Below are 576,716 nucleotides of genomic sequence, written 5' to 3' on the forward strand. Positions count from 1 at the left end.
CAAATATGTATTTCTAAAATGTGTGAAGTTAATACAAATTAAACAATAAGAAACAATATCGTAACTGTGAGATCATGGGTATGTTAATTAGCTTGGTTTTAGTAATCACTGTATATCAAATCATCACGTTGTAAACCTTAAACATATACACTCATATTTGTCAATTTTACCTCAATAAAGCTGGAAAAAAAAAAAAGAATAAGCCACTTTAAAAAGTAAAAAGAAACAAAGAACAAGAAGTAACCACAGATGCTGAGGAAATTTAAACAACTTAGAAGAGTATTTGACAAAACTTAATTCAAATATATTTTAAAAGCTGGATTACGCAGATGCTTTTCTTGAAAATATAAATGAACAAAATAGGTCCCAAAGAGATTGGAGATTAAAGCAACACTGAATAGGGAAGTAATTGAGAAGGTAATCTGAGGCGCTCTGGACTCAAATGTTGTATTAGTAAATTCCTTCAAAATTTCAAGGAGCAGAAAATTCTAATGTATTTAAACTGATCTAAAACTTAGAGAAAAAAACTTCCAACACCATTTTCTGAAGCCAGCACAACACAAACGTAGACCTGACAGGCCTCTTTGGTAGGTTGTACTATCGTTCAAAGTATTGCTGCCCCTCCTGGGGGACAGGTTGCAGTTCTTCAGACCACAGGCATCTGCCTTTGCCTCTAGGACTTGAGGGCCTCCTGTGGTAGGATGACATATCCCCACCCTGTGGAAGTCAGGTGTAGTCATGCAACTTGCCTTGGCCTATAAAATAAGGGCAGAAGTGACATCGAGCCACTTATAAGCAGAAGCTTTCAAATCCAGTTCATGGTTCACCAGATCTCTTCTCTTGCCATGAAGACCAGCAACGTGGTAGATCATCTGGTTTATCTACCTCATCCCAGAGGGAAGACGACATGGAGAAGAGACACAGTAGATATGTGAGTAAGAATTAAACCTGTGATACTCTAAGCTACTGAGATTTGGGGATTGCTTGTTATCACAGCATAACCCAGCCTATCCTGATTGATACACTCCTCTCCCCCACAAAAGAACACGATAAATTCACTTATGAATATCTGTGTTAAAATCTTCAATTAACAAGAAAAATATCTCAGGCATACATTGTAGGAATAATATACTTCCAACTAAGACCTCTGAACAGGTAAGTATGATCCCCACTGAAGACTCGGAGACCTCTTACTTTAGGTGTGTGTGCTCCCAACTAAAAAGGTAACATGGTTTAGTTTGTAAAATATGTAAGTAGCTTTGTCCCCTTTCCTCCCATCTATTGTGTCAGTATCAAAAAGGAGTTAAGGATTTGAAGGCTTCATGGTAGCAAAAACACCCTTGAGTGGGAAAATATATCTCAGCTGAGATATGGATGAAGGGTATACTAAATCAAAGTTCCTAGGGCTCATGCCTTATACAATTTCAGGGTGCAATGCTCCCTATGAAGGCATAAGAAGTGGATATTACTCCCATTTTTCAAGAGGAGAAACTGAAGTAGTTAACAGGGAAGCTCCGATTTGGCCTCAAATCACCAAGTAAGTTCCTGATGCAGTTTACTTGCTGATGTTTTCTTATTTTGTTAAGAATAAATCTACCATTGCCCAAGTCAGTGAGTTTCTAGCAAAGATACTCTAATGTTTACTTCAGGCTTTTTCTTTTAAGTGTTAATGGATGTGATGATTTCTAAGTCATTAAAAGATGAGTACATCAAGCTCTTGCAAAGAACCCCAGGTAACTGGTTGACCTTGTAAATAAAATATTATCTCTGCTGCTGCTATAAGCAGGCCATGTGATCGATGATAAATTTTCTTAGAAAACAGGACATGGAGGTCATTTGATAGTCAGAAGAACACTCGTGTTCAGCTCAACCAATATAAACTGTTATGTTAATAGTCCAAATAGTAGCCTGGATTAGTTCATCTCTGGATTTCTTTCTTAGCAGTATAGGAGATAAGAATATGAATCTCCTGGATCCATCCTGGAAGGACAGTGGTGAGTGCAATATTTAAAATTTGAGTGGTGACTCACTTAAATAGTAATTGACAAAAGGTTGAATGAATAAGAGAAGTAAGCTGTGAGAAAACAGGGCCCATACCTGCCTTATGTATAGGGTTTGGCATACAGGAGGTGCTAAATAAATGTTTCCTGCTTGAAGGGTGAATTCTGAGAGGCAAATGTCAGACTTGAGATGGAGGTGAGCAGGGCTACCAGAGTGGGAGGTGGCTTGCTCCCTCAGGGCTAAACAAGGAAATGAGTTTTCTAGTTCTCTCTTGAGAACTAGATAAAAATGAAAGCTTCGAGGACAGAAGGCTTCAAAACCCTATGGTTTTTATTTTATTATTTTTTTGTTTTGAAATCATTTTAGACTTACAGAAAAGTTCTAGGAATAGTGCCGCTTCCCCCAACTTCTCCCAAAGTTAACAACAGTACAAGTATCAAAACCAGGAAATTAACATCGGTTCAATGCTACTAATGAAAATACGCCAATTCCTCCAGTTTTCTCCCTGATGTCCTTTTTCTGTCCTAGGATTCAGTTCAAGATCCTACCTTGCATTTAGCTGCTGTGTCTCCTTAATCTCCTCCAATCCGTGATGGTTCCTTAGTCTTTCCTTGTCTTTCATGGCCTTGAAACTTTTGATGAATCCTGGTCAGTTATTTTGTAGAATGCACCTCAGTTTGGGGTTGTCTGATGTTTTCTCATGATTAGAAACACATTACAAGTTTTGGGCAAGAATATCACAGAAGTGATATTGTGTCTTTCTCAGAGTGTCATGTCAGGTCTTCCTGATGTCCATATGTCTCATTACTGGTGACTTTAGCTTTGATACCTTAGTTAATTAAGGCATTTCAGGCCAGGTTTCTCCACCATTAAGTTATTATTTTTCCCTTTGTAATTGAGAAATATTTAGGAGAGATACTTTGAGATTATGAAAATATCCTGTTTTGGCTTAAGCTTTCACTAACTTCTCCCACTAATAGTGGTTTCGATTTGCATTTCCCTGATGATTAGTGATGTTGAGCACATTTTCATGTACCTGCTGGCCATTCGGATGATTCTTTGGAAAAATGTCTATTCAGGTTTTATTCGGATCCATTTTCAGTCAGATTATTCTTTTTTTTGCTGTTGAGTTGTATGAGTTCTTTATATGTTTTAGATAGTACCCCCTTATCAGACGGATGCTTTGTCAATATTTCTGGACAAGCTCTTTGTGAGGGGTCAGTAGGGGAAGGATCTGTAAAATTCCTTTCTAAAACTGGTTTATTACTAAATCCTACTTCCAAATGTTATCATATTTAGTCTTAGTTAATACGATTGCTGCCAAGAAATGCAAATGATTTAATTTCTGTACCCTATGAAGTTTTCATTCAAACGTGTAAGTTCTTAACCTGTGGACCACGAATGGGGCTTTGGTGGAGTCAAGAACCCCCTGAAAGGTAAATTCACGATTTGGTGAATGTGAATTATTTTAGGGTGAAAAATCTGAGCTCTTTTTCAAATTCTCAAATGTGTCTGTGACCTCATTCCCTCTACCCCCTAAAGCCGTATGCTTTAACCAACCTAGTGGACAAACATAGATCATTCTTTTGTACTTACTCAAACTTGATATGCTGGGTTTGGCGACATGTATAGAGGAGGACAGAATAAACTTTAATTCAAACTGATCATTTTGGTTGGAGGAAAACACATTCACACAATGGATGAAAGAGGATAAGCTTCCCTTTTATGTTGCCCGCCGCACAGATTTGGATCAGCGTTGTACCATGAGGTATGTTTGACTTATAGAGAAACAATTACATTTTGATGCCAACAAAAAAAGCAAATACATGTTTGGTGTGGTTAATGATACTTTTCCACTGAGGCTTTAATCTTGCGGTGTGATATTTGCTTATTACGGTTTATACAATTTGTCATGCAGTCAGTATCAAAGGCGAAAGTCAACCTGCAGCGTGTTAAAAGTTTTACAGAGCACCATTTCCATTCTTCCCTCAAACACTCCTCCCCTGTTTCTTAAGACAGCTCATAACGTGTGAAGGAAGAATGCAATGTTTTCTACTAAGGAATGTTTTAATGACGGTATTTTGTATTTGTCATCAAAGCTATCGTAAGGGTGCATTTTAACAGTGCTGAAATGACTGGCAAAACAAATATATCCTGAGCTATGCAAGTGTGATTGGGGCAGGGGAGCAGTGAGAGAGTGATGGCAAATGAGATTTGTTGATAATATGTTTAGTAATCTGGGGTATATCATGAGTGTCCTAGGGGGTCAATAGAAATTATTTATAAAATTGTTAATGGAAATCATAAAAGAATATTTTTTATCTATAAAGCCAAATACAAAGTTTTACAGAGAAGTTGTGAAAAGCACCTGCCATTCTTTGTTTCTTCTTACTTGGTTTATTGATCTCCTTGACCACCGGGTGGTTCCATTGACGGTTCCTGCTCATCTCCTAGTATTTCACAAGCTGCAACTAATTCCAAAGACCTCAAATTTTAAAAGAGAAAGACAAGAGAGTTTGTAGCTACAACCTTGAGGTTGCAGATGACTGTCAGATGTTTCAATTTGTCATGCGTCTACGTTTTGGAGCCTCAATCCAGAAGCCCTAAGGCCCCATTTCACCTGTTGCAGTAGGTCCCCCACCAACAAGTCTAGGCAGGGTGGGAAAGAGAGATTTAAGGATGATAAAGGGGACATTATCTTTTAGAAAAGTTGGAGTTTGAATGGGAGCTTATCTTTTGCATATTAAGCATGACTTTTGTGTCCGTGGCACCTCAGCTATAGAAAAAGAAGATACGTATATTGGGGCAGGGGTTTGAGGAATATAGGAAAAGATGCAAAGAATATATCTGTAGTGTCTAGAGATAACGTCTTAATAAGGGGCTGATAGAAGATGTTCCTTCTTGCCCCAGATTCCAGAGGAGAATTAATAAGCCCTTCTTGTAACATGAGGGGTGGAGGTATCACTGAAGCTGATGTTGTTTACTCAACAAATAGTTATATGTTGCTTCCACCAGATTTTGTACTAGGCGTCAGAGAATCAGAGATGATTGAAACATACACCTGACCCTAGTGAACTCTCAACTGAGGGAGATGGAAGCCAACACAAACTATCATGATGCCACGTAGTAAGTTTGGTGATCAAGAAATGCACAGAGCAAGAGGGAAGTGTGGATAAGGTACCTAACCCAGCTTGGTGTGGGGGGATGCTGGAGAACATTTTCTGGAAGGAGAGCCTGAGCTAAGGCTTAGGAAATCAGTAGAAAAACACTGAGATCCGCAATATTGTTTTTAGATGTTATGTGGCTGAGCAGACCAAAGAGATGGGAAGGCTGGGGCTGGTGGTGGAGCCAGATGGACCGGGGTAGAAGTGGTCAGCAAGGCGACTGGGGTTAGTTTGGCCATAAAGAAATATGTGACTCCTGAGGCTTCTGAAACTTGCTGCAAGAGGCCATGTAGAGTATCGGTTACTAGTATGGGCTGAGTTTAAGTCTGGTCTCTACCACTTAATAGTTTCTTCCTTGGTAATAGGAGACACCACCAGTATCTCAGAGTGTTGTTGTGAGGGTTAAATAAATTTGGATAAGTAAAGGACTCCGGTATGTGCTAAGCGTAAGTGGTAGCTGCCACTCTCAGGGTTCTGAGGCTGTGTTCCATAGTGCAATTCCTTATGGCACTGGTGAGTGAGACCAGTGGCCAATGAGAAAACGGCTTTTTAGGAAGCAATGCCAAGAGTAGTTCTTCAGAAGGGAAGCACAGGGAACATTGGTGTTTCCCAAGGGTAGAGTTGGAGAAGAACCTAATAGAATTACCTGGGGAGTATTTTCAAAGTACACATGCCCAGGATGCTCCCAGGATATGCTGACTCAGTACTTCCAGGGGCGGGGCCCAGGCATGAGTGATGGGGAAAAGTCTTCCAGGTGATATGTCTGCTCAGGCCCCTGGCCTAAAAAAGCATAGCTGGCTCTGCCTAACTGTGGGATAACGACCCGACAAGGGAATGCATTTAGAGTAGATGCATGCCAGGCACGCTCTGCCGCTGGGTAGTTTTCCTGAATACACAGAAGAAATCAGATCGTTTCCCTTTCCACCCTGCAATTTGATGCTCCCAAGTGCAAATGTCAAGAGACAGGGAGAGGCAAAAGATAAAAGAATAGGAGCGACAGAAGAGCTTTGCAACCCAAGGGATTAGGGTAGAGTGCCCTGTGCTTTAGAAATTTGACTTAGGTAAAACAAGGGAGAGTCTGGGGAGCTTTTGCAGAACCTTTGTGCTTCTTACATCACAACCATCCAGGGAAGATATTGATGTGGGTGGATTCCCAAAAGGAGGGGACACAGATGGGACTTTTCAGGCTTGAATGCATCTCCACATTCTGAAAGGGACTGTCCATGTGGGAGTTTGTTAGGAAACACGCCAGAACAAGCACATCGGACACAGTGCACCTAAAGGAAACTTCATTAATATAAAACATATTTATTAAACTATGAAGCATAAAAAAAGGAAAAGAAGCAACAATTGTTAGGCATCTAGAATCTCAGAATTTCAAATGTCCCACAAGGAGAATTCTACAGTGTCACTTACTGTCCCCGGGGAAGTTTAGTTCCTATGGCTTCCCTCCTGGCTCTGGGGTACTGCGATGGGCCAGTGACATTCACTCCACGGGAGCAGGCTGTACACTGCTGGCTTTAGAGCTTTCATAAACGTCTGTCAGTTGACCTTCTGTTTGCTCAAATGACTCTTATCAGGGCATCCGGTACTGTGTTAGACATTAGGGGCTCACAAAAAAGATAAGTAAGACATGCCCTGTCCTTAAAGACCTTTGAATCCAGAAGGGAAGACATAAACAATAATGAAGGCTACCATTTTACTGAGTTCTTGCTGAGTACTAGGCTCCAGTCCTCACTACAATCTGAAAAACATGTGTAAGATTCATGTTATAGTCTTCCCGTTAATGGTAACTGAAGCACATCTTTGAAACTTAAAGTAACTTGCTGGAGGAAAATCGTTAGCAAGGGGAAAGTCAGGTCTTTCTGATGCCAAAGCCCATGCTGCTCTTTCTACACTCAGTCACATCCCCTCTTAACTGGCACCATAAACAATCAATTAAAGCACAAGGTGATAACTGTTGTTATAGTAGTGTCTTCAACATACCATGGGCATATGGGTGAGAAGGGAGAAAGGCTGACTTCTGTCATCATATGCAGACCAGAAGTCTACCCTATATTGGTAGTATAAGGGGTACATGGATAAGTGTTACTAAATCTTTTTAGAAAATAGGAGAAGGTTCAAAGTTTCTGAATGGAGCAGGGCCGCACGTTTCTGTAAGTTCAGGTATATAACTACAAACGTATAAATTAGCTACTTAAAAATTTTTTAAAATGTAATTGTGGAAAAATATACCTAACATAATATTTACTATCTTAACCATTTTAGGTGTACAGTTCAGTAATATTAAGTATATTCACTTCATTGTGTAACTAATATATTAGCTACTTTAAAAAGTAGCTATTAGTGTGTTTCCCATTTATTTTTCAATTTTATTTCTTCTATGCTTTTAAAACTCCATTTAAGTTTATTCATTTTTCTACCTGTTTCTTTATGGATGATAGGTAATTTGCTAATTTCTTTCTCCCCTTTTCCAATGTAAATTCTTTTGTCTGCCTTGTTTTCAAAAACCTTTATCGTCTAACCTAGTCACTTGGCAGAGATGGTTAACAGTCCTTCTTTACTCCTAGAAATCTTGTATTAATAGGAACATCAATGTGCCCAGCTTAAAAAGCCTACATGTTTCCAGCCTCCTGTAATTGACAGGGGTAGCCAATGAGATGTAAGCAGAAATTGTTGGGTGCAGATTCCAGGAAACTCTTCCAAAGAGGTTGGCTGGACTGGGAGGTATGTCTCTTTTCCTTGCTCTTTCCTTCTTCCTGTTGTGTAGAGCATAGATATGATGGCTCATGCTACAGCGACCATCTTGCAATTATGAGGCTACCTTGAAGATTGGAAGCAGTGCTAAAGATGGTGAGGCAGGAAGGGAGGAGTCTGAGGCCCTGATGACGATGAAGCTATTGAAATAGCCCAGGACGTTGTATCTCCGGCCTCCTTTGACATGAGAGAAAATTAAACCTCTATCTTATTTAAGCCACCATTAAATAAGTGGCTTAAATAAGCAGCCAAACCCAATCCTAACTAACATGATCGCTCTAATCCCAACGGGCTACTCTCCTCACCTTTGCCTGAATTCTGCATGCTCATTGGGATCCATGTCTTTACTCTTACTGGCTGTTCGGCTTGTAATGTTCTCCTTTCTGCCTTTATGATCCTTCAAGTCTTACTTCCTTCATGAAGCATCTTTGGCTACTCCAGTCTTCATAGGTCTCTGCCCTCCAAGCTCCCAGACTTTGACATTCTACACAATTCGACAGGAGGCTATACCACTGAGCCCTGGTCACCGCTGGCCATCTGTATGAGTCTACGTCCCTAACTCTAACATAAGCTCCTGAAGCGCCTGGCAATGCCTTCGACTGCTTGTGTTCCTCATCTGGGCCTCTCTCTAACTAGGAATTTCATTTTCTTTTCCTCCTGACCCCTGATAATCTTCCTAGAGATACTGTAAAGGGAAAAACTTTTTTTTCCTTTCCATAATATTGTAAATAATTTACTTATTGCTTTTGATTTTTAGAAATTACAGAAGAAACATATAAACATTGTAAAAAAAAAAAGGCCACGATGTAGATGTAAATGCAAAGTTGAAGGACTATTCATCTAACCCCCCAATCCTGCTCGTCTCCCAAGAGATAACTCCTATTAACAGCTTCTTGAGTAACTCTTTAGACTAACTGCAATTTGCAAACATATATTGATCTTTAAACATTTTATTTATTTTATTTTTCAAATATAAAGGGGCTCCCCGTAATAATACGTTCTACAACTGGCTTTTCTCACTTAGTGCCAGAAGCTGGACATATTTCCATGTTAGTACATCTAGAACTGTATTATTATTTTTTAAACAACTACGTAAGTATAGGTGTTCTGTAATTTATGTAACCAAATAACCATGAACAATTAGGTTGTTTCCAATTTTTGCTCTTACAAAAATGTTGCACTAAGCACAATTGTGTAGGTATCTTCATGCCCTTGCATATATCTTTAGGATAAATTCTTAGAATAGACTTATGTTTCCCTGAATTCAGAGCTTAAAAAAATGTGTCTTTGTTACTTTCTTTCACTCTCCTTTCTTCTCCTGGACCTCTTTTTAGTGGTATGTTGAATATGTGAGCTTAATCCTTAAAAGTTTTACTTTTGATTTCATATTTTCTGTTCATTTGCCTTCTCTTTCTTTTTTTAAAAATTGAAGTATAGTTGATTTACAATGCTGTGTTAGTTTCAGGTGTACAGCAAAGTGATTCAGTTATATATATAATATATAATTTATATATTATATATTATATATATACTTTTTCAGATTCTTTTCCATTATAGGTTATTAGAAAATACTGAATATAGTTCCCTGTGCTATACAGTTGGTCCTTGTTGGTTGCCTGTTTTATATATAGTAGTGTGTATCTGTTAATCCCAAACTCCTAATTTATCCCCCCCCCTAATTCCCCTTTGGTAACCATAAGTTTGTTTTCTATGTCTGTGAGTCTGTTTCTGTTTTGTAAATAGATTCATTTGTATTATTTTTTAGATTCCATATATAACTGATATCATATAATATTTGTCTTTGACTTCACTTAGTATGATATTGTCTAGGTCCATCCATGTTGCTACAAATGGCATTATTTCATTCTTTTTTATTGCTAAGTACTATTCCATTGTATATATATATACCACATCTTCTTTATCTATTCATCTGTTGGTAGACACTTAGGTTGCTTCCATGTCTTGGCTATTCTAAATAGTGCTATGAACATTGGGGTGTATGTATCTTTTCAAATTAGAGTTTTTGTCTTTTCCAGATATATGCCCAGGCGTGGGATTGCCGAATCACATGGTAGTTCTATTTTTAGTTTTTTAAGGAACCTCCATACTGTTTTCCCTAGTGGCTGTACCAATTTACATTCCCACCAACAGTGTAGGAGGGTTCCCTTTTCTCCAGCATTTGCCTTTTCTTAAACTTTCTGGGATATTTTCTCAACTTTATCTTCAACCTTCTGTTGAATTTTTAAACTTTACTACCTTATATTTTTAATGTCTGAGTATGTTTTCTTGTCCTCTTATTGTCTCCTTTTCATAGCATCTTATTCTTGTTTGATAGATATATTATTTTCTTTTATACCTCTGGAGTATATTAATGAGAATTTATGGAAGTTCTCTTTTCTTCCCTTCACTATCTCTGTTTTATTTTTTTCCCTGGAGCTTAACTTTTAATTTCTATAGTTTAATTCTATAGCTGAATTTTGAACTCTTTGCCATATTGTGGATTTCCATATGGTAATATATTTGTCCATATTTGAGGTAATATCCAGGCTTTAGTGATTTTTAGAGCTCCCCATGATATTCCAGTGGTCTACAACAGCGGGAAGGCAAACTACAGCCTGTGGGGTAAATCTGGCCCACTGCCTATTTTTGTAAATACAAATTTCTGGAGCACAGACAAGCTCATTTGTTTACATATTGTGTATCACTATTTTTGTACTACCATGTCAGAGTTGAGTGGTTGTGACCGAGACTATACAGCCCACAAAGCCTAAAATATTTACTATTTGGCCCCTTACAGAAAAAAGTTTGCCGGCCCCTGGTCTAGAGGCAGGCAGAGGCCATCTTGTAAGCTCTGAGTTTGTTCACCACTTCTCTTGTGGCTTCTTCCCATGCTCATCTATGGCTGAAATTATTTTTCAAGATGAAAAACAATGAATTATTTGCACTATGAAATAATATGAGAGAGTGCTAATTTAAAGGCATTTTCTCTGATAGAAGAGAATTAACTTCCTTTTATGGCAGGGCTCTGGATAGGACACTTTATTATTGAAAAACGAGAGGAGTTAAAGACATGTTATTTTTGGACTCTCCATTTTTTCCCAGGTCTTTCCATTTTCCTTTGTACATTATGGATGATTCTTAAGTTTCTTCATCTGAGTTGGAGTCTCAGGGCCTCGGTAAGCTTACCTGCCCTACCTACCTCCTTAGAGTCCTGAAGAAAAAGTTCTGCCAAAATATCCAACTTCAGGGGTGAGTGGGAACGGGGTCTTTACAGAATCGAAAACAGCAACAACAAAACAACGACAACATCAACCACAAAACAGTTCTTGTGCACTGCACTTGGTATTGACTATCTTGGTCTTTTGAGTTGGATTCAGAAATTCCAGGATATGTAACTGAGGCTATTAAAATATTCTTAGATCCTTTAGTGGCAAGATTCCAAACTTAGCTCTTGGGTTATGTATTAGGAGCAATCAAATGGGTCTGAATGAAAAAGTTGAGTTAAAATATATTTATATAGGTTTTTTTGTGGGGGGGAAACTGATTCATACTAATTTTATTTATAGATTTTCCTGTCTTTTCCCTTCCTCTGCCTGCCCTTTGTAAATGGAAAAACAGGATCTCGATTCTCCTTAGTGAGTAATAGCTGCCCAAAGCTATACGTGCTTTTTGAGGCTTCCAAATGACATCATGTGCAGAACACTGAAGCTGCATTCTCACCCTCTGCCATGTCACCAGAAGTCTTAAACATAATTCCAGCCCATGTGACAGCTGCACACACACTATTTCCCACCTGTGTTATCTCCTCCCTAATTAAGATGGTGTTAGTATCTCAGTTATCAACTCTGTTTTTTCAGGGCTTTTATTATATAACTGTGAAGACTTGCTCCAGGCTGGGATTTAATATGTTCATGTGAATGTGTAGCAGGTGTTAGGGGATTGGAGAAATGCTAGAGAGTAGTTGTTCTGCCCCACACCCCATACCTGAGCACTCCAGCAGGGTTCTTGGAAACAAAATTGCTGATGATGGGAGATTATTTATAGACACATGCATTTGGGGCATTATCCAGCTGGACTGCCTTGTACAGTTATGCCTGGGAGATCAAAGAGGGCCCTTGGAGTTGGTTTAAAATTTAAGAAGTCATCTACAACTTGAGGACAGCTAGAGTCATTCCGCAAGGATAAAACCCAAACATACCAGTGGTGCAAATAAACAATCACTTTTTGGGATAAAGGCTTCTCTAGATCCTGGGATAAACTTTTGAAGTTCCTTGGGTGGATCATGAATAGTATATAATGCCCTTCACAAGTCAAAAAGGTCTAGCTTTCTTGAAAGGCAAGGGAATTTCAACAAAAAGTTGGTTTTCTAGAAAGTTTGGTTCGGAAGGTTTAGAAAGGAGCAGAGTGATGGATGATCTGGGTAGTTGTAGACCAGCTGACAAATGGGAACCAAAAAATGTGCCTGAGCTAGAGTCTGCATACTTCCCCAACTGGCCTTGCATTTCAGAGGGTCCAAGAAGGGTGGTCCCCTCTCTACTCAAACCCTTGAAACAGCACTGTCTGATGGAAATTTCTGTGATGATGGAAATGTTCTATCTCTGTTGTCCAATAGGTACATGTGGCTACTGAGCACTCAAAACGTGGCTAGTGCAATGAGGAACTGATTTTTAGATTTTATTTCATTTTAATTAGTTTAAGTAGTCTACTAGCTAATGGCTATAGTAGCGGACAGTAAAACAATCAGTAATTTTTGTTGAGGTTACTGTATTGAATAATAGTGATGAAGGTGATGTTGTTTAGCCATGTATGGCCACATTTAAATTTTTAGGAGCTGATTAGAATTGGTGTTTCTTATAAAATGGAATCTCATTATTATGTTTTCTTCTTTTCATAGAAAATCCCCTGATAAGTTCCTGAGATGGGGTCCTGGATCTGGAAGGCAAAAAAAACTGGTGCTGAAAGAAGGCCGATGTTACAGAGAAAGGGTCTCTAGATAGTGTGTCTCTATAGACTGGCTCTGGAGGTGGAAAAAGTCTCTAATGGTAGAATTTTAGAGCCTTAGGAACCAGCTGACGAGGGACAATGTTTTGTCAATGGAGCATCCCCAGTGTTCCTCAAATCACGCATGTAGGAAGTGATGAACTCTGTGTGGTTATAGGGGCAGCTCCACTCAAGGAACAATTTTTATCTTCCCCAATATCTTCCTGTTCCTGTAAATATCAGTATGTAAATATCAGCCACAATAGGCTTCATGTGCTTTTGGGACTAAATTAGACTGAGCACACAGTCACATTATGACTTTTGTGGGCCCTAGGCACTTTTGCCTTCATGGGTTGCTTCCTCCATAAAAAATAAAGTAAAATAAAATAATTACATCTTATGACTCCACTGTTATAAAGACAAATATATTAATATTATATGTTAAAACATTTTCTTTGACCTAAAAGTTCATCTTTTTTCTTCCATTATAAAAGAAATTAAAACATTTTGTTGGTTTCTAAAAGTATGGTGGGCTTTGGGCACTGAGCCTGCTGTGCCTGGTGGAGAAGTTGGCCCTATTTGAGAGGCTGTACCTTCCCTTTAGGGAAGTCCTCACACTTAAAACTGGCTGGAGGGACTTCCCTGGTGGTCCAGTGGCTAAGACTCTGTGCTCCCAATGCAGGGGGCCCGAGTTCAATCCCTGGTCAGGGAACTAGATCCCACATGCATGCCGCAACTAAGAGTTCGCATGCCGCAACTAAAGATCCCGCATGCCGCAACAACAACAACAAAAAGATCCCTCATTATCCCTCATGCTGCGAGGACGATCGGCATGCCGCAATCAAGACCCACTGCAGCCTAAATAAATAAATAAATGTTAAAAAAAAACATTAAAAAAAAACTGGCTGGAAATGGCCTATTCTTTTCTTAAAAGATTGCAAAATATATTTTTAGTTGGTGTACAATAAATATTAATTGATTAAAAATATTCAGAGATGTCAAAACTTCTAACAATACGAATATTTGTCTACTTTTTGTTCCTAATGTCCATTTTGGACTTATTATTTGGCTACTCAGAGTATGGTCCACAGACCAGCAGCAGCGGCATCACCTGGAGCTTGTCAGAAATGCAGAGTATCAGCTTCCATCTGATACTAAGTCAGAATTTGCATTTTGACAAGATCTCCAAGTGATTCACATAGACATAACACTGAAGCACCACTGGCCTGCAATTTAAACAGGATTGTTCATCATTAGTAGAAATGAAAGAGCTGATTCCCTTAGCCTCCTTTAATCGAGGGCTGGCTCTCATTCTTCTCCAGTGGCAATGAATTCAGTTCCTTTAGTACAGCTCTTCCCAACTTTGGCAGACCATTGGAATCATCTGGGGAGCTTAAAAAAAAAAAACTCAATGTGTGGGACCCATCCCCTAGAGATTCTGAAATAATTGGTCTGGGGTGGGATTGTGGGAATCAAGGTCTCATTTTTAAAGCTTCTAAGGTGATGTTAATGTGGAGCCAGAATGAGAACTGTGAGCCTTTCCCCACAAGATTTGCCCCCTGGTTTTGATCATTTTGGCCTCTTCTGTATTCCCTAACCTTCTCACTCTGAGCAACCAAGTGTATAGTCCAGAACTAGTTTCTTACCTTGGAGTCTGACATGCTCTATTAATTCTCAAAGATCTGAAGTGTTCTCCTAATATATACATACCCCGAAAAATTAATTGCCACCATTTCCTACATCCTTATTATGTGTCCCATAATCACCTTCAGTCATTTAATCTTCACCATGATAATAAATACTATTCTTATGCTCATTTTACAGCTGAGGAAATGGAGGCTTAGAAAGGCTGGCTCTTCCCAAGCTCATCCAATTTCTAGTTCCAAAATTTGTCCTTCCCCCACCCCAAAACTATTGTCCTCTACTGTCATGCTTTTATTTAGGAAACACTGATAATTTCCTAACTCATATGTCCGAACATTAGATTTACCATTATTCAGTCTTTGAGAATTACTGGCAAAGGAAATAGAATGAAGACCAGGAAAGAATTAAGTAGCTAACAGAATTTTGAGTGGTTTTAATCCATTAAAGAAAAGTTTGAAAATTGTGATATACATTTTCCAACCTGCATAACTGATATGATACTTCACTTGAAAAAAACAAATATTAAATACTCCAAAGTTACCCTGTGTTAGGACTGTGGAGATTACTGGGATAAAAAAACAGTCTTTGCCCTTGAAATGACAAGTGAAGAGGCTAAGGACCTGAATTAGTCTGACATATGACAGTGAAAAGAATCAGGTGCTAAATTGTGTGGTAAGGTCATTAAGCTTTGCCAAAGTTCAGAGGCTGGCAGAAACTGGACAGGATTTATGGAGTTCTGTCTGAAGTCTGTAAGGATGAATGGAGACTGAATAACTAGAAAAGACAAAGCTGAGCTGGGACACTGGCCTAATATTCACGGGGAAGTAAGAATTTTCCCAACTGAATTACCAGCCTGGTTTCTTGTTGGCTGAATGTCCCTTTTCTGGGGCTGGAGAATACGTAGTCTTTGAATTCTAAACAAATGCCATCTCAGCCAAGCTTAGCACTATCTCAGTGTCCTGAGTGACCTATATCTGGAGCAGCAAAATCAATCAGATGCAGAGGATTGATAGCTTCCTGCTGCATACATCCACGGGCTTCTTTTAAGGTTGCTAGAGTACACTTTGCTTAATATTTGAACCGAGAGAAGTTGAAAGCCAAGTACTTATTTAAATATTTAAATATTTAAATATTGATCAAGCTCAGTGCTTGAGAGAGGGCAAGAAAACTGCAGATAGCATGATTATATGTCCTCAGTTGCTGAGGGTTCCACAAGTACTAGTTTTGCTTGTTTGTTTCTTAATTTTAGTGGGGAAGGAGGTTTGGGGTAACTTCTTATAATAGTTGGTCCTCCTCCCACATTTTCTTATTTTTTTTCTATCTACATACCTGACAGAAGTAACGAAAAAAAGGAGGGGGGAGAAAGAAAGAAAAGAAAACGCACAGTACCAGTGATGTAAAAAGAAGCATAACAACAAAGGCCACAAATTCATCAATGTTTTTGCTCACCACGGATTGGAAACCATTTTTGTCAAGTGTGTTGTTCAGTTAATCTCCAGTACACATTTTAGGGTTGGAAATATTTTTTAGTTTTGAAAAATATAAAACTTTTTATTTTTTTTTGTCTTGAGTACTTTGAAGTCCTGGAAATGGGCAGGAACTTCTTTTTCTTTAAAAGGCAGTCCCTGAGGCCAGTCCTTGGGGTCCCAGCTCCGCGAAGCAGGAGCTGGGATTGCAGCATGGGGTCAGGCGAGCAATGCCAGGGTGGGGTCCCTTTATCAAGGCAGAAGCCCGGACCTTTGCCTTGGAACAGGGTGAAGGACACAAGGCAGGGTTTCCTTGCTCTCTTCTTCAGCCTTGCCTTCTTCCTCAGGCTGCTCTGTCGGCAAGGTGGGCTGGGCAAGGTGAGGACCAGGAGGGGAGGCCAAAATGGCTAAGGCCCAGGAGAGGTGTTGGTGACAGCTGGGGAGGGGTGTCCCGGTGGCCAGCTCTCTCGGGCTACTTCACTTGAAAAAAACAAATATGATATACTCCAAAAGTGCCCTGTGTTAGGACTGTGGAGATTACTGGTTCTGCAGGCGGCAGGTCTTCACAGGAAAACCAAAACAAAGACTCAAGGTAATTATTAGAAAAATCAAATCGGTACTTTTGCCTTTAAAGCTGCTATCATTATCTGAAGTCTCTTTTAGGAAGGCCTGGCTGATGGAGAGGCTTCTCTGCTTGGGGTTGCGATCAGTTCTAACCAGAAAAGTGCGTTGATGGTAAGGGGGTCCCTCTCATATTGCTGTTCATGGTAAGAAAGAGGGTTTTCATATTATGGTGACTTCTAATGGAGCCCCTTGCTGGCGTGAAGGCGCAGAGAATCGCAGCTCGCGAAGCTCTCGGCTTGAGGAACCTGAGCCTCGAGAAACAAGAGGGCGTCTACAGATGTTTAGGTAAGAAATGGGCCACGTTAAGTCACAACTGTGGTGGCTTTTGGCCGAGGACAGCCTGGGGCTGCCTCGGGCCAAGGCACATCTCCTTTCAGGAGCCGGCAGCCGACCCCTCGCTCTGGCGGCGCCCAGGCGAGGCCAGTGGGGTCCGGGGCGCGCGGGCGCCGCCACCAGGGCGCAACCTCGCGCTCCCCGGGCTCGGAGCCCCCGCCGGTCCCGGTGCTCGGGGCCGGGGGAGCGAGGCCGAGGCAAGCGGCCGCGGGCGTTGGGAGGGGGCCGGCGGAGCCCGCGCGGTCGGGCAGCTTCAGGTTTCCTCCTGGAGCCGGTGTCGGGCGCGGCGGCGGGCGGGCCCGGCCATGTGATGCCGGGGCCGGGAGGCGGGCAGGCGGAGATCCAGCGGCAGCCGGCAGGCGCGGAGCGAGGGGGGCGGCCCCCGCCGCGGGCACAGCCAGCGCGGCCCCGGAGCGCGGCCTCGGCTCCGCCCCCTCGCGCTGCCCGAGCCGCGCCGCCGCCGGGCGTGGGCCGCTTCGGGAGATCCTGCCCGGCTCCGGCGGCGCGTTCCGGGCGCCCTCGGGCAGGGCGCGGGGGCAGCGCCTCGCTCGGGCGTCGGAGGCTGCGGGACAGCACCTCCGGGTAAGTGCTCTCTGGGGGCTCCATCCCCGCGTCTCCCGGCCGCCCGGGGTGGAAAAGTTTGGCCGCCTCACCTGAGTTCGCCCTCGCGGAGCTACTTTCTCTAGGGTTCCGGAGGGCGCGAGGATCAGCGGAGGTGGAAAGGGGGTGCTGCAGCGGGCTCGGCGGCGCGGGGGATGGCCGCCGCCTCCCTGTCCTCGGGGATGGCAACAAGTGCAGAGGCGGCGCGGCCGGCGCGGCGGCTGCAGCTGCGGAGCGCTGGGTCGCCCGGACCGCGCGGCCCCTCTCGCCCCCGCCGGGCCCGCTCAGGGGACCGGGCATGGGCGGGTGGAAGCCCGGCCGCTGTCCTTCGGGCGCCGGGGAAATAAATGGTCTTCTTGCGGTGGAGAAGGCAGAGCCTCGAAAGCTGGGGTTTCCCTTCCCCATCAGTGTCTGGCTCCGGGGTGAGGGTGCTCGGCGGGGCCGGGTCGCCAGAGAGCAGCAGACCAAGCGGAAGCTCAGGACACAAGCGCTAACATTTCTTTCATGTGGAAACACATGTTGTGCTTTAAAAGGCATCTATAGTTATCTTGGTTAGGAGAGGCGGCCAGAATTCCGTTGGACTTCCTTAGGATTATTTCGTGGATCTGTTTTCCTCTTGGAAACCTGGGGTGTGCCTGGTGGTCCCCTAACCTTCCCGTGCTGGGAGTTTCCACAGGGGCATAATGACGGCCTGTTGGCTAGGGAGGCATCCTCGCCTATGCAGGGCTTTGTGGAAGCTGGGTGCTCAGGCAGCCTTGGAAACCCAACTCTCGTTTCCCAGACACCAATTAGATTTCCAGGAGAGAATCCATCTTCCTCCCTAGGAGCCCACAGCGCCCCCCCGCCCCCCATTGGTTGTAGCTGGCAGCAACATCTGTGTTTGCGCAGCTTCTCCCTTCTTGACCTCTGCCTGAGTCGAGACAAGTCCCCGCAGACCCAGAGTTAAAGAGGTTTACCACCAGACCCGCGCCAATTGGGTAAGAAATACGAAAACGTAAGATGTTTAGAAGGAACTGATCATTTGGGGTCCCATGGGGTCCCTGGTTTTCTAAAGCTTTGCCATCTTGTGTTCTAGGCCCTGAAGATGTCAGGGGAATTGAAGTCCTTTTTTCACAACAAAAAATCGAAGACCTGTTCTCTTGGGTTCTGTGGGTTGCTCTTTGCACATGATAATCCAAGCAGATTACCTGGGAAGCTTTTTAGTATAACTGTCTTGGGTTTTTATATACACATACTTAAAGCACATAGGTATTTGCCTTATCTTGATTAATAGCCAATCTGATTCCTTTGTAGTATTTGGAGCAAAAGAAATTACTACTGCAAAAACCTTTGGAGTTTTCTTATACAACATAGTATTTCAGTGTAATGTTCTGATGTGGACTTTCTGTGTGATTATTGTGCTCATTAACTTTGATCAAACAGGAATTTGGATAGCATCAGACCTCATATTTAGTGGTTAGAGAAACTGAGGCACAGAGCTAGCTATTGGGCGTTTGACTCAGGTGAATGTCCTGGCTAATGGGAGAATGGAGAACAGAGAATCAGTGTTTGTCCTCCTTTTGATTGTGTTTTCTTCCTTATCAAAACCACATAGCCTGGCCAACCAAGAACAGGTTATGTAACAGGTGTGTCGTTAGACTTTCCTTTGAAGCACTTCTCCTGTCCTCTAAGCAGTTCAGAAACACTTAAAGGTAAAGAGGAAATAGTAGTTGGTAACTAAGGCTCTATGAAATTTCATCAGGGGCCTCACTTGTGTTTCACACCTTTTTTTGTTTAATCATGTGAGTACTGCAGAAGAGTTTGGAATATTTTCTCATTGTGCTCTTATAAGAAACTACTGTTGTGGCTAAGACTTAAGTTGCACAGGAATTTCAGGTGAGCTGTGACACATGACCTCCTTTGGTAAATGAGAAAAGGATATGTGTTTTAAATAGGTATTAAAACAAATAAAGGAATATAATGTTACTTCTATATTAAGCATTCTGTACAAAATTGGTAACCACTGTATTGGTACTTAAGCTCTAACTTCAAGTTCTGCCAGAGTTTATGACCAAGTGTGACTCCCCAGAAAAAAGGTTTATGATATATTGGTTTGGCCAAAAAGTTCATTCGGGTTTTTCCATAACATCTTAGGAAAAACCTGAACAGACTTTTTGGCCAACCCAGTAAATGTCGGAAAACCCTTTACAATTGGCACATGGTTAGAATGGTACTGCAGAGAGTCCAAATTACTCTCAAACTCCCAGGCTGACTGTAATTTTATTATGCTTTAATTTACTGATCAGATATGACAGATCTGGTTTATGTAGGTTTTGTCTAATTGCATTTGTATTTATGTTGCTTTAGTGAAACAGAGAAGCTATAGGATAATTTTCCTGTGACCTTAAATTTGTTACGAAGAGATGGGTCAAGCTGGGCAACTCCCACTGAGAGTTCTAAATTAAAAACAGTGTTATACTTGAAGTGCACCAAATTCAGGGAATTTTGCCATGTTAGAGTTGTACTGTAAATATTATGCCACGCTGTAGGGCTTGAGTCCAGATCCCTCCCGTAGGCAAAGCTGGGCTTAGAGATATTTTTCTTACGAAGTGCAGGTCAGGTACTAGACCACAGAGCATTTTGCCCTGATTGGATGGTACTCTGCCATTTTTGTCCAGTCTCTATAATCCTTAGTTCTTTTGTAATTTTCCAGGTATTTAAAAGTTCTCAAAAAAAAAAAAAAAAAAAGTTCTCAAAACCTCAAAACAGTGTCGCTCTGCTATGTTGCCATTTTGATAGTCTCTATCATGCCCCTCTCTTTTTGTGAACATTTTCTTATATTTATTCAACAAATATTTGAGGGCCTACTATATGCCTGGCACTGCTCTCTAATTCTCTGGACTGTGGATTTCATGTCTAAGACAGTACTTTTCTGATTTTAGAATTTTTAGGATCTGTTGCATTTTGAGTGGGCCTTTCCACACTCAACACTAAGACATTTGGCTGATAAAATGGCAGGTAAGTTTTTCTGTGATAGTACATCTTCTTAACTTGACTGCAATTTTTCCCTTGAAATTTGCTCTTTGGCACAATTGAAATTTGCTTATTTCTACCATTATTGCTCCTGGACTTCTTCTCCTGGATAACCAAGGTAATGAGATTTGACATCATTTTTAGTATGAAGGAAAGTGAAAACATAATTGAATATTGGGCAATTGTTCCAGTGATCTTGGTTTTGAACACTTGTATAAAAAATGTATTTTAATTTTCAGAGGTGTGTTCTCTTATTTTAATCCTCAGTTTATTAATTTGAGGTTTGATTTCTGTAGAAAGTTGATGTAAAAAGAATGCCTCATAGCCACGAGTGAAGGCTCGCATAGATGGAGATGGGCAACGACACCTTCGCTTTACATAATAGCATGTGTACTCAGCACTCAGATAACATTCTGCCTATTTCAAGTGGCAGGCTTTGTTTGACTGGTGTGCACATGATCATTTTGCCTTTAAAAAATGCTTAAGATGTTAACATGCTTTCTGTATTTCCCTCAAATATACAGACATTCCCTTAATAGATAATCATGAAATATATTGCATATATTAATGAAATGTATGGTTTAGCTCTTAAATTCATTATCACACACTAGTGATCGTGCCCTTTTTAAGGCTTGCACCTCTTCTTCCATCATTTTATAAGTTAAAGCAATTATCTTTCGTAAACTATAACCAAGTGGTTAAGAGTGGGGACTCCGGAGCCAGCCTGTCTCATTAGACGGTCCTGGCCCTGTCCTGGCTGTACCACCTCTCTCTACCTCAGGTTTCCCATCTGTAAAATGGGGATAATCACTGTAACCTGCCCTCTAGGGTTGTTGGGAGAATTCACTGAGTTTATTTGCAGAGAGCCCTTCTGGTAGTGCCTGGTAGAGATTAAGTGCGAGAAAATGATGGTTATATTTATAACAAATAGAAAATAGACATTAAAAAAAAAAAGGAGCTTGAGCAGGTTTTCCAGGTTTCAGAAGGCAGTGAGATGTCTGTGTGATCTCAAGGGGAAGCGCCCTAGGCTGGAAATCCAAGGCAGGGATGGAGACTGTTGCCTGTGGCCTCTCATCTGTGTAACCTTGGGCAAGTATGACCCCTCTGTGGGTCTCAGCTTCCTCATCTGGTCAAACGGAAAGGGGTAGACTTGATGGTCTCTAAGGACCTCTGGTTCTAACATTCTATACTGTCCTGAAATTTGAAGGTGAGGAGGGCGTTTGTCAGTTCAGCCGTGGCTGTCTTGGGCAACACAGGACAGGAATGTACTGTCCACAGGGTCAGAACTGCGCCTGCAGCAGGCGGTCAGTAAACGTTTGAAGGGATTATGAAATAATACTATTAACTTACCTCACCTTGATCACCAGACAGTCATCAGGTTGGAATGACTGAGTTATCTTTCTGGACTTAGTCCAGAGAGATTTTAGACATGAATGTCTGGATCCCATGCATGTGGGTCATAGGCCATCCTGCTCCCTTTCTTCTGTGGAACCCCTTCTTGTGGAAGAGGGGTGGGGTAGATCTGGGAAGATGAAAGACAAGTGGACTGATTATTTCTGAATTTCATGATTAAAGTATTTCCACACCTGATACACAGGAGAACATCACCAATGGCCTTTGCAGGGGTGCTGTAAACTAGAAGGGCTTGGAGCAAAGGCCGTCTCATTAAGGACTTCTGACCATTTGTGAAGATTAAGAAGTTTTCGTTGGGCTGGATGGTTCAGGCGAAGTCTCTGGAGCAAATTTGTCTCTTCTCCCTAATGACCATTGTTTATTGTCTGTGCATGGTCCTTTTTCGACAGTTTTCCTCATTTTCTTGCTCCACCAGCCTCCTGGTTTGCTGTGTGGCCAGGTGTTAGTTTCAAAAAGTAGGGGGTGCCCAGTGATTAATGAGATTATGGGTTATTTGAGCCCCGAACCCAGGATTCTGAGCCTGGCTGTTCGTTGGGATCACCTGGGTTCATAATCACTCAGCTTGGGCCTGACATCTTTTTTTTTTTTTTTTTTTGATGTGGACCATTTTTAAAGTCTTTATTGAAATTTGTTACAATATTGCTTCTGTTTTATGTTTTGGTTTTTTGGCCAGGAGGCATGTGGGATTTTATCTCCCCAACCAGGGATTGAACCTGCGCCCCCTGCTTTGGAAGGCCAAGTCTTAGCCACTGGACCACCAGGGGAGTCCCCTGGCATCATTTTTTAAAAAGATGATACTAGCTATTTATAAAAGGGTTTGCTAGCCATTTACCTAACCTTTAGTGTTTCTGGCTTTCTGCATCTGAAAGAATCCAGGGAAGGGTAATTCTCCTGGTATCCCTTTTAAGCTATGGGCAAGTCACCTGTCTCCCACTGCCTCCTCTTGTGTCCCCCCACCCCTGCTCCCATTAGCCAGGACTGGTACCTGCCCGTGGAATGTGCCGTGTACTTCCTACCTTCTTTGACTTTGTTCCTTTGTTCCCTTTCCTTTCTAGCGAAAATCTGTTGCAATCCTCAAAGCAAGTTCAAACCACCATCTCTCTGAAACCCTTGACCAACTTCTCAACTTTCCAACTTGACTGTAGGCCCATTGATGGCAGGGACCCTGATTTAGGCTACTCCGTAGGGGGCTCCACAGAATATACCTATATTGGTTGGTTGGTTAGTAATTTTGCTAACTGTCATGTCAACAAGTCCTACTTTACAGCATCCCCATAGAGGCTAATGGTGATTGTTTTCCTGTGTATAAGGTGTGGATCGCATTGGAAAATATTGGGCTGCAGGGGAGGAAAGGAGAATGTTGCTCAATAAGTTAGATAGCTAGTCCTTCTCAGATATAAATGAGAGGCTACGCAGGCCTTTCTTAGGAAATTGTATGTTCTGTCTGGGGAAATGAATGAAATACTTGTTCAGAGTTAGAATCTTAGGACTGAAACAATCCTGAAAGGTTTTTCTCTAGTTTCTAGCAGGTGAACAATCCCCCTGTATAGCATACTTCCACATGGTTGACCATTTGAATACTGTCCTTGAATACTTTCAGTAATGGGGGACCAGTAACCACAGATACCCCAGTCTCTCTTTGTTTTCCCCCCCTCAACTTTAGATACACACAATTATTTGTCAAAGTGTGCAGTATGATTTGATATACATGTACATTGTGGAATGATTACCAAGGATAATTAACACATCCATCACCTCACATAGTTAACTTTTTTGTGATGAGAACACTTAAGATCTAATCTCAGCAGCTTTCTAGTATACAATACAGTATTTTTACCTATAGTCACCCATGCTGTATGTTAGATACTCAGAACTTTTCAAGAGGTACAGACTTTCAGTTATATCTCCCTGTTTCCTCATTCCCGCAGCCTCTTGAGTCACCATTCTATTCTGTTTTTATGAAATTGGCCTCTTTTTTTTTCATAAGATTCCACATATTGCTGATGTTGTATAGCATATAGAATTTGTCTCTTTTTTTTTCTTATAAATTTATTTATATTTTATTTATTTATTTTTGGTTGCATTGGGTCTTCATTGTTGCGTGCGGGCTTTCTCTAGTTGCTGCGAGCGGGGGCTACTCTTTGTTGTGGTGCATGGCTTCTCACTGCAGTGGCTTCTCGTTGCGGAGTGCGGGCTCTAGGTGCGTGGGCTTCAGATGATCTTCCTGGACCAGGGATCGAACCCATGTCCCCTGCACTGGCAGGCGGATTCTTAACCACCGCACCACCAGGGAAGTCCCTAGAATTTGTCTTTCTATGGTGGCTTATTTCACTTAGCTCTATGCCCTCCGTTTCATCCATGTTGTCACAAAAGGCAAGATTTCCTTTTCTAATGGCTGAATGATATTCCACTGTGTTACACATACTACATTTTCTTTATACATTCATCTTTACGGACACTTAGGTTATTTCCATGTCTTGGTTATTGTGTATAATGCTGCAATGAACACAGGAATGCAATCTTTTTGAGATAATGATTTCATCTCTTTAGGCTATGTACCCAGAATTGGGATTGCTGGATCATATGGTAGTTTATTTTTAATTTTGTGAGGAATTGCAATCCGGTTTTCCATAGTGGCTGCACCAATTTACATTCCAACCAACAGTGCACCAGTGTTCCCTTTTTTCTACATTTTCACCAGCATTTATCTCTTGTTTTTTGATAATAGCCATTGTAACAGGTGTGAGGTGATCTCATTGTGGTTTTGATTTGCATTTCCCTGATTGGTGATGTTGAGCATCATGTGCTTATTGGCTGTCTGTATGTTGTCTTTGTTAAAATGTCTGTGTAAGTCCTCTACCCATTTTAAAAATGAGATTTTTTTGTTTTCGCTATTGAGTTGTTTGAGTTCCTTACATATTTTGGATATTAACCCCTTATTAGATATATGGTTTATAGATATTTTCTCCCATTCTGTAGGTTGCCTTTTCATTTTGTTGATGGTTTCTTTTGCTGTGCAGAAGCTTTAGTTTGATGTAGTCCCACTTGTTGATTTTTTTGCATTTGTTGCTTGTTCTTTTGGTGTCATATCCAAAAATCATTGCTAAGGTGATGTTAAGGAGTTCCCCCTGCCTTATCTTCTTCTAGGAGTCTTATGATTTCAGGTCTTACAAGTCCTTAATCCATTCCAAGTTAATTTTTGTGAGTGGTGTAAGATACTGGTCCAATTTTATTCTTTCACATATGGATATCCAGTTTTCCCAACACCATTTATTGAAGAGGCTATCCTTTTGTCATTGAGTGTTTTTGGCACCCTTGTTAAATATTGACCATATATGCATGGGTTTATTCTGGGCTTTCAGTTCTGTTCCATTGGTCTCTATGTCTGTTTTTCAGCCAGTACCATATTGTTTTGACTGTTATATTGTAGCTTTGTAATATAGTCTGAAATCAGGAAGTATGATGCCTCCAATCTTGTTCTTAATATTGCTTTGGTTATTCAGGGACTTTTGTGGTTCCATACAGATTTTAGGACAATTTTTTTCTATTTTTCTGAAAAGTCATTGGAATTTTGATAGGGATTACTTTGAATCTGTAAATGGCTTTGGGTAGTATGGACATTTAAACAATATTAACTCCTCTGATTCATGAACACGGATATTTTTCCATTTGTTTGTCTTCAGTTTCTTCAGTGTCTTACAGTTTTTGGTGTATAGATCTTTCACTTCCTTGGTTAGACTTATTCCTAAGTATCTTACTGGTTTTGATGCTATTGTAAATGGCATTATTTTCTTTATTCTCCAGATAGTTAATTAGTGTACAGAAATGCAACAGATTTTTGTATGTTGATTCTGTATCCTGCAGCTTTACTGAATTCATTTATTAGGTCTAACAGTTTTTTTTGTGGAGTACTGAGAATTTTCTATACAAGATCATGTCATCTGAAAACAGACATTTTTACTTCTTTTCCTATTTGAATGCCTTTTAATTCTTCTTGCCTAATTGCTGTGGCTAGAACTTCCAGTACTATGTTGAATAGGAGTGGTAAGAGGGGACATCCTTGTCTTGTTCCTGATCTTAGAGGGAAAGCTTTCAACCTTTCACTGTTGAGTATAGTATTATCTGTGGGTTTGTCATATATGGTCTTTATTTTGTTGAGGTGTGTTCCTTCTATACCCAATTTGTTGAGTTCTTATTAAAGGATGTTGAATTTTTGTTAAATGCTTTTTCTGCATTTATTAACACATTTATTGATTTGTGTATGTTTCTTTTTTCATTCCTTTAAATGTTAATCACTAAAAACTTCCCTCTTAGAACTGCCTTTGCTACATCCCATAAGTTTTGGTATGTTGTGTTTCTATTCTTGTCTCAAGATTTTTGAATTACTCTTTTGATTTCTTTGACAAGTTGGTTTTTCAGAGTGTGTTTTAATTTCCACACATCTGTTTTTTTTCCTGGTGTTCCTTCTGTTATTGATTTCTAGTTTCATACCATTGTGGTTGAAAAAAGATATTTTATATGACTTTCATCTTCTTAAATTTGTTAAGATTAATTTTGTGACCCAACATATGATCTATCCTGGAGGATGTTCTGTGTGTGCTTGAGAAGAATGTGTTTTCTGCTGCTGTTGGATGGAATGTTTTGTATGTTTGTTAGGTACATTTGGCTTAAAGTATAGTTCAAGTCCATTATTTCCTTATTGATTTTCTGTCTGGATGATCTATCCATTGTTGAAAGTAGGTTATTGAAGTTCTCTACTCTTGCATTGCTGTCTATTTCTGCCTTCAGATTTGTTAATAATTGTTTAATATATTTAGGTGCTCCAATATTGGCATGCATATAATTACAATTGTTATATCCTCTTGATGAATTGACCTCATTATTATATAATGACCTTGTCTCTTCTTATAACTTTTCACTTAAAGTTTATTTTGTCTCATAAGTATAGCTACCCCTGTTCTTTTAGTTTCCATTTGTATGGAGTATCTTTTCCTATCCTTTCACTTTTAGCCTATGAGTGTCCTTAAAGTTTAAGTGAGTGTCTTGTAGGAAGTATATACTTGGGTCTTGTGTTTTTGTCCATTCAGCCACTCTTTGTCTTTTAATTTAAACCATTTACATTTAGAGTAATTTAGTTATTGATAGGTAAGGACATACTATTGACATTTTGTTAATTGCTTTCTGATTGTTTTGTAGTTCATTTGTTCTTCCCCTCTTGCTGTTGTCCTTTGTGAATTGTTGAGGTGGCCTACCAGGGTTCTACTACTGTCCTTTTCCTTGTGGGGTGAAATCCCTCCATGGGGATCCTTCTTGGCACCAAGCTGCTCTGGACTGAGGGATAGAGGGATGCAGGTAAAATGCTTCCTATGCTTCTCTCTGCTGTCATCCTCAGTTTTTGAGCTCCACAGGGTTTCTGCTGCTGCTTTGTTGTAGTGTAGAGCTTTCCCAGGGCTATTTTCATTGGTTTGTAGGTGGTCTATCTTTGGAAACCTTTAGGCTGTTAAAAAACCATTTCCCCTGTATTGAATTTTATAGTTCTGCTGCTTGGGGGCCATTATGAACAATTTATTACTTTTTTATTTTTTATTTTTTAAAAAATTCTTTATTTTTTATTTATTTATTTTTGGCTATGTTGGGTCTTCGTTTCTGTGCGAGGGCCTTCTCCAGTTGCGGCAAGCGGGGGCCACTCTTCATCGCGGTGCGTGGGCCTCTCACTATCGTGGCCTTTCTTGTTGCGGAGCACAGGCTCCAGGTGCGCAGACTCAGTAGTTGTGGCTCACGGGCCTAGTTGCTCCGCGGCATGTGGGATCTTCCCAGACCAGGGCTCGAACCCGTGTCCCCTGCATTGGCAGGCAGATTCTCAACCACTGCGCCACCAGGGAAGCCCCTGAACAATTTATTTTACATGACAGCCCCCTACATTTTTGAAAATTAATTACATACCCTACCTTTAAGCCTTATTTAAGTTGGTAAATCTCTTTCAGCTCTTATTAAGTGACATGATTTTGAATCCTCTCACTACCATGAATACTGAACATATACCGATTTGCTATATTTTTCTTAAAGTGTAGTACTTCCGGATGCTGACTGATGGTGCAGAGTATAGTAGAACCATTCCCACCCTTGCTGAGACCCGCCTCACCCCCCAGGGAAGCACTGAAACCTCATAGTTAAGATTACCAGTTACAGAGTAGAAAGTTGGGGAGACTCTCAGCTCTGCTACTTTCTACCTTGTGTTGGGCAAGCCATCTAAACTTTTAGTCTCAGTTTTTACCTATTTCTCTTATAGGGTTAAAAGGACACAATAAGATAGTCTATGTAAAATGCTTAGCACAGAACCTAGGACAGAATAATTTCTCAAACAATGGCTTTCCGACTATGGTCCTTCTAAACAAGGCCATTGACTCTTGATGTTCAGTCATCTCAAAATAACCAATTTGTTTTTACACTTGTTGCTGCTGAGCCCCATCTCCTCATTCATGGATGTGTGCAATTGGCTTCTTAGTCCTATAAATAAAACTTAATATTTATCTAAATTTTCCTGTATATGACCATCTGTTCTAGCCTTTCAAAGTCTTTTAGATTGTTTATCTATACATTTATCATTCACTACCCTCTTTTGCTCCAAGTTGTCCACAGATTTGATATGCATTTCTTTAATGTCTTAAGGAAATAATAAAATTATTGCCTAGGCTGAGGTCTAGGGCAGAACGATTTGATGTGCCTATACAAACTTCACTTCAGATTGATGTTTATCAGTTTCAGGTAGAGTTGTTCAGCGAATTACTCCTATTTGCACTAGCATCGGATTCTTAATCCTCCATTCTGTCATAAGGATATGTGCTTTGTCAACCAAATCTACTGTACCTCTACTATATAGAGTTACCAGTTTGGTAACCACATAATGGAATGGGGTTATTGTCCCGTGACTTATTCTTGGGGAACCCACACTGGCTCCAAGTAGTCACTGCTTCCTCTGAGGTACTCAGACATCAGCCCTTTAATCTGTTCTAGAATCTTGCTTACGATCAATATGAAGCTCCTTCTGTCTGTAGTTTAGAATTGGCTTTTTTGAAAATTGGCATGATATGTTCCTCTCTCCTATATTTGAATCCTGTCATTGTCCACAGTTCCTGACTGATTATGGTTGGAAAATCTCATTGGATTCTTTCCTATCTTGGCCTGTCCAGCAGCCTGCAACTTATTCAGAGCCTCTAGGTGCCCTCTTATGATCGACTTTCCCACTTACAGATGTTCTTTCTGTCCTTTTCAATTGGAAGGTTATCTCTCTCCAAGAGGAGACAAAATCTCAATAGCTGTAGAGGAGTTCTCCTTATCATTCATCTACACTACATCACCAGTCCTAAGCAGACCTATCTATCCCTTCCTTGATGTTCTGGCTTGAAAAATAAGTTGAAATAAAAATCTGATTATCCTTAGTTTTTTGGCAGCCTCATGTTATTTGGGGCTTTAGTATGTCTGACACAGTTCTTTAGAGCATGATATCCTCATTATTTGTTCTGGAAAAGAGGCAGGGGGGAGGATAAAAACAAAGCAATTCTTCTTATCATTTGAGTAGAAAAGAGCACAAACCTAGGAATCGGGAGCTACTTGAACATAATGATCTCTCCACATCTCCACAGAATCCGTATCCTCTCCAGATGGGAGGTCTTCAATTAGTTCTATGAATCATGATGATTTCTTTAAGTAGTGATTTCATTGATTGATGATAACGTTTGGAGGTGGATCTGGGTGGGATGGAGTGACAGAACACCCAGTATGTATCACTACATATATTTATGTATAAGAAACAGCTCATCTAACTCTTCAGCGTTGCCTTTTGTGAAATTGCTAGCTTTGCAACTTCCTTCAGAAGTTCTCAGGGATGAATTTCTGGAAGTTGCTTTTATACTGGTTATCACAGCCCTTAGAGACTTAGCCAGTCTCCTGCTGGCCACTCACCATTCTTGGTGGTCAGGGGCAATACACAAAACCTATTATTAATGCTTTATTAAGTTTTAAATTGATGGATTCTTAGGGGGAATAAAATAGAAGCATTTCTCTTCAATTGTTATGTTTCATGTTACACTAAGTTGTTATATAAAATGCTTATGTATTTTTTCTTCTCCTATTTAATAACCAGAAATGTTGATAGCTTGCTTATTGAATATAAAACATAGTGTCAAGAATCTTTAAAATCTTTAAAGTCAGCCATGGGAATTCGAATGGTTCCTTGTTCTTTACTTAGAAAGGTTGCACGGAACCCTACTACACTGTTGGTGGGAATGTAAGTTGGTGCAACCACTATGGAAAACAGTATGGAGGTTCCTCAGAAAACTAAAAATAGAATTACCATATGCTCCAGGAATCCCACTCCTGGGAATATACCCAGACAAAACTATAATTCAAAAAGATACATGCACCCCTATGTTCACAGCAGCACTGTTCACAATAGCCAAAACATGGAAACAACCTCACTGTCGATTGACAGATGAATGGATAAAGAAGATGTGGTACATATATACAATGGAATACTACTCAGCCATAAAAAAGAATGAATAATGCCATTTATAGCAACATGGATGCAACTGGAGATTATCATACAAAGTGAAGTAAGTCAGAAAGAGAAAGAGAAATACCATATGATACCACTTATATGTGAAATCTAAAATATGGCACAAATGAACCTATCTTCAAAACAGAAACAGACTCACGGACATAGAGAACAGACTTGTGGTTGCCAAGGGGAAGGGGGGAGGGAGAGGAATTGACTGGGAGTTTGGGGTTGGTAGATGCAAACTATTACATACAGACTGGATAAACAACAAGGTCCTAATGTACAGCACAGGGAACTACATTCAGTATCCTGTGATAAGCCGTAATGGAAAAGAATATAAAAAAGAGACTGTCTATATGTGTATAACTGAGTCACTTTGCAGTACAGCAGAGATTGACACAGCATTATAAATCAACTATACTTCAATAAAAAAAAATAATAAAAAAAAGAAAAAATAGTTTCCATGGGACAGGAATTATGAGGCAAAAGTCTCATATCCTTTAATTTTAAGTTGCTTCTTTTTTTTTTTGGCCATGCCGTGTGGCATGTGGGATGTTAGTTCCTCGACCAGGCATTGAACCCATGCCCCCTGCAGTGGAAGTGCAGAGTCTTATTAACTACTGGACTGCCAGGGAAGTCCCCCTAGTGAACTCATTTGAAACCTGAGGGGTTGGGCCAACCCCTTCTCCATGGTACATCCTAACTCTCGAGTTCTGTGTTTCTCTGGAGGTAAGGATGGTGTCTTGAGCCTCCCTTGGATTACTAGCCAATGTTTGGTTTTCAGAGCACTTTCAGACACTTGACTGGCAACATCTGAACTGTTCAGGAAGTTGGGTTTGAAGAAGCTACTTCAGGGTTGCATCTTTACAGGGAGAAATGATGGCTTATACCCTGAGATTTCCCTGTGATGGCAGCTCATGTTATTGTTGTCTGAATACTTCACGAGCAGTGAGGTGGACTCAGCCAGTAATAATCTAGTAATTATTTTTAATTGAATTCAAAGATGACTGAAAATAGGTATTAATTTCATTTTAGCAGATGGACTTTATGTCCCTAACTCCATTGAGGCTGGGTGGAGAATATGCACTGAAATTCATGGCATTTTTGATAAATGCCAATTTTTAGCTAAAATAACACTTATAATGGTTCTTTCTCTTTCTCCCCCCTCCTTCCCCACCTCGCTCCACTTTGTTTTAAACTTGTAACATCGAACAAGTGAAATCCTCCTTTTTTTTTTCAAAAGATATAGCAGATTTCTAAAACCTCTAGTATTTAATGTAGCTCCTGACTTGTAATATTAAAGAACATAAACTTGTGCTCATAAAAAGGTGGCATTTTAAGGCATGACACCTCAAGATAAAGATATCTTATTGTACTGGTGTTTGGGATTCTACTTGCTGGGTGTAGGGGCTCTAAACCTTTATCCAGGAGTTCTTTCCAAAGCTTTTCTACCTCAGGGGGTTTGAGAGTTCTGTTAGAGTTTTGAGCCCTCATTGAGTTGAGTTTGGCTAGTAATTACTAAGAGGCAGGCCTGTATGGGTGCTGAAGGCTTAGAGAGAAGAGGCTTAGAAGTAGCTTTTCAGGAAATCTCAGTGCTGCCAAATCAGAAGCCATGAAAGCACATGCGTATGTTGTGATGTGGAGGTGGTGAGGGCAGGGTGCTCTGAGCAGCCTGGCAGCCGTACCTGGTATAATGGGAATCAAAGTATTGCCTGGTCTTTATGTTACTGTTGTTGTTGTTGTTTGGTATAGTTTCCTAAGCATAATCTATATTGTAAATATGTATCAGCTTCAGTGATGTTATAAAAACAGAAGTGAATTTAAGAAATAGATATTTTAATGAAAATCTGTGTACTTAGTTCATAAATATAATTGGAGTATCAGGTGTCATAACTCAGTTAGAAACTCCTGCACTTGCCTTGAAACGCTTATTGAACTTAAATAATTGTTGCTAATTTAAAAAAAACCCTTTCAAATTTGGGCTTATGATAACTATCTGGTGGGGAGCAGGGGAGAAACTTGGATATTATCAAACAGTAATGTCTATTTTGTATTTCAATTTATTTTGGCAATAGTCTTGTAATGAGTTTACATTTTAAATTTGTATGGAAAAACCCAGCCATATATATATATATATATATATATATTTTTTTTTTTTTTTCTAACTACAGACACTTGAGAATGGAAGCAATTTTACAGAATCCTGAATGTTTGATCAAGGTTTTGGTGTCTGCTTAAGTTAAGCGCGAACTGATTCTAATGTTTCTGTTGTTGGCGGACAGCTCTCCAGTCCAGGACTAAAGACTCCATAACTTGAATTACGTCCACGGCCACCAGTTTGGCTAAAACTAAACTAGGGAAGGCAAACAGTAGTTCATTATCTTGCCTTAGTGGCATTAAAGAATACTGTTGTGAATACATTGAGTACATGCTTGTTTTTATTCTTGGGCACAGGATCATTTGAACAGCTTAGTACTTAAAAAATAAAATCCTTTGTTGCCACAATTGAATATCATTAAGTTTATGGAGCATTTAAAGTCGCATAGCGCTTAAAAGATACTAATCAAATGAATCACCACCTCATGTGTTGTTTTGACAGGAAATGTATCACGTCTCAATAATTTCCTTAAAATATTTTCCTGCCAGGTGCCTGTTTTCTTCTGTTAACTTATTCCCATAGAATTCCAAATATGTGGTTGATTTCCCTACTGATACTTTCATAGTTTCTTTTCCTTTTTTTCCTTCTTTAGAGTAGCTGCTGCACTTTTGTTTGTATTGAATTTAAGGCTTATTACAAGGAAGAGGGAACGAGTAGCTTTTTTGAAGACTGATGTCCAGCCAGGATGACTCTGTCTGGTGAGCAGATCTGCTTGTCTCCAGCGTGTAAAATTTAGCTAAGTAGGTGTTAAGACGTGTCTGTTGACAGACCTGGCCTAAGGCCAGACGTGCATGAAATATTGTTCAGTCATCTATGGAGAGATTAGAGGGAGTTTTTATTTTCTGTGTACATATGAAGTTGAACACAATTTTTTACAATGACCTTGAGTTACCTTGAAATAAAACAGGGAAATAAAATATTGGGCTCTGTTATAAGCAAGGTGCTATACAAAGCAATATGAGAGATGTGGAAAGTTTGCTGCAGCCCCTGATGAGAGGTGTGTCATACAGGCTCTCCTTACAGGGCAGCGTGTGCAGCGGCTCTAGGGGAGGTATGGGCTTAGTGCTCTGAGATGCTCAGTGCTGGGGCCTCTGGCAGGGAGGAAGAGCCAATGAAACACGCTTCCTTGACCTGTAGCATCTTCCGGTGGAAGTAGGTGCAGAAATCTCCTTTTTCTACATTAAGAAATTACATGGATGTTTGCAAAGAAGAATTTTTAAGTCAGTAACTTGTGCAGCTGTTGAACATTCATGTGTTTACCTTTGGATATTTGAGTCAGTATATTCCTGATTAGTAAAAATGTGTATGTATCAATAAAATCATAACTAAACTTACATGCATTCTGTCACATAATAAAAACACTTTTATAAATTGTATTTTTATCAGTGAGATACCAGACACAGCATTTTATTTTATAGTCTGCCTTATTTTTTGTGTGATTTTGTGATTTACTGCTTGCTTTCTTTGGTAGGATAAGTTTATGGTTTAAATCCTTTATTTTTCTTTCTTGGATACAGAATTATTGCATTTTTTTAAAATATCTTTATTGGAGTATAATTGCTTTACAATGTTGTGTTAGTTTATGCTTTATAACAAAGTGAATCAGCTATACATATACATATATCCCCATATCTCCTCCCTCTTGTGTCTCCCTCCCACCCTCCCTATCCCACCCCTCTAGGTGGTCACAAAGCACTGAGCTGATCTCCCTGTGCTATGTGGCTGCTTCCCACTAGCTATCTATTTTACATTTGGTAGTATATATAAGTCCATAAGAATTATTGCATTTTAAGTATAAGTATACAGTAGGTAACTTCTTTTAAGTAAAAAGACACTGGTTTCTTCCACCAGAAGTCTTCCCTTTCTTGTGATGTGGGATTACATGGGATAGTGAGTCTTAACGTCACTAGACATTAAAAGCAGGTAAGTTTATAGTGTATCCCATGTAACTTAGAAGACTGTGAGTAGATTTGGAGAAGGCATGCCTGTCGTGATTATCACTTATGCAATCACAGACAGACCTTATGACACGTTAGTATAAGTTTTTTTTTTTTTTTAAATTAATTTATTTATTTATATTTGGCTGTGTTGGGTCCTCCTTTCTGTGAGGGCCTTCTCCAGTTGCGGCAAGCGGGGGCCACTCTTCATCGCGGTGCGCGGACCTCTCACTATCGTGGCCTCTCTTGTTGTGGAGCACAGGCTCCAGACGCGCAGGCTCAGTAGTTGTGGCTCACGGGGCTAGTTGCTCCACAGCATGTGGGATCTTCCCAGACCAGGGCTCGAACCCGTGTCCCCTGCATTAGCAGGCAGATTCTCAACCACTGCGCCACCAGGGAAGCCCCTTTTTTTTAAAAAAATTAATTTATTTAATTAAAGATGAACTAATTAATTATAATAATAATTATAATTAATTAATAATAATTAGCTAAGCATGTGATTGTCATAGGCCATAGATAGAACCACTGTGTTTTTTGTCTTCGTACAGTTGGAGGAATGAAGCTTATGAGGTTTATCCAACCATCCATGCGGCCCCTGTAGCATTTGAGGGCCTTGTTACAGGGAGAATGGGGTGAGATTTTCATCAGCTATAGAAAGACCTCTTTGTGTCATTTGGTTTGGAGTTCCATAATGAAGATGATGATAACCATTTGTTAATAGCTTTCCCTTTGCTCAGCACTCTGCTTGGAGCCTTGTGCCTCTTATCTTTATCTCCTACAACAACCTCTTCTGTTTTACAGATAAGGAAACTAAGGAGATATGGGAGGTTAAACAACCTGCTCTAGGTCCAGCAGTTTGTTTATTGATCCTTCCTAGCCTGTGGGACTCCTTTCTCTCTTTACTTTCCCGTGGTGTCTCTCAGGAGGCTTAGAGGGGAAAGCCACCTCGTCCACATGTAAAAGAGACCAGGAGAGCTTATACTCTATTCAACTGATCCAAAAAAATGTTCACTCCCTCTCATTTTCAGATTTGTCTTCATAGTGAAACTAAGTATCTCATCTTTGCCATTTGTCACAATTCAGGTAAGACACTTGTCAGTGGTAGAGGATCTGATTTATATACCTTGTCATCTTAAATCTTTCCAGGATGAAAAACAGAAGTTAAAAATTGTTTTTCCATAGAATCTAATATGCTATCTGGTGGGTCAGTTATGACCTCTAAGTTCATGGCTGTTTCTTAGGGAGAAGGCTCCAGACTAGGCACAATATCCTAGACCCAGAGTTCTGACCTCTCAATACCTGTGGTTTGTTCCCAGAATTTTTATGCATTCCAGCAGCCTGTTGGCATTTTAAATGTGTTTCATTTTGAACTTGAAGTTGACTTCTGATTTCATCACTCCCAAGGATTTATCTGTTTGCTTTTGTTCAACTTGCTACCACTCTGCACTTGTTCCTTGTTGGCCTTGATTCTGTCCCCTTGGCCCTTTTCGGTTTCAGTGGCATCTCGAGGATGGGCAGTGGTCATCCCTGCCCCCCTCTGCTGCTGCCCGGCCAGGATGCTGACAATAAAGGAGTAGTTTTTCTGCAGAAATTGACTTTAGTCAGTCTGGTTTTGCTATCACCATGCGCTAGCAGTTATGAACAATATCTGTTAATGTTACTTCTTGCCCACAGAATCCTTCTGTTGGTCTAAGCTCTAAACAATTCCTGCAGTCACTGTGGCATTTTAATAATATCTATGAAAGCTTCAAATTAACACATTTAATGTGTTACAACCTAATAAACGTTGTATAAGTTATTATACAACTTAATAAACGTTGTATTCAACATGGAGTTGAACTTGGACAACTCCCAGTTATATACTTGGTCCCCAGCACATAGTATACAAGTTGGTTCTGAGAGTAAAATCAAAGATTTGGCATTGTTCAAGCTTGCTTTGGGTTCAGTTTGTGTATCCGATCTCTGTAGTACTATTTAACAGTACATTTAAACAGTCGATTTGAAATCAGCAATGATAGGAGAGGGATGGTAAAAAAACAAAACTGGGGTTACTTTAATTCTGTCACTCTGTGTGACCCCTTGGAGTTCTTTATTTACTTATTTATTTATTTATTTATTTATTTTTGGCTGTGTTGGGTCTTCGTTTCTGTGCGAGGGCTTTCTCTAGTTGCGGCGAGCGGGGGCCACTCTTCATTGCGGTGCACGGGCCTCTCACTATCGCGGCCTCTCCCGTTGCGGAGCACAGGCTCCAGATGCTCAGGCTCAGTAGTTGTGGCTCACGGGCCTAGTTGCTCCACGGCACGTGGGATCTTCCCAGACCAGGGCTCGAACCCGTGTCCCCTGCATTGGCAGGCAGATTCTCAACCACTGCGCCACCAGGGAAGCCCCCCTTTGGAGTTCTTGTGTTTAAAATGTAAAGCAGTGAAGCAGAGTGAGTGTTGAGTCTTAATGTTGTTTCATAAGTGAATATTTTATATTTGAAATATTTTATTTTATTGAATTTGAATATCTTCCAAGTTGAAATTTGTTTCGGAACTAAAAGACAAATGAAGAAAAGTTGTATGACTGGCACAGTTTAGTAGTTGTTTTCATTGTATCTTTGGAAGACATTTAAGCGTTTTATTGACATTTGCATTATTTTTTTTTTTTACTGGCATGATTATATATTTGTAGTTCAATAAGATGATTATTTTCAGTGCATTTCCTGCCATTATTATGCCTTAAAAAAAACTATTACTGAAAATTTTGTCATGTAGAGGAGGGAGATATATATATATATATATATTTTGCTGCACTGCGCAGCATGCGGGATCTTAGTTCCCCGACCAGGGATCAAACCCAGGCCCCCTGAAGTGGAAGCACGGAGTCCAAACCACTGGACTGCCAGGGAAGTCTCAAGGCGGGGGATATGAAATGACCTGCTTTAGGTATCAAATTCACTAGGAATGCCACTGCTAGGATCACCCTAAATGTTGCTCTTGTATCTTCCCATTATGCATTATCTGCTAAGTTAGTGGGAATCGAGGTTGTAGAGAAGCATTTAACTAGCAGACCCTGAGTTAACTTTTGTGGGATTCTTCCTGTGATCTCCACTGTGTGCCCTATGGTTCAGGCCTCTTTTCTCTAGATTACTATAACGGTTTCCTAATTATAATCCCTGTTTCCAGACTTCCTTTACCTGTCTGCATCCTCCTACCTCCCACTTCACACACCAGTCCTCCACTGCTCTCAGGGTGAAGTTGCTAAAGTACAAACCTGAGCATGTCAGTTTTCTGCTCGGAATCCTTCACTAGTGCCTCATAATTTTCACGACCCTTCGTGGTCTGGCTCCCGTATTCCTCTCTGGCCTTCCCTCCTGCCACACAGGTCTCAGGCAGCTCCCTGAACACACCTTGGTTTTCTGCCTTTGCATTTCTCCCTCTGCTCACCATTCCCTTTTCTCTGCACTCCTCTGCTCCCTGCAAAAACCTGGCCGCCTGCTGTTCTTCTTGGAGTCTGGGTCAGTTTCCCCTGTCCTGCGTGCTCTGTAAGGACCTGCATCTACTCTGTCAGAGCACTTACTGCTTGCTGCCTGTCGTCATCACTGGTGTACGTGTTGTCTTTAACTTCCCCTACTAGATCATAGGCTCCCTCCCGGCACCTAGCTCCGTGTCTGGTGCAAACTGGGTGCTCGCAATAAGTACTGCATGAGTGGATAGACCGACCGCCACAGAATCCAGCCAGCTGAGTTACAGTGTATGCGAAAGGGTCTGTGATCTGGCCAGCATTTTCTAGCTTTGAGTCCCCAATCTAGCTGGTCATTAGAACTACCTGGGGTCGAGGGCGGGGGAGCTTGAAATACAATTTCCTGGGCACTGAGACTGCTGGAATTAGAATCTCTGGCAGGTGGCACCTGGGAATCTGTATTAAACTCCACTGGTATCGATTAGTTTTTGCCTGGGAAACTTTTTATGAAAATCAAGATTAATTATTACTGTTGCTTTCTCTCTGTCCATTAGCTTGCCACTGCATCCAAGAAAGAACTTTTAGTAGTCTTGCAGAATTTCTTCTGTATAAGAAAATAAAATTTGCGTATCCTTCTACAGTTTATAGAGGGCTCCTGTTAACGTCTCACATAATCCTCAACAATTCTGGGAGGTAAGAAGGTGGGTCAGATTTTCATTGTAAAGATGAGGAAACTAGAGCTCAGGGATGTTAAGCAACTTGCTCAGGGTCATGTTTTTTTTTTAAAGATATTTATGTAACTAGGTTGTTAGGGTTCCCAATCACACTAGCGTTTTCAAAATTCAGAAGTGATGGGATTTCTTCTCAGGTTGTTTCCTAAAAAATAGGCAAAGTGAATACACAAGTTCTGCAAAAATAGCAGATCCTGTGGTCTAGAGTCTTGAAAAGAAACTACTCACTATGAAATTTTAATCTCATTTTGATTAATTTTAGTTTTATAAAACTTAAAATGGAATTGCAGTATCTTTATGTGTGATCCTTCCTTAGGAAACATGGTAATGAATTTGAGGAGATGAAGTATTCTAAGTCATTTGGGATATGCTTTTATTACTGATAAAATTTAATGTAGAGGTTAAGAGAGCCAATTTGGGCAAAAGTTTTGCTTTAAGTTTTTATAATAGTTTCTACTCCTTTTTGTTTGCCATTTTCCCCTAAAAAGTCTTGTGCACGTTTGTTTCTCTACTTTTTTTTCTGAGAAGAGCCTGGAGAGTCTCAGCAGTGTTTTACATTCCTGTGATTTTGATTAACTTTCACCTCCCTTTTCCCTTCCTCTCCTTCCTCCTGGTGTTTACCACCCCCTGTTGGGCCATTGATGTCTGTGGACACTGGGTGTCTACATAAGTACCCCCCTGACATCTGCATCTTGTTTCTGGTACCATATTTAAGCTCTAGGCAAGGGACAGCTGTTAATGACGTGCTTTGGCACAAATGGCGACATCTCCGTGTGTCTGAAACTGAGCCTGTCACCTCCTACTCCACCCCAAATGGCTCCTCCTCCTACCTTAGTTGTTGGTCCCCTCCTTTAGCCCAGAAGTCTGAGAGTCTGTTTTACTTCTCCCTCTTCTTTGCCCCCTAGGGTGACTGGACCTTTTGAACAGGCTTAATTCTGTCCCATGTTTTCCACACTGTTACTGCTGCAGGTCAGACCCTGATCACACCTTATCTGGGATAGTCCTTCACTTCCTGCCTTTGATTTGGCCTCCTGAACATCCCCTTTATGCACTGGCACCGGAATGATTGTTCCCTCCTTAGGTAGAATCTTCAGTAGTTCTCCATTCCTATGTGCAAAAGTTCCAGGTTGTCAACCTACCATTCACGGCTTTCAGGCATTTGACCAGCCTTTGCAGCCTCATCTTGAGTACTACCTCTCCCTCTTCCAGAGCTCCCTGTCTCCAAGCTTGTGCTCTTGTTTGAAAGCTCACTGGACACATCCCACTGACCCTTGCCTCTCTGCGTTGGCTCTGTCATCTCCTGTGCCCCAAACACCCTTCTTTTTGCACCTGGCCCTCATGACCAATATACCTCTCTCCTTTGCCTGGCTAACTAACGCTCTTGAAGATGTCTTTAAAGGTATGATCTCCTTTAGGAAGCCTTTTACACCCTCCTCTGTTAGCTAGAATATAGTTGAGGTGACTTTAGAGAGACTTAAACAAGGCAGGAATTTCTCTTACGTACATAAAAGTCTAACTGGAGAGTCGGGTGGCTCCCTCTGTGAGGTTATCCAAGGACCATGTTCCTTCTTTCATGTTGCTCCCCATCCATAGGGCGTTATCTTTATTGGCATGAGTGCAGTTGGCTCACGTCCACATACCTGCATCCAACCGGTAAGAAGCGGGAAAGAGGGTGTGGAGGCCCCACTCCTTCCTCTGAAGGGCCTGACTCAGACCCTGTATACAGGACTCCTGTTCACATCTTGCTAACCAAAACTTCATCGTATGCCCACGTTGAACTTCAGGGGAGGCTGGGTAATAGAGTCCTTAGCTCAGCACTGTCAAAGATAATGGGAGCTGCATATGTAACTTAAAATTTTCTAATAACCATATTGAAAAATAGAAAACAAGTGAAATTAACCCAGTATATTTAGCCCAATATATTTAAAATATCGTTTCAACATGTAGGATTAGCCACATTTCAAGTGTTTAATAGCCATGTGTGGTAGTGCCTACCATTTTGGGCCATGTAGCTTTAGCTGGTTGGCCATGTGCACAGCTGAAATCGAAGGATCCTACTACTAAAATGAAGGGGAGAATGGATATCCGGGGTCATCTGGCAGTCTGTCATATCTCTTCCAACCAGTTTCTGCTCTTCTAATTTGATCCTACTGCTTGGTATTACCTGTGCCACACTGGGCATATAATCTGTTTTAGTCTATCATTCTCATTGGATTGAGCATTTTAAGGGCAAAGGTTGAGTCATCTTTTCTCTAGATCTTAGTACAATATTTGGCACATTTTAATTACCCAATAAGTGTTAGTTAAGTGAACTAATAAAGTGATTGGGGATTTCATTAAATTTTTCAGTTGTCTTTATTATTATCCTCATTCTTACGGATATTCTTCTTCCTTGTGCATCAAAAGTTATATTGTCCTCAGGGAGGTGAATTTATCTTGATTTTATTGACAAATTTGCTGTGAACTCACATCCAGAGGTGCTTTAGTTTGACATCCACATGCTGATATAATGGCAGGTTCTCTGGTTCCATGAATAATGTTTTAGAAAATTATGTCCAGAAAACGCCTGTTTTCCCTGAAATAGTGAATCTTGCTTTGGTTGAGGGCGCCTCTGCACTGTTAACTGGATGGACCTGTTTGCAGGGAACCCCTTACATTGAGAGTTCCTTTTCAGTGCTTGGGGAAGTAGACCATTTCCAGGAAATACCATTAAAAATCTACTGCTGCTAGAATACAGAGGCAGAGGATGATATTTTACATGTGAAGCACAGTATTACCAGAAGTAAGGCAGTAAAACTTACCAGCGATTCCTAGAATTTTAAATGAAACATGAACGCAGCTTCTCATTAAATGACGTAGGGGACTGATTGTTCCCTAAACAAGTTCAATTCTAGATCTGACAGGCTGTTCTTCTCTTGCACAGGCCTGCCTTGCATCCCTCAGAGTCAGGTGGCTGTAGGAATGCCTTTCCTGGGCTAGCCCTCGATGTGAGGGCCCTTCTCCCTGGAGAACGGAGGGTAGGAGCAAGGGTAAATGCATAGGACTGCATCTTCCCCTCCCACTTCTCATCAACACCTCCCCTCGCCCCTCACCCCATCTTTCAATGCCCCCTGCAAACAGAAGCTTCTCCCCGTCTCAGGAGTGGCTCTTGCGTTGAATTTTGCAGGTTAGTCATCCTCTGGGGGAGAATCTCATTTCATTCAGGCTGTAGCATCCTTCAGGGAAGTAATATTTGTAGCAGTAATAATCACTGCCACCACGACCACGATAATGGCATCATAGTGTGTGCATGTGCCAGGCTGCTAAGGGCTTTATGTGTGTTACTCAGTTCTTACAACAATCGTATGAAATAGGCATTGTTAGGGTCCCCATTTTATAGATGAGGAAACAGAGGCTTAGACTAAGTGACTTGCCTGGGGTCACAGGCTAATAAGTTGCTAAACTGGATTGACACCCATATCTGAATCTAAATCTTGGGCTTTTAACCAGTATATGGTCCTGCCTCCGAAATATCACTTATGTAGCTTTTTTCCTATTTGGTATGTTCTTGGTGGTGGTGGGGCTGGAGAAGGAGAGGGGCCCAGAGGCGCCTGACCCAGAATTGAAGGGGGTTGAGGAGGGTTTGGATGAGGCTTTTTAGAACCAAGGATGATTTTGTTGGTAGAGCAAGGAAGAGCCAGAAATATCAGACTCTCACTATGAGTGTTGGGAGAGGTTTCATTGCCACCCAGTTTATGATTAAGGAGCTGTCGCTGTAAAGCAGTTCAGCCCTCTTGTTTTCTTGATCAGGAAACTGGAGCTCAGAGACTTGAAATTATCAATGCTTGCCCCTGGGGACGTGCTCCTAGTGAGTAAAATAAAGCCAGGGCAGCATACTTGAATCCACTGTTCTCAGTGAATTTAACATATGTTTTGTAACCAACTCTTATTTGTTATTTCTATTGGATGTTTCTATTTGTTACCAGTAGAAAAAGTACCTGGAAAATATCAGAAGAGAATGTGTGCTTGCTTGAGGAATAATAGCAGGGTAATGGAGAAACTGGGACAGAAATTCGTTTCTCAGGGGCACCATGTCTAACACAGTGGGTGGTGGCAGGGAAGGGGGCTGTGGGTCAGCCCCTTGCATCCCCCCTGCAGTAAAGGGAAGGGGACCCAGACTGTGGATGCTGGGCCTTGCTGCAGCCCTCAGACTGCAGCCCTGTTTCTCACGTAAGTTGGGAGAGTCCTGGCTTCCACGGCTCCATGAATGTGGGGCAGGGAGAAGGGTGTAATCCCACAACCAGGGTTATAGCAGGAGGAAGTATGTTTTTGGAATTCTAAATGCGAACTCTGATTGTCCTGCGGAAACATGGGTAAACATGATGCTTAGGACAATACTCACAGGTTAGGGACTTCCCTGATGGTGCAGTGGTTAAGAATCTGCCTGCCAATGCAGGAGACACGGGTTCGAGCCCTGGTCCGGGAAGATCCCATATGCCGCGGAGCAACTAAGCCCGTGTGCCACAACTACTGACCCTGCGCTCTAGAGCCCACAAGCCACAACTACTGAGCCCGCGAGCCACAACTACTGAAGCCTGCACGCCTAGAGCCCGTGCTCCGCAACGAGAGGCCACCGCAATGAGAAGCCTGCACACCACAACGAAGAGTAGCCCCCGCTCACCTGCACACGGCAACAAAGACCCAAGGCAGCCAAAAATAAATAAATAAATAAATAAATTTATGAAAAAAAAAATACTCACGGGTTAGTATTTGAGGTAAAAAGGCTCTTGTGGGCTGGTCTGGATATTTAACCCCCATGGCATGTAGCAGCTGCAAATAACCCATTTATAGGTGTTGGAATCTGGCCCATTCATAACCTGAGAGATGTGTCCTAATTGAAATTACCTGTATATGTAGGTTTCTCATCTATCCAAATGAAAAGCTTGTCTGTATACAGGTTACTTGATAATTAATGCATGGAGGAGTTATTAGACACTGAAACTCTACATCTCAGGGAGACCAAAATACTTTTGATAGACAAATGCTACAATTAGGTCTAATACATTTAGGAGAGTTATAGTGAGAGCATGAATGAGGTAAGATTTCCCAGGAACTCAGCCCTGGCCTGATCATACACGTGGGGCTTTGACAGTCTGCTGAGTTTGGTTGGGCCTGAGAGGGGGATGGAAAATGCTCTTGGTGTTATGGTCCAGGTAATGAGATCAGGATGAGATATACATGGCTCTAATTCTCAGCTCTACCTGTTTTTTTTAAGTTGGTGACTTTGGGCCCTCCGTCTGTTTTCTCATCCATGAAATAACCGTAACAACACTTTATGGACAATGGTGCAGAATAAATGATTAACATATGTTAAGAGGCAACTCCAGCTTTTCACTATAGTAAGAATGGAGGGAAAGCAGTTGTACTAGGAAGAGGGGGCTTGTCTTGAAGCCAAACACAGTTTTAGTTAGGTTGTGTTATTTGGGGGAAGCTGGTGGAGATCATGGGGGATGTGGAAGGTCTCACCCAGGCTGCCCTTGTCGTGGTCATTGTGTGAAGTGCTTGAGGTGGGGCCTGGTGGACAGTGAACCTGTGGTAGACCACAGCTTGTTTCACCGTAACGTAATTGGGATCACATAGTACGTACATGGGGCATTCTTTATTTTTTACTTTTGATATTATTAATGTGTTTGTTAAATACCCTTCAAAAATTATCATTTTCAGTGACTGCATAAAATTAGTATACTATTCTCAATGTGAGACTTTGCGATTATTTCCAACATTTTGCTCATAATGCATTAAGTACATCTTTGTCAGAATTCATGGCTCGATTCCTACAAGGGAAGAGGCAGTTTTGTTTTAACCGTGGTTGTAGATTGAAAGTCAGCATTAGAATCTGCAGCTTCCCTTGCTCCACTGGGCTGGAGTCTGTCATTGACCTGTTGGTGTCTGGAGCCTCTAAGACCTGGGAACTTGCCCTGCTCACCTTGGTTTCATTAACATCAGGCACAGAGTAGGTGCTTGTTAAGAGTTTGTGGAAGTGAACCAAGGATGAAAGTTTTGGTGCACAGAGAGGTGTGAGAACCTCCCGTCCATGTTCTCCTTCTATGTTGTTGTGCTATGTTGAACTTTTTAGGGAATGGGGAATGGGCATAAAAATGACATGCTCTCTTCCCTCAAGAAGCTTGTTACCTAGTTGAAGAGAACACTAGCAGAGAGGAGAAATTAGGGAATTTAGTAAAATATCAACTGAGAGTCTGGTAGGGAGTTCAGAACTAGGAGAGAATCCTTATTGCTGGAGTAACCAGCGGTGTAATGGAGCAGGTAGAATAAGTTGGGTGTTAGGATTTATCCACTTAGGTCAACAGAGAGGGAAAAGGAAGGGTGCTTTAGGTAGGAGTGCCAGCGCAGGGGCGGGAGTGAGTGTGGACCATGAGAGAGACAGCGTGCAAATCTGGGGGAGCAGGAGGAAAGAGTATTTGAGAGCCAGGTAAGGTGGGACCACGTTAAGGAGAGTTGGAAATCAAACAGAATTTGTAAGAGGCCTAACAAGCATAAAGAGTCTTTGTAGGTTCACGAGTGACATGAGGAAAGTGGTTGAACTGGAATTTCAAAGGTGGTGTCAGAAATATGTCTCAGAGAAGGTCATTTATAAGTACACAAATACTTGGTGATGATAGTTTATGTATCTGGAGTTCGTAAAAGCTTCTGTGACTCTCCCTTAATCCTTGCATGTCCAGGAGTGGGCAGTGATTATTGTCTCCATTTTACAGATATGGAAATGGAGCTCCCAAGTGGTTGGTTGACCTCTCCCAGTCACACAGTTGGAAACGGCAGTTATAGGAACCCACATCTCCTCACTCCTGGCCCACTGGTTTTCCAGGGATGCCTCAGGGAGTGAGGGACATGCCTTCCAGAAACTGAGGTCTTTGTTGGGGGAACTGTTCCTTGGGAAGAAAGGGACAGCGTCAGTGTGTGGCTGAGTGTGCCAGGTGCTTTAGGTACCTTCAGTTTCATCACCCTAACAGTCTCGTAGCTGTTGTCATCATTAGCTACGTTTTACAGTTAAGGAAATCAAGGCTTGAATTAAGTAACGTGCCCGAAGTCACACATCTAGTTAGAGACAGATTGAGAACCCTAATCCAGGTTATGTGTCTCTTTTCTGCCTTGGTTCTTTCCACAGCCTGACACTTGGACACACTGCAGTTGCTTCTGTTTCCTGCTTTTGCTCAGGAATGTGATGGGGTTGATTTTTTTTTGGGTGCTATATATACAAAACTAAATTATTTTGGAATGAGTTTAACTGAAGCAGGTGTCTTGGCTTAATATTATGTTGTATTTTGTGGAGGTGAGTGCATATATTAAGAGTAAATGTCAGGAATTTCAAAAAGCTAATTGGGAGAAACAGAGTTTTGCTCTCTTTCTGGCTTTTAGGGATTTATTCTTGTATTTCTTCTAAGCCACCCCTTAAGCTTCAGGATGGAGACTCAAATGGTAAAGTGCTGAGCAGAGCTCTGCCTGCATCTCTAGTCTCAGCTTTTGTCCCCTTGTCATCTTGCACACAGCTCTAAAGAAGAGACTTCAGACCCTACATAGATCGACATGTTCTCTGTGCTCAGTGTACAGGCTGGAATGTGTCTCCTCTCCAGCCCCACATCCTTCCCTTTAGTCTACTTCACTTGCCTTCATCCTTCAAGACTCAGCATGCCCAGCTCCTGGACTGGGTTTGTTGTTCCTGCCCTGTGTACCCCGGTCAGGCACCTCTGCTCTGTGTTTTCCAGGAAGATAGCACAGGGGTGGAAGTGTACATACAGTGTTTGGGTGGGGGAGATGGGGATACGTAGTAGGCCACCCTCATAGAATGGCCAGCCTGTAATGGGAAGTTGTAGGAAATAGGCTGGAGAGTGCCTTAGCCGTAGTTCTTGGGTAATAACGGAAACAGACTTTGATGCCTAACTATGACCCTAACTGCCCCTATGGCATTCCCTTGCATAAGCTCTCTACCACGTACCCACCCCTGGATGCAACGAATTCCCGTTGGCTTCTGTAAGGACAATGGGATCCTGTCAAAGCTGTGCACAGTGGAGGGCTCCCCAGAGGGGGGATGCAGGTGCTAACTGGAAGAAGGGAAGATGCCCGACAGCCAGAACACCACAAAGCCCCCTCTAGAGGAGAAAGGAAGTGTTGTCGGAGGCCCTGGGAGGGACGCTCACACACAGCGGCCTTGAATGGCAGGTGTGGAAGGGTGGCCTTTCCTCTCTCGGCAGTGGGGAGCCACCGAGAGGCTTAGAGTAGGTGACGGGGGCTGGACACCCAGAGCAATATTTGAAGAAGTGGAATCTTTTGGTTGCAGGCCTCACGGACTGGAGCGAGCTGGGGCCAAAAGTAGGGAAACCAGTTGGGAGATTAGAGTCCGTGTGCAGTAAACACGGAACTGGGAGTTTGGAATTTACCGTGAGTCATGAGCAGCTCAGGGATTAGACCGCGCTGACCTTGGGCGAGTCAGCCTTTCCCGCCTCAGGTGTCCACAGTGGGGGGATCCTGCCGGCCTGCTCGCGGAAACGTTGTCGGGATGAACTCATCAAGATCTTTGGTCTAGATCCAGGTGAATCATGGAGTCATTTGTAGCTTGTTGTTTCTGCCCTCTGCGTGTCGGATATTTTTCTAGCCACCACTTGCCCTTCTCTTTCTGAAATGAAAAGTTGAGGTGTGAGAAAACCTGATGGTCACAGTAATCTGAGCACATCATTGCTTGGTGGGGGAAAGGTTCCACCTCCAGGTCGTGCGTTCGTCTGGTTTTTGGCACAGTCTGAGCCAGGAATGAGACAACGTGAAAGGTTGTTTGAATACTGAAGTAAAAATCACAGCGGGCAGGGAAAACCGTCTACCTGGATTATCAGCAGAATCTATACAGTGGCCTCTTCACTTCAGTGGTAACCGTGACCACTTGAGTGGACTTGGACAGCGTCTAGAAAATAAGGGAAAACGCCTTCAACAAAGCTCTTTTCATGGACGGCTCTTACGCTGTGCTCGATCCTACGGCTCTTAGACAAAAGCCCATATTTTCTTCCTGGGTCTTGTCATGTTTCCAGCAACAACTCAGAATATGGCCTCACAGGTCAACACATTTAACCACCACGGGGAGCTTTACTAGAACTACAGCTTTTTGTTGGTTTGTAATGATTCTTAACCTGTTTAATATTTCATTTTTATCTTGTTGCTAGAAATCCTAACACTGGAGTTGAACTTCACAAAGAGCTTTCAGACATTATCTCATTTTGTCTCTTCAGGCTGGTGCAGGATAACTTCTGATATCTTAGTCTGATTTTCAGTGGGGTTTGTAAGAAAAGAGTTAAGATTGCTCTGCCTGAACCTCAAAAATTTACAAATAGAGTTTCATTGTCCTTTTATTTGAGTAGCTCATAGTGTTTTATACACATTAATTCATTAATGCTCACAAAAGCCCTGTGTGTAGGCAGTGGAAAATATTTTCCCTGCTGCAGTATTTACACATTGAGAAACCAAGTCAGGAGGCAGAGGCAGGGCGGGGCCTGTGGAGGGGAGCCAGGGCTGACTCGAGAGGCCCGGTTCTTAGTCTCGTCCTCTTCCTTGTCCATTCGAAAACCCGAATACATTTTCCTTTGGAAAATTATCGTGGTTTCCAAGGAAAATAACTCTGTAGACCACAGTCTATCTGGAGAACGGAACTGTAAGAGGGGAGTTTGGGGGAGATTTTATCATAAAATGGTGGATGTGGTTTCATTTGCTTGTATCGTTGGCACGTATTTTGGCTACAGCTGGAACCCAGACAGTCAACATGGTGGCGTGTTTTTGTGTCTAAAACCACTCTTTGGATGTACTCATCTCATTCCTTTGATGCCTTTCCAAGTGTTAGAAAAGGAAGATGCCATTTCCAGCTTAGGCTGTGCCACAGGTGGCAGAAAAGGCTTTCATGTTCCCTTTTTAGATTTCCACATCCTCAAGGACAGGGAACCGTCCCTACTCTTCCTCCTTTTAATCTCTTATCTTCCCACTAGTGCTTTGATGAGAATAAATCAGTAAAAGGACTTGGTGGGCAGAATAAACTGCAGACTGTGTATCTCAGTGCCTGTGTGACAGCTCTCCACATGTGGGCATCTCAAACTTATGCCCAAAACTGAATCCCTGGTTTCCTTTCCCAAACCTGCACCACCTATGCCACTCCCCATCTCCGTTAATGGCAATTCCATCCTTAGCTCAGTCTTCAAATTTTGGAGACACCCTCTTTCTCTCACATCCCACTTCCGATTTGCCAGGAAATCCAATTGGCTTTATCTTCAGAATGTGTCCAGAATCCAGTTACTGCTCTTGCTGCCCTTGCTACCACCCCGTTCTTGCCCACCATCGTCTCTTGCCTGGATTATTGCAGTGGCCTCCTAACAAGTCCCCCACTCTGCCCTTGGTCCCTTTGTCAACGTGCAACATAGTAGTTAGAATAATACTGTTAGTATATATGTCAGATCATGTCACTCCTTAGCTTGCAGCCCTTGAATGAATTCTTTCATACTTAGAGAAACCCAAGCCCACATGATGACATATAAGGTCTTATGTGATAAGGCCCTCCATTTTTCTCTGTCCCCTTTTTTTTTTTGAGTGCATGTGTGTGATTTTACTACAGAGTATTGTAAAATAAAAACACAAACGCGACTTCGTCACAGCCTCTTAAATATAGTTATAACGTTGTCCTTCCTAGAAAGCTCCAAACCTGTCTTTGGAGCTCTAGCCTGCTCAAGGTAGAGCTTTGGAAGGAGGCAGAAGACATAAGCAGTTTTTCTAACCCCCCCAGTGTGTACGGAAGGTTCAGAGGACACTGAGGACACAGGAGTCTGTAAATATTTAGTCGTGGGTAATGAAGTTAATCTAGGAAGGGGTGGAGCTCTGGCAGTAGCTGGTACAGGTCCGGCTCTCCCATCTCTTTGGGGAGGTGGTGGGGCTTTTGCTATTGGTTCAGCCAATCTGATGGTTGAGGCAGGTTTGGAAATTTTCTCAACACTTACGGTAGTTGGTACAACCCTTCTGGTGGGTTTCTTGGAAATTCTTAAAGGTGGAGCTGCTTTTGTCTTTTCCTGCTGCTACTGAGGGGTCCTATAGGCATTCTGGAAGTGACTATGTCAGTCTCTGCTGATTTTACAACTTTTCCAGAGCCAGGAGAAGTCATGCTTTTAAACTCTGAAACTCTTTCAGTAGATGGTATGTGTTTTTTTGAGGATGCTGTCAGTATTTCCTCTGGTTACTGAGTATCTTCCGAAAGATGCTGAAGATAGGCTGCTGTAAGTTGAACAGGTTTTCACGAATCATTCTTTAGTTGCAACAGAGCACCAGTTTATTAAAAAAAGATGTAACTCAGGAAGAACCATGTGGAAGAGATGCAGAGGGCAAGGTATGTGGAGCCTCCGCGCTCCCTCTGAGCGTGCCGCTCTCCCAGCACCTCCACGTGTTCAGCAGCCCAGAAGCTCCTGTCCTCCTTTTTCTGTTACTCTCCGTGTTACCCACTCGGACTCCTTGCTGTTCCTTGATCACGCTCGCACTGGTCAGTGTCCCCACCTTGCTTCACGACTTCCCACTCTCTCCTTCCTCTGCCTGAGACTCTTAGCCCAGACATCTGCATGGGTCTCTCCTACATCTCTTTTAAGTCTTTGTTCAAATGTTGTCATCTCAATGAGGTCTTTCCTGACCACTGTACTTAAAATTGCACCCCACTGCCCACCCCTGCCACTCTTTCCTCCTCCTTTGCTTCATTTTAAAAATAGCACATATCACTCTCAAATGTACTCTTAGAAAATTTTCTAGTTATTGTCTATAAATTGTACTGTCAGCTTGAGAAGGGCTGGGATTTTTGTTTCTCTTGTTGAATTATATCTCCTCAGCACATGGTATCCTGTTGCCCGGTAGTTGCTCGAATGCTGTTGAATGAATATGTTGTGTTTTCAAACACAATAGTCACTCTTAACCTCCACTCCTCGTCAAAGAATATATAATGATTGGACTTAGTCTCCTAATTTTTTGGTATGTATGGAACACAGCAAAGGATGCAAGAGAATAATTTAGCTGGGGATATAAGATAAACACATGAAACAATTGGCAACAAGTGCTGGGATATAAGTGTTAGATTGTAGAATAAATAAAAGATACAGGGGCAGTCATTGGGAACATGAGGGGAGGCAGGACCCTGGAGTTTACTGAGTACCTACTGAGTGTCAGTTCTACTCTAGGGGTTTTGTGTACTGGATTCCATTTGATCTTTACAACAGATATTGTGAGGCCAGTGAGGTAGTCCAAGGTCACAGAGTTAGTAGGTGTTTGATCCAAGATTCAAACCCTAGTGTCCCATGCTACAGAGTTAGAATATTCAGAAAGGGATTCATGGAAGTGTAAGGTGGTATAGAGTCTGGGCATGGGACCCATGGGGAGCAAATCTGGGTCAAGTGAGATTTATGTGGAGAAGTGGTGAGCGATGGGTTATGTGTGGGATGAACAACATTGCAGGATGCTCTGGAAGCCCAGTGGGGGAGTTTGTATTTGATTTGATAGGTACTAGAGGCTAAGATTTGTTCTTGACCAGAGGAGTAAAATAAGGGAAACAATGACTTTGAGTATTAAATTGATTTGAGTATTTAACCTGGTGTTAATATCCAAGATGGATTAGAAGTGGGGAGGGGGGAACATGCTTCTGGTGATCACTTAACAGACTCTTGGAATATTGCTGGGAGGTTGGGGGAGGTGATGGGAATGGGGTGCCAGTTTAGTAGAGAGAATGAAGAGGGGATGATGGGGGGAGACTCCAAGTAATTACTACATGGTACATGAGTGAGTGTGGAAGTGAAGGAGGAAGAGAAATAAACGTTCTAGGGTTATAAACCTGAGTGGCTTTTATTACCTTTAGCAAAATGGGCAGTGTAGTTAATGTGGACCAGTTTGGGCCTGATAATATTGAATAGTTCTTGAAGCAATGATATTAGGGAAATAATCAAAGAAACAGTTCTCCTCTTAGAGAAGAGAAAACATAGAGGATGGAGAAGGGTTGATGAGATAAGTAGTCATCAAAGATTGTGGGAAAAGGCATTAGCCTAGTTCTGTGAAGTTTCAGAGGTCAGTTTAGAACTAATGGGTGAAAATTAGGGGGAGGCAGATTTTGCCTTAAAATAAGGAACTGTAGTACCAACACTGGGAAAGTTGCCTATAGTAGCTGCTTTGATCTTCACAGCTCTGCAAAGTAGACGCTATCACCCCATTCTTACAGGTAAGGAAACAGGCCTTGGAGCACACTGCTTAAAAAGTGCAGAGCCAAGGTGTTTTGGTGTTTTATTTATTTTCCTTTTGTGATTGAATTTTTTTTTAATTTAAAAGATTAAAATTAAATATTTAAAATGTAAAACAAGTTATTAAATACAAATAAATTATTTTAAATATAAAAAAATTTACATTGTAAATTTAAATATTTTTATGTAAAAAAGACATGGTATCACCAGCAAAATAATAGAGATTTTTAAAAGACCTTTCCATCACTCCCAGCAATTTCTCATTGTAAGAGAACCAATATATAGTTTACATATTTTTCTACACTTTTCTCTGATCGTACAAAATGCAGTGTATATTATTCTCCATTATAAATCATTTTAATATCACACCTAGACATGATTCTGCAAAGTTCTTTTTAAAGATCTCTCTGTGTTCTGTACTTTCACTATGATGTATCTAGATAGAGATTTGTTGGAGCTCAATATATTTTCAGCATCTGAGAATTGTATCAATTAATAAGAATTCTCCAAAATTATCTCTTCACATATTCTGTTGTCCCTTTAATCTCAGTCTGGAACTCCTGTAAAAAGTATGTGGACCTTTTCATAATATATTTCATGTTTCTTAACACCTTTCATATCCTTCCCCTTCTCTAGCTTTTTACTATATTCTGGGTAATCTCTTAAATTTCAAATTCTAGTTTACTGATTACCTTTTCATTTTTCTTTCTTTGTTATTTAACCTGTCCAATGAAGTTTCAGACATTTTACCTTTTTATTTTCAGAAGTTTTATTTGGTTCTTTGTCAAGTCAGCCTGGTGTTTTAGGATAGTGTCCTGTTCCTTTCTCATGCTTTCAGTTATTTTTTTCAACATCTTATTTAAATATGCTTCAATTTTAGAATATTTGGTTAGTGTGTTTGAAGTTTGGAGGGTCTGATTTTGCTGTTTGTACTGTCTTTCTTGTGATGCATAGCTGCGTAGAGTGTTTAATGATTTGGAATTGTGGGCCTATGACAAATGAGACTCTAACTTTGGGAGTTTTGTAAATCTGAGTTAACTCCAAATGCAGCATTACCAGCCTGGGACTATTTTGTGTATGTTAATCTTTCAGTTGAAGATTTCCAGGGAACGCTTTCCCGCCCCCCCCCCCCCCTTCAAATGCTTAGGCCGAGACAAAGTTCCTTGCCTTTTCCTTTTACTAGTGGTCATACTTTTCTATTTGACTAAAGGTAGAGCCCTCTGGGTACTGCTTTATTCAGGAGATGGATCCATGACTTTGTCTCTTGCCCTCAAAGGCCATTTAAACTCGATCTTCTGGGCTGAGACCAGCCAAACTCTTCAGGGCAAAGATTCTCAGTAGGTCATCACTGTATTTCTCAGTGAGTCTCAATTTTGTGACTTTTGGAGAGCTCCCTTGTTTTCTTGGGAGAGTTCAAACTGCATTTGAAGTAATTCTTAAATAGTCTAACTAATGCTTTGAGCAATAGAGGTGTCAGGTTATTTAACCCATCATATTGGCAGAAAGAAAGTCTGTTTTCTTAAACACTTGAAGGAACAAGTCCTTGTCAACTCATCTTACAAATTTACCCAGCCCATTCCTGGTAGGATTGGTGCCTTTTCTCTGTTCTCTGCTAGCAACCAGTGCTTTTCTTTATTCTAATGTTAATTACATGGCATTGGCTGTTTTATTGTATGCTTCCTGCAATAGGCTAGGAGTTCCTGAGGGCAGACCCTGGACTTCTGTGGGTGCAAAGTCCCTCAGCTAATGGGAACAAATGGGACCCAGAACACATAAGGGGAGATGGATGAGGGAATTGGAGGCAGAGCCAGAAAGAAAGAGCTCTAATGGCCTAATATGTGACCAATTGATGAAAAGTATTGGTTTCAAAATAGGGAATGAAGTCTTTGTTCAGAGTGAGGTGGCATCTTAAGGATGGAGGAAAAAAGGAAAGAACCATAGTCGTTCTTTCTAAAAATGTAATGTAGTTAGAAAGGGGAAATGAATTGGTAGAGCATAACTTGGCATGAGCTCATTTCAGAGGTGGGTAATGGATGTGGTCTGGAATTGATGTTATAGACTGTCTATCAATAAATCACTCACTCACTGTAATTAAGTTTACTAGGTACATTCCACACCTGGGACATTTTGTATGGTATCTGTGAATGCTCATCTAAAATGAGGTTTCCCCACAAATATGTAATCTAAATTTATAGGCCACACACCTAGACAGATCTGTGTTGCGTGTGGGCGCATACACATGCACTGAGTCAGGGAATGGCATATTTTCTGTAATTTGGCTCATAGACCTGCTTGCTCCAAACTGTGTGCCTTGCTTTCCTTCTGTGTTCCTGTCTTTGAGTCAGTGTTTTTGAATGAAGGCATGATTTGTTGGTAGGAAGATCAAGACTTTATACCCATGACTATCCATTACCCTATTAACCTGGATTATATCACTCGATTAGTTAGCTCTCACCTACTAGAAGATAGGAATGCAAAGAACTAGGAGATGAAAGGTAAAAGTTTGTGTGTACCTGTATGTGTGTATGTTGCGAGTGGGGTTAACGATGAACTAAATTTAGTCACGTTGTTGAGAAGACCTAAGGTGATGAGAGGTATCTATTAAGTGTGACCATGTATTTGGCATTGCTATTATGAAATACCTTTATTTCTCGCAGTTCTGGAGGCTAGAAGTCCAAGATCAGGTGCCAGCGTGGTTGGGTGAGGCCCCTCTTCTGGGTCACAGACTTCTTGTTGTGTCCTCACATGGCAGGAGGGGCTGCGGAGCTCTGTGGAGTCATCTTTATAAGGGTACTAATTCCATTCATGGGGACTCCAACCTGATGACCTAAGAACCTCCCAAAGGCCCTGTCTCCTAATGCCATTATCCTGGGGGTGAGCTTTTCAACATTTGAATTTGTGGGGGGAGACACAAACACTCAGGCATGCACATACCACACCTGTGTATTCTGTTGGTGCAAATGTTAGTTTTTCAGATTGCATTTTTTTCCTAGAACAGGTAGAGAGTAGTTCAGTTCATGGCATGTGAAGATCTGCCTTGATGTAGCATTTACTGCTTCAGGTTCTGCAAAGTGTAGCATTTAGTTCCTAGTTCCTTTGTAATAGCACAGTTTTTAAGAATAATGAGCTCAGTGTTGCTTTAGGAAACACACTGTTATGCGAGAGCCATGGAAAACATGATCTGAAAAGGGACTTGAGTAAATAGTAAGAGGGAAAGGGCCCAAGTTCTACCTGCCTCACAGCAGGCATTGCAGTTTTTGGAGCACATCCAATCTTAAGAGCCACCCACTTGTCCAAGATCAGATTGATACAAAGACAGAGCCTTATTCTTTGGTCTCTCTTGGTGAGGACTGTCAACAAGGAACTTACATGCCATGAAACAGAACCATTCACTCCAATGGAAAATATGCAGATTTAGAAACTAAATTCTTTTTACTCTCTTTTTGAAAAATTGAAGTAAGATTAGTATTCTGTTTTCATTTTTAACTGAAAGTCAATATTAATATACAATTTATGAGTTGGGTAGTTAAATTATAATTTAAATGAAAATATTTAGGAATTTTAATGGTAGATCTGAAAAGAAATTATATGCTCATTTCCTGGGGGATCACATCAAGGGTAGTATTATGTAGTGAACTGGTATGACTTTCTCGAATACAGGAACTCTCCCATGAGGGATCCCCTTTCTGGAGGAGACCTGAGGTTGGCTAACCTCTCTTTTGAGGAAAAGGCACACCTAAGCCATCAGAAGCAAAATTAAAATCTGTTCAAATTTCAAAGAAGAACATGGCACAGTTCTTCAGGATGCAGGACTGTCCCCGTTATGTGACATTTAACATCCTTGGCCACTAGGCACCAGGTGCCAAGATCTGTTCTCCCCAGCACTTTCGGCATTCTCATTTCTTTCCCTTGTCCTGGTAAGCATGCACAGGTCCCCGCTAACAAAAAGACCGAAATAAAACAAAAGTCCCCTTCATTTTCCTCTCCATTGCCCTGAAAGTGATACCCAGTAACTTTCTAATTTCCAAAGACCGTGGCGCCTTCTGAGTCCTCATTCTCCTTGACCTCGCTGCAGTCCCTCGTGAGCTCTAAGCAATTATGTATTATTATCAAATTATTATTTAAGCTCTTGAATTGTTGCTGAACTGTTCATGTGGTTGGACTTGTCTCTCTATAAATGTTTTGAGGGCAGGATCTTATACTTCTCTGTGCCCTTAGTAATATTCAGGACAATGTATTTGGTGTTTATTTTGTTAGCTGAATATTTATTTCTAACTCATTGCACTGTTTTAATATTTATCCTGTAGGAAAGTTCTTTTCTGTTTTAATCTTGAATCCCAAATGCTGAATTTCACGTCTTTATTGTATAGGTGATAGAAATTTGTAGTTATTATTCTTAGCATATGTAGGTCACATTTGTTCGGATCACTGGAGCCCAGGGGTATATCTGGATCTCAGTCACAGTAACAATATAGTTTTTGACTTGGCTTTCACCAGTGAAAACATTTGAATACCAGTTCTCACAGTGTTCCTCCTTTCTGAGACACAGGTCAAGATCCCTCTTCCCAGAAGAGTCTTTTCTGACAACTTCAGCCACAAAGTTCTCTCATTTTCCTAAACTCTTAAAGCATTTACTGTTTAACATGATTTTCTCCACTCCTTACCTCCTGGTTACTGCTCCACTGCCCTCATTAGGCTGCTCCTTCCAACATGGCTGTGGCCAAGCAGGCCAGCAACCTCTCAAATAATGGCTTCAGTGGGTCCTTCTCAGTTCTTATCTTGCTTTGCATCATTTACCCACAGGGTTTGCTGCCTTGTTCATTTCTCTTGGCTTTTGTCACATTCTAAATTTCTAGCATAGCAATAGTTAGATAGTTGGGAGTGTGGGATCTGGAACGAGACTGCTTGGGTTTGAATCCTGGTTCTACCACTTAGTAGTTGTGTGCCTTTGGGCAACCTGCTTAACCTCTCTATGCCTCACTTTTCCCATCTGTAAAATGGGGACAGTAGCAGGAGGTACTCTATAGGGTTGTGAGGATTAGATGAACATTGTCTAGCACAATAAATAGTGCTCAGTAAATGTCAGCCCTGATTATTTCTCTATTTCTCAATGCCTTTTGTGAGCCCCTCTTCCTCTACCTTTCTCTTGGAGTTCTCCAAGGTTCTGTTCTAAGCCCTTTTTGAATTTGTGTGTATCCACTTCCTTGATCCATCCCATTTACTCCCAATGACTTTAACTACTGTTCTATATTATCAAACTCTTTCTCTCCAGCCCAGACCTCTTTCTTGAACTCCAGATCCCTGCTTTTGACCTGTTTTGGACACCAGTCCTCACATCTCAAACTCATTATGGCCAGTACTCATTTTTTTCCTCCGAGTCATTCATCTGCTTTTCCTTTCACTTTCCCCATCTTGGTCAATGGCATTGTCTATCTCATTTCCCAAACCAGGAACCAAGGAATCACCCTAGATTCCTCCTGATCCTTATGCCCTACATCTAGTTAAGCATCAAGGCCTTTCCATTTTGTTCTTTAATCTCTTAAATTTGCCCACCCTACTACATTGCTTTGAATCAGGCTCTCAATGTCTTTCACCTGAACAATAGCAGTGTTCTCTTACCTGGTTTCCCTGACTTTGGTCTCTCTCTCTCTTTCCAATCCATCTACCACCTGTGTCACAGTGATCTCTTTAAAACACAATTTGGATCACACCCCTCTCTTGCTTAAAGCCACTCACTGGCTTGAAGTTCATGTTACTTAGGATGACATAACATTTGGGGCTCAGAAAAAGTTTTCATCCTTCTCTCCCACCGCTACCCTACACATACTTTCAGTAGCCCTGGAGGTGCTACTGAATAACCTCTTCTTTTATGCTTCCATGTAGTTGTACCTATTTCTTCTGCTTGAAATGTCCTCCCATTTCATGGTCTACCTGGTGAACATCTATTATCTGTCTCAGTGATTTTCAGCAAGGCTCGCTGTTGGCATTTGGGGTGGGACAGTTCTTTGTGCAGGGCTGATCCAGTATTATAGGACACTCAGTACCCATGGTTCCTGTTGCTGAATGCCAGTAGCAGCTCCCTTCCCTCTTCTGCTCTTCTCCTACCCCACCAACCCAGTCAGGTAGGAAACCAGACATGCTCTGCCCTCATTTCCAAATGCCTTTCTGGGTAGGAATGCCCCTAGTTAAAAGCCGTAGTATGTATTCTTTAAGACTTAGCTTAAACCTCATTTCCTTGGGGAACCATGCCCGATACCTCACCTGCTGACTGATTTGAGTATTTCTGCTTCCCTGTGTTCACAGAATCCCACACATATTTTACCATTTACAATTACCATTGTTTTCCTTTTTCTCACTGGGCTGGCATTTCCTCTAGGACAGAATTCATCCTTGCATCCTCAGTGGCTAGGATATGATAGATACTCAATAAATATTTGTAGCGTAAGTGAATGTTTATGTTATCCTTGGTATTTAGTTGTCTGTCCTCTAGCTTATTTGCCTATTTCATATCGGTATGCCCTTTTCAAATAGACTGATAGACACTTGGAGACATTTATACTTTTTTTTAACTGAGTGCTAAGCATATAGGAAGTTCTGAGTAAATATGCCAAACTAAATGAAACATTTAGAGGCTAGCTATATTTCTAAGGTTAAACCTCATTTCTTTTCATTGTTAAGGTCATATTTCTAAACATTGAAGCATCATTCTAGAATTTCTCCAGGTTTTACACATTTGTCCACTAGTTTTATAGTCTAGAATTGGGTGCCCTAGTCTAGCTCTTCTGGTTTAAGAATGTCTTAATTTTTATGGGTGGTGGGCAGAGAGTACCTTTTTGTTCCTACAACGACTGTATAAAGCCTAGCTGGGAACAGGGGGGTGGAGGAGGGTGGCTCATAGCCACAGTTTGCTGCCTGAAATACAGATGGAAGCCATGGGGGAGGTGGTGACTGCCACCGCCGGTTAGATGTGTTAACTCCTCTGTAGAAATGCTTCTTCGTATCAGGAGAATTTTCCATGTACCTATTCCCCCAGCTACTCTCTCTGCCTCTACTTTCTTCTCTCTCCGGTCTGTTCAGCAGTCTTTGGGTCAGCCTCATGGCAGGGCAACCTTAGGTAGGTTATTGCCTCACTTCAAACACTTCTTTGGCCTCGCATTGCCTCTAGAAGGGATTTTCAAACAGAAGTATGTGATTTTTTTAATCTTGGATCTCACAACCTTAAATTCTCCACAACCTTAAATTGTGGAGCCCACGACTCCACAAAAGAGAACCAGTTTCTTGACTTAGCAGTTACTTTGTTTTTGCCCATAAATAGTATTTCCTACTTTGTTCACTCATGTTTCTTCTCTAACACAGTTCTGAATTTCTTTTGACATTTTAAAGTTTCAAATTTATTCCTAAGGATAAAGTCTTGCTGCCACACAAGATAATCAAAACATGTCATAAGCTGAGAAAGAAATTCTAAAACTATTTTAAGCAATGGCAATATTATTGGAAAATGTGGGCCGGGGGTGGGGGGATGGCCACCACCAGAGAGAAAATTGATTAGCATACATAAGTTTTAGCATGACTTTTCAAATTGACAATTTTATTGAGATAATTGTACAGTCACATTCAGATGTAAGAAACAGTATAGAGAAACTTTATATTCTCTACCCAGTGGTAACATTTTGTAAAACTGTTATAATAAGCTCAATTAATATTGACAGTGATACAATGTACCCATCTTATTCAGGTTTTCCAGTTTTACTTATATTCACTAGTACGTGTGATCTTAAATTTCTGTACCATTTTTGTCACGTGTGTAGGTTCATGCGTTCACCGCTACAGTCAAGATACTGAACAGTTCTGAAACCACTAGGATCCCTCATGTCGCCCTTTTATAGTCACGACTGCCTTCCCTCCTCACCTCTCCCAATACTGTTTCTCACCCCTGACAACCACTAATCTGTTGTCCATTAATTTTTCTCATTTAAAAAATATTATTATGTAAGTGGGATTATAGTCTGTAACCTTTTGGGACTGGCTCTCATCACTCAGCATAATTTCCTGAAGATTGATCCATGTTGAATAAATAGTTTGCTCCTTTTAATTGCTGAGTAGTATATCTTGCTGAGTTATGTATGTACATATGTAAGTGTGCACAAAGACGGCAGAGTTTAACCATTCACCTCCTGAAGACATCTGGGCTGATTCTAGTTTTTGGCTGTTATAAGTAAGGCTATGAACAATCGTGTCCAGGTTTTTGTGTGAACATAAACTTTTATTTCTCGGGGGGGAAAATACCCATTAGTGGAATTGCTGGTGGCAGTGTGTGTTTAGTTTTTAAGAGACTGCCCAGCTGTTCTCCAGAGTGACTATATTATTTTGCATTTTCACCAGCAATGTATAAGTGATTCAGTTTCTCCACATCCTTTCCAAGATTTGGTGATGCCACTATTTTTATCATCAATGATAGGGGCACTATTTTATATATTTTATATTTTATATATTTTAATATCCCTCCCATGACAACCTGCATAGTGTTGTGCACACAGTGACAGTGAGTTGACTTTGACATGATGGAGGAACTTTAGAGATCTGTTGCTGATGAGGACATTGATGCCCTGATAGGATGTAACTTGCCCAAGATACTTGAGTGATTGAGCTTTGCACTGACTATGAAGGATACACTAAACGGATTAATAGCATAAGTGAGATGGTATGCGTATGTTCAATTGACTTATAGAAAGCTTTTAAGGGCTTAATCACTTTGTGTGCAAATACATCCTGTGAAATACCAGCAAGTGTGACTGGTTTGGCAGAACATTGTGTTAGCAGCTAGCTCCCGCTCCTCTTTGTACTTTGCAAATGTCCTCTAATTTAGGCTGTACTATTTCAGACTGACTGGCTCCCCTTCTTCCTCCCCACCCCCAGTAGTTTGAATTAATGAGATCCCATTGAATGGTTATTGTGTTGCTTGCTTTCTAATCTTCAGACATCTCCCCACACTGAGTTCACCAAATAATTCTACTCTTTCACTTAAAGCTGCTTAGACCTGCATAACTCAGGTAGATAACTACAGTCTGAAGCAGGTCTGTAGACACCGTTGTGTATTAAACAGTAGGTTTATTTCTAAAATGCTTTCTTCTTGCCCATCCATTGTGCTGCCATTGAAGGTTTTTACTTAGACTTGGCCTTACCTCCCATTTAACTGTTCTTTCCTCCTCCTGTTAGTATAACAGTTGTGAAATACAATTAAAATTCTACACTCCTAGGTTCACAAAGGAGCTGTGAATCAACATTTCCCTCTAAGTGCAGAAGGTTTCAAACTGAGGTAGCAATTGAATTACCCCAATAGTAATTGCTCTCTGCCCTTTGAATTTTCAAACTGTAGGGGGAATGTTTGGTTCTATAAAGTCAAATAAAATTCTTTGGAGCTTGACAGTATTATACTGATGTGGTACAGTGCTCTTCAGAATTCCTGATGCCTGAGGATTCCTTGGGGCTGCCAGGATGAGGCTGAGCTGGATAGGCCTCTTTTAGACCATCTTCACCCCAATTACTCCTGAATCATTTTGATCAGTCTAATATGTAGAGGTTCTAAATGATTAAATAAAGATTCAAATGTTTTAAAAAATCCTTTGCGTATGTTTACTGTACAATGATAATAAAAATAGTTACAGCTAGCATTTATTGAGTGCTTATGATAGGCCGTTAAGTGTTTTCTCTTTTCTTCTCTGTCAAATCTCTTAATCTTCCCAACAATCTTAGGGGGTAGGTACTGTTACTAGTTCTACTTGACACATTGGAAACTGGCCCAGGGAGGTAAATAACAGACCCAAAGTCACACAGTTAGAACAGGGTATAACTGGTGTTCAAACGCAGCCTGTTCTTGAGTCTGTACTCCTAGCTGTGAGGCTTTTGCAGCCTTTTAGCCCAGCAAATTGCTGTCTTTCAGACCATAGTAATGTTACAGAAGGACTCTGCTGAGGCCAAGGAGGGCATGGGCTCTGGGCTCAGACAGGTTGGATCCACGTGCCTCGGCCATGTCTAGCCTCTTGGCCTCATCCTCAACCAAGTGGCACAACTTTGCTGAGCTTTTCTTTGCTCTTGTGAAGTGGAGACAGGGGTGCTGGAGGCCCTCCTCTCTGAAGAGAGCAAATATCAGGAAAGCCCTTTAAAGTGAAGCTTCTTAAAGTGGGGACCACAATTCAGAGGTAACAGGGGTGGAGAAAAAATTTGCCTGGGGTTCTAGTTTTTGAAAATGAAATTAAACTTATGAACATATTTTTAAAATTTAAAGTTTATTCCTTTGGCTGAAAGGCAGCAGAGCATCACGGCTAGAATTACAGGCTCTGGAGTGGCTGCTCGAATACCAGCCTAGCCTTGTTCAGTGGGATTTAATGCATGCTGAGTTTTTAACTCTGCTAACTCTTAGAATGAACATAAGGTGAATCACGTGTGTGTGAGAGATTAATTAGAGGAGGTTGTGACTTTTCTTCGGACATGACTGATAGCACAGTAGGACATCCATGTCATCACGTTTGATTTTCAGAGCATTATTATGGGGGTCATTTTTATTAGAAATACCGAAGAACGTCTCCCATTTTCTCCTAGGGTGGGGAGAAGGTGCTGTTATTCCTTTAATGTTGAAGTTACTATCTTTAAGCCTTTATCTCATTATGATTATTTCTTCTTACTTGTTAATGGATCTCTGTCACATTCTCATTGATAGTTTTGTATATGACTTGAAGCTCTCCAGTACTCAAATTCTTTTCTCAATTTTATTTAACCTTATTTCATGCTTAAAAAAGATTTCCAGTTTTATTTTGAGTTGATTTGTATTTAGCTATAATATCTGGTAACCGTACCAAGCCCTGAACAAACAACTACAAAAAAATTTTTTTTGATGTTCAAGGTAAAATGGCTAGAGAGTACATGCCACCATTGGGTGGGGTGAAGAATGAACAACGGAGGTTTTTGCTTGTAATTCTGTAAGTGGTCAGTTCATTTAAGTATTTTTGTTTAGGTAACTTGCTCCTCAGTTAACCTTGTAACTGGAGGGACTTGTAAATGAACATTTAGATAACTAGGACTTCCACATTTTTCTCAATGCTACCATGAGGATTCTCTGAGATGACGTTTGTGAAATACTCAACGCAGTGCCTGACACACCATTAGCCTTCAAAATGGAGTTATTTATAATACGGACAAATATTTGAGCATTATCTGTTAATAAGTTGTATGAGAGGCATACACGCCAATGACTTTTAGCGCGTTGAAAGACAAAATTAGTCATGGGTTTTATATTGAATCAGTCTTAGAATATTTCATTTAGATGCAAAAACATGAGAAACCCAGAACTTCAAAGAACTGATTTTTTTCTGTATTAGTTAAATGTTATGTTTTAAATTTAAAATATTCTTTTCACCTGTTGAAAATAGTCTAATATTTTTATTTAGTGTTAACTAGCAACCAGAGATATTGGAATAGTATGTATGCTTCATAAAATATCTAAAATATTGAATCTTTTATGTCTTGATGATCTTTTCATAAGATTTTTTTTCCCCTTTTGGGAGCAAACTTAGAAACTCTGTACTAAGACCCCAAATTATTCCATGGAGTCTGCCAGCAAGACTAGAAATGTATTGGCTCTTTACTTTCCCAATAAACATTTTCAAAAATACAGTACAATAAAAAAGGACTTGAGTCTCAATTTTTGAAATTGCAGGTGGAGAACTCAAGCTTTAGGAAGTGGAGTGTAGCGCATGCTACTTCACTTATATAGTGAAAAGCTACAGCATGTGAAGAACTTAGGCAACTGTGACTTGCTTAGCAAACACAAATTTTTTATCATTAAACTTGATGTAAAAGGAGGCATGGCCATATTTAGCCATGCAGCTCAGCAAGTGAGCACAGAACTTACTGCTCTTCGCTATAAAAGAGGAATTAATTACAGGAAAGTGAGAATATAGTTTTTAATATCTATTTTGGTTTGAAGTTTTATTTGAGGATATAATATATTGGCAGCAAACTATGTTCTCTACAATTTAAGTAGGAAATCCTGATATGGGTTTTAGAAGTGTTGGAACAGAGGTTGAGAACTGGGAGGACTTTAGTTTTTAGTTTATGTTTTCAAGGAGTGAAAAGTAGTTTCTCTGAAAAAAAATAACTGCTGCTCAGAATGGCTCTTAAATTTCTTTACTGGAAAGTGGTAAAAGGTAGAGTAGGCAGGAATAATAAAATATGAGTTGTTAAATATCAGGTGAAATACAAACAGTATGTTGTTTAGCCCTTGATGTTTTGCCTTTTGCCTGAGATGATTATAATTCAAATTTGAGGCAGGCATTTGATGGCGTGGGTGGAGAACCTGGATTCTTCACAAAGCTGTGTGAGGTTGGATTCTGCACTCCAGTTCAGGTCATGTGGGCCTTTTCACTGTATAAATACAGAACTCCAGAGGCTCTGGTGATCACCCCACACTCCACTGGTCGTGCCTTTGTCTGCTGAGCCTGGAGGAAAACTATTGGGAAAAGTAGCCTAATAAGTAGGGGAAAAGGCTTACTTTATACAGCAGAGCTTCAAAATGTTGACGTGTATATACCCTTAAGTATAATATGTTAACATGTATCCCTTAATGTATTTATTAATAAAACATATTACTGTAACAGTGTATATTCTAAAACATATCTGAAGCCTACAAAGCTATAAGGATTAAACATTATAGTAAGATTTTTTTTTTTTATTAATAGCTCTTTTTGCACTCACTAAAAACATTGATATGTGAGAGTCTAGTGAGAAAACAATTGTAAAAAACATGCCAGTGAGAGTAATATGATGAAAATGTGTCATTCCTTTGAAAACCTTTGCTTAATAATTTTAATGCTGTGTTCAGTTCAGCTTCAATGTCTGGTTCCAAGTACTGTTTACTTTGAAATTGATTTTGAAGTGTCATAGCTGAAAAAGATACCATATTATGATAAATAGATTCTAATTGAAGAAGTGAGTGCTGGCTGTACTTGTACATAAAGGGATTTATATTTTAACCCCATCCAACAATTGTACAAGAGTTTAAATGTGGCTAATAAATTCCCATCTTCCATGATGTCAATCATTCCTTCTGCAAATTAATCAGAAGTTGTTGCATTTAAAGAATATAAAACCCATGAAACATTTGGAAAGGTTAAAAAAAATAGATTAGAAAGCTTTTTCCAAAAATTTAAAGCATGCATGTATGAGGGCTTTTGTAGGTGGCAAACTTTAAATAATTTTTGCAACGAAATCACAAAATGGAAAGGTGCAAATACTTTTTCAAAATGTTTTTACAGTGGTATACACTGTCTGTAACCTGAGTTTCTTTTGAGATGCATTTTCTTTTTCACTTATTAAAATATCACCCCTTTCTTGAAGGCATAGGGTATTTATTTGAAAGCTATATTTATTTATTTATTTATTTATTTATGGCTGTGTTGGGTCTTCGTTTCTGTGCGGTCTTCTTTCTCTAGTTGTGGCAAGCGGGGGCCACTCTTCATCGCGGTGCACTGGCCTCTCACTGTCACGACCTCTCTTGTTGCGGAGCACAGGCTCCAGACGCGCAGGCTCAGTAATTGTGGCTTATGGGCCTAGTCGCTCCGCGGCATGTGGGATCTTCTCAGACCAGGGCTCGAACCCGTGTCCTCTGCATTGGCAGGCAGATTCTCAACCACTGTGCCACCAGGGAAGCCCTGAAAACTATTTTTAAAAGATCTGCTATAAACAGCCAGTTTTCATCTCAGAAATCCCAGCAAATATGGAACACTTCTATTTTTGTTAGAAAATTAGGTAGTACATGTTTGGCAACTTTTTAAAGTACTTTGCTGTGATATAACCAACACACCTTAATGTGGTAAAGATTTTTATGGTCATTTCCCGTCTTGTTACAGCAATTGTAAAGATTTGACCATGTTTGAAGGTCTTATTTCTATAAAGTTAACCACACTGACATCCTGTGGAACTGTGTGCTTTTGGCTTCAAGTTCTTCTTTGCAGTATCTCACCCATGAATGACACAGTGAATGAATTTTGCGTATGTGCTTTTTAAACTTCTTATCTGAGAAGCTACCCTATCAGTGGTTGTACTCGAACAGTTTTCCTGTAGATCATTACTTATTAAAGAAGTAATTCACTCTTCAGAATGTCTTCATATTCTCACCAAAAGTGGTTTTTTTTTTTAGTGTATTTTATCAGACAAAAATCTAATACCATCTGTACTTTCTTCTAAGTGTATGGCAAGCCTCCCACATAGCTTAATATGTCCTAACATGCTTCTTAAAATACTAAGTTTTGAAAGTTTTGCTCATAAAGGAAAGCATTTTCGTTTTTTTTTTTTTTTACTTTGTGGATTTCAGCCTTTTTTCTTAGCACTGCATTTGCTATAGAATACATTCATTTCTTTTGCTATTAGGTAGAAATCTTAAAAGGATCTTCTAATTTTATTATCAAGTTTACCGAAATTTTGTAAAGGATTGGAATTATGTATGGCATGACTGTGAACATAGTTGAAAAAAATGGCTACTGTCTTGAGACACAGTGTACATTTAGTGTGAGGGTCATGGTACATGTGCTGGTGTATATACGTTCATATTTTTTTTTTTTTAAATTGGTTTGTTTACTTATAGTTGAGTTTTTTTTTTTAAGTATTTGTTTATTTATTTATTTATGGCTGTGTTGGGTCTTCGTTTCTGTGCGAGGGCTTTCTCCAGTTGTGGCAAGCGGGGCCACTCCTCATCGCGGTGCGTGGGCCTCTCACTATCACGGCCTCTCTTGTTGCGGAGCACAGGCTCCAGACGCGCAGGCTCAGTAGTTGTGGCTCACGGGCCTAGTTGCTCCGCGGCATGTGGGATCTTCCCAGACCAGGGCTCAAACCCATGTCCCCTGCATTAGCAGGCAGATTCTCAACCACTGCGCCACCAGGGAAGCCCCACGTTCATATTTTAAATGCCTTCTTGATAATTTTGACTCTTGAGGGGCTCTACTCAGTGCTCTTGGATTGGTCATAATTTTTATTTCATAGTGTAGCTGATGAACAGTTGATACTGGGATTGGGAGTCTCAGTTTTGTCATTCTTGTGGTTAGTATTATCTTTAATTTGAACTTTCTTTCTTGGACTCCTTAAGCCACTCATCCAGTTTGTGAGGTTAGTTTCATTACAAATTGATGATGATAACCCATAAGCCCATTTACGTGGGTCTACATGAACTGCCACAGGGCACAAAGTGTTGAAAATGTGGGCCGAGGAGGGCTCTGCTGTCAACCCCTTGGACTCATGTGACCTTCGGTCTTCTCTCAGGATGACTCATGGAATGTGACTTGTGACCTAGGAGGGTGCCAGTGTCCTCATGTATATGAACTATTAGTAAAACTTGAGCTAAATGATTTTTCAAAAAGTAAATTAAAATAGAATTCTTTATGTTTTTCCTCCAGGTCAAGTGTGACCTCTGGGGGTTACTGTACTCAGAGTCACGATTCAGGTTGCTATTTGTCTGCCTTCTTAAGAGACATCCCCAAAGTCCTGCAGCTGGCTGTGGCCTGGGGACCAGAGCCAGGCTTGGCCTGGTGAGCAGAACCCTGTCCCAGAGGACGCAGGTGGGTGGGCGGAGAGGGGAAAGGTGATGGGGGCCGTGAGTCTCCTTGTCTGCCCTACTCAGAGTTCTCATGCAGCCCACTCTTCACTTTCTTCCAATCTTTAGGTCTCTGTCATTCAGCTGTGAGCTCTTTGAGGGCTGGACCATTTACTGGTCATCTTTGTGTAATGCTGAGCCCATTGAAGGTGTTCAATAAACCTTTTGTCTAAGTTGCTAGCTGGTTTCCGGGTACAGATGGGATGTGTGCACCTAGTGGAGAGGTTGGTTAGCGTGACAGCGGGCTGCATCCCTCTAGACTGAACTCTCTGGCCCTCACCAAGAGGTCTTAGAACTGTCTTGTCTCTGTAGGCTCCTGCCTCGTCCAGCTAAGAGTGAATTTTGACCTCAGAGTAGCCTATATCTAAGTGATTAACTAAGGCAAAACTTGCAACATGCTTATGTTGGCCTTTCTTGGCTTCCTGAAATATAATTTCTATTTGGGAGCAGTCTGTGGGATAATGTTTGGGGTGATAGGTTTTCCTTATGTGTGGATCTTCATGTGAAAGAAGAAAGGGAGGAGGATATTTTATATGGAGAGCATCTTATTCCTTTGTTCTTAATTTTGTCTCTGTGGTTGTCCTATCTAGTGGGTTACTCCTCCCTCTACGATGTTAACTAAAGGGCAGGGCGCAGCTCTGCTGGTTGGTCACACGGGGCTCCTACAATAACTCTCACTTCTATTATTTTCATTGCAGATGCGGAAGCCATGGAGCTGAACTGCAGTGAAGTACCTCTTTATGTAAGTGCCTGAGCATTGGGCTGCAGGTCTAAGTGGCCCTTTCTTGAACTTGAAACCCCTTGTGACTGAAGTGGGAAGAAATGTTCTGTTGGCTATTGAGTTGGGGCTTTTAAAAAAACAACACACAACATTACTGTCTAGTTCAAGCCTTTGCATGGAGCCTTTTAAAACTGGTTGGCTCCTGGTTCCAAAGTCTGGGTTTTAATTATATTTTCCTGAGTAACTTTTAACTGTATAACTTCTGGAAGGCAACTCTGCTCACCACTATAACCACCAATGCTTAACTGTATAACTTTTGGACTCAGAAATACTGATTTCATCTATGTGAATGATTTTTGAACACATTATTTTATGATATCCTGATAATAGCCAAGAATGTTTTCTGTGTGTATCTTTTTTGGGGAGAAGGTTCAGTGACAATTGTGTCAGGTAAAATTCTGAAGTAGGAATTCAAAGGGAAAAGTGCTGGGACATACATAGAGTAGGTGGGGGATTGGGTGACAGAGCTGCCCGGTGGGATTCCTAGTCAGATGTACCTTCTGGGCTGAGAGAGGATTCCAATCTTGAGAACAGTTACTGAGTGTAACAGAAGTGAGCCAATTGTCTCCCCACATAGAAAATGGCAGATGATTTTCTCTTCCTTCCTTATTTTAGGCAAAACCTCTTTCCTTGGAACCTATGTTTGGTGGCAGGTGGGCATGGATGTGTGTATGGGAATTAGGGTTTCAAGTGGCCTTTGAATCATCATCAACTCAAGAAATACACCAAGAGTACTAGATCTAGAATAAGGACATGACCTCAATTCAGATGTATCCTGAATAGAACAGAATATCAAGGACTTGGAACAAATTTAGTCAGAATCTTAAATCAATTAAAATATATTCATTCGTTTCCCCTTAACATACTTCACTACCCAGGTGGCCCTCCCTCTCTCCCTTCCACCTCTTCCCTTGCTGTCACCTCCCTCCCCCTTACACATACCCCACTCTGTTCTCTGGAGAAAGACAAAATGATAAAATAAATGGATTTCAGAATAATAAAAAAGTTGCCTTCTTGGTTACTTAGGGGTCTGGAGTATTCTCTCTCGATTGTGATTTGCAGGTTATAAAATGTATTATAGATAGTTAGACTTGGCCCAGCCATAATTAACGATTAAAAAAAAAAAGACTGGTCCAAGGCTAAATTTAGAGTACTCCCAAGTCTTTTTTTTTTTGTGTACCTTTCTCCTCCTTAGCTTTGTTCATTCTACTCTGCTCTCCTACGTCAAACCAAACAGATCTACAAGTCTAATGAGGATACAAAACCTCGTAGTTTTTCTTTTTTTTTTAATTGAAGTATAGTTGACTTATAATGTTGGGTTGGTTTCTGGTGTACAGCAAAGTGATTCAGTTATACATATGTATATATTTTTTTCTTTTTCATAGTCTTTTCCACTATGGTTTATTACAGGATATTGAATATAGTTCCCTGAGCTATACAGTAGGACCTTGTTGTTTATCTATTTTATATATAGTAGTTTGTATCTTCTAATCCCAAACTCCTAATTTATCCCTTCCCCACCCCCTTTCCCCTTTCATAACCATAAGTTTGTTTTCTGTCTGTGAGTCGGTTTCTGTTTCGTAAATAAGTTCATTTGTGTCATATTTTAGATTCCATATATAGGTGATATCATGTGGTATTTGTCTTTCTGTTTCTGACTTACTTCACTTGGTATGATAATCTCTAGGTCCATTCATGTTGCTTCAAATGGTATTATTTCATTCTTTTTTATGGCTGAGTAGTGTTCCATTGTATATACATATGACATCTTCTTCATCCATTCATCTGTCAGTGAACATTTAGGTTGCTTCCATGTCCTGGCTATCGTAAATAGTGCTGCTGTGAACATTGGGGTGCATGTATCTTTTCAAATTATAGTTTTCTCCAGATATATGCCCAGGAGTGGGATTCCTGGATCATATGGCAACTCTATTTTTATTTTTTTAAGGAACCTCCGTACTGTTTTCCCTAGTGGCTGCACCAGTTTACATCCTCACCGACAGTGTAGGAGGGTTCCCTTTTCTCCACACCCTCTTCAGCGTTTGTTGTTTATAGACTTTTTAATGATGGCCATTCTGACCAGTGTGAGGTGATACCTCATTGCAGTTTTGATTTGCATGTCTCTAATCATTAGTGATGTTGAGCATCTTTTCATGTGCCTACTGGCCATCTGTATGTCATCTTTGGAGAAATGTCTATTTACGTCTTCTGCCCATTTTTTGATTGGGTTGTGTGTTTTTTTGTTATTGAGTTGTATGAGCTGTTGGGATATTTTGGAAATTAAGGCCTTGTCAGTCACATCATTTGCAAATATTTTCTCCCAGTCCATAGGTTGTCTTTTCATTTTATTTATGGTTTTCTTTGCTGTGCAAAAGCTTATAAGTTTGATTAGATCTCATTTGTTTATTTTTGGTTTTATTTCTGTTGCCTTGAGACTGACCTAAGAAAACACTGGTACGATTTATGTCAGAGAATGTTTTGCTTATATTGTCTTCTAGGAGTTTTACGGTGTCATGTCTTATATTTAAGTCTTTTTTTTTTTTATTGACTAGATACCCCATTTTATTGACCAGTCTCTCTTTATTTTTATTTTTATTTTTTTAAATTAATTAATTAATTTATTTTTGGCTGTGTTGGGTCTTCGTTTCTGTGTGAGGGCTTTCTCTAGTTGCGGCGAGCAGGGGCCACTCTTCATCGCGGTGCGCGGGCCTCTCACTATCGCAGCCTCTCTTGTTGCGGAGCACAGGCTCCAGACACGCAGGCTCAGTAGTTGTGGCACACGGGCTTAGTTGCTCCGTGGCATGTGGGATCTTCCCAGACCAGGGCTTGAACCCATGTCCCCTGCATTGGCAGGCAGATTCTCAACCACTGCGCCACCAGGGAAGCCCTATTTAAGTCTTTAAGCCATTTTGAATTTATTTTTGTGTAGAGTGTGAGGGAGTGTTCTAACTTCATTGATTTACATGCAGGTGTCCAGTTTTCCCAACACCACTAGCTGAAGAGACTCTCTTTTTCCTACTGTATATTCTTGCCTCCTTTGTTGAAGATTAATTGACCATAGGTGTGTGGGTTTATTTCTGGGCTCTCTATTCTGTTCCACTGCTCCATATGTCTTTTATTGTGCCAGTACCACACTGTTTTGATTACTGTAGCTTCGTAGTATTGTCTGAAGTCTGGGAGGGTTATGCCTGCAGCTTTCAAAACGTTGTAGTTGATCAACATCCTGGTACAGCTATTTTAACTCAGACCTACCAGATTATGACCAGGCTAAGGAAGAGTCAATACACATTGCTTAACGAGAGAAGAGACTTAAATAGACCAAAGGAGAGCAAAAATTTTTTCTCTAATTATCAAATAATATATACTAATTAGAATAAAATGAAAAATACAGAAAGTGTTAAGAAAATAAGTCGCTCATAATCTCATCCTCTATAGATAATTTAAAACATTATTTCACCAGTTTTAAGGTACAGTTTTCTCATTTTACATCTCTGAAATTGAGATGCTGTTACTTCACTGTGTATCCTGGCAGATGTCGTGATGGAGCTGTCATTACCTATGCATGTGTGACCTTGGTCACAATGGTTCATGTTATTGTCATTTCAGATTACTTATGTGCCTTGCTGGAACTATATGAATTAATTGCTTTCAAAATGATTTCACCGTGATTTGGCATTAAAAAGGCAAAGTTACTGTGTATATAGAAAGACATGGAAAGAGCAACATGATAATGTAGTAAAGTCTCTATAAATAAATTTAGATGAGCTCTTTTAATAAGCATAAAATCTCACATTATATCATACTTTGCAGTTTTTTCTCTTAGTGGAATATAAAATGCATATCATAACTGGTATCTCAGATGAAATACATTATATATTTAACATAATTGACTCATTATATATACATATATGTGTTGTAATCTGCTTTTTTCACTTGATGTTTTATGTCAATATTTTTATGAATTGACCTAAGCCAATGTGACCATTTGACCTCATGTAGGAAGAGGTCAGTGGGGAAGTATTATAATGAAAACAAGTCTTAAATTTCATCAAATAAGTAACACATAAACAAAGCAGACACAAACTAGACTCTGACTTGTTTTTATATCTTGCGGCAGACCCCCTCTGTGACCTTCTGTCTTCAGAGGTTTCATAAATATTCACTTCTAGTTTCTCCTAGTTTACTGCAATCTGGTTTATAAACCCTTAACATTTTATTCATATTTATTGTATTTCATGTATACTTATCTAAAAATATATGCAAAAATCAAAACCATCTTTAATCCTGTTATTCAAATGATCACTGTTGACATTTTTGGTGTATTTTCTTCCAGAGTTTTATCTATATTTGCGTAGAATTTTATTGAAGGTTCTCATGGCATTTATTTACATGATGTGTTTTCTCATTTGACTGATACATTGGATCTCTTAATTTTGATGCTTTCATGTACTTTTAGCAATTCTATCTAGCTGTCATGACTAGTTCTTTTGGAAAAACAAGATAACTCTGGTAAGTGTGATTAAGAGAGAACCCAAACAAAACTAGAAATTATGAAGATTCCATAACATATTGAGATGATATCTTAATTATAAAATAATACTAAGCATAATTGTATGCTTATGCACTGGCAAAATCTTTTAAGGAAGGTTTTTTTAAAAAAAAAATTAATTAATTAATTAATTAATTAATTTTTGGCTGCATTGAGTCTTCGGTGCTGCACACTGGCTTTCTCTAGTTGCGGTGAGCGGGGGCTACTCTTTGTTGTGGTGTGAGGGCTTCTCATTGCGGTGGCTTCTCCTGTTGTGGAGCACAGGCTCTAGGCATGTGGGCTTCAGTAGTTGTGGCGCGCAGGCTCAGTAGTTGTGGCGCACGGGCTTAGTTGCTCCACGGCATGTGGGATCTTCCTGGACCAGGGCTTGAACCCATGTCCCCTGCACTGGCAGGTGGATTCTGAACCACTGTGCCACCAGGAAAGTCCCAAGACAGGCTTTAAAAATATAAATTACAAGGTTTATCTCAAGAAGAATTAAATCACATAGTGGGGCAATAATCATGGAGAAAAAAAATTGATAGTAATTATTCCCCAACTTCTACCTATCCTTCACAAAAGGATACTTCATTCAAGTGGGTCCTGTGATATTTTTGTTCCTTTGATTATAACCTGTTTTGATTAATCTCTTATAACATTTTTTAGTTAAAATGTTTTTCTGTCTTTACTTTTGGGTCACTATAGAGAATCCTTCCTACAGATGATAGATTCTTTATACCTTTAGAAAAATCTATGGATGTGTCCATCGACAGATGAATGGATAAAGAAGATGTGGCACATATATACAATGGAATATTACTCAGCCATAAAAAGAAACAAAATTGAGTTATTTGTAGTGAGGTGGATGGACCTAGAGTCTGTCATACAGAGTGAAGTAAGTCAGAAAGAGAAAAACAGATACCGTATGCTAACACATATATATGGAACCTAAAAAAAAAAAAAAAGGTTCTGAAGAACCTAGGGGCAGGACAGGAATAAAGACGCATACATAGAGAATGGACTTGAGGACACGGGGAGTGGGAAGGGTAAGCTGGGATGAAGTGAGAGAGTGGCATGGACATATATACACTACCAAATGTAAAATAGATAGCTAGTGGGAAGCAGCCGCAAAGCACAGAGAGATCAGCTCAGTGCTTTGTGACCACCTAGAGGGGTGGGATAGCGAGGGTGGGAGGGAGACGCAAGAGGGAGGAGATATGGGGATATATGTATATGTATAGCTGATTCACTTTGTTATAAAACAGAAACTAACACACCATTGTAAAGCAATTATACTCCAAAAAAGATGTAAAAAAAAAAAATCTATCGATGTAAGTCTTTGTTTCTCCCCCTCATACCTTTTGTTTGGATCCATGAAAACTTCCAACTTCTTTTTTAAAGTTTTATTCTTTTGTCTTTCACTATTGTTTTCCCCTTCTAGAATAGCTGATATTATAGGGTTAGACTGTTCTAGCCATTTTTTTTTTCTTTTTAGTCTGAATTCTGGTAGTATGTTTTCTTTTCTATGTAAGTTTTCTGTACTGTTATTTCCTGCTTGCCAGAACAGTTTTAGACCATTACTTTGTTTTTAGTTTCTGGGTAGTATTTTCAAATCTTGGCCTGTTTCTTCTTATGCCCACATAGTTTTACTGTGAGCACAAAGCAAGAACTTAATTTTTTTTCCCTCTATCTCCCAGGAATCTGTTTCAGAGGGAGGGAGGCAGTCTCTGATTCTGTGTGCTTTAAATTTTTTTGACTTTTTTGGGGCAAACTTTTTTCTCCTTTTTTTGGGGGGGGGGTGGGCAAACATTTCTGTTTGCTTATCTTTAGGAAGGAGACAATCTTAGTATTGGGAATGCAGAAATATTCCCGAGCTCAGCCGCAGACTTATGCTAATTTTTAAAATGAGCCATGGAGGTCCACTGAGTTGGTATTGCAGGAAAAGAGAAACACTGTACTATAATAAGATTAGAGAAGAAGCAGGAGTTGGCAAGACTGGTAGCGAAGAGTTTGTAATATTGATTTGCAAACCTTAGGGATATAAGCATTACAAATCCAATTTCCAGCCTCTGAGCAGCTTCCTGCATCTGTACTTTAAGGGGCACTAAAGGAAGCAGCTCTGGAAGGCCAGGCTGTTTGTTCCCAGTAGAAAAGGTAGCAGAGGCATGCCATCTGGTTTGAAGTCTAGGCTTAATTTTCAGATAGAATGGTAACATGGTTTTAGGAGGAGATGTTTTAAGCTAGCAAAGAGTTGTAGTGAAGAAGCTAATGAGAAATGTGAAAGCCTGGAAAAATGTAAATTAGAATTATTATAACTGATCTAAGATACTTGTATTCTAGCTTAACACTCTTTAATGGACACCACTTGGGAACTTAAATCCTATATTTGAAGTCATAAAGTTATTTTTTTATTTTAGGTTGTTTTTAGTCTTATTTTATTTTCTAGTCTGTATATAAAGAGAGGAAATGATGCAAGTATAGCTTGAAAAGAGATTTTGCTTACTGAGTATCTGATTGAATTTTGAAAGAGAAAGCGATTGTAAGCCAAATTGTATGTTTTTGCTGAATTTTTTTTTTAATTGAAGTATAGTTGATTTACAATATTGTGTTAGTTTCAGGTGTGCAGCATAGTGATTCAGTGTTTTTTTTGTTTCTTTTACAGATTATATTCCATTGGAGGTTATTTTTGATTACTTTTTAAATTGAGTTTTCTCTAAGTTTTTGTGGATTAAGGAAGGTTATAAAACACATGTTGTACTTATGTACTTCATCCAAGAACTTCCTTTTCCACATTAATTATATTTTTATTTTTATATAAAGTGTACTTAGCATTCATCTTTCCAAAAATATCAGTTCAGTGCTGTGAACAAAACAGAAGAGCTTTTCCTTGAGAAATTGTTGTTTCCAAAGATTCTTTTTTCCTCAATAAAATAGCTTTATTTTAAATGATTATTTAAATCATACTTGCTCATTATAAAAAAAAAAAATAAGAAATTACCAAGAAGAAAGTACCAAGGAGAAAGATCACTTTAAATTCCACCTTTGGGAGAATTTTCATTAGTGTTTTGATGACAATCCTTTCAGGAATTTGTTTTTGCATATCTATACACACACCCACACCCACACCCCCCCACCATCCATAAAAGGAATCATAGAGAAAAGCTGTTTATGTTATCTTGCATAGATCCCCATTATTCTCTCCCCCCATCTTATATCTCTACTTCTGTCCCACAGGTAACTCTTGCTGAAACCTATTGCAGTCACTCTCGGCAGCATTAGCATCCTTGGGAAACTTGTTGCAAATAGAAATTCTCACACCTCACCCTAGACCTACTGAATCAGACACTCTGGGCATGGGGCCCAGATATCTGTGTTTTAACAAAACCTTCAGGTGATTCTGATGTGTGCTAATGTTTGAGAATCATTGACTTAGTGTATATATTTCTACATTTTTCTGTGCTCATACAACCCTACACCTACATATATATAGATACAAGCTTTAATAAAACCATTTAAATAATCTGGATCAGGGAATTCCCTGGTGGTCCAGTGGTTAGGACTCTGCACTTCTAATGCAGGGACCATGGGTTCAATCCCTGGTCGGGGAACTAAGATCCTGCAAGCTGCATGGTGCAGCCAAAAAAAAAAAAAAAATCTGGATCATATTATATAAACTTCTGTATCTTTGCCAACTCAGCAATACTTTGTGGAAATTCCTGCAAGTCGTCAGGTGTAGCTCTAATTCATTCTATTTAATAAATGGGTGTGGATCAAGACACTTCTCTGTGGATGGGTGTTCACTAGACATCCTTGTCCATATGTCCTTATTTATCAATACTTTCATCTTTACGGGATAGATTCCCAGGAGTGGAATTGCTGGATGCAGGATATACATACTTCAAATTTTAATGATTTCTTTGCAAATGAAGTATAAGAGTTCACATTTTATTCAGCAACTTTCAGATATATTTAATATCTAGTTCTTTAGCCCTAACAACTGTGATAATTATGAATTGGGAGTTATAAACTCACTTTTACTGTGCAAAGGTAGCATGTTAAATTTTGTGTTAAATTTTATAAAAGTTCAAAAAATTCCCTTGTTTTAATCTTTTTTTTTTTTTGCCATGGTGCTTCATTTCTGCTGTTTCTTGGATTCTGGCTAATATGAGCATCTAATCCATGGAGACTTCTACAACATCTGCAAAGGGTGTGTCTGTGGAACTTTGCGTGTGGGCTCTTGCTCTCTTCTACCCTTTAGATGTGTTAATCGTAGCAGTTGACTGAGAAGAGTAATCATTTCTTTCTCCTGAGGCTGCAGATTGTATAACGGGTTGGACGATGGAGTTTTAGCTTCAGTAGCTTATTGCCAGCTGGATCTAAATGGCTTCCCTTTTCCCTTAGCATTTTGTGTTTGTTATTCTTTTATTCTGAGTCACAGTATCCTGCTGAGTTTGGTCCCAAGTATATTGGTTGCTGTTGGGCTTATTGTAAGTAATTGAAGGGGTAATCTGATGTTTGCTGATCATTTCACGTAGTTGAGCTAAACCTCCTTCTTTCAACCACTTCTATTTCTGGGGCTTGGTACACTCTCCTAGGCCCCAGCCTTCTGGAGGGGGGACCCTAGAACAGGACCGAGCGAGGCAGTTTCCTATTGAGGCTGCAAGTGACTTGGTTGCTTTGTTCTGCACTCACCTGGCGGACACCTCCTTCCCGCAGATTCCTTCTGGCTTCTGGTTCCTGTTGAAGGAAATCCTGTCCTCCAGATGCTGCCCCCTTCTCTGCTTGTGGCTCTGTGTCCCCTCATGGGCCGCCTGTGATCAGCCTGTCTTGACCATCAACTTGGAATCTTAGTATGTGAAGGCACCTTAGAGGCCTTCGCCTGGCCACCCGCACTTTGCAGATGAGGAAATTCAGGTTCCGAGAGGGAGAGTCACTTATTCGACTAGTTAACTCAGCTGGTTTGACACTCAGGATTTGTAAATGATGTATTGGAAGCCATAACATTTTTTTGCTCAGAAAGTTTGTTAGTGGCAGATCCATTATAAGCCTGGGATTTTCCCACCTTCACCGGCTAATCAAAATGACCTTCTCCATTGCATTGCTTCTGCCACTTCATTTCCCCATTGGCCAGGTACCCATTTTGTCCTTTGCCACCCTGCAGTCTTCCTTTGAGATTTACAACGTGAAGAATGGTGCTACTTCTTGGACCTTCAGTTAAAATATCTCCCTTTTCGTACACTTTTTTGTCCTGCTGGAGGATGCTGCTTGTAACTAAGTCTAGGCAACCCTGACCCTCTAAAGCTCATTTGCTCACAAAAGCTGGGCCTGGTAACTGATGGTCATTTGTGCCATCAAGCTCTCAAGCTCAACTTAATATAAATTTCACTAGTTCGGGCGTCAGGGCACAGGCGAGGGTATCTTTTAGCACATGTCAATACAGCTAATTCTGGCTTTGAGAATGGAATCAGGAGGGGCTTTTGCCTGAGATGAACTTCTGGATCACACGTTTACTTTGTGCAAATTTGTTTTTAGGAAATTATACTAACGTTACCTGTGTTTTGACTTAAACATGGCAGCATGAGCATCTCAACTAATTTCTACCTGTTGGGTGGCGTCCTCCATCATTGTCTGAGCTGGGTTAGCTGAAGTCAGCTCTCCTTGGTGGTTCTTACTTTCTACCAGCTTAGCTTGACCTTTTCCTGGCTGGTCTTTCTCTGCCTGGTCCTGCTTTTACCTTTTTGCCTTTTCTCTTGTTTTCCTTAAGGAGGGGGCAAACCAATTCCAAAGCAGCATGTTGTTCTAGCCACAGAGCAGGAGAACCGTGGTAGCTACCCTGCCTGGCCAGCAGCCACAAGATGTCAGTTCTTGTGAAATCTTGAGCTCCGTAGCTGCTACAAGAGATTGCTTGATGGTTCTGGCAGGTAGGGAGGGGAAAAACCACTCCTTAGACTCTAGCAAAACCTTTGACTTAGAGACGTTACATAAATCCTCCCTTAGCTTCGTCCCTGTCCAGATTCTTAAAGAAACACTACTCTTTCCTCTCAGCACAGTGACACTTTATGATGCCCTCTTCTGTTGTCACCGTGAGATGACAGACTTCTGTGAAAAGGCCTGAAGGTAAAATGTACAACTGCCGGAAACTGCAGGAAGAATTAGCCCCAGCACTCAGCGTATTTGAAGGAATGTCTTTGCTGGTGTGGGCGGGGGGCTGTGGGTACCTAAGTACCAAGTGTTCTTGAAGTCTGATTGTCTCACTTCCCATATTTCAGTGGCAGCCCTCACAATTTTGGGTAATGTGCAGTCTTGTATTTCTTTAGCATAGAACTCACAGGAATTAACATTTTTGTTCTATTTGATTTTTTTAAAAGATGTATTACCATCTTAAGCAAGAATTTTAGGCATGACGGGTGTGGGTCAGATTTTTCTTTGGGAGAACTCTCAGTAGAAGAAATAAGATGTGAAGCAGTAAAAATGTTTTATTTTCACATTCTGGAAAGGCAGCTCTTCTAGAAGGTGTGATATATAGCGATTCTACATTATCAACAATTCCTCCCCCTCACCCCTGAGGGCGTGTGCTCTTTGGTTTGAATACTGTTGTCCCAAACTCCTGCCTCTTTTTCCTCTCCATAACTTGATGTAGTTTGGCTTTAACCTTGTTTGTTTGTTTGTTTTAATGAAACTAGACTCACGAAGGGCACTAATTTTGCTCTTGCTTAATCTAAGGTTTTTTCTTAAGTCCCCATGTAGTGCAGTGCACTCTTCGAGTCACTAAGGATGAAGTGAAGAGGGAAACAGAAAAGGTCCTAGGACCTCACTCTGCCAGAGTCCACTTCAGAGTTGGAGAGACAGACAATGAGTAGGTAAACAAATAAAGACATAAGAATTTCAGCTAGTAGTGTGCGTTAGGACAATACAGCAGTATGATATGGTAGAGAATGGTGTGTGTGTGAGAGATTTGATAGTTTAGGAACCAGAATCCCCTGAGAGCCTTCTAGTTGAAGGATCGGAAAGCACAAAGGCCCCGAAGTAGGAATGAACCTCATGTATCTGAGGGACAGCAAAAGGCCAATGTGGCCAGCGCATCCTGAGTGAAGGAGAGGAGACAGGTCAGAGAGGTGGGTGAGGTCATTCACGGAGAGCTTTGTGGCCAAGGTGATGAAATGAGAAGTCGGTGTGGGAGTCTCGGTGGGGAAGTTGCCTGATCTGATTTATACTTGAAAAATGTATTCTCAGTGTCCTCAAACTCTGCTGGTCCTCTTTCAAGTTGTGCTCTTTCTTTGTCTATTGCACTTTCTTCTCATCTGCTTACGTGGGCGTTCCCCGGGCCCACTCCTTTCTCCTCTCTTTCTAGGCAGCTTCTCTCTCCTTGTTTCTTCAACCACAGCTCCTCCGCGAAGACTCCCACACGCGGGCTGCTGCGTCTTCTGTTTCCAGCTGGCCCGTTTGCTCTTTCCACTCAGTTATCCAGCCTTGGCTTCAAATCCAGACTGTTATATTTAAAAAAACTTTTTCAAGTTCTCCTCTAAACCAACCCCCTTTCTAACTTCCTGATTTCTGTTACCATACCCCCATTCTCCCAGGCACCGTGGCTTGAAATCGGAGTTTTCCTTATTCCTCTGTTACTGTCTTCTGCACTTGATCAGTCATCAAGACGTGTTGATGGTCACGACTGTCTCTTTTCTCTCCTCTGCTGTGATTCTAATTCATCTTCGGATTGCTGCCTTTAGCCTCTTCAGAGATGCCTGTTTCTCAACTTTGAACACTTTCCTCTCCCCCTCAGATATGGGTTATCACCTTGCATTTGTCTTTTGCTTTGTAGCCATATCCTCTCTCTGTTCTAATGAGACAAGTCCCCTCTCTATCTTGGTGGGATTTCTTCATTCTCTTATTTGCAGAACGTTGCCCAAGCTGCTCCAGTTCCATAACCAGGAATAGCCTTAGGTAGGGATGGGATACAGTGTTGTATGTAGGTTACAACACTAGAAAGCTGTACATTAGGTATCTTTTTGGCAATATTCTAAGGCTTGGTTTCACTTTATGGGTTAAGCTACCGTTTTGGAAGCTGTTCCTTTTCTTTGTTTTCTTTTCTCATCTTTTATTTTTTTGAATTTCTGAATTTTATTTAATTTATTTTTTATACCACAGGTTCTTATTACTTATCTGTTTTATACATATTAGTGTATACATGTCAATCCCAATCTCCCAATTCATCCCACCATCTCCACCCACCACCCCGCCGCTTTCCCCCCTTGGTGTCCATACGTTTGTTCTCTACATCTTTGTCTCATTTCTGCCCTGCAAACAGGTTCATCTGTACCATTTTTCTAGGTTCCACATATATGTGTTAATATACGATATTTGTTTTTCTCTTTCTGACTTATTTCACTCTGTATGACAGTCTCTAGATCCATCCATGACTCTACAAATGACCCAGTTTCGTTCCTTTTTATGGCTGAGTAATATTCCATTGTATGTATGTACCACATCTTCTTGATCCATTTGTCTGTCGATGGGCATTTAGTTGCTTCCATGACCTGGCTATTGTAAATAGTGCTGCAGTGAACATTGGGGTGCATGTGTCTTTTTGAATTATGGTTTTCTCTGGGTATATGCCCAGTAGTGGGATTGCTGGGTCATATGTTAATTCTATTTTTAGTTTTTTTAAGGAACCTCCATACTGTTCTCCATAGTGGCTGTATCAATTTACATTCCCACCAACAGTGCAAGAGGGTTCCCTTTTCTCCACACTCTCTCCAGCATTTGTTGTTTGTAGATTTTCTGATGATGCCCATTCTAACTGGTGTGAGGTGATACCTCATTGTAGTTTTGATTTGCATTTCTCTAATAATTAGTGATGTTGAGCAGCTTTTCATGTGCTTCTTGGCCATCTGTATGTCTTCTTTGGAGAAATGTCTCTTTAGGTCTTCTGCCCATTTTTGGATTGGGTTGTTTGTTTTTTTAATATTGAGCTGCATGAGCTGTTTATATATTTTGGAGATTAATCCTTTGTCCATTGATTCATTTGCAAATATTTTCTCCCATTCTGAGGGTTGTCTTTTCGTCTTGTTTGTAGTTTCCTTTGCTTTGCAAAAGCTTTTAAGTTTCATTAGGTCCCATTTGTTTATTTTTGTTTTTATTTCCATTACTCTAGGGGGTGGATCAAAAAAGATCTTGCTGTGATTTATGTCAAAGAGTGTTCTTCCTATGTTTTCCTCTAAGAGTTTTATAGTATTCGGTCTTACATTTAGGTCTGTAATCCATTTTGAGTTTATTTTTGTGTATGGTGTTAGGGAGTGTTCTAATTTCATTCTTTTACATGTAGCTGTCCAGTTTTCCCAGCACCACTTATTGAAGAGACTGTCTTTTCTCCATTGTATATCCTTGCTTCCTTTGTCATAGATTAGTTGACCATAGGTGCGTGGGTTTACCTCTGGGCTTTCTATCTTGTTCCATTGATCTGTATTTCTGTTTTTGTGCCAGCACCATAGTGTCTTGATTACTGTAGCTTTGTAATATAGTCTGAAGTCAGGGAGTCTGATTCCTCCAGCTCTGTTTTTTTCCCTCAAGACTGCATTGGCTATTCGGGATCTTTTGTGTCTCCATACAAATTTTAAGATTTTTTGTTCTAGTTCTGTAAAAAATGCCACTTTGATAGGGATTGCATTGAATCTGTAGATTGCTTTGGGTAATATAGTCATTTTCACAATATTGATTCTTCCAATCCAAGAACATGGTATATCTCTTCATCTGTTTGTGTCATCTTTGATTTCTTTCATCAGTGTCTTATAGTTTTCTGAGTACAGGTCTTTTACCTCCTTAGGTAGCTTTATTCCAAGGTATTTTATTCTTTTTGTTGCAATGGTGAATGGGATTGTTTCCGTAATTTCTCTTTCTGATCTTCCGTTGTTAGTGTATAGGAATGCAAGAGATTTCTGTGCATTAATTTTGTATCCTGCAACTTTACCAAATTCATTGATTAGCTCTAGTAGTTTTTTGGTGACATCTTTAGGATTCTGTATGTATAGTATCATGTTATCTGCACACAGTGACAGTTGAACTTCTTTTCCAATTTATATTCCCTTTATTTCTTTTTCTTCTTTGATTGCCGTGGCTAGGACTTCCAAAACTATGTTGAATAATAGTGGCAAGAGTGGACAACCTTGTCTTGTTCCTGATCTTAGAGGAAATGCTTTCAGCTTTTCACCATTGAGAATGATGTTTGCTGTGGTTTTGTCATAGATGGCCTTTATTATGTTGAGGTAGGTTCCCTCTATGCCCACTTTCTGGAGAGTTTTTTTCATAAATGGGTGTTGAATTTTGTTAAAAGCTTTTTCTGCATCTATTGAGATGATCATATGGTTTTTATTCTTCAATTTGTTAATATGGCATATCACATTGATTGATTTGCATATATTAAAGAATCTTTGCATCCCTGAGATAAATCCCACTTGATCATGGTGTATGATCCTTTTAATGTGTTGTTGGATTCTGTTTGCTAGTATTTTGTTGACGATTTTTGCATCTATATTCATGAGTGATATTGGTCTGTAATTTTCTTTTTTTGTAGTGTTTTTGTCTGGTTTTGGTATCAGGGTGATGGTGGCTTCATAGAATGAGTTTGGGAGTGCTCCTTCCTCTGCAATTTTTTGGAAGAGTTTGAGAAGGATGGGTGTCAGCTCTTCTCTAAATGTTTGACAGAATTCACCTGTGAAGCCATCTGGTCCTAGACTTTTGTTTGTTGGAAGATTTTTAATCACAGTTTTAATTTCATTACTTGTTATTGGTCTGTTCATATTTTCTATTTCTTCCTGGTTCAGTCTTGGAAGGTTATACCATTCTAAGAATTTGTCCATTTCTTCCAGGTTGTCCATTTTATTGGCATAGAGTTGCTTGTAGTAGTCTCTTAGGATACTTTGTATTTCTTCAGTGTCTGTTGTAACTTCTCCTTTTTCATTTCTAATTTTATTGATTTGAGTCCTCTCCCTCTTTTTCTTGATGAGTCTGGCTAAAGGTTTATCAATTTTGTTTATCTTCTCAAAGAGCCATCTTTTAGTTTTATTGATCTTTGCTATTGTTTTCTTTGTTTCTATTTCATTTATTTCCGCTCTGATCTTTATGATTTCTTTCCTTCTACTAACTTTGGGTTTTGTTTGTTCTTCTTTCTCTAGTTCCTTTAGGTATAAGGTTAGATTGTTTATTTGAGATGTTTCTTGTTTCTTGAGGTAAGGTTGTATAGCTATAAACTTCCCTCTTAGAACTGCTTTTGCTGCATCCCATAGGTTTTGGATCGTGTTTTCCGTGTAATTTGTCTCTAGGTATTTTTTTATTTCCTCTTTGATTTCTTCAGTGATCTCTTGGTTACTTAGTAACGTATTGTTTAGCCTCCATGTGTTTGTGTTTTTTACGTTTTTTTCCCTGTAGTTCATTTCTAATCTCATAGCGTTGTGGTCAGAAAAGATGTTTGATATGATTTCAATTTTCTTAAATTTACCGAGGCTTGATTTGTGATCCAAGATGTGATCTATCCTGGAGAATGTTCCGTGTGCACTTGAGAAGAAAGTGTAATCTGCTGTTTGGATGGAATGTCCTATAAATATCAATTAAATCTATCCGGTCTGTTGTGTCATTTAAAGCTTGTGTTTCCTTATTAATTTTTTGTCTGGATGATCTGTCCATCAGTGTAAGTGAGGTGTTAAAGTCCTCCACTATTATTGTGTTACTCTTGATTTCCTCTTTTATAGCTGTTAGCAGTTGCCTTATGTATTGAGGTGCTCCTATGTTGGGTGCATATATATTTATAATTGTTATATCTTCTTGGATTGATCCCTTGATCATTATGTAGTGTCCTTCCTTGTCTCTTGTAACATTCTTTATTTTAAAGTCTATTTTATCTGATATGAGTATTGCTACTCCAGCTTTCTTTTGATTTCCATTTGCATGGAATATCTTTTTCTATCCCCTCACTTTCAGTCTGTATGTGTCCCTAGGTCTGAAGTGGGTCTCTTGTAGACAGCATATATATGGGTCTTGTTTTTGTATCCATTCAGCCAGCCTGCGTCTTTTGGTTGGAGCATTTAATCCATTCACGTTTAAGGTAATTATCGATATGTATGTTCCTATTACCATTTTCTTAATTGTTATGGGTTTGTTTTTGTAGGTCCTTTTCTTCTCTTGTGTTTCCCACTTAGAGAAGTTCCTTTCGCATTTGTTGTAGAGCTGGTTTGGTGGTGCTGAATTCTCTTAGCTTTTGCTTGTCCGTAAAGCTTTTGATTTCTCTGTCGAATCTGAATGAGATCCTTTCCGGGTAGAGTAATCTTGGCTGTAGTTTCTTCCCTTTCACCACTTTAAATATATCCTGCCACTCCCTTCTGGCCTGTAGAGTTTCTGCTGAGAAATCAGCTGTTAACCTTATGGGAGTTCCCTTGTATGTTATTTGTCATTTTTCCTTTTTTGCTTTCAATAATTTGTCTTTAATTTTTGTCAATTTGATTACTGTGTGTCCTGGTGTGTTTCTCCTTGGGTTTATCCTGCCTGGGACTCTCTGCGCTTTCTGGACTTGGGTGGCTATTTCCTTTCCCATGTTAGGGAAGTGTTTGACTATAGTCTCTTCAGATATTTTCTCGGGTCCTTTCTCTCTCTCTTCTCCTTCTGGGACCCCTATAATGCGAATGTTGTTGCATTTAATGTTGTCCCAGAGGTCTCTTAGGCTATCTTCAGTTCTTTTCATTCCTTTTTTCTTTATGCTGTTCCGTGGCAGTGAATTCCTCCTCTCTGTCTTTCAAGTCACTTATCCATTCTTCTGCCTCAGTTGTTCTGCTATTGATTCCTTCTAGTGTGTTTTTCATTTCAGTTATTGTATTGTTCATCTCTGTTTGTTTGTTCTTTAATTCTTCTAGGTCTTTGTTAAACATTTCTTGCATCGTCTCTATCTTTGCCTCCATTTTTTTTACGAGGTCCTGGATCATCTTCACTATCATTATTCTGAATTCTTTTTCTGGAAGGTTGCCTGTCTCCACTTCATTTAGTTGTTTTTCTGGGGTTTTATCTTGTTCCTTCATCTGGTACAAAGTCCTCTGCCTTTTCATTTTGTCTATCTTTCTGTGAATGTGGTTTTCCTTCCACAGGCTGCAGAATTGTAGTTCTTCTTGCTTCTGCTGTCTGCCCTCTGGAACCTGTTTCTTATCTCCTGGGTATGTTGGCAACAATCAGGGTGTATTGCTACCCCATGATGCCTTGGGTATAGCCTGTGGCATGAATTGCTGGGCTTTCCAAAGGTGAGGTTAATTCAGAGAGAATTACAGCTCCCTGCTTAAAAAGATGAATTAGAAAAATTAAATTGCCATTAAATAATACTAGATTCACACTTAAGTAGGACAAATCGTTTGGGGCAAAGTAGACCCTTGGCTCCAATGAAATAGCTTAAAAACCAAACATTTCTAATAAACCTGTTATGTGCTAAACACTATACAGTATACTCTTTAATGAGTTCTTATTTAATTTTCCAAAACCCTGTGGGATAGGAATTATCTCCATTTACAGATAAGAAAATTGAGGTTCAGGGAAACAGGGTGGTGTTCCTTCATTAGCATGTATTTATCTGGGCCAATGTCTGGGTTTCTTACTGAACTGAGTGAGGTATGGCCACCCAGCTGAATTCTTTTGGAACTTGGATTTGAACCCCAGATTTTCTGACTCTCAGTCCAGGGCATTCTCGGTTATACCAAACTATCCCATGAACACAGACTGTTACCCTTTGTTTATATCGAAATACTGAGTGCAGTCTCTAGTGCACTGTGGACTTTCAGTAAATGTTTACTGATTGAATTTCTAGAGAATCACTGAGGTGGGGGAGACAAGCTTGCTCTCTGATCCTTTATAGGAGCATTCTAGACAATGGCTGTGGTCACTGGGTGGGTGGGTCCAGTTGACAAAATGGTTGATAATTAAAGATGGTGCTTGGTCATATCTGTGAGATTGTACAGACTCCTTGTACCATGAGCTCCAGCCGTACTCTCCTCTCAGTTCCTCATGAATGTCATACATCTTCCTACCCCAGGACATTTGTACATACTATTCCCTCTTCCCAGCACACTCTTGCTCCCACCCCTTTGTATAATTCTTACTGTGCAGGTTTCAGCTCAGATGTCACACCCTCAAAGTCCTCTAGACACTCCACATTTTACATTTTGAGGGGGTTTTGTTTATTGTTTTGTTTAATGTATCTTCTCTTTAGCTTGTAAACACACTAGGACAGCAGAGATTTTAAATTTTCTGTCCAATGACTTTCCAATACCAGTTCAGTGCCATGTTCAATAAATATTTGTTGAATGAATACCTGGCTCTAATTTAGTTCCCTTCAATAAACAATGTTCTGTGTTCATCCTGGAGCATGCTTTAGTTTTGTTTGCTTATAGAAATAAGCAAACGTATTGTTATGTACATTTTCCCAGTAGGTATGTGACCGTCCCTATTTTGGGATGGGGAAAGTCTTGTTAGTTTTCTGTTCTCCAGGTGCACAAACAGTCAGAAAGAAGGTCAAGCAAGAGGGGGCTCTATCATCACGACGGTCAGGAAATTGGGAGGTTTGGGGGGAACATGTTCCAGAGTTTGAATTGTAGCTAAATTTGGAAGGTACTATATGGACTATATCAAAATTATGTTGTAAATTAAGGAAGTCTTTGTGAGGTAGGCAATTCCCAGTTGAGAACTAGAATTTAACAGTGAGGAAGTTCTGATAAAGTAGGGAGTGGAAAGCTTGCCTTCGCTAACAGAAGATAACTGAAGAGTTCCCTAACTCGGGAAAGACGATCTATGAACCGTGTCACACGAACTCCACCCCCACCCCAACCTTCTTTGGCATCTTTATTAGTATCACCCAATACTCAGAGTTATTATGCTCCATGTCTTTGGGGGAAAAAAAAATCATGGCACTACTCCCTTACTTGTTGAGAGCGCCTTGTAGTGCCCTACAAAATGTTTTTACATGTGTGCTATTTCATTAGCACCACACGTGACTATTTAGCAGAGGAGGTGAACTCAGAGATGTTAAGTGACTTGCCCTGAGCGCATTCCTGCATGCACTGATTCCCATGACAAATTTTATGGGCCAAGTACTATATGAGGTACAAGCAGGGACAGATCAAGGTTTTGTGGGGTCTGAAACTTCTGCAATTTTCCTCTTTCAGAGAAGGAATATAAAACTAAAAATATAAAATTAGATTGAAAGTGAGTATGATGAGAAATTACAAAATTTGTAAAAGCTGACAAATCCCATAAATTTAAAAAATATTCCCAGTATTCCTCTTAGCCAGATCCTGAAAATGCCCTCAAGCCACTCCAGCGTCACCCAGCAGGAAGGGACGTGTGTCTGGGGGAGCACGAATGAAAAGAGAGGGCACACTTCACTGATGGTGGTTAAAGTATCCCCCCTACCCTGACCTCCAGCATAAAATGTGGAATAGTTCTACTAAATTATTTTTTCCTATAAAATTTCACCCAACACACTTTGGGTAGACACCTGATCGCAAGCACATTTCCCAGTAGTCCATGTTGTTGTTTTCCTCTGTCATGGTGACCACCCCAGGCTTGTACAGATCAAACTCTATCCCATTCTAAAAATTACCTTACTGTTATAGACTAGACAAAACCAACTGTGTGAACATGATGCTTCGGGCCCTCCCAGGGCCTTGGAAGAGGCCTCATGAACCAAGAGCCCTAAGCTTAAGCTTCATCAGCTTTATGGTAAGTCTACCTCTGGGCACACAGTGTACAAACATGGAGAAAACAGGCTGCCCTGCCCTCAATTCACTAGTGGAGAGGTCAGAGTAAACTCACAGAAAGCGCTTAGTGATCCTGTGATGAATGGTTGGATAAAGACAAGCTGAGGATGCTCCTGAAACCCCCGGAGGGCCTCAAGGAATGCTTCTCAGAGGAGAAGCATCCTGGGTTGAAAAGGATAAGTGTCAGGGGACAGGCAGGAAAAGAGTGGCCCAAAGAGGGTGCTGACTGAGAGGGTGCATGCACTGGTAAGAGCCATCTGATTGGAGGGGAGGGTTGAGGTGAGCCTGGGAAGGAAGGTTCTGGGGATCACACCTCAAATGGGGGCAAAGCAGGCATTGAAACCCCGGTCTTCTGACTGTACCCTGCTTTACTGCATTATATGATGATCCATGTGTTTTCCATGTTCTCATACTTAATTTTGCACTCTTTTCTTCTAAATATAGAGGAGAACATCATTCCGTCTTTCCTGACAGATAGTGGAACTGTTGAGGGCAGCATCAGCAGCCCGAGTCAGGGAGGGGACAGGAGGACATTTTCGGACTAACAGTGATAGTTACACTCCTGGAACAAGTAGCACCTGTGTGGGAACCCTTTGAGCGTGCATGGCTATCAAGGTTCCATGTTTCCCCAGGGACTTGTCTGGTTTAAACCTTCCTCCTTTTGTGAAGATCAGTAATAGGGAAAGGGGATCCACTAGAGAGGGAAATTTAGGGGGAAATCTTATGAAGCACTTTAGAAACAGTTGCTGGTATAGATCACGTTAAAGACTTTATCTTCTATGAATTTCCAAAGACTTTTGTGCCAACTTGGAATTTGAAATGACCAGGCTATGGAGCAGCATGTAGACGAGGACTGGTCTCCCTGGTAGATCTGGGATGTGGGAAGTGGTGAGCATGGGAGGGAATTTGAAAATCTAGGTCACTAAAACCAAATGCATTTAAGCATCTGACATAATCATTTATTGTTTAGAGCATGGCTGTAATTAAAAGTGACTTTCTAGAAAGAAGAAACATAGCTTCTTGTATTCCCTTGAGAACAGATACCAAAATTCCACAGAAAAAAATGAAATGGTTACTGAAGTATTCATTTTCAGCAGAGATTTTCAGCACATTATCTAATAAAGTTGCATCATTAAAGCATTGATCGATTTAAATGTACTTGGCCACCCATAAATTTGTAGGTCAAATAGAAATCCCACATCTTGCCATTTAAGCTCATAATAAAATGTTGTGTAAATGGGGTAGTACATATTTTGGTAAGAAACTGAAAACACTTTGCATGGATTGGAATGTAAAGGATTAGTGGTACGAACATGACTTGAATGACTATGTGTGTGAAGTCCAAGACCGGCTTTCATAATCAGTTGTCTGCTTTTGTTTAGAATTGTGACTTTATGGTTCTTTATACGTTCACTGTATTCTTCTTTAATAAAGGTGTTTTGGAAAAGTTACACATAAATAAAATAATGTTTTAGCAGGTGCGTGCCCTATTGAATAAAACTCAATGGTAAATACTCTTGATAATCACACTAGATTGTATGTTTGAATTCAGATTTTTATAAACTAGATTTGCTTGAACTGTGAGCACCCTATACATCTTTGTGTGTTCTGGAATTTTAAAAAGGTATTTATACGTGAGTGGTAGAGGATTAAACATGAAAATAGATGGTATTTGTCAAAACCACTGACTGAATTCAATAGTAAGCTTCCCCCTGTAGGCAAAACAGGGAAGAATATCAGCTAAATTGTGGTGGGTATCAGTTAATATGTGACAGCTTGTTCTTGGAATTTCTGTGGGTAGCTGTCATTGTGCGTTCAGTGGAAACTGAGGTCACTGGGAGGGACAATGAGCCATTAAATTGCATGGGGCCCTTGATAAAGAATACAGAATTTGTGAAGCATTTTTTTTGATGGTGGAAAATAAAAGTATCTTCAGCTTCCACAGATGAGTAGATAAACTTATGGTACATTAATCTACCCACCACCCTCCTCCCTCCACCATTGCTAACCCCTGGCAACCACTAATCTGTTTTCCACCTCTATAGTTTTGTCATCTTGAGAATGTTATGCAAATGAAGTCATACAGCATGTGATCTTTTGAGGTTGGCTCACTCAGCATAATGTCCTTAAGGTGCATCCAACTTGTTGTATGAGTCATTTATTCTTTTTCGTTAATGAGTAGCATTCCATGGTGTGGGCGTACCACAGTTTAACCATTCACCTATTGTAGGACATTTTGATTGCTTCATATTGGTTATTATAAATAAAGCTGCTATGAACAATTGTGTGGATGTAATTTTCATTTCTCTGGGATGAATGTCCAGGAATGCAATTTCTGGGTTGTTTGGTTAGTGTATGTTTAGTTTTTGAAGCAACTGCTAAGCTATTTTCTGGAGTGGCTGTATCTTACTACATTCACGCCTACAGTGTATGAGAGATCCAACTTCTTTGCATCCTTGTCCACATTTAGCATTGCCACTATTTTTTATTTTAGCTGTTCCAATAGGTGTCTAGTGATAGCTTTTTATAGTCCCTGGTACAGACTTTTTCCCTTTATTCTGGTAAAATATGCATAACTCATTTTAACACTGTATCCACTTGTAAGTGTACAGTTCAGTGGCATTAAGTACATTTATATTGTACAACCATTACCACCATCCATCTCCAGAACTTTTTTATCTTCCCAAACTGAAACTCTCTACCCATGAAACAATAACTCCCTATTTCTCCATTCCCCAGCCCCTGGCAACCACCATTCTGCTTTCTGTCTCTGTGAATTTGACTACTATAGGTACCTCACATGTGGAATCATGCCATGTTTGTCCTTTTGTTTCTGACTTACTTAGCATAATGTTTTCAAAGCCTGTCCATATTGCATGTGTCAGAATTGTGTTCTTTTTTAAGGCTGAGGAATATTCCATTGTATATGTACACTACACTTTGTTTATCCATTCATTTGCTGGACATTTGGGTGGTTTCCACCTTTTGCTATTGTGAATAATGCTGCTATAAACTTTGATGTACTAGTTTCTAAGTCTCTGATTTTAGTTCTTTTGTGTATATATCTAGAAGTTGAATTGCTGGATCACATGGTAATTCTATGTTTAATTTTTTGAGGAACCACCAAACTGTACCTCCACATTGGCTGTACCTCATACATTCCTATCAGTAGTGAACTGCACGAGGAGTCTAATTTCTCCACGTCCTTTGCCAACACTTTTCTGTTTTTGATACTAACTATCCTCATGGATATAAAGTGGTCTGGTATAGATTTTGATACAGAGATTTGAAATGTTTATGCAGCTATCCCTGTAGTAGGGATTACTGATTAGGGTCCTTCAGACCTTTCAAGTTGCAACCAGTTTTCCTTCTACCTCAGGGTGAGATTAAAGTTAATTTACACATCACTCTGAAATTATAGGTATTTTTCACGATCTTAATATATTTGGATCCTGAGTTGAGATAATAAGAGTTTATGTGGTGAGTTCAGATAGCAAAGAATAATCTATCTAAATACTTTTGGGTAGGAAAAGTTGAGAGTTCAAATATAATAGATTTATCTAAAAAGTTATGTGAATCCAATTAAAAAGCCAGAATTGAGAGTGGGAGTTTAGAGAGGAGATGGTCTCTATTTTTAAGTCATTTGTCATATGACATAGCAGGGAAAGCTCAACCACTTTATGCGACTACATGTTTTATGGTTAAATTGGCACCTTTAGGTCAAATTGCCTGAATGGTGTCTAAGAGAATAGTTAATTTCTATAACGCCTGCAAATCCAAATCCAGAGTTTTTTTGGGGGGGGTTTGGGGTTTTCTGATCCTTACTTCACTGATTCTTTGACTCCTAGAAGGCAAGCCCTTAGGAGGTATGAAAGAATAGAGACTCTGGTTCCTCTTGGGGGTTTCCTGTGGGAACAGGACTCCCTGAGGAATGGCACTTAGGATGGTTCTCAAGCCCCAGGGAGGATGGGGAGGGCAGGTGACTCAGAATGGTGATTAATTAAATAAATGTCTGTTGTGCTCACCTGCTTACCTTCAAGGCACTGGTGGAGGTCAGGTTATGGACCTTGCCTCTTTTCCTTTCACACTTCAATAATTGGAAAGTCTTAAAATTGTACTCATTCTTTGCCAAAAGTCTGCGTGTGTGTGTGTGTGTGTGTGTGTGTGTGTGTGTGTGTATTGTGAATATTACCTGTATATGTAAACTGCACATTGACTTTCCATGGTCATCTTGGCTTAAACGAGAATTTTAAAAAAATAAGTGACTTAACATGGGTGTCTGTGTGGGCAGGAGTAGGGGGAGGTGCTGTGGTCTGAATGTTCATGTCCCTTAAAATTCATATGTTGAAATCCTAATACCCAGTGTGGTGGCGTTAGCGGGTGGGGCCTTTGGGATGTCGAGCCCTCATAGATGGGATTAGTGTCCTTATAAAAAAGACCTCACTGAGCTCTCTTGCCACTTTTGCCATGTGAGATTACAGTGAGAGGATGGACATCATTGGGGAAGCGGGCCCTCACCAGACACCGATTCTGCTGGTGACTTGATCTTGGACTCTGTAGCCTCCAGAACTATGAGAAATAAATGTCTGTTGTTTATAAGTCACCCAGTTTATGGTATTTTGTTATAGCAGCCTGACTAAGACAGGAAGGAATGGGAGAAGGCAATTAGGACATTTCCTGCCTTGACTAAGGTAGATTTCTGGGAGATCTTTGCTTCTCCCCAGTAGACTGATGAGTGTTACTGTGTTGGCCACAGGGTGTTAAAGGCCCTGATTGGGGAGGGCTCCACTCATTGACCCAGGATAGGTCAGTGAACCTTCTGGAAATACCTAAAAACAAAACAAAACAAGAAAACAGAAAAGAAACAAAAAAACCCCACCATTTACCTGTTAGAAGGGAACTGCTTCAGTTTCTTTCTCTTTGGAGGTTGCCTTATGGGAAAACCCAGATAGCCTTTCCAAATGCAAATCCAGCCAGCCTGGAGTTAGTAAGCCAGGCTGTGAACCAACTGAGGATTATTACTATTTTTTTAAAGGCTTTTAAAATGAAAAAATGCAGATGAAAATAAGTTAGAAATTACAGGAGGAAACTTGAAACATAATCATGATATAACAAACTTCACATGCTAAGAGCCAGCGACCACACAGGGTTACTAGAGCTGTAGCACTTTTAAGAGCTTCTGGCAGTCGGGAAAACAAATTCTAGGTCATTTTCAAGCAATGCTTTATGGCAGGGTGAAGATGGCTCTGAGTTCTGAGAGGAGGGAGGATTCTGTTGAAGGACTTTCTACACGTTGACCTTAACTTCTTCCAGAGTTGGCTCTGGCTAATCAGCTTTCCTTCATTCTAACGGTGCAAGTGATTTTTACTTTTTCATTTTTGCCTCAACCCTCTGTTTTCCTTTAAGTAGGGTGTAGCCTTTTATCTTGGCCACGTGATCACCTTCATTTGCCAGATTTTTTTAGGCCTGATTTAGGCAGGAGGCATTTTGATTTCCTTTTTCCTTTGAGTTTTTCTTTGTTCTTTTCTGACTTGCTCAATAAGTGTGCCGTTAGAGTTTGATACTCCAAAGTGAAGACTGCTCTGTGTCCCCAGGAAGGCCCCATTTCACCTCATCACAAAGCTGTTAAATTGCTCAGGTTGGGATTTGTGACTGGCCAGAAGGTTCAGGGACTACTGCAGAAGAACTCCCAGATGGGTCCGCAACCTCCAGCAGAGTGTCAGGACATCTGGTTCACTGGGATATCATCTCGTGCATCATGGCGTCCTGGGGTTCCTGCACTGCCATCGGCTAATATTTGATAAAGGCGGGGGAGAAGACAGAAGGTTCATGTATACAGAACACGATTTGGGTAGGGTAGATGGAGCACTTTTATGAGTATGTTGAAGGATTTAATGTTTTGGGGACTGAAGTACTTAAACATTTCAGAACTGAGATGCTTCTACTTGTGGCCTGTGACCTCTTTTCTTAGGTGGCATTTAAACCTATGAGTTACTTTGTCTTCATACAACAGTTAAAACAAGCAGAAGATGTCTTATCTATTGAAAGCCATTGACATGTGAGGACAGAAGCAACCAAGGCAGCCTCCTTATTAAAAAAAAAAAAAGCAGCTTATTAAAAAAACTTTAAAGATACACCCTTCCCTGCCCCCTCCTACATTGAGTTCACCCCTCCCCACTGTGTTCTAGCTCAGTTAACAACCTGCTTTACTAAGCCAATGCTCCCACCTTCTCTGTTAACCAGTACCAACTTCACACTTCCTACCCAATACCTCTGTCCTTCCAGATCTGGGTTAACCATGTGACCTTTGAGGCGAGCGTTAAGCAGCATATGGCACTTGCAGAGTAAGCACTCGGTCAATGTTTATTGCCTGGACTCATCACAAACACTATGATCAACATAATCCTTCCCAGTTTTTCTATAGATGAATACCACCTAGTGGCCACTGTCCCAGCTAGGTTAGCCCCTCTCTCCAAATCTTGAGTGTGCACGCCTCTGGAAGAAGAGTTGGCTGTTTGACTTTAGGTGTTGATTTTAGGGGATGGGAAAGGAAGGGGGGGGGGACAGAGAAGCCCACCGGAGGAGACCTAGTCTTAAAGTGCCTGCTGTGCGCCAGGGAAAATATAGTCTCTGGCCAAGGTTTCCAGGGATTGTGATTTCTGGGACTGTTTCAGAAGTTTTTTTATTTTTTATTTTTTTATTTTTTACATCTTTATTGGAGTATAATTGCCTTACAACGGTGTGTTAGTTTCTGCTTTATAACAAAGTGAATCGGCTATACATATATCCCCATATCTCCTCCCTCTTGCGTCTCCCTCCCACCCTCCCTATCCCACCCCTCTAGGTGGTCACAAAGCACCGAGCTGATCTCCCTGTGCTATGTGGCTGCTTCCCACTAGCTATCGATTTTACATTTGGTAGTGTGTATATGTCCATGCCACTCTCTCACTTCGTCCCAGCTTACCCTTCTCCCTCCCCGTGTCCTCAAGTCCATTCTCTACGCCTGCGTCTTTACTCCTGTCCTGCCCTTAGGTTCTTCAGAACCATTTTTTTTTTGCTTTTTAGATTCCATATATATGTGTTAGCATACGGTATTTGTTTTTCTCTTTCTGACTTACTTCAGTCTGTATGACAGTCTCTAGGTCCATCCACCTCACTACAAATAACTCAATTTCGTTTCTTTTTATGGCCGAGTAATATTCCATTGTATATATGTGCCACATCTTCTTTATCCATTCATCTGTCAATGGACATTTAGGTTGCTTCCGTGTCCTGGCTATTGTAAATACTGCTGCAATGAACGTTGTGGTACATGCCTCTTTTTGAATTATGGTTTTCTCAGGGTATATGACCAGTAGTGAGATTGCTGGGTCGTATGCTAGTTCTAGTTTTAGTTTTTTAAGGACTTTCATACTGTTCTCCATAGTGGCTGTATAAATTTACATTCCCACCAACAGTGCAAGAGGGTTCCCTTTTCTCCACACCCGCTCCAGCATTTATTGTTTGTAGATGTTTTGATGATGGCCATTCTGACTGGTGTGAGGTGATACCTCATCATATTTTATTTTTTGTTTTCTTTTAATTTTATTTATTTATTTATTTATTTAGGCTGTGCTGGGTCTTCATCGCTACGCATGGGCTTTCTTTAGTTGTGGTGAGTGGGGGCTACTCTTCGTTGCAGTGGGCGGGCTTCTCCCTGCGGTGGCTTCTCTTGTTGTGGAGCATGGGCTCTAGGTGCGCGAGCTTCAGTACTTGTGGCTCATGGGCTCTAGAGCGCAGGCTCAGTAGTTGTGGCTCGCGGGCTCTAGAGCGCAGGCTCAGTAGTTGTGGCGCACGGGCTTAGTTGCTCTGTGTCATGTGGGATCTTCCTGGACTAGGGCTTGAACCTGTGTCCCCTGCATTGGCAGGTGGATTCTTAACCACTATGCCACCAGGGAAGCCCCCTCATTGTAGTTTTGATTTGCATTTCTGTAATGATTAGTGATGTTGAGCATCCTTTGATGTGTTTGTTGGCAATCTGTGAATCTTCTTTGGAGAAATGTCTGTTTAGGTCTTCTGCCCATTTTTGGATTAGGTTGTTTGTGTTTTTGCTATTGAGCTGCATGTAAATTTTGGAGATTAATCTTTTGTCAGTTGCTTTGTTTGCAAATATTTTCTCCCATTCTGAGGGTTGTCTTTTCGTCTTTTTTATGGTTTCCTTTACTGTGCAAAAGCTTTTAAGTTTCATTAGGTCCCATTTGTTTATTTTTGTTTTTATTTCCATTTCTCTAGGAGGTGGGTCAAAGAGGATCTTGCTGTAATTTATGTCATAGAGTGTTCTGCCTATGTTTTCCTCTAAGAGTTTTATAGTGTCTGGCCTTACATTTAGGTCTTCAATCCATTTTGAGTTTATTTTTGTGTATGGTGTTAGGAGTGTTCTAATTTCATTCTTTTACATGTAGCTGTCCAGTTTTCCCAGCACCACTTATTGAAGAGACTGTCTTTTCTCCACTGTATATTCTTGCCTCCTTTATCAAAAATAAGGTGACCATATGTGCGTGGGTTTACCTCTGGGCTTTCTATCCTGTTCCATTGATCTATATTTCTGTTTTTGTGCCAGTACCATACTGTCTTGATTACTGTAGCTTTGTAGTATAGTCTGAAGTCTGGGAGCCTGATTCCTCCAGCTCCATTTTTCTTTCTCAAGATTGCTTTGGCTATTTGGGGTCTTTTGTGTTTCCATACAAATTGTGATTTTTTTTGTTCTAGTTCTGTGAAAAATGCCAGTGGTAGTTTGATAGGGATTGCATTGCATCTGTAGATTGCTTTGGGTAGTATAGTCATTTTCACAATGTTGATTCTTCCAATCCAAGAATATGGTAAATCTCTCCATCTATTTCTATCATCTTTAATTTCTTTCATCAGTGTCTTATAGTTTTCTGCATACAGGTCTTTTGTCTCCTTCGATAGTTTTATTCCTAGGTATTTTATTCTTTTGTTGCAGTGGTAAATGGTAGTGTTTCCTTAATTTCTCTTTCAGATTTTTCATCATTAGTGTATAGGAATACAAGAGATTTCTGTGCGTTACTTTTGTATCCTGCTACTTGACCAGATTCATTGATTATCTCTAGTAGTTTTCTGGTAGTGTCTTTAGGATTCTCTATGTATAGTATCATGTCATCTGCAAACAGTGACAGCTTTACTTCTTCTTTTCCGGTTGGATTCCTTTTATTTCTTTTTCTTCTCTGATCGCTATGGCTAAAACTTCCAAAACTATGTTGAATAGTAGTGGTGATAGTGGACAACCTTGTCTTGTTCCTGATCTTAGAGGAAGTGGTTTTAGTTTTTCACCATTGAGAACAATGTTGGCTGTGGGTTTGTCGTATATGGCCTTTATTATGTTGAGGTAAGTTCCCTCTATGCCTACTTTCTGGAGGGTTTTTATCCTAAATGGGTGTTGAATTTTGTGAAAAGCTTTTTCTGCCTGTATTGAGATGATCATATGGTTGTTCTCCTTCAATTTGTTAATGTGGTTTATCACACTGATTGATTTGCATATATTGAAGAATCCTTGCATTCCCGGGGTAAACCCCACTTGATCATGGTGTATGGTCCTTTTAATGTGCTGTTGGATTCTGTTTTGCTAGTATTTTGTTGAGAATTTTTGCATCTGTGTTCATCAGTGATATTGGCCTGTAGTTTTCTTTCTTTGTGACAGCTTTGTCTGGTTTTGGTATCAGGGTGATGGTGGCCTCGTAGAATGAGTTTGGGAGTGTTTCTTCTGCTGTTATATTTTGGAAGAGTTTGAGAAGGATAGGTGTTAGCTCTTCTCTCAATGTTTGACAGAATTCACCTGTGAAGCCATCTGGTTTGAGCTTTTGTTTGTTGGAAGATTTTTAATCACAGTCTCAATTTCAGTGCTTGTGATTGGTCTGTTTATATTTTCTATTTTCCTGGTTCAGTCTCAGACGTTGTGCTTTTCTAAGAATTTGTCCATTTCTTCCAGGTTGTCCATTTTATTGGCGTATAGTTGCTTGTAGTAATCTCTCATGATCCTTTGTATTTCTGCAGTGTTAGTTGTTACTTCTTCTTTTTCATTTCTAATTCTATTGATTTGAGTCTTCTCCCTTTTTATCTTGGTGACTCTGGCTAATGGTTTATCAATTTTGTTTATCTTCTCAAAGAACCAGCTTTTAGTTTTATTGATCTTTGCTAGCGTTTCCTTCATTTCTTTTTCATTTATTTCTGATCTGATCTTTATGATTTCTTTCCTTCTGGTAACTTTGGGGTTTTTTTGTTCTTCTTTCTCTAACTGCTTTAGGTGTAAGGTTAGGTTGTTTATTTGAGATGTTTCTTGTTTCTTGAGGTAGGATTGTATTGCTATAAACTTCCCCTTAGAACTGCTTTTGCTGCATCCCATAGGTTTTGGGTCATCGTGTTTTCATTGTCATTTGTTTCTAGGTATTTTTTGATTTCCTCTTTGATTTCTTCAGTGACCTCTTGGTTATTTAGTAGTGTACTGTTTAGCCTCCATGTGTTTGTATTTTTTACGGACCTTTTCCTGTAATTGATATCTAGTCTCATAGCGTTGTGGTCGGAAAAGATACTTAATACGATTTCAATTTTCTTAAATTTACCAAGGCTTGATTTGTGACCCAAGGTATGATCTATCCTGGAGAATGTTCCATGAGCACTTGAGAAGAAAGTGTATTCTGTTGTTTTTGGGTGGAATGTCCTATAAATATCAATCAAGTCCATTTTGTTTAATATATCATTTAAAGCTTGTGTTTCCTTATTTATTTTCATTTTGGATGATCTGTCCATTAGTGAAAGTGGGGTGTTAAAGTCCCCTACTATTACTGTGTTACTGTCGATTTCCCCTTTTATGGCTGTTAGCATTTGCCTTATGTATTGAGGTGCTCCTGTGTTGGTGCATAAATATTTACAATTGTTATATCTTCTTCTTGGATTGATCCCTTGATCATTATGTAGTGTCCTTCTTTGTCTCTTGTAATAGTCTTTATTTTAAAGTCTGTTTTGTCTGATATGAGAATTGCTACTCCAGCTTTCTTTTGATTGCCATTTGCATGGAGTATCTTTTTCCATCCCCTCACTTTCAGTCTGTATGTGTCCCTAGGTCTGAAGTGGGTCTCCTGTAGACAGTGTATATATGGGTCTTATTTTTTATCCATTCAGCCAGTCTCTTTCTTTTGATTGGAGCATTTAATCCATTTACATTTAAGGTAGTTATGGTTATGTATGTTCCTATTACCATTTTCTTAATTGTTTTGGGTTTGTTATTGTAGGTCTTTCCCTTCCCTTGTGTTTCCTACCTAGAGAAGTTCCTTTAGCATTTGTTGTAAAGCTGGTTTGGTGGTGCTGAATTCTCTTAGCTTTTGCTTGTCTGTAAAGGTATTAATTTCTCCATCGAATCTGAATGAGATCCACTGGGTAGAGTAATCTTGGTTGTAGGTTTCCCCCTTTCATCACTTTAAGTACATCCTGCCACTCCCTTTTGGCTTGCAGAGTTTCTGCTGAAAGATCAGCTGTTAACCTTACGGGGGTTCCCTTGTCTGTTATTTGTTGCTTCTCCCTTGCTGCTTTTAATATTTTTTCTTTGTATTTAATTTTTGATAGTTGATTAATATCTGTCTCGGTGTGTTTCTCTTTGGATTTTTCCTGTCTAGGAGTCTCTGTGCTTCCTGGACTTGACTATTTCCTTTCCCATATTAGCGAAGTTTTCAACTATTATCTCTTGAAATATTTTCTCAGGCCCTTTCTTTTTCTCTTCTTCTTCTGGGACCCCTATAATTCGAGTGTTGGTGCATTTGATGTTGTCCCAGAGGTCTCTGAGACTGTCCTCAATTCTTTTCATTCTTTTTTCTTTATTCTGTTCTGCAGTAGTTATTTCCACTATTTTATCTTCTAGGTCACTTATCCATTCTTCTGCCTCAGTTATTCTGCTATTGATTCCTTCTAGAGAATTTTAAATTTCAGTTATTGTGTTGTTCATCATTGTTTGTTTGCTCTTTAGTTCTTCTAGGTCCTTGTTAAACGTTTCTTGTATTTTCTCCATTCCATTTCCAAGATTTTGGATCATCTTTACTATCAGTACTCTGAATTCTTTTTCAGGTAGACTACCTATTTCCTCTTCATTTGCTTGGTCTGGTGTGTGTTTACCTTGCTCCTTCATCTGCTGTGTGTTTTTCTATCTTATCATTTTGCTTAACTTACTGTGTTTGGGGTCTCCTTTTCGCAGGCTGCAGGTTCGTAGTTCCTGTTGTTTTTGGTGTCTTCCGCCAGTGGGTAAGGTTGGTTCAGTGGGTTGTGTAGGCTTCCTGGTGGAGGGACCTGGTGCCTGTGTTCTGGTGGATGAGGCTGGGTCTTGTCTTTCTGGTGGGTATGACCGTGTCCAGTGGTGTGTTTTGGGGGTGTCTGTGACCTTATGATGATTTTAGTCAGCCTCTCTGCTAATGGGTGGGGTTGTGTTCCTGTCTTGCTAGTTGTTTGGCATGGGGTGTCCAGCACTGTAGCTTGCTGGTTGTTGAGTGGAGCTGGGTCTTAGTGTTGAGATGGAGATCTCTGGGAGAGCTTTCGCCATTTGATATTACGTGGAGCCGGGAGGTCTCTGGTGGACCAATGTCCTGAACTCAGCTCTCCCACCTCAGAGGCACAGGCCTGACAGCTGGCCGGAGCACCAAGACCCTCTCAGCCACACGGTTCAGAAGAGAAGGGAGGAAAAAAAGAAAGAAAGAAAAAAAAAAAAGTAAGTAAATAAAATAAAGTTTTTAAAATTAAAAGAAATATTAAAAAGAAATTAAAAAGTAATAAAAAAAAGAAAGAAGAGAGCAACCAACCCAAAAAACAAATCCACCAATGATAACAAGTGCTAAAAACTATACAAAAAAACAGAAAACAAAAAAAAAACTGGACAGGCAGAACCCTAGGACAAATGGTAAAAGCAAAGCTGTACAGACAAAATCACACACAGAAGCATACACATACACACTCACAAAAAGAGAAAAAGGAAAAAAAAAAATCTATATTTAAAAAAGAAACAGGAAGAGAGCAACCAAATCAATAACCAAATCTACCAATGATAATAAACTCTAAATACTAAACTGAGATAAACATAAAACCAGAAACAAATTAGTTGCAGAAAGCAAACTCCAAGTCTACAGTTGCTCCCAAAGTCCACCGCCTCAGTTGGGATGATTCGTTGTCTATTCAGGTATTCCACAGATGCAGGGTACATCAAGTTGAGTGTGGAGATTTAATCCGCTGCTCCTGAGGCTGCTGGGAGAGATTTCCCTTTCTCTTCTTTGTTCGCACAGCTCCTGGGGTTCAGCTTTGGATTTGGCCCCGCCTCTGCATGTAGATCGCCTGAGGGCATCTGTTCCTGCCCAGACAGGATGGGGTTAAAGTAGCAGCTGATTAGGGGGCTCTGGCTCACTCAGGCCTGGGGGAGAGAGGGGTACAGAATGCGGGGCGAGCCTGCAGTGGCAGAGGCCAGGTGACATTGTAACAACCTGAGGCACGCTGTGTGTTCCCCTGTGGAAGTTGTCCCTGGATCACGGGACCTTGGCAGTGGCGGCCTGCATAGCCTCCTGGGAGGGGAGGTGGGGATAGTGACCTGTGCTTGCACACAGGCTTCTTGGTGGCTGCAGCAGCAGCCTCAGCATCTCATTCCCGTCTCTGGTGTCCACGCTGATAGCCATGGCTCGCACCCGTCTCTGGAGCTCGTTTAGGTGGTACTCTGTATCCCCTCTCCTCGCGCACCCCGGAACAATGGTCTCTTGCCTTATCGGCAGCTCCAGACTTTTTCCCAGACTCCCTCCCGGCTAGCCGTGGCACACTAGCCCCTTCAGGCTGTGTTCACGCAGCCAACACCAGTCCTCTCCCTGGGATCTGACCTCCGAAACCCGAGCCTCAGCTCCCAGCCCCCGCCTGCCCCGGTGGGTGAGCAGACAAGCCTCTCGGGCTGGTGAGTGCTCTTCAGCACTGATCCTCTGTGCGGGGATCTCTCCACTTTGCCCTCTGCACCCCTATTGCTTTGCTCTCCTCCGTGGCTCTGAAGCTTCCCCTCCGCCACCCCCCATCTCCGCCAGTGAAGGGTCTTCCTAGTGTGTGGAGACCTTTCCTCCTTCACACCTCCCTCCCAGAGGTGCGGGTCCCGTCCCTATTCTTTTGTCTCTGTTTTTTCTTTTTTCTTTTGCCCTACCCAGGTACGTGGGGAGTTCCTTGCCTTTTGGGAAGTCTGAGGTCTTCTGCCAGCGTTCAGTAGATGTTCTGTAGGAGTTGTTCCACATGTAGATATATTTCTGATGTATTTGTCAGGAGGAAGGTGGTCTCCACGTCTTACTCCTCCGCCATCTTGAAGGTCTCCTCAGAAGTTTGAAGGATAGGTTTTTAGAGACCATGCTGTCATCTCAGATGTTGGCTTCCAATGACAGGAGTGGTGCTGGCAGTGAATGAAGTGGCTTACTGGTAGGCATATGAGCACATGCCAGTGTGCACCTGTCCGCAGCCTTAGACCCAAGTTTCGGGAGTGCTGGGGGTGTGGTAGTGTTCTCACGACTGCTGTTTTTAGTGGTGGTGAACTCCACTGAGGTAGAATAAACTGTTTATCCCAGGATGCTTGCGGAGAAGGTCCAGCAGCTGCCAAAACTCTGAGTGGAGCTGAGGCAGCCAAGGGTCTGGGTGTTTGCACACCTTGCGGCCACGCTGCTTCAGAAGGGCTCCTTGGTGAGAGGGTCAGAAATAGCTCAGACAGGAAGCAGATGAAATCCAGTTTGTTATTTTTAGCCTCTGAGGTAGACTGTTCAAGTGAAGGCCATTAAAAATCAACCAACCAACCAACAAAAGAACATTGAACGTGATTTTGATTTCTGTGTGTCACAGTTAAATGGACCATGTGGAACCATACAACATCTTAAAATAGATTCTGTTAAAGTTCATATATTATAATTCATCTGTTTTCTCACTGGAATGTCAGCTGTGAGAACAGAGACTTTGCCTTTCTTTGCTGAGTCCTGGGTACTGTGCCTGGCATACGGTATTTGTTTTTGTCTTTCTGACTTATTTCTCTCTGTATGACAGACAGATTGTGAGGTCCATCCACCTCACTACAAATAACTCAGTTTCATTTCTTTTTATGGCTGAGTAATATTCCATTGTATATATGTGTCACATCTTCTTTATCCATTCATCTGTCGATGGACATTTAGGTTGCTTCCATGTTCTGGCTATTGTAAGTAGTGCTGCAATGAACATTATGGTACATGACTCTTTTTGAATTATGGTTCTTTCAGGGTATATGCCCAGTAGTGGGATTGCTGGGTCATATGGTAGTTCTATTTTTAGTTGTTTTTTTTTTTTTAAGGAACCTCCATACTGTTCTCTATAGTGGCTGTATCAATTTACATTCCCACCAACAGTGCAAGAGGGTTCCCTTTTCTCCACACCCTCTCCAGCATTTATTGTTTGTAGATTTTTTGATGGCCATTCTGACTGGTGTGAGGTGATACCTCATTGTAGTTTTGATTTGCATTTCTCTAATGATTAGTGATGTTCAGCATCCTTTCATGTGTTTGTTTTGCCCGCTAATTTTATCATTCATTCATGTATCTTCCTGCAGCAGTTATTACCGTGGTGTTTTATTGGCGACTTTCTATTTCTCTCATTCTTTCTATATTTATTAATTGGAGTTCTTCTGTAAGGAGGTTCATATCAGTATGGACTCATGATATTAATTTGGTAGTTTGGGTTACAGCCAAATACTATTGTTATTATTTACTTAAGTTATTCCAGCTTTGGACATCAAGGGCTCTTTCAGATTGGTTTCTGTGTCTCTTTGAGATGCTCTCATCTCTTTTTGTTGTTGTTGGGGACTTCCTTACTTTTTGGCACCATAAGATGCTCCAGGCTGATCTTATATTTTTCATAACTCAGCCATTTCTCCAAAGAGCCTTGGTTCCTTTTTATTGGAGAATAGTATTTAGAAACCAAGATCTGGGCACCTAGGTATGCTCATTGCTACTGGAGTGTCACTGCTTCTAGGTCCTCTCAGTGGACAAAGCCTGGAAATGTATGTATGTACACTAACCCATTTATACAAACATATATATTAAAATAAACATGAGTTCATACTGATACCTTTGACTATAGTCCAGCACCACAAGCTTACTCTAGTATTCACCCTTTGCTTATAACTCTTTCAACAGTGAGTGACTTGGCTTTTGTTAACTACATGTATTTACTTGTTTGTTCAAACTTAGTACACTTGTAACTGCTAACCTGTACTCCTGTGAGACTATAGATTTACCAACTAGAGTACCGTGCTTGTGTCCAACATAGTTTGTTCTTTATCACTGAGTAGTCTTTATTATCAAGAGATGTTGAATTTCGTTAAATACTTTTTCTGCATGTATTGAGATGATGTGGTTTTTCTCCTTTAGTCTCTTAACATGGTGAATTACATTGGTATTTGAATGTTGAGCCAGTCTTGCATTCTTGAGATGAACCCCAGTTGGTTGTGATATACTATTCTTTTTATGTATTGCTGGATTTAATTTCCGAATATTTTGTTGAGTTTGTTTCTGTGTTCATGAGGAACAGTGGTCTGTAGTTTTCTTCACTTGTAATGTCTTTGTCAGGTTTGGGTGCTAGTGTAATTCCACTTTTATTTGAAGCAATAGATTCCACATATACAAACTAAGAATTCTTTCTTTATTCATATAAAATATGGAGGAATAAAATGATAAGCACTACTATGATTATACAGGTAGTCCACTTTTTTGACTGAAGTGAAAGTGTTAGATCTCTTGATTTCTGTTTGCCTTTCTCTACTTCCTGGTGAGATGGATGCTTTCTTCTCTTCCATAAGTGGCTTGGTATCTAAAGTGCACTCCAGGGCCAGTGCAGGTATATATCTTGTTACTAAAACTGTGCCAGTCTTCTCTAAAGGGCAGCGTCCAAAAGTTCCAGCCGGCCTGGGCTCAATTTGCATAGAATTTTGCATGCATGTTAACCAGTGGGGAGAAATGGGAAATAAGTATTTGGAACAAGCACGAAGTTCATTGCACTTCCCCCTTGAAATTATTAGCATGCTTCCATTATACATAGAACAATAGAAAAGTCCTCATTAAACTAGCAGAACAGAGGCATAGTCCCACTACTTGCATTCCAGGCTCTTAACCTAGTTCATGAATTGCCCTTTCTTCAGTCCTTTTGGAGGAAAAATGGAAGGAAATAAATGAGTTGTGTGATGATATAAATTTTGTTCTGGCATTGGAGATCATTTCTTTGTTTATTGATCTATTGAGTATGATTATTTAAATATAAATATAATGAGCATTTGTTGAGAGGGTTTTTTTACAAAAATCACTATTTATTGTGATTTCCCCAAATATAATTATATTTCCTTTCACTTTTACTTACAGGTGGGGGAAATGCAACAGCCCTAAGAAAATGAAACTATATGAAAACCAAATTTTTATGAAAATATATTATTGGATGAAGCAGTTATTATTGTGAAAAAAATTCTTAACCTCTTCACAATGCCTTTCTTTAAGTTAGTGTGGAAAACCTGTTTCCCAGGTGCCAGGCTGGTGAAACCTATTGCCCAGGCAAATCCTAGGGGACCAGTTCCAACATATATTCTCAAATGCATCCAGCCACTCTTCTAGGACCTCTTGATCTCTCTCTTTTGCTTTCTTCATAATTGCTTTGTAAAATTCTTCTTTGTTTTCATTCACTTTCTCTCTCCCTCCCTCTCCCCTTCTCTCCTTTTCCCTCCCCCTTCTCTTCTCCTTCCCCTCTTCCTACCCCTGCCCCACCCCACCCTGTTCACCTGGTGTTGAGGATCCAGGGCTGGGTGTCAATCCTAGTTGCCGTAGTTTTCTTGCTGATACAACTTACCTTGCCTCTTGGGATGGGTGAGGGTTGACTCAGGGGCAGTGAGTGGTAGGGTAAGGGCACAGGAAGAAACAATTGGGCTGTTAGTGTCTTTCCAGGCCTGTTGACTTCAGTTCTGAACAAACAGAAGTTTCTGGCTGAACTATTTGAGATGTGATCTTGACATGTTCGTGAACATTACCACCGTGAGGAGGGGAAACATGATGGTATTTTTGGAGGAAGGGGCGAATCAGCCAAGGGTTTGGTCATTCTGAATATGTGTTATGTTTGTAAGATGGATTTTTGTAACTTGGGAAAGACCATAGAAATTTTCTTGGTAAGTTAAATATTGTTGTTCTCATCTTGAAGGGAGGAATACAGAGTAATTATATATACAGCTTCCGGGTTGAACTTTCTTTTCCTCTTTTATTGGGCATTTTGTTTTGCCTTGAGTGCATGTGTACATGTGTATGCAGAATTTGAAATGGCAAGTGGATGTCTTTAAAGAGAAATCATTTGTTCCTCACCAGGGAAAATGAGGGAAAGGAAGAGGCTGAGCACGTGCTGAATTTTAGATCTAAGGAAGCGGGGTGAGCTGGGAGATGCAGGTCGAGCGGGTCCTCCTGTGTTAGCACTTTAAGGAAGTTATTAACACCCAAGTGTCTCGGGTCCTCATAGCTAGAGTGAGGAGAATAATAGTACTTGGCCATGTAAAGCGCTGGCGTCCTGACTGGCCCAGAGTCATGATCACCATCATCTCTGGGAGCAGGTAGTGATCAGGGTCACTTGATTAGAAAAGGAAGCATGAGGGCGGGACTTGCAGAAGAAGAATTCAGTCTCTAGGTTTGGGAACTGAGATGCAGTGAGGTATCAATAGAGTTGAGGTACAGTGAAATGGGGGATGCAGGACTTCAGCTTTCTTGGCTGGAACCCTGCTGAGAATTTTGATGAAAAGGTTTGAAGGTGTGAGGAGGAATGAAACCAGAACTGGACATGCCCATCCTTAGGAGGCACTGAAGAATATCATGAAATGTGTCCAATGGTAATTCTGTCAGCAGAATAGAATGTCCAGGAAAGTCCAAGGTCAAAGGAGATAGTACGTACAAAGTTTATTTGAAGACATTCTTTGTGTTTGCTTCATCATCCGTATAATGCCATCTACATCAATACAGTTTCTAGGCCATATGTCTATATGTCTGTGTGTACGTGTATTATTTAGGTAAACTTACATTCAATCATGTGCACAAATATTAAGAGTACATGTGGTAAATTTTTACAAATATATACTTGTGTTATCATCACCCAGATGGAGACAGAACATTTTTAGCACACCCTGTGCTAAAAAAAAAATACAACTTTAGCAAGGCACAAATATGTTGAGATAGAAAAAAAGTGAGATCTTAGTTATATTATCTTTACCAACAACTCATTATCACTCCTTATACAAAGTGAATGCTAATTCATAAGGTTAACTCATTTCTTACCACTCATGGGAAAACATTTCTCCCATTGTGTGAATCAGAGCTTTCAGCTGCAAGCCATAGTACTCTGATTCAGGCAAAATATAAAGTAATTGTAAGATGGCTGGAAATTCAAGCTTGGAAAAGAGACAGGAGCTGCAGTTGAAGTCTTGCCCTGTCCCTGATGGAGTGCGGCTTTGGTGTTGCTTCCACTCTGGACAGCGCGGCTGCCTCCCCTTTGCAGGCATTCCTGCTGCTGCCGTGAATCATCTCTACGAACTCTGCGTCTTTTATGTCACTCGCTCCAAATTCAGAGCCTGGAACGGGACTCACTGAGCTGAGTGTAGGTCATAGGATGGCCAAGGAGCAGCAGAGGAAATAGCCATTTCCGTATTGTGAGGTAAGGTCTTGCCTGCCACCTAGACCCACACAATGGGTGACTCGCTAAAAATAGGAAGAGCTTTGGATGCTGTTCAGACAAAAAAGAAAGTAAACAAAACCCAAAAGGCGAAATGTCAGCAACATCTTAAAGTTGCTGTTACTTCTAATGTTATTTTAAAGCCATTATTTGCTGTAAAAACAGATTTTTAACTATAGGTCACAGAACACCCAAAGTATAATTATGTGTTGGGGTACAGACTCCATGTACCTTCAGGCCAGAGCACTACTATCTCAATACGCTAGTCACTTTCTTAGGGAGCCATTAACGGAGCTCCTAATGGTCACCTCCTAGGAGTTAGTGCCTTGCCTTGAGTTTTCAAATAAAATTATCTGGACATCATTTTGTGAATCTGTTTTCACAAAAATATGCTGGCATTGCAAAGAAGCCTCACCCTGTCCTGTAACTGAGTGGTGACATGTGCTAATCAGAGTTCCCACTTCCTATGCTTATATGGTATCAGCTGCCATAGCCCAGTAGATGCTTGAGTAAAGCTGAGGTGTTACCCACTTCATTTATTACAAAGAAGGAGGAAGATAATCTCTTCTGTTTTAAACTACAGGCATATTTGAAAATGAATACCAATCTGAATTTGATTCACTTGCCCTTAAGAAGTTAAGAACCGCTATCAAGGAGAGCCTTTTCTTTTTTTTTAATGACACGTTGTGATGCACCCGACTCTTTTATTCCTTAAGTTAATGTCATCACCTAAACTGTCGCGGTTAACTGAGAATTATTACATTCTCTGTTTTGATGGTAAGTCTTGAGAATTAGATGAAAAATCTGTCTAGTGACCTCGTCAGTGTACAGTATTGAGTGCTGAGGGCCTGTTTTGAGATCTGGTATTCTTTTACCCATGTTGTTTACCCAAGCGGTAGGATTCTACACATGTTATCTAACCTTTTGGGGCCTGGATTTTGCTTGTGTTTGTTTTGGTTGAGTAAAGTTGGGGGAAGATAACGCTTACTTCTGGTGTGTCCAGCTCTATTACTCAGCAGCAGTGTCCTGTTCACCCAGTGTTTGCGGGGCAGCTCTGTGGCCCCAGGGCCATCCACCCACACTGAGTCTGAGCATGGGCCTCCCTTTGTTTCAGTTCACTTTGTTATGGAAACACCACTTCTCTTATAACTGGCCAATCCCAGATGTTGCAGTTTCTTCCAGCATTGTCTATGGTCACATCCATGCTCCAAAGGCTTGGAGAAAATGTCTGTTTCAGCTAAATGAATTTGGCTTAAAAATACCTAATATTGGGCTTCCCTGGTGGTGCAGTGGTTGAGAATCTGCCTGCCAATGCAGGAGACACGGGTTCGAGCCCTGGTCTGGGAAGATCCCACATGCCGCGGAGCAACTGGGCCCGTGAGCCACAACTACTGAGCCTGCGCGTCTGGAGCCTGTGCTCCGCAACGGGAGAGGCCGCGATAGTGAGAGGCCCGCACACCGTGATGAAGAGTGGCCCCCGCTTGCCACAACTAGAGAAAGCCCTCGCACAGAAACAAAGACCCAACACAGCCATAAATAAATAAACAAATAAATTAATTAATTAAAAAAAAGACTAAAAAAAAACCCCCTAATATTTAATATTTCCTAATTCTAGGGAAAATATGAATTCTGAGGTTTTGTGAATATTATAAAGTTTATATTAAGGATATAAATCTCATTACTGAAAGATGCTCTGTCTTCCTGTGCTCAGAGCTTCCAGATATTTCCCACTGTGAAAGGTGCATCACTGCAGTTACCAGTGACCTGTTTACATACTTAGAATAAAGTATATTCTTTATTGGAATAGTTGGTGAACCTAGAATATTTATTGAGACAGAGGATCCAGAATGAAGTTAAAAAAAAAATCCTGAGGAATCCACCCCAGCAGATGCTCAGGTGCACACTCAGTGTCCAGAGATCACATCTGGGAGCCTGACTGTGGTCTTTTGCTGCTGTTCACTGATAATAGAAAAATAATTAAGCAGCACACAAATACATCTGACATATGTGGACTCAGAGACAGAAAAGCTTGCTTCTATGCCAAACTGTTTAGTAGGCTAAAGAGAAACATTGTGAATATATAACAAAAGCTTTTCAGAAGGAAGGGAGACAGAAAAAGAGAGAATTAGTATTTTTGAATATCTACTACATAGCAGACACTGTGCTCTTTTGTAAACCTTTCATCTAATTCCCATGACTTACTCAGTGTGCTAAGTATGGTTTTCCCCTCTCTAAGGCTCAGAGATTATAAATGATGTATCCACAGTTCCACAGGTATTTAATGGATATCCTGGGACTGTCAGACTGGAAGGACTCAATAAAAGTTTGTGGAATGGATGACTAGAACAGAATGGCCCAGCTCTCTTGATATATTATATATACACATGTATATATATTGTTTATTTTGTATCTTATATTGTTTTATGTTTATATTATATGTGTAGGTATATATGTGCTTATATATGTGCATGTGTGTATATCTGTGTGGGTGTATATTAAAAAACAAGGCAATTGAGTTTAAAAAATTTTTTTCCAAACAGGCTTTTATTTATTTAAATTAATTAATTAATTATTTTTTGGCTGCGTTGGGTCTTCATTGCTGCACGCGGGCTTTCTCTAGTTGTGGCGAGCAAGAGCTACTCTTCGTTGCCGTACGTGGGCTTCTCATTGCGGTGGCTTCTCTTGTTGTGTGCAGAGCATGGGCTCTAGGTGCATGGGCTTCAGTAGTTGTGGTGCACAGGCTCAGTAGCTGTGGCTCGCAGGCTCAGTGGTTGTGGCACATGGGCTTAGTTGCTCCACGGCATGTGGGATCTTCCCGGACCAGGGATCGAACCCATGTCCCCTGCATTGGCAGGTGGATTCTTAACCATTTGCCACCAGGGAAGCCCAGTCGAGTTTTAAAGTAACCATTCTTTGGTGATCTGGTTTAATGAACAGATTAGGGTATTCTTTTTTTAATGTAGATAGTCCTTTGAGGCCTTGAGAATAATTTAATCTCTTAATTAGCCAAAGAACATTAGTTTGCTGGTCACCCTTTCTTATATGAAAAAATGAAGATATATTTCAGTCTACATTCTAGTTTAAGAAAGTTTTACTCATTTTCAAAGTGTCTAGCAAAGAGATGAATGTGACTGTTGTTCAATAATTATTCCTGAACCTGTCCCAGGACACTGTCCTCCCTTGTCTTCTCCATACACAAGAACCATGGCTGTTACTCTCTTCCATTTGGAGAGAAAGAATGTTTCTTTGGAAAAACAATTTCTGATTTTATAAAAACCAGTTTGCATGTCTCTGGTCTCATTATTGTCCTTGAAGCTCATAACGAGATCAGTTAAGGCTTAGTTGTGTGCTCTTCCAAGTGAAGAAAAACAAAACAAAACAAAACAAAACCCCAGTTCCCTCACTAAGCTCAGGAGAAAGTTCCTTGTTCCCAAATCCCTAGGAAGAGAAGGCATTCTAAATCTCCTCTGACACCTCTCAGAAGCACTTTTCTAATATCACGGAGGTGTGGCAGGCATTTTAAGCCCTAAATTGAACAAACCAAACTGGCCTGGGGACTGCTTAGTCATGCATTAATCACTGTAGAAATGGTTCTGACTTGGGCATGAGGGAAATTAGAAGTGCTCAACTCCAGCCAAAGCCCTGGCTCTCTGGAGTGGATTCCAGAGTTTGCATTCGGCTACCTTCTGAAAGTATTAGGCTGGAAAATGGTATCTTCTATCCTCAGTCCCTTTTAAGTACCTTCTCTCCAGCTCTGGAATCCCTTGGTGGTTGTCCAGCAGCCCGCAGAGGTACCCCTGCCAGGCAGAGGCATTGCAGACAGGTCTGGGTGTCCTGAATCTTATTTAAACTACTCACTCCTATTAAAAATTATCTTTTCTGGGTCCCATTCCTTTAGAATTCTGTGCCTACTATGTGATGATTATGTAATCCTTAAAAAAAATTACTTTTCTTTTTTTTTAAGGAAACATAGATGCATTTTGGAGAAAATTGCAAAGAACATAACATAATCTGGAAGTGAATAGACTTTCAGTTGGGTTTTTTTTGAGGCAAGTTTATTAGGGTATAATATGCATATAGTAAAATTCAGCCTTCTTAGTATACAGTTCTAAGTTTTGACAGATGTATACAGTTCTGTAACCAGCACCACAATCCAGCTATAGAACATTTCCATTACCCCAAAATTTCCTGTGCTGCCCCTTTGATGTTAATTCCTCCCTTAACCCCAATCTCTGGCAACTGTTGATCTGCTCCCCTCCCGATCGTTTTACCTTTTGCAGAATGTCATACAAGGTGGATTCATACATCAGGTAGCCATTTGAGTCTGGCTTTTGCCATTCAGCATAATGCATTTGAGATTCATCCATTTGTAACATGTCTCAATAGTTTGTTTCTTTGTATCCCTGAGTGGTATTCCATTTGTGTGTAGGTACTGCCCTTCATCTGTTGGTCCATGGAGGGATATTTGACGTATTTCCAATTTTCAGTGTTTACTATTAGAGCTGCTATTACCATTCATACACGAGTTTTATATGAATGTAAATTCACACAATACCTAGATAAATACTTACGAATGGATTGCTGAGTGACATGTAAGTTTATATTTATCAAAGGTGATTGTTAAATTTACTTTAAATTTTATAATTTTTCTTCTAATTATAAAAGCGATACATGTTTATTGTTGAAATTTTGAAGAATATAGAAAAGTATAGGACCAAGAAGGTTAAAAAAAATCCTAATGCATATATCTTTCCTTTTCATCTGGTTATGTGCACAATTTACTTTAATAAAAATGGTTGTTATTTATCTATTGTTTTGTGACCTATTGTTTACTTCACAAGTATTTTTGTATCATTAAATATTATTTATCATAATTTTTAATGACGTAGTAATATCCAAGAAGTAAATTTGAAGATAGGAGTATCATAAATCATGGCAGACTGATATAGGAGGTATTTTGGTACAGAGGAACTTAGAATTATTAGTTGTAGATGTTTGCACAGGCCTAATCATATTTGCATAGCCCTATATCATGTAAATTTATTTAAGAACAGTTAGAAACTAATATGTCCGATTGCCTGTGTGTGGCTATACCCTTTAGGTTTGAGGAATGTGGGTATGAATGAAATTTTGGTTCATTCTGCTTTATTTTCCCCCTTGGGTAAACTCAATAGCTATTAACAATGCTTTAAATGGTGACTGTAAGAATATTATCATTTTTCACTTTCATTAGATAATTTGCACTATTTTTCTTAAGTAAATTAAGAAATTGAGGTTAGAGACTATCATATAGTAAATAACCAGCTGATAACTAAAGATCTTTATTTTATTTTTTTTAATATGCTACCTGCATTACTGATTCAGGTGGGGTCTCTGTACTGAGATAATCAGTGAGTTTGCTATTTGGGAAGACTAGGTGTATTCTTGTGAGGAGACTTACATTCATTCACATGCCTGGTTTGCAAAGCCCTAGGCATGTCAGGTGTATTTTTGTGGTTCTCTGAAGAGTAGAATAACGGTATTTGGCTGGGTAATGAGGAGCAGACAAAGGATCTGAGAAGAATTTAAAGACTTGCTTACCATTTTGGACATCTGGCAACCCTTTCTTAAGCACCCACCCTTTCTTCTGCCAGGCCTCAACTTCAGGATACATATTTCTTAATTAAGAAAGCACTAAATTAGAATCAATTGTTAATCTAGTAATCAAGGTGACTGACTTGGACAATGTGGGTTCTTCCCCCATTGGCATGAGCTTGATTGCAAAGCCCAAACCCTTCACATTTTAACCAGGGAAGAAAGTGTGCATGTGTACCAGTGCACCTCCGCATAGGGGAAAAGACTCATTGCCAGCCCAGAACAGAGGAGCCCATGGTTTAGTCTGAGAATGGAAAGGAAGTCCTCTGGAGCATGTGGGCTCTGAATTCCCAGTCTACTAGGTATGGCCAGCTAACCAATAAACAAAATTCAAGTTATATAGATAGTAATTTGTTATCTTGCTTGCGGACATATTATCTAAAATCCAGCAATAGTAGTAGGAACAATAATTTCTTTTAAAAGAGTTGCTCTAGAGCTTGGCTTTGGCTTTATCTTTGTTAGAGAAGCAGTTAAAGAGAGTCTAGAATGTATGCCTTCCAGTTAATTAGGAACTAAAGCATCTTAATGGGAAATTGGTTGGTTCACTAGTAGGCAAATTAGTTTGGTGCAGGAGTGTATCAACGCAGTATGTGATGAATTTACTAAGCACAGTGTAAGTGGTTAGGAATAAGGGCAGCCAGAATCCTACGCTAAGTGGTGTTTCAGGGTGGCTTTGTATTTGGGCAACTTATCTAGTTCCTAAAGAGAGGAGAAAATGACATGTTTCATTTAATTGAATTTTAGTACCTTTTAAGCGAACGAGGCATTTATAAGTACTTAATGTCACTAGCCTTCGAAGGCTGTCCTGTATTCCTGCTACCCAACTGTAGTTTCCCCTCAGTTTTGAGTGATTTTAATCTAAACACATTAAGTTTCAGTTTTGTTTTTTCTGCTTAGAGATGGAAAGCTGGGTCTGAAGAGAAGAGCAGAGCTCTTATACAAGGAGGTCAGTGTTGGCACTCAGAAATGAAAGTATATCAACTAGTCTTGTAATGGATTTTAGAACTGTTCTGAATGGCATTTGGCATTTAGAGATTAGAAACATTTACAAGTTCATTGCTTATTATTTTTTCTTTGGAAATATTTTTTCTTTACTAATTTATATGTTCTTATGTCAAATGTTTTCCTGCCATGATCATCACAGAGCCCATTTTGGTATCCATGTGAACTAGTATAATTGGAGCAGGAGAAAATCAGGTTAGACATCAGGAAGAACTTCCTGAAAAGCTAGGACTATGGGAATGCTAAGAATATAGGGAAATCTTTTCTTGGAGACATATAAAGGAAAAATTTTAAAGTGATCTTTGTGCTGCGTTTGATTTGTCTCTCTCCTCAGAATTAGGGGGAGTGCATGAAATCTTTTGTGACCACTTCTACTCTGTGCTTTTGTGATTCTCTGAGTATCAGCAAAGGGAAAAAGTCCAGTGCAAGTTTGAACCATTTTCATTACGGAATCTTAGGTGTAGGAATTCTTTCTGACAAGAGGAACAGATGGCCCTCTACCCTCTTTAAACACTTCTAATGGTGGAAACTTCTTTACCTCATAAGGAAGAGAGTCCATATTTGGACAGTTTAAGTTATTATAAATAATTTTAAATTGTGGTCTAAAATTTGTCTTTGGTAATTCTCTTCATTGGTTTTAGTTTTGTCCCTGAGCCATTGTATGTGAACTCTGTTCTTATACATAATCCTTCAAAAGTTTGAGAACAGCTTTCATGCCTCCCCACTAAGTGTTCTCTTTGCCAGAGTAAACCCCCAATTTCAACAGCCTTTCTTGACTTGATGTGGGTTTTTTTTTTTTTATTAAACATCAATTTTATACACATCAAAAGTGTATACATTTGATGTGGGTTTGAGAGCTGTTATGACCCTGGTTGCTCTCACCATCCAGTTAAAACATGGCGCCTCTAATTAAACAGAAAACTCTGGCAGGCTCTGCTCATGCAGAGGAAAATGGTGCTCTTACCTCCCTTGTTCTGGATACTGTCACGCAGTCTCAGGTGGTCTTAGCTTGCTTGGGCAGCTGTGTCACACTGTTAACCGTCCTGAGCTTGCTGCCATCGAAACCTCTAGATCCTCTCACATCAGTGGTGTTTATCTGGTCCTCTTCTGTCCTCTGTGGGGCTGCTGAGTTTTCTCTAAGTATAATACTTTCATTGATAGTCGGGAAGTTCATCTTGTTAGTGTTGGCCCTGCTCTTTCTGAATCTTGATTTATAATCACTGACCCTCCCAACTTTGCTCCTGCCATTTGTAAATTTGATAAGGACATTTATGCCTTCATTGAAGCCAGTAGTAAACATGTAGAACAGGATAGAGCCCTGCTTGGTTTTGGGAAGGCTTCTCAGTCTTACAACAATTATTTGTTTTGTCTCAATGCAGTAAAGAAATGGTTGGGCCAGTTGCTATTGAATCATGGGTCACAATTGGTGGCTTCCCTTTGTGGCGTCTCTACAGATCTTGGATCAACTCCTTAGCTTTGCAAGTCTGAAAATTCAATTTTTCTTTCAAGTCAGATGTGATATATAAATCTATTACTAAAAACTTTAAACGGTTTTAAATTATGAAATATTGGAAAGAGTACAGTGCACAATATACTACAAAACCTTCTTTGTACTTATCTTGTAGAGTTAAGACAAGTGGAAAGGTTAATATTTTCCCCTTTTGTTCAGAATGCTAAGGAATATTCTTAGCGACAGAGACTAGTGCCCACCCTACGCTGAACACAGGGTCCTGAGAGTTGTAGCCAAGGGGAAGGCTCCCACTGGGAAATCCTGATGAGACCAGGCAGGGAGTGAGCTGCCAAGCAACTCTGGGCTAAGTGTGTTCTGCAAGTCTTGTTTTCTATGGCTGTTCTTTCCACCATTTTTCTTGTGTTTTAAAGGAGCAGTTTATTTTTTGTTTTTTTGTTATTTTTTTAAATAACTTTATTTATTTGTTTGTTTTTATTTTTGGCTGCGTTGGGTCGTCTTTGCTGTGCGTGGGCTTTCTCTAGTTGTGGCGAGCGGGGTCTACTCTTTGTTGTGGTGCACGGGCTTCTCATTGCGGTGGCTTCTCTTGTTGCAGAGCACGGACTCTAGGCACGCGGGCTTCAGTAGTTGTGGCACGTGGGCTCAGTAGTTGTGGCACATGGGCTTAGTTGCTCCGCGGCATGTGGGATCTTCCCGGACCAGGGATCGAACCCGTGTCCCCTGCGTTGGCAGGCGGATTCTTAACAACTGTGCCACCAGGGAAGCCCCTAAAGGAGCAGTTTTGATGCAGGATGGTTGACCAAAGGTGTGTGAACTTGCCCCCAGAAACAAAAGAAGAGTATGGTGCTTGATGTTAAAATGTGAATTTTACAGCAGTTCAAGGTGCAGTCAAAGAACTGGAGAAGAAAGATGAGCAGAAAAATAGGAAATGGCAGAAAGCCCTGGACATTATATAGGGCTTCATAAGTATTGCCACAACCTGGTGAGATTGACCCACAATTATGTGCAGCTAGAGGCATGTCTCGGCCTCAGGGGAGGAGCATGTAGGGATTGCCAGTGGGCCGAACGACATCTGTTTGAGGACTTAGCTGTTAAGAGGCTGCCTGGCTCAGCCTCCTCACAGGCTGTGTGACCTCGAGTAAGTTATCTAAGCACTCCTGCCTCATTCTCCTCATTTGTCAAATGGGGATTATACTAGAACACTTACCTTGAAGGCTCGCTGTGAGATCACATGAGTTAATATGTTGAAAGCAGTTAGAACCGGGCTTGTCAGATGAGTGGAGGGATGGTGATACGTGTTGCTCTAATAATGAGGATGACTGTGCACAGTGCTGATGGTATTTTCAAGAGTATATCGCCTGGGGTAAAGGAGGACTGTCTGCAGATTCTGCTTCAGGGAGCTGCAGTATCCACTGTAGGTATCTACTGTCAAACCGATCAAAATATTCAGATTGGTTGGCTGGGTCTTCTTGTCTGTAGGACAACAGTCTGAATAACTGTTGGAAATTTTTCACTCTCCAGGTTTTCTGTTTCTAAAAGTCATTTGGATCATCATCCTTTAATTTGTATTCTTCATTATAGCCTCACCCTTTATTTCAGTACATGGTCAGAATGTGTTCAGTTTCTCGTTTGCTTAGTCACTGATCACATGTTAGGCGAGCTGCTGCTTTCTGTTGTTATGGAGGCAAATACTCTCCTTTCTTCAATAAGGTGAGCACATTACAGTAAGCAGCCAGTTTCACCCAAATTGTGTGGGCTAATTTTTTTAGTTTCAGAGAGGAACTTCAGGAGTTAGGGGCTTGTGTTTTCTTGGGCATGTAAATACCTGTGAACCAGTTATGCAATAATAATTGTTTTGATCTTGAAATAGTAGCAAGCAGTAGATAGACCTGAATCCAAATCCCAGCCGTGACCTTCTAACTTGTACTGAGTCTCACTTCCTTCATTTATAAAATAGGAATTACAAAACCTATCTTGCAATGTTATTGTAAGGATTAAATGTATTTCCTAACAGTGGTGTACAGTGTACATCTTGCTCACCTTGCTGATTCCAGTGTTACTTGGCATCAGTAGGTACCTTTTAGGCAAAATAAAGGAAATGAAAGTATTTTTTTCAGAAAACACATTCCAGTGGACTGCTGACTTTATAATGGATGTAACCTACTATCAATACGGGTTAAAAGTATCTGCTATGAAGAGGAATTTCTTTAAAGATTGATGTTTTCAGTGGTTTAAAACTTTAGACTTGAAAAAGAGAAATCAATTCTTGAGGTTACCCTAAAAGTTAAGCACCAGTTTAGAATCTTTTGATCTTTTAGTCCGTGTTGAGTCTTCAGTCAAACAGTTAAAGACCAGCATCTTGGATGTCTTTGGAACAGTTTGTATGATTGAACTGGATTGTTTTTATTGTAGTAATCCATTGAAATTCTTTAATTTTTTCCCCTTCCTTGCCTTGAAACTTTAAAGCAAAATACCGCAAATCTCTCATCCAGAACTGTAGAAAACTCTTGATGTTCTCTATGACAAGAATAGTCCATTTTTAGCAACTGTGTGCTCCATATACTCAAAATTTAGCAAATTGGGTTTCAGTGGGAATGCTTTAATTCCTGTGATTATTGGGAACATGTTTACGCTGACTTAGGGGGAGTTACATGTGCTTTCCTTATACGGTCAAAAGGTTTTGAAGGTGTGTAATTTGTAAGGAGGGTATAACCAGTTAAAAAACAGAGTCTGTCCATGGGTATAGAGAACAAACTAGTGGTTACCAGTGGTGGGTAGGGAGAGGCATTGGAGGGGTAGGGGATTAAGAGGTACAAACTTTAAAAAAAAAAACCCAAACACAGTCTGTCTAACCTGTTAGGAATGAGATAACTTCAGGGCTTACTCTCATTTAAGGATTTCTTCAGTTAGCCAGATGTCTTTAAAAACAAACATCATCATAAGTCTTGGGGGCATGCTTTTGCTTGGCTATTAAAGAATTTTTCAGAGAAAGGATCTTGTGGAATGTTGAGTGCTCATTTGGGTTTGAGGAAGCACTCAGGACGCTGGCACAGTCAGCGGAGTAGCTGACAGGTTTCTGTGCTGTCATATGCTTCAGGGGAGCCCCCAGTTACCACGTGGCCAGCGACTCCTCTCTGAACTGTTGTTTTTAAAGGACAGCGTGGTCCTAGAATGAGAATTAATGTTGTGCCTCTCTGACAGGTAAATTATAAAGTCGTGTACCTCTGGAAAACTTTTAGCATCCATTAGTTGTGCATGCTGTACTTTCAGGGTAATACCTAAGTGGCATGATTTAATGTTCGGTGTCAGAAATCTCCTTTATCATTTGGAACAATGTTTAAAATCATGCAGTTTTCCTTTATTATGTAAGCAATTCTTTATTGATGAAGCTGTTCTCTCCCAGCTCCTTTTTTTTCCTGAATTAAGGGACACTTGCAGAAGTATAACTTTTGGCACTATGTTTGGGGTAAAATTGTTGAGGGAGGGAGCGTGTGTGTGTGTGTGTGTGTGTGTGTGTGTGTGTGTGTGTGTGTGAGGCAGAGAGAGAGAGACAGAGACAAAGACACACAGACAGGGGCAGGCAGAACGTGCTTTTGAAAATAGCCATGTGAGGAACTTCCCTGGTGGTCCAGTGGGTAAGAATCCACACTCCCAATGCAGGGGGCCCGGGTTCGATCCCTGGTCGGAGAACTAGATCCCACATGCATGCCGCAACTACGAGTTCGCATGCTGCAACTAAGAGTCTGCATGCCGCAATTAAGATCCCGCATGCCGCAACTAAGAGCCCACGTGCTGCAACTAAGACCCGGTGCAGCCTAAATAAATATAAATAAATAAATAAATATTAAAAAGAAAAGAAAATAACCATGTGAGTATGATGGCATTGCTTAGCCATCATTTCCTTTCAACACAATCCCCAATTCTTGCTTCTCTTAGATTTTTTTTTTTTTGAAGTGTGGTATTATTCAATTTTCATTAAACTGAGCTTGGGACTTAGTGACACTATTAGCTCTTAGATGTTCTTTAGGAATCACTCATTGTGCCAGAGCCTGTGGCAGAGATTAAGCCAATAACCAGACCTTCTCTTGGACACACAGCTATACAATATTTTCCGGTTACTCTCGGTAGCTGAGGCCTTACCAGTGGAATGGGGCAGGAGATGGGAGCCAGGCTCAAGCCTGGACAGCTGTGGTGGTCCGTATTCTTTTCTCCTTCAGGCTGGAATAGAGCAGGGTCACTTGGAAGCCAAGTGTTGCCGATGGCAGAGCCACAAGGTGGCGGGAACCTGGGTCCCTGGAAAGCTACTTGGAGGAGAGTCACCCAAGCAGCAGTATCTGCATGGGGTTGTTATGTGAGCAAGAAATGAACTTTTATTGTGTTACACCAACGAGCTTCCAGGGTGTCTCTGTTAACAGTGGCCAGGTTTACTTTCCTACTTACCTGTTACCCAGTGTAAGGCGCTGGAGCAGCTCCCCATCACTTCAGACCTGTGTTTGGGCCTAGGGACAAAGCCTTCATTGATCGTTTCCAACAGATTGGCTTTCTTCACTGACCTATCCTTCTTTGTTTCCCTCCCTTTCACTCCATTCTTATTCCTTTCTCTTCTTTCATTAAAATAACTTGCAAATCTTGCAATTCAAATCTCAGCTTCCATGCCCTGCCTCTCAAAGGTCTCCTTGACTGCCCAGTCTAAAATAACTCCCTAGGCACTTGGCATCATTCAGCGTTATCTGATATTTTCTCGTTGATTGTGTCTTCCCCGCAGAAGACTCTAAACCATGCGATCAGGGGTTTGCTCAGTTCACTCATGCCTCTGTTGTTCCTAGAACAGTGTGTGGAATGTATTCTAATAAGGGCTTAATACTTGATGAATGGAGTATGAAACTATCTTACTTTGGATTAAGAAAAAAGTGGTATATGAAAGATCACAGTGGAATCAACAAACAGTATGAAATGATTCTTTTGCTTTACAGAAATGGACTTTCTTTTAATTTAACCTTTTGAGTCCTGTCTGTGTGTAAGATACTGCCTAGACCTAGACAAAAAAGGATAGGTCAGTGACAAAGGCAAATCTAGGTCCCGTGGGACCCAGAGTTTGCCAGATGTTTGGCTAAGATCCTCAAAAATGAGTGCTTTGTTTGTTGACCTGTAAACAGATAGTAGTAGCATCCAGGTCCAGCAGAATGAATAACTGATATTACTTTGCCAAACTGTTAGAGTGAATTATCTTCAGGATAAAAATGGCTTTAGTTTTTTTTTTTTTCCTTGCAGTTTAGAGGGAAGACTGTTTTGAAGTAGAGAGAGTTTTCATTGATAAAATGTGAAACCTTTTTAATGGATGTATAGTGCTTATTTTACCTTTCTACATTTATTTCTTTGGATCCTCTTGCTGCCTCTAAGAGGAATTGGAGAGGGTCATAGTAAGTTTGGTGAAATAATTTAGCCTTTTGGGTACATTATCCTCATCTGCAAAATGAGGACACTATACCTCCAAATGGAGGAAAGTGCTCGGCACACATTAGGTATTCAACAAATGTTTCTTCGATGAACTAAGAATGCCAACTAATAATGTTTTTAGTACTATCATATTAACAGCTAGTTAATTTATTTATTAAGCACTTAAGTGTTAGGTGCTGGGCAAGTATCAATACACTTGACTTCATTTAGTCTTACCTGTCCCATAAGATAGGTTGGTTCTGTATTTATCCCCATTTCACAGTTTAGGTAGCTGAGGCAGCTGAGATTGATACCCAGGTCTGCCTTAACCCTAGAGGCCTCACAATCAACCTTTGCCTTCCTCGCTCTAAAGCATTACCAGACCAGTGTCTCTTGTCTACCTGGTCAGTTGTGTTGACCCAAACCCATGTTTTTCTACCTTCTAGGGTTATCTTAAGTACACTTTAGAAATTCTGGAACCATAGGGTACTGTGAAAGAGACTGTACTCCAAGAAAGGCCAGCCTCCACAGTGTCCTTTCTGGTGTGACCACCTCTGTCCCCTAGATCAAATGCAGATCTGATGTGTCCCTCCCCTGCTCAGAATCCCTCCGGTGAATCCCTGTCCCCCAAGCCCTCTGTGAGCTGGCCTCTGCCTTCATGTCCAGCTTCCCCTCTGGCCCTGCTCTCCACCTCCGGCTGCAGTAAACCCCAAGGAACTGTTCTATACCCAGTCTTTCCTTGGAATTCCCTTCCATTGACAAAGTCCCTTTCATCCTCTGGGAAGTCTTTCCCAGTGTTGCAAGGCAGACTTGGTTACTCCTGCTCCCATCTCTGCAGGGACCCCTGGTCCTAACTTGGGTGTTTAAGCTTTTCTCTGCCTACCAGACCACGAGCTCTGTGAAGGTAAGGGTCAGGTCTTGTCTTCTTCCTACCATCTGTGCTTGGCACACATCAGGTATTTGTTGTATGAAGGGAGAAGGGAGAATAAAATAATTCAAAAGTGGTCACAATGTTCATGTTCCTTGAACACGAGTCTTTTCTTCTAAGTACTCAGCGTACATCCATATGTAGCTTGTTAAGACCCCATTGAGTTATGTCTGGGGTGACTGTCAGTCAACGCAGTGGGCCAGGCACTGCTTCCAGGTGACGCAGTGCTGAGCACAGTGGCAGGATGTGTCAGGCGTTAGGTGGGAAGCAGAGTCTACCTAGCAGAGGTGGGCTTGAACCTCCAGATTCCGCACCTGAATCTGCTCCAGATCCCTGTGGTCAGAGTACTTTACCTCTGAAAGCCTCGGTTGCCTCATCTGTGAAATGGGGGTGATGGTTTCTACCTCAGAGGGTGGTTGTAAGGATTTCATGAGATAATTCACTTAGCATGGTGCCTGGTACATTCAAATGCACGGTACTATAAATTAAAACACAAAGGGATCCTGTGATGGCCATTTTCATCCTTATGGGTTCCTAAGCAACCTCAGTGAATAAATTGGTAAATACTACTGTTTTCACGTTGAATGTCCATGTTCAGGAGTGAGAAATTTCATACTCACTGTGAGTTAAAACAAAGTCTGACTCTTTTTCCTGAGATGACTTCAATAACATCTTTATGGTGGGGGCTTGAACGATGGTGAAGTATCTGCACTTAGGCATCTGTCACAGTAAGGTTTGTAAAGCATATTAGGTTATATTTGTCCATTGAATGTTTATAGTTGGCCCTATGAAAAACCAGAAGTTTATATACCACAGAAGTTTGGGTTAGAGTTAGCGAATGATCAAAGCTGTTTCATGTTCATATTGAAAAGCCATTTGACCATAAGTACTATTTGGTCATCTGAATTTGTAAATTGCTGACTGATAAATGCCAGCAGAGGGGTAAATGGGAGTTCTTTCTCTCTTCCTCCCATCCATCCATCATCTGTCTGTAAGAAATGGAAGGAAGGACTGGGGTTTCAGGCCAGCACTTTCACAAGGGCCCTGGAATAACTGCCTACTTTCACACAATGGAAAGTGTCCATTTCTGCCCCGTGGCCCCATCTTCTCAGTGGCACAGGGCTTTTGGGGCTGCTGCAGTCAGTGGTAAGCAGAGCTGAATAAGGGTGGTGTCTCCTGGGAAACTAGTGCATTTTCCTGCTCTTGGAAGAACCTCCAGGAGAGGGCAGAAAATGTCAGTCGTTTCTTGCCCAGGTTCCTGCATTGGACCTCTCTGGTTTCAACCCCCCTTGTCCCATCATGGTCTATTCCCAGCAAAGCAGCCAGAGTGATCCTTTTAAAATGAAGTTCCGATCTTGTCACCTTTCTACCCTGAACTGTGCAACAGCTTCCCACTGCAGAGTTAACACCCAGGTCCTTACAGTGGCCTTTACTTACCCCTGACCTTGCCTCCCATTTCCCTCCTCTTCTGCTTCAGCCAGCAGGTTTCCTTGGTGTTTTCCAAACACTCCAGGCACATGTCACTTCAGGGCCTTTGCCCCTGCTGGTCCCTCAACCTGAAATGCTCTTTCACATCCGCAAGGCTCACTCTCTTACTCTGTTCAGGTCTCTATTAGAATATCCTACTACTGTCCTATCTAAAACATCTCTCTCTTTACCCCGCCTTATTTTTATTGGGTCTTCCTAATCGCTCACATATCAGGGGCTTAATTATTTGTTCAATGTGTCTGTCTCCCCACTAGAATGATAGGGTAGGTCAGCGGTCCCCAACCCTTTTGGCACCAGGGACTGGTCTCATGGAAGACAGTTTTTCCACGGACAGGGGTGGGGGGATGGTTTCGGGATGATTCAAGCGCATTACATTTATTGTGCACTTTATTTCTGTTATTATTACATTGTAATATACAATGCAATAATTATACAACTCACCATAATGCAGAATCAGTGGGCGCCCTGAGCTTGTTTTCACTTGCCACTCACTGATGGGGTTTTGATACGAGTCTGCAAGCAATTGATTTATTACGGTCTCTGTGCAGTCAGACCTCTCTGCTAATGATAATCTGTATTTGCAGCTGCTCCCCAGTGCCAGCATCACCGCCTCAGCTCCCCCTCAGATCATCAGGCATTAGATTCTCATAAGGAGCGCGCAGCCTAGATCCCTCGCGTGTGCAGTTCACGGTAGGGTTCGCGATCCTATGAGAATCTAATGGCGCCATTGATCTGACAGGAGGTGGAGCTCAGGCAGTAACGCGAGCGATGGGGAGCGACTGTAAATACAGATGAAGCTTTGCTCGCTCACCCACCACTCACCTCCTGCTGTGCGGCCCGGTTCAGGGGGATTGGGGACCCCTGGGGTAGGTGATTTGTTTTAGCCACAGCACCTAGTTGACACTCAATACATATCTGGAATGAAGGTCTGAACGTATGGGGAGACACAGGGGCTGGTTCTGGCTACCTGGTGGGTCATGGGCCAGTCTCTCATCTGTCTGTGTCTCTGGGGGTTGTGAGGTTCAAGTGGGGTAGCATGCACAAACGCCTTGTGAACAGTGGAGCACTAGGGAAATGGAAGGTATTATTCTGAACAAGATTAATTGCACGCTCAGCCTTTTCGGATTGGTTCTCTGTGTGTGTTGCTCCAAATGTTGTGCTGGTCCTGCTGCACTTGGTGCTGAGTAAGGAAGAGGGAGGAGACTCCAATTGACTTTTGGCTGAATGGTACCTCTGATGAAGCCAACATGGCAGTTCTGGATGTAGGTACTGTTTTTCACTGGCTAAGATCCCTGAACAGTTGACCTGAAGATTCAGAGAGAATCCTAAGTAAGGGGCAAAAAAGGACAAGGCCAGAAAAAGGGGCTCTTGCATTCTAAAGCATTGTCGATTCTAAGGGAGAATGGGAAAGCAGTCTCTAAGTGTGTCCTCCCCTTCTCCCTACATTGTTGTACATGACACAGGAAAGATGGAATTACTAGAGTGGGGGTGTGGCAAGTAGTTGGATGTGAGTAGTTTGAAAGCACACCCTCTCCCTTTTATGATGTGTCACAAAAATACACATTCTGTAGTGTTTCTTTTGCCCTTAGTTCTTGATTTTGATCAGATGAAATGTTCTTTGCAGGCGCCAAAATTTAGGTCCTTCCCTCCACCTCCCTTCTTTTTACAAAGGTGTTTCCAGATTGTAGTTCCTGGTGGGGTGGATATTTGTCTTTCTTCTGCTCATTTTCATTTATCTATTTTCTATCTTTCTTGCCCTTTTCAGTTAAATTCCACGTTGCTTTGTTTTTCTAGCCATTTGTCCTCTTCCGTTGTCATCCCTCCTCAGCCTGCCGCTGCTGCTGTTTCTTCCTTTCCCTCCCCACTGAGCCCTCATCTTTTGAGTCTTTTTCTTTCCTCGCTTCCCATCCACTCTGTGGGAGCTGAGGCTGATCTTGGTCTCTGGATGCTCTTTCTTCATTGTCCTGCTTCTCTGGTTTCTGTGGCTTCATGCTTTCCATTCTGTGACTGAGCTGGCTTTTACCTGCATTTGTTCCAATTTGAGAAGGAAAAGAGTCAGGAGAAGAGCAGCAGGCCCTGAGAGCGCTCTTTGGTTGAACAAAGGTGATGGGGGTCTAGGAAGAGAAGAGACAGGAGGATGGAGGGATATGGATGTAGTGGGGGTAGGGGACGTCGGGAGAGTTTGCTTCTGATCCTAACTTGTTTCCATAAAGATTCTTCCCAGTCCTTCAGGGAGGAGTAGGATTCAGTTGGGGGTCAGAGGTTGTAGCTTGGAGCAGTGGGAAGAGGACTGGATGGAGGGTGAAGACAGGGGCTCTGGCTTTAGGTCTGCTCTGTGATGGGACCCAGAACAGGTCATCTATTGTTGTGGGCCTTCAGTTTCCTCACTGGTGAAGTCAGCGTTTTGATCCAGATGAGTTTCTTTCAGCTGTATATTTTATAAATTTCTGAACCTCTGCTTCTTTTAGTGAGGATTCTCTGATTCTTTTATCTTGCATGGGTCATTACTCTGCAGAATCTTCCACGCTCTTATTTAAGAATGGCCTGTGTGTGTGTCTCTCTCTGCGTGTGTGCGTGAGTGTGTGCCTGTGTGCATTGGGGATAGAGGTTAGAAGGGGTGTTCTGGCACAGCTGGCTAGATGAGAGGGGCAAAGGGCTCCTTTCCTCTGTGCCCTCTTGAGAGGGATTTCCTGTGGAATGCAGGAGCTCTGTGGTCTACCCTGAAATAAGAATACAGGTGGCATGTCACAGTTCTGTGTTTAGGAGAGATCAATTTATGGAGACTTAAGGTTCCTTGTATTCCTGATAGTCTTGGTTTTGGTATGGTGTGTTCAGTCCTGTCAGCTGACCTACACTGACCTTCAGACACCACTTGGTTTGACATAAATCTGTAGACTTCAAATGTTAGAAATAACCATGTGAGATTACTGTCTGCATGGGTTCAACCTGAATATGAAATTGGGGAATCGTAGTGTTTACCGTGTTGTGAATGTAAAGCTTGAGCTATGAAATATAAAATGAGCTAATAGGATTTTATTTTCCAATATAGACTTTATAGCAGAGGGTGTCCTAGAGTCAGAGGGGCCTTAGAGACCCTAAATAGAGGTGCTGAAATTTTTTTTTTGAAGGAGAAATCTTTTTTTTTTCCCCCACACGAAGTATTATGGAGAATGATGTATAAACTTGATACAAACTTTATCATAACTATATTTTTCAAATTTATTACATTTATTAATTCAATGAGAGCAATGACTTAGCCTAGCAGTTCAAGTCTTCTGCAGTGTATTAAATTTTGGTAGATAATATAGTTAAGTGAATGTAATCTTTTTAGGTGTAAATATAATTGAAAACATATTTTCCAAAATGAAATTTAAAAGGAAAGTTTGTAAAGTCCCAACATTCCTCCATTAGAACCTATGGTTCCCCTGATTTCAGTTTGAAGACCACCAATGCAGAGAGTGAAAATAAACTAATCATCAATCCAAGGAGCTAGGAAATAAACCAAAGCAAAAGAATAAGGGAGAAATTAAACAAATCCCAAACACCACTTATCTAGACCTCCCATTTTTTTTATATTGAAGCTGTTAATGTAGAAATATATACATGGTGTCATAAATTCTAGACTTTCCAGTCTAGATAGTTAGCCCCATTCTCTTAGAATAAGCAAATAAGCAAAACAAAAACAAAAATCAAAGCCATCATCTCCTGGTAGTGCTTATTCCTCCTAAGCTGAAGTAATCCAAGTCATCTTTGGACGTCTCTGATCCTTAGAAGGTTCTCACTGTGGAACTGAACTCTGTGCCCTGTCCTTCCCTCCATTGTTTCATGCTTTCCCCTGGGGGCCTGCAGAACATGTGTAATCCCTTGTCTGCATGGCAGACCCTCAGATATTTGTGACAGTGACCGTTTAATCATGAGCCTTTTCTCCTTTGGCAAAACAGTCCCAGTTCCTTCAATTGTTCCTCATATGACAGCATGGTTTCTGTGTCCCTGCAGCATCCTTGTCACTGTCCTCTGAACATGTTGTCAGTTTTGTCTATATTTCTAATAAGGTATTCCATGGCCCAGGTATGTCTGAGAGGTATAGAGAAGAGCTGGACCGTAACCATTCTTAATGAACTTACTAGATTTTCTTCAATGTAGGGTTGAGCAGAATTAGCATTTTTGGGTGGCTGTCTCAGTGATAACTCACACTTAGTTGATTATTGACTAAAATCCCCACTGATATCCAACTATTAAACAGCGTTTTGCTTCATTCTTAATTTGTTCAGTTGATTATTTTGGAACCAAGTGCAGGACATTTATTCCTCCAGAAATATTGGGATAATGGAAGGGTAGAGATTATAGTTTAAGTATTCTTATATCCAACTCAGTATATTTCCTACTATGATCTACTTGAAGTATCAGTTTTTGTTTTCCGTTTCCAGGAGTTCTATGTTTTTATGGAATCTGTGAGTAAGTTAGTGATTTTAAAAGGAAGTAAGCTAAGCAACTTTTTAAAGCCTGCTTCTGGTCTTGTGAGAAATCTAGAGTCATTTACTGACCTTCGTCATGAATTGTTTTTCACTCAATTTAGCTGTGTTACAGAAACAAAGGCTATTTCAATTCTATAGTGGTGAATCATTTCACCAAATGTGAAGGTCGTCAAGAATTTTTTATGCTTGTGTCTGTGTTTAACTGAGTTTAATGCAGAGGTTTGGATAATGGATGCCTTTTTAATAAATATTACTGTATACATTTATTATAATTATTCCTTTTGATTAGTAATCTTGGTAATTGTGTAATTCAGATGTTTTATATCCTTGTCAATTTTGTCTGCTTGTTCTATCAGCTATTGAGAGAGCCATGTTAAAGTTTCCCACTGTGATTATGGCTTTGTCAATTTTTCTTTTATATATTTTGAAGCTATGTCTGTATTAGGTGCATACAGATTTAATACTGTATCATCTTGTTTAACTTACACTTTATGATGAAAAGTTCCTCTTTCTCTAGTAATATGTCTTGGTTTAAAAACGACTTTGATATTGTTTTGGCTATACTAGCTTTCTTTTGGTTAGTGTTGCATAGTGTATCTTTTTACTTAAACTTTCTGTGTTATTTTTAGTGTCTCTTGTAAGCAACATATAGGTATTGTAACTGTTCTTGAATTAAAAATCCATACCTAACTGTCTCAGTATTGTATTTGGATCAGTTAGTCTGTTTATATTTAATATAATTGCTGATATAGTTGGATTTATATCTATCATATAACTCTCTATTTGACACATGTTTTACGTTCTTCATTTCTCCTGTCTTATGTTTTTGATTATTTATTTTCTATTTCATTTTTTACTCTATGACTTGTTAGCTATACATTATTTTACTATTCTGTTAGTGGTTACTCTCAACATACAACATGTAGATTTGACATATTATAAATATAGTAAGTTATTACTTTTAACATTTTTCCAGAACTGTTAGATACTCTAATTCCACTTCCCTTTTATGTTACTGTAGTCAAACATTGTAGTTGTACAAATACTTTAAACTCCATGACATTTTAATTATTATTTTGTACACTAGGTATTAATTATATTTACTCACTTCATTGTGCCTCACTGCCTCTTTTTTTTAATTTATAGTTCATAGTGTTTTTATTTATTTAATTTTATTTTTTTAAAATTTTATTTATTTTTGGCTGCGTTGGGTTTTTGTTGCTGTGCGCGGGCTTTCTCTAGTTGTGGCGAGCAGGGGCTACTCTTCGTTGCAGTGCATGGGCTTCTCACTGCAGTGGCTTCTCTTGCTGTGGAGCACAGACTCTAGGTGTGTGGGCTTCAGTAGTTGTGGCACACGGGCTCAGTAGTTGTGGCTCGCGGGCTCTAGAGTGCAGGCTCAGTAGTTGTGGCCCATGGGCTTAGTTGCTCCACAGCACGTGGAATCTTCCCGGACCAGGGCTCGAACCCGTGTCCCCTGCATTGGCAGGTGGATTCTTTTTTTTTTTTTTTTTTTTTTTTTAAGAGATATTTACAATATTTTTTTTTTTCATACTCAGTCTTTAAATTTATTTATATTTATTTTTTTGGCTGTGTTGGGTCTTCGTTTCTGTGCGAGGGCTCTCTCCAGTTGTGGCGAGCGGGGGCCGCTCTTCATCGCGGTGCACGGGCCTCTCACCATCGCGGCCTCTCCCGTTGCGGAGCACAGGCTCCAGACGCGCAGGCTCAGTAGTTGCGGCTCACGGGCTTAGTTGCTCCGTGGCATGTGGGATCTTCCCAGACCAGGGCTCGAACCCGTGTGCCCTGCATTGGCAGGCAGATTCTCAACCACTGCGCCACCAGGGAAGCCCGGCAGGTGGATTCTTAACCACTGTGCCATCAGGGAAATCCCCTCACTGCCTCTTGTATTTTCATGTTTCTGTTTGAGATCATTTTACTTTTGCTTGAATAAGTTCTTTTAGTAATTATTTTAGTGCTGGCCTGCTGGCAGTGAGTTCCCTCAGTATGTATCTTAAACATTTAATTTCAACTTCATTTTTAAGAATATTTTTGTTAGGGCTTCCCTGGTGGTGCAGTGGTTGAGAATCTGCCTGCCAATGCAGGGGACACGGGTTCGAGCCCTGGTCTGGGAAGATCCCACATGCCGCGGAGCAACTGGGCCTGTGAGCCACAATTACTGAGCCTGCGCGTCTGGAGCCTGTGCTCCACAACAAGAGAGGCCACGATAGTAAGAGGCCCGCGCACCGCGATGAAGAGTGGCCCCCGCTTGCCGCAACTAGAGGAAGCCCTCGCACAGAAACGAAGACCCAACACAGCCATAAATAAATAAAAATAAATAAATTAAAAAAAAATACATGCTTCTCGTTTAAAAAAACAGAAAAGAATATTTTTGTTAGGTGTGGAATCTTAGGGCATCACTTACTTTCTTTCATTGTTTTGAAGATACCATTCCATTGTCTTCTAGCTTCTGTAACCTCTCAGAGTGGTTCTGCCCTTTCCAGAATTTTTATTATATTTTATTCTCATTTCCATAGTTTTCTGATGCTTTTAAGAATATTACTTTTAATTTTTCAGTCTTTATTTTCTTGTTATCAGCAGGAATGTTGGTCTGTTCTGCTCTATTTCATCCTGTCTGGGAAAAAAAGCCATTCTTACCCCAAAGGCTATTTCTGAAGAAACATCTTATATAAGTCTTTTAGCTCATTTTGGTTTACCTTCCTTAAAAAAAAAATGACATTGTGATATTTTCCCCTGGATCTAACCAATTTATATTCAACTGAATTTTGTTGACTTAGATTTGGTTTGGATAATAAATTTTAATGATCTTTATATTTTACACTGTACGAAAGATGCTTTAAACATGCTTTAAATCAGCGGTTCTTAACCTTTTTGAATCATATGCTCCTTGTACCCTCCTAGGAGTCTCTGGTTAAAAGACAGACACTCTCCCCAGATGAATGCTTAAAACTGTGCATATATCTTCATGGGGATTAAGCAACATTTCTCCTACCTCCCATTCCCTCTCCACCCCACATCTACCCATGGGTTTCAGGATGAGAATCCTTGTATTCAGTACATAAAATAAATGTTGAGTTAAGTGTAAAGGTGTAGATAAGTCAGTTAATACCTGAGCACTTGCTGTTTGTACCATGACATGTTGGGGAGAAAAGTGTGCTGGGCCTGAAACAGGAAGATCTAGATTTGATTTGTGGCTTTGCCACACACTGGACCTAAGAGTAGTATCAGTGTTCTCATTTACAAAATAAAAATCATCATAATACTTCCCAGACATTATTGTGGGAATAAGATGAGAAAATACATGAGAAATCACTTTATATACTGTTCATATAAAATAATATATGTATGTCTATAGATATGCATTTATATCTAATATGTGCACACAACATATAGGAAATAATTTTTGCATTTTCAAACTTTGTTTTAAAGAAATACTTGAGTTGAATACAGTAATTAGAAATAAAAAATTTTGTGCCCACAGCCCTTTCTTTGGAATTTTGCTTGAGGAATGTAAAGGTAGTATAACTTAGAGGGTGGGGCAGAAATCAAGAAGCCCAGTACTGTTCATCTGGCTCTGGGATCCTGTTAGTGCTGGTACTAACTAGTACCTGTACTTTTATTCACTTACCTATGACATGGGACAATGCATCTTTTTAAAATTTATTTTTTAAGGATCTTACAACATTCAGCACACTGTGCTCTGCAGAGAAGTCTCTAGGTAGAATTACTAATTTTTTTTTTTTTGGTTACTATAAAGAGGTCAAGATTCCAATACTAAAAACAAAAAATCGAATTTGATAGTTCACTTAGAGTGCTATATTTATATTATGATAATGGTTTTAATGGCATGTATTAGGAAACATTGATTGTAATATTTAATGTCAATTGGCATTTACCTTCATTGTACTTCTATCAAAAATCATCCCATATAAAGGCTGTGTAGAATACTAGAATACCTTAGAAAACAGAACAGTCTTACTGTCAGATGAAAAGGTGACAATTATCAATAAAAAGCATTTATTAAATTCCCATTTTTGTTTGTTGCCACAAAAACTAGGGTTCATAACATTTTTTGAATCTTTGGATGCCTTTGAGAATGTGATGAAAATCATAAACCTTTCCTTAGAAAACTGGACACACATGCACATAAACAGTTTTGCTCATAATTTTTAGAGATTCGCAGACCAACTCTGACCCATATGGACTCTTTCTGTGGCCACAGATTAAGAAACCTCACTATAAAAGGATGCACACTTTGTTCTCATTGTCATCATTTGAAACTATAGTGTTTGTTTACTGCCTGTCATGCCAGGTATTTTAGAAACTACATAGTTAAGGTGGTTGTCCAGCAAATGACGCTGTTATTAACAAAGTATACACAGATACATTGTCTATAGAGGGTGAGAGAGAAGAAAGGGAGAGAGGGAAGGAGAACATTAGTACAAGAATACTCAGTGATCAAGATAATACAGCCACCAGGTTATTCAGGGTATTAGAGAACTTGAATTAGAGACCATTGTAGATAAATGAAAAAATATTTAGAATATGCACATCAAGGTCACTGTCGATTTTCATTTCAAATGCCATTGGAAGAGGAGCTGGGAGAGTTGGATGAAATAGTTTATGGTGGCAAATACATTTAATACCTCTTTGGTTTCTTTGATGAAATCCATACATGATAACAGTGTTTCAGCAGAAGGTTTGATCTTTGAGAATTATTGATGAGTTTTACAAGTAGAATTTCTCTAGGGGGATGCTTGATGGTAAAAAATGTTGGTTTAATTTGCCTAATTTTTTTTGTTTGTGCTTATATTGAGAGATATTTAGTGTGATTATACTTTGTTAAGTTTTTCTACCTTACATTTGTTATTCCTGTTTTCCATGTTACCTGACCTTTAGTGGTTTTACAGGAGTATTTGCGTGCTTTTGATTTGGGCACAAGAAAGTAACAGGGGAAAGGGGATGATTTTGATGTTGCTCTCAATGGGTTCATTTGGGAAAGTGAAAATTTTGACCTGCCTATGGCAAAGGTGAACTTAGATGTAAATAGAAGAGGGAAGACTAGAATTCTTTAAATCAAAATTTAATCAGGCCACTAACATTGCTGGCACCATTTAGTAATAGGCTTTGATGAAAATGGGCAATAAATTTCAGTGGCAGTGGAAAAAATATGAATTAAATCAATGAGGAACTGTTTATTATGTCAACTTAGGAAATAATAAAAAAGAAAGTTTTGGCAAAGTTGGAATGAAAATGATACTTTTTAAAAAAATTTTAATTTGTCCTTATTTCTTTTTTTTAAAAAAATTATTTATTTATTTATTTATTTATTTATGGCTGTGTTGAGTCTTCGTTTCTGTGTGAGGGCTTTCTCTAGTTGCGGCAAACGGGGGCCACTCTTCATCGCGGTGCGCGGGCCGCTCATTATCGCGGCCTCTCTCTTGTTGCGGAGCACAGGCTCCAGACGCACAGGCTCAGTAATTGTGGCTCACGGGCCTAGTTGCTCCGTGGCATGTGGGATCTTCCCAGACCAGGGCTCGAACCCGTGTCCCCTGCATTGGCAGGCAGATTCTCAACCACTGTGCCACCAGGGAAGCCCGAAAATGATACTCTTGACCAGCACAGGTGGTAATGAAAGTTGATACATTTTTGGAAAGCAGTCGTGACAATTGTGCCCATTCTTGGCCTCATTTCTGGAATTCTACTCTAAAAAAGTAATTTAAAGCATAAAAACAATACACATGAAAGTATTTATTGCAGTATTTTTTATAATATTAGCAAGCTAGAAATACCCTTAATGTACAACAATAGAGGAATGATTAAGTAAATTATGGAACATCAAACACTTGATGGAATGCTATTAAAAATGGTGCCAAAAATTGTAACAACATGGAAAAATGCTTTTGATAGGCGAAAAGTACAACCATATGTGTATTTATGCCATGAGTATAACTATGTAGTAATTAGCTGTGCATTGAACAAAGACTGGAAGGAAATAGGAAAAATAAAAAAAGGTTGATAAACTAGGGTGGTGTCAGTATAGATGAAATTTAGATATCTTTAATTGCTATTATTTTGTTCAAAAATGAAAAATTTAAGACAGTTTTCTAATTTTATGCACTTATGGGTTATGTTCAATATTGAATTAATTGGGAATTTAAGTATTTGGTGTGAAGAATGTTTTTGCTCCTAATGGATAGCTACTGTTCCAGAATGATTTATTGAGTAGTTCATTCTTTCCCCACTGATTGGAAATGCCACCTTTATTATTACATAATTTCCAAGGCAGGAAATTCTGCCATGGTATTCTGATGTTCTGATCCCTCCCCCTACAGCTCAAACATTATTCTATCTCTCAAAACTTTTGTTTCTAGTCTTGTGTATTTATTCTTCCAGATGAACTTTACAGTAAGCTTGTTGAGTTTCATTTGACAAATTTAGTTTCAGTTTTAATTAGAGTATATTAAATCTACAGATTAATTTGGGAAGATAATTTTGCCTATTAAGCCTCTTATTGTTTCCAGAAGTTTCAGTGAAGTAGCTGAGTGTTGTTTTTTTTTTTTTTTTAATTTGGAATATAGTTAATTGACAGAAAGCTTATAACACATCTCTGGTTTTTCTGCATAGAAGCAGAATGATTCTGATATTGATGCCAACATTCATTTACAAAAATTTATAGTTTTCAATTGCCTAAAGCAAAGTATGCAATTAAATCCAGATGGGGAAATGATGGCGACACACTGGAAATCTGTACATTGGAATTTATCTTTGTCATTGATAAAATTAGTGGCCTTTTGAGAAAATAGATTTTGAATGGCCACAGTGATTAGAGAGTCTTCAATCTTAGTCAAAAATTGTCACCTGTGCCTTATCATTTATGCTGTGCTTGTTCCTCAGCACATGATGAGAAGCTCATTCCTTCTGCTGGTCTTCTTGGTAGCTTTGTCTAAATCTCCTCTGAGCTTTGTCTAGCTTTTTTGAATGACAATGTTCTTGTTCATATTCATGTTTCCTTTCCCTGTCTTCCTCTCCTGCCACTCCACTCCCCATCCCCTTCTATCTCATTGGGTCTCTTTGTTCGTTTCTGTATCATCCCCTCCCTCCTCCTCCCATAATATTCTTCACCATATCTTTCTGATCTCTCTGTGATTAGCAAATGAGAGACCCTTTTTATTGCTGAATATTATTCTTAGTGCTAGGACTGCTGAGAATCTCTCCTTAATGGCCATGTCTTATTTCTGACCTGACTGTTATTTATCTTCTTTGACCAATATAAAGCTTGGTATGGTCTTGAAAGGGAGGCATAGTTGAATTATAAAACTCTCCTGTTTGGAGTTGTATTGCATTGAAAAGGGCTGCAAACACTTTCATAAGTTGTAGTCCTGGTTCACCTAACCAAATAAAGTAGTAATATGATCGTTGTTTTGAATAGATACAGATTAGATATCCTTGTGATCTGTGAAAAACTTTGATCTGTTTATACAATTTATTTTCTAACATTACAAAAATGTATCACCAACAGGTCGGTTCAGATTTTGTCCGTGGATAATTAACAGTCTCTTTAGAAACCGGGAACATGACTAAAGCAAGCTGTTCTTCTGTTTTTAGGAAATGGAATTTCATCTAAGTTTCCTCTGTCTGTCATGTCAGACGTTTGTTATTGTTTTTTGCTTTTCAGATCCTCTTCCTGAACTTTTTTTTTTTCTGAAGCTATTGTATGGTAGATTTTTCTTGGCATGTTACTTTCTATTGATTATGTGTTTGTTTGTGTGTGATTCAAGATGATGTTTCATGTGTGTGATGGATTGTAAACCACTAGGAAAACATAGCCTGCTTATTTTTTAAATTTTAGCTAGAACAACCATATAGTTACTGGAAAGAGGAGGTCCACACTGATTTTGTTTTTGGTCCTGATTGACCTACCTCTTGATATCCTAAGGAATACCATGCTAATTATCATCAAAGGCAAACAGATGTTAAGGAGGCTGTGGAGGCTTTTCTGTGTTCACTTTTCTCTCCTGTCACGGGCTGAGGAACTCTCGAAGAGTGGGTTTGTTTTTGTTGGGCAAGCACACAAAAGCCCAGATGCTTCTCCACACTGGGCTGAGCTCTGGAGGCCCTCCAAAGTGGGTGACCCTTTCCACCTCCTGGTTTCCATTTTCCTGCCACTCCCACAAGCTGGGTGGTATGTACCTGCTCCCTGGAGGCCCCCTTTGTATTGCCTTTTTGTGGTTGAGAGGAGGGAGCATCCCGAATCCTTGAAGCCTTCCAGGCCCTAGACAATCTGGCAGGCTCATCCATCACTGCTGCCTTGGTTGTAGCACTGATTGAGCCGCCCCACACCGCCTCTGGATGGTGATATACTGGGGAGCATTAGCCTGCTGCCCATTCATTCTTTCCTTCCTTCCTTCCTCAGAGTGTGCCTCAGTGACCCAGGCTGGCAGCTCCTCTCCTTGGGACCAGGGTATTTAGCAGGGCTTTGTGCCAACCATAAGCTTTCAAGAGAAAGTGTGAGGCCAGGCTAGATAAGAAAGAAGACAGAGAAATCCCTCAGAGAAGACAAACAGCGGTGGGAAAGGGCACAGCAAGTGTTGGATCACATAGTGCTGTTTATTTAGCAATGTTTGTGAATATTTAATTAATGTTCTTACAAGCCACTGTGGTCCAGTACAGTGTAAGGACATGGCTAAGAATAGTTATTTTGAAGCTTTATACTATGGTGGTATCTCAGGTACAGGAAAAAATTAATACAAGCAATGATGTTCCTCAGGTAGTAGGAATTCAGAGAAAGTAAAATACAACAAAGTATCATAATTGCACATCTAGTAAATAAAAAAATTCTTTCGTATGCTCTAACTTCTTCAATTTGGAAAACAGAACAAACCAGCTCTGACACGCATACTTAAATAGATCAGGAAACATCGCCCTGTCGTCCAAAACATTGTTGTTAGGAAGAAGGATTCATGATATTTGGGCTCGCCCACATGAAATGAACATTACAAAGGACCCTGTTTTGTATCGGGGCCCTTTTTATTGTGCTTTCTTAGAGCCAGGACGAGGAAGTGTGATGATACCTTGACTTGTTCATTTTTCAGGGGCAGATGACGGTCTATGCGAAGTTTGGCAAAAATGTTTACCTTCCTAAAGATGCCGAGTTTTACTTCATTTATAACGGATCTCATCAGAGACACATCGTGATTGCAGAGCGCACGGAGGATAACGTTCTCCAGTCCAGCGTTCCAGGTGAGGTGTCCTCTTTATTGTGCAATTGAAAAACCTGTCTGTGAGCATCTTCGTGGTGCTCCAAGGTGGGATGGGTATGAGTGAGAGCGTATGTGTGTGCGAGAATGTGTGCTTGTGTGTTTGTGTATGTGTGAGTGTGTGTGTATGTGTAGATAAGGAAGAACACTCACACTGGGTTATCTCACGTCTGAGCCGCTTCCAGCTGTGTCTGCAGCTCCCTGAGCAGCCCAACTTAGACTTACCCTCCAGGTTGGGGGTGCCCTGGATGCAATCCCGTGGAGGAGACGCTCTGTCTTCGTATTGCTGCCTGCAGTCCTGGGGCCGTGGCCAGGGGCAGCTCAGGCAGATCTGAGATACTTGACAGTGGTCTTCGTTCTCTCTTCTTCATTCTCCTGTGGTCAGTCCAGCACCCGCTCTCTGCTTTGCTCCTTTGGGTGGCAGGGGTTCCTTCCTTGGCAGCATGTCCATCCAGACGCTTCCCTGCTGGATCTCAGCTTCCAGAACTGTCTCTTCCCACCACCAAAATGTTCACATTCTGAAACCTGTAATTCTCCCAGCTGTCTTCAAGTACCACGGTGACAGATGACAAATTAATGTATCGTGTTAATGTGTTATCATGAAGTAAGAGCCCCTCCTCGGGTACAGTTGTTCTGTATTTTCATTGGCATGTGGATTGTACATCTGAGACATCAAGCTGTAGACTAAAGGTGCAATTAAGATGCCATTACCTGCAGGAAAGGAGGGTTTGTGTTGTTTTTCTTGTTTGTTGATTGGTCGGTTTTAACTGTGGGTCTCTTAGGCCTTCTTAAATTGTATCAGAGGGAACCTTCAATTTTTTAATAGGTAAGACTGGCCTCATTTTTAAAAGAAAAATGTTTCTAAGTGCTTCTGTAGTATATCTGTTGCATGTGGGAAGAAGGGAGGCAGGAAACATGCAAACACAGACATAGAGAATTGTAGTGATGTACAAAGACCTTTCAGACCTACCTGGGTTTGGTCACTGAATCAATCTATTGTGCAATTTCTGGGACTTTGGGCAATTTTAAGCACTTCTCTCTCAGGCCCAGTAACTCCCATCCTCATAAGAAAAAAAAGTCAAACCACATTAATGGCACAGAGTTTTACTGGCTGCTAGTCTCTTTTGCCTCTCCCTTTTGCTTTGGCATTTGCATTGATGTTTTTGCTGCATTTAGCTTGGCCCTCTTTTCTTGGTTTTTCTCTTTTTTTTTAATCAAGCCTCTTATAAGAGAAAGAATAAAAATAATAACTAAAGTGCCACTCCTAACATCAAAACTTTTGTCTTTTTCTTTACTTGCATGTAAGGGTGAACCTCCTTCCCATTCCTTGTGTGTTACAGAAAATCTTTTTTGATTATATTGTGGCCTGCTTAGAAGCGAGGGTTCTTACCTTGATTTTAACAAACTCACTGCAGACAGTTCCAAATTTCTGAATCTTACATTTTCCCGAATACAGCTTTGCCAGGGTACCTTTCCGAAGTATGTACAGCAGTTTTCTGTAGTATATAGTGGACGTGTGTGGTCTGGGGGTAGGGGCTGCACTCTGTGCTGTACCATTGGACCACTTTACAAAGGCAATGATGTGAAAATAGCAGTAGCTCTTGCCTGGTAAACCTGGGACGCTCTTATTCCTTGAAGCCTGGCAGCATAGCTTCTGGGGAAAAGCTTTGGAGGATAAGGCAGAGCAAAGATGATTTGCACCCATTAGCCGTTTGCTTGGGGGCCAGTGGTGGCTGAATGTTAGCCCTTCTTCTGTCCAGCTGTTAATATCATGATCACAGAGGTTTGGTGGTAGTAATTCCTGGACGTTCTGCCAAGGACAACATAAAAACATACCTGGGTAGAAGTTCACCAACCTTGGTAAAATGGAAGGAGAGTGTAAGGAGGAGGGGCGGGTAGCAGGATTAGGTGACCACCCAACAGAAGTATTAAGAACATCTACAAGATAGAGAAGCCATTCTCAGAAGTGGTGGTGGGCCAATGAACAGTATATATAATGTTTCTGTTGAGTAGTGTTTACCCACCCTACTCACGTTCAACAGAACTCTGAGGGACTAGGGTAAACTTGTGTAACTTTGTGGTGCTACCTTATAAAACTATCACCTAAATAAATATATAAAAACGTATGACTCAGAAGGAAATGCCAGAACAGGAAAGGGCAAAGGCCTTTAAGACAACAAACTTGAATTTGATGGTTGGGTAGAAGTACAAGGTGAAGCTATGCCAAATAACAGTGGTAATGATAGGAAAGCAGCCCTGAAATGGTCAGAGCTCATAAAGGTCAGTTTGAAAATCAGGAGTCACTGGAAGAAGATGGGTCAGTGTTAATTTGGACCCACAGGCTTGGCAGCATTTAGAGATAATTGGCCGCATTTCCTTTCTGCCTTGCTCTCCTGGGGCGTGTGGTATGCTCAGGCCAAAGCTTTGGACACTGGGAGAGCATTTTCTGCAGACTCTGGGTGAACTGTTCACTATCTTGTCATCCAGGCCACAGGCTTCAGGAGACAGTGACGGTGTCTGTGTGCCTCTGCTCGGAAGGTTACTCCCCGGTGACCATGGGCTCTGACTCCGTGACCTATGTGGACAATATGGCCTGCAGGCTGGCTCGCTTGCTGGTCACCCAAGCCGATCGCCTCACAGCCAGTAGCCACCAGACCCTGCTGACCCCATTTGCCCTGACGGCGGGAGCATTGCCTGCTCTGGACGAGGAGCTCGTGCTGGCTCTGACCCATCTGGAGTTGCCTCTTGGGTGGACTGTCTTGGGAAATTCTTCACTTGAAGGTGGGTCCTTACCAGGAAATTAAGATGTCTCCTCTCTATGTCAAGTTCAAATGTGCCTTACAATTTGTTGCCTGTTTGTCTGGGTGGGTTTTCCTGCCTACTTTTGACCTGAGCCTTGCACTGATCAATCTGGGATCCCTGACATTCTGAGCCACTCATCTCTGGGCTGGTTGATGCCACTCTGTTCCAGGGGGTGAAGAGCTTTTCCTCAAGGAGGGAAGGACTGTTTCTTTGTGGCAGGCTCTTGAGCCAGCTGCTTTGGGCTGTGGCTCTGCTTCCTTTGGCGTGTTTTCTTGCTGTAAGAAGGGGATATTGGTGTCCTATTTCCAAATAGGTAGAGTCATTGAGCAAGGAAGAACATGCAGCCAACTCTGTGGAACACTGAGAAGAAATGTGGCCATGCAGGAAATGTAACCAATGCATTGAAATCTTTGAAAATGTCAGTGTCACTGACAGCATTCATATTTACTATATTTATACTAACTTTTGGAGTTACTTCTGGATGCCCCTTCTTTACTAAAAGACTAAATAGACTCTTAATATCAGTAAATAGACTCTTAAAACCGTTTGGAATCTGTGTGAACAAAGATATAGATGTTGTATATAAGCTCATACTATGCATGAGGCTACACTGTTCAACAGATACTACTTATGGTGATTACAAATAACATAATTTTATTGGAGATAGAACTATTGCTCTGTATTTTATTGGACACAAACATGTACTATTGCTGTTTTCCTGTATTCTTCCTATGACTTTAGCTTTGTGGTTAGATGATGCTGTCTTTAAGAGTTTCTGCTTCCTGATAAATTCTGGTTACAGGTTGGTTTAAAGTTGATCAGGGATTAAGATTAAATGAACTACTCTAGGTAAAAGGGGTATGATTTTTTTTTAAGCAGAATCAATCATAAGATCATAAGCCACAATCAGAGAGGATCTCCATTTCTTTCCTTTATTAGGGTTATACTTAAACTCTCCTGGCACTTAAGGATGTTTCTTATTCCTTAAGACCTTGGATGAAAGAAGTCATCCGTGCCTGAATCCCATGTGCTGCACTTAGCTGTGTGGCAGCTGACTGATACGAATGAAGGGGTGGGCTTCCTGAGGGAGTGGATGGTGTCTCTTTTGCACACCATTATCCCCAGGGACCTAGCGAAGAGCTTGGCACATAACAGGTGCTCAGGAAGTACTTGAATGAATGAGCGGTGTATCCTGAGACCTTTAAGGAGTTGCACATCCTAGATATTGCTATTGTAATTCTCCTGTATGTATAGGAGGAAAAAAATGTTTTCTGGCTAAGCAACTTTATTCATATGTATATACACACATATATTCATATATTCATTGGTGTATATATACATGTGTATACATATATTCATTCATATGAGTGTATATATACATATGTATCTATCTATCTATCTATCATCTATCTATATATTATATACTTTCTGGCTAAGGAACTTCATTTGCTTAAGCCTCCTGGCTTTTAAAACAAATTTTATCAATAATATTAGAGGGTATTTTATATTTTGGAAGGCAGACTCATTTTGACAAAGACATAAAGCTTTCATAATTTCTCACTAGTCACCATGCTCAAAGACATAAGTAAAGAGCCTCAGAGCCTCATGGAGAGGCAGGTGCAGGTCAGCGAGAGGGCTACTTTCCTAACACAGCAACTCTCTCAGCATAGCAGGTTGGACTCTGCAGTGGTTCAGTCTGTGCCTCTGCAAAATGATAAATTGTTGAAAGTTATGGAACTTCATAATTTCATATGAACAGCTTAAACTAAGAACCTTCAAAGTGGGATTCATGTTATCCACATGCTGTATTTATTTTTCATCCTAAAATTTAGAAATAAGATTTCATAATCTTCAGTCTGTACATTGACAGTAGTATGCGTACAATTTTCTGGGTTTGGGGCATATGTGCAATTATTTTTGCTGACAGAGATGCATAATCAAATAAGTTTGGAGAAAACTGGGCTAGCCACCAAATTGCCAAGGGTTATCTTATTGCCATTTTCATTGATGTTTGGAGATGTGTTCTTGTTTTCCAAGCCTCCATCTGTCATGACCCTTTGGTTTATCCATATCCTTATAACAGATTTATGTCACCAAGATATATAAAAGTATATATTGTGTAGATATATGTATTTTCATGAGAAAAATTGGAGCAGTTGCTTTACATGGTGAGACATTGTATTCTATTGGAAAGCAATTCTAGTGTAATACTCATTAAGATTATATGCCAAATCCTCGCCCAGTTGCTTCCTGTCTCTGAGATCATCTGGGCAAGTTATTTTTGCTCTGATGCCACGGTTTTAATTTCTAAAATGAGGCATAATAGTACCCACCTCATTGGCTTGTTGCGATGGTTGAATTAGTGTTTGGTGAAGCTTCTACAACAATGTCTGAACATACTGAGTTCTCAGTAAAAGTTGACTTTCATGTGTATATGTGAATGGATTTCCGTGTATAGAGAGTAGATTGTATGTACATATGTGGAAAACAAATTACAATTGGTCTGGGCAACTGAAGCTACAGGCAAAGGACAAAATCTTGGTATTGCAAACAATTCCTTGAAATTTCTAGACTTTCTCTAAGAACAGTTTGTAGTACTTGAGGTAACATTGCTTGCAGCCTAGACTTGTAATAGAACTTCTCTACAACATCAGTGTTGAGGGACAAGGTTAACACTCCTTTTTCTTTTCAGTCCTCTGATTAGATCAGTTCCATCCCCCTGCCTGCTAGTTTGCTGATCCTTTCTTCCACTTGATCTAGTTTGCTGTTGAATTCTTCTTTTGAATTTTTCATTTCAGGTATTGTATTCTCCGGCTCTGTGATTTCTGTTTGGTACTTTTTAACATTTTCTGTCTCTTTGTTGAAATTCTCACTTTGTTCATGTGTTGCTGTCCTGACCTCAGTGAGCATCTTTGTTATTTTGAACTCTCTATCAGATAAGTCACTTATTTCCATTTCATTAAGATCAGTTTCTGGAGATTTATCTTGTTCTTTTGTTTGGAACTTATTCTGTTTCTCCATTTTCCTTGACTCTGTTTTGGTTTCTGTGCATCAGATAAAAGAGCCACCTCTCCCAGTCTTGACAGACTGGTCTTGTGTAGATGAACCTTGTCAGTCATCCCAGCCCAAGCTCCTGGTTGCCTCTTAAATCTTTGTGCTAGTCCAAGTTGCTGTCTTTGTTCTTAGTGGCTCCCAGTAGTAGAGGGCGTACCAAGACCCATCAGTGTCCTAAGGGGGAGGACCTCAGTCAGCACCTAGATGCAGGCTGATTAGAAGGAATAAGCTGGCAAAGTATGCAGTCACATCCCTTCCAGGGAAAGACTGGAAGATGGGTGTTTTTGGCTTGCTCCTCTGTGCAGAACCTTGGGGGGATGGTTGCAGCAAGTACTTATGTGTACACCCATTAACAACTGCTTCTTTATCCACCGCAGTCCTGTGGGACTCCTGAATGCAAGCCCTATTGGCTGTCAATGCCAGGGGATCTGGGACCCGTCTCTTGAGTGACAGCCATAAAAGCAGCTCCTTCCAGAGAGATACTGGTGACCTGGCTTTATTGTTGGAGTGGACTGGAGCAAGGGAGTGGGGGAATTGCCACCTGGCTTCCTTGGGGTCCAGGGAGAATGACAGCCAGCCCCTAGATGCGTTCTACTTAGTTGCTGGACCCTCGGGCAGCAGCTTATAAAGTATGAAGTCAAATCTCTTCCAGGGAAATACTGGGAGATGGGTGTTTCTGCCTGCTTACTCAACACTGAGCCGTGGGGAGACAGCCTGGGTGCCTGCTTATATGCCCATCTAGAGCTGCTGCTTTATTTGCTCTAGTCCTGTGGGATTCATGGGTGTAAGTCCTGTTGGCCTTCAGAGCTAGGCGTTTTGGGGGCCCATCCCTCAGGTGGGAGCCTTAAAAGTTAGGGTGCTACATGTATGGTGAAAACCCTTGATTGCTCAGGGAAAAGTTGGGAGTTGGAGGTTCCTTCCTGATTGTATGGCACTGAGCTGGGGGTGGGGTTTATGGCAAGAGTGTGTCTCAGCCTTTCCTACCCACGTGAGTATGGGTATTTTCTCATCCAGTCCTATGTGTGGGAGTCATTGAGCTAGTGACTGGATTTCTCTCAGTGGGAATTGCTCTGTGTGTAGCTGTACATTTGGTACTTCCATGGGAGGAGGGAAGTTCAGGAGTCTCCTATGTCACAATCCTGGTCCTTCCCCTTCAATGTAGTAAAGTTATAACCTAAGCCGTTTAGAATCTCTTACGAGCTCAATGCATCTTTTTTTCAGCATACATATTTTATTAGTGTTGCTTGTCTTTGAGGCAGATAAATTACATTAGCAAAGTGGGAAATAAACTGTGGCATGTGGCCCACTGGAGTTTATCATGTGTTAATGGTAGGGGCATCGTAAATGGAAAACAGTTTTTTTCCCTAGTAGTTATTTCTCCTAAGACCTGTCCAAAAACTATTTAAAACCTTACTATTCACATTTATTTAAAATTCTTTGTATTTATCTATGTTTTTTAGAGGGGTACAGAGGATGTTACAGAATGAGTAAAATTGATTTCTGTAATGATTTTGTCGTGGAAGAGTCTGATGGAAGCCTTACTATGAAGCATTACTGTATTTCCTTGCATTTTATAATAAATCGCTTATTTTCCTTTCTTTTCAAACACTAAGAGTTATCAGGAAGGCCTGAGAACCTGTAGAAGGGCCAGAATCTGAGCAGAGTATTGTGTCTTATGAAGAAAAGCAGAGCCTTTCCTTGGCCCTGCATCTTACCCATCATTACTCACAATGCAACTAAGTTACTCTCCTAGGGAAGGAAATATCCTGTGTTTTATTTAATTTTGTGCCATAAATAAAATTGGATTTCTGTTTCATAAAATTAAACTCATTCTTTCTGTGAAATAGCTTTTATGATAAAAGCTTCTGCAGGGTCTCAGTGCCTCACATTTACAGTAAAACTTGAAGTAATAATATACTATCCCATAAAATTTCATGATTAACTTTTTTGTTCTGGATTTTTTGCTTGTTTGTGTTTTGGACAGAAATCTTTTCTCAGAGATTGGCATAATTTTGACAATTAGGTTAACTGGCATAAAATAATCTTTTTTTATTCCGTTGGTGCTCAGATAACTTGAGTTAAAGTCCTCCCTTCCTGCTCAATCAAATTACTTCCTATCACTTGTGTGTCCAGAAGCTTGACGTGGCTGGCAAGCACCAAACTTGCCATCACCAGTGGGGAGGCTGCAATTTGAGTAAAGATCCCAAAGGGACTACAAATGCCATCTCGGAGGACTGATGGCCTTGCCCCTGAACATAGTAGCTCCTCTCCCAACCTATGGAATTAGGTAGAGCTTGTCTTGATTATGCATTCTGATTTAAGGAAAAAAAGCCCCTTTACTTAAAAAAAAGGTCATATAAAGTCTCGCTCTCACAGCATATATTTACACTTACAAACCAATATGCAGCAACAATTTGCAGATTCAAGACGTTTTCTGCCAAAGTAAATTACTGTTGTGAAAAATGAGTTTAGACTTTTCTGCAGGTCTCTAGGTAAAAGTACTTCATATGTGCAAAGGTCTCCTTAATAGGCAGAAAGAAGTCCTTTGTTGTGGAAGAGATAGAACTCTTCATTAATTACACCAATTATAAAAACATAGCAACCTGTTTTTCAGCTTTATTGAGATATAATTAACATATTTGTGCATGTTTAAGGTGTACAGTGTGTTGATTTGGTGCATTTATATATTGCAAATGACTACCACCATAGCATCAATAACTCCTTACCGTCACATAATTACCATTTCTTTTTTGTGGTAAGAACATTTAAGAAAGGTGGCACCATGAATTGAATCTGTAGGGCAAATACATTAAAATTTTTTATAAAGCAAAGAAAATATCTGGTAGATTGCTTTATCAAGTTTAAAGAGTTAAACTTTATTCCTGTCTTTGTAGTTGGTTTTATAAGTGGAAGAAGTTTTTAGGGTGAGCCAACTGAGCTTTTGCAACTTCTCTGCAGGGCTGTCTTGGGTACACAGCCAGTGCATTTTGGGCGCTGGCTTCTCATTCTGTAGTTGTATGGTTGGTTGGAGAACTGTCCTCAAAGAGAAGCAATGGATGGAACGGGTAGGACCCACTGAGAACAACTTAGAGAATGTATTATTTTAATGATTAATTCCAAATACCAGATCAAGAGTATGCTCCTTTCCTTGCAAGTAACACCAGTGGAGTTATAGCAACCAGAACATATTTAAACTTGAATCCAGAAATTAGAGAAATGGTGCATTGGTTGCAGAATACATGTTGTAAGGGCAAGTCCAAGTAGTATCTGTAGTAACAAGTCACAGTGTAATGAGTAGTGACTTAAAGGAGAGGGAGAAACCTCATCAGGGGCTATAGGTTTAATGGATAAGGACCACCGTTACTAGGAGGAAGGGTGGTTAGCATGATGCTGAGCTTTATTAGTAGGGTCTTTATAAATTCCCTTTGAAGGAGAAGGTCTTTCTCTACTTTACAACTAATGGGGGAAAAAGGAAAAGGAATGCAGTCGACCAAAAGGACTTAGAAAGTTTATAAGAATGGGGGTTATTCAGCAACTGTTAAATGTGTCTTAATAGTTTAGTGTTCCCTTAAGGAGTCTGAAGAGCAATCGTAGTATTGCTTACCTGCAGGAAACGCCATTAAGTGAGAATTAACAGTTCATTATGAGAGACTCAGTGGGAACTGCCAGTTTTCTGTGACATCTACATTTTGCTTCAAGCCACATACCCGGAATCATCACCTTCTTTCTAGGCAATGAGAGAAGGCAATGTGTGGGCTCGCAATGTTTGACAGAGGGAAATATCTGTTTATCTTTCCTTCAATAGAGGAAAGAGATCTGTAACCAGGAAGAGTCAGGGTTTGTTTAACACTTGAAATGGAGCTTGGCTGTTGTTTTTATCCTTGAATATAGTCTGCCAGCTCTAGAAATCAAGAGGAAATAGAGCAAGGCCCTGTTGGTTGGTCCCCACCTGTGTGCCACGTCTTGTTAGCCAGGGAATGGTACATTAGATTAGAAGACTTGTGTGCTGTCCCACAGACTATGTGAAATGTCAGCTTTGTCTTTCTGCCCCAAAGCTTTGTCCTGCACCGAAAGTTTGAGATAACATCAGCTGATGTCCTACCAGTGGGTAGGAAACCCATAAAGGATAGATTTATTACAAAATACAAGTTCTTAGGTTTTTAAAAAAATTTTGGAGGAGTTTTAAAATTAATGCATTATGGGTATAGACTGAGTCTGGGATATATGTTTTTCTTGGAAATCTTGACATTTTTCAAGCAGTTGTGTATACACTCAGTATTACTTTCTAGCCTTCTGGCACTTCTGATAGTATCTGGTGGGACAGACATCTCCACACTTTCTTTTCTGACATTTAAAGCTGGTATTGTATTCCTTCAGTTGCTAAGGTAACCCACTGGATGACTGCTAGTGGTGGAGAGAATGTTCTTTAAGACAGGTCCTATGGTAAATGGGTAAAATTGTGTCATAGTACTTAGCCATGCATATGCACACAAATGTGCATCATTTGTGAAATTTTAAAATCCTTAACCTAAAACTGGTTTCTCTATCTTCCGTTTCTTTTTTTAGCTTTTCATTTTTAAGGAATAGGTTGTTCTGGCAGTAAAGAATTTAACACAGAATTGACCTCTTAAGGAAAAGGACTTTTTTCCCCGTGTCAAATCATTTGGACTTATCCTGCAGTTAAGTCAGTCAACTCTTATTAAGCACCTTCTCTGTTTAAGGCACTATATTTTAAAGAAGAAAAAGCAGCTTAAACTTTTCCTTAAAAGTTAAGCCTCCTACAGGGCACCAATGGCCCTGAGACTGGAGTAGAGAATTACATATTCACTCTCACACATGAGAAATAGAGGATAGGGTTCTATTCAGGTTATTTTCAGGTTATTTCAGGTTATTTTCTCCCTCTCTCAAAATTTTCAAGGAAAAAAAAAATGTAAATGGAAGCTTTTATTTTCAAACACCCATCCCTAATATGCTTCCCAGCGGATTCAAGAAAGTAGAAGGTTTTGAAATTTACCTCTGGGTGGCAGTGTTCCATCCCTGGCTCTTCTCCTCTGGGAACCCTTCAAATGTACAGGGCAGTTTTGGGTTGCACACAGGAGACTAAAATTGAATTTGAAAATGACTATAGCCGAGGATTCTCTTAATACTTACCTTGAGTAAAAAAGTTTAACTTTTTGCTGTTTTCATAGATTTCTTTAATAGGATTTGAATGCTGGCAGCTGTCCTTGTACGACTTTATTTAAAAATTAAATAAAATACTGGTTTAAAAACTACCAAATGCTTGGAGGTTAAAAGGCTGATGGTTGAAGATGGGTGGGAGAGGCCTGGCAAAGGGGGCGGGCAGTGAGCCAGAAGTGATGAGATAATCCTAGGGAAATGACCAACCCTGTGTCCTGGTGCAGCGCCCCTTTTACTTGGCCCCAGTGAACTTTACAAGGCCTTCTCTTGACTCTTTCAAATATGGGCCTTGATGTGAGCATGAGGCTATATAGGTAGAAGACTATATCTTCTGTAATTCTACCCTAGGTTTTAGTTCATAATGATCCTCACATGCCTACTTTCTCTTCCCCCCGTCTATAGCTGTAGCAGCTTTTATTTTCTGGTTTGTCATGAGGGTGTGTGTGTGTGTGTGTGCATGTGGAGACAGATGAGGCCGACATCTGGAGAGTGGGGTGCAGGCCTGAGCCCTGAGGATTGGTGAGGCTTAGTTTCCTTCTGCTTGCTTTTCCCGACTCTCAGCTTGTTGATTTATTCAAGTTCTATCTTTTCTGCCCTTCTTTTCTTGGGTTTGTCTTTTATCTAATTATCTTTGCCTAATTGGAAGCATAACAGTTAGGAACTTGAGTTTTAAAGGTAGAAAAGCCTGGGTTCAGATCCTTGATGCTCCATTTACTATCTGAGTGAGCTCGGGCAATTGCATAATTGTGTCAAGCCTCAGTTTCTGCCCCTACCTTGTTCAGTGCCTGTCAGGATTAAATGAGATAACACATGTAAGTTGCTTAATAAATGTTACATGGAAACAAGAAATATAAAGTCCTTGTAGTCATTGGCACCTAGCAAGAATGAAATAAAGGTGCATGTTGTGGTTTATTTTCCTTCATGGGTAACAGCTGCCATCTGGACTTCTAATTAACTTTTCCCAACCTTCCACCCTCACTCTTATCCCAGGTAGGCTTCGTCTTATACATTGACTTCCTGTTTGGTTTATCCCATTTATCTTCTCCTTCTCTCACCAGAATATCCCTTCCTGAGTGTGCCCCTGTGCTGAAGGAGGGGATAAGATCTCCCACTAACGTTGTAGCTCATACCCACAAAGTTTAGTATTTCTCAGTCTGGGCTTGGCTGTTTCCTGGTTGTGCTTGAATTCAGAATCCCAATGCAAACTTCAAAAGGCCATTTCCAAGATATGATGAGTCTGTGCTTTTTCTTCTTGTCGATAATAAAATTAGACGGCAGTGTATTTCCATTTGTCACCCAAACAGAACAGGGTTCCTGGAGGGTCACTTGGAAGGGTGCCTGGGAATTCCACAGGCTCACCTGTGGTGTGAGGGGAGAGCAGAAGAATGCCCAATGCCTAGTACGCTGTCAACAAATATCTACTGAATGAATGAATGGTAGACGTAAATCAGAGCCTTGGAGAAATATTAACAAATGAAAAAATTCTGTTGCACAGGCTGGAAAAGCTGGTATGACATAATTGCTGCTTATGGCACCTAATGACCGCCTGCTGCCCAGGCCATGGGGTTGTAGCACATTTGTCTTATGGCTCGTCTGGTGTCTTTCATTTTTTTTTTTTTTTAATAAATTTATTTATTTTATGTATTTATTTTTGGCTGCGTTTGGTATCCGTTGCTGCGCACGGGCTTTCTCCAGTTGCGGTGAGCAGGGGCTACTCTTTGTTGTGGTGCACGGGCTTCTCATTGCGGTGGCTTCTCTTGTTGCAGAGCATGGGCTCTACGCGCACGGGCTTCAGTAGTTGTGGCTCGCGGGCTCAGTAGTTGTGGCTCGCGGGCTCTAGAGCGCAGGCTCAGTAGTTGTGGTGCACGGGCTTAGTTGCTCCGCGGCATGTGGGATCTTCCCGGATCAGGGCTCAAACCCGTGTCCCCTGTATTGGCAGGCAGATTCTTAACCACTGCACCACCAGGGAAGCCCTGGTGTCTTTCATTGATGCAATTATAGTGCCTCTTAAGCACATAACTAGTTCCCTTAAATTATAACCAGAGGAAAACTGCTTGCAAATAGATCTATGTAGTGACTCTTTATTATATTTTTGTATTAAGAAGATCAGACAAATATGTATGAATGGTAAATCCCCCCATACAGCCTCTCTTAGTTCTTGAGACCCCTGTCCCATATGTTATTTTCGTTATAGTCTGCTGACAATCTTGGATACTAGGCTGAGCAGATACTCCTTTCCTTTTTTAAAATTTATTTATTTATCTATCTATCTATCTATCTATTTATTTATTTATTTTTGGCTGCGTTGGGTCTCCATTGCTGCATGCGGGCTTTCTCTAGTTGCGGTGAGCAGGGGCTACCCTTCATTGCGGTGCGTGGTCTTCTCATTGTGGTGGATTTTCTTGTTGCGGAGCACGGGCTCTAGGCACACTGGCTTCAGTAGTTGTGACACGTGGGCTCAGGAGTTGTGGCTCACGGACTCTAGAGAACAGGCTCAGTAGTTGCGGCGCACGGGCTTAGTTGCTCCGCAGCATGCGGGATCTTCCCGGACCAGGGCTCCCCTGCATTGGCAGGTGGATTCTTAACCACTGCACCGTCAGGGAAGTCCCTCCTTCTTTCCTTTTACAGATCAAGCAACTTAAAACTTGAGAATTCAGTGGTCTTTCCAAAGCTACGTCCCTGTAAGTGTTCAACTCCAGATCTTTCAGCTATTTAATCTGCTTCCATTGCACTACACAGTGTTGTGTCTGGCTTCTTAATATCTTGTGTTGTTGTCCACGTTGTATAAGTCACTCTGGAAACGTCCCCAGATTGTGAAAGCCAGAAATTGTATTACCATCTTTGAATTCTGATAAGGACTTTTTAGTGTTTCAGCTGATTTAGTACTAGTTTCACAAGGTAAGTATAACCAACCTATATGAGGTACAAAATCCATGAAGTGCATTCCAGTACTGTATATCAAAATGTGAATTTTCTGGAATGATTGTGTGTGTGGTTGGTGTTTTCCCAGATTTTCAGTCAGGAGTTGCTGTAATCTGAGTGTCTCAAATGTGTCTGATGGAGAGCGGACACTTCGGGAAGCTAAAACCTGCCATTATGCTTTTTCAGTCCTCTTCTGTCTTTTGGCTATATGATCCCACCATGCCTCACGTTGCTATTGTGCTCCAAGGGACGTCCTGTTTCCATATCTTTCCTATGAGTGTGTTTATATTTGCAATTACTATCCTAGACTCACCAACCTCTGATCTTCCGTATGGAAGGCTGATTTGTTTATACACACACCAAAGCCCCGATCAGAGCTACCCAAAGGGAAGATGCCATAATATACAACTTCTCCTCCCGTTCTCATTAAGAGTGCTGAAAAATATCAGAGATTGTGTGTGATGCTCATGCCAAATACTCTCTTCCACTTTCCTGTAAATTTTTGCTAATATTTTTTTCATTCTCTTTCTGCTCATCATTTTTGTATTTTATAAACATCTGTAAACTTTCAAATCATGATACATGATGTAGGTTGATTAACCTGTAGAGCAGTTTCCTTGTAGGTCAGATCGTTTATTTATTTCTGTTCACACTCTTTGTGTAAGCCTAGAGCTATAGTTTATCAGACAGGATTTCATGGGCAAGATATTTATTTTATTGCAAACTAAAGTGGGCTGGCCATGTGCTTCCCCTTTGTGTCCACGGTGCCTGGCATATGGTAGTAGTTTGACTCAATGTTTGTCTGCTCAATGACTTAGATGCACAAATTGAGACCTCTATGAATGTATATGTGGCTTTGGAAACCAGAGCAGAACTTATTTTAATTGATAGGATTTATTTTTTAATTCATTAAAAAAATGAATTAAAAAATATATTTTGTTCATAAGCTTACAGGGTTGAATACATTTCAGTGGCTCTACTCAGGAGTTATGAAACATTAGTAAACCCTACAAAGTAGAAGGACTTCTGAATTAACTTGTTTAAAAATAACATTCGCTTCTAGATTATTGTCCCCATCACAGTTTTAGTATTTAGCTAAATGTTTAAGGCTATATCTTGGCTTGGCAGCAAGTGATGTAGATTAAAAATAACTTGTAAAAGTCACAAACTTTTTTTGGTCTTATTCGTTGGTGAAATTTGTTAGCTAATAAAATCTTAAGAGATGATTGGGAATACAGTGGTATAAAAAGGAGGCATAGATATGGATTTTGTTAACCAGATGTTTAAAGTAGCAGATCTCAACCCTGGCTTTTACTTAGAATCACTTTGGAATCTTTAGAAAAGATTGATGCTTGGAGGGGGGGGGGGACTTCCCTGGTGGTCCAGTGGTTAAGAATCTGCCTTCCAATGCAGGGGACGCGGGTTCGATCCCTGGTCGGGAAACTAAGATCCCACATGCGGTGGGGCTACTGAGCCCACATGCCACAACCAGAGGGCCCACGTGCCGCAACTGCAGAGCCCACGTGCTCTGGAGCCTGCGTGCCACACCTAGAGAGAAGCCCGCGCAGCACAACGAAAGATCCCGTGTGCTGCAACTAAGACCCGAAGCAGCCAAAAATAAATAAATAAATAAATAAATAAATAAATAAATACATATTAAAAAAAAAAGATTGATGCTTGGGCCCTACCCTAGAATTTTAATTTTTCTGAGGAGGGCCTTGAACACAACTATGTGGGGGTGAATGGGAAGAGAGAGGGAGAGACATACAGACATCATTGGACCCCAGAAGTACCAACACCCCTCATTCTTTCCCAGCCACATTCAGCTCTTTCCCCTTAGAGTTATTATGCTGACTTTTAGAGTAACCGTTACCTGGTTTTTCCTTATAGTTTTACTACCCATATATTCGTATATAATATGGTTTGTTTTCACTTTTTAAAAACTTCATATTAATTAAAACATATTCTGTGTATTTTGTGACTTTTCCCCCTCAACATTATATTTCTTGGTTTCTTCTATATTGGTCTGTAATTCGTTTTTATTGTTAGAATACTTGTGTATGATTATACTGCAGCTTATTCTATTGTTGATTAAGTGATTAATCAAGTGATTAAGATCACTTCTGCTTTTGACCATTTTACATTTTTATGCATGCTTCCAGGTGCATGCAAAGCATTGTCCTCACTGGGGCTTGTATGAAGGAGTGGAATTGCTCAGCCATAAGACATTAGTTTCTTCAAATTTATTAGATTATACCACAATGTTTTCCAAAGTGGGTGTGTCAATTTACATTTCCTCTAGCAGTGCATGTGAGTTCCTGAGGCCCTGATAATTTATTTTTCAATCTTCCAGCCTGAATTTCCTGCTACCTTAAAGGCACAGTCAGACCTTGTGTAGGTGTGATAATGGTCCCAAGTTTGGACTGAACAGTACATAAAATCAGCTCCTTCAGTAACAACCAAACTGGCCACCCCTGCTCTTGTGCCTCAGGTGCTCCAGAAGGGCTCTCAGTCTGTGCTGTATTTCACAGATCTTTGATCCCCAAAGAGTCAAGGCAAGGATGAGTATTCCTAGGACCTTGGGTCTTTGACGTGACAGCCTCATTTTCCAGGCAGAGAAACTGAGGTGTGGCAGAGTGAGAGGTGTGGGCTTTGAGCCTCCCTCCCTGGCACGGGGCAGATGAGCCCCACTTTATGCCGTGATGGGTATGTTGATTGAACGTCACAGCCTGCTGTTCCTTTTTGTGTCTGGGTGATCTTGCTCCCAGGATGGTACAGGTCACACCTTTGAATGGTTTCCATTAGAGCAATTATTAGTAATTCTGCTTTAGTTGCATTAGTTCAAATAACTCCTGGTACCAAATAAACAGGAAGAGACAAATTTATTTGGTTAAAAAACCCGTTCATTTTAATTAAACACCCCCATGTCTACCAAATTGTAGAACCCCTTTCCACAGCTTGTTTTCCTGACTCCTGTTAAGAATCTGAAACTCTATAGCAAGCAGAATTATTTATATATGTCATGATGTTTCCTATTTCAAGCTGTTTGCCTGATTCTGGGCTCTGAACTTGTATACTGAGTGATAAAACTCTTTCTTAACACATTTGGGGCAGCCTTTTGTTTCTTCAAACATCAGAAGATCTTTTCTTCCCTGGATTTGGAGGGACGGAGAGGGGCAGCAGTGAGCACTCAGTCCCACATGTTTGCTGTCCTCTCGCATTGAACAGGATATGAGGATGGAGCCAGAAAGGAGAGAACAGGGAGCTGGGCTAGCAAACAGGCCCGGGAAGCTCTGCTGGTGCAGGAGTCGGGTTGGGTACAGTGAACTCCAGCCCAGGTTGGAGGGTATTTAGGGTCTTGCTCCAGGCACTATATATAGGGAGTGCCATTTAAATGGTTGACACCATACTGCCTTTATCAGTGGTATGATTTTAAAAGGGAACCCGTAAGGTTTAGGAACCGGGCCGCACAGCAGGAGGTGAGTGGTGGGCGAGCGAGCAAAGCTTCATCTGTCGCTCCCCATCACTCGCATTACCCCTGAACCATCCTCCCCCTACGCCGTCTGTGGAAAAATTGTCTTCCACGAAACTGGTCCCTGGTGACAGAAAGGCTGGGGACCGCTGGTTTAGATGTTCCCTTTTGGTCGTATTTTTCTTGGAAAAAAATTGTATCTCGTGTAACCATGGACATTTCTCCCTACATTTAGAGACTGAGATCCATGACTTAGAAATTGCATCCTCATGTGGCTGGTTACAACCTCGTGCTTCATGCTGACTGGTACATTGGGCAGTGTACTCGTGTGTGTGTGTGTGTGTGTGTGTGTGTGTGTGTGTGTGTGTGTGTTGTTACCTGATCCTAACAAGTCTCTTCACGATTATTATTTAAGGAGGAAAAGAAGTGTAAATGTTACCAAACATGCCTTGTTGGGAATCTGTTAAGAGTAAAAACCTTACTTTCTAATTAAGTGAGTTTAAAGATCAAAGACTTAAAGGATAAAATAATTAAAGATAAGTTCTTTAATAGCCTTTAGAAGATAGCAAGTATATTAAACAGATGTCTGGTGGGGTGCACTGCTTTGTCTGTTTTCAGATGTCATTTTACTGAGGGGGGTCTGTGCTGTGTCACACAGATGGATGATGGAGCAAATATATAGTGAAGTCTGTGGCATTTACATATTTGAAATGTAATGCTTTATGCTCATTGATCTAGATATGGAAATAGTATAAACCAACTAAAAATGTAAGCTAAGCAGTTTTCTTTTGCAACCATGTGCTGCGGAGTACTTCCTTCTGATTGTTTCAGACTAGAGTTTTGTTGGATGCTGGCTCCACACACATCACCATCACAACCTGCTGGTAAGACAAAGCTGAGTTTATTGCCGGCCTTGATAAGGGAGAACTCTGCCTCCATTGTGCCTTAGCAGAATCTTGAAGGAGGAAGGCAAGGTTGGGATTTGTTGAGAACTCAAAGTTTGGTTTAATGAGGGTCTTTGGATGCAGGGGAGGAGTGATGGCAAAGGGGTGTCAGGGAAGGGATTTTGAGTAGGTTTAGATAAGGATCAAGATATAGTAGTTAAAGACTGGTTTTGCGGCTTAAACTGTGAATGCTTCCTGCTAAAGAGTTGATGGGCCTTGAAGGAAGTTCCTCTGACGAATAGTCAGTCTTTGCCTAGGCAAGAGTCTCCTGGACCAGTGAAGTTATGCTAATGAAGAGGACGGAATAGCAAAATCATATTAGTGTAGACGGTAAGCTGGGTGGAGAAGTAGGTAGTTTTTGTCTTCAATGTCCAAGCTATGTGGGAGTATGTACTTTGTGTTCACAGATTTTACTCAGGAGGTATCAGAGGTAGAACTAAGAATGATAGATGCTCCAGGTAGCAGCTGTAGCCATGTATTAAAAGCTAACTGTCATGGGTGGTCATCAGGGAAAGAGCCATTGGTCATTTATTCTTTCAACAAGCAAATATTTATAGAGCACATACACATGCCAGGCACTGTGCTAGGATAAAGATACAGATAAGGTCCTACCCTGTTGGGCCTTCCACTCCAGTGTGATGCAGCATCCTCTGGAGCTCTTTCAGATTACAAACAGTCAATAACATTACTTAACTGGAGGGTATGTATAACTCGGATTCTTACTGAGTACTTACTCTGACAGATCTTGAGTGTTAGGATTTTCATGTTCAGTTGTTAAGACTAGGTTTGTTTTAAGGTGTGTCTTGATGTCGATGGAGTTCATGGGCTTAGCTTTTTAAAATGTAAGCAAGTGTATTCTTTTACATGTTTCCAATGTGATGTTTATCATGGGCCAGCTGTGTTCCAGGCACTGAGTCATTGTAGGAGAAATAGAGGAGTACAAACTCTATACAAATTAGACAATTTAAACATACACAAATAATTGAGATTTTAGTAGTCAGTTGCCATTCAACTCAATAAATACTGAGTGACTTCAGTTTGCCATATACCATGCTAGATGTTAGGAATAAAAAACTTCTAGGATGCCCTCAGCCTGTAAGAAGATACAGTCAGGAAACAACCATAAGACACAGCGGCAAACACCAACAGCAAAAACCCAGACACAAACCAAGCAGGAGCCCGCTAATCAAGGGGGATGGGAAGAGGCACAGGCCGAGTTTTTGAAGCAGAGCACTGGTGTGTGTGGCGTTGGCAACACTGAAATAATCCCAAAGCTCGAATAAATGGGTAGAAGTACGTCCACAAAGTTTGAGAGAGACCATGGACTCAGAGCCCATTTCTGCCCCAGCTGCTGACCTCTGAGGACAAAAAGTGGAAATGGAGGCTCCTGGACACTCTTGGCCTCTAGTAGCCTGTCCTGCTAGGGTAACAGCATCTCCTTAGAGGACACCTTGGAAATTGACGATGTCTGTTTCCAAAGAGTGGTGTGCTCCTAGCACTTGTTTTCCATGGATGACCTCACTGAACATGAGTGAAAGGTGACGCGAACGTGCACCATAGTGCATAGAACAACATTGTACCAGTGATGAGTGAAGCTGCCTCCAGCACCTGCCTGACCTTGCACAAATCACTTGACCTCTCCACATCGGTAAAATGAGGTTTCTGGATTAGATGCTTTTGATGGTTCCTTCCAGCTCTGACATGTTTACTATTACTATTCTTACTTTGACAATCTCTTTGATAAAATATATAAGACAAACTTTTTAAATGAAGGAACTCATATTACATGTTTTTCTTTTCAGTTTCTCTACATAGAGAGTCTCTTCTGCACCTGGCTGTGAGATGGGGCCTTGCTAAGCTTTCCCAGTTCCTCCTGTGTCTCCCTGGAGGAGTCCAGGCCTTGGCTTTACCCAACGAGGAGGGTGCCACGCCATTAGACTTAGCTTTACGTGGTGGACGCTCCAAGCTGTTTGAAGACATCACAAAGTGAGTTTGGATACCTGATAGATTCTCTCTCAATCTGTTTCTCTGAAGTCTTCCAAGCATTATGGAAAAAATAACCAAACCACGAGGTAACATAGGTTTATATTTTACCATTAGTTCCCATCTATAAAGTACAGATATACATATCATACATAAACAGATATACAGATATATTTGGTATTCACATTTCATGGGGGAGAGGGAGTCAGGAAAAATGTCTTAAAAGGCTCCATGGTTGGGGGGCTAGCTATAAGAAGAAGAAAAGTTGGGAAACACTAGCCTAACCCCTACTTACCTTTTAGGTTTTCGCTTAAATGTCACTTCTTCAGAGAGGCCTTCTATGTTATGGTCTTTTACAATTGTGATTAATTTACAGTATTAATTGTGATTAAAATTATGATTAATTTATAATATAAATCAATTTATAATTTTATATATATAGTCATCGTTTATTTCATATATGTCTCCATCCTAAATCATTTGAGGACTGAAATGATTTCTGTTTCACCCACTGTGTTCAGCATATACATTCATTGAAAGAATATAAGTTTTTGTTGAATCAATGAATAACAAACAAACCCCAAGATACTGTGTAGCCAATGGGCTGGTTATTAGGATCTAGAAATAATGGAAATGAAATAATTTGTCAACTGTAAAGTTCTCTATGTTGAGGATGATACCAACACTTTTAATGTTTGTTACTTAGAATGGTTCAGATTGGTCATTATATCCTATACAGTGATTTCCTTGACTTAACATGTGGTAAAAAATAAGTGGGAAACTACAATGAAAATGACAGATTACTACATAAATATTAAATATTATCAATGTTATTATATGGTGTGTCTTAATGGACTGGTATGTTTCATTTGTCCCATGGAACTCAATGTAATTAATTTACGGTCTTATGCTACCTAAGTGCATGTTGAAGTCACAGCTTTCTGTTTATTTTTGTTCTTACTTGGTCAAGTGACTGCCAACTAAGGAAAGAGCCCATCCCAATGGAATTGCCTTTATCTTTGCTCTACCGTGACCCCACTTTCTTTAGCTAAAAAGGGCAAGGCAGGACCACTTCCTCTGACTTTGTCATTGTGGATAGTTCAGGGTTATGTTGAGGACCTGGAGCCTCACTTCATCTTTGGTAGCTTTGTATCTTTCTATTATGTCCAAGACCAGAAGATGACATGTGTTTTTAAAGTTTACACATCCTCTGTGTCAAAAAAACAAACAAACAACCTAATCAAGAAATGGGCAGAAGATCTAAATAGACATTTCTCCAAAGAAGACACACAGATGTCCAAAAAAGCTCAATGTCACTAATTATCAGAGAAATGCAAATCAAAACTACAATGAGGTATCATCTCTTACTGGTCAGAATGGCCAAAAAGTCCACAAACAGTAAATGCTGGAGAGGGTGTGGAGAAAAGGGAACCATCCTACACTGTTGGTGGGAATGTAAATTGGTGCCGCCACTATGGAGAACAGTATGGAGGTTCCTTAAAAAACTAAAAACAGAGTTACTGCATAATCCAGCAATCCCACTCCTGGGCATATACCCAGAGAAAACCATAATCCGAAAAGATACACGCACCTGAATGTTCATAGCAGCACTATTTACAATAGCCAGGTCATGGAAGCAACCTAAATGTCCATCAGCAGAGGAATGGATAAAGAAGATGTCTTACATATATACAATGGAATATTACTCAGCCATAAAAAAGAATGAAATAATGCCATTTGCAGCAACATGGATGGACCTAGAGATGATCATACTAAGTGAAGTAAGTCAAACAGAGAAAGACAAATAACATGTGATATCACTCATATGTAGAATCTAATTTAAGAAATGATACAAATGAACTTATTTACAAAACAGAAACAGACTTACAGATATTGAAAACAAACTTATGGTTACCAAAGGGGAAACACTGGGGGGAGGGATAAATCAGGAGCTTGGGATGAACATAAACACACTGCTATATATAAGATAGATTACCAACAAGGACCTACTGTGTAGCACAGGGAACTCTATATTCAGTATTCTTTGATAACCTTTAAGAGAAAAAAATCTAAAAAAGAATGAGTATATGTATATGTGTAACTGAATCACTTTGCTGTACACCTGCAACTAACACAACATTGTAAATCAATTATACGCCAATAAAATTAAAAAAAGTTTACACATCTAATAAATCCGTTCGTGGATGGGATTAGAAGTAGACTGTAAGCTAAATTTTGATTATGTGATGGAGCCTCCATTTTCTAAATTAATTACAAAAATCTCATTGCTCAGGCTGAATCATTCACTTCAGTGGCTTGTAGTTGGCATGGGGAGTTGTTTTCTAGAAGATTCTGAAGTCCCTGCAAGTAATTAGGTCAAGAGTTTGGGGAGATGCCCCAAATCTTAGAGTACAGGTGCTCTTAATGGATCTCTTTTTGTCACTCCATGTGATAGAGATAGCATTTATGTGGTTGGAGCTACGCTATAATTTTGCAAATATACAAATGCTGATTAACGAAATGAGGTAATGCAAGAAGAGAAAAGAGACATAGAGCTAGTTCTGTGAGCTGAAGAATCTGGGAGCCTCTGGGGGCTGTGACAACATGCTGAGGCAAGCTGTTACCTGGGAGCACTAGCATCTCCCTCCTGAGGCCTCTTTACCATTGCTACTACATGACCTATAGGCCATCCGGAATATTATGCCACTAACCACGAAGCCTACATAGAGCTAATAAACGTGCAGTTGTTCTTAACCACAACAGAATGGAAAATAAGCCAATATTCAGGAATTTAGTTTGGGAATATTGTTCCTTTGTTTGTGAATGAATTCAAGAATGCAACACGATCAAATTTATGCAGGTTTTAATTTGCATGAGGAAATGATTTACAACAGTAGACCAGCGTGTTGTTGTGAATATCTCGCTTGTTTGTAGCATCCGAACCTCACCATGCTCTCTGGGGATCATATCTGTTTACCACTGTAATCGCCTAATAAACTGTCTGCTGCCAGCTGATTTGTGGTACTACATGTGGTGCCATTAAGGCCAGAGGCATCTTTTCAGATTAAAGGGAGAATGAGGTAAAGTACTATGTTTAAAAGTCAGTACTGTCGCATTAATTATGTAAATCTTTATAGTATATAATATATGTGAACAGCTTTTCAATTGACGTCTTCTCTAGGTGGAAAAACAAAGATGACTTTGTCAGGATCTATTTACATGATCTCACGTACCTATCTTCAGTAGGTAGCTTTTATGGCTTGTTTTGCCAGTTGGGTTTGTAATATCAGGGGCAATGAAGGGTATTGGGATCGTGGGTTTTGATTTGTGCTGTTTCAGCTTCCAGGGCAGACGTTCCCCAGGTTTCTCCCGAGTGCAGCTCAGCGAAGATGCCTCCCTGCGGTATAGTCACTCATCGGAAACACTGACCCTGACGCTTAATCACACAACCGAGCATTTGTTGGAGGCGGATATTAAACTCTTTAGGAAATACTTTTGGGATAGAGCCTTTCTCCTCAAGGTTTGTGCCCTTTATTGTGGTATAAGACATAATAACTCACGCTCTTGGAGAGTGCAGACAGCAAACTCTTTGTTTTGGGAACAGTATTTTTGGGGGGGTAGCACTTTCTTTTTTTCTAATGGGACTTTGAGGGACATGGAATTAGAGACTGTTACACCAGTAGAAGGAAGATTATTATATGATATTTTGGCGGTAGGTAGAAAATAGTAATTTGTGTAATATTGTTTCCTTTACTTTTCATGAGCCAGCATCACTGATGTTTAATATTCTGATATTGGGTATTTTCTATTAACTTATTGACTGTATTATAATTCTTATCTAAAGCAGTTGCCTTTAGGGTTATTTTAAATGAATAATATCTTCTTCTGGGATTTCTTAAGGCTTAAGTATAGTTAAGCCTTTGTTTCAGTGTACAGATTCTTCTTGAATGGGGACTGGTCACTTGAGACCAGTTCTTTTTCAAAGAGATTTTTCCCCCTCCCACCCTGGCCCAAACATCAGCTTTGACTGTTATCAGGGCATACCCATCTCAGGGTTTAAAATGTTTCATCTTCATTATTTTTATTTTTTTGGTGAATCTGGACGACTGTAAAGCATATTTATATATTTTAATTATTATTAAGTAGAATGTTCTTTTGAGTAAAAGGGCTTCAGTCAATTTAGTTGATAGTGCTCAGGGGTATAATGGATTCACTCACCAGATCGTGTGACACCCCCCGACCCCCGGCAAACCCTCTGCCCTCGCAGTCTTCTCAAGCACATCCATTAATAAGCACCAGTTTCATGACTGTATAGGCTTTACAAAGTAAACAGTCAGTTTACTGTTATCAGAAAACTGATATTGGTATTTATCAGTTTTGGCTTTTGTAAAATGTTTGCTTTATATAACTAAATTGAAGGTTTAACCAGGAGCATTATATATCAAAGATTATTGCTTACTCCATATAGGGTTTTATTAAATAATTAAAACAAACATGCCCTTCAGAGTGTGAACTACCTCTGCTGGGTTTAGGGAGTTTAGTGGATAATTTTCTGGCATACAGTATTTTCTCATTTTGCTTAAGGGTACTTTCTGTTTAAAGAAACAGAAGCTCTCAGCCGTCCCTGTGGCTTCTCACCCAGGCCCCCAGGGGTGGCTGTTTCAGTGGGGCAGAGGCTGGGCCTGGCCCAGCAGCCTTACTCAGGGTGAGTGCCTCTCCCTGCAGTTTCAGAGGGGCAGAGCTCAGCAACACGTGTGTCCTTAGAGAGGACACTCAGACTACAGCAAGACCACAAAGCTCCTGCAAAGGCGAGAGTGTGCTCCATGTAAAGCAAAAATTCTGAACATTTGTTGCATTATAAAAACTTCCAGCTTCTTAGGTTGGATTCGTGATTTCTTGTAACTTGAAATAATTATTACTGATGACATTGGGGGAGATTTAGGATGAGTAAATCTAGATGCTTTAATAATTGATTGTAGTGGACTTTACAATAACAAAGACCAAGTGAAGATTACTTTCCAGTTTATCAGAGATTTTAATTTTATGGAAAACACTTGATAAAAGAAGAATCCATTGCAGTGGGATGGCCTTGTGTTCCAGGTGTCAGCACCCCTTTTTCGTTCTTCCTGTCCTGGGCTTTTGGCTGGGTAGTGCATAGGGAGACTGGGAAGGGAATAGGGCTGAGGTTCTTTAAGACAGTGTGATATTGTAACTTACGATAAGAAATATATCTGGTCTCTGTCCATGGTTCTTGGCTCACAGCCCCCCATACCCTTAGGATTTCCTAAGTGTTGAGCAGATAAAGGTGTTTTTTTGTTATGTTAATGAGGCAACTTTTGGAAAGCACCTAAGGATGGGGGCTAGTTACCTGTGGAGCCAATCGCCTGGTAACTTTCAGTCCCACCTCCGTGACCTCCAGGGAGGGGAAAGGGCCTGGAGATGGAGTTTAATCAGCAATGGACAGAGATTTAATCTATCATGCCTACGTAATTATTCAAGCCTCCATAAAAACCCCAAAGGACTGAATTCGGAGAACTTTCTAGGTTGGTGAACTTGTGGAGGTACTGGGTGACTAGCCTTCTAGAAGGGGCATGGAAGCTCCGTGCCCTTTCCCCATACCTTGCCCCATGCATCTCTTCCATCTGGCTAGTCCTGAGTTATATCCTCTTATAATAAACCTGTAAGCTAGTAAGTGGTTGTCTTTGGCCTTGAGCCTGCGTGGTTAGCCCTCTTTTTAACCCCAGGTACTCACGCGACCGTCTCCTTAGTACCTCTCCAGACATATACCTGCTTCGGTCCATCCGTTAATTCCATGGCGGGCCCTAAAAGAGAGAGTACTGTGTCCTGGGAGTAAGGCTGGGAGCGGTTAATAGCCACAGGGGGTGGGTGACCGGGTACTGCTTGTTCCCTGCCTCTTTGTGATTTGGTCAGTTATGTATATTTTCATGTTCTTTTTGCTCTTGCCTCAGGATGTCCTGAAATAGTCATGAGCAAGGCACTTGGTATGCTGAGCTTAATAACATGCCCGGCGGGGGGGATTCAGGGCTCTGGGTCAGTTGTAGGGTTGCTTGCCTCAGTTTACCCATGTATTTGTTTTGGAACATGTGCTGATGCAGTCTTGGGCAGTTTTTTGACACATCAACACATAATTCTGTCTCTTCGCATTTTCACTGGCTGTGGGGAATCTATTTGAAAAGAAAATACAGAGGGCTCTAAGGGCATCTTCTCTCTACAGATCACAGCTCAGTCTTGGCCAGGGACAGCCTGCACCAGCATGTGCCAACATGTAGCCCGAGGCTTATGTTCATCCTGGGTCCTCCCTGTAATAGTGGTCCTGCCCCCATCTCCAGGCCCCCAATCCCTGTGTCTTACTTAGGGTGTGGATGGAGGTGGGTCTAGGTGGGCAGTTGCATCAAACAGAAGTCCTTACAGGTTTCAAGATCTTCAAGATCTTCTGTTCCCCGTCCCCTGTTTGGTTCATGCGTCATGTTCCTGAGACCCTTCTGGTGGTGTGATCTGGGGAAGCAGTGAGGACTAGTGGCAGGGACAGTTTTGGCCCTTGTCTCTGGTTTCTCCCGCTGTCTCTCATGTCATCCGGGGTGCTGCTTACATGTTCTCCCAGCAGCTTTACCACCCTATCTGCTCTCCAGGCCATGCCTCTGGCCTGTCCCGGCTCTGAGATGCTCGATTGTGATTTTCATCTCTTGTTGCTTATCTGAAGCCTCAAATGGCTTTCAGTGATTTTTTTTTTTTTCCTTCCTCTCTTAGGCTTTTGAAGAGCAAGAAGCTAGGTCAGAGGAAAAATCAGATATGCCCTCCAGCACTGCAGAAACCGAAGAAGGTACGCGTGCTCCTTCCCAACTCTGGGAACCCAGAAAGTGCTCAGAACTAACTGGTCACCTGGGAGTTGAAGTGTGTGGTGGAGGACAGCAGGAGCCGAGGGACTCAGAGGCGAGAGCAGGGTGCTGGGGTGCCGCTGGGCCCCGGGGTCCTCCAGCAGCGCCGAACGAAGGTACTGTGTGTTTCCACTTTTTACTCAGTTAGCATTTACTGGGTTCCTCCTACATTCCTGATCTTTGGGGACCTCTCCTGACACGCAGAGAGTGTTCCCCTCATTTCCAAGTTCAGTCCGTTCGTTCCGTTCAGCCCTCCGTCACTCACCTGTTCTCCAGCTTGCTCCACCTCTGTGGGGCTCCTGCTCTGTGCCGGCCCAGGGGGCCTTAGAGGATGGAGGCTGTGAGGGTGTCTTTGTTGTCATGGGGTCTGGTGTGTAGAGGTGACGGGGGGTGGGGCACGCTGGGGGTTCTTCAGGGTACAGGCGGCCCTACCCAACCCTGCGTAGCCCTGATGGAGCTTCAGAGACTGAATGTACAAACCTGCTCGAGGTGGGCGTCCACAGCAAGAGGTGTATGTTTAAAATACATTGTCACTACTCTGTTCCACATCGTAACGTGGAGTCGTGTTGATGGCGCACCTGGACGTAACACCCAGCTTGTAGGCAGGAATATCGTCCTTCGTCGTTTTCTCTAACTTGGCAGTTTGTCTGGGCGTGTGATCTCTACTTCAATTCAGGTTCTTTCCCCTTTAATGTATGCAAGTAGGTCTGATCTGTTAGCAAGTCCTAGTAATCAACACGGGTTTTGATTCGCTGGAGTATCTTACCTCTGTTCTTGAATACTCCTGTACTATTTATATGGAATGGATTGTCGTTTTGTTTTTTGTTTTCCAAAACCCAGTAGTTTTAGGAATCTGACCATACGTCACTAAGTCTTCCAGGGTAGTTAGGGCAAAGGTTTTAATACATATTATCTTATTATCAATTACGTTCCTTTTGCTTTATATTTTAGAGTGTTTTTTATTTTTTGAAACTAAATGCGAGGTTAGGTTTATTTATGTCTGGGGGTAGGGTTATATTATCTACTTAATTTCAGATCAGTGGAGTAGACATTACAAAATATCTATTAATGTAAAGCGACAGTAGTCTGATAAGGGTGAGATGCAGCATGCTAGATGCTGGGATTAGGGAGAAAAAACAGGACAAGACTCCTGTTCCCAAGCCACCAGTGTCGACAGCTGGAAGACCGGTTGTTCTAAGTGTGTGTGCCCCACGCACCTGCACTCAGTCCCGGGTTAAGCCAACCAATTGAGCTTCCCACCCAAGCTGCGCCGCTTGGGCCCCTGTGGAGTTGCCCTCGCTGCTCTCCCCTGTGGATGGTGTGCTGGCTGCGTGGAGGGAGCTGCAGCTTGCCATACCTGCCCAAGGAGGTGGTGGTGAGTTTCACACTTTCTCCTGCAGACCCGTGGGAGAAAACTCTGGGCTCATGTCACGAGCGCTGTCATCTCCTGAGCATTGGGCTTGGCTTTTACTACTCTGACTGTAACTGATCAGGTTTCTTGCTTCTAGCTGGCTGGTAAACCTGGGGCTAAGTTTCTGGCCTGCCGGTTGCAAATTATAGGGTACTGCTGACCGCGTTTTGATATTACCCTTATTTCTCAAGCCTTCACTCTTGCTTTTCCTTTTTTTTTTAAAAATCAACTTCTGATTTTTACTCTATCATCGTATACATTTTTCTTCCCTTGTAACCCACCTCCAAACTAACTTAGAACAAAGTGAGGTCTAAACAAGTGCTGAAATTCTAAGTTCTTGCCCTCAAGGGACTGACCGTTTGGGACTAGCGCAGAAAAACAAGCTGTCCCAGCACATTATAAGTGCTATAGGAGTCATAGGCAAGTAATACTGTGAGAACTCTGTGGCGTGTGATGGTGGGGTGGTCAGGGAAAGCTTCTTGGTGGAGGTGACCCTGGAGCTGTGATCTAAGGGAGGGAAGAGAATTCTAGACAATGGGCCTATATGCAATACAGAGCCCTGAACCAGATGATGCGTTGGGGGAGATGCAAGTTGTTTTGTGGTCCTGGAGTATAGGGGTGTGTATATGATGCCAGGAACATAGGCCTGAAAGAGAGGCAGATCAGCAGGGCTTGTACACAAGGCAAGGAACTGGAACTCCACCTTGACAGCTCTGGGAACTGTTTTAAGCAAATTAGATCAGGTTGTTATTTAGAAAGGTCACTCTGTGAGAGTGTGAAGAATGGGTTAGAGGGGCCGGGGGCTGCTGAGAGTAATGCAGAAGATGGTCTGCACCGTAGCAGTATAATGAGGTTGGAGACAGAGGGACCGATGGATACTGTCCTGAAGGTGTAGGATGTCAGGTGGGTGTCAGTGGCAAGGGAGAAGGCTGATTCTTCCATTCCTGGTGTGTCCCTGTGCGAGACAGGCCTTACAGGAAGCAGGATCATGACAAAATACCTACTCAGTTTTAGACAGGTTGAGTTTGATGGGCCCAAGGGGGCAGCCAAGTTAATATACCTGGCTGCCAGCTGGACTGAAGTCACTCAACCAATAAGCAAAAAGAATTTGCACAGAAACTCAAGTTCTCTAACGCCAAATAATTAATGTGTATATTTTACAGACCCTGTAGACCGTGCTTTTATCTGTATACGTTTGGAGGACATGTTAGAAACTGTGTGCACATTCCAGCAGAGGGCAGTATTCACCTAAAGTGAAAGCATTCAATTAGCTTTTGTTCATTCATAAGCCTGCAGGTGACTCAACTGGAAGAACAAAACATTTTGAGTGTAAGAGCTTGGTTGTTTGTTTGTTGTTTTTCCCTTTAACCCCCAAAGCAAACTTTCCCTTTGAGATCTCACAGAAGATTCTTAATAGATCATGTTCTCCCTCCCGGGGCAGTGGGTAGAGAGGGAACTTGTAAGTGTGTATCTGTAGCTGCCATTGATTAAAAGATTATAATACCTTTAGCTTGGAAATTTACTTTCTCTGTTAGTGTGATAAATGGTTTTATTATTGTCTCTGAACCAATTATGTTTCCATAATTTCATGATTGTAATTGTCCTCCCAGAATGATGGGATGTTATTCCAAATGAATTAAATGGCCAAAAGGTCACCTCATTTTCACTGTGTTCAGATGTAAGCTAATTATGAGTATGTATTGATCCACCAACTGACTCCGTTTTGTCCCTTGCCACCTTTGTTGTTATTTGATCTCTTACTCTAGGAGTTCCTAAAGAGCATTGTACAGAACACCAACCTTGGAAGATGCTCTGAAAAATAAGTATTCTTTGTCCAAATAAGTAGAAAATGCTATATATGAAACCCTCCTGTTGGAAACTGAGAATACATTTAACGTTTTGTAGGTTCTAGGAAGTCTTGCAGTCAAGAAACCTGTGTTTCTTGTTTAACCTAACAGTTCTCTAACTTGATCGTGGGAGAATCCCTTTTTCTTAGTTCTCAGCATCTCATGAAAGTGGTCTGTGGAAGGTGCTTTGGAAATGTTGCTCTTCCTCATCTCTCCTGATCCTGCCCTTTCTTAAGCTTATGTCCTCCTTTTTCACGATCATGTGGGTTCTCTCCATCTATTAGTACATAATGCTCACACTGGGAGGGAGCTAGGGAGGCATTTTTAAAACTACTCATGGTCATCTTGAGCACTGAGATCACCCATGCCTCGCCACACAGCCCACTGTACTTTTTGATGTTGTTCAGGAGGCTGCTGCCTGCCTAGAGTCTATGGGGCCATAAGACAAGCAACCATTGCAATACTGTTGACCACTCACTGTATGAATCCATTTTCTTTCATTATTTTGGAGTTTTTAAAAAAACCTGTGTAATTTGCTGTCTCGACTTTTATGTGACTAGTCCTTTACTGTGTTCACTTCTCCCCATTAATTATCTTCCACGTTCTCATTTAACGAGGACATAGGAGTAGGGATTGGGACACGAGTGCCAGTCACAAAGGGAGAGGGCAAAATCATCTCCTTCAGAGCTGAGGCAGCAGCTCCCAGTGGGCTCAGAGGGGCTTCCTCCTCACCATCCGGTGTGAGAGGCCATGGGTCCAAACGCAAGGCCCGGTCTAGGCAGGCAGACGTGAGCCCTGCAGGCCCATTGACTTACCCATTCAATAAGTCTTTACTGAGCGCCCACTCTCTGCCAGGCACTGTTCTCAGCACTGGTGATGAAGCAGTAACCAAAAAGGCAAAGAGAAAAAGCCCTCATCTCATGGAGCTTACTTTCATTGAATTTCACTCATGCCTTTGTGGAGTGACGAACACTGCTCGAGGCGCTGGGGATGCAGCTGGGAGCCAAGCCAAGTTTGCACACTCAGGGAGCACACGTCCCAGTGGCCATGGAGAGAAGGACATTTCTGGGAGTCAGGAATCAATTCTCCCCATTTTGTGCACAAGGAGGTGGTAGCAGAGAGAGGTCACGTAACTTGTGTGAGGTGACACAGCTTGCTCAGGCAGTCAGAACTCAGGTGGGTAAATTCTTACCCACCACACTGTAGATACCCACCACCCTTCTCTAACAGACTGTTTTCCTATTTAGTCTTCGGACTGCTGCTCTAGAGTTCTCTCCAGCTTTTGTGTGATGGAAAAGTGCAAAATTGGAATCGTTGCCTTGAAATGAGCTCTCTTCCATGTGACCGACCTGTCTCATAAACTCCTTACGATGGGAGATTGTGACCCACATGCAGAGACAGGTCTTGATGACACATCAGCAACAAGCAGACTCTGCTAAAAACCTCAGCTCTGCCATGAACTGGCTTCTGAACAGGATGCAAGTTACTCAGCTGTGTTTCCTTTTGTGGAAAATGGTAGAGTGGGAGTGTCATTTAATACTTCCTTCAAAATAAGGTTTAAATGAGAAAATACAGGTGGGGCACCTTGATCAGTATCTGACTGTGGATGCTTAGCCAACACTATCTTGTGATGAGTGCAAGTTACAGCACGTGGCTAGAGCGGGCTTAGTGGTGATCATGTGTGTGCTGAGATATCAGGACATAGCTCTTCACCTCATGGTGACCAGGTGAGCAGATTTTCTGCTTGAACATTCCTTAGACGGGGGTGCAGCTCTTCTCTGTGTGCTCTAAGTGAGTGAGATGGGAAGAGGGAGTTGTGTGGTGGATTCTCCTTTTTTTTTTTTTAATTTTTATTGGTGTCTAGTTGATTTACAATGTTGTGTTAGTTTCAGGTGTACAGCAAAGTGAATCAGTTATATATATATATCTATATATCTCCACTCTTTTTTAGATTCTTTTCCCATATAGGCCATTACAGAGTATTGAGTAGAGTTCCCTGTGCTATTCAGTAGGTTCTTATTAGTTATCTGTTTTATATATAGTAGAGTGTATATGTCCATCCCAATCTCCCAGTTTATCCCTCTCCCCTTTCCCTCTGATAGCCGTAAGTTTGTTTTCTACATCTGTAACTCTATTTCTCTTTTGTAGATAAGTTCATTTGTACCCTTTTTTTAGATTCCACATATGAGCGATATCATGTGATGGATTCTCCTTATTTGAATATCTCCTGTGAGATATTATTGGGAAAACCAAGAAGTCTTTTATCCGTGCAAAATTTCCTTTCCAAGATTTTTCGTTTTGAATACTGTGGCCCAATGTCTTTTTAGAACTGTTGAATATGGTTCCAATGTCTTATCAAGATGCAGGTCCTTTAACCAGGGTGGCTGGGACCTGAGGTGTTGGGGATTTAGGACAGCAATTAGGGAGGCTGTTCTGCAGGGGTGATTACTCAGCTGGATACACAGCTCTTATCTTAGCCTCATTGTGGAATATCCATCCAAGGACTTGGTCAGTGTTGCTCGCCTAGAAGCCAGGTACCTGGGCATTTGCAAGACACTTACACTCCATACCCGGAGAATGCACTTCGCAGCCCCAGGAAGTCACCTGTGCTTCTTTCATTTGACAGAGAGGCTCCGTCTTCTCTCTGTTTCTTTTAGAGACTGACTTTGCCAGTCCATGTTCTCCTCCTGCCTACAGAAGAGAATGAGTTTCATCCTTAAAAGGCCAAAATAAGATCTCAAGCTGATATGATGCTCATTTTGTGTATTGTTATAATAATATTAGTCTTTTCTCAACATACAAAGAAAAATTCTCCACCTTGCCTCCCCCAGTTCATCATAGAATTAAAGAATCCTAGTTTGAGCTGGAAAGAATCTCAGATTCCTCAGAATTCACCTAGATACAACGGATTCTGCTCCCATCTGCTATGGATACTTTCTTCCAGCTGGGTCCTATTAGTTAGGAGGAAGGACAAGCATTTACTAAGCATATCAACTGAGGAGTCTAATACAGTTGAAATAAGCTTATAAGTTGAAGGTATATTTAAGGAGTTTTTCCCCCTGAATTGAAGTAGACTCTAAGTGTGGAATCTTAGGGACATAAAAGTATTCCCAAGAGAAAATTGAACCTTGTTTATATTGTTGAAAGATGACTTTGCCTCATTTTATTCAAGCAGTTGAGTAAATTAGGAAAATTATGTCCTGACCTCAGTTTAAAATATGATGATTTAGAGCTTCTGCTTAGTTGATAGTTGCCACCAAATTTTGGGGCTGAGGGTGGTATCTTTTATTTTACTCCATGACTTAATTTTTGACTGTTTGAGATTTTATGGAGATGGGGGGTGGGGAGGGTGGGAGAGAGTGCATACTCTAGATGTAAAAAAATCTATATTATAAAAGCATATTAAACATAGATTTACCATATGACCTAGTGATGACACTCCTAGGTATATACTCAAGAGAAACGAAAACATAGGTCTCCTTAAACTTAAACACAAATGTTCAAAGCAGCATTATTCATAACTCCCCCAAACGGAAACAATCCAAAAAGTCCATCAGCTGAGGAATGGATATACAAAATGTGATCTATCCATACAATGGAGTAGTATTTGGCAATAAAAAGGAATGAGACACTGACACATTATAACACGAATGGACCTTGACAACATGCCTTGTGAAAGAAGCCAGTTACAAAAGACCACATATTGTATAATTCCATTTATGTGAAGTATCCAAAATGGGATCCATTAAGACAGAAAGTAGATTAGTGGTTACTTAGGGCTGGGGTGGGAGCGGTGGTGGTCGGGGAGAAATGGATAGCGAGTGCTAATGGGTATGGGGTTTCTTGTTGGGGTGATGAAAATGTTCTATAACTGGTTGTGGTGATGATTGCACAGCTCTGAGTATATTAAAAATCATTGAATTGTACACTTTAAATAGATGAATAGTATGGTATTGAATTATACCTCAAAGCTGTTATATATATGTATACATACATATATATACATGTATATACATGCATATATGTATATATGTATATACATACATATATACATCTATATGCATGCACATATGCATACATGTATATACATACATATATATACAAATACAAATATACAAATACAAATATATATGTGTATATGTGTGAAGGGAATATACTAAACGATTAATGGTGGTTTTATTGATTTTTTTCCTCAGTCCCTTTCAAGTTTTCTTAATTACTTTTGTGACTCAAAAAAGTGTCACGAATAATTTGAATTAAAAAAAAAACACTATGTATTTCAAAAAAGATGTCTTAATTTCTTTCTGAAAGAATGCAGAGTAGAAATGTAAAAATTATATTGTAAAAGAACACGTTTTGAGTTGCTTGAGGTCTCCTCTCGCCTTAACATCCTCTCCCTGACTGCCGATCCTGGGGGCCCGGATCACTGGGGGCCCGGTTGAGCTTGTTAAATTATACGGAACGTTGGGACTCATGGACTAACAGGGCTCATGTTGATATTTCTGTTGATAAGTGCCTCATTGTTTCTCCCAGTCCATATTTATACTGGGAATGCCAACTGATAGCTGTTGGCATTAGTATTCCCACCTTTAGAAAAAAAAAAAAGGGAGTAATTGAGATACTGAAACAAAAGATCAGAGTGTTATAATAGCCTCTGAATTGAGAGCGGTAGATGGTTTTTCAAATTTTTTCCCTTTGCCATTTTAATTCTCTAGCAGTTGTGAATCAGACATGCACACTAGGGTAAAATATTAAGGTGATTCGTGAAGTGAAGTTCTTAGTGAAACTCCAATGCGTAACTAGAGAGGAAAGGGTGACTTTTGGGCTTGCAGAGCTGGAGGGGTGGGAGAAAGCCAGGGGAAAAGCATTCATCTGTCTCATCCAGCTGGCAGTTCAGAAGTTGTGATGAAATAGCACCGGTATTGGAGTATTTGAATTAGTAATTTAATAAAGTAAACAACTTTCCCTTTCTTGTCCCTAATGATCTATTACATCTCATCAGTTATTTTGGGCTGTCAGATCTACATCGAGGAGAGAAACATTTATTCAGCATCTGTAATATGCTAGGCACCCTGCTTGGCCCTGGAGATACAGGTGTTGGGCTTAAATTGATTTGGACCCAGCCTTCCCAGAGCTAATAGTCTACTGGGAGAAGAGGATTCATTCAAAGACTGTGAACTACCCTATGAGTCCCTTTGGGCATTTGTGGGGCAGACAGAGCAAGCTGAGAGCATGACCCGCGTTTTCCTTTGTGCTTTTGATGCTGCCCTGCATGTCTAACCCAGCTGGGGACTTGATCGTGGAGAGCTGAACCTGAGGGTTGGGGTGAAGCAGCAGTAGTTGTCTGGCTGGCTCTGATCGAGATCCTTTTTGCCTCCTTCCTGGGGGAGGAGTCAGATTGCACAGCAAATTGTAGCTGAAGGAGAATACTGAGCACCCTGTATTTTCCACGTAAGCTTTCTCTTTGCTTAAGTCTAGCCTCCATGGTCCCATTTCTCAAAAGGAGACCGTATGACTTGTGCACAGAGTTGAGATCTATTAGACTAATCTGTTTCCTAACAAGACACTGGTATTGATCTTATGCTGTTTGCTAGTGCAGCGTCGCTGGTGAACATGAATATTAGAGATTATTTCTTGATCCATTATAGTATGGCAATAAAAAACATGTTTATGATGTTTGGCAAATCTGTTTTAGGAGGTGGAGATCCTTACTTCTGGATGGGCCTTGAAGGTGAGATTAATAGGCCTTTAAAACAGAATAGCTTGGGGTTACTGATATCATTATCTGCTGAAGGTTGCTATAGCAATGAGTGGTTTGATTGCACTGTGCAGTTGGTGGTGCAGTGGGTGAGTGTAAAAGGAGCCTCGTCATTTAGCAGAAACTCTCCTGGAGCAATTTAATTAAACTCTGGTGGAAGGAATGCCAAATTCTTTAAAAGCGCTAAGATACAGTTCTGTATCATCCTAGATTAATTAAAGATACATGATTATCCTGTCACAAATTTTTTTAAATTTATTTATTTTATTTAAAAATTTTTTTGGCTGCATTGGGTCTTCGTTGCTGTGCGTGGGCTTTCTCCAGTTGCGGTGAGCGGGGGCTACTCTTCATTGCGGTGCGCGGGCTTCTCATTGCAGTGTCTTCTCTTGTTGCGGAGCACGGGCTCTAGGTGCACGGGCTTCAGTAGTTGTGGCACATGGGCTCAGTAGTTGTGGCTCATGGACTCTAGAGCGCAGGCTCAGTAGTTGTGGCACGCGGGCTTAGTTGCTCCGCGGCATGTGGGATCTTCCCGGACCAGGGCTCGAACCCGTGTCCCCTGCATTGGCAGGCGGATTCTTAACCACTGCGCCACCAGGGAAGCCCCACAAATATTTTTAATGATTTTGAGATAGTTTTATAACCTTGAAAGTTGTTTTTAAAATGATTATACGTTTTATGACGACGTCTATTTTAACATAGTTTGTAGTATTTGTTTGAATATTGAACAAAATTGCATTAGACTGTAAGGAAAATGTAGGCTGGCAGTGTATGAAGACTGGCCTTTTGAGAGGGGCAGGGAGCTGGAATCTGAACATACCACCGGGGTGGGCTCTGAACACATTACTGGGTGAACACATCCTTTGTTGTTACAGGTGGATTACCTGCTGATAGAGCCTTCTTCATCAGCAGTCTTGAATAAAATGTGTATTATTCTTCTGCATCAGTGCTGTAGGTACAGAATTCTTTAGAAATGCAGAGTTGTTATCATTTAAAAGCATATGGTCTGAAATGTCTCTAAAGGAATATCCAGTGATGGGCAGTAAAAATGTGTGTGACTCTCTTGCTGTCTATGCAGATGTGTCTGTTGAAACTTTAGTTCTAGTTACCCTCCTTCACCCAATTTTTAGGGTTTGGGTATATGTATTTTAAAACAGAAGACCTGCTGTGCTCCCATATGGTAAACACTATAGTAGATGCTTCACATCAGTTTTCTGCATCTGTGCAGTAGAACGAAAACTTTCTCTTAACATAGTGTTTTGGACTTCGGTGCTTAAACAGCAGGCTTTTTTGAAGGGTGAAGTTGTCTCATTTTGACATTCCCATCGCGGGCCCTGTTGTTCTGCAGGTGGTACTCTGCTGCCACCTGGAGGCCTTATGTGGGGTGTGCATGTAAACGTAGGTGTGGATGCTGAGGAACAAAAGCTGCCCAGGCTGGGTGTCAGCTACAGCCTTGTCCTTACTCCCTGTTGAGGTCAGTTGACATGACCACATGAAATTGAGGCTATTACCCATTCATTTTTCATCATAGATGCTAATATGCATTATGAATTCAAGAGCAATATACTGTTGTGGAGGGCAGATATCTTACTAACTTGCTTGATGTAAAGCAAATTCAAAGTTATTGTTATGCAGATTTAAAGAAAAATATATCATGACTTTGTGTTTGTTGACTTCTCTGCTCCATCCTTACTTTGTTAAGATTCATCATGGAAAGCCACCTAAACGAAAACCTTATACTTTTTCTAAGCAGAAACATGGATGAAAACTGGCATTGTTGCCAGGAAGTAAGAAGAGCTTGAATAAATCCACTTGGAGGTTTGAGGCCTCATGTGACTTAAATTAATAGGAGTGGCAAAGTGGAGGAGGGAATGCCTAGTTAATGGACCTGGTGGGAAAACTAAGGGGCTCCCCAGAGCTGGCATCCAGCAGGGCCTGGGGGGCAGGGAAGCTGAGGGGTCAAGAGGAGGGCCTGGGCCCACAGTGTTGTATATCAATACAAATTCAGGGTGAAGATTTCCATCCAGCTGCCCTTGTTAGGAGTGCCCAACACTTCTGTTTTCCTTAGGCCCAAACCTACTTTTGGTGGTTATTTCAATAACAGTGGCTCTTGTTTACGGACAACTGAGTATTTGGGAAGGAAACCAATCAATCAAGACACAGAGAAAAGCACACCTTAAGTGGACCTTCTGTTCATCCCAGAACATCATGACCACTGATGCTTCCAGGAAAGCCTCTATTCAGAGAGAAGGCCCCCGGTGTGCATGGGGCTGGTTAGTGCAGAGCCTGGCACTGTCTGAGGTCCTAGCCCAAGGGCTGTGCTGATGTTCTTGACATTAAACAATGGGCAAGGGAAAACCAAACCTCATCTAGAATGAATTAGGCTCTTTTGAAACATGAAATTGGTGGCACTTGAGGAAGGAGACATGTGGGATTTCCTCAGGTAGGTACGAGTCACGTCCTTAGAATCTGTGCTGTTTTGAAGAGGCTTCGGTCAGTGCACAGCCTTCCTTCTGAATCAGGGGCATTTGTTTATTTAACAATCATTGTCTTCCTCAGGATTTCCTGTGAGAGCTCCTGGGCTTGTTTACATCTTGGTCCACACAAATAATACCAGAGCGTCTTGGGCTGTCAGGTTATCAGATACTCTGCTCTGCGGAGAGTTGATTTTTAAGAAGCCTAATCTAAAACCTAGCTCCACACAGACGGCTCTGAGCAACTCATTTACATTTGTCATCTAGTTTCTTTTTTTTTTTTCCTTTTCCTTCTTCTTCCTTTTTTGTTTTTAATGGAAATTCCTATCAGCAGATCCTGATGAGAATTATTCCTTTTGCAGAGATTAAGAATTCGGTGTCCAGCAGATCATCGCCTGGAAAGGAGAATGTAAAGGTAATGATTCCCTGCCCATTTTCATCTTTGTGCTTCTCTCCAGAGTTGAAGTAGAAGTGAAGACCTAGCAGTAATAAACATAGGATAAAAAACCCAAAGCAAAAAAAAACCCTCAGGGATATGTCCCAGGGCACATTCAGAATAACTTGAAATCGCTTCCTTTATCGAATTTTAGATCTCTACTCTTGATGAGCAAACCTAGCTGTCTTTCTGGGTCGTAGTTGTATATGCAAGATGACTGTATACCTTTTCCACAAATTTGTACTTGAAGATGATATCTACAGATGTTTGCCAACAATGCCATTGCAAGAATGAACTTGGGAGATATTCTTTGAATATAAAATAACCTATGGATAGCTTTTAGGCATGCTTCTGCTTGGGACAGATTCTTCCCTTATTTCTAGCTCTTAATATTACGTACAAGACTAGTTTTCTGTTTATGTGTGGTGACACATGTAACATGTCTTTACTGATGTTTTCTTAGGTTGTTTTTTCATTTACAAAAATAAACATTACTGTTATCAAGTAAGTAACTTGTAAAAAAAAAGCCACCTGACTTTATCTTTTCCAGCGTGTGAAAAGCCCGGTGGTTCAACTGAATGAACATGAAGACCAGGACAGTCTATATTTGGGTATGTTCCAAAATATTGCTTCCCCCAGCACGCATATGGGGGTATCACAGACCCAGGTATGCAGGGGACAAGAAGAAAATCTATTTAGAAATAAAATCTTCCTTTCTGGGAGCCTTGTCTATTTCTTGAAACCCACACAGGTAAATTTGTTTTGCAGCATCAGTTATAATACTATGACTTCAGGGGTTCAGTCTCCATTTACAATCTAAAAAACAAAACAAAACAAATAAAAACAAAAAAAGCAATCCAAGCTTTTCTAGACAGTTTTACTCTGAGCCAGTTGTTGGCTCGGGGCTTGTCATATGTTACCTTGTTATTCCTATGAGGTAGGCACTGCCAGCTTCCGTTTCAGGTCATGCGACTGAGCCCACTGGTAGAGGGTAAATGGGGCAGTTGAGACTCGTAGCTTCATCCTGCTTGGCCTCAGAATCCCCAAGTTTACCGCTATCCTATTTTGATAGCCGGTGGGGGCCCCTTGGAGCTGAGCCTCTGTGATCTTATCCCCTGGCCTCAGGAAAAGACCAGTTGCTTATCCTGGGGCATGGATCTGATGTGGGTGTCCCTTCAAAGGAACCAGGAGCTCCCTTGGCAAGGGGAAAGTATTTCTCCCCTTGGCCCTGGGAATTCTTGTCTGCTCACAAGCATTGTCATTCACCACTCCCCAAGGGGCACCTCCCCAAATCTCCTCCTCGGGCATTTCCTGATTCTTCAGGGCTAATCAGGGCTGATTACATCTTGGTCCACACAAATAATACCAGAGCGTAAAAAAGTCAGGGCTCCAGACTTACCTTTGAGTTAGAGGCTGATGAAGCTCTTGGGGGTCTGAGGACACGCACAGCCTGGGCTGTCAGCAGATGCCCCGTCTGGGCACTTGGATGGTCTGGGGCTCATAAGTGGGAAGCAGATGATCCAGAAATTGCCCAGTTGGTTTCTTCAGGCTCAGTGAAGCTGAAGCAGCTCGCACACCTGGAAGGTGCCTGGGCAGAGCAGTCTGAGGAGTTGCAGGGGTGTGGTGGTGGCTGTGGCAGTGGCCAAGTGCTTGGGCTGATGTGAAATCAGGGAAAAGCAAGACAGCTCCCTGGGTGAGCTTAATAGCGAAGGTGGGTGGCCCGCGGAGCCTGGGGAGCAGGGGGCTCCCTGGGGAGTGCAGGCATGCAACAAAGCAGTTACAAGAATAAAGCAGGGTGAGGAGGAAGTACCCTCAGCGTCGGTTGGCTGTGCTGCTTGTAGTTTGGCCCCAAGCCAGAGGTGGTTTCTGGCTCTCCTTGTGGGAGGTACTACTGAAATTGGAATAGAAACTAGACCATACCGGGCTTTGTGCACACCTTTAATATTTCTGCTATATAAGGTAAGAGTAATAAATTACTTCCAGAAGAGGGGAAGAGGAAGGGGAAATGAAAGCAAACGTGCCCACGTGGATGACTGTCGTGGGCTGTTGAAGCCCAGAGCTTGGCTGCTGCTCTCACATGCAGGATGTCTCATCTCCAGATTGCATCATGCTCCCAGGAATGTTCGCTTTGAAGAATGTTTACCGAGACAAGTTGCTGGTGGGGGAGGAGTGTTGGCTGTTAAAAGTATTAAATAGCAGGATTATTTTCATGTTAGGCTTCAAAAATTCACTCCGTTCTCAAAGTGGTATCCTTGCTGGGTAAGAAGGCACATGTTATGGAAATTGTAGTAGCCTGACCTAATCGGAGTGTTTTGTCAGTAATATCATCGTGTCTGAGGAGGGATGTGATAAAGAATTTGAGAGAGACGAGCGTGTATGACATTAATCCGGTGATTTATGAGAAGGTCTATGAATGGTTATCCCTGGTGCGAACATTGGCTTTGTTGTTCATTTAAACTTGGTGGATTAGAAAAGGTCACCTGATTTTATGCAAAGAACATAATAGAATCAGGTGGTAAGCTGGTGTCTGGAACCGGAAATGGCTTTTCCCCATGGCCGCTTCTAAACCGTTCTACTTTATATGTGCTTCTATTCTGCTTGGTCTCTGAGGAAGTGCTGATAAATGTGGCACGGAGGTATACGTCTTTGCTGATTTGTATTATTCAAAATGGTGTGCCGTGAGTTCAGTGCGATCTCATAAACGACATCAGCGCCGTTCCAGTGGGTAGCTACATATGTCTATGTAGCATGTGACGTGTGGCCAGTGTGACTGAGGAGCTGCCTTTGAACTTTATTTATTGCACTGGACAGGGAAGCACCAGAGTAAGCTCCCTTTGTATTGCTGTCGTTGGCCCATCAGCATCAAGAACCAACTCACCATTAGTTTATACACTGAAAATGACTACTAATTGGAAGAATAAAGTCTCCAGTGGGTAACAGCTGGTAACCTCATCCAAGCTGGTGCCCCCGAACCACCACAGTAGTGAGTAGTGATAGTAAGATCACATTTATGGCGAGTCCAGAAGTGAGGGCCCCGCTCTCTGTGGATAACTGTGAGGGCTTGGCCTTTTGCTCAAAGGGGAGAGTATGAGTTGCGCGCTGGGGTCCGATTCTGTTGCTGCCACAGTGAAGGGTGAGACTCCTCAGCGTGCAGTGCCTTCACATTCTGGGCAGGTAGGGTGCGGGGAGAGGGCACAGCATTTGGAGGAAAGGGTAGAAGAGAAGGTAAATGAAATGGGTCAGTATGGAAATTAAAAGGAAGGAAGGGTCCATTTGGCTCAAGGATATGGGGCTAAATATGATTAAGGAATAGAAGCTCAACAGTGGGCAGCTATGAATGTTGTACCAGGGAGAAGGGATGCGAACATCTAGCGGGAAATGTGGACAACCTCTGGGAAATGCAGTGGAGAGGGTGAGCTTTGGCTGCCCCATTGGAATACCAGCTGCAAACAAAGATGCATAAGCCGTCACTGGTTTGGCAAAGCTGGAAATGGCTTGGTTAGTTGTTGTCTTGCACACTCTTCTTTTGAAAGGTTGACTCTGAAAAAATAAAGCCATGTGCCTGATTAGAAATTCAGATTTCCAGTTACAAGTTAAGTTCGTGCCTGAGGACTGTGAAACAAGAGTGCCAGTGTCTCAGGTGGGTTACAGAAGACCCTGGAAGGCGACACTCCTGCTCTCTCAGCAGGTGATATTCAAGTGTGAGTGAGGTTGTATGGGACAGCCCAGATTTAGTGACACTCATATTGAAGCTGACCTTCCTGCAGTAATTTATCAGCCGCTGCCTGCACTGGACTGAAGATAACTTGAACTTTACCTGGCTAAAGCTGTATATTGTATGACTATTTGGATGGAAAAATGAAGAATTGGTAAAACTAACATGTTACGACAAGAACTCTGTGAGCATGTTTAACTTTCCCCATGGGAGAAGGTGGTAGGGAGGTAGAGACCCTAGGGGCAGTGGTGGTGGAATTGGCTGGCATCCTCCTCCTGCCTGTGAAGTCCCGGTGCCGTGAAGTGCAGGGCAGGAAGTGGTGCCGTATCTGCTGTTTGGCTGGCGGAGAGTGAGCTTGATGCAAGTGCCGGAGGTTCTAAGCATAATATTTACTAAATAAGCCTTTTGGAAAAAACAAATTAATTTTGTCTTTTGTAATTACAGAAGTAATAAATGCTCACAGTAGAAAAATTAGAAATTTTAGAATAGAAAAACAGCCCTATCGTTCTGCCACCCCCAAAGCAGCTACTATTAAATTTTGGTGTGTTTACATGATCATAGTCGTGATCATGTAAACAATAGAATTCTATGTCCTGCTTTATTCATGTAACATTATATGCCATAAGTAAGCTTCATTTTAGAAGGTAGCTTAAAATGATGCTGTACATTTTTCTATGAAAAATGTGGATTACTTTTGTATGAAGAAGGGAAAATGTCATAGATTCTCTCCACAAGTGTTTATCGACCAGGAAAACAAAACAAAACAAAACCCTCCTTTTTTTTTGTTTTTAAAAAAATTTTTTTTATTTTATTATTTATTTATTATGTTTATTTTTGGCTGTGTTGGGTCTTCATTTCTGTGCGAGGGCTTTCTCCAGTTGCGGCGAGCGGGGGCCACTCTTCATCGCGGTGCGCGGGCCTCTCACTATCGTGGCCTCTCTTGTTGTGGAGCACAAGCTCCAGACGCGCAGGCTCAGCAGCTGTGGCTCACGGGCCTAGTTGCTCCGCGGCATGTGGGATCCTCCCAGACCAGGGCTCGAACCCGTGTTCCCTGCATTGGCAGGCAGACTCTCAACCACTGCGCCACCAGGGAAGCCCAACCCTCCTTTTTGTAATATGTATTGTTGATTTTACAGAGTGGCCCAATTGTCAGTACATGCTGAGGCTCGAATCCCAGTTATTGGTTAATGCCCTGGGTCACTTCCTTGCTGTTACTGTTCATTACTTATATGTAATATGAGAAAACCTCTTAGTGGGTGCTGGAACTGGGAAGGTGGGCACTAGGGAGACAGATGAGCCAAAGCTGGATGTGAAAGGAAACCTGACTTGATACCAGAAAAACTCATCCAGACGAGTCTGGAAGAGAAGGAAGCAGAAACAGAAACAAACAGTAGGAAGTGAGGTGTTTCAGGGTGCTCAACCCAGCTGACACAGACAAGACAGAGAGAAACAGAGACCCCACATAGGAAGCTTAGGAAAACATCACCAAAGGGAAACTGGAAGGAAATGATTGGGAGATCCAAAGAACAGTCCCTCAGAACAGAATGTTAGGGGCAGCAGGAACTCTTTATCCAAGGTCTGCTTTTGTGGGTGTATCTGGGAGAGTCCAGGCCCATGGATTTAGGTGGTGAGCTGGGTGGAGATGGTGCAGTCAACAGTGCTAGTCTGGCAAACCACCAATAAGTAGAACTAATTAGGTTAGTCTTTTCTTCTTATACTAAAAGTTTGGAAATGGAATTGATGCTACTAAGCTATAAAACCTTATAAAACAGCAATTTTAAGTTGCTTGGAAACATCTTGAAACTTTATTTGCAGAAGCAAGATCCAAAATGTGGAATCTTAAGAACTAGGACCCGTGTCACTGGAAGCTGGCCCTCTTTTGGCTGTTATTATTTAGTAACACATGTATATCTATGTTGAGATCTCAGAACTGTTGCATGAAACATGAAAGAAAAGAAAAAAGGAAAAAAAGGGAGAGGGGGTAACCTTAGCAGAGCTCTTAGCCTTCTGAAAAGTAAGTTTTCAAGCCTAATTTCTGGCAGGTCTCTCTTTATGCCCCGGGCTACAAAAGTTTTGGGTAGATTTTCTTCTTTTTTCTTTTCTCTTCTGTTTTTGGGGTCATCTTTCCACCACAAACCAAAGCTTACCAGTGTTTTGGTTTTGAAATAAAGAGTCTGGGGCTGGAGAAATATACCAAGAAGATCACTCGGAGTGCACAGTTTTTTTGTAAAAATTCTGATTCAGATTTTATTCCTTTCATTCACTTCAATGAAAATTTCTTATTGCAGTTGTTGAGGTTTTAAAAATTGGTTTTGGTAGAAGAAATTGCCAACTTACTGGAATTCTGCTGAGTGATATAAGCTGAATTTGGTTCTCTTATCACGAGTGTTCTGCCTTTTCTATTTGTGGTTTCATTCTCTGGATAAAATTCTCCTTGTGGAATGCGAATAAAGCATTTTTCTTTAAATTAGACAATTGGAATATTTATTGACAGACTTTTATCCTGTAAGTTAAAAAAGAACTTTGGGGTTTTCAGGTTAATATAATACTACAGACAAGGAAATGTGAAGGAACTGAAGTCTTGTTGGAGGTGTAACGTCTTCATGTTATCGTCTTTTCTTATAATTTAACATAGTTTTTTTATGTTTTTTTTTTTTTTAAACAAGTCCCAAGGCTAGGAAGCTGTCTAGTCTAATGATAGGTCTAATGTTCTGCCTAGTTTTTGCTCACAAATATGTGTTTAAAAACAAAAAGCAAAATGAAAGTGAGTTAAGATTAGGAGTCGCTAATTAATCTAAGTACTCTGTTATCTGAACTCTGCCTGCCAGTTGGAATTACCTTGGAGCTTTAACAAACAATCCTGAAGCCCTGGTCCCACCCCCAGAGAAGTCTGAGCTAATTGGCCTGAAGTGCAGCCTGTGTTGCAGGAGTTCCAAAAGCTTCCCAGGTGATTCTCAGGTACAGCCAAGGTTGAGAACCATGACATAGCTCCTTAAGGGAGCCCTGCTCTGCTGAAATCACTCTGACTTACTGGGTTTTCAGTGTTTTTGGAATTGGAGAATTGTGGTTCCACTTTTATCTCAGTTGGTTACAAAAGCAATTAATGGAAGCCCAATTGTATTAGGTTTGCAGACTTTTAATGATTATCACCATCAATATCATGGTAGATCCGTGGGAAAGGTAAAAAACAAAAAAATTTATTGAAAGTTTCCTAAATACTTGAACCTAAATGAGATGATTAAACCTTTAAAGATTCTTTTTAAACGTTAAGAAGGAATCAAGTGATTGTAGTTTGCTGTCACATTCATTTATTGGACTTAAGAGGTGCACAGTTTGGGATGAAGGGAGTGGATGATTGTTTACACTAATGTCATAGGGCGTTACAAGGAGGCCTCATGTTTGACAGTAGTACCAACCTAGCTGTAGTGTATTCTAAATCACCTTTTTCTTTCATGTCACAAACCAACTTAATTTCTGAAATGTAATCTAGGAGGGGGAAAAATATGGCAGTTCTTTCTCTGAACTCTAAATTTTTCGTTCTCCAAAATAGGATCCTCAACTCCAAATAAACCAGCTTAGTGAATAATTCCATAGCTTCTGTCCCTAAAGATTCTGTTTTGATTAAATCAAATAATTATAAATTTCAAACAAGTATAAAATCTTAAGGAAACTACAACTACCTTATAAAACATGAAACAAATGAAGAATATGAAATATATCCTGGAAATAGTATTTGTAAATGCTTTTTGTGGAAAGTTAAATTTCCACTTAGGGATTTTGCCCCCTTTTCTTTTGTTGAAACACTTCGGAATACCTGTGTGTGCAGATGGTTAATGAAAGAATTGCCCGCACAGAGGAAAACTTAGGTTTCGGGCTTGATTGCAGTGTCAGTGTGTTTATGTTGAGTTTAGGCTTGCTGAGTACCCAGTGGTTAATCCCTTGGAAGGGACTTTAGGACAATTAAGATTCTGGTTAGCTTTCATTGCCAGGCAGTATGAGCTCTATCAATTTATTGGGACAATTTGCTGTAACTTTTAGAGTGCCTAATTTGGAAGACGTTTTTATGAAACATGGCCTCTTACTTCAGTCATGGGCAAGAAATCCAACAGAACTTATTCTTCACAATATGAGATTCTTCTGAAAAATGCGTGTAAAGCATAGGAAAGAAGTGATGCAATCATATGCCGAATAGGAGAGCCAGGGGTAAATAGTCTTTTGTTTCTTCATAACATTTAAAATAACAAACAAAAAACAGAATAAAGAGTGAAATTAAAGGTGTCTAGAATTTTGAAGCAAACTTTGAGTAAGCGAGCTGGGCTTCATCCAGGTTCTTGAGATTTATCTACCATTAGGTTTCTGCGGATCTAACTGAAGTAGACTTACCTATCCCACAAGTGTCCAATGGGGGCTCCTCATTAGGGTTAACTCTTAGGAACATATTAACCCCAAAGTGACACTATTTGTTTCTGAGAAATTACAATTATTTTTAGCATATAATCTTTTAATGTCTAATTAGTTCCCTCAGAGTTACATGGGAACTTCACTTCAGAACTTAAGCAAAGGGAAATGGAGTTTTATGCATGACTTGAGTTCTATGTATCTGAATAAGCAATGCACACTTTCTTTTAGCATGAATTCCACAAATACTTAATGAACATAGAGTCTGTACATTTTGTCCGCATCCTTTAAAACATTTTTACACTTTATTTTGTAGAACAGTTTTAGATTTACAGAAAAGTTGCAAAGATGGTACAGAGAGTTCCCATACACCCAGCCCCCTAGACTCCCCTAGTTTCCCTTATTATTAACATCATATATTATTATGGTATATTTGTTAAAATTAATGAACCAGTTTTGATACATTATTATTGACTAAAGTCCATCCTTTATTTAGATTTCCTTAGTTTTTATCTAGTTTCCTTCTTCTGTCCCAGGATACCATATTACATTCAGCTGTGTTTCCTTAGGCTCCCCTTGGCTGTGAGAGTTTCTCAGGCTTGTTTTTGATGATCTTGACAGTTTTGAGGAATACTGGTCATGTATTCCATAGAATGTCCCTTAATTGGTAATTTTGGGGTGTTTTCTCTATCATTAAACTGAGGTTATGGGTTTTGGGAGGAAGACCACAGAGGTTAAGTGCCATTTCCATCACATTATATCAATAGCATATAATATCAACATGACTTGTCAGTGTTGATGATGACCTTGCTTACCTGGTAGAGCTAGTGTTTGTCAGGTTTCTCCACTGTAAAGTTACTCTTCCCCACTCCTCTTTCCATATTGTGTTCTTTGGAAGGAAGTCATGATGTGCAGCCCATGCTTTAGGAATGAGGAGTTATCTGTATGCTTCCCTGTGGGCAAAGTATCTACATAAACTGTTTGGAATTCTTCTCCATGGGAGATTTTTGTCCCTCTTGCTTCTTTATTCAGTCATTTATGTCAGTATAAATTCATGGATATTTATTTTACACTTTGGGTGGTAATCCAGTACTACGTTATTCAGAGTGTTCTAGCTTTGGTGATGAGGGATTCTTTCAGTTGGCTTCTGTGTCCTTTCTACATATTGCTGTCATTGTGGGGTTTTATCTTAGGGTGGTGAATATATGCTTTATGATACTGTAATGGTAGACACGTGGCACTGCATTTGTCAAAGCCCATAGAACTTTATGGCACACGGAGGAAACTTCAATGTGTGCAAATAAAAAATCAAGAGGTTGGAGGATCCTGTGATGGAATGCAAAATGTAGCAGAACAACCTAATTGTACTAAAAACTTTGGAAACAACCTCACCGTAGAGGATGGGAGCGGGGTGCAGACCTCAGTAACTTTGGAAATGAGTAGAGTCTGTAAGAATAAAGGCAAAGGAAACTGTACATAAGCATGTCTTCTAGGTGAGAAAGTTGTTTCCCATAGGGGTACAGGTTAACATTTCTGATAGCACTATTAATGTATACTGGAAATAAGTAAGTCAATGGATGATGGAGAGTAGGTGTCAGGTTTTTCACTATTGGAGTGGGAGTTTACAGAGAAGCAAGGGGAGGAGGCCAGAATGATCCATGTGCTAATGAATGAGAGATGTGGACATCACTATGTACTCATGATTAGTTAAAATAGATACACATGGTTGTGTATGGAAATATTTGTAGGTATGTGTGTATACCTAGGTTAGGACACACATATTTCATTGCTCCGTCAGTTGAGAGGGCCTAGAAGCAACAGTACTCCAGTAGCATATACAAGATGAGCCCACCCTTTAAAAAAAACCCAAACAAACAGGATTATCCATCACATTTTGTGTGAATTTCAGCTTCAGAACTGTAGGCTTGATAACACTTACATTAAAACGATTTAAATTCTTTGCTCTTTTAACTTATTTACACGTGAATGACCGTAAAAGTCTATAGAACAATAGGTTGAACTTTGATGTTAAAATTGATTTTAAAAAAAGTTTGTGAATAAGTCCATAACATGTAAGAAACTTTTTCAGAAGGTTTGGGAAAATTAAAATTGGAACATTATCAGAAAAAACTTCAAATGTAATCATAGATGTTGCTTCCCTAGGTGCCTGGGCTCTTCCTACTTATGAAGAATTTTTTTCTCCTCAGGCTGTAACAAGATACTTTCCTCCCCCTCCATCCTTTCTCTGTCCAGACTTATGGCCCATAACCTTGCTTCTTCCACCTCCAGGGACCCTTACATTTACTATCCACAGCTGCCTCCTCAGGATAAATTCAAAATTCTTCATAATGTATCATTCAGAAAAACTTAGTGAATTTGTCCTAATTCTTTCCTTTCAGGTTATGCCCAGGAACTTCAGGGTTTAAGACAAAAAGAGGTCCACCAAGGATCTTTATTTCCTTAAGAGAATCATCTAAGTAGAACCTGTATCTGTAGCAATACTAAATGCTGGTGGAAGCTTTGGCAACATAATTCTTTAATATGTTACTTTGGTCAGAAAATCTATTATTTTCCTATCCTGAAGTGTTTTTGAGAATTTTTTTCTCTTTTTGTATTACATGTGGGTATATCATAATACAGGTAATTTCATCTGTTGGACTTCTAGGTTGTGTCTGGGTTTTTTTTCCCCCTTAGATAGTAGGATGACATAAGGGGGCATATCAGAACTTTCGGAGGGGCATGCAGAGTTTTTGTTCAAATAAATCAAGGTAATTAAGGTAGATAAGAAGTAAAAATATTCTTATTTTTAAAGTAAGGTGGTATTATGAATGGTGGCACTCTGGGTTTCTAATTTATGACCACCATTGTACCATGCTCCTACTTCATGTCTATTTTATGTGAATTCAACTTTATAGGCTCTATTAAAAAAATTCAACAAGGAGGGGAGATAGGGAGAAAAATAATAATTTGAACCTCAGGTGGTTCTACACTCAGTGAGTGTAACGGCCCCGAGTGAGCATGAAGCTGGACGTGAATGTGTGCTTCCCTCCCTGGGGCTCACAGTGAGTGCATCTTACACGTGGATGTGAGCCGTGCTTTTAAGACCTTTGTTTTCTGTAAAACATGGCCTCTCAGTGAAAGCCAACCATTTCATCTGGTGCCCGACCGAGGTAACGATGTTCTCCAGCAAAGAACTGTTTCTGTTGAACTTAGAGTGATGACATGGTGCCTTCTAAGGCGTTTTTGAGGAAGACTTTGATCATCTCTGACTTTCACCTAATGCTAGAACTTGAACTACATGAAATTGTCACTGTTTAGGCTGAAATTATCCAGGATAGGCTTGTCCTTGCATCATGGGTCCTGCTGCCTTTTGTCTGTATTTTTTTATTATTTTTATTTTTTTCCCCAAGAATGGTGTTTAACAGTGTTAAAAACTGTAGTCTCTGGTGGTCAAACAATGGAGCAGAAAAGCAAAACAAATCCTCCTCCTTCTGTCTCGGTATGATTTCCTTGGAACTTCTTTTCATGTTGCCATGTCTCTGTTTTGAAAATCAAGCTATTATTCTTGAGATAACGATAAGAATCTTTCAGTGTCTATAATATAGGAGAGAAATATAATGAAAGGGAAACTTTACAGTTAACATTTAAACTAAAACTTAGTGAAAACGTATGTTCTTTACTGTTATAATCTCATTTGATCCTTACAAGTCTTTGAAGTATAGATATCCCATTTTGTAGGAAACAACTGAGGATCAGAAGGTATGAGTGACTTGGTTAGGGCCACTAAGTAAATAAGTGACAGAGTCCAGATATATAGATCTTCCTTGACTTATGATGGGGTCATGCCCCAATAAAACCATCATAAGTTGAAAATATCATAAGTGAAAAAATGTGTTTAATAAATCTAACCTGCTGAGCATCCTAGCTTAGCCTAGAGTATTTTAAACGCTCAGAACACATACATTAGCCTACAATTGGGCATCGTCATCTAACACAAAGCATATTTTATAATAAAGTGTTGAATATCTCGTAATTTATTGAATACGGTAATGAAACTGAAAAACAGAATGATTGTATGGGTACAGGATGGCTGTAAGCATATAGGGTGTTTACCCTCATGATCGCATGGCTGACTGGGATCTGTACTCGCTGCCCCTGCTCAGCATCACGACAGAGTGTCATAGGGCATATCGCCAGTCTGGGAAAAGATCAAAATTCAGAATTCCAAGTCCAGTTTCTACTGAATGCGTGTTGCTTCCGCACCATCGGTAAAGTTGAAAAATCCTAAGTTGAACCATCGTAAGCCGGCAACCATCTATATATGTCTCCAAAATCCCATACTTTTTCTTTTCAGCTTGAGGCTCCTTAAAAATATGAATGTAAAACACAGTTTTTGTCCTCAAGGAATTTTGGACCCCATTGGAGGATAAGAAAACTGTACAAATACTGTAATTTAAATTGAAATATAAATCCTCTTCTAGGGAGGTTCAGTTTTATCATTGTTGAAAGGTAGGTGACAGCATGTGTCCTGGATAATTGTGACTTTATGGAGGTTATTTTCTAAGTAAAGGATTTTCTAATTAGAGCGGGCACAGTAAGGCTGATGAAATCATTTACATTCTTCTGTTGTCATGGTTGTATGATATCTGGTGAGAAAGTGGCCTTGGGGATATATCATTGAATTCTGCCAACTGCAATTGCAATCAGCCAGTCAGAGAAAGCAGAGAAATTAAGCTGTTGAATATGAATGAGATGTAAATAACATCTTGAATTAATTTAAATGCAATCACATTGACCCAATGCCGGGACAAACTCAATTACTGTAGAAAACAAGGAGGATAAATGACCCATATTCAGGAGAAATTCTTTGGTAAGAAAACGAGTTGGCCTAAAAAAATACTGTCAACACAATATTTGATACTCCACTTTTTATGTTAACTATGCACACTGCTGGTCAGTAAACTCAGTTTATCCTTTAAACAATGTTGATAAATAATAAAGCAAATGAGGAGATTGGAAAGTCTCTTGTTGGGTTTCTCATATGTACTGGTTGGGTAATTCTAGTAGTTTTATTGCCAGAATAATTTCTATATCAACAATCAGTTGATATGGAATTGGTCAACAAGGACTGTGCTTTGGGGATAATGAGATTGAGATGCACCTACCTGGCATCTCAACTCAAGAACTGCATTTTACGAAGTTCTTTCATCTCTTTGCATTGTCCTGAAGGTCTTCTGACCTGTCTCTGATGCTTAAGAGAGGAGCAGCCCACTCCAGTAGTTTGTTGACCTGGGATTTATCCTGGTTAAGCGGCTCTAAAACTTTACTTAGCATGAAAATGAGAAAGATAACAGTATTTCCTGATCCAGTACCTTCATTTCCAAATGGTGCGTGTCTACACTTGTGGAGGTTCCCTTTCTAGGGTCTCTGGACATCTCTCAGGCAGCCAAGAGTTCTGTGCACACCCCAAGTATTGTATGGAGCCTTAGAGAACAAAGGGTTTTCTCCACCCAACAGTATTGCTCTTTTCAAATGTAGACACTGTTATGATGAATAAAATGCAAATATATATTTAAACACTTTACCAGAGTTCGCATAGCATGTTTTTGGGGTCAAGATACAAGCTTCAATTAGTAGATATTTACCAAAAATATTACAGCTGTCATATAAAGATTCTTCGTCTACGGGTTGGGACTTAACTGTGTAAATCATTCATTCATTTAGCAGCTGCCTACAGTGTTCTGAGTCCTAAAACTGAGAATGAATGGAAACCCATTCACAAGATTTTATCTATTTTCTTATAGAAAGTTGTGTATGGACTAAAACTCTCTTATCTGATAGTAGAGTTGAGAGTAATTTTTCCTTACAATTGCTCCAGCTGAGTAAGAAAAATATGTACTTATTCTTCAAATAAAAGGTCACAAAGTAGAGAATATATTTTTTGTTTTAACTTAGTTGTGATGCTTGTCATTACGTAGCTTATAGTTGATCTACTTGTATGCTATATTTACATAGCAACCCATATGAAAACAGAGGTGACGTATGTAATTCTGATTTCCTTCGTATCTATCTGTACCCCTCACCCAACCCCAGCCCAATCAGACAGGATTAGCTATCAGGGAGCAGGTTATGCATCTGTTTTCTCACACAGCATGGCACGAGAGTGCCAACAATTTTTGAAATAATTGAAGTAAGGAGATGAATGTTAATTAAGACACATGTTGTCGTGTTCCAGATCTGCAGAGTTGAAAGGATCCTCATATTGTTTCCACTCTCCTTTAGTTTATTTGGCCGTCAGATGCCCTCAAAACAAAATACAATACTTCTGTGAAAAGAAATGCTTAAAAGAGACTCCCGTATGAGACTTGGGATATACTTTTTTTCCGCTGCAGACCTTGGCTGCTGTGCTTGAGCTTATTTGGGGCCCATGTATCTGTGCGCCTGCCGGTCGGGGTTTAGAGAAGTAAGTTTGAGCAGTGTCAATGATTTATGGGGAGGCAGTAATGGGCTTCTACTGAATGCTAATTACCGGCGAGTTGTTCAGGGAGACTGTGTAAGAACTGTTGGTTTGTGGTAAATTAGTCGCTAGCTCCATTGAGATGGACTGCAAGTTTAGATCAGAGCCCCGAAGGCGCCTAGCTCCTTGCGACTGATGGCCAAACTTGGTGACAATTTGAGAAAAAAACGCCCCAATTGTGCTAAACAGTAAAGTAGATGACTTTACATGAATTTAATAAGTACAATTCTGGATAAAAGTTAAAGCTTCCAACCCCTTTTGGATTAAAAGGATGGGGTGACTGGATTGTTAAATGAATTATCAGAGTTGTTTTGGCCCTTAGATCTGAAAAGCTGCCAAACCTGCCAGTGGTATGAAAGAATAGATTGCTCTGGAAAAATCCCTGCCCTGAGTATGACGGCCTTTATTTGTCTGTGTACTGGAGCTTTCTGGCTGTCCACACACATAAACCTCAACCTTTATCTCATGCTGTACAGGGTGGCTTTTCTGAGAAATGATCCTCTAGCTCCCGACCAAAACAGGCATCTGCATTGGGAGGGTTTTCTTGAGTCTCAGGCGGCTCTCTTTCAATTCGCAGTTACCTTTCTTCTTCATTTCCATTTCCAGCAATGAGAAGAGAGTTAATGATTCATTTGCTCCCAGTGACCTTTTGAATAACTGGACTTCGGTGTACCAGTGCCACTCCGAGCTGCTGTGCTCGCCTTTTACTTTCCCAGTTTGGCTTGCATATTTATAACCTCCTTCTTGGTCTACATGCCTGAACGCCTGAAGGAAGCAAAACATTTATTGCCTCTCCCTCCCCGGTGTTCGCAGCTTTCACCCAGCCCCATTCCTTCCTTTTACATCACACGGGAGACTCGCCTCCTGGCTGGGGATGTCCGAGTTCTTCCTGAGTCTCTGCTGTTGAATCTGTTGATTTCATCAAGACAAAAAGATGGATTCTGACTCGGACTTACCTTTTAACTACTCGTGGCCTTCCTTCCCCAAAATGAAGATTCGACGGAGGGCGTCCAAACAAGGTAGATCACGCGATCTTTTACTACCCCCAGAGCCAAGCCGGGCATCTTCCTATTCTTACCTTTCTTTTCCTCGTTGCTTTGCAAGACTCTTTCTGATAAGTGCGTGTTTATACATGTCTTTATAAAACTCTTATAATATAAATACTTTACAGATAGACTTCTGAGGTCAAACCTACTCATCCTTCCTGTGTTCCTTTCACTTTAAATCTTCCATTGTGCTGTATTGTGCATGCGCTATTTTTTTCCTTTAAAAAAAAAAAGGGAGTTTAGTACAAGGTAAATGTTTTGGATTCATTTGCTCAGTTACCTTGGTGTTACCTTGACAATAAAGTGTCTTGTTGATTTAAATGTGTCTGGTCTTTGTGGGATGTGCAGAGAACTATGCGTGTGCTTAGTACCCGGTGTCCGCTGCGTTTGTGTTTTAGTTTTCAAGTGTGTGCTAATTAAAAAAAATTTTTTATATCTAAGAAAATTCTTTCTTTTCTACTCTACTTTCTTGATTTTGTAGATGCTCTAAGGAAGGGATTTTAAGAAAGTAATTTCAATAAGAAAGCCTATATTTCTCCGGGGGATGCAGTCACATATTAAAAAGTTTATTAACGGTAATTACCAAGTATGCAAAATGCTTTACTGCCAAAGGCAGAAGAGCTATTTATCTGCAGCGTGATAATAATGGAGTGGCTTCATGCTGCTTGTTCCGCCTCACCTGCAACCCACTCTTGTGGTGCAGGTCTTGGAAACCAAGGGACAAGTTGGTGTTAGGCAACAGCGGAGGTGGCCTGAGTATCCGGTGCACCATCTCCAGCAGGTGGTGATTGTTGCCTTCTGAGGTTTATCAAAACTAGAAAGGTAGTGAGTAGCCCTTTCTTGTGTTGTAGAGGGACTTTATGTGGTTATGTTTTTAGTTCAAACAGAAACATTTTTGTGAGCTTATAAGCAGAAGAGGTGTTTCTGAAAGTGGGCCGCCTCTGTAGCTTTGTCCTGGGGGAGCAGAATTCTCTCGTGAGAACAGAATGACCAACCGTATCACCCTGTGCTTTACCTGGAGAAAAATGGAGGCTGGCGGTTGTCACCGTACCTGTTTCATTTCAAGGCTTTTTTTTCCTTCTAAAATAAAATGGAGTGTGTGTGTGTGTGTGTGTGTGTGTGTGTGCGCGCGCATGCATGTGTGTTTGCTCTTGGCCTGGGATCAAGGCTGATCCCAGGAATACAATGGGTTGACTCTCTAGGAATAGTAGAAAGCCTCAACCTGAACAAATCTCCCACGCTGTTCATTGCCATTCTTGAAATTCTATCACTGGGGACTTAAAACATTTGTACAACATTCTATTTTCCTTATATTCTATTTTAAAATGTAATTGCTTCTTCTTTGGGGGTAAAGGGCCATGATATAAATGCAGCTTACCATTAATTGTTTCGGGGGGAGGGGAGTATCTATAGGGCGCACAAATGTGTGCATGTGAAAGCAAGCTCAGGCTCAAATGGAAAATGGAGTAAAATGTTAACAATAGGTAAATCTGGGTAAAGAGGATGTATTGGTGTTCGTTGTGCTATTCTTATTCTTTCAACTTTTCTGGAAGTTTGAAATTGTTTCCAAATAATTTTTTAAAAACTTTTAAATGACTTCTGAGAGGGGAGATACACGAAGTCCTTAATTCCTTAGAGTGAATATTATTAGTTCTCATACATGGAGAAATTCTTGAGGGCAGGTAGCAGTTCTGTAAGACTACTAAATCTTTGTGCTAATTCTCATCCAGTTAAATTTGGGGAATAATCTGCTTTATATAGTTTTGTATTTATATTGCCTGGCTGGGGGACTGGATGCCTATGTTGTAGGGAGGCCTCGGTAGCCTAACAGCCTGGAGAGATGTGGGATTAATGATTAGGAGGCCAGTGGAGCACCTTGAGAGTCCAGTGGAGCTGTAGGGAATGCGTTAATCACATTCTCCTTTGAAATCCAAAGCTGGAGCACAGCCAGTTTGAACTACAGCAGAAAGTCATAACATAGCCATGTATAAATTAAACTCAATTCAAGTGAAAGCAGGTACCTGGGATTTGAAAATGATTAACTATTTGCCACTAATAAACAAAGGACAAGTGAAACTAAGGTTGGTAGCAGAGAGCTGGGGATGGTCAGACTGTGTCCCATGCTTCCTTTGTCTGTTAAATGATGACGACCTAGGTGTGAAGGGTGTGAAGGGTGGGTTTGGTCACACTGTAATGTCAGCTGGACGGAATCCCAGAACCATAGACATTACAGCCAAAAGGGCCTTAGAAATGGCCGGGCCCAACCACCTCATTTTATAGGTGAGTATGATGGGGCCCAAAGAAGTGAAGTGATGGGGAATCATTTGAGTGTTCAGCAAGCGTGTCCAGAGTGCCAGGTGCTTCCTAGAGGGTGGGATGAAGTAGTGAACCAGACGGATACTGTCCCTGCTTACAGGGATCTTAAGCATTTGGAATGGATTCTACCTCTCCCAGGATACAGATGTTCCCCCTTCATATAGTAGAAGAAACACCAAGGAACCTGATTTTTTTCAGTTCCTTGGCTAGGTTGTGAAAAACTGTGGTCTCTTGTCCCTTATTCTGTCAGTCTTTAAAACTAAGGTGGCTTGAGTTTCTTCCTTAGTCTTTCCTTCCTTCTAATCATCACTGATATCATTCTCAGGATGTGGGTTCTGGTCTCCTGGGAACTCGTAAAGGGGTGTTGAGGGCTTGGGATTTCTGGCTTATTAGCAAACCTTTCATATTTGGTCAGAAATATTTTTTATTCTCTCTTCTTTTTTGTGTCCTGATCCTCCTTGTTAGTATTCTCTTTCTTTAAATATCCCCTCCTGCCTTATTATCACTGTTCTTTGATAGACACACGTACACATTACTGGTTTGTTTCGAGAGGTGAAAATTTAGAGGGTTTGGTAATAAGAGGAAAATTGGATTAGCAGAAACCTATCAATACTTATATATTAACTAAAAACCACATCTACTACTTTCTTATCCTCATGCCCTCAGAAGGAAAGAGAAAAGGATCTAACTTAGAAGCCACGCCTTTGGAAATGACTGGTGTCTAGAGGGGAATGTGATGTAAGCAGAGGGTGAAAGCAGTTAAAACCAAACTGCCCAAAATGTATTCCTGGGATCTCAGAGTTGCCCTTTGTCATATTGTGGGCAGCCCAGAACAGGCTGTACTGGAAACTGAGTGGTTAATGATTGGCGTGGGCCAGAATCCACGACTGTCCACTTCAAGGACTCCAGGAATGCCTGGATTTTTCTTTTTTTGATTTCCGTTGGAGGGTCAATGAAGAAATTTAATATTTATTAATGAAAAATTTTAAAATATAGGGATTGGGCTTCACCTAAGTTCCCCATAATTATTGTCTTTAAAATGCATTTTTAGTATGAATCATCAGGTCCCAGAAAGTGTTGAGTTCTTCTTCTCTTTGTGCCTTTCATCCACTTATGCCGTGTGTCTCATTCTCTCCTGCTCCAGCTCATATCCATCATATGCCTCTCTAATGACACAAAGTGTGAAAGACTGCTTTTTTTTGTGCTGGTGCAAGAGGCGATGCCTATTTGAAAACAACCTTGGAGAGCTTAGATAGGACCAAACTTTCTGTAGTCATAGTCAAAATAACTAGTATATATGTACTACTTTATTAATCATAATAACCATTGTTTACTAAGCTGTGGTAGGTACTTTATACTTATAACATCTGATTCTCAAAATAACTCAAGATACTATCTCTGTTTTACAGTTGAGGAAACAGAGGCTTAAAGAATTTTAAAGTTATGTCCAACTCCATACCAAGAAATACAGGGAACAGTAAGCATGGTAAAATAAGGTGAATGGCATTCATTCATTGTACGTACAAGGTGGTTTTCACATGTGTTATCTTATAAAAGACCTGTATGTCAGGTGTCATCTTCATTTATTAGTTTGGGGCTCTGAGGCTCAGAGAAATGAGTTGCCCAAGATCAGGGCCAATAAATGCAGAGCCAGACCCGCAACAGGACATAGTCCTTGACTTTAAAGGTTTTGTTCTTCCCAGTGTGTTTCACCATCTCTTAGTAGAGGTAAGGGATGGTGAATTCAATAGGTAGCTGTCTTATATTCAAAAGGTGCCACTGTATCTCACCATGGTAGCTTCTCCCTGTCCTGTGCATCTTGGACTAGGAATAGAGGTGGCAGTGGAAACTGGGGAAGTAAAACGTTAGTGCTGTTCTTATGTCTTGTTCTTATGTCTTATGTCTTGTTACATCCACACACATATGTATCTAGTACTGACACACATCGTTGGCTTGTGAGGGAAGAGATGAATGGATGACTGGAGCATCGGATAGTCGGGTGAGGAGCAGAAGAGGCAGGGTGAACTGAGAAAAGGATGGTATGGGAGAGCTTCCAGTGTATCCTGGAAGCTTCCCAGGTTTGTCCCAGACAGAGAAAGGTAAAGTCAGAGAGAGTGAGTGTGCTGGGAATGGAGATAAGAATCATGAGACCACTGTCTTGGTCTATCTCATGAGCTCATTTAGTGTTTGGAGAGCAGGTACCCAATCTGAAAAATAATCCCTGACCCGGTACGTATTAAAGGTATGATGACATCTCAGAAGGTTTAATGATAATTTTTAAAGTGACTTACTTTTGTCTCATGGACTTACTTTTGTCTCATGGACTTACTTGTTTTCTTCCTGTTTCCTGCCCTCCCTCCCTCCCTTCCTTTCTTTCAAGAAGTTTTATTGAATACATACACAGTTTCATGTGCATGTATGTATTCCATCTAGAAAGTCCCCAAAGGATGCCTGAATACCATAGGAGGAATAAGTCACTACAGAAATCCTTCTTAAGGAAGAGAAACATTTTCCTAAAGGTAACATAACCTACTAAGATTTCGTTGGCTCACAATGAAGATAGTGTTTAACCTCACGTGGAGCAGTTTCAATTTCAGACTCTGCCAGGAGGCCTACCTTTGTCAGCCTGGGAGAGGAGGCCCATTACAAGCCTGTTGCCAAACTGCATAGCTACATATTTGAAACTGATTTTTTCCCTTTATTTTGAGTTAGTTCAAATTCTTAGGCAAGATGCATTTCTGCATTAATTCCTGTCAGTGGAAAGGAGGCACTATTCTAATTTATCACCCCATGTTCAAGAGATTCCTGCCTACCACTCCAGTTTTGGAGAAGGACCAATGGTTGTTTATTCAGATATATTAATTAAGGCAGAATGTGATAAGTCCAATAGAGGAGCTCAGGACAAATTACTGTCAAAGTTCAAGGTGAAGAGACCAGTTCATGTTGAGGGCATCATGAAAGGGATGTCATTTCAGTAGCCTGTGGTGAACTGGTGGGGTTTTAATAGACTGTCCTTCCAAGCAAATGGGCAGAGTCAGGCATACATAGAGCGTATCAAGGTGATGGACGATAGCCCGGGCTTGTGCGCTGTTGATTCATGGGGCATGGAAACGTAGAGAGGGGCCAAATGTTAACTTGGCCTGGAGAGTTGGTTCTGTCTGCCTCATATTCTCTTGCCCTTCACTGAACAGCACACACATTCTTTAGTGGGTGGCCCCTCCACTGCTCTGGCCATGGGTCCAAATGATGCTGCCACCTTCTCATATGACCTTGCCTTCCTGGATGCAGTGGGGTGGGCATCCCACCCAGGTGGCCCAATCACAACACTCCTCCTGCCTGGCCACAGCTGTTGTCCCAGGGTGGGCACATGATCTCAACTTGGTAAATCAGTGTGCTTCCTTGGTATTCTTCAAACTGGAATTTGGAGGGAGATGTCTTCCTTCTTGGGTAGCAGTGCTGGAAGGGTGGGAATGGAAGCCGTTAGCTGGGAGAAAGCAGTCTGTAGTAGGAGGAAATACTGCACACATGTAAAGAGAAGCAGTCTTGTGGTAGGGTCCTGCTGGATTCCAGGCCCTCGTTCTAGTCCTTGGGGGCCTGTTGCTGCCAAGATGCCCCCCTCTCAAGGCTTGGATATCAAATTCCTTCAGTTTTGGAGTTGCCCTCACATAGCTTCAGTAAATCTTTCCCCTCCCCCTTTTACTTTTTGTTTAGCAAATTCAGGTGACTATTTCTCCCACTTCTAACTAGAAATCTCTAACTTGCCCTTTAAGATACAGCTTGAGTATCCTTTTTCTGGAAGCCTCCCCTGAATTCCCTTGAGTTCATCATTCTCTACTTTGTGCCACTCTGGCTCATGTAGATTTTTATAACAGCCCTCACATTACTGTATCACAACTATTATTTAATGTCCCTCACCCCTAAGACACTGAATTCCTTGAAGGTGGAGCCTAGCTGACCTGTTTTCACATCTCCAATAGCTGGATCACAGAAAGCAGGCAGTAAATAGTGAAAGTGTATTATGCACAGTTTTACTACACTACACTCAGATGCTTTTTATTTTGCTTTTATTTCTTTATTTTGCCTTTATTTCTTTATTTTATCTATAATAGATCTGATCTTTCTATGAAGTCCTACCCTCTAGACAGTGGGGACAGGAAAGGGTATATTTTAGTCTACTTGGTCCAATGCAATAATGAAAATAGTCATTTTTGGTAACTGCTCAGTGTCTTTAAGTAAAATATTTACTGTCTCAGATTTCTTCCTCCTCCTCTGCCTCCTCTCTTGCCAGGCTGGTATTGAATGTGATTTCCTGGTGAGGGTGGGGGGTAAGTTGGTGGTGGGGAGGAGGAGGAGGCCCCAGGGTTCTCCTGGTCTCTGCTGCAGATCTGCTGACCTGAGCTCTTCCCTGAGGCACCATTGTTTTGAGTGTTCTGGCACCTGTGACCACAGTCCCGCAGCTGGATCCTCTCCCTGGTGTTGGTCGGGACCCAGGACTCTCCTTCACTGAGTCGGCCTCACCTTGGCTCTTACGCTACAGAGACCTTGGAATCTCTGCCTCTGGCTGCTGGCTCACACGCTTCCCTAAAAACATCTGGTACAGGGGTCTTTCCTCTGCAGCATGGTGGGCCCGTGGTTGGCCATGAGTACTCATCTCAGTCACTTCCTGTTCTTCTCGGAGGCCTGTGGGATCTTGAGGATCCCTTCTCACCTCTTAGGCAACTGGGAGCAGCCCAGGAATGCTGGCCCTGGCCCTGCTGCTTGCCCTTGCTCTCTCACCGAGGGTGCTTGGTGCTGGTTGTCCTCGTGGTGGGGTGGGGCAGCCTGCAAGTTGACCTCCGTCAGAGCCCCGGATGGAAGGGAGAAAAGCCAGGCCATCCCCAGAGTAGCCCCCGACCTATCTCACACTGTTCCCTGCGGGCAGAGAAACCACAGGTCTTGTGCCTTTGGTCTCCGTTGCCCCTGCCTAATGGAAACCCCTGGTTATGAATTGTAACAAATCTCCTATCCAGCTCTCATTCATGCTAACCTGCCCAAAGTTGCTCAGGCTAATGAAACAGGATTCAGGAACCAAGCAGAATTTCCCAACCAGGAGAAAGCCAGAACAACTTGCAGGTGTGCTTAGGCAGTGCTTGGCTTCCACTATTTATGTGTTCACTAATTCAAAATGTTCTTTCACCCAAAATAAGTGAAAGGTATTTGAAAGTTGCTAAGAGAGTAGATTTTAAAAGTTCTCATCACAAGAAAAAAGAATTTTGTAACTATATGTGGTGATGGCTGTTAACCAGACTTACTGTGATCACTTTGCAGCATATACAAGTATTGAATCATGACGTCGTACACCTGAAACTAATGTTATGTGTCAATTATACCTCAAAAAAAGGGAAAAAGAAAGCATTTACATTTCAGTGGAGAAGTCTCTATTTTGCTAGTGTAGTTCCTTGTCTACAGTAGAACTCAGTTACTTTGGGGGATATTAAGGGGGGCAGAAACACACGGCTCTAGGTCTAGGTGCAGGAGAATTGGAGCTCCTGGTGACTTTTGAAGTGGGCACAATCATATTTATGTGCCTGTGACTTTCCATAAGGCTATGCAGGATTCGAATTACTCATAGGGTTTCTTGTGATGATAGCATACAGGAGCATCTGCCTCATCAGTTTGCCCATATTTTTTGTCTACAGTCACCTGAAGTGGTCTTGTCCACGTTCTGCCACTTTCTTAGAAGTCTTTCACTTCTGTCCTGGTGTTTGTATAACGTGTTAGTTTCTTTCCCCTCAGCTTGCCCGTTTTTCCTTTCTGTAGATGAATTGGCTGCAGGCTTTGGAGAACTGCATCAAGAAGGAAACGAATTGCTGATTAAATCGAATCACGCCATAGTCTACATACACACCACACATGACTGAACATCTCCTTGATAGCTTGGGGGAAGCAAGGGCAGAAGAAAGTTTACATATTTGAGTCCTCCTTTTTCAAACATAAACATATGTCCTCTTGAAGGCTACTTTGTGCTACTATAATTAGGAGTGAGGACCTGGGAAAGGGTTGGGAGAAAATTGTAGCTGTTCTCTGAGCCTGTATTTTCTTTCCCTCTCTTCCTTCTCTTTGCCCACCTCCCTTGGTGCCTCCAGTATATTATGAGGGAAAAGGCTTGTTTTCTTCTTCAATATTTTTGATAATTAGGTCTCTCAAAACAGCAGAAAGGACTTCTTTTAGGATCTGATTTTAGAGTGCCAAGTTGTAACTTCTTGTTTCGAAGGAGTTTTAAACTGCGAATCTGAGGAAGAGAACTGGAGAAACAGCGCTCACACCCAGCACTTCTGGAATCCGTTCACTTGGGCCTCAGCTGTTACTCTTGTGAACAGGACTGGTTGAGAGTCCTGATCTCATCCCAGGGCTTACTTTCCTTTTTTTACAGGATCCTAGGAGGGTGAGTTGAGTTCTGAGGGTGAATTGGACATTTGGATCCATGTTCGAGCCACTGTAGTTTGGTAGACAAAGGTTCCCTGGGTTCTCCCAGACACATCTTGGTGTGAACTAAAGTCTTCTGAGTAACGTTAGCTTACACATGACCCACAGGAAATTCCTGAGCTGAGGCTAATCTTGGAATTTGGATGGATCCCCTTTGTAACTTAAAGTTCAGCTTAGAAGAGTAAGGCCAAGAGATGTTCCAGGCCAAGACTAATATCAGGAAAATCCTAAGAGAATCGTACAGGAAGAATAGGCAAGAAGAGAAATGACAGTGTACCCTGACAATGTTCATTTTCATTTGTGAGGGCAGGTTTGTTCTTTCCTCTAGAGCACACTCGGACCATGGGGAGAAAGGACCATCTGTACATTTCAGAATTTGGCAAAGTGCTCTTTGAATTTGGGAAATTGGGAGGTAGTGAGCTGCAGCGAGATGTCTCTGTCAGCACCGTGTTTGCATTCTGCTTCTATCAGCTAATAACGTCTGAGGGTGATCACCCTTCTTGGACCAGAACTTTCTTATCTACAAAATGAACATAATAATACCTCCTGTGGTTATGGAGAGTGAGGTTAGCAGATGGGCAAAAACAATACTAGGTACTCTTGGGTAAAACATTTCCAGATAATATGTTTACATGTGTATTATCTGATATGGTTATTTACTGATAACCTATTTTGCATGAGACCCTACAGCCGTTCTTTGACAATAGGAGGCAAGTTTTTAAACCATGACTTGTTTTTTTCCCCTTATTTTAGTTGTTAAAATGGTTATTAGAAATGTAGAAATTACAGACAGTAAAGTGTTGAAAGTAAAAACCACCTGTGCTCCGTCACCTAGAGATAGCAGTTAACATCTTAGTGTATCTTCCCAGTTTTTTCCTGGTTATCTTGCATATTGTTGTGTGGGTAAACCAGATGAAGTCATGTATTTTCTGTTGCATGCATGTTTTCTCAGCAAGGCTCACATTGTCATATTCTGGCAGTAGATCTCCAGGGGCAGATAGCAGAGGCCCAGGAAGTGAACGAATACAGTGAGGCACAAGTCACACTGTAACCGATTAATGAAACTTCCTAATGGGAAAATACCAGGCATTGCTCAAATACCATTTTCTTTGGCTCAAAATAGGATACTCAGTAACTCCCATTATTAAATAAAATACTTTGAACTACCTAGCAGAGTACCTGCCTATCTAGAGCTGCCATTTACTAGTAGTGTGACCTTGGGAAGTTAATTAAATAGCACCAGAGTTTCCTAATCTGCAAAATGGAAATAACAAATAGTACAGCTTTTACTGGGTTGTTTTGGGAATCAAATGAGTTAATATATAAAAATCATACAGTGCCTGGCTCATAGGAAGTGCTATGTTTGCGATAGCTAAAATAGTAATATTAACCAGTATAAGTACCCAGTATGGTTACCAACAGGTGTCCAATAGATGCTTACTCTTCAAGTACCTAATAGTTTGCTTCTACTCTTTCCCTTTTAATGTTTTTTTTCCTGATCATCTTCTTCCAGTACCTTTACTTTGCAAATCAGCCTGATCATCCCATTATTCCTTTAAAAGTAACCTACCTGCTATTTTATAAAGAGATTAAGAAGTAATATTCCTGGGCTACTGCTACAGAGGGTGTGTCGGATGGTGTCACACAGGAAGTGCTTAGCATCTGTGTGGTGGTTTGCCCCATGGGAGAATCTGTTTTCAGCTCAGACACCAACCAGGAAAGTTACTTGTTCTACCAGCAGGGGCAATGAAACTCTTATCACTGAAATGTGGTAGACAACACAGGACAAAACACAGAGGTAACAGGCAAGAAGAGCCCAGAGAAGGAGGACAGCCTCGTGATTATTTAGAGTCTTGGCAGGGGACCTCCAGGGGGATCGTCCATTATGACTGTAATTTGAGGATGTCAGAGGTGGAGGCTGAGGGCCAGGTAGCATAGTGACTGGTAGTCAGTAGACACTCAGTAAATGTTGAAAAAGAGAATGAATGAGTAAATGGGCGAATGAATGAGAGAAATAAGAAAGTAACACTCCCATCACAGCCTGAAGTAGCATAAGCTGGGCAACAAGAAACCCTTCAGAATTGGAGGAAAGTTTACTAGGCCAGAAGAGGATGATTTCTTAGTTGTACCTGGTACAAAGTTTGTGTTCTTTTCTTAATGAGAAAGTATTCACTCCTTCGGAGAATATTTATTGAGTATCTACTATGTACCTGACCTGGTTCTAGGCACTGGGGGAGTGAACAAAACATTCAAAGTTGCTCTTCTCCTGGAGGTTACATTCTAGTAGAAGGAATCAGACAATACACAATAAATGCATAATATGCTAGGTGATGTTATATGGTGTAGGAGAAAATAAGACAGGGCTTAGGGGATTGCTATTTGATAGATATATATATAATGGTCAGGGAGAGCCTCTTTGATAACATTTGAGTAGAGAGCTGAAGAAAGTAAGGGAGGGAGCAAGGCATCTGAGCATCCAGGAGAAAAGCAGTCCCAGTAGAACAGCAGGTGTAAATGGCCTGAGGCACAGAACAGCAAGGCCAACTTGGAAAGAGGAGAATAGGCAGCAGACTTCAGAGAGGTTGGTTGAGGGTGGAGGAGGGGCAGGTTATGTAACTGAGATATTTTGGTTATAATAAATAATATTTGTAATAAGAACCTGCTGTATAAAATAATAATAATAATAATAATATTTGGTCTTCATCCTTAGAATGTCCCAAGTGCTAAAAGTGATACAGGTGCTTTTGTTATGTTAATGAGGTGACTTTCGACCAAAGGATGGGGGCTGAAGATTGAGTTCAATCACCAATGGCCGAGATTTAATCAATCATGCCTATTTAATGAAGCCTCCACAAAACCCCAAATGGACTGGGTTTGGGGAGCTTCCAGTTGGTGAACACGTGGAGGTGCTGTGTGACTGGCCTGCTAGGAGAGGGCATAGAAGCTCATCGATCTTTCCCAATACCTTGCCCTATATACTTCTTCCATCTGGCTGTTTCTGAGTTAGATCCTTTTATAATAAACTGGTGATCTGGTAAATAAAATGTTTATTTGAGGTCTCTGAGTCAGTCTAGCAAATTAATCAAAGCCGGGGAAGAAGTCGTGGGAACCTCGGATTTTCAGCCAGTTGATCAGAGGTACTGGTGACAACCTGGACTTGTGACTGGCGTCTGAAGTCCAAGGACGGGCTTGTGGTAACCTCCAATCTGCAGCCAGTCAGAAGCACAGGTAACAACCTAAACTTGGAATTGACGTCTGAAGTTTGTGGGGGGCGGTGGGCAGCTTGTAGGATCGAACCCTTAACCTGTGGAATCTGATGCTGTCTCCGGGTAGGTAGTGTCAGAGTTGAGTTGAGCTGTAGGATGCTCAGCTGGTGTCCAAGGATTGCTTGAGTGTGTGGGAAACTCCCCCCAACATTAGAATGGGGGTCCAGGCAAGTTCAGTTAGGCTCTGTTGGTTGTGCTGAAGTTTGGCTTTGACTCAGGGTGAGGTGGGAAGCCACTGGAGTATTGTGCAGAGGATGGCATGATTTGATTTCCTCTGTGAAAGGAGTGTATTGCCTACGCTGTGAAGACTAGGACAGAGGAGCAAGGTGACCGGTGAGGAGACAGTACCTTGTAATAGTCTTGGCAAGAAGATGGTGGTGGTGTGCCCTGGGTGGTAGTGGAGGTGATGAGGAAAAGTCAGGTTCTGCATCTATTCGGTTGTGAGAGAGAACAGTCAAGGCAACTCCAAGAGTTGCTATTTATTGAGAGGAGCCAGTGTAGGAGGGAAAATGGAGAGTTGTGTTTTACACCTGTTGTGCTTGACCTGGCTCCTGCACAGCTCAGTGGAGATACCAAGGAGACAGTTGTATTCAGGGGAGAGGGCTAGGCTGGAGGTGAAAATTTGGGAGTCATCATTATATTATGGTACGTGATGCCGTGTTGTCAGGTGACCCGGGGAATGAGTGCAGAGAGAAAGAAAAGACGTTTGAGGATTAACCCTGGAGCACTGCAACTTGCCAAATCTAGAAGTCTGGGAAGACTGAGAAGGAAAGGCAGGAAGAGAGAGAGAGACAAAGGGGCAAAAGGGCGATCATCTGTATCAAAGGCTGCTGTAGGTCACACAAGGTGTGAGGCCTGAGAACTGCCCACCAGATTCTGTAATAGGAAGGGCAGTGGTGACCATGATGGGCGTGGGTTCAGTGCAGTGCTGGGAATTGAACTCTAAAGTCAGCCTTACCTGTTTTTGTGGTGGTTAGTCATTCTCGGTTTAAAACAAAACTGAATGAATGAAAGAGAGAAAGAGACAAATGTACACACAAGAGAGATCTGAACTGAGAGGCCCTTTCCTGCCTTTCACAGCGAGAGCTTGGCACCCAGAGTGGGCCAAACCAGGTCAGCAGCAGGTTTGCCGAAGGCTGCCTTAGCCGGGTTTGTTTATGTCTGGGTGTGGGTCTCTTACATAACCAGGCAAGTAGGCCACGTTTTCCCTTAGCTACTAGGCCCTTAGCTTCTTGAGGGAGAGTTGGATTTCATTAGAAATTGGGTTGCAGAGGCCCTAGGCTGGTCGCTGCTATTAACTGTTTCCTGCCAGAGTTGGGATAGGTGTAAATGTCAGAGAACGGGGAAGCATCTGCCTTTCCCTGTCCTCCTTACTAGTACTAATTCTCCTTCCTTCTCTGGGTGAAATGTATTTACTTTCAGTTGTCTCTCTTGTGTCACCTAACTAGAGCATCTAGTATAGCAAGGAAATGCTGATGAAAATTTCTCCTTCAAGGGAGTCCTTGTAGAGTTCCATATATCACATTACAGAGCAGTGAGAATAATGGGAGGGGGCAGAGCTGGGGAATCCCCTCGGAGTTACTGTTTATCCTCTAAGCATTCTGCAGGGAGAACCTGGCCGGAGTCCACTTCATCATGTTAGAACATCGTAGTTTCTGAAATATTCCCTTTGTTCTTGAGAAATGCTGTCTCTGATTGTCTGACTTTATGCTATGTTCGTCCCACTCTTATAATCTCTCCCATTTCGTAAGATCTCATCCTTACATCCTTGGAGGTAAATTTTATGGGCAGGTTGGCTTTGTTTTTTGGTTACTTTGTTCAGGATGGACTTTTCAAAGTTTCTTAACATTAGCTGAGTCTGAAATAAGAGTTAAAACATTTTAAAAGCTCTTCGTGTAGTAAATGGAATGTTTTGTGCATTCCAGTTGCCTTGGGTTAGTTTTAAATGTGTAAAGTTATAACCAAAGTTGAAATCTTTTTTTTTTTTAAGAAGCAAAACTACATGAAAGTATCAAAACTATACAACCTCATTTACTTGTATAATAATAGCAAGAATTTACATAGTGCTTACTTTGTGTCAGGTTAAAATCCTTCTTTGTGGCAGATTGTGTTCTAATCACTTAAAATGTTAAACCGTTTAATCCATACAACAATTCTATGAGAGAGATGTATTATCATTCCTATTTTATAGATCAGGTAATGGAGGTACAGAGAGGTTAAGTAACTTGCCCAAAGTCACCCAAGCTAATAGATGGTGGAATAGGGCTTTGACTCCAAGCATTCCAGGACCCTTGCTCTCAATTACTGCAATACAGTGCTCTTCACTAATTTAAAATTGGCAGCTACTGGATGGGAGTTGAGTTTTAGTTACTTTTTTACCATCTCTGAAATATGGGTTTACCAAATATTAAAAATTCATACTATCAACAAAACTGTAAGATTAGCTTTTTGCTAAGACAAACTATTTACAAAACAGCATTCGTTTAAGACAAAGAGCTGATTTTTTAATTGCAAATTATTTCTATATGGTCATTGACGAAATACCTGAAGGACATTTTTTCTTGGGGGGGAGGCAATACTTTTTCACTTCATTTGCTACTAAAATGGTTACATATGGAAGTAATGAAATCATATATCTTGAAAATCTTGAAAAGATCAGTTTTATTTTTTTTAATGAAACCATTGTGCTTTTTCTCTGGGCTGAAGCACAGTGGAGCGTTAACCACTTTAATTTACATAGCTGATGTTTATTTGAAGGTACTTTTTAAGACTTATTTTCTTTCCACAATAAATCTTATTCTGCTGGTTTGAAGCCCGTTATTTGCAGTGACTAGTGTTGAAGTTAATAAAGGAGTGGAAGTCTAGTAAGTCTGTGTCATCTTTTGGTTGCTAGTCTGTGTTCACTTTTAGATCCTATTATTTTTCGGTACCTTTTGGCAAGTGGAAGCTATGGATGCTCCAGAGAGTTATACTGCACAAGATTTTGGGGCCAGTTTTACAAGTCATTGTAATGAGCGACTCAGAAAATCTACACGGCAGGTTTTGGATGACAGATCTAGAGAGGAGGAAGATTTTCCCTTCTCACTACTATCTTAAGATTTTGTACAGTTGTGTCCTCCCCCAACGAGACTTACTGTCATTACCTAAGTAACAGGATGAGGACAGGGTCTAGGCAAGTGGTCCAAAGTGTAGGGTAAATTCTTCTGGGCATTGTTGATCTTGGAGATGGTGTCCCAGCCTAACACTAGATGACATTGAGTCACATAGTAAGGCAGGTATTTCCTTTTCCATTTTCTTTTGACCTTCTGATTCAAGGAGGAAGTCAGTTGGCACCATTGCCTCTTTAACACCTCTCAAATCCTTCAGACTCTCCCTTTATGACAGAGAACAAGCCCTGTAGACTCTCAGCTTTGAGAGGCAACTGTGTTTCGTCAGAATGTAGTTTCATTGTTTTGTGTTCCCTTGTTTTAGAATGTATAATTCCCTTCCGCTTTTGACAGGAAATACTGGCTTTCTGTTTACAGTGAGAATAAGGTATTTCTATGAAAATTAATTTTTTTCAAAGGAAAATGGTGAGTCAATCTAAAAACAACTACTAGAGAATATAATATAGAGGTGATCTATAGATATGGCAAAACTGAATTTGGTAGAGGAATAACAAAATCTTGGGAAATACTGGTCAAATATCTGCTATGGTTAATTCTATAGAGATCTACAGTCTCTTCTTTGAAACTCTTGGGACCATATTTGTTTTGGAATTCAGAATTTTCAGATCTTATTGGCATAGTGCTTATATATGATATGACTTGCATAGTATACACTAGGGCAGTGCCATCATCTAGCATGGTAGTATTTCTGCAACAAAATGTATGAATGTTCATACCAAGTGGGGTAAATAGAGATTCTACAGGGCCCCATGTGAGTTCAGGTCAGACCACCAAATATATTTTTGAACCAAACTTAAGAAAAAAGTTTCGATTTTCAGAGATTTCTAGATTTCAAAATCACAGATAAGAGATTATGGATCTGTCTTTGGAAAAAAATTCCATCATTTTCTAAAACACTGATCAAATTAATCATGCAGAAAACAAATTAGACCCCAACTTGGTCCAAGTAACTCTACCATCTTTAAGTTTATTTAACTGCTTGTGTATGATCTCCTTATAGATTCTGATCTGCTATATTGGGCTAGGTAGATTTGTTTGTGGAAGAAAAAGTTGAATCCGAGTGACTTTTACCTGTGTATGTGAAAAAAGAAGTAGTTCCTGGTCCTGCTCATCCTTGAGACATGAGGGTCAGTTTTGAATACAGAACTTGCTCTCTTGGTAATTAAGAACTTGGATATTGGGTAACTGGCCAATGCATTCACTGGTGCCAGAAAATTTGGGGTAATATTTCATTTGGTTCTATGTTCTTAAAACAAAATCCATCAAATGTTTGCAATTGTTTTGTTGAGTATATTGTTAGTTCTTAAGATCGTCTAGTTATCAATGAAGTCTTAATTTAGCCATGATCAAAATGGTTAAAAAGGGGCACAACCAGCCTTCCAAGCCAGCTGTTTTATAGTCTGTGAACTTAAGATGTTGTAGAGCAGTTAAGCTGGATTAATTAAAGTTCAGAGGGCCATGTTGAGTTATTTATGATTGTTTTTCAAACATTCTGGAAAATGATAAATGAGCAAGTATTTTCTTCAGAACGCATTGGGTTTGTCAGATTCTTGATTTATACCTTTTAGAACATGCTTTTGTTTTTTGTAATTAGAATGAATAGTAATTGATCATAAAAATTATACTTATGAAGTATTTATGGGCTTTGTATGTTATATTGCTAGCTATTTAACTAAATTGATAAAACGAGACACTATAAACAGTGTTTTCCTTTTACATTGTATATTTCCTCAAGAAGCTTAATTAAATCTCACTTGACTGTTCTGTGGGGAAGAGGCATACTTAGATGTAGAATCTGTGGCCTGGGCCATTTGGCTCATACATATTTGTATGTAAATTTTGTAATGTCATCTAGGACTTTCCAGGAAAGAATAGAGTTTTTTACTCCTGTTACATTAGCGCAACAGTTATTAATGTTTTTCCATTTCTTGACTCATTCCCACAGGCTTACCTGGATTTTAAGCCATGACATAAATAAGACAGGTGGTAGGATTAGTGCCATTTCTGATGGAATAGACGTAACACTATCCCTTTTGTACCTACTCAAGAAAACGTACTGGAATGTCAGTGAGGGTGACATTTGCTATGGACATAACTTTCAATCTACCCTAGTAAAGTCATTTACAGATATTAAGAATCTCTTATTAGTATAATATACTATGATTAGTATTAATAACCTTGTACGTCACACTGCAAATGGTAAAATCACCATTAATAATAACAAAACATAAAATATAATAGTGACAATATTTATCGAGCAGTTGCTAAGTGCTAGGCATGTGTTAAGTGCTTTGCATATCTGAACTCATTTAATCCTTATAACTGCACTATGAAGAAAGCATAATAATTATCTGCTTTTACGGATGAGGAAACTCTGTAAAGGTATTTGGAGATCAAGTAAGTTAGCCATAGTCACAAGAAATGAGGCATTCTGGCTCGACTGTGTTTTATTACCTTTAACTTTATGTTCCCCACAAATACAATAACAACTCTCTGGGACTCAACTTTGAGCAACTTCATCTGTTTGGAACAAACCTGAGAACATGGGAAGCAAGCAAAAACATTTCTGTAGTTAAAATAGAAGCAAAACTCTTTCTGAATGAGATTATGCGTATTCAGCAGGCAATGAACTGCTAGACTGTGTCCTATCTATCTTGGGTCCTTGAGTAAAGGGTCTGGAGTCTGAACACTTCAATGGAATCCGAGGCTCACAGTATGATCACTAATGCTTCCACATTATTAAGTGAAACGAGTTTTAGTTTAGTGTTAGGAATTGAAGGCTAAAAACCTAATTGATTTTTATGCGAATCTCTCATGATTGGAAAAATACTGCTTGAAATGGGCACATATTTGTTTATCTAGAACTATTCATTTGCAGTGTTGATCTTAATATGTGAAGACAGCAAAATGCCATCTTGATTTTTTTCTTGTGGTTTGATTAAGAAGGTAAAGCTTAACTGTAAAATAAATTCCTTCTACTTTATTTGTCCTGTTTTCATTTTTCCTCTAGATCGTTCCTTTGATGTCCTCAAAAAATCCAAGCATCCCCCAACGTTCCTTGCTGCCGGCCGGCTTTCTGACATGCTGAATGGCGGTGATGAAGTCTATGCTAACTGCATGGTGATAGATCAGGTAACGTGTGAGTGATGTTACTAGGGGGATCTGCCCTCTTTTCAAAAGCTGAGCATGTGAGAAATACATTCCGCATTGCTGTGTTCCTCTGAAAATTTCCGCCTAAGTGCAGCCCAGGTGATGTTGCTGTGAAATCTCGCCATATGAGCATTTAACGTAGGTCCTTCCTTGAGAACACAGCACACCGTAGCTCCCACCGAGAAGCACTGTGGGAGGAGTCTTAGGACACCGTTCAAGGAGAAGAGTGTGAGGGCTCATCCATGAGGCCAAAACTGGAAATGACATTTGGGAGGCCAATTTCTTCTCTGACCTGATTAAGCAGTATTCATATTCAAATCCAGCAAACACTAAGAGCCAGAGCTTGATGCCAGCCCCATGTGAAGCTGTCACATAAATTACTTGCTTAATCCTCACAACATACCTGTTAACGTGTACTTAGGTTATAGAGCTTTAATATTAAAACAGAATGGTGTCATGTTGTAGGGAAGCTGGAACCCTTTAGAATTCTCCACCCATTCCCTGATAGAGATCTGTGAGTTAAAACTCATACAGGCAGATGGTTTGAATGTGCATCTACATATGGATTTATTCTTTGATCTTTTCTCTAGCTCGGTGATCCTCAAATTTTAATATTTATAAAAATTAAAGTATAGTTATAGATCTGAAAATTTCTGCATGCCCTAATTTATGAGAGACTTAAGGGATTTTCAAGAGTAATTCTGACAGCACACAATTTCTGCTATACCCCCTGGCTTTAAAACCTAATCCCTACATAAGAAACACTATATAGATGTTCATTGAGCAATAATCTATTTTACTCTTTGTTATTGTTATTGTTAGTATGCATATATTGAACCCTATTACTTACCAATGTTTTCTCTGATATAAACTTTTTTTCCTGTCTAGTAGGTCTCAATTTCAGCCCATTGGCTGAATGTCTTTGCTTTTTCCTTTGGATTATGAAACATTGTTACATTAAATGCATAGTATAAATGGCATAGATTGGAATGATATTCAAAACGACAGAAGAACCAATAAATCAGAATGGACATCAGCTGTAAATAACTGGTATAGTTTTTTTGGTATAAAGCAGCTGATTGTCAGCCCTAGTTATAGAAATCTAGGTGAGACACAGAGTTTAGGACAAAGTGGGATTTCTGGGGACAGTCTTTGAAGATACAAGGTAATTGGACTTACTGTGCTCTAGCCACATTCTGATTTTAATGGTTTTATTCTGTTGCCATATTTTCTCAGCGTTTAAATGAAATACATTTGAGTCCTTATATATATATATATATATTTTGTTGTTGTTGTTCTGAGCCTCAGTGAATACTGCAGTACTTCCATTTACTTCAAGTAGCTAAAATTATACTTGACTGGACATTATGTGGAGGCAAACTGTGTCTTTATATGTTCTAAGATACATTAAAAATGCAAAACTTCCCAAACCAAAGATGAAGTTAGGATACAATTTCTGTTTGGAAAGACTTTGAGTGAGAGAAGTGTTGCTTTAATAATGTGAATCATACATTTAAAGAGAATACGAACAGCCTGATTGATAAACTGAAATGAGGAAGAGGATTGCTGAATTTGTGCCGTGGAAACAAAACTCAAAATCTGGATACAAATCACAAAGTTCACTATTATCGGTGTAGTATAGTTACATCATTGCTTTTACTGTTCCTGTGTCCATTTGAATAGCAAGGACAAAATAAGGAGTCCAAAATCTGCATATCAAAAATAATTTCTAGCAATATCTGGAAAGAATTTTATCTAATTTTCTTCATCTCCTTCAACCTGGCACAGAAGCTAAAAAGATTGCTAGCTTGTTTACAATGCTGTTTCTCATAAATTTTCAAGGTTATCAGCCTATCTGATGAGGAAACTCACCTGACAAAAACTACTTTGAAAATTACTCTCTCATGTAAACTACTTTGAAAAAAAATTAATTTGGACATCATTTCAAGCCTGCATAATTCAGTACAAAGAATCCTTGTATACCCTTTATCAAAAAAATCTCCAAATTTTACCATATTTACTTTATTATTCTGAGTATGTGTTGTGTATATGTACATGCAAATGCGTATGATATGTATATAAATAGTAAACATTTAGGAGTAAATTGAAAATATGGTGCCCCGTTACCCCTCAATCTTTTATGGTGTATTTTCCTAAAAGCATGGATATTCTCTTACTTAAGCACATATGGTTACCAAAATCAGGAAATCATCATTGACACAGTATTATCAGCTGTCTACAGACCTTATTCAATTTTAGTCAATTGTCCCAATAATGTTCCTTGTAGCAAAAGAAAATTCAATAACATGTCTTGCATTTAGTTGTTGTGTCTCTTTAGTCTCCTTTAATCTGGGACAGTTCCTTAGTCTTTGTCTTTTATGACATTGATAATTTTGAAGAATACAGACCAGGTTATTGTTTGTTTGCTTGTTTTGGTTTTTGCTATACTGTCCTTTAATTTTGGTTTGACTTATATTTCCTCATGATTAGATTCAGGTTATGTGTGATTGGCAGGAATATTACAGAGGTGATGTCATGTTCTTCTCAGTGCATTGTATCAGGAGACACATGATAATGATTTGTCCCATTACTGGTGATATCTTTGATCTACCAAGTTTCTTTTCAGTAAAATTACTATTTTTTTAAAAAATTATTGCGTATCTTGTGGGGAGATAGTTTGAGTCTTTGTACATATCCAGTTACTGATTTGACTCTCACTCACTAGCATTCCTTGATTGTTTTTGCCTTAGTAAATTATTATTATGATGGTGGTTGATTTCGGGCCCTACATTTCCCCCTTTGCTTCTTTTCCTCTTCACTGTCTTATTTCTAAATGGTGTTACTCTCTTCGTTTTTACTGTCTTCTCCCCCAGAAGTGATGCCTTTTGATGACCACCACCTCAGATCACCAGTACTTTTAAGCCCCTTCCTTAGAGCAAGCGCTTTGATCAACCGGGACTTTTTTTTTCACACTGTCCAGAGGAAGCTGTACTTTCTCTTCCTGGTGATGATTTTAGATCAGTCTTAGGCCCTCCACTAGCTCCCTGTTCTCTCTACCATGCAGATTTTTCCAGACTGCCCTTACTCTATGCAAAGGCTTATGGCAAGTATATGACAGGTTTCTTGCTGAGATTTGATGTTTATTATTTACAGGTAATTTAAAGTTTGGGGCATTATCTGTCTTCTAGTTATGCTAAATCCATATGTCTTATGTAGCTTTATTTGGTTTTCTTTTTGTTTGGGAGACTCAGATTTACGTGACCACCACTAACTTGGTTACCCAGATTCCTATAAACTATTTTATAAGCTAAAATGCCTACTCTTTAGTTTTTCTCTCAGGTATTTAAAACATTTCCCCTCTTTTGATTCAGTGGTTCATAAAATGTTAAAAGCATAGTCAGTTTCTGGTTTTGTAATAAAGTTTATAAAATGCTCAGTCTTCTTCCTTTTGTGAATTATGGGATAGCAACCATGTGAACAAAAATATATCATGTAAGAATTCTCTGCTTACATAAAGCAAAACAAAAACAAGAACAAACAAAAAAGGATAAATAAGTTGGAAGGTTTTTAAATTGTGAAAACTTTATTCTTTGCTCAGCAAATATTTTTCTTTCAACTACCAGGTTGGTGATTTGGATATTAACTATATTAATATAGAGGGAATCACTGAAAACACTTGCCTTGAATCCATGGGTTCTACTCTGGGGCCTCAGAGCAGCAAGCCCATCCTTCCTACTGAAACCAGCGCTGGCATGTACCCACCAAATGAGAACACAGAAGTCACATCACACACCGAAGCCCAACCGTCTTTCATGTCACCATCTAGTTCATATGCTTCCAGTTTGAATCTTTCTTTTGGTCTTCGTGGATTTGAAAAGGAACAAAGTCATCTAAAGAAAAGAAGGTAAGGTACTGCATTCTAGAGGGAAAATGTAGAAAATCAAAGAACCTTGTAGCAGGACTTAGAAAATTCTATTTTCTTATTGTTATTGTCCCCACCATTTTTATTTCTACATCAAAATTTGCCCCCTTTTAGGTTCTTATATTACTCGACTTGAAAGTAAGATACATAAGAAAAGTCACAAAAATATAATAGAGGAAAACCATGAGATACCATTTAATACTTACTAGATAAGCAAAAATTTTAAAGTGTTAACACCATATTTTGGTGAAAATGCATACGATAGAAACTCCTGTGTACAGTTCATAGGAGTGAAAATTGTATAATAACTTTGGAAAATACTTTGGCATTTCCTTATAAAGTTGGATACGCATATATGTTATGACCCAGCAGTTTTACTTCTGTGTCTTAAGAGACATATGTAAGACTATTTATTGCAGTAGGAAATAACCCAAATGGTGGGGAATGAACAGATAAATTACACTATAGTTACACAATGGAATACCGTACAATAGTGAATATGAATTAACTACGACCACATCTACATGCATAATCATATGCAACTTAGAAACATGAAGTGGAACAAAAAAGGAGCCACAAAATACTTCAGTTAGATTTCACTTTTATAAACTGCAAGAGCAAACAATCTGTTAATATAGGGCATGGATAATGTGCTTAAGCAATAAGGAAATCACAAATGAGAATGAAGAGGATAAAAATCCCCCAAATTTAAGATAGTTGTTACATTGAGTGGGCAATGTAGAGAATGAGAAGGAATAAAACAATGGTGTGGCCAGTGTTCGTTTCAAGTTGAGTGGGCTCATGGGTGTTTGTTTTATTTTTATGCTCTGTAACATAGTTACCTTACACTGTTTCTTGTATGTGTAAAAATGTCACTAAAACAATAGTTTTATTGTATAGGATATGATTGTGCATATTTATATATATGTGTGTGTGTATGTGTGTGTGTGACCCTGTACCTTTGTATTCACTTCTTATCCATTCATACTGTTGTCTGTTTTCTTTAGGGAATAGGCCCATTTTTACTGATTTCGTTATATCCTACTCTCTACTTTCCTTAGGAAATAGGTTATTTTCTCTTCATGCCTTAGACCTCTGATTATATGTCTAGTTTTACACATAAAATTAGGAATCAAAATGAAAATAGAATGCACACACATATGTGTGTATATAAATATTTATCTGAATGAATATTCTACAGAGGCTTAATTGATCAGAAAGGAGTGAAAGGGAGGGGAAGCAGCAGTCACTGGGTGCCAATCACTGGGCTCCACTTTGCACTGATATACAATAACTTGAGGTTATAAAACTTTAACAGATATCGGTACCAAGAGTGATGTCCGGTGCATAAATAATAAAATATTTTCTCTAGATTTTTATTGTGTGAATTATGGTTTTAAAGATACTTGCATGGTCATGGCTGCAAATTGAACTGATGGGACATTTTGGGCTCTCCACAAATCTGCTTGGGACAAGAGGCTGACGGTCAAGGCAAGATTCTACAGAGCTCTGCAAAGACAGATTGAACCATGTGATTAATGCATTCTGGCAGGATCTTTAAGATCTGTTGAGTTTGTGACCCAGATCTCAAGAGGTGAATAGGTTCTTTATAGGAGCTTCTCTAGCGAAAAGGAGGAAAAGCCACAGATGGGCTCTCTGTACTGCATATGCAAATATTCACAGGATATCTAAATTGTATTTTCTGATCATGGTCTTCTCTGGGACATTTAAACGTCTCACTGCTGCAGATGGATTTGAATATAAGAAAAACTGTTCAGTTTGAGTAAAGGTAATTTGAAGCCTCTGTAAAAATGTCATAGCTCAGGTGTGGGGGGAGGGCATAAGGAGAGGATGATGATGTCCTATGAGAAAATGGTCCCTTCTGACTTTATCTCCTGTACATTCCATCTCCTCTGAAAAATAAAGGAGTGAGGAGAAGGGACTTGAGTTCCCCAGAAAGCTCCATCTTGGCCCTGGGATGGCCGTGGGACCCTCCCTTCAGTGGGTGTCATGGTGGAAGACAAGGAACAATTGATAATGAACCCAAAGTGAAATGCACCCAATTCATTAATAAATGAATTTATTCCCAGAGGCTGGGAACTTCTCATGAAGGAGAAATTTTGGGGCTCACAATAAAAACTGAGGGGAGAATAAGCAATGCAACATTTATTTTTAAAAATTATGTAACAAAAATTTGGTGATAAAAGACGTGTTTGTTTTAAAACTTACATTTTTTAAGCCTTTTTTGTCTTACAAAGAAATTCTTGAAAGAAAAAAATAATTTCTTTTTCGTTTTAAAAAGAAATCCTTGTAACACCATGAACCTTCCCCTCACACACACACATAAAATTTAAACAAACGTTACATTCCACATGTTATTTTATGTATTCTGCTTTTTTCTATTCTATACTATTTGAAAAGAAAATTCTGGTCACAACCTATTGAATCTATTTCATATCCCACTAATGGGGTTTTGAAAAATGGTTATAAAATGAGAAACCTAGAGGTAATTCTGAAGAATATTATCACTGATACCAAATATCTTAGTTTAATAGCTTAACAAAGGAAAATAGTAGCCCAATTTGAATGAATAGAAAAAGGAATGTTTTAAAGTATAGTATAAAGAATAAAATAAAATACTTCTAGGGTGTATTCATAGTGATGGAGAAATGCTGTATATAACTGGAAAGGCTTGTGTTAAAACACGATATTCTCGTAGGCAGCCAACCATTTGAACTAATTTTCATTAGTATGGCGATCACAAGTTGAAAGACAAATGCAGAGGCACAAGACATCAGCAAATCTCCCCTCCACTCCCACCCCGGGTCTCTTTCTGCCCTCAGATTATCACTGAATTAAGGAACCTACATAGCACCTTAAAATATCTGTAGTTACATTACTGTAATACTCAACGCATCAGCATTTACCAGAAAGGTTTTCTTAACTAAGCTTTAGGTTTTTTTATGAGAAATAACTTTATGCTCTCCACCATCTTTAGGAGTTGAATTAAAGTGTGAAGTCCACCTCCAATTTGTCCTCTCCTCCTCAAGGTCAAGGTGGAGGCCCTCAATGAGTTCTCCAAGGAGAAAACCCCACGTTGGAAATCCTCAGTGGTGACGATCATGGCCTTTACTGCTGGGTTTGCTGGTGCCCAGGAGGGACCCTGAAATAGCTCAAGGATTAGAGATGAGTCTGAGTATTTGGATTAGAGACATATATGGTAGGATCTCTGTTCCAAATGCCATATAATTTATTAAGTTGAGATTCAGTGGCCATTAAATAGCCTATGGTTTTTTAAGGAAAATAACCAAATTTGAAGTCTGTTTCTAGTTCTTTGTATTTCAAAATCAAGATGGTTTATTGTGTTGTTATTAAAATTTTAACTCCAGAATTGTTAACAACCAAAGAAAAAATACATTTAAAAATGCACTGTGCATTAACATGCCTGTGGAAGTTCTCGGCCTCAAAGTTTGAGTGGTTTAAAATGTAGATGGATGGAAGGAGCCAGGAATGTGCAAGGTCAAATTCTTGCCTTTTAATTTTATGGTTATCAAAGTTAAATGAGGAAAGAAAAGCAGTAGATAAGCAGAATCACCACCTGTTTCTGACATGTAAGTTTCATGGGAATCATTTTTTAAAATCTCTAAAAATGATAATTGAATGTGACATATTTGGAACCTCACTTGACTTGTGGCTGACCCATTTCTTGACATCAGCTCTGGGATGAGATCTTTGCACGTCTCTCCTTGTTTTCTTTTGTGTGCCTCCACCCTCCTGTGCTGTCCAGGGGTGAAAGAGGGAATGCCACGTGGTATTTTTCACGTGCAAATTGCCCCAAAGGCCCTCCCCTGCCTCCCACCCCCGACAGCTCAGTGGCTCTGTTTTGTCTGTGTTTTTAATATTTGAAGGGTAGCTATTTGGGGCTTGTAATAATTATATTTACAAAGCAAAAATCTTGAGGATAGTACTAACTTGAACCAGCTTTTGTTTCTTAGAGTGCTTGAAATGGCTTTTGCTAGGTTGAAATGTTCATTTGGGGAAACATAAAATCTTGTTTAAAAAGAGGCTATTTGGGGGGAGAAAAAAAACAATAAAAATCACTTAAGCATGAATTTTGTTAGATATTAAATGGGTGCCCATTGCAGCTGACGCCAATGAGAAAATCTGAATTCAGAGAAATAGAAACGCATGGCTCGGGACTTCCTTGGTGGCACAGTGGTTAAGAATCCGCCTGCCAGTGCAGGGGACACGGGTTTGAGTCCTGGTCCGGGAAGATCCCATATGCCATGGAGCAACTAAGCCTGTGCGCCACAACTACTGAGCCTGCGCTCTAGAGCCCGTGAGCTACAACTACTGAGCCTGCATGTCACAACTACTGAAGCCCGCACGCCTAGAGCCTGTGCTCCACAACAAGAGAAGCCACTGCAGTGAGAAGCCCGCACACCACAAGGAAGGGTAGCCCCCGCTCACGGCAACTAGAGAAAGCCCACGCGCAGCAACAAAGACCCAACGCAGCCAAAAAAAAAAAAAAAAAAAAAAGAAACCCATGGCTCTGTCTTACTTGGTGATTTAGTTGTTTGTTTACTTTGTTCTCCATCCAGTTCCAGCCTTGATGCTCTGGATGCTGACAGTGAAGGAGAGGGGCATTCCGAGCGGTCGCGCATTTGCTACACTCCAGTGTCTCAGAGTTCCTCGAGAACTGGCATTCCTAGTGGGGATGAATTGGACTCTTTTGAGACCAACACTGAACCAGATTTTAATATCTCCAGGACTGAATCACTTTCTTTATCAAGTAGCCTGCAGCTAAAGGTATTCTTATTGGTATTAATTTGGTTTATCGTAAGCCTGAAAAATATGTTGTCTAAATCCACCCATCTCTGAAAGACAAATTATGTTACAGTCACATGTGTAGACTTTTTTTTTTTTGAAGACCCCATGAGCTGCCTGAGCTTGTCTTTTTACTCTCTCCCATTCTAATGTGTATAGTCCTTACTTACAATGGCTGATTTCTTTTCATGAATCACCACCAATACAGATAATCTTTCACATACTTGGAAAATTTTACCATTTTATACTGTGATTTCTGCCATCACCCCTTAAGCAATGGGAGAAAAGCTGGTAGTATGAAGTGAGTTTAAATGATCAAACTTGTTTTGCACGCATAAAATTTTACTTGGCACTGGTGTTAAGGTAAATAATATTGCTAAGGCAGAGGTGACATTTGTTGAGCGTTCCTGGCTGCATGAACTCATCTGGAACACCATAGACTGTCAGTTTTTCCACAGGAGACAGCTTTTCTGTCATTGGCATTTTCGCATTGGAATTTCATTTTGTTGTGGTTTTTTAAAAGACTAAACTCTTCCAGTCTTGCAGAGAAAGCCCTTTTCTGTTTGGACCTATGTTTTCTTTTTGATTTCTGTTGTCCACTTGTTTTCTTTTTCAATCGAGTCTACTACTATTAAACAATGTGTGCTGTGCCCAAACGTCTCATACCACAAACATATGGTGGTTATGGTAATGCTTTATTTTTGTAGTGTTCTCTACAATATACAAAACATGCTTTTATATAAAATGTATAATTTTCTCATAACTCACCTAGGATATAAGGAGTACTTTTATTTTAATTTTTGACCAGTTGAAGTTCTGGAGAGATTAGATGTCCACGTTGCCCAAGCTTGGTGATAGAGTCAGAACTCAAATCTAGGCCTTCTGACCCCAGATCCTGAATCGTCTTCCCCCAGCTCTGAGTCCTGTAGAGCTGTCATAATCTTCTGAACCTAAAGGTCATGTGATATTTCTGGATAATAAGAAATAGGTATGGTTGTTAATGTAGCTACTTCTCAGATTTGCATTTTGAATGGAACTGTGAAAAATTCATCATGACTTGGAATGAAAAGTAATTCTTTGTGAAACAGTTCCATGCTGTTCACTTTTAAGAAGAAATCTGTCCTATAAAATATGTCTTGCCTTGCCTCTGTAATTACCCTGTGTAACTTTTTGCCAAAGAATTCTGGATAATTTTCAAAGTCCTGTTATGAAAAATGATTACCATGCATGACTTAAATGCAGAGGGTGGTACTTGGCTAGGGCCCTTTGTGGCCAACTCACTGTTAGAGTTATAGGACAACTCGGGTTGGCCTTTCTGACATCCAGGCCCACTGGGTCTTTCCCAGTAAGTAAGTCAGGGGGCCATGGCTTAAGACCTTTTGAAGCAGGGTCAGGCTTCTGTTTTCAACTTCCCTTTCAACGTAAGCCTAGGGCAACCATGTGCTTTCACTTAGGGAGAAGAAGAGAACAGTGCTTGTGTGAAGGACAGTTGCTGATGGCTTAAGTTTAGTAACACATTTTGCACCACTTGCTTTCACCTGTAACCTTAAGTGGTATCTTAAGAATGGATGGGGGTGGGCATCAATCCTAAGGCCACTAGGCCTCTGTTGGATGGGATTTGGGTGCCATAAATGGCTTTAGTGGCATTCTATTGTGTATTCATTTAAATTTTCTAGAACATGTAAGAAAAGCATTTTTTAAATTATCTATCCATCTTGCATTTTTCATATATGTTGCCAATATAATAATAGAAATAATAGGTAATTGGGAAAACAGGAGAAAAATAGCAGGTCATTTAAAAGAAACAAAGTTGAACATATATAAATAAGTGATAATTCAAGCAAAATCCCAGGAAGTGCTGGATGGAAGGTCTGTTGAAAGATGAGCACTGACTAGAAGCATTTGTGTAATGACCTGATGCATTCTTTCCTGGAGGCTGCAGCTAACATTACAAACTTAAATAGCCGTTAGGAACTTTTAAAAACTTGTCATTTTAGGTGACTGTTCCTCTACCTTCTAATAATTATGTATAGAGATCTCAGTTAATATGGAATTTTGCTTAAATGCTACAGTTTAAAGTAACAAAAATAAGTGACAACTCAGGTTAAAAAAAAAAGTCCAACTCGTTGAATACGCAGAGAAAGTCATGTGACTTGATTTTTCGCTTTTAACCAACATGGTTGGAATGTCATGATTGTATCCTAAAGTATATAGGAAATATAGAAACTATTCCCAAAAGCTCAAGTTTACTAAAGCATTAAAAAGACAATAACATTTTTAAAGTTGTGAGAGGCAAACAGAAACAAATCATTAATAAGATTACCTCAGAAATGTTCAAGTTGAATCCTTTTTTTTAAAGGTTCTGATTTAGTAACATTGATGGTGAACACATACTTTCAAGTCTTCCATAGAATTTTTGTTAAACTTCGTTATGATTTCTTTTAGGAATCATTGTTTTCTGGAGTCCGCTCACGTTCTTATTCCTGCTCATCACCCAAAATTTCTTTAGGAAAAACTCGATTGATCCGTGACTTTACAGTGTGCAATTCAGCTGAAGGTAAGCATTAGTTACCATTTGGCTGTGAAAGCATTCTTTTCTAGAGTGGATTTTCAGTTAGTAAAAGTGCATAAAGTATATAAGAGCAGCAGGCAAGTATTTTCAATTTCATTTTCACTATTGATTTTTCTAAGCTTAGCAAAATCCTTTTCTCATTGGATATCAGACAAGGTATAAATTTGATTTTGATGAAATCACAGATATGTACACACCTCTCTGTTGCCTTATTTTTTTTGAATAAAATGTTTTCCTCAAGGACAGTGTAAACTACGATTTATTCTAGGTTCTTTATTGTGAGGGCTTTAGAGAATTTTATTTAAGGAAATTATAAAAGTTACTTTTGTCCTACATATAAATTGCTGAAATAATCCAATTCCTCACAGTTGCAAAAGCATTGCAAAATGGAATTGTCTTCATTTCTTTATTTAACAAAGGACTTTAGAAAGTTAAAATAACAGAACATACTTGAAACACAAGTAAATATATCTCAAACATTTTTTTGTGGCCAATGTAAGCAATCAGAAATACAATTTTTATACAATAAAATTTTAATTGAAATATAGTATACCTACAGAAAGGGGTGCATATTATAAGCATATAGCTTGATGAATTTTCAAAAGTGAATTGAGATCAATAACTAGAACAATTGTGGCAACTCAGAGCTGCCCTTGTAGCCCTTCTTAGCCACTACCCCAATTTTCAACTTAATTCTGGAATGTAATTATTTAACACTTTCTGTGTACCATATGTTACGTAATAATTACATTTAAAGCTATATTTGGAATTATTAATGTCAATCTGTAATATATAGCATTATAACAAATTTTTTGTCAATGTATTAGATAATGCCTTTTTTTGTCTATTATCCTGAAGAGCCTTAGAAGACTCAGAAAGTGAGAGATGTGCTTAAGTATACTCAATTTCCCAGCATAGAATATTTAAAATAGGATTTATTTTACTCCTTCTTTTCCTTCCCTTTTTTCTTATTCTTGCTTTGTTATATTGCCATTCTTTTGCATCCTTATGCCACGTGGGACAACAGTGAAAGCATAATCTTTGTGCTTGGACCTGCCATCCTAAAACAATGTCTCATGTATGGCGATGTTCAATCAATATTTGTTGAATGAATGTAGCAGACAAAAATACATAAAATACAAAAGAAGTGCTACAAGGCATTTTTTTTCCTTTTTCTGTCTGGGATGTCTTTTTGGAGAAAGAGAAAACAGGACTGATAATAAATGTCAGTTTTGATTTTTAGAATGGGAAGATGGAGAGAAAGGACCAAGAGAAAGAAAGAAGACAACTACCTTGAGGGGACAGGAGTAGAAGAGGATTGAATTTGCCCTGGATGTTTTTTCAATACCATAAGTCTTTCTAGGATCTCCAGGGCTCCCTAACCTTAGTTTAGGTTGGGATTCCTTTTAATGGCAGCTTTGACACCTTTTCACTGATAGTCTTAGAGATGGTGAATTAACTTTGTACTGTAACTATTTGGAAAACACTTTTAAGTCTTCTGTGCAGTGTGCAAAATGGTGCCTTTGCGTTTATATCTGTAGTATCTCTGATTATTAAATTCCGACAGTTCTGATGTTTGAAATCTCAGACGACTGAGAGAAAAATGGATAGTTTATAAGGGGAAAGAGCCCTGATTTATGAATTCTTTAATGAATAAGGGAGGGTATTTTTGCTTTAAATACATTCCTTAAATCTTCGCATTTGAATTAGAGAGAATAAAAAGCTGAAATCAATTCCTTTGTTTTTTCTGTGAATGAAAGCTTGTCTTTAAACAGTATGTTTAAAAATAGGGCTATTGAATGAAGTTTGACACTCTCCAGGAGGTAAGAATTACAAACAGGCAATTTAGGTTGAGGCTACACACTAAATGTACAAAAATTCCAATGGATATTCCTCTATGGTAGTAAACATTTGGATTGATATCATGTAGGTCAGTCAAAACCATAAGACTGTGAAGAATAAATTAGCTCTTAAGGAAGAAAAAATAATTTTAACTGTGTGTGTGTGATCAAAGCACAGGTGTGAAAGCTTGACTACTTCAAAGATGTATTCTAATGTTTCATTGTTTAATCTGCTTAATCAGAGGTAAATTGACATTTGTGTTGTTATAAATCCTCTCAATGAGTTTTGAATAGTTCTAAAATTATTTTCTATTTGAACAGAGTCCAAGTCTTCCTTTCTCAGTGGAAAATTCCTGTAAATGAGCTATTGATATAATACAGATATACAGAGACAGGATAGTCTTTCAGTCCTTTTTATACTTATTTGTGATGGTCTCTCTTTCTTGTCACTTTCAGAGGGTTACTTACAATCATTTATCATGCTTTTGTTGTTGTTGTTGTTGTTTTTGCGGGGGGGCCAAGAGTACAATGGTGGCAACTTTATTATTTAATGCTTTTTATATATAAAACAAAATCCAATCCTATATTTCCCTTGGGTACATCATGGATTTAGATAGAAAGGAATATTCTCCATGTTGAAATGATAATTGCAGCATCACCAAGATGGACAAAAGTGCTCTACATTTAAAAATTTGAGGAGTGAAGTGAATGTACTTTTGAAAATTATTGTGCACTGATGGATGGAATCCTATTAGACTTTGTCCAGTTGTCTGAGTCCGATTCTGTTACTTTATTAGCTTGATTATTTTGGATATATGGCTTATTCTCCTGACACCTCAGTCTGTATACAAAAAGGATAATGATTTCTGCCCATGACTTAATTTGAAGAATATTTAATGGCAATAAAATAAAAGTCTTCGAGTTCTTCAGAGTAGGTTTTCTGTTACCTACAAGATAGTCTTGGGTTCAACATTGATATTTCCCCATTTCAGGAGATATGTATTCATTAGTTTTCCTCTGTATATATCTGGCCCATCTCCCTTTGCAACCTAGTTTTGCCTCTTCATTCTTCCGGATTGTAACGGTAAAGGATTTGTCCCTGCTCTGTAGATGGTGCGCTCCACAGTGGCCGTTCCCTCCTTCAGTCTCTCTCACTGTCTAAATCAGTGTCTCTGCTCCATCCCTGTAGTAAGTACTCCGGTTTGGGAAACAAGATGGCGCTACGCTGCTTGCATGAGCCTGTCCCTTCTACCCCGCCACCCCAGTCCAATGGAGGAGGGGCTCTCCCTTTCTCATGAGCCACAAAGCACATCTCCGAACTGCCTGCTCTGTAAAGGCATTACAGCTACATTAAAATGGACTCTTCCTTAATGCTGGCCTTCAAGACTTTTCTTTTAAGCTTTGCTAAAAAGCCGCTAAGATATTTATTGATTCTGTACGTTGGGGAATTAGTGTTACGAATAAGGGGATGAAGCTCTGGTGAGAAATATCCAGAAACATAGAACTGATTTTCTGTATTTCTGAAAATGTTTGCTACCCCTTGCTGATGCTAACTTAGTTCACAAAATCATTAAATGTTTCCCTGTGTTGGCCTCCTCCCCATTCTCTCCAAATTAGGGAAAGTGATAAAAATATCCAGAGCAATGCCCTAGTTATATAAAATGACTTTTTTCATTATTTTCTAACTGGTGGTGTGTGTAATGATAACGTACGGTTGAGTGTGTGCACTTCAGACTAACACACGACTGCTAGTTTGTCTGCCTTCGTTTTCATTTTATTGTTCTGTGTCTTGTAGAGCAAAGAGCTTACAGCTTACCGGAGCCACCAAGAGAAAAAAGGTATTTTAACCCTTCCAGATTTCCTGAGGGACTGCTTGATCCATCTTTGGAAATGTTTGCACATCATTTTTGATACCTGTTCAATAGTTTGTGAGAGGTTTCTGCCTAATGAGCCTGCCTGAATCCTTTGTACCCTTTGTGATCTGTATGGGTGTAGGTTTGCCAGCTGTTCCTTTCAGTCCCCAGATGAACAGGTCTCAGGACTGGGGACAGAGTAGCCTGGGGTTATTTTCAAAGCTAAACACTTCCAGTGTACAGCACCATGGGAAGCAGTGTGAGACCACCTGCTTTAGAAAGGTATCAGGTTCTCACTAGGTCTGTCCACTATGACAGGTCTGTTATTGTGGTAACAGACCCCTGGGGTCAGTTTTAGAAAGTGCCTAAACATCTCTGCTGTCTGTCGTTGTAGAGTATCACTTAGAAGTGTTAAGTGTGAAACAAAGAATAAATGATGCAGAAAGTACTTTGAGCATTATTAGTTTTCTGATTAATATGAAGATTTGAAAGCTGTAGGCCTAAGCTGCTCTTTTCCCTAGAAGGTAAAACTGTCCTTAGAGTAAAGCTTGGGCAGCTGACTAGCGAGCAGGCTGGATTGCTGCGCTCTGTTGGTCTTGAGAAACTAACTGCTCGTGAATCACACTGTGAAATAGCCCTGGGGTTATGTCAGAAATGGCATAAATGCTTGGCTTTGAGAGACCATGGGAAAAGGAGGAAAATGGTTTTGATTTGGGTGCCATTAATGCTCAAACTCTGAAACCTTTTACTATATAGATCAAGAGGGATTATTTTGCTTTAAATCTTGGACTGAAAGTATGAAGAAGAAGGAAAAAAAAATCTCCTTTTGCTCATTCCTATTTTTTGGAGCCCAGAATAGAAACTCTGAAATGATAAAACAAAGGAAGACTAAGAATGCCCTTTAAGAATAAGCTGATGATGAAAGGACATCAGGACAATGATGATGGTGACAGCGGGAGCAGCAGTAACTGACTGTTGTTGGGTGTTTTTATGTGCCTGGCACTGTTTTAAGCTGCTTACGTTTATTACTTCATTTAAGTGATTTGTTGACTAATTCTGGAATTTGTTCATCATCCTGGTCATCGTTCTGGTTAGAAGTCTTATCCTTGCCATCTTTTTAACAATTGGAGAAGTAATAGACTGATTGTAAGGATTTTTTTTTTTAAATAAATTTATTTATTTACTTATTTTTGGCTGTGTTGGGTCTTCGTTTCTGTGCGCAGGCTTTCTCTAGTTGCAGCGAGCGGGGGCTACTCTTCATCGCGGTGCGCGGGCTTCTCATTGTCGTGGCCTCTCTTGTTGTGGAGCACAGGCTCTACATGCGCAGGCTCAGTAGTTGTGGCTCACAGGCTTAGTTGCTCCGCGGCATGTGGGATCTTCCCAGACCAGGGCTCGAACCCATGTCCTCTGCATTGGCAGGCAGATTCTTAACCACTGCGCCACCAGGGAAGCCCAGGATTTTTTTAAAATCAAAAATATTTTCTATTAGCAGAGGGATTTAAGACTGGAAGAGCCAATGTCAGAACTGGTTAAATATTAGCCTATAAAATGTGTTAACTTGGATGAGATGTATAGGGATGTATTGGATGGGATGAATATTTCTCTCATATTCCTCATTCTTGTTTTTTTTTTTTCCTGTTCTTGGGTCTGTCTTTGGTCTGCATCCCGAAAGCATCTGACTTTCTTAGTGATATCCCCTGGTGTATCTAGTAGAGTAGATATTCCATCTCCCCTACTATGTTCCTGACACCTTGTTGGATACACCAGTAAGGTCCCTGGCTAGACCTAATGCTTTGCTTTGGTCATGCTATAGACATTTACTTGGGGGTTTGCCTTCTTTGGAATTCCCTTATTTATGTTGATCACTTTGTTTCTGGAAAAGAGTGCAGCCAGCTAAAAGGGGGGCTCACTCCAGACCTTGCAGGCTCATTCCTATAGGAGCAGGCACTTCATCTATCCCATCTTCTTAGGATTATATGGTACAACTCAGTTTTTTTATTGCCACCATCTATCTTAAATCTGATACATCTGTTACCTTTTATTTTTTTAAAAAAATGAGCATCTGGCTGTTCAAAGTTGAAGTTTCACCTGTGTCAATTTTCAGTTTGGATAGTTGGAGCTTTTTAAATACTTAGATGCCCAGTTCTTGTAAAAAATAGGTTATAGATATAATAGGTTAAGGATTAAGATATTGAGGCTATATCCATATTACTAAGATACTTAAAATATCTGTTTACCTATTGGAAAGGTAATGCCAAGAATCTCTGAAGAATGGGGCTTGTAAAACTTTATTGTGGATAATTCCATTGGTCATCAAATTGATAATAGAGTTAGGCATTCTTGTTCTGGGATGTTGAAAGAGTTTAAATTTTTCCAGATTCTTATAAATTGAAAAGCTGTTTACATTCTGTTGTGAAATCAGTTGAGGCTTTTTCCCTTCTGAGTTCTTCTCTAAAATACCTAATTTTTACGTAAGTGAATGCCACATAGTTAAATTAGATTTGAAACATGGAATCAACCAACCTTCTACATCTGCCCAGAAGTTACACTGTGTTTCCCATCGTCATAATCTGAAAGTGGGTCATGTCTATGATAGTCACGTGTCTACCAGGTTAGATGATTCACAGTTTTTAATATTTAGTATTTCAGTTTTTTTGTTTGTTTGTTTTGTTTTGTTTACTTTGTCATCTCGGTTCTTATCAACCTTTGGAATTAAAGATTAAGTGGTATGATTTTATGTCTTTTTTTTTTTTAATAAATTGCAGTGCATCTGTAGGTTTTAAATCAAAGCTGTAACATTGTTCTTGATACAGTCTTCTGTAGCATAGGGAGTTGGGAGTAGAGTCTGGTAAACAGGAACTCATTTTCTTTCATTTGAGAGAGTGTAGTTGTGTTCCTGCTGGGAAGTAGGGAAGAGGACTTCTTCACCTCAAAAATCACATTGACCTTATCATTCTTCAATTCTGAGATTTAGGTTTCCTTCCCATATTTTTCTTCTCTTAGACATTGGGTGGCCTTGGTGGGGTCCCAAAAAGTGTTCCAGAGAGGATTCTTTCTCAGCTGTCAAGTGTGCTTTTGTCCCCATTCCAAAAGTGAGCCTGTTGAATATTATTCCACGAGTTTTGCAAATTAAGATGCTTAAGACCCAAGAGGTATGGAAATTTACAGATATATTAACCAGTGATTTATCTAAGGAGGTGGCTGTGGAAGTAGAAAGGAAATAAGAGGGTCTAAGTTCCTTGTGTTATTCTGAGTAGTGTAGGGCACTTTCACTTCTGTTTTCCATCTTTCCTTTCTCACTTTTTCAACTGTTTGCTCTCAGTAGCAAACCCAATTTCATGAACTGTGCAGGGTTCGAGTGGCAGGACACCCACTGTCCTGACTATACCTGCGTGACCAAGAAGTAGCTCTGAAGTAATTTACTATTTATGCTAAATGCATTCATTGAGGTTTGAACTCTCAATTATCTAATATAGAGGTCAAATAACTTAGTTTTGTTTAATATGTACCAGTTGGGTACTTATTATATTTAAGCGTGAGAAAGGGCCTTAGAAATAACTTAGTCTTTGATCAGATGAGAAAACCTGAAGTCCTAGAAGTTGTCTTTTAAGTCATTTTTGTAAAATGTAATCATATGTATTTTGGTGCATATCAATAGTATGATTGCTTTTGAAGGTATTTCCCAGAGATGAATGTATTAGCCACTAATGCTGACAAGTGAGAAGTTTGAGGGATAGGAGAGACATGGGTTATGAAATGTTCATTTTGGAAATTGTCTACAGAAGTGTTATCTGGTTTGACATGATACTTTTGTTGGTCTTTAATATATTCACTCTTTCTTTCTCTCTTTGTAATAATATTAGAATACAAGACCATCAGAGAAAGTTCTAGGGGAAATATAAAAGTTCCAGGGAAATTTCCTCTTCATAGCTGGAAGTTTTTTTTTCCCTAAAGAATGATTCTGTGGATTAGAGGAAAATCAGTGATGTTCAGTGTGTTCACAGGTGGGGTACAATTACCTCTAACTTGCCTCTTATTTTGGGGGAATTTCCACAATGTTCTCTCCTTTACAACTTATAGAGTCTCAGATTGCAAATAGCCTGATTGAGTGGGAGAGATGGAACCATGAGGCAGACAGTCTGTTTCTCAGGCTGTATTGACAAAGGAAATGTGTGTCTGCTGAGTACTATCTCTGTTCCAAAAATAAATAAAATCCAGTTTGATGTCGTTGGTTATTTGGCTTCTATGTGCTAAGAAAATTCTATTAGCGTAGTAAACAGGGAGATGAATGTTTTCAGAGTAAAATTATAAGTGTAAGATTTCCTTTATTTCTCTAATATTTTAATATGAAAATTTTAAAGTGTGCAGAAAAGCTGAAAGAATTATATATTAGCATACCTATTGCCACCACTTAGATTCTGTAAGTGTTAACATTGTGAGATAGTTGCTTTATCATACACTTATCCACCTATTCATCTATAAGATATATTTTTTAATAGCTTCTATCCTTATCTTTAGAATAACCATTAAAGCCTGAAAAATATATATGTGTAAAAATAATATCTACAAAATACATCTGTGTGTTTGTATGCATACACACATACATACACACACATATGCATGACTGCTCTCTTTTGCTCCCTGTGGTAAGTTTTATAAGCTGTGATAACAGATTCTTTTTTGTAGAATTCAGGAAGAAGAATGGGATAAATACATCATACCTGCCAAATCAGAGTCTGAAAAATACAAAGTGAGCCGAACTTTCAGCTTCCTCATGAACAGGATGACCAGCCCTCGGAATAAATCTAAGGTAATTAAGGTTTTATGCCTATCGTCTATAAAGCGTAGATGCTCAGTTTCTGAACAATTAGTATAGTTTCCACTTTCCCTTTAAAATCATTTACCTTAGGTTTTGTACACACATATTTAAAAACCTCCATATTTCTTATGGGGTATTATCCAAGTCATTGAAAATACTGAGACCACTTCATCCTGGGTGCTGTTACATTTTGGCATTATCATACTTCTTGATGTGTGGCCCTTCTGTCCTGATAGAACACGTAGAGACTTTGTATGACTTCTGTAAGCCGATTGGCTCTGAGCATTTCTCTTTTCTCCCCACTTTGCTGCTGCTGCCACATCTAAAGACAAAAGGCAAGGATGCCAAAGACAAAGAGAAACTGAGTCGACATCAGTTTGTCCCTGGAACATTCTCTGGGGCTCTGCAGTGTTCGGTTTGTGATAAAACGCTCCTGGGGAAAGAGTCGTTCCAGTGTTCCAGTAAGTTCTCGGGCCCCATGTGTGCTGTCTTCGTGCGTGCTTTGCCTCCCCAAACAGTAAGCTCCCTGAGAATAGTGCCAGTGCTAAGTGTGTTCATGTAGACTTTTGTTTTCATGTCTATGTGTGGTTTCATCAGCAAGCAATGACCCTTGATGGTTAAGTCAGTACTTTGTGTCCACAAGCGATAGTCTCTCCTAGAACCCAGACGGTTATACCTCACTGCCTTCTGATGTCTCCACTTGGATGTCTAAACAGCATCTCAAACGTTACAAGTCCCAAATGGAGCTCCGTTCTCCTCCTTCTGTGCCCACCTACAAGCTGACCCTCTCAGTTTAATGGCAGTTCCATCATTCCAGCCAAATGCTCGTGCCAAAAATCTTGGAGTATTTCTATATACCTCTCTTTCTCTCAGTCCCACACACTTCAGCATTCCTCTTGGCTCTGTCTTCAAAATATAAATGCAAGTCAGCCTCTTCTCACCCCTGCCACTGTTATCACCCTGGTCTAAAGCCATCATTTCAGTAGCTTTGCAACTGGTCTCCCTGTGCTTTTTACTGCAAAAAGCATAGTTCTCAAAATCTCAGTCCGAGCGAGTTTGTCAAGGCATTTGTCCTTGTGTTCCAGATCCTCCGATGGCTTCCTGTCATCCTGAGGAAGGCCGGAACCCTGACAGTGGCTGCAAGGTCCCCATGATCTCTCCTGTCATCCGCTCCTCCCATTCCTCTGCCTCAGTCCCTCTGGCATCTTTGCTGTTCTTCCAACACTCCGGGCGTCAGGCATGCTCCTGCCATGGGGCCTTTCCTGCAGTCCGCTCTGCCTGCAGTGCTCTCCCCTCAGTTAGCTGTGTGGTTTGCCCCCTCACCTCCTTCAGGTCTGCTTCAGATAACACCCCCCAGCCAGGCCTTTCTTGACCACCCTCTGCTTGGCTCATTTCCCCCCTTTTCCTCCTTTTTATCCCGCTATAGCATTCAACATCATCTAACTTGCTCTCTGTTCTGTTTATCAATTTTATTATCTATCTCCTTCACCAGAATATAAACTCTACGAGGGATGGATTTTTGTCTGTTGATTTTGTTCTCTGCTATATCCACAGTGCCTAGAACAGTGCTTTTGCATAGCAGGGGCTTAGTCAATATTTGTGGAGTGAAAGAATAATTCAGTGCAAAAGAATTCAGGCCCAGGCAGGTGAAATCCATTTCATGGTGTTTGTTGGTGGCCAGAATTAGGGGAACATTTGGGGGGTGGGATGGGAGTACAAAGGGAGGTGAAGAGCAGAGGAAGGTTATATGTAAAGTTCTTCATTAAATTCCTAGAAAATGATTAAATTAAAAATTTAAATGTATCCATTCACACTGTCTTTAATGATGCCAGTTTCACTGCATGCTTGAACTCTGCTTTCCTTGGAGACTTGATTTCTTTCTTTTATGTGACCTGAGATAGCATCGAGCAAAAAAATAATAATAATAATAATAAAACTACTCTAAAAAATAAAGTCTACTAATTAAAAAACAAATAGCATCAAGCAGTTCGGCTGTGATTTAATTTGCTAAATTTTTAGAAGTTTGCCAAAGGTATTGTTTGTGGATTTTTTTTTAAACATTCATTTTATTTATTTATTTGGCTGTGCTGGGTCTCAGCCGCGGCACGCAGGATGTTTTAGTTGCGGCATGCGGGATCTTCTTAGTTGTGGAATGTGGGGTCTTTACTTGCGGCATGTGGGATCTCCAATTGTGGCATGCGAACTCTCAGTTGTGGCGTGTGGGATCCAGCTCCCCGACCAGGGATGGAACCTGGGACCCCTGCCCTGGGAGCGTGGAGTCCCAGCCACTGGACCACCAGAGAAGTCCCTGTTCATGGGTTGTTAATGGCTTGCCCCCATGTCAGCAGTCAGTTTATGGGTTTGATGGCATATGTTTCATAGGTTGTGGCTCTTTTCTTGTTCATAGGGCTGGATCTCTTCAGCTGTACCCCCCAGCCACATCCGTGACCTTTCTCTCCCCTCATTTTAAGATAGACTCCTCAAGTTGGGCGACCTTCACTCACTGCTCTGATGTCTGTTCCTGCCACTTCTTCCTTAACCATCTGATTTTGGCCTCTGTCCCCACTGCTTAACAGAAGTCCTGCTCCTGACCTGAGTATCATTCCTCGTCACTGTCCTCAGACTCACTGATCTCTCTCCTGCTTCCATGTTTATTGTCCCTTTGTGTAGGTAGATGTCCTCTTTTCCATGGCGCACTACTCTTCTGTTTACCACCTGTATTGTCTCCTTTCTCCTAACTTTGAGTACCCTCCAAACTCAGTTCTTGGGCATTTATTCTTTTTTCGGTATTGTTTCTAGGTATAGTCATCCAGTCTTTTGTTCTAAAATACTGTACTTAAACCTGTTCTTCCCAGATTAACGTCTTTATTGCTCACTTTCTAATTCCATATTTCTAGTTGCCTGGAGAGGCTGAGCCCCCATGTAACTTGTGGCCAGATGTGAGCATTATGGCGGAGCTACAGTATAAACCAAGACTGTCCCGGTCACACCCTGTCTGGGGGCATCATCACCCAAAGATCTTCTTGTCTCCCAGACCAACGTGTCTAAAACCGACCTTACAGTCCACACGCAGAAAGCTGTTCTTCTTGCTGTGTGGATGGTACCAGCTCGAACGTTGGGCATGTTGACTCTTAGTTCCTCTTCCTCCTGGCACCCCAGTCCATGTGGTCCCTCTTTCATTTCCTTTCTCACTGTTCCTGCTCTGGTGGATTCTCATCACCACCTCTGGACTGCTGACAGCAAACTGTTCTAGTTTCCCGTCTCTCTAGGTATTTTCACTTACAATTTATTCTGGATACTTTCACCACCTTAACCTTAATGAAGCACTGCTTCCATCCGCACACATGTGCTTGAGGACTTCTCTCTTTTTTGTTTACTGGACTAAGCCCAGGCTTTTCAGATGTGCATTCGGTTCTGCCTGCATCCTGCTGGCTAGTCCTACGGTTACTTCCCTGTTCAGCCTTGGTTTACAACCAGAGGCCTTGCCACGCCTGTTGTCTTTTCTCCCACTGTGTATGTTTTCCTGCCTCTGTTCCTTCACTTACGATAATCTCCTATCTCTCAGTTTTCCCTGCTCCTCTACTTCATCCAGATTTCTTGCCTCTATCCTGGGAGGTCTTCCTTGACCACTGTGGCCTGAGTTCCTGCACATCACACTTAGGATCTATTTATCCCATCCAGTTTAATACTGGGGTATGTACAGCCTCTTCTGATTTTAACTACTAGCATAGACTTTATGTTCTTGGAGGTCTATAGTCACATAATGGTTCTTTTGTATCCCCTACAGCAGCTGTCGCAAAGCTGGGCCCTTAGACACTCATACGTAGTTAATGACTGCTGAAAGCTTAGGGATCACTGGAAGGCAAATTCTTGCAGTACAGAATATGTTGGTTCATACTGACTTGGTCAGGTGGGTTGTCATGAAAGTTTTAGTGGAAGATGGAAATTGCTGGAAGTACATAGATTTTATTTAGCTTTTAAAATGGTCATTAATTTTTTTAAAAAAGGCAGCAGAATTCATAGAAGATACAAGGTTTAAGGAGAAACCAAATTATCCAGACTTTTACCACCTAGAGAAAATTGCTATTCATATTTTTATGGAATCCCTCCTAATCACTAAAAAAGTCAGCTTTGTATGCTAATGTCTCATTTGATGATGATATCAAATGTGCTTAATTGTTCCTTACTTATTGTGCATTTAAGTTTTTTCCAATTTTTTCACAACGTAAATAATGTTGCAAGGAGCATTCTTTTCCACATATCACTGCGCACATCTTTGATCATTCCCTTAGATTAAATTCTAGAATCAGTTTGAGTATATGTTTAATTTCCTCTTTAACCATAGTCTTTTAGAAGTTTTAAGAGTTACAGTTTTGGGGGGAGGGGAGTGTTGGGGATTTAAACTTTGGTTATTAAGTTTTTTACATTGGGTAGGAAAATACAACGTTCAGACTGCCGTTATTGGTAAATAATTCTACTTCATGGTGTATTTATAAATTGTGAATATCAATATTTCTAATCTTAAAAACACAATATGATATAAAACAAATAATATAAATATTCAAAATCTTAGTGTCTGTATTCTTCTTTATTAAAGCCTGAGTTGCTAGTTTTCCACAAATATTGTATTTCTATAAAACTCTCCTTGTTTATAAATAGATTTCACTACCTATATTTTGATGTTACATTATTTGATGCACAGAAGTTTACTAATCACAGCTTCACTGCATATTTAACTTTCATAAACTTAAAACTACCCTAATGCGGTTAAATGCCGTTTATAAGAATTTTACTTTGTTTAAAATTAATATTCTTCTTGCTTTCCTTTTGTTTGTATTTCTCTTACCTATTTCTGTGTTTTTAATTTGAGGTATGTGTCTTTAATTTAGCTATAGGTAATCTGTAATGTAACTGAGAGACCTTATTTTATAATAAGGGTTTTTTCCTTATTTACATTTAATTTTACAACTGTCAGCTATCCTTTATAGTTCTTTGCTGTTTTCCTTGATGTCTGGTTCAGCTATTTAGACCATGTGTTGTTGTCTTTTATCTTCTTCAGGGATTTGGCAAGATATGCTCTTTTAATACTTAACTAATAATAACTTTAAGGCTGTGTAAGGCTTATAATTGAATACTCTTATTTCCCTTATAGTTACCCTTTTTTCCCCCTAGCCTCTGTGAGTATACTGAATTCATTATTATTACTTTTATAATGTATGTTTAATCTTTCAGGAATAATTTTCTATTTCAACAATAATTTGATATTTGTATTCAGTTCTGTGTCTCTACTTAACAATAATTTTTTAGATGTGATTCTTTGGTTTCAGTGCTCACTTTTGCTCTTTTTTTTTTTTTCCTTCAATAAAGCTGATCCATTCTGAACTCTTAATTTTGATTCTGCTTTTAATAGGCAATAGGATTTCAGGTAATTTTTTTCCAGGAAGGTTATTGGAGTAATCTGTTTTCTGAAATCTTGTGTATCTAAGGGTATATCTTTGCTTCTTTCACACAATAAAACCAATTTTATCTGGCTAAATAAATTCTTCAGTCAAACCTTTTCCCCTCAAGACTCTGCCAACACTGGTTCCTTATATCTGGGCATTTAATATTATAGTACAGTAGAAAATTCTGGGGCCTGCCTGTCCTCATTCCCTTGCTGGTAACCTGCTTTTTCTGCCTAGATGCTTGAGGACTTTTAATTTTTTGATCATAGGGATATTGTCAGACTGTGTCTATAGAATAGGTATAATTTAATGATTTTTTCCTAGAAAACAGTAAGACCTATTGATTTGCCTTTTTTGGTTCTTTTTTTTTTTTTTTCTTAATTAATTAATTAATTTATTTATTTTTAGCTGTGTTGGGTCTTCGTTTCTGTGCGAGGGCTTTCTCTAGTTGCGGCGAGCAGGGGCCACTCTTCATCGCGGTGTGCGGGCCTCTCACTGTCGCGGCCTCTCACTGTCGCGGCCTCTCTTGTTGCGGAGCACAGGCTTCAGACGCGCAGGCTCAGTAATTGTGGCTCACGGGCCTAGTTGCTCCGCGGCATGTGGGATCTTCCCAGACCAGGGCTCGAACCCGTGTCCCCTGCATTGGCAGGCAGACTCTCAACCACTGCGCCACCAGGGAAGTCCTTTGGTTCTTTTTAAGCTTTCTAAAAGTTTTTGTCAGTTGTAGCTGTCAGTTGTTACTTCTGACCTCATTTTTCTGATTTCTTCCTTGGAGAAGTGTGATCTGTTATCTCTCATATTTGTATAACATCTTGTTTGATAATTATACACTTCTTTCTCTCCACATTCTGGAGGGACTCTTTCAAGTTTAATTTCATAGCACTGCTTTGATCCTTTGTCACCTCAAATCTTCTCAATTTGGTTTAAATTCCGCTCTTGCTCTTTTTTCTTCCTTGTAGGACTTTCTCGTCTCACAAAGCTCCGTTTCCCTGTCATCCTGTTGGCCTATGGTCACATCCTATACTCCCTTCATGGCCTTTTGGTCCTATTTTATGTCTGTTTTGTGTCTCTTAGGGAGGACACATTTCAAATATCCAAATTTTTCTTCTCCATTTCTGGATTTCATAATATTCAGTGGCTCCCTCTTCCTGTGAGTTTTCAGTATAACTTTGTTCTGTGGTACCTCCTAGCTTCTACTTTTTTCCTTATCCTTTCATTCTCTTGTTCTGGGGTGAGGAGAGAGCCATGCCATTTTGATGTTTGCCTGCAGGACCAGTACGTGGACCAGCCTGGCTTTTACTCATTGGCCATTGAGGTGTTGGCTAGGTGCCGCCGGAGACCTACAGCAGGAGGAAGGTTGTGGGCTCAGCATCTTGCTCGATTCTCAGGGGGCTGCGGTCACTGTGTGACGGGCCTCAGTGAGCCCTGCCACCCTTGTGGAAGGATTCTTTTCCTGAAGTTTCTGATAAGCCTCCGGCTTCTGCATCTGCACACAGCGTCTCAGGGTGGGGGTGGGCAGGATGAGGGTGTGGTGGTAGGTGATGTGAAGGTGGGAGGGCAGAGGGGGCAAGAAGACAGCAGCCTGGCAGGAAGTAGTCCCCATGCAGGGAGCTCTCTGAGCCTGCGGACACGAGGGACAGGCAAAGTATTCCCTTACTTCTTTCAGTGAGATTCGGCCACATTGTTTCGTGAAGTAAAACGTAGGCAAGCTGCTAACTTTTCTCTTTTAATTTGGTTTCCTCTAGTTAGTAGGGATTCTCTCGGAGCCTGACAGTACATTTTTTCTAGCATGGTTGTGCGTTTTTCTTTCTTTCCGTCTTCATAGGCGTTTTCCCTGGGGTGCGAGCAGGCAGTTGCCATATGTCAGAAGTCCCTTACTAATATAGGGCATATAGTAGTACATGAGTTCTCAGGCAGACACAGAAGTGTATGTCATGCATGATTTCAGGTTTCATAATCTATAAGACCCTGTGCAGAAGGGGAAAAATCTCTCCAAGGAAATGAAAATATTAACAGTGTGTTCTGCTCCAGTGGTGGGGCTACATGTGATTTAAATATTTTTTCTTTCCTTTTTAAGTTTTCTAAATATTTTTAATGTTTATGTGTTATTTTTATAATGACCCTTAAAAGCATGATGTAGTCATATACATTTCACTTTGCAGATTAACTTAAATAAGATGGACACTTTTCTATCTTTTCCTTTTATTCCAGACTGTAATGCAAATGTACATAAGGGTTGTAAAGATGCCGCCTCTCCGTGTACCAAGGTAATCCCTCAGTCGTGTGTGAATATTACATGCTTGTATGCAGCTTGTTGCTTCATGATATCTGTTTAGGTTTTTAGATTTACTAGTTATTACTGTCTAGATTTATTTTTGAGGTGGTCGTTGTAGTGGTAAAATAACACATGCTCAAAGTGTATACCTATTCAGTTAACTCTGCACTTGTAGAAGTAGAGGGAACGCTCCATTAGCGCTACATGATGTGGGTGGGTTAGGCTTTCCGTCAGCACCTGCTTGGTTTACCAGTGCAAACCCTGAGCGTATGTAAATGAAATCTAGAGCAGTAATTCTCAAACATCAGCACACATCAGAATCGCCTGGAGGGCCTGTTAAAACACAGATATCTGGGCCCCACCCGCAGAATTCCTGATCCAGTAGGTCTGGGTGGATTCTGAGAATTTGCATTTCAGACATGTTCCCAGGTGACGCTGCTGATACTGGGACCACAGTGGAAGGCCCACTGGCCTAGAGGAATGTTCTCTGTGTTTGGGGGTGGGCTTGAGTAGATGGAGGTATTTATCATTGTGTTCCTGTGTCTCCCACTCTAAAGCCATGCCAGAAATGCACATGAGTGAGCATGATGATCCTTCAGAGGGAAGCGTGGAGTCCCCAACTCTGTGTTACTTGAAACACACATTGTGTCAGGTCACAGAGTTGAGGATGACATTTCAGTGCTCAAGGTCATTGTGTCCTGTAGGCGGGAGGAATAGCCAGGAACAGAAAGAATAGGAGAAAGGCAGCGCTGATAAGAACTCCTTTTTGAGCCTGGGTTTGCACACAGGAGCTGGAGATTTTCGGTTCCATCCGGCTTTTACTAAAGCTGGGATCCTGCTGAGACGTGCTCATGAGGCACACCTTCCTTATAACTTGCTCATCTCATTGTCATAACATTTTTCTCTTTGCTGTGTTTTATGTTTTTTGCTTTGAATTCCTCTGTTTGAAATAAGACAACAAAGAAAATGGTATAGATAAGAAACCTGTTCTTGTAGTCCAGTGGTGCTTTGATCTTACTTTTTGTGTTTCTAATGTTCTTTACAGAAATTCCAAGTGAAATATAATAAGAACAAACCGCAGACCATCCTTGGAAGTAAGTGATGTGGAAAACGGCAAGAACTTTTTTCAGTTTCATACATACACACATTTTTTCCAATGTAAAATACCCCATCCTTTTGTTCTCTCATTTGCCCAGTTATTCCTTCTTTCATAGCATATGCTGGGTGTAATTGGCATAATTTTTAGTTATACAAAGAAGTCAAGAATGTCATAAACTCTGGCAGACTACTAGCCTTTGCGCTACATGTACTATATGATCTTTATATTAGGGAAGGCTGAATGGAGGAGGTATTATGATGTTGCCTCAATTTTAAGATCTGAACTAGTGTAATACGCACTATTGATAACAGCCTTTTGGGGGAAAAGAGAAACACTACATTAAATGTACATAATTTTATGTTTTCCTAACAGTGGCACATATTTATCTTGACCAATACATACCATATGGTTCTTAAGAGTCACAAAGTTAGGAAAAAGTCTTCAAGTTGAGAATCTATAGATTCTTATCAGTCTCTGTTGCTCATTATCAGATCAACCTGATTCTTTTTTGTAGCCGTGCCTGAGGCTGTGATCTCATCAGCTGCGTTAGGATGGCAGTTGAAATTTCAGGGCATACCTGAGTTTTGTTTGCATATGCTCAAACTCAGTGGTTCTCTTTTTCTTGAATTAATACGTTGTTGAAATTTAAACAATTTCTCTTAGATAATTGGCAGTCCATGATGACAGTCTTTACATTGCTAGCAAGGGTCAGTCACACCATTGTCCTCCTGAGTGAAAATCCTTTGATTTGATGTGAGCAATTTTGCAATTTCTTTTGCCTCAAATATGACATAGCTTGCCTTGTGGCAGGCATTTTAAGTTTGTGGTCACTTTTCACTTCAATGCTGCCATAGTGTAACCAGTGTTTTAAAAGCCACTTGAATCGGGGGTCAATGAAACATGCAAATTAATGGCGACGTGTGACTGTGTGTGATGTTGCACAAGGGTAAACTAGTGCAGGCAGTAACAAGTGTGACATTGTTTACTCCCCTGCTTCTTCACCAGAAGTCCTTTTGACCTCAGTTGGAATGTACTCCTCAATTCCATAAGGTTAAGCATGAAAATAATTTAAAAACACCTTAGAATTGATAGAATACCATCTGTTCCTCCTCTTAACTTAGGAATAACATTAACTCATACATGTGTAGAAACCTTTGTAATATCTTAGGGTTCCATATAAGTATTTTTCCCCTTTACTTAAGAAAGGTGTGTGCCAAACCCATAATATTATAGGATTGAAATATTTTCGGAGAGTCACTCTTTAATACACATCAAATGTAAATGCGTGGATGCCCATAACATTTCAAACTGACCAGAAAGGTACTGAAGCATCATTTCATTTTCCACATGTGAGAGAGAACAGCCCAGCTTGGCTTGAAGGTTTCATCTGCCTGACATTCTTATACCATAAAGAACAGACTCGGGGCTTCCCTGGTGGCGCAGTGGTTGAGAGTCTGCCTGCCAATGCAGGGGACACGGGTTCGAGCCCTGGTCTGGGAAGATCCCACATGCCGCGGAGCAACTAGGCCCGTGAGCCACAGCTACTGAGCCTGCGCGTCTGGAGCTTGTGCTCCGCAACAAGAGAGGCCGCGATGGTGAGAGGCCCGTGCACCGCAATGAAGAGTGGCCCCCGCTCGCCGCAACTAGAGAAAGCCCTCTCACAGAAAATGAAGACCCAACACAGCCAAAAATAAATAAATAAAAAATAAATAAATAAATAAAAGAACAGACTCCCCAGCATTGTTCCAATCTGTCTACATGCTCTGTGTGTGTGTGTGCTTGTTTATACACACAGTGTACGTTCTAGTAATAGTGCTAATAACACCTTGTATCTATTTAAAGCTGGCTCTAGGGAGTACACGCAGTGGTTTATGGGCAAGCAGTCCCAGTGTTTCCCCATTCCATTTTCTGGTCTGTTTGTGTAATTCCAGCCACCCACAGTCTCCAAGTGGATATGCTGAAGCAGGCCTGCAGCCTGGGTACCAGGAGGGTGTGAACTGGAAGGGACATTTGAAGCAGGTGTTGGGATGTGGCAGGGAGACTAGTTTCAAGTCTGGGCTTGTGACACGTTAGAAGCGGCCATTGGAGTGTTCAGCTTTCTGGCTTTTAAGAGACCATCTTTACTCGTTGGGATTACTGCCCGCTATGGAAACCTCATGAAGCATCCATTCTGATTTCCAGATTCTTCATTTAGAGACGTCCCACCGCCTGGGCTCTCCTTGCACCCTTCCTCCTCCATGCCTATTGGGTTGCCGACCGGGAGGAAGGAAACAGCAGGGCAAGTCCATCCATTGTCCAGAAGCGTTCCAGGCACCACCTTGGAAAGGTAAGGCTCAGCGTGGTCTTACACCTTGACGTCTCAGAGCTGCTGTCGGGGCTGACTTTCCTCCCTGTCCTTCCAGCTTCAGGAGGTCAGGGGCATCCTTGGAGTCCGAAAGTGACGGGAGCACCTGGAGAAGCAGGTCTCAGTCTGATGAACTATTCCAGCCCATGGGCTCTTCTCCCTCCACGGACTCCTTCTTAATGGAAGGTGAGGAGAAGACGCCTTTGCATTTACTTGGGTTTCTGTGAGCATTTGCTGAAAGGAATGTTTTCTGAAGGATGTAAGATGGAAACAATTTTAAAATTCTTTTTAAAAGAATTCTGTTTCATGGTGTCGCTTAGCTACAGGTTCTTCTGATTAAAAAGAATGAAAATTGAGCCACAGAGGAGACTCCCAGATAGTGACCGAGGAAACATGATGCATTTTTTTAAAGGGACATATTCCCCAAAGAATATGTCATAAATGTCATGAAGAGAAAGAAATATGTGCTTGTTCTTCTTTAAAAAAGTTTTACAGCTATTGATGAATTGGTATAGGATAATACATTAAAAATATATATTTCAGTTACTTAAGACTGGACTTGCCTGGATCTCTGAGATATTTATCCCCATATGTTGCCTCCTACTTCTAGGGGAATAAAAGCATTTTTAAAAAACATGTTTTTGGATAGGACAATCTGGGGAATTGCTTGGTGTATGCTAGCGGTATTAATAGGCAAAGGAAGACCAAATGACGGGAGAGTAGTGATGCAAGAAAGGGGTGGACTCTTCCCCAGGAATCTGCTTATTTTAAATCCATTGTCATCACATCTTGACTTCTCTGAGCTAGAATCTCTCTAAGGAGTGCCATTTGGACAAACAATTTAGTTTTCCTGAAAGGGGTGTATGTGTGTTGTCAAATTCTATCAGAAAAATCTGTACTCACATGTGACTGGAGGCCTTATACCTTGCTTCATGTTTATATTAAGGACAGCAAGCCAAGTAAAGAGCAAATAAAGTGGACAAGTACAAGATTCAGTTTTGAGTAAACAGCGCAAAGCAACCCGGGGCAAAAGAAATCAGTGGGTTTAAGATTCTGTAAGCACATTGTGGACTCTGCAGGTTTCCAAAAATAAAACTAAAATAGAACAAGTCAAAAAAAAAACCAAACAAAAGAATCTTCAATTTTTTTTTTTTTTTGGCATATGCACAATCACTATTTTAATACCTGATTCTGCTTTGCTTTCATGAGCGCGATCTTGATTTGAACCATTTCACTAGTTTGGTTTCAGATGTTTCAATTGCATATCACAGTATTTTGGCTTAGTTGTTTCTATGTTCATAGCAGGCTTCTTTAGGGTGATGAATCCATAAACATGGGCACTTGTGAAGGTCTGTTTGTGTTATGTGTGTTCACCCACTTCTGGCTTTTCTTTTCTTTCTTCAACGCACATTAGATGTCGTGGATTCGTCTCTGTGGAGTGACCTCAGCAGTGATGCCCAGGGGTTTGAAGCAGAATCTTGGAGTCTGGTGGTGGACCCCTCATTCTGTAGTAGGCAGGAGAAGGATGTCATCAAAAGACAGGATGTCATTTTTGGTAAGCATTTCAAACGTTCTCTCTGGGCTCCAGCAGTGTGGTGCAGAGGAAAGTGCATGGCGTTTGAAACCATACATACCTGGATTCAAGCCTAGGTTCAAATCCCGGTTCTACCATTTCCTAGTTACTTGGTCTCAGATAAAATATTTAACTCACCTGAACCTCAGTTTTTCCTTTTGTAAAATGGGGATAATGTTACTCTGGATTAAAATGTTGTGAGGCTTCAATGAGGCATTGTCTGTACCTGGTATAAGCAAATTTTATGTCTTCTCCCCTTTTTAAGTTTACTTAGGCACGGTCTCTACTCTTTCACCTCTTCTGTTGTACGAATCACAGTGACTGTTCCCATATTTTAAGGTAGGGTAGTCAGGGCTGCTGCATGGAGGGCCCTGTGGTTTGCCTGCACACAGCCGGAGACTGCGACTCACATAGACGCAGAGGGACTCGGAGCACCTGGCTTAGGGCCGTGTGTGATCGTGTGCCTCAGTCCTGAGTATGGAGTTCAGCTGTGGGAGGTTTTACGATTTCATGCTATTTGGGGTGAAGGCCGTCTGAATTCAGGGAGGTTAGATTATAGACTAGTTAGAAAAAATGAAGTTTAAAAAATTTTCAAGTATAAAGTAGATGCTAAAAAGTGGTTCCAAGAAGATACCTTACTTTAAATATGAGATTAACTCTTAGTTTTTGCTAATCCTGTGTGTGCAAAGCATGGGCCGCAAAGCCCGGTGGCGACGAGGGCCGCTTTTCTCCTGTGTGAGGTGGGGGTTATGTAGATCAGAGGAGCCAATGTGTAGTGTGCTGGCATCTAGGGCTGTGCAGGTGGGAGCTACCTTGGAAAGAGTGATGATGACCCCTTTAGTATTTCTCACATAATTTATATTATACTGTAATTTTTCTTCATTTATTTCTTGATTTCATATATTATTAAAAATAATCTCACCCATTTGGGATGAATTATCATGTCGTGTAGTTCACAGCATGGCCTCAGGGTCAGAAAGTCTTGTGTTCCAGGGAAAATCCTTCACCTCTCTTCTTCATGTCTCTCTTTTAAAGATAAGGAAAATCATTCCTATTTTGGGGGTCATAATAGATAAATGGATTAACGGATATGGTAGATGCTTAGTATGGAGTTGGTATTAAAAATATGGTAGGATACAATAATTAATAATAATAATAATAATTTAAAGTTAGTTCCCAATTAGAGTTTTGTTTATGATAAAATAATAAACAAAACTACATTTAGATTTGTTTACCCTCCATGGCTGATGTTTTGTGTTCTTTTTCAAAACATGTACATGAGTTTGGAAATACTCATTAATCTAGAACTTGTACTTCTGATGCTCCTACAAATTGTGAATTATTGTTTTCTCTCATGATGCATTTTTCAAATTGAGATATAGTCACAAAAAATTGAGATATAAAATTCACCCCTTTACAGTGTGTAATCTATATTGTAGTATATTTGTAAAGTTTTAGTATATGTATAAAGTTGTGCAACCATCAACCACTATTTAATTCCAGAGCATTTTCATCACTCCAGAAAGAAACCCTGTGCCAATTAGCAGTCACTCCCCTTTGTCCCCTCCCACCAGTACCTGGCAACCGCTAATCTACTTTCTGTCCCTATGAATATGTCCCTATGAACATTACAATATTTAGTTTTTTGGACCTGGCTTCTTTCACTTAACATATTGTTTTCAAGGTTCATCCATGCTGTAATAGAAATCAGCACTCCATTCCTTTTTGTGGCTGAGTAGTATTTCATTGTATAGATATACCACACTTTGTTCATCTAATCATGACTTGATGGTCATTTTGGGTTGTTCCCACTTTGGGGGTCACAGGGTACCTTTATGTTTAACCTTTTGAAGAACTGCCTGTTTTCCAAAGCAGCTGTACCATTTTACATTCACACCAGCAATGTATGAGGGTTTCAATTTCTCCACATCTTATCAAAGCTTCTTTACTGTTCATCCTTTAAATTACAATTATTGTAGTGTGTGTAAAGTGGTGTCTCATTGTGGTTTTGGTTTGTATTTCCCTGATGGCTAATGATGTTGTGCATCTTTTCATGTGCACATTGGCTACTGGTATATCCGTTTAGAGAAACATCTATTCAAATCTTTGGCCTATTTTGAAGTGGGTTTTTTTGTTGTTGTTGAGTCATAAGAGTTCTTTATATATTCTGGACTCAAGTCCCTTATCAAATACATGATTTGCAAATATTTTTTCCCATTGTATGGGTTGTCTTTTCACTTTCTTGATGATGTCCCTTGATCATGACACAATGTTTTCTCCTGGAGAAAATGGAATTTCAGAGACAGATCCAGTAATAGAAAGGACCTACTGTTGTATGCATTGAGGAACTTTATTATATTTAATTCAACATAATTCACCAAATTAATTGTGCTCCTACTCAATGCAAAACACACACACACACACACACACACACACACTCACACACACACACACACAAATGAAAGAAGGAAAAGGAAAGAAAAGAGGTAAACTAAGTTTTATTTTATAGAGCATTCAGGGGAAAATAAAACCTGGTTCCCAACTGAAGATACGTCAAGATGTTAGCTGGTTATGTTATGAAAGTTTGATACACTGGATTCTTACATCTTGGACTTGACTTATACATATCCTCATATAATGTCTGGAAAAAAGAGAATAGTTTAATATTTTGAGCTTACATTAAATGTTTAATCAATGCTGACCTCAACAGTAGAAGAATATTATTATTCCTAAACATTTTCTCTTTTTTTTTTATTTGTGTAACATACAGTGTTTAGCTACTAATTTAGGTCAATAGAGATACTTTTTAAAAAATTGAGGTATAATTGACATACAACATTATATTAGTTTCAGGTGTACAACTTAATGATAATTGTCTATATTGCAAAATGATCACCACAGTAAGTCTAGTTAACATCAGAGGACACTTGTTTTAAAGCTTGTTTCTGCTCACCTGTTTCAGAGCTAATGCAGACAGAAATGCATCACATCCAGACCCTGTTCATCATGTCTGAGATCTTCAGGAAAGGGATGAAGGAGGAGCTGCAGCTTGACCACAGCACTGTGGATAAAATCTTCCCTTGTTTAGATGAGTTACTTGAAATCCACAGGCATTTCTTCTATAGTATGAAGGAGCGAAGGCAAGAATCCTGTATTGGCAACGACAGGAATTTCGTCATCAACCGAATTGGAGATATTCTAGTACAACAGGTGAGAAAGGTTTAAAAGTCTTAAAACCTCAAAGCCTAAAGGTATGCAGACTGTCTAGAGTATTCAAAGCCTGCAGAGAACTGGAATTGATTTCATTATGATTATTGACAGATGGGTTTAGCTGGTTGTCTTTTATTTGATGTTGGTGTGTATGACCTATGTCTGAGAGTTTTTAATAGCCAGTGACTCTTCTTCTATGTGTCACAGGACTTGGCTGGAGAAAATTTACTTAGACTTCTTTTTTTTTTGCCACGCTGTGCGGCTTGCAGGATCTTAGTTCCCCAAGCAGGGATTGAACCCTTGCCCTCGGCAGTGAAAACGTGGAGCCCTAATCACTAGACCACCAAGGAATTCCCTACTTAGACTTCTTGATGTGATGGGCTCTCTAGTAACATGCCTTCCTGAGTGGCCCGTGATAGCCTCACCAATATCTCCAAGATAAGTGCTGCCTAATTTTAGGAGGAGGGAAGCAGATCTATTATCATGAAAGCCCTGGAGTTCATGCCTGGGGGATACGACAAGCAAATCTCACTCAAAGGTGGCACTTTTTAGGTGCTTGGGATGTTTGAAGCATCGGTGAGAATGGGCTGTGCCACTCTCCTAGTTAAGAAAAAAAAACACATTACTTTTGACAATTTGTATTGGTCCCCAATCTCTCTGAAAGAGGCTCTGCATTTAAAACATGCTAATACAGAAGTTAAATAACATGTATCCAGCAGCCTTAACATGGCAGGGACTTTCAAGGTACTTCCATTATACTACCTCACTTAACCATCACAACACAGTGATGCAAATATTTATTTTCCCTAAAACTGAGGCATGGAGAAGTAATGACTTTCTCAAGGTCACACATCTCATAAGTGGCATAGCTGGGATCTGAGTTAAGAATATATCTTTGTGATATCCACAGTGACATTCTGGGGAAGCTTTCTACCATCACTAGTCTGTAAGTCCCAATAAGGCAGGGAGTCTCGTCTGTTTGGTTACCACTGTATTTCAATACCTAGAACAGTGCTTGGTACTATAAATATTTATTGAATGAATGGGTCACTTGGGAAAAACACACCAGGAATTCACTCCAATGCCATGTTTTGCAGTCACTTACAGCATTTGAGGAAAGGCATGGAGATCTATCCCTAATTACTTTAGTTTGGCATTCTCTAAGTAGATGCCAAAATGTCCCCTCCAAAATATTAATTTTGTATCAGTTTCACCCTGTCACACACACCAGTCGAGTTTAGCTGTTGGTCTATAGGTTAAACATTTAAATATGCTTAAATACAAATATTTTTAATACACAAAAAGAAAAAAGCATACTGACAATTGCCCAAAATCTTCTTCCTCATGTCTAACAATGTAAAAATCCACACTAGTAATAAGTTTCTAATCAAAGCACTATCTGCTTTGCATATTATCTTTAAAGTCCTAGACCTGTTCCGTCTTCATAATTCACCTGAAACATATACAGTGCCAGGTTAAGAGACCGTAAAGTACTTGGGAAGACAGTTTGAATAAAAATGTCTGTTTGTGTCTTGGTGAACTTGAATCCGAGTGAGTGCATTCAAAAATGAAGTGCGAGATTATTTTACCATTTGAAAGTATTTGCATAATCTCTCTTTCCTTGATACAAACAATCATGACTTTTAATTCTAATCATTTAAAACATTTTTTCGTTCTTGTGTCACTTTCATAGTTAACAAAAATTTCACATCTTTACCAGATATATTTTTTATTTAATTTTATGGAATTTGAGGACAAGTTTTGGGAAATTGGCTATTACACAGGGTGAGCCTGGTGGTCTTTTGGATGAAAAGGAAAATCCTCGGTATTCAGAGAAAAGGATTAAGTCTGCTTTTGTATTCCTGTTGGTGGACATGCTTAGTGGGTATGGCAAGGGCTTCCTTTCAATACTATGTAAATAAAATTATCTCCTGAAGAATATATTAGCAAAGTCCTCAGACAATGGCTGTGGGAGTGGCACTCTGTAGGAGCAGGGGGAGAGCAAGCTGTTGAAGGATGTATGAGAGAGTCTGGGGAAGTCCCACACTCCAACCTCGGGGACTCCATAGATCTCAGGAGGCTGGGCTGGAATATGATGGTAATTTAGTCTGTGGGAGCTTGCGGTGTTGGTGAGAAATTGTGAACATGTGGAACATACTTGATATATAGCAGTGGTTTTCCAATTTCAGGTACATAGGAATCTCCTAAAGCTTGTTAAGAACGAGGTATTCTGTGCTCCCGACCTCTAGTGTCTTGTTTGATAGGACTGGGTCAGGGGGTTGGCATTTTAAAATTATCTTTTCCCCAATGGTAATATCTTACAGAGCTGTAATACAGTACCACAACCAGGATACTGAGAGGGATACAGCAAAACGCCAGAACATTTCTATCACAATGAGGATTCCTCATCTGGCCATTTTATAGCCACACCTACTTCGCTGCTGTCCCCAACTGCTGGCAATCACTAATCTGTTCTTTCTATAGTTTTGTCATTTCAATCCAGTTATATAAATTACATACATGTTATATAGATTATATACACAGTATGTCCCTTTTGGATTGGCTTTTTTTCAACTCAGCACAATTCTCTGCATCATCTAGATGGCTGTGTATGTCAGTAGTTCATTCCTTTTTATCGTTGAGTTGTATACCAGAGTATGAATGTACCACAGTTTGTTTATTTATTTTTTAACATCTTTATTGGAGTATAATTGCTTTACGATGTTGTGTTAGTTTCTGCTGTATAACAAAGTGAATCAGCTATACATATACATATATCCCCATATCCCCTCCCTCTTGTGTCTCCCTCCCACCCTCCCTATCCCTCCCCTCTAGGTGGTCACAAAGCCCAGAGCTGATCTCCCTGTGCTATGCAGCTGCTTCCCACTATCTGTTTTACATTTCGTAGTGTATATATGTCAGTGCTACTCTCTCACTTCGTCCCAGCTTACACTTCCCCCTCCCCATGTCCTCAAGTCCATTCTTTACATCTGCATCTTTATTCCTGTCTTGCCCCTAGGTTCTTCAGAACCACTTTTTTTTTTTTAGATTCCATATACATGTGTCAGCATATGGTATTTGTTTTTCTCTTTCTGACTTATTTTCACTTTGTATGACAGACTCTAGGTCCATCCACCTCACTCCAAATAACTCAATTCGTTTCTTTTTATGGCTGAGTAATATTCCATTGTATATATGTGTCACACGTCTTCTTTATCCATTCATCTGTCAATGGACAGTTAGGTTGCTTCCGTGTCCTGGCTATTGTAAATAGTGCTGCAATGAACATTGTGGTACATGATTCTTTTTGAATTATGGTTTTCTCAGGATATATGCCCAGTAGTGGGATTGCTGGGTTGTAGGGTAGTTCTGTTTTTAGTTTTTTAGGGAACCTCCATACTGTTCTCCATAGTGGCTGTATCAATTTACATTCCCACCAACAGTGCAAGAGGGTTCCCTTTTCTCCAGACCTTCTCCAGTATTTATTGTTTGTAGATTTTTTGATGATGTCCATTCTGACTGGTGTGAGGTGATACCTCATTGTAGTTTTGATTTGCATTTCTCTAATGATTAGTGATGTTGAGCATCCTATCATGTGTTTGTTGACAATCTGTATATCTTCTTTGGAGAAATGTCTGTTTAGGTGTTCTGCCCATTTTTGGATTGGGTTGTTTGTTTTTCTGATCTTGAGCTGCATGAGCTGCTTGTATATTTTGGAGATTAATCCTTTGTCAGTTGCTTCATTTGCAAATATTTTCTCCCATTCTGAGGGTTGTCTTTTCGTCTTATTTATGGTTTCCTTTGCTGTGCAAAAGCTTTTAAGTTTCATTAGGTCCCATTTGTTTATTTTTGTTTTTATTTCCATTTCTCTAGGAGGTGGGTCACAAAGGATCTTTCTGTGATTTATGTCCTAGAGTGTTCTGCCTATGTTTTCCTCTAAGCGTTTTATAGTGTCTGGCCTTACATTTAGGTCTTTAATCCATTTTGAGTTTATTTTTGTGTATGGTGTTAGGGAGTGTTCTACTTTCATTCTTTTACATATAGCTGTCCAGTTTTCCCAGCACCACTTATTGAAGAGGCTGTCTTTTCTCCATTGTATATTCTTGCATCCTTTATCAAAGATAAGGTGACCATATGTGCGTGGGTTTATCTCTGGGCTTTCTCTCCTGTTCCATTGATCTGTATTTCTGTTTTTGTGCCAGTACAATACTGTCTTGATTACTGTAGCTTTGTAGTACAGTCTGAAGTCAGAGACCCTGATTCCTCTGGCTCCATTTTTCTTTCTCAAGATTACTTTGGCTATTCGGGGTCTTTTGTGTTTCCATATAAATTGTGATATTTTTTGTTCTGGTTCTGTGAAAAATGCCATTGGTAGTTTGATAGGGATTGAATTGAATCTGTAGATTGCTTTGGGTAGTATAGTCATTTTCACAGTATTGATTCTTCCAATCCAAGAACATGGTATATCTCTCCATCTGTTTGTATCATCTTTAATTTCTTTCAACAGTGCCTTATAGTTTTTTGCATACAGGTCTTTTGTCTCCTTAGGTAGGTTTATTCCTAGGTATTTTATTCTTTTTGTTGCAGTGGTAAATGGGAGTGTTTCCTTAATTTCTCTTTCAGATTTTTCATCATTAGTGTATAGGAATGCAAGAGATTTCTGTGCATTAATTTTGTATCCTGCTACTTTACCACATTCATTGATTAGCTCTAGTAGTTTTCTGGTAGCATCTTTAGGATTCTCTATGTATAGTATCATGTCATCTGCAAACAGTGACAGTTTTACTTCTTCTTTTCCGATTTGGATTCTTTTATTTCTTTTTCTTCTCTTGATTGCTGTGGCTAAAACTTCCAAAACTATGTTGAATAATATTGGTGAGAGTGGGGAGCCTTGTCTTGTTCCTTATCTTAGTGGAGGTGGTTTCAGCTTTTCCCCATTGAGGACGATGTTAGCTGTGGTTTTGTAATATATGGCCTTTATTATGTTGACATAAGTCCCCTCTATGCCTACTTTCTGGAGGGTTTTTATCCTAAATGGGTGTTGAATTTTGTCAAAAGCTTTTTCTGCATCTATTGAGATGATCATATGGTTTTTATCCTTAAGGTTCTTAATATGGTGTATCACATTGATTGATTTGCGTATATTGAAGAATCCTTGTATTCCTGGGATAAACCCCAGTTGATCATGGTGTTTGATCCTTTTAATGTGCTGCTGGATTCTGTGTGCTAGTATTTTGTTGAGGATTTTTGCATCTATGTTCATCAGTGATATTGGCCTGTAGTTTTCTTTCTTTGTGACATCTTTGTCTGATTTTGGTATCAGAGTGATGGTGGCCTCGTAGAATGAGTTTGGGAGTGTTCCTCCCTCTGCTCTATTTTGAAAGAGTTTGAGAAGGATGGGTGTTAGCTCTTCTCTAAATGTTTGATAGAATTCGCCTGGGAAGCCATCTGGTCCTGGGCTTTTGTTTGTTGGAAGATTTTTAATCACAATTTCAATTTCAGTGCTTGTGATTGGTCTGTTTATATCTTCTATTTCTTCCTGGTTCAGTCTTGGAAGGTTGTGCTTTTGTAAGAATTTGTCCATTTCTTCCAAGTTGTCCATTTTATTGGCATTTAGTTGCCTGTAGTAATCTCTCATGATCTTTTGTATTTCTGCAGTGTCTGTTGTTACTTCTCCCTTTTCATTTCTAATTCTGTTGATTTAAGTCTTTTCCCTTTTTTTCTTGATGAGTCTGGCTAATGGTTTATCAATTTTGTATATCCTGTCAAAGAACCAGCTTTTAGTTTTATTGATCTTTGCTATTGTTTCCTTCATTTCTTTTTCATTTATTTCTGATCTGATTTTTATGATTTCTTTCCTTCTGCCAATTTTGGGTTTTTTTTTTTGTTCTTTCTCTAATTGCTTTAGGTGTAAGGTTAGGTTGTTTATTTGAGATGTTTCTTGTTTCTTGAGGTAGGATTTTATTGCTATAAACTTCCCTCTTAGAACTGCTTTTGCTGCATCCTATAGGTTTTAGGTTGTCGTGTTTTCATTGTCATTTGTTTCTAGGTATTTTTTGATTTCCTCTTTGATTTCTTCAGTGATCTCTTGGTTATTTAGTAGTGTATTGTTTAGCCTCCATGTGTTTGTATTTTTTTACAGTTTTTTACCTGTAATTGATATCTAGTCTCATAGCGTTGTGGTCGGAAAAGATACTTGATACGATTTCAATTTTCTTAAATTTACCAAGGCTTGATTTGTGACCCAAGATATGATCTATCCTGGAGGATGTTCCATGAGCACTTGAGAAGAAAGTGTATTCTGTTGTTTTTGGATGGAATGTCCTTAAATATCAATTATGTCCATCTTGTTTAATGTGTCATTTAAAGCTTGTGTTTCCTGATTTATCTTCATTTTGGATGATCTGTCCATTGGTGAAAATGGGGTGTTAAAGTCCCCTACTCTGACTGTGTTACTGTTGATTTCCCCTTTTATGGCTGTTAGTATTTGCCTTATGTATTGAGGTGCTCCTATGGTGGGTGCATAAGTATTTACAATTGTTTTATCTTATTCTTGGATTGATCCCTTGATTATTATATAGTGTCCTTTTTTGTCTCTTGTAATAGTCTTTATTTTAAAGTCTATTTTGTGTGATATGAGAATTGCTACTCCAGCCTTCTTTTGATTTCCATTTTCATGGAATATCTTTTTCCATCCCCTCACTTTCAGTCTGTATGTGTCCCTAGGTCTGAAGTGGGTCTCTTGTAGACAGCATATATACCGGCCTTGTTTTTGTCTCCATTCAGCCAGTCTATGTCTTTTGGTTGGGGCATTTAATGCATTTATATTTAACATAGTTATTGATATGTATGTTCCTATTACCATTTTCTTAATTGTTTTGGGTTTGTTATTGTAGGTCTTTTCCTTCCCTTGTGTTTTCTACCTAGAGAAGTTCCTTTAGCATTTGTTGTAAAGCTGGTTTGGTGGTGCTGAATTCTCTTAGCTTTTGCTTGTCTGTAAAAGTTTTAATTTCTCTGTTGAATTTGAATGAGATCCTTGCTGGGTAATCTTGGCTGTAGGTTTTTCCCTTTAATCACTTTTAATATGTCCTGCCACTCTCTTCTGGCTTGCAGAGTTTCTGCTGAAAGATCAGCTGTTAACCTTATGGGGCTTCCCTTGTATGTTATTTGTTGCTTTTCCCTTGCTGCTTTTAATATTTTTTCTTTGTGTTTAATTTTTGATAGTTTGATTAATATGTCTCTCAGCATGTTTCTCCTTGGATTTATCCTGTATGGGACTCTCTGCACTTCCTCGACTTGATTGACTATTTCCTTTCCCATGTTAGGGAAGTTTTCAACTGTAATCTCTTGAAATATTTTCTCAGTCCCTTTCTTTTTCTCTTCTTCTTCTGGGACCCTATAGTTCGAATGTTGGTGCATTTGATGTTGTCCCAGAGGTCTCTGAGACTGTCCTTAATTCTTTTCATTCTTTTTTCTTTATTCTGCTGTGTGGTAGTTATTTCCATTATTTTATCTTCCAGGTCACTTATCTGTTCTTCTGCCTCAGTTATTCTGCTATTGATTCCTTCAAGAGAATTTTTAATTTCATTTATTGTGTTGTTCTTCATTGTTTGTTTGCTCTTTAGTTCTTCTAGGTCCTTGTTAATCGTTTCTTGTATTTTCTCCATTCTACTTCCAAGATTTTGGATCATCTTTACTATCATTACTCTGAATTCTTTTTCAGGTAGACTGCCTATTTCCTCTTCATTTGTTTGGTCTGGTGAGTTTTTATTTTGCTCCTTCATCTGCTGCGTATTTCTCTGTCTTCTTATTTTGCTTAACTTTCTTCGTGGGGGTCTCATTTTTGCTGGCTGCAGTTTCGTAGTTCCCATTGTTTTTGGTGTCTGCCCCCAGTGGGTAAGGTTGGTTCAGTGGGTTGTGTAGGCTTCCTGGTGGAGGGGACTGGTGCCTGTGTTCTGGTGGGTGAGGTTGGATCTTGTCTTTCTGGTGGACAGGACCGTATCTGGTGGTGTGTTTTGGGGTGTCTGTGGCCTTATTATGATTTTAGGCAGCCTCTGTGCTAATGGGTGGGGTTGTGTTCCTGTCTTGCTCGTTGTTTGGCATGGGGTGTCTAGCACTGGAGCTTGCTGGTCATTGAGTGGAGCTGGGTCTTACCATTGAGACAGAGATCTCTGGGAGAGCTCTTGCCGATTGATATTACATGGGGCCGGGAGGTCTCTGGTGGTCCAGTGTCCTGAACTCGGCTCTCCCACCTCAGAGGCTCAGGCCTGACATCCAGCCGGAGCGCCAACACCCTGTCAGCCACACGCTTCAGAAGAAAAGGGAGGAAAAAAAGAAAGAAAGAAAGAAAAAGTTATTAAAATAAAAAATAAGAAAAATATTATTAAAATAAAAAAATTTAAAAAAAAAAGAAGAGAACAACCAAACCAATAAACAAATCCACCAATGATAACAAGCACTAAAAACTATACTAAGATAAACATAAAAATCAGAATCTAGTCAGTCCCATACAGCAAACCCCATGTCTACAGTTGCTCCCAAAGTCCACCGCCTCAATTTTGGGATGATTTGTTGTCTATTCAGGTATTCCACAGATGCAGGGTACATCAAGTTGATTGTGGAGATTTAATCCGCTGCTCCTGAGGCTGCTGGGAGAAATTTCCCTTTCTCTTCTTTGTTCGCACAGCTCTTGGGGTTCACCTTTGGATTTGGCCCCGCCTCTGCGTGTAGGTCGCCTGAGGGCATCTGTTCTTCGCTCAGGCAGGACGCGGTTAAAGGAGCAGCTGCTTCGTGGGCTCTGGCTCATTCAGGCCTGGGGGAGGGAGGGGTACAGACTGTGGGGCAAGCCTGCGGCGGCAGAGGTCAGCATGATGTTGCAACAACCTGAGGCATGCCGTGTGTTCTCCTGGGGAAGTTGTCCCTGGATCATGGGACCCTGGCAGTGGTGGGCTGCACAGGCTCCCAGAAGGGGAGGTGTGGATAGTGACCTGTGCTTGCACACAGGATTTTTGATGGCTGCAGCAGCAGCCTTAGCGTTTCACGCTCGTCTCTGGGGTCCACGCTGATAGCCGTGGCTCGCGCCCGTCTCTGAAGCTCATTTAGGTGGTGCTCTGAATCCCCTCTCCTCGCACACCTTGAAACAATGGTCTCTTGCCTCTTACGCAGGCCAAACTTTTTCCCGGACTCCCTCATATTTTAAGGATCATGCTTTTGATTTCAAGTCTAAGACCTCTGTGTCTAGCCTGAGATCCCAAAGATTTTCTCCTATTTTTTTTTCTAGAAGTGTTATAGTTTTATGTTTTATATTTAGGTCTGTGATCCATTTGGAGTTACTTTTTGTATAAAATATGAGACTTTGGTCAAGGTTATTATTATTATTTTTTGACCTGTGGATGTTCAGCTGCTCCAATATCATTTGTTGAAAAGGCTATCCTTCCTCCAATAAATTGCTTTTGCCTTCTGTCAAAATCTGTTGGGCATTTTGGGTTCCTATTTTGTTCCATTGATCTATGTGTATCCTTCCATAGTCATAATTACAGTAGTTATAGAATAAATCTTGAAATTGACTAGACTGAGTTATTTCACTTTATTCTTCTTTTCCAAAATTGTTTTTATCTCTTCTAGTTCCTTTACCTTTTGATATAAATTCTAGAATAATCTTGTCTATATGTACAAACACTTGCTGGGATTTGATAAGAATTGCATTAAACTTGTACATTAATTTGGGGAGAATTGACATCTTTACTATGTTGAGTCTTCCAATCTATGAATATGGTATATTTATTTAAATCTTATTTGATTTCTTTCATTAGCATTGTGTAGTTTTCAGCACACAAGGCCTGTGTATGTTTTGTTAAATTTATACCTATATATTATTGGTGGTGGTTTAAGGATCATCTCATAAGATATATTGGCCTCAAGCATAGATAAAACTGTGAACAAAGTTGAAAAGACCAGAGATAGGGATGTACATTTTAAGTACTTTCTAAGGAGGTGTAGGTGTGTTCTGGTTTCTGTTACAATGATCTTCAACACCCACATGTATACATAGGGTCATCAGAGTCTGAAACATTGGCATTCAAATTATTCAGCTGATTCTCTCCATACCATCTTATGATTCTAAGTTGTTCCCATGTAGATTTTTCTACAGAGATTTTTCTGCAGGTCAAGGTTATTGAAATATCCAGCCCACATCTCTACTTGTGTCCATCAATTAATAAATTGGCCTTCTGGTTACTGATCTTTCTCTGTCATCTTGGCTAATGATAACCTGCCTGTTGATCCATTTGTGATGACAAAAATTAAATTCCCAGTGAAGACTGAGTTCATGGACATGATCAGTTACCCAATGTAAATGTCAACCTTCTTGAGGATCCCCAAATGTGCCCCATACCCTTCAATCTATATGAGTATTAAAACTATAAATTGAAATTATAAAGTTGCATAAACGCACAAAAATAGAAGATATCAAATGTTTTTCATTGGGCTATTGATAAATGAGTTAGTTCAATATAATCACATTAGGTTGATGTCTTCCTCTTACCTCTTGACTACTTCCTCTTACTTTAATTTAAAAAGTATATGGGGAAGAGAAGTGATTGCGGTCAGAAATTCCTGGATGTTTATTCTTTATTTGCAAGGAATGTACTGAAATATATGAAAATTGCATGTTCTTTTAAGTGTTTAGAACTGACTAAATTTATAAAGCATCACTGAAATGTTTTTCTTCTCAGTTTTCAGAAGAAAATGCAAATAAAATGGAGAAAATATATGGGGAATTCTGTAGCCATCACAAGGAGGCTGTTAGCCTCTTTAAAGAACTCCAGCAGAATAAAAAGTTTCAGAATTTTATTAAGGCAAGTATTTTAAAACTCTGTTACAAAATGGTAAGCCAGCATGAAGTTCATGCTTGTTTTTTAGATGATCTAACCAAGTTTCACATCTAGGTACTGTTTTTCAGGGAAGAAGGAAGTGATAGGTTTGTGGCAAAGATAGAAAGCCTCTTTTTCTGTGTTAGTAAAATATTTCTCCCAAATCATTTACTTTTGTATTTATATTTGCGAAGCCATGTTCTCCATACTTCTGAGCACCTTTGTAATATCCTGTGAAGCTTTTCATGCCCTGAAAAGTTATAAATCAGAAGAACCACAGTAAAAATAAAGAACCCACCCCACCTCCACTGGATTAATTTGAAGCAAGTCTGTGATGCACATCATTTCATATATAACTTGTATCGCTGAACAATATATCTTTTAAAAATTACAGTGGCATTATTACACTTAAATACACAATAATTCTTTAATATCTTCAAACAGCCAGCCATTAATCAAATTTCCCTCATTAGCTCATAAAATTGGATCAGGATCTGACCAAGGTTTATATATTATCCATGGGGGGTTATGTCTTTTAAATCGCCTTTACATTGAATGCTTCCCATCCCATTTTTTTGGTGTCCTACTTACTTATTGAAGAAATTTGTCCTTTAGAGTTTCATAGATTCTAATTTTTTATCTACCATTTTAAGAATGCTACTGGATTCTCCTCCTTTTTTTTTTTAAACATACATGTGTATTGAGAACTTGAAAATAAGGCTTTGAGATATTTAGAAAAAAGTTGCCTGGATTAGAGGAAACTTAAATGCTATGATGAATAATAACAAATGTAGAGGGAAACTTGTTAGGAAAACAAACAGTTAATTGCAAACTCATGTTCAAAGTGTAACTTTGATTTCTGAGTAATTTTCAAAACTTCTGCTATTCATGAATCTTAGCACTTATAAGTCTTAAAACCTGCTCATTTTTGGAATTAACTCTAAGTACATCAGTGTAACTTGAAACTTCTTAATCTTGGAGAGTTGGGTTATTGAAATTAATTTCAAAGTATACAATTTAATGACAATATATCAAGTTTTAATTAATGATGCAGTGTGTTATATCTGAATAGAATTATACTGTTGCAGACTCTTTGTATTATTAAATTCCTACCTAAAAAGAAAATACAGGTAGTATTTGTGTATATTAAAATTAAAAAATATATACATATATATATATTTTTTTTAAGCTCCGAAATAGTAATCTTTTGGCTCGACGCCGAGGAATTCCAGAATGCATTCTGCTGGTCACTCAGCGCATCACAAAATACCCTGTCTTGGTGGAAAGGATATTGCAGTACACAAAGGGTGAGTGATGACTTCTGGGATAAACATTTGCCTCTTTCATTAGTTTTAAACATAGCTGAGGTGTTGTAAACAGCTATAAATGCTTGTGGGTGCCTGATTCATAAAGATTTTTCATTATGGAAAAACTGTGAAGCCTTAGGATTTGGATCCATTTTGAAAAGTTATCTTTCATAATGTGGCTTGGCCAATAGTCTGAATTCCTCCAAGCAGCCCAAAGCAAGTAGACTTCCTCATACTTTGACCCTACCCTTCCCATCTATATTTCCCCCATATCCAGACCTTAATACCTCTTCTTCTTCATCTTCCTATTACCTTCCCAGCAGTGATTTATTAGATTGAGAATGATTTATGAAGGAGCTATTTTTGACCCTGTCAATTCATCAAGTTCAAGGACTAACATCTGGATGTCCTTTAAGAACCTGTTAATTCACATGGCTGGCCTGTAAGCTCCTTGAGGGGTCTAGATTCAATACCTAGTGCAGAATAGGTTATCAATAAATAAATATAACAGTGCAATGAATGGACAGATAAAAGTGCCTGTTCCTCAAGCTAGTTTATTGATCGTGAGTAAATTATTAGGGTGGTAGTGTCTTCTGTTAACAAGGGCTTTGGTTTGGCCTTGTGTAAACTTGCATGGCTGTTGCAGATACTTGGCTCTGCCGCTCATTAGTTGGGCAAGGTAATGAAATAAGCCTCAGTTCTCTCCACTACCAAATGAGAATACTAATCTTTATCTTATGGAATTGTTGTGAGGATTAAGTGAGATTGTCTCAGAAAGTGCCCAGTACACAGCCTGGTATAAACAAGGTGCTTGATAAGTGGGAACTGTTTTTATTATCTTTATTATGACCAACTGACTTGGAGGTCATGAAAGTGGTAATGAGATCTTAAATTCCCACTCTAAAAAGTCAACTTTTAACATCCTTTTTTTGGAAGGGGTCTCGGTGAATAGAAATGCATGATTTGGTCTTTCCACTTTTTTTTTAAGTCACGTTAGGACCTAAGTTCAGGCAAGAATGGTAGCATCCATTCCGTATGTCCCATTTGTATTGCTTCCTATAATTTAACATAAAAGAAAATAGAAGCACAATAGAAAGAGAAAATCCTCATAATTTTGTTCTCAGTTAAAGAATGAAAACAAAATTAAGACTTTTAGTTTATATTATGGTTATATTCTCTTTCTTAAGTTTAACACAATACTCAAAGACTAACATCTGTCGGACTGTGTTAGGCCAGCTAGTACTCCTCCAAGAATCATCCCATGCCAGATTCCAGGTAGGATGCATGACAGTGATTGCCTACTGTGTGTCGGAAATGAAAAGTGTGACTTACAGCTCTGCAGGCGTAGACGTCATAGTGGCTGAATGGACACTGCCTCCTTAGTTAGGTCAGATTTCTCCAACCTCTCTAGTTGCTGGGAACATTGGTGCATGTGACTCTTTATGGCAGTGCTTTTGGAATTTCATTAGGAGTACCCCTCACCTGGGGATCTCATTTACATGCAGACTCCGATTCAGTAGGTCTGGGGTAGAACCCAAGGTAAGCATTCCTAACAAGACCCCCGGGTGGGGCCAATGCTGCTGCACTTTGAGTTGCAAGCGGTTAAAAGACAGTAATTTATTCCTGAAGGTCAGAAGACTCGGAGCCTTTTCTTGGCCTTACTTTAAGTCACTTTGTAATTCAACTTTGATTTTCTCTACTCAACTTTCCTATATTTAAAATATGCTCTTTATAAAGAAGACTCCTTTTTTTTTTTCATGGTGGGGAGTGCTGCTTAGGTGGGTGGCAGGTATAGTAAAGTAGTGAAGTAAATGAAGTATATTCTTTTCACGGGCAATGAGAAAATCTTCCTTGTTAATGATTGGTGTCACGATCTATTCCTTGGTTTTCTCACAAAGCCCTCATGTACCTATTTGAGGCATTTAGAGCCTGGAAAGTTTAGACCCTTTGGAGGACTTGTTCTTATTCCATTTCACTGCTATTTCTGTGTGTTTATTTCTGCTGCTCTAGGCTCTTAGAGTATCTTTTATTTTCTCTGTTGTTTTTCTTTCTCCTCTCCTTCTAGCATTTTCTGACCTCCTGAAACTTTCCCTTTCCGTTCCATTCACCTCAGTAAACATCAATTAGCTTTTTTTAAATCAGATATAGAAAATAGCTAAATTTGGTTTCATCTGGAGCTCCAGGAGGCTGTTGCAGAAACTTCTCCAGAAGTTTTTCTTAAGATAATCTAGAGATAAGAGATTTGGCCAGTATTTCAGAGTAACAGCTGGATTTGATGATCGTCTACTCTGTTGGCATGAGCATGGCTGAGTTACCTACTCTGCACAGTGCCTTGGTCCCATTTTTTTTAGGTTGAAAAAATGTTTTAATATATATTATTAATATATTTATCTTTATGCTAATGCAGTTGTAAGTTATAATTTTAAATGTTGTTTTTTTAGAGAGAGAGGGATCTAGGAAAGCAAATGAGTCCGAGGTCTATTCAAGTCACCCTGCAGCTCCCTTCTGGGAAAGGACTCCAGCTTGGGCTTGTAGCTCAGTTAAGTTCTAAGAAGCTAGGTGTGGGGTTTGCTTAATTACCTGTGTCTGGGAAGGTGGAAGGAAGGCCTAACTTGGGATATGACACATTCACTGCTCTAGGAAGGAAGGTCAGAGCAGTCTCTAGAATTCAGACATCATACTGTCACAGTGTTTCTGCTGAAGCATCTGATAAGTAAATCTTCTTAATGACACATTTTAACCATCCTTTTGGGGAGGAGTGGTGCGGAGTGATGGTAGAATATTTGAAGTTAATCCAATATTTTTGCTCTGGGATTTTTGCTTTTTGGATGATGTATTTAACTTTATTTAAAACTAAAGAAAAAGTCTCTTCCTTATTAGCACTCTGGCTTATTTCATGGTGTCTGTTCTTTCTTTTTCCCATGCAGAGAGCACTGAAGAACAGAAAGACTTATGCAAAGCTCTTTGCTTAATTAAAGACATGATTGCAGCTGTGGATTTAAAAGTCAGCGAATATGAGAAAAAACAAAAATGGCTTGAAATCCTAAATAAGATTGAAAACAAAACATATACCAAGCTTAAAAATGGCCACGTGTTTAGGAAACAGGCACTGATGAGTAAAGAAAGGACCCTGTTATACGATGGCCTTGTTTACTGGAAAACCGCTACGGGTCGTTTCAAAGGTACCGTGGCTCTAACAGACCAATTTCTCCCTGTTGTTCACGCACATTATTCATTTAACAGATGACAGATTTTCCAAAGAAAAATGGTTCAGCGATGCAGGCCCACACACAAACCCTGGGTCAGTGGAAAGATCCCTGTAGGATCAAGATGAAAACTTCCATAGGCAGAGGTGGCCCACGCTACAAACCTTAGGGGGAAGTTTGCTGCCTCAAGCAAAAGGCTTCCTATGTATTGCATGGGTTTTCAAGTTTGCGATGTTTGAATCAAAGGACCTGAGAATTCTGCTAATTGTTGGCATGGAAATATTATTCTGGAAAATGTGCCTACACACTCAGAATCTGTTGTGTGCCAAGCCAGCCAGGGGCTCAGACCATTGAGGGGAAAAATGAACTCTAAACATCATCTTTGGGACTGAATGATAATAATGCATAAATATACATAGTAATGCATAAATATACACGTTGACATTGGTGTGCTGTTTGCTATCAGGCATTAACCTGCCTGTTAATCTGGTTAGAGTCTAAAATAGTTTATTCTGATCCTTAAGAAATGATTCTGTAGCTAGCACCTTGTCTGAGGCTTTGTCAACACTGGCCACTGGATTTAAAACCCTAGAATGTCCTCTGGAGTTTAAAAATTTTACTGATGCTCAAGTCTCATCCCAGAGGTTCTGATTTTATTGGTCTGGGGGTGAAGCCCAGGCATAGGGATGCTCAAAGCACCCAGGTGAGTCTGCAGTCAGGGTTAAGCACCACTGGCCCAACCTTCTTGTTTCTGATATGTCTTAGTATCTTCCTTAGGTAAACAATGAGAGGAAGAGGTGGTTAAATTCCAGGTACTCCAAGGTTGTTACCCATTGAAGGGTTATCAAGTTTTGGTAGTGCTTGCAACAGATGATCAAAGGACTTATTGATCAGCAACTTGCAATGTTGCAACTAAACATGAACCATACTTAGAATATTAACCGCAGTCTGTAGATCCTGTTTCTCCAAGTCATTTGCTCTTTATCTGTTTTGTGGAATGAACAGCTGGGTAACTTTGTGTTAGAATGTTAGTGGTATAGTGAAGGTGGGTTCTTGTGAACAGTATGTAAGGGAGGTGTAGGACCTCAGACTTCCCTCAGATCCAGATGGAACAAAATAGCAGATTAGTATATATAGTAATTCAAGGCAGAAGCTGCCCATGAACATTTTTAATTAAGCACTTTTTTGCCATAAAGGTAAGGGCTTGCTCCATTCTATTAGAACCTTGTTTTTTATTGAATATTTTTCTTCCATTTGGAAAGCTACAACATTAAATTTTGCTGGAGATTTAGCGGTACCAACAGTGACACACACAAGCGTGCACTTAAACACAACTTACCTACTAAGTTATCTATAAAATATATCTTTAGCTATCATAATACAGGCATTTTAATAAAGGTTTTATAATTAGACTAAAAGTTAGTATTTATTTTTAGTATGTTTATTTAAATTATTTAAACATGAAATTAGAATTTTAATAAAGGCATTTGAATTGTGGTTTGCTTCATTAATACTAGTAATATTTTTCCTTTGAAGATATCCTAGCTCTGCTTCTAACTGATGTGCTGCTCTTTTTACAAGAAAAAGACCAGAAGTACATCTTTGCAGCTGTTGTAAGTATATGGCCGTGTGATGAATATTTTAATTGGTTTAATCCCACATCTCCTTGAAAAATGCCTGAAATTCCTAGTGAAATTAAATGGTCATTGGCAAGATCATGCCTGTGGTATATTCCCATTACTAGCGATTACAGTGTTCAGTAGCAAGGATCCAGTTGGGTTTGCCAAGCATGATATGCGTTGATTTATCACAACCAGGACTGGTAGTCAGCTGATGCAGCAATTTAACCAGTTGTGAAAATATTGAAGTACTTTGATACTGGTTGGTGAATAGGCACTGCCCTAAACCCCACAAGGGGACCCTCTGCTGTCTGGCTATCTTGGTCTTTCCTCCAGAAACCCCCTCCCCCCCCAAGTCCTGACCTCCCAGCACCTCAAATGTTAATGCTGGGAATAACAAGTCACTTCTGGCACCTCACTCTCTCTATCTCCATTGGACAGTGCCTGCTGTACCAGTTGCCAACTCCATTCATAACTGTTACGATGCTCCTTCTGCCAGACACGAGAACACCATCCTGGTATCTAAAGTGTAAAGACGATTCTTTCTTAATTCTCCCATAATAGCTACTAATACTAAGGTTGTTCATGTAACACTTATCTTTGTAGTGTGTTATTGTAATCTCATTGCCAGCACAGAGTGAGACTCAGACTAGCAGTAAAACCAGTACTTTATAGCATTTCTTACACAGCATCTTGTCCACAGTGACTCGCTTAAAGATGGAAGATGTCATGAGTCAACCCCTTGTCAGCATCACGGAGCATCAGGCCGTGTTATAGGAAAGAATCTAAGATGCAGTACCAATGTGGGCGGTATAATGGTGCTTCTCTACAATGTTAGTGTTTATCATCCAATGACTGATAGGATATTTGGGTACCATTAGCAGATATCCTCTATTCCAACTGGTTTTGGCAAATTCAAAGCTTAGGGAAGTTTATGTTATGCCGTTCAGAGAAAACAAAGAAGCATGCCTGCTCAGTGATGGATTCCGGGGAGGAAGAGGCTGGAGCAGTGTCTCAGCTGCCTCTGCATCTTGTCAGGTTGGCCCAGTAGGCGTCTTCGCCCTGTTCAGCACATTGCCTCTCATCAACACAGTGATGCCAAGTTGTATAAAGGTCAGAGATTATTTCACAAAGCTACACCAGAGGATAACAAGAGGCCTTAAACTAGTTCCATGGCCCTGATCCACTTGAACTGTATATATTGCAAATTTCATGACAACCTACTGATTTGTCCAACAACCTGTTTCTTCTATTATCTTGGATGCTCTGAAGGAACACAGAGAAAATAAGCAGGAAGGAGGGAGCATTTTGTTTGCCCTGTGGGATGGTGAGGGCCATGCTGGAAGAGAAAACAAATTCACACCACATTTTTATAGAAACAAAGGTTTCTTCAAAAACTAAGACCGGAAAGAGAAGCAAATCCTGCTTCTTGGGTGGTATAGGCTGGGTGACCTGCTGATGGATCAAAAATTCGATGCAGCAAAAAGACAGCTATCTTGTTTTCTAGGACAGTGTGCAGATGGATTCAGATCAAGTTGTGATGTTCAGCTTAAAATATGACCTGAAATATGAATCTGTTCCTCTTACCTGATCTCTTTTTTTTGGGGGGGGGGCCTTATATACTGATTTTTTTTGAATTTTGTTTATTTTTTTATACAGCAGGTTCTTATTAGTCATCCATTTTATACATATTAGTGTATATATGTCAATCCCAATCTCCCAATTCATCACACCACCCACCCCCCCAGTGCCACGTTCCCCCCCCCTTGGTGTCTATACATTTGTTCTCTACATCTGTGTTTCTATTTCTGTCCTGCAAACCAGTTCATCTGTACCATTTTTCTAGGTTCCACATATATGCGTTAATATACAATATTTGTTTTTCTCTTTCTGACTTACTTCACTCTGTATGACAGTCTCTAGATCCATCCACATCTCTACAAATGACCCAATTTCGTTCCTTTTTATGGCTGAGTAATATTCCATTGTATGTATGTACCACATCTTCTTTATTCATTCATCTGTTGATGGGCATTTAGGTTGCTTCCATGACCTGGCTACTGTAAATAGTGCTGCAGTGAACATTGGGGTGCATGTGTCTTTTTGAATTATGGTTTTCTCAGGGTATATGCCCAGTAGTGGGATTGCTGGGTCATAGGGTAGTTCTATTTTTAGTCTTTTAAGGAACCTCCATACTGTTCTCCACAGTGGCTGTATCAATTTACATTCCCACCAACAGTGCAAGAGGGTTCCCTTTTCTCCACACCCTCTCCAGCATTTGTTGTTTGTAGATTTTCTGATGATGCCCATTCTAACTGGTGTGAGGTGGTACCTCATTGTAGTTTTGATTTGCATTTCTCTAATAATTAGTGATGTTGAGCAGATTTTCATGTGTTTCTTGGCCATCTGTATGTCTTCTTTGGAGAAATGTCTGTTTAGGTCTTCTGCCCATTTTTTGATTGGATTGTTTGTTTTTTTAATATTGAGCTGCATGAGCTGTTTGTATATTTTGGAGATTAATCCTTTATCCGTTGATTCATTTGCAAATATTTTCTCCCATTCTGAGGGTTGTCTTTTCGTCTTGTTTGTAGTTTCCTTTGCTGTGCAAAAGCTTTTAAGTTTCATTAGGTCCCATTTGTTTATTTTTGTTTTTATTTCCATTACTCTAGGGGGTGGATCAAAAAAGATCTTGCTGTGATTTATGTCAAAGAGTGTTCTTCCTATGTTTTCCTCTAAGAGTTTTATAGTATCCGGTCTTACATTTAGGTCTGTAATACATTTTGAGTTTATTTTTGTGTATGGTGTTAGGGAGTGTTTTAATTTCATTCTTTTATATGTAGCTGTCCAGTTTTCCCAGCACCACTTATTGAAGAGACTGTCTTTTCTCCATTGTATATCCTTGCCTCCTTTGTCATAGATTAGTTGACTATAGGTGCGTGGGTTTATCTCTGGGCTTTCTAGCCTGTTCCATTGATGTATATTTCTGTTTTTGTGGCAGTACCATGTTGTCTTCATTACTGTAGCTTTGTAGCATAGTCTGAAGTCAAGGAGTCTGATTCCTCCAGCTCTGTTTTTTTCCCTCAAGACTGCTTTGGCTATTCGGGGTCTTTTGTGTCTCCATACAAATTTTAAGATTTTTTGTTCTAGTTCTGTAAAAAATGCCATTGGTAATTTGATAGGGATTGAAGTGAATCTGTAGATTGCTTTGGGTAGTATAGGCATTTTTACAGTATTGATTCTTCCAATCCAAGAGCATGGTATATCTCCCCATCTGTTTGTATCACCTTTAATTTCTTTCATGAGTGTCTTGTAGTTTTCTGCATACAGGTCTTTTGTCTCCCTAGGTAGGTTTATTCCTAGGTATTTTATTCTTTTTGTTGCAGTGGTAAATGGGAGTGTTTGCTTAATTTCTCTTTCAGATTTTTCATCATTAGTGTATAGGAATGCAAGAGATTTCTGTGCATTACTTTTGTATCCTGCAACTTTACCAAATTCATTGATTCGCTCTAGTAGTTTTCTGGTGGCATCTCTAGGATTCTCTATGTATAGTATCATGTCATTTGCAAACAGTGACAGTTTCACTTCTTCTTCTCCAATTTGTAGTCCTTTTATTTCTTTTTCTTCTTTGATTGCCATGGCTAGTACTTCCAAAACTGTGTTGAATAATAGTGGCGAGGTTGGACATCCTTGTCTTATTCCTGATTTTAGAGGAAATGCTTTCAGTTTTTCACCATTGAGAATGATGTTTGCTGTGGGTTTGTCATATATGGCCTTTATTATGTTGAGGTAGGTTCCCCCTTGCCCACTTTCTGGAGAGTTTTTATCATAAATGGGTGTTGAATTTTGTCAAAAGCTTTTTCTGCATCTATTGAGATGATCATATGGTTTTTATTCTTCTATTTGTTAATATGGTGTATCACATTGATTGATTTGCCTATATTGAAGAATCCTTACATCCCTGGGATAAATCCACTTGATCATGGTGTATGATCCTTTTAATGTGTTGCTGGATTCTGTTTGCTAGTATTTTGTTGAGGATTTTTGCATCTGTATTAATGAGTGATATTGGTCTGTAATTTTCTTTTTTTGTAGTATCTTTGTCTGGTTTTGGTATCAGGGTGATGTTGGCCTCATAGAATGAGTTTGGGAATGTTCCTTCCTCTGCAATTTTTTGGAAGAGTTTGAGAAGGATGGGTGTTAGCTCTTCTCTAAATGTTTGGTAGGATTCACCTGTGAAGCCATCGGGTCCTGGACTTTTGTTTGTTGGGAGATTTTTAATCACAGTTTCAATTTCATTACTTGTGATTGGTCTGTTCATATTTTCTGTTTCTTCCTGGTTCAGTCTTGGAAGGTTATACCTTTCTAAGAATTTGTCCATTTCTTCCAGGTTGTCCATTTTATTGGCATAGAGTTACTTGTAGTGGTGTCTTAGGATGCTTTGTATTTCTGTGGTGTCTGCTGTAACTTCTCCTTTTTCATTTCTAATTTTATTGATTTGAGTCCTCTCCCTCTTTTTCGTGATGAGTCTGGCTAAAGGTTTATCAATTTTGTTTATCTTCTCAAAGAACCAGCTTTTAGTTTTATTGATCTTTGCTATTGTTTTCTTTGTTTCTATTTCATTTATTTCTGCTCTGATCTTTATGATTTCTTTCCTTCTACTAACTTTGGGTTTTGTTTGTTCTTCTTTCCCTAGTTCCTTTAGGTGTAAGGTTAGATTGTCTATTTGAGATGTTTCTTGTTTCTTGAGGTAGGCTTGTATTCCTATAAACTTCCCTCTTAGAACTGCTTTTGCTGCATCCCATAGGTTTTGGATCATTGTGTTTTCATTGTCATTTGTCTCTAGGTATTTTTTGATTTCCTCTTTGATTTCTTCAGTGATCTCTTGGTTTTTTAGTAACGTATTGTTTAGCCTCCATATGTTTGTGTTTTTTACATTTTTTTCCCCTGTAATTGATTTCTAATCTCATAGCATTGTGATCAGAAAAGATGCTTGATATGATTTCAGTTTTCGTAAATTTACTGAGGCTTGATTTGTAACCCAAGATATGATCTATCCTGGAGAATGTTCCATGTGCACTTGAGAAGAAAGTGTAATCTGCTGTTTTTGGATGGAATGTCCTATAAATATCAATTAAATCAATCTCGTCTATTGTGTCATTTAAAGCTTGTGTTTCCTTATTTTCTGTTTGGGTGATCTGTCCTTTGGTGTAAGTGAGGTGTTAAAGTCTCCCACTATTATTGTGTTACTGTCGATTTCCTGTTTTATAGCTGTTAGCAGTTGCCTTATGTATTGAGGTGCTCTTATGTTGGGTGCATATATATTTATAATTGTTATATCTTCTTCTTGGATTGATCCCTTGATCATTATGTAGTGTCCTTCCTTGTCTCTTGTAACATTCTTTATTTTAAAGTCTATTTTATCTGATATTGAGTATTGCTAACCCAGCTTTCTTTTAATTTCCATTTGCATGGAATATCTTTTACCATCCCCTCACTTTCAGTCTGTATGTGTCCCTAGGTCTGAAGTGGGTCTCTTGTAGACAGCATATATATGGCTCATATTTTTGTATCCATTCAGTAAGCCTGTGTCTTTTGGTTGGAGCATTTAATCCATTCATGTTTAAGGTAATTATCGATATGTATGTTCCTATTACCATTTTCTTAATTGTTATGGGTTTGTTTTTGTAGGTCCTTTTCTTCTCTTGTGTTTCCCACTTAGAGAAGTTCCTTCCGCATTTGTTGTAGAGCTGGTTTGGTGGTGCTGAATTCTCTTAGCTTTTGCTGTAAAGCTTTTGATTTCTCCATCGAATCTGAATGAGATCCTTGCTGGGTAGAGTAATCTTGGTTGTAGTTTCTTCCCTTTCATCACTTTAAATATATCATGCCACTCCCTTCTGGCTTGTAGAGTTTCTGCTGAGAAATCAGCTGTTAACCTTATGGGAGTTCCCTTCTATGTTATTTGTCATTTTTCCCTTGTTGCTTTCAATAATTTTTCTTTGTCTTTGTCAATTTGATTACTATGTGTCTCGGTGTGTTTCTCCTTGGGTTTATCCTGCCTGGGACTCTGTGCACTTCCTGGACTTGGGTGGCTATTTCCTTTCCCATGTTAGGGAAGTTTTTGACTATAATCTCTTCAAATATTTTCTCGAGTCCTTTCTCTCTCTCTTCTCCTTCTGGGACCCCTTTAATGCGAATGTTGTTGCATTTAATGTTGTCCCAGAGATCTCTTAGGCTGTCTTCGTTTCTTTTTATTCCTTTTTTCTTTATTCTGTTCCGCGGCAGTGAATTCTACCATTCTGTCTTCCAGGTCACTTATCCGTTCTTCTGCCTCAGTTATTCTGCTACTGATTCCTTCTAGTGTATTTTTCATTTCAGTTATTGTATTGTTCATCTCTGTTTGTTTGTTCTTTAATTCTTCTAGGTGTTTGTTCTTTAATTCTTCTAGGTCTTTTTTAAACATTTCTTGCATCTTCTCGATCTTTACCTCCATTCTTTTTCTGAGGTACTGTATCATCTTCAATATCATTATTATGAGTTCTTTTTCTGGAAGGTTGCCTATCTCCACTTCATTTAGTTGTTTTTCTGAGGTTTTATCTTGTTCCTTCATCTGGTACATAGCCCTCTGCCTTTTCATCTTGTCTATCTTACTGTGAATGTGGCTTTTGTTCCACAGGCTGCAGGATTGTAGTTCTTCTTGCTTCTGCTGTCTGCCCTCCCCTCTTATCTAATCTCTTGAAGAGTTATCGGTGCCACACTTTGAACACATTTGCCATTAAGTGGGACACTAGGAATGCAATCCACCAAATGTCAGAATGGAGGCAGCCACAACTTAGGTCCTCTTGGTATAATGTGTTTGGCTATGGACAGTAGTTAGATGGTGCTGATACTGTTTCCTGACGATGTTAGTATGCCACATAGCTGCCTTCATAAAGGCCAGTCAAGCCCTTGTAAATGTCAGGGAGCAAAAGAGAAAGCATTATTCTGAGAGTCAATGCACACTACTGTTCAATCCTATGCTTTTTAGTTGCATCATGTACATTTAGTGGACACAAACCCAAGTATCATACTTTATAGTTAACAGCATGAGAGAATTGATGCGTTAGCTAGGAGTATACAAATATCTGGATTTCCTAGTACTCGCCATAGTATTTTAGAAAGTTATCTTCATGCTGATGACCATAGGTGAGATGCTCTGCTCCTTGTGCTGTTTGAAACTTTTCTTTAGTAAATTCTTAACTTGCTACATGTTGCAGAAGACATGACGAATTTGAAAATGGCCAAGAAGATGAGCAGCTGAAAGTAGCCAGAGCTTGGAATAGCTTCCTTACAAGAGAATTTTGTTGTTTTTTAAAGAGGACTCTGGAAATGGGAGTAGGACCAACTCTAAAAATGAGTAGGAAAAAGTACATGTGTTCACTAAATCCTGGAATACTAAATCTAGGAGGACCTCTTGAATATCAAAGAAGGTAGTTTCAAAATGAATGAACAATAAAAAAAACACAAAGTGAATGTGTAGATGTGCAAGTGCAAGTTCAATATGAAGCGACGTTAAGATCTTGTTATCACAGTGGAATCCTGAATGGAATGATTCACTAATAAAATCATCCACTTTCTGGAATCACCAATGGATATGGTGTAACAATGAGGCTGAATGTAGCAGTTCCTTTTCTCTTTCCCTTGGGCAGAGGTTGTCAACTCTAGTGTCTACAGGGATTGGGCAGGAAATGTAAATGAGTAAACTGAACCGGACTCTTGCTATCAAGGAGCTGATAGAGAGTGGTAGGGACCACAGTGAACTGGTGAATTCATGCCCTGTCTCAAAGAGGGCAGGGATGGCTCAGCTGTCGCCTGTGTTTTATTTATTTTTTTAATTAATTAATTTATTTTTATATTTATTTTTGGCTGTGTTGGGTCTTCGTCTCTGTGCAAGGGCTTTCTCTAGTTGCGGCAAGCGGGGGCCACTCTTCATCGCGGTGCACGGGCCTCTTCACTATCGCGGCCTCTCTTGTTGCGGAACACAGGCTCCAGATGCACAGGCTCAGTAGTTGTGGCGCACGGGCCTAGTTGCTCCGCGGCATGTGGGATCTTCCCAGACCAGGACTCGAACCCGTGTCCCCTGCATTAGCAGGCAGATTCTCAACCACTGCACCACCAGGGAAGCCCCCACCTGTGTTTTAAAATGAAGCTATGGGCCCAGGATTGCCAATCTTCTGCTTTCTCCCAAAACCCAGAAATCTAGAGTTTTAAAAAAAGTGAAATGCTCAGTTTTTAAAGGCTGGCAATTATTTTTAAAAATCTTTTGTCAAAGTGCTGTGGCACAAAGAAAAGCTCTCTGCAGGCTGAGTTAGGCCTTTGCATCACTAGTTTTTAACATCTGTCTCCAAAGTAGACAGGTTACCTCGATTCCTAGAGATTTAATTTGAATTCTTGATCATCTCTAGTGTCCATGTGTGATTAGTACGAATAATCATGGTCGTGTCCCTGATGCCTCCTGGTCTGTGGTGGTTTAATTAATGCTATGTTCCACCCACTGACCTATTTTTCATTTTTAAAATATCTGACACCACCACGTCCTCTCCTGCAACACTAAACAACTAGTTCAAATAGTTACATATACATATGTTTGTGTGTGTGTGTGTATTCAAACCTACTCTGCCTCTTTATGTACAGAGGCTACTGACTTTGTAAGCTGAGGAAGCTAAAACTGTGCTTTGCAAGAAGGAAAGCAGATAAGGTCTTAGATAGTAGATCCATATTCGAATAAGGGATGTTAACAGTGCTCAGGGGCTCTCCCTAATTAGAACGGGCAGTGTTCCAAAAGCTCTGCCACAAAGTGGCTTTTACTTCCACGAGCAGAGGCAGGGAGCAGGACTGGGTAGACCAGTGGTCTGTCCCATCATGGCTTGCTTTTTTGTATTTGCCACTCTTAAGAATTGGATGAAGATAGAATGACGAGGTCCTCTGGTCATACCCTTGCACACAACTTCAGATGTGGTAAAGCTGGGTGATGCTGGGAAAGCCGACCTGTCAGCACCAAGGAGTCAGCAGAGAGGGATGGAGCAGTGTGTTCTGGATACAGGCGTCGCTCAGTCCAAGAGTCCAAGAAGCAAAACCACACGCTGCAACCAACTCTGTAAACAGTGGTAGAAGCCACAAACCAAAGAAGATTCTTCATATTTAGCCCCCAAACTGTTCATCCTGCCGACATTCTTTTGGCCATCATTTTCAACCATAGCTACCTACCCAAATTAGTATTATCAGTGTCTTATTCATCTTTGAATCCCCAGTGCTTAGAATGGAGCATTGAAGGATCATAGTAAATGTTGATAGAAAAGGTGATTTAATCATGGCTTCGATGCCAAATTTTAGACTTTGTTACTATTTCTCTCTGATGGAATTATGCCAAATATAGTTCTACTGACATTTATTGAGTTGCCTACTTTATTCAAAACAATGGGTTAGGCATATGAAGATGGATTAGACCCATTCCTGCCCACCAAGGGCTCACCTGGTTGGTGGGAACAAGAGGCATTTGCAGGTTGCAGTGAGGCTATTGTGCTCAGTACTACAATAGCAGTAGACATTGGTTCTGGGGAATCTGAGGTCTTGCCTCCCCGTTTTTTCTTTTTTAATTTATTTATCTAATTTATTTATTTTTGTCTGGGTTGGGTCTTTGTTGCTACACACGGGCTTTACCCAGTTGCGGCGAGTGGGGGCTGCTCTTCGTTGCGGTGCGCGGGCTTCTCATTGAGGTGGCTTCCCTTGTTGCAGAGCATGGGCTGTAGGCGCCCGGGCTTCAGGAGTTGTGGCTCGCGGGCTCTGGGGTGCAGGCTCAGTAGTTGTGGCGGACGGGCTTAGTTGCTCTGCAGCATGTGGGATCTTCCTGCACCAGGACTCAAAACCCGTGTCCGCTGCATTGGCAGGCGGATTCCTAACCACTGCGCCACCAGGGAAGCCCTTGCCTCCCCAGTCTTACCTTTCATATTTACAGTTTACTCTTTGGTACTTGGGGTTCTGTACCCATCAGCTTGTTAAAACAGTGTTGCTGTTAACTGCCAAATCCAGTGGACTCTGTAGGTCTTCCAACCCTCTTAATCTCTTTGTAATATTTGATACACTGTTTCCTATACCATGCCCTTCTAGAAAAATCTCTCCATCCCTGACTACAGCAGTTTTGATATTTTTTTCTTACTGCTCTGATTGTTCTGTCTTTTTAGAAGATATCCTTTTAAACCACCAGTTGTTAAGGGCAAACATTCTCTTGTATCCTCTTTTTCCATCCTCTCTTCAGCATATACCCTTTTCATTGGAAATCTCATGAACTTCCACAGCTCTTCTGTGGAAGAGAAAAGGTTGAAGTGAAATAAGATTTGCCTAATACTGTTGCTTTCCTTAGCTACTGTGTTTTGTGAGACCCTTGCTTTAAATAGGACACTGTTTCATCTGCACTTCATCCTATTTTCTGTAGGATCAGAAGCCATCAGTTATTTCCCTTCAGAAGCTCATTGCTAGGGAAGTTGCAAATGAGGAGAGAGGAATGTTTCTGATCAGTGCTTCATCTGCTGGTCCTGAGATGTATGAAATTCATACCAACTCCAAGGAGGAACGGAATACCTGGATGAGGCGGATCCAACAGGCAGTAGAAAGGTAACATTTCCTTCTGTCCATTATTGAGGCAATGGACTTGTTCCATTGGGGAAAATATTCTAACTGTGTCTCCCCTGCATGAAAACTTAGCCTCAGCCAGAAGGGTCTGCTCCCCGCCCCCTCCTCTGGCCTGCAGTAGCCCCTCATCTGCACCTTTTTTCTCCATGCCTTCCTGCCTGTAACTCCCTGTCTCCCTCTGCCTGTGTGAATCCTGCCCATCTTGGTGCAGCTCGCGGCTCACCGCCTTCGTGAAGACCTCTTCAGTTCCACTGGTCTCTTCCTTACCTGAAATTCCTTAACGCCTGCTCTCAAAGCATTTATTTGGTGCTTGTTATCTTCGGCCTTGCAGCTATTATCTTTTTTATGTATATATGTTTGGTTATTAGATTGGAAGCTCCTTGAGGGCAGGGACCATGTCTGTGTTTCTCTTTGTCCCTAATTCTGAAGAATCATTCAATAAACGTTTTTAGATTGGTGGATCTAAGTGTGCTACATCAACTTACTCCTCATTACTTGTGCAAAGACAGTTTTTATAAACGGGGGTGTGAGGGTGATCATTCTTAATGGTAACTTGATTAGTTAGATCTTGAATGATGTTGTATAAAACTTCCTCCTCCTCCACTGTGCCCCACCCAACCTGGCACCCTACCACCATCCCCTCCAGTCTCTCTACCCTCATTAAGAATGGAAGTGCCCAAATGCAGTAGAAAGCAACAATTATGATTTGAGTTGTACCTACTGGTGGCATTGGTATTGTGTGCATGTATGAGTGTATGTTTGTGGATGTGGGTGTTTGTTGGAATATTTGAGTCATCCTAAACTGCTGACTTTGAGAGCTATGTTATATTATGCAAGGTCCATTATATACTCAAGAAAACCAAATCTCTTGGCCAGGGGGCATGATGAATTCTCTTTATGCTGAATTTTTCTTCTCCGAATAATTCTACTGCCAAGTTCCCATGTCTTTCTAATGGACCTAAAGATACTTGGATTTGGTTTCAGTTGTCTCTCTTGACTATTGTCTTTTAAAGTTGCCCAGAAGAAGAAGGGGGAAGGACAAGTGAGTCTGACGAAGAGAGGCGGAAAGCTGAAGCCAGAGTGGCCAAAATTCAGCAATGTCAAGGTATAGTGCAGGCGCCTCTCGTTCCCGGGTCGTGCGGTTCTCCTTGGAGGTTGGGGAAGCCCAGGTGTCATGAATGGGAACGTATGACTAAATGATTAGTTCTGTGCACTGGAGGCCCACCCCGACCACTCTCAAAAAAATACATACATACATGCATATATATATATCTATATAGATAGATAGATATCAATCTATCTATCTATCTATCTATCTGTATACACAGTGGCACTAAAGGTGCTCAAATAAAATGACTCCCTCCCTCCTTAGTGATTAAAACTATATTTAAAAAATTCTGCATGTAACATAACAGCAATTGTGGATAGTATGGTGCAGATGGGCAGTGGAGCTGTTGTCTAGTGTTTTGATTTTAGATCTCACACTGTTAGGTCACGGTTGTATGACTTTGGACAAGGAACACAATAGCTCTGATCCTCAGTTTCCAAATCTGTGAAGTAAGGAAATTAGATGAGCTCAGTGATTTTCATCTCTGGCTGGGCCTTAGAATCACTTGGGGAGGTCTTTAAAAATTCTGATGCCTGGGCCTCACCCTCAATCAGTTCACCCAGAATCTGAAGGCAATGGGCTGTAGACATCAGTATTTTAAACTCTCCCTCGGTGATTCTGAGGCAGACTGAGAACCCCTGAATTCGCTTCTGGTTAAGGTCCCTTTAAGCTCTAAGAATTCTGTGACATGTTGAAATTAGAGGAAGATGATGCATGCGAAGATGGTTAAAGACATTGGATGTTGAGAAACGAAAATATAAACCGGTATGTTTGGTTTTGACCAGGACTGGCTGAAGGCCGAGCAGTTCCAGGCCTTGCATTGTTTTCCCTTGTGGGAAGCGCTCATCGTGGACAGTGCCACCTCAATTTTCATTCCTGACCTTCATGTTTTGTCTTAATAGAAAACAGCCTGAATAAACAAAGATCGGCTTTGCAAGGTTTTCTGGAATTAGGGGAATGGGAAAGGAAATGAACATTTATTGAGTACAGCAAATTTATAGAAAAGACAAAGGAAGCTCAGAGATGTTAATCATTTGCTGGAAGCTACAGTCACCAAGTAGAATAGTTAGGATTTCAACCTAGGTTTGTCCCACCCCATCAATAACTTGTACTTGACCTGTTCAATGTACTGCTTGCTAACTAGCAACATCTTTATCTTAGAGCTTGGATTTTCATTAGTTGTACTCATGTGATAACTTTCGATGGTAAATACTATTTCTTAGAAATACTCAGTAACCAAGACCAACAAATTTGCACATATTTGGAAGAGAAGCTGCATATCTATGCTGAACTTGGAGAACTGAGTGGATTTGAGGATGTCCATCTAGAGCCCCACCTCCTCATTAAACCAGACCCCGGAGAGCCTCCCCAGGCAGCCTCATTACTGGCAGCAGCACTGAAAGAAGGTAAGTTGCTTCCAAAAGGATTTGGTTCAACAGATTCATAAAATGTTTATTGGGCAGCTACGATGTGCCACGTGCTACGGCCTTGGTGCTGAGGACACAGCAGAATAAGACAAAATCCTTACTCTCCAGAAACAGAGAGTCCTTACTTATTCCAGAAACAGCAACATTTATTTTTTTTAAAAATGTCACTTTGGGGCTTCCCTGGTGGCGCAGTGGTTGAGAGTCTGCCTGCCAATGCAGGGGACACGGGTTCGAGCCCTGGTCTGGGAGGATCCCACATGCCGCAGAGCAACTAGGCCCGTGAGCCACAACTACTGAGCCTGCGCGTCTGGAGCCTGTGCCCCGCAACGGGAGGGGCCGCGATAGTGAAAGGCCCGCGCACCGCGATGAAGAGTGGCCCCCGCACCGCGATGAAGAGTGGCCCCCGCTTGCCGCAACTAGAGAAAGCCCTCGCACGAACCGAAGACCCAACACAGCCAAGAATGAAGAAATAAATAAATAAAGTAGCTATAAAAAAAAAAAAATGTCACTTTGGTTCAAATGCTATGAAGAAAAATAAGGGTAAGTGGAATATAGAGAGTGATAGGGCTGGGAAGTTTCTATTTTTGATAGGATGACCAGGGAAGGCCTCTTTGATATAGTGATATGTGAGCAGACAAGAAGTAAGTGAGAAAGCCAAGTAGATATCTGGGGAAAGAATGTTCCAGATGTCAAGGACAGCAGGTGCAAAGGTCCTGAGGCAGGTGAGTGCCAGGCTTGTTTGAGGAACAGCAAGGAGGTCAGTGCTGGTAGAGTGACATAGGGGTGGAGACTGGCAGGAGATGAGTCAGAGTTACCTAGGGCTCAGATTACATGGACCAGATCAAGGTAAGCACTCAGAACTTCATTCTGAGTGAGATGGGAAGCAGTACAGAGTTTGGAGTAGAGGAGTGACTTGATCTGTGTTTTAAAAGGAACCCTCTGGGTGCTGTGTGGAGAATAACAAAGTCTAGGGCATAACCGTGGGAGTTGGTGGCTGAAGGAGCGTGGAGGACAAGCTCACTGAAGGGGAAAAAGTTAGGGAGATGATAGGCCAGGGTATTGGAAGGACTGTGTTCACAGAATTGAAATTACAGAGAATTCTGACAAGAGTAGCACTGGGGGAGGTGAGAGAACTTGCACCAGGTGCCATGTCGTTTGAGGAGTCTGTAGATGAATGGCAACCAGGAGGACCAATGAGTGGTGTAATCTGGTGGCATGAACTTCAAGGGAAAAACAGGTTTAGGGAGGAAATGGGGCCAATAGTCTGGAAGTGACAATAGGGACAGAGGGTTTGGGAGGTAAAAGAGCCACCACCCGAGAGTGGCAGGGAATGCTGTCATTCAGCACATGGGTTGGTAAATTACAGACCACGGACTAAATGCGTCCCACCTCCCACCGCCTGTTTTTAGGCTGTAGTTTTATTGGAACACAGCCACAGCCCCGCTTGTTTCATATTGTCTATGGCTGCTTTCTTGCTACAGTGGCAAAGATGAATAGTTGCAACAGAGACTGTATGGCCCACAAAGCCTAAAATATTTACTATCTGCAGAAATGTTTGCAGAAAACATATGCCAAGGTCTGCCTTACAATCTCAGAATGCTACCTATGGAAGAGAATTTAGAAATGATCAAATCTATTGTATCTATTTCACGGTTGAAGAGACTGAGGTCTTTAAGGAGGGCATAGAGGTTGTCTGAAGTGGAGTCCACTGATGGAATGAATCTCTTACTCATTTATTCATCAAATATTCATTAAGCATCTACCTACTGTGTGCACTATTGTTGGTGCCAACTAAGGAAACAGTAATGCTTTCATAAAAACTTCTAGTTGGGGAAGATAAACAATACACAAAGAAACAAGGTTATTTCAGAAAGTCACAAGAAAATAAGATAATGGGATTGGATGAGGGGAAGGCTTTGCTGTAGAGAGGTCAGGAAAGACTGCTCTGAGATTATATTTTGAGGTGAAAATAGACAGATGAGAAGCCAGCTGTTTGGAGATCTGGGGGAGGACCATTCCTGGGTAGACAGAATGTGAGTACATAGCCCCTGCATCTGGAATGGGCTTGGCATGTTCAGTGAAAGAAGGAAGGCAGGGTGACAGGAGGCAGAGGAGGCTGCTATGGGTGGGCAGGGACCAGATCTTTGTAGATCGTGGTTTAAAAAAAAAGAGACAGAGAGACATTTTATTCCAAAATCAGTGGAAAGTTAGTTGTTGGAAGCTTTTAATCATGGGTGTAGCATGATCTTATTTATATCTTGAAAAGAATGAGGGTTGCTGAATGGAAAACAAGATCGGAAGGAGACTAGTTTGCCTGGAGACTGTTAGGAAGTGGTTACAGAGGCTGAGATGAGAGAGGCTGGGGCCTCGGTCTAGACCAGGACTTTTGGCAATGCAAGTAGAGAGAAGTGGGCAGAGGCAAGGTAGATTTTAGAAATAAAGCCAGAAGAACTTCCAAATGGGTTGACACAACCCAGGACCCTCTCACTGTCCCTGACGATGTCTTTATCAAATAAGTCGTGCACTCTCAATTTTAGCCTGTGCTGCTGGGCATTTTGTGATGCTCTGATACCTGGATGGTAGAACTTGGCACTGATCGTGCGCTGCCCTGTAGTAGAGTTAGTTGTGTGTGTCTCTTTCCTTCTGTAGTCTACAAACTCTCCTTATTAGTTGGCAGACGCCCAGTGGCCCCCAGAACAGAGTAGGTGCTCAATGAGTAGTTGCTAAATTGAATCACTGGACAGAGGGTTTTAGAAATATTTGTAGAGTCCTCAGAATTATACTATCCTACGAGCTAGTTGCAAAGTTTTAATCATAAATAAGAACTTGACTTTCTTGGTGTGGCGTTTCCCAGTCTTACCAGATCCTAACAGTAGCCACTGGTGCTTGTTTAAAATTCAAATCCCCTGTTTTCTCCTCTGGAGAATTTGATCCAGTAGGTCTAGGGTGAAGATTGGGAATCCGTATGTTATTTAAGGCACATTTGGGGAAATACTCTTTCGAAGAATAGCTAATATTTCTGAGTAGCAAGTTTTAAAATCCTGATGCCTGGGGACTTCCCTGGTGGTCCAGTGGTTAAGACTGCCCTCCCAGTGCAGGGGGCCTGGGTTCAATCCCTGGTCAGGGAACTAGATCCCACATACCGCAACTAAGAGTTCGCATGCTGCAACTAAAGATCCTGCACGCGGCAAGGAAGATCCTGCGTGCCGGAACTAAGACCCGGTGCAGCTAAATAAATAAATAAATAATTTAAAAAAATCCTAATGCCTAATATCATATTTAAATTAATTGATTTCAGGAAGTTTTTTTTAGCATACTAATTTACTGGAAGTTGCATTTGAGTTATTTTTATACTGTTTTTTTTTTATTGAATTAATTCTCTATCATAAAGTTATGCTAAAAGTATTGGTCTAGGTTGTGGGTTGGTAAACTTTTTCTGTATAGGGCCAGATAGTAAATATTTTAGGTTCTGCAGGCCATATACAGTTTGGGGAACACAGTCTTCTTTGTGCATGTGTGTGTATTTTAACAATGCTTTAAAAAGGTAAAAGCCATTTTTAGCTCCTGGGCCATATGAAAACAGATGTAGATCAAATAGTTTGCCAACCCCTGAACTATGTATATGTATGTGTGTGTGTATATATATATATACACACACACACACATATATATTTTTTAATTTACTTTTGTTTTCCTCCTTCTCCTTAGCCGAGAGCCTGCAAGTTGCAGTGAAGGCCTCCCAGATGAGTGATGCATGTCAGTCACCCAAGGAAGGTTGTGGAGAACCTGCTTTGCAGGATGTGTTCAGTTCTCAGGACGCACCCGGATCGCCTACTGCTTGTAAGTGAGCATGTAGCCTTTGCAGTGAGCCTGGGCACAGTCCCTGGAGCATATAGTGGGCACATAAAATGAAGGCAGTGACTCTGTCCTGATTTGAAGGGTACTTAGGGTATTCTTTTGAAAAGAACCTGAGAATAAATATGCTAGCCTCCTTTACCTATAGAAGTGACACTGGTGTTCCAAGGACAAGGACATAAAGAATAGTTTGTAGGTTATACTGCCATTACCCAGGGAAGCTGTGTACTTTGTCCAAACCCTACCCTGCCTTGTATTTGCTATGACTTACTGAATACAGTCTTGAAAGATCTTTTACACTTTTTGGTTTTTTGGAAAAGGGTCCCTGCAGTTCATTAAAGAGTAAGTCCTTTACCTTAATTTCATATCGTCAACTCAGAAAACATAACTCAGAAAACTAGAATCTAATGCATATATGCACACATGCACATGCACAGACACAGAGACAGACAGACACACACACACATGAGGTTTGGTGTTGGGGTTAAAGGCAGAAATGCCGGAAGATTCTTGATCACTGTTGTCATACACTTTAGTTGAGGTCAGAATTCATTTATTAAACAATGTTTCAGTAGATTTTAAATACAGAAAAATAGAATGTGGTGAATCGATTTAGGTAATTTCTCAGAACTGAATTATATGTATAGTTGTGAGCTAATTATTTAGTTCCCTAGAGGTTTCTGAGATAGGACCATAAAGGATATAGTTTTCATTATGTCCTGGTGATTAAAAACCTTACTTTCACCCGGTCTTCTGTGCACAAGATAAAATGTCTTTAGTAGCTAGAGATTGGAGGATTAAATTGTCTTAGAATTTCTTTAACAGCATCCCTTGGTTAATTAAGATACATGGAAGCAGTATAGCTTTAAAATTCTATACATTCTTTTTTTAAACCAGAGCTAATAATTATTCTTAAGTTCTACTTTATCTAATCCTGGGTTTCTATTTTCAGAATGTACACATGTGTTTTTCATTTCGACACAGCCCAGATTTGTCAGGGGAGTTGTACTGCCCCAGGTGATTTCCTTTTTAAAGAAGAGCCTCATTATGCCGTTGAGGAAGTTCTAGCTAAAAATACGTGCAGGGATCTGCCACTGTCAGCCTCAGCCGGGGGACAGCTGGACAGGCTCCGCTCAGCTCCTGCAGCTGCTCAGAGCACGGGCCGCACCTCCTCCTGTCCGACCAGGCAGTGGAGGCTCTCCCTGTCTGTATCCACATCTCCCCTGACATCTGCTAGAACCATCGAGAGGCTGTTTACAGTGGCCTGAAGTCAGGGTTCACGTAGAGGAGGGGCAGGTTGGTGGGGTCTTGTACTGGTTTAGTCTTGTGCTGGGGTGTAGTGCTGGGCTGGATTGGAACACGGTGCTACAAGAGTTTGATTCTCTTTATAGAGTTGATGAGGGTGAAAAGCACTGTCCTGAACGAAGGTCTGTAACTGGATGGTTTGGTTCTATGATTGACTTCGAGGACTGGGTCCTTCTAAGTCAGGCCCCTGTCAGTCTGAGCTTACAGACCAAGCAAGGCCCTCTGTTTTTAGTCCTTGAAATACCTAATCAGGTGGACAGGTATAATCTACTTCCTGTGAAATGATGAAATTCTGAAATAGGATACAGGAGCAGAGGGACCCAATCCATCCCACTCTGCTGCCTTCGTTTGGCTCACCATCAGCTTCCTTTCCCATCTGATGGTCCTCCTATCTATTGGGGGGAAGAGAGAATGGCTAATTCTCTGGTAGTGCTTTTGGCATCTCTCTAAGAGTTAAGAATAGTACCCAAGAGTCCAACTGTTTTTTGAGTGACAGAAAAATCTCTATAAAATGTTTGTTTGTTCACTATAGTGAAAAAGTGTTGACTAGCTTGGGCAAAATGAACTTAATTTTTAGTTGATATAATTTGGAGCTATTTCAGCTTAAAGAAAAACGTCTTTGTAATAAAAGAGGCCTTTGGAATCTCAGAGGACTGTCATTTCCCAAAGACCAAAGTGTTTTCTAATTAATTTAAATAAAGAAAAAAAAAGTATTTCCTTCATCAGTAATGAAGTTTCAAGATAGCACTGTCACAAAGCGAATATCTATTTCACCAGGGTCCTGATTGGACTTGGTTCCAATGAGGCTCTGTGTGTGAAAGGGCTTTGGAAAGTCTAGTTTTAATATGTGCAAGGTGAGCATGGTATAAATTTTAACTGAGTTCACGTGGGTAAAGAAATAAAATCCCACCAATGGAGATTTAATGGATGGCGTGAAATCTGTATTTGGTACTTAAACATATCTCTGGACTAGAAATATGTCTGTGTTTTCATATGTTAAATATACAGTATTTGTGAATTTACAGCATAAGTAAGAATTGTGAGGGAAAAGACACACTTGGAAATTATTTTAAAAATTAAGTTATTTGGAGATGAGGACAGCTTCTCAGTTTGTATGACTCTGAGCTCATAAAGTGTTAGCCGTCTTCACCTGCTTAGAAAGATGTTTCATTCCTGCCATTGGATGCCTCCCTTCTAACCTTGTTTACGGTCTGCTGCTCTTGTACCGGCCCTAAGGGAGCCTTTCCCAGACCTGTCTCCTTAGACCTGGCCTGCCAGCCCTTGATTTTCTTCTATGGTGCCTGTTTTCAATTTAAACCTCCCCAGGCGGCTTTTCCTATTAAGTGAAAGTGAGATGCAGAATCCTACCCTTTTGGTACCACAAACATCTCTCCGCTAGAAAGAAAGAAAAGTAAAAAGATGGGTGACAATGGATGCTGTGGGTCAGGTTGGCATCTACTAGTGTGTAAGCTCCCTGGGGGCAGGGACTCTGCACTTTGCTCTGTACTTTTTTAGCACCTCTTATAAGAATATTCTATACATGTGATGTTGTGATGTTTCTTATCTTGGAATATGTGTCAGCTGAGTACAAAGAACCCAGTCTACTGGCTGATGTTTGATGATGTCCTTTTTGTTTCTGTCTCAATGGCGTGCTTCCAGCACTAGTCACAGAAGGGACAGGAGGAAGAGGCTGTTGGGATGTGGATCCTGGGACCCAGGGTGTGGGAACCGACCTGGCGGTCTCTGATGCGGGGGAGAAGGTATTGTGAACTGATTTGTTAGTAAACAGCACCGGTTACTTTGTGTAATAAAACCTCAGCTCCTGGTGTGTCCACGGCAGTGAATAGTCCGCAAGTGTTTTCCTGCATTGTTCTCAATTTCAGTATTCGTACTTAAACTTTCCAACTTTTTTCTTAAAATGTTCTTGCTTTTCTGATATCGTGTAGGTGTAAACCAAGAAACAAATGAAAAGTTATTAAAAAGATTTAAAACTCAAATGTTTATTTGTGTGTCTGCGCTTTTGCTTCTGGTCTCACTTTCCGCCCTGCAAACCTCGAGCTTTTCACCCACTACATATAGTAACTCTTGGCTGAGAGGTGGTCCTGGGCATCCAGACCCTTAGGCAACCAAGTGGTGCTAAAGTGGAAGAAACAATTTTGACTTTGGAGTATTCTGGCTTCTTCACTTTCTTTTACCTTCCTCTCCTTTACGATTGTTTTCCTGTCAGCACCCCTGTTGTCACCTGCCTTTTTGTGATTGATAGACTTGTAATCAACCTAACCAATTTCTGCTCTGGGGCAAAGTGATTCCAAACGCCTCTTCTTTTTTTTACGTACTATACACATAGGTTATAACACACTCTTTTAAACATTAAATGCATGAAATTTTCTATTAACATCAAATGAAACTGAGATGTCAGAGAGAGAGAAGGAATAAGAATACGATTCTGGGAAGTGGCTAGTGGGCCTTCCCAGGATTATCTGGGGCTCAAGAGTTTAACTTTATCTAAAATCGAATTAGGCACGTTACCAGATACCACTGTGTGTTAATGTGGGAAGATGACATCTGTCAGATCTTTATGTAATGTTTTGTATATCATATATATTTTTGTATATATTACATATGACTGAGAAACCAAAGATATTTTAAGAGCCATAGAAAAGATGGCTGTGATTTAATGTTTTTTTTAAACTTCATAGGCCAAAATGAAAATAGTCGTTAGAGTTTACTCCACTTACTCTGACTGTGAGCTTTCTAACTTATTTCTTCTTAAAACATTCCTGCTTTTCCATCCTTTTCAGGGCAGACTTCACTTTCAAGTCTGTAGCTTCCAGCTGCTTTTATGTTACTAGAGGGGGGAATTTGGGGGAGGGTTGAGTAGGAACAGCTTTCTCTTGAATGGAAAGCTAAAGTGGCTTCCACCCCTAAAGCCCTCCCCTTCCATGATTCAGTGACAGGTAAGAGGTTCAGTGTTCAGGGTCCTCTTTGGATGAACCTACCTGGAAAATTTTGCCATTCATAAGGCATTTTGAGAAACGAAATGAACTGACATACAGGGCAGGATCATTTGAAATCACACTTTAAAGAAGCATATGATGGGTATTTTGTAATTATCTTTCTTAATATGGTAAGGTTAAAAAAAGAAAGCATTTCTGAAAGGATTTTTCAAAATTACTGATTTCGTAACCCAAATGGCAAAATATCCCGTGTGTAAAGCACCTACTGCAGCTATGCACATTCACCACAAGGTGGCAGACGAACTCCATTAAAAAGATGTTCAAAATTCCTGCCTGGTATCAAACCAAGTGGATCTTGGGAATAAGTAACTACATGTAGCACAATCCAGCTCATTTCTATGTTTCTTATGTGTGTAGAATATAAACATTATATCCCATACAATCTTTTTACTACAAAAGCAGTGGAATGTGGAGCAAGGACAGAACCAGAAGAGCAGAGAGAACTCCAGAACTCACTACAGAACAGGGGTTCTCAGCCCCGGTTAACTTCCTGAGGGTTGGGCGCAGATCTAATGACTGAACTTCGTCTCCTTTCCCATCGTTTGTCCTTCCCCTGTTGGACGTGCTGCTTAGTAATGACGTCTTTCGTAGGCAGTGTCGGGGACGGGTGAGGGGCGGGAAGAAAAGACCTGGCTAGCTTATCATGGCCTCATCAGCCTGAACTAGCTGAACTGAACAAGTCTCAGGTTACCTGAGAACCGTTTCCTGAGGTTTCCATTTAAAGCTGCTCAGACAAGACCACAAGTGGCGTGCAGGAGACTGTAGGAGGGCAGGGAATCTGATGATCCCCATAGCGTGAGGTGTGGAGGGCCTAGTGGCTCCTCACTTTTTATCTATAGAATGGAGTGTGCGTGTCCATTACGCGCCAGGCAGCGTTTTTAGGTTTGCAGGTACAGTACTGAATACACAGATGAAATCTTGCTACTCGTTGGCTTACATCCTGATGAGAGAAAAGGGACAATAAACAAATAGACAGATGTTGAATTCTGGAAACTGGAAACCCTCACTATCCACATGTGCCCCCAATGTGTGCAGTGGAGAGGCAATGAGTGAGGTAGAGATGCATCCCCCGGGAGCACATGGTCTCCTGTGACCTCATTCAAGGCCTCTGCTGACAGGGCTTCTGCTAAGGCGCTCATGCATGGGCCCAGTGAGCTCTGAGAGGGAGGACCTGGAGCTGGCCCGCGGAGCGCTCTCCTTTGGGCTGCCTCTGGGTCTGATTTCTCCTCCCAACCACTGTCTATTGTGGCTTTGTAAATCTCAAAGTGAGTTAGAGACCAGGCGTGATGATCGCTAGCTTCCAAATCTGGCCTCCAGGATGGAAGCTGGGCCCAGGAGACAACTTCAGCCTGGGCGCAGAGAGCTCCATTTACAAGACGGTTTGCATGAGGTAAACGTTGTCACTTAAGAGCCTGCAGCGCTCCTTGACCATCTTCCCTGGGTGTTTTAAGGGATGGCTGGGTGGAAAGTTGCCATGCATCTCAGGTACCAAGTCTGCACAGAGGGGGTTCTCTCTCATCAGGTGGTGGTTTAATTCTACAGGCTTTGATTTCTGGGAGGAAACAGTCACTATGGAAGAGTTTAGAGAGAGAGAGAAGTGATTTCCCTGAGGTCATATACTGTGGAACACTACAGTGCAGCTTTTCAAGAGTAGAGTGTGTTCATTTTCTTATGTTTTTATGTATTTTAGGTGGAATATAGAAGTTTCCCAGGTTCTTCACAGTCAGAGGTGAGCTCTGCATACCTTAAATATGTCACCATCCTTTGTTTGTGGATAATGAATGCTTTTTCAAAAATTTGACACTCACAATCTTATTTTTCAGATTATACAAGCGATACAGAATTTAACCCGTCTCTTATATAGCCTTCAGGTAACTATGCTTTGACCCTGTGAATGTTTCTCTTCATGCAATTCACTTTATTCGATGAGTCCTGGACTTTAAAAATTAGAACATTTGAGAGGTAGTGAATGATCTTAAAAGAACACCAAGCCTCACCCCAAGTGTAACTCAGCTAGATGCTTTGAACTTCACCTGGTTTTGTAATCACGAGGCATCATCACTACTACAGTTTATACCATTCTTCTCTGAAACCATAAAACAGTTCATATCTTTAAAAAATATTGATGAGTATGATCTGGCTTGAAGTTTACAATGAATCTCTTTCTTAGGTGAGTATAGCATGACTTCACATTTTCTGGTGAAAACTTAAATTCACACCTAAACTTTTTTCACTTCCACATGTGGCCTTAGGCCTTTGGGGCAGTTAAATAATTCATATGCTCTTTCATTGTTTTCTTGGTTCATCCACCTAACATTTATTGAGTTCCTTCTCTGGGCCTGGCACCGTGATGAGGGCCAAGCACACAAGGGCAAGTGGTCCACAAAGTCTACCATCAGACGGCTCACTGTCTGTCCAGGAAAGACAGGCATTGTGAAAATGAGAACTCTAAGGCTGGATGATCCCTTAGGTCGTGCCCAAGAAAGACTGAATACATCCAGTTGCTTAATTTGTGAGTTAAAAAACATTTTAAAGCGATGTGAAAGCAATGTTTATAGACAAATTTATAGAAAATCTTGATACAGGTAAATAAAGTAAAATGAATTGTGATTTTGCGAGAGAATTACTGTTGTCATTGGCGTATGTATCCCTCTAGTTTTTTGAATCATTTTATACATACTCTTGGAACCTGTACCTTTCTATGTCATCACTTGTCTCTATAGCACGATTTTTAATGGTTGAATAATATTCAGGTCTATAGAATTTATCCATTCCTCATAGTTTATACTTTTGTGTTAATAACAGTCTAGCACACATCCTTGTGCACTGATCTCTTTGAACATATGTGAGTGTTTCCTTAGGATAAATTACTGAAATTATTTTTTGAGGTTTTTGATAGACATTGCCAAAATAATCAGCACCCCTCTCTACTTGTCCTCAATTTGAAAATAGGTCAAGTTAGCTCATGATCTTAATTTGCATTTTTTTGGTTACTACTGAAATTAAACGTTTTTCCCCACTGGTTTATTGTCATCCATATTTCATATCTTATACCTGTTTAATATTAAAAGAAAATAAGGAAAATAAAAGTCTGATTTTAAGTGTTTTTTTTTTTTAGATTATAACACATTTCTCTTTATAATAAAAGCAAACAGAAAATCAGTTAGGATACAGTGGAATAACAGGAAGAGTGAACTTGACCTAATTAACATGCATAAAATAATACACACAAAAGCTGAATAATACACATTCTTTTTAAGTACACCTGGAACATTTCAAAAATTTACCATATTATGGACCACAAAGTAAGGTTCTACAAATTTCAAGCAACTAAAATCATACAAAGTATATTCTAGGGTCACAGTGCAATTAATTTAGAAACCAGTATCAAATATTCTACTGGAATATCCCTGTTGATTTAGAAATTAAGAAAATATATGCTTAAGTAAATCAGGACTCAATGAAGAGAATATATTGAAGATTATAAAATAGTTTTATCTGAAGGATAATAAAATTACTAAGTATCAAAGTATGTAAGATACAGTTAGAGTCATGCTTAGAGAAAATTTAGAGCTTTAAAAAGCACATATTCAAAAAGAAGAAAAGCTAAAAGTCAATGAGTTATGCATCTATCTCAAAAAGTTAAAAAACAACAAAATAAAATCCAAAGAAAGTAGAGGGAAGGAAGAAATAAAGGTAGCATAAATTATATAGAAAATAAATAATAGAGAAGATCAATAAAATTCAGATATTGTTTCTTTTAGGATATTAGTAAAATTTTTAAAACCTCATATTGATGCTAATGAGAAAAAAAGAAAAAGGCATGAAAAAATCATTGTCAACAAGAAAAAGGGGACATGGACTAGATTACGTAGACCTGGAAAAGTTTACAATAGGGTAATATGGACAACTTTTTGCCAATTTGAAAATGCTGAAGTAATGGAAATTTCTATTTGAAAATAGGTCAAGTTAGCTCATGATCTTAATTTGCATTTTTTTGGTTACTACTGAAATTAAACTTTTTTCCCCACTGGTTTATTGTCATTCATATTTCATATCTTATACCTATTGAATATTAAAAGAAAATAAGGAAAATAAAAGTCTGATTTTAAGTTTTCACCAGAAAAAAATATCAAGCTACATTTGCTGTTTTCTTATTAATACTTTACATCAAGACTTCTTTTATGTTCTATTGATCATCTTCCTATTCTTGATCTAGTACCACTATCTTAATTACTAAAGTTTTGGATTACATTTGCATGCATGACAGTCTCCTCTTATTATTTTCCATGTTTGTCTGTATGTTCTTTCATAAGAGCTTTTGAATCACTCTGATAAATTTCTTAATCTTCTACTGAGACAGTTAAAATATTACTATATTTATGAATTAAATTGGGGAGAATTGACACTTTTGTAATAATTGGTTCTCTTGTCTGAGAACATGTTATTTTATGTTCTGCTGAAAAGCTTTGTAATCGTCTTCATGTAGGTACTTTTTTTTCTGCTAAGTTTATTCCTGGATATTTTTGTCTCTTTGTTCCTATTGTGAATGGAATTTTTTTTTTTTTCATTCTGTTTCCCCAATGTTGGTTGCTGGTATAAATACAGGTATTGGTTTTTTATATATTTTTTAACTGGCCAACTCATTGAATTTTTGTTTTTTTGTTTTAATAGTTTTTCTGTTGATTCTTTGGAGTATTCCAAGTAGAAAGTAAAAAATTGAAAGTAGTGGTATTTTGGCAGCTCTTCAATAATTATATCAATTTCATTTTCTTGGCTTACTGCTTTGGCTAGAAATTCTGAAATGTCTTAAATAATAGTGGCAATAGTAAGCATCCTTGTCTTATTCAAGATTTAGTGGGAATGCCTTTAGTGTCTTATATTAGATATGCTGGTCTGGGGTAGATGTTCTTAGAGATTAATTTCTCATGTAAAACAAATATTCTTTCTTTTAAACTTTAACCGAGAAGGGGTATAGTTTGCATGCAGTTCATTAACTTTTGGGAGATGAAAACATTGAGTGTCCCAGCTTGTGTTGCCTGATGAAAACACTCACAAGGTCATACCTCCTCTTTTCAACCTTGAATGCAGCCCTCTGTGGATTCAAGGTTCAGAAAAGCTGGATGACCTAAATGACCTAGTTTTTCCAACACTGAAGCAAATACCAAATTCTATAGTGGGTTGTCTTAACCAAAGCTTTTGATCTGGTCTAAGGATATGGGCTCTCAAAGATTTCTGTTCATGGTACAGTCATCTCTTTTGAAGCTGAATGTTTTATGCATGATTAAAGTTTTTACAAAGGATTTTTGAATCAGATGAAAATGAAATTTGATCCTATGTTAGAAGAATAGAGTTAGAGATGAAGTATAGGCGAGGCAGAAAGGAAAGGACACAGTTCAGCTGAGAAAAATTGAGAGCGAATATATATGTATAACTGAATCACTTTGCTGTACAGCAGAAATTAACACAACATTGTAAATCAACTATACTTCAATATAATTAAAAAAAGAAAAGGAGAGAGAGTGAACTGGGAATTTTCCTAAACTTGAAAAGCAAGTGTTATTCTCTGTCCTAAATGTAAATGTAAACTTTAAATGTGAAGATGAATATCCAATCTTCAAATTTCACCTCTCTGCTACAGAAGGGAGTAGTAGTCTTATCCCAAATGTTAAATATATATGAAGAATACTTCATGGTAGCATTTAATTAATCTAATTGTAATCCTTACATGAGAGTTACCATTGCCTATAGCAGTTTTGGCATATAAAATGTTGGAGTTTTTGTTTGTTTGTTTGACTCTGATGATGCCCTTAGGATTTGTTAGAATTAAGTGGTGATGTGCAGTCTACAGTTTGCTTTAGCCAGGTCAGCAGAGTCCTGAATGGCTTATTATTTCATATTGAAATATCAAAGTTATTAGTACCTATTCTCAATGGTATCATTGTTTTCTTTATAATAACTGCTAAAAGACATTAATCAAATATTCATGTGAATTTGAAATTTTTTGAATTGATTTTCAAATTTAAAAACATGAAGTTTATTTCAAAAGGCCCCATTGAATACATTTTTGAGTCTTACTCCAAGACAAATACCAATTTAAAATATACCTTAGTTCTTTAACCTTCTAAAGCGTGGGAAAGTGCTGAGTTAACAAATAACTAATGGTCACATCCCCATCTTCCCAGCATCTGTTACATGGACAGCTTTTTAAATTTTTAGGAAAGAAAAATGAGAATTTATCCCTAGGAGAGTAATAATTTCTCATAACGAGTCACAACATACACACACATACCCAGTATGTGGCCATTTTCAATTTGTCCCTTTTCTGTTTCTTTGTGCTTTCATTGGGGACTTTTAAAATTAAAAGCTTCCAGGGGCATTTACAGATAATTTTTTGTTTTGTTTTGTGGAATATTTCCAAAACTTGGCAGTTATTTCCTGTGATACTGCCAAACTTCTCGTAGGCAGATGCCGTAACTCAAAATGGTTTTTTAATCTGGTTGGTAATGTCCTCTGGGTTTTAGAGTATCTGTGTCCCTGGTTGGTAATGTCCTCTGGGTTTTAGAGTATCTACGTCCCCTGAAGCAGTCCAGCCTCCTTTTAGCACTCCATTAAACAAATGAATTTCAGCTTAGTGTTTTGTGCATGACCTTCCTGCTATAATACAAAGAAATAACAGTAATAAGACTAGCTTTACCATTTATATATCTCCTAAATATGATATTAACTACTATTCTTGGGCATTTTATTATAAAAAAGGTTATTTAGCAAAGCTTCCAAGTGGATGACTTTTATTTTTATGTCTTCATGTATGTCATATAGCTTAAGTAATTTCTGGTTTGAGACTCAAAGGGTACTACCAGATTTATATAGATTCTTAAATTCTCCTGAATTACTGACTGTCAAGACCTCAGAAAGAGAATGAGGCATAGCACAGGAATGCAGAGTCCTGTGAATTTAGGTACTGAATTCTTATTCAGAACACTTGCTTAAATATTATCCAACAACCAGCAACAAACCACATTTCCAAAAGAGGGGATGAGTATTGCTTCTGTGCTTTATTTCTTTTGTGTATAAATTCCAGGCCATACCACTAAGGAAATGCAGACAAGCCTATCTGAAGTGCCAAGGTCAGTCTCAGGAGGTAACTTAGAACAAGGACAGAAATATTCAGAGAAAATAATTTGGTCATGCTTTTGAGGTGGTTCCAACCCAAGGTGCACACGGTATGGACGCCTTTGCTTTTTTCTGCCCTCTGCTCGGACAGGCCGCCTTGACCGTTCAGGATAGCCACATTGAGATCCACAGGCTGGCTCTCCAGCAGCAGGAGGGCCCGTCCCCCGGCCCCTCTTTCCGAGGCAGCCCCTTTCAGGACCAGGAGAAGCACCGAGGCCTGGAGAAGCGGCGGGAGGAGCTGGCCAACCTCCACAAGCTGCAGCATCAGTTCCAGCAGGACCAGCAGCGCTGGCGCCGCAGGTGCGACCAGCAGCAGCGAGAGCAGGAGGCCAAGGCCAGCCGGCTGCAGGAGCGCGAGAGGGAGTGCCAGGTGCAGGAGGAGCTGCTGCTGAGGAGCCGGGGGGAGCTGGACCTGCAGCTCCAGGAGTACCAGCAGAGCCTGGAGCGGCTGCGGGAGGGCCAGCGCCTGGTGGAGAGGGAGAAGGAGAGGATGCGGGCCCAGAAGAGCCTGCTGCGTGGCTGGAAGCACAGCCGGCAGAGGAGCGTTCCCGCAGCGTTGCCTCGAGGAGGCGCGGAGGTACGGGTCTCCCTGTGCTGGCGGAAGCAGCGTGTGAGACGGCTGTGGTCGTGGTGGTTCTAGAGCCACTGAGCACACGTCTGTCTTTTTCGCTGCTTGTGTGAGAGCTCACAAGAGTTACTCGGTGTGTAGGTCACAAAAGCTGGGACCCTTTAGAGGCAATACATATGCACCTTGACTTGAAGTATGGACACCTGAAAGGTCTGGGTGCTGCTGGATCATGGGTTCATTGTACTCTGAGACCCCCTTACCCGAGGGAAGAAATACAGAATAGAGTTGTACCAGTGAGGCGAGCTTTACCCTGGAGGCACACTCACCGTGAGCAGGCTGTAGTTCAAGCTCCCCTGTATATGCTCCAGTCTTCAGAGCTCTGTATAGATTTACCTTTCAGCAGATCACTAAAGCTATTAATGTTCGTAGGTACTGAATTTAACAAGTACACTACTATTCCGTTATTCCAAGCTTATTCTCTTTTTGTAAATTTGACCTCATAAATTCAAAATCCATTTCACTAATGACAGTTAACATAAGTAGTATACTAATTAATCTTTGGGCAGGATAAAACCTTTCAAAAAGTTCCGTGTTTCATTTTGCACCCACTCTAACCATGCTTGACAATTCCATTTGTTCCAAGAGTTTACTTTTCTGTACTATGTGCACATAGATACTTTTAATTTTTTTTATATATTTTTTATATCTTTATTGGAATATAATTGCTTTACAAAGTTGTGTTCGTTTCTGTTGTACAATACAGTGAATCAGCTATAAGTATACATATATCCCCATATCCCCTCCCTCTTGAGCCTCCCTCCCATCCTCCCTATCCCACCCCTCTAGGTGGTCACAAAGCACCGAGCTGATCTCCCTGTGCTATGCAGCTGCTTCCCACTAGCTAGCTATTTTACATTTGGTAGTGTATATATGTCAGTGCTACTCTCTCACTTTGTCCCAGCTTACCCTTCCCCCTCCCCGTGTCCTCAAGTCCGTTCTCTACGTCTGTGTCTTTATTCCTGCCCTGCCGCTAGGTTCATCAGTACCATTTTTTTAGATTCCATATATGTGCGTTAACATACAGTATTTGTTTTTCTCTTTCTGACTTACTTCACTCTGTATGACAGGCTCTAGGTCCATCCACCTCACTACAAATAACTCAGTTTCGTTCCTTTTTATGGCTGAGTAATATTCCATTGTATATATGTGCCACATCTTCTTTATCCATTTATCTGTCGATGGACATTTAGGTTGCTTCCATGTCCTGGCTATTGTAAATACTGTACGTAAAGTTGTAAAAGTTGACAAGCTTCTAAGAATGATCTGTGTTATATCTGACTTTCCTTTCAAGTTGGCTAAATTATATTTATTGCAAATACTTTATGTATACATGAATGTCTTCAACTTTTATTTAGCAAAAGTGAAAATGCTATTCCCTTAAAGTAGAAATACTTTAACGGCAGTGAGCACACAGCTGCACTTGTCTTTTCATTTGATTTTCATTTCTTTTAAGATATGCTGTGCGTTGCCAATTGAAGTTTTTGGTACTAGCTCATTAAAAGGGGATGGGAGGAGGGAGTCAAGGGTAATATCCTTCTCGACCTCACTCATTAAAATCTTGTAAATATCCTTCTCCACCTCACTCATTAAAATCTTGTAAATATCCTTCTCTACCTCACTCATTAAAATCTTGATTGCTAAATTCTGTTAGGAATAAATACTTTATAAAACTGGTGCAAATTGCTGGAAGAATTATTGTGTTTTTTCTTTTTTCTTACACAGGTAATGGAACTTAATCAATCTGAGGGTTTATGTCATGAAAATTCATTCTTCATCAATGAAGCTTTAGTGCAACTGTCACTTAACACTTTGAACAAACCGACTCCAGCAGATATCCATCAGGATGCCACTTACCCCCCAAGTATATCTCATTCCGATTTGGTAAGGACTAGTGAAAATCAAGTAGACCTCAAGATGAACATTTCTCAGCCCTTGGACGTCAGCCATGAACTGTGGATAGCCGCTGGGTCCTGTCATCAGATACCCCCTCTCCACCAAAGCAGCAAGGATTCTTGTAAAAATGGTAATTAATACTTTAAACATCATCTGTATAGTTTCCACAAGGAGCTGTTTTTCTGAATGGTTGGCTCTTCTTCAGAGCGAATCGAAGTGGGCCCTAGAATGGGAATAAATTGGTGCTGATGAGCTGGAGTTTGTGGCATAAACTTTTCTTTGGGGGAGTCTGGGGGCCATCGCTTGTGAGTATTGAGACAACTAGACCATGGTTGGAGGGCTTAGAGGATGCCACTGAGATGTGAGAACCAGACAGGGTTTTTAGGTCTGTGGGTTAAATAATAACTTTCCTTGAAAAGTGAAGCAACTTGATATTTATTCCTCACTGTAGACCCAGCCACATCCTGATACACATACTTGTTGACTCTCAGAAATGAAAGATATGGACAGGGTTTGTGGTAGGGCTTTATTGTCTCTCGGGGCAATTTCCTGCAATGTTAGTAAAATCTTCTGTACTGCCGTTAAATACCCCAAATGAAACTGTTAACATCATTTGTCACTGTAAAAAAAAAAAAGGTGTTGTGTCTCCGTAAGTACCTCATAATGACACAATTTGCTAATCCCATTAAAGCATTTGCCAAATATCAATGAAAGGCAGCTCGAGTTACCAACTCCACATGAATCCAAATGATTTAAATCTATGTCTATTATAAATTGTTTTCTGTGGGATATGAGGTAGGGAATGAGAAGAACTCGAAACCTCTCTACCGAAAAACAGATGGCATGCAATAGAATAAACAAATGGCTGGCCACATGGGTGGGAAATAAATCACCGACAGCAAAATGTTTCAGAAACATGAAACAAGCAGTGGTACAGAGATCTTCAGAACTGGACAGAGATTGGTTTCCATGCTTCATAGTTATTCTTAGTTTGTCAGTAGGATAATTCGTCAGCGATGAAAAGGTTTGAATGTGTTCAGCTTCTCTGAATTAGAGAGTAATAATTCTGATACTGCCTGAAAGTAGATGTATTACTAATCCAAATTATGTTGATTCTTAGCGGTGGATAATTCTTTACATTATTCAGTCACTGCTGTAATAGTCTTATTTCTTGTCAGCATATAAGAAAGAATGAAATAGTTCTTTAAGTATCGTTTCAAGTATTCCTTAAAGAAAAAAGAAAAAAATGGAATAGTGAATTGGGGTTTAAAAAATGGGCAGAATGTAGCAAAGTGTAACCCCTTTAATGTATTATGTTGCAGCCCTAACACTACAGAGACCATATTGCAGAATACCTTCTCTTGATACATGTTGCTTTGCTGTGTTGGATTCATTAAGTTGCTATCTGCAGTGCTTTCTGTGTTGTCACTGTGATTTTGCATACTGGCTTTGGGGTAATTCAGAAACTCAGTTTGAGTTAAACCACATGACACTTTTGTTTGAAAGAAGTATTTCTGCTTTTTCTGTATCTCCTACCTTTTTCTGTTGACTTGTGCTTTAAAGTAGAAAGCTTTTAAACATTTGGCAGCCTGCATGCAGGAGACAGAACATGTACTAAGGAAATAAACAGTAATTATATACAAAACCAGTGTCTCCACATGTAAGGAATTAAATATAGCCCAGGGAAATGCTGAGAAAACGTGCTTCAGCTTCAGATGTTGTGTCCAGTGTAGGCCAGGACACGCAGGACATTGATAGAAGAGAGCGAAATCAACTCTGGCCTTCCTCTCTCAGGAGCGTCCTGGTGTGTGCAGGAGGGATTAGATCAGAAATGCAGTGTGGGCTGTCCAGCGCTGGAGTTTTGCAACTGGTCAGAAAACCTTATTTACGTGTGTTTACTTAAGCGTGGTAAGCAGTTTCTGGAGGAGAGAGAAGTCAGAGATTAGGAGGAGGTGGTAGGGAAGTGGAATGAAAATTGGGTATATATTCTTAAGAGGGTTGTCAGGGCCAGATAAAATTGTTCAAGCCACTCCAGAGCTTTCACGGTTCTTAGAATTGAAAGTAGCTCAAAATAAGCCACGGATGGTGGTCGTCACTAGACTCTGCCTGTGCTCTCCACGTAGGCCGGGGGGTGGGGGTGGGAGGGCGGGAGGGGGGAACAGGAGGAGGCCAGAAGAAACCAGTCCAGGCTATGCTGGTGCAGAGGGGGACAGTCCATGTGCTAGAACCATTGGTGTTGCCATGTCAACGTCCCCTGCTTTCACATTTGCTCCTGTATCTTTGTGTGAGTGGTCATCAGTGACAGCTACCCTGGCTAACAACATTTGCCTCTCCTGTTCTTGGCCTGTGTTTTTGTTAAATGTGTGTTTAACCGTGGTTTGGTTTCATCAGTAGGCCCTAAGGTCAGCTGTTTTCAGGCAGCTCCTTAAAGAATGCTTCGCTCTTTTGTCTGGTCTTGTACTGGGTGCCTAAGAGCAGCTCAGATAAGTGGAAATGTGAAGTTTGGGAACAGTAAGCCTGGTGGAAAAAATTGTATGTAAATAAAATTGTCTAACGTGTTCAGCTGTCGCCTGGATTGGAATTTTCATTTAGTTTGTTCAAGCCAGCTTCGCCAGACATTTTACTGTGCTCTTTGTGTTCCAGTTGGTTTTTCAATATCTCCATCACCACTGCCGCCACTGACAGTTATATGACACTTGCCAAATTTCAAGCACTGTGCTAAGGTTTTGACATGGAGAAATTCATTTAGTACTCACAACCATCCACTGAGATGGTTCTGTTATTATCTCCATTTGAGGGGGGAAACTGAGGCACAGAGAGGTTCAGTGACTTGTCCAAGGCCACAGAGCTAGTAAATAGCAGAGCCAGAGAGGAACTGGGAAGACTGGTTCTGGAGCCCATGCTCTGAACCATTACACTGCATGTCGTTAATTTCTAGAATGCTGTTTTGAATTGTCCTTTTAAAAGAAGTTGGAGTAGAACTAGAATAAATCCTATTGTAATATCTGGCAGGATGTTCATGATGAAGGCCCAGTTCTTTGTTGTTGTCTTCGTCCCTTCCTTCTTTTTTTAATATTACCATTTGGAAAATATTTCTCAATCATTTGGGCTGTGGTGGCCAGTGCTGGCATGAGTTCTGAGGATCTTCAGATATAAATACCCTTTAGCTTCACTTTTGTCCCATAAGACACATCTTGTTAAGGATCATTTGTTTCTCTAGTGTTGCCTAACAATATCCCTGTGTTACTTGTAAATATTTTTTAAGGTAATACTTTATAAAGAACTTTACTTTCCAGTTTTGGAAGTTGTCTCATGAACAAAATTCTTGATGTTTGAACATTAGATCCAAATTGGTATTTGATTTTATTTATAGTGGAAGAGATGGTTGGTTTAGGAACTTAATCTGTACTCCTCTGAGGGACACTAGCCAAGGCTACAGAAAATTTGAATTTCTTTAAACAATATAGTCCCTGTAGGACAATTGCTATGTAATTGGCCTGATGAAATGCTCAGCTGTTATCAGTCTTCTTAAAGGCAAAACCAACAAAAAACATTCTTTCTGTGCCTTTTTTTTCTCTCCTAGCTTTAGAATTCTAGGGCTATTTACTCAGTGTCTCTCTTAGTTTATATTTGCCTTTTTTTCATTAATCAACAGAGAAGATACTTTCTGGTATGATAATTAATCTGAAATCTTCTTAGTCTCCCTTTTCAGTTATATTTTTATCTGTACCTCAATATTTGCAGGTTATCTAAAAAGTTCCTTTTCAATGTAGTTAAAGCATCATAGTTTTGCTATAATGCATATGATAAAATTTAAATTGAGAACCAAATTTCATGCCTTAGTCACGTAGTAGTTGACATTGGAAAAAGAATAACTTTATCAAGTTTGGATTCCAGAAGAGTGTTTCGCTTTTCTGCTTGTTAGAATTTGGTGCCCGTCAAAATATTTTCAAATTCAAAGCATTGTATTCAGAATACTTCATCTAGGCAATGTTGTTATATTTTTTTAAGTACAGACAGCTGCGTTAAACTTTCAATGACATGTTTTTTACATATGGAAATAGAATAGAAATTTTCCAAATAAAAGGCTATGCTGTAGTTAGTATTTAAGTAATAGTCTTTAAGAAGTGAGTATGTGATAATTTCTAATGTTTTAAAAATATTCTATAATTCAGAAATGGGTACCTTATTTGTGTAATCTGTGTGGAAAGAAGCTTTGCTAAAGACCTACAGGCAATTTCCCATAAAACTGAAGCTGGCGTTAGATAATATAAACTTCAGTGACAAAGAAGTATTTGAAAATGTGGATGTATAAGTTTGCTAGAGCTGCCATAATAAAGTTCTGGAGGCTGGAAGTCAAAGATCAAGGTGTTGGCAGGGTTGCTTTTTCTGAGGCCTCTCTTGGCTTATAGAGGGTTGTCTTCTCCCTGTCTTCACATGGTCTTCCCTCTGTGCAAATCTGTGTCCTAATTTCATCTTCTTAAAGGACATCAGCCATATTGGATTAGGACCCACCTTAATGACCTCACTTAATTACTTCTTTGAAGGCTCTATCTTCAAATATATTTTGAGGTAATGGGGGTTAGGACTTTAATATATGAATTTGGGGGGGGGCACAATTCAGCCTTTAACACAGGATAAAATTATTATTTTCTCTTTGCTATTTTTAGGTGCCATGAAAGCTTTAATTTTTTAAAAAATGTATCAAACTTGAACTATAATTTAAAAATCTGAGCTTTTTTTTTTTAACTTGGTTAGGGAAGTTAACTAAACTTTGTTTACAAAAATGCATAACAGTAAAATTGTGATAAATATCTATATTCTTTATATTTGTAGATATAGGTATCTGTTATCAAGCCTGTGTCAATACAAAAATTAGGGCAGAAAAATGTCTATATATTCATTAGGACATTTTTCCAAACCTAGACCTTAATTAAAGAGCTTTGGGAATTTTGAACTCTCTATGATTGGGAGGGAATATTAGATGCCTTTATTTTGGATTGCTTAAATAAAACCAAAGCTGAAGGGTTGAAAATATTCATATGACATCAAATTATTATGCAGATATACCTATGGAAGTTTGTAGAAGTCAAAATTGGGAAATCATTGATCAGCTCTTTATCTTTTCTTCTAGAATCTTGGCTATCACTTTGGTTAACATTTTAAAGGAAATCATAATACTGCTTGCTCTCGGTCATCTGCGTCATGACAAGAGCATAAATAATTGGGCTCAAAGACTTAATTTTAATTTTTCTCACTGACAAGCATAGATGATTTTGCAGATTTTGTACCAGGAAAGGGAAACATGCCATTTGCTTGTAGAGCCTGGTGAGCCAGGGGTGCTGACTGCCAACTTCCTGACTGCATAGTTCTCTGGGGGCAGGTTTGCTGTGTGAGCCAGCTGGGCCAGGGCCATCCCGCCTTAGTGAATAGAGCCCAGTACACAGCAGGAGAGCAAAACCAGCAGGTGGGTGGATTCAGAGGCAACCAGCCAGCCGTGTGGCTGGCTGTTCATCCCCGCCAAGCTTCCAATTTGGTTTGAACGAGCTGCTAAAGTGGGAACCTACTCAGTATGAAGGATTCCAGGGGGTTAGGCCTGACCTTGGGTCATCCTTAGCTTAAATCCTGAAAAAAAAAAAGCCCACCCTACATACAAGTACATATATACATACATATACATATACACGTATGTGGTCTATCGGTTACATATTTGACCTCTCCAGTACAGTGCGGCTTTACTCTCAAAGTGATTAAGGGCTGGGTTTGCAAGGAAAGTTTGTAACCATTTAGGTACCAAACATACCTGAAGGATAAGGCATGCTCCTATCAGTCTCAGTGACTCCTGGGACAATGATCCAAAGTGGGCAAAGAAAACATCACGCCTTCCACAAATCAGAATCTGGGGACCGTCTCCTCTCTCACCCCCGTGTCCATCCAACCGTGAAAATTCAATTTTTAGGACTTGCCTAAAATGTGGGGTGTTCAGCTAAGGACTGATGTTTTATGTTTGCCTAAGAAAAATATGACCATCGGGTTCAGAGGGTGTGGCAGACTTTTCCTTAAAGGACCACACAGTGAATACTTGAGTCTTTTCAGGCCGTCGGTCTTTGTCGCATATAGTCAACTCTGCCGTTATAGCTCTAAATCAGCCGTAGACAGTACATTAAGAAACTAACACACCACTGTAAAGCAACTATACTCCAATCAAGATGTTAAAAAAAAAAAGAATGAGATTAGCTGTGTTCCAGTAAAACTTTATTTGTAAAAATAGATGGTCTGACTTGTATTTTCTTTTCCACTTAAATTGAGGAGTTTATATTCCTCTTGGCTTGGAAATTCCATCCCAATTAATTCACGTTTGGGTGAGTTAATGTAATATTCTATGGCACTTAATGCCATTCAAAAACACATTCGAATTCATGGTCTCATTTGCCCTTCACGACATCCTGTGAGATGGTGGTTGCTGTCTCTGTTTTTCAAAGAAGACAACTTTTCTTTTTCACGTTTTATTCATTCAGCCTCTGCGAAAAGATGAATTTAGAAAAAATGGAGTTGAGTGTACTGGATGGAGTTAAGGCCGGTGTATTAAAACCCAGAGAGACTTTTCCCCCCAACTCCAGCTCCCCAAATCCTGTGATGGTGTTACGGAGGCCCACCCTCTTAACTGTGTGGCTCATGAGAAGTGAGATGCCATGGGTGGGATTGGCTGCTAGAACCGTGGTTACTGTAGCTGGCTGTGTACCATGGTTTCTGGGAGAAGGCAATAGAAATATGAATTCCTCTGTGCAGAGATTCTGATTTGGTAGGACTTGGCTGGGCCTGCACATCTGTGTATCTGACATTTTCTTTAAGTGATTCTGAAGCAGCCGTCCTGCTATCTTCCCCTGCACTGCCAGCCTGGAGTGCTGGGCTTGATGTTAGAGAACCTCAGTTCAAATGCTAACTCAGGCTCCTACGGCTGCTGCGTGATTCCTAAGCCTTACTTCCTCATCTGTACAAAAGAGAGGGAAGTGTTAGCAGAACTTAAAAAAAAAAAATTGCCAAGCATGTTCTGGGATCCGGTGAACTTCAGCTTCATCCCTGCCTGGTGGAAAGAATTCATTGTAATTGTGATTCAGAGGTGGCCTGCTGATAGAAATGAAAGTGTCTCCTAAATGTCAGTAGGAAGCCAATAGTTTCAAAGGTGATTTTTTAAAAAATATGTAAATTGGGGAATTTTTTTACTCAGAATGGAAATATATTAGAATATAAAGGGTTAACTACTTTTCCATATTGGTCTAAGAGGAAGTGTTTGTTAGTATATCACCAGAACTGTCTTAGGGAAAAAGTCACAGCATTTTGCTTCCCTTTGTTCCTCTCTGAAGAGGAAGAAGTTACATCAGTCAACCATGTTTTCAGAACCAAATGTAAGAGATATTTTGGCAACAAGACTGAACATCTCAACTTGGGATGTAGAACTTCCATATCTACAGAACATCCAACCCTCATGGGTTGCATTACATAAATGGTCGCATTATATCAATATATCCCCAGGAAAACTTCTAATAATACTTGAGTTCCCCGAATAGGCTTTCCTACCAGAAAGAAAATGTTGAGAACACCCAACAGGAATATTTGGGTTTAAACCATTTCTCACTTTAAATTTAAAAATTGTGTTCTGGTTTATGACCTTAATCTCTTTTTGAGTTCAGTTATCCTGAATTGATTTGTCCTTGTTAGTCCTGGATAGACTGATAAAAATCAAGGCTCAGAATCACCAGGAAGCACCCCTTGTTAGCACTTCTCATAATTTGAATTAATGACGTGTAATAATTTATGTAAGGTCTGCCTGTCCCACTGTAGAATAAGCTTCAAGAGAGTGGGGCGCTCCAGGTATCTCCTTTGTTCATTGCTCTATCACCATTAACAAAGCACAGTGCACAGTGTTTGGCATCTAATGAACATTTGATAAAAATTTGCGACATGAATGAAGGAGTCAAGGTCCACACTCTTTAGCAGAAATGAAAGCAACTCTGAGCTTGAGTCACACAGCTTGACTTGACTGAGGCATTGAAACAGGTTGAGGAAAGCCAGCAGACGTGTGGGGTGTGGTGGGGGTTAATACATGTGGACTAGGCAAGTGCTTCAGGCTAGCTACCTGGATTGAGTGAGTATGAAAACTTTTGTAAGATGGGTGTATGTGAGGTGGCATTCCTGAAATGTCAGGGTAACTATAAAATTGCTTGCCATGAATACCTTTCTGGATTCTAGGTAGCAGACTTTAACAATTGCCAACTTTTCTTCCTCATTAATGTTGAAATAAATTTGTCTTCAGATGTATAGTCTCATTTATCAGTTTGATACAGGTACTCTTTGTTCAACTCTAGAGAGCATCTTCTTATGTGAGTTATTTTTCCCTTTAGAATATTGTACGTATAGCCCCACATGGCCATGTGTAGCAAATGGAAGCTCAAACAGTTAAAACCTATTCTCCATAAAATGCCTTAATTTATTCTAAACAAGTAGAAATGAATTCATTGCTGTCATTTTAGGAAGATGGCACATAAACAATTTAGCATTTAATTGTTATATGAACAACAATTAGTCAGCCTATCTGTTCACTGGGGTATTTCTTTTTTAACCATAAAGTCGCTTGAACACCAGTAAATTAAACATGGGCAGCTAGCTCAACATCAGTGAAACACTTTCTTAAACCCTTTTTCTTCCGCTAAATCCTATTTAACAGTCCAATGTATCTCCCCAGGCAAAACAATTAGTATTTGTTTACACTCTTAGAATGTGAACCAGTTTCCCTGGCACCACCTTCTACTTGTCAGCCTTCAAGTATTGCCTGAAAGATCATATATTTATCATAGCAATCTTAAAATTAAATGTGGTGGCATCTTAAGAAATATATCCCTTTGCTCTACCCGAGACAGACTGACTGAAAGGCACCTATGTGTCCTCAGCTGGTCAGTTCCCAGAAACAGCTGGCTGAGGGGGCGATGTCTTGTCCTGTTTTTCTGCTCAGACTTCGAGCCAGATAATAAATAAGCCGGGGCCTGGGTTTTGATCTGTGGAGATGCTAATTTGCCATGATAAATCACTGTGGAGTTTGCTTGGAGAAGGGGCCAGGGTATCCATTCTCTTTCTAGGTAAGATATTAATTCAATTTAATTTCAGATGTTAATGCTTGGTTTGAAGGTTTACCTAAGGAAAAATGTGGTCTTACAGAGGTTCCCAGTTCTGCAGGATAGGACGCTGAGCCTTTTGCTGAACAATTTTCACAGTACGACTGTGCAGAATTTAATTATTTTCATGGCGACTCTTTTCCATAGCTCTCTTTGTGCAAATTTCATTACACTACAGGTTTTTCTTCCTAAAACATAACATGCTGGGTGTTTGGATTAAATATAGAATATTTGGATCATCCGCCAAAAATACAGGAGACTCTACTTCTCAGGTGAATTGAGGTCACTTTGTAAGGACTGATGCTGCCGTAAAGCTTTGGAAGAAGCATTTACAAGCAAAACATTGACAGAGTTTTAATTTTATTTAACGACCTGCTTCCTACCAGCGATCTTGGAACCCTGTGCAGTGATTTGCAATCAACTAATCACACAGAATGTTATAACATTGCAATAAGGACCTTGCGTTCTAAGAGTCTCATAAATCCACCAGCAACAAAAAACAGGAATTGCGTGCTCAGAGCCCTCTCCGTGCAAAACCCCAAATCAGGAGGTGATTTCAATGCTCCGTTTTCTAACATGTCCTCAGAAGCCTCAGTACTTTCTTGTAGATTCTGAATTTTGAAGTTCCTATTTCTCAAAGATGGTTTGGGCTGTCAGTATAGGAGTCTGTAAGTGTTCAATTTAGACACCAGTCTTTTAGATGGGAGGGATTCTTGATTCTTCTGGATGGCTGAAAGAAGACTATGGCTTTGGTTATTTCCCGTGAATTCAGGGCAATCATGCTCAATTGCAGTAGGCCATATTTTGGGGAGTCTTTTAGGAATGAATCAGAAAGGAAACATGTTTCCATCCTGGGAATCCACTGACATTTGCTAGAGGCAGATGGCAGAAGATGGGATGGTGAGATATTAGGAGTCAAGGAGAAAGAGACTTCACATACTTGGCTTTGCCAAAAGCTTCTAGAATCTGTGTTTAGGATCTTAGGCTTGTATTCTTGTCATTTCAGACGCACCCTTGCAGTTAACTGTTTAGCTATGCTGGATTTTTTTTTCTTATTATTTTAGTGTAGTAAATATGGAGCTATTAAATATTCTTAAAATTACATAAGCCTGAACTCTTGGATAAATGTAGGTTGTGCTTTCTTGACTTGTTTCCATATGGCTCTGTTTTGGGGATGTTATTATATAACAAGAATATGGAATGTATAATTCTTAATATACATTCCATCTGATTAAAATGGAACCTTTTAAGAAACTAAAGGCTTTTAAAGCTGCGTTACTTCCAATGAGTAGATTAAACTTCTGACTCTTGATGAATTTATTACTACCAAAAATAGTTAACCTATTTTTGATTACTTGTTAATGTATCCAGATTGGCATGATAGATTATACACAAAGTAGAGCTCATCCTGTATTTTTAGACGCTTGATGCTTCTGTTCAGCGTGAGCTCTGAAATACACCCGCGAAGTTTTGCATGTGCAAACTGCTTTTCACTGGCACATAGCTTGGAAGGAGAAAACAAAAGGAATGTTTGGGCCAAAATGTGATGGTCTGTTAGTCAGCATAGACATGAGGCCCTATTTTGCATTTGGGCTCCAGTGTGAGGAAGTACAGTCACACACTGATGTGTCCCCGAGGACTGCGGACTGGAATCCCATCCCCCTTGAAAGGAGAATGCAGCAGTACTGCAAGGGGGAGGGTGTGTTTAGCTGCCTTTTAGGGTACTTCACTCAACTATCTGCAAAGATTTTTTAAAAATTTTTAGTTATTTTATGCTGAACAAGCAGCCTGAGGTAAAGCATCGCGAAAGATCAGATACTACATTTGTCTTTTATGAGCTACCTCTGCTCTGAGCTGGGTATGAGGTGATTACCTTAGTGGACGTAGCGGGGAAAAGCTTAAATCTTAACTGTGTGAGCAAAGTACTGGGAAAAATCACATTAAAATTATCCTACTCAAAGAAATGATCATTGCTTCTGATAGGAATATGGAAGGGTTTTTGCAAATGCTGCTGCCAGTGAGTTAAAATATTTCACCTTCAAATTAAAATATTTCCTCTTCAGATAAGAGATTTAGGTAATATATAGATATGGTGGGTATTTTTTTTAGACATGGTTATTTTATCTTTTTAGACTATTGGCTAACTTTGAGGATGTGTGGTTCAGGAAAATTTCAGAAAATATATTTCATGAAGGGCTTGATTAAATGACTAATTCAACAAGGACCCAGAAAAAACACTAGGGCGGAAACCTGCCTAGCAATATCATTTTTGACCAGAATGATCAAGACGAGATATATGTTCATGTGAAGAAGGTAGGTGATGTGATATTTCCCTGTCGTTCAAAGATGAAAAGATAAAGAATCCATCTTCTCCCACCTCCTAAACCAAGTTTCAGCAAACGTAGACTAAAACGATGCTTTTTCCAATGTAATGAACTTTAGGTGTATTTTCTGGTACTTCACTTTTACATGAGGGATTTGAATGAATGAATCAATGAATAGATTAACAAATGAATGCATGAAAGAATAAACTTGATGAATATTGAACAGTAGAGGTGGCTGAGTGGCATAGTGGTGAAGATAGAAGGCCTGGGTTCAGATTTACCACCTGTGAAAACGTAAGCAAGTGTTTAAACTTGGTGTATGTCAGTTTCCTCATCTGTAAAATTGGACTTCTGATAGTATCTACTTTGTAGATAGTATGAGGGTTTTATAAGATGAAACGTACAATTCTGAGAACTTTGGAAGCACTTAGTAGACACAGGTCCTGTCACTGTTACTGTTATACCTTGTGTTACAAAAGGAGCAGAGCATTAGGAAGAACATTTAGTTGCTTCATCCACTGGGCCGCTTCCAAAATAGTTGCTCTGGGGACCTGAAGGACATGTTATGTCTCATTGGAGTATTATCTAAATAGACACTTCTCAAAAAACATTCCACCGTACACGATAGAAAGTTCCCATAATCAGATGGTACTGGGAAATGGTGGTTTGGCGACTACACAACTTCTTCAGAACTTTCACTGTGCTCATGTGTACTGTGACTCTCCAAAAGTGGCACTTCCCAAACCTATTTAACCACAGCCTCCTCTTCTCCAGCCCAGAACCTTGCAGGGCTACTATTCCTTAAAACATACTAGGAAAAAAACCAGTGATGTAAGTGGGTGTTGAAATAGACTCACTGTGCGTGGCACACCCTTCGAATACCTCCTTTCTCCCGCAGGAACAATTGAAATCCAAACGACACATGCCGACGTGATTTACCACGTGGGTTGTCTTCTGAATTCCAAATACAACACAATGAATTTTAGATAGAGTTTTGTTTAGCCCCTAGGCCAGCATTTGGGCCTGTGGATAAGGATTTGTGTCCAGTCCTCTTAGGGCTTTTCTGGGTCACCTTCCTTGGGCTTATTCAAATGCACCGTGTGCTGAAATTAGTCACTGCTGATGAAGCGCAAGAGGTTATGTGCTTGGGCCTGGAGGCCTGATCTGACCTCTGATCTCTCAGCCTCATCTCATGCTGCTCTGTCCTTTCTCTCCCTGTGGTCCAGCCATAGGAAGTTCTTCCACTTATGTGAAAGGCCAGCCACCCCTGCCCCTTTTGTGCATCTATTTCCTCTTTCAGGAATATCCTCTCCTCCACCCTTTATTCTCAACCTGGTAAACTCTTGTTCGTCTTTCAAGACCCCAGCTCCAGGGTCACTTTCCTCCAAATGCCTATCCAGACCCTCCCAATCTGGGTTAGGAGCTTTCCTTGTGATTCTATAGTGTCCAGTAAATCTTTGTGTTACTTTCCACCATATTTTGTCACTTGTTTTCCCTCTGGACTCTTTAAGTTGCTATATATTGTTTGAGATATTTACATACATTGAATGCTCAGATATTAACTCTATTATTCAATCATTTTTGTGGAAAGAATTTCAAGGCACAGAATACTGCCATCACTCTAGAAAGCTCCCTTATACCTCTTACCAACCAACCTTCACTCCCAGAAGCAGCTACTCATCTGTTTTCCATCAACCACAGGTTAATTTTGCTTATTCTAGAATGACGTGGAATCAAATACTATGTACCTTTATGTGTCCAGGGTTTTTTCACTCAACATACTGTTTTTGAGATGCATCCATACTGTTGCATGAATCTGTAATTGGTTCCCTTTTATTACTAAGGAATCTTGCTTAGATGAATTTATCACAATTATCCAGTCTTCTGTGGATGGATACCTGGCTTATTTCTAGTTTTTGGCTCTTATAAATAAAACTGCTATAAACAGTCTGTACAAGGCTTTTTGTGAATTACGTTTTCATTTTTCTTGGCTAAATACCTAGGAGTAGAATTCATCCTAGAATTGGTGCCTATTTAGCTTTTAAGAAACTGGAACAGTTTTTGAAGTGATTGTATGGGCTATAAGCTTCCTGGGTGCTGAGACAAAGTCTTGTTCAACTTGGTTTCCCTGGTGTCCGACCCAGTGCAGGGCACATACTAGGCACTCAGTGTTGATTGAAGAGTGAATGGATAAGAAGCTCAAAACAGTTTTCCTTCTGACACACCCTCTACTAACTGAAAAAATAAATAATGCTTTGTCCATCAGAGGGATGGAAACTTGACTGGCTAAACGTGGGCTTATTCCAAGCAGATGAAAAATGGGGAATAACTGCTCCCTTCTGACCCTGCCCTGGACCTACATGTGCAGGTGAAGCCAAGTATGTAGATAGACACGGGACCATAGAAGGGTCCTGATCACCAGCAGCTGCAAAACTTACCTCCTAAAGTTAAAACTCCCAGCATTCCCATTCAAAACCCTCCACAACCTACTCTTCCAACACATCCCCACCCCTTTGATTTATCTGCACAAACTCATAATTCCACCAGACCCAACAGCTCTCTTTTCTTATGGCATCCAGCATTTCCTCCCCTTTGCAGTAGGGGTGAGCTCTACCTAAAATACCTCCACCCGAGGCCACCTCTTCCTGTTGACATTCTGGTCAGCCAGGCTCAATTCCAGTTCTGTCTTTGCTCTGAAGCCTGTCCTGGCTACCACATCTAAAAGTGCTCTCTTTGGAAGATCTCTGAAGTGGTGTCTGCCTGTGGACAGTGTTCATTAGCCTCTTCTATAGTTATCTGTGTCTGCATCTTCCTACTCCGTGAGATAACAGGCTATCAGAGAGCAGTGTACTCAGTGGCCCTTATTGGTCTGGAAGGCGCTGGGGCCATTGGTCACTAAGTCGCTGAGGCTACTTGCTCTTTGCTCTTGGTGGCTGATTCCACTAAAGAGAAGTTAAATTGTATGGTAATGCTATGGCTCCTTCTTAAAAAGAGTTGTTTACAGAAGAAAGAGATCTGTCTAAAAGGAGGAGGATGTAGTGCAAACTTGGGAATTTGTGTCACCTGGTAGATAATTAAAGGGAAATTCGTGTCTTAGGCTCCAGTGTTAGTCATAGGTCACAAGTCAGGAAGCACAAATATTAACAGCTAGAGTAGCTCCACATGACATTTGTATGCATAAGACAATGTAAAATCATCTCCTGTAGGAAGAGATGGCTCCAAGGAGTAAAGTAATTAATCTTAGTATATATGTTCTCATTTGATTCCTGTTTTAATAAAGTCCTAATTTTGCCTCTGTTCTGCAAACTGCCTACTTCTCTAATGGTACAATTTCTAAAAGTATTTAAGTTTAATTTCCAGAAAGGTAATATAGTAATCTTTGCTCTGATTGCAAACATGAATATGAAAAGAATGCTGAGTGTGAAAATTTACATTGAACAAAACATTTTCTATATATTATGTTGTACTTTTAAAATTTTAATCATTTTTGAGTGACAAATTCAAAGCTGCAGTTGGAAAAGATATTGCAGGGTTTGGTTTCTCAGCAAATGTTATTTCAAACAGATGAGAATTACAAAGTGTTTCTTGTTTTTAAGAAGAAAAAATTTTATGTTGCTCTGAAAACTGTAAATACCAATTTCTCAGAACAGAAAAAGGCATGTAAGTTCTTTGACATCTCATAATTTTGTAGTTGATCAAGAGAAAAAAAACACTCATTTATATACCTTTAAAGAATTGGGTGCCTTTTTAAAAAAGTCTGGTAATAACATAATTATTAAGAAGTAGGTAGAACTAATTAGCTTGGGTGTGTTTGATCTAATTGCTTGCCTTCTTCTGGTTTAAAGAAAAACACTGGATCTGGTATGCTTAAGAGTTTTAACATCTGCTTTTCCCTCTACTGAACCAGTAAGAAGTAAATGCAGCATTAAAATTCCTAGGTTGATTTCCTGCATTATTCACCTGGCAGAGAAATGAATTCAGTTCTTCTTTCAGCAAAATGAGAGGCATAACTCTTTCAGTGTGGGTAGGGTCATGCAGAAGGCAGTTTCCAGTTTTATTGCCATGGTACTTAGCAATCCCTGGTCTCTACAGCCTTAAGAGGAATTCAATGCCATGAAAATACTGCCCCGTCCTTGTAGCTGGAGACCTACATATTGTTTAATTCAGCGCAATCTTAAAAAGCTGTCCCTGCTTCTTAACAGGGACTCTGAGGAACATGATAATTTGTTTATCATGGTGAGGAACATCTTAATTTGTTTTGATTTAAAATTTGAGCTTGACATTCTCCCTGATTACCTGAATGTATGCACAATTTGAAACGTACAAAATTAAGCAGAGGAGTATAATAACTGCTCATGTACCATCACCCAGCTTCAAAAAATTAGGAAATTATGGCCAGTGGTGTTTTATCTAGATTCCTACCCACCAATCCCCCATGCCCAGCAACAACACACACCCTGTGCTATTTTGAAGCAAATTCTAAAGATCATCTGTAAACATTTACTGATACATAACATTTCAGTATGTATCTCTGAAAGATAAGGCTCTCTTTTTTAAACTATTATCACACCTAGGAAAAATGATCAAAACTTCCATAATATCAGCATACAGTCAGGGTTCAAGTTTCCAATTGTTTTATAAATGTAGTGCGTGTGTCCTTTTTCCAGCTTGTTTTTTGGACTCAGTATGCAAATAAAGACCACACATTGCAGTTGGTTGCTGTGTATTTTCATGCATTTTTTAACATAAAAGTTTTAATTATGAAAATTTCAAACTTACAGAAAAGTATAGAAAATCTGTATCAGGCATGCATTTAACAGATGTTAACTTTATACCATATTTGCTTCAGACATCTCTTTGCCCTTTTTTTTTTTTTGAAAGAAATGTTAGATATGAAATCCCTTCCCCTTATCTTCTTCTTTTTTCCTATTCAGAGTTATCCAATATCCTGTAATTGGTGTATATCATTTCCACAGTGTGTTTTTATGCCATAAACATATATATGTATCAATAAACATATATTTTTGTTTTGTTTTAACAAAACAAAAATATGACATATTGTTTATCGTTTATGGATACATATAAATGTAGTAGAAAACAAAAAAAAATGATATATTGTTTATGGATACATATATACGTAGTGATAGTATAAAAGAGCCTGCCCTCCTTCCCTTTCTCCCCTGCTCCATGTATATGTGTGTGTATATGTCTATTTGCAACTTATTTTTTTCACTCAACGTGCATATTTGTACATGTAGCACAAATAGTTAATTTTAAACTGCTGTATGCTCTTCCATTATGTGAATAAACACCAGCATATTCATTAACTTACTAATGAGCAATTAGGATGTTTCCAATATTTTTTTTATTACAAACGCTTCTCAGTAAACATCCTTTTATGCACATCTCCTTGTGCACCTGAGTGAGAGTTTATGTAGATTATGAACACCTAGAAGTAGTAGGGATGTCTTTGGTTTCGCTGGGTATTACTGATTTCTCTCTAAAATTGTGTAGTATAACTCTCAGCAGCAATGTACGAGAGGTCGAGTTTCTCCAGATTCTCCCCAACACTTAGCATTGTTAGGCTTCTCAATATTTGCTGATATCATGGGTATGGAATGGGTAACCCCTTTCTTTCAATTTGTACTTCCCTAATTACCAGTGAGATTTAGTTCCTTTTTAATATTTATTAGCTTTTTAGGTTTCTTCCTCTCTGAAGTGCCTGTTTATAAAGGTTTTTTTCTAACAGCAGATATTAGAACTTCAGAAGTCTCCAATCTTAATTATACAGACACGTTCATTCTTTTTGAATGGGCTTAATATATTTCGTACTTTGAGAAGTAGTTTTCCGAAAAATCATATTTATAGTTATATGTAGACATTTAAGATTAGAAAAGGGCATTTGTGAGAGCTGAGCCCTTTTAAGATGGAGAAAAATCAACTGTATGAACAGAAGCTACTAAAAATAATGTCATTGACTGTTCTATCCTACTGAGACTTTGACCATCTGCCTTATTTTTTCATTTGCTCACTTTTTTTCTACCTCCTATATTTTCCTCCAGAGTTCCTATACTTCTCTCAATAACTGATCAATGTTATTTTACACACACTCAACACATTCTAAAATCTATCAGCTTCATCTTCCTTCCTGGAAATTTCCTTTCCAGAATCCTCTGTCCTCTTACTCTAATATGCCCTTGTTGCTCTCCTGGCCAGCAGTGTAGCTGTCACCTGGGACATCTCTTCATATCTCTCCTGTGTTGGATCCTATTGTCCTCAATCCCAATCTTTCTCTTTTATGGCATATTCCTTTATTTGATGGAGCATATATCTAAATCTTCCTAAGAAAAGGTCTAATAATGAAAGGATTTTTTTTTCCAAATCAGTTGAAATGTCGTTTTCATTTCATTTATTTATTTTTGCTACTTTTATACTTGGTTTTCATAATACATCTGGGCTTAGAATTCTATACCAAAATTATTTTCCTGGGCTTCCCTGGTGGCGCAGTGGTTGAGAATCTGCCTGCCAATGCAGGGGACACAGGTTCGAGCCCTGGTCTGGGAAGATCCCACATGCTGCGGAGCAACTAGGCCCGTGAGCCACAAGTACTGAGCCTGCGCGTCTGGAGCCGGTGCTCCGCAACAAGAGAGGCCGCGATAGTGAGAGGCCCACGCACCGCGATGAAGAGCGGCCCCTGCTTGCCGCAACTGGAGAAAGCCCTCGCACAGAAACGAAGACCCAACACAGCCAAAAATAAGTAAATTAATTAATTAATAATAAAAACAAAAAACAGAAAAACAAAAACTAAATTAGTACTTCTGTATAAAAAAAAATTATTTTCCTTCAGAATTCTGAAGGATTTGATTCTTCCACTTCTCAGCGTTGCTGTTAAAAAGTCTGATGCCATTCTGATTCCTAATTCTTTGTTTGTAACCTGTTTGTGCTTTAGGAAGCCTCTAGAATTATCACTTTATTAATTCTTGGATGAATTTTATAATATGCCTTAGTCTGGTCTTTTGTTAAAATCATTTTTACTGGTTATTCATTAGACTCTTTCAATCAAGAAATATATTTCCTTCGAATCTGTGATATTTTCTTCTTTAAAAAATTGCTTCTCTTCAGTTTTATCTTACTGGAACTGTTTCCAGTTATAAATTGGACCTCTTGGAGCCTCTGATTTTTCTGTTTTGTTTTTTCTGTTTATTTCCATTTCTTCATGTTTTTGTTCTACTTCCTGGGAGATGTTCTCATCCTTAACCTCCTACTTTTCCATTGATTTTTTAAAAAATTCAGCCAGCATATATTTAATTTCTAAGAGATTTTTCCTTGTTCTCTTATAGTTCCTATTTTACGGAATCTTGTTTGGTGGCCGAAATAGCTTTAAAAATTTTTTTGAAGATGTTAATTATGGTTTTTGGATGTTTTCTTCAGCTTCTTGTGTTCCTGAGTTGTGTTCCATTTTCAAGTTAGGTTTGTTGTTTGTTTGTTTGTTTTTTTAATATTTATTTATTTTTGGCTGTGTTGGGTCTTCGTTTCTGTGCGAGAGCTTTCTCTAGTTGCGGCGAGCCGGGCCCACTCTTCATCGCGGTGCGCGGGCCTCTCACTATCGCGGCCTCTCTTGCTGCGGAGCACAGGCTCCAGACGCGCAGGCTCAGTAGTTGTGGCTCACGGGCCCAGTTGCTCCGCGGCATGTGGGATCTTCCCAGACCAGGGCTCGAACCCGTGTCCCCTGCACCGGCAGGCAGATCCTCAACCACTGCGCCACCAGGGAAGCCCGTTAGGTTTGTTTTAAGCTCTCCTTTTCATATTCCATAGTGTACCTACCATTGTGGATTGGTGTGAGGTTTGAATTGAATGCTTGACTCAAGGTCAAATAATGTTAGTGGCTTAAAGAGAGAAGCCCGATTATGCAGTTCTATCTTGACTACATTTTCAACTTCATTCGTACTGAGAAGACAAGGATTAGAATAAATGAAATTGTAAGGTACTTTCTAAACATAAGAATTCCAAATTGGTGATTCCCACAACTCTAATACAGTAGGTAGAATTTTTGAATAAGGTATTCACTAATTCATTCATTCATTTGACATTATATATTGACACCTACTATTGTTAGGAACTGAAATTTACTCAGATATTGTTGGATTAGATGTACATCTTTTAGTTCCTATTTCTTAAAAAATGTTACTGTTTAGTTTTAAGTAAACTCAGAAGACTAAAGTATAGGAATCTAAATTCTAAAAGAACATTATCAATTCACTGCTATGGACAAATGGACTCAGGGTATAAAATGAGATCTTTTCTGAATTATATTTCACTGAGGAGATGTTAGATTTTCCAGGCAAGAGCAAAGACCATACCTGAATCTGTATCATTTTTATGGGGAGCTATAAACTCAAATGAACCTCATCTATTTTCTGGAATAGGTTAATAGAAATTGTGTATCTTTCTAAATAGATATAACCCCCTACACAGCACTTGCCAATGACTTGTCATACAGTTGTATTAAAACTGATCTATACATATTTCACATCCAGAAGAGACATCTAATTTATTGCCACAGTATTCTGTTTATATCAGATATGTAGAAGCTATGCTATTGGAATAACAGAGAGCCCTTTATAATTTTATAGTCCAAGTATATGAAAGAGTATGGACTTTAAAAAAACTTATCATGGAACATGTACAAAAATAGAATCATTTAATGAATTAACGATTACCGACACAGCCAATCCTGTTTCATCGATGCCCTTTTCTCTTGTCCTCTCATGTTAGGTTATCTTAAAGCAAATCCAGGATATCCTATCATTTCATCCCAAAATATTCAATAGTTCAGTATCTTTCTCTAAAAGATATGGACTCTTTCTCTTTTTTTAAGCATCACCACAGTATCATTTTTTTTTTAATTTTATTGATTGATTGATTGATTGATTGATTGCTGTGTTGGGTCTTCGTTTCTGTGCGAGGGCTTTCTCCAGTTGTGGCAAGCGGGGGCCACTCTTCATCGCGGTGTGCGGGCCTCTCACTATCGCGGCCTCTCTTGCTGCGGAGCACAGGCTCCAGACGCGCAGGCTCAGTAATTGTGGCTCACGGGCCCAGTTGCTCCGCGGCATGTGGGATCCTCCCAGACCAGGGCTCGAACCCGTGTCCCCTGCATTGGCAGGCAGATTCTCAACCACTGCGCCACCAGGGAAGCCCCCATTTTTTTTTTTTTAATGTGGACCATTTTTAAAGTCTTTATTGAATTTGCTACAACATTGCTACTGTTTTATGTTTTGGTTTTTTTGGCCATGAGGCATGTGGAATCTTCGCTCCCTGACCAGGGATCAAACCTGCACCCCCTGCATTGGAAGGCAAGGTCTTAACCACTGGACTGCCCGGGAAGTCCCCACGGTATCGTTATTACACCTTAAAAAATTTAACAGTTTTTACTTAAAATCATACTCTCAGTACTTGAATTTCTCAGATTGTCTCAATTTTTTTCCCCTTGGTTTGTTTGAATTGGGATCCAAATAATTTCATGTATTGCATTTGGTTTGTGTATCTCACAAGTCTTTTAATCTAAAGTTCCGTTGCCTTTAAAAAAAAATCTTACAACTTGTTGAAAAGACTGGGTTGCTTATTTGGTGAAAAGACATTTTTTTTTTCTGAAAAAGATATATTTTCTGAAAATTTTTCTGCATTCTGGATTTTGCTGATTGCATCCCTGTGGTGTCACTTAACGTAGTCTTCTGTCTCTATATTTCCTGTAAACTGGTAGTTGGGAATAGACATTTGATATTTGACTAGATGCAGGCTTTATTTTTTGACATGAAAAAATCTTCATAGATGGAGTTGTCCGTTTCCTATATTGTGGATGCTGTATATTTCCTCTTGCATCTCATCAGGAGGCTTGAGGTGTCTGTTTCTCTCTTTGTGATATTAAGATTGACCCGTGGGTTCGGATGTTGTCCATCCATTATAAAGTTCCCCATCAGCTCTTCTCCTAATGCTTTTAGCAGCCATTGATGATGATTGCCCGAGTCTGCTATAGATGTTATATACAGGGTTAAGAGTCTCTGAATTTGGAAAACCTCACCTATTTCCAGCTTCCCACCCTTGATTTATTCTGGCATCTTGGTCATTTATTGTCTCTTTCTTTCTTAGTCTATAATAGATTTATTATTCTCTAGTGCACTATTCCCCAAAGTATATTACATAGAACACAACGCTGAAAAGTACACTATGAGAAAAAGCTCCCCGAGTTTGGGACCTGCCACATACAGTTTTTCCCTCTCAGAGATTAATAATACAGGTGAGCCTATTAAAGTTCTGAGGAATTTGTCAATAAAGAAACTTGATTAACCCGGAATTTCATCAACTTACTTGATCACTGTGTTCTTTTATCATTAATACCTGTTAGAATCCTGATTAGAGAAACACACTTTGAAATGCATCTCAAAGAAGAGGGGAAGGTGGAGGCACTTGCCCCATTCTCCCGTGGGACTTGCTGATGTTAAGGTCATGACTCAGTAACACGGGCACCCTTCTGGGTGAGAGAGTGTGAGAGCAAATCAAAGTTCACACAGAGACAACTGACGTTTCATAATGGGTCTTGTGTTAACATAATTGTAACCTCATTGTATTGATTGCTTCAATTGCTGTGTTTCCTATCGGTGTTACCTACATAACCAACATAGATTATTCCAAATATGTTAATTACTGGTAAGAAAATAAAGTCCAACTCTAACAGTCACAACTTAAAAAAATTATGAGCTTGCTTTCTTACATTACACATTTACACGTATACAACCCCAGAGTACACTTCGGTTATTTTATTTCAGGTGCAGGATTGGTACGTGAGGAGTAATGAAGGGAATCCTAACACTCATTGAGATCGTTGGCTTCAGATATCCAGATTGGTTTTTATGCCAGATGTTCACATGCTGTTTGTGGCTCACTATGGGAAATGCAGTTGAGCAAAAGCAGTGAGGGAGACCAACTTTCCTTAGCTCTGAGGACACCTTGAGTTTTGTACAATAAGTGTTTTCCATTAGAAGGAAAATGCTGTGCATTAATGCTCCTGAGAAAAAAATAGTGATTGCCAGCAATGCCATCAGGAAACCATTTTGTAAGTGTTTCACAGTATAAGCATGAATCGATCATTAAATGGGGGACTACAACTTATTTTGCAGACTTGGAATATGAATGACAATTTTTTTGAGGTGGTGTTATTCTAGGAAAGTGTGAATTTTGATTATAGGAACTTGCACGAGGGATACAGTAGTACAGAGTATGAGTCGGAACACTTCATTAAAATAACCAAGAACAGAGCCAAGACCCAGAGACATGAAGCTCTGTTTTGTGAGTCTTCTTGGGGAGAATGGATTGGTATAAGACACGGAGAGGGCTGACACGCATCATCAATGATCCGAACATTGACTCAACATGCTTTTGTAGCACTGGCCTGCTGTCTGCCTGGCCATTGGGTAATGTGGAGTTAAATTCAGACCTGGACAGTTAATGTTTATGATGGAAGTTATCCTGGTGCTTTTAAATTGAAACAAAGCTTTTCTTTAAAAATTATTAGGATTTAAAATGCTTTTCTATTCAGAAAATCCAGAAAAAGGCAAAGACTACATGAATTAAATATTTTAAAACAATAGACAACCGCTTACTTTATGACAAACTACTGTTAGGTTTGCTGTTCATAGAAGGGAAGATCAAGTGTAGATTTTGACCGTGGACCTTATCTTCCACTCATTAGGTAGCTTTCCAAATCCTGTGCTCTGAGGGCTGTGTGGGCTCAACTCAAATACGTGTTGTAGGGAAAGACCGAAAGTAGAAGGGTGGGGCATATGTCCGGAAATTACCCTAAAAACATTATTTTAAATGCAACTTAAGGTAATAAATTTGTATTCCTTGAGCAGAAAGCAGTTGAAAAATGCATTCATTTGTTGCACTTCTAGAATAGTATTTGGTGCATTACTGAGCCAAAACACAGGTGTAAACATTCTCCTACAGTATAAGAAGTTTAAGAGGCCTGAATGATGATTTCAGTTCAATCCTTCATGAACTGAAGCCCAGAGAGCGGAAGTGACTCGCCCAAGGTTACATTTACCTTGTTGGTTTAAAAGATTTCATTCACTTCTCAGCTTGGGAGGCACTTCATTCATTTTCAGTGTGACACATGGTTGCATTTTACACCTTGACTTTACAGTCTAGTCTTGCAAATAACCAATTATGCACTTGGCTCAAAAGAATAATAATGATGGTGAGCTGATGCAGGGAAGGCCAATTTTTCTTCCCGCTCATGTCAGCTTTTCAGGTGCCGATACCTACGGTTGTATGTCACCCAGATCCCACATTCTCTTCCTTCATAGTTTGAAATTCCAATAGCAGGTGAGCAAAGTGTGAAAATGATAAATGCAAATGTCAACAAATGCATTTTTAGCCCTTCAAGGCTGCAATGAAGGGCTAAAAATAGGGGGATTTGGGGAACTGTCTCTGGGTATCAGCACATCATACAGCCCATGGCCTGGGTGTTTTCCGCCCCCTGCCCATAAGACAAAGGGGATAGTACCAGCCAAAATGTGTATACTTAATCATTTTTAGAAACTTCATGAGAAGACTTACTTAGACCCTACAGTGAGACTGAGGAAATTTCTTGTGAAGGAAGAAGTTTTAGGCTGTGAAGAAAAGTTCAGCTAAATAGGAAAAAAAACCCTTGCACCAAGATTCTACTTCTCCACTTGGTTTAGCTAGGCTTTGATGTGTTTTAGCCTATTTGTCCTTATTTTAAGGTTAATAATGCTCACTCTGTTGAGTTTCCAGAGGTATGGGAAGGAGCAAATTATTTCTTTTATGTCAACTAAGAGGGACAGTTGTGTTGAGACACTAGATCAAAAGGTTCTTTGTAGTTTGAAGTTTTGTTTCATCATAAGAGCATTTGGTTTTTTATCTGACCAAATTATGATTGTGTTAATATTTCTTTGCTTATTAAAAAATGAGGTATTCTATTTTTTTGAATTTTTGAATTTTATTTTATTTTTTTATACAGCAGGTTCTTATTAGTTATCCATTTTATACATATTAGTGTATACATGTCAATCCAAATCGCCCAATTCATCACCCCCCCCACCCCCCCCCCCCACTTTCCCCCCTTGGTGTCCATACGTTTGTTCTCTACATCTGTGTCTCAATTTCTGCCCTGCAAACCAGTTCATCTGTACCATTTTTCTAGGTTCCACATATATGCGTTAATATACGATATTTGTTTTTCTCCTGACTTACTTCACTCTGTATGACAGTCTCTAGATCCATCCATGTCTCAACAAATGACCCAATTTCGTTCCTTTTTATGGCTGAGTAATATTCCATTGTATGTATGTACCATATCTTCTTTATCCATTCGTCTGTCGATGGGCATTTAGTTGCTTCCATGACATTGCTATTGTAAATAGTGCTGCAATGAACATTGGGGTGCATGTGTCTTTTTGAATTATGGTTTTCTCTGGGTATATACCCAGTAGTGGGATTGCTGGGTCATACTGTAATTCTATTTTTAGTTTTTTAAGGAACCTCCATACTGTTCTCCATAGTGGCTGTATCAGTTTACATTCCCACCAACAGTACAAGAGGGTTCTTCACAAAAAAAGAGGTATTCTATTTTTATTTCCAGTCATTTACAGGCATTTTGATCACAAATAAAATTGGATGATTAATTCTACTCCCCAAGAATTCTGCTTTCGGAATCAACGAGGGTTTATTTTAACAAATGTTTTTTCAGTTTAGGGTTCTATATGACGATCATACTCTCTAGGGCAGAGCGTGTGGGAAAAGGTGGCTGACCTTGAGAAATATACAATTGCTGTGCTGGAGTTCTTTCAGGGTTGAAATGGAGGAATAAAATCAGAAATCACAGGACGGTTTCTAATTTCAAAGACAGACTGTCTGACCTTGCCTAAGTAGTTCAGGTAGAAACCAAGAAGGAACGTGGAGAAGGAAATTGAGTTCCCCTCCAGGTGACACACAAGCTCAACATGAATACATATGGGATTACAACGTGGGCCATTTCATTCACTTTAGGGTCCAGGAGATGTTTTTCTCCTGTATTTTTATTCTTATTTGAAAAAGTTATGATTAAATCTCTCTCTCTACCTGCCTTATACTCACACACAAATGAAAAATCTCCCCCCATGTTTACTCTTGGTTCTCTATCTTCCTGAACTGGAGCCTACAATTTAAGATAAAAGAATTCTTTCTGAAATGTATTTGGTTCTTTGGCTCTTTTTGAACAAGTCTTTTCTTGAAACCATGAAGGGGACTTCCCAGATGCCTAGAATCACCAGTATTTTGGATTCTTTGCTGCATGTTTCATAGCCCAGAGGAAGGAAACTTACATGGATTAAGGACTTCCCTTCTGCCCACTTTGTCACATTTGTCAGCAATCACCTCCCAACTGCCTCTTTCAATGGATGATTGTTCATTCTCCCTGTAGCACCTCTTGCACCCTGGCTGGACCTTCTGTGGGCTAGGAGGCAGCGCTGTGGCTGGTGGCTTAGGTGAACTGTTCTCCAGTGTGTCAGCCTCTGCTAGATGGAAGTTCTGAGGCGTGTTTTTGTTTTTTAGGTTGTATAATATTAAACATCAGTAGTTTAACTGGGAACGTTTATTTTTAGAGGTGAAATGGTTTTATTTCCATGGCTAGGAAAAGGAGTTAAAAGTGTGAAAATGTGTGGTGACCACAGACAGGCGAAGGACAGAGTACATTCTAGGTTGATCTGTATTGCCCTGATAGTGAAATCATTGCCTGGGTTTTTTTGTGTTTACCTGATTGAATGAGGGAGGTTCCTAATTTTATAGTAATTACTGTGTCAGTTTGGAGGAGCTCAGAATGTCTTTTTCTTTCTTTTTTTGGTAAGTGACTGTTCAAAATTTGGTACTTAGGGAGGTTAAGCATTACACATCCAGGGTGTCTTAATTCTGCAAAGATGGTCAAGTCATTTCCAGCACAACGAGAAATGGGGACCATGAGAATCTTGAGCAGATGAGCAAGTGGGAATGATCCTCTGAGTTCAAATCTGGATTACTTCCTAGCTGCACGATGGGCAAGAATTTAGCCTGAGCTTCAGTTTCCCAATCTGTAAATTGTGCGTTACAACATTTTGAGGCTTAAGGAGATGATGACTGTAAAAGGCCTGGAACAGCTGCTGTGCTCAGAGAAGGCACCGTACACATGGTGGATTTAGAGGCATTTTCAGTAGTCATGTTTTCAGTAGTGAGTGAGAGCCCAATATTTGAGGTACGGGATTAGGATCAACAGAATCAAGTCACCCCAATGTAAATGGATTTTTTCTTTGTGCCCCATTGATACCTAGAGTTAGGGGTGGCCTAAACCTTTGAGCAGAGCTATGGAGTGCAGCCTCACCTCCTTTCCCCAACCCCTCCCTTCCCCTCCCCTCCTTTCCCTTCCCCTTCCCCCTTCCCTCTCCTCCCCTTCCTTCCATTTTCTCCCCTCCCTTCTCCTCCCCATCTCTCTCCTCCCCTCCTCTCCCCCCAGGGTCCTCCTGGGCTGGCTTTGGAGGCACAGGTCAGCTCCTCCAGGTGACCTGTGTCTACTTCCTGCGGCCCAGGCTGCCCCTCTCCCACTGGCTCTGCCTCCTATTGGAAGACATGATGAAAGGGGGTGTAGCAAAGGAAGCGCATCCCTGAAGGTGGAGCCTTGTGAGGACATTTTGCTCTTCATTCCAGCCAGGCCTTGCTTCCTGTCTCCGCTAATAACCAAAGATCCTTGTCAGGAGCGTAAAAATGACAAGCATTTTTGTCACCACAGTGCTGGCAGTTCTGTGTATCCATCTAAATAATAGAGGCTTTGAATAAAATGTGGCAAGGATTAGAATGACCTCTTGTTAATGACTGAAAAAAGAACAGGTGGGCCTCAGGGCTCTGCATCTTCCCCACCTGGGTTTCCATGTAGACTGCTTTTTGCTCCAACTGAAGCTGGTTATTTGTAATTTTCCCACATAGCCAGGCTTCCGGGAGGGTGGTCAGTGGAGCAATGCAGAGAATATGGTTTGCAGCAACAGCCTTGCTTTTTTTTCAAATCAAAACCCCCCTTTGCCTTTCCTTTAAACCATGTATTAGAGGGTTTTATCAGAAAAGGGAAAATAGGCTGTGCCCTGCTGTTGCTAGGTAACCAGAAAAATAACAAACCCAGTCAGAGTTGTTACCAGGACGATTTTCCCCAGGAACCTGGCTCCTTTTGCTAAGTGATTTGTGTGGTGTTAACAGATTTGCATAATGGTGAGGCTGGAGGGTCTCCATCCTTCATCTCCTTTCTCCCCTCCCCTCCCCTCATATCAGGAAAGTCCCAGGTACGTTATTTGAGTCTTCCCGATCAGTTCTTGACTTTGAGTTATTCTGAGGGAAGATGCTGTACAGATGCAAATATGGCTTATTACACGTAGCCGGAGTAGATAACTGTATTTCTAAGAGGTTGAACCCATTTTTAAAAATAACTGGGCACCCCCTTCTCAGCAGGTGCAGTGTTTGAACAGCCCACAAATGGTAACAAGTTTTTGTTTGACAGTTTTGCTGGGAGTATTTTGTAAAGGTTATTTTTAGCCACAGGAGATGTTTGTACACCCAACCAACCATTTTAGTGATTTTGATTAAATCATTAGATATCCATTTCATTCCTTTCTCACTGGACTCGGTCATCTCTCCGTGGCTAGCTCTATGGCCACAGCATTTCCCAATCTTCAAGGGCTCTGACTCTGATTCATGGTTTCACCTGACTTGTAGGTCTCAAGCTGACTCTCCTGTGACCTGTGCTGTCTGTTGCAGATTTGGACCTCTCTCAGACTGCATACCCGCCCTCCCAGGACTCAAATCCGCATGGCCCTCAGCTGCAAACGTTCATAGCAGAAGCAAAGCTAAATCTACAGAGAGTAACCAGACAAGACGGGGAAACTGGAGATGGAGCAGAAGAAACTATTGTTTACCTCTAATTGTGTTGTTATTTTTCCAAATGAAACAAAATACTGGCATTTTGGGGGGAATTTTTTTTCCTTTCCTGACGTGTGTGTGACTGTGTCCAAATTGCTTTAGGAGTAATGTTTAATATTTCGTGCAAGTTTATTTTGGGGGCATGAGTCTAATAATTAAATTATTGAAAACAATTCTGTCTGTATCATCATTAACTTATCACACCTAATTCCAGACTCCTGGAGGAGAAATTAACTTAGAGAAGCAGAAATATGTTCAAAGTTGTTATGACCCTAGAGTAAAATTCTATATTGTATTTTCTACGGGATCATTTGTTTTTTGAAATGCCTTTTAAGATCTAGGTGAAGCACTTTGGATGGAAAGAGTTATATAATTGGCAGATTTTCACAATCACAGCAGCTGATTAGGAGAAGTGACCTCAGGGCCCTCAAAGGTGAGGAGGATGTGGAAAAGGACTTTTCTTGGCTAGTCTTTGTGACATCAAAGGGGTCACTCCTGGTGGTGAACAGTCACCAAGCAACCAAGGTACCCTATTTGGACCCCTGTCCTTACCGGGTGGCCACTCTGCTGTGGACACAATCTGGACTCTTGGGACCTGGGCCAGAGACTGTTCAGATGCACCTTCGTGGTCCTGATGCTTGTGGGCTTTGAAGTCATAGTTCAGCAGCATCTTTCAACACAGCCCAGAGGCAGGGCCCCAGCAAGTCGGTTCGAGGTAAACTTTAGTAGCGACACTTTGCTACTGAAGTAAGACTTTAGTAGCCCTTGCTTCTCTCAGCTGGCCCTGCCTCCTTCTGGTCCCGGGAGCACCAAAGACCACCACTCACTGGAAGGATTGCTGCCCGGCAGTTACTGAAGGACAAAAACTGCTCTCTCGGGGAAGCTTGCTGCCTGAATGTGCTTTTCCACAAAGGAAAACCGGCACGTCTTGCTTTCAGGGTAATATGGGTCTCTGTGTGAGAAAATAAACCAGGAAATGTTTTCAGTTTGTTCTTCAGAAGTATTTGTGTATGTTTTGGTCAGTGTCAATAAATATCTTTTACCTCGCTATTTTACTTTGAAATTTTAAAACTGTTTAGAACCATAGTAAAATACACATTTCACACTCAAACACAATCTCCCTTTATTAAAAATGAAAATAAAGGAGGAATACTAAATTCACCCAGGCTTGCAACACTTACCAGGAGGGAGCTGTGATAGGAAGAGAAAAAATTTTACCCCGATTCCGTTATGTTTTTTTCCCACTTAAGTTACCAGGGGAATAACTAACCTATATTTTCACTTGGGCAAGTCTAATCTGAGTTTTAAAAAAAACCTTTTGGGGGACACTCTTTTTTCTGACTCTTGCTGCTTCTGGCCATTTTGGTCACAATCATATTAACAGATTCAGAGACTAATTTTCACAGAATGGATAATAGCTTATTAAAATTTTAATCAGTCTCTTCATCTCCAAGATGAACTCCTAAATTATAAGGTGCATCTTCTATTCCTAAAGACATCTACCGAGAAAGATCTATCTTCCCTCTCTCTCCAATAATGTCTATTCCAAAATTCTCTATCCTTCAAATAAAAAGCATATAGATATTTCAGTATAAATCGTTGCTCTGATAACTATAAATATCTTTCCATTTTTCCTGACAGAGGCTATGGAAATAACCATACGTGAAAACAGGTAAAGATGTTCAAAATCTCCATGGAGTTCTGTAAAAATACATGTGCTCAGTTGATTTTCAAGCCCTGCAAACTCTGGGGCTTTGTGTAGCCACCCAGGGGAAGCTTCAGCATTACTTGATATATCTGTATTCATAGGTTCCTCTTGGTAATTTTAAAATTGAATATTATGACTTCTCAACTGAATCTAAGTCTCAACACTTTCTTGCTAAGTTCTTCCTTTTCACTTTGTCCTCGCCATATAATGAGCTCAGATCTCGTGGAATTCACTCTGTGGCTCTAACAGAAATTCACTCATCTTAGGAGAAGAGCACCCTGTTTCTCAGCATCATAAATAAGTTTCCCTCAAAGGATATTTCCCACCAACTGAAGATCTGAAGGAAACCTTCATCCCTTTAGAGATTTATTGCAGAAAGGAAAACAACATTTTTGCCCTGTTCCTTCCCGGTTTCATAAGTTCATGTGCATCTCATTTGTAGTCCAAGCTTCTCTGCACTTCATCAGGGCTGCATAATTGCTGGAGTCCTTCCTGCAACACTTCCAGCCCACTCACAAATGGAGCCCTGCTCATTCAGAAAAGGCGAAAAATAATCACTGCAGAGGTGGTGGTGGTGATGTTGAGCGTAAGGCGTATATAAAATGAAGAAGGTGAGCAAGATGGAATCATGGGATGAGCGAAAAGTGAAAAGGAGTATGTTTTCCTTCTTATGACCTAGGACACACCATTCAAACTCAGGATCAAACTGAGCTTATTAAGGTTCAACCATCTCTGTCTTTCTCAATGAGAGAGGCATAGCAGTAGAGTATCTATTCTGGAGCCAGACCTTCCACTTCCTGGCTGTGTCCTTGGCCTGTCACTTACCTCTCTACGTCTTAAGTTTCCTCATCTATAAAGCAGGGATGATTACCTTACAGAACTGTGAGAATTAAATGATTATGCAATGTGCTTAGAACAATACCTGGGGCATAGTAATCACTCAACATATGCTAGCTATTATTATCCTATCATAAGCTCTTTTAATAATTGGTCAGCCTGGTCCCAGTCCTTAGGCAGATTGCACCTGCACAGCCAGAAACAGTGAATAGAGGGGTCAGGTGCCTGGAGATGGCTAGCTGTAAGAGTGGACTAAGGCTTCATAAGGTTAGCTTTCAACTCATTTGCATCTCTAAACCTCCATTCAACTCATACAATAAACATTTATTGACCCTCTGCTAAAGGCCAAACAATCTGTTAGGAAGCATGTAAAGATGAACATGCCTGCAAATTGTTGGAAAAGACAAACACATGAACAGATAACTGAGAAATACAGATCACCATGGGAGCTCAGAGAAAGGGCATGTTGGGGCCAGTAATATGTGGAATGAAGGGAGTTGTCCTAAAGTAGAAGATGCCTGAGGCTTGAAATATAAGTAGAGTCAGAGGGTGTGGAAGAGACATTCCAAGTAAGGAGGGAAACCCAAGCAAAAGTCCAGAGACACAAAAGAAAAGACCACTGGAGTACACATTTGGAGGTACTGCAGAATGTGTTCCTCCCCTCTGGATCAAAGTGTCCAGGGAGAAAATCCATCTACCTCGGACTCCTCCAAGCACTCTGGTACAAGTGGTGGGAAAACATGGAAGTGTCTCTCTCAACTTGGTAACCGATCAGGTTCCATAGAGAGCTGGATTATGGAGGACCGCTGAATCCCTGGGGAAGCATTAGTCAAATCCATTTCACCTGCCTTCACTAATCAAGGTCATCTACAAAAGACTTGCCTGTCCTCCAGGTGGTACGGAGTCTAAACAAGATGTTTGCCCCAGTTGTTTTCCGCGAATTGGAGTCAGCTGTGTCTAGTTGGAGCTGAGCTGGTTAAGACTGGATAGGACCAGGACCCTCCAACTGGGCATGCGTGAGTGTCCGCTCCGTGACCTTTTGACGTCAGGGTGCTGAAAACTCCACCCTCAGAGCGTGCAAAGCGCCTCCGTTTTAGAACGTGCAGAGAGCCCTGGAGCTTAGTTACACCTGAGCAGAGCCATGATTACCGCAGATTTTTCCAATCCTTTCCCCCACGCTCCCCACGCCTTTGCCGGCCCTGCCTCTTTATTTGTTATTCCATAAATATCCCACCCCCTAAGCCCTTTACTTTTCTGGGAGGTGGATTTGAGGTGCGCTCTTTCGGCTTCTCCCTTGGCTGCCTTGCGAATAAGCCCTCTCTTTGCCGCAAACCTTGGCGTCTCAGCATTTTGGCTTGCTGAGCACTGGGCAAAATGATGACACCATGTCCCCTCACCCTTCCACATCCACCTCCACCATAAAGTAACTGGGTTCTGGTCAAATGGCCAGTTGGGTATCTACCTACTGATCCTAAGCCACAAGGAACCAAAAGTAAAGGGGCTCCTGGGGGCTACCTGAAGATGCTTATTGGAAGAGAGGGAGCAATTTTAAGTGGAGGAATGAAGTGGGGATGGGGAGGGAGAAAGTCTCACTTTGCTCTTCTGCTTTATTTTTCTTATCTCCGTTTCAGTAAAGTTCTCTTCCTAAGGTTTTATCTTTCCTTTCCTTTGGAACATATTCCTGTTTTCTCCTTTTACCTGACTCCGTGGGGTTTCTATATATTAGATGAGACAGCCACCTCTCCAGATCTTACAGGATTGCTCTTGTTGTAGGAGATGAACCTTATTGTTCAAACCTGCCCTAGCTTTTGGTTGTCTCCCAAACCTTCGTGATCGCCCAAGCAGCCTATTTTATTTTTCGTGGCTCCCAGTGTTTGAGGTGTGCCAAGACCTATCAGTGTCCTAAAGGTGGGCGGGGGGACTGCAGTCAGCACCTAGGTTTAGGCTGTTTACGAAGCCAGACCCTCAGGCAGCAGCTTTCAAATATATAAATACAGTAAAATATATACAGTGCTATGGGAACGCAAGCAAAAACCCTGCTGGCCACGAGAGCCGGGCGATCTGGAGGTGTCCTCTGGACGACAGTTGCAAAAACTAGGGCGCCAGAAGAGTGTATCAATTCCTTTCCGAGGGATACCGGTGAGCTGGGGCCAGGCAGAGGGAGGGCGCAAAGATGGCGGCATCCCTGCCTCTGTTCCCCTGGGCTGCAGCTGCAAAAACCTGGGGCACCCCTGTGGGAGATGCTAGTGCAGGGAGAGGGGAGTCGGCTTTAGGGAGGCGCCAGCCGGAGGGGAGGCGGCGCCTGCAGAGGGGAAAACAACTGGACTCCACTGGCTTTAGGGAGTGCCAGTGTCTCCATCCCCGTTCCAGAAAAGTACGGGGCTCCGCCCTGTAGGCCGAGGCTTTAAGATCAGCACATGAATCTCTTTCACATAAAGTCTGCGCGCTTTTCAAAGGGCTGCTTCTGCACCGGGCCCTGGAGAGAGTGAGGCTGAAGCCCTTTAAAAGCTGGTCCTCAGGTCCCTACAGCCCTTTGGGTCTTGGGGTTGTGAGCCCCATTGGTTTTCAAGCCAGATGTTTGGGGGACTTATCTCAAGTGCTGCTATCAAAAATTGGGGTGCCTGATGTGAGGGATAAACACTTTGTTCCTTGGGGAGAAGTTTGTGAGTTCCGTCCAGATGGTGGGTTGCCACGCTGGGGGTTTAGGGTGAGACCACATCTCAACCTTTCCTACTCGCCTCCGTGTGGGCCTTTTTTTGTTTTCTGATGTGGTGGAGCTGTTTTGCTAGTCTTTAGGTCTTTTTCAGAGGAAATTGTTCCATATGCTCCTATAGATTCGGAGTGTCCAGGGGAGGAGGTGACTACACGGGATCTTCCTATATCACTATCTTGACCACCACCTGCCTTTTTTTATAGCTCGGATGCCACCCCTCACCCCATCTTCATCTACCACTTAGGGCTTTGTGGAAGAGAAAAAAGAGTAGAGAGGACACATGGAAGAAAGATTCCACAGTGATCTTGTGATTACCACCAAGAGTCCACCATGTTCCTTCCCGACAGCCTCTCAGGCACAGAGCTCCCTCTACTAAGCGTGACAGAGGCAGTGAAAAGGTACGGAAAAATCAGAATTGGGCTCTGCTTACTGAAATTCCCTAGGACCACAGGGTCACACAACGCCACTTACATTGTCTGGATTTGCTCGTGGAATCCAGCGTGAATGGAATCTCTTGGAGTTGCACAATCCTGCAACCTTGCTTCTGAGCTAAGTTCCCTTATGGATGAAAGGGGATAATAATAGCCATGCCTTGCAGGGCTGTTGTGAAAACTAAATGAGTTAAGCCTAGCACCGTAAATGCCACACAGTAACCACTCTAAAAACGATAGCAGGGATTACATGCTGGTGATAGGGGTGGGAGGAAGGCGAGCTTGAGCTTGCTCAAGAGCTAAATTAGCTGGGGCATCACTGCTTCAGGTTTTCACAGCCCATCTTCCTTTGCCCTGGGAGATGTCCATGATCTAACAAAGCCTGCCATGATGCTGCACTCAGAATAAGAGCTTCATGAGACTTACTCAGTTGAGGGGATGAGCGGATGAACAGGAGCCTTTGGAAATCTGAGATCAAAGAGGCGACAGAACTAGAATCCTGATCCTGTTTCCATTCCATTTCTTTGCCTCTGGCTTGTGAGTTCAAAGCCGTTCCTTTAAGTTGGTGATTGAATATTGTTTTGGGTGAAGTAACTTGAAGGGGGGACCATGGTTCAGTAGTTTTGTAGAGGCTTCATGGCTGAGAAACTTCAACATGCCCTTAATCGAATCCTAGTAGTCTGCCTACCAATAAAACTCTCTGGAGAGAGGAAAGTCAGAAGTTTTGGTTACAACAGCCAAAAAGCTCACAGAGACAATTGTCTGTGGACGAAGAACGAACTTGGTGAGAAACAAGGATTATACTTTCTTTGCTAATTTCACTAGATACCATAGTTACATTAGAGAAGTGGCCCTTATTCCTGCACGAGCCCCCAACCCTCCCTTCCCCAATGACTCCTCTTTCATTCAGTTTGGAGATACACCATCCCCAGGGCCAATGTCCCCAGGCTCCACAGAGTTCCAGCCACTGGGGAAGGTTCTGGAAGTTCCCCTTCTTGTTCAGAGGCTCAACTGGGTGTCCCAATGTATATCATAGAAGGGATCTGATTTGTCTACTAAAATGAGTCTTGACTTACCCAAGAGTTTGTCTAAATTCTTCTCTTCTCCCTCCTCAGTGGGTTTTGGGTTGTTTCCCTTTCACTGCTTCCTTCTTTGAATAGGCAAAGGAGCTGGAACACTGATGAGTGGTTTAATTCTTGTTAGCAACCCAAGTAAAACATTTAATGCCGGAGCTGGTATGGACTGAACCGCTACTTGGGGGTAAACGCCTGGCTTCACCTGTCCACGCTCTCTTTACCACTGCACCCCACAACACCACATGTAAGGTCTGAGCAGGTTTTCTGGGGAGTTGTCAGTGTTTCTTTTTACTATCGCTAACGTAACAGCTTCAAATGTAAACGCAAATACAGCCAGCATCAAGGAGAGCATCTGTAGAGGCCATGGAGCTAAAAGAGACTAAGAAATGTGCTTGACGTTTCCCTTGGCAGCGTTCATGGCCCCCTTGGAAAGGCTCAGTTGAACCTCTCTGCTGCTGGCAAGCTCTAATTTGGGGAGGAAGTTGGCAGGTGCCCGCAAAGGACATAGGCTTTTAATTAAGGTCTGTAGGGCCAGAAGCTCAGGAAGCCCCCCTCCTGGTGAATTTCTTTTTAACACTTGCATTTCTTCAAACTGCCCTACAAACAATAATTGTATGCTCCATCAAGGTAACTGTGGTCATTAATCTTCTGTAGCACAGGAATTTCTTGTAACATAAAGGCAGTAATGGGATTTTTTTTTTGTTTTTTGCAATACCTTGAAAAATTAGTGTTAACTTGTGTTCCCGGTTTGAGGCAGTTGATTTTACTAAGGTGATGCTGAATATGATCTCATAACTTGGTCTTTCCACGCAAACACCCTCCGTGCAAAGTTCTCATTATATCTGACACTAGAATTAATGTAAACATGTTTCGGTCATGGCCGTATTTTGAGTCACTCACTTAGGGGAAGATTTCTGCATGCAGGGACTGAGCCTGCTAAGCATCGTTGCTATGGAGACTGAGAGAGTTGGATTAATTAAGGCCTGAACAGATGTTGTGAAGTGTGCAGAATGCACTGTTTTTTCTGCTAGTAATTAAAGAGGGTACGTGTGTACGTGAGAGAGGAGAAAAAATACAGACAATCGGAGACAAGGCAGTCAGACAGATAGATGTGCTTGGCACTGGACACGTAACATTTCCTCTGGTGAAACTAACCACTGATCACTCTGCTGGCACTACTCTATTTTCTCCTCCACCCATGCCAGACAGAATAATTGCTTGAAATGGACAAGTGGTCCATTCATGCTTCCTTTCTTTGGTCTGATTTATAAGAGGTATAGGAATATACAAAAACATGTTCTTGGATCAGTGGGTTCAAACAACCCATCTTTCTGAACACTCAAAAATCAAACTGGACCGTGTAAATGGTAAACTACCTGGCAGGGAGGCCAAGTGTGTGGATTGGAGCTATATTAATTGTCCAACCTGCCGGGCGTAGTGTCATCAGTGACTTGGCAGCCAGGAAAGAGATTGGCTGCCCAATGCCATGGAGAAATTGTCACGGGAATGCCTTCCAGATTAGAAAGTAAATGAAACATCAATCTAGTTCAGGTTTGATTTGGAGGATATTTGATTGTTTCAGTTGGAACTAAATGTTGATTTTTAAGGCTTTGCATTTCTAGTTTCACTTGAATGATATTGTTAGGTTGAGGTCCAAGTTCAGCAAATTAGGTTCCATCTGAATCCTGCTTAGTGGCCCAAAGATGAGTAGTGTCCCCACGTTGCGTCCTCCTGGTCAGCAGGAAGGACTTAATGGGCTGAAATCATCCTAAGATTTTTCTGCTGGACTGACAGCAGTTTGACTAGAACTGGTGTCTTTTGAAGCGTGATCAGTTTTTTCTTTGTCTCCAAGCTGTGGGGGCAGTGTTGTCTGAAAATGGGAATCAGACCATCACACGCAGAGGTGCTTGTTTCCTGGGGGATAGTGTCCTAGCGTCTTAGTGGCCAAACTCAGCTTCTTCCCATTCCTAGACTGTGGAGCTGAGTCAGGATGGGATGATGTAATAGGGCAATGCAGGGCAGGGGTGGGAAGAAAGGGAGGCAAGGGAAGAGAGGGAGAAAAGAGAGAGAGAGAGAATGACAAAGCTGTCTCATCCAATGTGACGTAGGTGTCTGATCATATACATATGCCTCTAAAGAGTCAGACATCCCGTGCCCCAACCCCTGATGTACCCTTTACCCAGTTGGGCTGTGCCACTGATAACAGCCTGGTTCTGTCTATGAATGGGGCCGTTTCTTTTCTTTTTTGACGAGGTGAAGGCTGCAGGTGGCCCTCAATCTGAGCGAAGGTCAGACACCTTACGGTTGTGTGCTGTTGAGAGCTCCAGAGATAGGGAAAGAGGGACAAATTGGATCAGTGTGAATTTATCACCATCTGGGGGGAAAATGCAAGTGCACATCTTCCCTCCTGTATTGTCCTCTCCAGACGTGACCTGTAGTTCATTCGCCCTTAAACTTGATTGTTGAATCTGTTTGTATTTTCCACTTTTCCTCTTATTTGAGGATTATCTCCATTTATCTCATGGGAGAAAGCACTACTGAGGCTACAGAAATAGAAAGGATTAGGATTTGCCTTTTGAATCAATTGTGGTCTGTTTCTGTCTCTGGTCATTAATGAGAAAAATGACATTTAAAAATATAATTGTCTTTTTCTTCTCCCCGACACATATAAAGGGAAAAAATATATTCTGGGTAATTTGTTTACTGAAAAAGAAATAGAGATGGGAGAAAAACCACAACAGTCGTTTGACGCCTTTGGAGGGACATCTGTTAGGTGCTTTAGTACAAGAGCAACAATGAAAACCTTGAAACAAATAAAAAATAGAGCCAGTATTGGGAGTTAGGGGAAAATCTGCTTTCCCCCTAACTCATCAAATTTTGAGAAAGTGTTTTATTCTTGTTACCTGTTAATATGTATTCTTTCCGTGTGTGTGTATATCGTGGTCACTTCAATATACCTGCTGCCCCAGCAACAAACTTTACTCTTTGCCTTCTATTGTGTCCTGCCCTATGTTAGTGTGAGGCCAAAAGAACACAACTGCCACCATGCTGCAGACACAGTCCATGACCCCGGCAAGCCAGGAGGACGAGAAGCATACAGAGCTGCTTGGATTTCTTCCTAAGCCAGTGGCCAGGGGTCCAGGATTTAGGTCCTCTCTGTCATCCATCCACCAGCTATTCATCTAACAAAGTCAATGAGCATCTGCTGTGCCCAGGACTCTGCCTGACATGGGGTTACCACCAGATGTCTGTTCTAAGATATCTGCCCACCAGCAGGGCACCCTTTATGGAGCCAGATGAGACCTCTAACTACAGCAAGAGAACAATATAGTTCAAGCAGCGTCACAAAGCGGTGAATCCCAGCAACGAAATGAGCAACCCAAGCACACGGTTTTAGGAGTCAAGTGAGGAGAGACTTTGTGGGCTGGTGAGTATTTTGGTTGGTTTTTTTCCGATGTGAGGGTTTTGAAACTCTCGATTTAGTCTCATCTCACCCAGAGCATACCACAGCTCGGGAGGTGTTTGGAAATGAGTGGAAGGTTTTTCAGTTGTCACCATAACTGGGAAGAATTATTAGCTTTTAGCGAAGAGGAGGAGCAGGGACACTCAGATGCTGCAGTGGGTGGGACCGCCCTGTAAGGACAGTTGTCACCTCCGAAAGCCCACCGAGAAGCACCGATCGAATGCCAGGTTTTTAGAATATTTTTTTATTCACAATGTGAATTCAAAGGTGGGGAAGCATTTAGAAATCTTTCATACAGGCTGAGAGGTGACCATTTTATAGATACTGGTATCTGGAGCACCTTGATTTTTAACCAGAGTTCAGATTTTTAAGGAGCGTATCATGAAGATTCAAAGAGGAATTTTAGGGCAAGCGTTCTTAGAGAAATCATTTCCTTAACGTTGTCAACCCCAAAGTGAGAGACGAGACCAACCCAGAACCGAAGTTAACGGGGCTCTGACATTTTTATAAAACACATTCTAACTTTAGCTGACATTTAAATTAAAAAGCCCAGCAGTGTAGCAGGGAGCTGATGGATTTGGAAAGCATGGATATGAGATAATGAGGGCTCTGCCATGCTTTTCGTGGTAAGGGGTAATAGATGATCTATTCCTGGCTGAAAACAAAGGAGATGAGGCACTTTCTGCATTTGCACTGCAGGAATTTGCATCGCATTGAGGCTAAAAGTCCTTCAAATACTGCTTTCCTTTGGCTCACTATAGCATATTCTTATATTAATCTTGATAACAAACAGAAAAAACCCTAGTAGGCATTTCTTGTGTCAAAGACACTAGTGGTTACTGTCTTAAACTTCCCAGTGTGCTTTGGACACACCAGTCCTGTAGGCAGACAGGCAAAAATTGGTTCTGTATGTGGGTTGGTCCTGCTTTGACCTGCCACATGTGGGAGGTTTGAAAAGCTCAGGTCAGAAAGCTAAACCAACCCACCCTCATTTGGAAACTTGTTATCCGTTTTGGGAAGAGTGCTGCCTTTGGGTTGCCCCGAGGTGCAGTGTGATTAAAGGCGAACTGGGAAGTGGCAGGGACAGAGAACAGGCCTCGGGCCCTCCTTGATTGCCTCAGCTCTTGTGCTTCAGTTTTCCCCATCCGTAAGATGGTCTAATGAAATTCGCCCTCTCACTGAAGATTAATGAAGTGAGACTTGTAAAGGACTTTACGTCAGGGATCAACTCAGGATACTTTTAAATCCTTTGGAATGAAACCACACTAGGGGACACTTATCTGGAAGCCAGGTTGACAGAGGCCTTCTGGAAGCCCAATAAAAATTAACAGGAGAAGAGAACCCTTCCTTTCCTTTCAGAAAAAGTAGGTGCTCATTTCATTTTGCTACACAGAGATAAAAGCACAAGATTGCTGTCCTAAGAGTCACGTCAGTAGACACAGAATTTGATTGACAATGAGGTTTGTCCTTTTAATCAGATCCCATTCTTCATTGCTCTAAATCAACTTCAGTTCTGACTCTTGTTAAGAAGCCATTGACTCCCCAAATCGGAGTGATATTTTGCCACCAAATATGGCTCCTTGTCCTTCCTTTGAGAAGATATGCTGCTCCTGAACATGAAAAAAGAATACACACACATATATATATATATTATTCCCTTAGAAACAACAATGGCAAAAAAGAGTGAAGCAACACAATCCCTATGGTCCTTGAAATGTGGTGTATATTATCCTATTTAGACATTTTCTAAACAGATCTATGTGGACTAACTCTTGGGGTATTTATATTAATTAAATATTTCTCCAAGGAGCAAATTATTCTTTATGTGCTTCTTAAGTTGGTTGCTGTTGAACTGTATCTGAAAACAAACTGTTTGCTCCTTGATTTTTCCCTCTGGGATCCATCAAGAGATTGACTTTCGGGCAGCTTAATGAAAGACAACAGTCCATCAACATTGCTTAAGGAACTGAAAGAATTGTGTGCTAATTGCCATAGGCTCTGCGTGCTGGCTGGCAGCTTCATGCAGCCCACTGGGGCACAAGTCTTCCACCCTTTGCTCCAACGTTGCCTGCAGAGAAAGAAAGGGCTTTGGGGGACTGTGGAATTCTAACAACTGCCTCTGACAAGCCTGCTGATGGACTCATGTGGGCAACGTCAGGTTACAAATGGGCATCTAGGAATGGCTGGCATAAATTCAGTGAGTGGAATTTCATTGCTGGTCCTGCTTATGCATGGTGTCAGGGTTTACTCCGCTGATGCAGGCATTTTGCCTCTAATACATTCAACTGTTACATTGAAGTTCCAAAGTACTCCTCCAGGGGGAGCAATCTGAAGGTGCCAACTAAGCATTTGGGGGTGCAGAGGCAAGGTAATTTAAGGTTAATTCATCCCAAACTAATTAGATGGGAGTTCATCAGCTGGAATGTGCCAGAGAGAATCCTAGCCTTGTAGAAAGAAATTTAGCCCTATCATTTTCTCCATTTTGTAGAAACAGTTTAAATAGGATACAGTAGAACCAGTAGGCCTTAACAGATCTAAGGTGAATACAAAACACAGTATGAAGTAGCGGTGATAAGCTTGGGTTCTAGAGTCAGACTACCTCAATTTGAAGCCTGGGGCTACTGCTGACTACTTGTATGAACTTAAGTGAGTTATTGCCTAACACTTCTGTGGCTCAGTTTTTCATTTGTCTGGGTAATAATGCCTACCTCATAAGGTTATTTTGAGGTGTATACAAAGGTCTTAGAACAGTGCCCTGTACATAGGAAACCCCCAATAGACTTCCATGATTACATTAATAGCCTTTACTGGAGCTTGCTTTCAGATACTTCATTTGTATCACGGCATTCACCATCCCCATTACTCCCTTGAAATGACTTTTATTCATAGGTTTTCTTTATCTGAGAAGTTAAAAGTGGATGGCAGACCCCTCATTAATTCTCACAACATCATCAAGAAGTAGAAAAGAGAACAAGTATAAGCCACTTTCCCACAGTGGGAAAGAGAAGAGGTTCCTCTGAAAGCATCATTGTCAAAGATGGGGAAATGATGCTGTATACCTGGGTGGTCCTGAGCTGGCTGGTTCTCTGGAATTTCATAGCCCCTCTCTTTTCACCATGGCATCAAGTTCATGAACTTAGTGACTTCCCCTGGGAAGTGCTGATGGTCATTCACCACCCCCGAGAAGGGAAGGTAAAGGGAAGAGGGATGGAGAGACCTCAAGCTGTTGTCACTTGAGAGATACTTAAGTATGACCTTTTTTGGTTTTCCACTCAGGAACTGCTGCTAGAGTCACCACAAAAACCCACAGAGCAAAAGGGAATGGCATTTGCCATGGCTTTGGTAAAAAGCTACCTCTCAGGCAAGATGCTAATTTTAGTAGGAATATGACCTTCTTGTCCCAGCATATTACATGTAATCAACAGGGGTGGGACTCTGGTGGTTAAACACACTTGCCCAAGACTAATTCGGTTTCAATCCGTTTCTCTGAACCAAGATTAATACAGCTCAGAATAGACTTGGAGAGAAAGGAGCCATTTCCCAAAGGTAGAGGTTTCTGGATGCCTCATATTTAGGTATCACAGAAATTCCTATTGGGTCTGTCTTCTGACCCAATGGATTCTCAGGTACAATTTGTTGGGCCCAGTGTGATGGGTTGTTGAATGAGACGTAAAATCCCCTGAGTCTCTTCAGCTGGATTAGAGGCCAACTGGGTCTAGCTCTAATGTTCACCTTGGGCTTGAACTTGTTCCCACAGACTCCGTAAAGAAGACCATTTTGAATCCACAGGTTATACACTATCAAAAGAAAAAAGATACCAGAAACTTGACTGACTCATTAATTGAACCTAGTACCTTTTCTTAAGCCAGTAATTCCAACAGAACCATTTGGATGTTATAGGGTCCAAAATTTTATTTTTCTTGAATCAAAGTGAAATTGTCCCATGGCCCTTGTTACTTCTGCCCAGCATGCCCTTGTCACGATGGTGTATTCTTAGCTCCCTTAGCTGCTTCCATGTTACCGCTGTGGTCTGTTTGTGCAGCCTGGGTTACCCCACACAAGCTGAGCTGATAAACTCTGCCGATCTCGATGCAGAGAGTAAGCCACAGGAGGCAACTTAGGAGCCTGGGAGGTATAGAGCCGGGCAGATGAAAGAGAGGAGTGGGCCTTTGATGTTTACCGAAGAAAGTTGACATGTTTGTGTAGATTTTTCTGCAAGATGACATAACATGATTCCCAGAGCAACATGTAATCTGGCTGCAGTGGGGTTGGTGTCGCTCAACTTCCCACTGGGAAAAACAGCAGACAGACCAGGCTCAGCCCAACGCCTGCAGACATTTCGGCCTCAGCTGTACCCAGTGGGTGCTTGTTGGCTCTTTGCACCAAGTTCTGAAATCCATCTGCATCTAGAAGGAAACATTCTCTCTTTGCTTCTGTGTGACCCTTCTCCTCAAACCAATTAATATTCTCCTTCATAAGAGCCATTTGATGTCCTAGAAACCTAATAAGTCTTTTTAATTAAAACGAGCTATTTGATTTTGAGAAACAACCTGCCAAGAATTCTCCTCCAACCTCTGAAACCCCAAAACCACAGGCAAAGTAAGAATTCCAAGACCCAGGCAGATCACCACCCAGATTTGCCTGCCGTGAAACAACCAGCCACCTAACAAAACTGGCCAGTGGCCGGCAGCACAGTAAATCCAGGACCTCCAGGCAAGACAAGTCCTAGAATCTGGGTGGGAGATGGGTCAATAGACGGAAGATAGGAGGGCGTGCTTATCTACTGTTCTCTTCCTATACAAGAGTTGCTGTGGCTTTGTGCTGGGAGCTGGAATTTGTGCGCAGGCCTGGGTCAGAATTGAGATGCAATCAGCATGTAAGGACTACTATCTATTGATCACTCACGACTTGTCATGTGTTGTGCTAACATGTCACAGGCAGTATTTCTGCAGGTACTATTATTATCCTCAGATAATCGATAAGTAGGCTGAGGTTCAGAAAGTTTGAGTGATTTGCTCAGGGTCATCCAGTGGTAAAGGTAGATTCATTCAACCACTGTCTGGCTGACTTCAAAGCCTGGGCATAGTTTTAAACATATGCTCCACTCCTGCTTGAGTTAGATGGAGATAAAACAGCTCACTGAGGGCCGCATACTACTCGGCATCAAAAGCGTTTCATATGTAGTGAGGTGGATGGACCTAGAGTCTGTCATACAGAGTGAAGTAAGTCAGAAAGAGAAAAACAAATACCGTATGCTAACACATATATATGGAATCTAAAAAAAATAAAAGGTCGTGAAGAACCTAGGGGCAGGACAGGAATAAAGATGCAGACCTACTAGAGAATGCACTTGAAGACACAGGGAGGGGGAAAGGTAAGCGGGGACAAAGTGAGAAAGTGGCATGGACATATATACACTACCAAATGTAAAATCTATAGCTAGTGGGAAGCAGCCGCATAGCATAGGGAGATCAGCTCTGTGCTTTGTGACCACCTAGAGGGGTGGGATGGGAGGGTGGGAGGGAGACGCAAGAGGGAAGAGATATGGGGATATATGTATATGTATAACTGATTCACTTTGTTATAAAGCAGAAACTAACACACCATTGTAAAGCAATTATACTCCAATAAAGATGTTAAAAAAAACAAAGCGTTTCATGTGTCTAGGACTACCTGCCCAGTGCTTGTTCTTAGTGTTTTACTATCAAATTTAATTCCAAAATGTTTATTCCTAACAACTATGGATAATAATAGCTAATGTTTATTAAGCATTTACCAGGTATGAGACATTATACCAAGCACCTTAAAATCTGTGACTTCATCGAATCACTACAGCACGGGAGGTGTTATCTCCATTTTACAGAGAAGACAACTGAGGCTCGGAAAAGTAGTGTAAACTGTCTAAGCTCTTGTGATATCAGGTTGAACCATATAACATTGCCATTTTGTGTGTCAAAACCAACCAAATGGTAGGTCCACTTTAACCAGCAAAACTCGGACTTGAGTCCAGGTCTGAGCCCAACTAATGAGCAAAGGAATAGTCTATGGGGGGAAGCTGGACTCAACTGTCCTTGGCATCTCTTAGAAACAATACCGCAGATCAGGGAGTAATAAACCATCAGAAACGCCTTGTGGCTCTACAGTGCATGAACCTATATATGCTTCTAGAATGAACAGACACAAATATGGTTGGGATGTTTTCTAAGTGGTGGAATTTAAACTCAGCCCTTGGTTATCATGCCACACCCCCACCCCCCATCTTCTTATTGTTTTCCACTTGATTCCTTCCGCTTCCCTTCAACTTTGCTCTGTTTCTGCCTCCCGATTCTGTCCTTGGAGTCCCCTCAATCCTGTGCTTCTCCTGTCGTGACTTGTTTTGACCTGGCTCCTCTGGATTGGCCCTGCACGTTGGGTTGTTCCGTGTGACTCATCCCCTCGCTTGGTTCCCACCTCTCACTCACTCTGGGCCTATGTGCTCCTCTCAGTTTAACCCTCTGGGGCTTCTGTCTCTTGCTCTCAGGCCCAGCCCTACCTGGGCAGCTCTTCACCCTGCGGCTGCCCTTGACGTTCCCTTTAGTTCCCAGTTTTCCATACCGGCCACTTTTCTCTTCCGGACCCCAGGTGATCCAACTTTCCCCCCTTTCCCCCCAACCCAGCATGTGGGCTGGGGCAGGACAGACTTTGAAGGTGTTGGGGATAAGTTTGGAGGAGGTGGGAAAGTTAGCTGGCTCTGTATGGTTCCCATGAGTAGGAGGGGGCTCTTCAGAGAGTGGGCAACTCTGGCAAAGGCCATGAGAAGCTGGTGGCTGTGATTTCAGGAAAAGGACAGCTGTGGTGATGAAAGGGTACGATGGGGTGAGGCCAGTGGGGCGGAATACAAGAATTAGGTTCTTTTGGCTACCCAAGCATGTGAATCACTTAGAAGCTTAGTTCTCAGAGGAAACTATGAACCAGGCAAAAGAAACAAGCAGGTGATGCCCTGAGAAGAAAGGTGGTGGGAGGAAGAAGTTGATTCCCACAGTTTTAACTAAGAAGGAGGATGTATTAGGTCTTCCTTTTCCTCTGAGCAATGGTGGTGACTGGGGGTGGGACAGAATGGCGTACAGAAGGGGAGGTCAACTGTTTTTCCTCCCTCCTTATGGACCTTATTTCTTCTTCCTGGCCATCCCAGGCATTTGGCTTCATCTGTATGGGCCAACTAATTAAAGGGATGAAAAATTTTAAAGATCTGGGAACAAGGACCCAAAAGAAAGTGATGCTGCTGAAAGATATTAGTGGAGAGAAACCAATCAGCTTTACAGGAAAGTAAGGGTCTTAGTAGACATATTTGAGATGATTGGGAGGTGGCTAATAGGAAACCACAAAGCGTTGTGTCAGCTTACCTCAGGCTTTTTAATACCTGGCAGCTGTAGGACTAGGCAATTGACCTTCTACATGTGTAAAGACAAATTCAACAAGGAAAGCCCTTTCCCTACAGTTCAATCATTCTTGCCTTCTATGAGGTATAACTACGTGGATAGCTTGCAGTTGTACCACTTGGGCATCGCTGTGAAAGGAGTCATGAGGGGCTAACGTGAGCTAGGATAGTAATTGGGAAGTACAGAAGGCCAGAGAGCAACAAAGACCAGAATCTGAGCCACAAAGGGTTGGAACCCCTCCATTTCTATCCCGATGCTGCTCTTAAACTAGGCCAGTCCTCCAAGCAGGACTGAGAGGGTTTCCTTGAGCCTGACTCTGTGGAAGAGGTTGGAAGTTGACGTGGTTACTTTGGTGAGCGTAAGAATATTGATCAGCATTTGAGTTGTGGGCTTTGGAGTCAGATGCCTGGGTTCATATCCCAAATGCTACCATTTTCTACCACTTAAGCAAGCCTCTTTATTTACTCTTCCATTTCCTTAGCAATAAAAATGGGAAAGTAATAGCTACCTCATAGGATTAAATAAGAGCTTGTGTTTATATAAAATGCTTGGCATAGGGCTTCATTCATACTGAAAAAGTGGTAGGTGATAAAATAAGCATGATGATGATAACAATGATGCTGATTTCTAGTTTGAGAATCAAGGTTGATAGCAAGAAAAGAGGCTTTAGTTTTCAACCTCAGAAACCTTCTTTACCTACCTCTGTTTAACCTTTCAATCTCCGGATGCTCTCTAAAACCTTGGCTTTCCTGCAGATGCTGGGCCTCATATTAGACTCACAGATGTAGGCAAGATGCACATTACCTCTTCTTCACATTTCACATGACCTCCAGAGCAATGTTCTTTCCCTTGCTGTCTACCTGACTCCTGGGGCAGGTGGCACTGCCAAGCCCGACCAGGAGCACCTGAGAGAAGGCACTTGATAAAGTCCAACCCTTCTTCCATTTGAGTAGGAGGAGAAAGCACAGTCTCTATCAAAGAGATATGAAAAGAACCAACAGCCAAGTAGCTCTATATTGCTTCCTGTTGAAGTGTCAAACACCATATAACGTATACCCTTTTAGGTAGCAGGGTTATGGAACAGATGAGTAATTGAGAAGGGCCTGAGTTTTGAGACTGTTAATACTTCTTTAATGGAAAATATTTAGTGTCCATTTACTGGAAGTGATGCGTCTCAATACTGTGGTTCAGTTGGACATAACTGAACCACATTCATAGAACCACATTCATAGACTATGAATGACTATGTTTCATAGTCATTAAAACATGCTTGAGGGACTTCCCTGGTGGTGCAGTGGTTAAGAATCTGCCTGCCAATGCAAGGGTCACAGGTTTGATCCCTGGTCCGGGAAGATCCCACATGCCACGGATCAACTAAGCCCCATGTGCCCACGAGCCACAACTACTGAAGCCCGTGCGCCTAGAGCCCATGCTCTGCAACAAGAGCAGTCACGCAATGAGAAGCCCACGCACCGCAACAAAGAGTAGCCCCCGCTCATCGCAACTAGAGAAAGCACGCGCGCAGCAATGAAGACCCAAATGCAGCCAAAATAAATAAATAAATAAAGAGTAGTAATTAAAAAAAAAACAAACATGCTTTAGTGTTCCATATGCTTGTGGTTAATAAGCATTATACTTTGGTTGTTCTGTTTTCTGTCCTGTAACGTCTAGTCTTGCCTGTGTTATATGTGAGAGGAAGGGGGTTTGGAATGATTTGGAGGCAATTTGTATAGGACTCACATTGACTTAAGGAGTTAGTATGGGTCAGTAAATATCCTAGAGCATGTTTATTTCATTCTGTGTTCAAGTATGGCAATATTTACAGCTTGACTCAAAATGGATTATAATTAGAAAAGGATGGTTACCTCCTAAACATTGATCATTTTCTTATGTTTTTACAAATTGAACATATACACATAACTTCACTCTATAGATACAATACAGTCACATCTCTCCAGCGTTATTAGGGAATTAAATCCTCCCCAATAAGAATTTTCCAGATAACTGAAACTTATTCCCTTTAAGATTGAAAACATTTATTTTAATCATTTATATGAAAATCTTTTTTGAAATATAAAACACAGTTCTCTAACTTACTAAACAGTGACTCTCAACATAAATTAACCTTTTTTTGTTGAGTCAGAATGAGGGTTAAAAACCACCGTTATTGTACTGATCCAAGACTGGCCTTTTTTTTTTTTTTTTTTTTAATAGAGTAACAGACCAACCAAGATGAACCACACCCTTTTTTTTTTTAAAGGGAACGCTATTTATTTATTTATTTATTTAGGCTGTGTTGGGTCTTCGTTTCTGTGTGAGGGCTTTCTCTAGTTGCAGCAAGCGGGGGCCACTCTTCATCGCAGTGCGCGGGCCTCTCACTGTCGCGGCCTCTCTTGTTGCAGAGTACAAGCTCCAGACGCGCAGGTTCAGTAGTTGTGGCTCACGGGCCTAGTTGCTCCGCGGCATGTGGGATCTTCCCAGACCAGGGCTCGAACCCGTGTCCCCTGCATTGGCAGGCAGATTCTCAACCACTGCGCCACCAGGGAAGCCCAGTAGGTCTACTGCTATGATGTCTCTTTAAATCAGCCATTCCTACTTAACTTTAGACTGAGACCAGAATACCAGTCTGAGTGAACTTTTAAGTAAAGCAAGAGTTCATAATTTGAGTGAGGTTTCCTTAGGAATAAAACATTTACATTTCAGTACATGGACTTAGTCAGTTCTCTTTTGGCTATTCTAGTAGCCTTTTGTGCTTGTTGTAGTGTTTTTCCAAAGTGTTCCAGATAGGGGAAATTACAAGACATCTGAATTCTAGGTAATTGAGATGCTGCTATAATCTTGGAAAAGAGGAGTCCATCACTTGAACTTAGTTTGCCTGTGTGTCCATTTGCTCCAGCAATGAATGACTCAAGTCTTCCTGATCAGTCCAGCCCGTGCTAATCCCTCCCCTGATTCCCTAAGGGTATGGCTTTGATCTCTACCACACAGTAATTTATTACACACAGTAGACCCCTGGAATTCACAACAGATACATTCTAAAGCCTTAGCAAATCTCCACAATTGCAAGTATTATTGTAACATAATAATATCCCTCACACAATGCAATAAAATGTGGTAGAAAAATTTAAGTGTTCCTTTAGACTCTTAATGACTATAAATATAGGACTTAAGTTACTTATAAAGCTGGTTGTCTTTCATTTCAGGGCCCTTTCTTACAAAGAAATAAAATGTTATTATTTCACCAACATTACTGTGTGGGCCCTGACAGAGGGAAGCAGAGTCCAGATCCGAGGGGGATGCTGTGGGTTACACTGGGCTCCGACATCCGGCTAAGTGGTTCCCCGTATATACCAGGCTCCCACCTTGAATGGTTCAAGTTTGGGTTTGCAACAATTGCAGTAGGTCGTGGACCAGGGACTGCAATCTCAGATGCTTCCAGGGCCGTGCAAATGAGTGCAGAGGGCCAGGTTCATCAACACACTCTGATGGCATTTCCATTTCTGGCTGTTCCAAACACAGCTTTCCGCATACTGACTGTGGCGATAGCATTGAAGGGCTCACTCAACCCCCTTCTCCCTCTGCCTCACTTCTAGAGCCAGAAACTTGATTTCCCAGTTTCCTTGCAATTAGGAGTAGATGTGTGACAGAGTCCTGGCCAATGGGCACAGTCAGAGGGCTTGGGGAAGGCTGCCTTGTATCCCTTTCCCTCCCTGCTCCCTGAAATGTGCAAAGTAATTTTCAACCATGGGCATGAAACCTGCACAAAAGATGGAAAAACAAAGATAAGAGTCTGTCTCTGACAGCTTTGTGGAGCTGCTGACCCTCATACTTCAACCAATATTTTTGAGTTTTCTGTTCCTTGCAGCCGGATGTATTCTTGACCAGTTCACAGATCATAGTTCTCATCACATTTTGTTTCGTAACAGAACACTAAGCTGTGTTATTTCACCCAGACACACTTTTTCCTGTTAAACACATGGTCATAGTCTTCCTTTCCATTAGAAATGTACCTCTAACCCACTTTTTGCAAAAAACAAAAACAAAATGCAGCCCTCTCAGTCTGCTTCTCTTTCTTATTTTTTGAAAAGAAAAATTCTAAAATTTAAAGAAAGTAAAAAAGATGATAAATGAGCTGAGCTCTGACTTAGTGCTGGAAGAAAAGGTGGGAAACGATGAGCACTAGGGAAAAATGGAGGACTCACACCCCATCCAAAGGCATCTTGGAATGGGAATACGGGTTCAGCATTACCTGTTTTCCAAAAAGAGAAACTTATTTGATTTTTTAAAGAAAAGCTGGAAACAGATCTGCAATATGTTCTATTTTTACAAATTTCTTGGCAGCCAATTTCTAAATTTTTAAACACTCTGTGAGCCAACAACGTGTAGGATAAGCTCTACGTGTATGCCTGGATGATTTGGCTGATTGCCAGCGTGTATCTTCTATCATGAGGAAGCTCATTAAAATTGCACATTGGCGAACACCAAGGATCTACCACACTAACTTACATGGTTTATTATTCCATCTATAAAATCTTATCTCTCCACCTCAATTGCAGGCAACCTGCAAAAAAGGAGCAGGTTATATGTTTTTTCATGTTTTAGGACATCCTGTCTGTGGCTGTCTGGAGGGTCTTTGTAGGATATTTTCACAAAAGCGTGTTGGAGACACACAAAAGAAACTGGCAAGCCCCTGGAGTCTAATGGAAGGGACCAGGTTCACGTGACCTCGTAATCCACGAGAAATAGCAACCACACACTATCAACTCGGGAAAGGGAGTGTTACACAACCGCACAGTAGATGTGTTATTACTCAGGGAAACCTTCATACAGGGTCTGAATCTTAAACTGGATCTTGAATAGAAGGAGGACCCATCACGCTGGAGGAATAACTATTCAGAGTCAAAACACAGAAGCTGTTGAAGAAGGAGAAGCCTCTCTCCTAAAAGAATCTGAAACCTGAACGTCTTTTCTCAGACACGGTGAAAAATCATCCCTGCACGAATTGTTGATTTGTATACACATAGCACGTTTCATGACAGGTTAGGTGAAAATGGGAACCGTGAATGCTGAGAATATGCCAGATACGTTTGTTAAACATTCAAATGATTTCTGTGATAATGAAGGCATGCTCACTGAGCTGTGAACATTTTGGGTAAGATGAATTACCAGGTACCTTGGTCCATTTACCAGAGCTGGGATGTTATCAGGGCTGGGAAGTTAAATTTAATGCTGTACGTTGAACATCCAGCCAAGCACCCAAAGAATGTGGAACGAAAGCTAAGGGAGCCACACCGCTCTAGAAAAATGCCCGAACTTGAACAACATGTGCTTGCTTGATGCCTCAAGTTTCAGCAGGCCGGAAGCCAAATTTTCTGAATTCATTTCATACCTGTGATGGCTTCCAAAACTAATAGTTCTTGCTTTTGTTTGGTATACAGTAGTCGTGGATGATATGATGACAAGAACAGAAAGATGGGGTGGAGCCAGAAGTGGACAGGGCAGCTGTTGGAAGCTCAGCGGGCCTGATGGGAGGAAACGCAAACGAGAAGAGGGCTTTGTGCGGTTCTAATAGGTGCTCAGCTCTGTGCTGGGAGCTGAGAGGGGGCCCAAAGTGATCTGTGTTTGTCCCCAAGGAGGCTGTGACATGGGCACTTAAAAATTAAGGAGACTGACTATGGAAGCAGACACCTACTTTAAGTTTTGCTTTCCTCGTGTTATGTATCAGCTGGATGACCTTGGGCATGTTACTTAGCCTTTTTGAACCTGACCTCCATGTCCTCATACCTGGTATGGGGCTGGTACATCATACCTCAGAGGGTTATTGCCAGGGTTCAATGAGATAATGCAGGCAAGGGCTTAGTCGCCTGATACAGAATCCCCATGCATTAAAAGCTGACTAGTATCTTTGTGGCTATTACAATTAATTTGTATTATGCAAAAAACGGAATGAATGAAAAGTGGTTCCTATACAATGGCCTTATTACCCAGGCAGATAGAGATAAATCATATTTGGCCCAGATGGTACCCTGGATTGTGTCGTGAAGGCATTCATGATGGAGACTCCATTTGGTGGGTACAAAGCAGGCTGTGGCCTGACGTGGTTTTGTATTTTTGGAGCCCAGCACAGGGTCTGCCTTGGGTTGTAAAGTGTGTGAAGAGATGGTGTCCCTGGGAATTTAGAGTGGATCTGGTTGGGAGGCATGTCACCAGATCTCCCAAACCCCTGCGTCCTAGAAGTTTGTAGCTGAGTGTGAATGTAAAAGTCACGCAGCCTGAACACCTTATCTTATAGAAGAAGGTATCTACTCCCCTTTACCCCAGCTCTAACACTCGGCAGAGATTGCTGGCGGGGGCGGCAGCCTGGGGCATCGTTGGACGGTGTTGCTCTCCTTTCAGAACAGTTCTTCCTCTGCCTGAACTCCACCCCCATCTCCACCACCAACATTCCCCCTGCAGCTGCCCCATCACTGCAACCCTGGTTCCCTCTGAGGGCAGAGCAGAGGAAGTGGGAGAGGGTGGGCTTCTTGCAGGGGTGGGGCGGTTCCCTCAGGGTAGTGTGGCTGCCCACGTAGCCTGGGATGGTTTTGATAAAATTCTGCTGAGAGGTAGAGGGGTGAACCAAGATGATCTTCCTAAGGTGCTGCCCATAACACTGAGACCCAGATCTACCAACAAACAGCAAAGTAGACCTCCTTTAAGAGGGTCAGGGAGAAAGGGAACCCTGACATTTCCCTTGGGATTGAGAGGCGCATGAAAAGAGTCATCTTATTTGAGTCTGTGCCTATCGAGTCACTCTGTGCTTTCTAGAAAATGATTCTGGCAGAAGATTTCATTAACTTTAGGTCATTTGCCCGGAAATAACAACCAAAACAACAATAATAATAATGGCTTATAATCTCTGAGAGGTAGGTATTCAATACTATTCTAAAATTTTTGTGTTTTAACTCACTGAATCCTTACACAACCCTTCAAGGTAGGTGCGATTGTGATTTTCATTTTGTGAATGTGGAAACCGAGAAATTGAAAAATCGACTTAACATAGTTAATACACAGTAAAGCCAGTCAGAGAGATATTGCCAACCTCTTCCCTGCAATGGACACACATGGGGTGTGTTGGTTTCCTACCCACTTGTTTAACCATGTGGGTTTTCATTTGGCTTTCATCCCTCTCCACACACGTCCCATGTGTTAGGTTGGACCATAGGAAATTACTGTTTCTACAAGTCAAAAATTGACAAATTGACTATTAGCAGTTTCAGATGGTTCAACCTAATAGTCCACGGTCCAGGGGTCATTTTTATTTAAGTTAATTAAGACAATAAGCACATCCCATTTTCTGCTCATTGTCATCTATTCAGGAGGAAGGCATATGACCAAAGTGAACCAATCGAGGTGAATCTCAGGACTCTTACCTGGAATGTTAGGATGGAGGTGGTCATGTACAGACATAAGATCCAGAATTTCTGTAGCTCTATCGATAAGAGCTCAAAAGTGAAAACTATTCGTGGAGTATCCATACCTATCTGAAGCCAAGAGAACCACAAACTGTACAGCCCGGACCTTGTATAGACCACACCTGATCCCTGCTCTCCCTACGTTTTTGCTTAGATGAGCCAGTCAAACTTCTTTTTAGTTTAAGGCAACTGACTTGAGTTCTTATTCCCAATCACAGTTCAGTCATTCTTGAGTGGAGAGAGGCAGGAGAGGATGACCACTTTGCAACTGACACGAGTGGCAGAGAAGCCAGAAATGTCCATGAACCTTTATAGCTGAGTCCTCTGGCTCTTCAGCCAGTAAGCCATGTAACGCTGAGACAAGCCTGTTTCCATTACACAACTTGCTTTTCCTTTTCATCGACGATCCTATGAACTCCATCTTTGTTGTCTCTAAAGAACAACTGCATGACAAAGACACACAGTGAAATGAAGTCCCTTCTAAAGCCAGATAGAGGCATCTTAGGCAGAAGAGCTGGAAGGCAGAAGTTATGGAAGACAGTGGGCAGTGTGAAGTTCTATATCCAGTGGGTGCTTTATTCAGGAAAAGCAGGAAGTGGGGAGTAGAAGGCAGTATCCTGGTCTTATGTTATGAATTTACCCTGAAATTTATAGTAAGTCATTTCCATGTAGTATTTTTCCATTTGGAATTAGCGGCCACCCCTATTTTCTTCCACTCCATGGGGGTGTGATGAAGATTAAGTACAGACAGCATCAGTGCTCTGGTGCCCCATGAAAGGTCAACGCTGTTGGTTGCCTACCCAATGTCCATCCCATTCCCTATTTCTTCCTAACAGAATCCTAACGTTGTGCAGAAATCCATGTGTTAGAATGTTTCACAGTACAATGTACAACCTGGATAGGGACTTTATTGAGCTAAAGGAAGCCAAATCCAGTTTCGAAGATGCAAATGATTGACCCAACTTCTTAAGAGCATTACTTTTCTGGTAGTTGATGATTGCTCTGTCTAGGCACATAGAGATTGTGTATTTCAGTGGTGATATGAGTAGGGTTCTTTGATCAGAAGTGATTTAATTATAGGCTCAAGAACCTTAGGATATGAAGGAGAGCGTTTCAATGTTATTCCACTGAAAGGGTGTTAGAAACCACATGCCATTCAAAATGGGACTGGGTCCCAGAGAGACCCAGTCCCATTTGGTCATGGGTGGAGATGGGAAATTGGGGGAAAAAAATCTCCTGAAATTTATTGACCTAAATTTATTCACGAAAAGTGAGGGCCCAGCAAGCTGAGGGTTTAAGCTGAGGAGAAAAAGGGCTGAGGTTCTCGTTTTCATTCTCATTTCCCTATGGGACCCCCCCCCTCCCCCAGTACCCAAGACACTTTTATTTCTTGTGAGGTAGGAAGCACCAATACTTCAGTTACTGAGCTAACACCTTTCCTGTCTATTCACCGATTGAAACATCTCCTAGGACAGCAGTGAGGCAGAGGACATTGTCATTTGCGGGGGAGCACAGGAACGATCTGAGAGTGAATGAAGTAAGATAGGTCGAGGGCGGCCTGCAGAGCATGTTGCAAATACTGGCCATGGCGCCTGGTGGCCAAGGCAATTAGTGCTGGAGAATGTTCTAGATCCCTAGAGTTGCATGGGAAAGAGTGAGGTACAGGTCTTTCTGGTGACGCAGGATGGCCGGGGTGAGTACGGAGGGAAGGAGAGTACGTATGTTCAGGATTCTCCTTGGGGAATGCAGGCCGCCTCTGGCAGCACACATGGAAGCTTCTGTAGGCAGTCAGTTAGAAACGAACTTGAAGGGAAGCCTTTAAAGGTAAATAAGAAATTCCACTTGCTGTCTGAGAAGATACGTGGAATTGAGCCGGCGAGGCACCATCCAATTGGCCTTGGGGATAGTGGGGAGTGATTATAAGTCTCAGAAATTTGAAAGCACTGACTTTCATCATATCTTAAAATTTCTCCAGAATCAGGAGAGCAGTCACTACAAACACGGATTCTATGTCCTGGAGAAGTAGGAAAAGGAGAAGATAAAATGAAAGCTGCAGTTGTATCGTGTGAAAGGCAGGCCAGTTACAGTCAGGTATGTGAACTGCTCATTCCTTTGGCTGCATGAGGGGCCACGTGATGAGGTCACGCATAGCACTTGATCGTGTGGGACTCAGTGTTACTTGATTCTGTCAAAAAGTTTTTATTTACGTGCTCAATGTGTGTTACTTGTATGTCAGGGACGTTTGTCTGTGATGTAAATACTTTTGAGCGAGCATTGGCAGGGAGACCTTAGTGCTTTACATTCTGGGATGGGCTAAATTTCCCGACGACAAGGCTTTTGGCTCAACTTTGGGGCCGGACAGGCACCAGCAGAAGCTCTGCGGTAAGCACAGACCCTCACCCATGAAAAGACTGAGGAAGCCACCAGCCCAGAGTCCCTGGGAAGCCATCACAACGTCACCATCATACCAATGGCAGTGATAACTGGTTTCTCACTAGGGCTCACTCTGTGCTTGATATCACTCAAGAGATTACACACACTGTCGTGTTTAATTCTTACAATTACCTTCTGAGGTTGATAGAAATATCATTTCTGTTTTACAGTTGAAGTAAAGGGGGACTCAAATCACATAACTGCTGAGAGCAGAGCCGGAAGGCAAAGGCATGCGTGTGTGACCCTACGGCCGGAGCGGCACGCTTACCAAGCGCCAGGCTGGGTGGAAGCCTTAGGGGCACCCCCAGTTCTTGAAGCCACTCTGACAGCAAGTCCTGTCGGAGAGCCACCCTGGGTTCTTGGCACCCTGTGACGTTTAATACCCCAGCTTAATACCCCAGCATGGGTCAGAAGGGAGGGAGTCTCCTGAAACCCCCAGACTCGGCAAAGGAGGCCTCATCGCTGAATCCCAACCAAACCCCCATGGGACCATTTAGTTTCAAAAGTTCACTTCTTGGCCCAGAGTTGAGGAGAGGGCAACCTCCCTTCCTGCCAGGCTTGCGCACCATCAGCCCGCAGAATGAGGTGTCGATCTCTCCAAAACAGGGCGGAGTGCCTTTGAACCATCGCCAGCTCAGGCTTGGAAATGCCCTCCAGGAACTGCTTTTTCTCTGCCAGTGGTCAGTCACGGGGGCCAAACAAAGTGGCTCATGCAGAGCTCATGCAGAGTTGCCAATAAGATAAGGAATTAGCAAATTTCGGTTCTTCCTCCCTTTGTTCATTCTAGGATGGTTTCATCTTGAGTTTCACGATGGGGGACAGTGCGGGTCACAAGGAAATTTATCAGGCTACTGCCCAGGGCCATCTGCAATGACCAGCCATAAATATTTTCAAGGGGATGAAAGCGGCTACTCCATCACTACCTGCCTACACACAAATGGGCCTTGGGGGGGAAGCAAAGCTGCCAGCAGGGAAGTGTGGGAAGCAGCCTAACCCTTATCTTTCCTGGGGGGGGGGGCGGGGGGAAGGGAGGGAGGGAGGGGGCCGATGGCTGCTGTTGCAAGTGGGGGCCCAGCCCCTCCCTCCCTACTTGTACTTAATCTCTGGAGACTCGCCTGTGCTTCCGGTGCCAGGCCCGGATCCACGACAAGGTGCCATTTCCCCCCATCTCCCAAGCAGGGAGCAGCAAAGGAAAGACATTCTAAGAGCCCATGAAGTGCTTTTACTGAAACCCTGTTCTCCAGAGGGAGATTCAGGAAGCGATTTAAGCAACCTTATTACAAAATAAAAATGTATCCTCCTACTCCATGACAGGAAATGCGAGAAAGAGAGACACGTTCGTAAAAAAAGCTCTTAAAAAAAAAAGAGTGTGCAAAAGGACTGGAAAGAAAAAGATGTTATATAAATATGTGCAAAAGCAGCAAAAAACAGCAGGAGACTCAAAAAGACCTTTTTTTTGAAAAAGTCTACACATAATATTGCCCCAGGAGGAACCTTCTTTGGGATGATATGCATTATTTTTCATATTTTCTAATTAGAACGATTCATCAAGCTGTGTGTAATATAGCTGGGAGGGGAAATCCCTTATCTTTACCTTTATACCTTATGAGAGCGCTCTGATGCTGTGTCATTGACGGTATTACGAGAGCCTTTGGCAACGCTTCCAGAAGGTTTTCAGGTGCTTCATATTTTGCTTGCATAACACTTGTTATACCATAATTTAGCGTCATCTAAATAAATCTGCTCATTAATGAGGCTGATTAAAAAGCAGGCACAACAGAAGAACACAGCTACATTTCCAGACCGACTATCCACGGCTCCCCACCTCTCCAGCCCCAGATCCGCCAAATATTCCACTGATACTGAAAGGAACAGGAGGTATGCCCCCGCTGAGCTCTGTTTTAGGAAACTTTTTTCTTTTTCTTTTTTTGCTTGGCTTTGACATTGGTTATTGATGGCTAATCTCTCACTAGATCCTCCAGACATTTCAGAACACATGGATAAGGGTGCATTTTTCACAGGAGAACCTCTGCCTGTATTTTAACCCACAGGTGCTTAGGGTTTCCACCTGAGAGTGGGAGAGTGGGCTGGGCTGGGTGTAGATACTCGGAGTATGTAGGTGCACTAAAGCCAGGCTTTTTGTCAGAGGGGCTCGTTTACTTTTCAAGAAACACTTCTCTTGGGCTTGGTCTCCTTGTCTCCAGGAGTCCTAAGTGCCTTTTCCCTCCTATGGGGATTGAGGGTTGAGAGTGGACTGGGGACACAGGCCTCTCCTTCTGCCCCTTTGGGTGCCTGCCTGCTGGAAATGGAACTTGGGACTCTGCTGGTATCAAACAGTGTTACCTGTGAGTGGTGGTCACGGGGCAGGAGGAGTATAAAGGCCTTGGCGGTCCCTGGCTGACCCCCTCGGTGTGTTGGCTGGGGAGTGGTGGGGGGAGGCGGAGGGAGATTGGATAAGTATACAGGGGTAGGGAAGGGGGTGGATGGGTGGGATGGGATGGTGGGGTGGAAGGAGGCCAGCAAGGTGAATGACACACACACACAAGGTGATGGGTCTCATCTACATAAGGTCTTGTCTCCTGTCTCATCTCCTACTAACCTCTGGGGGTGGGTACCATTCAACCCCCATCCCCCCGCAAACATGCTTGCAGATGTGGCAGCTAACCAGTGGCATCCACACTAGTTAGACACAGCACTCCCCAAATCTCAAAGCACCTATAGAAAACACGCAGAATCTGAGCAGTACTTGATGTTCCAAACAGCCTGATTTCTCTCTTTTCAGCTTTTAAGAGGACTAAGTCTGCATAAAATTGAGGTAGCAAGCAGTATTATTCCTCCAGGCATGTTTGAGTCAGAAGGACCCAGAATTTTAAAAATAAAAACTGCTGCCTCGCTTAATATATTCACTCTTCTAATAAGCCACCAAGCAGCCATTGCACTCTCCCACGCCGAAGGACATATATCTTGCTGAGACACATGTGTCCAAAGTCAGGATATTGTCTGGGAAACCTGAGCCCGCAGCCTGCACAGCAGCAGACATCACCGCATAATTCCTTCCAGAAGAATAGAAACCCAGGCACAAAGCAGCATGCAGAGTCCCCAAAGGATGCGTTGCCATTTCTTTTTTCTGTGATTATTTTCCATTACACACTGCGGGAGGGGCGTTTCCTAATGCTATCTTACTTTCTTTTCATGTCCCTTCATTTACTGCTCCCCGAGAGGCAGTCAAAGTCTCCAGGCTACACTCTGCAATAAAAACTCAGCAAATTTGAAGGATACAGCATGAAGCTTCGCAGACTGCCAGAAGTTCTGCTGACGGTACTAAAATTCAGGAGCTCCATCTAGCATCCCAGGCAGGTGCGTTTATTCAGCAAAGGGGCAGCTGGAAATGTTTCCTTTGGGGATGCTTCTTCCTCTTCCTGGTGTGTTTTCCTCCTGGGCTGCCTTGATCCTGGACTTTGCCACTTTTGGGTCTCAGACTAGTTTCTGGGGCTTTATTTGGATTCTGGAGGTTACTTCCCTCAGGATCCTTTGTACTGTTTTGAGCAAGGCTGAGTCCTTTCAGCAGGGGTCGAGGGCTCTTTATGAACTGTGATCTACGATCAGACTGTGTTTCTACTCAGGGTTTTTCTTGGGCTGTCCCTTAGTGCATGGTGACAGAACACAGTCACACGTTGGTTCCTGATATGTAAGTGCAAGGCACCCTCTAAATGTAGTCATAGAAAAATAATATGTTTCCCCACCAAAATAAACTCACAGTTGCAATCTCAGATGAAATGGCCCACTTTGCATGTCACTGAGGATATTCTCCTATGTCTGTGAATTTCTGAACTCTGAGTCGAGGTCACTTTGGTGCATTTTGGAAAATGCCTCGGTTGTATCAAAATCAGTGCTTCTCAAAACGTCCAAGCATCAGATTCACCTGGAGGCCTTGTTAAACGAGCTTGGTGGAGCCCTCCCTGAGAGTTTCTGATTGAGTAGGTCTTGGGTGGGGTCCAACAATTTACATTTATAACTGATTTATGGGGATAATGAGTCACTGTTCCCCACCAAGCCCCCGTCCCCCGAATTCATGCCCTTCCCAGAACCTCTGAATAGGACTTTATTTGGAAATAGGGTCGTTTCAAATGTAAGTAGTTAAGATGAGGTTATACTGGAATAGGATGGATCATTAGCCCAGTTTGACTGGTGTCCTTATAAGAAAATAAGAGAGACAAAGACACAGGGGAGAAGGCCATGTGACAACAGAGGCAAATTGGAGTGATGCGTCTACAAGCCAAGGACCGCCAGTGACTGGCTGCAACACTACAGGCTAAGAGTGGCGTGAACATGTCTTTCCCTAGTGCCTTCAGAAAGAGCATGGCCCTGCCTACACCTTGATTATGAACCTCTGGCCTCCGGAACTGTGAGATAATGAATTTCTGTTGTTTTAAGTCACCAGTTTGCAATAATCTATTTTGGCAGACCTAGAAAACTAAGACACCCCAAATCACACTTTGAGAACCACCGATCAAAAGTAACTCATCTCCCTCTTCAGCAATTTCTCCTTACAACGTCCATGATAAATTTTTTTTCTGGACCAAGTCCTACTTGTATCTGCCAGCACCTGCTTAATTCCCTAAGAAGAATTTTCACAAGCTCCCGGTTCCTTAATACTTCCCTGTTTCTCGTTCCTAATCTTTTTACCCCCAAATAACCCGTGGGGCTCTCTTTAGCTACATTGTGGTCAAACAGAATCTCTGATCCCTCCCCCGCCCAAGCTGAGAGAATTGTGACTTCATGTGGTTGAGTCTTTATATATTCTAGTAAGAGACGCGGGTAGCAGGAAGCCAGTGCAGGAGACGCCAGGGAGCTGCAGAGATGTGGGGTGAGGGGATTTCAGCCTCAGGAAGACAGGCATTAAGAGGGATTTATCTGCCTTCAAATATATGAAGTGCAACTGTGCATACAACGCAGACAGCCCGCCTTCTACCCCTCCAAGAAGGGGCCAAAGGAAAGCAGGCTTAGGAAGGAGACCTTCCAGTGGACAGAAAGAACTTTCTGAGGTTGAAGGTTTTAAGTCGCTGGAATGTCAAGGAAGAGGTTTAAGTAAAGAGTAGACACCCTTCATTAAATGTGATTTAGGTGGGGCCCTTCCTGGAGCCGGGAGGATGAAGGGGGTAGACTCCTGAGGGGCTCTTTGCTCTTCAAGTTCGACAACCTTGCAGAACAAGAAAAATGCCCCGTTGGGAAAAAAAAAATAACTCAAAAGGAAGAAACATCTCTCTGTTGGTATATTTGTGATCCTAGGTAGGGAATCTGCCTGAATTTCTTCTCATTTTTAACTTGATGCCTGGAAGACACCCTTTTGGGCTAAGTTAAGGAGTCAGATTAGTTAGAAGGTTTTTTTTTAATCCCTCTGGAACTATCTAGTCTTGTCGAGTCCAGCTTCTCCCCCTGCATGATGACAAAAGCAGTGCATCTTCATTTTCTACTGCCGCATAACAAATGATCACAAACTTAGAGGCTTAGGCCAGCACGTATTTGTTACCCCACAGTTTCTGTGGGTCAGGAGTCAGAGCACAGTTTAACTGGGTCCTTTTCTCAGGGTCTCACAAGGCTGAGGTGTCGGTGGGATGTGTCCCTTTCTGGATCTCGGGGTCCTCTTCCAAGCTCACGGTGCTGTCACAAGAATTCAGTTCCTTGTAGCTGCGGGACTGAGGACCCCACTTTCTTGCTGGCCGTCACTGGGGTCCTTGCCTGTGGCCCCCCTCTCGGGCCCTCTCACAATGTGGCGGCTTCCATCCTCCAGGCCAGCGGGAGGCTCTCTCCCTGGTGATACAACCACAGCGGTGACATCCATCCATCACCTTCACCATTCTCTACTGGCGAGAAGCCAGTCACGGGTAGGGGAGGGGACTGTGTAAAAGTGTGACTCATTGGGGGTCATCTTAGAATGACCTGCCACATGGGGGTTGGGAAGAGGCTCTTCCCCCAGGCCCAGCTGCCAGGGGCCTGAAACCCAAAGGCCTCTACTTTATTTGGAATTTATCTGATTAAATAAATATACATGGAATTCCAAAAGGATTACAGAAAGTGTGACTGACGCTTATTTTACAGACCAGTTGTGCTCTAAAGTTTAATTAGGCAATCAACTGTTGGAATTTTAAGTTCTTTAATCAAGAACATGATATAAAAATTCGTGGTTTTCTACGTTTATTTGTTTGTTTGAGAGTATAGCATAGAGGTTATGTAGCTTTGTAGCCAGACTGCCTGGGTTCACATCCTCACTCTGACATTAACTGTGTAGTCTTAGGCAAATCATTTAGTTTCTCTGCCCAGTTTCCTTCATTTTTGAAATGGTGACAATAATACTTTATGGAATGCTGGTGAGGATGAAATTAATAAGTATAAAGCATCTAGAATAATGACTGTCATATCATATACACTATATATGTGTTATTATTTGAGTTTGGACACCAGATGTCACATGCCACTCACATGCTTGACACTCTGTGGGCATTCTTAGGACTCTGAGCATTTCTTGGCTTGTAGCTATGGCTCTGCTCCTTTCTTTTCCACTCAGAATGCAAGAAAAAGTGACATTAAAGTATTAAACTTGAATCAGGACTGATTGTTTTTAAAATGAAATGATTTCTAAATTTCAGTCTTTGTAACTAGTAATAATAAGAATGATTATGGTAGCTGAAATGTGTTGTACATTTACTATACGCCAGGAAGTCTACTAAGTGTGGTGACGGCATCACCCCTCTGAGGAAGGTACTATTATCTCCTTTTACAGAGAAGGACCCTGAGGCTTAGAAATTATTCACTCAGCTGGTCGGGAGCAAGGTCTGCCATAGGAAGGAGCTCAAGCAGCTGGACTCAAAACCCTCAATCTTAATATCTATCCTATACTGTTTTCCCATTTTATTGCTGGCAACTTAGCGCTCAACTTTTGTGTCATGACATGACAGCCAAGAAACACCAACATAAATGACATAAAAAGGAACCCTGGGTTCCTGTTTATCTAGGTGGGCATCGTGTAGAAGGAGGGAAACGACTTGGAAGATACACACTTCAGATAAGCACCTGCTACTAATCAGGCATATACAACGTTCCTCACTCACCATTCTCTCATTGCCTCCTCAGAAAACACTGCAGAGGGCTAGTATTACCTTCTTTTAGCAGCTAAACAAATTGAGGCTCAAAAGTTGCCAGTGAGAAGCTGAATCAAGAGTCAAACCCCAAATCTTCAGGCTCCCAAGTCTGCACTCACTGTTCCCACCACACACTGTTGTCTGAGTGGTGAGCCCAGAAGAGGGGAGAAGGGACCGGCCTGGGGTTTGTGTCTTCCATGCGGAGGGAGAAAGCCCTGGGCAGGCAGCAGGGGGCCCCATCAGCCTGTTCTGATGGATTTGCCATCAAAGGGCTTTGCCGATTTCTAATTCTGCCAGGTACCACTGCTGTAACCCAGGGTATGTTACTCAGATGCCTTCAGCATCAGTTCCTCACTTTTTCAAATCAAATTGATCTTGTTTGAAAGACAAAGTGAGATAATTGATGCCAGCACTGGGTAGATGCTATAACACTTTTCTCATATAAGCAGATACTCAAAGTGTGGAGGGAGAGAGTAGGAGAGAGAGATTGGAAAGGAGAGGAGCTGCAGGCAGAGAGGGACAGTGCTGATGAGTAGCAAGCCCCATCTGTGATTTATTATTATACCCCTTTGGATAAAAAGACAGTTTAATCCTGGAGCGTCAGAGGTCACTCCAGAATGCTGTTTCAACTCTTTTTCAGTTTGCTTTTAGAAGATAGACATTAAGTGAGCAAGTAGAAAAATTCCTGACAAACAGAAGCCTATTAAACACGTAGTAGAGAAAACAGAGGCACAGCCCAGTGACTGGTACTGGGCGGGGGCTCAAGAAAAGGCTTCTTGACATCACGAGTTTCAAAGAGCAGAAGCTGACAGAATGGATTTGGAATCACATGCACCTGGTTCCATTCCCAGCTCAGTGGCTTAGCCATTAAATGGGATAATTGAATTCTATTTTCTCATTTTAAAGATGTAGATAGGAACAGCAACCTTGCAAGGTATTTGCAATAATTAAATTAGGCAATGATTCGATTAGTGCGGTGTGGGCCTCATGTGAAGCGCTCATTAGTGGTACCTGGTGCTCCTGCTGTATCATAACTATTAAAATAAGGATACAACCTGGAGGAAACATGGCTGCTTCAGTTTAAGTACTTTATAGAGAAGTTCTGATTTGAGTCCCACCTTTGGATTCTGCCACGTGGGATAGGAGGAGAAGTGGGGCCAGGCAGAACAGGGCAGGTCCCAGATGCCGTGTCCATGTGTCATGTCTGGTGCTGGAAACAGGGTGGTGTGGAAAGACAGTTACGAGTTTCAGGAGTAACTGCGTGCTGACCTTAGAGCCCATGTGTCATCTCTTGGTTCGATAGAGGTGACAATGACAGCTGTGTGGGAATGGGGTAGAGATGGAAAGAGGTCCTTTCCTAGAACGTATGTCAACAGGCCTAAGAAAGTTGTTGACAGTGTCACTCGGCCATTAAGGGCACAGACTCCGGAGGCAGGTTTGGTACCTATGGCCTCAGACATCTCACTTAGCTTCTGTCTGCCTCAACTTTCTCATCTATAAAATGGGGAAGAAGGGTTATAATAGTGCTGACCACACAGACTTCTGTAGTGGTGAAATGAGACGGCACCCATCCAAAAGCCTTAGCACAATAAGCCCTCAGAAAACGTTAACTCTCATTATTACTACTCCTATAATTCAGAGGAAACTGAGATTCAGCAAAACCAAAACAATCAGACAAATAAAAAATTAGAAGCCAGTAAAGGTGGATTTTGCACGTGGCTCTGTGATTCCACCTCAAGGGTATTCCTGCCTCTCCTGTTCATCTCAGAGTTAAGAATTCCCTTCATGTTCTGTCCACATTGTTATTAAAACACAGATTGTTGTAGAAATGTGTCCGGAAAGGGGACCTGTAAGGTGCTCACATTGTCTACCATTTGGCAGCAGAAGGGACTCTTAATGACTTTGACTTTTGGGGGAATTTAGTTGGGGAAGGTCATTTGTCCTTCAAGACCATGCTATCATTATGAAAAGGTCCCATCTGACCAGCTGAGAATCGCAGGATGTTAAGTAGTTCCACCAGAGCTGAAAATTGTTAGTTTCTGATTCCTGTAGCCTCTCAAATGTTCTAAATACGACCTAGAGCTGAAAGCTAAGTTCAAAAGGCGATTGCAAAAGAAACCATTAGGCGTATCCTGAAAGAAATCAGTTGATTTCATCTGCTTGGAAAAAGCATTTCGGCACAAAGTGGCCTAAAACCGATGGGTTGGCCTTTTGCAAAAGGCCAGTTTTTGCAGGGGTCAGAAGGAAAAGCAGAGAGGCGGGTGGGCTGATGGCTAGAGATAAGTCTGAGGGAGGCTGTGCAGGCAGTCTGAGCACGTAGCCTTGTCCTCATGTTAGAGGCATATCATCCGGGGAGAAAAACAGAAATGGGCATCCCGGGCTTTCAACCGAGAGCAACTGTAAAGGAGAAACACGCGTCTCCTCTGTGTCTGTCCCTGATTACTCACACAGAACACTTCACTTCTGACACTTCTTGTTGCCAAACGTATGAGGTTTCTCCCCACACCAGGCAATTTCCCGAGACACCAGCTGCATGTCATAGAACTCAATTCAATTCTGACCCTGTCTACCTGGAGATTCCTCACCCACATACCACTGCGATTCAGAGTTAGTAGATCTGTGTGCAGGAAAAAATCTGGAGTTTTGGACTCTTTTTGGTTGATTCTGATAATCATCCAGCTTAGGGAGCCTCTGGTCTGCAATGGAATCTGTTTCTCTAAGGAACTAAATGGAGATTAGTCCTGTAACAGTGAAGAGCTGAACGCTACCTTCATTTAGAACATCTGACCCCCTCAAGCTTCCCTGGAATAAAGGAGACTAAATTAAGAGGAGCCAGTGGCGGGCACACACTATCCGGCAAGGTGACAACATCCGGAGACTGGAGGAAACCATTTATCCTTCTCCAGGAAGACGCCAGACAATCGTTCCCCATTGGTTTTCCGACGAACAGATGAAGCCTTGGGGCAAAGGCCTTACATCCTGTAAAATCAGTCATGAGCAGGATGGATTCACTCAGCACTGCAGAGTGAGGGAGGACTTGGGGTGAACAGAGCTGGATCGTGGGCTCTGCTTTAGAGCAGGTGGAAAAGTCCTTCCCCCCAATAGTCTGCTCCCACGTACCCAGCGCAGGCAGCTCACTGAGTTAGAAGCTCTAATCTGCACCCCGATGCTCCCCACCCTCCCCCTCTCCGTCTCTCTGGAACAGACTGAGTTAAATTCTGAGCACATGCTCCTTTCCTTCTTCCTCTGCTGATGAAAGGGGCTTTATTCCCAGTGACCTGAGATCCTAAGCCCACATCAAAAGCGACAGCTCAGGGAGGCCCTGACCAAAGCCTGTGGCTCAAATGTTAATACGGTATCTTCCAGAAAGCTGGGAGGAGCTCTGTGCAAATGCACTGGGAAGGAGTTCAACGGCCTGTTGTTCTGGATGAAGGATTCTGTTGGCTCAGGAGGGGAAACCCTCAGCTTCAAAGCCACAGATATTGATTTTCCCACACACTCAGCAACCATTTTTCAGGTAAATGCACACTTACTTCATTCTCCCTCTAGGTGGGTGAAGACATTCCCGCTTGTTAAGTGCCCACCAGGTGCCAGGCACTGGGTAAAACTCAACACATTCATTCCTTTATTTTACCTTCCAGTGACTCTCTGAAGAAGCCATCAGTACATCATTATTGTCCCCATTTCATGGATCAGCACATTGAGGTTCAGGGAGGTGAAATGATTTGACCTTCCTTAGGCAGTAAATAGCAGAAGAAAGACTCCAACCCTGGTCTGTCTGCCTTCAGTGCCCTTGCTTCCTTGGTCCTCCATGTCTTGAAGCACAAGTAATGGGTCAGGTTAAGAAAAATATCGTAAGAGCTGTGAAAATTGCTAGCATGCTCAATGATGAGAGCCTTTTAGTAATATCCAAGTCCAATTCATTATGTTGTTATTTGAGCATATCTGGTGGTAAAACTATAAATGTCCATTACTTTCCAAAAGGCTTAGAGGTAACTGCCTGCACATAAGCATCTACTGGTGTTTAGAAGACATTGAGAGAAAAACACATATTTATCAAACCAATTAACATGAGCCTATTTTTGCCATGAGGAGTCCTAGTTTACAGAAGGATTTCCTTTAAATGGGAGCGGCGGTTAGTAGCCCCATTCTTCCCCCACCAGTTGGTAACTTGCTGCCCACTTAGTGCTCAGTGATTCCAAACCCTGGTGCCTGATGCCTCGGACCTACACTCAGAGCTTGTGACGTGATGGGTGGGAGGTGTGGCCTGGGTGTCGGGCGTTTCCAAAGCTCGCCAGATGGCTCTGACGTGCAGCCAACCTGGAGAACTACTGATTTATACTGGTGGGGAAAGGAGACGAGTGGGGGAGGAGAGGACCAGAATCTAAAGGATTAGGAAGCATGAAGCAGTGACCAACTCTTCCCAGTTTACTATGGACAGTCCCAATTTTAAAACCAAGTCCGATATCCTGGGAAACCCCTCCACCCCAGGCAAACTGGGACTGTTGGTTGCCCTACATACCACAAGTGTTAAGCAAAGACAAAGGTTCTCAAATGACAATCTCTGTCCGTGGGAAATGGATCTGTTTGCCAAACTTCTCTTTATACAACCCTTTAAACCACATGGCTCTTACATGGAAACGCACAATGCCATTCCATTTGAAGTCTATCACAACAAATGTATATCCCTGCAAATGTATATCCTTCACGACCTGCATTCCCTTTGCTTTGCACTGTGGTGCAAGGCATAACTATTGTCCATAAAGCTTCAAGCAGCAATCTGGCCCTGTGGATTCATTCCACAGCCCTGTTATTTGAGAAAAGACATGCTGAGAGCCCTGGTTTTTTTTTTTTTCTGTTGCCTTTCGCTAAAAAATTCCCAATGCCTGAAGATTATCAGGGCTCTTTGAAGCATCCTATGATTCTGATTCCCATCAAGTTATGAGCGATGTGAGATAAATCTGAATTTACCCAAATTAATGTATAACTTTCAGAAGCGCTCCACCCCTGCGAGCATCCTGACTGGTTTCATGGAATCTCATGTGCTGCTGACTTCCCACGGGCTCTGGGATCTGGCCATGGAGAGAGGGAGGCTGTCATTCCTTCTCACTGAGCATGTTTGGCAGCTTTCATAGTAAACACCAGGGAGACTGGTCTCTGCTCTGACATGTCTCAGGTGGTGAATCAATCAAACTATGGGTTTCTGGTGGGCCCTGCCTGCCCAGACTGGGGCTGGTCTCCTGAAAGCCCAGGTATTGGCAAGTGAGCAGTAGTCACAGACCAGAATGTCCACCTTCACTGTCAACATGATGCCACGTTCGGAAACACATGACACAGGAGTTCCAGGGTGTTTCTCCGTGCTACATCCCATGTATTGAGGGCTCCCTCTGTGCTAGCCGCCATGCTAGGGGCAGCACAGACATGGCCATTCTTCATGTGAGAGGGAGATATTATTACCCCAGGTTTACAGATGAGAGAGCAGGCTCGGTGAGAAGGAGTAGGTTATCCAGCTGGTGACAGAGAGGAGAGATGGCAGGGCTTGATCTGCCTGTCACCAGGCCTACTGCTGTGGACTCTAAGAGCACACATTCCAAAAAGGGCAGAGAGAAAGTGCTGAAAACACAACACATAAAACAGACATTTATATAGAAAAAATTCTTAAATGTAGCATAATGGTTACATGTTTGGACGTGAATCTACACTGCCTACTTCCCAATATTGGCTCCGCTTATCCGTAAAATGGGTTTAAATGAGCTAATCTGGTTAGAATGGAATTCAGATCAGTAAGCATCCTCTCAGTGAAAGTTGTTGTGTGGCTCTTATTATTATCTTTATTGTCGTTATTGCTATATTATTTATTATTGCTTCCTTAAGTCTTTGATCCCATACCTTGAGCTCTTTGGGTCATGATAATACCAGGATGAACAAGCTCCTGGGAAAAGAAGCCATCCAGAGCAGGGCACACTATTTTCTGTCAGATCATGGCATACTTATTTTCTTAAAAGTTTTTTTAAAAAGAAAAAAGATCCCCAGGGACTTCCCTGGTGGCACAGTGATTAAGAATCCGCCTGCCAATGCAGGGGACACGGGTTTGAGCCCTGGTCCGGGAAGATCCCACATGCCGCCGAGCCACTAAGCCCGTGTGCCACAACTACTGAGCCTGCGCCCTAGAGCCCACGAGCCACAACTACTGAGCCCACATGCCACAACTACTGAGCCCGTGCGCCTAGAGCCTGTGCTCTGCAACAAAGAGAAGCCACCGCAATGAGAAGCCCGCACACTGCAACGAAGAGTAGCCCCCGCTCACCGCAACTAGAGAAAGCAATGAAGACCCAACGCAGCCAATAAATAAATTAATTAATTTAAAAAAAAAAGAGAGATTAAAACTTTAAAAAAAAAAAAAGATCCTCAAACCTCAGACTCTGCTAATCTTCATTCAAGAAATGTTGTCTGTTCAATACTCACAGCTGATGCTGAATAATTTGCAGCTGGAGAACATTTTGCAAAGGGGACTTTGAATCAGCACCCACCCCATTCCTGGGTCCAGGTTCATTTTATTTTATTTTATTTTATTTTATTATTATTTTTTATAATTTTTGAATTTCATTTTATTAATTTTTTTATACAGCAGGTTCGTATTAGTCATCAATTTTATACACATCAGTGCATACATGTCAATCCCAATCTCCCAATTCATCACACCACCATCCCCACCCCCCAGAGGCTTTCCCCCCTTGGTGTCCATACGTTTGTTCTCTACATCTGTGTCTCAATTTCTGCCCTGCAAACTGGTTCATCTGTACCATTTTTCTAGGTTCCACATATATGCGTTAATATACGATATTTGTTTTTCTCTTTCTGACTTACTTCACTCTGTATGACAGTCTCTAGATCCATCCACGTCTCAACAAATGACCCATTTTTGTTCTTTTTTATGGCTGAGTAATATTCCATTGTATATATGTACCACATCTTCTTGATCCATTCGTCTGTCGATGGGCATTTAGGTTGCTTCCATGACCTGGCTATTGTAAATAGTGCTGCAATGAACATTGGGGTGCATGCGTCTATTTGAATTATGGTTTTCTCTAGGTATATGCCCAGTAGTGGGATTGCTGGGTCATATGGTAATTCTATTTTTAGTTTTTTAAGGAACCTCCATACTGTTCTCCATAGTGGCTGTATCAATTTACATTCCCACCAACAGTGCAAGAGGCTTCCCTTTTCTCCACACCCTCTCCAGCATTTGTTGTTTGTAGATTTTCTGATGAAGCCTGGTGTGAGGTGATACCTCACTGTAGTTTTGATTTGCATTTCTCTAATAATTAGTGATGTTGAGCAGCTTTTCATGTGCTTATTGGCCATCTGTGTGTCTTCTTTGGAGAAATGTCTATTTAGGTCTTCTGCCCATTTTTTGATTGGGTTGTTTGTTTTTTTAATATTGAGCTGCATGAGCTCAATATTATATATTTTGGAGATTAATCCTTTGTCCATTGATTCGTTTGCAAATATTTTCTCCCATTCTGAGGGTTGTCTCTTTGTCTTGTTTAAGGTTTCCTTTGCTGTGCAAAAGCTTTTAAGTTTCATTAGGTCCCATTTGTTTATTTTTGTTTTTATTTCCATTACTCTAGGAGGTGGATCAGAAAAGATCTTGCTGTGATTTATGTCAAAGAGTGTTCTTCCTATGTTTTCCTCTAAGAGTTTTATAGTGTCCGGTCTTACATTTAGGTCTCTAATCCATTTTGAGTTTATTTTTGTGTATGGTGTTAGGGAGTGTTCTAATTTCATTCTTTTACATGTAGCTGTCCAGTTTTTCCTGCACCACTTATTGAAGAGACTGTCTTTTCTCCATTGTATATCCTTGCCTCCTTTGTCATAGATTAGTTGACCATAGGTGCCCAGGTTCATTTTATAGTCAGCAGAGCCACCAGGGATTATGAGGAAACACGCTGATCATAGGCTTAGCTAGGCAACTGGAAGTCCTCCAGTTCAATTTTCTCTGTTTCAGGAACCCCTCCTCTAGTGTCTTTCTTGGCATTTGAATACCTCCAGGGCTGGGGTGCTCACCATCTCAGGATGAAGTCTGTGTCACTCTTCACGAGCTCTAAGTGTTACACATTCCTTTCTGGGTTAGTCTGCCATCTGTCTCCCTCCAATCACATTGACAAATTGACTGCAGTCCTGCCATCTTGGCAACACGGAGCACCCCACATCCTCTTCCACAAGAGGGAGACATCCCCTAAACCTATAGTTCAAGTAGTTGGTAATACTGTCCTTTTTCAAAGTTTGTTTTCTGGGGGAACATGCTCCAGTCTTCGAAGTCAGGTCTTAGCATTATGCTGGGAACAATGCACTTAACGGTGTGGACTGTTTTTTGGACACAACCAACCAGCATCGCTTAACAGTTTTGTGCAAGCATGTTCTAATGGGCTTAAGTATGAGATTTGGTCATTTCAGCCCAGGGCTAGACTGGCCACGTTTTAGGCTTCCAATGGAATCACTAGCTCATAAACACCTTTATCACCTGGCTTCTTCAAGTTGTTCCCTGTATATGAAATCTTTGACCCATTCAGATACCAGTAGGGCCTGATCATTTTTGATTATTTCCATTTTCCAGGAGGAATTGTTATTTTCAGTCTAATGTCTTTGTCTGAAATCTAGAGATAGAGAAGTTTCTCGATGGAGGAATCTGTAAGGCCACTGCTTTCTAGGACTGAAATTAATTATGAAAGGAGACTTGCTCTGATTTTTGCAAAAAGGGTTGTCCCACATTCACACTAATAATAAGTTTCCTTTTTATAGTCACTTCCCTTCTGTAAGAGAGTTCAAAGTGCTTTATAGGCATGGCCTAATCATTTTTATTATTTTTTTAAGTGCAAGTTATGTGCTATATCATTATCCCCACTTTGTAGAGAGGGAAATAGAGGAACAGGGAAGCCCAGGGCATGGGAAAGGAGGAGGAGGAGTTGGACATCTGGACCCATGACCTCATTCTGCCTGTTCCTCACCTTGGCAATGTCCTCTCACCCACCTCTTTTCACCCATTTCTCAAAGGCCATTTCATGTGATCTCAACTGATGACAATTTTTCTCTTCCCAAGGGCTTGTTGCAATGCCATATGACTCTTGATTTAACTCAGGTCTTTTTTTTTCTAGGTAGGTGTTTTGATTCCTAACAATTTGTTCCAATTGTTTACATCTTATCCTTCAAATATGGAGTAGGAGTTCCTTAAGCCAAGGGGCCGTGTAATCTATTTCTTATGTAGCCCAGATAGCTCTTGCATAAGGGCTGGGTGCATAGTGTGTACTTAACAAAATCTTAGCTCTCTCCCTAGGACTTCTATGATGGGATATGCCACAGCAGGAAGGAGTGATTGTTCATGCCTGGAATGTGGCCTAGAAGGGGACAAACTTCGATCAGTCAACATAGTAACTGAGTAGCCTCCGTGTGCAGTGCATTGTGTTATGTTGTGAAAACAATGCAAAGAAAGGAAGGATTCTGCCCCTGCCATCAGGAACTTGAGAGGGTAAGGACCACCTTACAGTGGCTGATGGCAGGATTTGCAGCCTACATATGTGGCTTTGAATCTCTGCTTGACCACTGATGAGTGGCCTTGAGTAGATCTTTAAACTCTTGGAGGCTCTGGAATTTCTTTTGTAAGATGAGAATAATAATAGCATAGTGATGATAAATGAGGTAATGTCTACAAAGCATGTGGCACAATGGTTCCTACAGAGTTAAGAATCAATAAATAGCATCGATTTTAACACGATTATTAAATGGCTGGTAATTCTAAGAAAAGTAAAAAAAAAAAAAGTGGCACAGCAAGGACATGTGCGGGAGTTCAGCAGAGTTGCCAGTAAACCATGTGATGAAGGAGGGACCTGCAATTAACCTTGAAAGATAGGGAGAATTTGGGTTTTGAAAAGTGTGAAGGATGGGGAGGCCTAGGGAAATGTGTGAGTGTGAGAAAGAGAGTGGGCTGGGCTGACGAAGTAAAGGTCCACATGGAGAGAGTCTAGCAGGTAACGATAAGATGAGAGCAATGCTATTGCCGTTAGTGGTAAGTTCTTTCCTTTTAATAATTTCCTTTAATAATGATCAGGAAAGAATTATCATAGCCATTTTAAAGATTAGGAAGCGGAGATTCTGAGACAAGCTGAAGAGTTAGCTGGAAATAATTGCAGATGACTTGGCTGGTGTTGGTGCTCATGCATCCTCTGGCACGCTGTTGGTGGAGGGTGAATTAGACACAGCCTTTCAGAGAGCACTTTGACAGCATCTGCTAAAAGTAGGGTAGCTTTTGTAGGGTCCACTACCCTCAAGGTACTGATTCAGGAGAAACACTTGCGTATGTACCCAAGAGGCAGGAAGAGGGATGTTCACGGAACCGTCCAAAAACTTGGATATGATTCACATGTCTACCAATGATGGAGTAGGTCAGTAAATTGTAGCACGTCCTCATTGTGGTATATCATTCAGCAATTAAACATCGTGAGGTAAACCTACATGACTGACATGCAATAATCTCTAAAAGAAGGGTGAGTTTTTTAGTGAATGAGAAAAGCTGCAAATCATAAAACCATTATAATACCATTCACTTTTAAAATCCTATGTGTGTATGGGTATATTGGTACATGCATTAAATGCATGGACAAAAGGTCTAAATGAAGGCAAATCAAACTTTTAACAGTGATTGTCTCTGGGGAGTGGAGGGATATCTATTGGGGAGCGTGTGTGTTTAAAAGAGGATTTACATTTGAGTCTACATATTATTGTCTTGTTTATAAAGAAAACATATCCAGCTACTACCCAAATTCAGGCACTAAAATTTTAAAATATATATGCTACATCAATATTGTAGAACACTATAGGGTCATCAAAATATGCTATAAAATATATTTATTGATTTGGAAAATATTTTCCAATTAAGTGGGGGGAAAAGTTTCAAAGCAGTATGTACTATATATATAGCTTTATAAAAGTTAGCATACACATAGGACAAACACACATATACATGAATAAATACTAGGAAAGAAACACACCAAATATTGGTTATCTCTGGATAATAGGTTATGGGTATTTTTAAAAATTTCCTATTTATACTTGTAGCACTTAGCTTTTGCCACAGTAATGGTGTGTTAACAAACCACCCCCAAATTCAGTGCCCGAAGATAATGATGGCTTTTTCTTCACTCACAGCCATGTGTCTTTGGTCAGCTGATCCAGGTGGAGCTCAGCTTGGCTGGCTGTGGCTTCAAGCTGGGTCCAGCCTACTCTACGTGTCTCATCTTCCTTGGACTGTGGACCAACCAGGGCAATGTCAGAAGGGCAAGGGGGCCAGTGGAAACACTTGCTCTCTCTTCAGCCTTTGGTGTGGAGTTGGTACACTGTCTGTTCTGCCCATAGGGCCAAGCTGAAGCCAATAGGGGAGGGAAATAGTCTTCGTTTCTAGTGGAAGGATCTGCAAATTCTTTGCAAAGGGCATGGATACGGGTGGTGGTGAAATGTGGTAACTATAATGCTGGTATATCACAACTGAAATGGGTTTTCTAATTTCCCCCACTGTGAATGTCTATTACTTATGAAATAAACATCTTACTATTTAGTGGGCAACACTGCAAAAAGATGTGTGACAAAACATGGAGTTGGGAGCCATGGTGCTTTGTTTAGTCCTTGTCTGACTCAGCTCCAATCTATTGGCTTTGTGGGTCATCTCTAATTTCATCCGGCCAGTCAATGTTTCCACCAACGTCTTTAGGACATGTCTGAGAATAACTTGTCTTCTGTTTGGACAACCTTGCAGGATTCATCTTTCCTTATCAAACTCTGTGTCCAGAGAGTTCATGCACCTTGGGAGAATAACTTGGAATGCTACATGATTTTCTGAGTAATATAAAACTATGAGCAAGAATGGCAGCCAGTTACTGTATTCTAAGGTGAGCACACAACGAAGTTACCTGAAGCCGTTTTTGTACTGTTTGGCAAATCTCAAATGAAGCAGTGAAGTGCAAATCAAGTCTTCTGGCTTCACCATGGCCGGCAACAATGGTAGCCAATCACTGCACACAGCAATGACAACAATTTATTATCTCAAATTTTCTTCTTCCATGTCTTACTGCACCAAAAGCATCAATTACAGGAATGAGAGCTGATTATAAACCCCAAAATTCACCTACACTGCACTCCTTGCCATCACACCTGCCCACAAAAGAGAACACCACTTTCAGAGAATGTGCTTGGAGAGAAATCACTCCCTGAATTCCCCTCTGCCTCCCCCAAGCTAAACTTCTAGTTCAGTTCCCCTGAGAGAAGCCACTAGACCCTTTCAGGTGTGCAGTAAATCTTCCACCAGCCTATTTTAAACTCCTAAAAGGAAAAGCATTTAACCCCATCTGTGGGGTGTTGGTGTGTGTGTGCGTGCGTGTGTGTGTGTGTGTGTGTACCTGTGAGACAGAAAGTTTTTTATGATACAAATATTTATGGACTTTTTAACCTTGCCCTCTAATCTTAGACATGTCTTGGCCAAACTATCGTCTAACTGCTTTAATCTTTCTTTGTAAATCACTCGATGTCTCTTCCTTTTCCATTCAAATCTATCATCTTTTCCTTTTTTCTCAGGTGCCCAAAGTAGACTGTAGAATTGTCTAGATCTACTCCCAGATTATGTCAGGGTTCCACATAGTTTAGTCTCTATCAGAAATGGGCCTGAAAGCTTTAACAGCAGGGGCCTTTCTCCTGAGACTTTAGACTGAAGTGCTCATTTAACGCAAAAGAGACAGCATTTCCATCCCGAGTGGTCAAGCAAAAACCATAAAATCCCTTCAGGCTTTTGCACACAGAGGCTTCGCTCGTTTTAACGCCTGGGGAACCTGTCTGAAGCGGCTGGAGCGTGAGGGGCTTTGTGCCTGTGGTTGATGGGGGAGAGAGCCCGTGACAAAGGCTCCACATTTTTCCGTTTCTCTGTCCCCAAATTTGTCCACGGGTGATTTACTCACATACTTCACAAAGGTTCACATCTTATTAACTGCACTTCTATACCTCACCTTAAAATATGTAAGAGAGGGAACCACTTTTGGAAAATGTTCTTGGGGCAGAAATCACATACCCCGCTGCCTCTACCTCCCCTCCACCTCCCTAAGCTAAGCTTCGGTTCACATGTTGGAGTTCAGTTCCCCTGACGGGATCCACTGAGCCCTTTCAGATGCGCAAGCTGTGCCCACCCCCAGCTGCCATCCCACCTCTCTTTGCCGGTGTTTCAGCCGTGCCCTGGGTGTGTTTCTCTGAGGCAGGAACAAGATTCTCAAAGAAACTCAATTGCTCGGTTTATGGTCATGCTCAGTTCTGAATAAGTATCCTTTTCAGAATTGTTCAGGTGGTCAAACAGCAGAGGCAGGAACAGGCTGCAAGAATCTCCAAGCTTGCTTGAGGAGGACCCATCAGGGGACCTTCCAGCATGGGAAGTGATTATGTCAAAAAGAATGAATGAACCTTACCTGATCCGGTGCTTCTTAACAAAACAAAGAGAGCTAAATGGTTTCTGGAATCTTAAAAATGAATTGAGAGAGAAAGTCTAGGAGAGGCCAATATTTCAGAAACTACATTTGGAACTCTGCAACAAGTCACCTAGAGCAAGTCCTCTGATTCTCTGCTATTGGAAGACATCATTTTGGGAGTTTCGACTTTTTTCCCACAATAGTTAATGCCAATACAGAGAGCTCAGAAAGTTATTTAATTATTCCTATTACAGTTAAAGCTAAGGAAAAAGATCCATAAAGCAGAAAATGCAAAAACTTGCTCTATTTGAAGAGGAAGCATTGGTAAAAAAAATAAAAACAACGAAGTGGTAATTGACTAAAAGGGTCCACCTTCCTGGGCTGGGATTGTGGAGTAAACACACCACATCCACCACCCTACCCAGGCTGGGCACAAGGTACATCAGGTGCTTTGGAGATGGCATAACTACAATACTGGTAAAATTTAGATTTCATACGGGGGCAAGAAATGGGCCAGTTCACAGTATTTCTGAAGGATTAGGACTTAGGAATGAAGACAGAGGGGAAAATCTGCTAGCCCCTCTCAATGTTTCAGACCAGGAGGTTTCCTGGGCAAGCAATAGATATTTATTTCTGAGTCTCATCTTTGGCCCAGTTGTCATTTTCATCACCTGTTTGAGGCCAGTTTCAGGCAAGGAAAGACTCGTGGGAGTTAGAGCGGAGCATTTCTGAAAGTGTGCTCTGAGGAATACACGTTCTATGGAATTGTCATTGAATGTAATAGAGATTCTGTGATCATACAGACTTGGAAAATATGATTTAAACAACCTTAAATCTTTCTTTGCCAGGATGTCATTGAACGTAATAGCAATTCTGTGGTCATACAAACTTGGAAAGTATGATTTAAACAACCTTAAAAGCTTTCCTTGCTGCATGGTTTCTCAGAGCCTTTTAAATTCTGAGCTGCCCTGTGAACCTCGAGGCAAAAGTGGGGCTGGGGTAGGGGGCTTGGCTGGAGAGAGTATAGTGCATATACTGCTTCAAAAACTTACCTCATCATAAAACCCCCTTCTGCTTTCCTCTCCTAGAAAATCTTTTAGACCTGGTGCTCCGTGAAATATTTTGTGACCCACACTGTTCGCGTGGGAAAAGCCCAAGACTAGGATTCAGTTTCTCGGGGTTCCAGCTGTGCCTGCTTATCTTTGGGCATTTATTTCCCCTATCTGAGCCTCAGTTTCCTCATTTGCAGTAAGCGTGAGTTAAGTCCTAATGGTTCTAGAACCCTGTGCTTCCTTTATCTCTTTCTGACCCAAAATGTATTCTGAGGACTCCATTAAGGGAGAGTCAGCTCACCACCAGTTGAAGACCTCACAGGATGAACAAATAGTGGTAGCCCACTACCACTTCTGTGGCTTCCCTAGGTATTTATAGAACCAAGTAGGTTTGCATTAAACCAACACACCACTAGCCGAGCCTTCCTGGAAAGAACAGTTTATACTGTTGAATGCCCTCTTAACAGATTACTTGCAAAGAGCATGAATCACACTTCAAGGCCATTGCAAAACTCATCACATTTTCCACCAGGGCCAAGGAGAGTCTTCAGTGTGGAGGGAGATATGGTCATTTACCCTGGGGCTGTTTGTCAGAATGATAAAGAAACTATTCTAGGGCAGATAGGACCTCATAAAATAGCTGTCTGTCGGAGGCTTTGTGGTGACTTTGATGTTCTGCAGGGGAAAACCATCACAAGCGTGGGTGGCCCAGGCTAAGTCCAAGCTGAACTGGAAGGCAGAATTTCTTGAACTTCTCATTCATTCAACAACTCTTTATTTAGCACTGACTAGGTAGCAGGCTCGATCATGAGCAAGATCGTCATCATCAACAGAGGCTTCCTTTCCTAACACTCTTGCCAAAACTGGGTATTGCCCTTTAAAACTCTTTGCTAATTTTGGAAGTGAAAAATATTTCACTGTGGTTTTTAATTTGAATTTCTGATTCTTGACATTTTACAATTTTTTAAAATTAATTGTGTTTTTTCGTCTATGAATTTTCCACTTACACATTAGGATCTTAGTACGAGTGGAAGGAATAAATGCCAGGAGAATACCTAATAATCCATGAGCATAGGAACGATGTCAAAACTGTGGGGTAGATGATAGGGTATGCAATGTGTGTGAGCGACACTAAGTACCCCCCAGACGCCAGGCACAGCCCTGGGTCTTCTCTCTGCCCAGCCGTTGTGCTAGCTGTGACCACCTCATCCCAGTTGCCCCTCTGCCTCTATGAGCCCCTCATGACCTCTCGGGGTGGTTGGTCTTCTGGACTGGGTTGGGGTCCGGGACACTTGCAGGGCAAACTATATTCTGTTTCTGCAGAGGTGGGATACACCTAATACCCAACAACTTTATTTAGGTATTAGAAATTTTTTTCCCCTTATTTGTCTACTGTTCCTCGTGTCCTAACGTGAATTTAGAATCCTTATGGGAAAGGAGCAATGGAAACAGCCCATCTGTTTGACAGAGCAGAGGACATGCTTGAATGACTTCCCCAAAGAAACCAAATCCTCAGCAAACTTGGAAGCCAGTCTCTTTGCCTCATTTTATTCTTCCCACATCCTTTATGTCCCACACGAGGCATACTCCAGCGTCGTGTCACAAGGTTTACACAGCAGCAGGCTCATGTGGAGAGTCTCAGTGGCCCAGGGGATCTGGATGGACAGTGAACTTCCTAATGGTGACGTTCTCCTCAGCTACTTGGACCCCCTCCCACCAACCTATTTTTTTCTCCTGCTTAAAAAATGGAGTTGAGGCTACAGTGAGCACTTTGCTTGGCCTGAAGACAAAGGAGCCTCCCAGTTTCTTTCTCCCCCTACTCCCAGCATGAACCAGTGAGTTCATCATTTGGCTGGCCTTCTCTTAGTGATGGGACAGTCACAGACTTAGGGTGATTTCTGTGCAGAAGTAAGACATCCAAAACATCCTTTTGATGAATGAGGACCGAGGACATTCTAAGGCTGGAAAAGTTAGGAGAGTTCAGCTTGTGAGGCATGGTGTTCAAAGTGCAGTTTGCTTGGGGTTGAACAGACAGTCCCCCAGATGTTGTTTCGTTCACTGTTTGGGTTGACCATAGCGTTATTCATGCTGCTCCTTTCTTCTTCTCATCACCCATGACTGAGGATAAGAAATGGTAGAAGTTTGAAAAATGAAACCGAGGTTTGGGCCATTGCCCCAAACTTTCCTTTCTTTACATCTCTCTTATTTAAGGAAGTATTAGTCAACTCATGGACCCAGACTTGGCTGCCTTTGGAAGAGTGCCATGCTTACTGTTCACACAGCAGAGGAGAATGGATGGAAAGATGAATGTGCGAAGAGAGAAGCAACAGGTCCAGGGAGCTGCTCCTCAAGGTTAACTCTGCCAATCTCAGGCTCTTGACCATGATGTTTTACTACATACCAGTTGTGTGGCCTCGGACAAGTACCGCATTATTCTGATGTTAGTATGGGAGTAATTATTGTCCTTATCCCATAGAGTTGCTGAAGGATTGAATGAGTTAATACATGTAAAAAATGCAGAACACTATCTGCTTATGTAATAAGGGCTCAATAATGTTAGCCATTAAATAATCAGAGTGGCTTCAATAAACTGCAAATGGAAGCCTCTGGTCTCCCCAAAGGAGAGGAGGATATTCAATGAGAAAGTGATTCACGGTACCATGAACTACTGCTTTTGGAATTACTGAGCAGCTGCAGCAGAAAGCATGTTGCTTCACCCTCCTTTGTGCCTTAATCTCCTAGTAGATAAAACAAGTTTAAAGTATTGTACCTCTGCCCATCTCCTTGGTTTTCCACAAAAGTACAATAATTTTTGCAAAGCACGTTGGCTAGAAAAATGCAAGTGGTCATCATTGTGGTTTTCTTTTCAGCCGTGAAGGAGCTCAGAATTTTTTCCCTGTCACCAGCACAAGTGAAATGGACTATTTTTTCTTTCTTTTACTGTCCTTTTTTCTTTTTAATATTAATTAATTAATTAATTAATTTTTATGGCTGTGTTGGGTCTTCGTTTCTGTGCAGGGGCTCTCTCTAGTTGTGGCAAGCGGGGGCCACTCTTCATCGCGGTGCACGGGCCTCTCACTATCGCGGCCTCTCTTGTTGCAGAGCACAGGCTCCAGACGCGCAGGCTCAGTAGTTGTGGCTCACAGGCCTAGTTGCTCCGCGGCATGTGGGATCTTCCCAGACCAGGGCTCAAACCCGTGTCCCCTGCATTAGCAGGCAGATTCTCAACCACTGCGCCACCAGGGAAGCCCCTACTGTCCTTTTTTAAAAAGTAGCCTTACAACGTTTGGAAGTGAGAGAGTTGCCTTTAGGGTTTACTGTGTTAAGCCAGATCGTGCAGTCATTCACTCATCACCACAGCCTGTGTCCCAGAAGGTCCTAACACAGAGATAGTAAGCAGGCAGTAAGAATACAACACAAAGGAACATGTGAGATCTTTGTCCAAATGATAGCAGAAAACACAGTAGGTAACAAAAATGGCCTACCTGGGAAAAAAGAAACTAAATAGACACAAAATACTGGAGTGGCTGCCTGGGGAAGTCAGATTGCCTCTCTGGAACAGGGAAAAGAAAATTGCAATTCACTGTGAACTTATGCAGCAACCATGGTCTTCATCTTCTAATCATATCTGCTAAAATTTATTGGCTATTATCTGTGCTCTGCGCACTCTCCTCAGGGGTCTACAGTGTCTTATCTCTTTTAATCCTCATTAATAGCCCAATGGGGTAGGTAAATTATTCCTTCCATTTTACAGTTGAGCAAAGAGAAACCCTGAGAACTTTCTGCCGATGATAGCTAATAAGTGGCAGAGCCAGGATTTAATCCAGATCTATGTGACTCTAAAGCTCACGCTTAGAACCATGGTGCTATCCACCGCACACATCAATGAGTGGTACATCCCGCTAGCCTCTAGGGCACCCGTATTGGGAAGGTAATAAAAATGTGTCCCTCCAAAGGAGGTCATCAGCTATAAGAGGAATCGGGACACATCAGATCTTATACTACAGTTGCTCCAGATCTTCATTTCAGTCTTGAGTTTGTGAACCAATGCCTTGAAGGAAGAGACACTAACAGAGGAAAAGTATATCCTGGGCCCAGTATTTCCATGGTAAGTGATCTAAAATGTGAGCCCACAACGAGCTATGCATCACTGCTCCTCAGCAAACAGTAATAATAATGGCAACTGAAAAAATCAAATACATGTGTACCAATGTGATTCCTCGAGTGTTAAACTTTCCAGGGAGAGCCCAGCACATCTACTGCTCTAACTCAATAGAAATCAGACTCCTGGTATTTCTAGTGGGCAGTGCTGGATAGCTACTTTTTAAGAAGTCTGGAATAATCTTACATACTTTGGTGACTATGTAATTGACAGATAATTTACTTCCTATTCATCAACATCCTCAATGAAGGAAAATGTTGGAGTGATTAATATGATGATTTAAAGGGGGAGGGAAGGAAAAAATCAGTCTAGGAACTTGGTATTTGGATAATTTATGGGCAGTACGGCACGGAAAAGGCTACATCAGTTTTCGAGCAAGTACGAGTTATGTGCCTCAATAAGGAGCTTATAAATAAACATGAAGGTCTAGCAATCTTGAGCTTCAGAATTAATCTCATCTGAAGCAATAAGGGACTCTGTTTCAAAGACGGAAATCTAGGGCAGAATGCCCAGCTCAGTAGACAATCTGAAGAGGGGAAAGCTTTTGGAGGAATTAAAAACCTCTCCTACTAGTTATTTTTATTTTTTAGCTTTAACATAAGAGTACCAAAGTTCTTCACGTGTAATCTCCAAAAATTTAAGATAGATTAATTCTTATGGTGAAAAGGGCTTTAAAATCCATCTAGTCCAACCTCTCCTCATTTTATAAGGTGACAAAGAGAGAGCCCAGGGAGTTGAATAGACTTGTATACAGTTGCATGTCCAGCCAGCCTTCATTTCTATTCACTAGATTTAAAAAATAATCATCATTTTATAATCTTTCTGATTATAAAAATGACAAACACTCATTGGAGCAAAGTGAGAAAAAAAAAAACCCTCACAATTCTACCACTCAAATTATCGTTCCACGAATATTTTGGTATATTGCCACCCATCCTTCTTTTCTATACATTTATATTGAGTTTGTATTTTATTAAAATGAGATCATATTATCCTTTTTTAATTTAGGATTTTGCTTTGGATAGTTTTACTAAATAGTTTTATTGCTTTTTTATAACTATAAAAGTAATACATGTTTATTGTAAAACTTTCAGACAACACAGAAATTATAAAGAAGAAAATAAAAATCACCTGGAACTCCAGCATCCAAAGATAAAAACTGATGATATTAATTAATTTTCTTCCAGAGTATTTTCTATGGTACCCTTGTCACCCGAATGTCTCCATGTCTCACCAACTTAAGGGTTCATATGAAGACTCTGAAAAATGAGTATATTTATTGGCTCATCTCTGCCAGCTGAAGCCTGTGGGATCTCCAGTGCTGCCCCAATCTCTCCCCCAATCATTTCTGGGGTACCTGGGGTAGCTCAGGGTCCCCCATACTCACCCTCTCCTGTTTTGCTCTGTGCTGTCCCCTGATCACAGAGCCTTGAGGGAGGCATGTGGTCACCCCAGCAGGAGCCTCTGTGAGAGGAGCCTGGCTTCCTTATCCAGCGTGCTGTCTCCTGGGACCTTGAGTCTGCAAAATATTTGTGGTGTCCAGAGACCCTGTAGCCTCCCCAGGCCTCCATATGGCCTGCTCAGTAGGGAATACAAACCCTCCCTCTCCACCCATGCTTTTTAGGTTCTGCATTCCTGTCTCTTTGAGGGAGGCCAGTGTGCTTAAAACCAGCTTCTCCCAGCAACTCCAGTCCTAATGCAGATTAACTCAGGCAAATTAATGACTGAAGACCTCCTGGCTTTAACTACCTTTAGCTCCCCCTGTGATCTATTTTGGGTTGAATTTTGGATATTTTGAATAAATTTTTCAATGTGGTATGAGGTATGGATGAAAGTTCATTTTTTTTCGCATATGGATATCTAATTGTTCCATTGCATTTATTGAAAATACTATCCTTTCTCTACTGAAGTGTCTTTGCACCTTTGTCAAAAATCACTTGTCTTGTTATGCGAGTGTCTATTTCTCAACTCTGTTCTGCCCCCTTGATCATGTGTCCTTCAGATCCCAATCCGATGCTGTGATGATTAGTGACCCTCATAATAAGGCTTGGAATGGGTAGTGTTAGTCCTCTAACTTTGTTATTCTTTTTCAAGGTTGTTTAGACTATTCTAGGTCCTTTATGTTTCTATGTGAATTTGAGAATCAATTTGTTAATTTTTACAAAAACAGTGCTGGGATTTAACTGGGATTGTACTGAATCTACAGTTCAATTTGGGGTGTATTGACATGTTAATATTAAATCTTATGACTCACGAGCATGATAGCTCTCTCCATTTATTTAATTTATCTCAGCACTATTTTGTACTTGTCTCATCTGTTCTTGGTTCCCCTTTTCCTCTTTGTTATGTCTTATTTTAGATTAATCAAATATTTTTTAATTATTATTTATTTATGTATTATTTATGGCTGTGTTGGGGCTTCGTTTCTGTGCGGGGGCTTTCTCCAGTTGCGGCAAGTGGGGGCCACTCTTCATCGCGGTGCGCGGGCCTCTCACTATCGTGGCCTCTCTTGTTGTGGACCACAGGCTCCAGACGCGCAGGCTCAGTAGTTGTGGCTCACGGGCCTAGTTGCTCCGTGGCATGTGGGATCTTCCCAGACCAGGGCTCGAACCCGTGTCCCCTGCATTGGCAGGCAGACTCTCAACCACTGCACCACCAGGGAAGCCCTAATCAAATATTTTTAATGATACTATTTTATCTCCTCTGGCTTAGTAATTAAAACCTTTTGTTATTTAAGTGGTTGCTTCAGGGCATACAGTATACATCTTACCACACTCTAGATGGTAGTATATAGTTGTATTAAGTGACTTCACATGTAGTATAAGTGATATTATGTGACTTCAGGTGCTATTATATGATTTCACATGTCCTACAAGAATCTTACACTAGAATACTTTCATTTCTTCTCTCTCAACTTTTGTGGTATTAGTGTCATACAACTTAACTTGTACATCTGCTACAACCCAACACTTCATTGTTATTATTTTTGTTTAAACTGTGAATTATCATTTAAACATACTTTATTAATAAGAAAATCATCTTATATATTTACCCATGCAGTTACCATTTCTGGTTCTCTTGTTTCCTTTGTGTAGAGCTGTATCTGATATCATTTTCCTTTTCTCTGATTGGCATCCTTTAATATTTCTTTTAATGGAGATTTAATGGTGATGAATTCTTTCAGATTCTGTATGTCTGAAGAAGCATGTATCTTGACTTGGCTTTTCAAAGATATTTTCCCTCGATATAGAATTTGAGGTTGACAGTTTTGTTTCTTTTAGTATCTAAAAGATGTTGCTCCACTGTTCTGTTTTGCTATGAGAAAACCGATGTCATCCTTATTTTTGTTGTTCTATAAATATGTCCTTTTTCTCTTGCTGTTTTGAAGATTTTTCTCTTTATCACTAGTTTTGATTACTTGTGCTTATTTAACTCTTGGGCTTGAGGTTTGTCAAGCTTCTTAGTATTTGGGATTTATAATATTCTTGGTAAAATTTTGGTCATTATTTCTTCAAACCTTTTTTTTCTGCCCTCCCCCCCTTGGGGGACTCTGATTATACCTATATCAGGTTACTTGAAGTCCTACACTTCACTGATGCTTTGTTCACTTTTTTAAAAAGTTATTTTCTTTTGATAGTTTATATTGCTCTATCTTCAAATTCACCGATTTTTTTCTTCTGCAATGTCTAATCTGTCATTAATACCATTAAGTGTATTTTTCACTTCACATATTATAGGTTTTATCTTTAGAAGTTTAAGTCTTTTAAAAATCTTTCAATACCTCAATTTTTGTTTTCAAAGCTGAAAAGAAAAATAAAAATCTCCAGTGTCTTAATTTTTGAAGATATGGAATACAGTTATGATAATTTTCATGTTTTTGCCTGATAATCCTAACATCTCTGTCAGTTCTCATTCAGTTTTGATTGATTACCCACCTCATTATAGGTCATGTTTTCCTGCTTCTTTGCATGACAGCTAATTTTTTTTTATTATATTCCAGACATTGTGAATTTTACCTTGTTGGGTACTGGATATTTTTTTATCCCTATCAATATTCATGAGCTTTGTTGTGGAATGCAGTTAAGTTGATCAGAAATAGTTTGGTCCTTTTCAGTATCTTTTTTAGTCTTGCTTTTAAGATTTGTTAGGCAAGACTGGAGTCGTGCTTTGTCTAGGGCTTATTCCCCACCACTGAAGCAAGATCCTTCCGTGTATCTGTCTGATGAACTGCGAGGTTTTCCAGTCTGCCTATAGGAACATGCCCTGCATCCAGCCCTGTGTGAGTGCTGGGCACTGTTGCCTCTAATCCTGTTAACTGGTCTTTGCCCGTCCATGGGTAGTTTTTCACATGTGGTGTGTGCTGATCACTGTAAGGGGGACTCAGCAGAACTCTCTGTGAAGCTCTTTCTTCCCCAGTACTTTGTTCTAAGAACTCTAGTTGCCTTGGTCTCCCCAGATTCTCAGCCCCCTCTCCTCAACTCAGGGAACCTTCTGGGATCCACCAGGGAATGCTCTCCCTGCTCCATGGTCTGGAAACTCACCAGGGAGTAAGATAAAGCAATTTTATAGGGCTCACCCCATTTGCTTTCTGTCTTACAGGGAGAATCTTGAAAACCACTGTTTAATATACTTTTTGTCTAGTTTTTTCTAATTCTCTTTGGTAATTTCAGGCAGAAGAGTAAATCTGGTACCTTTTACTTCATCTTGGCTGGAAGCAGAAAGTGCATTAATATTTATAGATTTTTTTGTCATTTATACATTTTTTTCATACATATTGCCAAATCGCTCTCCAGTAACATCAGACTGTAAGTGGCAAAGCAGTTGAACCAAGTTTATGTACCTTCAATGGCCATTCTTTTATTCAAAATGCGTCAATTTGGTAAGTGGCAGATATTATGTTGTCACATACCATTCTTTTAATCACTACTGAAATATAGTGTACTTTCTTTATTAGCCACTTGCATTTCCTCTTTGGCAGGTTTGACTGTTCATGATCTTTATCTTATTTTCATTAGTTTCAAGGACCACTCACAGAATCTGAGTCAACACCAAGGGCAAAGAGGTCAAACACTTCAGATTCCTGTTCCAGAAAGTTGCTCTGTGTGCAGAGAGGCTGTGGAACAAGAGACGGGGTGGAGTAGGATGGAGAAGCTAAGCCAAGGTGCTTTGAAAGCCAGAGAGAGCCTTTTACCTAACCCAGAACATTAACCAGATCTTTGTTAGCAGCAAACAGAAGTGTAAGTAAGCTCCAAGAACCAAACTCTGTTCACAGTTCCTTCAACAGTGAGCTGCCTTGTGTGTTTGCAGGTGGTAGCCAGAGATCTGGAATTACTGGCAACCTTGTAGAAATGACTCGGGGTGGGGGTAGGGGGAGGTGGTGGTTGGCCAATAGAGCTGTGTTGGTCAGGTCTGAGATCAGTCAGCCCTGGTCTGTAATGTCTACATAGGCTGAATAATACTCCCTATTTATAATAAAGTTTTGTTCCTCTTTGGCCCATTTCATGAAAAAAAAAATTCATAATTTAGTTGATTTCCCTTATCATCTTGCTTCAGCAGCAGGTAATAGATCAAAGGTAAGTGAGAAAGGGTTATCTGAAACTCCAGGTTTAACTCAGCAAACTTCGAAAGTTCTTTTTAATAGCCTCCATGTCTTTGATTACGCTGGTCTCATACAAGTATGTGCAAGAATGTGTTATTTTAATCATGGCAATTCTCCAGAAGAATAAATTTTTTGAATGAAACTGACAGTTACATTTCATCTGGCAGGTCAAGTTGTAATTATCTACAGATTGTCCAAGATCAACCTTCTCAACCATCTTTAAATGAGTAACCTGGGTACCAAATTAAAAAGAGTCATATGTAAATTTATGCATACAAACATGTTCGCACATATCCCAGGGCCATTATTAATTTGTGCCTTTACCATGAAGAACTAGGAGATGTTCAAGGTTGTTCCAGCAATTCATTTGTGTATTAGACTGCTAGGGCTGCCGTAACAAAATACCACAGATTGGGTGGCTTAAACAATAGACATTTATTTTCTTACTGTTCTGGAGTCTGGAAGTCAAGCAAGATCAAGATGCTGGCAGGATTGGTCTCTGGTGAGACCTCTCTTCCTGGCTTGCAGATGGCCGCCTTCTTGCTGTGTCCTCAAGTGGCCTTTTCTGTGTGTGTGTGCCTCCCTGGTGTCATTTCCTCTTCTTATGAGGACATTAGTCATACTGGATTAAGACTCCACGCTTATGACCTCATTTAACCAAAATTACCTCTTTAAACGTCCTATCTCAAAACAAAGTCACGTTGAGTATAGGAACTTCAACACATGAACTAGGCGGGGTGGGGTGGGTAAAAATTCAGTCCTTAACAATTTGCAAGGGAGCTCCGATGCTTTTGGGGAGGTGGAAGAAATACAGAAGGATTTAGGCTTAGTTTCAGGGTCTCATGATGTTTCTGAAGAATACTCCTAAAAAGGTGTGAGGGGCCTGCTATTCAACCCCTGGATGTAAGAGTGGTAGTGGGTTTGGGAGGAGTATTATTTTTGGGAAAAAGAGAACTCACCAAGATATAGGGAAGGGACAGTGAATCAGGGTCTGCTCTAGAGATATTATGAAATATTATTAAGATTTTATTTACTATCTGAGGGCAACTCTAGGGAGGTTTACATGATGTACACGAGATTCTTAATTATTGAATCCTGTAGGTTATATTACAATACGAGGTTTACTGGGAAGGCAAATGTTATCACAGCATGGAAATAGCCACTAAAAGCTAACCAATTTAAAAATTGGTGACCACTCAAACCTCACTTTCTGCTTAACCCTGGTATTTATTCAGTGGGGTGCTGGAGCTGGCTCATACAGGCTCTCAGAAGCAGTGTACACGTGTCTTTTCAACTCCTCATTCAGTGACATCACATGGGTCACTTGGAATTGACCATGGTGCAGTATCTGTACTAGGCAATTGGAAAACACTCTAAATCAGAGCTCTTTGTTTTTCTGAGAACTGGTTGTTCAAGATTTACCAGCAAATCACTGGATTGATTCATGCCCTTTGAATCAATATCATTGCTGGATCACTTATTGCCTATTGTTCAAAATAAAAATTCAGTGTAAATAAAAGGCAGAGTGAAGCTCAATATCCGGCAAAGGACGTTAGATTTTATGACACTGCTGGAAGTGATGTTGTGCTACTATCCACAACACACACATAGCCATGGGCAAATAAAGATGGGAGAGAGTTTAATCAGTTATCAACTAAAGAAGGAAAATGAACAAAGAGTTACATATCAAAATATAAGAGAGACCCTAGTGAAAAACGATAAAATCTTGATTATTATTTTCATAAGTATTTTTTTTTTACTTGAGGCACAACAGTCCAACCTGAAATTGCAATGTCCTCATAGATGCTGTCAGTTTTTTGAGAAATTTCATCCCCCAATACTATTTCCAAAAAATAGTGCCTACTTAAACATATTCTAAATTTTTTAATAAAAGAACTTATTTTAAGAATTTAAATTTTATTTTTAACATAAAATTCAAGTTAAGTTTTCCTTTGTCATTTATATTTTAAGTGAATTTACCTAAAGGATTCTTTCTCCAGCTTCAATTAGGCTCAGGGAATGAAAACATTAAATACTTGAAAATGGTCATTGACAAACTCCGAGGTGAAATGCCCTGACTGGCAAACTTTGCTGGGCCCAGGATCACGTAGGGACCTTGTTAAAAATGAGAATCTAATTCAGTAGACTTTGGGGGAAAACAAGGGACAGAGACTATGAATCTGCATTTTAAACAAACCGCCTAAAGGATTCTGATGCAGGTGTTCCATGGACCACATTTTAAGAAACACTGAAATAAGTTATAGCAATGCTCAGGCTACTAGGCTACTATTGGAAACATAGTTTTCTGAGGTTTAAATGATGTATATGTGCATAAATGAATTATATGATCATATTAGTTAAAATATGCTATGTATTTTTCCTACTGAAAGAGTTATCTAAAAATCATCCCATGTTGAATAAAATGCTACCAATAAAATGTTCAAAACTAGGAGGCAAGGAATGTAATGGATGACCAAGCAATAGCAATTGTGATTCTCTCCTACTGGTAGGGTGCAGCACCCTTTAGGAGTTACCTTAAAAAATCATGTCATAAATCCCCAAATTGATGGGTGTAGAGTTTGTATTATTCCTGTAATAATTTCTATTTCACATTATACTTTTTTCTTTTTTAAATAACTCATGGCTCAAAAGCAATACGAGCTTTTCTCTAACATTAGAGTCAGGCTTAATGTTTTAAGACTTAGAGAGAAAAGACCATAATAGGGTTGCCAGGTGCTGTTCAGATCTTGTGACAACCAAGAAAATTACAAAGACGTGAAAACAAGAAGAGAAACATTGGGTTGATAATAAACACACTGTTACAGAGCAATAGATAACAGTGAAATCAGTCTAAAAATGTGGATTTACTGATCTGTTGAAGCACGTTGGCTTCATTTTTAGTGTAGTGACACCTAATGATGAAAAGACCCGTCAGGATGAAGCAGTGGCAGAGGGTTTGGGTTTGATGTTTGGTGGGAGTTAAAGGAGAAGGCTTCGTAGTTTCTGAAGATAAAAAGTAAACCTCTCTGATGCCTTTTTGTCATGTTTCTGCTCATTGTTATGGGGATATCGTGTGATTTCTGTTGGAATTCAATTTGTTTGTTGCTTTCTGTATACTAATTTTCTGTGAGCTACTTGATTTAACTGCCCAAATGACTATGATATTGACATTCCTTCCAATGCAATAATCTGCTCCTGTATTTTGTTTTAGTTTTTAGTGGAATATTTGTTTAGCTACATGTGCTAAGACTCCCTGTATAGAAATTCATTCAGATTTATGTTGTTCCTTGCTATGTGCCCATTTTTATTGATATATTTCCTCTGTCTGTATAGACTATGCAGAAATTTATTCTAATGTATTTCATGTTGTAACTCACTTATTGGTACCAACATTTAATAAAATACAGTCTTATTAAAAAAAAAAGAATATGGTCATTGAGCATTCATCCATGCATCCATTCATCTATCCATCCATCCATTTATTCCTCAAACAGTAATTGAGTATCTCCTATGTATTAGACACTAAAGTGTCTAGGAACACTGAGATAAATAAGACAATGTTCCTGTCCTTAACCTTTTACTCTAGGATGAAGACAGATATATAATTAAATTACAGTACAACCAGAGAGGAAGTGACAATAAGATCATGTACAAGGTCACTGATGTTTTATAGTGAGGAGAGTGATTGTCTCCATGGTGTCAGCCTAGGAATGACCTGAGATAAGGAAGGCTGAATTCAAGCATCACTCCAATGGAGAGCCTTCTCTAAACACCTGGTCTGGTCCCTTTTGATGTCCCTCATCTGTGCCCTGACAGCATCCCATTCAGTTTTATTGGAAATGTCAGCTCTCTTGTGTCTCTCCATCTAGACAAAATGCATCTCGAGGGTAGAAATGGTTTTTATATCCCTAGGATGTAACAAAACTCTGCTACATGCTTGGTACTCAGTTGAGATATAAAGAATGAACGAATGAAGGATGAAGTGCATTGAGAAGATATTGCTTGGAGGAGTATCTTAGTTCAAGCTGCTATAACAAAATACTAGAGACCAGGTGGCTTAAACAACAAACGTTTATTTTTCTCAGTTCTGGAGTTTGGGAAGTCTGAGATCAAGGTGCCAGCAGATTTGGTGTCTGGTGAGGGCCCTCTTCCTGGTTTGCAGATGGCCGTCTTCTTCCTGTATCCTCGTGTGACTTAGAGATCAAGATTTCTTTCTTGCCTCTTCTTATGAGGGCACTAATCCCATCGGGGGGGATCAATCCTTATGAACTCATCTAAACCTAATTACCTCCCAAAGGCCTCACCTCCAAATACCATAACATTGAGGATTAGGGCCTCAACATATGAATTTTGGAGAGACACAAACACTCAGCCCATAAAAAGTGTTTGAAGAATAAACAGGATTTTCCCAGAAGGTCTGGTAATGCAGGGTGGAGAGTGATGGCTGAGGGATTAGTACTGAAAGGCAAGGAACCTTAAAACAGCATCTACAGCATGGCCAGTTTAGGAAACTGCAAGTTGTTTTGTTGTTGATGAGTCTTAGGACAATACAGTAGTCAGAGAGAAGGCAGGGGCCGTGTTCAGTAGCACATATATTTTACATATTTTTCTGTGCAGGAAATGGAAATTATTCAAGGATTTCAAGCAGATCATTATCAACATTTTAGAAACATCACTATGGACGAAGTGGAGAATGGATTGGAAATGGAGAATTGAGTAAGAGGCAGGAAACCAATTTGGAGGCTATTGCAACAATTCAAGGAAATGATAATGAAAGTTTGAACCAAGGGTTTTTTTTGTTGTTGGTTTTTTGTTTTTTTCTTGTGAGCAAGGAAGTTGAATTATCCCTTGTAGATCGGCAGGGAGTGAGCAGGAGAAGCTGGGAGTAGAGATTGTCTCACCGTGAGAGGAAGGAATGTTCCTTAGTGCATGTTTGGCTTGGACTCAAGTCTTGGAAACTTGGGATGGCAACAGCAGTAGCTGCCATTCAATGAAGTTTTACTAGGAGCCAGGTGCTGTGTAAGATCTTCAAGCACATTATCACACTTGGTGCTCACAGACGAGGAGAGGGCTGTGATTTCAAGCCAAGTTTAACCCTCAAATTATGCTCTTGACCATTAAGCTCCACTACCCCCACTAAGCAGCCAGAGAAATTGAACTGAAAGCTTCAAACATCAGGAGATTTTGTGAGGAAGCTATGGCCCGAGAAGCAGGGCATCATGTGCTCCTGCAAAGGCTTCTGAGTACTTTATATGTTCACACACAGACGTCTTGGGAGGGAACAGCATTGCCACAGGCTGGATTCTCCAGGAGTAGACACTGAGATGGTGTTTGCCAAGTGTTTATTAGGGATCAACACCTGTGAAAGGAAACCGGAGGGAGCAGGACTGGAAAGAGGAAAAGGGTGTTCTGTGACACGGACCTGACAAGGTCTTGGTCAGTTTGGGGTAAGCAGCGCCCATCAGACTCATTCAGCATTGGCTCCAAATGGCTGGCCTTTATGCCTCCCCAGGAAGGATGTGACCTTGGGGGAGGGGGGTCTCAATGCAACTGAGGTAGCCCCTGGACTTGCCAAAGCTGGAGGCTGGACCACACTCCTCCAGCTAGGCAGCACGTTTCTCCTTGAAGAGAGATTGGGGCAGTGTAGCTCCATAAGTACCATGGGCTAAAGGGTTCATCTTATCACTTTTGGGAACTGAGAGCCTTGGTTCAAAGTCTGGCTCTGACAGTGGTAGTTTTCTTAATCTCTCTGAACCTCAGTTTCCTTGTCTGTAAAGCATGTGTGTGTCTGTGGTAAAGGCTAATAATAGTACCTAGCTAGTGAGGTTATGGTGAAGACGAAAAGAGATAATATTCATTAGAGGGCCTGGCACATGAAAACCTTTCAATAGATGCTAGTCATTATTCAAGACATCATACGCTTTGAAAATGTGAATGTTCTACATTGAATGACTGAGACCCCATACCCAAAACATTTTACGGCACATTGCATTTCCTTCTTATGGAATCAAAAACATAAATATTGGGACTTCCCTGGTGGCACAGTGGTTAAGAATCTGCCTGCCAATGCAGGGGACATGGGTTCGAGCCCTGGTCCGGGAAGATCCCACATGGCGTGGAACAACTAAGCCCGTGCACCACAACTACTGAGCCTGCGCTCTAGAGTCTATGAGATGCAACTACTGAGCCTGTGTGCCACAACTACTGAAGCCTGCACGCCTAGACCCCGTGCTCCGCAACAAGAGAAGCCACCGCAATGAGAAGCCATGCACCACAACTACTGAGCCTGCACTCTAGAGTCTATGAGATGCAACTACTGAGCCTGTGTGCCACAACTACTGAAGCCTGCACGCCTAGACCCCGTGCTCCGCAACAAGAGAAGCCACCGCAATGAGAAGCCATGCACCGCAACGAAGAGTAGCCCCTGCTCGCTGCAACTAGAGAAAGCCTGCGTGCAGCAACGAAGACCCAACGCAGCCATAAACAAACAAACAAACAAATAAATTAATTAATTAAAAAAAATTTTAAAAACCATAAATACTGATTCTACTTGACACAGTTACATTGATTGACTTCTGTTACAACAGCAGGAAGAGAAATAAAAGATCATTGTGATTAATTTTGGAAATACGCTAGAAGTTAATGCATGTATTTGTAAATGCCTTTCTTAAATAGAAAGTCAGAATGACAAACTTAAAAGTGAAAAAGTAACTTCAAGCTGATCATAGTTCCCTAAATTCATTCATTCTCTTCCTTTATCAGCCCCTGAAAGAAGAGCACGAATCTCCTGTCCTCTGAACTCATCTGCTTCATGGAGGTTTGTCCAAGTGTATGCTGCCTGTATGGTTTTCTGGGCATTCCCCGTGAAGTTCTCTCTCTCCTCTGCCTATATAAGATGTTTCTTATGGCCTGAAACTGTTCATCGTCTTATGGAAGTGCATACGTACGTTTTGTCAGTTAAGATACAGCAACGCAAACGCATGATTTAGATGCATCAGGGACTGATGTATTCCCACACCAAAGGAGCACAGATGACCATAATTTTCTGCAGCTAAGGTACTCAATATTTCTCTTCAAATCCATCCTATTTGGATTCCAACGTTTGGTTCACTAGCAAATCCTGTAAACCCATACCACCAAATCAGCCACCTGTGGTAGGAGGCCGACTAACACCCCATGGCCGAGATCATTTCTTCTTCAAAATTTAAATCGACTTTTCACTGGATAGCAGATTCCTATAAGCGTCTCTTCAAGGAAGCAACTTCTCTTTCCCCATGTACACAAGCAAGCATCTTGCCTCCTGACTACAGGTCTGAAGCTGTGGGAGCTGAGAGATCCAGGGTTGAAGCCTTGACCAGCTGATCATGCCTGGACCCAGGCATCCTGGCACTGCCCAAATCAGCCACATGGCTGTCAGGAGCAGGAAGGGGGCCCACGGAAGTGGTGGGTGGGAAGAAGCAGAAGTCCCAGGCACTTACAAGAAGCGTAATTACTAGACATCTATGTCTCATTAACGTCGTAGTAATAGTACCCATTAAATCCTGTAAAGAGTAAATTAGCATTCAAGAGACATTGTCCAACATCCTGATGGTGGGAAATGCTTTCCATCTTGTGTGTGTTGGCTAGTGCATTTCTCCTCCTCTCTCCTGATGCGATTCTGCCTCTTTTGCAGCAGCTCAGAGCTTCTCCACCTCCTGCCTCAATAGACAGGCTTTTGCAACACAGCCTCCTTGTGAAGGTCAAAGCCTCTTGCCACCTGCTGCACCACACAGAGCTGAAGTTCCGTCTCTCCTGTTGTCCCCAAGCTGAAGATGCCCCGGGGGCTCACAGATTTCCCAGCAAAGTGAAGTTATCCTAGTTTCCCCAAACTGTCTCATCCTTTCCATATCCCTGCTGATTATTGAATATACAAGAGTACTTTTGAAGAGGTATTTTGAAGTCTAATTTAAAGACTAATTATGAATACCTTGGGACGTGCACTATTAGGAAATGAACGACCTTACAGACCTGGGGGAAAACCTTCTGCCTTAATCAGTGGGGCCCCTGGGCACATGTTAGTGGGTTTCCTGGGCTTCTCACCATACAGAATTGTTTGAAAAGGGAGGCTCTGCCCAGGTGATCATTGCATAGGCTGTGAGTGTGGTGAAAACTGGCTCCAGAAAAGCCTCTCGCAACATGTTCTGGCTCCAGCAGCTACAGTTTTGCACCTCTTCTCTCTGACCGTGAAGCAGATGAGCAAAGGCGTTCCCTGTGGATTCCAGCCTTTAAGGGACCTCCCCAAGCCCTAGGCCTGCTGCCCTCACTCCCTCTGCTTGTCATGCTGGGCCTCCTTGAATCAGCAGGCGCCACGAGATGCCAACCAACCCAGAGCCCCGGGGCCCAGCTTTTGAAGGCAGGGAGGGCCAGCACATGTGTTTTGGTACCTAGAGCTTGTTTCCAGGTATCTAAGCAGGAGGGGCCTGGATTTGGAGCTCGGGAATTAGGTTTGGACTCTGCTCTCCAGTGATGAGCAGCTGTGGGACCTTCAACCCCTCCGGGCTTAGGGTTACTTCAGTTTGAAAGTTAGGGGGTTTTACCGAGAACGCCAAGATCTCTTCCAGTTCTGAAAATATACCATGTTTCAACTCTGACCCAACGTTAAATTCACTTGGGCAGCTTTAAGGCATGCCGCTGCCCAGAGATTCTGATTGAATTGGATTGTGTAGGGCCTTGATATAGGTTTGTAGGTCCGGAAGAGCATATAGTTTGAGGGGACCCTGTCAAGAAGAAGAACAAAACAGTACCTTACTTTTGCAAATGTTATAAAAATGTGACCCTGTGAACACGTTGCAGGGTCCCTCTCCTCCCAGGGCCTCCAGAGGGGTCTGTGCAAGTGAGTGTCCCTGAAGGTTAACTTTACTGCTTCAGGGTAAATCTAGGGGTGCCCAGGCATCAGTAAGTCATAAATGCTTCCCAAGTGATTCCAACGTGCACAACTGCAGTGTGAGAGTCTTGAGGTAGGGTCCAAATCTTGAGGTGAGGATGAGTGTGAGAGCACATGGTAATCCCGCCAGCTCTGCCTGGAATATCCTTGTTTAGAAGTTTCCCCTCCATGCGTCCATCTCCTAACTAATTCCTACTCACTAGTAAGGCCCAGATTCAAGGTCACCTTGTCCGGGACCCTTTCCTAATCCTCTGGTTAGGTGCCACCTTCTGTATTTGTCTCAGACCTGTGCATGGCTCTGACGTGGCCCACAGCACATGCTATTATAATTATTTCTTTATGCTTCTTTCTCCCCCCCCTAAGCTGTGAGCAACTTGAGGGCAGAGATTGTGTCTTGGGCGTCTTTTCATCCCAGGACCTAATGCAGTGCCCAGCACATGAAGCCTTCATGGAAAAAAGGGGGAAAAAAATAAATTATTATTATTTTTACACAGAAGACCTTTTGGTCCCCCCTCCCCATTATATTTTCTAGTCTCTTCTCTCAATAGCCAGTGAAGATACCACACTGGACATCTAGTCAGATTCTCCATATTTACAAATGTAAGCTCTCAAAACCCCTCTCAAACGCCTACGAAAAAGCTAGATTAACCATTGGATGGCACTGGTGTTGGAGCAGAAGGGCATTTGCACAGCATATGGGAGTATCAGACAGGATCCTGGCAGGAACCAGGAGGCACACCTGGATGAGATTTTGTAGATAGAAGATGGTAAGGACTATTTACAGAGGTGCGTGCAGAATGAAGGGAACCAGTAAGGGAAGTGGAGGCCCCCAGGAACCCATTATCCTCCAAGTCTTAGGAACCATGTTCCTCAACCACGTTGAGGGTTGGAGCCCAGAAGAGGGGCTGCCCAATAGGAGCTCTATTTCGAGAAGTGTGGAGGCACCTGAAAGATGCTGTTGACGAATATAGGAGCACAGGAAGAAATACTTTGATCTCTCTCCTGCCCTCCAGTCTCCTGCTGTTGCTTCCCACTGACCCACCGACTGGAAGCCAGAGGCAATGGGGCCCCAGTGAGGCAGTACACAGGGATCACTTCCCTGAACCCAGCTCAGAGTCAGGGGATAAAGGTGGAGATGCATCTGGGGAGGGAAGGTTAAACAGAAAAATCAGCACAACAGACTGGATGATGTCATATTACAGGGAGGGGAGGAAGTAACTGGAGTCTTTATCTGTAATAACTTGATATAGTTTAAAGTAGTTCTGCTGTACTTATTTGAAGTGAAACCAAACTCTTGGCAATTTATAACTAGCCTAAAAGTAAAGGGCAGACAGCGAAGATGACTCTGCATATCCAGCTGCTCTATTCTAGGAAAGAGAAGCAGCGGCATGCGGGGATATTGACTCCCACCTGCCCATCCCTGCCCCTCACTGTTGAGAGGTAATCACTCTTGTTTCTATTGACATCTTATTTGCTCCTTGGGTCCCACAGCTGTCAGCACCCCATTCTTTCCCTTACCACCTCCCACGTCACCTCGGGTATTTCTAAGGGACTCTCCTTCTCATCGTGAAGATCCAAGCTTGCCGGTTCAGAAGAGCTTTACCACTTAGCTCTCTGCTGCCATGCACGGCTAACTACCTCGGGGACTATAACAGTTGGGGTCCACCGGTCCCCTCCTCGGCCTGAAACCTCACACCCACCTTGAAAGGGGGCAGAAACAGCACTGCAGGTTGTGTGTCCCCAGAGGAGGCCTCACAGTACGTCTGCAGGGTCTGCAGTGCTGGAGGAGGCCAGCAGGGGCGCCCTCGGCACACGCTCCCCTATAGACCCCCTTCTGCCCCGCCACTGCTCCCAGGTCCCCTTCCCTCCGGCGTTCACCTCACTGACCTGTCTCCTCACGCAGAGGGTCGTCAGAAGCAGCGAGAGGCGCACGTTCCGAGAGCATGTGCCAGGGGTCTTCTCTGGCCTGAGGTCCACCGTCTCCCCCCCCCCACCCTGGCTGCCCACCATTTCTTCTCTGTGTCTCTCGTTTTTCCACAGCTGGGAGATGACAACGTAAGGGGGAGGTAGATGGGATTCGCTTGTTTCTCCGGTTCTTAAAGTACCTGTGGGGGGAGTTTCAGAATAAGAATGTGGCTGACCCCAATCGCTTTTGAACTTTCTAGTCTCTGACTTGTGGGTAAGACTGGACTCTGTCTGGGGTGGGCAGCCGCATTTGTGGAGGAGATATTTTCTCTGCAGCTATCTGGAAAGAACAAGGAGGGCTCTAATGCAGGTGGAGCAGGGCTCTCAGGAGGGCTGGGGAAAAACACAGAATTCTCTCGGCTGAGACTTCAGGAGGGCTTCAGGAGGAGCCGAGCCGAGCAGCTGAGTGAGGCCACGGCTGCCTAAAGAGGAGGCCGGAAGCGCTCACAAGGGAGGAGCCAGAGGGGCCGGGCGCTGGGAGTCTGCGCCTGAGTCTCCTTGTGCGGGGTGAGGGGTGGGTGGGAGGAAGGGGGAGGGGGAGGGGGGAGGGAGGGGGAGGGGAGGGGAAGGGGAGGGGGAGGGGAGGGGTGGGGAGTGCGGTGGAGCCTGAGTTTTCCTTCCTACTTCTTCTGGGGATTGTGAGTCAGGGGGTTACCTGCAGGGCATGACCCCAAGAGACTAGGGAGTCACTAGATACGTAATACAGGTACCCTCTTAGGTTGGGACTTCTGTGACGGAAGGGGCTGTGGTGTCTTCTTCATAACTCAGCCCCAGCTGACTTACAACACCTGATGTAAACGTAGGTGCTAAAGGGTGGTTGTTGAGTGAATGAATGCACGAAGAAGGAAGACAACTGGTGTCTGGGGTTAACTTTTTCTTTAAACACTGTGGTCAAAGTGCTCACAAGCTGGCCTGCCAAGCAGATAGCTGAGCTTTTCTTTCCAGATGCTGAATGGGAGTAGGGGCCGAAGTCAAGTCATTCCCCCTGCCGCCTCCCCTGCACCCACAATAAAAGAGAACCTGTGCAGGGTCCAAGCCAGCTTGCTGAGTTCCAAGCTCCAACACATGTCTTTCTCCAGGTCCTCTGGTCAACCTGTGCCTGAGAAAAGCCCATGGAGGTGGGCGGGGGGGGGGCCGGGGGCAGGTGGACTCTGCGTCTGACCTTTCTTTTTACTCAGCTCTCAAGTCCAAGTCTATGAAACCAGACCCAGAGCTCTAGACAGGGGTGCGTCCTGGGTGTTTGGGGCATATGCTTCAGCAAGCAGAGCCTTCCAGACCACAGGATTTGTCCAAAATCAGTCTCCCTCTAGCCAGGGAATAACTGTGAATAACCATCTCAGGCCCAAACTGGAGATTTCCAGGGCCTTAAAAGCTAATTAACAATACCCTGGAAGTACCGAGTACATTGCCATAAAAACCAATGGCCCCGCTGCCAGCTCCAACTCAGAGGGTTCCGTGACTCACAGGGCTGCTGACGCAGAGCACTCCCGGGCAGGTTTTAATGGGTTTCATGAGCATCTCTTCTCACTGCTGTCTGAAGATGGGAGGGAGGCTCTGCCCAGGTGATAATTGCCTTGACCTTGAGTCTAGTAAAAACTGGCAAGAAAAATGCTGTTGTAGCCTTGGAGTTTTCAGTGCTTGAGAAGAGTGGAAGCAAAGCCAGGGCACATGGAGACAGAGTAAAATCTGTGATTTCACAACTGGGTTGGGAAATCAAATGATCTCAGGAGACCCAGTGGAGAATCCTGTGGCTTCCATGAAAAGCCCAGTTCTAGTTAGCAGGCATGAAGCCATAGAGGGGATTTATTGTAATAGCTCAGAGTGGAACTTACAGCCTCAGACCTCAGCTGAGCTCCTAGCTGATCATGACCTACCTTAGCCTTCACTTGCTCACCATTCAGGTGGAGATAATCATAGTATATATTACATAGGTTGTTGGGAGGATTAAACAACTTGCATGGTGCCTGGTAGATCATCAGTGTCTGACAGCACTCAGTTTCTTCCTCAACAGTAGGGAGCCAAGGTGAAGTCAATGGCTGGGCAGGAAACTCTTTTGGAACATTTATATTAAATGACACATTTTCCTCTTTTCCCACCACTGATAGCAAATCCAGCAAACAAAGACAGACAAATACAATATATACATTGCAACTGGACAGTCTATTCTTTTACTGATGTGCAGCAAAATTCTTCACAGAATCACTGTACTTAAGCAGTACTCCAGGCCACACCAAGATACAACCAGTGGCTACTCAACAAGCTTGCATTAAACTCCTATGCTTACAAGATGGGCCAAGCATTATGACAAGCCCTGCCCTCAGGAAGGTCATAGTCTATGTGGGGAGACATGTGCAAACACATAATATTGGCGCCAGGGCATGGGTTCTAACACAGTTGTGCTTGAACTAGCCTGTCTCACAATCATCTGCCAAGCTTGTGAAAACAAATCCTGGACTCCATCCCCACTGATTCTAACTCAGTAGGTTAGGGATGAGGCCCATGAATTTACATTACGTTCCTCACAAAGTCCCAGGTGAGGCTGATCCTTTGAGGAGCCCTATTATAATAGAAGTCAAAGATTACGGGGTGGATTATAGCGGAGCAAGAGAGTAATGAATTATTTTTTCTGGCGGGGGGGGGGAGTTGCTATCTGGGGTGACTTCATGGAGGAAGTAGTATTTAAGCAAAGCCTAGAAGTATGGCTAGGCCTTTAGTAAGCTGCAACTCGAGGAAGTGTTTTCATGGAGAAAAAATACTGAAAAGTCAGGGAAAATGCAGAGTACCTGCAGCAAGCTGAAAAAATACCAGGGTGTTTGTATTAGAGAAGGAAGGGTAATAGGAGGAGATGTTGGACACTGGTTTCTAGAAGACCTGGGTGCTCAGGCTGAGGAGGTTGGACTTATTCTGTGAATAACAGGGGGGCTGCCAAATGTTTTTGAGGATGGAAATGACGTCACCAACTCAATGACCTGATGCTTTACGTCTGTGTGAGAGACAGATTAGAGGAAGTGATGAGAAAACCAGTTGGCTGGCTGACTTTTAAAATTCTCTAAGTGAAAGGAGGTCGTCTGGAAGTCTAAACTAGGCCAGTGGGGATAGAAAGAAGGATTCCTCCATGAAAGACAAAGTGGAGGGAATATCATCGGGGTTGTAAAATTAAATTGCATGAGGTTGATGAGGGAGAGAAACAAGTCAAAGACGGTCCTAAGGAATGCAGCCAGAGTACCAATGCCAGCAGAAGACTTAGGGGTTTTAGGAAGAAGAAAGATTTAACAAGGAAGATAATGACTTTGGTTTGTACCTCTTGAATTTGAAGTACCTACAAGTTATCTAGTAGTTTGCAATGCAATCCTGGGTTCAGTAGAGAGGCTGGGTCTGAGCATTTATATCTGAGTGCATCACATATAGAAGATTGTAGAAAATGGGAGAGTAGATCTTCATGGAGGGAGAACACATGGAGAGAAGGGTGTAAGCAACAGAACCTTAGTGAATGTCTAAAGTGGTTGGCGAAGAAGAGCTAGCAAAAAAGACTCGGAAATTGTGGTCTGGGAGGCATTGGGGAGGTAGTTGAATGCTGTCAGTGAAAACACTGAAAGACAATGAGGAAGATTTTAGGAAGGGAGTGGCTCACAGTGTTAACTGCTAGAGAGGAAAGAGGCCTTTGGATGTGTGGATTGGGAACCTCAAGAGTGCGCTGTCCAAGGTGGGGCAGGATCAGGCTGCAGAGAGTCGAGGAATAAACAGGAGGTGAGGAAGTAGAGGAAGCGGGAGTTGAGTGGTGACAGGAAGAAAGTGGGACAGTAACTTGACAGGGAAACAAGTTCATGGGCGGGTTTTGTTGTTGTTTTAGGATCTAGGGGACCAGAGCAAGTGTGTAGGCCAAGTGGAAGGAGCCACTGGAAAGGGAAAGATTAAAGAGGTAAAACAAGAGGAGATGATTGATGCCGCAGGGTCTGGGAGGAGATGAAAGGGTGGGAGGGAAAGCCCTGGGACAAAGGACCACTTTATAACAAGGTCCTCTAGGCGTTCTGGCAATGAGATGGCCTTGGATGGGCTCCAAGCAAGACTCTCCTTTTACTAAAACGAAGAGCATGGTGGCACCAACGCAGCCCTGGGAAGCTCAAATCCAGAGCTGTCTGCTTTTGCCCAAGACCAACCTCTCCACTTTCAAGCATTCAGAAAGGACCAAAGGTTAAATGAGAGTTTCAGTATTCTAATTTTCCAACAAATTTATTTCCTCCCTGTTAGCCAAATCATGGAGTCTTTTCCCTCACCTGGGCTCCCAAATTTAATTAGCAAACTTCCTTCTTTCCCTCTGAGAGTCAGAACAGAGACTTCATTTCTCTCCTTCCCTTCCTAGCTTTTGCTTATCTAAACTAAGGGCCCACGGGAGCTTTCAGTTGATTTATTTCAGCTGGTCCCTCACAGCCACACCGACTCTGGGTTAACCTCCTTGGCCCCTCCGGGACCATTTTTAGGAAGGTCTGCTAGGTATTCTGACCTACTAATAGGTCCCTCGAGGGGAAGTCCACACTGTCACGGTAGATCTTACTACCTAACACCTTGTGAAATCCTAGGCTTTGCTGAGCTCAGCCAAGACACTGCAGGAAACACATGGGCTGGGGTTCCCAGAGAGACTGTCTAGATCTCGAAGAATAATGCTAAACAGACAGCGTACAAAGCCGTCTGCACTAGGAGCCTTTAACTAATAGCAGGAGAACGGGATGAAATGTGTCTGTTTCTTAGAGTATGTATTATTTTCAGATAGTATCGCGGCATTATTAATTATGAGACGAGCCAGGAGTTGTTGGGCGAAAGGATATTGTCAAAGGTGTTTTCCCCTTTTGTTTGCCTAGAGGGCGTGGCCTCCTCACCTTGGCCTTGCTCCACGTGCTAATGCTTTTTTAGGGGCATGTCATTAGTTTGAGCAACAGAGCCCTGTTCTTCAACCTTCATAGAACTACATTAATCTCTGCACTTCAAACACTTTCTTGAACATCTAGTTCTGTTTCATACCATTTACACAACCCTAGCACTGGAAATTGTAACTGTCTCATCTTTCATGTTAAATTGAAGATGTCAGGAGAAAGAAAATAGCCAAACATGATTATAAACACAGCAAGTGGGATATGAACTTCTGCTCGAAGCCATATTTTTAAAACTTTGTTATAACACATATAGGAGTTTGTTTCCTACTGTCTATAATTTTTGTTTTGGCCTTTAAAAATAAGATATGGATGAAAAGTATGGGAAATATAGTTAGTAAAATATAATGAGCTGTGCTTTAAAGTTAGAAATGGAGTAAGAAATATACATCATTGCATGAGAGATGTACGTTTTGGTGCAATAGCCTCGCCAACAAGTCTTTCTTCTTTTATTTTCCGAAGTGTTGGTCTTAGTCAATCTTCACGTGTTGCAGTAATGAAAAAATATTTATTATCTCTTCGTAAAATGTCGTAGCCATTTTACCTGAGTGGGTGAGACTGCTAACCTAAGTGACTCAGTGACTATGTAAGGAAAAGGATTTGCCCATTTATGCTGCTTCAAATCTTCCCATGAAAAGAGCAGCTCCGTATGGAGGCTAGGTACAGGTGTTCAAGGCAGACCATCTTGGTTTAAATCATGGTTCTGTGTGGACTTCACCAATTTACTGCTCTCTGTGTCTCAGATTCCTCTTCTGTAAAATATGGATGGTATCAATAATAATAGTAACCTACCTCCAATGGTGTGGAGATTAAATCATTTGATATCTGTAAAGTGATAACAGATACCGTTCCTACTCCACACAGACCCCTTATCCAGGTACCCACACGCATCCCACCTGTTGCAGGTCTGGGCTACTCACACCTGCACCTCCCCAAGAGACTTGCCCTTGGCTGATGGAAGCTGTCTTGCTGGCCACGCTTGTTAGGTGCTCTCCTCACCCGACCCCATTGGGGGTGGCTCAGAGCCAATGACCTTCTGGTCCAGAGACAGAAGAGCCAGCACCGTTGCTTCTGGAAGGGATCAACACTGGGGTACAACTCACCATCCGGAGCTCCCCTGGAATCGGGCTGAGGCTAGACTTCTCTAGAGAACACACTTTGCTCGGCTTCTCTCCCTGCCCTGCCCTGCCCTGCTTCTCTCACTCCTTTACTGGTTTCTCCTCAATAAAAGTTCTCCCTGGCGGGCTCAGGAATCCCCATCTCAGGCTCCACTAGGGAACTTGACCTGAGACCAGTACTTCAAAGAGTGCTTGGCACTTTTAGTACTCATTCAGTAAATGTTAGCAATGATTAAGGATTGAAAATAATCAAATTTTTGGTCTTCGTCAGGTGTATGAACTGGAGAAGCCTTTATTGTTTAGAATTGAGTGGCCTACAAATCTGTCATCAGAGTTGAAAACTAAGGGCTTCCACAATCAATTGTCTTTTAAACTATGTTTCTTTTAGTGGCTGTGCTTGAGTGCCTAAAAAAGGCAAGTGCTGGAGCCGTCAGGGGTGGTCAGTCAGGATTGAAAGTGAACAAGCACGATGGAGGAACACCAGGCCCAGCTCCATAAGTGACGAGCGGTGGGATCTCAGGTGTCCTAGGTTTCAGGGTCCGAGGGATGTACCAGGAGAGGAGGGAAGCAGAGGAAGAAGAGGCAAAGCAGTAGTGACTGGAAAGGAGAAATTGTCCAGTTCTTGCTCATTTCTTGAGAGACAGGGGATAGGTTTGAATCTGGGGCTCAGGTTTTTTTGGTGGGTGGTGGGCGATAACCAGGCCTGATATCTTGTTTTGTTCAAATCATCATTGAACAAAACTCCTCTCAGCATTGGGAGGGAAGAGGGAAAGGGCAAGGGAAAAAGGAGAGGAAAGAAGGGAGCTTTAGCTGCCAGAAGATGGTGACCCTTCTTGCATTGCAGGGGAGAGACAGGCTCTTTCTAGATTTAGGAGAGTGGACAGAGAACTTTGAGTCAGCTTAACTGCTCAGCGTGTGTTGAAAGGCAGGCAGTAGTCCTTCCCGGAATGTGTTGCTATGGAGGAGAAGAGCCACTGTAGAGCGCACAGCGGGCCGTGCTGCAGGAGCATAGCACCCCGGCAGTGCCGTGCCACCGCCCTTAGGTGGCAGAGAGGGCCAGAAGTGACCGTCAAAATGGGCCGCTGAGCCTGGGAATTTCAGCTTCCTAAATTCAAATGCAGTCTTGAAGAAGTTCTTTTCCATTTACCATCTCACGGTCAGGAAAGCCGAGAGCTGGGCAGCAATTAGCAGGTGCATGACATCCACTTCAGTAATCGCCAGCCACTGGCTTTTTCTCCCGGAAGATGTACCATCGTCACCAACACCCTTTACAGAAGATGAGTGCGAGACACCCGCGCTAGGTAAACACCTGGCCTCCTGGGACTTACCATCGGATATTGATTTGCTTTACTGCCAGGATCACTCCTGTGACCAGGTAACAATGGGTTCACCTGGCGGTAAGATGGTGAGGCTGGTTGCGTCGTTAGGACAGGAGGTACAGGAGGAGCACTGCTAAGTGTCTTCAGGTCCATTCTAGTGAGGCTTCTTAGAGAAGGTGAAATTCAAAGCCAGAAGAGGAGGAAAGGGGAGGCTCTGGAGGTTGGGTTCATGACATTCGGCAAGGCCCAGGCTCTCAGGGTTCACTGCATTAGAGTGGTTAACAGCTACTATGTATTGGGACCATTTTAGGGTGAACTTTGCACTTTTACACATTATCGTGGTCTGCTATCAACACAGTGATATTGTCATTTCCTCCCTTTTTTATTTTAAGAGAGAAAACGGAGGTTCAGAAAACTTAACCCAGTTAGGAAGTGGGAAAGTCAGCATTTGGACCCTGGCCATCTGCCTGGTATTTCTGAGTCTGGTATTTCTCTTTACTCGAGAAAAGAACACAGCCCTGCTGTAAATATATTCTGAGAGAGAGTGCATCTTATAGCATAGGATGTATCATTTTTCTCTTTTGATTTATTTCTTGATTACGATTAACATTCACATGTATGAAAACCCAGAAAGGATAAAACTCTTCCTACCATCCTGGTCCCTTATCTGCCAGGTTCTTCCTCCCCAGCCCCACAGGTGCCCACTGGTGTTGGTTTCTTATCCATCCTTCCAGGGTCTCCTTATGTCCTAAGAGGAAATATGAGATTCTTTTCTTCTTTCTGCTTTCACACAAAAGTTAGCACATTAAAAACATTGTTTCATCCTTTTTTCAATTAACTCTCCTTCCTGGAGATCTTTCCATATCGTTTTACAGGGAGCTTCCTCAATCTCTTTCACAGTTGTATTGTCTTCCATTATATGGACGTCCTGTCATTTATAGAATCAGTGCCCCACTGATGAAAATTTGTGTTGTTCCTTATTTTTTGCTCTTAGAAAATGCTGCAAGGAGTAACTTGTACATTCATCCTTTAGCACACATACAAGCGCATCTGTCAGTTAAACTGCTAAAAGTAGAATTGCTGAGGTAAAATGGTTGTATTTGTAATTTCTTGTGGATACTCACCAGAAACTTTGATAAGGCCAAAGTGAGACAGAAAGTACTTGCATACAGTGGCTGCATAGTGGGTTTGCCAAGGACATACCCAGCTAACGAGGACCCCAGCTGAGTTCCTTCAGAGGATTAGGTGTTAGGTGGGCACCCTGACCACTCACTGCAGCCAAGGATGCCCGGGCTTTGGCCTTTAGTTCCCCTTCATTTCTGCCCCGGCTCTAAAACCAGGAAGGCAATATACCCTTGAAGTTCCTCCTCTTGCCCTTGGACTTATCATACTGGGAAACAGAACTGAGACAGGCAGCCATCTGTGACCTGTCTTAGAGAAACAGAAGAAGCACAGGCTCTGGGGCCAGAAAGACCAGAGTTCTAATCTTGGCTCAATCGCTTTTTATCTGTGTCACCTTGGGTGAGGTTTTTATCCTCTCTGGGCCTGGATTCCTTCATCTGGGAAAAAGGGGAAGTGATGGCACCCATCAGAAGTGGTCATGGTGGGGATTAGGGATAATCTGTGGAAAGCACACCCCGTGCTCAGTAAGTGGTTGCTATGATTTTGGGGGAATTATCCTAAAACCCATTGCTTATAAACATCCTCTTTGTGTCACTGAGGCCCAGCACCGGCCTCTACCTGGCATGCACATCAATGACTCATAACCTCAGCTACAAAACCATCTCATTGTGGATGGTTCACCTCTTTGTAAGCAGTTCCCGAGTGGATTGCCACATCCGTCGATGATGCGGGATTCCACACGAAGCAGCCACGCTAAGCTCCAACCACACCCTTATAACATCAAAGGACCCTGGCTCATTAATTAGTCAGAAAGCAATTTTTCACTGTTCGGTCCAGCACGTAAGCTGGCCCTTCCTTGAAAAACACCAGGGTTTATCTAAAGTCAGATGAGCTTGGAAATCCTACAGATAGGGCCACCCGCAGTGTCCCAATCCATGACAGGTGTCTGGACACACAAGAAGCAAAGACCCATGGAATAAAGAGCAGACATTTTCATCGCTGATCTGAGAGCTGCTGCTTCCAATTCTTTGTTCATCTTTTTCTGGTAGTTCTTGACCCCCAAATCAGCACACAGAGGTCTGTGTCCTCTTGGTGAAGGGAATGAACGCTCTCTGAAGTACAAACTCCAGTGACAGCAGTAATGCAATGGTGGATTACCCTTATGTTTCCTCATGTCCTGAATCCATTAAAAGGGGGGGATTGAATTCTATCTAGTCAGGACCCTCATTCCTTTCCTTAATTGCTTTTTAAACTACTGAAATGAAAAGTTGCCAACAAGGCACATATTAGCCATTCCTCCCCTTCTCAGCCCATTCTTGCTACACTCCCATCTTCTACCCTTCAAAGTAGTTCAGCAGCAAAATGTTCCAAACTGTGAGTCACTCATGGATTGTTCAGGCAACCAAAGGAAAATCTGTTAATGGGATTCGCAGAGCTTACAGCTGAAAAGAGCGAGATATGGAATGGCCGATGTGTAAAGGATTCTTCCGTGTCATTCAGAGTAATGAGATTCAGTTGCAGCTTCATCCTGAATTGAAATCACTGACAATGTATTTGCCTATTCATTTTTGGACACTTTGATCTAAAAACAGGTCACTGGAGGAAATCAGTCTAACATCTGAGAATTGTAGGCACTTGAAAATAAAGGAAAAATTCTCTAAGTTTATCTCTTTCCCTAATATTTTTGTGGTCTTGAAGCAGAGGCTGAAGACTGAATATCTTGGGTGATAAGCTCACTGCCTATTAAAAAAATCTGATACTGAATACCTTGGGTGATAAGCTCACTGCCTACTAAAAAAATCTGATAAAGATTTGTGGCAGGAATATTAACTTATAGTATTTGCAGTTTTTGACTTTGAGATCATCAAGGATTAGTTGCAGGCTTTTATGTCACTGTGGAGATTTGAGTGGAAATGTTCTTACATCTGAGCTGTGCAATACGGTAGCCACTAGCCACATGTGCTATTTGAATATAAACTCGTTAAAATGAAATCAAATTAAAATTTCTGTGTTTTGGTAACACTAGCTACACTTCTAGTGCTCAATACCCACATGAATCTGTGGGGCAGTGCAGCTCGGAGGTGTAGAAAGTGTGATGGACATGGATCTTCCAGACTGAATGTGACGGAGAGCTCTACAGCGGTTAACTGACGAATTAGTAGCTCCTTATAAAAGCCTTTCCTCCTCATTAGTGTGGCACTTTACTCAGCCCTCCTAACATCACTAAACATGGTTAGCTACAGAGGAGGAGACTTACAAATCAAAGTTCATGCATTTATGGTTCAAGAACTAGTTAAGCATAACTGGGTTATGTGTAGTAGTCAACCCTTCTGAATCACCAAGTTTATCCAAATTTCTTCATTAAAAAAAAAAAACTTGAGTCAGGACCATAAATGGACCTGCTTTGGGTGATAATGTTTCCCCCAGGGAAAAAAAAATGCATTGGTTTTGCATATTGATGTTATTCAATGTACAAGCACATGCAAATTTCCCACTGTTTGAAATAACACAAGACTTGGGTCAGATATATGCAAAACTGAGCAAGCAAACAAAACCCCCTAGCCTAAGAGTCTGCATTTTCCAGTAACGAGTTCACTCTCAAGCCTGATGACTTGTCTACCTTGCCTTGATGCAAAAAGGATATGAGGCAGTATTACATGTGTTTCATGAGTAAAACCTAATCATTGTTCCATATTCATATGTTCTTTTGGAGATATCTCTTGGGGAGTTAATAACTGTTCCCTCTCCCCCTTCACCCCACTACCTGCCCTCCCGACTTCACCTATTGTCAGCATTATAGTCTATTAGAAACCATCGAAATGAACACCACCAAAGGAAGTCTTGGAAGGAGAACAAAAATTCAAAGGGTTAAACATGAACATTAGTGTGAATTATTCTATGAGCTTCATCTAGGGGGACAAAGGGTGATAGAGGCTTATCTGATGTCTATAAAGTAACTAACTTTTAGAGGGTTTATTCTGTGCCAGGACTGTATTCCACACTCTGTATTTACTCATTTAATTGTCACAGAGCAGCTGTGTTTTTCTGATGAGGAAACTGTGACTGGGAGAGGTTAAGCAATTCACCCACGTTCACATAACCAGGCTACAAAACCAGGCAGTGTAGGGCTGCAGCCGGTACCTTTACCCATGAGGCTAACTGCTGCCCTATTGTGTCTTATGTCTGCTTGGGCACCGGTTGGGCTCCGTCCTTTGTCCCGAGTACAGCCTGCTAGGGTAAGCTGGTCCCTGGAGCTCTGTGAAAGCCTCGGAATGTAGGATGTGAGGTCTGTGCCATGTATCATGACTTATCCGGAAGCTGCAAGGTGAGCTGAGCAGTCACTGGAATGCTTACCTCCACTCTCCATCCCCTGGGGTTTATGGCTCGGCCAGGTGTGGAGGAGAGAGAGGCCGCTCCACTCGTTCCTCCACAGCCCGTCCGCTCCTCCACAGCCTTTCCCTGGTCCAGGTCTAGGCTTTGCCAGGGAAGCCAGGAGAGGCGGTCCCAGTCCTGCCAGCTCACTCTTTTTTGTCTCTTCGGTGGACTTGGGGGCACGAGGAACTGGTGAAGGCTGGAGGGTATGCAATGTCCCTTAGGAATAGAAAATTGTTTTCGGTCGGGTCCAGCCTGGGTCCCCAGTCCCTTTGAGTAAGTGTCAATGGGCTCCCAGCTCCAAAACAATTCTGCTTTAAAGCCCCATATCTGGCAATTAAAACCCAAGATACAGTTGAAAAGAAAAGGAAAAAAGGCTTTCCTTTGTAGAAGCACCAAATTATCCCATTGCTAGTAGCCTCTAAGGCATAGAGTGAAAGCACAGTGTCGTTAAAAAGTGGCCCAGCACAGTGTCTATCCAGTTAGCAGACACTTAGCTGGCTTAGAGCCGGGCTCCTTTGTCGAGGGAAGCCATGTGGTTGGCACGATGCGGGTGCCCTCAGCGGTCCTCGTGTGTTTGTGTGGCTGGGCTGGGAATTTACTCCCCTACCCCTTATCTGTAGCGGGGTGACTGCCAGAAGGTAGGGTTACGGAGCCAGACAGAAGGCGAGAGGGCTGTCTCTTCTCTGCCGGGTGGTCTCTTTGTTCCTATCTTCCTAGAAAAGATGATTAGATACAGCTCCGGGTTAGGAAAGAACCTGGAGATCATATAGACCCACCCGCATTGCTGCTTTGCAGATAAGAAAACTGAACCTTGCAGTGGTAAAATGACATGCCCAAGGTCAGTTTACTGTCAGAGATTATGATCATGGATGTCATCCAGAGAAAAATCCCAATTCTTGTCCCAAGCTACAAAGTGGAACCAGTTTGTAAGATAACTTTCTGAAAGGTCTTCAGTGCTATTTCTTGGTAAAAAGCCTCATTTTTGTGGTTCACGCGTGGAGCCCTCTGTGCAGGGGAAACTGAGGCAGAGGAAAGTGTTTTTATTATTATTTATATTGAGGACTCCGCTAACTGTCTAAAGGATTTGTGGTGGCTTGTAATGAAAGGGAGGCATCTAATAAAGCTGTTAAAATTAAAACGCATTTTATGTAGAAGGACAGTAAATAACCATATTAAACTTCTAAGTTAAAGGCAGCCAAGGGGAACAGTATGAGTAACTCAGCTCTCGTCATCTGTTGAAATATATTAATTCTTCAGGTACAACATTCTTAAAGAAAATTTAGAGGGTTACCTTACCATTCCTCACCCATTGCAGAGTTTTTTGTTTTCTTTTGTTTTGAATCCACTTAGGGAAGGGCTCTGGGGCCGGCAATGACGCTCTGATCCTTACTGGCATGAATGGATAGTGCTCAAGAGGGGGTGCCCAAAGGCATGACTACCATGCTTCGCCATTATTCTGAGGCACTGTTTTCACGGTGCACTATTTTGACCTCCCTATAGCTTTTATCTGGGAGCATATATTGTCACCTAATAACTTAGTTTGTCTTTTTAGAGACAGTCAGGGTCTTTACCTCTAAATACGAGGGCACATCTGGGCACACCAAAGGCAGAACTTCCAGCAGGGACATCTCATCAGAAGCCATTTATCTGAATTCCAACAGCATATATTGAGTACCTACTGCATGTCCCACTCCTGTTGAGGAGCAAGGGATAAGATGTGAGTTGGACCGGATCGATAGATAGATGTGGGTCTGATGACTTATAATACAATACAATGACAAAATATGGTGTGATATAATGGAACAGTGTCCAGAAAGACATGTTTTAGGAACACAATAGAATAACAGATTCTACCCAGGGGCGTGGGAAGAGTCTTCCCAGGGAAGGTAACATTTTATTCATTCTTTCAACAAATGGTTAATGAACATCTGTTTTCTTCCTGAGGTTGTGTTGGGTACTGGGATGATCAAAACAGTCTTGGTCGCCTATCTATAGCGGGAGAAGGGGACTCCTAGAGTATATTCTAGAAAAAAGGAACCCTATGAACAAGTATGGAAAGGGCATAGAAGTTAAAGCGTGACCAGGTAATGTGAGGGGCATGAAGGAACTTGAACTTAATCCTATAGGCAATGGTGAGGCAGGGAAGGATTTAAGGAGGAAAGTGGAATGATCTGATTTGTGCTTTCGAAGTTAATTACTCACAAAGATTTCATTATTTAAAAAACAAAACCATGAAAGTACTAGAAAAAGACACAAGTAAATATTTATATAATTTTAACTTGGGGGAAAGCTTTGTCAGTGTATGACATGGAAAAGTTAAAACCATACAGAAAAAGATTTGAATAGGTAAAGATTTAAAAGTTGTATACCACCAAATCACTATTAAAAGGACAAAAGTTAAAAAAAAAGAACTTTAAAAAAGTTAAAAAGGACAAACTCGGGAGAATTTAATAGCCTTAATAGTCTGAATATACAAATGGCTCTTACACAATAAGTAAGACAAAGAACACCTCCTAGAAAATGGGCAAGAGAAGAAATTCAAATGTCCAATAAAACAGATAAAAAATATTCAAGTGCACTAGCAACCGAAACATATTCGATGCCATTTTTCATTTACCGGATTGACCAAAGGTTTTTTTAAGAAGGTAGTGCCCAGTGTTAGTCAAAGGACTAGAGAAACAGGCACTTTAAAGTACTAGTGGCTTTCAGGTGGTTTGGAAGAGCCATTTGCAATATGTGTTACAATGAATGGATACACTGACTCAGCAAATTTACTTTTAGAAACACATCTTAAGTAAATAGATTCATTCACAAAAATCTTTGTTCCAAATGATTCATTCCAATGTCGCTTATAATAGTGAAAACAAAACAAAACCTAACACAAACAATGACCAAAAAAACCCTGCAAGGAAACAATGTAAATGTTCCACCTTAAAATAAAGGATTGGTTAAAAATACAATGGTCCAGCCATGTGCCATGTGACCAAGGGAAAAGATATGGTTCTATATTCACTGTCAGTGAAATTTGCCCACAATAGATCACTAAAGAAGAATTGAAGATTATGGAGAACTATCGTAGCAGGAGCTCATTTTTGTAAATATATATTTTATATACACGTACACAAGAAAAATCTGGGGAAAAAGACAACAAAATATTGAATGTTATTTATGATCATAGTTGGTATTTTTTTCATCATGCCCATCTTTATTTTCTCATTGTGCTTTAGGAAACATGAGTTAATAAAAGAAATAAATCAGCTACTGTAACAAAGTAAGACAACTCAGGTGCAAAAGCCTGATGGCTTTGAGGAGGCCTTTGCCATAATCCAAGTAAGAAAATGAGAAAGGTCTGTGCTGGGCTCCAGCGGTTTCCAGACCCTGGCAGTACTTCAGAATCACCTAGGGAGGTATTAAAAAATACTAATTCCAAGGCACAACACTGACTAATTAATTTAGAGTTTCTGGCATGGGGTATGTTTTAACCTCTGCTCCCTTAACCCCCTGACCCCTTCCAAGTGACTACAACGTGCGGCCGGAAATAAGACCACCACTCTCTAGGGCAGTGGCAGTTGGAAAGGAAAGAAGGATTTGATGTTTCGTGGGTGGGATCTCTGAACAGGATATTAATCGAAAGACACCCACGAAGCTAGCTTTAGTGGGTTTCCTTTCATGCCATGTAGCTTTCAAGGTCAAGTGTATTGCTGAGGAATGCAGAGGCACTGAAAAAGTCCTCTGTTGATCTCTCCAGGCTAAGCTGCCGCTGGCATTGCAGATCGAAGGCTGCATCCAGTTTGGCACACATGGGGTGCACCGCTGCTTCAGGGACAAGGAGCCCATCTTCCCGGGGCCTGCACGTGAGCAGTCAGAGCGCCGGAGTACTGGCAACACAGAGAGCTGCACAGTTCAGAGAGAGGATGACGTTTCATACACATATGTGAATGCGACTGTTACTTACATGATGTGTTTTTTTTTTTAGGGGAGGTTTTGTTTGAAAGCTTGCTGGAGCTAGCGTTTCATTACTAATTGCAGTTTATGTAGGTGTTAGCTAACATTCCAATAACTGACTGTTTCCAGCAACACTACATGCAATAGCTTCCCTTAAGGTTTAAAAATTATGATTTGCTTTTAATTACTACCCTTCTGAATAGGCATTACTCAAACAGGAAGGAAAACTCCACATATTCTCACCAGTCTTTGATGTGAGAGGTTACTGAGGCAATTTGGAGAGATATCTTAAAAGGTGTCAGGTAAATACAGGGGAATTTTAATACATGACATGCATTGACATTTTTATTCTAGCTAGCAACAGAGAGACTTTTGTACAGCTGGGGAGGAATTATATCAGATTTTGGCTAAGGATACAGGATTTCTCACTTCTTATTGGATATAACTAAATAACTAAATAAATAAAGCCATTATAAACAGTATTGAAATATGACTCATGCCTTCCATAATTAAACACCCCTTCTAAAAATAAAAGTTACACAATCTGTCTTTCACTTTCTTTGACTTTCATTCCAACACTAGTGGGAGGCAATGAGCTCTGACTGGAGTCAAACTTGGAAGTGATTTTGACTTTGCAGGAAGCAACAGTGTTGAGGCAGAGAACTTGACTATATCTTCTCTCCCACTTGGGGTCAGTGTTTCAGTAGATGACGGAGAGGCTGAGGAAATAGGACAGGAAATGGCAGTGCTTCCACCAAAGGTCAAAGGAGGATTAAGATAATGGCCTGCATCGCAGACCCAATGCTGACATCCCCCTTCAAAGTTCAGTCATGTAAATACAGACTCAGAACCGCTCCCCCAAGGCATGACGAGGTCAGGAGCATTAGGGAGAGAGACGATGTGGGGAGTGGGAATGGGGGATTCATGGAGCAGCTCTGAAGTTCTCCTCCCAGGCAGTCTTTGACATCAAAGGGCATGTGTCTGCTTTGCATGGCAGGTGAAAGTGCTGTGCAGGTGACACCAGGCCTCTGGGAAGATTAGAATAGAAATCGCTGAGCTTCAAATCATTGATCTTTCTGCTTCACTAAAACTGGTCCTCTCCCCCTGGGGTGTCGGTCCCAGCTGGGACTGACCACAGAACCCTGAGGGCAGAGGCTCAAGTCCTAATATGCCCACAGAGTGACTTCATAAACTCTATCGACATCATGTCCATTTTAATTTTTAAGGATATAAATAAAAGTCAAACAACACTAAAAGGTATACAATAAGGAGTAAGTCTCCCTCTGTTCCCCTCCCTGTCCTCTAGACCCCCTTTCCCATGTCACTTCCCTGGAGACAACCACCGTTTGTCATTTTTAGACATCCTACGAGAGATATTTTCCTCCTCGTCCTCCTGAGCCTCCTTCTTTGTCTTTTCCCTCCCTCCTCCCTCCCCACCCTCTCTCTCTTACTCTCCCTGTATGTGTGTGTATATATATATACACACACATACATATATATATATACATACACGCATATACATACATACACACACATAAATATATGTGCACACTTTTTTTTACACAGGTGAAAGTCGACTTTACACACTGTTCTCTGTCTTGCTATGTTCCCTTATGCTCCCTTATGTTCACTTATCAATAGCTTCTGGAGATCATTCCACACAATTCCATATAGGACCTACTCATTCTGTGAATGTCTGCACATTACTCCACTGTAGAATTGGACTGTAATGTATTCAGCCAGATCCCTAACTGATAGACTTTAGATTATTTTTTTTCTTAACCTTTGTTAGTGCTTCAACCAATGTCTTTGCACAGCTGCCTTTATGTGGGAACGTTTCTGAGGGATTAATTCTTGGACATAAAATTTCTGAATCAGAGTATATGCATTTAAAATTTTGGTTGATAGTGACACATTTTTACCCAAATATTGAACTAATTTGCACCTTATCAAGAATGTATGAGAGCTTGAAAATATTATGTTAAGTAAAAGAAGCAGGTAACCAAAAGGCCACATATTATATAAGTCCATTTATAGCGAAATGTCCAGAATAGGCAAATCCACAGAGATAGAAAGTGGATTGCTGGTTGCCAGGGGCTGGGGGGAGGGGACAATACGAAGTGACTGCTCATGGGTACAAGGTTTCTTGTTGGGCTGCTGAAAATGTTCTGAATTTAGATAGTGGTGTTAGTTGCACAATATATTAAAATCCACGTAACTGTACCCTGTAAAAGAATGAATCTTATGTGAATTATATCTCAATAAAGCTGTTATTTTAAAGAAATGAATGAGGGCATCTGTTTCCCCCTCACCCTTGACAGTGTATGTTCAAATTTTTCCATCATCCTTCATTCTAATTATAACAGTTTTTCTCCATTCTTCCAAGGAGGTGGACCAAGCAGGAAATAAGTTGCAAGATCTAAAGGGCCAGCCGGGGATCTAAGGATTTGGGCTGTCAACTTTACAGTCTAACGACAGCGGAAATGACTGAGATGGCAACAATCAAAATAACCAAGTTGTCAATAACTGTCAGTGAATTCAGCAGTCCTGTAGGAATGAGACTTAAAACAAAAATTCCAGAAAAGATGAAGGACACATTTCTCTCAGCCTAAACTGTTTTGAGATCTCCTTTTGTTTACTTAACTAAGGATCTCCTGAATCTCTTAACCACATCTCCCGAATGCAAAACTTCATCCAACAACCCAACCTGTCTCCAGTAGAAAATATATTTGAAGCCCTATGGATGTAAGAAAAGGCTTCGAAGACAAATAAAAACTATTATTTTTGAACCCAATTCCAGAGCTACTGAAAGTCAGGCTGAAAAATTATCCATTGTCCATCTCTAACTGGTATTTTCATCAAGGTGGGGCTCCTTGGGATTCCATTTCACCCCTTTTCACCTCTCACCTCTAGCTTAACCCTACTAAATTCTTCTTTTTCTATGATGTCTTATATTTCAACCTGCTTGTGACCTGTGGGATTAAGAGCTAATCACTCTTTAACAGGAGTAATCCCCTAAGTGGACATGTTTCCGAGACTGTTAGGCATTTGATCACAAAGGAAAGAAGAGAGAGGTATGAAAGCAAAGAACATAGAGAGGTTGGAGATTTTCACCTTAGTAATAAATGATTGCAAAGAGACTCTCCAAGCCAATATCTGCATGAAAATAGGCCTGTTCCTAGTTCCTAAGAATAAGCTCATTTTCTCTCTTCCTTTGAGAGACAATGTGCCCAAAGGCACTGAGCTCCAGCGAGGAAAGTCTTGATGCATTTGACATTTTCCAGTTTTTGATTCAGTTTCTGTGACTCTGATAATAAAAACAGCTAGCACCTGCAAAGAGAGCTTAATTAATACGTGGCAATCACGGGTGCAGGCACCTGACATTTATTGGTTCATTTCATCTTCATCAAACCCTATGAGCATTCTTTGTACCACTGCTATGGACTGATTTGTGTGCCTCCCAAATTCATATCCTGAGGCCCCCCTAACCCCACAATGTCTTGGTATTTGGAGATGGAGCCTTCAGGAAGTAATGGGTTTCAGGAGGTCAGGAGGGTGGGGTCCTCATGATGGGATTAGTGTCCTTATAAAAAGAGACACCAGAGAGCTTGCTTCCTCTCTGTTGCAGGTGAGAGCATGGCGGGTAGGTGGCCAACTGCAAGCTAGGAAAAGTGCTCTTGCCAGGGAAACAAATCAGCCACTACCCTGATCTTGGACTTCCCAGCCTCCAGAATTGTGAGAAATAAACTCCCATCTAAACCACCTGGTCTGTGGTATTTCATTATGGCAGTCTGAGCTGACTAATACAACCACCATTTTACAGAAGAGGAAACTGAGACCAAGAGAGGTTAAGTAACTTGCCTACTAAGAACTAGAATGTGACAAAGGCAAGAGTCAAACCCACTTAGTCTGGCTTCAGGGTCAGCGTTCTCCACTATGGTTGATTGCCTGTGATAAAGGCCATGATCTCCATGTGTTCTAGCCACCACTCTTTCTGCCATCTTGAGACTCCAATCACACCCTCCTTTAGACTGGAAAAAGATTGTGTTGTGCTTCCACTGAAGCCCTATTCACATTGTTTCAGACGCCTTGTCCTCTACCCACCTGGGAGTCCTGTAAGGCCTGGGACTTTTTTCACTTTTTCATCCCCTAGTACAGTGCCTGGGTAGGTGTTTAATAAGTCTTTATTTGAGTGAATACGTGGATAGTAAAGATGAAACTGCCTCACCTCAAGAAGTTTTACCAATAAGAAGAAATCACTGTGAGTTCTTTGAAAATAAGAACACTGTAGCATGGGAAGCTATTTTGGTAATAATGCAGCCAATCAACAGACCTGCTCAAGCAGTGGCCCAAGCCCCAAGGTGAGAGATATTGTGCTGCTCTGTGACAGTCCAAATGGACTTGGGATAAGGCCAAAGGGACACCAGTTTTCTAGTGTGCTCTTGGCTCCTTGTTCATAGCAGTTCTGTTGCAGGTTGGATTGCTGCAGAAGCAGCCCCGAGGTTGTATGTAGCGGGCAGGATATTTATTAAGGGGTGTCCTTGACTTCCACACCTGTGGTTGGGAGGAGCCTGCAGCAGGTGGGGATAGAGGAGGAAGATGTGATGCAGGGCCAGTGAGAGCCTTGGCCATCCCCATGGGGAGCTCTTGAGCTAGGGTGGCCTTCCAGGTTGTCCTGAGTTGAGCCAGATGGTCAGGTCTTCACACTCCGTAATGACTAGGCTACTAGGTAGCAGCTGCCCGGGAAAGGGCATGATCTTGATGGAGGTGGCTCATTGCAGTGAGGCTTTCCCTGAAGGGGCCACCAGCTGAAGGCTGTCCACTGACAGATGCCCAGAAGCTGGGACAACAGGCCTTCTCTCATGGGGAGATCTGAGTGGTGTAGCCGGGGTCCTCCTCAGGAACCGTACTTGAGAAAGAGTGTTTTCGCAGCACAGGAGCCCAGCAGGCCGAGTTTTCTCCTTGTTACACAATGTTACTTTCATCTCTTGAGCCAGATTTCCTTTTATGATTCTTGGCAGATGCTCAAAGATCTATGTCTGTGGAGGATCTTTTTAAAAGGTTTCCTTGCAGATTATCTCTTGTCTGAGATTCCCTTTTAAGAACCCTCCGCCTCTGAGTCGACTTGGAATTTGTTGTCTCATCTTTCCTTGTATCTCAGAGGAAGGAAGTTCCCTTCTCCTTTGTCAGGTGATTTGCCCTCTTGTACCTTTGACCTGACCCTTCTTGACCTCCCACAGAGCCTTGTCCTCTCCATGATTCTCTCTCAAGCCTCCTCACTCTCTTTCCTCCCCTGCGCAGGGGAAGGCTCTAGAACATTATCATATAGGTGATGGGGTCTTAGTAGGGGAGTAACACAATGACAGTGGCATTTGGGGAGGAATGCTCTGGCAGCTGGGTTCCAGATGGGTCTGTGACTCTAGGCCTGGAAGCAGGGGACAAGAAGTGAGCTGCAGCTCAGCTAGCAAAATACAGTTTAACACTTATGAGCAGGTTCTTCTAGGAAGGCCTAACTAATGATTCTTTGTTGCTTCTTACTCTGTGCAGCCCATTAGGATAGTATCTGTAGGGAGTCTCATGGTGAAGTGGCGGAATGTGGTCTGGGGAGTTGTTCAGGCCTGGATTTGACTCCTTGCTAGGTCACTTCTAGCTGTGTCACCCCCAGCAGTTCATTTACCTTCTCAGCCTCTGTTTCCTCATCAGGAACACGTGGCTTAATAAGGCCTCCCTTAAAAGGTTGCTGTGACGGGGACACTTGCTGGGACGACATAGATAAAGACCCTCGCATGGTGTCCGGCACACAGTAAGCCCGGGTATACATCAACTGCCTCCCTGCTTTCAGGCGGTTCCATTAAGGCTGTTGATTCAGAGAAAGCCCAGCTGGTCAGGAGCTGCCTCTCCTTTGGCTCTTTCTAACAAATGGGCCCCGTCACTTTCTGATTTTACATTGAAACCCAGTGTCCAAATCCCCAGCCTGCCTTTATTGGTGAGACAGCTCCTTCTTAATGGCAGTTGAGCAGTTGAGTTGGGTGAATGCAAGATTGAACAAATATAAAACCCAGCAGGTAAGGAAAACTTAAGAAATGCTTTGCATGCCCTGAACTCAAATGGTTTGTGCTCTTCCACTCAAGGGTGACATGTTATTTCTGCTGTCACTACCGGACCGACTCTGACAAGATGGTTTCTTGGTGCTGAGAAGAGCCTAACAGGCTCTACCTGTCATTTGCCAACCTCCTAGAGCATACCAGTCTTAACCAATCAACTTTCTAAAAATTTGTCCCTGCCTTTGCAGTGTGCCTTAGAAGAGTTAAAATTCTTCTTATACTGTGAAACCTTGGAAATTCATCTTAAGTCAACAAGTAAAGAATTAGCTATAAGGAAGGGCAGAGCAAAAATCAACTTTATCATGCAGTTGTATCTTAGGTGAAGAATTGGCCAGGGCTTTTTCCTTGTTTCAGTCGAAACTTCAATAACAGCAACAGAGAGTTAGGGGACAGCTAGATTAATGCTTGTACAGGCAAAAGGAAATAGCCAATATGCTTCATCAGATTAATCAAATACATATCTGTAAGTGAATTTTGAACAATGACTTTGCTTTGAGAAAGTTGATTCTTGTTTTGGTTTGTTGTATGATTGCCTGATTTACTCTCTACCTTGTATGTCACCTGGTTTGCTCTGACAGTAACCTGACAGGAGGCAGAGAAAACGCCACAGGCCCAGGTGTCAGGCCTGGGACAGGACTCTGGCTTCGCTCCCTCGTGGTGGTGAAACCTGGGGCAAGTTACTCAATACTCTGGACTCCGTTTCTCCAAAAGTAAAATGGGATTTTAGTACTTATTTCTTTGGTTTATAGTGTGTATAAAGTATCACAATGTATACAAACTGCCTGAAATGAAGTACGTATTAAAAATGCTGTAGGTCCTCTTTCCTTGCCTCCTAATTCCCAAGATATCCAGTGTTTTTTTGTTATGCGACATATGTCAGTTGCTACCATTTCCCTGTAAGTTACTACTTCCTGGTACAGAATAGTCCATGCTTAGTGCCACAAGCAAGTCCAGATACAAAGAGAGAAAATTGCTGAGGCAGTTTAGTTCAAAGAGTTTGAAGCCAGGCTCTGCCACTTACCAAACTTGTGACCTTGGGCAATTTCCATAAGCTCTCTGTGCCTCAGTTTCCTCATCTGTAAAATGTGGATAACAAAACCCACCTCCTAGTATTGCCCTGAGGATTAAGTGAGTTCATGTATTTGAAGCGATTAGCAGGGTGCCTGGCAACTGTAAGAGCTCTGTTAAGTGTTCGTTATTATTATTGCTGACTCTAGTAGACATGTGTGTGGCTGCCTGCTTATTCACAGCCCCCATCCTTGGGGACTGCCACCACCCACCACCCCTTCTGCCCCCAGTGATGTTTGTATTCCAAGTCACAGCTGTTTGGATCAGGAGTGGACGTCTTATGTGAGTTGGACAGATCAGAACCCTCTCCTTGGTTTGGGACCTGTGAGCAATTGAGCCAGTGAGCTGTGGGTTGCTGAGCTGAAAGGTTGTGTAGATTCAGGTCTGAGGCCATTATCTGAGCCCTGATAGGTAGACAGAAAAAGCTTTTCTGCTAAGAGAAGCAGAAAAGCGGGGGCAGACATGAGAGAAAATCAGAGAGGAGAAACTACATGGCCCATAAGAAATGGTGCGAAGTCTAGGAAAATGAGTTTTCGGGTTCCTGAGACCAGCCTATGCCGAGCACTCTGGGCTTGAATTCCTGAGAGCTGGATTCTTACACTAGGACCCTCCAGTGCCAGCCCCTTCCTTGACTAGTTTAAGCAATCCTCTCTGTTCTGTGATGAAAACACTGAACTTCAGCAGAAAATGGTCTGCATCCGTGGTCTACAAATGTTTTTTGCTCACATTGTTGCAGAATTTTGAAAAACTATGTATCCCCACACATTTTCAAGTTGACATCTAAAATTTCTATTTTCAGTTTAAATATCATATATTATAGAATATGAATATGTGCATTGATTGCAAGCTATTACTCATCATATTTATATGCTGTTATATTACGTGCGGCTAAGAAAGAAAAAATACTGTCAAGCTATGACCTACCATCATTGTAAGATGCACCTTAATTTCAGAGATATTAAAATGTGAAAAAGAATTGTGTCGCTTAGAATCATTGAAATGCAGTCATTCCCAAGGATATCATTGCCTTTCTTCTTTAAAAACCAGAGAAAGGCTTTTGGGAACATATGCATGTTAGTCTCAGACCAGATTAATTTTAGGAAAAAGTACAGTCAGAAATTGAGGATCTGGGGGAAAAAAAAGTCTCAGAACTGTATGTGATCACATAGCCCTTGAAAAACATGTATCTGTATGAAAAAAATCACTTGTTTACATGTTTGTTTATAAAAATAGTTTCTTCTTTGCTTTCTTTCTTTAAAAAATATTATTAAATATTATTAAAGCTATTAGAACAGCAGTAAAGGGAATTTTGAAAAAGAAAAAATTTACATTTTACTGGACAAAATACTGTCTACGTTCCCTACTAGACAGTGGTCTTAGTAAACCTGGAGATTCTCCTTTGCCATGTAACTTATTTACAGGTTCCAGGGATTAGGGCGTGGACATTTTGAGAAGCCATTATTCTGCCTACTATAGACCTTAAAATCAGTTCGAGTGCCACTATATTCCCTGTTTTCTTTCTGGAAAAAACAAGAGGACCATTTGGTGTTATTATCATTCCATGTTGTTTGCCTGCCAACAACACACTGGGCTCTCCACTGAAACATATTTCGGAACAGTCCTGTTCAATGTGCTTACAAACGTAATTATTGTTAACATTTTCAATTATTTAACATTTACTGAGCACCAACCATGCACTAAGCACTCTTCGAAACATACAATTAATCATGGTTGATGCCCAAAGGGCTTACAATTTAAAATTAGACAAGTCTAAAATCAGAGACATGCAAACATCTATACCTAGCAACGCTTCGTGAAAGAATTGACTGTCCCAGACAAGTCAGATGTAGTGCTTTGTGTTATGTATTCCCCAAACTCACCTTTACTCCCATGAGACCTAGAAATATACACTCTTCAGAAAATACACATTGAAACATTAGGTAAGACAGGAAAACAATATTGTGTAAATGCCGCTTACAAGCACATTTTTAAAAGTTCGGGACATCTGCCTTGCTTTCTTATTTCAGATCTTATGACAAACAAGATTTTTTGTGTGTGTTCCACGATTAGTAGGATTCAACTATGAAAAGAAAATATCTCACAAAAGATGCACAGTATAAAATTTAATTGCTAACTGGAGAAAGAAATTTTCAGAAGATGCTGTTGAGAATGACAAGCCAAGTTCTTGGAGGCCCAGAATCATCTAGGAGACCACTTCACACTATAGCCTAAGAGCAAGCAGAAACCATTTTTACAGTTTAGATGATCGAACCAACCACTGTGTTAATGTCTTCTTACGGCAGGTGGCTGAAGTAGAAACTCCTTTTGCCTATAACTCCTTAAAATAGGAAAAGGGGGAACATTTCTGTAATGCCATGTGTCTGTGATCATTGGCTTTTCCCCAATGTTCCTCCAAGGTGTCAGGTACTGTGGAAGCATCAACCTACGGCTGCAAGGAAAGGAAAGTCATAATGTTCCCTAAAGAACAATGGCATGGCGCTCCCCTGTCCGGATGGTTGATGAGGGTCTGAGCGCACCTGGTTGCCCTGGCTGATTGGCACTTTGTGCTCAAGCATGGGTGGAGGCTACACCTGTTCTCACCACAGAGCATGGGGCTGCCATATTCAGGGGTCTCACCAGGGCATGCCAACAACATCTGGATGTACAGGACAGATTGTTACCTACATGAAAATAACTTAGTGTTCATCTGACCGTCTTCCCAGAATTGACTAGTAAATGAAAAGGCTGGAACATGGCCTTTTGTTTCTAGGTACCAGTGCTCTTGTTGGAAGGAGACACGACAGCCAGTTTTACCCTTTCTGCACTTTCCCCGCAGACTGAGCATGGTATCTCCACCCATACCGAGTCAGTTTTTAAATTGCTTGAGGCTACCTCCCTCTGACTATACAGTGACACTGCCTGGATTTAACTCTAGCTCCATCAGACTAGACTACATTCTCTCACCATGTACAAAAATAAACTCCAAATGGATTAAAGACTTAAATGTAAGACCTGAAACCATAAAAATCCCAGAGGAAAACATAGGCAGTATACTCTTTGACATCAGTCTTAGCAATCTCTTTCTGGATCTGTCTCCTCAGGCAAGGGAAACAAAAGCAAAAACAAACAGATGGGATTACATCAAACTAAAAAGCTTTTGCACAGTGAAGGAAACCATCAACCAAACAAAAAGGCAGCCTACTGAATGGGAGAAGATATTTGCAAATAATATATCCAGTAACAGGTTAATATCCAAAATATATGAAGAACTCATACAACTCAACCTCAAAAAAACAAACAACTAGATTTTAAAAATGGGCAGAGGCCCTGAATAGACAGTTTTCCAAAGAAGACATACAGGTAGCCAACAGACACAAAAAAAGATCCTCCCATCACTAATCATCAGGGAAATGCAAATCAAAACCACAATGAGATACCACCTCACACCTCTCAGAATGGCTATCATCAAATAGACAATAAATAACAAGTGTTGGTAAGGATGTGGAGAAAAGGGAATCCTGGTGCACGGTTGGTGGGAATGTAAATTGGTGCAGCCACTAGGGAAAACAGTATGGAGGTTCCCCCAAAATTAAAGATAGAACTACCATATGATCCAGCAATTCCACTTCTGGGTATTGAAGTGGAATATGCTTTTTGAAAACAAAAACATTAATTAGAAAATATATATGTGCACCCCTATGTTCACTGCAGCATTATTTGCAATAGCCAAGACATGGAAGCAGCCTTAGTGTCCATCGATAGGTGAATGAATAAAGAAGATGGTTATATATAATGGATTATTATTCAGCCAAAAAGAAAAAGAAAAAGAAATCTTGCCATTTGTGACAACATGGATGGGTCTAGAGGGTATTATGCTAAGTGAAATAAGTCAGACAGAGAAAGACAGTCACTGTTTGATTTCACTTATATGTGGAATCTAAAAAACAAAACAAAACAAAATGAAAACAGACTCATAGATACATGGAACAAATGGGTGGTTGCCAGAGGGGTTGGTGTGGGGTAAATTAGGTGAAGGGGATTAAGAGGTACAAACTTCTGGTTATAAAATAAGCCTCAGGGATGTAATATACAGCATAAGTAATATAGTCAATAATATTGTCATAACTTTGTGTGGGGACAGATGGTTACCAGACTTATCATGATCATTTTGTAATGTACGCAAATGTGAAGTTACTATGTAGTACACCTGAAACTAACATAATATTGTACAACTATATTTCAATTAAACAAATGTATATATACTGTATATTTGAACAGAAGGTATGCTCAGGCAGTCACTGAACATATTGTTTTGATCCTCTAAGGCAGCACTATCTGATAGGAATGTAATTTGAACTGCATATGCAACTTCAAATTTTCTGCTGGCCACATAAAAAAGGAAAAAGAAAAAGGTGAAATAAAATTTAATAAAACATTTTATTCAACTCAAAATTACAAATTAAAATAAAAGTAAAAATAAAATATCACCAAAGAAGACATACAGATGGCAAATCAGCAAATGAAAAGATACTCCACATTATATGTCATCAGGGCGCTACAAATTACAACAGTGAGATACTGCTACATACTTATTAAAATGTCTAAAATCCCAAACATTGACAACACCAGTGCTGGTGAGGATGCAAAACTCTCATTCATTGCTGGTGGGAATGCAAAATAGTACAGCCACTTTGGAAGGCAGTTGGGCAGTTTCTTACAAAATAAACATTTTCATACCATACAATCCAGTAACTGTGCTCTTCAGTATTTACCAAAATGAGTTGAAGACGTATGTCTACACAAAAACCTGCGTATGAATGTTTACAGCATCTTTGTTCCTAACTGCTAAACTTGGAAGCAACTAAGATACTCTTCAATAGGTATGGATATACAAACTGTGGTACATCCATACAGTGGAATATTATTTAGTGATAAAAAGAAATGAGCTATCAGGCCACAAAAAAGAAAACCATGGAGGAACCTTAAATGCATATTGCCAAGTGAATGAAGCCAATCTGAAAGGCTGTGTCCTATACGATTCCAACTATATGACATTCTGCAAAAGGCAAAACTATGGATACAGCAAGAGGATCACGGATTCGGGAGGAGGGAGGGATGAATAGATGGAGAACAGAGGATTTTTAGAATAGTTTAACTGTTCTGTATGACCAGTGGATACATGTCATTACACATTTGCCAAAACCGATAGAATATCAGACTCAAAGAGTGAATCCTAATGTAAACTGTGGACTTTAGTTGATAACAATGTATCAATACTGGCTCATCAATTGTAAGAAATGTATTGCACTAAGGCAAGATGGTAATAGTAGGGGAAACTATGTCGGGGTCGGGGGGTGAGGGGATTAATGGGAACTCTGTAGTTTCCTCTCAAATTTCCTGTAAACCTAAAACTGCTCCAAAAAGTACATTACTTACAAAAAAAGTCACCATTTCAACATGTCATTAATATAAAATTTTTCCAAGACATATTTTTGTACAAAGTTTTTGAAATCTCGTGTGTACATTTTATACTTACAGCCCATCTCAATTCATCCCAGCCACATTTTAAATGATCAGTAACCACATGTGACTAGTGGTTACTATATTGGACATTGGAAATCTCAAAGTTTTAGTTAGATTAGAGATTAAAGGAAAAATACATACTTGAAAATATTTTACCTCCGAAAACAAACTCATAATTTGGAGAATGCTGTATGTCACACACAGTTCTCTAACAGCAAAACGTATCAATATTGTTTCAGTAATCCCCTTGCCAACAGTTTTTAGAGAATAAAAGCAAACTCAAATCCAGTCTGACGACTTGCTCGACGGGGTGATTAAGACGTATGGGTGAGCATAAAGCAAGATTTCCTCCTACAATCAGTCTTCCAGTGACCTTCATTAAGGACAAAGAGCATTTTAATGGATGAAGCCTTCACCTTTAATAAGCCTTTACTCTGTTATTTCCTATGGAACCATTCATTAGATTTACAAAACAATGGTAGCTGGCTAATGATGGAGCCGTGGTCAGAACCCCAGGGATAGCCTATGTCACCATTAGTGCCTCAAGGCAAAATGTCACTTGGTCCACCTCGTCCAATCCAGTCAAGAAGACTTTGACCTATAATTGCATGCAGAGTTCAAGAGCTCAAGAGGTTACAGATGGGGGTGAGCGGATCCATGATTTGCATCTTTGTGTCAGCTTGAGAAGAGGATGTATGAGAGCGTAAACAGAGATGGAGACGGGCAAGGGTGAGCATTTTGCTTCTGCTTCCAAATGATATTCCTGTTTATTAGTGACCGCTTTAGGGAAGGTGTGTTTGTTTGTTTGTTACTGTGTCGACAAAAAAATTAATCAGTAGATCTAAGAAAGAAATGGAAAATTTTATTGGAGCTAAATTGAGGATTATAACCCAGAATAGCCTCTCAGATAGCTCCGAGAACTGTTCCGCCTGTTAGAGGTCAAAGCACAGTTATTTAAGATTTTGAGACAGACATTAAATGTACGTCATATGTACATTAAATGACATATTATTGACAGTTTACACAATCGAGGTTTACACATACAAAACGTGGGTCATCATGGTCCCATACAAGATTAAGCAGAAAGGTTATCTCCTAAGGAGTTATCTTGTTGATGCTAGGAGAATATTGCTCTTTATGGTTGAGCAGGTTTGAGCAGGGGCAGGGGAGGGGGGTTTGGTCGATGCATAATGCAGATACACAATGCACAGTAGAGAGGAGAGAGGAAGCCAAAGGGCAGAGAAAAATGTTTATGTTCAAATTTTCTTTGACTTTCCTTAGAGTATCAATTTTTCTTTCATCAGTTGTTTAAATATATTTTTATTTTGGAATAATTTTAGATTTACCGAAAAGTTGCAAAGATAGTACAGAGAATTCCTGTATCTCCTCACCTAATTTCCACTTACATAACCACGGTGCACTTGTCCAAACTAAAAAATCAACACTGACACTTTACTATTAGTTAAACCGCAGGTTTTGCATTGACTTTTAAAAAAATCTCAGCAGGAAGAATTGTGTAAAAAATGAAATATCAAAGCACCTTTTGATCTTAATTTAAAAAAAAAACAAAACTATTTTGGAGAGAAGATGGATAGAAATGAGGATGACTCAGCTTCCCAGTAGGGACATGCACATGAATTTGCATCATTCAAGTCAGATCAAGGCGACTTTCTTTAAGAAGCCTCGGATTTTACGGCAGTAGTTAGTGTTCACATTAGAGGACAAAGCTCTATGACACTTTCCATGTTGCATCACCTGGAACTAACAGACACTCAACTGCCAGCTGAAAGAGGGAAAGGACCCAAGTGTTCAAGGAGAAATTATTACACCTTCCCCTCTCTCCTTCTTGCCACCCCCATCCCCCCAGTCTGTGCTAACTCATATGCTTTCAGAAAGTATCTCTGAAGTCTTTATGCATGAGGAAAATCAGTCCTTTCCTTTCTGAATTATTGAAAGGGAGCTATATATCTCTAAAGATGTATAGTTTAGGAATTGTCATAGATAAAACATCTTTGCGCCCTTAGGTAAAGCTATTATTACTCTAAAGTGAATTCAGGGGAAATTGGGCTTACTCAGTTTACTACTGACTGTAAATTCAGCCAATATAAAAAGATGAAACTCTAATTAGAAAAGATACATCCACCCGAATGTTTATAGCAGCACTTTTGCAATAGCCAAGACATGGAAGCAACCTAAGTGTCCATCAACACATGAATGGATAAAGATGTGGTACATATATACAATGGAATACTACTCAGCCATAAAAAAGAATAAAATGCTGCCATTTGCAGCAACATGGATGGACCTAGAGATTATCATACTAACTGAAGTCAGAAAGAGAAAGACAAATAGCATATGATAACACTTATATGTGGCATCTAAAAAAATGATCCAAAGAACTTATTTACAGAACAGAAACAGACTCACAGACAGAGAAAATAAACTTATGGTTACCAAAGGGGAAGGGGTAGAGGGATAAATTAGGAATTTGGGATTAACAGATACACACTACTATATATAAAATAGATAAACAACAAGGACCTACTGTATAGCACAGGGAACTATATTCAATATCTTGTAATAACCTATAGGGGAAAAGAATCTGAAAAAGAACGTATACATACATATATAATGTACAATTGAACCACTTTACAGTGCACCTGAAACTAACACAACATTGTAAATCAACTATACTTCAGTAGAAAACAAAAAAATTCAACCAATATAGCTTGAGTGCATGCCATGTATTTGGCTCTGTTCTAGGTGTGCTCTGAGGGCCACTCCTATGGGAACACTGATACACAGGATGTTTCTCTATTAGACTCAAAGTTCCCTGATGATAGGGATGGAGAGAACTGTGTCTTATTTAATCTCTCTTATCCTTAGATCCTCAATACCTAAAACGTCCCTCAGTGTCTGGTAGATGCTCAATAGTGTTATTGAATCAATAATAGACAAATAACTGTTGAATGGGTAGATGGTTGAATGAATGAATACATGAGTTCATAGATGAGTGATTCCTAATCACTGCCCTTAAGGAGATTACATTCCGGAAAGAGGCAGAGAGGGGCAAGCACACAAATGATCATGACGCATGGTAGAATGAGGTAAAGACCATCAGAGGAGAGCCTGCTAAAAGAAAGCACTGTTTAGGTTTAGGTGCAAATGGCAAGTCCTGGGAATGTAAGCAGAAGTAAGTAGTACTTGAGATTGTCCAGGAGGATGGATAGGATGTCTTAAGCAGGGATGGCATAGGAAATGAGGGAGGACATTCCAGCCTGAGAGAACAGAGTGAACAGACATGGCCAGGTAGAAAGTCATGAACATTTTGAGGAGTTGAGTTTGGATAGCTTATATGGCATGTGCAGGTCAGGAAGGGAAAATAAACAAGATTCACACACTGGGTCCTCAACATATGGGTCTTGGATGCCTGGGTTTGCTAATTTGGAAGTGATCACAGACAAATCATGAGGAGAAGCTGGCTTCTCATGGGGGCTGTGAGGTTTGTTTAAGCACATCTACCAAAAACATGATAGTTCTAAGGAAAAAGGTGGAAGTGCAGGAAAGAAAAAAAATTTGTGATAGTATGATGATATAATTTGTCTTTAAGTTCTGTGATGACAAATCAGAATTCTCCTATGTTTGTAATGTAGGAGTCCATGCTCTGATTAAATCACTCTATCTGCCCTGCCAATAACATGCAGAGAAAGCCATTGACACAGTTTTGTTAAATAAGCAATTAAAACAGTAGTAGGTTTTGAACTTAATGCCTTTTCTTTATATGTTACGTTAAAAGCTGTGTGATTAAACTGACCTGGGATTTCTGAACAGAACCTGACCAGTCGACTTCACATTTTTAAGAAGTGAAAGATACATGCTGAGTTGCGACATGTACTGCTCATGGAGTCCCAAGGATAAAATATGAGCATCTCCTGGGGATAAAGAGTCCTTAGTGAGAGCAAAGAAGGCTCATGAGCATCATATTAATGTTCTGTATTTCAAGACCTTCCGCTGCCGTGGAGTACCTCTTTAAGCTTCTGTGAACATCTTTGGAAAAGACACACTGAACCACATTGCTGGGTGGTTCCTGTATATTTCCCTTCACAGGGGCCTTCTGCTGCTCTTGCTGAGTGCCTGGGTGGCTACTCTGTGACCGGCAAAGCCCCTCGGTTCCCAGCTCCAGGCTCGCCTGTTGTAAAGACAGATGCTCTCAGGGCAGTAATGGCTGGATGTGCTGTGTTTGCACATCTGCGGTGGCCTTTTGAATTGAGTTTCGAGCCCAAGCCAGGCAGCCCCTCCTTTATTTTCACTGTCACACCATTAAAGGAAATGAGATTATGGCAGAAATCATCATTCACATGACTCTGACATAGAAGGTTAGGGAGGTATTGCCGAGATAATTCCACAGCCGCCATCGCCCCTGACAATAATTACAATGTGACCACAGGGGATCGCCTTCTAATAGGCTTTTGTTCAGTCAATTCAGAGTCTGTTGTGTGCTCTGAGTTTGGATAATTAAAGTTGTGTCTCAGAAGCCACATGTGGTAGCTCATAATTATGTAGTCGAGTCTAAGAGGGAACTGAGGTGACTGACACCTGTGCTGGCGTGAGGAACAAGGGCCCTGGTGACGAGGAAGAAAGAAGCCCGTCCCCTCAGTGAGGAAGCGGGGGATGGCATTCCCTTCGTAGCATCCACTGCTTTATTTATTTTAAAACGAAAATGAGTAATTATAGCCCTTCCCAGTCTAATTGTTCACCCTCCGGAGGGATTTTGCTAACCCTTTCCTGCAGCCTCCAACAAAAGAATGGGAGCTGACTGGACAGGGAAGAAAATACAAATGGCTTATTGAAACACCAGAATGGTTTAATTATTTAATCATTTGCATGTTGAGAGATTTGCATAAAGGCAGGAAAAGGCCCATGTTGGAATTTGGCCTGTATCTCCCCCTGTTTCTCACTGGAGCAAAGATCTCGAAGTGTGGCCTTGTTTTAGCTCTTGAATTTTAGAGAAATGTGAACTTTGGAAAGCTTAGGTTTGTTATTTCAAGGACACAATGTTTGAAAGGAAAATAAACCCAAAGACCATATCCTGCTGGGCCATGTTTCCCAAGTCAGTCTATGGCTGTCAGAGAAGCAAAGTAGTTGCTTTTCCCCTCCATGCAGGACACCCTTGGAGAACCATCCTCCTGAGCAGGTCGAGCAGACTGCTGGGTAAGTGGGTGCCTTTTTACCACTCTCAGACTGGGTCCCAGTTTTCTAGCTTCGTCACATAAGAGAGGTTGAAATGTTAGTATAGGACATCTTTTATCTGAAGTCTTCAGACTGTTTAGCAGATTCTTGGAATATGCGTGTAGAGGGTTTTCAATTTCTGAGCCTTGAAAGTAGATTTCTGCTGTGTCCTAACATGAGATATCTTTTCCTCCAGGTTTTGCCAGGTAGAGAAAAAGCCTTCCCTTCTTCCAAACACTGTTTCCCCTTTTGAAGCACAGCAGATTATTTCTTCACCCAATGTGGGAACAACAATTGCTATTCAAAACACTGCCCTTTCCTCGGGCTTTGCCTTCATGAAAATGAAACATATTTCGTGCTGAGCACCATATGGTGTTTGGGAAGAGTGGACACGCAGATGCTTCCTAATTAAAGCATTCAAGTTTGTCATGAGAAATGACAGCCACAGATGACTTTGGCTGGGCGCGTGTCCGGGAGGGGGCGGGTGGGAAGGGATCCCGGAGCGCGGATGAAGTGGGAGTCTGACGCCCAGCTTTTTCAAGCACATGCTCTGATTGGTCCTCGGGGAACAGATAATGGCAAGAGGCAGTTAATTTGAAGATAATTGAGAGATCTCTTTCCTGTCTTCACACAATAAACCAAGGTGCCGGGCCTCAGCTGGCACTTGCACTCTGGCAGGAAGAAAAGGGCCCGGAGTGGGTCTGCTAAAGCTGCCACCTCATTTTCACATCTCACACAAAGCTGGGAAACGCCTCTCCTGGCCTCCCCCAGCCCCAGATGCTGGTGCCCATGTTTATTGTTTCAACACATCAGACCATAAATAAAAGTTTCCAAAGAGAGAGGCCATCAGAGGAATGGGGATGGTCTATTCTTCTGGAAAACAAGGGCTGTGCCTCTAAAAAGGCAAGCTCACCGACCAGTCAGAAGAGACGTGTCCTCTCAGATGGTGGGTTTCTTGGAGAAAATGAACTACTTTTTTGTACCTTTTTTTTTTTCTCAGCATCCTTAGTGCTCTGTGCAAAACTCTTTCCAAACCACTGAAGTCCAGGAATCGTGAGGGGCCTTCTCAGGTTAACTCAGACACTCGTCTGCACACTTCTGCCTGCACAGGAACCACAGAGGTATCCCAGGCAAGGAATGGACTTAAAAGGAGGCTCTCCCATTGCCTTAGCAAGCCGTGCTGAGAGGAGGACGAAGGGGTCAGAATGAGTAAGGGTTTTTTTTTTTTTTTCTTTTTGAGGGATCCTTCCCTCTGTCCTGCCTGCCCTCCCAGCCCCTTTTCATTCTCTTTTGGGACGACTTGCTTATAAATTCTAGGAAACCCTTAAGCCAAGTAGGTGGAAAAATAATTTGATTTCCTCTTTTAACACACAGAAGGACTGGATATAAGGGCTACCTAAGTGTGAAAAAGAATGCTGCTCTTTTTCTCAGGACTGGGAAATTTAATGGTGTCAAGCATATGGGCATAACAATGATAAAGAACTTAAAAAAGTGAAAAGAGCCACATTCGACAGATTTAGTCCTCATCGGTAAAGAAAAAGATTTGAAGGAGTGGGCACACAGGCAAAGAGGAGTGGCGGGAGCAGACTGAATGAGAAAGCCAGTCAGGGGAAGCTGAATTAGGTGATTAATGCAGGATGGCTTGGGGCTTATTAAAGGTAGCTAGACAGCTGAGTTTGCTAATCTGATTTGAAATTTTTTTGGCATAAAATACATTTTTCTGTTGTCCTGGTAAGTTGGGGCCAAGTAAGGTTTTCTTCCCTCCGGGCAAGAGGATTGTGACGGTCTCCCCATGGAGGGCTATCTTCCAGCTTTTTCCTGGGGGGTACTGTACAGGTGGAAATATTGGTTTGTATTGTCACTTCTGTACTGTAGTTACACAGAAAAGGCAGAATGGGGAGAAACTGCTAGGACCACAGAAATAAAGAATAGTAAAATGAAAGGTGACAATTTCCATTTATCAAATGAAACCATAAAGAAAGCAAAGAGATAAGATCCAAACTTGCAGAAGAGATTTCCAACACATAGACTAGCAAGTGTTTAGTATCAAGAATACAGGTATGAAATCAACAACAACAACAACATAGATAACCAAATCGAAAAACTAGGTAAATGAAAGAAATGGACATCTTTTTTTTTTTTTTTTTTTTTAAAGTTTTACTTGATTTTATTTATTTATTTATTTTATTTTTGGCTGTGTTGGGTCTTCGGTTCGTGCGAGGGCTTTCTCCAGTTGCGGCAAGCGGGGGCCACTCTTCATCGCGGTGCGGGGACCGCTCTTCATCGCGGTGCGCGGGCCTTTCTCTATCGCGGCCCCTCCCGTCACGGGGCACAGGCTCCAGACGCGCAGGCTCAGCAATTGTGGCTCACGGGCCCAGCTGCTCCGTGGCATGTGGGATCTTCCCAGACCAGGGCTCGAACCCGTGTCCCCTGCATTAGCAGGCAGATTCTCAACCACTGCGCCACCAGGGAAGCCCAGAAATGGACATCTTATGGCAAAGGAAACACACATAATGGATATTTACAGGAAAAAAATGCTCAATTTCAGAAGTAGGTAGGAAATGCAAATTAAACCCTAATGAGAACCTATTTTATACCCACCAGATTGGCAAACAATTGAGAAGTTTGACATCAAGCACTGACACGAGTCTGGATGAAAGGATCGCTTCTATGCTCTGGAGTATCCGCACAGGTCCCATGACCCTGGAAAATGGTTGGATTTAATTGACTCACCCAGGAATTCTAGTCCTGGACATATCCTCTAGGTAATTTCTAGCACATCTACAAGTGGTCATAGCACACTGTAAGAGCAAAAATTATCCAAACAATCCAAAAGGTCATCAATAGGCAAATTTAAGAACAGATAGTGATAGTAGAGTACCACACAGCAGTGAAAATGCATAAATTAGAACTACACACATGATGCAGAATCTCACAAATGTTGCGTAAAGCAGAGAAAAAATAAGTTTTACAAGATTGCATATAGTATGTTACCATTTTTATAAAGTCCGAATCAAGCCAATTCAATTAGCAAATACTGAACCATTGCTCCTAAGGAAAATATACATCCCCACCTCACCCCACCCCCACCTCAAACAGATTATAGTCTTAAATTCCAAAAGCAACTCATCCGGTGGATTCTATTTTCTTGATTTTACAAAAGAGAAAATGAGGTTCAGAGTGTGACATGACGCGCCTCAGCCCCCACTACTAACTGCGGAGCTGGGATTCAAAACCCCTTCAACTGACCCCAGGGCCGGAGCTTTTTTCCCCCCATGCTGCACTGTCGCCTACCTCTCCATCCTCTGCTCATCTCTGTGTGAGAGCTGAAACAAAGCACAGCGTCTTCTTGATTGACCCCAGATGGGGTCGTGCTCATCTGAGTCATCTGGGTGACTCAGATTTTTCTCTGCTCTGTGGATGTCCACTAATGACTGTGAAAGTGCTAATTCATTCTGTCTGGCTGCTGTCTAGCAGGCTAGTGGACACATATAGTTATGTAGTGAGCACTTCCCAGATACAACCCAGTCTCCTTATATGCAGGGGTCTGTGTGTGTGTGTGTGTGTGTGTTCAAACAAAAATATAAACATTGGAATCATGGAGTGGGATGATCCCTCTCGATCTAAATAATCTTATAAATTTTTCCTCTATAGTCTCCACCATATAGTACATTTAAGATGGGAAAAAGATATTAAGTATAATGATCCTTAACACTCTCAGAGGAAAGGACAAAGCCCCAAGTAAATACACATATGAGCTTTCCCTCTCTTTATTATGAAAAGAAAGTGAGTTATAATTTTTATTTGCTTTTGAGAGGAAATTTTAAAACCAATTTCTCCCTAATTATTAGAATTGAGAGGAGAGGATAGTAGAGCCATGAATAGCTAACATGTCTACAAACATCAAGAGACTTTTCTGTAGATCGACAATAATGCTACAAAATAAAATGGAAACATATCCCACCCACCATAGCAGTAAAAGATATCACACAGTTAGAAAACCTTAACAAGAAATGTGTGACACCTAAATGAATAAAATAATGCAACTTTATTGAGAGACATACAATAACGCTTGAATAGCCAAAGTCACACACTAGATGGCTAAATGGCAGTGTTGCTTGTTATGAACATGTTAATTCCTCACAAATTAATGTATAGTTCTGAGACAATCATGATTAAAATCCCAGAGGGGTTTCGGGGGAAAAAAACAGACAAAATTATTTTTAAAGTAAACTACAGGTGTAATGAGTAATGAATAGCTAAGAAAATGTTGAAAATGAAGAATGTTTCTGGATCCAGTGTACCCACAGTGGGTCACCATGATCTGTGGCTGCATCTTCTAGTATCAACCCTAGAGAAATTAGTGGAATAAGAAGAAAGCAGGGATTTCTGGTTAGTTCCAGAAAAAAAGAAAAGCGAGAAATCCTTAGGGAGAGTGAAACCTCTGTGTGTGTGTGTGTGTGTGTGTGCGCGTGTGTGTGTTGGGAGTGGAGGGCCTGAGGAGGTGGTGGTGGCCGCAGGCAGGACACAGGGCCACCAGAGGCACCTGGGAGAGGATAGATTGTAGAGACAAAGCTCTGTTTTCCTGTGTGGTCTCAGGATCATCCTTACCGGCCCCAGGGCTGTAGAAACAGGCCCTATAGCTCATGCCACTGTCATCCCAGGTCAGCAAAAACCCTACTGGAAAGAGCAGTTAATGAAAGAACATTTATTCTCTCCCTCTTTTTCCAAATCCCCAAATTTGGGGAATTTCCCTATTTAAAAAACTGCCTTCTAACAATGCTGCTTGTTTCTAAAAGTTTAAAGGGACTCAGATGAAGCAGGTCTGAGGTACATGTAGCTTTAAGTGTATTTATCAGGAAATAAAATGTTTAAAAGCAAAAGTTAGTCAAGGGTTTAACTCACAAGTTAGAGAAAGAGTAACAGAACATTCGAAGAAACAAGAAGGAAAGAAATAATAAAGATAAATTCAGAAATGAATAAAATAACTCATGTATATACACTTACACACTCACAAATGAGGAATAGAGATTAACCAAGCTAAATGTTGTTTCTTTGAAAGTATTCCTGGACTTCCCTGGCGGTCTAGTGGTTAATACTCCGTGCTTCCACTGCAGAGGGTGTGGGTTCGATCCCTGGTCGGGGATCTTAGATCCCACATGCCGTGTGGCACAGCCGAAAAAAAAGTATTCCTAGTATTGATTGACTTCTAGAATAAATGATCAAGAAAAAAATATGCAAGTATGCCAAATACAGAATGAAAACAGAAAAATTACTACAGATAGCAGTAACATTATTTAGAGATAATGTGAAGAAAATGAATAGAAAAGGCACAGTCTGGGAGAAAGTATTTGCAAAACTTATATCTGACAAAGGACTTAAATCCAGAATATGTAAAGACCTCTTATAACTCAAGAATAAAAGGCTAAACAGTTCCAACAAAAACTCAACAGAATCTTCACGAAGATATATACACTACCAACAGGTACATGAAAAAGTTTTTAATGTCATGAATCACAGGGAAATGAAGATTAAAACCACAACGAGATACTATACACCCACTAGAATGTGTAAAAATTTAAAAGACATGATGCCAACCGTTGACAAGGATATGGAACTACTGGAACTTTCCTAAATGGCTGGTGGCAGTGGTGACCCAGGGTAGCAGGAAGGAGTGGCTGTCCTAGGTACAAGCAATAAGCGGGTGGTTCATTGTCTGCAGATAATTTAAAAACAGTAATAAAACTAACTATAAGTCAGTCTGCTTTTTATTACCAACATATGCCAGCAATTCTAAACAACATTAGTGATAAAACACTTTTCCCTGAAAAATATTTTTTGTTGGTCTAAGCGCTAAACAATTGTTGAGGGTTACTCTTGAGTTTTAATGATGTACATGTAAGCTTCAGATTAGCACATTTTTATTATTTATCCTTTAATAATCACTGCACTTTACATGGAAATAAAGTCCAATTCTCCCAGTTGTGTCAGTCTCCTATGCACTCACACTCAGCTACGCGTGTTTTGAGAACAAGCCTCTTAAGGTTCAAGATCTTTTCAGCTGCCTTCAGAGCACGTTTTTTTTGTCTCAAACTCCTCTGTACTACACATGCCTGTATTTAAAGAATAGATTTGAAATAATGAAAACATAGTGATTGTAAGTCAAAGAAACAGAACTTGAGTTACTTGAATTCTGTTATTCCATGTGACCACTTGGAGTTCTTATTTGTGTTTAAAATTTAGAACAGGAATAGAGGCCAGACTGTAAGTTATTATATTTTTATTTAGAGAAGTGAACTTTTAAATTCATGTGTGTAATATTTTACTGGATTTGATTTACATTTTAAAAATGGAACATTGGATTATTTTTAATTTATTATTTATTTGTTCATTTATTTTAAATTGAAGTGTCATTGACATCCAATGTTATGTTAGTTTCAGGTGTACAACATAGTGATCCAACATTTATATACATTGCAAGATGATCACCACAATCAGTCTAGTTACCCTCTGTCACCATTTAAAGTTATTACGATATTATTGACTATCTTCCCTATTCTGTATATTGCCATGACTTATTTATTTTATAACTGGAAGTTTGTACTTCTTAATCTCCTTCACCTATTTCACCCATCCCCCCACCCCCTCCTCTCTTGGTGACCACCAGTTTGTTCTCTGTATCTATGAATCTGTTTCTGTTTTGTTTTCTTGTTTGTTGTTTGTTTTTTAGATTCCACATATAAGTGAAATCTTTTTTTTTTTTTTTTTTTTTTTAATTTTCATTTTCTGTTATGATTTCTTCTTTTATTTATTTATTTATTTATTTATTTATTTATTTATTTATTTTTTAAGGATTTTCTTTTTAATTAATTTATTTATTTTTGTCTGTATTGGGTCTTCGGTTCGTGCGAGGGCTTTCTCCAGTTGCGGCAAGCGGGGGCCACTCTTCATCGCGGTGCGGGGACCGCTCTTCATCGCGGTGCGCGGGCCTTTCTCCATCGCGGCCCCTCCCGTTGCGGGGCACAGGCTCCAGACGCGCAGGCTCAGCAATTGTGGCTCACGGGCCCAGCCGCTCCGCGGCATGTGGGATCCTCCCAGACCAGGGCTCGAACCCGTGTCCCCTGCATTAGCAGGCAGATTCTCAACCACTGCGCCACCAGGGAAGCCCTGAAATCTTACAATATATATCTTTTGCTTATTATGTTGCCTTTCTTTTGCTTAGTTTTCTATGTGCCTATTTATATTATATTTTAAAAGTTAAAACTCCAACATACCTTATTTTAAAAATTTTTATTGGAGTATAGTTGCTTTACAATATTGTGTTATAAAACTCCAACATAACTTTCAAATGTCATTTTATTTTCCAAACCCCCCCAAACCTTTGGGGTCATTTTTCCTCTGGGAGACCTCCTCACTCAGTCCCTTGTCCTTCTTGCATCTGCTCTTGATCTCAGAGAGACAGCAGTGAGCAGTGGCTTAGAGAGAGATCTTAGTTCCCTGCCCAGGAATTGAACCTGGGCAGCCGTGATGAACACCAGGAATCCTAGCCCCTAGTCCACTAGGGGCTGTAAGCTAGAAGCATGGTTGGCTCTTACCCCATTTGAAAAATGAATTTCTCAAAGAGGCAAAACCTGTAAAAACAGGTACAAAGTTTATTATTAGAGACAAGCACAACAAGTGGGAAAGCACACAGAGAAGTAGTTTATTTATTTAAGATAGAGGCAAGGCAGAAATATACTCCTGGAGAGTAAGGGTGTGGGCGTCCTCCTTAATGAGGAGGAGCGCAGTAAGGAGGCGGTTAAATCATTTGTATAAGGCAGTTCTTCCAGGTCTTTGTTTACCTTTGACCAATTATCTCACTTCTTTTCCCACATCTGACCTGCCTGAGGACCCTCCCCAGTATGCATGGGCAACTTTTTGCCAAGATGGATTCCAGTGCAGACGCCTGTGGGAGGTTTGACAGCACCTATTATGGGGTGGTGCCCCTCCCTTTTTGACCCCCGAGGAGCCTTTCTGCACATGTGCAGTCAGGGAGGTTTCCCTGGCCTCAGGAGTGATAGATGTGGTCCTCTTATCTCTTCACTCCAGCAGAGCTCAGCTCCTGCCATTAACTTTGTCTTTGGAGTGTCAGGGAAAACAAGGCCCAATTATTCCACTTGACAAACTTCAGCTGCTCGGCCCAGGGGCCCACCTACCTCCAACCTCACTCTGATCTGTACCCAGTGCCCTCCTCACCTGATGGGCAGTGTCAATGGGGGACTTCCTCTCAGTAGGTTCTTGTGCTGTGTCTCTAAGTTCCCTGGATACCACGTTTCCTTTCTCTTGATGTACTCCCTCATTTTGGTGGAGAACAACCTCTACTGGTTTCCTAAGAAAGGGTGCCTGGGAGGTAAATACTTTGAGACCTTACATGTCTGAAAATGTCTATTTTATTCTCACTCAATTATATAATTAATTCTAGATAGGAAATAATTTTCTCTCAGAGTTTTGAAGTGCTTCTTCAGTATATTCTATCTTCAGATACTGATCTTGTGACATTGGTCATGTGAATATGATTCCTACAATTTCTCCCCTCCATAGAAACTTTCAATATTTTCTTTTTACCTCTAGTGTTCTCAGCTTTCATAAGGATGTTCTTTGGTTGTGGGTGTTTTGCTTACACTGTGTTGTGATTTTGATGATCCCCTTAAATCTGGAGACTCATTTTTTTTATTGCTTCTTTGAACATTTTCTCCCCTCTGTTTTCCTACTGTTTCCAGAAGTGCAACTAATTAAGCATTGGCCCTCTTGGATTGGTGCTCTAATTTTCTCTTCTATTTATTTGCCTTTTACTTTGACTTTCTGGGAGATTCTTGTCTTAGTCAGCTGGAACAACCATAACAACATACCATATACTGGTGGCTTAAACAATAGAAATTTATTTCTCATAGTTCTAGAGGCTAGGGAATCCAAGATCAAGGTGCTGGCTGATTTGGTTGCCTGGCAAAGTCCCTTCCCTGCCTTGCAGGTGGCTGCCTTGTCACTGTATCTTCACATGGCAGAAGGAGGAAACTCTGTTGTCCCTTCCTCTTCTTATAAGGGCACTAATCCCATCATGGGGGCTCCATCCTCAGGCCCTTATCTGAATATAATTACCTCCCAAAGGCCCCACCTCCTAACACCATCACATTGGGGGTTAGAGCTTCAATATATAAATTTGGGGCAGAAACATTCAGTCCATAATAATTCCTTGACTTCATTGTATAATCCTTCTATTGAATTTCTAATATTTCTAATTTCAGCTCTCATATTTCTAATTTCTAAACCCCCTGTTCTTTGACTGTTCCTTTCCCTTATTTCCTGTTGTATTTGCAGATACCATACCTTCTTGCTCTGGAGAAAGCAGATCTGTTTTTAAACTCCTAGGCCTGGAGGTGACATCAACCTCTCTGCACACATGAGAAGAACCATCATATGGTCCCACGAGTCACAAGGGGCTGGACAATGTTGTGCAATGGGTGTTGAGGAAAAGAGAACATTAGCAGCCTCTTCCACAGAGGATTTCCTTGTTGTGTGATGATCTTTGGTTTTCTGTTTATTTTTAAGTGTGAGACACCAGAAAACTTATTGGAAGCTCTGTGTGTGCAGGTAAAACATGTCGCTACTGAAGGTGATTGTGGTAGCAAGCCAGCTTTTTTGTTCAGGAACCCTCAAATACCATTGTCTGAAGTTCATTTCTCCCAAGGCATGTGTTGTTTTGTTTTGTTTTGTTTTGTTTTTTTGCAGGAAAGAATCCTCCATTCTTCTGTCTAGGGGTACACGTCTGGTTGTCAATTTTTTTGAAGCAGAAGGAAAAGAGAGCTAGGGAGTTCTTACAATTCAAACACAGAATTGCAGCAATTCTCCTGAAATGATGTGCATGCTTCTCTTCCACCCCTGCTGTGTCTGGTATCCCTGAGTCCAGATTCTCTCTGGCTCAATTTATCCAGAGACTAAACGTCAGATTTCCTGTGGGAGTGGAGAGAAGGGGCGGAGAGGCAGGGCAGAGAATCCAACAGCTCCATGTTAAGACTTCAATCAGTCCTCCTGTTTCCAGCTCTGCATCTCACTCTACCCTTCAGTGATACCTGTTGCCACCAAGTCCTAGGCCTGCCTGAGTTCTGTAGGGTGAAGAGACCTTCTTGGGCTATTGACCACGGCAGGCCTTGGGACTGTAGCCCCCTCTGTTCTAAAAATTTATTACATTGCTTCTCTATCTGCTGTCCTACAAAAATTTTTCAGTCTTTTTTTTTTTTTAACATCTTTATTGGAATATAATTGCTTTACAATGGTGTGTTAGTTTCTGCTTTATAACAAAGTGAATCAGCTATACATATACATATATCCCCATATCTCCTCCCTTTTGTGTCTCCCTCCCACCCTCCCTATGCCACCTCTCTAGGTGGTCGCAAAGCATAGAGCTGATCTCCCTGTGCTATGCAGCTGCTTCCCACTAGCTAGCTATTTTACAATTGGTAGTGTATATATGTCCATGCTACTCTCTCACTTTGTCCCAGCTTACCCTTCCCCCTCCCTGTGTCCTCAAGTCCATTCTCTACGTCTACGTCTTTATTCCTGTCCTGCCCCTAGGTTCTTCAGAACCATTTTTTTTTAGATTCCATATATATGTGTTAGCATACGGTATTTGTTTTTCTCTTTCTGACTTACTTCACTCTGTTGTCATAGTCTTTTATTTGCTCTCACCTCTCATTTTCTTTGTCCCTATGATTGCATATTTTAAAAATTCTTTTACTTTCAAAGTGGGTTTTAGAAGAGAGAGGAGAGAAACACTTGTGGTCAATATGCCACATTTAATGAGAAGTTTAGAAATAATTTTGATAATATAGATGAGTTTATAGTGCTTAATATAAAAGGGACAACTCCCCTTGTGGTCCAGTGGTTAAGACTCTGTGCTTCCAATGTAGGTGGCTCGGGTTTGATCCCTGGTCAGGGAACTAAGATCCCACATGCCACACCGTCAAAAGAAAAAGAAAATCTTTCGTAGAAACTAACACAACATTGTACAGCAACTATACTCCAATAAAAATTAATTTTAAAAATAACAAATAAAAGGGACAAAAAAGCGGTATAAATAATGTGATCTCAGGCAGGTTAAAGAGCATAGAAAAAATAAAGGAAGGAAAATGTCAAAATGTGAATTTTTATTGCTGACAGAAAATAATGGTGATTTTTAGCTTCTCTTTAGTCCTTTTATTTCCAAGTGTCCCTACTGAACATGAAAGACTTTTGTAATCAGAATAAGTACTTTTTTACAGAACTGAAAAGAAAATAAGATCACAAAGTAGAGAAAGTATTTGAAAGAAATTAAAAAGCATCTCAGCTGGAAGTGTTTTTCTTTGGGCATAGTGTGTGCATTTGAAATTGGACGCTGATCGTATCACCGATGAATGATAAGTAGACATACACAATGCCATGCATGTGCTGTATGCCAAGCTCTATACAGTATCTCATTGAATCATTATGGTGATCACAGAGGTAGATATTATTTTCTTCCCATTTATAGATGAAGAAACTGAGGCACAGACGTAACACACTCATGGCCCTGTGTTGGTACATGACTGAGCCAGACTTGGGACCCAATAAGTCTCACTCCAGAGAGGCACCCTTACCCATCGCATTCCATTTCAGTCTCTCACATGTATATACATACATGTCAGTACCTATGTCCTTATCTAACTCCTTGTACACATTTGTGCTTATGTCTACACATGTGTCCATACAGTCAAGAGCATGCCTTGGCTCTTGAACAAATTATAAAGTGAGGGCAAGAAAGGAGGTCAGCAGGGCCTCTCTGGGAACTGTGATAATAAACCCTAGAGGTGGCCATATAACTGCTTGGGTCTGAATTCCCATCTCCTTCTCTTTCTCCCACTCTTTTCCATAGCAATAAATCATGCCCCACACATGGGAGATGGGAGCCTTGGGCTTCCGAGTGCATTCAGGAAACAAGCTGCTCTCACACCTGTTTAGGCTTATGCTTTCTGACAGCTTTAGAGGCATAATATGGCCCCAGGTCTTTGTTTTGAGCACGGTGGGTGGAGGGGGGCTTCTTACCAGCCAGAATGCGTTAAAAGTTCATGGCAGCTGCCTAGAAGCCACTGCAGTGTTTCTCATTAAAGACAAACTAGTTTAAACTCTGTGGTATTTCCAGGAATGTAGGAGTTTTTGATGCTGTTGTTCTTTCCATCCTATTGTTTCAGAGCTCTAATTAAACAATGCCACATGTAATACTCCCCAAGGCCCTAGGAAAGCGGTCATTTGAATGATGTGGGATGGTCTAATTTTCTTTAAAAAGTGCCCACAAGTTTTTTAAGACTTTTTTATTTGCAGGCAGTAATTCCTCATGCGGCACCCTGGAGCCACATGCTGGATTCTAGCTGAAAAAGAATCTATTATGCACAGTTTTTGTCTATATAGTTCTCTTCTGCTTGTGAAAGAGTAATCCCCCAGACTAATTTTCTTTTTTTCTCTCTTTTTAATGAGAACTCTACTGAGATTCACGTACCGTACAATTCACCCATTTAAAGTGTACAGTTCGATGCTTTTTAGTATATTCACAAAACTGTGTAACCATCACCACAACCAATTTTAGAACATCTTTACTTCTCTGCAAAGAAACCTAGCACCCAGAATGTGGTTTCCAACACCATTCTCCAATAAAAGAAACCAGAGTTCCTTGGAAAAATGACTGATTCTAGTGCTGGGCAGAAAATATATAAGATGAACCTGGAGAATCTTCTAGTGCCAGGAAGTAAAGAAAGGCTAAAACAAACAAACAAACAAAAACAAAACAAAAAAACCCCATCAAACCCTACATTCACGGGGGTACGTCAACTGAAAGAGCTTCCAAGAGCTGGAATAATTTGAGCAGCAAAGTGTAGGAGTATTGAATTATAACCCAAAGCATAGAATAAACTAAATATGCATGTGTTCATACGGATTCAAAGAAATGATTAAATAAATAAATAACTGGGGAGAAAAGACGAAGCTCCATTGTAAAAGAATTCCAAATAATTTATTAATATTCTCTATCGATGAGACACTGTTACCACATCTCCCTTTGTAGCTTAGTTTCCTTTCTTGTTTTGAAATCTTTGTCTGTTAAATCCAATATCTGTGCTCTCTCACAGGCAGTTTCTGTTTCTTTCTTCATTCCCTGGGTGTGGGTCATACTTTCTTGTTTCCTTCCATGTCTCATAATTTTTGTTGAAAACTGGACATTTTCAGGAGATATAAAATAACTCCTCTGGGACACTGACCTCCTGCCCCTCTCTGGGGCTTGTTTTTGATGTTGTTTATTTGTTTATTTGGCTGGCCCCTTGCAGGGATGTCTATTTCCCCCATAGTATGAAACTTACAATGTCACCTCTCAGACGGTGGAGCCTTTGTCATGCACACAACCGCCCTAGGATGACAATCATCTAAGCAGGGCTCTCTGGTTTCTCCCTTGGTTTACCTGTTAAGGTGTCTGGCTTAGTATCCCACCCAGCTGATAGTTTCCTGTAATTGCTGGCTGATTGCACTAGTGTTTTTGACAATGTCTAGGGCATGAATTGCTCCTCGGTCTGATCCTATTAAATCCAGCACCTTTGCAGGGGCAGGCTTTGAGGTTTGTTCTGACCCCAGGAGGGCTTTTCTTAGCTACCTCTTTCCCTTCCTCTCTCTGATGAACCAGCTGTTTTACAGTTTAGTTTGTTTTTCTCAGAGAGCTACCAGCTGCCTCTAAATTGCTTGCCACCAAAATATCAGTTGTTTTTGAGAGCATCCTTAGTCTTGAACTTCCCCACAGTCTGTTTCAAATAAAGTTAGCTCCCTTAGGAAGAGATTCGGAACTCTCTGTTCTTGCGGTCTGCCTTACTCCCTGGAAAAATCTCTGAGCCACTGCTCCAGAGCTGGGAACAGGGTGACATGCTTGCCTTATGAGCAGGGTGCTGGACAGGGGCAGTGGCCTATGGTCTTCTCCGTGTGTTTCTCCCAGCATGGGATCTCCACCCGTAGAACAAGCTGAGGTGAGGGCAATTGGAGCTCCAGTATTCTGGACCTTCCACTTTTGAGGTAGGACCTCTCCGTTATGAGTTGGGGCTTGAGGGAAGGAAGGGAGCAATCTCTTGGCTGCACTGCCAGAAACTTATTCTCTGCAAATCAGAGCTGAAGGAGGTGAGAAATGCTGGTGTCTTTTCCCTCTCAGTGAGATACTCTATGCCTTGACTGGGAGGTAACGGGAGAGGGTCTCCCTTCTTGGCCACACCTGCCCAGAGTGGCGTTTCCATCTCTCTGACTATGGGGGAGGTGGGAGGAGGGAGAGACGGCTTGTGGCTCAAGTGCCACAGATTCTTACTGTTCTTACCAAGATTTAGTAGAATTTCTCAAATAAATGTTTCTTAGTTTGCTGTATGCCCTGAGGACAATTTCCAGAGACTTTATATGATTGCTTTTTAAAATAGTTTTCACTAGTTATGGTTGCTCTGCTGGGGAATGATTCCATGGAGCTCCTTACAACATCATTTTGAAGGTGGAACTCCTTTTATTTTCTTGCCTTGAATCGAAACCATTTCTTGGTATTCACGGGGGATTGGTTCCAGGACCCGCTGGGATATCAAACCCTGGATGCTCAAGCTGTAGTATTTGCATATAACCTATATAACCTACACACATCCTCCCAAATACTTTAACCAACTCTAGATTACTTATAATACCTAATACAATGTAAATGCTATGTAAATAGTTATCAGTTCATGGCCAATTCAAGTTTTGTTTTGGGGAACTTTCTGGAATTGTTTTTTAATATTTTTGATTTGTGGTTGGTTGAATCCACAAATGTGGAACCCGTGGATATAGAGGGCCGACTGTATTTCCATGAACTCTCTGGTGTTTAAGGAACTGTCTCCCCACCTGACATGAATCCAGATTTTCTGTATGACAGTTTCTCAAGGGAGTCCAGTGGGGCCAACTTCCCTACAAAGAAAAATGAACGGAGGTCTGAGACCAGGTCATGCTATGTCTACCCAAATCGAGCAGATTAATATGCACAATATTCCCAGGGCACCAGGTTCGATGATTGGATCTCCAGGACGTGAGGAGCAGTAAGGTTGGGAATTCAGTGATAGCAACCTGCTTGACTGAAGTCACACACCAAAATGCTTTCCCCTATGCCCTTCCAATTAACCAACTAAATTCATGAACCATTTTTTTTTTTTTTACAAACTGTAGAACATAGGATGATTTTATATAGTACACGAGTAACAGTTTTTTGGTTGGTTATTTATAGGTTTACTAGGAAAAATACAGATAAAAAGATGAATAAATGTGAATATGGATATTGATTTATGGAGAGTGCTTCTGAGCACAAAGATAGATGAAAGATTCAAAGCAGGTGGTAAATGCTGCAGTGTTTCCCTTTCAAAAACAAATAAACAAATCCGTTTAGACTCCCACACATTTCCAGGAAGGTCAAAGGTCTCCAATACTGTTTTTCTTTCCATTTTATTGTTTCAGTGCTCTAATTAAGGAGTGCCACATCCATATTTTATTATTCTCCAAGGGCCTAAAAAATTTGCATGGTATGAGATTATACACTGTAAAAATGATCTATGCACACACACACAAAGCATATCAAAATTGTAATTTCACAATGCTACTGCTTAGACAAGTCTAAAATAGCTATTTACTTTCATCAAAGTAAGCCAATTTAAAAGTGATCCAGGAAAAAAAAAAAAAAAGTGATCCAGGGACATAACCAAGATTGTAAAGGTAGTATGAAAATGACTGAATTTTGGGGGAAAAAAAGGTGTAAATATCAGGTAAAAATTTTACATGATAGCAAATCTGTTTACACAAAAAAATAAATTGGTTGTTTCATTATGAGCATGGCAAGAAGATACCTTCAGAATTCTCTCTGCTAATTAGTTACACTGGACAGCTTGAAAAAGAGCGGCCTCAGACAGACAAAAGGGGAAGATAATGGCTCCTCTCCTTCCACCCACTCAGGCTTCTCATTTGTAGCTTCAGGTATGGCTAATCTTTTCCTTTTCATTCTTTGTGAAGCATCAGGAGAATTAGCTTGAATGAGCGGACAGCCTGAGTTAACTTAAAAGTGGAGCATCCTTAAGCCTCCAGTGAATGATACAGTCAGCAGGACACAGGTGAATGAGGAGTGGACTGACAGAGCCACAGTTCAGATGATCCCAAAGCTTCTGGTCAGTTGCTGGTAATATCATTTCCAAATTGAAGAGCGACCTTCCAGAGAAGGCCTGGGAGCGTGGCCACCTGTACCATTTATGTGTATGAACTCAAAGCATTGTTTTCTGGTTGTCATCTCTTTTGTTGTCAAATGTTGGTCCTAAAGTCGTTGTCAAGTTTATGAATATGTCAGAACAGGCTGTGAGGAGCTAGTTAATATTCCAGGTCTACACATCTCCTGGCAGCCTCCTGCGCAGCTTCCCAGCGACAGAGACTGTAAACATTTGTGTCTCTCAGTGCCTACGTGCCTGGCCATTGTCACCTCCTCTTCCTGCTCCTTCCCTGAGAAGAGGATCAAGTTTCAAGCAAAGGGATGCACTTGGTCCCAAAGCCCCCCATTTAAAAGAAAGCAAAAGTGTGGCTGAAAACCAAGCTTAAGCAAATATGGTCTGGAAACGACTTCTCCCCCATCCCTCATCTTAATGCCATCTGTCCTCATGCATATCTTGCTTAAGCAGTTTTGTCAGTGAGCTTCTAAGTGACAGCACTAAATGACATGGGTTTTGCTTCCTCTTGTCTTGTGTTGCCCTTGTAGAAGATCTAAATAAATGGGCAGAGTAAGGATACAGAATGGAGAAGTCAAAGAAGAAATGGGTCTGGAAATTTCTTGGTATAAGGGAAGGACTGACCACAATTATTATGATATATCTGTGTGGTAATAATACATCTAGTATAGAACACATTCTGTGGGCCTCAGCAGAGTCTCCCGGCCTTACCTGTCCCCTGGGCCCTCAGCTCCTGGCCTGGCAGCTGGGGGGAAGACTCCACGAGGACTCACAGAGCCCTGTGTTGTCTTCACCTCTTCCCCCTCTTTTGATCCCATAAATGCCACTGCCATAAGTTAGAGGATCTGCTTCCCCGAAAGAGGTCTGCTGCCTCAAGAGGATAGGGGACCCAACCCAGAAATATAGGGGGTTAACTCCCATGGCCTTCATTTTGATAAATGGGAAAGGGAAGGAGGAAAGGAGTCATTGGCAGGACCTTCTCTCTCTTCCTCCCTCTAAGACATTGTTCTGAGTTTCATACAGCTTGTCTGGAGACATCCTGCACCTTCCTGGACACTGGCTGTGTTTCTTCTTGGCTCGTTGTGACGCAGGAATGCACGTCCTGGCCTCAGCCTCCCAGGCTTCCCTCCCTGCCTTTCCATCACTCCTGCTTCCCTGTGACTGTCCTTCCCAGTAAAGCATGGGCACTTAAACCCTGCCCCACAACCGCAAGCATTCTGCCTCTTTATCTCAAATGTTTCGGTGTTTGCCAAAGCACGTGATGCCTTCTTTTTGTTTCCCTTCAGAAAACCCCAGAGATGTGATGTATAAAACTAAAGAAGATGGTGGCAGCTCTTTAGGTCATTTTTTAATTTGCTGGCCTAACTTTCCAATTAATTTTTTAAATTAATTTATTTAATTTATTTATTATTTTTGGCTGCATTGAGTCTTCATTGCTGCGCGCAGACTTTCTCTAGTTGCAGCGAGCAGGGCTACTCTTCGTTGCGGTGCGTGGGCTTCTCACTGTGGTGGTTTCTCTTGCTGCAGAGCACAGGCTCTAGGTGCGCGGGCTCAGTAGTTGTGGCTCACGGGCTCTAGAGCGCAGGCTCAGTAGTTGTGGCGCACAGGCTTAGTTGCTCCGTGGTGTGTGGGATCTTCCTGGACCAGGGCTCAAACCCGTGTCCCCTGCATTGGCAGGTGGTTTCTTAACCACTGCGCCACCAGGGAAGCCCTCCAATTAATTTTGATCCTCTGCTTTTTTGTTTTCTTTTTTCTCTGCCTGGCAAAATTTGACTTATCCTTCCAAGCCCAGTGAAATGCCATCTTCTGGGTGACACCTTTCTTGCCACTTGTGCCCACGCCTCCCATGTCAACCTGTGCTGTCGCACGCCAGATGGAATAGACCCTGTACCCCTGCTTCCTAAAGTACTGACCGCAGTGTTCTTGGTTGCTGGATACAATGTAACCATAAGTTTCCTCCACCCCGCACTAAATCTTACTGACTTTATCTCCAGGACTGGCCCACAGAATGTGTTCAATAACGTTTGCTGAATGAAGGGGGTACGAGTTCTCCTTTTTGCGTCCATCACTGTTGCATCCATCTCAGCCCAGATAGGCCCACCTCACCCCTGGACGGGACAGTGGCCTCTTAGTCTCCCCGCTGCCCGTCTCCTCTGACAATGGAATCTGCATAAACCACCAGGCTGCTCTTCCTAAAAACTGCATCCTTTCACCCCTAGATCTCCAGAGCCTATAGAAAAAAAGATAGTGTAGCACAGGAATAATGCACAAAGCCCAGAGAGACTGTAATAGCCCTTAATAAATGTTAGATACATCATCTCTGATGTAAATGTCTGGTGTTCAAGGTCCGGGTCAACTTAACTCCTGGACCCACACCCCCCAAAACAAACTCCCCATTTTGCTCAGGTTTGGCTCCTCAGCCTGCTAAATGGTCCCCTGCGTTGAAGTAACTCAGGACACCCCTGCCTCTGTCCAAAGCCTGTCTATTTTTCAATCTCCCACCTTCATAGATGCTAGTGGAGTTGCTATAACCAGACAGATCCCCCCTTATCTCAACTTCTCTAATCATCAGAGATGCACCATCCAATTTCTAAGCTTGAGACCTGATCATCTTAGGCTTTCGCCATCTCTTTCTTCAATAAGATCACAAACTTTCCAAGAGCAGGAACCACGTTCAAAATTTCTTCGGGAACCTTCCTGGCCCAGGAGAGAGTCAACAAATATTAGCTGATTGATTCTTTGCTGTAGAAATCAACCTGACCAAGCCAGGCAGAAGACGTTAATGATAAGCTACAACCTGATAGTTAGAGGGTATCATTAGATTTTAAATTAAAAAAAAAAAGTTGGGGGGTATTTTCTGTAATGTTTACTTATGTCAGCATAGAAGGAGAAAAACACAACACACAATTTTTCTATATGTCTAGAAAGAAAACCACTACTATATGTTATAATAGTTCATTAAAGCATTTTTCTGCTCCCTTTCCTAACATATGTCATGAATCTTCATAGCAGTCAGGGTACATTTTTTTCCAATTAATTTGTCTCTTTTGCTGTCCTGGCAGTCAGTGTTTCTTATAGCCATTTTTCTAAGTCAAACCCTTTAATTAAAGTTGGAATGAAAAGTCTGATTAAAATCTAAATTAGCTCAAGGAGTTGTGATCTTCTGGTCTGCTCTATGCACTTACATAATTTATGCCCCAAATTGCTACATTAGGACTTTCAGTCCACTTTCCTTACCTAAGGGGTTTTTAAAGACCTGGAGCTTTGAACCAAATAATCCTAATTTGGGAGCTATTGCATACCCAATGTCAAAAATTTCAAGACTAGCAATAGGTTATGGAGTGAGTTTCCAAAATGATTTAATTTTTGAGCAATTCCAAAAGATAGGCACACAATTTCTTTCCTGTTGGTTGCCTTTCCTACCCTAACCTGTTACTTAAATATATCCAATACTCATCCTAAAACTCATTCTTGGTGATAGATGCTCTGCCACAATCCAGAAGAAACCAACTAACTTTGAATATCTAAATGAATAGTTTAAAAAAATGATGTGGATTATCTGGGCTTAACTTTTTCTATTTTTCAGAAATCTCTCTGATGATACATTTTTAAAGGTAGGATCTGAAAACCCAGAAAAATTCATGTGTCCAAAAGAAAAAACCAAAACCAAGAAAAGAAAACACCAAAAACCTGAACCACAAAATTGATAAATCTGATTCCCATTTAGTGGCTCAGGTGGGTGAATTAACAATTTCATAAAAAATGTATAAGACCATCAGGGAAATGTGAATGAGAACAAAGGCTGACGAGAACAAAGATAACGAACATGGGGAGCATTTATGAGGAAGAAATCGAAGTTACTTGGGCGTCTTGTTTTTCAAGCTCGGCTCTTGGGGGTCAAACAGGGTAGCTGGCTCTATTGCCGTCTCTGCAGATTGAAGTTGGCTGCCGAGGGCAGAGGTCACCCCACAGTATCAATTACTTGCTGCTACCTGGAAAATTTAATTTCATGCCCAGCAATAGATCTGCTTTCTTCTCTAGCATGAATGGCAACTGTCCCCAATTGATAACAAGAATAACTCATTTCCTCAGAGTCATTAGACTCTAGAAGCTTCTGCATTCAGAAAGGCCTCTGCAGACTGCTGAGTGAACAGAATAAAAGTATGTGTTTGCCCTTTTCTTAACCTTTTAAGATATTGTTTGGTTTCTGATTCGTAGTAGAGTTAGTCCAAACTCTTGTGTGCGACTGATATTTAGATGAACATCGGTTTCTCCGTGGAATTCCTCAAAGAAGAGGCTGTCTGGAGATGTTAGCAAACAGAAAAAATCTGAATTTTCAAACAATGGGGAATCTGGTTGAAGGGAAGTTTGTAATGGGCTTGTTTTTTCCTGGAAATATTGTAAAGGTCTAAAAATAATCTCTCCCTCTTCCCCTCCCCAAATCATAGTCTTTGGAAAGACGAGATAAGGGCTGTTTTGATAATGAGATTAATATTATTCTAGGAAGTTGATAGGAATATTTAAAACAAACAAAGAACAAACACTTTCCATGTAGTCTGCTCCACTATTGACCTGGATCTGGATGCAAGCTAGAAGACTGAGAATGCAAAACTGCCAGAAATCCTTGATCATAAATGACCAAAGGAAAGCTTTTTAAAAGGATCATATAAATGCTCTTCATTCTTGTTACCTTTGTTCCCTTGGCCTTAGTTCTAATTCAAAAAAGTTCCTAATGGTTTCCTCAGCATGGCAAAGAAAGAATAAAATTATAACTCAATTAAATAGCAATGTACATTCCACAGTATCTAAATTTTTTAAGGCAGAAATGAAAATTAACATTATTAATTGGTGTTTCTTGCAGAGTATGTATAAGGGCATGCTTGCACGTGCACACACACACACACACACACACAAAACACGACACTCTAACCACACAGTAGTGCCTGTGCTTGTGAACAGAAACCTTAGGCCAGCTTGCCTGTGATAGAATCACTGGAGAACACAAAATGGACCTCATGTGCAATTCTTCATCTCCAAATCACCCTGCCAATTCTCGTTAATAAAACCAAATCTACCCAGGTCATAAAATGATGAAAGGGAAAAAGAGCAGCTAGGGCTTTAGGTGTTAGGTATCTCAGTGGGTGGGGAGATGATGGGGGAAGTGAGGGAAGATAAAGAGGTAGGTGAGAATCGTTTCTTCTCTGGCCATTAGTTCCAAGAACAATGCCCCATCTGAGAAGAGCTGCCAGTGTTAGAGGAAGCAGCAAAGATTTCCTGCTGAGGGTCACAGGTCTTCAATTTATTCCATCCTTTTTGATACAAAAGGCCACACTCCACTCTTTCTTTTCCCCATGCTAAGAAATAAATGAACTAACTATTAATGTGTTTCTTTTGACTCGTTGACCACTGTTATGGCTATTTGAGTGACTTTTAAGTGTAAGTTGAGTAAAAAAAATTCCCAAAACAGAAACAACCATGAAAAAGAGGCCTTTAGAAAAGGAAGAGAAGGACAATTATGTATCTTAGTTCTTTAGACCTACACAAAGAGAAAGAAATGAAAGGTTTTCTAGTGAAGCTCCCCTGTAATTCAAAATGGGAAATTGGACTCAAAAAGCACAATGACTTGCCCCAGTCCACATAGCTTCTTAGAGTCAAAATGTTATTAAAATTCATGTGTCCTAAATCTGGGACAATTTGAACATCAAAATGAGGGCTCATAGTACATTATAACCCACTGAATTAAATGAAAATCCCAATTCTGTATTGAAAAGTTCTCTTTAACTAGAATGACAACTTGTAAATCCAGAAGAAATGATTGATTTATAAAGTTATCAATGTATGCTAAAATTAGAGAGTGAAAGTCTTGATGAGAAACAAGTCATCTACATAGTCTAAAAGGATTTTACCATAAATTACATCTTAATTACAAAGGGGAAAAATTAACTTTATATTGGAGAACCCTAGTGAGCACCAATAACCAAGTGACAAAAATTAACATCACCAATACTGGGGTAAACTGACATGTCTCTTCTGATTTGATGCACTGAGAAGAACACAACATCACTTCTGTGGAACTCCTGCCAAGCCTGCACCACCAGAATCTAATCATAAGGAAAGATCAGACAAACCCAAAGTGAGGGACACCCTGGAAATTAACTAGCCTGAACTCTTACAAATATCAGGGTGAAGAAGGACAGTGTTGAGGGAATTGACAAAACTTCTATGGCTTAGGTAATTGTGCTCTGTTAACATCAATTTTTTAAAAGATTTTGGTAATTGCACAGTGTGTAAGAGAATGTCTTTCTTCTTAGGAATATACACTAAAGCCTTTAGGGGCATAATGTCTCCATTTACTTTCAAATAGTTTAGGGGAAAAATGAATGTATGTACAGATATAAAAAGTACATGTATGTATATATTATATAATATATATTATAGACAAATAGGTGTTAGAATGATAAAACAAATGAGGCAAAATGCAGATCGGTGAATCTGTATAAAGGGCATATAGAATTCTATGTACTATTTTTGTAACTTTTCTGTAAATTTAAAATGATATCAAAATAAAGAGTAACATAAAAAAAGTCAGGGCTCTTGACTCCAAGACAGAGGCTACTTCAATACATTTAAGAACCAAGATCTTTTAAGATTCTCAAGGTTTGCAGTTATGTAACATAACTGTCTCAGTCAGTCAGGCTGCAATAAAAAACTACCATAGATGGTGTAGCTTAAACAACAGAAACTTATATCTCACAGTTATGGAAGGTAGGAAGTCCCAAGATCAAGGCAGCAGCTGATATGGTGTCTGGTGAGAGCACTCTTCCTGGTTTGCAGATGGCCGTCTTGTATCCTCACATGGTGGAGAGGACAGCGTGAGAGCAAGCTCTTGTGTCTCTTCTTATAAAGGCACTAATCCCATTCATGAGGGCTCCACCCTCATGACCTAATCACCTGCCAAAGGCCCACCTCCCAATATCATCACATGGTGGGCAGTGGGGGGGTGGTTAGAATGTCAGCATATGAGTTTGAGGACACAAATTCATACGTAGTTCATAACACTAACCCTTACCAGGGTGGCCTGTTGAGCAGATTCCTCCCTCTGGTCAGCCTGTTATTCCTTTCATGGGATCAGGCCGCCGGGACAGTCCTGACATACTGACGTTGGGCTGTAATTCATGTTTGGCACAGGTTGAATTCAGGGCTCTGAGCAGCCAAAGGTTCATCATCAATCCTTTCCTGTAGCTGCGTGTTGGGCTCATGCTTCTGCTCTCACCCATCTGAGTTCCAACCATGGTGCTGCCTCTGGTCTGTAGCACCCGAAGGTGCAGGGGTGGCAGCAAGCTCCCGACTACCACACAGGGCAGTCACCCCACCCTCTGTGCCACATATCACGTGGTTCCCCAGGATGCTCACACCTGTGTCCATAAGGGCTTTCAAGGCCTTTGCTCCATGATGTCAACATACCTTTCCAGTGAATGACCTCATGTTCTCCCAGGTGGCTCTTAATCCCTGCCAGATAAATGGTGGACATTCTTCATGTGAATGGGACCATTCTTCTAGCTGCCCAGGCCACCCATCCATCGTCTCTACTGATGGAAACGTGTGGAAGTCAGGAGTGCAGTCAGCATTGGAAGAGACCACAATCCATAAAGGCATTGTTTGTGGCCTAAAGCGTTCAGGAGAAGGTATACTTGGAATATGTGCTGTTCTCTGTTGTTGCCATAAAATTCTAAATGGTAAATTTAGCATGACCAGAAAATAAATTATTGTTCATGCATTCCTACATACTCTGGGCACAACTTGCATTTGTGGTCATCATCAATGAAGCCCAGTAACAAATTTGAGAGTGTCACTGGAAGCCAATATTCACAAACAGCAGAACGAGAGAGGCAGTGTCATGAATGAAAATGTCACTGGCCTTAAATCAGCAGTACTGGGGATGGCAGAGGCAGGCAGAATTAAGTTGTTTCAGTACAAACAGTTTCCGAAGAGCTATGACATCGTACTTAATAACAACATTGTTGCATTTTTCTTGTGGTGACAGATATGAAATTAGCCAGAAATAGTGCATTTGAGAGTAAAGAACACAAAGAGATAGTTTAGTTCCTGGGCTTGAACAGGAAGAGCTGGTGCTTGGACACTATGGAGAATCTTCATGTGTGCATATTAAACAATCAGCAAATGCATAAGGACTGTTTTCTGTTGTTCCAAATCTTCATTGTTAAATCAGTGTACCTCACATGAGCCCATGAATTTTGTAATATACATATACATATATATTATATATGTATATATATATATATTTATTGAAGTATAGTTGATTTACAATGTTGTGTTAGTTTTAGGTGTACAGAAAAGTGATTCAGTTATATGTATATATATTCTTTTTCAGAATATATTTTTGTAATTTTTTTGTAATATAATATTTTATAATATGTTTTTTAATCAAATTGTTTATAAAGATAAGGGCCCATACAATCTGGGGGGTGCCCTGCCTGTGGTGATGGCTTACACTGAGGATGATAATTTAAGAAGGATTACCAAGAGAGTTCTTGAGAATTTGTAGTGCCTCTCTGAGCCTCAATTTTCTCACCTAGCTGATGTAGGAGGCTAATTTATTATTTTACACTGAGGCTAGAAACTTACTATTTTACACTGAGAAATATTACTGTCAAGTCCAAGTAGGTATACAAATTGGCTGGCCAAAGCACTCTCTTATATATATATATATATATATATATATATATATATATATATATATATTAACTTTTTGTTTAATTCAGACTTATTGAGGTATTATTTACATAAAGTTCACCCTTTTTTGGTCAGACATTAGCTCCAAAGCCACCTGTTTCACAGCACACAAGGAGAACATGGAAACTGCTCTGGGTGCTATCCCTTCCCTGTAACTTCGTTTCTAGAGAGGTTTTTAACCCAGGGTGGATATCAGAATTACCTGCTATATTTTAAATCTCTCCTATTGTTCTGAAATGATCTATTTCATGTTTCTTTTCCCTCTGGACTACATGTTCCTCCAGGGCACCAGGGAAGCCCCAGGGCCTCATACAGTGCCTGGTACATTGAGTGCTCAATACAGCTTTATTGAAATGAACTCGGCATCTTTCTCGAGAAATTCACTTCTTTAACAGCACTATTCAATAACAGCACTCATAAAACAAACAAAAACTCTCCCCACTGGAAGAAAAAAACCCTGTAGTTTTTTTTTTTTTAACCAAAGTAAAGAATATAACCATAATCCTGGTTTCCTGACCCTTTTCCCTTATCTGCAGTAATTTCTCTCCATGTGTACAGGGATATTGTCCTGCCCTATTCTGAAGGGAAGGATCAAATGATTGAAAACACTGTCCTTACAGACAAGATCCTGGGGAAGCAAAGTTATGAGATCGGAAATAAGGGAGTTTGTTTTACCATGGAAATGTTGAACGTGGCCATCGGGAATTGACAGCCAAATGTTGGGAGACACATTGGTATAAAAGCTTTGCTATAAAAGGGCATACTCTTTCCTGAACAGTGCCAAGAGGGGCAGCACCAATCTTTAGTTCTTAATCTCTCCTTGTCTAAAATCATCAAACACGGATGATCAGTCTTCCTAGTTAGAGTGTCCCTTATTTATCTATGTTAATAATTTCAGAGAGGTTTGCCCTGCAAGGGAGCTAGAGCCACATGGACCTTGCATATATTTATTGTTATATACTGACTGTGTCCCCCCAAATTCACATGTTGAAATCCAAAGGCCACATGTGCTGCTATTAGGAGATGAGGCCTTTGGTGAAAGATTAGGTCATGAGGGCAGAGGCCCTCTTAAAGGGATTAGTGCCCTTATATAAGAGACTCCAGAAAGCTCCTTTGCCCCTTCTTCCATATGAGATTATAGCAAAAAGGTGGCCATCTCTGAAACAGGAAGAAGGCCTTCACCAGACACCCAAGCTGTCAGCACCTTGATCTTGACTTCCCAGCCTCCAGAACTCTGAGAAATAAATTTCTGTTGTTTATAAGCCATTCCATCTATGGCATTTTGTTATAGCAGGCCAAACAGACTGAGACTCTAACCATGAACTTGTGGTTACCAGAGGGAAAGGGTAGTGGGGAGGGATGGTTGGGGGGTTTGGGATTGACATGTACACACACTGTTATGTCTGAAATGGATAGCCGGCGGGAACCTACTGTATAGCACAGGGAACTCTGCTCAATACAATATTATGTAACCACCTAAATGGGAAAAGAATTTGAAAAAGAATAGATACATGTATATGTATAACTGAATCACTTTGCTATATACCTGAAACTAACACAACATTGTTAATCAACTCTACTCCAATATAAAATAAAAAAATTCCTTACTTCTGATACTTTAACTCTCTGCAGGCAAGGTTTCTCTCATTTATAAGTTCCTTGGCATGGCTTATGTCTGTCTGACCAGCGAGGGCTGACCTGTTCCACAAGAGAGATGAGTTGGTTAACAATGATTTCAGCTTTATTTTTTTAAGTTTTTTTCAGTTTCAGAAAGCTTGAGGGTAATTGAAGTTTGTATCTCAGCTTGGATGCACTTTTCCTTCGACTCACCAGTGATCTCTCTGATGCCCATCCTCTAGACCAGGCAGGCTGAGATGCTCCGTCCTCTCATGCTATTTTCAGAGCACATTCCTTCGGGATAACATTTCTTTTTCATTGTGCTTATTTTACATTTCTGCTTCCTCTTCCAAACTATGAGCTCACGAGGGCACAAACCATGCTTGACTCACCTCTGAATTTCCCAGAGGCAATGTAGTGTCAAGGTCAAGATCTTGGTCTCTGGAGTCAGACTGTCTAATGTGGGATACCTGCTTCTCCTAACTTCCCTCAGCCTCCATCTTCTCGCCTATAAAAAAAGGATATTAATAGTAACTGCCTCCTAGGCTGTTGGGAGGACTATGGGAGGACATGGGTAAAATGTTTAACGTAGTAGCTGCCACTTAACAATGCCCACTAAATATTAGTATCTAGTTAGTAGTAGATGGTGCGCCTGAACAGAGTCACTCAAAGAAATGTGTACTGAGTGAATGAATGAATGCAACCAAGTCTGTGAACTGAAGTCACAAACAGAGCTCCAAAACCACAAAATGGGTCCCCATGACATACAAAGACATTTACTGAATGTGACTGCAACAGAAGGAGGAATTCTGTGACTGCCACAGATGGGTGGATGAAACCCTGGCTTCCTGAAATTTTCAGCATCTCCTTCTTTGCCCAACGGGACTTTTCCCCAGAAATCCCCTGGTAAAGACCCAGTCCCATTGGATGACAGAATTAATATGTGAGGAAGAGACATTAGAAAACAAGAAATCCACCCCCATTTAATTCAGAAGTAGGAGGTTTAGACCCAGAGGTCTCCTGAGTCTTCTGAGGGCTAAACAATAATATTCTTCCGGGTTTTCTGCCATCCCTATTAAAGTCAGGGCTCCTCTGGTTGGTGGCGGGGCTAGAGGCACACAGTGACGAATGCCTTCATCTGCAAGGTCAGAGGTTAACTACAAAGTTTCCAGGCCCTTTTTTTTAGGGGGGAGGGGAGTTCTTAAAAGGGCTGCTTCAGCGCATATGCACTGGCATATGTCACTGTGACAGGTAGACACATCTTAAAACAAGCCTCACAAATACAATTCAAAACAAACCGAGTCAGTAGGAACTGGTTCCTTACATGAGCTCATTAAGTCCGTCCCCTTGTGAAGGAAAATCGAATCTCCAGGTAGAAGACCAAATACTTGATCCTTTCCATAAGGCCACGTGAATTTCACTTCTTTCCCTTCCAGAACTGATAAGATCTCAAATAACCACATCAGCCTGGCTCACAAGAGGAGCTAGACCTTGCTTTGCTAAGAAGCTGGTAGTTGTTAGTGAGGGCCTGAGCCCCCTGAACGAAGAGATTTTCAACTGTGCGACTGTACTTGTGTTTGGTTTCCCGTCAAGCTCTCTAACTCAGTGCTTACGTCACCTGCCTGTTATGTAGACCAAATGAGACATGTATAACAGCGGGTTGAAAACCACTGCAAGGCCCTGTGCAGGTGTGATCTGTCCCCCTTCTTCAGGGTATTGTTAATTCACGATCCTTAACCTCAAAGAGCTCTCAGTTTGAATACGTTTATGATCTGTACACAGGCTTTGCCTGTGTGTGCGATTCTGAGAAATAAAGTTGGCTTGAGCGACAGCCCTTGGACACAGAGAGAGAAGACATGGGAAGAGGGCACTAGACACGGGAGCTTGGAGTTCAGAGGAGCAGTTACCTGTGTAATTCAAGTCTCCCAAGCCTGAGGATACATGAAGAAACCCACACCAAGCCCACCCCCTCTTGATCTCTCTTGTCCACGAAGGGCCCAGGCCCTGTTAAAGGCCCCTCCAGTATTTTGGTCTGTCAATGGGTATTGTTCCTAAGCTGCATCTCCCACTGGACACCACCTTGTCCCTCTGCCAGGTCACGGCCTGGGCACCACATGCACGGCCCCGTGGCACACCACGTTTCCTCTTACTTTCCACTCTGAATCACACTCAGTTCAACATTATCACAGCAGGATTGCCTGAGCCTCTCCATTTTCCAGAGACTTCATTCTTATTTGCTGCCCACGCTGCTCTCCACTGAGCTCCACACTGAGTCCAATGGTGCTGCCCCAGGAGCAAAACTAGATGATGGGCTCCATGTGCACAAAATCACTCTTCTCTCCCCATGGCTGAGGCTATGCTTTAGGGCTCACTGGCTGGACCCTGCTCTTTCCTCAAGACTTCTCTCTCTCAGGAGACTTGGTCTCCCATGGTCTGTGCTGTGGACTGAATGCTTGTGTCCCCCGTGAATTCCTGTGTTGAAATGCTACCCCCCCAATGTGATGGTGTTAGGGGGTGGGGCCTATGGGAGGTGATTCGGTCAGGAGGGTGAAGCCCCTGTGAATGGGATTAGTGCCCTTAGAAAAAGAGACTCCAGAGCTTGATCATTCTCTCTGCTCCTCACCAAGTAAGGATACCAGGAGAAAATGCGCCATCTGCAAACCAGGAACAAGGCCCTCACCAGGCACTGGATCTGCCGCACCTTGATCTTGGACTTCCCAGCCTCCAAAACTGTGAGAAATCAATGTCTGTTTTTTAACCCTCCCCATCTATGGTGTTCTGTTATAGCAGCCAGAACTGGCTAAGACTGTCTGTCCCAGCAGTTTGACTGTTCGTTTATCAGATATCCCCAGAAATGTCTGCATCTTATTTAGACTTAACCTCCCTCTTCCCCTGCCTCACCACACCTGCTTTACAAAACTCTCCTTGCTTTTCTAACGTTCATTTATTCCATAGATTTAGTTGAAGAGTAATCACTCTGTGAAAGCTTTCTCAAGCTATAAAATGAAATTGCGTTCCAACTCCAAGCTGTACTAAAAATGTTCTGTAACTTAAAACCCTGTAACTAGAGGCACTAAGCTTATGGAAAATTGAGGGACTTGTGACTATAATTTATCATGTATATTTGGTTTTAAGAGATGATTTAAATCCAAACACTGAAATAGATTTAAAGGGTTTTATTTAAAATATTTACTCAAAAATTACACCTTAATGAAACTGCAGTATATATCATTTTACAGCTCCAAATTGCAAAGCAAATGGCTAAAATGTGTGGATACTTATCTAGCTCTCCCAGAGGTAAGCTCTGGGAGGAACTGGAAGTTGGCAGAAGCTGGAATGGAGAGTGGTCCTCGGGTTTGCTGGAGGCGGCTGGGCTGGGTGGGGACAGGAATGGGCCCCCCACTCCTCTCTCTTCACCTCCCCCATCCCCCACCCTCTTAGCCTCTCTTGTTCCCTAGGAGGCCCTAGCTGACCTCTGTCTGCCCACAAGATAATCTCCACTTGTGTGTGGTGGGTGGGATAGGGTGTTGGGAGACAGGACAGGATTCAGAGAGGGACGAAAGAAGGCGTTCAACACGAATCCCATTTATTTTGAAAGTTTTTCAGCATCCTCTTTTTCCATAGGGGAGCAGATCCCAAGCTGACCCCACAGCTCCTTATGCTGCCTGGAGAGTCTGGTGTGAGAATAAGGAAGGGAGGGTGGGCATAGTTCTGCTTCCCTACCCCCACTCAATCCTGCCCCTCAAAATCTCTCCTCCCCCCCACTCCAGTCCACCCCTCATTTCAACTTTTAGAGAGCCGGGCAGCAACTCATCCCCGCTCAGGCCAGCACCCTCCAGGAGAGTCACTGGCCTTTGTGATTTGCTGTAATCAGAACAACGAATTCCCGTGCCTGATTAAAATCAGTGGGGGTGGGATGGTGTTGGGGAAATGAAGACATCAGTTTGGGGCTGTGGTGTTTTGGAAGAGAGAGATGGGGGACAGGCTACAGCTGAAGTTTGGCAGAGGTCAGCGTGAGGGCTCTGGGCCTTGGGAAGACTATTCTGGTGCTCCCAGTTCTGGGTTAGGTGTACCCTCCTACACACCCCCAAAGGGTATCCTCCTTAGCCCTAGCACTTGTCCCACTGCCTGTTTCTTGTATGACCCTCCTATGACACAGTAAGCTCCTTGACGGTGCAGACTGCATCCTGAGTGTCAGGGTATCCCCAGCCCCTAGCCCTAGGTCCCAGGAGGAACTCAGTAAGGTCGCTTGTCTATGAATGAACTGGGCTGCCATATTGCAAAGGTCACTGGACTGAGACTTAAAAGACAGGAGGAATGCCTGCTCTATCATTTATTAACAGGGCTGGACACTTGGTCTCTCTAAATCTGTTCGCTTCAACAGCAGAATGGATTCAATTCTTCCCATCCTACTAAGGGAATAATGGAGCAAAATGGGATAATGGATGTAAAGGGGATTTATAGACTATATAGCGTTAGTCGCATATAAGATATTATCCAGACGAAGCTTGAGCAAAGAAAAGTGTGATTCTGGTCATTCTATGTAAAGCAAGTCCGTGTACTCATATACAGACTTCCATAATACTAGCTCTTTAGTCTCAGAGTAAAAATTTAAAAATGAAGAAAATTACAATAATAAACAATTACGAGGTAATGATACTTTAATATTTTGTGAATATTGTATTTGCTATGTGTCAGGAAATTATTTGAAACGCTTGGCATGCGTTGTCTTATTTAAAACTCTTCATGATCGTAGAAGGTAGATGCTGTTATTACCCTCATTTCTCTGAGGCTTAGAGGGTCATGTGACCCATGGTGGGCCTGAATTCAAATGAGACCTGACTTTGGAGCCCAGCTCTAAATTGGACCACTGAACTGTCAAGTAACCATGAGAACTAGTTTGAACCTCCTTAGAAATGAGGTCTTAACTAAAGACAAGTGGTCCTGTGCTTAAATCTTGCCACTTGTGAAACAGCAATAAGTTGGTTTTCTCAAAGAACTGCAGGGAATGATTATTTCCCAAACACCAAGGACACTCTGGAGTGGAGCGGGGCGGGGGGGGGGGGGGGGGGTGGCAGCGTGGCATGTGGGATGGTGCCCACAGGCCAGGCTAGATGACATTCTAGGTCCCTTGCTTCCACTTACATTAATTCTGGTTTTTTTTCTTTTGTGAGAATCTTCTAAGGCCCAGGGGAGATTTCATTGTCTGAAGAGGATTTGCATTGGTTCTGACCAAATGTCCCAGATGAGAGCTTCTCATTTGGAAAACCTTTAACTTCTCTACTTTGGATGTTCTCAACCATGTAGGTGGTGCAAATTCAAACCACAGACCCACAGAATGACAAACACAAGGCTGTAGATTTTCTAGGAAATCTATTTTTTCTCACCACTCAACACCCAAATCAAGGCATGCATGTCTCCTTGTCATCTCCCTTTGCCAATACACCATTTCCCCCCTTAATCTACACTTTGACTTTAGAAGTCCCAGATTTTGACAGGAGTGTCAGCTCCACCTGCTTAGCTGGCTCAGACCCTGTCCCCTGCACAGTCAATAAGACCCAAGGGCACCAAAATCCTACAAGACCCTCAGCACAGCCTGACTTGGAACTTGCTTCCCACTCTGGCTTCTGGCCCCACTCTTCATTTTTGGCCCCTTGGGGTTTCCTTAACTTTCTTGTTTGTTATATTTTCCCAGCATTTTAAGGTATTTTATAGTAGGAGGGGTATTCAGAATACATAGTCTAAACAGAACTCCCACAGATACTTTTACACAAGTAAAATCTGGCTAACGGCTGACATGAGAAGAGAGAAAGAGAACCACCTGCGTGGTCAGTGGTCCTCCTCTTCAAATCAGAAGTCAGGACGGACAACTACGAGTTTCTTCAGAAACTCGTTCAAGGGATGGAGCATTAAAAATAAGAACTGATCCAACAGATCTGTGAATATAGGGTAGACAGGCATCACTGCCAGCAGGGCTCAACATGAACCCTGGCTGAGGAGAATGTCTCCAGAGACCAGCACCAGAGTGAAACTACCCCTGCCTTCCCAGCCCTGCCTCTCCGAGTTGCCCCCAAACAGGGCAGGGCAAGGGCGGACAAGAACCCCCATCTCCTGCCCTGGGAAGGGTCTCTGCCACGGCCTCGAGTGCCTCCAAGGACAGGCTCTGCGAAACACATTGTGTGTTCAAATGTTAAGTCTTTCTGCCACTCCCTTATTGTATGGCAGACTGGGAAAGAACTCAGAGAAATTGTCTCTTGCTGTAGGATGCAAAAATTAAAACACTTGAGTCCAACATCCAGCTCTTTGGTCGCATTGCTTAACATAAGGTGGCAGGGAATGTTCTTGATTGAATCATATCCATTCAGTCAATCCCAGGTGTCTTCCTAAACAAGCAGATGGACTGACTTTGGGAGGCTTGGTGGTGGTGGCAGTGGTAGTGGTGGGTGGGGAGTGGGTGGGGAGGAAGAAGAGCCCTTGCTCACTGCTCACTGCCCATCGGACTGACATCTGAGCTGGGCTGACTTCACCTTCACCTTCATGGGTACATAGTCACCCATGAAGCCCACTTGTCTCAATGAGCTTTTCTTAGACTTCCCCCAGTGGATTTTCACCTTGGTATGAAATCGGGGCCACACTTGGCATGCTTATTGTGTAAGAACCATCTTACCTCATGTGAGTTCTTCAGCTGGAGAAGAAATGCCCCCGCAAAATTCATTAGCCTCAGGTGAGTGGCGCTGGGAGCACTTGCCATGTCAGACATGCGTCAGCAATTGAGAACAAATCCATCTTTATTCTGGAGATGGGAAACTATGGGCCTCAAAAGGCAGTGCTCTTAGAGTTTACATTTTCTCCTCATTCCCTTTACCGCAACCAAAGTGTCTTAGCCATTACAGAATCCACTTTGTATTTTAAATCCACAGTCCTTTGGTTAATTTTAAGACTGGAGGGGTTTCTCTCTCCTCCCACCTCTTTTTTTTTTTTATTTTTTAGTTATCTGTTTTATACATATTAGTGTATACATGTCAATCCCCATCTCCCAATTCATTCCACCACCCCCTCACCCCCCACCCCTGCTTTCCCCCCTTAGTGTCCATACATTTGTTCTCTGCATCTGTGTCTCTATTTCTGCCTCGCAAACCGGTTCATCTGTACCATTTTTCTAGATTCCACATACATGCGTTAATATACGATATTTGTTTTTCTCTTTCTGACTTAACTTCACTCTGTATGACAGTCTCCAGGTCCATTCACGTCTCTACAAATGACCCAATTTCATTCCTTTTTATGGCTGAGTAATATTCCATTGTATATCTGTACCACTTCTTCTTTATCCATTCATCTGTCGATGGGCATTTAGGTTGCTTCCATGTCCTGGCTATTGTAAATAGTGCTGCAATGAACATTGGGGTGCATGTGTCTTTTTGAATTATGGTTTTCTCAGGGTATATGCCCAGTAGTGGGATTGCTGGGTCATATGGTAGTTCTATTTTTAGTTTTTTAAGGAACTCCATACTGTTCTCCACAGTGGCTGTATCAATTTACATTCCCACCAACAGTGCAAGAGGGTTCCCTTTTCTCCACACCCTCTCCAGCATTTATTGTTTGTAGATTTTCTGATGATGCCCATTCTAACCGGTGTGAGGTGATACCTCATTGTGGTTTTGATTTGCATCTCCTCCCACCTCTTAAACCAAGGACCAGAAAGTTCTGGTGATAGACCCAGGATCACATTGGTCACTTAAGGTGGAGTCTTCAATTCCTAGAGCAGTTTTCCTTCCTCTGTATCCTCAGGGCTTCCCATCAAATAGTAATAGAGGAAGCAGACAAACAGCTGGGAAATATTCCCCCCAAGTAGTGGAAGGATAGGCTGTGGGGCCTGTCTTGCCTGCCATGGAATTTTGTTGAATAAAGACACCAAACAGACCCTGGGCTCTGTCTTTAAATTTTCAGCCTAACACATGCCATGTCCAGAGACGGGCTTAACAAAACAAATACTTGCTTTTGATTTTCATCATAGGATGAAGTCACTCGGGCTACTTGTAAAGAGGGACCAACATTTTATAGGCATGTAACTTCTCCAACTCTGTTCCCTTCTTTCCTTCAAAGGATGTCATAGCAACAGGGCCCATACCCGCCTGTGCCAAAAGGACTTTATGTTAACTTTCCTGGACAAGCAACCTCAAAACCGATTCTCCTTTGAACCCAGGTCAGAGAAACCTAAGCCTCCTGCAAAGTACAAAAGGCCAGCCATCTATACCAATCTTTGGGCTCGTTATGATGTTAGGGACTCCTCATTCTTTATCTCTCTCTGGGAAGAGGAAATTCTCAATTTTAGAGAAAGCTCTGTTGTAAACCCCTGGCAAGTTTGCCTTCCCAGCACCCGAATCCCCAAAGATTTGCTGGAGGCAGGGCTCACCTCTCATCTCAGAGCAGAAGCAGGTCAGATAGTTCCTCTCTCGGCAGCCTGGCCACTGGCATATGGAGTTGGATGCAACTGCCCTGGTCCTGGGACCTGAAGCTAGTGACACGGAGAAACGTGCGGTACCTAACGATGGATTCTGACACCACCTGCAGCAGGAGGCTGCAGGGACATCCAGACCCCTCTGTAGCACCACGTTGGCTGTGTATCTAGCATCCGGCCTCCCTCGGAACCTGTAAATCACCCAAGCCTAGTTCTCCATGTGGCCTTCTCATCGATTTTGCAAGTTATCCAATCTCCTTCCAGTAAATTCCTTTTCTGCTTACGTTAGTCAGAAATAGTTTCTGTTGTTTGCAACCACACATCCTGACTAGCCCAGCCTCCTTGAAGCTGTTTCACTGAATGGATGAGTATTTGAGGAGTGAGCTATGCTCATGGCATCTTTATTGAAAGGGAATGAGGGCGTGAGAGCTTCGTGATCAAGGCCTGAAGGACTTTTACTTCTCCAGCTGCTGGCAGTGGGGACAGGAAAGGGGGTCATTTAAAGTCAGCAGGAGGTGGTGGTCTGTGTTCAATCATCCACGTGACTTTGCTACAGCTCCCAACCCCAAACTTAAAAACAGGTACTGACAGAGGTCCTGTGGATTCGTGTCTCCAGCCCTGGCCTCCCTCTCTCTCTGGCCCTCCTTTCTAGCCAAAAGTCAGGTCCCACAGCTGGATGAAATAAAATGGTTCTATTGGGAGGCCTTAAAATTAGCATGGCTCAGTATGTTTTCGACTTGGGGCCATTCCCTGAGTAGAGAATGGAGGCTTTTCTCACTTTCTCTGCTGCAGCTGCTGGGGATAAAGTCAGGATCTGTCTGCTGCAAGGGCTCCCCCAGCCCAGATCTAACACATTCCCCTACTCCGACCCCCTCCAAATCCAGCCACCCAGACACCCGCCATGGACCTCAGTGAAAGGCAACCCCGCTCCATCAACGGCACATTATCATGTGGCTTTCCATTTTTCTTAGTCACCTTATTCCTTTGCCCTTCCAAAGTTGAGGATAAATTATTTAACAAGTCTCCAGGGGTTAGCTTTATGAGACCCTAAAGCCGGTGCCCATATGCTATAGGTTAGGGTGAGCCAAACGCTGAAAGTTAATCCTTCTTGTTCCACTCTGGAAAACACCCAGCCATGCACACACACGTGTGCACATGTGAGCAGTCACAAACTCACACAACCCACAACAGCACCTCCCAAACCACATGGCCCAAGCAGTAAAACATCAAGGCTCGAATCACCCTACTCAGGTCAATAAAAATTTAACTTTGAGCCCTGATGTAGTTGAGCCTGGGCTTGCAAAGTATCCTGCACACGCCTGGCTGTGAGTGAAACACTGTCTTGCCTTTCAGACAAAAGGATAGGTTCTATTTAAAAGTTTAAACATTCATTTGCACCTATATCTTTCTGACACATGCAGTGAAGTACAGAATATCAGAGTTGAAAGGGAACATACGTGATATATATGATACCTACACCATATTGTATCATTTTATAATTTATTAATTCCACCACATTTTATTTAGTTTTAATCTAAGGGACAGAGATAGCTAAGGGAATAGTTTTCAATCTTTTGCAGAAGGAATGGGCTTGAATGTTGGCTCTGCTGTATTCTTACTGGATGACCTCTTTAAGCCAGATCTGTTTCTTAATCTGTAAAATGAGGACCGAAAATAGTATCTACCTTGTATTATTGTGACAACTAAATGCAATATCAAATGAAGTCTTAGCACAGAGTCTGGCAAACAGAAAAGGGTATAATTAGCTAGAAAAATGGTAGCTTTTATTGTTATTATTATTATTATTCACCCATCAAAGGATTCTATTTTGAAGGAGATGGGCAAGAAAGCTACATTTATGAATCAGTAATGAATTCACTCTCCCTATCTTTTAGTTTTCACACACATTAATATCACCCCATCAGAACTTCTCATCTGAGAAATCAGTTGCTATAACTCTGGTAAAAGGTAAAGGCCATTCTAATTAAGTTTAACCCAAGCAGTCCTATTGTCAATGGGTGATAAACACTAGAATTAAAAATTTTTAACATTCGAATATAAAATATTTAAAAATATTTTGACTACTTATGTAGAACCAGCCTAATGACATGTCTCTGCTTTTCAGAAAAAGAAACTGATATCTAGAGAAGGGAACTTGCCTTAGACCATAAAGCAGAAACAAGAACCCGAGTCTCCAACCCTGAGACCAATTCCAATCTCCTTCATCCTGAATCCAACTAAGAACCTATAGCCCAATTTCAAATTACTAGTTGGTACATTTATAGGCCACGTCCTAAATCAGGAACTGTGATAGAAACCTACTGGGTTATGTGTCCAGCAAGTCACCCCTATTCTACCCCCAGCCCTTTTTGGGAACTGCTTCCCCCGTCCCCCTACTCCCCACCCATCCCCCACCATGGCTCTTTGCTGCCATGTTTGTAGGATACAAATCAACCCCTGCCCATGTTTGTAGGATACAAATCAACCAGGCCCAGACAAGGTCAACAGGAGCATCTCTTCTTAGGAATGTGGAATGAAGTGAGGAAAGAATTAGTTTTTTCCAGGTGGATAGACACCATTATTGGTTATGTTTTCAATGGTGCTATACACAGAAGCAGAGAAAGCCAGGGTATGAAAAGAAAAGAACGTGAACTCACTAGGAGGAGGAGATAGAAGAGTCAGATTCCTTATGGTTTTTTTTTTTTTTTTTTTTAACAGCTCTCTGAGGTGAAACTGGGGTTTGGAACTAAGTGACTTCTATTTATTTATTTATTTATTTATTTATTTATTTATTTTTGGCTGCGTTGGGTCTTTGTTGCTGCGCAGGGGCTTTCTCTAGTTGTGGCGAGCAGCACGGGCTTCTCCTTGCAGTGGCTTGTCTTGTTGCGGAGCATGGGCTCTAAGCACGTGGGCTTCAGTTGTCGTGGCTCGCCGGCTCTAGAGCACAGGCTCAGTAGTTGTGGTGCATGGGCTTAGTTGCTCCGTGTCATGTGGGATCTTCCCAGACCAGGGATCGAACCCGTGTCCCCTGCATTGGCAGACGGATTCTTAACCACTGTGCCACCAGGGAAGTCCTCCTTATGGCTTTTGAACGGCAGGTTCTAGTTGATTTTGAGGTCTGCTGCCTGCTTAACCTTGGGCTTTTGGAAATACTGCTGAACGGATTCTTTCCTGGTTGAAGCCAGCTTGAGTCATTCTCACCTCTCTGTACCCCCGTAGTGGTTACATTCTAGGAGGTGGGAGCATTAGGGAACCCACACTACATTGCCCATTTGAACATCGTCCCTACTGGGAGATATTTTCTCATCATTAGAAATGGCTCTTCCACGCTTCAAATCTCTTTAATGCATGGCATGCCTCTGGCCGTGATCTCTGAAGTTGCTGGGTCTACCATGGCCTGTCAGACCTCCCAGCTCCTGGGCTGTTTCCCTTGCAGATGTCTAAGGATGCCTACCAGACCCCCACAGACTTCTGCTCTTTCTTTCCACTTTTACCACCACTGCCTTGAAGGCCACTTGGGCTTCCATGAAACTTGCATTTTACCATCCAGTAGAAAGCCCTGTGCTTCCACTGGGCAGCTCTGGCTCCAGCACTTGTGCATCTCCTGTCAGCCCTCTGGGGCCAAAAACTGTTCCCCCAAATCACAAGATGAATGGCTGGAAGAGAGATCACAGTGGAGCAGACAACGTGCATTACAGGACACTCTCAACCAAGAAGCACAAGGAGGAGGGCGCGTACCCACTGCCGAGAGCAGGGAGAAGGCTGAGCTGGGGGCTCTGCCTGGTGGCCGAGCTTGCTCTGGTCCTCAGAGCACAGGGAAAACATAAATGAACAATGACTAAAATGGAGGGTTCAGTGTGAATATGTAAATAAGTATATGTGTATACAGATGTTTTACAGAAAATATTTCCGAAGCAAATATCATTTTAACAAATAAGCCCTGTACAGCACATGGGGAAATATGGGCGTTTGCAGTCCAAGACATGTTTCTTGTGCAGGAGCTAGAAAGCTTGTTAAGAGCTATGAGGAATGATTGGACTTGTTCACTCAGCAAATATTTCTCGGTTGCCTACTATGTGCTATTCAGCAGTGCACAAAATAAAGACAATTCCTTGCCATTCGGGAGCTTCTATCTGCAGGCATGAAAGCCCTAATGGAAATACTAGCAATGGAAACTAGTGATAAAAGTGTCTATCCAGTACCTTTTATTCCAAAATATGGTGTTTATGTGGTTTTTTATTTTTACATTATTTCATATGTTCTATCAGGTGATAAGTTATAAACTCCATAAGTGAAGGAACTGGCTTTTTATTCATTGTTATCTCTCTAGTGCCTGACACATAGTTGGTCTCAGTAAATATTTCTTGATTATATAAATGAATGATTCCCCCCCCCTTCAAAAATCCTGTGAGTTTGGTATTATTGTTCCTATTTAACAGATGGTAAGTTGAGGATCAGATAGGTTAAGGAATTTGGCCCAAATCACACAGCAAGAAGAGCCAGGATTCAAACCTAGATGGTTTTCCCTTACACCAAAATATTCCTTTTGCGTGCATCAGTTGGAACAAGTTTTCCTGGAGCTCAGGTCACTCTTTACTATAAGCTGGACCTGGAGGGATAAACTATAGTACTTTCAGTCCCTGGAATACTATTTTGTGCTAATAGGAGAACCTGATTTCCTTATAAGAGTGTTAATTTTGTGTTCCTTGTGTGTCCCAGGCTTCACCAGGCCAGGCAGGGACCAGCAGTGAGCTTCGGTTAACACTAGTGACCCAAAGCCCTTGATTTTGCCCCAGTCTGCAGCCTCTCCAGCATCTCTTTCCTTAAATAAAGCCCCCCACCTACCACCCCATTTACTCTACCTCCGCCATGCACGCACAAACACCTCTTGAAATTTTCAAAGGTTAGTTTAGGTAGTTCTCAAACCCACCTGTGAGTCGGTCGGCAGCAACCCTGGGCCACCCACAGCTTTTACCTTCTGCTGCGGTGATGTGCGGTCAACCTCTGCTGTGCAAGAAGCTGTTGAGGGCACCACACTGAGGCTGCTGTTAATGGTGCCTTTTGGGAAAATAAGGATGACGAATCTCAGTTCTCCCAAAGCTTCCAGCCCTGAGCTGGCTTCTGTGAAGAGATCAGGAGAATGACCCCGCAGCCAGTCGTCATGTGAGCTGACCATGAAATAGCCCTCACATGTCCTGAGTCTCACAAAGTCCCTCCTCTATGTACAGCCAAACACTCTCTCCCTATGAGCCCACATCCAGGCGGAGGAAGCCTAGAGTCAGAGACCCTCGCACATGTTCAGCTGGCAGAGTACCAGGAAGACATGCATTCTTTGTGGAAAGTCATGAGTCATTGATCTATTAACTTAGAGTAACCAAGTACTATGATTTTGCTAAGTGATGTATCATCTTGGATTCGCATCCCGACAAATATTAGCAGACGTTAGAATGTAAGCATATACCCACAAGTACACACACACAAAGGCCTTGCAACAGAAGAGATGCAACTCATTAACACTGTGTGTATGTGTATGGACACACAAGACAGAGAGAGAGGGAGAGAGAGAGACTGAGGTTGGAAAAATGTCCACATATGGATACATCCATATGTGGCAGGCACGGCTCACGGAACACCAATGTTTAGAAGGAGCTGGGTTGGAAAGCACTGGAAAATGGCTAAGTCTCTGGGGGTCGGTCATTCAGGTGACCTGATGTGTGTTATTTACAGCTCAAAATCCGTGTAATGTCATTCCTCAGCAGCTCGGCTCCTCCTCTGTGACACAGAGTGGTTAGACTTGAAGATCTATTGGTTTTCCTCCCATTTTAGCCTTCTGAGATTCCGACTAAAGTTGGTAGGCCAGGGCCCAGAAGGCTTTGGGCTAAAAGCAAACGCTTTAGGGAGGGAAATGCCAAGAGAGGAGATTTATTAGGAGGGGATAAGTTTATGATACAGCTTAGGACCTCACAGTGGTCTATGTCTACAAGAGTGGCACTCTAATTACAAGGTATTTTAAAGGGAACATTCTCAGCCAGGAATAATATAATTCCAGTCTCTTTTCCAAGCTGCTCAGTGCCTATGCACAGGAACTTATTAAGCCCTACAGACTCCCAGAATGGGTTGTAAGTATCATTGTATCTTTCAGGCAATAAAAGGACCTGTGGCCACAGAGGGTGTTGCCTCTGTGCTCCCAGAGTTACCCACCAGGCCACTGGTCCTCCGGTGTGGTCCAGGCCTCCCTGCTGTGGTCTGCAGTGGACTTCCAGGGGTCTGTGGGTTGGTCTCCTGGAGTAGCTATGCTTTGTCTCTGCTTGCGCTCCAGAGGGATTTATAATTTACTTATGCTCTCTCTTCTGATAGTTTGCCAGATTTTAATGCCATTCTTCTCGCTTCCCCTTGTGACATTGTCCTTGCCCACCCTGTGCCTCATTTTTAGGATGTTAAGTTATTGAAGGTGTTAGGTGGCCTCAGTGTTCTCTGGTCCTGACAAAGTAGCCCTTTAGTCTCAAGTGTCAGCTTCTCTGGTTCATCCTGGCTTTTAGTTAACATAATATCTTATGATGTTGAATTTCAGCGCCATAACTGGGCACAGCATTGCTCAGAAGTTATCTCCTCTTTTAACAACAGCCGTTTTTCTCCTCCAAAGGCAGGTGTTGTCAAGACATCATCCAGGGACTTCCCTGGTGGCACAATGGTTAAGAATCCACCTGCCAATGCAGGGGACACAGGTTCGAGCCCTGGTCCGGAAAGATCCCACATGCCGCCGCGGAGCAACTAAGCCCGTGCACCACAATTACTGAGCCTGCGCTCTAGAGCCCGAGAGCCACAACTACTGAGCCTGTGTGCCACAACTACTGAAGCCCGCACGCCTAGAGCCCATGCTCCGCAACAAGAGAAGCCACTGCAATGAGAAGCCCGCACACCACAATGAAGAGTAGCCCCCGCTCTCCGCAACTAGAGAAAGCCCACGCGCAGCAACGAAGACCCAAGGTTGCCAAAAATAAATAAATAAATAAATTAATTAATTAAAAAAACAAGAAGACATCATTCAGACTGTGCCTAGTAAAAGGCCAAGAAAGAAAACCATGAAAAACAGAGAAATTATTTGTGGATCAAGGCTTGTTATTCAACATCAAGGTTTCATTTTGGTGGAGAGACAGGAAAAGAACATATACATGCCCACCCAGACAGTTTGTTAATAAGCACATTTGTTTTCCTTTGTTATTTCAAAGGCTCTTGAAAGTACACAGGGAGTCATATACTTTTTTTAAAGTAGTGACTCTTTGCAAAATTTTACAGAAGCTTCTACCTATTGGCCTAATTTTTCAACGAAAGAACACTTAAACCACAACAACCTGAGAGTCCCAGAACCTTTTCAACTTTTTTTGGTCTGTTTGACAATGAAATTTCACGTCTGGGCTGACAAGCCTGGTGCCAAGTTTTAACCTAATGCAGTTTCAAATGGATGTGCTATTAATGTTCGAGCAGGAAGACGCAGGCTCCTAATGGGCTTGCTTGATAGCCCCTCGCCCACAGCTTGCTGCTGTAACAACAGCATCATCACTCTGCTTAGCGGCCAGTGAACTCGGATTCCTGCTCCAGAGCGTCTTCCTGGAGGTAACAGATGACTTCTTCATTCACTCTTTGTCAGTGAGCTGTCAGGCAGGGCCCAAACATCCAGCCTCGCCCATTTATGTCATCTGTGCCAATGTGCTCCCGTGAACCTAGATGTGAGACTCATGTCAACACAATCCAGTTTATTCAAACTTGTCCTCTTCGGAGGGCTACTGCTCCCCTATTAATTATGCACATCAACAGTACCTCATCCGAAATCTATCGTAAAGATTCTAGAACAAATAACCCCCCACAGGCTAATGGCTCAAATGTGATCAAGGTCTATTATTTCTTGCTCATATCAAGTTCAAAATATGTTCCCCATTAGCAGCCTGCTCTGCTTCAATATGGGACCCAGGGACCCAGGGTGGCTCTGCCATCTGTCTCACGTGGCCCATCTGTAATAATCTAGCACAAAGAGAAAGAACAGGGCAAAGCACATCTGGAGGTGTTTGAGGGCCAGGCCTGGAGCGTCACATACCATTTCTGCTCACATTTGTTTAGTCACAAGGCCAGACTGAATCAGGAAGAGCCATGAAGGAGGAAGAGGAAATGGGATTGGTGAGCTGGTCCCTGCCCCACCTCGGCTCTAGCCCTAAGGCTTAGCTTTATAGCACCTCCCATCCCCACCCCCTTGAGATGATAAGGGCCTCCAGCACAGGAACTGGAATAGAATCCTGTCTACCCTTCATACTCATCCTGGTCTCTGGGGGAATGAAAGGATGAATTTCAGCCAGAAGAGTGGTAGTGTAGACACATTTGATGAATCTTGGACCTTTTGATGGCAAGGACAGATGGTGAGACTCAACAGATGTAGCTGTTAAGGTCATCTTGTGCAAACTGAAAAAAGATTCTTGTCTTTTCTAATTATAAAACTAATATGTGCTCGCTGTACAAATTCCAGAAAATGCTGAAATTATTTTAAGGAAGGAGAATAAAAACCACCCATAATCTCTTTTCCCAAGAGATGCTGACATTTTTCTTGCTTATATATTCTGATGGAATCTTTATGTGCATGTCATTTAAATTAATTTGTGTCTGTAAAACTGAGATCATACTGTATAGTATACACTACTTTGCAACTTGCTTTTCTACTTAACAGGGTACATTAGGAATGTCAATGCATGTAAAGAAAAATAGATCTTCATCATAATTTTTGGCTATATATTATTCGATTGTGTAGACATAGATGAGAATAATTGTATAATACACTTAGCTGAACAGGTATAGACTGGGTGGCCAATAAGACCTGGGATTATGTCTACTTTATTGATCAGTTTATTCCCAGGGCAAGATATGATGTCTCACTCATAAGAGACGCTCAATAGTGCTCTGATGAAGCTGGCCTCAGCAAGGTGGAGAGCGCCTCTCAGACCTTGGTGTGCATGCACATCACATGGGGACCTTGTTAAAACACAGAGAATCATTCAGAAGGTCTAGGTGGGCCCTGAGATTCTGCAATTTCACCAAGCTTCCAAGTGATGCCCATGTTGCTATACATTGAGTAACAAGGGTCTAAACCAGTAGTTCTCAACTGGGGGTGATTTTGTCACCTGGGGACATTTGGCAACATCTATAGACATTTTTTAGTTGTTATGACTGGGGTGTGTGTGAGAGGGGGGAGGGGTGCTACCGGCATCTGGTGGGCAGAGGCCAGGGATGCTGCAACACATCCTGCAATGCACAGAACAGCCCCACATAAAGAATTATTTGGCCCAAGTTGTTAATAGTGCCACTGCCAGAAACTCTGAGCTAGCCTTTCTCAAACAGTATTTCTCATCTGAACCACAGACAAAAAAATGATTTGTGTGACCATTTTCTCAGTTCTCCCAAGGATGGTACATGACTAGTACTAAACTCTATACGTAGGAGATAAACTGATTGATTACATGCAATGGATGCTTTAGGCAGTTCCAGCTTAATTCTTTTCCAGAACCTAGATTTACTGTGCTGGCTGTGCTGCTATCTTGTTTCAGGGATTAAGGGAAGTCAAAAACTTCACAGTTTCATTTCTCTTCCTCTCTCCCTTCTCCCTCCCTCCTTCCTTCTTTCCTTTCATGGAAAGAGGGATTGGAAATTACTGCTTGCACTTTAGGCTTCTTTGAGGGCTAAAGAAATAACTTATTGGAAAAATAGAGACTGCGTGGATTATTTAGTTGGAGGGTATTCATAGGAGCTTTTTATAAAGGCGTGACCCCAATGTATTAGTCTTAACACAGAGTTGCAGCCAATAAAGCACAGTTCAGCTGCCAAAAGGTACTCAAGTTCAGTAAAAGAATTTCTTGAACACCATGAAAGAAATAATAGAACTCAATAATATTTAGAAACAAAGAAAACAAGCAAAACTTATATACCTGTTTCCTCCTTTTCTTGATGCAAATGCCCTTCAACTCCTCCACCAGCCTTAACTCTCAGGCCTTTTCTATTTCTCCCCAGTTACTCTTAATTCTGTGTCATAAAAGGCCAAAAAAGAACCAGCCTTGATGAGAATCATGTTCCTTGAAAGGTACAATAGATAAGAATCTCTATGAACAAAGCCAGAATTTTCTTTAGAAGACAAGGGAGAGGATATAGATAAAGATATAGCTACCGATATAGTATTAGAATTCCTCGGAGAAATACAACCAATATATGTACAAAACAAGGGATTGGTTCACATGATTATGGAGGCCGAGAAATCCCAAGATCTGCAGTCCACAAACTGGAGACCCAGGAGAGCCTATGGTACACGTTCCAGTCTGAGTCCCAAGGCCTGTGAACTAGGAGGACAAATGGGGTAAGTTCCCATCCCAAAGCCAGCAGTCTCCAGACTTAAAAAGAACCGATTTTTCAGATTGAGTCCAAAGGCAGGAAAAGACCAGTGTTCCAGCTCAGCAGTCAGGTAGGAGGAGTTTTTTTGTTCTATTCAAGTCTTCAGCTGATTGAGTGAGGCCCACCCACATTAGAGAGGGCAATCTGCTTTATTCCGTCTACAGACTCAAATGTAAATCTCATCCAGAAACACCCTCACAGACACACCCAGAATAATGTTTGGCCCAATGTCTGGGCACCTTGTGGCCCAGTCAAGTTGACACATAAAAATAAGCATCACATATATAGATATAAATGTATGATATTGATAATATAGATGATGTTGGCCCAGACCCATCAGTGTGCACTTATGAGAGTGTTCTGGGGCTCCCATGAGTGTCTCCAGACGGGGTTACTTCTGCTGGCCTAAATTCTTCTGAAGGTTTCCTCCAAAGTTATGTTATTTTGAGCCAAAGCACAATGGTATAATATTGCTTTCCTACAGTGACCCTCAGAGAAGGGGAGAAAAGTAAAATTTGTAAAAGTTGGGACTATCCCAACTATGATGAGAGGCTCAGAGAAAAGTGACCTTTTTCGGGGCCTCTGCCTAGAGTTGTACACAGAGGTGCTTGGCCAAAGGGAAACCAAACCCCTACTCCTCTCACCAAGCCTGGAGGAGGGACCGTTTTTTGATTGGTCTGCCAAGACGGACGCCTTTTTCTGATTGGTCTGCAGAGACCAATGATTCTGTATAGCCTTGGGCAAATCACTCTTCCTAGTAGGGGAGGGCTTTTTGTAGCAGCCCCCTGTTCCCACCTGGGGAGTGGGATGTAGCTTGGCTTTACTTTGCTCTCCTTTAAAATGGGACTAGTAATCCCCAAGGGCGAGTGTTTTTGGAATGCCCAGCTCCGTGTTTGAAACAGCAGTCACCGCTCAGTACACAGCAGGTGCAACGGGAGGAGGGCAGGCTGGTGAGCTGATGCCGCTGAGGGAGGCCGTTAAGGTGGTTACGGCTTGTCCTCGGGAGGCGCACAGCCTCCTAGGTTCGACTCCCAGCTAAACGCCTTACGGTTGTATGGCCTTGCACACTACTCTAAGTCTCAATTTTTGAGCTGGTAAAATGGGGTTGTTTGGGGATTAAACTAGATATGCAGGTGACAGACTAACACAGTATTTAACACGAAGTAAGTCCTTCAGACACTTTCAAATCTAAAACACAGTGTATTGATTCTTTAACAGCTCCTGCACATCTTAAGGCAACACGTATTCCAGACTTACTGGAACAAGGGTGGGACCCTGTTTTAAAGGAACCCCTGGGGACTTCCCTGGTGGCACAGTGGTTAAGAATCCGCCTGCCAAGGCAGGGGACACGGGTTCAAGCCCTGGTCCAGGAAGATCCCACATGCTGTGGAGCAACTAAGCCCGCGTGCCACAACTACTGAAGCCCATGCGCTCTAGAGCCCGTGTTCTGCAACAAGAGAAGCCACCGCAATGAGAAGCCCGCACACCACAATGAAGAGTAGCCCTAGCTCGCCACAGCTAGAGAAAGCCCACGCGCAGCAACGAAGACCCAATGCAGCCAAAAATAAATTAATTAAATTAATTTAAAAATAAAATAAAATAAAGGAACCCCTGGTCAAAAATCAGGAGACGTACCCTGCTCCTTGCCAGACCCCAAATTAACGAACAGATTCTTATTAGGTAGCAAGTGAAAAGATTCAGAATTCTAAGAAACAGGGATCAGGCTGAACGGATTTTCAACAAACTCTTAAATTGCATGTCTCTTCAAGACATCATTAGGTAAAATTACTCAGTCTTCTGCTGGTAAGACAGCTTGTCTTGAAAAATTTCAAAGGTCCAAGTTGATCTGGAGAATCCTCCTCTGAGGAGGTTGGCAGAGAAATAGGTCATCTAAGGTCACGCTCCTTGGACACAACCTCAGAACAATTTCTCTCTCTACAAGATGACCAGCTGGCATTACCAATAATGAGGATGACTGACAGAGATGACACCAAATTACAGCCCTTCCCTTCCCATTTGGCACAGAGAGGCACTTCCTCCTTTAATAAACAGAAATGTTACAAAGTAATCAGCATGCCAGAATTATCATTACATCGAGTAAGATGTATAGAGGGATGATTTCTTTCACTCCCCTTCTACCGTATGTAAGTGATCTAGTGGGCGTAGAATGGTCCCAGCTTGAAGTCCCATGTGCACCTGATGGCAGGTTACCAAGGCTGCATGTTCGCCTTGCAGAGGAAGGAAGCATTGTAACTTTGCAGCTGACCTAGCAGGATTGTCACAGGGTTCCTGTCATGAGACCAGACATATTAACGCTCCACAGTGACTCCGATGTGTGGTCACGGTTGAGACCAACAGATTAAAGTCTCTTGGATGCTCAGGATGGTCTCATTCCTTCCTAACATGGGCCGTGTCCTCATTTAACCAAGTTCCTTGCTAGTCCCTGTCACATAGACATTCTGTCCCTTCTAAGAAACTGTGACCTCCATGGGGCCAGATGGCCTCGTTCCTCTGGGCTCCAGGTGTCTGGTATTTACCCTAGAGCAGAGCTGGAGTCCCCACGGTTATGTAAGCCAGGGGCACCTCCAAACATGACATTAGCTAGAGAATATTTGCTCAGCAAGTTAACAGTGTAAATAAGATTAGAGGGAGGCAAGGAGTGGGTTTAAATGTTAAAATGCCTGAGAACAGACTGTGCTTGAGCATCTTAAAAGCATCCATTAATACTTAAGTAATTTAAAATTACTTGTACATGCATCATACCTATTCCACCAGGCCGTGCTTTACTAACCTACATATATTTGTATGTATAGCTGGAATAAGAAAGCAGCTGCTTTTCCACTGTTCAAGGATCCACACTTTTCATTTGTATCTCAAACATCCTCAGCGTACCAGCCAGCCTATGGATCCCAATGAAATGACATGACTGCTACTGCCCACGTCTTGGAAACCCCGAACTCCCATTGTTCGTATAGTACCTTCCATGGTCCCCCCACCTATGTATGGAATTCACAGAGAGTGCTTACATCCATCTGTGAATCAGCTTAGGGACACTGCTTTCACTGCCTCTGCCCTCCTTGCTCAGCCTCCAAGTGCCCCTGCCACCCGCTGCTCTGACCTCCGCCACCCTGCCTTGGCCTGTGTTGTTTTCGGCTGTGGGCACCTGTGGACCCTGCTTCCCAAAACCACATTCCTGCCTTTGACCTGGACCCTTTCCAAAGGACTTCTGTCTGGCCAAGGTTCAGCTAATTCACCCCGGCCACCACCAGTGCTATCAGTCAGCACAGGACCGTGACAGCTTCACACTCTCCTGTAAATTAGAAAGGAAAACATTCACTCTCTGTATGTCCCCTTCCGATGGGGGTCCCACAGCATGGTTCCTTGGCCCTCGGATTATTAGAAGGTTTATTGCAACACCTGTCAGTTTACACACTCAGCTCCTATTCTTCAAGGAATGGACAAATGCCACCGGGACATCAGGGATGGGAGGATTTCACACCCAGACACCATGCTGCCTGTTCCAGAAACATCTACTGTTTCTGGAAGGAGAAACAGTACTCTAAACTGCAGGCAGACCCTGCTGTTGGGTCCGGCTGGCTGGGCCATATTTATCCTTTTATTCCAAATACTAAATTCTCCCTTGAGGAATCTGCTTTTCTCTCTGCTCCCCACCCATCTCCCACCACCTAACCCCTCCAAATATGTCCACACACATTCGAATCCCCTGGGAGACACCATTCAGGCAGCAAGTCACCCTCATGTTAATCAGTTGGTGCAAATAGACTTGGGGGGGTGGAGTGGGTAGGCTGGGGGCAAAAGAAGGTGGGGCGATACCTAGCACATTCCACAGTTGAATAAATATTTAGTAATCTTGGGTTTTAGCTAGCCAGGACCCTTGTTATTTATGAATTCATTTTAGCATTTTCTTCAATTAGTCTATATCAGGGAGGTCATGCACTTCAGAAGTTTATCTACTTATAAACTTCTAACCTGGGAGCACTAATAGAAAAACCCAAGAGTGTTGGGATAAAATTTTGAAAAATTAAGGTGTATATTTTCCACTGAGAAAATAATTTTTAAAGTTGAAAATGATGAGAAATGACAAGCACTTGCATGTGAGATTATTTATTTAGTACAAATAATCCCAAAGCCCAGAGACTGAATAATACAATATGTAACATAATAATATAATACTTCTCTGCATATTTTTCTAAAGGCTCTTAATTCCAAGTTTACTCTGATTTCCCAACTCTGTATTTAGAGAGCAGTTCCAAGAGAACTGTGGAAAAATAAATAGTGAGAGACTAAAACATTTTAGGTCGAAGGCTTTGAGCACCACCTACGCCCCATTTCTTCCCCCTAAAGAAAGCTTTTCTAGAGTGCTTAAGAAGTCAGGAAAAGAGCTACCCAGACTTTGATTCTTTGGTTTTTCCAGCTACAGTCTTGCCCTTCAGATTTTATATTTGCCTTTGGTTTCAACTATCACCCATACGAAAATGATACTTTGATTTCCATCTCCAACTCTGATCTCTGTTGAAAGCTGGATATGCAACTCTCCAGAGCCACACCTAGTCCTTTCCCCCTTCATCTAAAACACAAGGTCTAAAACCAAATCCACTCATTTCTTTTTTCTCAAACTATGTCTGCTTCCGGACTTGTCCATTTCAGTCAATCGTTCTATATTGTAAGTTCAGTTACTGTATGAAAACTTTTCAAAGGATTGGGAGGCTTTAAATATTTTTCAAAAAACTGGAGCCTTTTTTAAAAAGTTGGTTTTTCCCCTGGCCCTGAGCTGGAAGTGTTTCCATTTCTCTCATTTCTGAGGGAAGGAACAAAGCTGAACGGCCAGCAGACATGCGTCGTGGCTGCAGGAGAAAGCGTGAAGGAAGGCGGCCACCATCTCCGTTGGCTGAGATGATGAGTGAGCAAGGAGTCCAGCACCAGCTGCCATTTCAGAATAAGGTCAGTGGCCTAAAGCCATTGCTCCCACATTCCCAGCATCCTAGGAGAGCAGGAGGTGGGTGTGGTACCTCTCCTGGATGTGATGCAGTGTTTCCAGCCAGCACGGCCCCGTGCAGATGGGCACTAAGAATGCAGATGATGTCACAAGCACAGCTGCTGCCGTGTCCACCCTGGGGTTTTCCTCACAGCCTGGCTTATGCCTGGTACTGTAGCTGACTGGGCCTGAGCACGTTCTGTTGAAGTCTGAGCACATTCTGTGCTTCCTGATCTTCTCCAGGCCATGCCTTGCTTCTCCCACCTATTTACTCCCAAGAGGGAGGCTGCAGCTGCCGCTGCTTGTTACAGCCTGTTTCCATGGTCTCTTTCCAGGCCAGTGTCAAGAGCGGGAATGTGGACTGACAGCTGACCCTGGCTGGCTCTTTGTCTTCGTGTAGAATGGAACATATCAGGGGGCAGCTGAACTATCTTAACTTTTCTTTTTATGTTATTCTCCCAACTTGCAAATTTCTCTTAGTGGCTGAAAGCACAGACTCTGTCGCCAGGCTTTCTGGGTTCAGATCCTGTCTCCACCATTTTACAAGCTGTGTGAAAATTGGGCAGATAACTTAACCTCTCTATGCCTCAGTTTCCTCATCTATTAGAAGGGGATAATAATGGTATTTATAGAATGATTAAGGGAATTAAATGAATTAATATATGTAAAGAACTTAGGAGAGTGCTTGACCTATAATAAATACTACCTATTACAATTTGATTACTGCAAAGATGTTCACTCCACAGCATTGATCCATATCATGATGGAATTCTATCATTTCTAAGAGAGGTGTTTATTAATAGTAGCAAATATCTGTTAAACACTTTACAATTTTAAGGCAGGACATTCACTATTTCACTAAATCCTGTGAAACAGACAAGGCAGAGGTTTTTGTTATACTCATAGAGGAAGCTCAGAGAGTTTTAATAGCTTGTCTAAGATCACAGAGTTTATAAGTACAGAGTTGAAACTTAAATTTAAGGCCATTTGACTCCAAATTTCATACTCTTTCTACTATATCAAGCTACTGCTCTATCAAACAACATAGACAATAGCCAGGACATGGAAACAACCTAAACGTCCATCGACAGATGAATGGATAAAGAAGATGTGGTACATATATATAATGGAATATTACTCAGCCATAAAAAGAAATGAAATTGGGTCATTTGTAGAGATGTGGATGGACCTAGAGTCTGTCTTACAGAGTGAAGTAAGTCAGAAAGAGAAAAACAAATATCATATATTAATGCATATATGTGGAATCTAGAAAAATGGTACTGATGAACCTATTTGCAGAGCAGGAATAGAAATGCAGACGTAGAGAATGGACGTGTGGACACGGGGGGGGGGGAAGGGAGGGTGGGACAAATTGGGAGATTAGACATACACTATCATGTCTAAAATAGATCGTTAGTGGGAACCTGCTGTATAGCACAGGGAGCTCAGCTCGGTGCTCTGTGATGACCTAGATGGGTGGGATGGGGGATGGTGGTCCAGGAGGGAGGGGATATATGTATACATATAACTGATTCACTTCAATGTACAATAGAAACTAACACAATATTGTAAAACAATTATACTCCAATTAAAAAATGTGAAAAAAAAATTTTTTTTTAATTAATGACAAACAGAGAAGAAGAAGAAATAAAAGCCCAAAGAAACAAGTCTGATTGTGTGAAGGTACACAGGCTTATTTCACAAGATGCCCTTGGGTGGACTTCCCCCTTTGATGCAGAGCTGGACGTTGTGCCCAGAGTAGCCCCTCACTCTTAGGTTAGCTTCGAGTGGGTCAGGATAGCTCTCCTGTTGGAGACTCTGGGCTCAACTGATTCTTGCTGCTCTAGCCTGGGAAAGTCCCTTTTATTTAAAATTTCCTGGCAGGCCTCCCACTCCCCCTCCTGCTCTGCTTGGTGGCCTCCGGGTAAATTAGACATTGTACATTTGAACAAGCCGGCATCAGCAGGCAAGCTTATCTCAGTCTGGCTACAGACTTAAAAGTACCTGCACTTTACATTTTGGGCAATCCATCCTTTGTCAATAGAAATGAACATCCCTTCCCATGAACTCCTAATAAATATCTGGAAGATTTCAAGGAATGAACCTTGGCTGACCCACTCGTGCACATCTTTGAAATCCCTCCCTTCCGCACTTTCTGTGGAGCTGGGCTAGTGGTCTGAAAACCCTTGAACACTTTTGTGAACCATAAATTCAGGGAACTGTGAGTTTGGGGATTTGAGGAACAGATTTCGGGAAGTAGCAAGGAATAATCATGTTTTGGGTCATTTCATCATGGTCCATTCCCAAGAGATTACATATGTTCTCTGCCTGTATCCCTACAGATCTGCATTTCCTGTTGGAAGGAAAGAAACCAAGTCAGTATTCAGTTTGCAAATGATATTAATCAAAATTTATTTTAAGCGACAACTCTTGGTAATGTGGGGATAGCTCCATCTTTCACAGAAGATCGATTCTGTCTGTTTGAATGTGCATGTAAAACAATGTATGTCTTCTCTGCATAAAGAATCATCTCATAAATACATATTCCTTTCCTATATGGTACATCTTTTCAGCCCTTGTTATGTGTGCATTCAGAGGAGCACCAAGCAGTAACTTTGAGCAGCATGACCAAGCTCGTGTTATTTTAAGAATCTAAGGGTTTGACCTCAGTTCAGAGTCATACTGAAAATGGATAGGTTTTATGTCTTGCAATTGTAAAATGGGAATTCTTTGCTTGATGAGTTTATTTCACCATTGCTATGGGATGGAATAAGTGACGATAGTGATAATTAGGGAGAGAATCATTCATTTTTCTCCATGTAGAATTTACAGAATCTGCAGGGTTTGGGTTCTAGCCTAGAAGTAGAATCCTCTGGTGCTTGAACTTGTTTATTTTGGTCAAAAATGTGACTACAGGGGAAAAAGGATTAGAACATTCTTTGAACGACTTCCAAAAGCATCTTAGACATCAAAAGGATTATATGAAGCAACATTTTACTGATTTAATGTAAATGAACCAGAAATGGATATACTGCATTTCCTTTAGAGGTACACAGGGCTTCAAATTAAAGGGGAAATGCTTACAGATAGGATTTCTGACTTTATTAAATCACAAATGTTTCTAAGACCAATCCTGTTCTGGATAAGATTAAAACAGAATTGCTTGTTTTTCCTAAAAAATAGTAATCTGTTATATTTTTAACTCATAGAATTCCATATTAGCTAACAATGTTTAAATACAAATCATCTCTACCCATCATTGAAAATGCTGAGGCTCCCATGGCAACAATAGATTTCATTTTTTTCATGCTCAATAGCGACATTGTAGCAACTCTGAAAAACAAAGACTGAAATGTGGCTATCAGCAGAAATTCCAAGGATGTGTCAAGGTGGAGGTCGCAAGCTCATGGCCCATGGCTGAATCTATTCTGCACTCATGAATTATTTAGCCCAGAGAGCATTCAAAATGTTTTTGAATTATTTGCCAGTATTGAAATAATCTGCTGATGGGATCAAAAAGTCAAGATTTCTGGTTTCTCTGGACAAGTAGAAAATCTGGTGCCAGGGACCTTGATTGCCCCCTGGCCTCATCGGCAGGAGCTGAAGCCAGGCTGCCTTTTCAGAAAACGAGTTCTCCGGTTTGCCACAGTCTCTCCTGAGCTGCTTCAAGCAGCCAAATCACCTGGCCCTTCTAGGCTTTGAATGTGAACCAAACTGAAGAATAGAAGTAGAATGCAACAGCCCCTGAAAACTGCATCCTTCTTAAAAAGATACAGAGCACTTCTGCTCTATGCTCTTTAAATACCAACTTATTCAAGGTTATTTTGAGTAATTCTCAAATGCAGGTTCTTTCCTTTACTGACCCTCAATCCCAGATCTCCCAGTTTACTGTTCGTAGACCCTCCATGGAAGGGGCAGCGGAACCACAGGGAGCCATGTCTCTGGTCAGTACTTTAGCTCGATTCAGCCAATAAAATAGATGGCCCTTGAGACCAAAATTGAACTATGGCATTAACTATGACAATTATTTCTCCAAGTTCTAGCCTCAGCCACTGAGAATTGGGAGCTACATATTCCACTGGGTTATTTAATTATTGCCTGGAATCTTTGGTAAACACAAGATAACAATTGATTCTGTTGGTCCAAGTTTTTAATTGATTTAGACATTGTCCTAAGGAGGGCAAGATAATGAGGTCAAGAATGGCATGGACCACTTACCTATTATGACCACAGACAATACCCTTAAATCAAGCCAACCACCTTGCCTAAGTAAATTGCTTATTATAAGGAAAGAAGTGGTTAGAAAGTGTACCTGAATCACTGTGCAAACCCATCATCATTATGAATAGATAACTAAAAACACGCTTGTAAGCAGAGAGGTGTCATTTATACTTGCTTCATAACCTTGATTTGAGTAAAATGGCTAAAACTATGCAATATGTCCAGTTATAACTCATAAGGCAGCCACTAATTACATCCTAGAATCAGTCCACATAATAGAAGGATGACACAACCCCAGGGTTATGACTTACAGCACTTAGGTCAAGCTGACACTTGATTTCAGTAGAACCTGGAGGTAAAAACAAAAAGTCGATGTCCAGAGTTTGCCAAGATTCACCTTCCTGGCATGACAAGAGTCAGCATTCAGTCCCAAACTCCTTTCTCTCCAACTAAAACTGATGCAGACAAGACTCACCGTCAGTCCTGCCATGAGGGGATACAGTTATCTCCTCTGCTTGTGCTTCTTCTCGATCTTTTTTGTGTTCAAATCTTACCACTACTGCTCCTCAAACAATTCTTTGGAATTGCCTCTTCTCTCCATTGTGCAAAACTCAGCTGAGGGGCAGACCTTGTTGTCCCTTCTTGATGAGAATCCCGGGGGCAGGGCAAAAAATTTGGTGTGGAAGTGAGTCCCTAAGGAGATAGGTAGCTGTGATTTGCCGTCATAATTGATGACATCTGTTTGCTTCCCCACTCCAGATTTATTCAAGAAATATTTATTGACTATGTATTCCAGGCCAGATAGAATTCCTGAGCTATGGCATTTAAATTAGTTCATCAGCTATTTCTCAATATCTCTGGGGATGGAAAATGAAACCCTCACTCTGCAACCCTTGTTAGTACATGATCTTCCACTTAGTGATATACTTTCTCATGACTAGTCAAAAATTTTCCTACTTATTCACAGCATATCTGTTGACTTAACAATACTCATTGTTTTATATATTTTTTTTCTGTTCCTGAAAATACTTTTCAAGAACATATCATGGGTAGCAATCAAGTCACCATTTGGATGCCCTTTCATTTTCTTTCAAATGATTTAAATCCTTTTAGTAGGAATATTTTTGGTAGGTATCTTGTCCCCTAATGGAGAAATAAGATAGTTCTTTTGTTATGTTAAAAACACTTTGTTCCACCCAGATATGCAAACTTGTTCCTTTGTTGTTACCAATCTGTGATGTGTGAGCTGGGCATATTTCAGGGATGATGTTTTCATTGTCAGCTCTCCCAGTCTATCTCAGTAGTTACTGTACTTGTCCAGAGTTAAAGAAGAATCTACATAAGACAGAGGTTCCAACCAGTTAAACTACCAGCTGAGGAGTCAGATAACAAAGCACAACTGTAATGGTGTCAGGGACCATGACAGGGACATTATAGCATCATGCTGGTGCATGTGACTCTGCCTCCTCATGATAGGCTGACAGAGCCTGACTTTTTTTTTTTTAACTTTATCTTATTTTATTTTTTTAACATCTTTGTTGGAGTATAATTGCTTTACAATGGTGTGTTAGTTTCTGCTTTATAACAAAGTGAATCAGCTATACATATACATATATCCCCATATCTCCTCCCTCTTGCGTCTCCCTCCCACCCTCCCTATCCCACCCCTCTAGGTGGTCACAAAGCACTGAGTTGATCTCCCTGTGCTATGCAGCTGCTTCCCACTAGCTATCTAGTTTACATTTGGTAGTGTATATATGTCTATGCCACTCTCTCACTTCATCCCAGCTTACCCTTCCCCCTTCCCATGTACTCAAGTCCATTCTCTATGTCTGCGTCTTTATTCCTGTCCTGCCCCTAGGTTCTTCAGAACCTTTTTTTTTTTTTAGATTCCATATATATGTGTTAGCATACGGTATTTGTTTTTCTCTTTCTGATTTACTTCACTCTGTATGACAGACTCTAGGTCCATCCACCTCACTACAAATAACTCAATTTCATTTCTTTTTATGGCTGAGTAATATTCCATTGTATATATGTGCCACACCTTCTTTATCCATTCATCTGTCGATGGACACTTAGGTTGCTTCCATGTCCTGGCTATTGTAAATAAAGCTGCAATGAGCATTGTGGTACATGACTCTTTTTGAATTATGGTTTTTTTCCGGGTATATGCCCAGTAGTGGGATTGCTGGGTCGTATGGTAGTTCTAGTTTTAGTTTTTTAAGGAACCTCCATACTGTTCTCCATAGTGGCTCTATCAATTTACATTCCCACCAACAGTGCAAGAGGGTTCCCTTTTCTCCACACCCTCTCCAGCATTTATTGTTTGTAGATTTTTTGATGATGGCCATTCTGACTGGTGTGAAGTGATACCTCATGGTAATTTTGATTTGCATTTCTCTAATGATTAATGATGTTGAGCATCCTTTCATGCGTTTGTTGGCAATCTGTATATCTTCTTTGGAGAAATGTCTATTTAGGTCTTCTGCCCATTTTTGGATTAGGTTCTGTGTTTTTTTTTTTGTTTTTTTTTAATTTATTTATTTATTTATTTGACTGTGTTGGGTTTTCGTTTCTGTGCGAGGGCTTTCTCCAGTTGCGGCGAGCGGGGGCCACTCTTCATCGCGGTGCGCGGGCCTCTCACTGTCGTGGCCTCTCTTGTTGCAGAGCACAGGCTCCAGACGCGCAGGCTCAGTAGTTGTGGCTCACGGGCCCAGTTGCTCTGCGGCATGTGGGATCTTCCCAGACCAGGGCTCGAACCCGTGTCCCCTGCATTGGCAGGCAGATTCTCAACCACTGCACCACCAGGGAAGCCCTCTGTGTTTTTTTGATATTGAGCTGATGAGCTACTTGTGAATTTTGGAGATTAATCCTTTGTCAGTTGCTTCATTTGCAAATATTTTCTCCCATTCTGAGGGTTGTCTTTTCGTCTTATTTATGTTTTCCTTTGCTTTGCAAAAGCTTTTAAGTTTCATTAGGTTCTATTTGTTTATTTTTATTTTTATTTCCATTCCTCTAGGAGATGGGTCAAAAAGGATCTTGATGTGATTTATGTCATAGAGTGTTCTGCCTATGTTTTCCTCAAAGAGTTTTATTGTGGACAGAGCCTGACTTTAATGATGCCCCTTGGTGTCCATAGGACTTTCCAACAAAGACACCTTGCAGGGCCCTCCTGGAACTCAAGTGCAGATGGAGAAAAAAAGAAAATTGCAGGAGATATTGGACACCAGAAATGTGGACACAAGAAAGACTAAGAGAAACATGAGAGAAGAAAATTCTTTTACTCTTCTCTCAGGATGGATGCTTGGTTACTTTGAGATGCAGCGTGTTGACATGGGAACTGATGTACTGCGATGTTATAGTGAAAGCTAATTACTATCAATTTTGGTTAAAGATGAACCTTATAGAGAAATGAGATACATAGAATATTGATAGAATATTGACACGTGATTGAGTGGAGAAGTAAGTATCTATTAATTTGGACTGCAAACTCAATAATCACTTATCCTTGTTTTCATGAACGTACATTTTGCTAAAATAGTCACGTGATAAGTGCAATAGAGACAAATATGCAGGTGAGAGGCCCCGGAAGCAATTTCCATACCACAGCGTGAAGAAGAACACATTAAGCGTATTTCAGCTCTGCAGTCTGCATCCCCAGCTTTAGCTCTGTGCAATACTCTGGCTAGCTACCAATAACTAGACTTAATTTTTACCCTTGAGTATAAATTAGTCCACCACACCGACTGCAGGACTCCAGAGTTCAGCTCAGACTCAGCTTGCCTGAGCCCCACCATGCACTACAGCCAGGTCTCTCAAGCCCACCAGCTAATTAAGCTCACTTCCTGAAGGGAGAATTCCAAATGTGTGATGGTTGTGAAACAGATATAAGTGAGATGCTACTGAGATGTTAGGTAAGAGGAAGGGTCTTACCTTCTCTAGAAGTCTGATATGGTTTATAATTTTGTTTAAGTATATATTTCTTGAACACATGAGGGGTGTAACTCATGTCTAAGACACAACAATTATATTAAGTCTTTATCTTTTATTGGAAAACGCTGTCAAAGGAAAGAATTGTGTTTATCTGACTCAGCCAAAGAAAATGTTCAACCCCAAACTGTTTCAGAAGCGTTAGGCCGGTTCATGTGAAATATAATTAAATTAATGACTCATTTTTATTGAGAGGAAACTAAGACACCATCCTGCTATTGTTACCTTTCTTGCATACTGGGAAATTCAAGAATAGAATTATAGTCGGAACAGAAAAAATTATATGGAGAAAACCTCAGTAACCAGCAAGACACCTTAAAAATCATCTGAAACATTGCTGTTAGGAAATAGTGTAGAAAAAAAGGGTCATCAACAAAATAAGGGTCAGGGATTTGGGGAAAACATCAACTACTTTGCGTTGGTACAATTTCACACTAGCTATCATGTGAAATATGATGATGGCTCTGTTCTTGTGACAGCTTCATAAGGAAATACCAACACATGACTGAATGTTAAAATTGATCAGGAAGACACCAGTGACGTGGGGTCAGCTGGAGGGGAGAATTAAGTGGCAGCCTACAAAAGCTCAGTAAACGTCATTCCAAACAAGAAGTCTAAATGGGGAAAGGACCCAGTGAGCCTTTCTGCACAGAGCTGAAAAAGGGGAACTTGTACAGGGAAAGGAAAGGTTAAATACAGCTTAAGTTTGATAAATTAGAGGAGACTGAAACCAGTAAATTTCAGCTGTGTGAAAGGGGACAGTGGGGTGAATGGTAGCTTGCCTGTGAAACCTTACCTGGGGGTGATCTGATGAAAGCAAATGACACTACAAAATATTTAAGGAATTGATGCACAAAGAAAATTGAAAATGCATGGGTATACCTAAGTCAGAGGAGAGAAAGCTGATAAGTGGAGTTTTTGCAACTCCATAGGTACTCCCCCCAGTATTGTCTATAGATTAAATTCATAGATGTACCCTCAGGAGTATTATTTTTCAAATGTATGCACATGGAAGCACGAGGATGTCAGGAACTGAGAGGAGTCTGAGATTGTACCCTATTTACAAACTATCAAGTTAACCTGCTGGTTTCATGGATGCTGGCAGAGGACACCGAGAATCCTGGATCAGAGACATAGGACATTTTATTACTTACAGCAATAGCTAGAGCTAGAATATTGTCATTTTCTTATGTCAGTTCCCTGAACCCCAAGTCCCATGGGCGTGACAGGCAAAGGGCCAGGCTACACCTGCACACGCAGTGGGTTGTCTTGTAGGAAAAGGATCTTGAGCTTAGGAAATCTGGATCACTGGAGTGGGCTACAAACAAATCTTCCTCTTGCTCCAAAGGGAGATATTATTTCTATCTTCCAAGACTGATCTCTATACCAATATTGTGTTTGTGAGATTCATCCACATTGTTGCATGTAGTTTGGGATTATTTATTCTCGTTGCTGTATAGTATTCCATTTGTAAACATTCCACAGCTTATTTCTATCCATTCAACTGTTGATGGCCATTTGGATAATCTTCAGTTTGGGGTTATTATGAATAGTGTTGCTATGAACATGATAGTATGTCTTCTGATAAACAAACAAATGAATTTCTGTTGGGTACATCCTTATGGGTAGAATTGAGTGCGTCATATGTATGCTTATACTTAACTTTTATAGATGTTGCCAAATATTTTTCCAAAGTGGTTGCAAGAGTTTACACTCCTCAGAAGTATATGAGAGTTCTGATGGCTCCACATCCTTGCCAACACTTGATATTTTCCATCTTTTTTTATATTAGCCAACCTAGTGGCTATAAATGGCTATAAGTGAGTGTTAAGCTCAGTGTGCTTTAAACATGAAGCAATTTTATTTTTCTAGCCCGTGCTTTCAAACATGCTGTCAAACCCTACTTTCCCATCACTTAATGGTATCTTGAGAAAAATCTCATAACTTTTAGGTCCTTCTCAGTTATTAAAATTTAGTTTGGATCAGTGTGAAATTTCAGTGTCTATCTGATTCAGAGCTCTTTCCCTTCTCCAGTCCAGACTTAGGCGCCTTGCGGCTTAAGAGGCTTGGATTAGAGAGGAGTGTGGTCTTCTATTTACAGACCACCTTCTCCTCCCTTGAATAGATTCTGGTTCTGGTTTGGGGGCAGGGAAGAGGGTAGAGTTTTATTAAATGTCTCCTTTTCGTTGTGTCTGCTTCTCTGGCTGTCATCTGTTTAATGGGGAATATATCCAATGTCCCTAGTTCCTGGCACAGAGCTACAAAACCCCTTGGAATTTCCTGAGTGACAGGAAAGTCTTTGTTATGCTAATGAGGCAACTCTGGTGGGTTCCTAGATTGCTTCAGGGTGGAGGCTGGTCCCCAGAAAGACCAAGAACATGCTTAGGGAGTTGGAACTCTCAGCTGCCCTGACCTCTGGGGAGGTGAGAAGAGCTGGACATTGAGTTAAATCACAGGGCCAGTGATGTCATCAGTCATGTCTATGCAATGAAGCCCCAGTAGAAATTCTGGACGCCAATGCTCAGTGGAGCTTCCTGGTTGGTGAACACACTGACGTGCTGGTAGGGTGATGTGTCCTGATTCTGTGAGGAGAGGGCATACAAGTTCTGTGTTTCCTCCCAGACCTCACACTATGTGTATCCTTTATAGTAAACCTATAGTCGTAAGTATAGTCCTTCCTTGAGTTCCATGAGTCATTCTAGTGAAGTATTGAACTAAGGGGGTTGTGGAAACCCCCAGTCTGCAGCCAGTTGGTCAAAATTATAGGTGGCTTGGGGACCCCATACGCAGCTGGTATCTGAAGTCAGGACAGTCTTGTTGGAGACCAAGCCCTTAAACCTCAGGTGTGTGATGCTGTGTCTGGTGATTAGCGTCATAACTGGATTGCAAGACACTCCAGCTGGAGTGGAAACAAAACAACCGAGTCATCACCACTCCTCTCCCTGGCCGGTGCCCAGAGGCGGGCTCGGTCGTGGAGCTGCACGTGGAGTTCAGCAGAAGCTTGCGAGGCCTCCTATCACGTGAAAGCTCTAGCTCCAGCTTGACCGCACCCTCCTGCTCTCAACACAGCGGCCTGCCCATCAACCTGTTGCTGCTAGAATACCTTGGGCCGCACAGCAGCCCTCTTAGGGGAGAAGCTGGCAATGCAGGTCAGGTCCAGGTCCTGAGGCAGGAGATAGATGGGCCGCAAGCTGAACAGTTTCTCCTCTGTGGACAGAAACTCCATAATAGCAGAAACTCCATAAAAGCAGGATGATGGAGGAGGCTGGGCCCTGCCCAGATAAGAGATAAAAAGACCACATATTCCTCATTTTCCAAGTCAAGGAGAGCTTCCCGACTACACATGCACAGAAAGGCTCCTTGGAGGTCAAAAAGGGAGGGGGCGCCACCCCATAGTAAGTGATGCTAGCTACCCATAGGCCTCTTCGCTAGAATCCATCTTGGCTAAGAGATGCGCGTGCACACGTGGGAGGATCCTGAGATATACCAAATACGGACTCCGAACCAGGCAAAGCAAGATGACTGGTCAAAGGAATCCCAGGAGAAATGCCCCATAAAAGTGATTCAAACTACCACGAGGGCACGACTCTCTCTCTCTGAGCCCGCCTATGTGTCTATCCATACGTACTGTACTCTTTTTCCTCCTAATAAACACTTTACTCGCTTCACTACTCTCCATCTCTATGTGGGAATTCATTTCTACACAGCCGACAGCCCAGGGCCTTGTCACTGGCCACTGGTCCCCGGTGGTCTGGTGGCTAGGATTCAGCCCCCTCACTGCCGCTGCCGGGCCTCAGTCTCTGGCCGGGAACTGAAATCCTGCTTCAAGCTGCTGCAGGTCAAGGCCACCAGAGATCAGTCCCTTCCTCTGGGTCCATAATACCCCCAGGAACTTCACATGTGGGAATGCAGAGAGCTCCACCAATGCCCCTTCCTTCTACTTTGCCATCACTCTCCTGATGGCACAGGGGCACGGCATTCAACCCATTGGCTAAGCCCATGTCCAATCTGGGACATGGAATGCCAGTCACCCCTTCTTGTAGGTACTCCAAAATCTTTACAAATAATTCCCTTGGGGCTTCCCCATTTCCCTACTTGGATAAGAAAGGGAAATAATGTCCCTGTCAAATACCCACCTGAAACAGGAGGGAAGGGAGCAGGGCACAACCTTTAAAAGAATGACATAAACATAGGACATGACAAAAACTGGCTGGAACCAACTAGGTCGAGATGGCAGAAGATTAGACTTCCAGTAGACCTTGAGCCTCATTATACTCTGATTGTAATATATCAGCCAAATGACACACCCACAGGTGCCATGACAGTTCTGAGGCCGACCATAAAAGGCTAAAAAGTGGGCGGTGGCCCAATTCCTGGAAATCTCCACCCCTTCCCCAAAATAGCTGGAATACTCCTCCCACTCATTAGCCTATGAAATTACCCACTCCCTTAAAAACTGACAACCCCATACCCTGATGCCTCTCGCCTTCTGAGATGGCCCACACTCTGTCTATAGAGTTTGTTTCTCTCTAAACAAATCCACTTCTTACCTACCACTTTGTCTCTCACTGAATTCTTTCTGCAACAAGACATCAAGAACCAGGGTTTTGTCTGGGTTCCAGTCCCAATCTGAGGTGCATGGTTTCACATCCCCACCCCCGCCAAATTTAGGTTTCCCACAACTCTCTTCCTGATCTCTTTATATGGGCTGTGGAGGGATTCTTGTCTGGTGTTAGCAGGGCTCGATCTGCTTGCTATGGGTAAAACCTGCAGGGAGGTGCCCACCTATGTGAGATCTCTCACTAGAATGTTCTAGAATGAACTAGGGGTTCTTAGAGTCTCTTGTTTTCAGCTTTGGGCCTCAGCCATTATTCCTGAACAGAGTCCTCTTACGAATTAACAAACAAATAAACAAAAACAGGTCAGATCAATCAAGAAATATATTTTGAGCACCTATTTCATGCACTAGACTATGGAATGAAAATGGTAAAAGAATCACATGGTTAGTTGTGAAAGACCTCAGTAGGGAGGGTAAGTATCTATAATAAGAGATGGGATTTGGACATTGCAGATAGAGAGACCTGGTCTGCGCTGGGGACTAGATGTAATTCTACGCTGGTAGTTTATCCGGTTTTCTTTCTCTGCTTTCTCCATTGCAGCAGCACTAATTACAGGCAGGGGAAGGTGAACCCTGCATAACTAAATTGGATTATTTTTATTGTTTCCACAGGAACCACACCATGTGGGGAATGTTTGTTCAGGGACTATGCTGCGTTTGTATTCATTGTATTCAGTTGTCCACAAGAGTGATTGAATTTGATGTCCTATAACTTTAATACCATGAAATATGCCTAAAGTACATTGATTTTAAACAGGATATGAATTTCAAAACTCCTGAGCTTCCCACTTCGTCGTGTTCTGTCATGATTTTATTTAGTTGATCTCCACTCTTGATATCCCATGAAGCTTTTTTAAAATATAAAAGCCTGAAGGCCATTTGCAAAGCCCTGCTGTTGGAATTGGGGTCTCAGCCTTTGCCTGGTGGCCATCCCCCTGCTGAGGAGTTTAATGCAGCGGTGCTTCTGTTCCATCACACTGCAGGTCCTGGGAGGGAACAGGGCAGCAGGCAGTGGAAAATCCTGGTTGGATCTGGGATGCACTCTGTCCTCTCTGGCTGGAGTCAATAGCACCATCACCTTCAAGTAGGCTGTACCTAACTGCTACACATGCTGTGACCACGTGGCCTAATGGATAAGGCGTCTGACTTCGGATCAGAAGATTGAGGGTTCAAGTCCCTTCGTGGTTGGCTTCATTTTGATTTAAAAAAAAAAAAAAAAAGAAAAGAAAGTCATGGCTTAACCTGAGTTCACATTCAGGTACCACCACTTAGCAGCTCTATGACCTTGGGAAGTTGCTTACCCTTTTCTGACCCTCCATTGTGTGATATGTACAATGGCAATAAAAATACTACCTCCCTAACAGGGCTGTTGGGCAGATTAGATGAGATAATGCACGTAAATCCCTGAGGGCAGTGCCTGACACATAATAGTGCTTAATAAATATGACATGCTATTCCGAGTAAGGGGGTGGGGTGGGAGTGGAGAAGGAAAGGTCTCCGTAAATGTGTACAGAGTCACTACAAATGTTCTAAGTACTAGAGCATTTTTGTAGACTATGCTGTCTCCAAGAGGGATATATAGCTTTTCATCAGGTCGGAGGACCTTCCTGGTGAAGAAGGGTTTGTGTTTTTCATCAGGGTTTGTGTTCCGAGGTTGCAGTGCCGGCTGATGTTGATTTAGCTCACTTACCAAGCCACACACCGCGCTGCAGTGCTCACTGGCCTCCACATTAGCTTATTAATCCTCGAGTTATTCCTCTATGGTTCAAGGGCATATTGGCTTTCCAGCGGAGGCACCAGGAGGTGAAATAATGTGCCCCAACCAGGCCGAAAGGGAGTGGCTGAGTCAGCTGTGTTTCTCCTGCCCCCACCACACTTGGAGCCTTCATTTACACTGAAGATTTTTTCTCCCTAGAACTGGTGTTTTCTTTTTTTTTTTAACTGTCTAAAAATGAAAAACTTTAGTACGCTTTATAGAGTAGAGTGGAAGAAAATAATCACAGCAGATAAATGATTTCTGTCCATCCTGGTCAGTGAGCTCCTATAAATTGCTAACATCTATCAGGCATTTCTCTCTGTGCCTGGCATTGTTCTAAGTGCTTTTTAATATTTTTTAAAAATAGATCTTTATTGGAGTATAATTGCTTCACAATACTGTGTTAGTTTCTGTTGTACAACAAAGTGAATCAACCATATGCATACATATATCCCCATGTCCCCTCCCTCTTGAGCCTCCCTCCCACCCTCCCTATCCCACCCCTCTAGGTGGTCACAAAGCACCAAGCTGATCTCCCTGTGCTATGTGGCTGCTTCCCACTAGCTAGCTATTTTACGCTTGGTAGTGTATATATGTCCATGCCACTCTCTCACTTCATCCCAGCTTACCCTTCCCCCTCTGTGTCCTCGGGTCCATTCTCTATGTCTGCATCTGTATTCCTGCCCTGCCACTAGGTTCATCAGTACCGTTTTTTTTTTTTTTTTTAGATTCCATATATATGTGTTAGCATGTAGTATTTGTTTTTCTCTTTCTGACTTACTTCATTCTGCATGACAGACTCTAGGTCCATCCACCTCACTACAAATAACTCAATTTTGTTTCTTTTTATGGCTAATATTCCATTGTGTATATGTGCCACTTCTTCTTTATCCATTCATCTGTCAGTGGACATTTAGGTTGCTTCCATGTCCTGACTATTGTAAATAGTGCTGCAATGAACATTGCATGTGTCTTTTTGAATTATGGTTTGTTTTCTCAGGGTATATGCCCAGTAGTGGGATTGCTGGGTCATATGGTAGTTCTATTTTTAGTTTTATAGGGAACCTCCATACTGTTCTCCATAGTGGTTGTATCAATTTACATTCCCACCAACAATGCAGGAGGGTTCCCTTTTCACCACACCCTTTCCAGTATTTATTGTTTGTAGATGTTTTGATGATGGCCATTCTGAACTGTGTGAGGTGATACCTCATTGTAGTTTTGACTTGCATTTCTCTAATAATTAGTGATGTTGAGCATCTTTTCATGTGCCTCTTGCCCATCTGTATGTCTTCTTTGGTGAAATGTCTGTTTAGGTCTTCTGCCCATTTTTTAATTGGATTGTTTGTTTTTTTGATATTGAGCTCCACAAGCTGTTTGTATACTTTGGAGATTAATCCTCTGTCCGTTGTTTCATTTGCAAATATTTTCTCCCATTCTGAGGGTTGTCTTTTCGTCTTGTTTATGGTTTCCTTTGCTGTGCAAAAGCTTTTAAGTTTCATTAGGTCCCATTTGTTTATTTTTGTTTTTACTTCCATTACTCTAGGAGGTGGGTCAAAAAAGATCTTGCTGTGGTTTATGTCAAAGAGTGTTTTTCCTATGTTTTCCTCTAAGAGTTTTATAGTGTCTGGTCTTACATTTAGGTCTTTAATCCGTTTGGAGTTTATATTTGTGTATGGTGTTAGGAAGTGTTCTAATTTCATTCTTTTACGTGTAGCTGTCCAGTTTCCCCAGCACCGCTTATTGAAGAGACTGTCTTTTCTCCATTGTATGTTCTTGCCTCCTTTGTCGTAAATTAGGTGACCATATGTGTGTGGGTTTATCTCTGGGCTTTCTATCCTGTACCATTGATCTATATTTCTGTTTCTGTGCCAGTATCATACTGTCTTGATTACTGTAGATTTGTAGTATAGTTTGAAGTCAGGGAGCCTGATTCCTCCAGCTCTGTTTTTCTTTCTCAAGATTGCTTTGGCTATTTGGGGTCTTTTGTGTTTCCATACAAATCGTAAAATTTTTTTGTTCTAATTCTGTGAAGAATGCTATTGGTAGTTTGATAGGGATTGCACTGAATCTGTAGATTGCTTTAGGTAGTATAGTCATTTTCACAATATTGATTCTTCCAATCCAAGAACATGGTATATTTCATAATCTGTTTATGTCATCTTTGATTCCTTTATCAGTGTTTTATAGTTTTATGAGTACAAGTCTTTCACCGCCTTAGTTCGGTTTATTCCTAGGTATTTTATTCTTTTTGTTGCGATGGTAAATGGGATTGTTTCCTTAATATCTCTTTCTGATTATTCTTTGTTAGTATATAGGAATGCCAGAGATTTTTGTTCATTAACTTTGTATCCTGCAACCTTACCAAATTCATTGATTAGCTCTAGTAGTTTTCTGGTGCATCTTTAGGATTTTCTATGTATAGTATCATGTCATCTGCAAACAGTGACAGTTTTACTTCTTCTTTTCCAATTTGTATTCCTTTTATTTCTTTTTCTTCTCTCATTGCCTTGGCTAGGACTTCCAAAACTATGTTGAATAAGAGTGGCGAGAGTGGACATACTTGTCTTTTTCCTGATCTTAGTGAAAATGCTTTCAGTTTTTCAGCATTAAGGAGGATGTTTGCTGTGGGTTTGTCATATATGGCCCTTATTATGTTGAGGTAGGTTCCCTCTATGCCCATTTCCTGGAGAGTTTTTATCATAAATGGGTGTTGAATTTTGTCAAAAGCTTTTTCTGCATCTATTGAGATGATCATACGGTTTTTATTCTTTAATTTGTTAATATGGTGTATCACATTGATTGATTTGCATATATTGAAGAATCTTTGGATCCCTGGATAAATCCCACCTGATCATGGTGTATGATCCTTTTAGTATATTGTTGGATTCTGTTTGCTAGCATTTTGTTCAGGATTTTTGCGTCTATGTTCATCAGTGATATTGGTCTATAATATCGGTCTATAATTCTTTTTTTGTGATATCTTTTTCTGGTTTTGGTATCAGGGCAATGGTGACTTTGTAGAACGAATTTGGGAGTGTTCCTCCCTCTGCAATTTTTTAAAAGAGTTTGAGAAGTATCGGTGTTAGCCCTTCTCTAAATGTTTGATAGAATTCGCCTGTGAAGCTATCTGGTCCTGGACTTTTGTTGGAAGATTTTTAATCACAGTTCCAATTTCATAACTTGTAATATGTCTGTGTATATTTTCTAATTTTTCCTGGTTCAGTCTTGGAAAACTGTGTCTTTCCAAGAATTTGTCCATTTCTTCATGGTTGTCCATTTTATTGGCATATAGTTGTTTGTAGTAGTCTCTTATTATCCTTTGTATTTCTGCAGTGTCAGTTGTGATTTCTCCTTTTTCATTTCTAATTTTATTGATTTGCATCCTCTCCCTTTTTTTCTTGATGTGTCTGGCTAAGGGTTTATCAATTTTGTTTATCTTCTCAAAGAACCAGCTTTTAGTTTTATTGATCTTTGCTATTGTTTTCTTCATTTCTATTTCATTTATTTCTGCTCTGATCTTTATGATTTCTTTCCTTCTACTGACTTTGGGTTTTCTTTGTTCTTCTTCCTCTAGTTGTTTTAAGTGTAGGGCTAGATTGTTTATTTGAGATTTTTCTTGTTACTTGAGGTGAGATTGAATTGCTATAAACTTCCCTCTTAGATCTGCTTTTGCTGCGTCCCATAGGTTTTGGGTCATTGTGTTTTCTTTGTCATTTGTTTCCATGTATTTTTTTAATTTCTTCTTTGATTTCTTCAGTGATCCCTTGGTCATTTAGTAGTGCACTGTTTAGCCTCCATGTATTTGTGTTTTTTACAGTTTTTTTCCTGTAATTGATTTCCAATTTCATAGCATTGTGGTCAGAAAAGATGCTTGATATGATTTCGATTTTCTTAAATTTTCTGAGGCTTAATTTGTGACCCAAGATGTGATCTATCCTGGAGAATGTTCCATGTACACTTGAGAAGAAAATGTATTCTGCTACTTTCGGGTGGAATGTTCTATAAATATCAATTAAATCTATCCAGTCTATTGTGTCATTTAAAGCTTGTGTTTCCTTATTTATTTTCTGTTTGGATGATCTGTCCATTGGTGTAAGTGGGGTGTTAAAGTCGCTTACTATTATTGTGTTACTGTCGATTTCCCCTTTCATGGTTGTTAACATTTGCCTTATGTATTGACGTGTTCCTATGTTGGGTGCATAAACATTTATAATTATATCTTCTTCTTGGATTGATCCCTTGATCATTATGTAATGTTCTTCCTTATCTCTTGTAACAGTCTCTATTTTAAAGTCTATTTTATCTGATATGAGTGTTGCTACTCCAACTTTCTTTTGAATTCCATTTACATGGAATATCTTTTTCCATCCCTTCACTTTCTGTATGTGTCCCTAGGTCTGAAGTGGATCTCTTGTAGACAGCATATATATGGGTCTTGTTTCTGTATCCATTCAGCCAGTCTGTGTCTTTTGGTTGGAGCATTTAATCCATTTACATTCAAGGTTATTATCAATATGTATGTTCCTATGACCATTTTCTTAATTGTTTTGGGTTTGTTTTTGTGGGTCTTTTTCTTCTCTTGTGTTTCCTGCCTCGAGAAGTTTCTTTAGCATTTGTTGTAAAGCTGGTTTGGTGGTGCTGAATTCTCTTAGATTTTGCTTGTCTGAAAAGCTTTTGACTTCTCTATCGAATCTGAATGAGATCCTTGCTGGGTAGAGTAATCTTGGTAGTTGTAGGTTTTTCTCTTTCATCACTTTAAGTATGTCCTGTCACTCCCTTCTGGCCTGCAGAGTTTCTGCTGAAAAATCAGCTGATAACCTTATGGGGATTCCTTTGTATGTTATTTTTTGTTTTTCCTTTGCTGCTTTTAATATTTTTTCTTTGAATTTAATTTTTGTTAGTTTGATTAATATGTGTCTTGGTGTGTTTCTCCTAGGATTTATCCTGTATGGGACTCTCTGTGTTTCCTGGACTTGGATGACTATTTCCTTTCCCATGTTAGGGAAGTTTTCCACTATAATCTCTTCAAATACTTTCTCAGACCTTTTCTTTTTCTCTTCTTCTTCTGGGACCCCTATAATTTGAATGTTCGTGCATGTAGTGTTGTCTAGATTGCATGTAGATGTCTCTGAGATTGTCTTCAATTCTTTTCATTCTTTTTTCTTTATTCTGCTCCTCAGCAGTTATTTCCACCATTTTGTCTTCCAGCTCACTTATTTGTTCTTCTGCCTCAGTTATTCTGTTATTGGTTCCTTCTAGTGTATTTTTGATTTCAATTATTGTGTTGTTCATTTCTCTTTGTTTGTTCTTAATTTTTCTAGATCTTTGTTAAACATTTCTTGTAGTTTCTCAATCCATGCTTCCATTCTATTTCCAAGATTCTGGATCATCTTTACTATCATTACTTTGAATTCTTTTTCAGGTAGATTGCCTATTTCCTCTTCACGTATTTGGTCTTGTAGGTTTTTAGCTTGCTCCTTCATCTGTGTCATATTTTTTTGCCATCTCATTTTTTTCTGATGAGTGGGATTGTGTTCCTATCTTACTGGTTTTTTGGCCTGAGGCTTCCAACACTGGAGTTTGTAGGCTGTTGAGTAGAGCTTGGTCTTGGTGCCGAGATGAGGACCTCTGGGAGGCCTCACTCCGATGAATATTCCCTGCAGTCCGAGGTTCTCTGTTAGTCCAGTGGTTTGGACTCGGACCACAGGAGCTTCAGCCCAACCCCTGGCTCGTGAACCAAGATCCCACAAGCCAAGGAGAACAATAACAAAGTAAAAAATAAAATTAGACTAGGAAACTAACAGATATGTTAGAAAGAATATAAAAATAAAAATATAGATGAAACAACAACTGGAAGGTAAAACAGAACCACAATAGTAAAAAAGAGGAGGAGGAAAAAAAAAAGAAAGAAAAGGTGGAAAAGGCCTTGGCTGTGGAGGCGGGGCCTAAGCAGGGGTGAGGTTTGGGCAGTGGGCAGGGCCTGTGCTTAGGACCCACAGGGCTGGAAAAGGCCCTGGGGTGTGTGGGGGGTGGGGCTTAGCCTCAACAGAACAGAAGGGGCCCAGGCGTACCTCCCACCTCTGGTCTCAGAGGGTGGGGGACTGCACCTGGGAGCTCAGCAGGCTTCCTGGGCTCGAGTGGGTGGGGCCAACACCCTCCACTCCCTCCTGCTCCTCTGGTCCTGGAGGGCCCCTCCTACCTGCCTCTCCTGTTCTCCCCTCGGCCTCCTTCCTATGCCCCCAGGACCAATGCGGCCCGGAGGGGGCCTCTGAGGGCGTAGGACCCGGCCCCAGAGCCTGGCAGACTTCCCCAGCCAATTGGGCAGGGGAAATGCTGGGTGCGCTCCACCCTGATCTGAGCCCCTGAGGGTCCCTCCAGGCGTGGGAACCCCTCCCCCTTCTCAGCCACCCCTCAGGGGTGCCAGTCCTGTCCAGCCTCCACTTCTCCTCCCCACTCAGTGCCCCCATGTCCTACCAGTTCGCTTGGGGGTTCCTCCCATCTCCTTGGGCGTCAAGGTCCCCCACCAGCGTCTGGCAGGCACCATAGTCGTGGGGAGATGCGAACTCCACGTCTTCCCACACCGCCATCTTCAGAACTGATGTTTCCATTGTAGGCAATTTATTTGTTAAGTGAGAAAGAAGCAGTGGGGATCAGAGAGCAAAAACTGGACCAGTCATCGGCTTTGGCTTTTAGTCCCTCCTCTGCCCTCACTGCTCTGTGATTGGGTACAAAGAATTGGTAAATTTCCAGCCCTCATTCCCATGTCTGTACCATGCAGGATCAGATCGGAACAATCTCCACGTTCCCTTCCACCACAAGCACTCCAGGGTTCAAGTTTTTGGAGAGAGGAGATGGCCGCTTGTGGTGACCCTAAAATTTTATTAAATTAGAAGAAAATTTAATTTTAGAATTTTCTTTGTAATTAAGTAATATTATGCAAGATTTGACCCATCGGCAAGTGATAGTCAAGTACTGCTCTGGGCATCTTTAGACCCAAAGGAAGTGCAAGGCAAGCAGTCAGAGGGTGTCTTGGCTGCATCGAGGCTGAGCATCCCATCCTGGGCCCACTCTGACCCTCTTGGCTTTATCCAGATGTCGTGGGTGGTGCTACTTCCTGCAAAGCTTTCTGGCAGCTGCTGCCCTTGAGCTGCGTGTCTGATGGTTGCCAAAGACAGTGAGCTCATGGCATGGCTGCCTGGCCCAGCATTCAGCTCCAAGGGCTCTTTTCAGCAAAGGCGTCTCTCCATTCTCCTCTCAGGCAAATGTACAGCTGGCTTAGGGAGCACCTAACTGTAGTATAATCACCCAACTGTTCTCCGAGAGCATCAGTGGCTCACTTCTACCCTCCCCGGCACAGGTTTTTGTACCCCGACAACGCCAGGGATTGTCTCTGGGAGCCGCACGTGGAAATGTGCTGCTGTTTCTCACGAATATCTCTGTAAGGCAGAAGCTCCAGAAAGTGATTTGCTAGTCTGGGGTCATTGTCTCAAATGCTGCTTTCCCTGGGCTCTGAGTTTCTGAGGGAGAAGTCTCTGGGTAATTCTGCAGAGATTTCTTTATCCCTCATGGCCCCCTGCAAAGTGGGGTGGACTCCAATTTCCCTGGCCTTCCAACAGCCAGCTCTCCCGTGAAGCAAAGTACTTGGCTATTCAGACTGGAAAAATCTGTTTCTGATGGGAAAACGGAATAAGGATGGCAATAGCAGGAGGAATACTACTGTTTGAGCATCTTGTTTGTTGAGTACCTTGTGTGTCCAGCACGCCTATTATTATCGCCATCTTAGAGAAGAGAAGACTAGACAACTGGAGAAATGCCTTTCTCAAGACCACAAAGCTTGTAAGTGGCCAAACTGGCTCAAAACCAGGAGGGGATGTACCGATGGCAGGGGCCAGTTCTTACCCAGCAGTCGACCCCTGCAGCCCTGGAGAGACCATACAGAGTCTTGTTTTATGGACGGTCGCTTGTCTTTGCGCAGGGCATGTGGTGTTTGTTGATTCACATGGGCGCTCACCTCTGGAAGTATCCTCCAGCTCCTGTTTGAGGTTACTTGAGGGGTGGTAAACCCTGCCTCAGTGCTGGAGAAGAAAAGGAGCCTGCGAATGAAACTGCTGCTCTTCTGTGGAAAGGGCTCCCCCATTATCCGCTATGCCCACCCACCCCCCTGCAACGAACTGTAGAAAAACCCTGCAGAGCTGGGGCCAAGTGCACCAACCTCTATGAAAGAATTAACCAGCATTTGTTGTAACTCCTCTGGTCCAGACTTTGCTTTCTCAATTTTAGATTTTTCCATAGGTCTTTGTATTTTTTTCCAAGTAGCTCTTTTTTTAATGCAATTCATTTTTTTTTTTCAATTAGGGTTTTTTTCCCTCCTGGTTTGTCATTATGACTAGTCTTTTATCTTGTTTTGGGGGGGCGGGGCACACCACACAGCTTGTGGCATCTTAGTTTCCCAACCAGGGCCCTCAGCAGTGAGAGCTCGGAGTCCTAACCACTTGACCACCAGGGAATTCCCCCAAGTAGCTTTTTATTAAAGTATTATATATATATGCAAAAGTGCCCACATCCTAAGTATGCAGCTTGATGACTTTTGTTTGTTAGCAAACTGAACACTCTTGTCCTAATCAGCACCCAGCCTGCAAAACAACATCAGTAACATCCCAGAAACCCCTGTCTGCTCCCTATCCACAAAGATAACAGCTATCCTGACTTCTGTCACCATAGATCAGTTTTGGTTGTTTTTGCACTTTGTAAGAACGCTCCAAGTACATAGCAGACTAACATACACGTGCTTCTTTATGTTTGATTTCTCCTGCTCAGCTTCATGTTTGTGAGATTCGCCCACAGCCTTGCATGAAGTTGTAGATCATTCATCCTCATTGCTATCAAGTATTCCATTGTGTGAATACAGCAGTTTATTTCTCCATTCTTCAGTTGATGCACATTGGGGTTTCCATTTGGGGGCTATTATGAGTAGTTACATGACTTAATTTTGAAAAAGTATTTGGTAAAGCCTCACCCTTGGTTGCTGAGTAATTAGGATTCCTGAATGATCACCCCTGTCATCAGTTCAGCTCCCTGGATGCTTGGGATTGGCAGGTGAAGTCGGTGAGGACTGGGAAGCCTACAGTGCCAAGTTTATGTCAGACAAGAACTGCGTCAACAAGCCTAGGTAAGAAGGAATATGGGGTCAGTTCATACCCTGAGATGCTATCAAAAATATCGTTGGGAGCCTTCTGGTGGCCAAGAATCCTGCTGGTTCTTGGGAACCGGGAAGACCATGTTACAACCAAAAATCTTTGAGACAATTAGGAATATTATAATTAATGGCCCAGATCACTCAAATGTCATGACACAGTTGGAAGATGGGGATCTTGGGATCTGTAGATTACATTTTGAGTTAAAACTCTGTGACCACAAATTCATTGTGGTTCTCTGCACTAAACATTTCAGGGAAAGCTTGGCTGTAGGTGACCTGGAATGGCCAGCGTTTTAAACTACATATTTTAAGTTATGGCATAGCTTCTAAGTAAGAACTGCATAAACAAAGGATGTTCTAAAGGTCGTTAGTCTTTGGAAGATACGCAGTTACATACCCGACTGTGCTCAGAAAAGCAGAATGAAACCAACAGGAGCCAGAGAATCTGATAATAGCAGAGTGTGGGAACGGGCACTGTAAACTGAGACTTTGGGGTGCCTGATAACTCTCTGAATCATGTACACAACTGTTGGAAACAGAAATATGTATTTTATTTTGTAAGATTTTTAAAAATTTCTTACTTTTACAATTTTTTATACAATTTTTAAAGGTTACACTCCATTTACAATTATTACAAAATATTGTCTGTTGTCCCTGTGTTGGACGATACATCCTTGTAGCCTATCTTGCAGCCAGTAGCTTGCGTCTCCCGCTCTCCCCACCCCCTAAATTGTCCCTCCCCGACCTGTTCCCAGTAAAAAAACTAGTAACCACTAGTTTTTTTTTTTTAGTTTTTTGGGAAACCTCCACACTGTTTCCACAGTGGCTGTAGCTGTGGAGAAAAGGCAACCCTCGCGCACTGTTGGTGGGAATGTAAATTGGTGCAGCCACTGCAGAAATATGTATTTTAAATTATTGCAATTTCATAAATTAACTTTTCCTTTCTTCCTTGGTCTCCACACATTTTCACAAAAGTGGTAAAATGTATAAAATTTCTTTGACTACATGGCATTAGAAATTTGTTTTCTGACGCTTATTAACATATGATTATTTTGGCAAAATTGGATAATGAGAAATGTATAAAGAGGAAAATAAAAAAAACACCCATCCCACCATCCAGCTAGTCTCTGTTCACACCTTGATAAACTTTCTTAACGCCATCTTGGTTTTCACTTCTCTCTCTCATGCAGTCTATTATACGGTGTCATATTGTATAACAGCAATTTAAATCCTCTTTATAACTTAATTTTATATTGTGACTATCTTCACATTTTATAACGAGACTTAAAAGAAGCATTTTTGTCTATCATATGGGTGTGTCAAATTTATCTAACTTCTTCCTACCCATATTATGGCTGATAATATTACCTACCTTGCTGCATTCTGGGTTTCACTTTATCAGTTAGATTCTCCCCAGATGATAATTTAAACATATGAAAATGACTCCCATTAGTTAGTATAGAGTGTGGCTGTATGCCTTCTTTCCTGTTTTCTCTGAGGGATGCAAAACTATGACTTGTGGCTTTTCCTTTAGCAAACCTGTCTGCTCACAATTGTGACAATCCATTTACTAGAGTTCTCAGTTAAAAAGCCCATGAACTTGCTGCCCAGAATCACGACACCGGCCAGGAGGGGGTTCAGGGGGTGAGTGTCCTGGGGGCCAGATGCAATGCGGATGCAACGTCCAGGGTCTCCTCACCACTCCCCAGCCTGAGCCTCTCTCACAGGAGAAACCGAATGCTGCCGCATCCTGTGTGCAACTGAGAGCGTGTACAGCATAAAGTGCATGAATGCATTACCTACCATGATGCTGTGATATTATCATCCGAACTCCTCTCTCCCAACAGCCAGCCCACAGACCGCAGACCAAACAAGTGAAACAGATACTCAGAGGAGAGTTAGTTCCAGGAAGGTACAGCAGGTTAGTGGCCCAGCAGCTGCCCTTAAGAAAGGAGGGAAACTAACTTCTCAGGTAGGTGGAGTGGGTCTCCCTCTAGGATGAGAAGGGGACACAACTCAGCTCAGGCAGCTTTGTGCTACTCCACCATCCACGACCTAACTGCTCAGAGGATGCAGGCTAGTCCTGGTGGGGTCTGAATGACCCCCATGAATCGTCCAAAGTGTTATAGGCTTTCAGGGCAAGAATTGGGGTTCTTTTAGTGTGTGTGCATGTGTGTGTGTGTGTGTGTGTGTGTGTTTTTCTTTTTTAAAAAATTTAACTATAGTTGATTTACAATATTGTGTATGTTTCAGGTGTACAGCTTCAGATTCTTTTCCATTATAGGTTATTACAAGATATTGAATATAGTTCCCTGTGCTGTGTAGTAAATCGCTGTCATTTATTTATTTTACATATAGTGGTATGTATCTGTCAATCCCACACTCCTGATTTATCCCTCCCCTTCCCCTTTCCTCTTTAGTAACCATAAGTTTGTTTTTCATGTCTGTGAAAACGTTTTGTAACTAAATTCATTTGTACTGTTTTTTAAAATTCCACATACGAGTGATATCATATAGCATTTGTCTTGGTCTGATTTACTTCACTTAGTATGATAGTCCCTAGGTCATCCATGTTGCTGCAAATGGCAATATTTCATTCTTTTTTAAGGCTGAATAGTTTTCCATTGTATATATGTACCACATATTCTTATTCATTCATCTGTCAATGGATGTTTAGGTTGCTTCCGTGTCTTGGCTATTGTAAATAGTGCCGCTCTGAACATTGGGGTGCATGTATCTTTTGGAATTAGAGTTTTCGTCTTTTTCTGGATATATGCCCAGGAGTGGGATTGCTGGATCATATGGTAACTCTATTTTCAGTTTTTTAAGGAACTTCTAGACTGCTCTCCATAGTGGCTGCACCAATTTACATTCCCACCAATAGTGTAGGAGGGGTCCCTTTTCTCCACACCCTCTCCAGCATTTATTACTGGTAGACTTTTTGATGATGGCAGGGCAAGAAATGGAAGTCACTTATTCTACACACAGACCTGCACACACCCCAGGCTCTAACTTCAAGCTGGCTAAGATGGGCAACCTTGACATGCAGACAAGCAGAATGCAGTGAGAATTAAATGCCTCTTTCCAGCAGAAGCTGTGGTCTCTCAGCATCTGTGTCCTTTTTTGGTGGGTTGAGCCATATCACTTCAGCCCTGGGCTGTGCCCCCTTGCTTTCCTACCACTTTCTCTGCTCCACCAGCATTGCTGGCCTCTTCTCAGCCTCCTCATACGATTGCTAATGTTTGTTCAGGAACGTTCCTGCCACCTGGAGTCATCTCTCTGTATCTTTCTCTTTGTTTCACTTTGGTTCACAGCAGGGCACCACAATTTTCTCCCTTTCTGTTAATAAAAATTAAGCAATCAATTTCCTTCCCCTCCATTACACCTAATTCCCTCTGTAACTCAATTGTTATTGCAACTCTGGCAAGTGCTTTGCAAGGCAGATGGCAGGAAAGATACCTCGCCAAAATAAAGGGCATTGTTTGCAGAGAACATTGTTTACATGGAGGTGATGATACTCTCCTTCCAAGGATAGATTATTTTTTCTGAAATCAAATTCATGTTTAACTCTATCAATGTAATAATTTTATGCAAGTGCTGCCAAGGTTAATACAAGCACATGTAACAAACGATAGCAACCACTAAAAATACTGAATACATAGTATATTCCTTATTCAGGGATTGTGGGAAGTTAGGATAAACCTATTATATGACCTTTTATTCAAATAACAATAAATACAATGAGTGCACTGCCTTTTGTGAGTGCTGAAATATCTGATTTGTAAAAGTGTTCTAGATTCTATGCATTGTATTTGTCACAGTGGAGAGCAAACCTGGCAAGTTAAAAATATGGTTCTTTGTAACGAGACTCAGGAAAATTCAGTGTGGCCAGGAATGGCCAAAGGGTCCCAGCGCTAGTGCAAACTCCAACTGATTGACTGATTGATTGATTGCCAATGATGGGGTGGGAGAGATATGCAAGAAGAGGACAGGCATCCTTCGTAACTTTCCTGACTCCTGGGGATGCCCAGAAAGAGGGGAAGTGAGATTGTCCTCAGGTGGTCCTCCTGCCCCCAGATCAAGCCCTCCTAGGTTTCAGTGGGCTCTTCCTATATTATATTAAGTTTGACTATAAAATAAAGAGGATGTTTTTTATGAGTCAGCTATAAAACCAATCTTCTTATTCATAATGACACTACATTTATAGCACTTCCTGCCACGTTTGTAGAAACATTTCCATTTCTCCCTGCCCCTGTTTTTTGGGTCTGCATCTAGCAATTTGTTTGGGGACTCCCAGAAAACAGGAGAGTCCCTGAACTATAGATCTCAGAACCAAGACTTAACTGGTGTAGAGGGCTGCTACCACATCTCCCTGCTTTCAAGAGAAGCTGGACATCTGTATCCCATTAATTTCCAGAGTGGATGTGAGCTTATCAGGACACATGAGGCTGGAGCATCTGGCCAGAATTCCCCTCTCCTAAAATCACTTGGTTAAGAAATACATAAGTGATTAATGGACAGAAATGTAAAAAGAGTACATTTTCTTTGTTTTAGGACAGCGGGAAAACGTATTCATTGTTGAAAGCCAAAGCATATAAGTAAGCCTAAAAAAGAAAATAATAAAATCACCTATAATCCTACTCCATGAAATTAACAGCCACCGACACTTTATTGTAGCTCAACAGTTTTTTTTTAATTAATTTATTTATTTATTTATTTTTGGCTGCACTGGGTCTTCGTTTCTGTGTGAGGGCTTTCTCCAGTTGCGGCGAGCGGGGGCCACTCTTCATCGCGGTGCGTGGGCCTCTCACTGTCGCGGCCTCTCCTGTTGCGGAGCACAGGCTCCAGACGTGCAGGCTCAGTAGTTGTGGCTCACGGGCCCAGTTGCTCCGCGGCATGTGGGATCCTCCCGGACCAGGGCTTGAACCCGTGTCCCCTGCATTGGCAGGCAGACTCTCAACCACTGTGCCACCAGGGAAGCCCCAACAGTTTTTTAAAATGTATATATGCTCTTAAAAATGGAATCGGCCATATGTATTCCATTGTAACCTGTTTTTTCCTGTTTTAATATTCAGTAGAATATTATCAATGCTGTTTCCATTTTATCAAACATGCTTCAGCATCATTTTTAAGGCTACAAGGTACTGTTACATGGATATACCATAATTTATTTTAACCAGTTCCCTGTGGTTGCATGTTTAGAAGGGTAAGTGATTATACATGCTGCAATTGACTTTCCCATTGTGGAGACTTTGTATGTTATGTATCTGCAATTATTACCCTGGGACAAAGTGCTAGAGGTGGAACTGCTGAGTCAAAATTATTCAACATTTCAAGGATTCTGATATTTATTGCCAACTGACTTCCTGAAATGCTCTGTGATACTTTGGAAATTATAATTTTTCAAGGCTGCATAGTTTGATTTTTATGTTCAGTATCTGAAAAGGCACTGCCTGGGTACACGTTTCACGTGTGTCCAGCTCTGTGGCTGGACATCCCAGGCACTGGGGTTCTTTATAAGCAATCGTTTAATTAGGACTCCTTTTAGTGCAACCAATTTTCCAAGGTCACCGGTTATTTTGAAACGCATCCCTCATTTATACCACTATTATCATGCTTAGCATTACAAATCAGTGGCCCTAGGCTTGCAATAGGATTCAGATGTCTGTTCCCTTAGATTCATTTTCATAATTTATTTGAAGAATTTTGCTCAATATTCATAAAGCCAAATGTTCAAGCAGTTGATTTGCTGGGCTGTTATGGCCCTGTCACTGCACGTGAGGCCCTTGTGTTGGAGGCAGGACCCGCCCGGCTCCGAGAGGCACAATACAGGTAGCGTTGCCCTGGCTCCATCCCAAAACCACAGCACACAGATGGGGGAGGACAAAAGGCTTGCGTGGCCCACCTCGTTTCAGCTGTTCCTCCAGCCTTCCCCGCCCCCCCCCCCCCCCGCCCCGGCCCTCCCGGGTCCGCTCCCTCTCCCCCCCTTCTCTACTCCGCATCAGATTGACAAAAGGCCATGTTCAGAATACCCCAAATGTGAGCCCAGTGTGGTAAAGCTGAAAGGCGAGTGATCTCATGTCATTCAGTCCTCTCATTAGACTTTGTCTCTCTCCTCCTCTCCCAGCGTCAGAGAAATAAAGTCCGTCTAGGTGCCAACAAATCCTTCTGAGAGAACGGTTGCTATAGCAACTTTAGAGCGACAATTAAGGAGCAAACCATTCAGTCGGAAGGGGTTGGCTCGGAAACTGCTCTACGTGGGACCCCACCTTCTTTTGAGACAAGATTGTCCTCTGTGACCCAGCACCTCGGTTTTGTTACTGTGTTTCAGGCACAGTCCTTTGTTAAGGTATTTGATTTACCGTGGAAATCAGACTCCCGGGGTGCTGGGGTGGGGTGTGGGCGGGAAGAGGTGGGGTGGAGAATAGCTGAAAGACTGGAAAAATATGACAAATACAGGAGGATGACTTTTAAAAAGGGCGGGGGTGGGGGTGGAGCTTAAATAGTATCAATTCATTCAAAACCAGGTGCAGAAGAATAGTGTAAATTCTGTGCTCTGTGAGAAGGTCAAACAAAAACAGCTCTATCTAATGGACGGGCTGGTTTAAAACAAACCTCGTGTTATTATTAATATAATCCCTGCTTTGTAAGCTGTGACATTTAACCGGGTAATTAAATAATAATTGAATACGTCTCTGAGGCATAAAACCAGGCAGAAAGGCAAAATCCCCCAAGGCGATTTTGATCAAATATTGACTTACTCTTCAATATTAATGATGGGAATTTAATGTTATATTTTATATTTACATACTAACTTTGTTTGAAAGACCTTCTGAAATTTATAAGTTCTCAAGTTACACATGTGACTTGAATTAAAAGCACAAAGGAAGAACGCAGGGGATGGGGAGCGTGCAGATGTAAGGTGTGTGTGGGGTGGTTGGCAAACCTTCCCTGCAGTTAGTCCTGCAATTGCTGGGCTCTTTCACCTATCATGGTCTTCACATATGTGCTGTAAATACTCTCAATGTTCCTATTCTACAAAGACGCTCACTTCATGCTGGGCAGAAATGGAGCTCCCTTTTCGAGGAAACTCCTTTCCTTTTCTGGCTTTCCAGGCAGGCCAGAGAGAGAAGGGTAGGGTGTCCCAACCCCAGTGGTGTGCTGGTAAAGAGTTAGCACCTGGCTCTCCAGAAGGAAGGTGTGCACGTGCACATGCACATCGGTTTATTCTAAATTTTCCTGGTATAAAGACTATGCGGCAGAAAATTTAAGAAGAATAAAATACACAATACTGCAGTTCTCTAAATTCATACAATTTATTCTCACAGAGTGCTTTTTGGGTTTTGTTTTCTGCTGAACTTTCATATCTGTAGTCAACCTACAATGATCACCAATTTGTTCAATGCTTGCAATGAACAAACAAGAATAGTTCTTACACGAATGCTGACTGATATCTTTGTTTCTGTTGAGTAGGATGAAAGTAAAACAACGTGTCTGGTCAATGCGTGAGTGACCTCTTTGCTGACTGGGACTGCAGCTTTCCAATGCTGGAAGAATAGTCCATCAATGTTTGATGCTATTCACAATGCAATGGCTACATACATGACACACTTTTAAGTTTAATTTGCCTTGTTGGCATTTTTCAGCACATTCTTAAGTCTAAGCATCTACAAAACAGTAAGTTAAGCCCTGATTTGTAGCATCTGCAATTTGCACTCTCATCCCGGCAGATTTTCAGCTACCAATGTGACGCCACCAAACACAGGGTTAAGAAGACATGAGCAGAGGCACACCGCTGTACAGTAACCCCGCGTGCAGGCACAAAAGAATTCAATAACCTCAAGAACATAGCTGATAGTAAGATGCGGTAAAATAATTAGGAAATGATGAGTTTGGGGTATTTATTGCTTTTAATAAATTCATTAATCAACAAAATGATTTCATTTCAGTAATTGCCATGTTTAACAATTGTCTCACCAAATTCCTGAAAACTTTGCCCTTGACTCTTGGGAGCTGGGAAGGGCTGGTTCCAGAACACCAGTGTTCCCTGACCCCTCCTACACTCACCCGTCCCGGCAGCCTGCGCCTAGGGTCATGCAAAGGCTGGTCATACCCTTGGTATTCCCTGCCACTGCTTGCCCTCTGGTGTCCTCCACCAAAAAGCATAGCATCAGCTCCCAGGGACTGAGCACTTGCTCTGCGCTGTGCCCCTCGGATGCCCAGCCAGGCCCAGGGGCTGTGCCCCGGGTGGCCTCTCAGCTATTCCATCCTGTAGGAATGGACTGTGCTTGGCTCTGCCCTGAATCTCCACAGCCTGCAAATGTGCATCCGTGGAGAGAGCACATTAGCGCCCGCAGCCCTGCCTTGCCCTGCCCTCCTGCCCGACTCAAGACCCCCATCTACTCTTCCTGAGTTCCCTCCAACCGGCCGTGTAGGCTCTGTTCTCTCCACAATTAGGGAATTGGAATTAATTATTTTTTTCCACTTTGGCTCTCAAGCGTGTACTCTGTAAAAAGGGCTGGAATGAAAGCTTGTATGCTCTGGGCTCCTTTCCAGAACATCCTTTTTCTTGCTTGGGACACTCTTTGTCACAGTGCCACCACCCCCACCCCCCGTCTTCAATTTGGGCTACACTGCTTTGCCACTCTCAGGTGGCATCAGAGACAGCGAGCTCAGCTTTCTAGCAGGTATATGATTCAGGGATATATCCAAACCCCCTGTGTGCACATGTGTTACAGGGGGAGGAAATGGCAGAGAAAAGCCATTCCTATATTAGGCCAAACTCTTTCGGTTACAAATAAAAACTGGCTAAAGCAAGAAAACAAAAGGAATGTACTGGTTCATATTTAAGATGTCCAGAAATGAAGCTAGCTTCAGGTCAAGCTGGATCCAAGGGTTCAAATGAAAATAATATGACTTCTCTCTCTCTTGTTTTCCATCTCTTCCTCTTGTCTATTGGCTTCATTCTTTCCTCCTGCAAATAAGCTTTCCTAGGGGGTCAGAAAAGGGGCCTCAATGGCAACTCTAGGCTGACCTGGCCTCACTCAGCAGCCATAGCAGAAAGGCAGCATCTATCTTTCCACGCACAGAAATCAGGGAAGGACTTGCATTGGCCCTGCACTGGTCATGTGCCCAAGACAGACCAGTCATGTGGGCTCTGATGGACCTGGCTTCTAGCAGAGGAAGAGGAAAGGTATAGCAGATGCTGTCAGTATCCCACCCTTTCCCCTTGGCCTTGTCCCTTTCAGTGCTCACCTGCCACACATCTAAGTGTCAGGCCCTGTTTCTTTTTGCCTGAGGGCTTCGGCCTGCATGCAAGCTAGGCCAGAAGTGCCTGCAATCTGCCCTCAACCAGAGAGTCGGTGTATAAAGACCCTGGTCTTCTTGCCCTGCATGTGGCCAATCCCGGGTCTTGTGCTCCACGCTGCCCCTGAGTTTCCTAGCAGGTGTCAGCTCCATGCCCACAGATGTCACTAGCTTGAAGACAGAGCTTTGGCTGCACTCCTTCCCTCTCTTGTCTCAGGGCCTCACTCTCTTACCAGTGTCAGCTGGGCTTGCCTCACAAACTGCTTGCACTTCAATCCTTGTCTCAGGATCTGCTTCTGGCAATCTCATGCTAAGACAGAAAGAGCCCACAATTAGCCCCTCCAGGTCCATATGGAGTGTGAGAGACAACACCCCACCCCCACCCCAAGGAAAGAAGGTGCTGGCAGACCAAAGCAACAGAGACCTACAATACCTCCAACCATTCTGATCGTGCTCCTGGCACCAAGGGTCTGCTCCTTCCCTCCCAGCTCTCAGGGTTAGGTGATAGGACTTCATGTCCATGATCCCTGAAATCCCCCTTGTCCTTTGGTCCTGGCATCCCAGCTTCCTACACAAATGGCTTCCCGGAAGTTAGTCTCCACTCTGCCCCTCCCCATCATGGAAATACTGAAGCCAAGAGAGGCTGGACCAGGCACCCACCAAAGTCCTCCAGCTCACCCATTCTTTTATTTCAATTTCAGACAATTAAATAAACACTTGATTTCTAAGATTTCTCAAAGGATATTTTTAGGTTATAAGTAAATATATATAGGGACAATTCATATAAACTTGCAATTCAGGAAATTTCTTTTTAATACTGCTTTTTCCTTCACTTTGCCCCATGACTGTCTATGAAACACCAAGCTGTTGGTTGACCTTGCCAAAGAGAGTCAACAGAGAGGCTTGTTGTAGACCAAGGAGAATACACACATATGGTGCTTGCCCCTTTGTGTTCTGTGAAGGATCCTGGGTTTTTCTTAGGTTTTGATTTCTGCTTAGTCTTTCCAGAGGCTCAAAATCATTCACAGGTTGGTTTTTTTTTAACATTAAAAATTTTCTCTCAAAATTCCTTCCAAAAATCTCAGCATTTCTCAGAGAAAGCCAAGCCCAGGGCAATCATAAAACCAGCCAAAACTGTGGCTTAACTCTAGGTAGATGTCCCTACTTCTGGGGCTCTGGCCTTTAAAGCCACATAATTTCCCACAATGGTTAAAAAAAAAATCAGGAAGCTGCTCTATACAAGTCAAGTTCAGAGAAATCTTCAGCCCCGTGGGGGGCATAGCGCTGTCTACCTGTCTCAGAGGCAGTCACATTATGTCGAGCTGCATCTACAAAATCCCAGGGAAGCGTGGGTGTCAGAGGATGTGATCCTTCTAGCTATAAGCAAGTGGATGTGAGCAGAGTGACAGGTGTGCTATGTGCCTTTGCTAATGTAACAACTTTTCTATCAACTTTGCTAATCTGCTGTCATTGGGCTAAGTTGTATTCTACATTTGTGGTTGCAGAAATGTAAAATTTAGAAAATCTTAAATTTAAAAAATTTAAAGCTTAAAACAATCACAGTCATATTTTTGGAAACTATTTTTCAGATATTTTGCATTTTTTCGGTGCCTTGAAAGGAGGATAATGAATGCATTTTAATTTCTATTTATTTTGGTGTCTTGATGATTTAAGGTTATGATAAACAGCCACCCTAATCATCATCATCATTTAAGCTGTAAAACAGTGATGTTCTCAAGAATTTTCAAAGTATGTGGAATTTTTTGATACTACTTGAACTGTTCTTAGACTAGAGTGCTTTATGAGGTCCCCTCCATCTGTTTCCTTTCTCTTCTTCTTCTCCTTTTTTCTACCATTCCTTAGCAGATGGTCCCTAAAAGCCAGTGCTTTCAATTGCTCTCATTATTTAAGTCAGCAGGTATTTACTTAGCACCTCCTCCATGCCTAGGACTATTCTAGGTCCTGGGACTTCAGCAGTGAACAAAACAGACCAAGTCTTTGCGCTCAAAAAGCTTATATCCTGGCAGGTAATGCCTACCTGTCTTCTTCAGTCTGCTCTTTTTTCCTTGTCCTCGTTTCATCTTCCAAACCAATGATACTTAAAGCTAAATAGAATTTTGTTCACAACATGAGTAAATCAGCTCATGTTGCACAAGGGGGCAGGGATCTAGCCCATGACTCAGCTCATGAAGTTCAGTGCCTGTACACAACAGGAATTTTTAGGTAGTGAGAACTCTACTTCTGGTTTCTCAGCAGTGTGCCAGATGGTTCAACTTATGAGACAATGGCCTCTGGATAAATACCATTTTATTTGATTCAGATGAATAGACTTTCAGAGAGAACCATTTCTCTCTCTAGCCCAATGGAAAAGGACAGCGATACATTACATAATAAGTCATATGAACTTTTGCTTAATATCCAAAAGGACTTGTAGGACATATGACAAGAGGGGCATCTTGGGTCAGACTCTGCTGGTACATTCTGAGTCGGTTCAGTATTGAGCATTGATTCCAAAGTGGAATCGTAAAGGACACACAGTAAAGAACCAAAAGCCAACTTCCAGCCCTACTCCAACTATGACTCCACTGTAGCTTAAAGAAAGTCAGACCACAAGACCAAAACTTTACTCTTTAGAGCATCCCATTTTGAGGAACAGCCTGGTGGATGCCACCTGGTTGGTCCCTCCTGATTTGGCACCTGGAATAGGGCAGTCTGCCAACCTGCCACCTGAAGGTTATTTTTCTTTGCTGACTTGGTCACCGATTTTTTTTTTTTTTTTCATTTGCTTGATTTTCTCATGTGTTCAAGTTTGGCCAAATGGGAAAAAAAAATTAGTCTTCAGTTAATCCAAGTAATCATGCTATGTGCATGGGAGAGAGAAAACCTAAATCTTTTTCTGGCTGCCTTACTGACTGCTATAAATTGTCCTCCAACACATGTAGAGAGAGTGGAGCCAGAATTTCCATAGAAGGACTCCAACCAGGAAAACTCCGGATGTGCTTCATTTTTTAGAGGACTACTCTGGCTTCCAGGTCCCCTTGCCAACCCCACACCCACGGGAGACAATTAACTTGTTTTTTTTTTTTCAAATTATATTTATATTTATATTCTGGAAACACAATTTATTTTTTTCATATAAGAAACATCTTGATATTCTGCTCCCAATCGTTTTTTAATTTTTTATTTATTTATATTATTTTTGGCTGTGTTGGGTCTTCATTTCTGTGCGAGGGCTTTCTCTAGTTGCGGCAAGCGGGGGCCACTCTTCATCGCGGTGCGCGGGCCTCTCACTATCGTGGCCTCTCTTGCTGCGGAGCACAGGCTCCAGACGCGCAGGCTCAGCAGCTGTGGCTCACGGGCTTAGTTGCTCCGCGGCATGTGGGATCTTCCCAGACCAGGGCTCGAACCCGTGTCCCCTGCATTGGCAGGCAGATTCTCAACCACTGCGCCACCAGGTAAGCCCCCTTGACTTGTTTTTAAGGAGACATTGTTGACTTCAGACAGAAGCTAAAATGCAATCCAAGGACTAAGAAGGGAGCAGAGCTTCTAGAAAGTGAGTCAAAAGTAAAGGAGCTCACACACTCTCTGTTACAAAGGCAAAAAAATAAAAGCCTCCTGAAAATATTTTCGAGACCAGATGTGACATTCTATTCCTCTAAACTATGTACCTATAAGTAATTAAAAATGATCCATTCCCCTCCCCCAGAAACTATATAGTTTAATCCTACAATCTGAGAATCTGAGGTTTTTTTTTTTTAATTATTATTAATTTATTTATTTGTTTCTTTATTTATTTTTGGCTGCGTTGGGTCTTCGTTTCTGTGCGAGGGCTTCCTCTAGCTGCGGCAAGTGGGGGCCACTCTTCATCGCGGTGCATGGGCCTCACTATCGTGGCCTTTCGTTGCGGAGCACAGGCTCCAGACGCGCAGGCTCAGTAGTTGTGGCTCACAGGCCTAGTTGCTCTGCGGCATGCGGGATCTTCCCAAACCAGGGCTCGAACCCGTGTCCCCTGCATTAGCAGGCAGATTCTCAACCACTGCGCCACCAGGGAAGCCCAGAATCTGAGGTTTTAATTATGGAAAGGCAAGGGGAGGGGAAGGGGACCTTGAGATCCTATTTTCTTCCCTCAGCACCTAAGTTGCTAATAGGTACTCACTGCTTCAGTCGGGGGGGATGCAAAACCCCCCTAGCTAGCTTTTGAATCCGTAAGACTTCTTGGTAGTACAAGATATGATGCTTTTTTCTACGAGGGCTTAGCAAGAGAAAGAATCCATGACTTCTCTGCAAATACAATTAAGTTGTCAAAGACAAGTACCAGTTCTGAATTAGGACAATAAATCTTTATTCTGGGCCCACACTGCATCGAATGGCGGGAAAGGAGCCTCTAGCCCAACCAGGGTTGAGTTTGGCCCTGTCGCCTTTGAACACGAGGAGGCTGAGGCTCACACACCTGAAGCTCTTCTAGGCCCAAAGCATGATGTGAGATGAATGGGAGTCCCGCCTAGCTTACAGCAGCACACCAACCAGGGTGAGACAGATGGGGAAAGCTTCGCGCCCATAATTGAACCCCGGAATCATCAGTTAACTTGAAGGCTCAAGTTGAAAGTTTCAGTTTGAGCGTTTTCCCATTCTCCACCCCCTAGCTCCCACCTTTGCATCCTCTGAGTACAGGTAAAAGGGATAAAGAATTTCCATCGAAGAGAGGCAGTGCTGCCAGGGAGTGATAACACACTGAAATGAAAAGGCAGCTCAGCTCTCAAAGCCTCTTTCCTTTGTCCATCTAGACAGATGGGAGGTGACCTCAGGCAACTAACTGTGCCCTGGGCTAGAAAAGGGAGACGCCCTGGCTCTGGTTGACTGGGAAGGTGATGGGAACAGCCATGGAAACAGGGGCACGAGGAGGCAGCTTCACAGGAATCTGGTGAGCATCTGACGTGCAGATCCAGGACCCCCAGGGATGAGCAGCGAAGAGGTCCTGGGAGAAAGGCCGTGGTTGAAGTTCATGATTCCACATATTCTACTCAGTGCTGTGGGTGGAAGTCCATGTTCCCGGCATGCTGGCTGGGGGCTTCTCCTCCCTGCAAACTCAACCTCCAGGTCTGCACAGACTCAATAGGTTGTAACTCTAATGTACAACAAAAACACACTGAATGAACGGATGAGAAGATAGCATGGAAACAGCAGAAAGCGCGTGGACTTTGAGTCCAAGAGACCTGGGTTCAAATCCTGATGGAGCTACTGGGTAGCTGTATTAGTCTGCAAGTCTTAACCTCTCCAAAAGCCACATAAGAATACGAGTACAAATCAGAATGAGAGAAAAAGAAAGAATACCTACTTTTAAGGTTTGCTGTGAAAGTTAAATGAAATAATGCCTGTGGAGGGAAGCATCTGTTATGGTACCTGCCTTGCGTGGAACTGGACCAACCCTAGTGCTTCATCCACTGCTTTCCGTTTCCCTGGGGGCGCGTACTTGCTATCTTACTCTTTCCCTGAGCATCTCCACAGGCCTGGCGTTATTCTGGCTAGCCTAACCAAATCTTCAGTTTATCTAGATTTATTGTGAGCACAACAAAAACACGTTTACAAATTATTCATTGTACCAAGCAATGTTTTTAAAATACAGTTTACTCTTTCTATAGATGACTGAGCCATTCCAGCCTTTGGGACACAGGTGCTTTTTGTTTTTTGTTTCTTCATATTGCTGCTTGTTAAAAAGCTTGCAATTCTTTTCTTAGTGGTATTATCATCTTTTGCAATTCTATACCAAGTTCCTCTTTAAAGGAGCTCAAAGTATATTATGATTATTTTGTTCATACAAATAAACACAATTTTCCTGATACCGGTGAAATATATAGTTTTGCTCAGTTATATTGTAATTACATAGACCACTAAGATTTACATATTTGAAAAAGTCCTTATGTGGTCCAGAAGAAACTTGAGCTAATATTTATTACCAGGAAAGAAGTAAGTTAATTGTGTTTACATTTACGTAATCAATTTGTATTGATGAGCTGTCAGTTTTACAGTTGACGTTGCCTTTGAAGGTCTTTGGCTTTTACATTTATGTGTTAACTGTATATCTCACATTTCCAAGCAGAGGTTGGGGCCCTCTCTATGATTTCAAATAATACATGGTTTTTAGACAGATGCAATGCCAATGTAAGCTAATAAAATGTTTATAACGGCATTGCAGACAGAATGCAAATTAATGGATTTTAAATAATTTTATTCCCCCTTTGGAGTACAATATTTTGCCTCTAAGCACAAGGTGGATGCTAGAAACTTCTTTTAGATATTATTGTACCTTCTAGATGCATCTCTAACTCAATAAATGGAATTGCGAACATAACCTCTGGGTCCAATGACCCAGTACATTGTGGTGGATGTAATCACTGTTGATAAGGGAGGATTGCATACCAAGATCAGATCAAAGTGATCAAAAAATAACTTGCCCTGATTATCTGAAAACTTGTGACTTCTTAAAACATCTCCTAGTGGCTTCCCCCAACGTATAAGATAAAATACTAGTCCCTAAACATGGAGTGCAAACCTCTCCATGCTCTGACCTGGTTTGACACTCCACGCTTAACTGTCTCTACTCACTGCCTGCTCAATGCATTTGGCAGGTGAAGCAGAAGGAGGGTGGCTGGCAATGTGGCCAGGCAGGGAGAGCTAAGTGGCATTCCACCAATTCGGCACTCTACCCTCATTGAGGGCTGCAGGAAGGGCAGCCGTCCTGAAGAGCTGGCGTTGACGGGGTGGGTCATCAGGTACTCTGCTCACCAGGCTGTGAGGAACTTGAAGACAAGTCATTGGCCTTACTGTGGGATTTTTATGACTTATAATTCACACACAGTGAAATGCGCAGATCTTAAATGCACAATTTGAACTGCTTGGACAATTACGTACTCCCACGTAACATACACACCACCCCTCCCATCGTAGCAAGTATTTTCATTACTCCAAAGAGTGTCCTCATATCTAGAGTAGTCAGATTCAGAGACAGAAAGCAGAATGGTGGTTGCCAGGGGCTGAGGGAGGGAGAGAATGAGGAGTTAGTGTTTAATGGGTACAGAGTTTCAGGTTGATGAAAAAGTTCTAGAGACGGATGGCGGTGATGGTTGCAGCCCAGTGTGAAGGTACTTAATGCCAAAGAATTGTACACTTAAACGTGGCTAAAGTGGTACATTTTATGTTATGAATATTTTAATACAATTTTCAAAGAATTTTAAAAGTCTCCTCATGCCTCTCCCCAAGCAATACCCCCTCCTCCACCCACAGAGGCAACCACTGTTCTGATTTCTATCATATACACTAATCTTACCTGTTATAGAATTTCATATAAATGATATCATACAGCATTTACTCCATTGTATCCGGCTCCTTTCTCTCAGCAGAATGTCTTTGGAATTCATCTGAGTTGCTGTATGTATTGGTCATCTGTTCCTCTTTTATTGCTGAGTCGTATTCCATTGCATGGTTGTACATAGTTTGTTTATTTACTCTTCTGTTGATAAACACTTGGCTTGTTTTTCCAGTTAGGGGCCCTCATGAATAAAGTAGCTATGAACTTTCTGATACAAGACTCTTTATGAGTATATATTTAAATTTCCATTTATCCTGGATAAAAATACTGAGAAGTGGAGTTGTTTTTCAAAGTTTTTCAATTGCTTTTCAGAGTGGTTGCACCGTTTTACACTTCTACCAGCAATGTATGAGAGTCTTGGTTGTTCCAAATCCTAGCTAACATTTGGTGTTAGTAGTTTTAATGTCTGCCATTCTTGTATCACACTCACAATACCCCACTGCGGTTTTAATTTGTATTTACCTGATTAACGATGTTGACAACGTTTCATGCACTCATTGGTCATCTGAATATCTTCTTTAGTGAAGTGTCTGCGAGATATAAATTTGCCCATTTTTATTTTGGACTGTTTGTCTTTTTGTTATTGATTTGTAGATCTTTACACACTTGGGATGCAAGGCCTTTGTTAGATATACGTATTGCCAATCTCTTCTCCCAGTTTGTGGAGTATACTTTTATTTTATAAATGTGTTTTCAGTGAACAGGAGTGTTAATTTATCCATTTTTTCTTTTATATTTAGTAATTTTTCAGTCCCTCTAATAAATCTCTTCTTAGCACTTACAATCATGGAGATATTCTCCAACATTTTCTTATATAAGCTTTATAGCTTCAACTTTATACAGTTAAGTCTATGACTCAGCTTGAATTATTGTTGGGGAGTGGCATGAGATAGGAGTAAAAGTTCATTTTTTTCCACATATTTATCCAGTTTTCCCAGCATTATTCATTTTAAAAAATTTAACTTTTCTCATAGGCTTGCTTTGATAGCTTTATAAAAATCAGTTGACCATATGCATGCAGGCGTAATTCTAAACTCTTTATTTTGTTTTATTAATCTATTGGATAGTCATATGGCAGTACCAGAATCTTCCAGACTTTATAGTAAGTCTGGAAATCAGCCAGTGATAGTTCTTCAATTTTTTTTTTTTTCTTCAACACAGTTTTGACTCTTCGAGGTCTTTTGCTCTTCCATATGGATTTTAGAAAGAACATTTCAATTTTTACAAGAAGTCTTGTAGAATTTTCATATGGATTGCATTGCATCTGTACAATAATATGAGAAAAATTGATCTTAAATTATTGGGTCCTTCGGTCCATGAAAACATTAAATCTCTCATTGGAGGCAGTCCTCAGGAGGATGTGACTACGGGTTGACCCTCGAGCTGGACCTTGGCAATCAGGGGCTCCTCACCCCCTCCCTGGCCTTGGAATGTACCCTCTGCCCACCATTCCCACTGCGGGAGCCATTTTCAAGGACACAGCCTTGAGAGAGTAAGGTGTTGTTAAGACCACCTGGATGGTATACATGACTGAACCCCCATGAGGCCTCTATAAAAACTTCTATGGTTCTGCTGGCTGGGTGCGGATATCTATTCATCTTGTGGCCGCCTAAGACAAGCCTCGTATATAAGTTCCCTTGCTTATTAAACCTGCCACCGACCAGTCTGGAATGACGTGCCTCTTTCTTCATTCTCTCCTTGCCCTGTGTGTAGGGGGGCCAGTTTGTGAACCAGTACCTCTTTATTTATTTAGTTCGTCTTTAATTTCTGTAGCAATGTTTTATAGTTTTTGATATAAATGTATTATATGTCTTTTGTTAAATTTTTACAAGTATTTAATTTTTTGGATGCTATTATAAATGGAATTTTTTAGATTTCATTTTCCATTTATTTGTTGCCATTATGTAGAAATACAATTGATCTTGTATTTTGGTCTTACGTCCTGCAATCTGCTAAATTCACCTATTGATATAGTAGGTGTTTCATAGATACCTTAGGATTTTCTATGTAAACATTGATGTCATCTGAAAAAAAGTCTGACTTCTTCCTTTCTGATCTACATGGCTTTTATTTCTTATAAATTGACTAGGATCTCTAGTCCAATTTTGAATAGAAATCATGAAGATGGGCATTCCTGCCTGGTCTACATCTTAGAAGGAAGCATTCAGTATATCATTCTCAAGTGCGATGTTAATTCTAGATTATTTTGTAGATCTTTTTATCAGATTAAGTTTTCTTCTATTTTCAGTTTGCCAAGAGATTTGATTATAAATAGATGTTGAGTTTTGTTAAGCCCTTGTTATACAGAAGCCTACAGCATGCTCAGTTGATACTTTCCGAGAGAACCCAATCAGCTTAGTTTGATCAGTCTCACAAAATCTCCCCCAAAGCAACCTCTCCCTCTTGCTGTGAGAGAGCACAGACCGAGAAAGTCCTTCTTCCTGCCTCGTGTCCTTTCTTCTACCCCAGGCTTTTCTAATGAAGGGTGCAGAAAGCCAAGCACCCAGAATTAAGAGGATCCTTGCGTCCCCCGGCAGTTCTCCAGAGTGAGGATTTGCACATCTTCAGGAATCCGCAGTTAGAGCTCAAATTTTTATATGTTGCGTATGGATTTCACAAAGTTGAAAAATGGAACACAGCCAAAGCATAAATGAAGCAAGAGGTGGGCAAGAAAAGCTGGTCCTCCATTGCCGCACCTCTCGTTCTTCCTCTCCATATCATACACTCTCCTTTGCTTCATCACCCACACCCTGCCTCCTCACACGTTTCCAGAAACATACACATGCGCGCCATTTTCACCATCTGTTTGGAAATGTAAAATCTAAATGCTTTGAATAGATTAGAAAATCTCTAAAATGCTTAATAAAAGTGCTTAGCTATTTAACAGATGACTAGGACACCTTGTGAGAAAAGTGCGGCTGGCACAGAACTGTCGTGAGGTCCCTCACCATCACAGTTTTGCACCTGCCCATCTGCTCAGGCAATGCTGCTGACAGTTGGCAATGCACTCGGGTGCAGTTGGAAAGACCCACAACTTCCAAGCAGCTTTCACTCTTGCTTTCTGTGCATAGTGGTGACTTTTTGGTTATTCTCCCATCCATTCCTATGGCTTCAGTGCAGTCTTATTTCTTTTCCTACCTTGCCAAATGCTCGCTTCTATCACTTCCATTTTCCAGTGATACGTGAATAGATTTTATGGTGCGTTCAAATGAGAAGACACTTCAAGCTGTGCAAAGAGTCAGGGTTAAGACAACGGAGGGGACCGTCGTACAGCCCACTGGGCCCTGACTTTAGAGCGATGTAGCAGAGTTGTTAACAGCAGGTTCCGAGTAGGTCTACCACCTCCATTGCTGGTGGCTTTGTGACCACGAGTCACATTAAAAGGAACAGGGCTGGTTACACAATTTACAGGGCTCAATGCAAAATTAAAATGCAGGACCCCTTGTTCAAAAAGCAGGAAAAAAGTGTCACTAAAGGCACTAAAATATAAACATTTTTCCTTTCTCCTGTGGTTTTGAGCATTACCTTGGGCAAATTATGCTAGTTTCCTCATCTGGTTGTAAGGTGGTGAGTTAATTCACATGAAGGACTTAGAGCAGTACCTGCTACATGACTGGCCTCACTCAGTTATGGTTGTGTAGTTATGGATATGTCGTGGGCAACCATAGGCTCTCAGAGATGTCTGAGGGTCCCTCCCTGTGCTCTGGCACCCACTCACGGCCCACTGGCTGCCAACTGTCAGCTGGGGGGGGAGGAAATCGGACCAGGCATCCTCCCTTCTCATGGGCCTTCTGGTCAGCCCACTGCAGACAGGTGATTCCCTGAGGCACTGCAACCTCTTTGAAGGGACTCAATTAGTACCTGCATCAGGGCTGGGCAAGAAACTCTCCCCAGCAGAATCACCTGATGAATGCTCCTGGGGCTTCAAGTGGCAGTGGGGATAGTTGCTGCCAGGCCCCAGCCCAAGACACGTGAGCTACACGTACTGAACCCCACCCCTCCTTGTGACGGGTGTGTGGAGGCCTCAGTGGTTACTGTGTGGGAGTGGAGAGGTGGGGCAGTGTCCTGGGCACCAGGGAGCAGGAGAGTGGGTGGGTGAGAACCCACTGATGGGGAGGTAGGGAGAAGGTGAGAGGCAGAAAGATGTTTGAGCTCATTCTCTAAGACCCTGGTGCATGCTTCCTTGTCTCATTGGACTTCACTTACAAAATGCAAAGATAAAATTATAAAGAATCTTGAAGGAATGCAGATTGTTAAACCCCAAGTACAGCTCTCTTCTGAGCATGGGACCCTGTACAACGGTACTAATGACATACCAATAAACCAGCCCTTGGTGTAACACCTGAGGCAGAGTCAGGAGCTGAAAAATGTGAGCTATTAGTATTATCATCATTAACTTGGTGGTCTGTATGGGACAGAATATACCTTACATATTTCAGGCATGTTTATGGATGTGGATAAGTCGGTGTCTAGGAAAGCAAAACTAAAAAGACCACTCGGTCCTAGGAGGGTTGTGATTCTTGGCTTCCCAGCAAGCTGTTGACCAAGCCCAGCACTGGATTTATGACTTCTCACTGACCCGGCAGCCAGTCAGTGGGGTACCTGCAATGATTTTAGTCTGATTTGGAAATACCAGGGAAGCTTCATCTATTTTAGGTAGAGAAAAATGAGTTTTCCAAAGTTGACTGCTCAAGGCAATTCGACCTCAGCGCCCTCTTGAAAAGCAGTGATAGGGTGAAGGTCTAGCCGTCATGGGATTGAGCAAAGCCTTTTTTGTTTTCTCTCGTTTATACCTGTAGCCTCCTTCGGCATTGCTGGGTGAGGTGACTTTGAACTGCTAATCTATAAAGCAAACATATCCTCTGGGAAGAACCACCTTGGCAGTAAGTGTCAATCAAACTTTTGCTGGAAGCGGGTGAGCCCAGGTGAGGTGCCAGCATGCACCCTCAAAACCTCCAGACTTTGAGGGCCTGGCTCGAAGGACTCAGGCTTTCCACAAGCCTGTGCAAGAGTTCACACACCTTCCAAGCACGTCTTCTTAGATGTGCTTAGACAATGTGCATTACTCAAGCAGCAGCTCTCTTTCGCAGGCTTGAGCCCTTCTTTCTGTGCACACAGATACCCACTCACTGTTGTGACTATGCTGGGTATGTTTGTTTGCACAGGCTTTTTGAATGTTTGGCCGGGATATAAAGTGACTCCTATCATTCAGACAGAAGGATGGTCTTCCATATCCAGAAATCAGGCAGGCAAAAAAGGAAGCTGTCAAAGAAGAAAATCTGTGAAACACCAAGAATTCCCCTTCGAAGATACATGGGACAGGGTATCAAATGGGAGAGAATACCTGTCGTTTCCCACCCAATAAGTCATTGAAAAATAATTTTCTGTCCTTGTAAACTCCCTCTTTTGAGAGAGTTGACATGTTCATGGTTAAGTTCCATGACAAATCCCCCTTATGACCAAAGGAGGCAAAAAAATTCTGGTCTGCAAAACAGCGAGTGTAAAAAGATGCACAAGTCATTCTGTAATATTCTGAACTGAACAAGAGCTAACCGTCATATCTATAATTGAGCGAGGCCAGTTATGTGCCAGGTACTGCTCTAAGTCCTCTAGATCAGCGGTCCCCAACCTTTTTGGCACCAGGGACCAGTTTCGTGGAAGACAATTTTTCCACGGACTGGGGGTGGGGGGAAGGTTTCAGGATGATTCAAGCGCATTGCATTTATTGTGCCCTTTATTTCTATTATTATTACATTGTAATATATAATGAAATAATGATACAACTCACCATAATGCTGACAGGAGGCAGAGCTCAGGCGGTAATGTGAACGATGGGGAGCAGCTATAAATACAGAAGAAGCTTCGCTGGCTCGCCCAACGCTTACCTCCTGCTGTGCGGCCCAGTTCCTAGCAGGCCACGGACCGGTATTGGGGGTTGGGGACCCTTGCTTTATGTGAATTAACCTTACAACCAGATGAAGAAACTAGCTTAGAGTAACTTGCCCAAGGTAATGGCAGAGCAAAGATTCAAACCCTCCAGCCTGTCTTGAGAGCACACCCTCTTAGCTACTAGGCCCAAGTTCAAATTCTAGGATAGTGAAGAAGTTTCATTTAAAAACTAGCCTGAAGGAAGTATTTCTAAGCTCAACCACTATGACATAGGAATTATGCTTTGCTGGTCTTTTTACAACAGAGTTTGTTATTTTTGTATATCGAATCCATTATTCACATAATGGTCACTCGTTATAAATTTAAGAAAAAAACAAAAACAAAACACTGTATACAAACGAAGTTGCAGCAAAAGCTTAAGGCAGGATGTACAAATGTTTCCCCTCATCTCAGGAGCACCACTGGATGATGCTGAACCATTTGATGGAGCAAAAGGGCTTAGGCCCACCCGATCATTCTAATTGCTTCATTAAGAACAGACTGTAGAGAATGTGGAAGGTGAAAGACCAGTCAAGAGATGATTATAATAATTCAGTAAGGAGATGATGCTGGCTTGGACCAACGTGGCAGCACCGGAGATGGTGAGAAATGGTTGAATTCCAGATATATTTTTACATTAAAGCCAGTAGGGTTATTTGAAGGATTGAAGTGGGGGTATAAAATTAAAAGAGAAATCCCAAATGACTCCCAGATTTGGGACCTGAGCAATTAGAAGGCTGAAGTTGCCATTGACTGAGGAGAAAACCATGGAAGAGGCAGGCTTTGAAAGGGACTCCCAGGAGCTCAGGGTTGAATATATTAACGCTGAGTTGCCTATTTTAGCCAACCAAATGAGGAGGTAAGTTAGGCAGTTAGATACATAACTCTGGAGGTCAGGGGAGAAGCCCTGCCTGAAGATATAAATTTGGTACTTTTGGGCATGTAGAAATATTTGAAACTGAAAGTGCATGCTATCATCACTAAAGTGAATAATGATGGAAAAGTTTAGGCCGTGCTACTCAGAATAGGATGAACTGATCAACATCAGCATCACCTTGTTAGATATGCAAATTCTTGGGCCCACCTACACCTATTGAATCAGAAACTCCTGGGGTGGGGTCCTTCACTACAGTTTTTTTTTTTTTTTTTAATAAATTTATTTTATTTATTTATTTTTGGCTGCGTTGGGTCTTCGTTGCTGCGTGCGGGCTTTCTCTAGTTGCGGCGAGCGGGGGCTACTCTTCATTGCGGTGCGTGGGCTTCTCATTGCGGTGGCTTCTCTTGTTGCGGAACATGGGCTCTAGGCATGCAGGCTTCAGTAGTTGTGGCTCACGGGCTCTAGAGCGCAGGCTCAGTAGTTGTGGCACACAGGCTTAGTTGCTCTGCAGCATGTGGGATCTTCCCGGACCATGGCTTGAACCCGTGTCCCCTGCGTTGGCAGGTGGATTCTTAACCACTGCACCACCAGGGAAGCCCCCACTTCAGGTTTTAACAAGCCCTCCAGGTGATTCTTCTGCCTATTAAATGTGGAGAACTGCAGAGTTAGCAATTAGGGAGCTAGAAGGAATCTGATGAGAACCAGCCAGAAAGGAGAAGGAAGAGCAGAGTTTGTGGAGTTTTGGAAACATGCAGAAGGGAGCGGCCCACAGCATCACATGCTCCTGTGCACCGTCCAGTGGGTTCAACAACGCGAGGCCACTGGTGACGTCCGCTGGTGACGTTTTGGGGGAGTTGTGTGTGGACACAAGCCTGACTGGATGACTCCATGGAGTTAAGGAGGGTGCGTGTGGGGACGGGTGGGTGGGGGGATTGGAGACCATGGAAACAGGTCTTTGGAGGAGTTTTGCCTCAAAGGGTAAGGAAAGCAATGGGCAGTGTGCGGAGAGCAGAAGTGCAGTTAAGAAAGAGATTTCTTTGTTCTTTTGTTTTTAAGAAGGGAGCTATAATCGTATATTTTCATGATGTTGGAACCGATCAGGTACAGAGGCGGAAAGTGAGAATTCGGGCGAGAAGGGGAGGTTTGGAGGAGCAGTGTCTCAGAGTAGGTGGGGAGGATGGGACTAGGGGCCCGGCGGCGGGTCGGTGCAGCCGAGCACGCGCGTTTCCTGCGCCGGGACCCGTGGAAGGCGGGTTACAGGGGCGGGACGCTGGGAGGTGCGGGGGACGCAATGCCGAGAGTCTCGGAAGTTCTCTTCTGCTCGCTTCCGTTTGCTCGGCTGTCATCTGCGCGTGAGGATGGTGGAGGAGTGTATTCATTTCATAGAGGGGGAGAATGACAGGACTGGGGAAAACGGTATAACCGCCAGGCAGCACGAAAGACCCGCTCAGGCCATTCGGTTTTGATAGACTTAGCCGTGATCAAAGTGGTCATTTTCTTTTTCAAAGAAGGCGCTCTGAAAATATTGAAACCGGTGCACTCTACAGGGCGCACGCACTCAGACACACAAAATCCTACCCATGGAAGCATATACAGAAGAGGGAAGAAACATTAGAATGCCACTGTGGAAAAATTCTGACCATTGGAAACAAAAAATGGGCTCTGAATTGCCATAACATAGGAAAAAAGGAAGGTCACTGGCCCAAAGGATGGCCTGAAAGGGGGCATTTGAGCATGTTCCCTAGATAGACATGAGGTAGGGGAATGAGGAGGTTGGGGTCTGTCCTCCTTGTCATCCACGCCCTCCCCAGGGGAGGGTACCAGACACCAAGGCAGAGGGGAGAACTTAAGCATGTGTTCTGGGGCATAATGTGGGTGTGAAGAGGGAGGTGGAGGTACAGACAGGGGTAGCACAGGCGAAAGGCGGTCAGGATGTAGAAGAAGGAGTGGGTCAATGGGTGTGATTGGAGGAGATACAGAATGGGGGCCTGGGCTCCGGCAGCAAATGCGTCCATCTGAGCCCTGGCTTTCCCTTTCCGAGCTGTGTAACTTGGGCAAGTTACTCAATTTCTCTGAGTCTCATTTTTCTCCTCTAAAATATGGTACCACGACAAGTAAAACACCTAGCAGAAAGCATGGCATATACTAAGTACTCAGTAAATGCTAATTACTATAATTATGGAGCAATAGGATTAAGGATGGACAAAAAAGGAGAGGTAAAGAGAAAATATAAATATATTGAATAAATACATTTTAAAATATAAAACATATAGGGGGAAGTCAAGGGAAGGAAAAGAGAGAGAATTGGTGTGAGGAGGAAAAGTAAAATAGAAGAGAAAATGGGAAAGAGGAAATAATAGAAGTAAATAAGGAGGAGAGGAAAAGAATTATGGAGACAGTGAAAATGAGAAACGTACCAAAAAGAAAGTAGAAGGAGAAAAAAAGGATCAAAACGCTCTTTGTGCAGGATGAGGTCATTTCATACTGACATTAACAAGATTCTACAAGTCCCTTTCTGATGGGGAGAGGTGTAAACAGTTATCCAACTCATCCAAAGCCCTTGAGCAAATCAGCCATGCCACCAGACGGCACGTTACCAGGAATCTGAGAGGGATGTGCTTGCTGGTTCCTTCTCTGGGTTCCTCTGAGAACCAAAGAGGCAGGCTGGTGCTCTGAACTGAAGGGGCCCTAGGAGGCCTCGGACAGAAGGGTTTTCCAACCTCAGCACCTTGGCCCCAATTACTTCTTAACATGAACTGTGTGCCGCTTAGAAACTTTCTAAAGCTCGTAATAACATACTAGAAATGTAAACATTTTCTCCTTCTTCAACCTTTCTGAACCTCTCTGAGCTTCATATCCCTTTTGAACCCTCATTCCAGGGAGTGGCAAAATCCAAATCTCAGGCAATTCAGGTTTCCTGTCCCCCTGTCCTGGGATTGTGTCTAAGTCCCAGGTGATCGCAGTTCTAAGGCCTTGGGGGATGGAGAAGTGAGTCTGGGTCCTCTTTTCAGGCTGACATTCTCTGAGATGTGTGCTGTCCCATCCAAACATCTGACATCCATCCAGACAGTTCACTTCTCAGCCATTTCCTGCTCCTGGACATATGTGGCTGTTGTCCCACAATATTGGGGGCCTAAGAGATGGTGGGGCTGCTCGAGGCCCTTCATTATTTCCTTTGCTTTCCCTGTGCTTTCCCAGGGACCAGGGCACAGGCCCCATGTCCACTGAGATCCTCAAACTCAGCTGGGACTTGACCAGTGGTGGGGGAGGGACCCCACAGTGACCCACTGGATTGGTATCTTCCTTCCCTCTGTCTGGGCCACTTTCCCTAGTCCTGGGAATAAGGGGTGGCACTGGAGGGAATAGAAAATAACTCTAACTAATTACATATTTACCCAAATCTTTTGTCTGTGTCCTGGGCCTAGGCTTCTGAGAGGGAGAAGTCAGGAGTTTGGTGCCTTTGTCATCCTTGCTTGGGCAGCCGAGAGGCACCAGAGACAGGATGCCTAGGTGCTCAAGCATTGCAGAGATGGGTGAGTGTGGGGAAGCCAGGAGAGACGACAATTACCTCAAAATTATCTGCCCCACAGGGCATAATTAAAAATTAATTCTAAAGCTATTTCACCCTGAGTGATAAAAACCAGCACGCTGCCCCATGTGCAATGGTATTTGCACTGGGGTGACCACACCTGGGTGGTAAGGAGCCCACAGGCCCTGGAGGGCAGCAGGATGGTCCTGACGGCAGGAGTCTGAAGCAGGAGACCCAAGCATGGAGTGCAACGTGCTCTCATATGAGTCCTGGAGTCTTGCTCAGAGCACATTTTCTAGTCCGGGGGAAATTTGCTTGTATGTTTCCACGTGACGCGGTCTACCTGGGAGGCCCCATCCCACTTGGCACTGTCCCACTTCAAAGGGGCCCTGCTTGGAAACCTCATTTCTCTTACAGCAGATGCTGAATTTCAGTCCAGATGCCTTAGACATTTTTGCAGTGTGTGTGTGGTGCTCTGGCTGGGATGGAAACAGAGCCAACAGTGCTGAGAGCGTGCCTGAAGGCCCCTACACCATGCCTGGCTCTTCGAACGTGTTTGTTTTCTCCTAGAAACTTGGCTTGTGACAGCCAGGTTACCAAAGTGGGGTGTGGTAGACTTGTTTCTGGATCCCCCTTAGTTTTCCAGGGGGATCACTCCTGAGGATCTTAGCGGGGCTCTTCTTTGGGGTGGCTTTGTTGGCAACAGCAATTCCAAACTTTCATCAGCATAAGAATCAGCAGGGGAGTTGATCACTAATGCAGATTCCCAAGCCTCACCCCAAGATCCAGGGTGCAGCCCAAGAATCAGCATTTTTACTAAGCCCCTCACGTGATTCTGATACAGGTATTCTCAGATCACACGCTGAGAAACACCGTGATGGGGCCTCTCTGGTGGCCTTTCATGAGGTCAGTGGTAAGGACCCCTGGGTTTTGTGAAAATAAGCAGAAACCTCAACTAAAATAAAGTTGGGAGGTCAGAAGGGGGAGCTCTCATGCCCTGTGACTATAGCGGAACCCAGCAGGAAGAAGAAAGACTTCCCCTTCTTGCCTGGCAAGGGCTCAGCCAATGAGAGACTGTCACAACTCAGCCAGTGAAAAGCCACTATTCTTCTAACTCTCAGCTCCTCCAATGGACTCTGTTTACTAGCCCTCCCAGCTTCCTTTCCCCTCTATATAAGAGCCCTCTCCTTGCGGCATGGGGACTTGCGGGGCTTGCCATGGTTACTGACCCTGAATTGCCATTCTTTGCTGATCCTTAATAAACCCATTTTGCTGTAGAAACAACTGGCCGTCTATTTGTCAATAGTTTTGTATCTAGCCACCTGGCTGTCGCCCTCCTATAGTTAATTCCTAAGCCCAGAACCCACCTATTCTTGTTACTAAACAGCCAGGTGAATACAGATGCCTCCTATACCTGCCCACCCCTTCCCGGTTAACAGAAAACAGCTCCTGGGTAATTGTGAACAGCATGTGTCCATGAGACCTCTGGAAACAGGTGTCTGGGAGCTGACGTAAATAAACAATGAAAAAGAACTTCCAGGCTTGCTTTTACAACTCTGAAGCCCTTACTGGTCAATCTCACACAAGTTCAGATTTGCTCATAGACTGCCTTGCCTGTTTGTTGTTTCTTGTGTTTTTGTCTCTCTCCCAAAGTATAACTTCTTGGGAAGAGCGCACAATCATATTTTTTTCTCCTACTTACCCCACAGCATCTGCTATATAATTGGTATTCAACATAGGAGAAGAGTTTCTAATTTATAACCAGGTTGCTTCCAAAAGTTCATTCTTCAGTCAGATATTTGGATCTTGTTTCCCATTAGGAGAATGTTATAAAAGGTAATTATGTTCCCAGAGCAGCCCCTAAATGTTTATTTAACTAGCAATGTAGCTGAACTCTAGTTCCAATAGTATTACAGAACCTAAAATCATCTATAATACTGCTTTTATGGAAAAATGTGTTCCAGATTCCAGTGGGAGATGCCAGAACTCATTTTTCTGGCTACAGTTCCCGAACAAGACTTGACCCATCTGCAGTTAGGACTCGCACACACACACACTGGACTGGCTTTCTTGATGGAGTTCCAGAGGCGGGGAAGGGATGGCACAAATTCCCGTTGGGAAACTGGAAAGGGCAAGGGGTGCTCTTGTCAGAAATGCTTCCAGTAGGCTTGACTGAGTCAGGAGGAGGGATCTGGAAGAAGGTGGAGTTCAAGGCTGTGGGGTTGAGGAGTGGTCCTCACGGGAGGCTGGAGGGACCCAAAGGGCACTGACTCCCTCGGCTGCGGTAGCTGAGGCTGTCACGGCACCCACCGCAGTAGCAGCACAAACTGTGGTGGCCACGTTGGCCAGGGTCCCAGCTCAAGCCTGTAGATGTGCTGGGGGAGGTCGTGGTGTTTGGTTATTTATTGCTAAGTACGAACCACCTCAAAATGTAGTGGCTTAAAACAACAACCATATCATGTGCTCATGATTCCATCTGGGCTTGCCTGTGGTCCTTGTGTGGCTTCATTCAGCTGGCAGGGATGCTGGGATCTGGTCTTTGCTGGATGCTGAGACTACTGGACTCCTTCTCAGGTTTCAGGGAGTCTCAGGGCTTTTCTTTCTCGACGTGGGCTCTCCACGGAATCTCTGCACATGGTTTCTCTGGCAGAGTGGCTGGACTTCTTCCATGGCAGCTCAAGATGGTCAAGAAGCAAAAACAGAAACTTCCAGGCCTTCTTAAAACTAGTCTGGCCACTGGCACAGCTTCACTTTGGTTAAAGCCATCACAGGGCAGCCCAGATTCACGGGAGGGGAATACACAAAGGCATGAGTTCCAGGAGGCACGCTTTGCTGTGGGCAATTAAAGCAACAGACTGCCGTGGTCGGTGCAGTCCCATGTGTGAGAGGCTCCCAAACCAAGAGCATTTTAGCTAAAGCTTCTCCATTACAATCACCACAGCCGCATTGCTGGCGTTCCTAGAAGGAGCCTCGAAACAGTTTTCTCTACTTATATCTTTTCGTGTCTAAAAGATAGATATTTGGCTGTAAAAATCCATCCTGTCGCTTTGTCCTTCACATCTTCTCAGCCCCCTTTCTCCTTTCATAGACACAGCTACCTACTTTATATAGGCAGTGCTCTCAGACTTAATGTCAACACACCTCGGTCAGTTACAGTGGATTCTGATGTACATCCAGAAAATAGATCATAAAGCCCCAAAGTTTGCAAATGGCTGATTTTTAAATCGCAGATTCAAGGTCAACTGAAGCAGATTCAAGGTTGGCCCTATAGTAATGTTCCTGTTAGATTCATGCACGTACCTGAGGGAGAGAGAAAGAGGTAGAGTTGGTGTTAGTGCTTTGGGAATTATGTATAACCCTGGCAGAAACAGACCTAGCTGCTTCCCCAGTTTCTCTTCTTCAGGTAAAACTTCTGTTTTATTTGGGGGTGGCAATATGCCCAGCCTCTCTTCCAGCAAAGTATGGCCAAAGGACTAAGTTCTGGCTAATGAAATAGAAGGGAAAATAGTGCCTGGGACTTCCAGAAAGGTTGCTTAAAGGGAGCTGACTTAGCTGAGAAGGAACCCTTGGGTCCTACTTTGGATTCCTTCTTCCTCTTGTCTGCATTGTGGATGCAATGGTTGGATCTCCAGCAGCCATTTGGGATCATGAGGTGACCTTAGACTAGAAGCCACACTTCAGGATGGTAGAGTGTAAAGACAGATGAACCCTGGGTTAGTGATGACCATGGAGCTTTATTCCAGCCCTGAACTCTAGAAATAGACATAGAGATCTAGATCAAGACGGAGACAGAGAGGTTCTTGTTTAAGCCATTGTTATTTGGTGTTTCCTGATATAAATTAATGTTATCTTATGTACCTGGTCATAGCCCATTATGAGTGCCATCTGTTAGATGTATTGCATCAGAAAAATGATTAAGAACCACTTGTCAAGGCCATAGGGAATTCTCACCTGGACCATTTCCCAATCTCTCTCTGTGTTCGTTAGCTCTCTTGTCTAATTAATCCTTAGTGGACTGAGTAAGTGTTGCCTCTTTGGGCTCTAATGGTCCCTGGCAACCACTGATCTTTTTCCCGTTTCCATAGGTTGCCTTTTCTACCATGGCATAAAGTTGGAATCGTGCAGTATGAAGCCTTTTCAGATTGGCTTCTTTCACTTAGTAACATACATTTAATATACATGTCTTTTCATGGATTGATAGCTTATTTCCTTTTAGCACTAAATAGTATTCCATTGTCCATCCAATAAGGGTATACCACAGCTTACTTATCCATTTACCTACTGAAGGACATCTTGGTTTCTTTTAAGTTTTAGCAATTAAGAATAAAGCTGCTTCAAATATCTATGTGCAGGCTTTTTGTGTGGACAGAAGTTTTCAACTACTTTGGGAAGTAAATACTAAATAACTTGATTGCTGGATTGTGTGGTAAAAGTATATTTAGTTTTGTAAGAATCTGCCAAACCTTCTTCCAAAGTAGCTGTACAATTTTGCAATCCCACCAGCAACGAATGAGTGTTTCTGTTGCTCTGCCTGCTCTCCAACATTTAATGTTGTTGTTGGTCCAGATTTTGGCCATTCTAATAGGTATGTAGTTGTTTCACATTGTTGCATGTCCCTGATGACATATGTGGAGCATCTTTTCCTATGCTTATTTGTCATCTGCATATCTTCTTTGGTGAGATGTCTGTTAAGGTCTCTGACCCATTTTTTAATTGGGTTGTTTTAAACAACCCAATTACAACCCCAATTAACTCAACAATATTGAGTTTTAAAGGTTCTTTGTGTATTTTGGATAACAACCTTTTATCAGATGTGTCCTTTGCAAATATTTTCTCCCAGTCTATAGCTTGTCTTTTCATTCTCTTGATATTGTCTTTCACAGAGCAGAAGTTTTTAATTTAATGACATCCAGCTTATCAATTATTTCTTTCATGGATTGTGCTTTGGTGATGTATCTAAAAAGTCATCACCATATCCAAGGTCATCTAGGTTTTCTCCTATGCTAACTTCTAGGAGTTTTATAGTTTTTGCATTTTACATTTAGGTGTATGATCCATTTTGAGTTAATTTTGGAGAAGGGTGTGAGGTCTAAGCCTAGATTCACATTTTTGTATGTGGTTGTTCAGTTGTTCCAGCATCATTTGTTGAAGAGACACTGTTTTGTTGTATCTGTATTTCCCTGTATCTATCCCCATTGATTAGCACAGTGCCTGATAGAGAATATACATTTAATATTTGCTGAATGAATAAACGAAACTCCAAACTTTCCCTGAGGCTGTGTGCTGAGTCTGAAATGCCTTTTTTCTTTCCTGTTTACCATTCCATCTCTCTGCTGTACAGCTTGTGTTCACCAACCCCAGGGATGAGCCAGATAAGCTTGGTGGCCAAATTCCTGTTAGAACATATGAGCAATACTTGCTGAATGAGTGATGTGTTTGTTTCACATCTAAGGCATTTTTTCACTTGGACTCTGTAAGAGGAAGGGGCAGAGTCTCACCAGAGGGGGAGGGGTAATTTGCTGCAATTGGCCATTCTCCTAAGGCACGCAGGGGAGGTGGGATGGAGGTGACTAGAAGAGATGGCTACTCAAGCAACTGGAAAAGAGGGATCTTGTCTCTCCATGGAGGAGACAGGGGATGGGGAGGCCGTTCCCAGAAAGCAGGATATCAGATGGCAGCCTCTCTATGAACATATGAGCCAAGAAGCAAGAAAACTACTTGGGTAGTGATTAAATCTATGGCCCATCCAGGTAGGCATCTGTGATGGGGCCATTCACCTGGCTTCTCCCTTCTTCATTCATATCTTTGCTGTAGTAGTTAAGGGACGGCTTAACCTTGGTGTCTCTTTATGTTTATTCCTATAATAGGATTTTCCCTTCTTTTGTTTATGGTTAAGACATTTCATTTCAGGTTTTTGAATTATGAAGGTAGATACCCACTGTAACAATTCAAATAGTAAAACTGATAGTCCCTCACCCCTGTTTTATTTGTTTTTTTAACTTGGGACTTTATGATAAAAAGACTTGAGAGTGACTGGACCCATACTCCAAAGTACAAGCCAATGTAATTTAGATATTATGCAATTAATGAAAAGGTACCGCCTGAGTCCTCTATCTGTCCCGAATCTTTTCTTACTGAGGCCAGAGGCAACTTTTAACCCATGTGGCTAAGGGAACCATCTTTGTGTAGGTCTAGTCTGGAGCCTCTTAGACGTTCCATGGTGATCTTGTCTTGAGCAATCTTGTCTGTGTGGAATGTCTGCTTCTTGTTTCAGTGTCCTCATAATTAAATTTTACTTTTGGCTTATAATTTATCGAAATGCAGGTTTTGAGGACTATGTCTTTTTGAATTGATTTATACAGAAGATTCTGCTTCTTTCTAATATGTTCTGCAAAATATTGACTGTCACTCAGGGATATAGTGGCTCTCTGTTTCTCTAACTCAAGGGCTCATGGTTATTTTACAAAAATCAGCATCCTCTGCCCTGATACCATTTTGAAGCCCTGCCCTCGGGAGAAGCCTTTAAATACTCATTGGTTGGAAAGAGGCTCTCCCTAATGGAACTTTGAACTAAAGAGGGAGCAATACATCCCTGAGGGCCAGCCTGGTGGGGAAGAAAGTGGAACACATGGGCCACCTTCCTCCCCATAAAGAGGGTCTCAATGAAGTGTTAAGACCAGGAATGTGCGCGCACGTGTGTGTGTGTTTGTGTGTATTAGTTCTAAAGAGATTGTTCGTTTGGAAGCTTGTAATACCTACCACTGCTCCTTATACCACAACATGTACGAGTTTTGCTTGTTCATAATGTTAATATTTTTATAGATGTTTGTTTATGTTTGTGTCCAAATATGGTTTGCCTGCTAGTATATATTTCTCTACTGCCCATCTTTATGAGTGCTATCTCAAGTTTTAAGCTGTTAGAAGTATAACTGTTTCTATACCACTAATCTGCCTGTTATATAGCACAGAGCTTCTTATAAACAGGGTGTTTAAAAATGAATTTCAGTGATGATGATAACTTATCAGCAACTTCAGTGACAGATACGGAGATGGCTTTTGAGCAAGAGTAGAGGTTTCAATATGGCTTCATGGCTGGGGTTTCTTCCTTCAGGAGGTGTAGGCATTTTGGAAACAGACAAAAGCACAATGTTAAAAAAAAAAAAAAAAAATGTGGCCACACTTTGCAAAGGATCAGTTGAACCAGAAGAGAACATAAGCATCTCACGCTGACTGGTGACGCTGCCGCTGAAGACAGCGATCTCAGTTTTTTCCCTGGAGGGACCCGGACGTTTCTTGGAGATAATGCACATCTGGATAGGCTGCGAGCTAGTCATGTATGAACTAGCTCTTATGAACTAGCCCCGTGCTCCTGTCCAAAACGAAATCTAAAGAGGCTGGTTGAGATTTGCTGAGCAGGTCTTAAAGAAGCTGAACATCATCTGTCTTTCCTTGTGCTTACCTTTGTTGTTTATTTGATTTCTTTTCATAGGAATCTGTATCATCACTCCAACATGTGCAAAAAAACCAGCCCTCGGGTCTAAACATATTTACTTCTCAGCTCTTGTCATACAGTTAGAGCTGGGAAATGAGTGTTGAACGTTATAAATCCCTGTGTGCTAAACGCTGCACCCATCAACAGAGGCGTGGCGAAGTCTGGGACTCAGGATGGAGGGGCTTGTTTGGGGCTGTAACCTCCGTGGAGAGGCCCTGGCTACACTTTGAACACTGGCTGTAACCCACAAAAAGACAAAGTAATATTTGCTTTGTGCTTTGTTGCGTGTTAGAAATTATAATTTAGAAATTATTATCAAACATTAAAACACAATTGAAAATCCAACTCTTCCCACGTGTGTGAGAATGTGGACCAGTTTTCCCCATTTTGAGTCTGTCAACTTTTTCGTGTATTTAAAAATACATTTATTTTTAGTTTCTTCACAGCTTGCTTTCAGAGATTAGCTAGCTTTCAGATATCGTTTTCTCCAGGTGGCTTCTAATCTTGCAAACTCTCAGAATAAACTCATCCTGTAGTAATTAAGGCCGTGAGAGGAGATGGTAGCATCTCGTCTTCACCAAGTTGTCAGTTTCTCTAGTAAGAAAACCAGTCTCAAAGGCAGCCCATTCTGTACTATGTTGACCTTTTTGAAGGAACCAAGATGTTCATCATTGAATTATTATCCCCTGGGACCACTGTTTGACAAAAACGTTTTAAAAAGGAAAATTGGTGTTTTCAGGGTCAGTTCTCCAACCTTAAACATCATTTTTTAGTCAGTATCAAATCCCCTTTAGAGATGGAAGGTGACCTCATCAGCAACCCACTGAGATTTAAGCTCAGCATATTCTTCCAGAAAATATGGATCTTGCTCTTGGCTTTCTAGCAGTGATCTAATTCTGATGGCTGTATTAAAACACACACACACACACACACACACACACAACACACACAAAGGATTGGAAGAGCCTTGTTTCATGTTGGGGAAGCAGTTCAGTTTAGGGCCATGCACTTAATCAAAATGCTCTGTCTTGGTACAGGGATTATAGGTTTAATTTCAAAGAGATATCTGAGGAGCCCCACTGATTATCTGGGAAACTTCCAGACATGTTCTGCTGTTGGTAAAAACATGACAGTGCAGCCTCTCAATAACTCTGGTCCTGGGGGACAAGACTAAGGTCCATGCTTCAGAGTCAGATTCTAGATCTGTGGTTCTCACACTTGAACATGCACCTGAATCACCTGGAGGCCTTGTTAAAACATAAACTGTGGGCTCCACCCTTGGAGTTTCTTGGAGTAGATCTGGCGTGGGGCCTGAGAATATGAGTTTCTCCCAAGCTCCAAGGTGTTGCTGATGCTGACCACACTTTGAGAACCACTGACCTAGAGCTTGGGCAGGTGATGCCCATCAGTGGTTAAAGGAAGTCAACTGGGAGATGTCAGAGCCTGGAATTAGATGCACCAAGGGATCAAGGAGACACAACTTGACAGGGGAAGTCAGGTAGCAAAAATGAGTGGGGAATCTGGAAAGATGAACAAGCACTGAGATATCACATCTGCTAAGGCAGCTCACACCAGTGATGAGGAAACCTGAAGGAAGAGGTTCTTGGTAGGCCAATGGGGGTTTAGCAGAGAGATAGGAGACCTCAAGGCTCAGGTCACCCAGCTTGGGGTAGGAAAGGTCTCCAAGTCCAAGGGGACAATGGTAACAGCAGTGCTGGGGCCTAGTCCTCAGAGACTTGGAGAAACCCAACAGATTACCAGAAAAGAATTCAATGTAATGTTTAGGATAACTCTTGCTGATGTAATAAATCTCTGAGTCACAGTGATGCAACTCGTAAGAGTTTATATATTATTGCTCTCCTACACGTCAAACCAAGTATTCTTAATTGGTAGGCAGCTCCCCTCCAAGTAGTGACTCAGTGATCCAGGCACTGTCCAACTTGTGGCTCTGCCATCATCAAACATGACTTTTAAGGTCACTGATGAGAGGGGAAAGCATAGAGAATCACACACGGGAGGCTTGTAATGGGCAAGACCTGAAAGGGACGCATGGCTTCTGCCTAAGATCCACTGGTCAGGAATTGATCACATGGCCACATTAACTCAGCAAATCTAGCTGTGTATCCAGCTAGCTATGTGTCCAGGAGGAAGAAGAAACAGGTATGGTGGCCAGTTAGCCAATCTCTGCCACACTCAGGTACAGGCGAGCAAGCAGAATTATGGTTTTTATAATTCAGTCATGTAAAGGATGTTCTCCAACAACCAATGTAATGCCACTGAATGTTCTAGCTGGGGGCCTTAGCTCATTCAGTCTGTCTCATCTCTGAACTGGTCCTGCAGGTGGGGGGCAAAGAAGAACGCAGAGGCTGCCAGCCAGACAGGACCTAGAGACCAGCCATAAATTACCGGCTTTTACTGAATATACTTGAGGGACGTTGTGGTCTCTGAACTCAAACCTCTCTCATCTAAAAACATCGTATCAAGGAACATAGTCGTGTTCTGCAGCTACCAAAGAAGATAAATTCTTTATCCATGTTATATCTTTTGAATGAACCCATCCAAACTTTCCTGGAGAGACCAGTTCATGTTCCAAATGTGAGTGCACATTTCTTGCTTTGGATGTATACTTAGAATTTGGTTGTACTGTTTGGAAATATTAATTGAGCGAGCCTACCACTGACCGTCCCCTGTTTAGCACATTTAGGGAAGATGGTCAAGGATGACCCAATTGCAGATGAGAGGTTTTTAATGGACTGAAGGATGGCGGACTGTTCACTTTGCGAAAATGAAGACAGGGTGGGAATACAATCACACACAAAAAATCTGGAAGTATCTGATCTGGGAAAAAGACTGGGAAGTGTCCCAATTCCCCTTCTCATCACTGCTGAGGAGAAAGAGCCCTCTCCCTACTTCTTTAATTTGCCTTACCCCCAAAAGCATGTAGCCCCCAGAATTATTCTATAAAGATTTTTTAAAATGTTCAGCCATTTAAAAAATATCACCCCACTGAAATAACGGAGGGATGATTTGATGCTGGGCATGGCGCAGGATGGAGGTATGATCTGTGGGCTGGAGCAGCGTGGTCAGGCCTGAGTCCATGGTGAGACCGCAGCAGTCTCACTGATAACTCGTGAGTTTTCATTGTTTTTTTAGTTTTACTTTTAGGTATTTATCATTTGTTGCTATTTATATTTGGGGGGTGAGAGTATTAACTGGCTTAGGCATTAATTTTTTTTTTAATTTTATTTATTTATTTATTTATTTATTTATCTATGGCTGTGTTGGGTCTTCGTTTCTGTGCGAGGGCTTTCTCCAGTTGCGGCAAGTGGGGGCCACTCTTCATTGCGGTGCACGGGTCTCTCACTATCGCGGCCTCTCTTGTTGCAGAGCACAGGCTTCAGACGCGCAGGCTCAGCAATTGTGGCTCAGGGGCCCAGTTGCTCCGCGGCATGTAGGATCTTCCCAGACCAGGGCTTGAACCTGTGTCCCCTGCATTGGCAGGCAGATTCTCAACCACTGCGCCACCAGGGAAGCCCAAGGCATTAATTTATAGTTGTGTAACAATATTACATGAAAACATCTTTGTCAAGTCATAGTGTTCTTTTAAAGTTACACTATCTTATCACCAGAAATATCCTTTGTAGCAGCTAAGTCAGCCCTCAGTCATCCTGTGTATAGTATTGCAATCTTCTGCAATCCTTCCAAGTGAATAGGGTAAGTGAGAACAGAACCCTTCCGATTTCTCAAAGGAGGGAGATGAGACGGCTCACGAGCACCTAAACCCCTCATGTGAAGAAGTCAGTACACGCTGGAGGATGGTGAGGGTTTAATGTTTGACCAGCATGGTTCTCAACACCAGCTGCACTTTAAAATAATCTGGGGACCTTTAAAAAAGAAATACCAATGCTGGTGGGTCCCCCAGACCACTTAAATCTGAACCTCTGGGGTGAGAACTGGTCACTGGTATTTTCTTATAGCTCTGAGAACCACTGGGCTCGGAGGGTCTCCCACGCCCTTCCTTTGTTCACCTGACTTATGGATGAGAGTGGAAGGGGGAAAACACTCCCAGATAGGACAAGGAGGGCACCCTGGCAAGCCTTGCTGGCTGAAGGGCCATTGGCTTCTTCTGGTCCTACAACTAGGAGCACCTCCACCTAACTGGCCTGTGCACAGGTCCCACCCACTGGTTTGGTTCTCTCTTCTTGTCATGAGGAGCTCAAGGTTCTCAGAATTCCAGAACCCAATTTCGTTCAGTCTTCCCCTGTTTTCTGTAGTCATGGATCACACCCTACCTCCTCTTAGCATGATTATCAAGCTGGGATCACTGGGTCCAGCCCCAGAATTTCTGCTTGATCTTATGCTCGTTGGCATTTATTTATTTATTGACTCCACAAATATTCACTGCTCTAGGCCAGACACTGGCAACTTATTTGGCACCTGGCCTATGCCAGGTAGAGAAGTAACCAGATTTGAGGTTCCACACTGGAGCCCTGAGATTACGGTGCCATCTCTCTCCTGAACCTTGGTGATTATTTCCAATGTCAAAGACTGGCTCCTAGGGTGCAGCCTGCTGATGCGCTGCGCCAAGCTCACCTAACTCATCCGCGCTCGAGAAATGGAGGCCGCTATCAACCAACATCATACACAGCCTGATACAGGCTGATACCAACCAATGCTACCCAGGGACTGGAATCTTCGTGAGCTAAGATAATAGCTAGAAAGGTCTTCTTTGACGTTAACCTTTTATTCTGGGCCATGATTTCAAAGGAAATGTATTATTTGGTGTAATTTCTGTCATTGAGCCTTTCCTCTGGGCTATGCAGACTGGCTTTTCTCTACCATTTCTGTCACTGAAGAGGTCTCCATCCAAAAGACATAAATAAATGTGAGTACATTTCGTAGCATACCAGAGGAAAAACAGCTCAAAATGCTCCCTTTGAGTCTACCATAGGACAGTTATTTTATGATTGCAACAGATACCTGCCTTTAAAAATTTCCAGACCAAAGTTGATCTAACCTCATTTTACGTGGGAAGTCTCAAGCTTCAATGGGATAATTGTTTAGATAATTATTTGCCCAATATAAATTCTGGCTCTAACTGTATAAGTAGGTGGGATTTTTAGCCTAAAACCAGGGAAAGGTAGGATAGTCCTACTTTCACAATGAAGAAATGTTTATCTCATGATAAGACTTCAGCCTTAACACCTGCACATCAGAGCATATGGCCCGCTTTGCTTTCCAACACGTGGACCAGTCTCCAAAGTTCTGTGTAAAGGTCAGCAGAAAAAATGAATTCTTGAAAGTGAGCGTCTCTGAGTCATGCTAACCACCCAGCCCTCTAGGCTGTCTGAGCTCTATCTGTATGTCAAGATAAATCACCTGAAAGTTACAGGTCTGGACCACATTAGCTAAACTCCCCAAAGAGATATCTTCACTGAGTTATGATTTAATAAACAGCTTGCCCTTGGTGTTTATTGCAGGTCAGTGGAAGAAACGGCTGTAAGAAAATCATTTCTACATCTTCTATAAGGCACTTTCATTCTATCTTGTCATTTATATAAAAATCAATTCAACAAAAACCCCTAAGAGTTTATTGTCAGGAGAAAACAAGTCTCTACCAAAGAACTCACAGGCTTCCCTGGTCAGACACTGAAAACTATAAAACTCAACATCTCTCTCTTTTTCCTCTGATCGCTGTGAGGAAATGTGCTTCTCTCCTCTCCCTTCTAATTTCTAGTCTTTGACCTGTTTTGATCTTATTTTCATGGTTCTAATACATGTGTCTTCTTTTGTAAACGGTTAGTTGTAGAAGTGAGCTGAGGCAGCCAAGCCTCAGTGCTTGACCTTCCTGACTCTTAGGCTCAGGTGAGCTCTCATCTCCTCAAAGGCAGGTCCCGAGGGAGCAAGATGGGAATCGTGTGTATATTGATAGGGTTTGGGACCACCTGCAGGAGGTTGCAGTGGGGAGTTCTAAGCATCTTGGGAAAATTGTCCTCTGAGTAGGGAGACTGAGAGACCAAATGGACCAATGTGATAAGCAATGGGAATCCTGAAGACAAACTTGTAATCCGGTGTCTGTTAAAACCATCAGGTCAAACTGAGACTATATCGACTACTTGTACTTCTGTCTGATAAAAATGACATTTGCTGAATTGTCCTCATAATTCAAGGTCATCAAAGCAGTACTTATTGGTGCATTATTTTTTGTTTCCTTCTCATTAACAAATGAAGAGAAAGAGACCAAGCTATCAGAATGTGCTGCCAGGTCAGTAGGTCCAGGGTCCAGGCTCCTGTCTATTTCTAGTAACTCGTAGCCCTTTTTGCAAGGGGGCTGATTGATGCAGGTGTGGGATATCCGGGTCAGAAATATAGATCCTCTGCAGATTTCCCACCCCTGAAGTCTCGTGGATAGAATGGAGAGGAATAAAAGGAAGGATAACCTGAAGGACATGTGCAAAACCTTGGGCAACAAATCGAGGCAGAAGGGAAGCTACCCTGGGGTAGAGGCAGAAATTTACAAGCGGGAAGTTAACTTGAAGTGAAGGCTGAATGTCATGAGAAGCAGGTAGAGCAGAGAATGGCTAGAGCTTTGGAGACTGAGAACAGAAGTTGGGGGTTGAGGGCTTGCAGAGGAAAGTTTCAGATAGGGAAGGGAGAAGTAATTGCCAAAGGAGAAATGATGCTAGATAGAGATACTAATAAAAAAAATCAACAAAGATCAATACACATGACTCAGGCAGGTAAGACCAAGCAAAGGATCCCCACAGAGCAGGTAGGTATAGGTTCCGGGGCATCTCTTTAAAACTGAATCAGTAAAATTCATCTTGCCAAGCTGTAAGACTATTTGAACTGCGTGAGTTCTGACTTAGACCTGAATCCAGGTTTCTGTATAGACCCGACAGGACCTTCAGGTTGGAAGAAAACAGGATTATTAATGGAGATCAAGAGTATTTTTGGACATCAAATGGTTCTTACAAAATGGCATTTTGATTTGTTACATATAAATGAATCAGAAACACATGATAAAATTTGTCTTGAAGCACATAGATGTTTTTAAAGAATTAAGACTGGAAAGTGCTGATACAATGCATTTGGCCATCTGATGAATAAAAGAAATGGAAAATAGGGTTTGAGCCGTTCTGCTCAACCCAAACCACTAACGGGATCTCGTAATCCTACTTTGTCATTTTGGGGGTGAGATTTCCGTTCTCCCTCAGTGACATATTTTGTTACCTTTTCTTCACTGAATGACTCACTCTAACATCAGCCTGAAAAGTTTTTAAAACTTCCTCATAGGTGTCTTCTGAAAATACCATTTCTTAATCTGAGACTAGATCAGGGACATTGTCTTAATCTGTGCCCAGTTTAATACCTACCAGAATTTGTAGCTTTCCTTGTATCTCTTAGAAATAGTACCTGCAATGAACTGCACTTGTCCCATCCTTCTGTGATACACTGATTATGTGAGTGGCTTTTGGTCATGCCTCTGGCGGCAGAGGCAGAGATGGGCAGGACCCAAGGGCCCCAAATCTCAGCTGGCTGCCTCCCCCTGTCTTTCTAGGGAGGGATGCTGAGACGTGAACAGCGTTGGCCTAGAGCTCTGTCTCCAAATGTGAAATCCCTGGTCCTGGTGATTTGGGCAGAACTATGGACATATGAACACTAAGCCCTCCTTCTGTCCATGCACTTGGGCTTGAGGGGAAAACATCCCTCTTCACCCCAGTTTCCTAGGCCTGTGCCATCCATTAGAAATATAATGTGAGTCATAAATGTGAGCCCCATATGCAACTGTAGTTCCTAGTAGCAGCTGGAATTAATTTTAATATGTTTTGCTTAATCCAATATATCTAAAATATTACCATCTCAACATTTAATCAACGTTAAACATTTATTAATAAGATGTTTTACATTTTAAAATTTGTATTAAGTCTTTGAAGTCCTGTGTGTATTTTCCACGTAGAACCTACATTTCAAGTACTCACTGGCCACTTGTAGTCCCAGACAGCACAGCTCTGGGACTACATTTTAATGCTAGCCTTGAAGTTGTATCACTGATGACAGAAAGTATAAGAAGTTGAATTAAAAGAGTGAAGAAGCTAAGGGAAAGGAATTTCATTCCTTTAAGAAATGTTTCTCAGGGACTTCCCTGGTGGTCCAGTGGTTAAGACTTTGTCTTCCAATGCAGGGGGTGCGGGTTTGATCCCTGGTGGGGAGCTAAGATCCTGCATGCCTCGGGGGCCAAAAAACCAAAACATAAAACAGAAGCAATATTGTAACAAATCCATTGAGACTTAAAAAAAAAAAATTTCTCAGTGTAACCTACAAATTTTCTGTGTCAAAATCACCTGTGATACATTTTGTTTTTAATAAAAATGCAGAGTCCTGGGTTTGACCCTAAATCTACCTAATCAGAACCTCTAAGCTGGACCCTAGGAATCTGCATTTGTAAAGCTCCTGGGCTCATTGTCTTGTACACTTACTCCTCTGGTGCCCAGAAGAGAGGTCACACACGGGGGCTGCTCTCCTCACAGAGCAGCTGTATTTGCTTTGTCCCTAAAGTGTTTTTACATTTTTGCCATTGTTTCAAAATCAGGAACACACACACACACACACAGATTTTTTGGATTCTTTTGAAAACGCAGAAAATCTATAAACTGGGGCCTGCATTTCCACCTGGCAACAACTGGCTAGAGGTGACCAGCGGGCATTCCTAGAGACAAGAGCTGGCCAGTTTGTGACTGTCCCAATTTGGCCCATTTCATTCCTCCAAGTTACATGCTAGCCCCCAAAGACTTTTAACATTTAGTTTTACAGTAATTTTATACTTATAGAAAAATTGCAACAAGAGGTCAGAGATTTCCCGTACCCTCTTCACTCAGCTCCCCCTGGTGTTAACATCTTCCGTAACTGGGGTGCCTTCGTCAAAACTAAGACCTTAACATTGGTGTAAGACTATTAACTAGACTGCAGACTTGATTCGGATTTCACCATTTCTTCCACTCGTACCTTTTTCTGTTCCAGGATCCAATCTGGGATTCCGCATTGCATTGAGCTCCGTAGCCTTTTCAGTTGACCATCCCCGGTCTAGCGCAGCGGTCCTTAGCTGTCCACTGCATGCCTCCTCTCCGCTGGCCCTTACCCAGGTCCTGTCAGGCCCTCCAGGGTTAGGTGACTTTTCCCAAATGCTAGGCAACCCCAGACACACTTTAATGCCACCAGCTGCACTGGCCGTGCAATAACAGCTAGAGCTGCAAATGAAAGCACAATCTTGGCACGTGCAGTGTAGAAAGAAGTCTTCCCGACAGGGGCTTGCAGGCCCACCTGAACTCACTAATGGCAATGCCAGGAGCGCCATCTTCTAATAAGTAGGGCAGCTGTATGATTTATCTGGGAAGATTATTACATGTCTATTGTGTTCAGGTGGGACCAGAGGTGCTGGATTTGTGGCCACGCACCTTTGTATGCAGGTACTTTTTCCAAAGAGCTCCTGAACCCAGTGTCTTTTTGGTGTGTGGAAATGCTTAAATATCTGAATCTCCCATCCTAGTAGTGAAATTTAGACATATAGAGCTTTCACTTTCTTTTCTGGCTCTGCTGAACATATAAATGTTCTTTCAGTCCAGTAGGACTAAACCCCTCGAGAAGGTGCTTTTATTTCTTGGCCAACCTTTCCTTGAGCAGTATTCCAATTCTGCGGTGCCTGACACCACTAACTAGCATATATGCTGATTTGCCTTAAATGCAAGAGCAAATCCAATTAACAAATCCAAGAGGAATACGCTGGAACACAGCCATTCTTCCAGGTGGAAATATCTTTCTGTTAGACATGCTTCTTGCACTCTTCATGCCCTGTCCTCCGTTTGTACATATAATCCATGGCCCGACTGGGGGAATTTGGAGTCTCATAAATCCATCTTCACAAGCTCTGGGGGGCAATGGCTAACGCGATCAAAGACTTTTTTTTTTTTTTTAATCTTTATCATTTCCAGGGCTGTCTCCCTCTGATTCTGACACCTGAAATAATTCAATAGACAATTTAAAGGAAAAGCTTTTTGCACACAGTGAAGTTCTGGAAAGGAAGCCAGTTAAGATCACATAAAAGCCAAGATCCAAACAAACCAAAACAACTCAAGGCTATCAGAGGGCTAGTTTGGGCTACTGGGATGGTGCTATAAAATGTCTTCTATCTTAAGCAGCTGCTAGTGCAAACCCAGAGTCACTCAGTTTCCTGGATGATTGTCTGGCAGTTTAACCACTGGGTTTTGTTGTGTCTTAAAGGAGACAAGACCTCCCAAGAATGCATGTACTGTTTGTAGACAACACTCTGCCTTTTAAAAGCATCAGTTCACTTCCAGTTTACTGGTTGGTACTTGTTCAACCTCAAAAGGTCAGCTCTACCTTGCACAAGACAAGAAAATTACCTTAGAAGATAACAGCTCAGATTTGTAAGAGTCTTGGGTTTTCAAAATACTTTCAAATCTATGATTCCACTCTATTCGCTCAGTGGCCTTGATTGGAGGATAAGATGTAGGATATGTATTATCATGATCTGTCAGAGGAGAAACTTCATTCCTAAGAGGCATTAAGTAACTTTCCTAAAGTCATAACCTTCCTAGCAACAGTCAGTCTGGAAATAGAAAAACTAGGTTTGTCTCAAGACTTCTGAGCCCTATTCTTCTGTCATGGTGCCCGTGGGCCACTTGGGCCCTTGTGATTTCTCCCTTCTTCCTAGCAAAAGGCCTCACTTGGGACACTTAAAGGTGTTACCCATTCTAGAGCTCTTTGTATCTTAATGGAATTCAGAACTTTAAACTGAAGCTACAACAGTAGAATTCATAGCAAGTCAGAGAGTGGAAAGGGCCTCTCTTGATTCAAGGAGTCAGGATAATTCTGGCCGGATGCAGACATGCTTGTTGTTAATCTTCCAGAACTGGATTTCAGTTCCAAAGTCAGGCTCAGTTTCCAAAGTCAGGGTCGGCGATGAGTCCTGATTAATGAGCTTCTTAGATGTGCGGAATCAATTAGATCAAAGAAAATTAATTGTCCAAGGAGTCTATTGATTCCAAGCTAGTCTTTGTTTTATTTTTACTAGCTGAACAAAATCATTATACCATTGCTAAGTAAATGAATAAACAAACAAAAGTATTTTAATTTTCTGCTAAAATAAAAACTTAATGGTTCTACTCTAATTCCAAAAACAATGCTTCCTAAACCAAACAGAGGGTGTTGAGTTTGAGAGAAAAAGAGAAAGTACCAGAACTTGAATACATTTTGCTCTCACATTAATTCATTGTTAGAGAAATTTCCCAATGTCTGCCTACCTCCCTCTCCCTAGGGGTTTCCTATGGGTCCTCATGTTCCCAAGACCTCCCAGCACCTGAGGTCCCACTGATCTCTCTTCCTCCCAGCAGTGTCTTTGGGACCTTGGGGGAGGGGTGGTGCCTTGCATCTTGCCTCGAGAAGCTAGTTGCCCTCATGTGGTTTGCATGTGTTCATAATGACATGCTCGGAGTGTGTCAGCCAGTACCATCTGGGGCGCCTCGTGCAGTGTCTGGGAGCCCGTGACAACTCAATCTCAGGCCAGAGGATGGGGAAATATATTGGATGATTACAATTCCCTTTCAGGCAGAGAGACTCTCTGGCATTAGGATGTCCACATCTGCTAAACCCATTATAGTCTCTGTTCCTCATGAGTATTACAATAAGAATAGTCATCAATCTGGCTAAATCACAGCTCCTTTCTGGCCACTATTCTCTGGTCTGATCTAGTCTGTACCTAACCACATGTTAGGGTGCATCAGTCTCTAATGAGGGCTGCTGGCCAGCCTTCTGCCTGCTTATGTTGGAAAAGTTAAACCAGGCCACTTGGTACTGAATTAACAGTCCCTGAAAAGTCTGAGGCCTCATATCATCCTAGGGGCTAATTGCTGGGGAAAGGACCTGTATCCTGAATTCAACACATCTGGCTCCTAAGCACTTAATGTCTGTACCAGGACTTCTCAATCTTTAGAATGCGTAAGAATTACCTGGAGAGTTGGTTAAAACACCATTCTTGAGCCCCATTCCCCATGAATTCCGATTCAGTGGGTCTGGGAAGGCACCTTGGAATCTGGTGACCACACTTTGAGTAGCACTGTTCTATCCCCTTGCAATGAAAAGTGTGGTCCCCATACCACCAGCATTGCTATCACCTGGGAGCCTGTTAGAACTACAAGTACTATGGTGCCACCCAGGTCCACTGAATCTGAACTTATTTTTCAATAAGGGCATTCTTTGCACCTTAAAGTTTGACATGCACTGGTCTATACCATTCATTTAGTGCTGAACACGGAGTGGCATATCATGGACTTGGAAAGATCCTCAGTTCAGATGCTCTAGGTCCTTGCCTTCAAAATGGTAGGTTATTAATTCTATATTGCTTTGATTTATCAACTTTCTATGGATATCTGTGCCTTTCACCTAAATTGTAATAACCTCAAAAAGCAGTGGCCTTGTCTTAAAATCCTTGCACAAAATATCCTGCATATACTAGGCACGTATCAAGCATTTGTCGGTCAATTGGCTGATTGTGACAATATTGCATAGCCATCTCATAAAAGGAAGGTATGGTCTCTGTTTTGTTCATAAAGAAAGCTGTATCACCAGCTGTGATCTGTGTTTAGTTTTTCATGTAAATTTACAAAACAGAAAGCTGAAGAACAATCTCAGATTTAGTGTCTGAACTCTCACTGGCATAACACCCATGTTCTGAGGCTGTGTTTATGGGGAAGGTAGCTACAGTAAATAAAGAGTTGGCTGGGAAGCCCTTGTTCCTCTCAATTCCAACTAGTATTGTATTTGAAAAGGTTTACTTCAAGGAATGATGTAAACTCTAAATCAGGAGAACTTTAAAAACAAACAAACAAACCAAACCCCACTTGAAAACAGTAACTGATTTTGTCATCAGTCATTTCAAATAGACTAGACTATCATTCTTTGGGCATTTGGAAAAAGGATGAAGGCCTCATCAAACCTTAATGCTTGCATCAGAAATACCTTCCAATGCTAGCTGGCTTGCTCTCACCCAAAGCTGGAGACTTGGCTCTTTCATGCCCCTGAGAGCTGGGAGGAACAGAAGATATATTCAACAACAAATATTTATTGGTTGCCTACTAGGATTCAGTGTGGTCCACAGGCCAGCAGTATCAGCATCACCTGGGAGCTTGTTGGAGATGTAGCATTTCAGTTCCCAGCCCAGACCTACTGAAACAGAATCTGCATCTCAATGATTTGTATGCACAATGAGGTGTGAGAAGAACTGGCACAGAAGACCTCTATAAGGACAGGATGCAACATTAAAGTCAAGACCTCAGTGATAAAAAGAAGGTACCTGCTATTTGGCTGGTCAGGGGCAGAGCCATCAAGCACAGGAAATACAGTTTATTGGCCCAAGACATGAGTGGGGAGAATAGAAAGAAGGCCAGTGTGGTTGGAGCATGGCAGGAGAGGGGCAGATGGTAAGAGCAGTGAAAACCATAAACAGGAGGCTGATCTATCATTCAAGAAGGAGCCTATCCTTCCTTGAAACCACTGTTGGGGGCTCGGATTTTTTTTGAGAGCAGAACAAGACACCCAATAGTCTTCAGGCAGGGAAGAATCATGATCTGATTCAGATTTGGGACATGTTTTTGAGATAAAAATGCCCAGGCTTAGTTGATGAATTGGATGTGGGGTAGGGCTTCAGCAAGTGGGGTATGAGGAGAGGAGAGAACTTGAGAATAATTCCTTGACTTTTGGAAGATTATGGAACAATGGGTAATAATTAGTCAAATCCATTTCCCCTGCCTTCACTAATCAAGTTCGTTTTAAGACTTGCCTGTCCTCCAAGAGGCAGGTGGCCTAAACAAGAAAATGTTTGCCTGAGTTGTTTTCCAGGAAGTGGAGTCAGCTGTGTCTGGTTGGAGCTGAGCTGGATAAGACTGGAGAGGACCACGACCCTCCAACTGGGCATGGGCGAGGGTCCGCTCCGTGACCTTCTGACGTCAGAAACTGAAAAGAGGCTGAAAACTCAGGGCGTGCTAAGCGCCTCCATTTAGAACGGGCAGAGGCCTGGAGCTTAGTTACACCGGAGCAGAATGATGATTATTGCACCTTTGCCCAAGGTCCCCACGCCTGAGACCCCACTGCTTCTTTATTCGTTATTCTATAAATACCCGTAGTCCCTTGCCTTTGCGGGGGCAGTTATGAATCTTGTTCTGCCGTCCTCTTGGTTGTTGCCTAAACCTCGGCATCTCAACGTCTTAGCTTGCTCTCCAGCAGACAGAACAAACCTGCTCACAGCACTACTTGCTAAGATGGGGAATACGAGAAGAAGAGGGTGTTGGGGGGAGGCAAGGGTGAGGGGTGGAGTGGAAAGTTAGACTTCAGATGTTATGAAGGCATCCACGTGGAGAGGGGGCTTGGCAGTTAGAGCAAATCTGAGGAGGAAGGCAGAGCAGGCCCGGAGGCGTGTTTGGAATCTCTAGACTCTCAGATGCCAGCCATACTGTCCTCAATTTTAAGTTGTAGGCAAAGGGCCCTTCGGCAGAATGTCAGAAAACAAGTTCTAGTGATGTTGAGTCATTTTCCATATTATCCTCAGTATTCTGTGAGAATACGGAAGCTCCACCTTTTCAGAGAGCCATGAAACCAACAAACCCAGTGCTTGGGGGTCACTCAGAAGTAAACAGGGGTAGACTCTGAGCATGCAGTGTTCTGAAATCCTGTTTATCCTTCATTTATGTGTAACTCCCCTAAGTATGATTCTTCTCTCTCCCAGACCAAAGCAATTTAGAATTGTGACCTTGTCTATTGTTTGCCTCTCCTGCTAGCATATGGCTGCTGCATGCAGACAGCCTCTTACCCACCCGCGGGCGTGTAGTGAACGCTCAAAAATAGTCCTTGAATAAGAGGATGGGAGTGGGGGAAGCTTTCTAGAGACAAATACAGCAAGACAGGGACACGTAAAGGTCTGACATCTAGGAAATCATTAGAAAACCTGGTAGAACTCAATAAATCTAAGACCCCCAAGACATTGACCTAGGAATTTTCCCAGCGCAGCTCATAACTCACCAGGCCCTGACGTCATTGCTTTATCCGTCATGCAGTAAAATTATACATGCTGACGAAGATGACACTGAGTCATCAAGAAGAAGCTGAAATACGTTCAGTCACTAGATTTAAAAAAAAAGGCAAGGCATATGAAATCTTTAAAGTCATTTTTTTCAAAATAATGGTTAAGATGTATATTTTGGACCTGAAGTCTTAGGATAACCCAACAACACATATACATGGAAAACTTTAGCGCCGACTGATACTATCTGTATAAAAGAGACAAAACTGCACTGTTCTTCATAAACAATTACCTTCTGCAAACTCTAGTATTTAGTTTTGTGACGACTACATGGTTCTAATTACCTATAACATCACCGAAGATGAACAAGACTTTTCTGGAAAAATTACAGACTCTTGTTTTGTGCTAAGGAGGACATTTTCCTTCTGAACATAGTTACCACTGCAAGCAGAGGAAGGCTGGAGGTATCTGCATGAGAGTAAACAAAAGCAAACCACCACCTGAGGATAGATGAAGGGATAGAAACCATGTGTGTAATTACCACTTGGAAAGCCTGCTGGTTATTGACAAGGCTGAGACACCAGGAGCACAAGCTGTATTCCTGTAGGTCTCAGTGTGGAGCAAACCCACACGTGCCTTGTACACCATGGGTGCCCAGTAAACAGGAGAGAACAGATAAAGATACATTTCTGTCCTACTTCCTTTGGAAGGGTGAGGAGTAGAGGTGGGGTCTTGGACACCTTCAGTCCTGTGAGCTTTTTCGTCTGTAAGGGATCCGAACGGGTATGTTACGATGGCCATCTCTGAAGAAACTACCTAAGACTTTGGCGTTGTGGAAGTGTTGGTGCTGAGTTGGGGATGGTGGTCTAATGTCAGGTTAGCACAAACGAAACGAAGGTCCTCTAGAAAGATGTTTACTAAGTTCTTTTCCTCAATAGCATTAAGCACAGCGCACACACACTTCTGAGGGCTGAGACCACGTTCTACTGCAGGAAATCTAGGCTGCATTTGGGGGTGAGATATGTGTTTGAGAAGCAGCTGCTTATTTCTGTCGATCTGACCTCGTGACAGTAGTTGTGAGACAATTTGGAAATAAAAATGTTTGAGATTCAGGCCCATTGCACAGCATGGGGATGTGTTTCCCCAACATCCCTGCCAGGCAGCATTAGGTACAAGCACCACCTAAAAAATGCATGTAATATGCAGTTCAGAATGACTACTTCCCTAGCCACAGTGACTCACTTAAATCAAAAATAGAATCTCGAGAAGAACTACATCTAGGGGGAAAAGATCTGTCAACTCCCAATAAAAGAGGCCCACTGGAGCATGAGCTATAATCATAATAAAAGGTAATGATAATCCCCAGTAAAACTTTATAGAGAACTTCTGTGCTAGCACAACGTTAAAGCACCTTAATGGACCATCTCCTCTAAACTCCACGGCCCCATGCGGAAGGTACTATTAGCTCTCCACTGGCAGCTGGGGAGACTGGGAGGCCAGGTGAAGGCTCCTGCGGCAGTTTAGGTGAGAGGATGGTAGCTAGCAGAGTGGGTGGTGAGGCTTAGAGAGACTGAGACTTTCCTAAGGTCGCAGGACAGCGGCTGGTAGAAGCAGCAAGTGCTACGACGGCCTCCCTGTGCGGAACCTGGGCTGGGCTCATGGTGGCCTCCATGATTGTATATTGAATGGGTCAGGTCCCCACCCCTCCCCCCAAGCCCATCCCTAAGCCCACTGAAGCTAAATAAAGAAATATGGAAGACAGGCAATTAACAGGGCAAAGAGAGCCTTTTCAATTCTTCTCATAACAGCTGGGCCAAAATGTCAAGTTTTATACACATCAGAATATGGTGCTTTGAGTATTAAAATACCTCCAGATACACAGACATGTCTTTACGGCTACTTGGCAAATAGAAGTTTGATAAGAGAGAGCCACCACGCCCAGGAGGAAAAAAAAAGTCTGAAACTCTAAACTTTTGTGAAATTGGCTCAGAGACAAATGTCAGCATTTTCACCTCTTTTCCCATATGGCAGGAGGCATTTCACACTACTTTCCATAATAAATCTGGTAAGTGATATGAGTACTCTGCATGCCAAGAGACATATAATATGTGTATCAAAATAGATGTCTAGGTTGGCTTGTGACATGAACCAGATTTCAGCAACTGAAGTGAACAAATCTGGCCTGGCTCTGGCTCAGTGAATGGGTGCACAATATCCAGGATCTCTTTCTGCTTATTTTCTTTTTTCCTTAATTTTTTATTAATGTTTCTCTTAAGTTTGCTTATGCTCTAAAAACCTCTTGACCATCTTGATAATTTCTTCTTATTAGCAACCCCTTCATCACTTACAGCCTTACTGGGCATTGTTTCCAGTTGATGGTAAGAGCAGGAAGACCCAGGAATTTACTCCATCCAATCAATATTTAGTGAGCTCCAGCTCTGTGCCAGGAATTGTTTTAGGTACGGGGGACACTGTTGTGGGCAAAAGAAAACTCCCTGCTCACACAGAAAGGCTGACAATAAACAAATGAACAAACTCATGCAATATGTCAAGTGATGATAAATAATATAAAGAAAACAGGGGCAGGATGGATAGGGAGTGACTGGGGGTATCAAAGGCCTCCATGACAAAAACGCCATTTTACCAGAGACTACAAGGAAATAAGGGAGCCATGCTAGTGAGAGAGCACGGCAAGTGCCAAGGCCCTGGGGTAGACTTGTTTATATTCAAGGACTTGTCGGGAAGCCAATGAGGCCAGACCAGTAAGAAAGAAGGTCAGAGTTAGCTAGGCCCGTGGGCCCAACTAAGGGCTTGGGATTTTACTGAGTGAGATGCGAAGCTATTGGTGGGTTTTGAACAGAAGAGGGACGCGGGCTGACTTACATTTTCAAAGTTTATTCTGGCTCCTGTTGGAGAATCTACTGATTCGGTTGGGGCAAGTGTGGAGGCGGGGAGGCTTTTACAAAAGTCAGCCTAACGATGACAGTGATGGGGGCTGTTTTGAAGGCAAAGACTACAGAGTCTGCTGATAGATAAGATGTTGAGTGTGAGGGAAATTAAGATAATTTCACCTTTTTATTTTGGGGGGAACTTTGGTTACAACTACAAACTTTGCAAATACAATGTATTGCCTACAACAAAAAGATGGTTATACCCCAGCTGACAACCCATTTTGTGTTGCATTTTGTGCGCATTTCAATCCATCAACAGGGTGATTGGAGCCCAGAGTATGAAGCAACGGGGCTGTGCTGGTGCTGAGCTCTCATCACAGGTTGTTCTGGACCATCCCTAGGAGGCCCGTCCCTTTTAAGTCTCCATAAAGTAATTATTAAAAACGAAAATGGGTGGCTCTTCCCTGGAGTGCTTTTAAAGGGATGACTCTATGTTGAATGGTCCTGTTGTAACACTATCCCTATGGAAAAGTCAGGAAAGAGCAAGCCAATTTTCAAGTGAATTTACAAAATTGTCCATTTGAGTGTCAACCGGGCAAGCTAAGCTCTACGGATAAGCTGCTTTTGTTTCTCCAGGGAATGGCACTACTTTTCCATGTGTTAAACAATACACAGGCCGAAGGAAGAAGAGGTGAACACCTTTGCCAGTGCTTGTCTACACCTTAAGCCAGCTTAGAGGCTTGTTGTCCATTTTCACTCAAGCAAGTAGCCTGGAGCGCCTTAGAGGTGGGTCCTGTATGCTGCTAATCATTTAGACTAGACCAAGGTCGATTGTTCCAGCTGGCCTTGATTTTTTCCTCTGGGTGATTGCACACACGCCTCCCCTCTGGGCAATTACCATATGTTCCCAGGAGCAGAACTAAGCCATGGGAATGCAGAGTGAAGTGAGTAGCTCCTGGGGACCACCTCGCCTTTCCTTGCCACTGCTGACCTCTGCTGCTGCTGCGGACTAGAGCGCAAGGCTGCAGAAGGTCCGTTACCTGGCAGTTTCTAGCTCTCCCAGCTCCCAAGGAGAACTGTGAATAGAACCAGCATCCAGAGGTCCCCAGAACTGGATTTTTCTTCTCTCCCCAAGTGAAGCCATCAGAACAACACAGGCGGGGTGCAGAGGCAAGCTCTCCTCGGGGAGCCTATTATTTTGTCCTCGCACACCTCTCCCTTGATCCACTTCATGCTCTGTCTCAGAGAGTGCAGACATAAAGTGGTTGGAGTTTCAAAATGCCATGGGGCAAACTTGGGAGCTGGACCACGATGTGGGAACGGGGGGGTTCCCTGAGATACACCATGTGCTGACTCAGGGTTGGTTCCACTTAACCTGTTCTAGAACCAGGTATAGTGGCTTGAGGAAGAGATGACAGTGGTTGAGTAGCTGGGGGAGGCCCGGGAGGAGGTGGCCGGGAATGGCTCACAAGGACTCTGACAGCGTGACTGCGCCTGGGGACCTTGACAAGACTACACGGATCTCGGGGGCCCACGTCCTTACTTGGGCAGGCACGAAAAAGATGCAAGGAAGTTCCATAACCTTTGGCCCAACATCCTAAGGGGAAGATCTAAGAACACCTAACCACCAGGTCATATGCTAATAATGCAACCCAAGTATCTGCCTCCCTGATAACTTCCAGCTCGTCTAGTTTTCTGAGGTCCTTAATGTTCAGATGCATTGGCTTGATCTTTCCGCACCTAACTTACTGTGGCAGCCCAGATCCACCCCATAACCCCTTCCTTATTTTCTCCAGTATCCTTTCTAGAAGGGGGTTGGTCCTGAGCTAGTTCACACCATGCCCTGGTCCTTTGCTGTCTGCTGGCTCCCAGGCATCATTCTTGGCTCCTGAGGCTGCTGTCCTCACTTGGTACCACTTCTGCCAACTCTGGACCCATCTACTCTTCCTTCATCCCTCAAGACAACACTCACTAAGGTATCCTGAAAAGCAGACACTGCTAAAGTTCTGGGGGAGGGGGGGAAGAAGGGAATTACAATGCAGAAAAAAAAAGTCCAAGAAAAAAATGTCAAACCCAAGAGACCTCAAGCGAACCGCCCTGTTTTTCAGCTCAGCCTCCCTGTCCTAAAGCTTCTCTCTCCTGAGAACCTTCTTCTCCATTCTGCTTTGTCACTTGTTCTGGACTGCCTGAAAGAGCCGAGGTTCTGTTAGTGTAGTAAGAAAAACAATTAAGTCCTCTGGTTCAACTTGGACTAGACTCTAGCCCAGGGAGGCCAGGGGTACTCACTGCCTGTGACCACGAAAGCTCATTAAGGCCATGGTGGACATGGAATAAAGCGCCTGTCTTGCCGGACTCACAGCGTGTGCTCTGGACCAGTACCCCATACTGCTTGCTTCCTTTCCCTCCCTCTCCAAGCTCAGCAGGGAAATGGAGAGACAACAAAAGAAAGCTGAGGAGGAAATTCTCTTCCCCCCAGGAGAAGCAAACATTTCATCCAAGGCGACACACCCCATGCCTGTACACACTCATCAGGTCTCTGCCTGGACCTTTATTTGCCTCGACTCCAGCCGTGGTCAGACTGGGGGTTCAGACCGAGTCTGGCTCTGGTGTCTCTTGGATGAACTGCATGGACCCCAGTCAGCTCCAACTGAGTTGTTGAAGTCCTAGAGTTGGCTGCAGCCCCTCCCTGGTTACCGGGGGCTGCCAACAGTGTCCTGCTGCTTCGTCCCCGGACTCTCTCTGTTCAGTTCCCATGCTCCAGCTCTAAGAGTTTGTAAATGTTTACCATACACAGACCGAGCAAATGTTTACAATGAACCTTTACACAGAGCCCAGAAGAGCTCCCTAATCCAGAAAAGTGTCCTAGCAAAAAACAAGCCCACTGAGTTCCAGGTGTGCCCAAGCTGCCTGCTGCCTGCACATTGCATGGCTCCTTGCAAAGGCCAGGAGGTCCGGCTGCAGCAGACAAGTGTCCGTGCCTGTGGTCTCTGTGAGGCTTTCACAGTGAGGACCTTCATTCAGAGAGAGTACAGGAATCTTTCATGACTCCCATAAATCAGAAAATTGCATACGTCAAAGAGGGTTAGGTCACTCTGGGGGCTCCTGTCTGGATTTTAAGAAACAGGAAAAAAAAAAAAAGGCATGTTCTGCACAGTGAAAGAAGCAGAGGAGTGGGGGGGAATGTTATGAATTGTGTTCTGAAAAATTCAGCTCAACAGTTCTAATAGGGCCAATATCTAGGCTACAATATTTGGCTGGATGTGTTATGCAATTCATCTTCAGCAGGCAGACACACACACATGATCTGACCCAGAGCCGATTAGTTTTTTTATGGAGTTAAATCAGTCTGTTTATAAGCTGAAGAGGTTTCAAAAAGGCTATTTAAGGAGGGGGCCATGACTTTTCCACTGATATGTTTGCCTTTCCATCATTCTGGGTTGCTTTTGTTTGATTGCGGTTTCTAAGTCTAAGAGTGGGCAGTAATGGGCAGGACGATTCCAGCTGTCTGAGTGCTTGGATCATTCATCCTTAAAATGGGGGTGACAGATTGGGAAACCCTAGGCTGGGCAAGGGTATGTGGGTTGGAGGCCCGAGTTAGCTGTGCAAGTACAACCAAATGTCACCTGGATGCGGGTTTTAATTAGTGGCAAGGGAAGAAAACTTCATTTCCCAGCATGTCTTGGATCCTTTTCCCATATTTCTCTCCCCAGTGGATCTAGGTCTCAAGGAAGAGATGCTCCCAAATTACCTAATCCAACACCTGCTGTGACAGAGATGCTAAAGTTACCTAGAGACCCACTCCTTGGCCTCCGTGCCAGCTTTTCCAAAATTACCCATCCTTTCTTACTCCGCTATCCAAATTCATCTTCAGCAAACAAATATTAGTGACCCTAGGGAAGAACATCATAGTGTTCAGCTGAACGATCTGAGCAATCATTTGTTAAGTAAACCACTTTTTACAAAGCGGAAGGCAAGAGAAGTAGAAAGTTTGCCCAAGGCCATAAAAAGGGCATCTGAGTTAGGGCTAGAACTCCGCTCCCCATACTCCAGCCTCCCTTATGGTCTACCCAGGAGGGCACAGCCAACAGTGAGGCACTGGTTTGTGAGGGTGGGAAGTGGATATGGCAGGCTGAGCTCACCACCCCAGTGTTAAACCTCCTCTCTTCCTAGTCACCACTCCTAGGAGAGGAAGACAAAGATCACTTACCTACCACCCATCCTCAGCCAAAGACCAGATCACAGAGCTTCTCTCCCAGGAGAAGGTTGCTCCAGAAGCAGGAGTTTCCGGACTATTTCCCCCTGCTCACCTCTCCTCCTGGCTCCTGAATGGGTAACGATGCGCTCTCCTAGTGCTCAGTAACCAGAAACCACTTATGCCTCTACCAAAATGCCTGGTTTGTATCCAGATTTTATCCTACCATCCAGCAGGATTCATCCAAATGCTTGTAAATTATAGGACTCAGGGAAGAAGTAACTGACAACTTTGTTGACCACGAGAAAAATAAGCCCCCTGCCCCGCATCACCTGCCCTCCTCCCAGGTACTTTCTCTAATTGCCATTACTGTGCTTTCCCAGTACCAGATCTGGTCCAGTACGCTCCCTCTTGCTCTCTGCTCAGGATCTCCACCAGACCGGGACCCACAACGCTTCCCCATTTGCCCCCTCAGAGTTACGTGACAAATTTACAAAGGGCAAAGAGCCGCGTTGTTTAGATACAATGTCTTACCTCCTGTTCTGCATTCCAAAATGCTGATTGCCAACAATAAATCTGAGCACTGATTGAGATCAACTTTTGTCACCCATTGTCTCGAATCTGCCACTAATTATCTGTGTGACCTTCAGCGACCTTAAATTATAACTTTCTCACCTACAAAATGGGGGTGATAATAAGAACTTATAGAGTGACATTTATTGGGCCCTTCCTGGGTCTCTGGACAGTGGGGATCCCCAGTGAACAAGGTGAGATTCTTGCCTTCAGGAAGCTTGTCCAGAGGTCTCCGTACAGAATGTGGGACTCCACGTCAGAAAAGTTGCCCACTCTTGCACTAAACTAAGAGTCAGTACCGAAGAACTCTAGAATAGTATCTTTTTGGCTGGAAAGCTACTTGTAGAGTAAAAATCTATTTTATATTTTAAGCACAGAGAAAATTGAGAACTATTTGAAAAAACTTGCACTGTTTTCCAATGATAACTTAGCAAGTTAGGGCAAATGTAGCAAACTTTGAAAACTCTGTAATATTGGGATCTGGGGGTGAAATATTTCTTGTGTTAGACCACTGTACTTAAAACAAGAATATTGATTAGGAGACAAGAAGAAACAATCCCTAAACAGCATTCTCTGAGTCAGACAAAAGGAAAAACACTAATTAAGTTCTGGAAGCTCTGCATGTAGAGCCAGAGTTTCCATGTCACAAGTATTTTCTCTGCACTTGCCAAGGTACCTAAGACTGTGCCAACTGTTATAGGAAATAAAGGAAAATGCTACCCATGGCTTTACTATGACTGAGCAAGAATCCGGATGGGAGGTGAAGACATACACAGGAAATGATACAATTCATTGCGGCGGCACCAGAAGAATTAGGAAGTAATGAGGGCTCCACGTCAGGAAGGGGCTTCAGGAATGGCTGTGGCCAAAGAAGTCAGCAATGGCTTAAAAGAGAAGCTGGGTCTATAGGATGGTGGATTATGGGTGTTTGTACCACAAAGGGAAGGGAAGGGGAAGTAGATGGTGCCTGACCCGAGGAGGCCTGTACAACCTGGTGTCTGGCTGCCTCCGACCTCTTCCCCACCAACCTCTCCATTGCTTATCACAGGCCAGCCCCACCGGCCTGTATACTTTCTCCCCCTCCCCAGACGTTTGTCTCAGGGCCTTTGCACTTGCTGCTATCTCTTCCCAGATTATTCATTCCCAGTATCCACGAGGATATGCCCTCCCTTCCTTCAGGGACTTGTCCGAATCGCACCTTCAGAGAAGACTTCCCTGCCCTCTCCTACCTCCCCTCAGCTCTCCCTCTCCCCATTCCCTGCTTTAGTTTTCCCCATAGCATTTGTCACCATCTGACATAGTCTATAGTTTATCTATTTTTTGTCATTGCCTATCTCTCTCTCCCTCCCAAAATGTGAGAGTAGAGAATTGTGTCCTCTGTGCTCACTGCTCCTAAGACACTGTGGGGCACACGGTAGTCTCTCCCTGAGTATCTGGGGACTGGATGAATGCTGCTCTCTATGGAGCTGGAACTAAACATCAGTCTTCTCCCCAAAGGTTTTCAACGGCAGCATCCCGGTGAATTTTTTCCATGGCAACAGAGCCTTGATTATCATAAAAGTCAACTGGAAAACATCATCTGCTTCGCCAGCATTTGCCCTACTTCCAAGCCTGCTAAACAGCATCTATTCCATCAATCAAGAAATATCCTTATTGGCAAAATTTCTGCAGAATAATCACTAAGAATGTCATCAGCTACATAAAAGCCTCTTATTCTCCAGCGATTCTGTAGAATGTGTTTTGTCATTGTACAAGTGGCCTGCATTCCTAGGCAATTTGGTAAATAAGGCACTTTTTGGAGCCAATGTAGAGACTACTACCCCCTCGAAGAAAGTCCAACAACTTGCAATATCATGGTCAAGTAGCCCAGCTTTCACCAAGTTCCTTGCAGACTGGGTCCTCCATTCTGTGGTGAATGCTGTTCATCAAGGAACCAAATTTTCCTCGGGGCTTCCCCAGCGAGCACACATAGGGCTCTATGGGGTTCTTACAGCAGGGCAAGCATCTGCCTTAAAGGGTCAAAGAGTTTGGGCTGCAGGCACACAGGAGGTGCCAGACCAGTTGGGGGGCTGTCTGCTGACCCTAGTGGCATGTGTCACCAGGACCAGACTGTGTTAGGGGAGACCACTGGTTAGTATCTTCACGTGGAAACATGAGGATTCCCTGGGTGGTTGGCTTAAGCAAATCCAAGAAATTAAAGGGGGGAAAAAAGGATGCATTCTATGAAAGAGCGTAGAGTTTGTTTTATAGTTCTAGAAAGTACCATGACGTTTCCTCTTCCCCTCTCCGAGCACTGTTCCTACCCCTTCCTTGGCCATCCAAAATCAGGAGAGACTTGCAGAGTTAGAAGAGCTTCAACCTCTCCCCCCAGGGGGTGAGGCAATTCTAGCTCAAAGGACTGTCTCCCCAGGAGTTAATTCTCTCCGAGTGCTATGCTAAATCTCCACTCCAGGGAGTAGTTTCAAAGGCAGTGTAAACCTTTCTCAGGGATTTATGTAAACCAGCTAGTGACCCAAGCTTTCCTGAGAAAAACTCCCATCCCCAGGCTCAGCTGTGCTCACAGAACTTTGCAATCTCATCTGCTCAGCAACAGCAAAGTCAAGGAACCCTAAAGGGGCTTTCTCAGCCAAGGGGAGCTGTTGGCCTCTTGTTGCTCTTTCTGGGCCCTGCCAAGAATGACATCATCTCTCTGGATCATTAGCAGACGCTATCAGCAAACACTATCCCATCAGTCACATCAAAGCTGCCCCACATATGCTCATGCTGGTCAGGGAGCCAGTTTCTATCAGCTTCGTGCCCTGCTTTAAAAAATCCTGAGATGGTCTGATGAACTGAAAAAGCCACTGCTAGAATAAGTTTTTAAACACAGAGGGAAGATTCAGCAGGACACTATAATAACAGAGTATATGAATATAGAGTTTCAGATATACTGCTCCTCAAGGTATTCCTTCTGAAATTTTAAACAACAGTATTTATGATAAACACCTGCATTAGCCCAACCAACCAGTAAGGTGAGATCCGCCACGAAGCTCATAAAGAAATGGATATTACCTCTCTTCTCTGGGTCAAATATCCCCACTTGTGGTGGGAATAGCCCAGAGAGTAAGGGGTTCACTGTGTGGTTTTTCTGGGGTAGAAAATAGCAGAAATGATGCACTGCTGGAAGACATTCTCTATCCTGTGGACACCCTGTAGATTTATCTGGGCTGATCAGTATTCTTGCCAAGATGGGCACTTTAGAGACCATTAGCCCAGAGAAGGACCCTAGAGATCACTCATCCCTACCTTCTCATCTGGAATTCAGTTCAGTTTAACTGCAAAAGGGGAGTCTGAGGCCTAGAGAAATTCAATGCCCGCTGGACAGATAACTAGCTAACCAAAGGCCCTGACCTAGCATGAGGGGGTTACTAGCAAGATGAATGGTTCAGCTGGTAAAAAGAAAAGAGGAAAGGGGTGTGATTCATTATTTAATAATATAACCACCCAGGCTAACAGGTTACCATGGACCAGTGTTCCTGCCTCTAAGACATAACTGACCTCCTTCTGAATCCACGGGAAGGAACCTCTGCCATCTCCAAGTGCAACCAGACACGCTGGGCTAGTGCTTGGCTTTCAGGAAGGGGCAGGTGTGCCGGGAACACAGCCAGGGCCTCGTCGTCACCCTGGTCTGCTTTCTCCTCCCACCTCCTGCCTTGGAGGGTCTGCTTTCCTCCTGCAGCCAAGCTCGTTGTAGAGAACGCCAGGGGACAAAAGGTCTTCTACCCCTGAGGTCAGTCTGTCTGTCAGTCCGCTGCTGAGGGCCTACTCTGTGCTGGGCTCTGGGGATTCTGTGTGTTTCAGCAAGGACAAAATGGAACCGCATTAAAACTGCATAAGCGGGGCCTCCCTGGTGGCGCAGTGGTTGAGAATCTGCCTGCCAATGCAGGGGACACGGGTTCGAGCCCTGGTCTGGGAAGATCCCACATGCCGCGGAGCAACTGGGCCCGTGAGCCACGATTACTGAGCCTGCGCGTCTGGAGCCTGTGCTCCGCAACAAGAGAGGCCACGATAGTGAGAAGCCCGCACACCGCGATGAAGAGTGGCCCCCGCTTGCCACAACTAGAGAAAGCCCTCGCACAGAAACGAAGACCCAACACAGCCATAAATAAAAATGAATAAATAAATAAATAATTTTTAAAAAAAATTATGTTTAAAAAAAAAAACTGCATAAACGACATCAATTTCTTGAACCCTAAACAGAAATGCATCTGACAGCATCACTACCCGTGAAAAACACAGTGGGTTTATTGATTTGTAGTGTTATAGTTTTTTTTTTTAATATTTATTTATTTGGTTGTGCTGGGTCTTAGTTGCAGCAGGCGGGCTCCTTAGTTGTGGCTTACTGGCTCCTTAGTTGTGGCATGCGAACTCTTAGTTGTGGTGTGAGGACTCTTAGTTGCAGCATGCATGTGGGATCTAGTTCCCCGACCAAGGATCGAACCCGGGCCCCCTGCATTGGGAGCACGGAGTCTTATCCACTGCGCCACCAGGGAAGTCCCTCTATTGGATTATTTTTATTTTTATTTATTTTTTAACATCTTTATTGGAGTATAATTGCTTTACAATGGTGTGTTAGTTTCTGCTGTATAACAAAGTGAATCAGCTATACATAATTAGTGTCATAGTTTTAAAAACACAGACGAGCTAAATGAATTTGAAGCTATACTTTCTGAAGCTTTTGAATTAGATAGAATATTGTGTTCATCCAGGACCTCCAAGACAGGACCAAACATGCCAGGATTTATGAGGGGGGAGCTGGAGACAGCTGGGAACACCGCTATCAGACGGTGAGGCAGGCCTGACCCTGAGGGCAGGAGAGGGGCAGGCAGGGGGCGGGTGGCGTAAGGAAGGTCTGGCAGGGAGGCCACAAGCCCCACTCCGGCTGCCACAGGACTCAAACGACGCCAGGGAATGGGCACTGACAGGGGCGCCAGCGGGAAGCGTGGCCTCAGTGCAAAGGTGGGGCAGGACCTCAGAGGGCAGCAGCTGGGCCTTGGTCAGTTACATTCCCTCCAGAGGGAGGTCAGTGAGGCACGTTCCCCTGGCCGCCACGAACACCAAATACAGTGGCTGCCAGAACCCAGCCTGGAACCTGTTTTTGAGTTCTGCCTCTGCTTTTAGCAGTGCCAGCTCGGGCACAGTACTTAACTCTGTCATGACTCAGTTTCTTCAGTTCTAAAATTTGGATTCAAAAGGTACTGAATTGAATTCTCACGGCCCTATAATTAATCGGCATAAAGCACTCGGAGCAATGCCACATTCAGAGCAGAAATGCTCAGGGAAAGTTAGCTTTTCTTATTGGATTCCAGTTTAGTTGTTGTCTGTGATGGGTTGAATTGTGCCCCCCCCCCTTACACACACCAAAAAGATGTGTTGTAGCCTTAATCCCAGCGCCTCAGAATATGACCCTATTTGGAGATAGTCCTTACAGAGGTCATCAAGTTAAAATGAGGTTATGAGGGTGGGCCCTAGTCCAATACGACTGGTGTCCTTATAAAAAGGGGAAATCTGGACACAGGGACAGACACCCATAGAGGAAAGGCGATGTGAAGAAACACAGGAGGAAGCGTCCATCTAAGGCCAAGGAGAGTGACCTGGAACAGATGCCCCCTCACAGCCTTCAGAAGGAAACGAGCCCGTGGAGACCTAGATCTTGGACTTCTGGCCTCCAGAACTGCAAGACTGTTTCTGTTGTTGAAGCCACCCGATCTGTGGTACTTTGTTATGGCAGCGCTAGCAAACTAACACACAGTCCATTCTTACATTCTGAAACTAGCCCTTTCTGACAAAGTTTTGAGTGAGAACACCTGCCAAAAGTGTCCCTGGCTTAAAGGGACGGCGGCTCTTCCAGCATCTTTAGCTGGGTGAGCATTTCTGGGGTCGGACCCCACCAGGCAGCACCCACTTCCCTGCAGCCACACATGCCCCCGTGTGTGGGTCCCCGCCCCAAGGGACAGAACAGGTGCCTTGCTGTTATTTTCAACCACGTACAATTTAACCCGCACTGGCAGACTTGGAAACTGACATTTGCCCATGATTACTGTAACCTGGCACCAGCACTGCTAGCCAATGACAGTGCTGAGCTTTATCAGAATTGGATGCTCCAGGCAATGAGATTACAGAATTCAAGATGAAGTTTGCTGTGATTTCACGAACTCAGCCCGAAAACACGTGGCCAAATAAATTGGATTCATTCAAGAGATTTGGGGGCACTTTTAAAACCCAGCCAGAATCTAATTTCTCCATCTGAAATTCAGTATGATCTTATTTCTTGTGAACAGTTGTCTCAGTGAAGAGACTTGGGGTTGAGGAGGATAAAGAAAAAAAAAAGTAACATTTCTCTGATGTTATCTGTGGTTGTCTAAGAGTCGGAGCAAGTTTAATGAGCACTGATCCGAGTTTCAACCAATTTGATTCTTTGCATTACTGGAATCGGGTTCTCACTGTGCCTCTTATACTGTTTAAAATAAGGATGCTTTACTCCCCTGCGGTAGACTGGAGACACTCCTGGAGATGTCACAGCAGAGGTTAAGGCTAGAACCACCTCCGGGGACCTTGGCCCACCCCTCTGTTTGGCTGGACTGGATGTGTCCTGGGAGAATCTGTCCAATCCAAGCAGCTTGTGAGCAAAGGAATAGGTGGCCCTGATGTCACTTTACCCGTGGCAGCTCCTGCCCAGTCTCTTGAACTGATGAGTGCCTGTCACTCTGAATGAGTCATGGGGTAAGAAGCTAGTCCAAGTGGGGTGGCTTTTTTCGTTTCAAGAAGATTGATTTTTCAAAGGGTTTGCAGGAAGAACTGAATGCATGAGGTTGGAGGATATCCTGCAAACGTCAGATATTTCCAGGATAAAAGAAAATGCCTACAGGAGCAGACCCTCTCAGTTAAGTAGGTCTGGCCACGGGAAGGTGAAGCTGTGGGCGCATAACTCTTCCTCCCTTCCCACCTTACTGTGTCTCCTGGCTGGGCTTCCCCTTAATAAATTTATTACTTATTTTCGCATCTGAAGCCAGAGAGTGGATGAGTAAGATCAACCCCTGTGTCCTAACAGATTTAGAGCAAGAGGGTGTGGACGAGAAGAGAGTAAATCATTGGTTCTCAACGCTGGCTGAACTTTAGAATCACCTGGAGAGCATTTAAAAACCACCTTTCCCAGCTGGAGCTCCAGATATTCTGATTGAAAAGGGCCGGCTGGGGCTCAGGCAATGGTAGCTTTGAAAAGCTCCGCAGGCTACTCCAATGTGCAGCCTGGATTGCAGACCCAGGAAGTAGCTTCTCACCTGAAGCAATGAGGTAATGACCCAGAAAGACTGGATCTCCACCCCGCCCCGTGCAGCCCCAGCCCAGTTGGTCCTCACTGATGGAGAAGCTTCGAGAAATGAAGGGACCCAGCCTAGCTGAGGGAGTCCCTGAGGCTGCCAAGGGAGGGGCCCTTTCGTCCAGTCCTGGTACCACTGGAATCAGGAGGTCGGCAGGGACTCCCTCCAAGGGCAGGGATTGGGGTGAAAAGGGGAGTGTGGAACTTGTTATGCCAGAGAAGAGAGGCCCGATTGTTTCTGCCAAAAAAGAGGAAGGTCGAGGCAGATGTTACAGAGTTTGAACCTGAAGCCAGGAATCTGTGCAGCGGCAGGAGGGTGCCGTGCTGTGGACCTTCCCTCACGTCCCAGCACCACTACTCAGTGAGGGGCAGTGTCACAAGTCACAAGGGTACAGTAATGGTGGTCTTCTTTCCCACCTAAAGAAGAAATAGAAGGACGTTATTTCCCCCTTTGACGTGGATGTGTTTGCATATGGTTCTATAGGACATCAGTTGCAAGCTGTGTTGTTTCTCTCTTCTGGAAGTTGAGGGGCGTTTCTTTGTCATTGGCAATGCCCTTTCTGGGGACTGCCCCACCCAGCTGGGCTTACGCTCCCCATGCTTCGGTGTCTGCGAGGGCTGGCTCTGCTCGAAGCGTGGTCACCCAGGCTGAGAGAGGATAAGGGTGACGTTGATGGGTGCGGGGCCGGCTCAGTCATTCAGTGCACCATCTGAGTCTTGCCTCAGAGATGTGCTTTCTTCTGCTGACGTGAGATCTAGGTGTAACACACAAGCAGTTAATGCCTCAGATGTGACAGGAGCCATCGGTGGAGGTCTGTGGACTGCAGCCTTGCCTTCTGTATTGCATTTAAGCCCCATCGTGGGAAAATAAAACCAGATTGGCTGTTAAGCGCTCAAAGAAGGATTCCCGAGGAAGCACCTAATCCCACTGCTTTTGTCAGCCAGGCCTTTAATCCTTGTGCCTCTGAAGCCTTGTAAATGAGGGGAGAGAGTGTCCTCTGCTCCCTGGCTCCCACCTGGGATAGATTGGGAAGAGGCACTGCATTTTCTCACCTGCTTATATTTTGCTTCTGGGGGTAGTTCCTTCTACCTTATCTGGATTGAATATTTCTTGAAGCAAGAAATGCTTTTGCCACCTGCCCTGTCAAGGCACTCTAACTCAGATGTAAATGCCTCCACAGCCCTCTGTGTCACAGGGAGAGAGGCTGACCCCTCGCCGGAGCCCTCCAATTCTCCCGGAGGGCATCCCTGTCCTCTTGTCCTCCGTGCAGACCGTGACTTGAAAGAAGAGGCATTTCCTATAGCCGGTTGGAAGAGACACTCGGGAATAAATCAGAGCTCTGTAAGAGCAGGAGTGCAGCTTTGAAACTGCCAGTCGCTAATTTTCCGAAGGAGACAGAATTGGTTTGGCTAAGTTGTTGGGCTCCTGTTGGCTGCACCCATCAGAGTGACCACAGCTTCAGAGGGGAGAGACAAGCCATGGCAATGACAGCTCTGGAGAGGGTGTGGGCCAAGAGGGCGGAGCTAGAGGTAGAAAGCCACTCTCTCCTCTGTCCCTCCTTCCTGTTGTCAGAGAGGTTCAGGCCACACTCCGTCCAGCCACGTGGACCCACCCAGCCGGCCTTCCACTACTATTCTAAGCCCCCGAGTCAGCCCATAACCCACGTGGGCCACAAACAGTAGAAAAGGAATGACCTCTGGGGAAGTAGAAAGGGGTACGAAACCACAGGACTGTGCTTTGGGAAAGCAAAGTATTAGAATAAATCCTTAAGGATCTAATCTCATCCTCAGAAACAGTATTCCCAAACCATAGAGGCCTCTGACAAGTGTTGGCTCCGTCCCCACTTATTAAAGCCGGCTGCTGGCCATATCATCAGGTTAAAGGCTCAGCGAAGAGGTGCACTTGGAGATGGGCCACCAACAATTTCCTGACGGTGGAGCCTCACGGAATTGGCTCCAGCCAGACCCTCCTGGGAGAGAGGGGGCTGCAGAAGTGCCATGAAGTAGCCCAACGCAGTTATGTTGGATGACAGGGAGGGCAGTGGGCCCAAGAGGGCTTGTTGGGACCTGAGCAGCAGGGACCCCAGTTATACAGACCAGAGTACGAACTGGTCCCACAGACTACGAAGTAGACTAAATCGGGCAATGACTTAATCATCTACTCCCCATTTTCCTCATGCAAAATAGGAATAATAATGTTTCTATCTCATAGAGCTGCCGTAAGAATTAGTGAAGTAGGGCTTCCCTGGTGGCGCAGTGGTTGAGAGTCTGCCTGCCAATGCAGGAGACACGGGTTCGAGCCCTGGTCTGGGAAGATCCCACATGCCGCGGAGCAGCTGGGCCCGTGAGCCACAATTACTGAGCCTGCGCGTCTGGAGCCTGTGCTCCACAACAAGACAGGCCGCGACAGTGAGAGGCCCGCGCACCGTGATGAAGAGTGGCCCCCACTTGCCACAACTAGAGAAAGCCCTCACACAGAAACGAAGACCCAACACAGCCATAAATAAATAAATTAATTAATTAATTAAAAAAAAAAAGAATTAGTGAAGTAATCTGTCTAAAGCACTTTGCCTAGATGTAGAAAGTGCTCAATAAATATTAGACATTAATATTATTAAGAATGAGGCACAGGTTGGAAAAGAAAATCTATACATTTCTAGACACCCAAATTAGCCCCTTTCCAAGTGATTACATACATGAAATACTGTACTATTACACATCTCCTTTTACAAAAATGTCCTAAAATATGCTCACCATGCCTGCACACTGGTCCCCACGTGCTTTCTTTCAGACTCCCTGGTAAATGAGGTCTGGTTGCATGTTTTCAAAGCCGATTTTTGCTTTGAAATTATGCATTTAAGAGAACTATTGGTAAGGAACATTTGGGGTAGTTTGGATACCATGAGTCAGCAGAAATTTGAGTTCCCAGGATTATTGTCTTTTGTGTTGTTGAAAATTCGAGCAATTCATGAAAAAGTCTCTTTCCAGGTATATTCAGGTCTGGAGGGACTAAAGCATCAGGTATATTCAGGTCTGGAGGGACTAAAGCATAGTTTGTCTAAATGATATGTCTTTTAGGACATTCCTTAAATAATTTGCTTTGTTTGAGGCTCTTTTAACAAACCACATGTAATTATGTTCAAGTATTCAGCAAGTTAAGCCTCAAACTAGTGAATGCCAAGAAATTCGAAGTTCTGATTGCCACCCCAACTCTAATTCAGCAAACAGGCCTTTGTTCCTCCCCTAAAGCATGATGCCTTCAGAAAAGAATGCAAGCTGCAGTGTCCATGGCTTCTGGCTTCTCTCTGTAGCATTCCTTTCCATTATTTGGGCAGGTCTTTTGATATTAATCAATTCTAGTATTTATAAACAGTCCTGTCTAGGGGGAAAAGTCATATACATATTTTAATACTGTCACTATGTGCTAATGATGGGGTGTCATGAGATTTTTGTTCAAAGTCTAAGGATGAGTCAGAAACGAAAAAGATTCTAAATCCCAGTTCTCAATGGTTTATTATTCCTTATTTTGACTAACTTGCTTCTAATGTGTATTCATGCCTCCTGCATGCAGAAATATTGCTCTTATTAATCACGGACTAGATCTCCATTGAATTCAATATTCTTCTTTTAGACCATTGCAACCCCAGATGTGGTTTTCTTCCCCTTACAGTTGCTTAAATTATCACCAGTGTATAAGGCAAAAACTGAAAGAAATAAGGTCATGCCTACAGGAAATCAGACTTCACACAAGTGTGATGTGCAATTAAAGACAAAATGTGTAACTATTCTCTCCATGACCAGTCTCTACGCTGGATTCTCCTGAGCATTTGGTGCTCGGGGAGTAATGTGAATAGAAAAGCAAAGAATGGCTGGGAGAAAAGAGCTTCATCCATCCATTCAGCGAACAGTTAGTGATGTCTAGTCTGAACCAAGTACTCTTCCAGGCTCTGAGGATACAGACAATGTTTGCCCACATGGAGCTCAGGGTGTAGTGTTGGGAAACAGACAATAATGTAGGTGTGTATGACGTTTGAAGGTAAAGTGTGTGTTATGGCAGGTGGACATGATATGGAAAAATAAAATACAATGAGGAAGATGGGTAGTGGTTTCTGTGAGCACAGGACAGTTGACTACAATTTATAAAAAGGTGGTCAAGGTAGACCTACTAGTATTTGAGCAAAGGCCCGAAAGAACTGAATATATGATCCATGTGGATATCTGAAGAAAAAAGCTTTCACAGCAGCCATGGAAACTTGCAAAGAAGAGGCCAGCATGACTGCAGCTAGGGAGAGGGCAGAGTGGCAGCAGTTAAGGCCTGAGAGAAAGGAGGGGCAGTTTAAATCAGGCACCACAGGCCATTTGTAAGGACTTGGGCTTCTATTCCAAGTGAGATAGAGCCATTGCCGTGTTTTGAGCAGGGGTGCAGGACCCAACTTCTGCTTTAATTACATCCCCTTGGATGCTATGTTAAGAATGGGCAATATGGGGCAAAGGCAGAAGCGAGAAAACCATCTAGGAAGGCTCTTTAAAGACTTGGACCGGAGGTCTGAGAAGCAGCCAGATCGTGGATTATTTTAAAGGAAGAACTAATGGAACTTGCTAAAGGATTAGATATAGGTTGTGAGAGAAAGACAAGAGACAAGAATAACTCTAAGATTTTTTGGCATAAGAACCAAAGGGTGGAACTGTCATTTTTTGAGAGGAAAGAAAGTGAGAAGGGGGTGAGGATTTGAAGATGGATGTGTTAAGTGTGAGATGCCTATTAGACATCCAAATGGAGATGTTGAGTAGGCAGTTGGAGAGATAAATCTGGGATTCAAGGGAAAAGTTGAAGCTTGAGACATATTTTTAGGTTTTTATCAGCATTTGGATGATATTTAGACCCATGAGACTGACTGAGATCACTCAGGTAGTGAACGTAGGTGGAAAAGAGAAGATGTCTGAGAACTGAGCCCTGTGGCATTTTTTAGCATTTGGAAGTATGTACACGATGCAACTCTGGACAATGGTGTTATTCGTGAATGTCTCGTCCTGCATAGTTCAGAAAACCCTCTTTTGTCAAATCAAGCAATTTAACATGGTCTTTCTCCAAATATTCTCAACTAGAGTGCTCCTGTCATAAAATAGTGCTTAACACTAAGATGACAATAACTCTAAAGTTTTCCATCTTGCTGGTGCTGAAGGAGTCTTTAGTCACTGGCTTTCAGAAGCAAGTTTCAAAAGCTTCTTTGTCAATGACTAGGCTAGTGTTGCTTATCAAAGCAAAGACAGAGCTCTAAATGTCTTTTTCATTGTGTACATGATGGCAAGGGGACACTGTTACAAAACCAAGAGTGCAGATGCCAATCTTATGTTTCACTAAGAGATAGTGTATTAGCTATCTATAGCTGCCTAACAAATTGCCCCCCAAACTTAGTTGCTTACAACAACTATTCATTATCTTACAGTTCCTGCAGGCCAGGAATTCAGGTACTTTTAGCTGGGTCTCACACAAGACTGCAATCAAGGTGTGGGTTGGGACTGTGGTCTCATCTGAAGGTTCAACGGGGGCATGATCTGCAACTGGTCAGAAGCCACCTCGGTTCCTTGCCGCATGGACCTCTCCAGCTTAATTGATTAGAGAAAGCCTCTGGGAAGAGCCAGAGAGAGAGTGCTAGCACGAGAGTAAGGGTGAGCAAGAAGGTAGTCACAGTCTTCTGTAAGCCAACCACAAAAATGACATCCCGTCACTTATACCGTATTCTATTAATCAGTCTCAAGTCAGTGGACCCAGTCTATATTCAGACTACCAGGAGGCAGGAATCACTGGGGGCCATCCTAGAGCTTTGTCTACCACAGGTAGCATGGATAATTTTTAACACCAATGAATTTAGAGTTACACCATTCCTTTCAGTATGGTAGAAGCCATTTGTCCTTTGAAATTGGTTATAATATCCCAACGTTTTTTAAACTGCAAGTTGCTACTATATATCAAATAGATAACTAATAAGGACCTACGGTAGAGCACAGGGAACTCTACTCAATACTTTGTAATGACCTATATGGGAAAAGAATCTAAAAAAGAGTGGAGATGTGTAGATGTATAACTGATTCACTTTGCTGTACAGCCGAAAGTAACACAGCACTGTAAATCAACTCTAAGCCAATAAAAATTAAAATAAATAAACTGCAACTTGTAACTTCTTAGTCATGAAATAAATTTAGTAGTCATGATCAGCATTTTTAAAAAATAAAACAGAATGAAGCAGAAACTGTCAGAGTACACTGCAAGTAAAAAGGTTTAGAAGAGGTTCTAGGTTGTGATATAAATTGTATCTCTTTTTAAGGGTCATGGTCAGAATTAGTGATTTCCATAATACTATTAAATATGAATGGGCCACCAAAACAGAATCTGGTAAAAACAGCCACCCCCAAAACTATACAAAGGAAAGAATGTCGGAATCAAAAAAGCCCCAATGTGCTCAGGTGAGCTAAATAAGCGTGAGCTTGCAGTTCATGCTTAGAGACCCCAGTTCCCTCCTGGGGTCTGTAAAGAAAAATCAATAAGAGACTGTAAAACCCTAAACAGACATGACAGATATGACATCTCGCCTCTGCAGAGGCAAAGCAGACACACCACAAATTCATGAACATACCCTATACAACCCTACACATCTTGAAAGTTCAAAAGCAAGAATTTTTCTGACCAAAAAACCAGCTGTGAGTGGCCTAAAAACAGTAGGCTTGCTCAAGACGGATGAGGCCAGTTTTCAGCTGAATCACTCCCTTCCCTCTCGAGGGAGGCAGCACCACTGACAGGCACGGTCTCCCTGCCACAGACAGAGCGCAGTCAGTGCTTTCCCAAGGCCTTGACAGGTTTGGAGACTGAGATCCAGCCGCTCTGCGCCTGCCTCCTCCCCATCTCCAGCCCCTGGCCCATCTAATCGTCCAGGCAGCTCAAACGTTAGCAGTGATTCCCAGCAGGGTAGAAAACAAAAGACTGTCCAGCTTAATTACCTCTTTCATCTGAAATGTCCCTTTTGAGATGAATGCTCAGATTCTGCCGTGGAAACAGCAAAGCGAAGTCTTCATCTCTCATCCATCCTTATCAGCCAGACAGCAAACAAGCCAAGTTTTGATTTGAGTCCAGATCTGAAAAATCTATCGTATGCCTGATGTTTCACATTTTCCACAGTGCTGCCCTGCAGATCTTCCTGGTTTCATGTGAGAGTGCTTCAGAGCAGAGCACATGAAAACAAAGCCAGGAACTGGGGAGACACGCTGAAAGTCAAGGCATCTTGGCAGTGTTGACTGGGTAGGAACGGAGGTTCAGTTAATGGCATGTGCAACCTATTAACATTGGGCTTTGAGGGAAAAGGCAAGGAGAAAGAAAGAAGAGACTGAGGAGGAAGGACTCACTCTGTGGTCTGAGTCTAAGCTTTAGGCTCCCCTAATTCCTAGAGGTGAAAAGAGCTAAGCGTTTCGGAGGCTTTGCATAAAGTGAATTTGGAAGTATTTCTGCATTTTCATTTAGTATTTAATAACCATAGTCTGAACGATTTCATTTAAAGTTGGGTAATGGGCCAAAAGATTTACTGTTCTACACATCCCACGTGTTATATAATCACAGCATAGGTGCCTGAATGTTTAACATTGTTTGCTGATATAGTACGTTATTAATTAGTTAATTCCAAAATAATTTTGACATTAAAGTGGAGGTAGTGCCTAGGTTTTAGACCAACTAGAAGTTGAGAAAAGAGTTATTCCTCCTTTTCTGAAAAATGAGTCACATTCCTGAAAGCTTTTTATGTGATAAAATCTGAGAGACATAGCAGGAGGCTTATTTTTTTGCCATGAAGTAAGATGAAAGGGCCAAGTCATTCTTAGATTTATAAATATCTCGAATAGTGTCTTCATAAATGGCTGTTTTTGATCTCATCAGAAGGGCCCCTTCTTAAAGCATTTATATTTAAATTAAGATTAGATTTAGATAAAGGGTATAGTTAGATTTAGATTAAGAAGCAGACTAAAAATAGCCTATTTAGCTCTATCAGTGAGGTATGCTTTGGGCTGCAATTAATAGCAAGACCAACTAATGCAGGCTTAAACAAGCAGGGATTTACCTTGCCTACCTTAGGATTTCTTATTATGTGATAATGTCCAGAGCTGGTCACTATGTTAAGAAACCAGGCTCTTTTTACCATCTGCTCCACTATCCTTAGAGCATTAGCTTATTGCCCCACTATTGCAAGATGTTTGCTACATCTCTACCCATCATGTCCACATTCAAGGCAAAAAAAAAAAAAAGATGTTGCCATTAGAAACATTGGTCCCTTTTGTCAGGAATGCTAACAAAAGGTCTTCTTGTATCTCATTCTCCCAGCTCAGCCTCAAAGCAAAGCCTAGCTTTGAGGCAGGCTGAGAAAGCAGGTAGATAGCTTTTCCATTCTTTAGCATGGAGATGGGTGGGAGAGAAGGGTCTTGGGACTGAGGTTGGGTCAACAGGGAATCCATTAACAGAAATGCCATTGACCCAAGCAAGAGCAGCAGTTAAGTCAGCTCTAGATGACAAGGCCTGCAACCTCACCTAGGACCTCTGCTACTGCCCACATGGAGGACAGAGATTTGCACCCACATAGGTAGAAATAGAAGTAGAAATCTGGACTGTTAAAGGTCAAAGGGGAAGTTCAGTACTATTTGTGGTTTTTGTATGGGACACTGTTATGTAGCCTAAAGTTGAAGACCCAATTTCATGGTTACAAATTGAAAGTTACATAAGTTATCAACCAAATATCTTATTTTAAAAAAAAGAAATCAAATGATGTTCATTATAATGATTATGTGCAGCAAATGAGATAAGCGTGTTTTCAATGAGAATTGGTTTAAGCCATGACATTTCTTATAATCATTTCTTACAGTTCCCATCTATGCACTCATTCATTCAAATATCAACTGGGTCATTTAATTATTCATCTAAATCATTCAATATATATTTGTTTGTGCTTTTTTCCAGGTGCTGGTCTAGGCACTGGGAATACAGGTGTGATGAGCAGCAGCGGGCAGTCCTTGCCCTCATGTTCAATCACAACCAGAATCGTTGATATAAAGTACAAGGTATTATGATATCAAGCCTTAGGAGAGGAGCAGGGGTAAGTCAGAAAAGTCTACCTGAGAATGTCAGGTATCTTGAGTCCCGGGAGACGGCCAGGAGTTGGCCAGGCAAAGAGAGATGGAAAAAAGCAGTCTCCAAAGGGGAACAGACTCTTTCAGAATCTGGAAAACAAGCAGGAGTGCAGCATGATTCAGATTTCAGAAGAGAGTTCCTGAAGAATGTTTCTTCAAGCTCATTTTGGGGAATGTTTATTTTTTTTTACTACACCTAAACTATAATAAAAATGATTGAGAGTGTTAGCATGTCAAAAATGTATATAAATATGATTATCACATTTTACATTCACATGGAAGTCTATCCCATTTACTGAAGATGAAAGCTCTTTCATTTCCAACAAAAGCTCTAACTATCAAAATGTGGTTCTCTAAGATTGACGTTATTTATGGTTTAAGCATGAAATGAAAATAAGTTAATGAGTAAATTAATCTCAGGAGGTTTACCTTGAACATACTGTAAGGTATTCAACTCATTACAAAGATTCATTACAAAGTCAGTATGGTTCTTACAACCTAACAACTTGGGACATCTTGCTAGGGCCATAGTGGGAATCTCAGTAATTATAGTTACTTTTGACCATTAATGTTCATGCTGGTTCAATAGCCAACTAGAAACTTCAAAATCTAATAAATGAATGATAACATTGATTATGTGCTAAAAACATTCTAAAAGCCAGAGGACATGTGACTCTGAAGACTTGGATGGAAGGAAAGGAGTTTGGAGACTTAGAAAGGAGCTCAAAGTTTTGGCTTAAGTACTAGAAGAACAGAGTTGAAGCAAGCAGCAAATACAGAAGTTATGTTTTAGGAAGTGGAAAGGGAGGAGACAAATGGGAAATCAGAACTGAATTGAAAAGACCACAGAGGGAGGTGACGTGGGAGGACGCAGACATGGGGAGGCTGAAACCCAGCTGCTCTGTCCAGGGACTGTCTCCAGGCAGACAGAGAGAAATAAAAGCACTGAGAAAGGAGAGGAATTCTCACTGTGTGCCCAAGGGGAGCAAAGAGCAGGGTTAGGAAAACCTATACTACTCTCCTAAACACTAGTCTCTGTAGGGTTGGGCTCTTGGTTTGGTGACATATAAAGTCAATATTTCTGGAAGAACAGGGCTGTTGAATCTGCTCATGAATGGCCTTCTTGCCTAGAGCAGAACTGGCTTTTCAGAAGGCCAGGCTATGAATCTGGGCCAAAATCTGTTGCCACCAGCTGGCT

At 41.6% G+C, this 576,716-nt stretch overlaps 2 protein-coding genes, 1 long non-coding RNA gene and 2 other non-coding genes across 12 annotated transcripts; 3 read left to right on the forward strand and 2 right to left on the reverse strand.

Annotated features, from left to right (window-relative positions):
* Positions 1 to 16,795: 16,795 nt before the first annotated feature.
* LOC130707119 (basic proline-rich protein-like) lies at positions 16,796 to 17,974 on the reverse strand. Its single transcript, XM_057540351.1, has one exon. It carries the CDS (start codon positions 17,972 to 17,974, stop codon positions 16,796 to 16,798), a length of 1,179 nt encoding a protein of 392 aa, XP_057396334.1.
* On the forward strand, positions 17,387 to 324,850 carry ARHGEF28 (Rho guanine nucleotide exchange factor 28). Of its 8 annotated transcripts, XM_057540598.1 has the most exons (39): positions 17,389 to 17,551; positions 20,491 to 20,566; positions 67,542 to 67,673; positions 68,437 to 68,480; positions 138,120 to 138,267; positions 140,772 to 141,065; positions 158,459 to 158,642; positions 161,979 to 162,159; positions 165,408 to 165,651; positions 177,385 to 177,437; positions 178,009 to 178,069; positions 211,359 to 211,480; positions 215,122 to 215,402; positions 220,022 to 220,229; positions 222,693 to 222,804; positions 225,771 to 225,848; positions 226,456 to 226,498; positions 231,200 to 231,323; positions 231,661 to 231,793; positions 238,988 to 239,043; positions 240,097 to 240,145; positions 242,332 to 242,476; positions 242,553 to 242,680; positions 243,909 to 244,049; positions 247,030 to 247,277; positions 258,011 to 258,133; positions 259,338 to 259,455; positions 262,383 to 262,637; positions 264,198 to 264,274; positions 274,749 to 274,927; positions 275,959 to 276,050; positions 277,277 to 277,459; positions 281,189 to 281,320; positions 284,300 to 284,400; positions 287,348 to 287,386; positions 287,481 to 287,528; positions 292,925 to 293,410; positions 295,184 to 295,484; positions 323,676 to 324,850. In XM_057540598.1, exons 4-39 carry the CDS (start codon positions 68,448 to 68,450, stop codon positions 323,837 to 323,839), a joined length of 5,364 nt encoding a protein of 1,787 aa, XP_057396581.1. In that variant the 5' UTR covers positions 17,389 to 17,551; positions 20,491 to 20,566; positions 67,542 to 67,673; positions 68,437 to 68,447; the 3' UTR covers positions 323,840 to 324,850. The 8 variants fall into 8 exon arrangements, with proteins under 8 accessions (XP_057396587.1, XP_057396581.1, XP_057396580.1 ...); XM_057540597.1 differs by lacking the exon at positions 20,491 to 20,566; XM_057540602.1 differs by lacking the exon at positions 20,491 to 20,566 and having other exon boundaries at positions 165,408 to 165,480.
* Positions 76,583 to 76,655, forward strand: TRNAR-UCU (transfer RNA arginine (anticodon UCU)). The gene has a single exon. It is a non-coding gene; the product is annotated as a tRNA-Arg (tRNA).
* A 96,416-nt stretch (positions 324,851 to 421,266) lies between the features above and the next one.
* Positions 421,267 to 430,773, reverse strand: LOC130707303 (uncharacterized). Its single transcript, XR_009007199.1, has 3 exons — positions 430,729 to 430,773; positions 430,036 to 430,137; positions 421,267 to 422,578 (listed from the first exon to the last, which is right to left on the reverse strand). It is a non-coding gene; the product is annotated as an uncharacterized LOC130707303 (long non-coding RNA).
* Positions 430,774 to 491,914: 61,141 nt separating this feature from the next.
* Positions 491,915 to 491,987, forward strand: TRNAR-UCG (transfer RNA arginine (anticodon UCG)). The gene has a single exon. It is a non-coding gene; the product is annotated as a tRNA-Arg (tRNA).
* Positions 491,988 to 576,716: the final 84,729 nt, after the last annotated feature.

The sequence above is a fragment of the Balaenoptera acutorostrata genome, chromosome 2 (assembly GCF_949987535.1).
Source record: "Balaenoptera acutorostrata chromosome 2, mBalAcu1.1, whole genome shotgun sequence".
NCBI classification, from domain to species: Eukaryota; Metazoa; Chordata; class Mammalia; order Artiodactyla; family Balaenopteridae; genus Balaenoptera; species Balaenoptera acutorostrata.

Coding starts and splice junctions, on each gene's coding strand:
- ARHGEF28 (XM_057540598.1), top strand. CDS start 68,448: ATGGAGCTGAACTGCAGTGAAGTACCTCTTTAT. Junction 165,652..177,384: donor TCCAGCAGCGCCGAACGAAG/GTACTGTGTGTT, acceptor TTCCTTTTGCAG/AGATTAAGAATTCGGTGTCC. Junction 231,794..238,987: donor AGAGTCGTTCCAGTGTTCCA/GTAAGTTCTCGG, acceptor CTTTTATTCCAG/ACTGTAATGCAAATGTACAT.
- LOC130707119 (XM_057540351.1), bottom strand. CDS start 17,974: ATGGGGAAGGGAAACCCCAGCTTTCGAGGCTCTGCCTTCTCCACCGCA.